General features: G+C 44.9%; 3 protein-coding genes and 1 long non-coding RNA gene across 8 annotated transcripts; 2 read left to right on the top strand and 2 right to left on the bottom strand.

Moving 5' to 3' along the window:
* The first annotated feature begins 25,464 nt into the window (after window positions 1–25,464).
* Window positions 25,465–83,871, top strand: MB21D2 (Mab-21 domain containing 2). Its single transcript, XM_071437764.1, has 2 exons — window positions 25,465–25,976; window positions 80,210–83,871. Exons 1-2 carry the CDS (start codon window positions 25,766–25,768, stop codon window positions 81,472–81,474), a joined length of 1,476 nt encoding a protein of 491 aa, XP_071293865.1. The 5' UTR covers window positions 25,465–25,765; the 3' UTR covers window positions 81,475–83,871.
* A 20,500-nt stretch (window positions 83,872–104,371) lies between these two features.
* Window positions 104,372–323,762, top strand: FGF12 (fibroblast growth factor 12). Of its 3 annotated transcripts, XM_071437768.1 has the most exons (6): window positions 104,372–104,515; window positions 104,621–104,761; window positions 246,681–246,791; window positions 253,645–253,748; window positions 314,327–314,525; window positions 323,233–323,762. In XM_071437768.1, exons 2-6 carry the CDS (start codon window positions 104,749–104,751, stop codon window positions 323,349–323,351), a joined length of 546 nt encoding a protein of 181 aa, XP_071293869.1. In that variant the 5' UTR covers window positions 104,372–104,515; window positions 104,621–104,748; the 3' UTR covers window positions 323,352–323,762. The 3 variants fall into 3 exon arrangements, with proteins under 3 accessions (XP_071293869.1, XP_071293868.1, XP_071293867.1); XM_071437767.1 differs by lacking the exons at window positions 104,372–104,515; window positions 104,621–104,761 and adding an exon at window positions 184,714–184,944; XM_071437766.1 differs by lacking the exons at window positions 104,372–104,515; window positions 104,621–104,761 and adding an exon at window positions 224,755–225,561.
* Window positions 323,763–328,248: 4,486 nt separating this feature from the next.
* LOC139594982 (uncharacterized) lies at window positions 328,249–448,824 on the bottom strand. 2 transcript variants are annotated; one of them, XR_011680800.1, is made up of 4 exons: window positions 448,516–448,824; window positions 338,878–338,993; window positions 336,346–336,485; window positions 328,249–334,969 (listed from the first exon to the last, which is right to left on the bottom strand). It is a non-coding gene; the product is annotated as an uncharacterized lncRNA (long non-coding RNA). The 2 variants fall into 2 exon arrangements; XR_011680799.1 differs by having other exon boundaries at window positions 328,249–336,485.
* A 32,210-nt stretch (window positions 448,825–481,034) lies between these two features.
* On the bottom strand, window positions 481,035–522,892 carry CCDC50 (coiled-coil domain containing 50). 2 transcript variants are annotated; one of them, XM_071437770.1, is made up of 11 exons: window positions 522,684–522,892; window positions 505,911–505,973; window positions 504,454–504,583; window positions 499,869–499,959; window positions 497,113–497,221; window positions 491,365–491,471; window positions 490,733–490,777; window positions 490,096–490,200; window positions 489,110–489,189; window positions 488,028–488,119; window positions 481,035–487,036 (listed from the first exon to the last, which is right to left on the bottom strand). In XM_071437770.1, the coding sequence occupies exons 1-11, from the start codon at window positions 522,730–522,732 to the stop codon at window positions 487,017–487,019; spliced, it is 891 nt and encodes a 296-aa protein (XP_071293871.1). In that variant the 5' UTR covers window positions 522,733–522,892; the 3' UTR covers window positions 481,035–487,016. The 2 variants fall into 2 exon arrangements, with proteins under 2 accessions (XP_071293871.1, XP_071293870.1); XM_071437769.1 differs by lacking the exons at window positions 497,113–497,221; window positions 499,869–499,959; window positions 504,454–504,583; window positions 505,911–505,973; window positions 522,684–522,892 and adding an exon at window positions 492,787–497,100.
* Window positions 522,893–532,836: the final 9,944 nt, after the last annotated feature.

The raw sequence follows: 532,836 nt of genomic DNA on the forward strand, positions 1-532,836 counted from the left end.
ATGCTAGGAAACAGAAAAGGAATCACTTTTTCATCAAAGAGGAATCTCACTCAACTAAGTCAGCGTCCTCTGACTTGAGCACCAGTCAGGCTGTTAAAAGAATGCCATGGTAGCTTGTTGTTAAGTCTTGTGGTTGGAACTAATTGGACAAGGGAGGGAGATGCGACAGGGGAGGGCTTTTTCTTGGTCAGAGGAAGCTAAGACCTCCCAGAGGAAGCTAAAACATCCCACAAATATTTTGGTGTATGGAAGTGTTTATCTTCTCATGAAAAATAGTCCTTTTATTTTCATTGAAATCATTTAGTACTTTGGCAATGGCCAACTTCCCTTTCTTAAGGGTAAGGAGAGAGCTGGTCGCAATTTGTCAGAGGGAAATTATCCATGGGAAATTCTGAAGAGAATTTCTGTGTGAAAGTGTGTGAAGTGTCTTATTCCTCATCTCCTGCAAATCACAGTGAGGTGATTTCTTCCAGCATTTTCAAAGAAATTGAGTAGTTCATACTAGGCCTTCAGCAGACTTGTGCCTACCTGTTCCAAACATTTTCTACATAAAATTTCCTGTCACAGGGTATTATACAGTGTACATTTATTTCTTCCCAACAATATCCTACCAGAATCTGAGGTACAAATAGCTAATGATTCTAGTCATTCTAGCATTCTAATCCCATGCTCTGAGAAATAAGCATGCTCATCCCACAAGAGGGATTTTTTTTAGGTTTATTTTTCTTCCTCATGCTGCTATTTTCTGGTGAAGTAATTGACTTTGCATATCTTACTCAGCATCTCCTTGGCAACCTGGAACAGACTCCTCTTGTCTTCCTCTTACTAAGGCAGGCACTGTCGCACTCAGCAGCAGGAGCAGCGAGCAGAGGGGAGCGAGTGTGTCTGCCGAGGAGAGCGAGAGTGCCTCCCAAAGCCAGAGATGCAAACAGCACCTGGAGAGGAGCCAGCACAAACCCTGTCCTTCACAGCAGCCCTGGTGCTGCTCGTGACCACAGCAACCACTGCAGGAGACTGCATGCTGAGCTCCATGGATGGTGGTCTGGCTGCTTAATCAGAAGTCACCCTGAGCTTTGAACGCTGATGAGGTAGCCACAACGAATACAAAATGTAGGGCTTGAGCACCTCTCCTATGAAAACAAGCTAAGAGAGCTGGGGTAGTTCTGCTTGGAGAGGAAAAGGCTCTAGGGAGACCTTGCTGCAGCCTTCCAGTACCTAAAGAGGGCTTTTCAAAAGAGGAACAGTGTCTTTTTACACAGGCAGATAGTGATAGGGAGGGGAAACGGTTTTAAAATTGAGAGGAGAGATCTAGATTAGATGTTAGAGCCAAGTTCTTTAGTTCTTTACTCATAGGGTGGTGACATGCTGGCACAGGCTGCCCAGAGAAGCTGTAGATGCCTCACTCCTGGCAGTGCTCGAGGCCAGGTGTGATGGGGCCCTGAACAGCCTGGTCTGGGGGCTGACTTCCCTGCCCATGGCAGGGGGATTGGAACTAGATGACCTTTAACGTCCCTTCCAACCCAAGTCTTTCTACTCTTATGTTGAAATACATTTGTAAGAATCAGTATAATTAAATAATAAGGAAGAACAAAGTTCTGTAGGAGATGGTTTTGGCACACTGCCTCTCTCCTTGCTCCAAACCCCTGGCAGCAGGCTGCCTGGGTTACTTGAAGTGGAATTTGATTGTGGCCTGCCAGCCAGAGCCTATGCTACTTTGCTAGACTGAACAATGTGAGTGTGTCAGAACAAGTTCACTGCAAGGGAAACTCCACTGAAGTCAAGAGAGTTGTACTAAGAAAAAATCCAGCCCATCACTAGGCTTTTATTTCTGAGTGAATCACATGCTGATGCAAGCAGGCACTGCTCCCACTGTAGTTGGCAGCAGTGTTTTGAGAGACTCAGGCCTGTTTGTTTAGTGCTGCCCTGCTCTAGGACCAGCAAAATCCTCAGTGCTTCTTGACACATGAGATTCCTCTGCAGGGAGAGATACAGTTAAGTATAGGTATCACAACTGCTTATAGGTGTGGGGAAAATTTCAGAAATAATTTCACTGATAAAATACATTTTTTCTGATATGACAAACAGTGTAGGAAACCAGTTTTGAGACATCCACATACATTTATCACAACCAAGTTACTACAGTTACTACCACAGCAGTCCATTTTGCCGCTGATCACATTGCAGAACCATCCAACTTATTTAATTATGTCATTCCAAAGTGCCAAATTCTGTGGCAGCCTGGCTAGTGCTCATTGTCTTTCCCTTCCCACTGTTCCCACTGTCTCCAACTGGAACAGCTTCTGCAGTCCCATGCTGAGCTACCAGCATGGAGTTAAGAGCAAATGTAGCTGAATATATGGGGTAGAGTCCAGTGAAATTTGATTTAAAATAAATAAATAAATATTCTTCAGTGAAGAAATTCTTCTGGATGTGCAGCCTGAACCGGAACCACTACTGGTGCGATGTGAGGCCTTTTCCTCTTGTTTGGAAAAGTCCTTTCCAAAGGACTTTTCCAAACATCCTTTGTGGTGATACATTATAGAGGAGAAACCTCCAGTTTCCAAAGATATCTGCTACTAAATTTTCAGGCTGGTACATTGATAAAATGTAGAAATCAGAGGGACTGGCCAAAGTAGATGCTCAAAGTACTCTATGAGCTCCTCAGCAGCACCCCATGTTTTTGGAAATTGTCTCCCAAGATTATTTTCTAAGATTTTTCCCCGGTTTTCTTCTCTGTTGCAGAACACTGGCTGAGGCCAGTTCTGCACAACCAGCCTCGGTGCAGGATCTCTGTTATCTGATGTAGACCAGCACAACTGCACTGCCTCTCCTGGGGCAGTGAGAACCAGGGTCAGGCAAATGTCTGGACAGGCAAGGTAGAAATGAGGATACCACTGGAATGGCATTTTTCCAGATTCTAGTGATAAATTTGGTTTTAGTATCTTCAGTGGTGGTGGCCATGACATTTTACTGAAGATTAGTAATGCAAGGAGAGGTTTCTGTCCTTTGTTAATTATAAACCTGAAATATGGCTCACAAAACATGGAAAAAAGCTCTTCCATTACCTGCTTTACAAAACCTATGGGACTTCTAATGCAAATACAAGCTAGAAACTATACCCATAGGCTTCATGAGCCTCTTGTTTACAGGCAGGCTCACCCCTTGGCAGCAGTATCTCTTGGACAGAACCTCTGCTTATGTAGGGCTGCCATTGCAATCACACTACTACAGTTTTTTAAAGGGAAGAAATATATACGTAAGCATTATCTTTGTAAACAGCACTGATATATCAGAGATGGGAAAAATCACTGATGTGTGCATGTGAATGGCTGAGGCTGTACAGGCTGATATGCAGTCCTTGGCATTTGGGATTTCTGAGAGAATGTGGTTAAAAAGGGAACGTATAATTCAAATTAACTGTTCCTTCAGAGAGCAGGACAGAGGGAGTGGGAGTATTCTCTGAATGCAGGGAAATTCAGATGGTGTGATGGAGAGACTGCAAGGGGAACCCGGCCAGGTTTTGATTATTCCAGTTCAGATCAAGACAAAAGAATCAGTGACCTGCTGGATTTAAATGGTCAGTTTCAGTGACCTGATTCTACCTTTTGTGTTAAATCCCATCAATGCTCCTTTTACACCACTTTACAAGCCCTTTGCCTGATTGAGGCCATAGAGAGCGAGCCAAGCACGCACAGTGACTCAGGAGACACAACACTGATGATGTAAGGGAAACCCTGTCCACTCCCCCCAGTGCTGGTTTTGGCCTCAGATGTCCAAATCAGTCCTGGGAAATGGCAGCTTTCAAATATGTGCTAATTCATGTGTAAGCATCTCCCTTACCTGTCTGCAGCCCTGATCAGCTGTTATACTAGGGAGCATGGGGAGGTGGGAAGCAAAGCAGAGAGCCAACAGAAACACATTTTCTAATACATCTGAGTACAGTACCCAGTATAGGAGGAGTCCACGCAGCTCCAGCTGCAGGGACTGATAGGACAGGCCTGAGGGACACTGAGACCTGCTCTGCATGGTCACAGACATGTTGTGTGGTCACAGACAGATTGCTTCACTTTGCTTTTTCATATTTTTGCCGACCTGTAAAATGGGATGTCTGTGCTCCAGCTGTGGGAAATTAGGGCTAAGGGCATGCCCTGGTCACTGGGTACAGCTCCCCATAGTGCAGGCAGCTTTAGCTTCATACCAGCTTGAGGAAGGACTTCAGCTTTCAGAAAGTGCCTTGGGCTCTGCATGGTTAGGGGTTTGGAGTTCACATTATACCCTGGGTTCTTTTTTATTTTATTAACTTACATGAAACTCTATTCCATGTTTGTACATGTGATGGTGTAAGTAAAGAATAAGAAATCTAGTAGAATAGAATAGTAATTTCAAAGGACTAATAATTTAAATAAAGACAAGAGAGTTGGTCTCAGAGACAGAGAAATAGGATTGCGACTCAAGAGGCTTAGGCTGAGTTCCTAATTCTGCCGAGCTCTATGCAGAGGCTGTGTTTTTAACAATTTTTCTCTGTCTGGCCTTGAACAAACCAGCATTTCCAAGGCTGCCTTTATAAAATCTATTTATAAATGTATTAATTCACCTACCTTAAAAGTCCAGGTGATTAATCTAGTCTAGATTAATTCCCAATGAGATAGAGCAAAGAACTTAGGTGTAAGTTGTTTTGCTGCTAAGAGGCTTAGAGAGGCATGGATTTACTTGTAGATTTCTACATATGCATAAATACACATATATACAACTTCTGCTCACAACACAGGAGGGAAGGGTGTGGCATATATATATTTTCCTGAAAAAGCATGAAGACTTTTGTTTAAGCTTTCCACAAATAAACTACACCTGAAAGCAAGGGAAAAAAAAGAATCAGAATTTCATTATTAAAAGGATTAATTTTCTAAATCTCTGAGAAAAAAAGGAATTGTTCTAAACCTGGAAATATTTTTTTTTTTACTATTATACTTGCTACATTAAGTGTATTTGGATCAATATGATAGTCTGGCTTTTATATATGCAGTTCTTGACAATGCTTTTTTACATTTAGTTATTTTGTGTTTTGTCATGTGTTGAATGCAAATATATGGCCACATATGCAGCTAATGGTGTTTATTTGTTGGTTTCAAAAGCAAGAGAAAGCATCTCCCTTGTATCTGAGTTATGGCTGAGTAGGTTAGAAGGATCCCAGCTCATGAATGTCCCCTATGTCTGGGGGATCTCCCGGCAGCCTTTCTGTTCATGAAATCCATCTTTGTCACAAAGAGGAAATCTGGGGCTATGGAATATCACAATCTCATTATGGGATGTCATCCCACAGCACAAATACATTATTCTCAGTGGATTTACAAACACCGTAGCCAATATTGCCACCTGGATGTGACAGATGTACGGGGTATATTTACACTGAGACATGATTTACACTTGTCAGGACAGAGGCAAGAATAGGCTGCAGAGAAGACTAGAAATACTGTTGAGAGAGTTTCTCCTTCATGGTTCCTTAGACACCATAATCCCTGTCCTGAAGCACGGGGTGGGGGAGGGAGCAGCTCTCCCTTGCTCTTTAAGTTACAGCTGGATGTGGGGAATAATATTCAGCTCAGTATTTCTGCCTGAGCTTTACCTTCCAGCTGTGGGAGCAGTGTTACCCCTCACCACTAAAAGGAACTTGTAGCATCCTTGTCAGCCCAGCCCATGGATCCTCCAGATGTATCTTGGGGTGTGAGGGATAATGTCTGTGATTGACCAAGTTGCAGGAGAGCTCAAATTGTGCTATGTGGAGTGTGCCTCAGTAGCACCCTTTGCTCCCAGGGGAACAGCCCTCAGTGGCTCTCCAGGCAGTCCTTCTATGCCAAGGCAAACAGCCCTCGGCCACACTGTCTGCTCCCTACCTGAAGGTGAACTCTTGGCTTTGTTTTCATGCTTGAAACCCATCCTCCAGCTTTAGCTTTGTAGGAGCCTACAATCCAGACCTGAGCTGCACAGGGAGCTGTCCTCACAGCACAGGGGTCTGCACAGTTTGGGTACCTTTCCAGCCACTTACAGGTTACTGATGGAGACAGGGTTTCCAGCTTCCCAGGGAGTAAGGAGCAAAATGCTGATTACAAAAGTACTACCAGTAAGAACATGTTGGTTTAATACTGGCCTCTCTAAGAAGGAGAAATATAAATGTCTGTGAATCAAACTGAAAAGGTAAATCAAACTGAAACAGGCAAATCTGTTCCACCAGAGCCAAAAATAAATGTGAGCAAACCTCCAGGGTTCTGTGAGATGAGACAAATGAGAGAGGAAATGACCCACTTAGAGCTGGAGAAGTCCAGATAACATATTAACATGGAGAGGACAGCCTGAGGGAATGTCTGCAGAGCTCTGTCACCCACAGAATGAGCAGGACTGATGGCACTCAGTATCCTGGCAGTCTGTAAGGCCAGCAGGGACTCACTGTTTCAAGGGCACAGAAAGGAGACTTTCACTCCTTCCTAATGAAGGAAGCAATCAGAACATCCTTGCACATGCATTTGGGGCAGGAGTGTGGGGTGCTGCTGCAAAAGAGGACATCTCTGCTTTGTGGAGATAGGAGAAGCAGCAAGTGCTGCTCTGGGGGAGTAGGGAACAAAACAGCTTGGCTGGGATGTAAGAAGAATGCGGAGGGGAGTGTGAGTTGTGGAGCTCTCCCTGCCATCTCAAATGAGATCTGGTCCCTAAAAAGTGGGTTATCCTCAACCTCTGCATGGGCTGTGGACTACTACACATCCCTAAAACATGGTGCCCTTTCACATGAACAGCAGGACACAGTGAAGTGCTGAAGAGAGCTCTCAATCCAAATTCAAGGCCACACTGGGTCAATGGTCCTCTAGCTGAGCAGAAGGGAAGCAAAGCAGAACGAAGCTGGCGTATCTCCAACCAGCAACTTACAATCTAATTTCCATTTCTCAACTATGGGCATTTTAAGCCCAAAGCCTTTCTGAGTAAAGTGTCTGTGAAAGTTAGGGCCTTTACAATCCAGAGGGTTTGTTTATGGCTCAGGTCTGCATGAGTCTAATGCTTGAATTTCTCATCTGTGAAATTTTAATGGGGGAGCTGTAGAAAGAAAAGAGTTCTGCATGGTTTTACAGCAAAATAACAGACTTATGTTTTAAATATGAGACATCCACAGAGCAAAATTACAGTCAAGTACAAAGTGAGTAAATGAAGAAATGAAAATAAAATGAAAATTAAATGGAAAAAAAAACCTGCACAAAAGTGAAAATCTGTTGACAGATTACAGTTGTGCTCCTGTGGTCAACAGTGCAACTGGTCTGCCTCCTTGAACAGAACTTAGGAAGATAGATGGTCACCTATCTATTAATTTCTACTGGAGATGCCTTTATTTTTTTTTTTTCAAAGTTTGTGCTAAGATTAATTCTGGACTTTAAAAATAAAAGTGACTCTTGACGTTGAAATAGAAATTCACACACAAGAGAAATTGATAGTTTCCTGTGCAACAGCAATGTGACATCCATTCAAAAATATGAATATCAGACCCTGCTTCTCTCTAAACCAGAGCGGATTTTAATTCAGAGTATAATTATGTTATTTTCCTAACCCAAGGAAATGGGAAATCACATGCCCACCTAGGAAATGAGCACCTCTAATAACAAGGCAGCTGCAGAAGCTGCATGCAGACACTTCTACATCTCATTAGGTCAGACTTGTAGGGTAAATTCTCAAAATTAGCCTTCTGCAGCAAGTGTTGCAGCATGATTGTTATAGACCTCAGTGCAGGGATGAAAGTGGGGCTCCCATCCAGCCAGCCCCCAGTTCACAACTCCCCATTTGCCATCTGCTTATGTCAGCACAAGGCTGCTGTTCTGGGCCTTGTTGCTGTGAGCTTCATGGCTGCATCCTCCCACACAACGTGGAAATTTATCTTGACCTGTTTCTCTTGACAGATGAATAAAATTTCTTCTGAATGGAAAGACATGCAAGATACAGCTGTGAATAACAGCTACCCTTGATACCAGCATTTCACCTCATTGCCTAATCAGTCAGAAAGAGAAGCAGGGGTTGTCTTGATGGACAAGGGACTGAAATATCAATTCAGTGCTGAATTCACACTTCTCCATAGCCTGTGTCTGATTCTAGGCCATTCTGCTCACCCAAAATGTACTGACATGTACCTTCACAAATCCATAAATCTTTGACTGTCCATGGGAGCTCCACCTCTTGAAATTCCAGTGATTTAAGTAGATATCCAAGTATGAGCATCTTTTGATTTGGTTTCATAATAAGGTTCAGGGTTGCTCAGAAGGAAACATTCTGGTTTTGGGTCACTAGCACTTCCTCCTTGAGTGAATCAAGAATGGCTTTTCCATTTTCACTCTGCAACTTACTGTGTTGCAGGCTGCCATTCAAAAGTTCACTGATCAGCAAGCCCTAAGGTTTTACACTAGATCACTGGCATAATAAGGGCAAAGATCCAGAGCAGGGAAAGAGTCCTGTGAAAATGTTTGCCACAAAGCTTAAGGAAATGACTGCTCCATTGCTCAAGGTCATCCTCTTTGCAGTGATTTCCAGGAGTCCTATGTATCCCCTTCTGTTAAACATAACACTCTGTTACTCCAGCCTGGTCTCTTCATCGTGAGAATCCATCCATGGCAGAGTGCAGTCAATAAATTAATTTACCTTGAGGTCTTCAGCGCATGTTGGATTAGCTCCAAAATGTATGGGTGGCTCTTCCTAAATAACGTCTTAACTTTGACTGGCAACTTTTCCAAGTGTCTCTGGTTAGACTTCTAGACCCTTCTTTAGGCATGTGGCTGAAGCATGAGAGCTTCAGCTGATTGACATCAGTGACACTGCAGCCATGTTTCCAAGATGTCAATATACACATTTTGTTTGGAGCAGGAAACTGTCCATCCAAATTTGTTTGCTGTAGGAACAGAAATTTGGCTATGAGGTTTGTTGTCTGTATTATAAGGAAATGTTGTATTTATTTATGGGTTATAGACCTGTGAATGAATACATCATTAACGTTCATAATCTCAACAGTTATTTCTGCTCTACAATATAAATGAAGCATTTAATGACCAAAGTATGGCAAGGTGAATATTAGTCTTTTGTGGCTCTGGAAAACTTCCTAGGGCTTTCACTCTGTGTGTATGTGTGTGTTTTCACTGTCTGTGGACAAAGTCTGGCTCTGTTTCTGTACTTTTCAGTACTTGTCAGTGAGAAGAGATGAGAAAAATATCTGCAAAGTTACCCAGCTTGGTCAAGGGTAATCAGACTCAAATATGGTGAGGCTGCATGACAATTTCTAACATGTCCCTGATGAATTGAGTTTCACAACAAAATGTTCAGAAACGTTGAGAGTCACTGAAAGCATGCCAGTGAGCCTGGACAGATGATACAAGTGTCATTTTTCTATGGACCTTCCACATGAAAGCAGAAAAAGAAAATAAACCTGTGATTTTCACTTTTTTGAAAGTCCCCTTTCCTGCAACACCAGGAATGTGATGCTGGGTGAATGTGGTTGCAGAACTCTCCATCTGTCATGCTGGCCAGTACTGTCTTGTTTCTGTGCTTCTTCACAGACTCATGCCTTTGTGAGAGCTCTCTGAGGCAGAGATCCTACTTTTGTTTTGTTTTGTTTTGTTTTGTTTTTTGGCACAGCATCTGACATGGTAAAGTTTGAATTTATAACCAGCTCTTGTGAACTAGAACTAAACATTTCTGACATGAGCAATATTTAAGAACAAATCAGACTTTTAAAACTGCATGTTGCTCTTGTGCTAGGCTTCTGTGTACAGGTGAATTTTTCCCTTTGAGATTTCATTATGGAGCAGGGTTTTATGTTCTGTTCAAAGTCAGCGATCTAGGGAATACTCATGGCCTATGTCTCACCCCACCTACCCTCTTAATTATATCAGTGCAACTCTTTCTGAGGCTCATGCTAAGAACAAGAATAGGGAACTGATCTGGCTTTTGGGAGAAGAAAATGGCTAAAGAATGCAACTATATATTCACTACTGGCTCAGTAAGCAGTCTCAGACCCTTGTAGGGCCAAGGGAGTTCATTGCAGCAAGTGAATGGAATGAGCAGCAGTACTGGCGGACTATGGGAACCAGTATGGCTGTTAAACACTTAATATGCTGAAACACGGTCTGGAAGTGGTGCTCTGGACTCTTGCCCTCCTTCCAGTTGCTCTTTCACTCCATCAAAGTAATAAAATCTCCTGCCTGGTTATTAAGAGCAAGCTGTCTCTGCTGTTAGTGAAGATGTTGGTTAGGAGAGAGTAGAAGTTCTGAACTGATGCTCATTACCTGAACTGGCAGAGGTGTAAATCTGGGTCAAGAGGGAGTGGTCAGGTCAGGCCAGGCCAGGCCAGGCCAGGCCAAGGGTGTTGCAAGGCTGTTTCAGTGCTCACTTTGCTGCTCTGCTTCACAAGCACTGATCTACTTGCTTTTTATTTCATCTCCTGCAGAGCACAGAGTGCAAAGGGACAGGTGCTCTGATTCCTGTGATGTGCTGAAGTTGATGACTCCTAGTTTGCTCATCAGTGCAGCAAAGAAAATCAGTCAGTTGAGGTAACATGCTAACATGCATTTTGGCCCAAAGCCTCTCCAGCTAGAGCTGTGAGAATGGCTTTTGTTCTGCCACAATGGAGAGGAGAATTCTCATGTATATTTTAAACAGCATGCTGAAAGCGAGGCCTGATCTTCCTTACTAATACCAGGGAAATTTTATTGAAATCAATGAAAATTGCATCTGAAATCCCTCAGTGGTAAAAGGATCAGGTCTTGCAAGCTCTCTGTTATGCTCATAGAGTTAATTTCCATTAGCAAATTAATTTTCTTTTTCTTTTGTCTAAATGAGCCATGAGAATCCAGCCACCATTACAAATAAGCATACAAACACATTGTACTTTTCTGTCTACTGCTTCTCTCCTGTCTTGAGTTCATTTGGACACAAGTGACATCAGTCACATCTGGAGAGACTGCAGCCAGGGTAAATGGATGTGGCAGAGGAAGGAAATTGCAGAGGTACAGACCTGGCAGCGAAGCAGATACTGCCACAATACGGCCATGAACCAGTCCAGGAGAGAACTGTGCCCATCTGTAAATCTAGTGGAAGAGGGGATATGATTTTATGGTTTCATTTGTAATGCAAGAGGCTAGAAATTCATCTATAATCAAAAATGGATTAAAAATTTCAGCAGACTGTTAATGGAGGATATGTCCACTTATCCCATGCTCATACATCACATATAACTACAGAATATCTGATGGCTCCTGGGTAGGAATAAGACTGGCAGATGCTCTTGTGTTGGCATTGTCTACGTCATCATTATAGCTACAGTTCATCCTACCCCTAATTTTGGTAACCAGGCAGGTAAAAATTCTTGCATCTGCAAGGGTTGGCACACACAAAATTGTATTTTAAATTTGGAGGCCTCTTTTCACCCTCCACTTTCACTGGAGAATGCATCAATGCTGACTGTTCCTTTCTGGGATGACGGACCCTCAAGCAGACAGAAAAAAAACTTTAAAACTTCTTCACTCTTGCAGGCTCATCGATCTGCTTGAGGAAGCCACACTGCATGGAATGTCCTGACATATTGTAGTCTGGTTAGAAAAGGTAAATTGGTGTAGTTAGGGCAATCTGCCAGCAAGAAAATGAAATTTGTCTTACCCATGACATTTTCACTGTAGATGTCTATACGGGGAGAGCTGGTGACAGCTCTCCAAGTTTTACAGTAAAATGTGCTGGTGTTACAGAGATGGACAGAGGCTGACTGACTGACTGACCAACCTTTTGCCTTTCATACACAGCCTACGGTGTCAGGTTCCCGGCATGCTGCAGGCACAGCTTCTGTTACACATTTCCTGCAGGAAGTTGAGTACATATACTTAAAAAGCAAACTAAAAAGTCACAGTTCATTGACAGTAACTGAACAGAACTGAGAAAGGATACCTTGAGAAGTCAGGAGCTAAATTACCTGCAGAGAGCATGGATAGGTAGAGACAGCAGCCACTGTGCATTGCAGCCAAAACATGGTGAGCCAGCTGTCTGTCCAGTTCCACAGCACCTCTGCCCTATGGATCTGCCCACCTCTGCTTGCCTCACAAGCACTGCAGTGGGTGGCAGCTCAGTACCTGGGCTGGGTTGGCCAAAAGGATGATTTGTTATAGTTTTACCCATAATATTTTGCTGGTTTTTTGTGTCTATTTTACTCATTCCTGAGCAGCTGTTAGAGCCTTTTATCTTCCTACTTTAAGTCTTTATTTTCTTCTCCTCTAGAAGCATGTTGTTCACATGCCCTGATCAGAGTAATCAAAGGAAGTTGTGAGATGCCCAATTCATGCAGTTTGACTTTCTGCCTAAAGGTAGGCTTTTTCTTCAAGGCTTGAAGTTATGTTATACAGGCTTCCTCAAATCTCCTTTTACCCACAAAATGAAGAAGCCAGTTTTACCCAGCTCAAAATGCTGTTTGAAGTCAGATTGTAGCTGTCTATACATCAGTGGGAAACACAAACCTCTGCAGTGAATTGATCACACTGGGCTCACAGCCAGTGTCTAGTGTCATCCACCTGCTTCACCTACTTCAGCTCAGAGCTCTGGGGATAAGAAATAAATCTTTGGAAAAACCTTCTGCATGGGCACTTCCACCCCTCCCCATCTGCAACATAAACGGCTACCTGGACTTCTCAGCTCTAGAGCTGAGCACAAAGGGGGAAAACAGCACACAGAGGAATTTTTGGACACCTCATTTTCCCCCATATTCCTGGCTTGAATGCTGGCTAAAGCAACAGAGAACCAGGTTATGAAAGCCGCAAAATCCCACTAGAGAGGAGTTGTGGACAAGGTATTGGCCTCGCATGAATGGGATAGGAAATTTCCTTCTTAACTTCCAACTTCTCTCCTACCCTTACTGGTGGTCTTGCCTGCTGCTTTACAGTGCTTCACCATCACTAAAGGACAGACATGAGCCAGCCCACTGCAGACCCACATGGGGTCTGTGCCAGACACTGGAAGGCTTTCTTGTGCTAATATGCATGTCTTCAGCTCAAGACTTAATCCAAGAAGGAATTCTAATGTTCTAATTCCAGGAAAAAGAGTGTAAAACGACCATAATAATTAATACTTCTCTGAGATATATTGTGCAAGCCAACCTGGAGAGGACAACACTGTAATTTTTTTGGTGTTATTGTAACCTCGTGCCCATAAGGAAAAGCAAATATCAACTTCAAATTAACTGTAATACACACAGTGAAAGCTAAGTAGAGTGAATGAGGAGAGCCCAGAGATAAAACAGGCTGCTCTCCAGATATTATTCTGAAAATTAAAGTGAGTGGATGGAAGATATACATCATGAAAATATTCTATTATGCTCAGTGTACTAGAGCAGAACTTTCACCCCTTTAAACTCTCATTAAAATGCAGCCATTTTTGTTTCAAAGGATTAACATGTTGGCTCTAAAGAGAGAAGAAAAATGTGATTCATGGTGTGCTTGGAATTAGATATTGTTAATTGAAAATAACCCTAGGCACCTACACAGTGCTTTTCAGCTCAGAATCTTGAAACTATTTTGTTTGTATAAAATTCATTCATGTAAAGGGGCTGATAAAAGACGTGTGCAGCAAAAATCTCATTGAAGAGTACTGTACATTGAAGAGCCCTTTTATGTTTCCACTGTACATTAAGGCAAACATCACTTATGGGTAGAAGGCTTTTGAAAATGTGGGGACTCACTGTCACATAGGAACAAGACACCTGTCTGTAAAAATAGCAGGAAATTATTTATTATGGTTTGGCTACAGCTGAATGGGTATCTGTACAGCCAGATAAAACAAGTCCCCTGAAAACTCTGGAGCCAGCCAGTTTTGAACCCAGCATCTGAGAGGCCCTCTGTTCCCTTCAGAAGGGAGTCACCCACTATGACAGCCCTTCTTTTCTTTTTACTATTAGAGGTGGTGATCCATCCGACAGATGAAGTGTAATTGAGAGGCTCACTGGGCAGATCATTTTCTTCTGTCATCTGTCTGACCCTCTAGATCCAGGGCCTCATACCTATTCTGAAGTGGCACCTGGGTAGGTGATGGGGATTGGGAGGAATTTTTATCACCTCCCTGAGTAGGGACCCATTTCCACTCCCTTTCACCCATCAGATGTCCTCCTACTGCCTGGCATTGAGTCCTCTGACTCCTGGTGGGCCTCCCTCAAGGATGGAAGGGCAGAACCCCACCAATCTATTTCCCTTTCACTTTGCCTAACACTCCTTGGTCTTTCTACTTCCTCCTTAAGCTTGGCCATCAGTGAAAGATCATTCACCAGCTCACACTGCTGACAGGCTTCTTCTGTAATGCCCCCTTCTTCTGTAATGCCCACTGATAAGCTCAAACACTCCACATTGGAAGGGGTCTGTGTTGGAGTGAAGATTTATCTTCTAAGTCATTTGTTTCTGAACCTATTGTGACTTAGTTTAAGTTTACTGATAAGTGGCTAGGATTTAGAGTGGCTGGGACAGTGACGTAATCAAAGTCACACTTCGGTGCATGGAGGCAAAATAAGCATCAAGGTCAGGAAATTTTGCAAAGTGCCACCAGATGAAATAAATAACTCTGGAATAAAGATGAAGAAAGCACCACATACTGAAAGGAAAGATCTGTTTGAAGTGGAGAGAGCAGGATGACTTTTTCATGTGGCTAATTGATGCAGCAATTCCAGCAGGAAGTCCAGTAACTGATGAGTGTATCCAACATCTCCAAATGTCCACTGGGAAGCAGAGGTGATGAACATCTTTGATAAGCCATTTTCTGCAGGCTTTCATCCTTTGCTAAGGTAAGGGATGAGTTGTCACAGACCTACTAGCCCCTAATGACCTTTTTGTATAATCAGCTGGAGCCTGCCATCATTCCTGGAAACAGGAATAGCTTCCTTTTACAGGAATAGATTTCCTCCCCTATGTCTGGGAGGCAGGTCATGAGATAGGGAAAGATACAGGTACAAGACTTAGTGAAGAAAACTAAATTGAAAGTGCTATATTCTATAACCAGCTTTGGCTCTGGCTTCTCCAAGGAAGAACTGGCTATAAGCTGCATGTAAAAGGCCAGTGATATTAAAGCACTTGGCTCTGAAAGGATCTGGGAATGAGAAATGCCACACAGTAGAAGCTATTATTGTAGTAATTTTACTGTGGACTGTTCACTGTCAGCCTCAAAGAGTGGTGGAGGAGAAGGGTGGAGTGGAGGAGGCTGGAGGAAAAGCCATTGGGATGGGCAGAGAGGGCACTTCCTGGACCACACTTACGATAGAGCTATGGACAAATCTCTCACACCAGAAACCCAGAAAAGTCAGTGAAAAGGCTCTTATTGTTGTCATCAAGGTCAGGATTTCACAGAGGTCTGACCTCAGCTATATGTAGTCCAAAGTACAGGTCACAGCCTCACAAAGGGAGCTCCAACAAAGCATAGCAGTGGAGTGATATTTGCCTTTAAGCTCTACGATATGTCACCATGGCTTTTATGTCTCATTCTTCTCTTCTATGTGTGACCTCTTCCTAAGGCTCTGCATTGAGCTCCCTGCAGAGGTCATTAGTGCCTCTCCTGGGGCAGCAAATTTGGAGACAAGGGCTAAAAAACCACATGGGTTTCACTGGAACTCAGTACTACTACATCCTAGATACACTGTCTCTGTCCTCAGATAGCTTTCCAAGCACGAGGGGAAAACATGAGTGGTGTTTCAATTAGCACTCAGTGTGTGCCAGATATGCCAGGGTTCTGAGCCCTGAGCTCACTGCTACACTGAGCCTCCCTGTGTTATTGGAATGGCACCTGCTGCTGTGTGCAATGCCTCCACAGAGCACCCCTTCCCTGCCAGCCCAAATGGAAGAGGTGGCAAAATCACTGAAACTCTTTGACTCTAGCACAAGGTGGAGTTTGATGTCCTGTTATAAAATCACATACAGGGAGCATAATCCTTGGCCCTCATTGTCTCCTGAAATTAACTGAATTTCCCACAGAAATGCAAGGAAATTTTATCTTAATAAACCTTCATTATTTACTGGCTTTACTTTGCTTAAGTAACCAGGGGGAATTTAAACTGATCATTTGTTTTCCTGTGGAAAAGTTCCATGCACTGTAATAGAGGAGACCCTGAAAGGCTTTTATCTTAATTACTGCAGAAAATTACAGAGAATTAGATCCTTTGTAATGGTTTTCTGAATCATCCTTCGGGATTTGATAGCAAGAATATAATTCGCTATTGAATTGTATAGACTAGTGGAATAACAATGCCTCTAGAAAAGTGTTCACTATCTATTAATGTCTATAGGGCTTCCCTATAAAAGGTTTCTAAAAGCCTTTTATTTACAAATATTTCCAGGGGGTTCTATTATGCTGTTCACCTTTGTTTATAATGCACATTCATTAGAGTAAGAAGGGCAAAAATGACAGCAGAGATCAGAGATCTGGTTTCTGGGAAAAAGCACTGCATGAAGTTACAGGACACCATCTTTGTAACCCTGTGAAAATGCATCACATAGCCAAGGAAGGCAGAAAAAAGCAAAGGTTTTCATCCTGCATGGAGTTACTGTTGGCAGATCCTTGTTCCCACCTAAACTCTGCTGCTTTAGGGAGATGCAAAGAGCTTTACTTTGGATTACAGGTCCCTAAATTAACACAGTAAGTTGACAGTGGAATTTGATCATAGCCTGGAAGCTTGCATGCAAGGATCCACGTTTGCATGGGTAATATAGCAATAATTGATCAATTCCTTGTTTACTTCCTTCAGCTGAGCAGCAGCCAGGTTTTTCAGCTGCAATCCCTCCTGAGCAGACTGTGCTGTACATGTTTCTTCCTCCCCTAGTACTTGTTGCATTGACAGAAAAGGACTCCCTGAACCCTGCTCTGCACCCTCACTTCCACCTCACAGACATCAAGGGAATTAGGGTGTAGGAGGATAGAATATAAGGAAATAAAGATAGAAAAGTATAAAGTAATCTTACCCCTAAGGAGTTGCAGCTGGGCCAATTATCAAAGATTAGGAGCAGGCCTGACTTTAACAGGTCACACCTGTAATCAATGAGAAGAAGAGTCCTATAAAAGAGTAGGGTGCCTCCTTGTGCAGGGAAACTGGGGTCAGTTGGCTGCTTTGTGAAGAAGAAACAGTGAGTGTGCTGAGCAGCTGCCCATGAGAAACACCAAGGAGGTATGGAACTTTTATGATAAGGAGACAACAGTATGGAACCCCTGCAAGAAGATGACAACATTAGGGAGAACTGTCTTAGTTGTACAGTGATTTGCTACACAGATCTGGTCTCACTGTTAACATGCTCAAGCATCTGAGAAATGCTTGCAGTGGCAGTGTGGTGGGGCACTGTCAGGTGCTTTGTGTGCTTGGGAGTGATACCAAGCTCCTCTTCCATTCCCCTGGTCAGCAGTAAGAGCTACACAGTATCTGCTTTGAGAGTTTTCCATTTCTGATGGGCATTTCTGTTCCTCTTTTGGTTTATGCTAACTGCTTTTTCTCTTTTCTTCTATGACCTTGAAGGAAAAGACCTTGCTGAGTATAGTTGTGTGCTTTTCAACAGATTTTTTACTTCACCACCTGATGAGGAATATGCTGAACGGTGCCTGACTCCAAAGTGTGCTGCCAGAGTTACCCTGGGTTTAAGCTAAGGCTGCCACATGCAAGGGCTTGCAGATCTGGGAACAAGAGAAGTCACAGAAAAAGTCTAGGCATCTATCCTCAATTGCCCCTTAAAAGTGCCCAGCGGAGAAAATGGAAGAAGGATGTCAACAGCAACTTCAGAATTTGCTTGTTTCTGCAAAAGAGGTGAGGATAGAAGAGGAAACACAATGACTTTAGGTGACTTTCCAGGTGACAGCATGCCAAGCTTTCACACAGGAGTCACAGAGGGATTCTAGCACTGAATGATACTGAGGGGCTTTTTGAGAGAAATGACATTAGGAAAATGTTACAAAGCTGTCCCAACATTGCATGCCTGTGCATTTAAAATCCATGTGACAAAAGGTGTTTGCTAATCTCAGACTAAAAGGTGCTTTTCATTTTCCAGGAATCCACTTATATTGCAGATATTCACATTCCAGCTGCTAACACAAAGTACTTAAGAGTAAATACAGACCATCCCAGAAAGCAGAAAACAGCATGCTCAGTACTGGAAGTGGAAGATGGATTATGTTAGTTATTAGATTTATAAGTTGAACTAAAGCTAGAAAAACCATTCATGTGTGTTGCAGTTCTGACCAAGTCCTGGCTCTCTAATACCTTTCATGAAAAGCACAATTACCTTGATTTTCCTTATCTTTCCTTCCTTTCCTCCCCTCCCATTCTTTCGTTATTTTTCATTTGCAATTGTCTGTCTTGGCAGACAGACAAGTCCTGTGTTCAGGACACAAACTCCTACTCATTATTATAGATCTCTAAAATGTTTTATCTAACACATTTTCAGGCTGTCACAAGAATTACAAGAGAATTTTTTTTGTTGTTATTATAGATTGTTCCTGCTTTTTGTTTATCCATCTCAGATTTTCCCTTTCTCAGATATGAACCCATACATCAGCCAAAGCTGTGCTGAAAGCAGCTTCTCAATGGTACAAAAAATGAGCTCTTAAAAATCTGCCAGCAGTGGCCAGATGCAGAGATATTTTTTTAGTGAAACAGGGCAGTTGAATACAGTACAGAGCTCAGGCTTCCTGATTTTCATTTTATGTTAATGTATTTTTATATTAAGAGATGAAGAAAACTAGTAAATCTTCATGCTAATCAAAAGGAAATTGATATGTCAGTGTGGTTTGACAATCATTTACAGATTGGGATATTCTAACAGGAAGCATGATGTTGGGAAAGGCAGAAGAAAGGGACTTTTGGCTTTAAGCATGTGACCAAGGGAGGGTTTCCTCTTTGTGTAGATGCTGCCACAGGGAATTGTAACATTTCCTGCAGACCTCTATTTTCCCAACACCCTTATGATCTCTAGTAAGAAGTGTGTTCTTCATAGGAAAGAGTCTGGGTGTTGGAGTGTTTCTTGTTTTCAAACTTGGAGAAATATCCATCTTTTACAGCTACAGCCATTTTACAGCTGTGGTCACTACACAATGGCCTGGAGAGCTAAGCCACCAGTGAACTCAATGTGGGATTTGAAGTAGGAAATGCTGCTGAGACTGGTACATTACAAGGCTCCAAAGAGGTAGCAGGTATGTCTACGTCCTAGGTGCTATTTTACTGAATTTACATGTAAAGTACTGTGTTGAAATCTGCTCAAGAGCTGTAGAATACAAAGTGAAACTTAAACTGCTGCTGGTAGTCATCCTGTGAGCAGAGGGGTGGCTCGAGAAATGGTGTGATTGGGTCTGGTGGGTCTGTACATCACTGCAAGCACAGACCCACTGGGAACGTTTCTGAGCTCCTGGATGGGAAGAGTCACTGAGTGAGGTCTCTGAGCACACAAGGAAATGAAACAGAAGTGCTAATGACCACTTCTTCATTGTATTTATATCTGGTTTCCAGTACAATAGGGCCCTGATTGTAATTTGTGGGTTTTGCTATTATTGTAATACAAGCAATTAGCTGCAAATGAACAACAGCAGTGAGTAGACAAGCTATACATAATGCATATAGATGTGTAAGGGAGCATGTCATACTGTTTGTGTTCCCCAAAATGCCCCAACAAAATTTATTTATTACGTATGGAACCAAACCCAAACACCAAATCTGTATCCTCTCCATGTAGGAGAAATTTGCACATGGATGAGGGATTTAATGTTCTGGTAATATCCCTGTACCAAAGCATTAGCTCCACTGCAGCACTGTAATGCAAAGCACTGCTCAGATATGAATACAAATTTTACTGCTTGAGAAAATCCCAATTTCAAAATAAATCTAATGACAGAAATTAACATAAATCCAGGAAATGAGCAGCAGAAATCTATGCAACCATTGCTTACAGAGGTCCTGAGCCAGCCCACTTAGAGACTATGAAGTTCTTCAGATCAACTTCAAAGGTGCCTTGCTACAATCTAATGACACTTTACAATAATGAGATTAACACATCACTAGTATATTTTCACCAAAATAAAAGGGAAAAAAAAAAGACACTGAGGCAAGAATAGTAAATGATCCACCTGGGGACTTTGAATAGTTGTTGTCTGAAGCTGGTTGAGAATCAGGAGTTTGCTTCTTAGAACCTTACTTAAAAGCATCTTCTCTTCTTTTAGAAGACGTTTCAGGCATCCTGAGTATGTGTACTTTGAGGCTGGCTATGACAGATGCAATGCTATTGTTTCAAAAAATTTTAATGAGCACAGCTCCGCTGCCATGCAGATGGCTCGATGCTGTGTTCTACTGACAGGATGCAGATCACAACTCTTCACAGGGGAAGGCTTTTTTTTTTTTTAATCTGGAGAAGAATTTTAAGTCTGTCAAGGAAGCAACACACCTTTTTAAAACTGTATGAAGATTGTGGTGTGTGCTGGATGCTATTGGCCTGACATAATCCTTGGTATATTGAGATTGTGCCCGTAAATCATGCAGATTTTTTAGCTCCAGGCACAAAATTTGTGGTTCATGGAGGGGGAATAAGGAGGAAGAAGAGCCTGTCATTGTCTCTGGGAGACACCTGGGGCACACTAGGTGTTTGAAGAGGGACACAGCTGAGTATAATCCATACTAGTTTGGCTGGCAAATTTAATAGTTGTGACCCCGTATGTCCCATGTGGAGACAGCTCCAGGTGGTGAAACTAATGGAGTTCATGACATTAGTTATTAGGATTGAGCTGATTTTACCCTAAAAATGGGGCAAATCGAGGGACTGGTGAATACAAAACAGGAGCCCAATTCCTTGCTAGTTCCAGATCTCCAGAGTCTGGAAGTGCTGTGATGGGGCTCTGTGACTGCAGCTCCTCAAACTCTTGCCCCTTTGAAGCATGTAACTTGACAAGCAGAGCCAGGGAAACGTCCTTAGTCCAGACTTCATCTGAAAGACCATGTGTGCCCTGAGTCTGCATTAAACCCAGCTTTTGCAGATCCCAGCCTTGTGGAGCCTGAAGACTGCTACCTGTAAGTGCTGTTTTGAAGATGTTTTTGAGGTGTATGAAATACAAAGTTTCTGGCATCAGAAAGGAGGACCTGGCACAAAGAAGCACAGGGAGTGCTTTGGTTACATCATAGTATTCTGTGACATTCCAGTTTTGTCCAGGAGTCCCAAAAATGCTTTGCTACAGAACCAGACAAGGGACTGCTATGGAGGGAAAGATCTGAAGAGTGGTGAAGCAGCTGCAGTACACTAGGGTATCACCAACTCAATGAAAGTGAGGTCCTGAATTATGTGAAACCAGGTTTGGTGCTTCTGTGGGCTCCTTCCTACTGGGACTGGTGCAGACCTGGGAATTGAGGTCCCACAGAGAAACTGTACAGGCAGAAGAAAAGGGAGAAGTCTTAGCCAGGATCCAGCTATCAATGGGAAGAGCACAGCTGAGTGCAAAGCCAGTGAAGGAGAGGGAGGAAGATGGCACAGCAGGATCCTTGGTCTGCCACTGAGCGACTCTCTCCATGTGAGCAGCTCAATTCCCTGCTCTGTCACTCTTCTTATCTGCACAGACAGCCTGCTCTATAGGCCAGGACCAGGTTTGTGCAGCACAAGGCACAAAGGACTCTTGAACAGCTTAGAAGGCACTGTAATAATACAAAGCAGAAATTGCAGCCACCAGATGGAGAAAATAGAGCACTTCCAGTCAGCAATTTTGTTCCTGGTGAAGTCCCATGCCACATGAAGCTTTGAGCTACAGCTGCTGCAGTGCTAAGTACAGAAAAGGGAGGTCTTTCTGGAGTCTACTTTGAAATTTTAAAAACTGGGTACAATTTCCATGAAATGAGGGATGAATTTAGCTCATTTTTCATCATGCTCTAATTACCAACTGCAGTGAAATATTCTATGATGTATCTCAGGCTCCATCTTATTTCTGGATCTTGTTCCAATTAATTCCCTCTACAGTTTACAGCACCTAAATGAAATGCACTGAGCACCAGGCTGTGAGTTGCCTGGTCTTTTTCCCTTGGTACCCTGGGCCAATTGCTCTTCATAGCTACTGCAATACTGTTTTGTCAGTCTTAGGATGATGGTACTAATACTCACTTGCTATCCAGCAGGTTTTTGAGACAGCCTATTCAAGTGTGAAAAGCTTTTTGAGGTCCCAGGTCATGCTACAGAAGTGAGAATAGTTATTTCTTCTCTTTCACATCATTTCTCTGTGGCATGTTGTATTTCTGAATGCTGGGATTGGCACAGGAAAGAGGGTATCTGTTCTGCCAGAAAAAAAGGAAGAGGAAGTCTTTTTTGAAGGAGGAAAAGAGGAAGGCTGTTTGAAGGAAAGAGAGAACACATGGGAGAAAGGAAGGGTGAATGTGAGAGGGAGAGCACAGATCCTAGTGCAGGTGAGAAGCGGTTTAGTAATCCAGGTTGTCAATCCCTACCCTGAATAAGGTGAATGTACTCATTGGCAAGTCTTGGGGCCAGCACAGCAGATGCTATAGGTTCCTTCCAGATGTCAGATAATGCTCACAAGAGGAGCTTTGAGGATGCTGCATTTTTTCCACAAAGAGTTCAATTTCAGAAAGAAAGAAAAAAGATTTGGTGGAAAACTCTGGGCCAACACTATTTGCAATCTCATTCTCATTTATTTGCTCAAGTAATCCCCAGTGCTTGATTTACGTAAGACTTGAATTAACTGTGTATTTATTCAGAGATCTTAAATTACACTGATGTGATGAGGTAAAATTGCAAGCTGATGCAGTTTCAAGGGTATTAACAAGCACATGATGGTGAGGCAGATCCCACTTGCTACTGAGGAATCCAAGCCCATTCAAAGGTTTCTAGAGAAGGTGGTAAGAAGGATCTTTTACAAGTACAACTGCTTTTCATGAAGCAAAATTTATCTTAGCACTGAGGTGAGGTGCAGTACCTGTCAGAGACTTTTGAACAAAATCAAAGCTGCTTGCTTGAATGCTGCTCTTGGTGAGCAGTCTTGGTTTGAGCTCAGACACTGAATGAAGCAAGTTTTTGGATCTGAGCAATTTCTGAATAATGCATGGTACCAGGAATAAAACAAATTCAGGTGAACAAGAAGGATGGAGCAGCTATGAGCCTGATATAATGGAAATTTTCTCTAAGTATGAAGGTGACTATAACTTCATGCAGAGGTGTTATTAAAAAAGACAAACTGAAATCACCATTGCTTCTGGTGTTAGCTGTTTCTGAAGTACTTCATGTTTTCCACAGGTGCTTAGTGAATTCAGGCAATGAAAGCTAGCTATGAAGTTGTCACTGAATGGGATTTAGACCTGTTAAATGAAGAGGGAGGAAAATGATAATGTAAGTCTATGGTTGATGTGGGTGGAGAGTTGATGGGACCATTTGGAGGCCCACTGAAAGACAGAATCTGAGACAAAATGTTCATAAAGAAATGACTGGAACTTCTAGTATTGAAATATGATGCAGCAAATAGGATATGGTTAGGAAAGAAAGTTATCTGGTCCATGAAGCTTGTGGAGATCATCAGCTTGAAAAAGATGAGGCAAGAGGATTGGGGATGAACACTGGAACTGGTATAGAAAGATCTGTCTGCTTTGCCCAAGTGGTGCCCGTGATGCATGTGGCAGAGCTGCTGGAGGTTTGCACCACGTGAAAGGGAAACAAGGAGACCCACACACCTAAAAATGGTTATGACGGGCACACAGGAGACTTAGAGGTGTTCAGAGACAGACAGAGCAGGTCTTGAAGTGGCTTGGGGTTCAGGAGCTACTGTGACTTCTGTGGGAGCAGCATTATCACCAGAGGGAGCTGTCCGCCTGTATGAGATTGTCACCCCGGCAAGAAACACTGCGGGGAAACAGCACCAGGGCTCTCAAACGCGGGCAGGAGGCAAGAGAGCTCAGCCAGGCAGTGACCACAGCAGCCCAGAGTGGAGGCCATGGGCTGAGCCGGGCGAGCAGAACTAATCCCTCAGGGCAGGCCACCCACACCGCACACTGCTGATTGCTCTCCTGCAAGTCAGATCCTGCACGGTGCTACTGCCATCGGTTAATTGTTTTTTTGTTTTTCTGTAGGCTTTGCTGGGGAGGGAGAAAAAGGAGAGGTGGTTGGTCAAAGTCAGACAAGGTGCTAGTCAGAGGTTCATGTGACAAGGCAGCTGATCACCGAGGCTCCGATGGTGAATGAAGTCGATGTGTGCCAGTCGGCTGTGAGCAGTGTCTGAGCACAACAGGGCCCGTGTACCCAGCAGAGGGCATGTGCACACACACACACACTCACTCCTGCCTGTACCTCCGGGACATCATTTCTTAGATAATGAGCATATCAGTGCCCGAAACGGTATCAGTGGCTACAGGACAAAGCCAGAGGCACCAGGTGTTCTGCTTGAATGGTCTGTGGTTTCTCTTACAGGGTCCAAACCTACCCTTCTGCTGAACTTCCACTTCAGATCAAGGTAGTGGTTCAGAGGAGCTAGGCAACATCCCTAAACTCAGGTTTAAAGACTGGCATCTGTATTTACAATGTATCAGGCAAACCTGTAACCTCTTCACATCCGCCCGTGACCTCTTCACGCTGAGCTTTATTTATTTATTATCCAAATGCTCATGTCTGATTTTGGTAGACACATTTTACCATAGTCTGAGACTGAGCTGAAAGCTTTGTTTCCTGCCAAGAATCTTGAGAGGATATTACACATCCAAGCAGTTGGCATCCGTGGCATCTAAATGCCCTACAGAAGAAAAAAACAATGTATTTGTACGCTCCCTGGGCAGAAAGACAGAAAGTTCTTCCAGTGGATGCACTAATACATGTAATGGATAGTGCTGTATATGTTCAATGATGGGTCAAGGCACAGAAGATCAGGCTAAAGGGAGAAAAACCACTGCAGGTTGAAAAGTTAGAAGGCATTAAAATTACACACAGAAGAAAAGGGTGTAGTCTTGTCGATGGGAGAAATGGATGAAGATGAGAGGTCTGGGCCCCTTGCCCCAGGCTACTTGACCTCAGGCAAGTCTTCCGAGATCCCATTTCCCCTCCTATCCTTTGTCTATGTGGCTCCCGGGAGCTTCGAGGCAGGGTTGGTCTCAAGCGCAGGAGTTACTGTACTTTATCTTCGTCATTTCTCCTAGGACATACCATAAAATAATTTCTTATATATATATTTATATGTATATCAAAAGCAGCCTTCAAGATAGCATAAGAAGCTAAAAAGGAATAAACACAGAACGCTTTGGGAACATGTGGGAAGAACAGAGTTCAGAGCCAGTTATTAATCCGCTTTCAGGACAAGGGTTTTGCTGAAGTTTAAAATAAATTTAAGTTAAAAAAAAAAAAAAGGATAATTTTATCCCGAGCCAGCGGTCTGGCTCCAGCCTCAGCACCCGCCCGCCGTGACGCCGGCAGCGGAGCACCCCGCGGCCCGGGCAGCCCCCGCCGTGCCGTGCTGTGCCGTGCCGTGCTGCGCTCCCCGCGGCGGGCGGGCGGCTCCGCGGTGCCGCGGGCGGGGGCTGAGCCCGGGCGGGGGCCGAGCCCGCGCGGCCGCTTGTTGATCGCGGCGGCCGGCGCCGCTCCGGGCTCAGCAGCGCCGGCGGCCAGCCCCGCGCCCGCGCTTTGCCGTTGCGCCGCCGCTCGCATTCTTCCATTTCAACAGTGCAAACCCCTCCTTTTTCCTTTTTTTTTTTTTTTCCCTCTCCCTTTCTTTCCTTTTTTTTTTTTTTTTTTTTTTTTTTTTTTGCATGAAGATGGCGGCGCCTCTCGCCAGCAAGGCAGGGTCCGCCGGCACCACCAGCAAGCCTCCCTTCCCGGAGCTGGATTTCCGATCGGGAGCCAGGGTGGAGGAATTAAATAAACTCATCCAGGAATTCACCAAGCACGATCAGAGGGAGTACGACGACCAGCGAGCCCTGGAGATCCACACGGCCAAGGACTTCATCTTCTCCATGCTGGGTAGGGCAGGGACCGAGCGGGGCGGGGCGGGGGCGATGCCGGCCGGGGACCCCCGGGCAGGGCTCCCGGCCGTGCGGCACCAGCGGACCCTTTCCCCGCGCCGGGCTGGGGGGGGGCCCGGTCGCAGGGCGGCTCTCACCCCCAGGAAACTAATTTTTCCTGTCCTATCCGACTAGCCTTTGGCAGCGATGTGTTTATAAGCACAGAGGAAAGGCTGGGTCGCAGAGCTGACCGGTGCCCGAGAAACACGCCGAGCCAGCAGGGCTGCAGGCGAGGCGAGTCCGGCCCTTTATTGTTTTTACCCCCAATTGTCGAGACATAGGAAACACAGATTTTTAATTTTTTTTTTTCTGGACCGCTTATTTTGGTTATTAGACCCGCGGATGCTTGTACAGGAGCATCTCCCGAACTGCCTTTCTTGCTTAGGTTGCAAAACTCGCAGCGAGTGGAGCAAGTCAGATTGTGGCGGGGGAGTCTTCATCTGTGTGAAACTTTGAATCGCAGGCAGGGATCCTTAAACCGGGGTGAAGCATGTGTTGGCCTTGCGGAAATCACCTGGGCTCTAGCATGACTAAGGCTTCCTAAGAGTAACAGTAGAATGACTAACAGCTCTGATTCTCCAGGTAGTCAGTTTCTGATAAATATTTACCATGAATTGACTAAGAAATCACTTAGACGAATAAAAGCTTTCAGGATACAAAAGGATGCTCTTTAACATGCAGATTAGACCTTGAAATCAGTCATCCAAGTTTCAATTATTGTCTTAAACATGTTCTCCCAAACATTTTTGTGTAAACAGCTGCTGTGGCCGGTGAATGGTTCTTTGTAGCTCAGAGGTGCACATTCACCCTTAAAGCATACTTGGTACAAACCAAGTGTATGATCTACATGTACATTCTGAATAACCTACATCACTTTTCTCATCCAGAACCACAGAGCTGTCCTATTGCAATGATTATTATTTTCTGTCTCAAAGGATTGTCTCTATGATAGACCAGTTCCTCTATAGATGGCTATGAGAATCTGTCTGTCCCACTGGTTATCTTGTAAGGTACCTGGATCAGTACAATTGCCCACTGTATGGGATTTGCACAATTTTATATGTGTATTGCTTTTTCACCAAGGGCTGGACAGGATATAGCAGACTAAATTTAGACTGAGACCAAGGACAACAAGTTGAAAAGTCAGTAGTGTGTATATTTATAGTCGCAGTTATAAATATTTCCCCCTTCCCAGTTAAACAACAACAAAAAAGATGTGGTGAAGCCAGGGTTGCCTCAAAGCCTGTAGGATTTTTTTTCTTAAAAGCATGATCTGGTGGAAGTCATCCAGTATTATGATCTGATACATTTTTCAATCAGGGCTTTAAATAACTGGCTGAGGAAACATGGCTGGATGGGATGGAGCAAAGAAGAGTGGAGAGAAAAAAGCAATAGCTGCTGTGGCTAGCAAGTAGAGAACGCTTTGTATGATCCTGTTTAAGCATTAATAGTCTTTGCAAGGTACAGGGATCACAGAATTTCTTCCTGCCTCGTGTAGGAGAAAGCAATAGAAGAAAGAAGAATAAACTGGAGCATGCCTTATATTTCTGCAAATACACCCTAATGCCTTGCTGTTCATGAAACAGGGAGCCTTAGGCTGTTTAGAAGTAATGTAAATTAATGTGGTTGTCTTTGTTAATATAATGACTGGGAGATGAGCATTCTTCAGTTCTAAATGTATAGCTAAACCATTGGTTTCAACAAAAAACTTATTTCTGTCTAAGTTGTACCTGATAATTTTCAGTAAGTCTTGTTTCTGCATAAAAGAAGAGACTTGAGGACTGAGCCCAGGACAGAAATGGAGATGACATGTCTGGTTTGCCTGCATTAGACCCTAGAAGTTGTGTTTGTGGATCAGATCCTTCTTAGCAAGAGAGGCTCTTAAATCTAAAAGGATTTAACTTATTAATAAATAGCTCTTTCCCCTGTGCCTGGTCTCTCCCATACGTACTGCTCTTATCTCGTCGGGTGATGATAGGAAAATTAAACATAGCTTTCCTGATTTAATTACACTGGTGTATAATTGGTGGATGAATGATAGGTGAGGAGACCTTGTGAAGATTCTCAGATGTTTGTACTCTGCATGGCTTGCCCTCTAGGTCAGACTTTGCTTTTAATTTGTATTAACTCTTTTTCAGCTGTGCTGTCTTGTCCTGGCTTTAAGTAACTGAACTCTAGGAGATCTAAAGAGTTGGACTGTGAGAAAATTAAGGAGAGGCACTACTTGTCGTGGTTTTGTCCAAAATCTTGTGTTCCAAGTATTAGAAGAGGACTGCAAATGACTTACCTCTCTGGTGGGGGAAGTGAGTGTTTTCTGAATGTGGGTGGTTCCTGGCCATTCACAGTCCTTTTCACAGTCACCAAGACCATATGGTCTTGCCAACACCCTATACCAAAACAACAGGTGTATTTTGGTGCCTTTGTTAGTAAATTCCTGTACTCACACTGAGCTATGCCTGATAAATTCTTGTCTCTTTGATTCAGGTATGGTTGAGCTTCAGAGGAGGGAAAGGCTGTAGGAACCAAGAAAAAGAGTGGAGAAATGACAGTCTTGTGTGCTGGGCAGAGGGGCTGACTAAGAGAGGCTGAGACCAAGTCTGTACCTGCTAGTCATGAAAGGAGCTAACTACTTATTCCCCTGATGACTCAGTTTTGGGGGGGGCTTGTGCTTAAAAAGTGATAAAGGAGTATTTTTATCAAATTATGATATTACAGTCAATGATATTTTGATTTTTAAAGTACTTGCTGCCATTGTGATGGGAGGTGCATAGCAGTCATATTAAAAACCATTTAAGGGTACCTGACCTAGAGGATATTATTCTTGCAGTACAAGTACTTTCAGGAAATTCTTTAATAAACACTGCCTGTCTCTTTCTGTTCAGCAACTAAGTAAAAAGTGCTTTAATGCACAGATGTGGTAGGCTTAAAAAAAACATATATTAATGCTCTTAAGAGAACATAATTGAACATTGCATATAAAATAACTCCTTGAAATTTCTAGTGCTATCGCTGCCTCAAACCAGCTCATGTTGTTTGGAATACTGACTCCAGAATTTTATATGGTAACAAGAGAAAGGAACAAAGATACATGAATTAGTACAGACTATATAGAGCTATATTCTCCACTCCAGGTACACATCAGGGTTCAGTCGTCTAGAGCAGTTTTCAAGCTCTTTAGGTTGGTGTTTTGTTTCTATTTCCTACTATGAGACTTCTCAGCAGAACCAGAAGACAGATGCTTAGGACATTTCATGCCATTCTCCTTCCTGAGAAATCAAATCAAGGAACAGACGAGTTCAAATTGGTGCTAAAGTGGCCTTTTGGGGTTTTAAGGCCTCTAGTGTGTCTTTTTGTCACTTGAGTGGTTACTTCTGTGGGAAGTGCCCACCAGGGCAGGCCATACTTGGAGCATCTGCAGCCAGCTGCAGCTTGGAGCTGTTGACAAGACCTCTAGAGAGCTTGTCTCAGCACCTGATACAGGAGAGGTGGTGATCCTATTCTGAGATCATTTCCTAATTCTCTGGTGTCTGCCTGCTGCTCTGCTGGGTGTGCTAGCAAGTGTTTGTGATAGAGGCAAGTCTCAGAGTGGAAGCAGGGCTGGCATCAGCAAATTATTTCTGCTGCAAATACCAGATTCCCAAATGGAGTGAGCTACCCTGCTGAGCCCCTGCATCTGTAGCAAGGCTTCCAGCTGTTTCCTGGACTCATGGGCCCCTAAAACATGTGCTCTGGAGGTGCAGATTGCTGTGCTGACAACACAGGTGTCCTCACATTAGCTTGCCTTTGTCAGCAGCCTCTACAAGGAAAGAATTTTCCCGTTTCCCCCTGTACCTGAGGTCTGTGTAGCAGAACAGCATTGGCAATGTGACTCTTGTGTGGGTTTGTGTGGCATTTTTTTCCTCCCCTTCCCTACCTGCCATAACTTGCTGATAAAATCTATTGTAGATTAGATTTCAGACATTGTTTGAAGTGTTACCTGTTTAGGTGTGTGTCTAGGATACATCATGGAAATTCTCTGCTTCCTGTTGTAGTGTCAAGCTGATGAAATAGCAACAGGATTGGAGTGATCTCTCTAGGGTTAAGTCTTTTGTGTGTGTGTGCCTTCTCTCAAGAGAAGCCAATCATGATAGGAGCACACTGTACTCTGAGGCCTATGTTAATAAAGGCTCCCTGCTGGCATTCCCTGTGCTGCTGAATGCATAATGCACAGCTGTTAAAAACAACCTTACTCTATCACAGATTTCATTTCTGGCTTCACTCGTGTCTCCTCTCCCTGCAGACCACATGTTTCTGTATTTGCATTTAAGGCTGGGGGGTTTCTTGGTGGTTTTGCCTTTCTTAATTAGGGGACAGTGTACTAAACTGGTAAGGTAAGGCTACAAAGCATTGGTAGCTTCTATTTGGTTGTACCTTTCATAAATCAACCAATTTCTTCTCACTGGGAATTAGTTAAAAAAGGTTTTGTAGCCTCCTCTGTCTCTTTGTTCAAAGGGATTGTTGGTCCATATATGTATCATCAGTGAAAATAGATTGAAAATATTTGTCTCAATTTGTATTAAGGTGCTGGTATTTTACTTGCTCAACTACTGTTTTGAAACATTAGTCTGTGATGCAAAGTATTTAGTGTAATAGCTAGGAACATGTCCTGAGGGCACAAATTCTCATGGCAGGCTTGTCAGACTGCCCACCTCCTGTTCTTTCAGTCTGTGGAAATATTTGTAAAAGATTTGGGAGAATACTTGCCAAGCCCAATTATGCAATTATGTTTTAAGGGCAATTTTATAATTACAGCGGTAACCAGGATACAGGAGTTGTTGAGGTTTTGACTTTTCCTTTTTTTTTTCCTATGTGGCTTTGTGTGAATGCTAAAATATTTGGGGCAATTCTAGTTAGAAACCAGTTGTTCAACTTTCTTTTAAGCAGCTGGCTACTTTTATAGGTGAAGCTAAATTAAAGATGACTCCGGCATTGCTCAGGAGGGCTGGAGGACATGTTTTATTATAGCTTTGGTAATCTGCAGCTTGGATGTGTACTCAGAGACCCAGAGTATCCCATCAACAATGTCCAATCTAGAGGAAACTCAAGAGGGTAAAAGTCCTGCCTGGACTTCTCAAAGAGAATCTCCAAGCTGATCAGTTTTTTTACAGTTGGGTTTGTCTGTTGTAATTTTTCTTTCACAAACGCCAGGTTCCTGCTTTGTCTCCTGCACAGCTGAATTTTTGCACTTTTTCTTGGGCCTTGATATGTGCACTTTTGCATGGAGCTGCACCTTTAGGGGCATGTCCCAGTCCTTTTGCTGCAAAGGTGGTTTTCCAGGGCACACCTCTGGAATCTTCTCCTGCCCAGGTCAGACCCTGTTTGTACTCTGCAGGGTTGGTTAGGTGAGAGAGTGCCAGGAAGAGATGTGGCTAAGGCCAAGATTGCCTTTCACCTCCAGTCAAGGGGTCTTGAGTTGCAAGGGCTGCTTCAGCATGACACTGTGAACAGTGATTGAGATGGCAAATTGCACTTCCAAGCATATCTGTGTGAAACCCTGTGGTGGCAGCTGCAGGTAGAGGCTCTGCAATAGACCTGTCAAGTTTCTGTGAGTCTAAGAAAAATGACCTTCTGTTGAGTCCATCACCTTTGTCTGGGTGATGCTGATGTATGAAGCTCACTTGAGAAGCAAGAGCTGTGGATCACTTGCTCTGAAAGAAGCTTAAGAGTTGAGTGCATTATATAGGATGACACATCTTCTGTGTTTTCCCTTAGCAACAGCTGGGGTGGTAAGTTCCATGTCTTAAAAGAAAACCATTAATTCTGGCCATTGGTACCTTGGCCTGCTATCCTCTGAACAAGGAGAAAATTCTTTGAGAGTGACACTCCCTTAATGTGTACAGCATAATATGTTACATTTAGACTGTCTTTAATTTGCTTGTCTTTGGGGTATGAAACAAGAAGTGGAGTAGGTGGAGTTCTGGGGAAGTAAAGAGGAGTATCTGGAGGTTTTTTTTTTCCCTTGGAAAAGCAGAAGACCTATCATGGGAGCTAAGCAGAAAACAGCTTTGGAGGCTGAATTGACAGAATGTCCTTTATTGGGAAAAGAGCAGTGAGCCTGCATGGGAACAAGGGTGAGAGAGCTGAAAAATGACCTCTGGCTGCATGGCCCAAGTCATTGGTCTGAGTCTTGTCCTGGTGACTCGTAGTGTGGTGTGAGTTCAGGAGCTGAACTGTAGCTTTATTGGAACTCACAACCATATTTCATAGGTTCCCCATCTTAACCATGGATTTTATATCCAGTGAAGTTTTATGACTTCTGTTAGCACAAACTTCTCTTACTGTCTAAGTAACAAAAAGATGGCAGTCAGGTATTCTTGGTGGTTTATTTTGATTGGTTTTTTTGGGGGGGTTGCTTTTTGTTTGTCATTGATTTCTTTTTGGTTTTTTGGTTTTTTTTTTTGTTGTTTTTCTAACAGAACTGGAAGGCAGCTTATGAGACATTCAAAATAAATCTTTCAGCAGCAGCTGATGTTCCAATTGACAGATGCAGCTATGGATTTTGCTATGTTTCATTAAGAGAACTCCACTGTTTGCTTTCATTTCCACCATTCTGTTGTGTTCCCTTTTACTGTAAATAGCAATTGTCCTGGACTGAGTGGATTAATCTGTGCCTTAGTGCTTCAACCAAACTGGCAGGTCTCTGAATCATGTACTTTTACAGTAGATAAACTTTCTGCAGTTCTTTCAAGGCACTATTTCAGTGACTGTGTGGTTGTATAGGAAGCATTCAGTTTGAAGAAGATAGATTCCCTGCTCCCCAACATATTTGACTTTTGAGCTTTTAATAAACACTGGATGCTAAGAAAGTCACAATGATCTTATTAATGCATTGTTTCAACTGTCAGACAATCTGATTTTAACCTAATTGAAAGCATTTAATTAGAAGGTTGTTAACATATTTTGTTATCAGCATGCTGGTGTCAAAAGTACAAATACCATTGAGTGGGGGTGATTGGTTGCTCTAAGGTTCATAATATCCATGTCTTTGACACAGCAGTGGTAGCTACTGCCACCCACTCATGTTTAGGGCTGTGGGCAGACATTTTCACAGCATTGGGTGGCTTCAGCTGGTAGAACAGGAGGTGGGTGGCATCTATTTCAACCTAAGAAAATCATTCTGTGGGTGAAACACTGAGTCAGAGTGAGGACACCCTAGACCTCTGTTCTGAACTGCCCCCAAATTTATACAGATCTATGCAAGTTTCAGTATATAATCATATGTAGTAGGGCCCTGGTACTATGAGAAGCCTTCCTTGTCTCCTGTGCTCCAGCAGTCTGTGAAAGCTGGGGTGGTACTGCAAGAGTGAACACAGTGGTGCTGCAGTTCTTCATGACAGGATGGTTTAATCATGCAACTCTCCCATGTAAAGACTCTCTGGCTCTGAGAGTCTTGCCATGAAAAGTATTTAAATAATGAAGGCAAATAGTTATCTGTCATTTGTTGTTGATCTAGTGGCTTTGAGATCAAGTGCAATTCAACCTCTATGAGAGAGATTACAACCTAACCCAGTTCTAGCAAGTAATCTTATTTTGTACTGAATGGACCCCAAAGCAAAATTGGGACAAATTAGTTTCAATAATGCATCCTGTCCGTAGTGTGCATAGTGATGCAGTTTAGCAGTGTCAGGCAATGCCACTTAGTAGAAGGCAGCAGTTTGGGACAGAAGGCAAGGGAAAAATACAAGACATGGCCAAAACTAGAAATCCTTCTTGGATACCATTAACAGTGATTTTTTTTTTTTTTTTGCCATGCTATGACACACTTATAAGGCCATAATTTAGGAGAAAAGTAGAGGTTTATGTGTGGCATGCCATTGATCTGCCAAGAGCTTCTTTATGTGGCTTGCAGTCAGACCATACAGAACTTCTACCCACTGATGGAGTGAGAGTTCAGAAATGATTTGGTCCAGAACTACTGAGTAGCTAGCAAACACTTTCAGTTTTCATCTGGAAATAACAAAGTCAGTTCTTGATTTACTGCATAATCTGCTAGGCAGTGTGGGTTTTTTGTTCTAAAATGTCTTGTCTCTCCTGTTCCTCTTTGTGGGGTCTTTTGGCACTGCTCCACAACCCCCTCTCAAGGATGGATGTTTTTATTCAGTGGTGCATATATGACCTGGTTTAGGAAATCAGGTTCTGAGGTTGTGAAGGAGTAGTACTAAACATCTACCAAAAATGCTGAGACAAATGTTGCAATTAGCTTCTGTATGTTTCCCTTCAGCATTTCTACTCTTTGCATTTTAATAGTCTGAAGAGCTATGTCTTTGTGATGCTTTGGGTGACTCCTTTTGGAAATGAATCCTGTGCTGATAGCTCTGGCTGTGTCCCATCCACAGGCACGTGCTTGGAGATATTTTGTGTTTGTTTTGTACCTCACTAATTAATGTATAAGTTAGTGGTAGAACAGCAGGAAAGCTGCGTTTGCTGACACTTCATGAAATAATGATTTAATCCTTTGTGACACATTCCTGCTGAGTGTCAAAGCTGATAACTCTAATCTCTGTCCCTAGCTCAGTGCAACAGGAACCTGTTCTAGAGGGCATTTTACATGAGCTTGCAAGCTCTTGTAGGTACTTTGTGACCAATTCATGTAAACTTTTTTTGTACATTGCCACTCTTGAGCACAATTGTACAGGATTGTCTGGCACACTGAGGAATCTGGAGTTGAGAGCAAACAAAGGAGCTAACATTTGCCTGCTTCAGATGAAATAAGGGGTGTCCTGTGAGCAGCAGGGAAATGCCCTCATTTCCTTCTCAGTGCACCTCTTCCTTTGCCAGCAATCAGAGCAAGGTGTGATTCTGTTGATCCAGAGGTGGTCCTTGACAGAGCTTTACACTAGTTTGGAATGGGGAATGATGGACCAAGGGGGTCTCAGTGCCCTGAGCTGGAGGACCATGACTGAGACAACTATCACTCCCAGTCAGCCATTAAATTGTGTGGGATCTGCTGCTCCAGTTGGATCCTTACAAATCTGTGTGGCCTGATAGGATTCATCCAAGAATTTTTCAAGACCTGTTGATGTTGTCACAAAACCTCTCTTAATGACTTTCGAGTGGTCTTGGGAATCCAGAGAAGTCCCAGCTGCCTGGAAGCTGGCAAACATTCCTGATTTTCAAGAAGGGCAAGAAAGAGGACCCCAGAAACTACAGGCCTGTCAGTCTCACTTTGGTGCTTTGTTAAGTTATGGAGAAGATTATTCTGGGAGGTATTGAAAAACACTTTGAAGACAACACAGTCATTGATCACAGCCAGCACAGCTTCATGAGATGAAATTCTTGCTTGTTGAATCTGATTTTCTTTTATGACAAGGTAACAACCTAATTACCTTACCATCAGGTACAGCATCACCTGCCTGGCAAGGGAGGGGATTGGATTGTCCTGCTCTGCTCTGGGGCAGCCTCACCTCCAGTGCTGGGGCAGTTTGGGGCACCACAATGTAAGAAAGACACCAAACCATTAGAGAGCATCCAAAGGAGGGCTGTGAATGGTGAAGGAGCTTGAGGGGAAACTGGAGCAGCTGAGGGCACTTGGTCTGTTCAGCCTGGAGGAGGCTGAGGGAGACTCTGCAGTCACAGCTTCCTCCTGAGGGAAGAGGAGGGGCAGGCCCTGATCTCCTCTCTGTGCTGACCGTGACAGGACCTGAGGGAGTGGCCTCAGCACCAGCCTGGCAGAGCTCAAGAAGAGTTTGGGCAATGGTCTCAGGCACATGGTGTGACTCTTGGGCATGGTGCTGAGCAGGGACAGGAGTTGGACTTGATGATCCTTGTGGTCCCTTCCAACTCAGCAGATTCTGTGAAACCCACCCCTCCTCATTCTATGTGATTCCGGATCCTGGGTGTGGATGCAAATCTGTATGCAGGGATAGCTGAGAAACTGCTCTGCAGTAATTAGTCCTTGAGATACAACAAGCAAAGCTTACTTCTGTTCTGGCATGAACTGTGAATTGCTGTTTAAAATAAACTTTTGGTTTAATGGTATTAAACAAAAAATGTGCAGCTCTGCAAATTGAGAAGGGAATGTCACTGTAACAACACTTCAGGGCCTCTGAAATTCATCTTTTACACTTGCAATACAGTGTGCTGAATGGCAGATCAGGTATTGATATTGGCCCCTTGATATAAGACCCTTAAAGCTTGAGTTGCTGAAATATCTGTATTTCGTAGAGAGTAGGACAACCATGTGTTAAGCAATCAGTTACTTGAGGAAAATAAGAGGAATGCAGGTCTCTGCCAGCACAGTGTGTCTCTGACAAGCTGAATTAAATGCCCATGTCTTTTTCCAATGAGCAAGCTGTGATGCACATCTAAGTTGCATTATTGAGAAAAAGGAACCATTACAATTTGATTGAGCATCTCTCAGAGGCTTGCATTATGTAATAAGTTGTCTGTAAAAGTTTGAACCCGAACTTGCATTTTTTCTTAATATCCTGTGAATGTCTGTGGATGTGCAAAATTTGCAGTTGAGGCAACAATGTTACAGTGAAAACAACCCATTTGACACAGGCTTGTAACATCAAAGAAAGACTTTCTGTGCAGTATTTTAATTGTCTTGGGGAGAGATTTGTATGTGCTCTATAAGCACTTAACAGAACTATTTTCACACTATCAGAGCTGCAGAGTTAAGTTACAAGTTAACTGGAAAATCAAAGTTTAAAAAATTATTTTGATCCTCTTAAACTTAAATCCTGGCTATGAACTAGGGCACTCATGAGTTAATTTAGAAAGTAGACAAACCCTCTCACTCCTTCATCCTAAAAATCTGGAATCATCTTTTAATCTAAACTACTTCTTAAAAATTCAGGTAAAGAATTCAGTGTTTAAAAATCTGCTCTTATGCTGAGACCAGTCTTGTAAGACGTTGCTTGTATATGTCTGAATCACTCTATTGTTGTGAATGTCACTGAGTTCTCAACTTCTTTTAAGTGACCCTTTCTTTACCTTAAAATGTGTGTATGCCTTTGTTTTATTCTATGTGGAGGTCTCACCCCCTCCCAGCAGAGCTGTTCCAGTGTGGCAGGCTTCACTGGGCCAAGGCCAGCACTGCTTGGCGAGGGCTGGCGGAGTCCTGTGGAAAAGATTTCTGTCTGAAGGATACAGGAGTGAGGGAGACAAATGAAGAAAATCCCCAGACCCACAGCATGTTGATAGACCTCCTGTTGTTCTTAATTCGTGTCTGTAAATGGCACTGGTTTCCGCTGTTGTGCACTGAGACAATAATAAATAACAATCCTTAGCATTTATATACCACTTCACAATTTTCTGTGTGTTCAACACACATTAACTAATTCAGCTGAGATGCACATATTCTGTGAGCAAAAGTACTCTTCTTGCTGCCCAGGGGAACCTTTTATTACAGCTGGGACAAAGCTTTTCTTTTTACCCTTAACTGGAGCTGTTGGCAGGATTGTTCTGTACAGAGCCTGTGTCTTTCTTCCTGAAGGTTTTAAGCATTTGCATGTACCTCTGTTTGAACAGGAATTGGAGCACTCCCAAGTCATATGTGATACTATGAAAAAGATATGCAGGAGACTTTTCTTTGTGTTTTGTGCTGCAAATATGTGGACCCAGGTTAATAGATTTGTGGTTTCAGAAGGCATTGAGTTAGCAAAGATGTGGCTACATTAAGAGCATCTTTCTGTGCTTCCATAAGGTCTTAAGGGCACACCATATCCAGTGGCCCTCAAGGCTTAGGAGGGGAATAAGTCTCTGTCAGTTTTGGCTGTGTTGGATCATTGCACCATGTGCTGAAGAAAATTGAGGATTTTTGGTGCACAAGATCCAGCACCTGCTAGGCCACCAACTTGTCTTTTGGGGCAGGAGAAAGCTCAACAGAAGCCTATTGCCACGTGAGAGGTGTTTTGAAGGCAATTAAAGACATTATGCTGTATTATTTGTAATCCTGAATCCCAAACATGTTGTTTGGGGTCCCAGATATGCACTGGCATGAATCTAATCTGTCAGGCATTTGTCTTGTTTTGTGCCTTGGTATTTTGCATATGTGTATAGAGCTGGTGGGAGGAGTTTGATGCATCCCTGTCTGCATCTTGAAGCTGGGCAGGATTGGTTCCACATTTTCTTTCCAAGAATAGCACTATTTTAGCATTCCATTCAGGTGGCTAGAAGATAAGCATCTTATTTAATCAGGTCATATAACGTGGGATTAGTGGTTTACCTTGGTAATAACTGTTTTGTAGTCTTTGTAAATTGGTGCCTGGTACTTCAGAATGGCTTTACAGTTGTAACTCTTTTTCTGATCTGAGAGATTTAGTTATAGCTAGTGGTCACACTTCTGGATTTCCTCTTTGTCTAATCTTATAGTAACCTTCTGGTTTAGAGGTGATGCCTGCAGGTTTGACCTGAAACTGATTCTGCTAGACCAGCACAGAGTATAATTTTCCTATAAATGGTTGAGTGAACCAGGAGCAAGCACCATTAGCCTTTTAGTGGCCTAATTACGCAGGCAGGCAGCATTTTGAGGTGAGAACTCTCATCTTGCTACAGCTCTTCCTTCAGCTAACAGTGCATGAGAGAAGAACAGCAAGTTTCTTGCAGGTGATGATTTCTCTTTCAGTGGCTTTGATATCCTCATTTTGTGTTTGAAGGTAATGTGCAGATTGCTGGGTGGTGTCACTCAAAGTGACTGACTGAGCTGCTGTAGCATGTGAAGATGTCTCCAAGACAACTGATTTCCTGGTCAAACAGCACATTGGCTTCTGCCACAAGACATTTTAAGGGAGCTGGTGAGCTGAAGGAGCAAGATATTTTAGCAGTTAATTATTAGCACTGTAGCTGCCAAATGCAGCTCAGAATCTTAGGCTGAAAATGTACCTATTACACACTGTAAATGAATAACTTTAAATAAAAAGGATTGTGTTATTTGATTAGCAAGCTGATTTATCAGAAAACTTCTACCAAATAATAGGAATTAATTCTCCCCCTTTACAGTTCTTTTCCTCCAATTGTTATATGTGGAATTTAGGGACCTTCTTTTACTCTCAAATTTTGTTGTCTATGTCCCTGCTACCTTTCAGCTTTGCTTTTAAGTGGTAGTGTGCCATATATTTTTCTAAAATATATCCAAAAAATCAAATGTTTGTTTCTGTTTTCCTTATGCTCTAAAACTCAGGTTTAGTGACTCCATTCTATTCTAAAGTTAGGATAATAAAAGCTGGAAGCACTGGATTTTTTCCTCTGTGTTATCCCCTCCTCCCAGTCCCCTTTGTCTCCAGAGGAGCAGTGTTACTGAACAGGTGTAGAGCATTTTGAATTTTTTCCGCTGCATTTCAAATTTTAAACTTTTCTTCAGAAAATATTCCTATGTCCATCCTGTTTCAAGGTATTTGGTCCAAACTAAAATCAAAATTATCCACTTGTTCTTTTGCCCTCCCTGCAAGGCTTGGCTGTTCTGCTTAGCTGAACAAACCCAACCTTTGTCTTTGCTTTGGAATAAGAAACAAGCAGGCTTGTTGATTTCTGCAGCATTAATACTCTCCTTCGTCACAGGGATGTAGTGGTTATCAGGGGTAGGGTGGGAGCTGCTGGCTGCTGTTTCTGTGAGATCTCCAGGAGCTGCTGCAGTGTGGATCTCCAGCCCCAGGGACAGCACAGACTGAAGGAACACGAGCAAGAAGCGCCCTGTGTAATGGTGGGTAGTGAGAGGACAGAGAGTGCTGAGAACACTTGAAGATTTTCAAATAATGTGCAGGAGAGCCAGGCGGTTGTATCCCTGCCCTGACCTCTGTCCCATGGAACATCTGAACCTGAATTCTCAGCTAATAACCCCTAAGCTGCCTTCTCTGAGCGTGCCTGCATTTGCTGGGGAATTTTAGGAATGCGCATTTCAGCACAGTGTTGCTGCTGCTCACCCTCTGTTCAACTAAGATTTAGAAGCTGGTGTGGGGTTGGTATTGCTAGGATAAAACCCCATTGTGGTTTGCAGTATTCTTTAACTAAAGATTTATTTTCCTGGGTAAGGTTCCATTTAGAACAGCAGGAGTCAACATCAAAGAGCTGGAGAAAGGCCTCTTCCCTTTCCCTGACACAGCACAGCTTCAGCCCTCTCCCTTCACCATCCCCTCTCCCAGTTCCTTTGTTTTTAAGGCATTACAACTTCAGTGACTGGAATATTGAAAAGACTGTAGTCAGTGTTGTATTGCTCACAATTACAGGGGCAATTGATCTAAGGAGGGAAGAGGAGAAGTGGGAGGGTGGAGCCAGTATCACTGATGCAAACCTCTCTCTTTTGATGTACCCTCCTTGCTGATGCAACTCCATCTTTAGCCTCCAGCCTCTTAAGTAGTTCCTGTTGGAGGATGTGGGAGGTCTGCTCTTGACCCATATGGGAGGAAGTTGGGAAACTGGGCACAGAGGCCCCACCACCTGCTTGGCCTTGTGCACAGCTCTGTGGACTGTGTGCCTTTTGCTGCATGTGTGTCTCACTCAGCAAGGCAGCAGGAGTCTGTGGGTTTGTTTTGTAGCAGATGTGGTAACAAGGACACTCCTTAGTCCATCCCTGTTTCTGGTGACTGGGTCTGACTGTTGAAGGTCCTTCTATTTGCTTTGAAAAGCAGCTGACAAAGGAAGGCAAAGCAATTTGTGTCCTCAGCAGGGCAGAAAAATCATGTGACCAGCATCTCTGAAAGATCTCAACAGTGCATCTTGGAGTCTCATCCAAACTGTGTTAATGCAGAATTCCTACACACGCAGGCATTCGGTGCCACACTTGATAACGAGGCAGTGATTCAAGCTGTTTGAGATCCTGCATGCAGTATGAGAAGCAGCCTGGACCAAAATGAAAACACAGGGTGATTCTGGAGGAAAATGTAAGGTTATTTTTAGGATTGCTGCTATACTGTTGTGCACCAAGGAAGATAATGCTCCAGCTTTGCACTACAGGTCAGCATTGTTCAGCCTTATTCCTTGTTTCTTGGCCCCATCTATTTTAACTGGCAAATAATGTTTGCTTTAGCACCTCCTTTTGTGACCCTGCATCTGCTCATCTAGGTGCTGGACAAAGCAAGGGTTTGAAGCAATCACAAGCAGGGCTTGTGTTCTGTATATAAAATGCAGTTAAATTTGTTCCTGGTCATCTTGCAGCAAAGCTATTTTTGCCCTGCCTATGGCCTGGCTTGCAAGCTGCAAATGTCTGGATAGGATTTATTATCTCTGACCATAAAATTTTAAACTGCTTTTAATGGTAGATATTAAATCACTGCTGCCCCAATTCCAATCTCTGCAGAATTTCTGAGTTCCTAGGACGGCATTTTCTCTGCCAGTAACCTTTGGTTTCTGAGAGCAGAGGGTTACAGGGCTGTTCTCAGGATGATGATGGTGAGGGACCTGTGTGCTGGCCAGTGTCCAGGCATCTGTCTGGCTCCAGAGAGCAGAGCCAGGCAGACCTGGTACGGCTGTGATGTGACTGAGGGATGTTTGTATTGGTGTCTGGGTGCAGACACTCTGCTGGGACACAGGGACTGAGTGTCTCTGCTCTTGGCTTTGTTCCTTCCTGATTGAAGTATCTTTGACACAGCAAGAAAACTGGAATTCAGTGCTTCAGCACTGAGCTGCCTACAACAATCTATTTTATTTTTTGTGCATGTCTAATAAATACTGAACAGTTCAGTGTTGTCACTCAATGTGGCTTTGTCCCTTGCTGCTGGGAGTCTCTGCATAGATTTCTCTTGAGACTGGCAAAATGCTTCCTCCAGGATGTGCACGAGAGGCACAGTGTTCTAGCTGAGGCTGTTGTTTGTCACCTTTGCCTAGAGAGCAGTGGCAGCAGTAAAGCAGAATCTAATGTTTCTTAAATCAATTAATAGCCTTAAAGCCCTTTTCAGGAACATGCAAAGGCAGCTGTGGCAGGTGGGCAGGAGATGTCTTCCTTGCCAGGGAGGAGGAGATGCCACCTTCTGTGCTGAATTTGCAGGGGAGGCAGAGAGCCACCCAGGCCTTCCCACTCTCAGGCCTATGCACTTTACACTGCTCCATCTTCCTCATGGCAGCCTAGCTTTCCATTTCATCAGCAGGAGTGCCATTTAGTGTGTTTTGCTTTAACCCAAAGCTGGACATCATAGAAAATAGTCATCCAAGACTAGGCTGGTAAGAATTGTTTGACATCAGCATATCAGAAAAGGTTGCAAAAATTTACAGTATGCTGTGGTAGAGTTTTCCAGAGCTTGTGCTTGACTGAAGCAGGATAACTCCTGTCCCTAATGTGGTATTTAAAACCACTCTTCATAGCAGTGCCTGCAGCGATGGCAGTTGGAAGCAATCTTCTGGACCAGAGTAGCCAAAAGCTTAAAAACATCTAATATTTGATAATTTTCATCTTCTGGAAGATCTGTGCTGTCTAACTCAGGGGTTATTTACCTTCCCTTATGGTGGGAAAGGCAGGCTATCATCAGTAGACACTGGTAATCCTGGACCAGGGTTTAAGCAAAACCACTTTCAGCAAGAATGCTTTCCACAAGTGGTTCTGCCTGTCTGAAGTTAAAAGGGGACTCTGACTTTTCCTCTGCTCATTCTCACACCTCTAAAGGTTGAACAGTCCATTTTCTCAGTGCTCTGTATGGCTCCTTCCCATATTAGAAAGTGAGTTGCTGAATATGGGCATCCCAGGGTGCATGCGTCTGTCTGTCTGGACCCGTCCCATCAATTAAACAGCAGCTGACGTCATATTTGAAGGTCAGCTGTTTTATAACCTAATATTATCTTTTTTTTTTCCCCTCTGGGTTTATTATCTCTCTCCAACCTGCAGCTCAGCACCATCTGGTGCAGGCACACAAGGGAGAAAGATTAGAGAAAGTAAAGCAGCTTTGTTCGCTTCCCCCATTGCTTCCGATGTACAGAGGAGTTGCAGTCTCTTGCAATATTGAATTTTAAGTGGTGGGGAGGGCTGGATCCTGTTTGCTATCTGAGAGAGGGAAAAACAGTCTGTGCTTACCAGCAACCTGTCAGGAAGTGTCTCAGCATTCCTAAGGGTCTTACTGTGGCCACAAAGTGTATTTTGCTAGCATTTTATTTTATATTTAAATACTGTTGGGATTTTTTATGACCTGTTTTTCTCAGCACACATATTTTCCTTACCTGTAAATTGCCAGAAGCACTTCTAAATGAGGTATATGTGCAGTGCTGACCCCAACTAGAGTCTGCTTTGGAGGTGAAGATCTCTGAACAGCTGAAGTGCATTTACACCTGACAGAGCCAAGCTGTCACACCCCAAGCATGTTCTGCCACACAGAGGTAGCTCCATCTTCCCTGGTGGCATCTGTGTGCACATGCCAGGGAAGTGAATATTTACTTACCCAGCCTCAGCCTACAGGGAAGACACATGAGTTGTTTCCATTTCATAGGCAGGGTTGGGTTGCACAAAAGCTTCACCCTCTCTCCCATCCTCCCTCCTTCTTTTCCTCTGTGCATCTAGAGGTGTGATTGCTTTCTGTCCAAACTGCATGGTGCTGATTTTCTGTAAAGGCAAAGCTCTTTTCTTTCCAGTAATAAAATGATAATAATTCTAGAATGCTGATCTCCTCATTCAGCTGGCGAACTTGCAAACTATTATATTGTTGCTTTTCTTCAATGTTTCAAATTTTGCATTTGGCTATTTTGAAACAAAATTTCTTTAGGCATAAATAACTGGTTTTGGCTATTGGGAAAGATAATTGTTGGACACAAATAAAAAAGTTTAATTATGAAAACAGTTGGCTGACTGGTGGTGCATGGATGTACATGCACTGTATCATAAGACATAGAGACTCTTTTTTTTGTCCAACTTTCCTTTGGTGCTGTGTAGCCTTCTCCTAAACTGTGATTTTGTCAGGTCAAGGACATTTCATACAGATTCCTAATTTCTGGAGAATAGATCAGCTTGTGGAGGTTTAGTTTCAGTTTTATTCTTCTAAGGAAAAATGACATTTGTTTCTAGCTTCTCCCATTTTATAAAGAATCTTGAACAAATGAAAGTAGAATTTCAAAAGAGGAAAATGTATTTGGAAACAAAGAGGAAGTTCTGTTTTTTCCAGTGCTTTAGGTTTAGCTCCAATTTGTAACAGAGAGGGGTTTGTCTCCTTTCACACGTTCTGATGCAATTCTTTCCACTGTGATGTATTTAAGGTTGGGACTGAATTTTTTCCTCTTCTAAATCAGTATAATATATGGTGTTTTTTCAGTATTTGATTCAGCTTTTCATGTCCCCAGCATCTTGATTTATACAGGGTTTTTATGGAAGCACAGCAAATGGAGCAATTGTTCCTACATTTCTTGACAGGTTTTTAGGTTTGTGAAGTGTACTTTTCCAAGCAGTGAGACAAACTGAAGTCTCCACTCATGACACTAAAGGGTTGAGAAGGCAGATGCACACAATGGAGGACCTGACCATGTCACAGTCTTCCTAGTGTGAATCCTCAGCACCTTGAAGTGAGCTTCAAAATGCTGCTATGGATTCTCATTTGCAGCTTACCTTTGAAACCAGTTATTGTATATCCTGTTTATATTTTTTAAGACCATTCTCGGAGTAATTTTAATCACTCACAGCAGTTTACAACACATTTTGTTTCCAGTCCAGACTGACTCAGTTTTCTCTACACTTAAGCACTATATAAGTAAAGAACCCAAACACTTCTTTGTGCTGTCTTGCCATGAGGGAAGGCTAGATCTAGGAGATACTGAAATGGGGTTTGAGGAGAGAGAAGGAAAGTGTATGAAAGGTTTGAGTCTTTTTTGCAAGTTTGCTCAGTTGTTTTTAGTGCCCAAGAGAAAAAGAGAGATGATTTTTTTTTAATATTATTCAGGTCATAATGTGGCCTTTGCAACCTAAAATGCTCCTAGACATATTGATTTTGTACTTCTGGTGCTCTCTACAAAAAGATCTCTCACTTCTTTTCAAGGACAGTACAAGACAGCAGTGCTTGGCTTGGATCACCGTGAAATCCCCTTATCTGCCCGTTCTCACTTTATTTTTCTTCCAACTCTTACAGTGTCTTCATTGGCACTGAAAACATGCAGCCAAGGTTGATGAGGGCAAAACTTAAGCTTTACCTTAACTCTTTGCAGTGTTTTTTCAAGGACTGTGAGTGAGCAGGGCCATTAAATCCTTCCTATTTTTTTTAATTTTTTTTTCTGTCCCAGTGCAGCAAGTATTTTTAATCTGCCTTTTAAAGAGCTGGAGTTCAGTCACTGATCTAGAATGGTGTACTGTGCCTGGTGGTGATGTGTAATCTGCAAGGAGCTTGGGTTCCTCCACCTCTTTACTTTTTTCTTCTGGACACCAGAGGATGCATACACATTATTTTTACTGCAGACAAGGTTGTACTTGCCAGATTGGCAAATGGCAGGCTTCAGAAGAGAGGCAGCATAATAGCTGGCTTTGCTACTACAATGAAGATTTCTGTCCTGGAAGAGGAACCTGCTGACAGACATCTTCATGTGGCTCCTGGTGCTGTGAAGCACCCACAGTATCTGATGATGTCTTGGCAGGGAATGAACCAGCAGTACTATTTCACCTGATACATCCAGCAGAGCCATCCCACAATGGTCAGGTTAATGGTAGGCAGTAATACTAAAATGTTGCACTAAAACCAGCTTTTCATGCTGAAATAGAGAGTTTTGGTTTATATTGCCAGTACCTCTAGGGCTTCTTGGTTGGAAAGAGCCCCTTTGTACTCCAGTCTGTGTAAAGACCAATTGAAAACTGCAACCTTTGCTTTGACATGTTTTCAGGATATAAGTAGCAGAAGCATTTTAAGTAGTCTTGTGCCTTCTGCTGCTTTGTTAACTTTCACTTGCATTGGGCTGTATTAACCATTGACTGGACTGTTTGCAGTTGCTTGGTGTTTTGTTCTTTTCTCTTTGCATCTCAGCAAAAATCCCTGCTTACAGTCTCTCAATGTTTGTCTTGTTTCTGGAGGTTCCTCTTTTGAGGGGTTTGGCAGGGGTTTGCTCACTGTCTCTAGTAATAATTGAGGTGGTTGAGTGAGTTATGAAGAATCAGCTGGATTGATTTCCCTTTTGCAATTGGGACTAGAAAAGCTGATTGCCTTGGTGTGCAGCATGCTCAAGGCCATACGCCAAGCTGCTATCAATTTTGCCTTCTCCTCCTGTGAAATTACTAAAGAAAAGATGTTTTCCAGATCATGCATGTGGAACAGATGTAGCTTATATTGCTAGATGATTCAGCTAAGACTGGTGCCAAAACATTTTCCAGAACTCTCAGCTGGTAGTTGGGTTGAGAGAAGGAATAACTTGATTGAAGGTGCTGGGCTAGCTCTGCCCTCCTTGTCTGTAACTGCAGCTGTGTCAGGTACAGTTCCCTTTGATGTAGCAAAGGTCTAACAGAGTGATGGGATGAGGGGTGCACACAGGAATCTTGGGCCATGAGGCCAGGGAGGCATGGGCAATGTGTGTCCAGACTGGGTGCTGCCAGCCTGGGAGCCTGAAAGGAGTACAGAAATGCATTTGTGGTAGGCTTGGTTAATGTGTGCAGGTGCTTACACACAGCCCATGTGTGCTTCTCCCACTGCAAGTGTTCCTCTTTAGTCAAATGCCATCAGCACAGAGATCACTGGGGTCCTTTGGCCAAATGTATTTCCTTCCACCTTCTGCTGAGATGGAGAAAATTCTGTTTTCATGAATAGGAATGTGATTAGCTCACCTATTTTTCCCTTTGCAGTCACACTTGGCAGTCTCCCAGAAAGTCACTGGAATGAGCTTTTCTAAGGCTGTATGTATACATAGAAACATGCCAGAGATGGGACTGGGCAGTTGCCTGAAAGTCTGGCACAGTAAAGCACATTTGTTTGTTTAAAACTTGCTTATATGTAGACTGAGGAGTGCAGAGAATGAGCAGAAGCGCTTAATCAAATTCAGTCCACATGCCTTACCAGCACGGCTCCTTGGACTTTCCTGCTACCGTTGTAAATTGGAGCACTTTAACCCTAAAGCTGGGTAAATGTTTGTACATGGATGAAGTCCAAGGGAGGTGTTCTGATGGTGGTGCCTGCGGAGTTTAGCCCAAGGAGGAGAAACTGGTTATTTTGTAACCCATAATAGGGAAGTGTTAATCACAGCTGCTGAACAAGACGTGGTTTTATTGCACACAGGGCATTTATGGGGAATACAGTGTAGCAAGTCTTGGCATGGGGAATGTGGAGTCTATAGTCTTGTGTCTAGGACTGTCAGAGAAGACATTTGTGCAAAATGTTTGCAGGGTACCAGCAGCCTCCAAGCCTCCACCAGCCAGAACATGGGATTACTAGTGGCCTCACTCATGGATGGATCAAAGGAGGGAAATGTCTACAGGGGATGGTGGGCATTGTCTTCTCTTCATGTTCCCTGGAAAAACTTTAGCTGTCAGTCTTCTACTGAAATATATACTACATTCTGCCTTAATAAAGAGAACTATAGGAAGAACTGTGTTTTCTTTCCTGCAATTGCTGAGTCAGGAGGGGGTGGAGATGAGAAACTCAGAGTTGTCATTCTGGTCCCATGGGAGAGCAGTTCACAGCTTGGCACAATAGTTTCTCTCAGTATCTGTCCCCTGGGAGCTCACTCTAAGGTTTAGCAACCCTATCTACCTTCCATGAGAAATTAGGATACCTCCTTATTGCTGTTTGGTTCTTGACTGTGGTCTATAAACCAGATCTCTTGTGGCAGTGAGCAGAGCAGCCAAAAAAGCAGTCTCTACCCAATGCCACTGCTACAGCTCCTGGTAATTTGGAAGAGGTCAAGTGTGGCAGGCTTGGGCTAGTGCACACTATTGTAGGTGACCCTGGTGTTCCGTGGGACATGGTGGTCCTTGGAACAGTGGGTGCTGCTCCCCACGCTCTGGAGCTGCCTGGGGAGGGGACAGTGTTTGCACACTCTGCCATGCCTCTTTCTATGTAATTATTAAATAAAGCAGTTGGGGTCCCAGCTGTGCTGTGGCTTCTTTTGTGTTTAAAGTGTCTGTTCTCTGTCCAGCCACCGGAGATTTTCATGCAGCTCAAAGTGCAGGGCTGGTGCTTTCGAAGCAGGAGGCTTGATGTCCTTTCAGGTTAGTAAGGGCAGGCTCTGTCAGCAAAATCTTGCCAAGGTTCTCTCTCTTTTTTTCCAGGAAGGCTCTTTCCTACCTTTGCCTGTGTCTGGGGGAAAGGCGGCACCAAGTGGCAAAGAGACCGGGCTCATGCTGCAGGGCTTTAATGGCGATTCAGTTGCATCTCTTGCATTTTTTGGTGATGCTGATGGAAGAGCTTGCAGTAGGGGCTGGGTTAGTAGTGCTTTTGTGTTGTTGCCAAGTTCTATTTAATCACAGAGTACTTTGCAGCCCCTGGAATTTCACTCAGAGTGCATGCATGCTTTGGTCCTAAGCAGTAAAATGCTGCATATTGCAAACTGAGGGTGTGCCTTGACAGGTGAAAAACCACAAACCCAATTCCAGCTGGATACAAAATGAAACAAAATGTATTTACCAAGTTTTTATTACATTTACGACAAAGATTTGGAATTAAAGCATGGGTGCTATTTGGATAAAGAGGCTATTTCATGTATTCCAAGTGTGAAAGTTTTTAGTCACACTCTGAATAAGTTGCTTAAATATCAGAAGTTTGCAGTTTCCTCCCTAGCTCTGTAACTACTGAATAGTAGAGAGGATAGAGTAAGCAAAAAATATTATTTGGAGGAAACTAATTTCTCTCTGCTCCACCTCTTCCTGTGAGCAAAAGGAGAGGGAAGGCACAATGAAGACATCTGTTCCTTTGAACCCACTCACAGACTTGCTTAGTAATAAAACTAGGGGAGAGGAGGAGAAGATATTGGTGCTGTTCAAGTGGTTGTTAATCGTTTTGAGTACTGAGGGGGCACGTTGACCTTCTTAGGAGATATTGAAAAGAAGCTGGCACTGACCTCTGCCAGGGTTTAAATCCAGGAGACTCAGAATCCCTTTGTGCCCCTTTCAAAGAGGAGACAAATCTGTGTGGTAGCCACGCTGTCCCCTTGCCTCAGGGTAGGCACCTCAGCTGGACTGACCCAGATACTGTGCTCTGGTCTCCTGGATGGGCCCTTCACTGCCTGTGTATCACCGTGATCAGGGCTGCAGCAAACTAAACAAGAGTCCTGCAGATAAAAAAAATTATCCTGTGCCCTGCCTCCCATCCACGCTTTGCTCTTGTTATGTGTAATGCTTAAAATCTTGTGTGTCTGTAACACAGAGCTGCAGGGTCCTCCCCATCCCCCAGTCCTCCTGCCTAATCTCATTGTGCTGCTTAGTCACAGCAAAGACCCCTCTAATGGGTTTAAGTGGCCGTGCTCCTGGCTGGCTGAGCTGCTTTCTGTCCAGCCTGGGACACTGCGTGTAAGTAAAAGATGAGACTGCACACATCTACTGCCTCTGAGTCCTCCTGAGTGTCAGCAGGTGCCTGCATGAAGATTAGGTTTCCCTCTAAGTGTCATATCTGGAAACAAAAGCCTGTTAAAAATGCCAAGGGGGTGATACATTTTTCTCAAACTAATAAAATGTGGCCAAAAATGCTTCTATGAACTCAGCCACAGAAGGCAGGGGTAGATGGTTCCTTATGAGCCTTTCCAGGTCCTTAGAAGTGTCTTAAGGCATAAACCAGTGGTTGTGGCATACACTGGCACTGGTAAGGTTGATGAGGGACATTCTTCAGCTGTGGATATCGAGTCTTCTCTGAATTCTTACATGGCATTCTCCCATAGCTAGTAAGGAGCTCTCAGAGAAGGGCTCTCTGAGAGCTGGTATAAGGTCTTTAAGCCTGGAATGTTTGTTCAGAGTGGGAATGGTTCTGCCTTAACCAAAGGTAACAAGCAGGCAGCTGCTAAAGAGAAGAAAGATGGCTTTGTGTGGTGATGCAAGGAGCAAGTTTGCCAAGCCAACACAGTGGAGGAGAAATAGGGACTTTGTTACTGTTGGCAGCACTGGAGCATGATGATATGATTTAAAGTCATGGGGTTCTCTAATTTGTGGCTATAAACCATAGAACATATGTAATATAGGTGAGAAAGGGCTCCAGGAGGCCCCCAAATACCTCCCTAAACTGTAACTGATGACATAACATTAAGGCAAGAGAGAGCACCACATCACAACAGTGCATAGAGTGTGAAGTTGAGCAAGGTAGCAGGGCTAGACTTATTCCTTCTTTCCTCTATCAATCTCTGGACAGTACCGAGTTAATAGTTAATATTTGTATGCAACACTGGTAAGGCTGGACTCTACTGTGTGCTGGGACTTAGAGAACTCTTGAAAGAAAAGGCTGGAGAACAGAACCTGTGAAGTATTGTTCTCCTTTGTCCTTTTGTGAAGTGCTAGCCTTGGGCCTGAAATGTCCTGGATGGAAAAATTGCTTTGAATAACTCATGATGCTGCTGACTTCATGGAAGTGAAATCTCTATGCAACACTGCTCTCCTTTCTCATTGCCTTTCAAGACAGAACTTGGTGCAGATCCATGTGGTGCTCCTAGGGAGAGCAAGCAAAGGGTATCAGTAGTGTCCTGGAAGCTGCTGTCTGGCCCAGAGCTCTCTAGTTAGGAGTGGAGTCTAGCTTGGGAGCTTGGCCCCAGATTCCCTGTGAGACCCCTGGCAGATGTTTCCTCAGGAGTGTGAGTAGCCACTCTCCTCAACAAAGCATAAGGTTCAGCCACTGTGTAGGGAACCACAGAGCTGTGGGCACTGCTTTGGAGGATGCTGGTGCTCAGTGCTGCTGTCAGGCTGCCTGGGATCCAGGATGGAAGCAGCTTCTGGGGAGTGCCACCCCATAGGCTCTGAAAAATAATCCTCTTCTTGTGGTAGCACAGTTAGGAGGAACCTGAGAGTCTTTCATCCTCTCCTGAAGCAACCAGACAGCTGGCTTTACAGGCAGAAGGGTGGGCTCAGTAGGCAGGTGCTTCTTCTCTGAGGGGATTGTAGCTCTAGTCTGACAGATACATAGCAGGGTGGGATGGACAGGGAAAGTGGGTTTTGCTATCAAATTTCCATATCTTCCCTTTAGTCTCAACAACATTCTTCTATTACAGCTCTTACAAATCTCCCATACATCAACTTTAATTTAGCAATGCACAAGCCAGACATAGTTTGTCAGTTCTCTCCCCTGGAGCAGGGTTTGTTAGCCAGTAGTGCCAGAAGGGACGTGTGTGCCCTGGTGCCTTCCTCCCTTTGCCCCAGTCTCTGTTCTGCAGTGGGACTTGTCTGGACTGATAATACTCATACCATTTACAGAAACATTCTGCCCAGACTTGTCATTGCCTGGTAGTGAAGGATTTTTTTCTGATCATCAGGCCTGGATCAGAATATGATCTTTCTCTTCCTTATAAAGCAGCCATAGAGCAGCCCAAACTGTTAAGATACTCCTTTAGGAAAGAAACTGCTTAGAATAATGAACTGACTCATGGCATTTGTGACTGCAATCCAGAAAGACTCTCCCCTATGTGCTTAACTCCTTCTTCCCCTGAAAGGAATGACAGTGAATGGGGTGGAAAGGGTGATATGAGTTGAATTTTGATTGTCTTCCACTCTGCAGAAGAATTACAGGCACCAATAAACGTAGCAGGTGGCCACTGGAATGCAAGCATTTCCATGACCCAGAGTTGCAGCATGGAGCTTGTTGCCCCATGACACACGAAGTTTAAAATACAAACGGGTATAAAAGGAGTTGTGCAAATTCATAGACAATTTGTCTGTAAAAGTGACTATTTAGCATTTACAAGGCTGCATGCAGGAACCTCTAAGCCACGCACTGCTGAAAGCCAGGGAAGGTGTGTCAGAGGAGGTATTGCTGGAGGCTTCTCTGCCCTCTCACACTTGCCCCTGAAGTTTCTCCTCCTTGTCACTGTCAGACAGTCCATGGTGGATGAAATGACCCAGGATTGTTATTCCAGTGTTCTTGAACACTTACTCTTTCTTTGCCATGAGGTCTCTCCCACCCTGTCATTTCTGCCTTTCACACAGACTTGTCGCACTGGCATCCCAGCCAGAGCCTGCTTGTGTGAGGCATCACCCTAATGAGTGCTGGAGCTCACGAGTTCCTTTTTCACACAAGCAGGGCAGCTGCCCCAGTGTGGGCAGGAAAAGTGTGAGAGAGGAAAAGTAGATGCAAGTATCATGAGCAATAACATGTTTAAAAATAAAAGGCACAACTGTTCAGTTGTGCAGATAGATCAGCTGCTTGGCTTTTTCACATGTGTGAGCTTCTTTGGTGTGGCTGCCATTGTGTTTTGCAGCTAGATACCTTCTCATTCCTTCTTAATTTGCTGAGCCCTTGTCTCCAGCATTTTGACTAAAAGAGTCTCCAAGTATGTTAAAGAGATAAATGCATGTTTTCTGGCTTCTTAAACAACCCTTACTCATAGCAGTGGAATTTAAAGTATATTATCCACCCCCTTTTCAGACGCTCTTTTTAAGGGGTTTGGATAAGGAACTCAAGAGTTCTGCTAACAGAGAGGTAATACTGCTATTTGACCAATGTCTGAATGGGTGGTTTGTACCCACAGATCCCTCTCTCTGAGACCAGACAGGGATGTGCTCTGTAGCAGACACAGTCTTCCTTAAGGGTTTGGATCCAAAACATGTAATTGACAAAGCTTGTTTTGCTGGAATGAACATTATGTCCAAACATGAACAGCTCTTAGTTTGTGGGCCTGATTGCTTGTATGTTTCTCTACCTTCCCCCTCCTTCACCCACTATCCTCTCTACTAATTGCTTTTCATCAGTTTTATCCAATACTTATTAGTAGACAGGAATATCATCAGCCATTCATTAGATTTCTGCTGAAATGGCTCTTTCCATGGCAGGAGGTCCAGGCTCTGGTGCCCATTCTGTAAAACCTCAGGATGGAAATAGACTTCCCACATGGAAATCTGCTGCAGTTGGATATCTTTTGGCCAGGATTGTAAGGGAAAAGCCTCCTAACAATATTCAGTGATGGCTTTTTTCCTCCCACCCAACTCTTCACACACACACACACACACACACACACACACACAAAATGTTGCTGGGTTCCTATTCCAGTTCTATTTCTGATGCCCCAGCCTCACTCTGCCCCTGTCGCCTTAGCACAGGGCTTTGAGTGAGACTTTCAAACACACACTGGGTCAGCTTCTTCACCTCCAGCAGCAGGTGACACAGATGGCTGGGCTGATTTTTAAGGCCATACATATGCGTTAGGCTGCCTTCGTGTGTTTCTGTGACTTCAGAAGCCTGTGTGCTCACAGGTCATAAAATAATACTCTATGCACCACAAAAACGTGCCACTTAAAGCTCTTTAAGAACTGTTGAATTCTGCTAGGGCTGCTTATATATATCATCTAAACTCTCTTCTCAAAGCATCACATTAGCATGTGGCTGTCCTCAAAAGCTGCATGCATGACCTTTCTGGCATATGCAAAAGTGGTGCTATTGATTTTACCTTAGCTTTATTCCTTAGAAAGTCATGAGTTCATGTATTTATTCCTGTTTATTATTTGCAGTACCCAGCTATGTTACCTCGTTACCTACCCCATTCTGTGATCAGCTCTTCCCTTCTAGCAGGAAAGAAAATAAGCACATGCAGTGTGCATTACAAATCACTGTATGCTGGTGTATCTTGGTATTGACAGTGGAGCTGTTCTGCACTTCTGTGTCTTGTGAAAGCTCACTGAATAAATGTTTTATAGGATCCAGCCCAGTTCCCACTTAATGGGAAAAAATCTTATTGGTTTCAGTGGTATATGGATCAGTCTTCTAATCCTGTGAAGGAATGTAGTTATATTCTTCTGTGGATTTTAGCATGACTGTATGCTGAATGCCATAATGACTGCTGCAATATTAGCCTGCATATTTTCCATTGAGGTGTGAAATCATCTTGATGTTTGGAACTGCTCAGATATTTTTCTAACTCACTGCTTATCTCTGCATGGGAGCAGCATGCTGTAATAGCCTTAGGACTGACTGAATATTGCATGCTACTGGACTGTGAGTTTTCCCTTAATCCAGGGGATTCCTGCAGTCTTTTTGAAAAGAAGAATAGGGAAAGGGGAGAAGGATGTGAGCAAGATTTTAAAAGGAATTTGTAATGAACCTTTGCAGACTAGCAGTTAGGTATTACAGGTCTGATTCTGTGGTTTTCTGTATAAACTGACTGATATCTTACTTTGAAGTCATGCTGTAGATTTCCATCATGTTTCTAATCTTTGAAGCATTATTGAAGCAGAGCTAAATGCTACCAAGAAATTTTCACTAACATATAATATGTGCCATCTCTGACAATATTTCGATATAATAGTTAAACGTTTTTGGCAGGGGTGCTTCATTGACACAACAATTTAGAAAAGCATTTAAAAATACTTTCTGTGTGCTATTAACACCTCCTGTATCAAGACTCAAAGTAAAATTCTGTGTGGTGGGCTTCCTTTCTTTATGCTGCACTGGATTCACCCTGAAGAGTACATCAGAAACTGGCTGCTTTCTCTGCTTCTGGGCCTGTTGCTTTCATGCAATGCCAAAATAGTGACTCCACATACTAACGTCATGTTTTCTATAAAGAACAATCTTAATAAAACCAAGATGATGCAACTTTCCCTTCCTTTTCCTCTGGAAAGGCTTTTCTTTTTCTGTCTGGATAATTTTTGACCTTGTTGAGTTTTCCTTGGAACTGACAGCTCCCTCTACCAATATGCCATTTCACTCAAACCACTTTGGAAATCATTTCCTTTCCATGGCAGAGTGGTTGCATGTCTCTGCAGGGTGGTGGAGGGCACAAGCTGCAGTATGCTGGCTGCCTTGTTTCAGTTCCTGTTTCAGAGGGACTTTTTTGCTGTAATGTTGCATTTTTGCAGACCACTTGTCAGTCTTCTGGTATCCTTTTGCATGGCAGTGGGAGAGCTAAATGCCACTGAGTCAGAGGGTTAAACAGATTGTGAGGATCAGCTGCAACGGCTGCATGGGGCAGCTGAAGATCATGGCTGAAAATTTGGTACTCTGAAGTTTTAGTGACCAAACAATTGCTTTTCAGATCAGAACATACCTTTGACTTTTTCCTATGGTGACACAGAGCTCCTTTCATGGGCTCATCCCAGAACACTGATGGCATCAGGACAAGAAGGTGTATCAACAGTGTCTTCCCATGGCTGGCTGGTAGATAAGAGCTGCCCTTCTCTAAGCAGCTTCTGCTTTTCCTGGGTTTTCTTGCTCTGTGACCCATCTCCCCATCTATTGCAATGAGCTGTAGAGCCCTGCCATCCATCCCCTGTGTACATGTGGAAATAGCAGCTTCCAGGCCACCGATGGTGACAGCCTGGGGAGAATTGTCTTGGCACAAGGAGTGCAGAAGTGCTTCACTCGCATTTGGTGCCAGATGTCTACTTATTTCTGACTGCTGGAGTGCTGCCAGCTCTGGGGTGGGTGTGGAAAAAGGGATTTGGGCAGTTAAATGCGGGAAGGGGAAGAGAGGTCAGGGCTGGCAGCTCCTCTGTGCCTCAGAGGATCTTCTTACAGCAGAAGCTTTAAGGGACTGTCTTGCTGCAAGACCCATGGGCAGCCCTATGATCTGTCCCCAGACTCCTTACTGACTACTCTTCTTTTTAAATAGCTGTGTAAAATATATGGGAGTCTGGCCTCGCACGCGCTTGGCATGAACAGAGCCCAAAACATGCCATGGGAATCACGCTGCTCCTGGGAAGTCTGGCCAGCAGCACAATTGAAGCAAGGCAGATATGGATCACAGGGTCAGGATAACGATTAGTCCTACCCTTCCCCCTAGTTGTAATTAGCTGTGGTGATGTCACCCTCTGTTCTGACTTCTCACTGGCATTAATTACAGATCTGCAAATTTCCTGCCTTTCTCTTCTAATTGCTGTCTGGGAAACTCAGAGTTTACACCCTCTGTTCAATGTCTGCCAGCAGCCTTCTACATGACATGCTCCAGGGACTAACCTCTGGAAATGGGCTTGTTTGGGATACTTGCTCAGATGCATTTCTGAATGTGAACATTTCTGGTTAGGAATAATCCCTCTGCTTCTCTTGAGCTTGGGTCCTTTCATCCCATTTCATTTTGGAATCAGTCCTGAGGAGCAAAAGGTGTTCAAACCCTGCAATGAAGTTCACCCTCCCTTTAAGAGAATTCTGTCCCTCACTAGATGACCCTGTTTCTATTGGAGATAAATTCTCTGCTGGTGAGACAGGGTTTGGGAGATCTGAACTGGTGTGGCTCTACATGCCTTGAGTGGCCTGGAATGTGTTCTGGTCCTGCAAGGACCCTACAGCCCTTGGGTTGGACTCCACCTGCTTGAGGGGCTGTGGCTTGACCCCAGCCAGTAGTGGCTTGTGTTCTGTCACCCATGGACTCTCACAAGCTCTTAGCAGCCTCTAATCATTAGGGTCAAATGGAAAGAGTGAGTACTGGTAGAGGGATGAGGGAAGGAGATGACAGTGATTGCACTAAGAGTTATCAGGGGAGAGAAGGACGAGCTGTTGAGAGCAAGTGAGATCCTGGGGGACAGGAATGTGTCAGCATGAACTGGTTGGATCCCCACCAGTTTGGAGTGGGCAGTCCTGGTTAAGTGCTGATGCTCCAGGTCAAGCCCTGAGCCAGGCTGGTGCTGAGAAGGAAAGCAGCCTGTCTCCCATGGCAGGGTGCTCCTCTGAGTGTGTGGGTGAGCAGGGCTGCCTGCACCCCCAGGCAGGTTCCCCAGGCAGCCTCTGTGCTCTATGTAGAAGTTTATGTGCTGTAGAACCAAGGTTCTACACTAATACTTACCTATTTAGAGAAGATCATAAAAATTCAGTCCAGATTTCCGTTCTGAGGAAGCTAAATCCTGAGCACCCATGCCCCTGGTCTTCATACTTGTTTTGGTCATTTATTTTCCTGGATGACTTGTCAGCCTTGTGCATTTTGCTCTGCACAGACCTCAGCAAGGTGGCCTCGTGGCTTCTTCAGTCAAGCATCTCCCAGTCAATCCTCCTTTTATTTTGGGTGCCAGTCCCCTTTCAAGTGGGGTGCATTTATGACAATAAACATCATCATTAACATGAGGGGGAACATATCCCATAATCAGGAACCTTCTGTTTAGAGAGAAGTGTTTATTATACACAACTTGTTAGGGAGTGTCAATCAGCCAGGCTCCCTTTGTTACTCCATAATGCATCATTAATGATGGCTGCTGCTGTGCATTTAATTTCATTGCACACAAGGGCCTTGTCTCTGTCTCCTCACCCCCTTCCCCCTCTTTATAATCACCAGCACAGAAGAAATTAATAAATCAATCCAGGATAGGAGAGCTACAGACTTGCTATAGGCTATCTTTGGTGTCCTTGCTCTCACTGGGTTGTGCCTCACTCGTGGAGAGATCTTTAGGATGTCAGTGGAGCTATTTTGGGATTACTACTTGCTCTGCATCTTGAGAAAGGGGACTGGTGTCTGCCCACACAAATAAATACATGAGCATGGATAACTGACCATGGAAGTATCTAATGAAAGTGAGCTGTTAAGTCCTGGGGATGGATATATCACATCCTTTTCAACTCTTCATTTCTGCCCCACCCCTCTGGATCTTTGAGCCCTGAGAACATGCTGATGCTTTGCTGACTGACGTCTTGCTCATTCAGTCCAACTCAATTAACTTTAAAAAAGAATATTCAGCTGCTCCAGGGCTTGTGAAAGGTGAATGGGAGAAACAAGCTTACTGGAGGCTATATATTCACTAAGAAATTCAGTGTCTACCCTGGAATTTTTTGGGAAACTACAGAGAGTTAAAAAAAACCAAACTGGAAAATCCCCAAATCCCCACTTAACAGTGATAAGAGAAAATGCTAGTTTGTAGTGTATTTTGTTTGTTAAATAAATCTAACTATGTGGTTTGGGACCCGCCTGTTGGAAGCCCTGAAGCTGATTTTCTCCTACTGTCAAAGTTTCCAGCCTTCATCTGCAGCTGAAATTCAGCATGCCAGTAATGGCAGGGATAATTCTGCCTTCTGGCTGGAGTCTGCTAATTGGTTTTGGTTGATCTCCCTGTCTCATTTTTTTCTGTTTGAGTATCTCTAGGGCTTTTTTTGAGCAAAGGGGGCCAAGTCCTGGTGTGAACTGTGGATACCAAACTCTCTGGTTTTTGTACTTTCCCAGATTAGAAATTACTTATATTGTCTGGGCACTTTCCCACTCTGTGGAAAATCCAGTCCTGTTTTATGGTCCCAAACTAGCTGCTTGGTGTCCATCTTGGCACCAAATCTTTCCTAAGTCCTTATGTGGTGCTCCTGCTCATATATGTCACTTAGCTGCACTGGCATTTTTTTGTGTGGAAACAGTGGTTTGTGTGGTCATTTTTCATTAAAGCAAGGAGTGGCTTGTGTTGAGGACAAGAAACCCTCACAAATACTTCTTTCCATTCTCCTGGGTTTTTTCAAAGGAGCTCCACTCCTTATCCTGACATCTGTTCCACAGAAGTACCCCATCAGTCCTGAGGACGCTGCACAGCAATTAGAGGAGAAGGAAATTCAGTCAACTTTAGATGGACTTCTTTAATTCCCTGTCCTGACATCCTTGGCTCCAGGCCACAGTCTTTTGGGATTTCCCTCTGGCAAGCAGCGCTGGCAGAGCGCTCCCGGCCGGGCTCCAGCTTGTTCTGCTTTGTCCCGCGCGCGCCCAGACCTGGCCAGGGGCTTCAGCTGCTCATGGGGGGAATCTCTCGGGGTCTCTCACTGCTCAGAGTGACCCCAAGAAAAGTTACAAAGTCTCTTTTCCCAGCCCAGTGCTCGAAGAAGGAGTCAGAGCTCTTCATTTCTCGGTCTCAAGGTTGTTTATTGTATCTTATCTATAAAATTTTTTCTCCTGTCCTGCAATCTGCCTGGCCCCGTGGCGGTGTTATCTTTTTATACTGAAAACTGTGTGTGCAATGTTTACAATTACTTTCCAATATCTATCATCTATGTTAGACAGTGAGCTTCTACTCTAAACCCATGTAAAAGTGCCAACATCACAGCAGAAGATGGAGGCCAAGAAGAAGAAGGAGAAAGGCTGGACACGCCCAGATTCCTCCATCTTTCCCCCTGAACCCCCAGTCTAAAAACCCCAAAATCTACTTTTTCACCCCATGATAAATTCACTATCGTTCTGCTTAAACTGTCGTGGCTTGCATATCTTCATCTAAGGTTGGTAACTTGCTCCATGGGTCATAATCAAAACCACAGGGGCATCTTGGGCTCTGTGCCATGGTCTCTGAGCCCCCTGGCAGGGGTCTTGGCTGTTCAGGACAGCCAGAGGGATGTCCTGGGTTCCAACAGGAATCCACCTCCCCTGTCTGCAGGGCACCAACTGTCCCTGGGCACACACCTTGGTGTCCTCTGGCTCACCAAAAGGAAAAGTTCACCTTGCTGCTTTGGCCTCTCAGTCCAGAGCATCCTGCTCAGAAAGGGAAAGGGCATCAGTGAGACTGCTTTAAACACCTGATAAGCAGAGCTGTAGCAAAAACCTTTGATCATTTTCCATCTGAGTGGAGTAACTCACAAGACTGCATTGCCCTGATTTTCCATGATAAAGGAAAAATAATGAGATTTGATGTTTCTTTTCTGGAACAGAGCACTTGAAGTTTTTGAAATGTTTTGTTTATTTTCTATTTGCTGTTCCTGTACCTAAATACCTGAAATATTTTTAGATTTTTCCTCTTGTGGATCATTTCAGAGGATTTTTGTCCTTTGTTTCAACTCCAAAGGAAGTCAAATTTTAGAATATTTCAATCTTGGCCATAGTGGATTTCTGTCTTCTGTACTGTTTTGTGGATTTATTTGATATTTAAAAAACCACAGACTTCAGCACAGAAGAGGACAAATTTTACCTTGCTTTTTTTTCCCCATTTTTTTTTTTCTAAGACCCATGGTTTCACTGGAAACCTATTTCTGGACTTGCTGCTTCCTCTTTAAGGTTACTTTCTCCCCTTAAAATTTTATTGTATTCTTTAGTTTGACCCTGTAGGCTGAATTCAGATTTCAATAAAACTATATAGTAAAAAGAATTTACCTGCTAATAGTTTCTGCTCTTTTAGTGAAAGGTTCTTCAGAGAAGACTTTGCCGCATGATAAATTGCTGCTGAATTTAATCTCTAGACAAACTGCATAAGAAGCTGAACTGTCTAGGTCTTTGTTATGGTAGCAGACTGAGCAAAAACTTGGTATGGAATGAAACTCTCAACTTCATATTCTCAGTTCTTTGCTAAATTTTGTTCCTTTACATCCAGTGCATTTTCAGGCTTGCTTTATCTTGAAGATAGAACTATAACCCTTGATACCTCCCCCCTCTTTCGTGTCCGGTGTAGAGCAAAGAATTAATTATGGAGACTTAAATCACTGCTTGAAGCCATAATAGCAGATCATCATTGTCCTTAAATGTCTCTGGCACAAGCTCACTATCTCTGATTTTCATGTCTCACCAGTTGCTATTTTTACATGTTTTGTACGGAAGAGGCTGCACCAAATAAAGCTCTGTGTTGTAATAAGTGATTGAAGACCTTAAAATGGCTCCCACTCTGTTATGTGCCTTATAACCTGAATTCCCAGCTCAGCTTTTTCCCTGTGCCAGGAAATATCTCCTACCTTTGAAACTCCTCTCCAGAGATGTAAGATTAGCTTCATGCTGTCAGGAGCTGTCATTTCAGGCAATTAGAAATAGATCAGCTGACACCTGGTAGTTTTGCAAATGCCTTTCTTTCCTTCAACTGCTTCATCTCTGGCTGGTTTTGAAGATTACAGGGTGCAGGGCAACTCTTCCCTATTGCCCACATGCACTCTTTGTTCCTGGCTGCTGTTCTCTGGCTGCCTTTTCAGTGTTGGTGAAGTTATTGGTAGCTCGTAATGCTGCTGTGAGGGAGCTTTATTTGTAGTGTAAGAGGGGTGGAAGTGGCAGATTTCTCGTTCTTAGCTAACCCAGTGTGTGAAGAAGGAAATGGAGAAAATAGGAATTGTTATTGCTGAAGGCAGAGGCAAATGAAAAAGGAGATTTTATTGCTGTAGAGCTCTGTCCTCTGCCAGGACTGGGAGGAAACATGCAGTGGGAGCCAGAAAACTGCATCCACAGAGTGAAACTCTTGGCATGCCCTTGGGCTGCATCTTTCATTAGGCGCCTGCCAGCCCTCTGCTCACACCATCCCAACCCACCTGTCTGCTCTTGTGCTCTCCCTGTACAGCTGCTTCTGCTTTCATTTGTTTCTAGGTTAAATATTGCCACCTGAAATATGCAGTTCCCAGAGGAGACACAGTCAATGTTAGTGAAAGGCTAGGATCTGTTTCTTTGCATTTTGGCTTGAATTTGGAATATAAAATCAGTGTGAGAGAGTGAGGGGGAGGCTGAGCCATGACACTAGGAGCAGCACAGCTCTCTTTCGTGACCTTGCAGTGCCTCCAGAGAATCCTGTATGTATGTGAAATTATGAACTCTGGGACTTGGTTATGCTGCCAACTTCATTTTGATCTTCTCTCTCTCTCTGAGGCTGTGTTTTAACTGAGGCAGAGCTAGCAGGCAGTTAACCCCAGTGCTCCCCGGTGGAGATGTGCTACCCTGGATAATAACATCGTTTCTAGCAAACTCTTGTTTGAAAGTGGTCTCCTAGACAACTAAGTTTCTTGGCAGGGATCTGTTATCTCTGGGTGGAAGCTGAAAGAGAGCCTGCAAGGTAACCAAATGCCAGGCCCTGGCCTGTCTGCTATGTCAGACATCTTCAATAGCAGAGGCAGAGGAGGGTCTGCCCACATCCAGAAATAGCGAGGGAGTGAGGCTCTTGGCTCCCTGTGTGCACACAGATGGGGAGAAGATAAAATGAGTGGTCTCAAGGAGCATGGTGTTCAAACCTTTGTTTTGTCACTGTCTGTGAGTCCCTGAGGAGCCCTTTGGGGGTGTCTGGTGGGTGGAAGGCTCTGGGGCTGAGTGGCTGTCCCCCTGGAGCATCAGAAGGGTGCTGGAAAAGGCCAGGGCTTGGACAGATGGAGTAACAGAGATTGGAGGCAGAGGAGCTTGGCCTTGTGCCAGGCTGTGGAGTGGGGTGGGCAGATCACAGAGGAGCTGGAGGGGGTCAGAGGAGGATAATCCTCAGACAGCAAGGAAGGCTGCAGCTGTCAGTGTTAGAGCATGGCACTGCAGAGGTTTGCTGCTGCTGGGCTCTGGGCATCAGCAGAGCTCTGGCACTCCTGAGAGCTGGCTGAAGTGGGGTGCTGACAGGCTTGTCCCTGTCCTTTGGTCAGTGTCCCAGGGGATGTTCTGGGACATCAGCTGAAGGTGGAGGAGCCTGGAGGTGTGCAGAGCCCTGGACAGAGCCTCTCCTGGCCTGGTGTGGGGTTGTGAGAGCTGTGGCAGTGGCTGGAAGGGAAAGCAGGAGCTTGGACATGCTGCTGTGTGTTGCCTTAGAAGAACGGCTGAACTCAACTTGCTTTTCTGTCCCCCTTTGCACCAAGTCACAGCAATGCCCTCTGTGAATGCTTCTTCCAGATGCCCCAGTGGGGCAAGCACTATGCTCTGGTGGGAATAATTCATTCATGCTGAGCAGAGAAGCAAGCAAGGAGCCCAGCAGTTTCCAGCTCCAGCTCCTGGAAACTCTTTCTCTGGCAGAGGTGCCCAAACCGTGCTGCACTGCAGGACCTGGCAGGAAGTGGTGCCTGGAATAGAGCCTTTTTTCCCTGCTCTCTGTGGTGTTTCTAACACCTCCAGTACAAGTGCACGGTGCTGCTGTTTTGCTTTGAGACTGGAGGGAGTTTGCCTGCATGGAAGATCTCTGAAGGGATGTTAGAGATCCAGCAGAGTTTGTGATGTGAAAGTGGGCACTTAGAGGACTACAGCAAGACAGGGACCAGTGCTGGGAAAAGATGCACTGCACTCCTGCACTCCAGAGGAGGAAGCTCTCTGTCCAGGGAAGAGTATAGCCTGCCCCTGCCATCCCTAGGGCTGCAGGCAGATTCCTTCTTGGAGTGTTTTTCCCAGAACATCACTGTTTGTCCCAGGGAACAATACATGGGATACCTCTGTCCTTTTCCTCAGTGCCATCTTTTCATCTCCCTCCCTATATGAGATCCAGTGGGTTTTACTTTGCTGTTTTTTTACTCAATAAATTTGTAGAGAGAGCTGATGCCAGCCATCTAAAGGAAAGCTTAGGGGGAATAGCAGTGAGCTGGTTTGCAAAACTTGAGGCATTCAGAAGCTGAGTTGGACTCTAAAATTAAAAGCTCTTGGTGTATTTTTATTTCTGTTCTGTTTTCCTCTACTTTTAAGTGAGACTCATCTCCTTCAGGGTATTTTTGGTTATTTGCAGCTGTGATGGATAGGGGTTGCTAATTTCTTTTCATAAATTTAAGCCAAGACTTTTGCCCTGCCTTAAGACTCCAGAAACTTGGATTTTCAGAAAAAAACAGAAGACAAGAATTGGCAATATGGCCCAATAACAAATACTGAACATTTCTCAAGCACCTCCAGCACATCTTTGCCAAGTGCCTGAACTTGAATCCAATACAAATACTTATCTATGGCTCATGCTTTGGAGACTTAGGGAGGAACAGCTCTGCAGGTGTTTGTTAGGTTGGTAGATGGAGGTGATGGATGAGAATGGATCTTCTTGTGTGTCCTAGCCAAAAATGGTTTGTAACAAAACATAGCAGTTATTCTGTCCAGCTGGCAGGGGCTGTTGAGAGCTACTGTCTCAAAAGTGCAGACAGATCTCAGTTTTCCTCTCTCTGTTCAGTGGGAAGTTTGAGCTGGGGCTCTGGCAGCAATTCTGTGCCAAAGCTGTCGAAGCCCAGCCCCAGCCCCGCTTGTTCTCATGCTGCAACTTCGGATGTGCTGGAGCAGGCACATCAAATAGTTACAAAGGGTGTGATTAAGCCCTGGGAAAGAGCAAGCCGGCAGCTTGTTTTATGTTTCCTCCCCTGTGTTTGTATGAGTCACGGAGCTGGCGGCAGTCCTGCTTTCACCTCACAGAGAGCAGAAATAAGTGTGTAAGAGCCCCACACTAATTTGCTGAAAATAGCCAAAAGCCAGGCTCTTAAGATACCCAAAAGAGATTGCAGCTCCTCCATTTATTGATTCCTTTTCTCTCTGCTTCAAGTTAACAGCTTTTAAGAGACATAAAATGGGAAGAGCATCCATTCTGCCAGTGGTGTGGTTGTCTGTCCCAGCCCTTGCCTCAATGGTGTGTGTGTGTGTGACCTTGAAGGGCAGACAGTGGGATGGTGTGTGGAGACACACATTTGAAGCAGTAGAGAAGAGGTAAAAAATATCTTCCCCTGTTACCCTGGAGGCTGCTGGCATGTCATGTCACTGCCAGGGCAGCAGAGAGACTGGCTCTCACCATCACACACCAACTCTGCCCTGAGCAGGCAGGGGCCAAGGGGGTTTACACCCGAGCTGTGTTTGTGCAAGTCTCCAGTGGCTGGACTTGCCCCTGCATTCTCCAATGCAGGGGACAAAATACTACCTGGGTGCCTTGCAATGGTGCCAACTCATATTTTTTGTTTCTCTTTTTAATCAACTGTGATGTTAAATTTTATGCTGTCATTAAAGCTCCAACTTCTGGAGCCAGTAGATGATGCTGTGAGAATTCCAGCTTTGTTTCTGAGGAGGGGAAGGAAGTCAGGAAGGCAGTCTGGCAGCTTGTAGCTTGGGGACAAGCAATGGACCTTGTGTTCCTTCCATGTTTCCATGGGCTAGGTCCACGTTCCAAGTTTTGAACACAAGGGTTGGCAGAGCAGCCTCTAACCCTAGCTGACATGTTGGGAAAAGCAGGAAAAGTGCTTCAGCTTGCAAGGGATACATGGCTTGCATGATGATCACAAATTCAGCTCAGCTCACTTGAGCAGGAGGAGAAATAGATGAGAGAGGCTGCCCTCACTTCATCCACTGGTGTGGGGAATGCAGCTGTGGTTTGGGGCTCACTGAGCCAGGGCTGTTTGTGTGCTGAGCATCTCAAGCAGGCAGGAGACTCAGACATCTCCCAGCATTCGTCCTTGGTGCAATCAAGCAATTGCTCTTTAGCAGTGCAGGCTCCCCCAAAGCCCAATTCCTGCATTTCCTCCCTGCTGTAAGCTCTCTTTGCTTCACTTGTTTCCACATTTGTTTCTTCTGTTACACAAGCTTTGGTCTCAGGCCTGTGAGATGAAATACTTGGGGCTTTCAAAAGCATGACTCTGAATTAGTCTCTGGCCCCTCTCTGCTCCATGCCCAGCTCATCTGCCTTGGCAGAGTGAGCACCAAAGTTAAGGAGCTCTAGTGAGTGTTGCTGTTCAATACTTGAAACCTGTGCATGTCTTCTGAACTGCCACAATTTTGCTTTAATCCCAGACCACATCCCATTGGATTCAACTAATATTCCTCATGGAATCTGCAACTTTAATGGCCCTCAGAGAGCTCTGTTTGCCACTTCATTCCCTTTTTCTGCTTCCTCTGCTGTTTTCTACTGACTTCCCCACAGTGGAGAATTCCCTCCCATGATCCCTAAACTGGATCTCCACCCAGCCCCCTTGCAACAAATGCCCTGTCCCTCACACTGACTGCTGGGGCTGGGCTCTTTCCTTTTAACTAGAGTGGAATGAGAAAATAGGTGTGAAGATTTAGAATTATCCACTCACCTCCCTTTTACCAGACTCCAGACTGAATTTGGGGTTGGGGGCAAGACCATGACAGGACATCTGCATCACTATCCAATACTTGGAAATCAATTCTAGGGCTTGAAATAGGCTTGCTGCTGGGTTGCTTCTGGTTATGTATGTCTGGAGCCAGCAAGAGAGCTATCCCAGAAGTATCCCCTGTGACAATGTCTGAGCAGTGTTCACAGGCTGGGGAGTGTTCTGGGGCAGAGAAATACATGTTTGTCTCCTCCATTAAGGTTTTTGCTGGCCTACAGCTGCAGTGTGGGTGTGACCATAGCTATTTAAATGCAGCTTCAGAAGTGTCTATAGGACAGCCCCCCTGAGAGCTGATGCCATTGCTGGGCACGGTGCTGTAGTTCACACAGTGGCAGCGTTACCAGCACAGCACTTGTGCTGGTAGTTTGATATTTCTATAAACTCAAAGGGTGCTTGGGTTTGTTCCTTTGATGTTCCCTCATCCCAGATGTGTTCTGTGTTGCCAGATGTCCACAGCTATCTGTTAGAGCACACACATTCAATTAATTAAACACATTAAATGCACCCACTTTCCACTCTGGATTTGTTCCTTCCCTGACCTGTAACTCAGCCTGACACATGGACAGTTTGATGGATCTTGGTCCTACAGGTGGAGTCATGTGGTAACCTTCTCCCTTTTCTGCAGCAGATCACCCATAGAGGAGGGTCTTGATTTTAAATCTCTGGAAGTTACACTGACAAAATAGAAATACAGTTCCCTTGACTAAGAAGCTGGTTTTGTCTTCCTTTGTTTCTGCTATTTAGGTGCATTTAAATCGATTTAGTTCAGAAATTTTACACACTGGATTAAAACATGCAAACATGACTTTACTACACTGTTTTTTTCTTAATGCTTTCTTCTTCTTTTTTTTTGTTTTTTTTTTTTTTCTTAATGCTTTCTGCTCATTCCCCATTTCCAGATAGACTCTCTATTTATTGCCCTGAAACAGTTCCAAAATCCCAGCCCTGCTCTTCAATACATGGGTGTGTGTGCGTTCCTAGATGAACCCCTTTACATTTAATTTTGAATGCTCCTAGATTACTTTTTTTGTACTCACTATGTTCTGGGGAGGAAAATAAACAAGGGAAACTGATTAGTTAGATGTTGACTTCACCTTTAATCTGAATCTCTGGAGGCTTCTGTCCTTAAACTGAAGTAGCTGCTTCCTCTGAACACAAGAACTGCTCCTGGGCAGCTCTGTGCTTGCTGAGAGTTTACTTGGTTTTTGATGAAGAAATAGAAAATCTAATTTTTGAACTAAATTTACCTGCAATGATTCATTCTCTTTTCATAACTTATCAAAATGCATTAGCAATAAATTCTTGACAGTGCTTCTATAAACAGCAGTTGTTCTCCTTTGAAGCCTTGGTGCTCGCTGCCCGCTCAGTTGTGCTGCTGTGCAAAGTGGCATAAATACCCAAAGAGAAACGGCACAAAAGGAGCTGTGTACAGATGGCTTAGACAAAATGCTGGCCTTTTCCTTCAGTCGTCACAAGCTGGAAATCTGGCATTAAATAGGATTTGTAGACAGGTTTGGTGTCTATCTTCTGGCTTATCCCCTCTTAAAGTCGCATCTCGCTCCCACCCCGTACATTGTCTGCTGCCGGAGTACCCCCGGCGGAAAGGATGGAGCGAAGGCGGCCTGGTGCTGTCTCAAAGCTGTAATTGTGTCAGACGCGGTAAGCGTGCGGGGTGCTGGGGAGGCTGCGGTGTGCGTGCCCGTGCAGTGTCACAGGGCGGCGGGAGAGCGCTCCCGGCTGGGCTGTGCTGTGCTGGGCAGTGCTGGGCTGGGCAGGGCAGTGCTGTGCTGGGCTGGGCTGTGCTGTGCTGGGCAGTGCTGTGCTGTGCTGTGCTGTGCTGTGCTGGGCAGTGCTGGGCTGGGCAGGGCAGTGCTGGGCTGGGCTGGGCTGTGCTGTGCTGGGCAGTGCTGTGCTGGGCTGGGCTGGGCAGTGCTGTGCTGGGCTGGGCTGGGCTGTGCTGTGCTGGGCTGGGCTGGGCAGTGCTGGGCTGTGCTGTGCTGGGCAGTGCTGTGCTGTGCTGTGCTCGCCGGTGCGCTCCTGCCATCTGCTGCCGGCACAGAGCGCCGCACGCTCCGCTCCTGCTGCTGCTGCTGCTGCTGGGGCTGGTGCGGCTTCCCCGGCACCTCCTGCACGGAGGGACAACGACCATGCCCGCGGCAAGGCGGAATGGTTCCTGCCTTCCCGGTAAGGCGGCTGGGTAAATGCCAGTGAAGTTTAGAATTATCCCCCAAACCCAATCAAGTCGGGAAGGAAATCTGTTTGAAGTAAGATTTGTCAGGAAAATTAATGCACAAACAGCAGAGGTTTATGTCCAAAAAGGGACAGAGTAGTCCTGTAACTTTATTCGAATAAAGAGAGAGGCCACTGGGCATTCCCCTGGGGTCTCACTAATTTTTGGAGGATGCAGCCTCCTTTTTATCCTCATTTCCCGGCCGCATGTCCCTCTCTGTTTCCCCATTGGCTGAAGTACTTGAGAGGTACAGAATTCCCAGAGTGCCTAATCCCTAAGACTGCCTTCTAATCTATATCCTCCTTTTCTTTTCCTTGTGTCAATCAGTTGGAACTCCTATGGAATTTATGGTTCTTCCCGTTGTTTCTTTCATCTCTCTCAGTATCTGACTTTATTTATCAGCAGACCTACAGTTTGTTTGTAAAGACAAATCCCTCTCACTCCTTTCATCAATTAGTGGAATCCTTTCCATTGTTTCTTTTATCTCTCAATATCTAACTTTACTTAGCAGCAGACCCACAGGTTTTTTTGTAAAGACAAATCCCTGATTCCTTTCAGATTTAAAGCTCAATATGGTGATTTAATGAAGCCGAAGCAAAGTAGAATGTCCTCAGCTTGGGAAAGCAGAGATGTTTTAACAGCACTGTGATTTCATGAGCCATCTCTCTTGGAAGGGATAAAGTGCTGCTTCCTCAACCACAAAGTTCTGTGGAATATTTCTTACTTAATTTCTGAATGCTCAGAATATAATTTGGGGCAGGGTGTTGTGTTTTAGCAATAAAAATTTTGCAGGGTCCTCGTAGTGGTGGCCCTGTCTGTAGGCAGAGGATGCCAGTGGCTGTTTGGGATACTGGCATACTTTTGCCCTCCTCTGGGCTCTACCTGTGGGTAAGAGCTGGCTGATCCCTGAGCATAAGAAATGCCCCAAACCTCATCAAGTCGGGAAGGGAATCTGAAAGGTCTTTTTAAACTCCTCCTCCCTGTGGGTTGTTTGTGAGGCAAGGAGAATAGGGCAGTTCAGGGGCCTCAGATCTTGGCCCAGCCCATCATCCAAGGCAGGTCTCCCTGGGCACAAGTAGAACAATACCAGCCAGAGCAGCAGCACAGCAGCTCAGGGTGTGATTTGTGCTTTGGTGATGGTTGGCTTCAGCTACAAACCAGGATTTTCCTGTCTCTGCCTCTGCCAGCCCCTTCCTAAAGTGCAGCCAGGAACAAACAAGTGGGATTGTGCTCAGATTTCTGCTGGGTATGAGCTGTACATCAGCTCTGTCTGACTTCAGGGACAAGCACCCTTGTTACAGGACCAGCTCACACCCTCGTATTCCTGCTTCTACCTCATGCAATTAATTCTGAAAACTGTGTTAGCAAATTTAGGAGGTCTGTAATCTTCTTTCTTTGTCTGTTAATCACAGTGTGGGGACCAGCTGTCAGTGGGAAGCCAGCAAGCACTGTGTTATTCGCTGCTTTCTGTGTAGCAGGACTGTATTCAAACAATATCTGTCTCTGTTGTGCTGGGAAGTGTTTTCATGCAAGGGATAGCAAGCCTTGCAGGAGCTGGATATCCACATGAAAATTTTACAAAGCGTTTTCACAGCAACATCTATAAAATACAGGTGAGATTTCTAATTACTGAATTCATTTGAAGGATCTGTATTCTCTGTGTACCTGCCTCTTCTAAGCATGATTTCTTTATCATCATTTGTGAGCAAAACTTTTTAGATTTTTCATGATTGTATGTACAAGGGAATTTGTAGGATTAAAATTCAAGATTATCACTGTACAAGACAATAAAGAAAGTACTTTAATTTTTGAAAGAGAGTCCAAATGCAGGTACCAGTATACTGTGGTTTTTCCTTAAGGCATTTTACTGGAGTTATAGGAGGTTCTCTGTTAAATAGAGTGTAAACAAAGCATTTCTAGTTCTCACATTTTCAAGGGAAAGCTAAGTGAGCTAACTGAATTTTCTATTCTACTGAATTATATTTCTATTGGATTTTGAGCAGTAGTTGCCTTTCCTCTGTCCTCCTTGCAAAAATGGCTGGGGACAATGGCACTGGGAAGACATTGTTCTGATTTCATGGCCTGTCTTTTCATGTATATTTGGGATGGGGACACTGCTTCCTAAAACATGGGGGCGTTGGTGAAAGGGATTCTGCTCACCTGAGCTTTCAGAGTCAGGAAGGTGAAGCAGCCCTGATAGGAGATGAGATTTGAAGAATGAGCTTTGATTGTCATCAACTTTCCATTACAAGAAGACTTTGAGATGCTACTTTGTGAGGTCTTTTGCATAGGTTTCTGACAGTTTCTGGACCCAAATCTTGCTCATACCATTATTCTATTAGATTTTTAGAAGAGACATTACTTTGGGACTCAGCTATTGGCGGGGACAGCTTCCTGGAACATACTTCACAAATTTTATATTTGATCAGCAACAATTTTGCTTTCTCCTCCCTCCTTCACCTTGCAAAGTAGCTTTCATCCTGATGAGCCAAGAGATCACCAGGCCTTTCTTTAAATAAATGTGTGTGTGAGGCTTTATTTCATTCCAGGTAAGCACAAAAAGGCTTTGCAAGAGATGTGATTGTTCTCTTGGAATTTCTCCTGAGTGAGCAGAGTGGGTAAAACGGGGTGGGAGTTGTATGCAAAGGGCATTTCAAGCCCTGCTCCTGATAACAGTGAATTGCTCCAAAAATACAGCCCTCATCTCACTGCAAATGCTTCCAGGGCATGGGCCAGTGAGCACTGCCAGCTCCACCAGTTCCTCCTTCCCACCAGCCAATCCACACCTTACACTGGAAGGAGGGTGGTTGCAATACCTGGGTCTGTCAGGGCCACCTGGCAATGTGATTACTTACCTTGCCTTCTTCAGGGAACTGCATTTCACCTTTGCTGTCCAAAATGACGGTGGCATTTTACTGCATACCTCCACACCAGGTGGTCCAGGTTCTACCCTGCTGTAGCAGTGGTTGCTCTTCCCTTTCTCTTTTACCCTAATTATTCAGTTCCATACTTCCTGGCCATTGCTGTGCTGCAGAGATGAGAGATCCTTGACAGATGCTGGGGCTGTGGGCTTGGTGCTTGATGGAGATCAAATCCACACAGTGCTTCCTGCTGTGCTCTTTGACAGATGACAGTGCTCAGCTGCAAAAAAAAAAGGCTGTAAAATCTGAGATTTTGGTTAGAAACTTCTGCTGGCTTTTGTGTGCTGTCAAATATGACCTCTGCAAGATGAAGCTGGAGCAGGATGATAGGAGCAGTGGGACATGGACAGGCAAGCTTGGAGGGCTTAGGTTTTCCTCTGCCTGTCTCCCATAGAAAGCAAGGAGAAATGCTCTTGACATTTCCATTCACTTCTGGAGAGCTGCTCTGTTTTTGCTAATAACAAATTTGGCCTGTAGCAACTTCTGGTGATGTGGATGAAGAGGAATTTTGCAGGAATGTCAAAGCCAACCAGCATACATCCAGCTGATGCTGCACATGGGGCTTTGGCAAAAGTGTCTCCTATAGGTGACTTGATCCAGCTCCACATGGCTTTGGCCATGTTCTCATTGGTGGGTGGGAAGGTGGTTAATACTGCAGGAAAGCTTGCTCTTGGCTTCATGAGCTCAGACACAGCTGTATTGTTTAAGCCTTTTTGATTTCACACTCTCTGACAAGGATCTGCATTCCCTGCCTTGTTTTGCTAGTCCAATCCATGCTCATGTGCAAGGATAGAGAAAAATTATATTGTGCTTCTGGCATTGGTTGTGTCAGCCATATTTGGCCTATCTGTCTTGTCTTCTCCCAGTGTTTGGATACCAGATTTGTCAAAGGGGCCAGATCATGTCTGTACAGATGGAGTCCAGTGAATTCTAAGGGCTGGAGAGAAGATTCAGTTCATGTAATTTTCTCCACTACATTCCTTGGAAAGGCTTCTGAAGACAGCTGCTTTCCTTCTGTACTCAGAGAACACAAGATTTCCAGCACTCTTTTGGTGCTTGGCTGGTTTCCTGGAAACATCCTTCATTCCCTCTTTTTCTGACCTGTCCCATTGTATAAACCTAAATAGATTTTGTTATTGGTAGATTAAGAGAATGAAAGCAATTGAAAGAGATGCCATTCTGGTCATGTCGTTGACCCCAGGAGCCAAGTTTGGTGGATTTTAAGGGAAAATCAAGGACAGAATTACAGCTGTGGTTATTCATCAACTCCCTGTTAGTCACCATGTGTACTCCACATGTAAGCTTAGCTTTTCTGGATGATTTAGTGAAGAATTGTTGCAGCAAGGACAAATCTCCTGCTGCTCTGCAGCAAGGTAGAGCTGTTATTACAGAAAAGGCAGGCCCTGAGGATGGGCAGTGTCAGCTCAGGCCCAGCTCATAAGGAATGGTGCTGTGATTTGTCTTGGCTGTGACTTATCTTTGTAGAAAACAGCTACTAAAGGAAAAGAAAGCAAGCTGGTAATTTAGCAGCTGGGGAGAGAATTTGTGGTGTGTTGGATAGCTGTGAGCAGGAGTCTTGGTAGAACAGCTCAAAGTGCATTTACAGTGGAGGTTCTTATGTTATTTAGAGGATGTGAGATTGTGGTAGCATTCCTCTATGCACAGCCCAGTGGCACCAGAACATAGAGTGGTATGGCAACTTAGCCCTTTCAGGATGGGAAAAAGATACCAGATAGTAACTGAGAACACAAAACCATCCCAGAGGAGCCCAAAGTGCTTTTGCAACCTTGGAGTCAAGTTCTGCCTGATATGTACTTGTGCCCCTGTGGCTGACAGGATGAGAGGAGAATGTGTTCCCAGGTTTGGAAGGGAATGGCTTTGCTCATCAGAGGAGAGCTGCCACGTGTTTTCTGTGAGAGGCACCTGGTGCTGACTCTTCAGATTGGGATGAGAGCCCGAGGGGGGCTGGGGACTTTGTTCCCATGTGCAGTCTCCAAAACCTTACCCTGTCCTACTTGCACAGTTCTTTTGCAGTGTCAGCAACACCCCTTGTAAAGTGGTGGGATTGGTGTTGGCTTTTACAAGGGGAACATCCTGAAGGTGAAATTAAATACTGGGGAGGAGGACTCCAATACATTGAGCAAACCTGCAGTGGAGTGGGGCTAATTTAGCAAGCAAGGCTGCTGAGGTATTTCCCAGAGGACTGTGAAGACATTCACCCAGAAGTCACTTTTCACGTGAAGTCACCTTTTCATGCAGTGTTGACCATCTCATTTCACTTGAGTGTAGCAATACCAGGGCCCACACAATTGCAGATCAGGACAGTCAGCTAAACAAAGTTTAAATAAGTTGTCCTTTTCAATGTGGAAGAAAGATGACTGATGAAGCTGTGTAAGATCTTCAGTGATCCATGGGAGGTGCCACGGTTAGGTGATTTTCTTCATTTCCTAGCAAGCTAGCAAAAGGAAGTCCTTTTGACACACGTGTTTTGTGAAACACGGTGCTGCAAGGCACTGACTATAACAAAGATATAGCTGATTTACAAAGCAATGAGAGACATTCCAGGCAGATATGCCTGTCAGTGCTATTAAAGACAAAGCTGCAAATACTGCCTCTGGGTTGGGAAACAGCAAAGCCAGAGAATGCTTGGAGATTGCAGAGGGAAAAATTATTATGCTGTACTTTCCTTGCTCTTAATGCTCTTCTGAAAGCCCTCAGCAGCAGTTGCCTGAGCCAGGCTGCCACAGTAGGTGGACATGTCATGCACCGCTCTGAGGTTGTTGGGCTCTTGTGAGGATCTCAGTAACAGGGAGGAACTAGGAAAAACAAGGGCAGAACAGCCTCTCCTGCAAGCTGCGTGTTTGCACTCAAGATGCTCAACCTGGTTTGTGCCCACTGCTGTTACCTTGTAATCAGATCCAAGAGAGGAATCCTGGTGAGTCTCCCCCAGGGTAACATCTTGCTGAATATTTAGCAGTGCTCTGTAGGGGTGTGAGCAGAAATGGCCCATCTAGACCCTGTGTAGCCCTTGCCAAATGTGCACTCTCAGTCCCAGAGGGTGGAACTGTTAAAACAATCTGTCCCTTGGTATATTTTGTCTCTGGCATTGCAGCTCCAGGAGAGATGGCATCTTGTGCCATTTCCAAAGGGAATTTCATGTCTTATGCCCATTTGAAAATATGGACACCGTATGGACACAGTGTGCAGTGTTAACTGGGGTGTAGCTGCAACTTGTTCTTATAGCTGTCCTCTCTGTCCCCTGTTCATTCTGTTCTGCTTGTCAGCTGCTCTCAGACCTCACCACCCACATTTTTCAGACCCTAGAGCACCTCTTTGACTTGCACTTCATATTCCATGTAGGCTTTCACCTTTCATTGCTTCTATTATTTTGGCTAATATGACTCTGGAGATAAAACTCTTGAATAAGCAGACTGGTGGAAACCCAGCATCAGTTTGGAACTGACTCTCAAATTCTTCCTGCCCAGAGTAGAGGTGCACAGCAATGCAGGGGCTCCCTCTGAAAATGCTGGTTCCAGCTCTGGGAGCAATCTGGCCCTGCTGTTGTGGTCTCTGAGCCCTGACTGGTTTAGCCAAGCAGATAACTACAGAAACACTGCTGCTGGTTTTGGTGCCAGAGTGGGTTTAGATGTTTGTGACAGCTCCACTCTTCACTGTACAGGCTCACCCTTTGCATCTGGGCTCTTTCTTGCTTTTCTTTTTTTTTCCTGCTTGCACCATGAAACACCCCTTTCCACTGCCAAACAGGATTTCAGCGAGGTGGGTGGCTTTCACCAGGACCCTTGAAAAATGGCAAAAAACTGGGACACTACTTTTAAGATTGTTTTTAAAGAAAACTTTGGAGAAAGAAGCTGATTTCTTTTACGAGGGGGTGCTGTCTCCCTGCAGTGTGTTCTGTCACCATGTCACAAGATTTCTAAAAGGAGCAGAATCAGTAGGACACTGGTGTATCAGTCTGCAAGGAGCAGCTTCCTTCTCTCGCATCCCATATTTGAGTGAACTGGTATCACATGGTTCAGTCTCCCCACTCTTCTCCCACCCCCTGCCTGCTTCCGCCAACAGTCCTCTCAAAATGTGCTTTGTAACTGAAGACTCCCCTAAAGAGCTGACTCTTCCAGTTCTCCTGCGTAACAAAAACTTGTGCTGCTCATAAATAGAATTGCAATTACCAAGGGAAACAGAAGAATCTGCGCAGTCCAGATGCATCAGAGCGGCCTCTCATCTTGTCTTAAAGAAGCCTCTGAAATTCAACACACACTGCTCAGGCAGAGCTGGGAGACCTCAGCAGAAATCTTTCCTTTGAGCAGCCACTGTCTGATCATCCAGGAAGTCAGACTTCCTTAGGTCTTGGACTTACAGGATGGTAATGATTTCATATAGAAGAAAAAAGGCATTCTCTAGGTTATGCATCAAAAAGGATGAACCTGTGAGGAAAAATCAAGAGCCTTGACTTTGCATGCTGGGTCCTGTGGAAGGATTAAGCAGTAATAGAAAAGAGGGAGGCAGTAGGATATGTGAGTGGTCCTTAGCTTTCCCTATAGAACAGGTCACATATATAAGGAAGATCCCTTCTATATATCTTCTCCCTAGGCTGCCAGGGAACTCGAGGGGGGCATACACCATTTAGTGCCTGGGTCTGGTTGGCTCCCAGAAGAATTCCTGTGATAGGCTTCTTCTGTGTGCAAGGTTCTGCTGATTCTCCTCTGTGGAACCTTTCCAAGCCCCCCCCTGCTCCTTTGACCTCTCTCTAGTTCCCATGCAGCAGAAGCCTCCCTGAATTCAGTGACTGCCCTGAACATCACCCCATTCAGTTTGATGAGACCAAGTTAGATTAACAGAACAGCATCTTGCTTTGCCACATTTCCTTTTGGTGGCAATGGTTGCACATCTAAAGTGTCAGGAAGAAAGACTTCGAAAGGAACCCAAATTAGGAAATGCGTATGTTAGAAATAAGCTTTTATGTAATGTTTTTCTTGTGGTCAGTTTCTTCAGAGAGAAATCTCTGTGTTCCTCCTTATTTTCACAAAGCTAGTCATGAAATAGCAGTGGATCCCAGCACACACTGCAATGGTCATGAAATCTGTTTATCTGAAATTCTGTCATGGTTGCAGAGCATCTTTGCATTGCAGTTTTTTTTTGTTTTCAATGGGAAGAATAGTCTCTGTGTCATCTGCATCAGAGTCACAGTTCATTCAAGGATGTGTCCCAAATGTAGGTGTTATATAAAGTAAAATCTCTTTTCTCTGTTTTTGTGCTCTTTGTATCTTAGTGTTTGTAGTAGAAATAAATCCTTTTTTTCCTGACACTGAAGAAACAACAAAGGAACAATGTTCTGTTGGTAGAACTCACTTGCTCACCTGCGTCCTCTGAATTCATGTTTAGTAAACCAACCAGCAAGCCTGGCCTACAGGTGGTGCTCCTGATTTTTACAATCCTTGCCTTTCCCATGCTTGCAGGCATACTTACCTGTTAGAATGCCAAATTTACCAGCTTGGGAAGATCTTAAATTAGTTACATATCTAGAAAAACAGAATCCTTTATGGTGGTTTAGAAAGAAGAGATAACTGTACACCAATCTCTCACTTAGCTTTGCCAAACACCTTTTCAGTGTCACACAAGGTACTACTGCAAATTATGTGTCTTGCCTAGTAGCAGCGAGAGGCTTCTTATGTACCAGTGAACCTACTTTGATACCATGAGAGCTGGCCCTTCAGCTAAAATTTGTTTTGTGTGTTTGACCCTACAAATTCTGGTTTGGTCTTTACAGGCAACTCCACAGATTTTCTATACATTTCATTAGTTTTTCTGTAACTGCTATTGCCTCCTCCTCCCAGGTGGTCCTGGGACTGAGATGAAAAGAACAGAGCTCAAACTGCCCGCTGATGCTATTAAGTACTTGGGTTGAGTACCAGTCTTGGTATTTTTCTTTGTATTTGCACTTACATGCTTGCTGAACTGGAGTGCTGACTTGTGTTGTACATTCATGGGCTGCAGAAACTTGGGGTGAAAGCTTTGTGACAGGGTGGTGTGTGCCACACAGTGCTGGCTGATGGGATTCCTTGAAATCCCTTCACATTTCAAATAGATTTGTGAGCAAGGGGGGCAGTTTGAAGACACTGCAAACCCCTAAAGCCTTAGGTAATCCTGAATTTGGCCAGCTCAACTATTTATAGAACACTCTATGCCTATTCTAAATATACTTTCCTCAAGGGGACCTTATCTCAACTCCCTGCTCCACCACTTCAGTTGGATCAGCAATGCTGCTGTGATCATTTAGCAAAAATTCCTTCTCTTGTTCTGTGGCAGAGCTGCAGATGTTGCTGGTTCGGGACTTGAAGGGGAAATTCTGTGCCAAGCAGAGCTCAAGGGTTTGAATTTAAACTGGAGCCAGCCAAGTAGAGAGATATTGATGACATGTTAGATTATTTGCTGTGACCATTTACTTACTATTTTTCAATATTTCTCTTCTGCTGGTAGGTCTAGAGTTCTGGAGAGGGAACATCAAGTGACTCATTGTGACAGTGTACAGAAGGCAGGGCTTGAGTCCCACTTGCTGCTGGTTAAATGGGGTTAGACTATCAACTCTACTGCTCCCATCTAAGGACAAAGATTCTCTTTAGGCCAAGGAGAGCAACTCATCCAACAGCAGATTCTGAAGTGGGGAATCTCTTTGGAAAAATCCTGATTTTCTTTTTTAGTTGAAGGCTCTGGGATAGAAGTTCTGGTGCAAAGGGCCCACTGCAGAGCATTTTTCATCCCTTAAGTTTAAAAAGATTTAGAAAAATGCATCCTTTATTCAGTCCTATAGGTTTGAACATTTTCCTCTGTCGGATAGTTACATTCTGTCTGCCTGTCTCAGGAACATCTGCAAATTTGCATGGCAGATGCTGCAGAGCACTGTCCTGAGTGGGAAATTTTGGCTGAGTGTAGAGGCACGATGGGCCATCCAAACCCTTCATATCATGAATAGATGTGCTGCCCCACAGTAAGGGCCAGTAGTACATTAATCTGGGGGAAAAAAATTGCCTCCTGTCCCTATGATGTGATTGATCCAGACTCTACTTTGTGGGTATTGGACTCAACTTCCAGCAGAGGTGTAAAGCACTAATGCTGCTTGCACTGGTTCAAGGACAGGATTCAGAGGCAGTGTGTCAGTAGTGTCTGCAGAAGTCACATCAATTGAGGTACCCATTAGAAAACCCCTTCTGGGTACAGCAAAAGAGTGACTGCTACTTATTTAGCCTCTGGGATAGAGAAGCCTGTGTAAGACTTTGCTGCTCCACAGATCAGGGTAACATAGCTCTCACTGTGTGTCTAAGCCTCAGAAAATGTTTTTGAGGTTGACAGAAGCTTTTCTTAGTTATTACCCTTTGAGGATGAACAGGGCAGCGTGTGGCAAGATCGCAGAATGGGATTAGCTCAGGATTTAGCAGGAAGAGTTTCTTAGCACTCCTTTAGAGCTATTTCCTTCTATTGCAGCCCCTGGAGCTGCATGAAATAGAAGGGTTTATGTCCTTGCCTGCCTGGCAGGAAAATCATCCCAGCTCAGTGCAGCAAAATGGACTGGGTCCAGTGCTCTTGGAAGGAATGAAACAGGTCAAGTGTATTTAACAAGGAATTTCACATGGGGGCTTTCAGGTACACTGAATATTGCCCCAGGATGCATTCTGCCTCACACAAAGGCCTCCTTTTCCAATATCCTTGGCTTTCCCAGGGAATCAGTGTCCAGAGAGCTTTAGATTTTGCTCTGGTCATGGCTTACCTATAAGCATGCAGGTAGTGTTTCCTTGTTGCTGTCCTAGCATGCAGGGAAGGCCAGGTGAGTCTGAAAGCACTGTAGTGCCACTCAGCCTAGTGCAGCCCTCAATGCCTTGGGTGCTGCTGCTGCTCTCTGCTAGGGTGACCCACTCAGTGCAGGCAGTGTCTGTGATCCTACAGGGATGCAATACCTCAGGAAAGGCTCTGCAGTCACTGGGACCATGACAGCATGGGTACTCATACTGTAGTGCTGATCATTTGTGTTTCACATTCTTGATGTGTCTGCCTGTGATTTCTGGGCTGACAGAGTGACTGGCAGCTTTCTGGCTCACTCTGTTATGCCTCTGGCTAGTTATTCCCACTGCTGTCTCTCTAAGACCGGCTTCCTTTTAATGGAAGTTGTCCATTTGACCATTCTTGATGTAAACAAACCATATTGCCTTTCAGAAGCTGGACTCAGTAATGCATGCCAACAAAAACTAGTGCATTTGTACTTGTAAGGAATAAAATCTATCCCCTTTGCAGTGCTTATAACAGCTTCAGCATCTCCATTCAGAGCCACTGGCCTTTGTTCCTCATGGCTGAGGTGTGGCGGCTGAATTGAGGCTGGGAAGCAACCAAAAGCATTTAACCACAAGAGGAACACCAGCAGTGAAATCAGCCCAGAAAGCAGAAGCAGACTGCAGAGCAGTTGAAGTGCGGCGCTCAATTTTAAGCCTAATTTGAACACTGAATGAGGTGCTAATATCTCAGCTTCTGTGTGGAGTCTCAGTGTGCTGTTCATTTTCTATGGACACAGTATAGTGGAGTGTATTTATAGAATTCCTGGTGAAAAGCTGGCTTTGTACAACTGGTACAGGCATTGCAGGGTGAATGTTGCCTCTGGTTTTGGTGCTGAAAGTAAAAATCTGTCTTCATGTCTGTGTTCTGGGGAGCTGATCAGATATTTTATGTCATTGCAGCTTGAAGAGCCAGTTTCAGAGCTGGCTTCTCTAATTGCCTGATCATTTAACCTGCTCCATTTGCCCATAAGAGAAGGATGCATTTCTTTTGTTCATGTTGCCTTGTTCATCAGTAAATGTAAAGCAGATTGTAAAATCAGACCTGCTTGAACTAACATTTGTAGCTATTCATTCACTCATGAGCAACCAACTCCCTGATGCTGGTCCAGCTTTTTTCTATACCAGAGAGAAAATAAGAACAGCGAGTCAATTAATATTCTCTTTTCTCTATGGAGTGTTGGTGAAACATTTGGATACTCTGGAAATGAATGTCAATATGGTGAAAAACTGGTTTAAGTATTGAAAAGTTACATTTAGTTCTGGAAGTAGCTTTGTTGTGTTTCACCAGAGGCTGCTGCTTTTTTCCATTGCTTGAAATGTGATGTTTAGGATGGACTTCACACATTCCCAGGAATGCAGGAAAGGCCATGCCCTGAGTCAGGTGAGACCAAAGGTTGTCTGAGTGCTGGGCCTGATTTATGTTTCTGCCACACCAACAGTTATAGATACCTCTGGTTGCTTTCTTTTCCTGCTGGGCATGGGATGGGTTTTAATACTGGTTAGATCCTGTATCAGTTTGCCTTTTTTGAAAGGATTTCTCTTTCTGTCTTTATCAGGCATGGTTCAGAAACTCGACCAGAAGCTGCCTGTAGCCAACGAGTACCTGCTGCTGTCGGGCGGCGTGCGGGAAGGTGTGGTGGACATTGACCTCGATGAGCTGAATGTTTATGCCCGGGGCACAGACTACGACATGGACTTCACCCTGCTGGTGCCTGCACTGAAGCTGCACGACCGCAACCAGCCGGTGACGCTGGACATGCGCCACTCGGCCCTGTGCCACTCCTGGCTGAGCCTGCGCCTCTTCGACGAAGGAACCATCAGCAAGTGGAAGGACTGCTGCACAATCGTGGACCATATCAATGGAGCTACTAATTACTTCTTCTCCCCAACAAAAGTTGCAGACTGGTTCTATGAGTCCATTAGCATCGTGCTCTCTGAGATCCAGAAGAAGCCCCAGCGAGGGATGCCAAAGGTGGAGAAGGTAGAAAAGAATGGGACTATCATATCCATTATTTTGGGAGTGGGCAGCAGCCGCATGCTCTATGACATTGTCCCTGTGGTGTCCTTCAAAGGCTGGCCAGCTGTGGCACAGAGCTGGCTGATGGAGAACCACTTCTGGGATGGGAAGATCACGGAGGAGGAAGTCATAAGTGGGTTTTACTTAGTGCCTGCATGTTCCTACAAGGGCAAGAAGGACAATGAATGGAGGCTGTCATTTGCCAGGAGTGAAGTGCAGCTGAAAAAGTGCATCTCCAGCAGCCTCATGCAAGCCTACCAGGCCTGCAAAGCCATCATCATCAAACTGCTGTCCCGCCCCAAAGCCATTAGTCCATATCACCTGCGCAGCATGATGCTGTGGGCTTGCGACAGGCTGCCAGCCAGCTACCTGGCCCAGGAGGATTACGCAGCCCATTTCCTCCTGGGGCTCATCGATGATCTCCAGCACTGCTTGGTCAACAAGATGTGCCCTAACTACTTCATCCCGCAGTGCAACATGCTGGAGCACCTGTCTGAAGACACGGTGATGCTCCACGCGCGGAAGCTGTCCTCGGTGCGCTCCGACCCCGCCGAGCACCTCCGGACTGCCATCGAGCACGTCAAGGCAGCCAACAGGCTCACCCTGGAGCTGCAGCGGCGGGGCAGCACCACCAGCATCCCCTCCCCGCAGTCCGACGGAGGGGACCCCAACCAGCCCGATGACCGGTTAGCCAAAAAGTTGCAGCAGCTAGTGACTGAGAACCCCGGAAAGTCCATCTCTGTCTTCATCAATCCAGATGATGTCACAAGGCCCCACTTCAGAATTGATGATAAATTTTTCTGAGCTTTCGTCAGTGTTTCTTGGGATTTTTATTTGTTTTGTTTTTTAAAACTCTTGCAGTGCGCAGGTTTTTTAATTTGGTTTTTCTTGATGACTTAGTCTCTTGGTTTTTACATATCCAGCATAGATTGGATCTGTTGAGAACAATCTGAACAAATTATAAATCCTGTTTCTGCAGGACAGTGCAGATTTTGGAACAGTATATTACTATTTCATATGCTGCTTTTTTTTTTTTCACCCACCCTGCCCATTGTCTGTGAGTAGTTTCTAAAGGAGGACATGCATTGTAAACACAAGCCACAGTGTAATGTAGGGTTTTTTTCCAAGCTTCCATAATTTATGTACATTGTTGGGCCGCGGGAGAAAGAACAACTCCCCTTCCGTTGCTTCAGAAATTCACTTCTTTTTCCATGAGCTTCCATCACCCTAAAGAAATGAGGAGAGGCTGGGTTGGAAAGCACTCCTGGTAATCTGACGAGGCCAAATCTACTGGGCTGAAGCCCAGTTCATCTGTTCTTCACATTTCTGATACAGGGGAGAAAGCTGACTTTAAAGATGATGATGCAGCTTTTTGGGGAAAGAGTTGTTTCTGTTTTGATCTACTTTTTGAATGTAATTGTTCATTAATTGGACCTTGTACAGTCCAGAGGGTTGTTTCTGCTGCTTTTCCATGCGGAATAAGGTTATGGAATGTTAGTTTTAGTGTGTGTAATTATTCAAAGCCTTATTTAAATTCTATTAAAGAACATACCATTTTAAATGTAATTGCACTAATGAAATCTCTGCCATTACCTCAGTCCCACTGTTTGTGTTTCTTTCATGAATTAGCATCTGTTATTAGGTCTCAATATTGCTGATTGCTTGAGACCCCTCTGGTCTCACAGTTTCAGGTGATTTCTTGATTGTCTTTTGTAAAAGACTTCCTTGTTAGCCCGGCTATGTGTGAGCAGTCAGAGTTTTGCATTGGCATATTTCTTTGGATGCGTATTGTGTGTTGCAGTGCATATTGCATTAATATGTATTGCATGTTGTTGAAACAGGTTTACCATTAGATAAGGATGTAATGCTAAAGCAGTGGTATGTGCAAAGTGAATCAGCCAGACCTCCAGCAAAGGAGCTACCTTGCTTCTCTAATGCATGTATTAGGCCTGATCCTTTCTGGCAGTTACCATTCCCTGGACTCCTGAGAACTTTCTGACTCACCCTGGGACATGGGAGATCTTACTCTGGTCTCATGTTTGCAAAAGTTGTGTTTGTGTGTAAAACTTGTGGTGCAACAGTAGCCTTGAAAAACACATACACTTTTCTTCTGTGTGTAGGGTAAGATGTATGGTAACAAGGGTTAGTCTGAGCCAAAAATAATTCCAGAGTTCAAGGATAGAGTGACTTATTGTGGCTGGCTGGCCAGTGACTGATATTTAGGCCTTAAATCAGCAATTTGGGCTTACTGATTATCCCAGAGACGCTGTTCTGATCCAAACTTGATGCATGTGTTAAAATGTGATTATTAGAACAGGTTGAAGTATTTTTTAAATATTTGACAGACAAATGAGGTGCATATCTAGTAAATTCTAACTGATAAAAATTGTGTATGAAAAATGTGTCACTTTTTCAGTCCAGCCTTTGTGGTACAGAAACCAGGCTGGTGGAGCAGCACACCAACAGCTTTGGCAACTGCTTTATTAGATGGCAGGGAGGTTCCAATACCTGATCTAGTGCCCAAGTCATGTCTTAAAACTTTAGCTCCTCCATCTCTTGGGCATAATTGAAAACTTCACCCCATTGCTATAGCCAAGATGTTCACATTTACCTGAATTTACTGGTACACACTTACAAGAAGCTCTCAGAAGTTGCTGGCCTGATGGAGTGGACGAGGATTTAACCTTAAAGCACAATTGGCTCTTGATCATGAGCCCTGTGCAGCTGCAGTTTGGTCCGGGGAAGGACATGGATTGGCTTCAGCAGAAGCAGAGCTGGGTCCTACCTGTGTGGCTATTCCCAAAGATGAGTTGCCATATAAACCTGTGAAACCTGCCTGGGGGAGGCAGGAGAAACAACGGGGAATCCTCTCCAGAAGTGCGTGGAAAATGCAGATTTGTTGAAATGGTTTCTTCCCCAGTCTCTGGGACTTCTGTTTGTTGAAAGAAGAGTCTGGGCTGCAGGATGAAGTTTCCCATCACTACATGAGAAATCTGCTCAGCACAAAGCAGCAGTAGCCTGGCAGGCAGAGTACTCTCCCAGGAGACCCATTGTCTGTGCCAGTGCTCCTGAGATATGCAGAAACACAGCCTTCCTCATGCCAGTTCAATGTCCTGGTGACCAGCAGTTTGACTAGCCCATGTCAAGCTCTGGTGTGTGCTCCTTTTTTTGGTTTTAATTAAAAAAACATTTTGAAAAGTATCCACCTTGTTCTTCCTGCATTCTGTGTGTTGGGGTTTGTTGTTGTTGTTGTTGGGTTTTTTGTTTGGTTTTTTGTTTGTTTGGTTTTTTTTTTCTTGTGGGGGAATGGAGGCTTGACTTTTTTCTGGACTGAAAAGCAGTTTTCCAGGCAGGTTTGTGAGAATGTTATATCCTCCGACTGGACCATCTGTCTTCCCAGGAGACAGAATCCTAATCTGCAGTAGGTTTGTATCTGTCTAGTATTTGCTCTTCTCCACATACTATAGTTAATGAAGCAAACTGCCAGCCCAGAGGTGACAAGTGTTTTGTATATTAGAGAATACAAAAGACTGTTTTCTTCCTTTTCTATTGCCCCCTCTTGCCTTTGAGTATATGCTGGCACAGACTTGTGAAGTGCAGAAGTCTCTGTGTGGGATTTCAAAGTAGTCAGTGGGTTTAGATATTAATGACCTTTTACTCTTTACTTCTCTCTGCAAGTTTCAATGAAACCATGGTGCTTTTCCTGTTAGGGAGTTCTTGAAAGTCATTCACACAAGCAGTTTAGAGCACTCAGCCCTATGGGGTTAGAGACTTGGCCAGTCTTACAAACACTGAACTAAAAGGGAATTTGCTTTAAACTAGCAAGGTAGGCATCTTCCCTGCTGATGTCAAGAGGAGACAAGTCAGTGCTATGAGCCAGTGTCTCCATGGGAGCTTCAGTTCTGCACCCACTGCTATGGCAGGTAAGACTTCTTTCTTTTCTTTTCCTTTTGCCCATTAGCCACCTTTCTGCTGACTTCTCCCTGTCCTGAGTGAGGTTGTAAAAGGACTGGGACAGTTTGTGAGCGGCTGGCAGCATGTAGGATGGATCCCTTGTGAGTCTGTAAGTTAATGACTCCTACAGGGTTAAAAGGGAGGGAGTCCCAGCCAAGAGGGTCTGGCTTTGAGGCATCAGAAAGGTGGGGAGGAAGGAAAAGGCTCCTCTTCCTCCTCCCAGTGTGATCCTCCTTGGGCATCTTGGCTCTGGTCCTACTCTTGGAACATGCTTTTGCCTTTGCTCTTTCCATAGGGTTTCTCTCCAGTAGGACAGTGGGAGAAGCAGCTAATTTGACTGGTTCCAGTTGTTGTAAGTTCTGGGAGATGGTGAAAAAGCTGTCACTTCTTCAGAAGGACACCTGAGCTGCTGCAGAGGTGACCAAACCACCAGCTAATGGGAGTTACTCTCAGTGCTGTGTTGGGAGAACTCATTTGAAGGCAGAAGGGAACAAGAGACCAAGAGCTTTGTGTCAGCCTGCAGTCTCTGCTCCTTCAGGCAGATTGTGTGAAGCCTCAGTCACTCTTGTCTGGCTGTGATAAATTGGTTTCTGCACATATTCCAATACTTTAGCCTGGAGAAGTGTTGGTGCTCTAACCAGAAAACTACAACTGGGCATCACAACCACTCTTTGCAGCAAAATACCAGCAGGACTTTAACCTTGCACTGCCCAAAATAGAAGCCAGTTCACAAAAGCCTCTGAAAGAGGTGGTTTTTACTAGTGTGTTTTCTCTGTTGTCATTGCGACAAATAGCACTAATTTTGATCTAGATTCTTGGACTTTCCCTGATTGCCTTGTTCCAGTGGAGAGTAACCTTTTGGCAGCTATGGTGGTTCTGTGCTGGACACCTGAGCTCTGTGCCCTTCCACTGCTTGGTCTCCCCATGGAGGGCTGTGAGACAGACTTGTGTCTGCTAAAAATTGACTGAAACAGGCATTGAAAGGTGGCAGTCACAATAAATTCCATTGGGAGACTTGAAAATACGCTTAAAACAAAGCGTGTGTACTTTGCTGTATAGAAGCTGATTGTGCTCAGACTAAAGTAAGCAGACATTTATCATATTTTCTTAACCCATGCATAATACAAGTGGCCATGTACAATGCAAGTGACTGTGGCAGAGGGAAAGGAAGATAGATTTGCTAATTATTATTTCTTACAATTTTTTTTAGAAGGTGTGGCTACTCCATGCATAGAATTGCTTAAAAGCATCCATCTGTCCCTTTTTATGGGTTCAGTGTTGGATGCATTTTGCCACTTTGTCTTCTATTAAAGTGAGCATTTTTGAAAGGTTGCTGGGCAGCTGAGGGTAATAATGTTCACATTCTCCTGGCATTGCTCAGTGATTAGAAGTATTCAGCATGCAAATAGCTCGTTCAACTTCAGCAAGTACATCATCTCCCTCCTGCCAGCCTTGCTTGGGGTGAGCTAATGGACTTTTAACATTATACAGCTTAGAGAGCACTGTCTCTAATAGCTCCTGATTAAGCTCTCCAGAAAGGCAAATAACCATCATGGGGCAAAGGCTAAACCAGGGGAGGGAGGGGAAAGAACACCCTGGCCAAGGGACTCTTGCTGACATGTTTTGGGTTTAGGGACATTCAGCATTATATTTAGCACATTTTGGCTTTCAAGAACTGTCAAGTGAATCCAAATTTATTTTCTCTGAATGCTTTTAGAATAGTGATAAAATAGCCCTCACTCCCTTCTCCTCCCCTTTTGCCATTTATAATCTATTATTTTAGGACTGCTCTGAGGAACTATTGTGTTTTCCTATTATCATTGTCCCTGGCTCAGCACTGTGCTTCCAGGCTGAATGTAGGCTTTTGGGGTTATTTTTATCTTAGTGGCCTTCTGTGGTAGAGGAACACACTCTCATTCAGTCTCCAGACAGCCTGATTCACCAGGCAGAGAGGTGGGTGCATATCGGGGCCATCAGGCTCTCTTCAAACTGACTCAGCCCTGTCTTTCCCTCAGTTTTTGTGTGTTAGGAATATCAGTATGAAAGACATGACTGAGGTCTTGCTAAGCCCACAGAAGACATGGTGTGTGATTCTGAAGTCAAGCAAGCTCCAGTGCAAAGTGAAAACTGAGCCCAAAAAGCCACTTTTCTCCCTGATTCTCAACCCATCTGACTCCTTTGTTTCAGTTTTATTTTGGGGAGGTGGAGAGAGATGAGCTGCTTTTGTCCACTTCAGTGGGTACAAATCACAGCTGTGGCCGAGGACGTCAGGCACTTCACTCATTAATGGCTTTGTCTCCAGGTCTCCATTGCTTATGCCCTACCATGACATTGACAGGATGGTAGGAGGTTTTATGATTTGTTCAGCATTGTGCAAAGAAAGGAATGGGCATTTTTCGTGAAGGGCTGGTGACCTATTGTCCTTCCCCTGCTCCCGCGTGCCAAGGCTTACACACACAGTTTATTAATTGCCACTTTTGTGGGCTGCAGCTGATCACAGAGGGAATGCCAAGGTGTTTCTGTGCAAACCAGTCTTCAACCTTCAGCATCCCTTGCAGGGTAAGTCTGCTCCTGACTGAAGTCTGTGCTCTCAGAACAGACTTTGGTTGTGTTTGAAGGGTACAGGCTGGGTCTGTGTACACAGAGAATGGCAGGCCAGGTTCCCTACAGCTGACACACAGGGAGATAAATCCACTTGTCTGATCTGAAAGAACACAGAGAAGATAATCCTTCCTGCTGGGAGGCCACTGCAAAGTCTAACTTTTCCAGCACTGACTTGTGCAGTGACCAGGAGCAGTCTCCATGATTTGTGCCACCATAGAGGCACCCTTGTGTCTCAGAGCTTTGTGTGTCATGTAGCAGCCACAGCTGCTGGGGCTCCTCTGCCTTCTGCCACCATGAGGGATGGAGACCAGAACTGTCTCTGGTGGTTTTCATGTTTGGGCTCCAGAGCTCATCCGGTCCACCTCCAGACCAACACTTTTTAGCACCCTGTAACAGGCAAAAGAGCTGTGATGAAAAAAATCAAAGTTGTAACTTCATTGAGCTTCTCCAAGAGGTTTCCTCTGTTTGCTAATGGTTCTGCCTGATCTTGCTTGAGGTGCACAGTGCTCCTCAGTGCTCTAATTCATTAGATTGTTTTGTTAATCAGTGGTGGCAAAACTGGGATTGGCAAGTGTTGTACTTAACCCCTAGACTGCTGTGGGTGCATACAGATGTTATCTTGTGGAATTCTTGAGCTAGTTGCACTAACATCATCTCTGCTGCTGATTGAAATGGATGGAACAATGGTGGGAAGTCATTACAGAAGGTTGCTAGGAAAGAGCACAAGCCCACCAGTTAAAGGAGATTCTAGAAATGGAACTCAGCTGTTCTGGGTCCCACCAGCCCATTGGGACTAAGTCCACCCTATGTTACAGGGTTAGTAGCACAAAACCAGTTCCTCAGTTGTTCTTTCCCCAAGGCATGGCTCTTTTCACAAAAAAACCACTGAAGGCAGAATGTGAAAGCCAGTGCAGCAGGAGGTATGTAAAGAAATATGTCTTAACTATTTCCTCTGGTCTGTTTTGCCACTGCACCCAGCCTGCCCCATTCCTCTCTCCATCTTTAAATAAACTCTCCAGAGGTGTTCTGCTATGCAGTAATGAACTGTAATGAAATAAAATTAAATTAAATGCTGCTGAATGGAGCTGCATAAATGCCTTGTCATATTTTGTTATAATCACCTACTGTGACTTCATCGTCTGTGTCATCTGTCTCTCCAGCTTACTCATGGAGCAGCACACACCATGGTGACTGGGCAGAAAAGGAAAGAAATGCAAGTTCATGTGAGTTGGAGTAAATAATTCAGAGGCTCTGGTTGTTGTTCTGATACACAGAGCTGCCCAAGCTGCCAGGGTACACAGGTCCAGCACGCACAGAAATCACACTTTCCCAAGGAAAAGCCAAATATGGAGGAAACTGAGCAAAAGCCTCCAGCCTGTGACCTTCCAGCTCATTGAGCAGGTTCAAACTCAGCAGTTTGGCTGTGTGGAGGGGTGAAGTGAGGCTGCAGGGTGTGGGAGCAGTACCTGCACACTGGCACCTGTGATTGCAGTACTGTGCTTCATTGTGAAACTGGTTGAATACAGACAGTGCTTCAGTTTGAAAGCCATTTCTGAATAATAGCTCGAGAGAAAGAGGGTGGGGAAAAACCCCAAAACACACAGCCCCTCCACAGAGCAGAGGCAAGAGTGAAAGGGAGCTTCACATGGTCAGTTTTAATGTTGGGGTAGGCTTGGATTTCCTGCCAGCTGTCAACTTTACATGCAATACTTCAGCAAATGTCCACATTTGCCAACCTGAATTCAAAAGATGAAGAGAGGGGCATGAGGACAGAATAGCAACATGAATTAATGAATGTGTTTGTAAAATAATCTCCTGTATGCATAACTCCCTTTTAGTACATGATTTTCAGTCTAATCACAGAGAGGCTATGTTGGTTTGCACTTCTGCAACCCCTGAAATTCCTTTGCAGTCAGTTAGAGACAGGATTTTCTGTTAAATATATATAGTACTGCTCCAGGTTCATTTAAAGAGAGTGATAATATATCATTGCTCCCAGTAGGGACATAGCTGCCTCATAGCTTATGTCTGCTGTCAGGCATTAAAGCTGGGCTTGAATGGTGCCAATCGATAGTGGAAATGCAGCAGCTGGAACTGTTAAGTGCAGCTTTAATGTTCCTTATGCAAACCCTACCTCCCACCAGAGAGTACACCTGCTCAAACAAGCAAAGGAACAGGACTGACTCCTCTATTCCCTAAATAATTCCCAATGTTTCCCCTATTTTTTGTAGTTTGTGTATCTTATGGGGGAAAAAAAGAGAGAGTTTCTGAATGTGCAGAAGGTTGTACGAGCCAAAATCAAGAAAAGAGCGCCTCTTTTTTTGGGACAAATGTCTGTTGCTCACACACTCAGGGACAGATGAGCTATCCTGGGCTATCTCCAAGCCTATCAGGACAGAGTTCACTGGGTTCTGGCTCCTCATCTGCTTAGTGCCTTCCAGTTCCTGTCTTGCTTCTGACCAAAGCAGGTACCTATCCCTGACTTGGCTCTAGGCAGAACTAGTGCATGGCTGTTACATGCTCCTGTGCAGCCCCTGAGCCCCCACACTGCACCCAGCGTTGCCACTAACCAGCCCCTCAGCCTGGAGCTGGACCTGGCTGCCCCTGGAGCCAAAACCTGCTGCTCACACCAGCTTAGCTGGAGCTGCATGCCCTCAGGAGTGGCTGGACCTGGAATGTGTTCATGCTGAAAACCAGTTCATGTGCTCTGAACACACAGGTGACACATGGAGGGAGACCAATGTTTTGACAGGCAGGCCCTGAGGGTTTGGGATCACCATTTTATTCCATCTGTAAGCTGGAGCAATTGCAGTACTGACCTCCTTCTCCCTCTGTCACACACAGCAAAGTAGATTAGAAGGAGAAAAAATCCCTTTGTTTTCTTATTTCTTTCTGCAGGGCAGCCCTGACCCTTGTGGCACACCTGGCCATGGCTGTGCCAGGGAAGGTTCATCCATCCCAGCTGGAGCTGGTTCCAGCACAGGGGACTGATTGCTCAGCAAGGCTGGGTACAGGTGAGGGGCATTAGCAGCCATCAGAAGGGTTATAAAGAGGGAATGAGGGGCATTAGGAGAGCCCTGTAGGGAGAGGTCTCTGTGCTCTGGAGGTGACTGGCTGGGGACTGTGCTCAGAAGAAGGTCTACAATGGCTGGAGAAGTAAGTGAGCTTTTTTTGTAGTACTGGTGTGACTCTGTGCACAGTGTAAAAAGCAGCTCTGTGTCCTGAGTCTGGCCCCTGAGCTTCAGGCAGAGCCTGTGATCATAAAGGGGATAGACCTTGAGCTGTGAAATGGTGGAAAAGGTGAACTCTCATTTTGGTGGAAGTATGTGCTTGCCTTTCCTACTTCTCCATTTTCTCTTATTAGAGATTACAGCAAAGCTGTGAGCTGAGTGAGATGAAAGGCCAGGGTTTGCTTGTGTGTGCCAGGAGCTGGGGTGCCCAGAGAGCCTGAGGCAATGCTCTGGGAATTTGCAGTAGCAACTGTCCTGTTGCCTGCTCTTTCCCTAGGAAAGGATCAAGGAAACAAAGCAAGAAGTTATTGTGACTGCCTTCCAGATGTGCTCTCTGGAGGAGTCTGCTTTGGGGAGAGCTGAGCAGGAGAGGGTGGTTTGCTCTTGAGGGCAAGAAGCCTTGGAAAGCCTGCTGGGCTTGAGCTGGCTGAAGCTGTTGGTACCTGTGTGGTGCCACTGCCCAGCCTGCAGACTTTCCTGGTGGGCAATTGTATGGCCAGACTGGGAAGAAAGGGCACATCCTGGCCCACAGTCAGCTTTCACCAGTAAGCTGGACATTACCAGGTGCTTGCAGGTGGTTGTAAATCCCTGTGAGGTGCCATGGAGAGATGGTGAAGTGTTCCCTTATGGCTTATGTTTCCAATTGCTGTGAAGGTGCATTCTTTGGCAGGGTGAGTTGAGGGAGCCTGCCAAATGTTGTGTCCATGTGCTTTGTGTTTGTGCTCCAGGGCTCAGCCAGGGCAGTTTGGGTGCAGGTGTGTCTGTGTTCTGCTCAGGTGGGTGCTTGGGGTGAGGGGCTGTTTGTTTGCCTTGCAGGGTGCCTGCTGTGAAGCCCAGGGTTTGCCCAGCTGGACCCTAAGGTCTCTTGATCAAATGAATTCAGTAGCTTGGGTATTTCCTTACTTGAGGAGTGTGCTGCCTGCAGGCTGGCCTAGGATTACCCCTGCCTGAAACACTTGCAGGAATGACTTCACTGACCCCAGGAGAGTGAGAGGCCTCAGCAGAGCACAGGTGTAGGTTTTAATGGCAATGCACAAGTGTCCTAGGCTGTATTATACAAGCCCTTGCTCACTCCTTGAAGTCTTCAGATTTTTAAAAGCAGAAACTGTGCAATGCAGCCTGATTTTGGCCTTTGTTGTATTTTAAAGGCTGTAATTCTTCTCCATGCTAAACTACCTCATTTCTCTACCTTTCTTAAAGAAAGAAAACAGTGGCCTGGGAAAGCAAGTCCTGTTCTGGAGAAGTGTTGTTTAGACCACAATTCCTATCCTGTTATGGCTCTCCTTGCCTGTGAGCACAGCTGAGGGGTCTGGTTATGCTGTCTATCTCAGCTGATTCTAGACATGGAGATGAGAGCAGCTGCTATCATTTCTTACTGAAACACTCATGTGACTTATTTGAGGGTGTGGAGCCAAGGGACAGCTTCCCTATGGGTGACTGGTTAAAAATGCAAACAAAACTCCAAAGAAGCAAATCCACCAAGTGCTGGAGAGGCTCATTCTGCTGGCCCTGGAGTAAGAATTTCAGGCAGGTGTCTCAGCCAGGTGGTAGGTTCATTGTTGTTGCTCTCTGCATAGCCTGAGTAGTATACATCAGTGCAAATGGGCAGAAATCAGAGTCCTCAATTTCAGAATTGTAATCATAGAGTATGAAAATAAAAGCTGCCACCTTCTTTTGCCTCTGCTCTCCCTTCTATGATGCTCCAACCACTGCCTTTACCTACCACTTTCCATTACAGGTGGTAGAATGGGAGTTTCTCTTTTCTGTATTCCAACCTCTGGTTGACTGTGAAAACCAGATGGGAAAGGTGCTTATTGATCAACTTTTGTTTTACCTGGTGGGTATAAGTGCATGATGAACATTGTCACCATAATTGTGCTCCCTTCTTGGTGTCTGACTCAGCCAGTTGCTGTTCTGTTTCCTATCCCTGATGCTTGGGGAATGAGGGCTGTTGATTTCTGTGTGGAGAGGAGCTAAATCAGCAGTGATTCTCTAGATCTTGTGCATTTTTGTAATTGCTGGAGGATGTGGTTATCCTGGGTAAAGAGTCATCATCCCTCACAGGAGATAAGGTTATTTCATGCAGCCATTTTTATTCTTGAAATGATAGTACCCTTTTACCTTTGAGATTTTTAACAATACAGGGAGATAGTATTGCATGACCTTGCTTTTGGCAGTGAGTATGAACTGAAGGCAGGCAGCAATGTTTTCATTTGTTCTCAGCTCAACTTCTTCCTTCCCAGACCTCTTTTTCCTATTTGTCCTTGTAATTGGAGATAAGATGGACACACCCAGTTATGTAGCATCAGAAATGTAATCTAGACATCTCTTCCATGAAGCACATTTCTAATGTGCCCTTCAAACAAGTCAGATACCTACAGTCTATTTTCTGTGAGCTGCTTGGAAAAAATCTGAGCTGCAGCTATTGAGGGATACATGTCTGAGGGACACCTGGAGGTGTCTGATGTTCTCACAAAAACAGCACAATACTTCACAGAAAAGCAGCTTTGCTCAAGGACAGCTTTATCCCCTTCCTAAAAGGAGATCAAACTCTTCATAGGAGGGCAGGCAGGGGCCACTAGGGACTTTGATAAGGTGATGAAAGCCTCTAAGTGTTTCATGTTTTGAGCAGAACAGGAGTTCAGGCTGTGCAGATCATCAGAAGAGATTTTAAAATACCCTCTCATGCTGTCTGTGAACAATGGAGGACTAGGTGAAAGATCAGGTTTGCTTTCTGTCTTTGTGCCCAATCCAGGCCATTTTGTTACTGAACAAAAGCCCTGCTTGCTGTGTGATGAGAGCTAAGCAAGTTCAGATTCCCAAAGCTGGATCTTTTATTCAGAACATCACTGAGGTCCTGCCTTCTGTTCCAGATCGAGAAACTTGTAGAGCCATGGTCTTGGCTGAAATTCTTGGCTGAGAGGAAGCCAGACTGGGGGTGAGCAATTACATGCTGGTGATAAGCAAGAAATTTTGACAATTGTGATTTTGAAGTGCTCCAAGTATAAGGCAATTCTTATTTCCAGGACTTGTCCCTATACTCAAGATCTCCCTCTCAGGAGGTTTCATGGCTGCCTACAAGCACATCTGTTATTTAGCAAGGCTAAGGCTGAGGAAATGGGGAGCCTGGAGGAGGGTCAAGGGAAGTATCCAAACCAAAAAAAGGTATTTGGGCAGTGCCATTGCTTTGAGACAGATGAAGTTGCATGTAGCTGCTCCTAACAGATGGGTTGAGAACTTGAGGCTTTATTAAAAACCCAAAGGTGTAGATTCTGAAGCCTGCAAATATACAGTGAGTTGTTCAGATAAGTGATCGCTCAGAAAATTCTGGTTGTGATGGTTCTGTGAGTTCTTGGAAACGCACAAGTTATGCAAATACTACTGCATTTGATTGAAATTGTGACTGTGTTCCTTAGGTTCCCCTCTGCACAAGTCTCTAGGGTGTCTGAATCCTTTAAGTGGTGAAAATGAGATGTAATGCTCTGGAATGCCCTGGCTGAGTGGTCAGTGAAATCCTGTGTTGTGAGGCCCAGTAATGCTGGGTTATCCAGATTAGACACTGCATCTGATTATCCTGCTGATAATCCTGCCCTCAGTAATTTAATCGGGATGGGGATTTCAAGGCCAGGATCAGGCAGAAATAATGGGTGATTGCCCCCTTGTACATCTCTAGCAGTTGGAACTCCTTGTTTGTGGCAATATCTGTAATGCATTTAAATAAAGGAATGCGTGTGGTTGTGCTCTGTTGTCACTGGTATTGCAATGGGAGTCTCTGGTGTTTCTCACAGTTTGTGAAGTTGGTTATCAAGTAGTTTGGGGGCTACAGAGATTCCTGCACTTGCTTTCTTTTAATTCTCACGAAGTGCATGTGTGAGGGAGCTGTTATGTGATGCCAGCTTTGAACGATTTGGGATGGTAAAGAGAATGACCCAGTCCAGTAAGAGGAACAGATGCTTTCAGCTGAGGCAGGACTCCTTGCCTACTCCTACAGGAGCGCTGGGTGAAGTGATCCATGTCCTGATCCCATCTCTGGCAAGGGCTCTCCCACTGTGGGTTGGGAAAGAAGCTGCCTGGGCATGTGTTGGTAGTAGTGCCTAAAAGGGGTGCTGTGTGCTTATAACTGAATTTGGGCCAAAAGGAAGGGGTTTAGTTCCTGACACCTGGAGCACCAGGTCCTACAGAGGAACTGGCACACAGTTTATTTATCTCCCCAAACCAGAAATGAATTACTGTGAGAGCCACCTAAACATGTGCATATGGGAATAAGAACTGCTAAATGAAAAATAAAGAGGCAACTTTTTTTCATGTACGAAATGAACCTGGCTTCAGTAGCTAAGCAGAGTGTTACTCAGGGATAATTGCACCTTAGCATTTGAGATAATGGGTGTGCTTGGAGCAGCTCCATGCACAACCGAGTGCCACAATCTACACCGGGCTTTTACCGCGGTGCCTATATGCGATTTATCGAAAGGCGTTTGCGAAATGCCAATATCCATTTACACTACTCGGAGAGGTATCAAGCCTGTATCGTCCTGCGCAGCCCCGCGGCATCTCGAGGGCTGTTGAAGCGAGCCTGATGCTCGCTGGTGCGGAGCGGCCGCCGGCACCGGGAATTCCCCATCCCGCCGGGAGAGGGCGGCGGCGCCCGCGGGCCCGGGGGGAGCGGGGAGGTCCGAGGAGCGGAGCCGGGAGCGGGGCACGGTGGGAGGGATCCTTGGCCCGGAGCGGGGGCCCAGGGAGAGCGGGATGCCCGGCCCGGAGCGGGGGCCCAGGGAGAGCGGGATGCCCGGCCCGGAGCGGGGGCCCAGGGAGAGCGGGATCCCTGGCCTGGAGCGGGATGCCCAGCCCGGAGCGGGGAAGCCGCGGCACCAGGGCGCTGTGCTGTGCCTGGGGACCCTGGAGCGGTGGAAAGAGGACGGAGAGCAGGAGTTGGGGGGGAAAAAAACCCCAAGAGGACAGAATGGGTGCTGCGGGAAGGGGAGGGATAGCAGGTGGCAGCGGGCAGGGAGAGGAGCTTTGCCTTCGTGTGGCAAGCGTGGCTCGTGTCTGTGTGCAGCTGCCGGGATTGCAGCGCTTGGCGCACGTAGGAGGCCCGCACCGGGAGCGGGGGAAAAGCTTGGCTGGAGCTCGCAGCCGGGAATCTGCCTGGGAAGAGCCTGCACGGGCCCGGGAGCTCCAGTTCAGCACCTCTCCTACCGGGGCTGGCACCTCAGTGCAGCTCTGACCCCTGCACTGAGGATGTTATTTTTCTGCTGACGTACTCATGATGTGGGAAATCTTCAAGCTCAAGCATTGTTTCCAGCAAATGCTTTCAGTTTGGAGCCCTTTGACGGTCCTTTCTTGATGCTGACAGGAAAACGTCTTCCTCGGGAAAACAATTCCATTGCTTTTCTGCTTTTCCCACTTGCTGGCTTTTTTTTTCCCTGCTCCCCCCACTTGGCTGCACATCCCATCACTTGGTGTTTCTAGGGCTCTCAGCCTTGACAATGCATCTTCTTGTTTCCTTGCTGTCAGTCCTCTTGTTTGCTGCAGCTGATCTCATCCTGAACCTCTTGTCTTCTCCACTGCAATGTGGCACTTGTTGATTCCCAGTGCTTTTTTGCTCTAACCTGGGCTTCTGCTCCTGTTATTTGGAGGGGCTCAGACTGTATTGCCATGCTGAGTGTGCGAAACTTTTTCAGTTTTGCCACCTTGCTGACTATATAGTTTTCCTTCTCTAGCTTTCTTGTTGGCATGGGATTCAGTCACAACTGGCTTCCTGCCACCTTGAATCAGTCCAAACCTTCCTCCTCTGCCTTCATTTCTTTTTCTGACCAAAATCTCTTCTACATTTAAAAAGAAATGCAAGATGATATGCTCTTCTTTCTTGTCCTTGTCTCTTGGATGTGAGCACCAGCACCTTCTCCCGTCTTCCAGACTCCCTATATCTATTCCTATCCATGCTGTTATTCTTTCCCTTCAGCCCACCCTCTCTTCTGGCAGCTCTTCCTTAAAAAACAAACTTGCTATTCAAACCCCCACATGTTTCTCTAAATACTGCACCTTGACTTGCAAAGTGCCTCCATCAGCCAGCCCTTCTTTCCTCTCATGTCCTTACTCATATCACTTGGGATGTTACTCCTCTGTTCTTCCCTTCTCTCCCTGGACTGTTATCCACAAAGTTCCTTGGAGGATGCTGTTTTTCCCTTTGGCCTTTTCCAATCTAAATTTGTTCAAGTGTCCTATATCACTCTGTCCTTGGGCTCTTTCTCTCCTCCCTTTACATCTAATTTGACTGCTCTAATCCAAGCAGTAAATTGCCTTTGTGGCTGCATTGTCCCCTCTCCTCAATCTGAGAACAAGAGGGGAGAGGAAGATCTGGAAGATCTCTGTGCAGATCCAGGTGTTTGCTTCAATCAGAGCTCTCCAGTGTCCCCTCACCTTCAGTCCATTCCTGCTTTTCCAGTGACAACTGTCATTGCTGTAAGGCCCTCAGTGTGCATGTCACTTAACTTGAATATGGCACTGGATTCTCAGGTCACAGCTATTTTAATGCATGTTTCTCCCACACCACACAGATCTTCACTGGCACCTTTTTCTTTTACTGACACAGTTTTTCCTTCTTGGTGAGAGTGATCCCAGGCTTCTTCTGTCTATGCTGAGTGTTGATTTCAAGGTGATCCCTTCCCTAGCCCAGAAGAAATATCTGGTGGAGTTGGTGTTCTACAAACCTGACCCCTAATGCAGCAAATACTGTAAACGTGCCCAGGGGATTGCTGGGTTTTTTTCCTCACCATTCAGTATCTGTGCAGCTGGTCCTCTGACAAAGAGAGGAATGTCCTCTTAGCACTGTTTGCTGAAGCTGCTGCTTGGGTCTGATATTTAAATTTTAAAGGGTAACTGCTTTGACTAAGAAAGAGGAATATACTTTTTGCTCATCAGTCAGCTAAGAAATGCTGGGCAGAAAAGGCTAATTATGTGCAGTAGAAAAGAAAATTGTGGGAAATGGCAATAGTGATGCTATTTTGACCCTCCTGGAGCCAAAGGAGATCAGCTTTGGGCAGGGGCAGGAGACTGTGCTCCTGGGCACCCTCTTAGCTGACTAAGCTGTTATGGCCAGCTCTGGTCTTCATGGCAGGTATGTGTAGCACTGACAGCTAAAAACCTCTGCTGTTCCAGGGCTTCTGGGCCACAGCAGGGAAAGGGTGGAAGATGGGCAGAGAAACAGGAGCCTTTCTAATCTCACCTGGGTGTTGAGTGCTTTCAGAACTTGGTTCTTGAAAATGCCTCTCAAACCCAGCTTGGACATCTCTCCTTGATGGGAAAATCAGCCTCTCACACTTGACATGTGTTAGGCTCTGTAGAATAAAGGAAGACTCTTCCCAGGAGCGTGTGGCTCTTCCAACTCAGAGCTGCACTTGCTGCAGTCTATTTGAACATCTAACAGGCAGCAGGTTACAAATGCTGCCCCTGAGCTCAGTCTTGCTTCATCATTGCTGAAAGGCCTGCAACAGAGCAGAGATGGGGAACAGCTGTAGAGTGAACAAAATTGAAGTAAGTTGCTGGCTACACTGAGTGCAATTCCAGATTCTTTCTTGAGTCTCCGCTATTTTGTACATTTATATTTAACTGTTACTTTGAAAATGCTGCTGCAATCTTCAGAAAGAGAAGAGTTGTACTCACTTGCTGAGCTCCTTCTAAGCAGTCATGCTTTGCAAGGTTTGGGTTAAAGGCATGAGTTTTGGTTGTGCAGAGGGGTGAGGCAGCTGAACTCCCCAGGGAAGAGCTTCACTCCTAAGGACTCTTCTTCCCATTCTTTCAGGTGAGAATGAATTCAGTTAGGATTGCCCTCTGCTTTTGTAATTTTCCCTTCTTCACTTGTCTTTGCCTTTTCAATTGTGCATCTCACTTTTATTTGAATTTCATTTCTCACTATTTGTCATGACACAGGCCAAGAGGAGTTTAAGCTTTGAACTGGTCCAGCCAAAAGGCTGTCAGTGGTGCTGGTATCAAGCAGTGCTTATCTGTCTCTTGTATTTGAACAAACTGAGTTTCAGCCTGAAATATCACAGACATCCAAGTCCCTGAGGCATGGAAAAGCTGCACTATGAATACACTGATGATAATAGTCCTGGCTCTGTGGGTTTTATTGCATTTGTTATTTTCTAACATTCTGGAAAACATAGCATTAAAATGAACAGGGTAAACACAGGCAAATGGAAGATGTTGGAGCTGGACAGGAGATGACTCTGTGCTCAAGGCTCTGCTGTCCCCTACATCAGGGTCACTGGAGCAGTCTGACACATGCTTAGGGTTTTGGGGGTTGTCAGTTGGCATTGAACAGCCATCTTAGGGGCTATCTCAGGACTGTGGTGTCTGAGGGCAGAGATCCATGTTCTAGAAATGGCTCTTATGGGGTAGGAATAGGGCAAAGAAATTGCTTTCTGGGCCTTGGCAGAGGTCAGCTTGCTGTGATTTCTTGAAATAGCAGATAAAGATTGTGAATGCTACTCAGCTGATGGCTGTAAAATAGTAATGAGCTAATAAATTTTTTTTTTAATTGTAGGAAATATATGTAGGCAAATAGGATTTTAAGGTGAATAGTCTATTGTCTGCAAGCATTCAAGCACCTGGCTCTTAGCAGGGCTGAGCTGACAGCAGGGAGCTCTTTCCTGCCTCTGCCCTGTAAAGTTTTTTTATCCTGCATAAATTCCAAATGCAGGTAATTACCTTTTCCAATCATGTCAAAAAGGGACTAGAGCTTAAAGAGCTCCATTCAGCAGCTAATTTTCATGTTTTATCTACTTACATGAAATTCTTAAGCTTTTATAATGGTATAATAACCTAACTTCAGACACCTTCCTCCCTGTCCCCAACTGGTGAGGATCTGACAAAGTTATTTACTATACTGAGTAACCAGAAACCTGCAGTGGGGCTGAGAGTTAGCCCTGAAAGCACAAAGCATTTTGCTGCAAGGACTGAGAACAGCACCCACCTTCTACAGGTTTTGGTGAGCTTGGGGTGCTCAATATCTCACAGAAAACTAAAACTGGGAGTTGAGCTGTCTACCATTAAAATCAACACCAATACTCTTGTTAGTGTAAGTGGGTGTATACAGATGTTTATGAAAAATAGTAGCAGAAGAAAGCTGGTGCTCAGAAGGACCTTCCTGTGCCAATAACAGGATGGTTCCCCCATCTAGGATTGTCTTCCATAGTAATTTTTGATTTCGTTGCAAGTAATTGCAAAACCTCTCCCTTGTTTTGGTACTTTTGGGACATTAGTGTTTTTCCCTTTTTAATAAAATACTGACTAATTAATCTCAACAACATTTAATCAATAATTTTATGTAATTAAACTGTGAGCTGGCTCGAAGGTTGTGGCTTACTTTGGTCTTTATTTCACACATCAGCTCCTAATGCACTTCTTCTGCTTCTAGCAACTACTTGGGTGATGTAAGGAGGTGATGATGTAGTAATCATTTGTGTTTTGTTCATAATCAGAACTTATGTACATCATTCTCAGGGTGATGGATTAAAGTTTGTAAAAATGATTTTGTATTTTACTCTACCTATATTATTAAAAACTTAGGGTCTCTGTTTACTCCTCTTTCCCTCCCCACTGTGTTCTTTGCTTTCTCAGTAGTGTTAGAGGTCCTTCCTGCTGCTGCTGTGTCATGGCCTAGTTTCTTGGAACCTGCTGCTCTGGCTTGTGCTTATCTGAGCACAGCTCACGGCACGTGGACATCTTCTGAGCATGGTGTGGTACAGAGCTGCTGTCTTTTTCTGTCCTTAAGGAATCTGCTCTGCTGGCTGATGATGGTACCGAGCTAACAATGCCCATTGGTAGCTTTGGATAGATGCTTCAGAGGTCAAAAAAGGACTTTCAGAAGCACTTAGCTGATTCTTGCTTGCCATTGCAGCTGGCTTTGAGGTCAGACCCACTCTGAACCTCCAAGTTTGTAGTTACTTCTCCCTCTTGGCCAGAGCTCAGGGTAGTTCCTTTTTCATTGAGCTGTTCATTGCCTTTAAGAAACACGGTATTTAAACCTGGTGTAGGACAAATGCTATCCTGTTGCCTGCAGTGAGAGCAGCTCTGTCTCTGGCTGGGAACTCTTATTGGGTGCTGAAGTTGGCTTCTGGGCAATTTGGGAACAGGCTGAAACATTGGTACCTCAATCTGCTCTTTCTTGAAATGAAGGCAAAGCTGACTTGTGGCTGCTTTTGTGCAGAGCTTGCTATAGAAGCCAGTAGGTCACCTGGCCCTTGAGACTGTGCCTTTTTGCCTTTGTTTCTATTTTGGATGGTCATCACCAGAAACTGGCACTGGGCAGGTGATATCCCAGCACTGGCAATCTGCTCCCTCCTGGCACTTCCAGCCCCATGCAGAAGTAGCCCATGTATGCATGGCAGCATGTGTGGTTATCTGCACAGCCCTGCAGGCTGGCTGGTGTCTCTGCCCCTGGGAATGGAGGTTCCCTCTTAGAGAAGGAGGCTCTGTGCCAGGGCAGCAGATGGGCAGGAGCAGCAGCAGCTGGGACACCATGCATGATCATCATGTGGACTTACAATCTGCACCAATGCCAAAATGGCCACTTGTCTTTATCCTGTCTGTGGTCAGGGCTGTTTCTAAGCCATCAGTTTATGGAAAGGTGCAAGGGCAGGCAGTGGGCATCCACCATCAAGGTATGGAGCAGCAGGCTTCTCAAGTGCTGAAGGCCCAGGAAACATTTCTATTTTTGTCTGGAGCAGCCAAGCTGAGCCCTTGCTGTTCCCTCTCACAGGGAACAGGCTGAGCTCTTTGTGAACCTTGCCTCCAGCAGTAGGACCTTACATGCTGTCCTGCCACCTCTGGGAAGAGGGGGCAGCTCTCTGCTCTTCAGAGTGGGTCAGTCTGGTGGAGAGGGCAGGTCTTCAGTAGCACAGGCTGAGAAAAAGCCCAGCTGATCAAACAAGAGGGCAAGTGGCCATGAAGAAACCCTGTGTTTGCAGCCCCACAAAAACCACTCAGGACTAAGATCAAGAGGGAGGAACTCTGCCTTTCCCAAATTGCCATCTCCTTGCCATGACAGGGGCCAAGGTTACGCTGAGGCATTTTGGGAGAGCAGGGTCTGCACAAGGTGGCTTGTGCTTGGACTGAGCCACTTTGTTGATTGCGATTCCAGGTTACTCCCAAAGCTTGAGCATGTGAAGGAAGCAGCCCTGGCAGGCCTGTGGGCTCAGGACAGCAGAGCAGTGCTTCAAAGGGGGCTCTTCCATCTTGGCTGAAGGGTGTGAGTAGGAAGGATTCCAGGCTCAGCACAACTGCACCTCCTGAGTGCTGCAATGTTTTCTCCTGCTGTGGTTTGGGGAAGAACTTGATGCACTACTGAGATGCCATTAATGTGTGTGGTGTTATTTGATGCTTGATACTTGCAAAGCCAGAGTAGGCTCAGACTTTCCTGAGGGACTAAAGGAGAAACAGTGATCTAACTTGAGCTGGTCCAGCTTGCTTGAAACTTTAATGCAGGAAGTACTTTAATGTAGAATGGAGCACAGGCAATATTGTATTTCTCTCTACTGATAAGTAATTTGAAAGATGACCTGTAAATAGCAGGGGAGGGAAAATATTCACTGGATTTATTCCCTTGAATTTGCTTCTTTGCATTGAGGAGAGAAGCCTCGAAGGAGCAAAGGGAGAGACTTCTCTCTTCAAGCTGGCTTTTTAAGAATGTGAATCTTAAGGCCTTGTGATGGTTTCATGATTTGGAAGTGAAATTGTCATGTCCCAGATGTGACCCAGAAACCTCTGATAAACTGTGATTGAAAATTGAACGTGTGGATTAATGGGTTTGGATGCTCTGCTTGATCTATGCTTCTACCCTCTGTTACCTCAAAGGAAGAAATACTTCACATCTCAAAAACAAAACGTTAATTTCGCCTTGCTCTGCAAAAGTGAAACCTCTGAACAGCTAATTAATGTCTCCCTCCTTTGACAGGACCTCCACAAAAACCCCAAACCTCAACCTACCTTCGCCAGTGGGGAGCATATTATGGCTGATCCTGTCAGGACACTGGAAAAATATACATTTCCTCTATTTGGGAAACTTGGTCTCCATGTATTCTGCTGACAAGCAGTGGGGCTCAGCTTGATGCCTTCAGCTAGGAACTGTTGCCCAGCTTTCTCAGTGAAGCTGAGTTATTGATGGCTGTTAGCTTTCCAGGGAGTGCACAGCCTTGAAATGAGGCTCTTGGTTCATTGGTCCAGTGCCTGCTATTACAAATGGTGCCTCAGATTGTGCTCTTGGTAAACAGCCTGGCTGTACCTTAAAAGTTAGGGTATTTCTTTGCCTTCTCTTCCGTCTGTTGAAAGTTGTTCTTGAACTTGGATGCCAGGAACTTTAATGTCCTTTGAGATTTTGCCTGATGTTTACTTTGTGGGAGTTGATTATTTGAATCCAAGAGTTATAAAAAACTGGCTGAGGAGTTGTGGAGCACTCTCGTGTATAATCTGATTGTATTTTGAAATGTTAGTGAGGACTAATAGACCTTGAATGAGTCATTGTTTCATTGCTTTTCAGAAAAAGCACACAGATTGACCCTGGAAGTGTAGTTGAGTCAGTTTTGCATTGATGGTGGGTAAAGATATAGCAACAGGGAAATAGGATCCCACATCAGTCAAAGAAAGAATTGATGATTTGACTAGAAGGTCAAAGTAAATGTCTGTTGCATCTTCAGTTTCTAAGTCTGTTTCATCAGTTCTCTATAGCACAGTTTGACTCACAGCTTGCCTACAGTACCTGACTATTCAGTTCTGAAATTAAAAAAACCCTAGTGTCATTCATCACAATAGTGTAGGACCTAATAAATGGAGAGGAGCCAGTTAAAATGTGAATTTTATGTGCTGGGTCTTCATCCTGGGCTGTTTCTAACTTAAGTTCCCTGGCACCTTGTGGGGTGGCAGCTGAGATTGGAGCAGGTGCTGCTCTGACCTGCCTGGGCTGTGTGCTAAGGGGGAATGATGTGTGCAGTGTTCACCTCCAAAACCAAATTCAGGGTTTGGCTTTGGGATGTGAATGCCCCTAGGTAGTGTCTGCAGGATGGTTTGCAGTAGCTCAGGATGAGAGACCATGTAATTACTGAGTGTTTTGCTAGTCCTAGGTAAGAAGGGAAGATATGGACAACAGGATATATACAGTGGTATAAGTAAAAGAGAGGAGTTAATGTTCCTGTATTTAGAAACTTACATCGTGCTGGAGCCATCTATCCTCTATTTGTGTAGCTCCCAGGATGCCATGAGCTGCTTTTTCAGTAGCACAAATCATAAACACAGAACTGGGTTTTACCATCCCCATTGCGCAAAAGTTAAAAATCTGAAAAAAAACTTAAGAGGTAATTCCAGTGTGGAGAAACTTTCTAACAGGGATGAACTCTTTGTTCTCCAAAAAAAAAAAAAGTGACTTGATCCTGGTATGAATGTTTTATCAACTTATTAGCAGGTGACTGCTTATTTTATTAATGAGTTGGAGGATGAGTGAAATCCAGGAGTGAAATCCAGTGGCTGGATGCAAAGGTGGAAAAGCATAAACTAGCCAAGAGGTGGATGTTTTATGAATCAGCATAATTAATCTTGAAACAACACATCCAGGGAAGGCCTGAACCTGAGACCGGGCGTCTCCTGAGAGCTCCTCTCCGAGTCTGCAGGTGTGCGGGCTCAGCCTGGTGCAGGATCAGGGAGGCTGGGGCCGAGCGGAGCGCTCTCCCTGACCCGCCCGGCGTGGGTGTTGTGGTCTGGGGGTTTGCGGGGCACACCTGCGGGACCGGCCGCGCTCCTGCAGCGCGGTGCCCGGCCCGGGGGCTCCGCCGGCGCTGTCCGCGGCCGCGCTGAGCACCCGAGCGCTGCCGCTCTCCGTGCGCGGCCGGGGCCGGAGCCGGAGCCGCGCAGGGTGCGCGGCGCGGATCCCGCAGCCGGGCCCGGCGGTGCCGCGGTGCGGGGGCGGGGCGCGGGCGGGGCGCGCATGCGGGAGGTGCCAGGCAGCGCGGCGGGCCGGGAGCCACTCGCCCCCGCAGCACCGCTCGGCCAGGGACAGCTCCCGCCAGGTAACGCGCGCTCCCCCCGCGCCCAGCCCCGCTCCCCGCGCCGCGGGGCCGGGGGGGCCCGGCCGCTCACGCCGTCCCCCCCGCCGCTTGCTTGCTTGCTTGCAGCTCCGGGGCTGTGACAGCGCCGTCCCCACCGCGGAGCGAGGCAGCGGCGGCCGGCTCTGCCCGCCGGGCTCTCGGCTGAGGAGGGTGCGCGTCTTCCCGCAACTTGCCGGCGCTCGCAAGGCTCCGCGATGGAAGGGAAAGGTGGGTCGGGCGCGGGGGGGCGGCGGCGGAAGGACCGCAGTGGCCGGGCTGGTGCGGGGCCGGGCGGCCGAGGCTGCCGCTGTGCTGGGGACATTGCAGCACCCGCGGGGAGCGGGCGGCAGGCGCGTCCCTGCCGATCCCGCGGGCTGCTCGGCCCGCTGCCCACGGAGTGAGGGGAGAGGCGGCTGGTTTTGTAAATTTATTTTCCTTTAGGGCGAGACAGATGTTAGTTAGTGATTTGTTTTCTTAATGCTAAGGATTTGCATAATAAATATGAGGTCTGTCCCATGATTTTTAGCCAGTCAGCAACGGGGAGGTTTTTAACAGATGAAAAGCGTTTTATGATTAGAATGGGTTTGAAAAAAAGAAATCTCATTTTTCTTTTTTTCTGAAATGAGATCGGGCTATAGAGCTCTGCCCTCGTTACACTGCATATTTAATACATCAGAACATCTGGATAGATTGGAAGAAATGCAATGAGTATTGTGCTATTGAACTGTCCACCCTAGAAAGAGGAGATAATTAAATCTTGCCTGGCTAGCCTGTGTGTTTGCATACGGAGATATCTCATCCACATATATCCCTTCAGGTTGAGCATATGCATTTTGTTTCCGTACATAGCTGTGTGGTCCTGCACACTTATTCACCTATCCACCTCTACAATTGCATTGGAAATCACACATTCAACTGGTACGTGAACTCAAAGCCTGTACGTGTTAATTGCCGAGGAAGTACTGATGGTAAGTCAGTCCATGCAGAGGAAAGGCGAGTTGCCATTCCCACCCAACGTAGCTGCCAGCTCTCCTGTACAACACAAATCTGTGAGCAGTTTAATTGATAGTGATCAGGGCAGTGGGGCAATATGGACTATATTAATTCAAGGAAAATTATGGTAGACTTGTATAACACAATACTACATACCTTCCAGGGAGACGAGCAAGCTATATTTAAACCCCAGGTTTATTTTTGTAACTATCTTGTCAATCAGGGCTATAGTTCTCCTGTGTGGGAATATCTGATTATATGCTGATTAAGGAAGGAAGCTATTTCAATCATAAGGAGGCAGTATGTCCTATAAAGTACAGTTTCTTGTGGGCAGTGATCAATAAACATACCAGGGCTTGGGGAAACACGTAAGTACCTCTTAAGAAGGCGTATCTGCGAAGACTTTACTTAAATTAAAAAGCTCACAGCAGTCATGTTAGCCCTAGAAATATTTTTTGTAGTCTCCATGCTATTTTCACAGTTAACCTGAGATGGCCACCTTTGCCTTTTGAATGTCCTGTTGGTACTTGCCTTGATGGGAAACAAATGGACTGTGACTTTAGGATAACACACTGCGTGCCTTGTCATGCACTACAGGGGCAGGCAAAAGGCTCTCCGTGGAACTTCAGATGGAGCTCGTGTAGCCGGAGGAGTTATGCAGGGAGCAGGAAGGAAACATCTGCAATAAAACAAGGATCCAGGTAGCTGGTGGCAAAAGCACCTCCAGAAGGAGGGTTGCCCAACTCCTATCCTGTGCAAACAGTGACTGTTATGCTGCAGTTGCTGCCTGAATTGGCAGTGAGTGTCTGCTGAGGCAGGTTTTGGGGCTGCTGGTACTGGTGTTTATGGGCTCCACAGCAGTCCATGTTTCTGGGTGCTTGGCTTTGGTGGAAGGGCTAGTGGGAATGAGGCATGCCCAAGAGTCAATACTCATTTTGATGCAAAAAAAATTCAGAGCAGTTTGCTGTTACTAGAGATTTTCCTTCATGGGGTAGAGGAAGGGAACAAATACTCTCTGGGTTTCCTCTATCTGTGTAAAAAGAAGGGCTGTGTAGAGCAACCCAGCAGAAATCAAGGTACCAAAATGGGACAGGTCCAAAGTAGGGTTGACCATAAAGGAAATGCACAAGGAACTTTGGCATCTCAATGAATAAATGAGAAGGCAAAGGAAGTCTTCTCACGGCAGGGCTCCAGTTGTGTTGGCACTGAAGTAGTTTTTGTGACTTGGGTAGTGTTGGAGTGGCACAAGAAGGCCTGTGGTGCACAGGATCACAGAGCAGTTTTGTGTAGGTGTACAGTGAGGCACAATGCAGGACATCTCCCCGGAGGAAAGGTGTGAGCCAGACTAAACTCTTCACATCTTCGGGTTTTGAGTCTAATCCTGGATGGATTTGCAGCTGCATTGCCTGACTATGCACTGGTTTACATTTTGTTTTCATTACTAACCAGGCCTCTGCATTGCCAGTCCTCTGTTAGGAGATTGTTGCTTGCAGATGATGCTTCTCCAAAGTCATCTCTTGCTTTTTAAATGCTTCCTCCTGCAGCCTTTCACCCACCTCTCCAGTCTTCCTCAGTGCAAATCTCAGAACATCTCCAACTCAGTGTTGTGCAGATACTGAGGAAGAGTGTGTGCTATATTAAGCAACATAAAGTCTGTTTAAGAAAACCTGCCGTCTGGTCCCTGAATTCAGCTATCCCTGGTGAATGCTGTGGACATGTCTGCACAGGATTTGCCATCAGTAGAACTTGGTTGTCTGAATATGGCTGGGGCTGGTGCCTTGCAAAGCCTGCAGTCTGCAGTAAAAAATGGGCTAAAGAACCATCTCTGGCACTGCTTAGAGCAGCCATAACTGATTTCACTGGTTGGGCTTACTCATGAGAATGAGGGGAGAAAGACATATCCTAGTTTTTGTGCAGTGGGATGTGGGACTAAGGACTTTACTGTTGGGAATGTAGCAGTAAGAGTACAAGCCAAGAGGGCTCTGTTGAGGTTTGAGGAGGTGGTGCAGCCTGCCTGTGCCATCTTCCAGCAGACAAAGCTGGCTAGAGCCAAACGTCTCTATCTCCTCACCATGCCTAAAAAATAAATAACACTCTATGGAGCTGCAAAGTTACCAACACATCTTGGTGATCTAAAAGTAGCATTTGGCCTCATCTAACTTACAGCTTCTCTGACTCTGTTCTGCACATTCACCGTCTCCAAACCTTTTGCAGAAGTAAGGAGCTTAAAAGTTGTAGCTGTTCCCAAAGCTCATTAGGCAGTGGGGGATGCAGGGCACCGTGGGTGAGAGCTCTGTTTTGCATCTGCTACCTGATCCCTGTTCTCTGAATCTCGCCACTACAGCAGTTCCTGTGGGCTGCAGCAGTAAGCGATACCACACCAGGCATCCCGGGAGCTGGGCTTTGCCAAAGCTAACAATAGTTTATGTGGAGGTTAAAGAATACTTGGTCACTTGCCAGATTCTTCAGTCACAGTTAGAAAGATGCTTAGCAGAGGAAGGAACGTCATGCGGTGATGTTCAGACTCGGAGGCCGGAGAAGAAATCAGCCGAACAAGAGTCAAGCTGCACAGTGTGGAATGGATCCCCGGGCGTCTGGATGGAGTACAGAGGGACTGCAGGCTGGCCTTACTGCAGGGACAGCTCCTGTCCTCTGAAGGTGCAGTATCCCTTTCTGTACTCCTGAAAACTCAGAAATCACATTCTCCCTCACTGCTAGAAAACACAGATTACTACTTTTATCTTGCTGGAGGTGGGGACTGGGGTCCTGATGTGTCAATGTTGTATGGGGGGCAGGGCCAGGCTGCCTGCCTGAACCTTCCTCAGGGGCCCAGCCAGCACTTGGTGCTCTCTGCTATCCCTGGAAGTCAGTGCTGGGCACTGGTGGCTCTGGGGTGGCTGGGCAGGCTGCCTTCAGCACAGGATGCGTGCTGTTAGCTGGGAAATACAGCAGGACTTGTTCTTGTCAGATGGTCTATGGGGACAGCAAAGCAAAGGCATGCTAGCTGAGATGTGGAGATGCTCTTGTCAGTCCCCTGAGCCATGGTCCTGCCCTGCTGGAGAGACATTCTCCATGCAGTAGGTCTGCCCACAGGACTCCCATCCTTGTGCTCAGGGGGCTGTGTGGGAGAAGCCAGGGAACCTGTCCTTGCAGCTTTCTTCTGCTCAGGGTCCCAAAGCAGCAGGGCTTTGAGGAGATGTCTGCGGAGGACATCTCTGCAGTGTGGCTGTCCTAGGCAGATGCTGCCACAGTAGTGCTACCTGAGTCATGTTCTCTTCCCAGTCACAAAGCTGGGAGCAGGATTTTTGCTAATGTAGAAAAGCCACAATGCTGCTGTTCATAGATATGGGATGTTCAGGCCTTTAAGTGGAAGGCCTTAAGCAGTAAGATCCCATTTACTCAGGGCACAGAGTTCCCCTTCCTGGGACTGGCAAACAGGTCTGAACTCTTTGCATTGTGCTGTCTTGTGGATATGAGAATGGGCAGAGTGGTTTGAACCATCTTGTCCCACCAGAGGTGCTCTGAAGCCTCCTTGGCCAGCCCCCAGCATTGTGGGCCTGCTTCCTCTGTGCATGCTATGCTGTAAAGGACAGAATCTTCACCTTGAAGAACTTGTGATCAAAACCCAACAAGAGCCAGTGAATGTTAGGAGTGAAGACAGGCTTTGTGGACAAGGTGAGAGAGGGTGGCAAGTGAGAACATGCAGTTCTGGAGGTTACTGTGCACTGTTCCCACCTCTGTGGCTCTCTTCAACAATCAAAGGAAAGATCTTAAAGATCCAAGACATAGTTCATGTCCTGAAGCTGTCCGAGATGCTTATGTCAAACTGTACCCCATAATACACCTTCCTGACCTGTCCTGTGTTTGTTGGAGGTGAGTCTGCAGCACATACTGTCACGTGTGTTGGAGTAGTGCAGATTGCTTGGGCAAGTCTGGGTCCCACAAGACTCCTTAGGTGCTTGTTTGTAATGCAAACAAAATAGTGGCACAGTTACTTTTGTTACAAAACTGTTTTCTATTTTGGGGAGTGCTTGCATCTCTGTCAAGATGGTCAGAGCTCCTCTGAGCAGTGCATTTTGCACAGAGGAGGCAGCTCCATCCTTTGCAGTGATGTGCTGGGTGAGATCCAGGGCATGCCACTGAGGCCACAGTTCTCAAACTGGCTGCTTGAAGTTTGACACAGGGAAGCATATTTGGGGAGGTAAATAAATGGCCTGATCTTTTTTTGCTCGCTCCCCCATGCCCCAGGCTGTGCATTTCAATGTAGGTACCAGCTTTGTGTATAGCAGGGGAGCACTTTGATTGCCTGACCTTATCACCTTATCCCTGAGGCTGGAGTGGGGTGCTGTGAGAGACTACTTTGGTGCTGTGCTTCAGACTCCACCAAAAGAGGAGGGGAATGTCAGGCACTAAGTTAGCACTGCAGTCTTGCTTTTCTTTAATGCATTTCAGAAAGGGAGAGAAATGTCTTTTCCCATTGCTTTAGAAATCAACAAAAATATGACTGTCCTGGGAGGGCTCAAAGATAAGAGCTTGGGTTGCTGTGTGGCTCTTGCAAAATGAGCCAACCTTGGCTATTTGCTACCACCTAGAAGAGCAGGTAGGAGTCCAATACCTTTATTAACCATCATTTGATAGCTGCTGAAATACTGTGGGTGGGCAACTGCAGCTTCTGAATGAGAAGGGTGATCCAAGCCAATCTGATGCTGAGGGAAGTAGATATGGTACCCCAGGAAGCATCTGAGCTCCAGCAGGCCTCTAACATGCTCAAGCAGGTAACTGGGGGGAAAAGTAAGTGGCCATGCTCATCGTCCTCCATACCAACAAACCCACCATGTTACTAAACAAAGGTGGGAGGAGGACCCTATTAATAGTCAGAAATCTTATAAAAATTGATTCAAGACTTCGTCATCAAGCTCTTATGAAAATAGCCAAATACTTCAACCCTTTTCCACAAGCTACATGGGAACTGTGGATGTTGCTTTTGGACTGAATGAAATGCGAGAGTAATTGAAAGTAATTTTTTTTAATGCATTCAGTTGTTCTGACATACCATTTATACCCAGAGTGGCTGGAGGCATAATCTGTGGATACTTTGAGTAATGACCTGCATACAGCTGTTTCATTCCTAGGTCACATGGGGTCCAGAAATTTTTAAAAAATGTGATTTTTTTTTTTTTTTGGTAAGCTTTTTTTTTTGAGGCTTAGCTTACCAGAAGATTTTCCTTATTTGTTTTATCTTTCCCTCTCTATCTACTCAGCTATTCAAATCTTGTCTGAATTGCACTCATTTTTAATGTGCCATAAAACTTGATATGCAAGAGCTAGTTATTTAGGGAGAATTGCAGAAACTATTTTAGTCTGTGTGTTTTGACCTATAAATGAGGTAACATTATTAATTTTTACATGCAAATCATGGTGTTTATTAGCATGGTAAAAGGCAATTTGACAATGAAAAATATTCCTGATGGGTATAGTAATTAATGCTTTCACTCAAATTGTAAAGACTTTAATAATGCTGTTATGCTTAAAATGATTGAAGAAAAAGTTGACTATTTTCCTGTCAGTGATACAAGGATGTTTCCTTTTAATATAACTCCTGTATCCCTGCCTTTTCAAAGAGTTCTTTATAGTCAATAAGACTACAAATCACCAGGCTAATTCATTGAGTTTCTTCTCTCAGGTCTTGGGTTTGGATGAACCTTATGATTCGATACTTCTGTGGGGACGCACATTGAAAGCTCTGGCTTTTCTCTTCAGATTGAATTAAGCCATTTCTGGTGTCGTCATGTTTCAGTAGGGATCTTGTGGCTGGGGATGATGGCTGCTCCGTGGAGCGATCCTGCGGCGTGCGCGGCCGAGGGAGGCTGTGTGTGCATCAGGATGTGCACTTGGAGAGGAGAACTAAGGCGTTTCTGCTTGCTATTTTTAATAGCATGTGCAAAGCAAGAAATCAGGGAAGCATGGAACAGCATTTCTAATTTGGAAAGCTGTGGTTTTTTTTTCCTTGAGCTGTGCTTCTTCCTTCTGTGTTTCATCCCCCCCACTGGAGGCTGGCTTAAGGCTGGCTTTATCTGCCATCAGCCTTCAATAGGTAAGGTTAATTTGCTGAATGTAGCTACTTGGATTTTCTTCATAAATCCTCCAGAAGTGCTGAATTTCTTATTGGTATAATGAGGGAAAGTTGCTTTCCTTCTCAGTCACTGGGAATGTATTATTAATGCAAAACCACTTTCCGGGCATTTAATGCTATTTCCAAAAGAGGCTGACAAGCAGGAAGGCCTCTTCATGTTGACTGGAGGCCCATCTGGTCACTGAGAGTTGTATGCAATGCTTACTCCAATGCAAAGTGCTATCATTGGTTATTTTTCTCTCCAAGTCCAGGCAGACAAGTTTATTGGTAGGATGGGTGTGCTTGAGTGTTGTGATACCACTATGCAAGCAGCTGTGGAACTGGAGACCCTGAAGGATCTTCAGTTGATGTTGATCTCTAACAAGACCCAACTGAGGAGCTTGAACTCTCTGGTTCCAGATTCTGGACCTCACCTCTTCCTGCTCTTACTGGCACTCTGGTCTCTACTTCTTCTCATTCTGTGTTTATCATTACTTTGGCCATTGAGGAGCAGGATCCAGATGTGGTGGTTGTTTGGCTGTTGATTTTTTTGGGGTGGAGTGGAATTACAGGGGTCTGTACAGTTTGAAAGATCAAACCTGTATGAAATTGAGCAGAGTGAAATAAAGTTCTTCTTTGAAGGACAGCCCTCAGAGCTTCATCCTTTATTGATGTGCAGTCCTGAATATATATTTTGGGGGAGCACTTCAGTGAGTATGAAATTTGTTATGGATATTTTGCAGCGGTGGCTTTAGAAAGATAAGAAACAAACACCAGTGTATTCCACATATCCAGAATTATTGTTTCATCATAGATATTATTTTAAGATTCACTTTAGTTTTCTGAATTTTTTCAAGGAGAACACATAGAGTATGAATTAATTCTCTGCTTGAGAATCTTTGCACACACTGTGCTTGCTATGACACGGAAATGTTCATTTCTCTGCCCCTTTAGAATGGCTCTGAAGTCAGTCTTATACATGCTAGTGGCTCTACCATACTGTAAGTGACAGAGGAACAGCAGTAATGCCAAAATGAGGAAAAATGTAGAATCCAGCACCTTCCAGTAAATGGAGGGGAAAAAAAAGTTAATTATACATGAAGGGAGACTTGGATTTCCTAATTTGATACTAACAAGCCATTGCAGCATAACTGGGTTGACAGTAGAATAAGCTTCCTCAGCAAGACCTGCTTTTTATATTTCCAGCTTATTTGATCTCTTTGAAGGCTGAATCTGAGCTTTTGAGATATTTTCTGGCCTTGAATTCACATTCCCTTTTAGTATTGACCAGCGCTCCTGTTATTCTGAGACTGCCAGTTAACCGGTGCCATACATTATCAAATAATTGCATTGACAAAGTCATCTGTTAATTTTTAAACTTGTTATTCCTATCAGTGTGCCCCAGTGGAGAAATATCATACTGCAAATTATAACCATTTTGTTGCAATATGAGAAGTGCTGGGGGAATCAGCAGAGAAGTTTAAAAATTACTGTCCCGTGTCTCCTCTTCCAGTCAAGATTTTAAATGAAGTACTGTTCTTGATTTGCAGTGGTGAGGTAAAGGCCTCATTTGATCAGTAGGCAAAGGCCAGGTCTCTAATGCCTTACTGAACTGAAAACAAAGGAAATAATACTGATGATATGGTGTGAGACCTATTTAACTGCCTTTAGACCTCAGCTATTAACTATTGAAGAAGTAGTAAAGGCTTGAAGAAGTCATTTTGTATTGGTTCAAGGGGATAGTAAACTAACAAACATTTGTGGCTTATTTACCTTTTACTTTCTTCCAGCCACTTTGAAGGCAATTTACTTTATTGGTACAAATTATATAGCCTTGATGCATTTGTGTTAGCAGCTGCTATTAAAATTGCTATGTGGTATCACAGAAGGGGTATTGAGGACAGCTAAAGGTGATACAAAACTTTATCATCAGAAGGATGAAAAGACACTTTATTATTAGAAATCTACAGTTCTTATAGAAACAATGGTCAACCTAAGACCTGATTGGCCTTTAGGAATCTTCTCTTACACTTTTGGTGAACTCTGAATGGTACACTCTGGAGAACCATATCTATAAACAGTGGTTACAGAAAGAGATATAATTGTTTGAATTCTTTTCTCTAAGCTTCTCTACACAGCTTCCCAGGATTTTCCTGGGAGAACCATGTCTCTCCCTGTTCAGAGGATATGTCATTACTACAATGTGGTATCTTCAACAGTCAGATTATCCACCCCATCTTAAAAATGGCTATGAATTACACTTACAACAAGTGGCTCTGTGCTGAGACATGGCTCTGCCATTGCTACTAAACATAGTGCTGGATATCTAGATTTACCTGTCAGTTTTATTTGCATGATTCATCTCTCAGTAACATGCATTGCAGGCTCTCAGACCTAAATGGTGCTTTTAGTGCATTCCCCTCTCAAAAAATATCAACACCCAGGAACAGCAAGACTTTGTGGGGTTTTTTGTTTGTTTCTTTAAAAAAGGGAAAATAAAGGCACTAGGGATGAATTTCTCACCTCCTTTGATTAGAAGGTTCCCAGAAATAGTGAGGACAAGCCTGACATACTAAAGCATACAGCCGTGGGCAGTATACAGAGACAAAGAACAGAGCGTGTTTAAAATCTTAATTATTTATAGTAAGAAAATACTGGTTTTGGTTAAATTGTCCCTTCTGTGGCATCACCCTAAGGTTGATGACAGCAGATCTGAGTGCAGAATTTAGCCTCCTTCTCTGCTGTCTGTGAAATGGAGACCAGGGCATTGAGGCTGATGCTGAGCTTTGCATGCAGGGGGATCTTCTAGTGCAAGCAGTGCTCTGTGCTGTGCTAGTCAGCCAAACAGTGGGGATTTTGGGGTGGATGGCCCATGATAGACATACTGCTGTATACATGAAAACACAGGCAGGTCCTTTTTTATTTAAAGATTTTCAGGAGCAGTGAATCCAGAAGAGTCTCACTGAATCTCAGCACTGTTAAAGCTGGCATTGCCACCACTGAAATGCATTTATGCTCATGTGAACTCATGCTCAGCAATCTCAAAGGCAGGGCTGTTACTGTATTCCTGAAGTCAGCTTTATCACCCAGAAGCTGCACGGTGATTTGGTAATCCAAACCAAACAGAGCATGTCCTGACTGTGGCTCCTGCTGATTTTGAAAGTAGCTGTGGTGGGCAGTTGGCTTGGAGAAAATTGGGACCATGTAGGTGGATATCTCCCATCTGAGTCCCTCCCTGGTACCTTCAGGTCAGTTCTGTAAGTTGGCTTTGGCTTGGAGCCTGCCCATGGCACCCAGCAGATGTGCCTGGGCCTCTGTCCTCTCTCCTCACATGTGTTAGGACTTTGTGCTCTGAGGAGTCCCTGCCTTTGGACAGTCCCTCTCCTCAGTGTCTGGGACATCAGCCTTGGGGGGAGTCAGTGTTCTAGCAAAGCCTAAGGCAGGACATTTTGGGCTGTTGTCTGTCTGTCAGGAACACTGAAGTTTAGCATCTACCTCTTCTCCCTTCTGTTTGCAATGAAGCTGCCTAAAAATCAGATCTATTTTGCAGGAAATCCAATTTTCTGAAATTTCTCTGCTGAACTGGATTAGACTCAATAGTTCCCTTACCATCCAGACCAGCCAGGGGCTTCCTGGAATCTGCACTTTCTGATGGATCTTTCCTTAGATTCACAACAGTTTGTCAGCACCTGTGGTAGTATAAACAGCACAAATGACAGTGAACTCATGTTTTGTAAGCTAAACAATTTTACTGTGTGCTGTTTTTGGAAGGAGGTATCACAATAGCCAGTCTTACAGATTTCTGAGGGATTGGGGATTTCATGGGATGCTTTTAAGGCCTTTCCAGGTGGAGGTACATATGGACCATAAAGCTTTATCAGTGTTTTTAGCTTTTGTACTGTTTCCCTAATCAACTTTACACATCTTCTAGCTGTTGAAGTATGGAGCTTAAGTTGTTGGGAAAAATGGTTGTTTCCAGGTTTCAATTTCATCTTCCTTTGTAAAAGAGACACGGTGCTGTTTGCCAGCAAGGAAAGGTACATCATCAGAAAAGCCTGTGTATTCTTCTCTTCAAAAATACTGAATTTCATTTCTAAATAACATGTTAGTTTGAAGTTGTTTTGAAATTTTTTCCTCTGGGGGAAAATATTATTAATTACTGTTATTAATACTATTAACAAACAGTAATGGGTTATTGAAAGCTTTAAAACTAACTTTCTCCTTAGGGTTTCCCAGGACAGTTCAACAGAACTGATCTCTAAATTGCAAGTGTTACAATTGACTCTATCACATGTTTCTGTGCAGAAGGTCCCAGCTGCAAATGTTCTGCCCATTGTTTGCCAATGGTTATTGGCTCAAATGTCATGCAAGGCCATGTGAAATGGTTTAGTTCCATGAAGATGTGACCTCATCTGGATAGATTGTCTTGTAGCTTTACCAAAAAAGCACCATTCAAATCACATTGTGCTGTCTTGGTTTATGAACTATGTGGCTTTCCCCCCATGTCCCAGAATAGCCCCAGCTGGCACTGATGGCTATGGACTCCATACATTTATAGTGGTGCTGCTTGGTCCCAGAAATAGTGACCAAGGTGGCCATCAGCCAATGGCTGCTGAATGCCCTGAGTGTAATGAATTGAAAATCTCATGTACCTCCTTGAGGGGAAAATACAATCAGCTTGTCTCTAATTATGACCCCAGATAATGATGGAGCAATCCAGAAATATCACAGCATGGGCAGTGAACTCGGTGAACTTGCTTTATATTAGACAAACCTGGATGGGTCTGATATTGGATCCTTCTTTTTTGCTGAAAGACATATTGGACTGTCAGTTCTGTTCCTGGAAGGGCTAATTACAGCTACATGAGGCAATAAATCAGCTCCTGCTCCTCTGGAAAAGAAACCCCTTGGCTCTCAGCTCAACCCATGCTGGCAAAAAAGCGTGGGGATGGAGAGCCAGAGTTTTACACAGCTGCGCCAAGTTCAATACACCAGTTTTTAAATCACTTGGGTTCAGCCCCTTATGTCTGTATTCCATAAAGAAAGAATGGCTACAGAACTCTGGTTAGTGGAGTTACTGTGCATGGGGACTGACTTTGGCTCTGGATTTAGGCTGAGGCTGGACAGTATTTGTTGATGTTTGCTCTGGGGTTGAGGTCTTTGTTATCTTATGTAGGAGTAATATCAGGAACCCAATGTGGCTTTAGTGTTAGATCAGTGCTGATCTGAGACCTTGCCTGGGCAGCATTTACAATTTGGGAGTAGCTGGATCCAGCTCTTGATGTTGTGTTGTTGGCTGGAGAGCTCTGAGAGCTTTGGGAAAATCATCTTTACAGTCATAAGGAAGAGGATAGTGCAGAGCAGCAGAACTCTTGGGTTAAATTCTACCTCTGAATTGTTAAAATTGTTGAAATTGCTTTTAAATATTCTGTGCTGCTCAGTGGAATGAAGATTGGTGCATAATGCAGCCCTGAAACCAGGGCACTGACGTTTTGTTTTCTCCTGCTAATCCAAAAGGTTTTGAGCCATTATACCACTAAAGCACATGTTCACCCCCAGCCTAGTGGGGTGATGGTAGCTTCCCTCTGTACCTTTTCCTGAAGTTCATAGCTCACAGCTGTTCTCTGAAACATCTCAGATGAGTTTAAACTGGGGAGATGCATCCCATGCCAGCTGCCATCATGACTAGCAAAGCTGAAGTTTACCAGTTATTTCTTGGATGATGAATCCCAATAGCTTTTCACCACTTCAGCAACAAACAGGGAGCAGTGTTCAGTACCTGTGGGTAAGATCATAGTGCTGGGCCTGGAGGCATTGCAGTAGGGCTGCAGCAGCCTAAATGGTGGTTGAAGATTTAGAAGGAGCTTTTTTAGACAGGGACACAAGGAAACCTTTGTTCTGTTGTTTTTGGTTTTTATTTTTTTTTATTTTTTTTATTTTCCAGGTGATCACTATTGTAACATCTTGTATTCTGTGGGGTTTTTTTCTTAGCTGTTATCAAGGGCTGTATGTTTAGGCAGTCACCTGGCGTGGGTCTCATGGGGTGATGATGTCCCTGCTGTGCCTCAGCCCTAACCTTGTCCCTAGTAAAGATGGTGATGCAGAGGCACTAGGAAAACATGGGGTCTGAGAAGTGTTCCTGTAAGTTTGCTGTGTTCTCTAGGCTGATCTGGGCTCTCACAGAAGGACACCCTTACAGAAACACAGATGAAGGGACAGAAGCAGCAGTCCTCGTAGTTGTCCCATTTCTGTTACAATTGCTAATCACCTGGCATTTCATAACATCTTTTTCTCCTCCTGTACTGTCAGCTCCAATACTTGCTGTACAATCTTGCAGTCATTGGGATGGCAGAAGATTGCAGTCCCATAATTGTGTTGTAGCTGGTTTGCTGTGAGCCTGGCAGATGAAAATTCCCTTGACTGGTAAATGAAGTTAGGAGTGCATGTGACCAAATGCTGAGTGCGTCACGTTTTGTCCTCTTCACGTTTTGTCCTGCATGTGTAATGTTTCCATTAACCAGGACTGAAGGACTTGTTCATTTGTTTGCACCATTTTTCAGGGTACACCAGACTTCTGTGTAAAAGATATTGTTAATATTTTTCCTACTAGAAAGAGCCAATTGATAGGCTCTTCTTGGTGGGACTGAAATCCTTGGGATAAGAGAGAGCTCCTCTTACATAAAACATTTAATACTTTAAAATATCAGGGAATTTTTATAGAGCTATGAAAATGTTATAGATTGTGGATATAATCACTCTTAATTTTAAAATCTACATGTTTTATGAAATTATTATAGTGACCATATTTTAAGTTTTAAATAGTGTAGTTGGTTTGACTTAATAATCTGTAAAGGTTCCATGCACAGTAAATCTAATTTTTCATGCAGAAAAAGATCTTCAAAGACAAATATTTGAAGTAATAGAAAAGTTAGCATAGAGAAATTATGTGGAAGAACATTATTCTTTGGGTAATTGTTTCCTTTCTTTTTCTTACGGCTCTTTGCTGGAGGTAAATACCCAGGGCTCTCTGTGGGTCTGTGTGCTTCTAACAGGTGGCTATTTTTAATCACCTTTCTATGAAGGAAGAGGAAGAAGAGTTATGCTGTTTTAATTTGAGGTGTCTCAGGTACTAGTTGGCTGTTTCTGTGGGTGATGGATGTATTTGGGACTGTTCAGAGAGGTCAGTGAGTCCATCTCACCAAACCCTGATGGGGGCACACCACTCACAGTTACATAAAAGTGTAAAATGGCCATTGAGAGGCCCAAATCAATAAGTACATGTATCAGTGGGTGCTTTTCCTGTATTTGTTTTGTCATGTTCCCTTTGACTTTGGCAGTCACCCCTGTCCTGGCACTCCCCACCTGTGCCTGCAATAGGACTGGCACATCTCAAGTCAGCATCTCAGGCTCTTATGCATCTTATGCTGCTGGTGCTTAAGCAAAGGTACTGTAATGCTCCCTACCTGATACTGTCTGTTTGAATAATGTTGCTATTTTGTCAATACAGGGTAGAACCCTAAGAACCCAGCATCTTTTTCTGAAAATAATCTATTTTGTTCAGTTGCAAAGCCCTGTCAGGAACAAGCAAGGACAGCTCCTTACGGTGGTGGTGCAGCTCACCTTGTAACTCTCCTGGGAGTTAAACAGAAATATTGGCAAAGGCAAGGCCTTTCAGCTCTGGTAGAGACTTGAATATCTTCTGAAATACCTATTTCCTAAAAAGTTCAAATATTTCAATACTAGCAGTTGTCCAGACTAAGAAAAGATGGAATGGGGAATTTGTGGGACTTGAAGCCACTTCATCAGTATGGAATTGCTTTGTTTTGATTCTTCTGTTTAAACCTAGATCAGCATCTCAAGGATGTTCAGGTGACACACGTTCATGTGCAATTTCATGTTTTGTCAAAGGAGCCCAAAACTTCATTCTCATAGGTTTCAATGTTTTTCCTAATGCCACATGGCTTCTGGAGCTGACTCTGGCAGCTGGACTCCGTTCTTCCCTCCTCTCAAATCAGCCTGCCTGGTGAAATGCCAGCCTTTGTGACATACAACACTAAATTGTTGCATAGCTCTTTGCATTTGTGGATATCAGTGCTACAAAAAGGAAAGCAAGAGCTTTATCAGTGTTGCAAAGGAAAATGAGGCACAGAGTAGAGCCACTTACTCAAGGTCACCCTTGAAAGTGTCAGGAAAAGTCTCATTCTAGCACAGTTAGGAGTAAAACACCTTTTCCATGATACTCTGAGCTAGAACATCAGAAAATTCATAGCTCTAATGAACGACAGGGAGACTCCTTATTGCAATGTGAAAGATGTAGCTCTCCAGGGACTTTCCCTTAATAAGAGAATGGGGGTGTGAACCACAAGTTTGAAGCAGTGTGTTAGTAGGGAAAGGCAGCTGAAATTATTAAAAATATTCTTCGCCTATTTTTGGGTTAGTTGAAGAGGGCAGAACATTTTTATTTGGCCCTGTATGATACTTCACTGCAGTCACCCTGATGAGACTGTCTCATTGTTGGAAAATGCAGAGTTGTTCTTGTGTAATTGGAGGGATGGGGGTAGAAATCCAAAAGATAATTCTCAATAGTGGTAATAAAGAAAGTCAGGGGGCTTGTTGAGGTAGAACCTGTGGCCCTGGTTCTTATGCAGATGACCCCTCTGAGTGAGAATATTATTGCCTTCCTTTGGCAGAAAGAAATGGAGCAGCAGTAAGTCAATACAGTCATTATGCTTGCTTTTAGCACATATGATTCCTGGGTTTAGGGATTTTAAGGAAATGTGATGTTTTCTGCTATTTACCCATATGTAAATATCTCAGTGGATATACAGAGATTAAAGGATGTGGTTTTTAGTCTTAAATGAAGGTTCTTGTGGAGTTCAGAGAAAGCTAGATCTCTAGGGTGTTCACTTTTCCTACCTGCCTGCATCCTGAGCATTCCCATAGGACTACTGTGGTCCTTTATAAATTGGAGTTCAGTGCCTGCAAGGGTTTTGTTTTGCCTCCAAGCATCAGGCTCCCTGAAGGAGTAACACAGACTCAGAAGAGGGCTGCTCTGAGGACAGAGCAATGCCTTTGCTCAGGGTGGCAAGCATGGAGGCTGTGCTTTTGGAGGCATGGCCCAGCCTTCAAAGATAAATAGCCTTTGAACTGCAACTTCAAAAACAACTTACCTGCTAGAAAATCAGGGAGTATAGGGAAATGGTTACATAATGCAGATTTAAAGGTGTGTTTTTGCCAAAGATGGGTGTGAACTGCTCAGAGATTGAGAGGTGAGTACACATTCATTAAGATGTGGCTTTCAGTAATAGGGCTTGGATCCTAAGAAATTAGTAGAAATAGAACTATGCAGAAGTATCTATGTGTAGGTGATACTCCTGCCTGTTATGGAAAAGGAGATACCAAATCACAGTGTTTATTTCTGTAGCCTACACATAAGGATACTTTGTGAAAATATAATACAGCTTTGCTGGTCCCCAGTTATTATGAAGTGTAATTTATTTGAAAGCCTGCACTTAATTTAGAAAATAACAGATATATCTGGGCAGATTTAGTTTTTGCTTTTACTCTAAATTGAAACTGTTCACTCTCAGTGGTTCAGTGTCTCATGGTTGATTGCTCTGTATGGAAGATGGATATTTCTCAAAGATCTATGCACAGTGTTCACAACATCAGCTGCTGTCTAATCTCTGCTCAGATAGTATTGAAAAGCAACAAACAAATACTAAGACACTTCTCAAAACCTGAAGGAAAAGGCTCAAGATAAGAACTGCTTTATAGTGTGTGCTTTCTTCAAAAAGCATTGTATCCATAAGAAATGATTTCTTAGATTTGTTTAGATCTGTGCTGCTGGCTAGTTATCTTCAGTGCTTTTACCTGGGTGACAGGCTACTTCTTGTATAAGCCAAAAAAGCCCTGGTTTTGTTAAATTCCACATAGAAACCAGTCAGAAGCTTAGGGCAGACATGGGAGTGTTATTGTAGTACATTCCTGCATGCACTGTAGGTTGTCAGGACCATGGATAGCATGTTAGTTTCAACCCTGGATACTTTCTTCATGATGTTGTCTTAAAAGCAAAGGGTTGAGCTCCAGTGTGAGTGTGGGCAGTGGTCCTTGCTCCATGGGGGCAGCAGAAAAGCAGGTTTATTTTGAGCTACCTGAGTCGGTGCAGAGCTCCTGGGAGCTCCTGCTGCTGCAAAACCAATCATGCAGCTGGTGCAATCTCACTTTTATCCTGGGCTTTTCCTAGCCCAGGGTCTCATGGCACAGAGGTCTGTGCTGGGCTGCCCTGGTGGAGCATTGCCCTGTGGCAGCTCCCCATTGCTCAGGGGAGTGCCTGGTCAGGAGCCCCTGGGCAGAGGGTGGGTGTGCAGGTGGGGCTGGGATGCTGGCCTGATTTTGGAGTTTTTCTCCCTCTTGGCTGTGTCAGAGCTGCATGTAGGGCTGTGCTGGCAGGGTTTGCCTTCTCCCAGATCTGCAGTCCTGGTGGGACAAACCTGCTGCACAGAGCTGTGAGAGAAAAGCTATCAAAAGTGTCAGCTCTGTGACAGGTGCTGTGGGACAGCAGAGCCTGCTTCCACTGCTGCCTTGCCCTGTGCCAGCACTGCTTCTGGAAAGCTGTTTAACCATGTAGACACTGACTTTTTATCTGGCCCTGTGTGAATGACAGAAAAGTGTGCCAGCACTCCAAGTCACTGGGCACCAGCCTTACTGATTAATTTGCCTTTGCACTTCATTCTTGTTTTTGGACAGGAAACACTATGTGTAGTTATTTATAGATTTGCCAGGCCTTTTCTGAAGCTCAACCAACAAGACATTAATGGATGTTTCTGTCATCAAGAAATTCCTTCCTCTGTTGGTTACTTGGGTTTATTGATTTATTTTGATCTATACTTATTAGCATATTACATGGAAGGATTATATTGAAAAGTATCTGATAGATCTAGAGTTTCTTCCCTTTCAGTCTCTGCATAGTTATTTGAGAAAATAGGTGACAACCCAAACCTTCTCTCCTTTGTAGGCCATCAGGGATGCCCATAACAGGGATGCCCAGTGGGATGCAGACACAGACATTTGGTACCCTTATCTGTCCAGGGCAGGATGGTTTCTTCCCAATTCTATCTTTATCAAAGTGTGGGCACAACCAAAGATGGATGTTTGAGAGGGTCCTGCAAATCCCTGACCAAAGCCAAGCTGAGCTGAGGGCTGTAGTCAGTAGAAGGGACATTTCCTTTTGCTGAGCCTCTGCAGCCCCTCAGAGTAGCAGTGCCCTGTGTGTGTGTGTGGCTTTCCTTTCTATCCCTGCCTAAGAGAGGAGAAGGAACCACAGCAGATGCACCTGAGTGTCCCAAGGCATTCCCAGTGAGCTGCTGTTAAAATGCACTTGGTTTGAATAAAGAGAAGAGGGGTCAGGTTTGGTTGCAAGGAGCACAAATTGCTGCAGTTTTATTGCAGGGATTTAGGGTGAGAAGGTCAAGCAGATGAGCACACAAGTCATTGCAGTTAATGGCAGACTGGACAAATTAAAAACCCCCAAGCATTTGATGCTGTGCATCTTGAGCACTGATGAGCTGCTCTTGGGTGTCTTTGGCCAGCAGTTTTACTGGAAAGAACAGCATCAGATCCCTACCCTGAGTTTGAATTGCCCATAAAATTTGTACATCTTGGATCCTCCTTGGGTGCCTCAGAGGAGCTAAATGAATAATGTACAACCTTGAGGAGAGGAGCACTAATTGTTTAGGAATAACCCTTGCTAAGGCAAATATATTTTAAGTGGAGTCTCAAATGTCTGCCTCAGCAAGCAGTTTGCCTAAGACACCCTGATGGGCAGGTGCTGAGCTCCAGCAATTCTTCTGTGTGGTTATCATGAGATTGCTTAGGTCTGCTAAAATATGCAATATGGTGTGGTCAAAGAAATTACAAAATCATTGTTTGTCCTACAGAATATGGATCTGTGAAAGCCTATTTTCCAGCTAGGCACTTTGGAGAAGTTTTAATGTGGATCTAAGCACTGCCTTGGCATTGTATGTGTGTTTGTGTTTTTGCCCCCCACAGAGTCTCATTTGTCAAACAAATTAGTGTCCCACAGGTGACTCTTTAGAAAGTGAAGTCATCCTTGAGTGGTCAATACCAGCCAAATATGCCCTGAAATAGGAAAAAAAAGCCTTCTGTCTTGGATGCTTCTGAGTTGCTTCTCCTCAAGCCTTTTGTGCTCTTCTGGAAAGTCCTAGAGACTAGGATACAGAATTACTGATGATGACAGCTTGTTTCTTGTCAGAAGAAGGGAAAATAATTTTTTAATTGTTTTGTTAATTGCAGATCAGGGTCAAACACTGTGGAAAAGTAATGGGCTTACATTGATCTTATTCCATACTGGATAAGTGTCCCTATTCTAGCATTATTGGCTCTGGTACCCCTGTGCTATGCAATGGAGCAGTGGCCTGGGGGCATGGAACAGGAGTTTGAGGCTGGGAGTGTGTGTGGGCAGTGCCCATTGCTGGGGGAGCACACGGTTCCTGCCCTGGAGGAAGGTCATGAGCTTCAGTCTAGGGTGGCTGCTGCTCAGACAGGCTTTGGCAGCACAGGGTTCACAGGTTTCCAAGGTGTGGGTAGAATTTGATTATCAGGCATAGGTGTTGTTAAGCCTGGGCTGCTCTGATGTCAGGACAGGCAGTTGCTGTAGAGAGAAATATCAGGGGGATGGGGAAAGGTGATCAACTGATTCCCTGGTCTGAACTCCCAAAATAACCCTGAAATCTATTTTATTCCGCTCTGAAAGAATAATTTCCTTGCCTGGGAATTAACATAGCTGTGATGCTATTCTAGCACCATAAATGGGATTGAGAATGTGATGTTCCCTGCCCTGGAGAGTCAGTGCCTCAGAAATTTGCTGGGGCTGTGCAGTTGTCACTTGCACATTGTATCAGCATCCTCAGCCTCATCAGTTTCAGTCTGAAGCAGCATGGGCTTTTGATCATAAACCATTTTACTTTTGGGACAGCATGAAGGCAAGTGTGTTAGGCTTTGCTCAGAGAAGTGGAGGGAGGGGTCTGTGCCTTTCTGTGTGTATTTTTGCAGCATACTGAGCCAAAACCTTCTAATTTAATGGGACAGATTTGCAAATTCACACCTGCAGTTTGCCTTCACAGGGTTTTCATGCACAAGCTTTTTATTCATGCCCCAAGAGCAGCCTGCACCTGCTTCATCTCTCCTGTGAGACCAGCAGCTCAGATCTATTGACAGCTTACTCTCTCTGGTAATAAAGAAATGCCCCATCCTGCAGCATGGACCCCCTTTAGAGGGTGGTAAGGCTCTTCCAGGTGAGCAAGGGCCAGAAACACAGCCCTGCCCATCTGTGCTGCAGATACTGCCCCAGCACAAGTGCAGAGGAACGAGGATGACACTGCTGCTGTCTAAGCCTGCAGATCTCCAGGCTGTCAAGAAAGTTGTTTGGTTGTTTTTTTTGTGCTGGTGCCTGCATGTAAACATCAAGGAGCTGTTCTACACAGCTGCCCAGAAGTCTGGCCTTGTTTCTGCTGCTTCCTAACCAGTGGTTTCATGCATTGCATTTTTCCCTGAGATGAGTAGCTCAGGCTCCCATAACCATGGAAACCTGGTTTGTCTTCCCTAATAGCTTCAGCTGAGCTCAACATCTGTCTGCCTGGGAGAAGGAAGGCTGCAAGCTACAGGTTAGTTGTGCACACCTCTGAGGTTGCTAAAAACCCTGAGCACCTCCAGCAGCACCCTGGTGCACCAGGATGAGGCAACAATGCTGAGATAATGCTTGAGGGGCTTAGAGAAGATGTGCCAGGCAGGAGGGGAAAACAGGGAGTTAAAGAAGGCTCTCCTGAGGCAGGAAGGTGTTAGGAAGCTGCCTAAGAAGATACTGCATTGTGGTTGTCTTGCTCTGTGTGTGTTGGCTTGACATGCTGGGCGTGTGGAGCATTCTGTTGTGACTTTTAAGCTTTAAAAAAGCCATTTTCCATTTTAAGTTGGAAACCCTTTAAACAGCTTGCTTGTAGCAGAGAAGGAAATCTGGGTATAAGCTCGTGAGCATAAAATAAGCTTTGAGATGGGGTAAGTGCCTCTCTGTGGTAACAGCAGGGTTCCATGCAGCTTTTCACTTAGTTATTGGAAGAATTGCTGTTGATAAATGTGTCTCATAGCTCTAACTTGGTGCTGGCAGTGTTGCTGGGCTAGTTAACATGGAGAAAAGTGGGGAGGAGTGTTTTTAAAAAAAGCTTAAAAACTAATTCAAGATGGTTCATTCTGCTGCATTTCTGTATGGATACACATAAATTTCCTATGGGCTGCAATTTAAACTTTGAAGCACAGTTGCAGCCCTGAACTTGAGGCTTCCAGGAGCAGCCCTGATGGTTGCCAGCCTCTCAGAAAAGTCATTGTGGGAGCTGCCAAAGCTCCTTTCCTGATGTGCTGATCCTGTGTCTTTGTTAAATTAGCAGCAGGCCTGGTGCAAGCTTTTGGAAGTGTGTGGAGAAGTTCTGCCCACACCAGGGAGGTGTTTGGTGCAGGGACCTGTGCCAGGATGCTCTGTAAGCTGGAGCCAGAAGCAGAAATAGAATTAACATTGTCCACTGGCAAGTCACAACCTCAGTGTGTCCATCTGTGAAAGGGAGGTCATAATGTGTCACTGTGGATGCCTTAAGGCTCAAGTTAGTGTTTATGAAATGTTCTGAACTTTGGGGTGGTGCCTGCTGCAGAGGGCACTTACAATGGTCCCCAGATGTCTCTGTTGACACAGCACACACATAAAAACACTGGCATCTTCCTAGTGCATAGAACAAAGGTGCTGTAATTACTCTCCAGAAAAAATCAGACACTTCTAAGCCAAACATTTAATATTAATCTGACAGTTATCACCTGCAGGTGTTGTGAAAATAAGAAAGAAAATACCAGGTAATGCCTAGTAAAATTCTGTGTTGAGATTAGTGCCTGAACAATAAAAGCTGTTTGGGAAATTCTTACTATATACATATTCTTTATATATAAATGTATTTTCTTCATATATGCATTTTCTTCATATAGCTGTTGATGTTTTGCATCTAAGCACAGAGCCATCAGACTTTCTCTGTGGACATGACAAGCATAAATGTCTGCTTTCTCCATAGCAGCCTGGCAGGAGGGTTTTCATGGCAGTTGCTGCAGTGTTGGAAGCCTGGGCCGGATCAGGGAGCCAGTTCTCCAAAGTCCCCTCTCAGTGGGGACTCTGGCCAGCACAGCCGTGCAAGATGCAGCCTGGCAATAACAATATGCTTCACAGAAACTGTTCTTGCATTTCTGGCTCCTTGGGTGTTTGGTGAGCAAGGAATCAAATGCTGGTCTCTTGTCTGCTAAATCCAAGTTAAGATCTTGGGAATTATCTTGTGTTTCTGCAGCCATGTATACAGCAACTGCTGCAGGTTATGTTACTGGCAGCTTAAATTGAGTATTTTCTTTTTCTCTGCTGCTTTTTCTTGGTAATAGATGCTTTGCCACTCCTTATTTACACAGAGAGAAATGGTCTGGATACCTGGATAACCCATCTGTTCAGAGTACAAGTCTCTTTCTAACCTGGACCGAGAAACCTTTTCCTCAAGTAAATTTAATCAAGATTGCTTTTTCTAATTAAGCATCAATTAAAATGCATTTATGACCAAAGAACTTCTTCAAGAGCTAGCTGGGAGCACTTTTTTCCCCTTGGAGTCCTGGGAGCCAGCAGTTCCACATGTTGTCTGTGTCAAATGGCAGAAGTGCACCAGAAGTCCACTGAGCTGCTTCAGTACTGTTGGATGGTACCATGAATTGGTCCAGGTGTGCAGTCTTGTCCTCTTGTATTATTAGGGTTTTCTCTGGTAGTACCAAACAGCAGCTCTCTTTGGCCAGTGACTATGGACAAGAACATACACACTCTGCATTTTTATGTTTGTGTCTACACACAAGTACAAAAAATACCTGTGGTTATTAACTACAACAGCAGCTGTTTATCACACTGTGTGCCACTGATAGGAAGTAGTGATGGCAAATGTTGCCTGAACTCTGATAGCAAATTTGCTTATTTAGGGCTACATTGCAAATATTGGGTTGTGGCTTTTTTCTAAGTTGCTTCTAGCATTTATAAAGTTACACAAGTAAATTCAAAGGTAATCTCTCTATCAGCACTTCAGAACTGAGAGTGCAGCTCCAACAACATTCAGTTGATCTAGCATAGACATTGTGGGGGTGTGAGAAATAACCTGACCTGGAAGCAGAAACAAAGTTGGACCTTCTGAGTTATTCTAGAAAAGAACTTCTCTGTCTCTACTTGAGAGCTGGACAATGACTTTGAGTTGGGGCTCAACAATGGAGATGGAAAAATGAATGGAAGTGTATTTATGATGAACAAGTTGGCATCAGGAGCTGGGTTGGTTTTTCTTGTGCACTCATTGATTTGAAGTTGCCAGGGGTGACTTTGGTTTGCTGGGGGTAGTGATAGCTGCTGATTCTGTCTGCTGAATTACATTTTCCTGGTGACCTGTTTCTTGCCAACCCAAGTCTATTTTTGGATCAAATAGTGAATGAATGACTACTGTTTGGACTGTTTGTGGAGCTGAGCACCCAAAATGAATGTTGATGCAGAAGTGACAAATCATCCCGTGGCTGCTGAGAAGAATATCTGATGATGACTGCAGCTGTGGTGCAGCTCCACTTACTGTTTACATTTCTGCATCAGTAAGATGGGTCTACACAGAAATTACAGCCAAGGGTCACGTTCAGCAGGTAGGCAGCTGATCAGGGAAGGGGAAAATGCTGCTGGAAGGGTTTCAGGACATGGTGGTAATAGCCTTGTCTGCTCTGACCCTTGATCAAGTTTTGTCCCTTGCCATGCTTTTGATGTGCAGTCAGGCTTTTTTTATTTACCTGTTAAACTGCAAACGCTTGACAAGCGCTGTCCCTTTTGTGTGTCTGTGTCTGATACCTGGTGCTTTCAGTCCTGGTTCCAGTCATCCCTTCAGGACATTCCTGCTGAAAAGGATCAAGTGGCAGTTCTGGTTCATAAAGAAGCCGAATGTGACCATCTAGGGAAATTTTCCCCCTTTCAGGGAATATGTCTTTAGAGAGCTCAAAAATGGTTTACATGTTTCTGCAGTGTCTAATAACAAGCTCTCTAAAGCTGAGGGAAATCTGGAGGTGGTGGTTGGTCTTATTGATGCATGAAATAGGGGAGCATAGAAAACAGTGGGAAAAACTTCAACACTTTTAACTTCCAGAAGTGCTGCAAGCTCAGGCCTCTTCACCCCTGTAGCCTGAGGCCAGGCAGAGGTGGCTGTGGCTCATTCAAAGCAGCTGGAAGCAGAAGTGGTTTGTAAAGCTCTGCAGGTGGCCCAGCTCCTCCCTGCAGATGTGCAGCCTCCCTTCAGTGCCTCAGAGCTGCAGCACAGCATTACACTGAGGCAGCCTCACAGCCTGGACTCACTGGTCAGGTATTTCTGGCTGTCTTGAGTGACTGACTCCTAAATCTCACTGAGAGCTTCTGGTGTGGTTACAGATTCCAAAGCAGATGTGTCACATCTGGGCCCCAAGCGTGCAGATGGAGCCACATGCAGAGGGGGTAAACTTGGTGCTGTCCACATTGGAGGGTGAGGACTGCAGAGAGCTAAGCAGGCATTAACTTTGTTCAGGAGAAGGTAGTGCTGATCCCAGGATAATGAGATCAAAACACAGCTTTGCTTCAATATGGCCAACCCAGACACACAGTGCTGTGCTTTGTGTGGTGCAGGTTAAACCCAATTACTGCAGCAGCTTCTCTTGGACTCTCAGGCTGGGAAGTGACTATGGCTTGGCTTCTGGTGTGTCATGGTACACCCTGTCAGAGCAGCATGTGTGCAGGAATTACTGTGTCATCATGCTGTGATAAAGGAGCATCTCTGGTTTACCAGGAGCCCTTTAGCTGGATTCAGGATCTAGGTTTTCAAATGATGATGTCATCTTGATTCCAAAAAAAACCAGGGACAGACAGTTTAGCTGGTACAACACACATGGAGGAAAAGCAAGGAGCTTCTCTACTCTTGCTGTTGGCTATCTGCTCCCCCTGGTTTGGAGCTCAGCTGGGCCTGGAGCTGTGCCTTTCCCAGGAGGGAGATGCCACCACTGATGGGCTCCTTGCCACTGGCAGGGGCGTGTGGCTCCTGGCTCTGGCAGCGTGGCAAGGTTGCATGTGCTGAGCAGATGCAAAAAACTGCTTCTCTGAGCAGAGGGAATCAGGGAGGGGACCAAATGGATCTGGGCTGTAATGCCAAGCTTCTAGCTGTTCTCATGTTTGAATTGTGCATAGGTTCCAAATGTAGAGATCCTTTTTGTAAGGAACAAATCTAATGCACCCTGTTTTTAAAAGTATTATGGGTGTCCCCATGGGATTACTTCTGGCATTGCTGCCTTGGGTGTGAAAATGTACATTGGAAAGCTGGCAAGATATGGGCAGGAATTTTTTGGTGGTTGGGAATGTAGTGCCTCTTTGAAGAAATGAAGTTGACGATGCTTTGAAAGGTAACAGATTTGATAAATGATTGCACACTCTTTTAAATGCAATTAGAAGCCATATGAAGAGTCTCAAAGTCTCAATTTAAGGCATCCTCAATCACCAATCATTTTTGGAAAGTAAGTAATGTTTAATTTCTTTAGAAGTGCATACAGAGCTAGAGCTATGTAACTGAATCTGGGAAAGAGTCTGATAAAAATCTCTATCACTCCTTCCCCAAATTCAAAAAAGACAGAAAAGCATCTCTAATTAAAAATTTAAAAGGTTTCTTGGCTGGCTGACTGCTTGTGTGTTCTTTAAAATAATACATTATTTTCATCTTCTTTTCTGAAAGATCTCTCACTGAATGCTCTGAGTACCTCCCTTGCTTTATGCTCCAAGATTCTTGATATAGGAGAGCCAAACCCTCATTTTCTTGTTTGAGAAGGCTTCTGCAGCAGCTGAAGTTAATGAAAGTGAAGATGATGTAAACCTAAACCCATAGAGCTTCCACAGCTGGATAGAAGCTTTGAGTCTGTGAATTCTGAAGTCTGTTTTGACCGTGTGTTTTTAGCTTCTAGTAGTTAACACTGCACAAGGCAAAACAGGCCCTGCCAGCCCTGGATGTGCATGGTTGGTGTGGAGGGCTCTGCTCAGAGCAGCACCCAGAGGTGACAAGCATCCCTTGCAGGGAGGTCCCTCCTGTTCTGTGCAGCCCTGTGGGATGGGATAAGGTGATGCTGACCTGCTTGGGTATTGGGGTTAGTAGCAAGTGGGGTGGGCCCCACACTGCAGCTCTGCCCATCAGTCCCTCATTTAATTGGAGTCATTTCTTCAACTCTGGCTGGGACTAGGAGTTGGTCTTTACTCCAGTATAGAGGGAGGAATGAATTGGCTCCAGCTGATCCAGCACAGTTTTCCTTGTCCATGGAGAGCTGAGGGTTGTGCTGTTTCAGATGACTAAAGGCTCACATGGACTGACTGCAGAAGCCAGAGCTCATGTGAGCATCTAGTGATGATGCTCCAGTTTTGTTTCCAGTTATTTATGTCTGCTCGTGCTTTGGAAACTTCTTTGTGGGTCTCAGCTACTATGGAGCCCTATCAAGGAGACAGGTTTAAATCTAAAAATTCAAGGGCTCTAGAGACCGAAATCAACCTCTAAGGGGAAATGCAGTTTTCCTTAGCTTAAAATAACTTTGTAATGTCCTTTACTCTCCAAGGTCTCTTTCAAGGCTCTGCCTGGGTTTGATTTTTGACTTGTGCGGAGTCAGGCTCCTGTGAGAAAGGAGGGCCAGGAAATTCAGAAAAGGCAGCTGGGGAGGAGAAGGAAGGGGGAAATGCTGATAAGGGTGATGAACAGTTTCACCTTCAGGAGTGATGAACTGTGGGAGAGTTGGCTGCATTGAGGGTCTGGCACAGCTTCAGCACATGCACGTGGGGATGGATCAGCTGAGAGAAATGACTGCATTTATTCAATGAATTTACATGAGGTGCCTGCCTTGCCAGAAAGGGATGGGCTCCCACCCCCTCCAAAACATCAGTGGCTCCATGCAGGAACGAGGAGTGGAGCAGCAGGCTCAGCAGAGGGACAGGGCTGAGAATTTTTCAGGGGAGCCTTTGCTGTGAAGGCTTCTTTATGATGCACCTACATTCAGAAAGGAGTTCAACTGTGGGCTGTGGCTCTTATGAACTGAATTAATAAATAGGTAATTAATAAATGGTTACACACTGCCAGCCTGCTGCTGGTTGTTCTACAGGCTGCTTTTGACTCTAGCCAAGCTCTCTCCCCTTCCTCCCCTAGGCCCTCATTCCTAGAAATCCACCAGCAGATTTTTGTACTTCTGATTTGAGGTATTAGGTTCTGTTCTGTAGTTGTTTCCCTTAAAAACAATGCCTGAATGCTGTTTGTAGGGCAGGACACACTGATTTGTACTTAAATGTAAGGGGCAGAAGAGGAGGAATAGATTTGTACCAAAAGGTTGGAGCTGCAAATGCTTTCATATCATGTGGTGAGAGAATTGGGGCTTAACGTGGGGAGTCCAAGGCCCCTCATGCATCCTTAGGGTTTCTCAGAGTGTAGGACACTGCAGTGCAAGCCCTGAGGATACAAACCTCTGGCACCCAGGAGTCAAAGAGCTTCTTAAGAAAAGTGAAGAGCTTAAATGACCAGAGAGGTGGTGGACTGCCCACCCATGGATGTGTTCAAGATCAGGCTGGATGGGGTTCTGAGTGACCTGGTCTAGAGGAAGGTGTTGCTTGGAACACCTTCCCCTGAACTAGATGATTTTTAAGGTCCCTTACAACACAAGCCCTTCTATAATTCTACTTATTCCTTAGTGCTGCTGGGTTATTAACAAGGTGACTGTTGAATAGGCTGCCCAGGCCTGTGGCTGGGGTGTTTTTATACTAAAGGCTCTCCTCAGTAAAACCTATGGAACCAGCAGCAGCTGGGGTCCTGCAGCTGAGGCTCTGCTCCCTGAGCTTCCAGAGCCAAAGAACATTTGAAAGAACGGCACATCCCCCAGTCCTTCTAAAAACAACCCACAGTAAGCAATGAATATTTAATTTTAAAATGGGATTAAATAAAGATTGGATTCTTCACTTTATGCCTGTTATAGCTGTTACCTTACTGCATGGCTCAGGATGCTGCAGGATGTGACCTGGGCTGAAGGTTCATGGACTCCAGGCTCCATGGGAATGTGCATGTTCTATCCCAAACAGTCACATTTGTGGGAGATGCTGAGGGATGAGGTACTGTGATAAATACCAGCTTGGTGTGGGAATGTTGGCCAGCTTATGGTAGAGCAGAGAAACTTCAATCTTAAAACTTTAATTCCTGATAGATGCCAGAATGACAGAGCCTATCCCTGGTGCACATCACAGTCCCTACCTTGGAGTGATGCTCCTGCTGTAGGGGCCTCAAGGGACACACAGGGCTGCTTGTGTAAAGGCTGTGCTGTAAAATTCCCTGGCTGCTCTGACTCAATTCTTTTTTAGCTAGAAAGCTGACTCTGAGTAGGGGGGGAAAAAAATCATGCCATCATGTTTTTCATGTGTGATTGAAAATCCATGACAGCTTTTACTGTCCTGCATTCAGCCTTACTGACAGGTACCCATACTGGTAATACTGCCAACATCAGCTCTAACTGGTTAAATATCATAAACATACCTTTGTTTGGGCCTCCGTTTGTCTGAATTTTGTATTACCTCTTGTTAGACCAGATTTGTTAAAGGACAGAGCTCTTTGATTGAATTTCTGTTCCTTACGTAGGCACTTGCAAACTGTGATCAGATTGTCCTATTAACCTTCTCCCTTCATTAAGGAGAACAGATGGTGCTTCTGGAGCCTTTCTCTAAGCTGCCCTTTTGGTCCTTTAATCATCCTCTTGGAGGTTCTTTGCACTGGATTCATTTTTTTCAATATTCTTCTTGAATTGCCAGCATTGAAACTTACTATAATTTTGATAGTGCTAATCCCATATGCTGATCTATTTTTTATTTTGAGCATCCCACATCCAAAGTTCTCTGAGCTTCCCTTGAGCAGAGGACCATTCCAGCACAGTGTGCTCAGCTTCCCTAATTGCATGTTGACCATGAAGTTCCTGCCAAAATCAATGGCCTCACAGGAGGCTGCCCCATTGTTTGGGTTGCTCTGTGTGGGTGGCAGTACTGAAGTCTCTGCTGTGTTCTTTGGTGGAGGTTATTTAGCCATGTGCATTTGTTGTTCCCTTCTCAGTTATTTAGCAGTCCTACAATGTTTGCCATCCTCAGGCTTGATAAGTAATGATTTTAAATTCTCTTCCACTCATTTACACCACCACAGAGCCAAGGAGCAGCCTCTGCCAAGTCCTCAATAGGAACATGCATGTACACCTGTGACTCTTCAGTCACCACTGCATGAAATGATTTTCATCCATTAATACATGTGATATTATTTCCTCATCTCAATCAAATCATAGTGTAGCATGAAGCTAAATTCTGTATGGACAGTCCACAATGTCATTTTATTGACTAAAACCATGTTGAAGTGTATTTTATACTTTTTAAAAAAATCTATAACCCTAGGTACTGTGCATTCTGGAGAATTTCCAATTTATACAGATTAATTTTATCACACTCATTTATTGGAGATCATTCTTAGGATTTTCTATTTAATTCTTAAAATACTTGGCACATCAGCGTGTTTTTTCCCAGCTACTGTGACTTCCATGTACCCAACATATTTAAAATTGATATCAATAATAGAGTGTTTCAGGATGTTCTTTTAAAACTGTGGTGCAAGTAATCCAAACCTGCTGAATTTAGGTTCTGTTTAATTAGCTGCACTTTCAGATTCTGCTTAGTTGGTAGTAGAATAAGGAGTGTGGAACTGATGATGTAACACATGCAGGCACCACTTAACTGCTGCCACTCTGCAATGAAAAGCATTAAAAATATCTTATCATTTTTTGACCCCTACCATGTGGAACTGATTGAAACAGCAGTGGAATAATCTTCAATTGCCTAAACTCCACCTATATGGTTCTTAATTTTTCTAGCTAAATTTACCTCTGAGCCTTCCTTTGTTAAACTTACAGTTGCTGGTTTTTGGTCCCTTGTCATCACCTTTCCCTTTCTCCAGGGTGATGTGTGTTTAATCCTGTGCTTCCAAGTGGCTGATTGTTGGACACAGCAGTTTGGAATTAGTGCATTGTCATCTGGGTGGTGGTGATAATGTTTGGAGGGCATTTCGGTGGCAGCCATGTGGGACCTTCAGGTTTTCTATGCTGAAATCCCCTGCAGTATCTCAGGTTTTATTCTCTATCCGTTCTTGATGATTGTTAAAGAACAAGAGTAAAATCTCAGCTTTATCTTTTATCTGAGCTATCATTGACTCAAGGAGAGTTGTTCCATTTCTTCTGTATTTGCCATTCAGAAATACATTAAAGCCATTTATGGCACCGCTGAGGAGTGGAGTTTCAGAAATGAGCAATTCTGGCTTCTCTGGTGTGTTGTAGTCTTCTGCTGCCTTGACAGATGAAACCAATTAATTTTAACCATATGAGAGACAGAGAGGAAACAATTCTGAGGTTTATTTACTTCAATTTTTTTCTCTGGGAATCTATGATTTGCTGATGGTTTCCAGTGAGAAACCCAAAAAAAACCTTTTCCTGTACTAAATTGTACATCAGACTCTAACAGTTGGTGGAGCATCATTGCACAAAGTGGATGTTCTTTCTCTGTGCCCCACAGGGCTCCCTGGTGGAGCACTTGTTAGCTGAGAAAGATAAATATGTTTGAAAAAGAGAGGTGTTACCTTCCAGTAAATTGCTCAGATGTGGCTGTATGCAGTGAAGCACTATTAGGCCCTTGGGATATTTGCCAGCAAGCTTCAGAAGCCCTGAAATTTTCCTCTTCTCCTAGATCTGGTAGGACAGCAGGCTGTTCTGTTGTCTTGCCATCCTAAGGAACCCTCCATGCAAGGTTTGAAAGCTGTTAGTGCAGACGGCTTGTGGGGATGAAAATTCCTCCCGAGTACATGCATTATGAAAGACCATGCATAGTTAATAGCTGAAGACAGATTTCAGAAGGACAGAATAGTGCATTATTCCCAAAATATATGTAGCTTGAGCTCACCTCTATGCACAAGTCAGTGCAGTGCATAGTGAGAAAATCGGGTAATCCACAGTATCTGAGTGCAAAGCATTGGGACAGGGGAGCAAATGCAAAGCAACTCAGGCATGCTCAGCTTGCTTTCACTGAAAGATGAAATTATTCAAGTTTTTTTGTGTTGGGCTTGAGTTTAGGGCTTCCTCAGCTTGGTGTAAACAGGGTTCCTTGTTTGTCTTGTGCCTCATTTGTCTTATTCTTTAAACAGTGAAGGAATTATTTGATTATTTGTGTGGCACTCAATTAGTGGGATTTTTATAACTAGAATCAGCTGATTTGTAGAAACAAATAAAGAAAATATTTTTAAAAGGCTTCCTTTGTGAAAACCACGTCTAAGCGTTATGGGATGACCTTGATAGCGAAACAACAGACACATCACACAGCTTCTAAGTTAGCCTTTCTGAAATCTCATCCATGCTCTACCTTTGAAGCAGTTCTTATAAGGATTATCTCCTCTACCCTCAGCCTCTATCCTCCATAATTGAAAGTTTATACATCAGCCATGTGATTTCAATAAGGGCTGCTGGCAAATGTGACTTCTTTAATTCTCTCCCTGTGCCACGATGTGATGGGAATGAGGATGGGAGTTGTTACACTTGATAACTGCAAATACTGTTAATGTTGGCAGACAAAACAAGTGTTCAAAATTGTATGGATCTTTTTCCCCCTTTAATTTTGACCCTCCCATCTCAATTGAGATGTGTTGAACTCAGATCTACCAGCTTGATGCTGCAGAAGATTCTTTGTAAGTCAATGTCCCACAGTGGGCAAGTCTGTTAGTTCTATATTGTTGGTATGTTCTGTATTGTTGGCTAGTCTGTATTATAGGTATGCCTGCCTTCTGCACTCTGCTGTAATGTAGCTGTTAGTCACTAAAAGCACACAGAATGAAATATGGCCCTTGTCAATGCTACTACTGAGGTGCACTCGCAAGTCAGAACCCTTGAGAGCAGCTGCAGGTGTTGCCAAGCACACGCTGTACCTGCAAGAGGGAAGATGTCCTTTGGAGAACACAGTCTCAGGTTGTGGGTGGTTAGGAACTGATGCTTTAAATTGTAGTTTTGTGCAGGTGGCAATAACAAACAGCATTTTTTACCCTTTTGCTTCATAGTGCTTTTTCCTGTGCTGTAAGTCTGCTTCATCTGAATGTACCCTACATTTCCAAAGCAGTAGTTGGAGAGGGCACCCTCAATTGTCCAGTTGGCCATGAGCTGGAGATACTGAACCTCTATTAATTAGATCAGTGTGGCAGGATCTTTTCATTCCCTGAATAGTGGCATGCACAGTAGTATGCTGCTGGAAAATTTTCTTTTACCAAAGACACATCTATATGCTTTAAACTTAATGTAGCAAGCCCAAGACTTTAAAGATGCCTCAGAGGTCTCATTTGTTATTGCAGATGGTGCATCTGCTGTGTGATGATTTATGAGAGATGGCTCCTGTCTGCTTTGGAGAAAGTACTCTGTGCCCATAAGCAAGTCTCTCTGACACCCTGTTGGCAGTGGGGTGTGAAGTCATTGCAGGGGAGATGTTATTTGAGTCACCTCAGAAGTGACTTATGGTAAACGATCCAGGTTGCCTTCAAGAGCTGTATTTTTGCTATGCTTAATGTTCAAGGCTTGAGATCAGATTTTTGGGATGTTTCCTGCTGGAGCAGGATGGAGGCTGAGTGTGTTGTACAAGACATGGTCAGGGGCAGGTCAGACACAGTTGACACTGGGATTCTGCCTGTCTTCAGCAGGAAGCTGGAGTGTTTGTTCCTGGGGTTTGGTCTCAAAGCAACTGTGTGCTTGATGTTACAAAGCCACCCAGCACTGAGGCTCAAGGAACTCTTGTTGCCAGAGCAGCTCTTGGCTCTGAAGATGTGGATCCTGTCAGCAGAACAGGTGACTTTGGGGGATGCAGGTTTGCAGTCCCCCAGACAGAGTGGGTGTCTCTGAGCATCACCAGGCTCTTGCTGCAGACCTGTGCTGACTGTGGCCAGAACCTTCCCTCCCACATCATCTCTTCTGTGCTTCTAAATCCTTGATACTACAGGTGACTTTGGAGATGAGATCCTGGCCTGAGATTGTCCTGGGAAATGGCTCAGGAAGGAAATTCCCCTGAGATACCCTGCAAGGGGTGTGATCTCTCCTGTGGTGGTGGTACATCCATCCCAGGGCAGCTGCACTTGTCAAAGGAGGGGTGAATGGGATTAGTGAACACTGAGCTCCCTGAGTGTTATCAAAGCACAGAATCACTGGTTCAGGACACGCTAAAAAGTGTAAAATCATCAGTGAATATAAGATTATGTGGCAATAGCTAATATGTGGTGTGTATAGCTAGATCCCTCTCCCTCTCTCTGCTAATACCCTTTAGAAACAGGATACTGATCTGTGCAGCCCATCTTTGTGCTGAGAATGGAGAAATCTAAACAAACTGGAGCTGTTGGTGACAGTTCACATTTCATGTTAAATTTCAAGTTCCTCATGTGCTAAACATTAAATCAAATACCATGATGCCAACAATGTATTTTTATTTTAAGCATTTTAATATCTCAGCTGTTTCTTTGCTGTTCTCTCTTGTTCAGAAAGACAGTTCTTGGCATAGAAGATAAAATGTATTTGTTTTCACTGTTAATAAACATCCAGTTACATTCATTGACAGGACAATGAATCAGTGCAGCAATATGCCAAGTCTGCTGAGGCCACTTCAGGAATGTGGTGCTGCAGTTCCCTGCAGACCAGGCACGAGGTTCTCATGGGTCTCTTGTTTTCTGCTGTCCACCTCAGAGAAAATTAATTGCAGAACATGGGAACTTTTTCACATGCTGCATATGCTGTGAGCAGAGATGAATGGAAAAGGATTTTGAAAATACCTGAGTCCTCATTTTGGAAAAGGTGGAAAAATGATCTATTCATCCCTGGTGGGATTCTGCCAGTGTGGAGTAAATCACAAGACAGATTTGTTGTCCTTACAGTGTTATCTTTCTGTAACAGCACAAACTTGCTTATTTCGTGGATAGAAAAGGTTTTACAGCTTAGTTATTAAAGAAGTGAGAACCCATCTGGCTGCACTATGAAAGAGATGTGCTAATGTGATTTCAGTGTGAAATGGTCCCAGACACTGTGCTCCTTGAAAAGCTTTTAATGTTTGGAAATAGCTTCTAGTTTTAGAATTTGGGTGGAAGAAGTTATTTGATTTTTTTTTTTCCCCACTTAGCTTTTCCTTTCTTTTTTTTTTCACTTTACATTTGAGCTAGAATGTAGGAAATATTAAACTGTTTTGCTTTAGTTGACAAAGACAAAATTTTCCCTTCTGTTTTGTAATAGATTTTTTTTCTGTTTGTAGTAATTATATTCATTTATTTTTATCTCCAGGCTAAGAATATTTTCCTGTCCTCATCACTGTAGTTGAACATAGGTCTTGGAGTCTGTGTCTTGTGTTTTTCAGCTTTTTCCATGTGAGCAAGCTTTAGCATCAATAGGGCTTTTTTCCACCAAGCTACTTTGATCTACAACACAGGTAATGATATCCAGGGCTCACTCCCTTCTAAACTGGAGCAGCTCTCTTCACAGGAAAGAATCTAAAGAACTACTTGTAGCAAGGAAATAAATTCAGCGTGGAGTTCCATATCTGATTTCAGCGATGAAAACTGTTCTCATAGCTAAAGGGAATGTACTTTGTTCTTAAAAACAATTACTTCAATTATTTTTGCTATGCTGTACTCTACTGATGGCATGTGTGGCCACTGGGACTTACTTAAAATATGTAAATTCTTAATATCAGCTCAGAAAGAAAGCTATCTCAGCTGGAAAAAAAATTAATGTAATGTAAAAAATTAGATTATTTTTTCCATGTGACCTTGCCTCTATTTAGTTATCTCAGCTTTTGATGTTGAATTTACAGATTAATAATTGTAGTTGCTTGAGCAAAGTCAGGGCAGAGAACAATTACAACTGTAAACAAATCCCTCTTCAACTCTGCCTTTTCCTCATTTGGAGTGCAGTGTCTACAGCAGTGCTGTAACTGTGCATACAATTACTCACTTTCCTAATAACTCTGGGAAAATTAATTACTTTTTCAGAACCATTTGTAGCCAAAGGAGGGTTTTCTGCTGCTGGTGCAGCTGAGGGTCTGGGTTTATCCTGCATTGTCACGATGCTACATCACCACGCAGCAGCTCAGAGCCTGGTTAGGGCCACAAAGGGTTTTTCAGGCTGGTTTTGTTAAGTCTGTGCTGAGCTTTACTCAGCCCTTGCTTTACCTGCTCTGTGTCCCTAGTTCAGTGCTTTGAGGCTCACTTGCCTGGCTCTGATTCACCCCCAGGCAGGCTCTTGGTGCTGTGTAGGGCACATCTTGCTGTGCCTGGGCTGCTCCAGCTGTGGTCAGTCACTGCTGCAGGGGCTCAGCTTTGCTTTGGTGCTTCACAGATAAAATTTAGAGCTTGGAGTCAGAGATGCTGCAGTGCCTGTGGCCGTGTCAGAGCTGTAAAGGTCAGGGCCACCTGCCCCCCAGTAGCTGTGGCATGTGACTGCAGGTGTGGCTTCCTTGCAGTGTGCCTTCAGAGCACACTCTGTTCTTGGAAACCAGACCCAAAACTGGCTGTGCCTTCAGGGGTTTGTAGGGGAACAGCCTGTTACAGTTTAACTACCTGAATTTTGGACTTGGAAAGACTCTTAATCATCTCATAAATCTAATCAGTGCTGTAATTTTTGGAAAACTCGGGATTCAGCTTGGAGTTGAAGCCAAGTGTTCTTGGAGAAGTGGAGAAGATCTAAATCTGTTGGAGAAGGTGGATCCTTGAGCTAGGAGTGTGATATAGAACAGACACCTGTCCTCACTGCTGCTGACTGAATTGAGGAGCTGGTGTCCATGCTAAGCAGGTTTTATTTTGCATCTGTAGGTTTGATGGTGCTTTTAACCCAGAGCAGTGCTAACCAGATCAAAAACATGATTAGAAAATTAAATGTTTAATTATTGTCTCATTAGATATACAGACCTGCTGTACAGAGCCTCCCTGTCCTGCCTCTGAAGTTGTTTCTAAAGCTTACACCTTTAAATATAGGGGCTTTCTGTCTACTCTAAGGCATTTTTTAGGATTAAAGACCAACTGATTTGCCTGTAATTTGTAGCCCAGCTCTCTGTTTGATGCTAGTGGAGTTTGAGAGCTGGCTTAGTGCTCTGTCCAAGTGAGAATGAACCCCTCTCTGGGAAAGGGAAGTTCTCATGAGTCTTTCATGCCTCCCTCACTTCATCTTTGCCTGGATTTCCATGACTGTGACATGACTGATAAACTGTGGAGCTGTGAAGGTGCAAATAACTGCAGTGCTCTGGGAACCTTTCCTGTGAAGTGGTAGTGAGAAGCAGTTTTATGGCTGTTGCTCCTTTGTGCACACCTGCCACAATCACCACGACACCACAGGTAGCTGCAGTGCTTCTATAATTAGCTGATGACATGGGGAGCACTGCTGAAGTAAACTTTCCTTGGGAATACACCAGCTACTTACCCAATCATATACTGGAAGGGGCCCTTTGAGTCACAACTAGCACTATTTCACATGTTCTGTATGTGAAAGGAATTAGGTTTTCTAATCCAGTGCTACAGCCAACTAACTGCCTCACTAAGAGAGCAGAAGGGCATTAAAGTGCTGAATTTAAAGCAGCCTTTAAAAATATTTTTGTCTAATAAATCATTCCAGGAGCTGGATTTTGCCATATGCCCATGTTCCCGTTCCCACCAGCAGCCTGTTTGATCTCACATGTGGTTTTGCACCATGTCATATCCTGTCACAAAGTTCTCCCTTCTCCCTCCCTACCCAGTCCTATCACTGACTTCAATGTTGCTCCATTCGAGTGTGAATGACTCAACGTGGAGGAAGTCTGGGAGATGGGGACAAAGCCTGAGCAGAAGGATCCTCCCTCTCTTCTCCCTACTGCCAGCCAAGCCATCAGAGGAGATAAATCCATTTTTCTTTCCCTCCCTATTTGCTGTGAGTTTTCCTGCAGTGTTTCATAGGCTGAGCACTGCCTGCATCTCACCTTGTGCTGTTGGCTGTGTGGGGTTTTGGGGCAGTAGAAATAACCAAGCTTGGAGGCTGGAGGGAGGCTGGTGGTTCAGGGGGCTGCAAAGGTGATGTCAGCCCTGAGCATCCCAGCTCTGTGCTCCTTGGGGCCTGGAGGCTTCCCCACAGCCCTGTCCTGTTGATCAAAACAGGCTCTAGGCAGGGCAGCAGGAGATGTGCCATCCCCTTGACTGAGGGTCTGAGGGCAGAAGTGAGGATGTGATTTGATGGGAAATCCCAGAAGCGCTCACAGGGCAGTTAGTGTGGCAACTTGCACCAAAAAAACCCTTAATATTCATTTTGGTCTGCTTCAAAAGTCACATCAGGATATCTTCTGTAATGAAATGTGGGGATTGAATTCCATCTCTGTCAGGAGCTGCTCAGTTCTGAGGTACCTGTTTCTGTAGCTTCCACAAGCCCCAGCAAAGGCAGGAGTGTGGGATGCAGGAGAGGTCCTTGTGTTGACAAGTTGGTGAAACACTTGAGTAAACACTTGTTCCCTTGTATGGTCCAGGGGAATCTCTAATTTAAATGCTGGTGGATGCAGAAAAGATGCTAATGAAGCACACCTAGCAGCCTCATTTACCCACATGAAATCACTATCAGTGGATAATTCGTTCTCCTGGAAAACACAATAATAGCAATGTAGTATACAGAACAAAATGCTGCCCTCTAATAAGTCTGACAGGCAGATTGCAGTGTATATTTAGACTGTATTAGCCAGACAGAGATTTTAAATGCTTTTATGTGCAGACCCTTGTTTCTCAACTCCTGCTCTTTGCTGGTTGAGCTAAACTAATTAAAGAAAAATGAACTATAGCTGAGAAGTCTGGAAAAGATAAAAGCAGCCTTTCTAAACAAAATAAACCTCCTAAATGAACAGCTTGTCAGTGCTTTTTGCAGAAATGAAAGTTTATTTGTTGTTCTTTGGGAATGGATATGGATATGATGCTATGTTTTGTTCAGTATCTTGGGTTCATCAATATGTACCTTTTTTTGCACACTATGAGCACTCATAAAGACCTGCATTACCTGGCTCTTTTGCTCTTACAATGTGAAGTGACAGTTCTGTCGAGACAAAAGTCATTTAGTGGTGCATGATATATGGCCTGCAGCCTCTGAGCAGCAGCACTTGTGGTGTATGTTTAAAGGTTTAGAGCTCATTGTGGCTGAAGTGTGCAGTGCCCAAGGGCTGCCTGCATACACTCCTTAGAGCCTGTGAGCTGTGCAGGGCTCTCTGCTTCTCCCTTGGTGTGCGTGCAAAGCGCTGCCCCTCTGCTGCAGGCTGCCACAGGACATCTGTGTCCTTGGGGGCTGCAGTGGGAATAGCTCCCACCTCAGGGCTGGAGTGCTGCTTGGGATTTGCTGAGTGAATGTGTCAGGGCTTTTGTGAGGGGGGTGTTAGAGTAAAATAGCTGCCAGGTGTTGTGGAGCTGCATTTAAAGTGTGCCAGTGGGCTTGAAGGCCTTACAGCTATGGGAGGTAAGTGCCACAGGACATCTCTCCTCACTTGCACAGCTCCATAGGACCAGATATAGGTGGGTTTGGGGTCTGTGCATTGAATTGCTCAGCAAAGGCACCATCTGGATCAGTCTATTGGTGAAAGATGGTCATGGTCTCACTGGTGTACCCACATACCTAGAAGAGTCCTTCCCATGTCCTATGCTATTCCATGGGAACAGAATACAAAAATCCCAATTTCATCTATTTTTATGAAGACAGCTTGTTTCTTTCTGGGATATTTTCTTCTGAAGGCCAGATTAGCTTTCTGAAGCAGTGAACTTGTGCTTTTGTCTCTCCAGACTGCAGACACTGCATGCAGCCAGGACTGGCCTGATGTGTGTTCATCTGGGTCAAACCATCGCAGAGAGACTTGGGCAGGCTCAGGCTCCCTCCTGGCCTGTCTGAATTTAACTTGAGTAGCCTGTTCTTATCTTCTTGATGGTGAAAATTGGCCCAGAGTAGGAAAACTTTATCTGTGCATGTAATGTAGAGGCAGTATCTGCCTTGAAGTAGAAATGTAGGAGCTGCAGTGCTCAGCCTGTTCCCTGTGCTGCCGGAGTTTGGAGGATGCGTTTGGCGTTCGAAGAAATGCTGGCACACTGTGCTGTTGAATGCTGGCCCACTTCAGCTGCTGATGGAAAGATAAAATACATTTTGCTCTTGGCTGGCTTCCTTGCTTGCTGATGCTCATAACATCACGAGCTAAGCATTTCAGGGGTCATCTTGAGAGAAGCAGAGACCTGAATCCCCCTGATCACACCTTCCTGATGTTGCTGCCATTTCAGGGAAACGTTGTCGGGTCAGAGATCGGTGTTTGCGCGTCAGCACAGTGGGTGCCAGGTGACTCCAAGGGCTGCTGTGCAATTGGAGTCATGATCCAAAGCAGGATGGTGGTGATTCTCCTGACTGGCAGGTTTCTCCATGCCCACCTTTTAATTTTTGCACTAGTACAAAGGTCAGACTGAAGACCTGCAGGACTGCAGCTTTCACAACCACCTTTATAGGATACAAGGCTGAGGAATACCTGGTCATGTATGTACATCTTTATTGTCCTCTAGGAAGTTTTCTAATCTCTTCAACATTTTGTAGCACCTCAGGGAGCTTTTCTGTCTCTGCCAATTAATTTGCTGTGGTTATTTCAATTTTGTTCACAACCTGCTCAACAAAAACTCCTTAAAGCTAGACTCTTCACATCGAGAGAGGAAAAACACGAGGCTGGTCTGGATCACAAGTAACCGTAGGAGACATAATGCTTAGCCATAAAAATTGCATACATGCTTATAAGCTGATGCATTGAAAATGCAAGTGCTTCCTCAGCTGCCTGCCACTATGGATTTTAAAGATGATAGAAATAAACTTTAATTTGTTCATTAGTGTGAAAATCAAACAACTGCAAAGCCAGCTTTTATTATACCTCACTCAGTGGGGTTTTGTGACAACTACTTAATGCCAGTTATTTCTTGATCTGTCATTGTCCCAGGTAGTCATCACTTTTCTTTCTTCTAGATTGATAGTAGGAATTTATGCTTTTGGCACCTGATTATGGAGACTTTCTTGGGTGTCCAGGCAAAACCAAAGATGGAAGAGAAGGGGAAAGCACATGGTGTCACCAGTCACTAGTTCTAAAAACATTTAATTGTGAAATGAACATGCAGAGTACTGTTTAAATATTCCACTAGATATGTCCACTGTCTCCCTTTTCCCCACAAAAGGAGAGAAGGATTTTCCAGGATTGCTTATGATTTCCATGTGCATGCTGCTTCAGTGTAGGGCTTGGCAGGTAGTGGAGGGCTGCTGTGCAGTGCTCTGGCTTTACTCAGGGAGGCTGTGCCATCTCCCCTGCTCATGCTGTCAGGCAAGCTTTGACTCATGGATGTTAATTAACCCCAAATCGTTTTTCAGCCTCTACTGTGGAATTTTTCTTTCTCAGCACTTAGGCTTCTGCATGAAATTGGCTTATTTATCCCACATTCCCCCAGAGTGGAGAATTGTAATTCTGTAAGCACCAAATGTCTCTTTCTTCCTCTACACAAGACTTTTTATTGGCCTGCTGCTGCAGATCTGTTATTAGCTACAGAAGAGATGTTTGCAATAGTATTTTCTACCTGGGGAGGTTGCAGGAGGTGCAGGGTGGCAGCAGCTCAGCCAGTCCATAAGAGACACTCTATTGCCAGGCCTGCTTCTGTTTGTGCTCCATCTCCTGGCAGCTTTCTCTAAGGGTGCTGCATAATTGCTCTGCTGGAGGTATTTTCATTAATAATGGAATTTAACTTTTTAATGTGCCATTAACTAGATTTCCCTCCCTTAGGCTGATATTAGCTGTGGTGGTTTATGGGGCTTTTCATGTGCACAGTTTGGACCTGTCACTCAGGGTGATGCGTCCCAGGGCTGTCAGTGAAATTTGCCAGCTGACCTTAGGTGAGGCACTTGGATCCTGTGAATGTGAGTTTTTCAGGAAGAATTCATGTTACTGAACTTAAAAGTGCTGGAGGCTGCTCTGGGTAAGGGAGGATGTCCTATGCCTCAATTTTCTCTAGTAATTTTAGTCTAGCTGTAAAATAGCTCTGATTGCCTGGAGCCTTGATGCTTCAAGCAATTTAAAATGGTGTTGCCTCTGTTGAGGATTTCCTGCCATACAAACATCAGGAAGCTCATGTGCCCTCAAGAAAGGTGGCTTGATAAAGCTTCCCCTTGCAGATGTGAGGAATGGTGAGGATGCCCAGAGAATCCAGGGGGACTTCATGTCCCTTCCTGGGAGAGTGGCAATAGGGGCTGTCCATGTCCCATCTCAGCTGCTTGGCACAATCCCAAGTTGAGGAACTTGGTGTTTTCTTGAAGAGCTGAAAGCCAGGTCAGATACGCTTATCTGGAAAGGAATTTTGACTGGTTTCAGGTCCCTATATTTATTAAAATCTTTTTTTCTTCTCCTGGTTATAAATTAAGGCAGTGCTTTCAAAACTCTTTAATTGGGGCTGTAACAAGGCTCATCATATCTGGCAATGATGAATACAGGGTTTGATTGGAGCATATGTTAATGCACAGAGAACAATGACGCTTAAAATAAATGTCCCCAAAGTGCCATATTTGGCAGTGGCTGCAGGAAATCTGTAGTAAATGATGCAGTGCTGCTGTTGTGCTAGTGAAGGGACCACAGCAGTTTCTGGCTGGTTCAAGGATTTCATTCTTCTGAGCTCCTGTGTGGCCAACAACCTGCAGTGAGTGTCTTGCAAGGAGGTTTTCAAAAGTAGCCCCTGGTCTGAACTGTGTAAGAGGTTTGTTGTCATGCACTATGCAAAAGGCACCTCCAGCACCAAATGCAGGGACTTTGGGGTTCTGGGGGCTCAGTGGATTTGAAATATCGGCTGGAATTTGATTATTTATTTAAGGTTTCTAGGCTGCATGTAGTCAAGGTGCTGAGTGTCTATTTCTGGAATACAGATCTCTCTGCCTCTGTTACAAGATGCCACCTACCAAAAGGTGGCCCTGCATGTTTATTTGCATTTGTGCTATGTAGCCTAAATTGTTTGGATGTAAGAGCAAAGTGCCATTTGCTCTAAGACACAGCTTTTGCACTGGCCTGGTGTTTGTATCTCAAGCAGAGTTATTTAAGCATAATATAAGCTACTTTCTTTTGCAAAATTGATCTTTTTCTTCTTTTGCTCTTATGCCTACTGCCTTAGCATGTAACTGAAACAAAAAGCACCTCTTGTTTATCACTTACAAGGGTTTTAGTAGTGGCAGTATGATGGCACTAGAAAGGCACGTATTAAAAAGCTTGGGGGGATTGGAAGCTTTCTGATTAGTAAGAGATTTATTTCTCATCTGTGGGCACAAAATTTCTGTTACACATCAATTCATTAAGCAGATTAAATAAAGCCAACCAAGTTGGCTGTGAGCATAGTGGCGTTTTCACATGAAACAAGAAGGGATGCACAGACAATTAATTTATGATATATTAGGCAGTAAAGTTCAGCTCAAGCCTTATGCCTCCCACCACTGTTTTCATTTTAGGGGACAAAAACCCCTAAATCTGAAAGCACAGGTGAAGTCTGTAACCCTGTCTTTCCAGAAAGGAGGTTAATGCAGAGGACAGGGCAGCACAAGGTAGAGAATGGGGCTGACTGAAGGGTTCTGCTCCAAGAGGCTGCAGCCACTTTGCAGGCTTCCCAGGAATGCATCTGGAAGCTGGGCAAGGTGAGGGAAGCACGTGGAGGTGGGTGGGGGTCAGTGTTGGCAGTCAGTTCTGCTGTTCCATAAGGGTTTGCACCTGACCCAAGCTCGTGCTGGGCTGGCCACGGGCACTGGAGCAGCTCCAGCGCCCCATGGGATGTGGGACACCGTGTCCCTGGATGCTGCAGCTGGGCCAGGGTCCCATCCTGCCAGGGAAATAAATGCTGCAAACTGCCTGCCTGGCTTAAACCCAGCCTGCCCAGAGCCTGGGACTATAGGCAGGTTTTTAACCAGACCCTGCAGGGCCAGCTGTGTTTTCAAGCAAGCGTCTCCAAGCCCTGTGGCAGGAGCAAAAAGCGTGGCAATGTTTTTTTCTCTCTGACAAAGCAGGGCTGCTGCAGATGCCACAGAGAAGATCAGTGTTAGACAGCTTGTAGCAACACCCTTGTCACAGCTAGGAGTGGACTAGGGAAAGCTGAGTGGGAGAATGATCTGCATGCCTGTGCCAGGACGATCTTTTGCTTAAAGGATTCAGGAGACTTTTTAGCTGGAAGGGCTACAGATATAAACTTGGAGTTATGGAAGCAATTTGTATAATTGCCCTAAAGAACTGTGGTTGAGAGTAATGTGGATGTAGGATACTGTGAATAATAGAAAGAAAGAAACCCCATTAAATAAAAAACAACAAAAATCCCCCAGAACTCCTCTCCAAGCGAAATAAAAGACCCTGGCTACTAGAGGGTTTCCAAACCTCAGCTGGTTGCTTTTGCACTGTTTCTTGTTGTTCCATGTTCTGGGAGGGCTTATTAAATCAGCACAGTGCTGAAGGTCTGGCTGACAGGTCAGATTTTCCTGGACCTGCTAAGTCAGGTCAGAAGTCCTGCCAGTTGTGACAAACCCTGCTAGGTGTGAACTAAGCCTCCCAAAAGGGGTTTTGGGGGTTGTGGTGCCACTGATCTGCGCCTGGGGAGCCTGCCCAGGGCAGAGTTTGGGCTTCTCTGGCAGAGCTGTGCAGACACCAAGGAGACAGAGGTGCTCTTACTGACAATGATCTAGAAAAAGAGTTGTTTTCCTCTTTTCTGAAAATGGATATTGCCTGAATAAACTCCCAGTTCTTTAAAGAACACCTGACAACCAGCCTGGCTTTTACAGCACGCTGGGATTCAATGCTGAGTGAAGGCTTGGTTCACTTTCAGTGGTTGCTTTCTCATTAGGATTGTGCTAGGGAAATGCACTGTCAGTTCAGCATGGAGGGAAATTAGACTAATCCTTTGGGGATTTTCTTGTTCTTACTCCAGATATTGCTTCATTAATGAAACGGAGGAAAATAGGGGATTTCAGACTTTTTTTCTTCACCAAAAAAAAGTGATAAAATGAGCTTGTAACAACTTTTAATTTTGAATGAAGAGCTGATATGAATTAACTAAAATATTTGTTAAATAGTCTTGATTTTTTTTTTATCACTGTGGGAAAGGTAACAAGCATGGATCTACACTAAGACCAGAAACCTGAGCTGGAAAATCACCTTAAGGCAATCCAAATTTGCTGCCCAAGTTACAGCTTCCAACCCACCATGGCTACTTACACAGCAGAGACATGAATTTGTATTTGTCCTTGCCCACCCAGTTGCCACTGATCTGTAGGTATGACATCTGCTCCCAGTCACTGGAAGCCAAAATCTCTGCTTTTCCTCATGCTGTTTCTGTCACGTAGCTCTAAGCAGGCTTCGCTGGAGATTAACATGTTTAAAAGCTTGTCCTGTAAATTATCTTCAGCTGTATTAATTGACAAGTTCTTTAGTTCTTGCTAGTGTTTCACTGAGCCTGAGCTGCCTAAGAGGGAAATAAATGTCACTGCCTTCTCTAGGACAGCAGGACTTCGTGAGCTTGCAGTTGAACTGAGACATCCCTTGGGATTGCCTTACAGGCAGAAAAAGTCCTGCAGACTGCATATTAAACTTCCTATTTTTAACTTTATGTCAGGTTTAGAGAGCATAGCAAGACAACCCGATTTTCCCTTGAGGATTCAAGCAGAAATATCACTGTCATTTCAGTTCAGTTCTTGGGGATAATTAATTACCGCTGAGGACAACTAATCGTTTTAAGAATTTTTTTTTTTTTTTTTTTGAGAAGGGCAGGAACAAAAACAGGGTAAAAGTCTCTGGCTGACCCCACATTAGGCAAAGCCAAGGTATCTGATATGCAAAATATAATTATTATTTGTAGCCCTAAACCCTGGGGATTCAGTGCAGGTTTGGTGGAGTTTGGGTTCCTTGGTCCTGTCCTTGATGGGTAAAACCACAACTCAGTTGACATGGACAGTTTGCTCAGTAGTGGTTCTTGATTTCAAGGGCCTGTGGAGAAAGCTCGGCCTGTGGTAAAGGCCAGAAGGGCTCAAAACTATGTAAGTGAGTTGGGCTGCTTGGGCAGTTGAGGATAAAAGGGTCTTGAGCTTCCTGGCTTTCTTTTCCATCAGGCCAGCACCACAAGCCCATCCAGGATGAGGTGTGACAGCAGCTGAAAATCTTTTGCTGTATGTGTGGTGGCTCAGGACTTGAAGATCTGCTGCTCTCTTACCTATCATCCCATCTCGTGCTGATTGCTGGATGCTCTCTGTGTTGCAGAGCCAGCCTTCTAAGGACATGGTAAAAAAGGAGTTTGATATGAGCTGCCTTTTGCCAAGTTCAGCTGTGCTCCCTCTGTGGTCCTGGCAGGCCTCATTGCTGTGATAAGCATATCCACAACTTCATGAAAAAACAAGGTGATTCTTCTTCCAGGACTCTCAGGCATGTCACAGGTTTACTGGATGAAGACACCAGTGTTCAGAGCCCCTGTCCCTTCCCCACACCATCCCTGAATGTACCTTGACAGAAGCATCTTTCTGCTGGTGCTTGTGGTACCAGTTTGCAGGCTTCTGGTGGCAGAATCATTATACTCTGATGGTGGTTTTGAGCCCTGACAATCCTAAATGTCACATGTGAACTTTAGATCATGTAGGCAGAGCAGGGGCACACTGAACCAGAGGGAACACATGTTCTTGGCTTCAGCCTTCTTCCTGTGAGCTCAGGACCACCTGCTCAGGTCCTGATGCTGTTGGGCATCAGAAAAGTTTTCTCCCAGTTGTTCTTTCAAATACCTACTAGGATTTTTGAATATGCTTGCCATTGCTTCTGTACTGACTGCTAGGGAAGTTTGGAAAAATTTTCTGAAGGAGGAGAAGCAAGAGTCCATTCCTAATGCAGCCAAAGAGACTTTTATGTTTTAAGAGGTAAAAGAAGAAACAGATGGAAGGTTTTCCTGAACTCTGATAACTCTAGTTCTCCAGCAGGATGTTAGAAGGCATCTATTTTCTTGTTTAATTGTTGTGTTTTATGAGCCTGTAAAAACCACAGAAGTATTTAGGGTTTCTCAAGCTCTGTTTCACAAAACCCTGTAACCACCAGAGGTGGAGCAGTGGCAGATGTTGGGGGACTGTTGCTGAGACAATCCTTTCCTGCCAGTAGTCAGCACCAGCACTGCTGGTGAGCCTGGGGATGAGGAAAGGGGAGGGATAGACATGTTTAGTGTGCCCAAAGAGACCTGTCAGAGTCAGATACTGCCCTTGAGTCGTCATGGTGCATCTCTTAGGCAATCTCACTGGCTTAATGGAGGATTTACTCAAGGGTGATGTAAACCCAGACTTTTTTCTTCATTGCATATCCATCTTCTCTGACCTACTTGTTTGTACAGCATCAAGAGCTATGGTGTGCACACAGGACAATAGGGAAAAGCAAAGGGTCAGTGAAGCCAATTGTATGAAGACTTGTTTTGTAAAGTAATACTGTAATTATGTAATAGATAACTGGCCCAGTTGAGGATGGGTCTGATCCAGCACTGCATATGCAGCCTTTCAGTGCATGGCTGAACCATCATGTTTTGAGCTCATCCCAGGGCTCCTGCTGAGGAAAAACATGGAAAAAACAAGGAAAAACATCGTGCCCCTCAGGTGGGAGAAACCAGGTACTGCTGGTGCTTACCCAACAGGCTTATCATGCCCATGGTTGCTTTTCTTTCTCTCCTTAGGCCATGGTATAAGTGTAAATGTAAAGCCACGAATCTCTCAATGTGTTTGATATTGTGACTTCCATAGATATGTACAGGGCAATTATATGGATTGATTTCCAATAAACAGGCACTTCAGAGCTGAGTAGAACATATTCTGGTAATATCATATCAAGAATTCTTTATAAATAAGTCATAGCTGTGATACCTGGTGTGAGAGTATCTTATGAATAAGTTGGGCTGCCTGAGGTCAAGCATGCTTTCTTTTGGTCATTGTAAATGTGACAGAAAAATCGGTTTTCTGCCTATACTGTAACTTGCCTAGGGAAGTGGGGCAGACTGGATGGTGGGAAGAAACACAAGCTAATGGTAGAAAAACCAAATAATGTTGCCTGAATAAGTGATACTTTAATTTCTCAGCACAAATCCCAAATACACTTCTTTCTTGGTTTACGCTGTCCCCAGTTAACCTGGTTTTGTCCTAGTCTGGCTTCTCTGAAGGAGAGTCATGATGGAGTAACCCCGTGGTTTTAAATGTTCAGCCCCTTGTGCAGCAAGCTCATCTGCAATGGATATTTGGGATTTTGAGATCCAGACATTTGGAATCGTTTCCCAAGGAAGCACAGAGAATAATCCTAGTACGAAAGTGTGTCTCCAAGTGGAAGATTCCTTATTTTGCAGGCACTTAAGTAGAAAATATGACCACGTGGGCACCTAGCCTTTGGTCACGTACCATCCAGCTGGTGTCCTCTCCTGCCTGGGAGCTCTTGCTAGACTCAAGTGGTACTTTAGGATCTGACCTGAGTTGGAGGTGAAATGCTCCATGGGCAGGGACAGTGTCATGGCTGGGTCTTTGCTTCATTCTTGCAGCAAAAGGCTGTTGCAGGTGCTTTTGCTGCAGATGAGTTCCTCAGTCGTGGCTGCTTTGCTGCTGGCTGCCTGAATTTTGTCCAGAGTCTGCAAATACTGCCAACAGATGCAGTAGCTATTTTTTCCCCCTGCATAGGATTGAGGACAGCAGAGCTTTTACATAAGTCAGGTTTATTCCTGCATGCATCCATGCAAGTCTCCAGTGCTGGCTTGTATTTGCAGCTGGTTCTAGCCCTCTGTTAAACAAATTCCTGAGATCCTTGTTTGTTCTTATTCCTATCAAACCTGTGCTGAGCTGATTGAGCATTTAGCAAGAGTAAATCTGTAAGAAACACTAATTGAGAGCAGCTGTTATCTTGAGAGAAACATCAACATGAATCTTCCCTCAAGGTATTTGTATTTCAAAATAAAGAGAAAATGTTTAGACAGTGGCTGGGCCATAGGGGGAAAAAGGAAACACATTTATAAAGAAGGGTCTGATTAAAAACCCCCTTCATCTTCACAATCTGCCATTATGCCAGCCAAGGAGGGGCAAAGACCTCCCTGGCCAGCTGCCCTTTCTTCCTCCACTTGCTGAAAACCTCATTGTACACCATGTTCATGAACTTCAAGTGCCCTCTTAAAATCCATATTCCTGCTGGGAACCTGCTTTGAAGCCATCTTGTGCTGATCAAACCTTGCTTATTTCTAGGTTATGTGTATTCTTGGCCATATTTATCTGCACTGGGCTCCAGTGCTGTCCTATAAATACCTCGGGGAGGATGATATTCCCTCTTGCATTCTTCTTTGCTGGGTTTAAGTGGGCCAAGCTGCTTTAGTCTCTGTTGTGCAGAGCTCTGCTTGCAGCTGACCCTGCTCTGCTCCTGCTCCAGATGGGCTCTATCTCACCCCAAAGCTGCAATGCAAGAAAGCCACTTCTTTAAATATAAAAGTCTTTCAGGTTGATGGGCTTAAAGATCACCATCTTGTCTGGCATAAGGCTGGAGTCTGCAACTTCAGCATTTGGACTTAAATAGTTTTTCATTTTTCACACATTTTTAAAAAATTGCAGTATACACAGTAAACAGATGATGCTCAGCAGGGCACTGCATAAGCGGCTTTCTGTTGTGTATTGCTCTCAGTGATGGATGAAATTAGGCTTCAAGAGTTACTGGCAACCCTTTCCCAGATCTGTAGCTGGGGATGTTTTTTGGTGATTTCATTTTCAACTCTTGCACCATCACTTCTTGAAGTGCTTGTTTAGCTCTGCCAACCTTCACAGAGGCTGAGGAATGTAGGAACACTTGTATCCTAGCACCTTAAAGGGTTTATGAGGTTCAGATCCAGCTATGAGTCTGGCAAGTGCCAACTAATGGAAGCTGTCACAGAAGCTGAGATTTATGGTTGGTTTTGTCCATTATCTCTCTGGCCATGTCCAAGGGCCAATGCCTCACCAGACCTCTCACAAAGCAGCCACAGCTCAATGGTTCTGTAGGAAAAGTGTCTTCCCAACCTCCAATATTTGGCTTATTCCCTAAAGCAGGAGTGTTATTCTTCATAAAATGTGCCAGCCAGTACCTTTGGATGTTTTTTCTTGTAAATAGATGATCCTTTGTGGATTCATGCCAGTCTCTTCCAATATAAGGCACTATTACACTGAGTTTCAAAGGTTGTTATAGCTGAATCGTGCAAGGAGAAAATAGGGTGAATTTTGGAAATGCTGTGATCCAGTTATAAGTCAGACTTCTTTAAATTTATGAATTTTTATTGAAAAACATAGTTGCACATAGTACTGTGCAACACATTTGATGAAGGCTGAGAGTTTTGTAATATGAGTTTTTCTTTGGTCAGTTAATAGACAACTAGAATTATGTGAATTTATTAAGTCTAATGTTAATATCCTTAGTTCCACTTTGTTACTGAACCTTAAATTAAGCTTAAATAATTGGTAGATAAAAGATTTGCTAGGAACATGGGAGTTAAATGATTTCTGATACTTGTGTGGAATGAGTGAATGTGAACGAAGCAGCAGAGAAGCAGTTTTGAGGTGACTGCTTTCCCAAGCTGGTGTAAGCATGCTGTTAATTAACATTTTGCAGTGCTTTGGAAATGTAAATTGCTCCAGGAATGCTAAGTATCATTATTATGGCAGGCTTGAAAAAGTAATAGCTTAATCTGTGAAATTGAGTCCATTCTTTAGAATTACAAGTGAGACCATGATGTGGCTGCTAGAGTAGCAAACATCAATTCAGGACATTTGGTTCAGCTTTTGGGGCTTTTTTTGGGGTCTGTCTGAGGTCAACTCGTGGCTGTTTACTGCTCACTGTGAGTGACCTGGAGGAAGGGTAAGGCAGATGAGGGCAGGTCTCTCATGGAGAGCCATGGAGTTGCTCAGAGAATTAGCACAAGGAGCAGTATGAAGAGTGTTACTTGCAAAAGCAGGATTTGGACACAGAACTGAGAGGGTGGCCTGTTTAGGGGAAGCAGAAAGTATGCAAAGGCACAGAGGGCTCTGCTTCACTCACTAGTCAGGTGAGGCAGAGCCCTCAGGACTTGACCTGAGGACTTGTTCCCATCCCTTGTGCCTGTGGTAGGGCAGTGATGCTGCTGCCCCAGCAGCTGAGTCCAGCCCAGGGAGCTCTGTGCTGGGAACTGAGCACAGCAAATGCTGTCTGTGGGAGGGAAGGAACAGAAATCTGGAGAAGTAGGAAGGTGAATATGTTTTCTCTGAAATTAGCACTGGTGAGATCTCTTGTAAAATACCTGAGGCAGTTTCTGATACCTGTAATTAGAAAAAAGATACTGGGGGGAAAAACATACCAGAGATAAGTCAGAGAATAGCATGTGAATGATCATAAGGCATGACTTATAATGAGAAGCTGCAGGAATTTGATTAATTGAAGACTGATTTGATCTGTCTGGTATCTAGATGGAGAATAGTTTTTAATGTACTGCAAGATCCAGTGGTTGAAATAGAAGGTGGGCACATTCTGACCAGGAATAAAATGAGATTTAACTGTGCACCTAATTAGCCATGGGAACTGTATCTGATGCTGAGGATTATGGTGACCTCTTCATCTCTAGAAATGTTAAAATGAAGATTAAATGCTTTTCTAATCCAGCTTTCATCAAAATTGGTTCAGGACTATGTGTAAGGTACAAGACCCAAACATATAACAACAGTGGCTTTATTCATTCACTGTTTTGGGCAGGTTTAATGGGGGGTGTGTGATTTTAAGTGCTATCAATGAAGTCGAAGCTCTAGGGGTTGTTCAAAGGCAAAATTATGACTGAAATTGCCAGGGTCAAGGTTTCTCTGGTGCTGACTTTTAAGAATGTTGAATCCTCCAAAGTCTCTTCATTTCAACTGTAGTTTGCTCAGCAGCTGTGAAAATACAGCACTCAGCTGGAAAAATGAGTGTTTCCAGCACTGGAGGTCAAGAAGAACCATGCCTTCAAACCCACATCTACAAATTTTGCCTTACCCTTGCTGTGAGGGCAAGTTTAGGTTCCTGTGAAACGAGAGTTGATGTTGACCATGGTCTCCCAAGGACAGCTGTGTGACCTCATGAGTTTTGGAACAAGTGTCATGGGAGGATGGCTGCACTTGTCCCTGTCCGCCTGGCGCTGCCGATGTCTGACGCTGGCAGAGCTGCCTGATGCTGAGCTGACCTGCTCTCTGCCCAGGGAGCACCAGGGCTGTCTTGCAAAAAGAAAAAAAAAACAAACCCAAACAGTCAGGATCTGGTGTGTGTTGTCTGTAAATGCTTCTGTGTAAAAACCTGAGGAGAGGATGTGTGAGTGCTGCATCCGAGCACTGCTCCAAGTAGGCAGAGAAGGACTCTGAATGTGCAGTGCTGCAGGAGGAGAATCAAGCATCTCTTCTCCCTGTTTTCTTGCAAATTTTTTGATTTGGTTTTGATTTTATTTATTTTATTATTTTTTTTCTTTTTTGCTTGTTGTGGCTTTTAGTATGTGTGTGGTTTTGTTGTTCTGCAGTGTTTTGTTTAAACTCTAAGTTCTGTTTTTAACAGCAATTGCACTGAAACAGTTTTGTGTGAATGAGCTAGTGTTTTGAAACAGGGGCATTTTTACCTCAGTGAGTCTTGGTAACAGCAGAATGGTCCCTGGTCAAGGTGGGGGAGATCCTTTGGAGTCTGCAGCCTTTGACAGAGAGGGAGATGGTTTGAAGCAGGCCAGCTGTGTAGGGATGGGAAGGTGTTCCTAGCTTTAGTGTGCATGTTCCCTGGTGCACAATGAGAGGATAAAGGGGATTTGTGTTCTTGAGGTTATTCTGGTTTGCTTGAACTCACCTCTCTCATCAGGGTATCTGCTACATGAGGGGCAGGGCTGATAGGCTGCTCTCTGCTCTGGCGCAGCAGACAAAGAATGAGGTGTCACCAGAAGGTGACGGTATCAAAATGAGACCCTGTGTGCACAAAGTGCTCTTATTTGCATACAAACTGCCTAACCCGGTATTAATGGATACATCTTGCATATATGGGAACATGACCAGTCACTCCAAATGCACAGGCATCAAAATTTGACCTATTCAAAGTCACACATTGAAGCAGGAAGCAAAAGCCAAGAATAGATTCAGGGTCCTGAACTTGCCCAACCTCTAGAATGGGAGCCAAATTTCATCTCTTGTAATTATGGTCAAAGCCTGGGCTGGAAATGGGAAGCACTGATTTCTGTTTCTGCTCTGCAGTAGATTTACTGTATGACCTTGGAGGAAAATGTGTCCTTCTGTGTCTCAGTTTACCTCCCACTAATGGCAACAATTACACAGTAAGCTTTAATGGACTCTGTAGCTGCACCTACTGAACTTAATGGCTCTCCTTGCAGTGGGAGGAAGACCAGATGCACTGTTTGAAGTGTCTGGATGAAGGGATGTTGCAGAAGGGAGACAGATACTATTTGTTTTAACATATGGGCCCAGGTACAAGCCACATATGCTCAAGAGTGGATGGCTCACGTGGACAGTCAGGGATCACAATTCAGCTGCAGCACAGCAGCTGCCTTGACCCTCCTTGAGCTGCTGCTGTGTGTGTGTGGTCTCACCTGGTCCAGGTGCTGCTGGAGCACCTGGGGGAAGGTGGGAGTGGGGGAGTGGAATTTGTAAGAAATCCAAGACCCAAATTCGTCAAAAATTCACTAAGGTGAGTGCTACACCTTGATGCTATGTGTGATTGAGCAAATGCAGTATGTGGAGAGTTCCTGGCTGAGTAGGGTTCTGTCCTGTGCCTTGTTTCCCTCATGCATTCCTCCAAGCTATCTGTTTTTTAAGTGTGCAGAAACTACTTGCAAAGATAAAGCTGAACACTGACTCACCATGGTTCATAATGCTGAGCTAGAGGAGTTATCAGTCCCAGCACCATGGAAATGAGTGCAGCACCTCTGGCTGCTCTGCATTGCCTCCTGTGCATTGCAGTGGTCTGGCTGGCTCTTCTGGAAAGGTAAGCTAATGTTGCAAGGTTTATCTGATGTGTTTTGTGGTAACTGGTGTCACCAAGTGGAGTATTTCTGGCAAGTGGAATAATGTTTCTCTATTCTGTTAGTAGATTAGGACTAAGCACTACTATCAGCTTACACCTTTTGTGCTGATTCTTTGTTTCCTAGGCCAAGGGGTAATAAATCACCATCTGATCTGCTGACTAACCAAAAGTCTGTTCAAGTAAATTATCCCACAAAGACTATTGCTGTGCATTTTACTTTTCAATTTTTCTAAACCTGATTAAGACCCTGTTTTGAAGTATTGAGGTTGGTCAGGTCTCAGTGCATCAGTACCTCCTCACTTCTAGCCTTGGGGTCTCTAGAGCCTTCACTTATGGATGAATTGTTGGTTTCCATGCTCAGCAGGGGACTGTGGTGCCTGACAGAGACATGCAGCTGCATCCAAACCTGTGTTACTGCTCTGGTTTGTCAGAAACTGAAATAGATTCCATTGATTTTACCAGGTGCATAATTGCATGCTAAAGACATCCTTCACCCCAAAAAGCTGATGGCTTGGAGAGGGCAAAGGGAGGTTTAAGCCTCCAAAGTTCCTGTGTCAGGTGGCAGTTAATGTGTTCCTCTCCTCCTATCCAGGAGGAAGGACAGGATTGTTCCTTTGCCATTATGAGGCTTTACACATTCCCATACACCCTCACCACCACTTTTTTTAAATTCTAAAATGATTTTCTCATAAAATTGCCCTTGATCTCCAGCCTTGAGACACTGATGCATATTTATAACCCGTCCTCTGTACTTTCTTCTCCCTTGACTTAACCAAATCCCAGTCCCTGCCTGAGTTGGGGATACAAAGCACAAGCTGCAGCCTGAGTGGGGTTGAGGACTGGAAGGACTCTCTTGCTCTGCTTTTACTCTGATCTACTTTGAGCTCCAGATGTATAAAGGGGCACTGTTTTGTTGCCTGCTAAGGAAGACATTCAGTGGGATGAAACCTGTTCTTATTCAAATCCCTCCAGCTCCAGGACACCTGGCTGTCACTGCACAGCTATCTGAGGTCCTCTGTGAGCAAACAGTGCATGGCAAAGTCCCCCTACAGAAGGGGGGCTGCCTCCACATTCTTTCCAGAGGCGTACTCATAAGAGACTGCAGAGCAGAGGCCAGCTCTTGGCCTGTGTTGACTGTCACAGCTCCATCCCCTGGTTCAGTTGCCCTCACAAAGGGCTCATGCTCACTCTTTGGCAAGGAACAAGAACCTGGGGTTTGTCAGATGGCTCCCAGTGTCTGGATCACACTGGGCAAATTGCAATCTTGCACCCCCAGTCAGTGAGCAAAGCCTGCACAGTTTCTGAGGCTCAGGCTGTGGCAGTGAGGGTGCTGACAGCCTCACAGCTTCCTCTGAAAAGGTCCCTCTTCTCCCTGAGAAGCAGAGCACAAAGCAGGACAGCATCTCGATGCCAAGCCTTGGTTATAATTCAGCAATTCCTGCACCATAATCCCGGGGCTACAAAAACTGTGCATTGGGGTTGGTGGGAGGCTGTTAGGAAGAGCTGTAAAAGCATGTTTTACACTCTGCCCTTGGATGTAAAATCCATATTCTGAGGGTAGTGAGCATTTGTATTCAGATGATTTCCCAAGCTCTGGTGTTGAACGCTGTGGAAGAAAGTGATTGCTGTTGTTTTTTCAGGCAGAGATGAAGTGCAGGGTGGTCTAGTGAGCTGCTTTCTGAAAGCTGCTCTTAGAGATGTGTTTACTGGGCTCTTTTGCTTGTTCTCTGCTTGTATAGAGACAGAGCATTCTGCCTTCTTTCACCTGCTGTTGGTGCAAGACAAAACCTAATTCCCTGCACAGGTCTCAGTGAAAGGCCTGGTTATGGTTTGGCAGGTGGATTTCTCCCTGCTGGTCTTTGTAAATTCTTCTGGTGTCTGCTAGATATGAAGCATATTCACAGAGAAACACTGCCTGCCTTCAAGAATGTCTGGGTTTTGGGGATTCTTTGGTGGTGTTTTTTGCTGCTGTTCATTTTGGGTTTTCTCACTGCAAAACAGGGCTTTGCTGCAGCTTAGACAGGGGCATGCCTTTTTCTTTTCTGTCTGACCTGTCCATGTCAGGGCCTTGGCTTCCTCTCTTGTGGGGATGAAAGAAAAAGCTGTGCTGCAGAGCTGTCAGCCAGGAGTTGCAGCATGGGTGTCCTCTCCTCTGCATCTTTGCATTGCACTGTGATGGTGCTTCAGTGGAGCTTCTCATCCTGGCAAGGCTTCTCAGGAGGTGCTGGAAGGGCAGGGTGGCCTCTGAAGGCATGGAGGGCTCTGCATGGTGGGCTTCATCCACTGACACAGCACACCTTCTGATGATGCAGGGGGATTCAGGGCTGGCACTGAATGGGACACTCCAGCTGGTGCCAGGGATCAGCTGTGGAGTGCTGGCTGAGCACGCTTAGGGCCATCCCCCTGAGTTCAGCAGCTGTGCCAGTTAAGTGCTGGCTGCACACTTCATCAGGAGCCCCTGCCTTCTGGAAGCTGCAGAAGTGATCATCTCCACTGGGAAGGCAATTTCTGAGCTGCTCCTGCGGAGCAGGTGTGAACTGTGTAGAAGTGGGGTCATCTTTAGTTAAGTGCCCTCAGCATCAATCAGTTACCAATATTTCATCTCCCTTCCCTGGTGCCTTTGGAGGCATCCAACATCCATCAGATAAAGCAGTCTCCAGATGGCCCCAGCATATGGCCCATGTCTCGGAATAGCTGAAATCTAAATGCTTGCCTCCTTGGGAAGCTGCAGCCCCTTGCTGAGTCTCAGCATCCAAGGGAGATGCCTGCTGCTTTAATCAATGTGTGTTCCATTTTTTTTTTCTGCTTTGTCATAGTCATAATAATAAGCAAGTCTCGCTTCAGCATCCCTGGCTGCAAGAGCCTTTCTGTGCTTGAAATACTAAACGCGTGTCAGTCTCTTTCTTTCCTCTTGTCTTTTCCCTACTCACTAGGACCTTACTGATCTTCTGAATCCTCACAGCACTAATTACCCTCCTCTTCCCTCCTGCTACTGCTGCTCTTCCTGCCTTCCTTCTTCTAATCTCTTATTTGTATAAATCACCAAGGGTGAAGGCAGAGTAAATATCAATAAAGCAATTCAAGCCACTCATGATGTTTCTAAGGGCTGCCCAAGGGGAATGGCAATTAGTGGCAGCTGGTTTTGGTCTGTCCCACTTCACACCCAAGTTTGTCTCAGTCTGTCATCTCTTCATTCCTTTGTCCTCACTCTGTTAAACATTCTGAAATAGCAAACCAATTCCTGAGCCTCCTGGGATAGGCCTCCAAATGTGTACTCCTTTATATATTCTGTCTGATTTGATGCTGTAGTCCTACTGTGTCTAGGAGTACTACCAGCATAAGTACTGGGAGTTGGGGAGCACCCAAGGAAAAGTAGTCTTGAGCCTATAATGACCATTTTCCTTGTCCCCGTTGAAATCTGTTTGGAGGGAGAGCCTCCAGAAGAAGACACACTTCTGTAACTCCTGCTCCCTGTCAAAGCAAAAAGTCTTTAAAAATAATTCTAAAAAATAGGTTAAATTATTGAAATTGGATGGAAAAAAGTCTCTGCACAAGAACTTCAGATGGATCTCTTCCACTAATTCAGTAAATATATCAGGAAAAAATGTGTGCCTTTAAAAGTGGCACATGTGACTAAATGCGTCACATATCACTGCATTTCGGGAATGTAAGTAGTTATGTGAGGATATGACTGCATTTAGGGTACATAAGGACTTATGATTTGTACATATTTGCTTTGTGTGTGGAAGTATTTGGTCAAGACTTACCTAAATCAAAACGCAGTTAAAATTCCCATTGAAAAAGGGCCCATCTCTGCCAATCCAAGCCCTGAAGACTTGTTTGTGCTGCAGTAGATCTCTGCCAATCCTGCAAGGTTCATAAACTTTATGAAGTTTACCTTGTGAGTGATGTAACTCTGTGTTGCAGATGTCAGAGGCTGAACAACCTGGGACTCGTGCCCTGGTCCCCTAATGGCCTCAACCTGCTGAGCTCTGCACAGGTTTGTTATTGCAGAGCTGAATTCACACACCCTCCAGATGCTGATAGTGCCCCTCCAATGGTGCAACCTGCTGGGATGAGACCTGGCCTTGTGTACTTGTCTGAGTAATCTGTGGCTCAATTAATTTAGCCTGTGGCATCCATTTAGAAAGCCCATTGCTTTTTATCTGGCTGGGTGGTAGCTCTCTGCCCTGTGTTTGAAATCAAGGCAGCTGCTCCCTAGACTGTACCTGAGATTTTAAAGGTCTTGAAAGTGGAGAGCAGAATTAGATTCTGCAATGTGAGGAGTTACTGATACCTTGGTTTCATTTTAATTTTCCATGGAACTTCATGCTTTTTGGAGCCCCAAAGTCAAGGAAAACCATCTCACTTATTCCAGTCCAGGCTGCACAGAGACGTGGGTTCAAAGTCCTGATGCTTCATGTTCCACCACTGTGACACCAGACTGTCAGAGGTGATGTGCAGCCTTTGTCTGGGCTATCTTTTGGGGTCAGACCTTGCTTTCTTATACCTGTTTGCTGATGCTTGTCCTCTCTGCTACATCTGTCAGCAGATGCTAACATGCCAGATGTTAACACCCACTGCTCTGGTTGATTTAGTCAGATGTATCCAGTTTATGTTACCTAAGTCACCAAAGAGCCACCACATAGCAGCAGCTTCCCAGCACAACCCTACAGCTGTCCCCATCTCACCTTCTCCCTTCCCCAGTGGTGCCAATACATGCATGAGTGCTGTGGAGTGAGCAGTTCCCTTGTGTGCAGATGGCAGCCTATTCATGTCTCTTGTAAATTATTTACAAGTCTTGATAATTATGTGCAGGAAGTATTGTGTCAGTGTTGGGATTACATTAAGGAATTTAGTCTTGAAGTTAGAAAAGAGTTCACGATGAGAAAAAGGCCAGGGCAGCCTCCTCCTTGGCTGTGTAGGGCAGAGAGGATTGGTGGGGCAGCAGCTGAAACAGGCCAGGAAAGTGTCTGCACTGTCTCTGCATCCCCCAGTCCCCTGGTTTTCCTTTGCCTAAATCCCTGCTCACTTCCCTCTGCTGCTCCCAAAACCCCCACCCCTTCCATTTCCCCCCTTCCCTGGCACCTCAGTCACCTGTCCCTACCCCACACCTCACTGCCTGCAGCAGAGCTGCTTAAAAGGATCCCTTGCCATGTGCTGGTGTCCTCAGTGAGCAATGGGAATTGCAGGAAGCACCGTCAGCCTGGAGCCTTCCCTGCACCCCAGCACAGCAGTTCCAGCTCTTTGTCACCAAGGGCAGATGCCTTTTATAATTGCTGCTGATAATGGCTGTAAGACACGTCCTCTACAAGATGTGAGGGGGTACTTAGCAGAAGGAGAGAAAACTCTTCCAAACCATATGGTGGTATCAGCACTTGTTTGATGCCAAGCTTGGCTCTTGGTTAAATTGGGATCCCACTTTGCATGCCTACGTCTGCTGAAGGAAAAAAGTTTGAGTTGGGGCCATGAGATGATTAACTTCTTTCATGTTTATTTCCATGCTTTCTTTCTACATGTAAAGTATATAGCTTAAAAAAAACAACAACTATAGGTGTAATATTTTGGATTGTGCCATTGTTTGGATTGTGCCATTGTACTAAGGTGAGTCAATTCTGTCTCTAGTGAGAAGTAGTAAGAAAATCTCTGTGGCTGTCGTGCTCTATCACCTTTCCTAATTGCTTTGAACATACATTTCTGAAGATGCCTTCCCCATTGTCTCACACACCAAATGATTTATACTGTGCTTTGAAAACCACCTCTGGTGTAAGGGAGTACACCACATCTCTGGAAGGCACTTAGGAAGGTTTCAAGGGTGGCAAGCTCCTTATTTCTGTGGTTATTCTCTGTGCATTTATTGGTATGTTGATGGGTACGAATAAAAGCTTGTGGTTTTTCATTGAGACCTAATTTGGTCTGTCCAGGAAGATGATGCATTATGAAAGAGCAACCTTTGCTCTTTTAAGTTCACCATTGAATAAAAAAACACAAGAAAATTGCTGCTTGTACATACGGATATTGAAAAAAAAAACTGTTCTGGAAAACCTCCTGAAGTAAAACTGGGACCTAGGGAAAAGGAGGGGTGGGAGGTGTGAAGGGAATTTTGACATGGTTTGTTCATGTAGATGTGGGGTCTGGGATTGTGAATACAGGAGGTGTTTTCTATGGGTGCTCTGCATCAGTTTTATGCCCACCACGTGGTGTGCCAGGCTGACTTAGTGGCTTGGGGGGTCAGAGGTTAAACTGTAAGTCACATTTCAAGTGATACAGAGCCTTGTGCCTGTGTTTGAGACTGTGTTAAACTGTATGGATGTAGTCAGTGTGTTTTGTCCCCAGAATTTTGATTTAAGTCTTTTTCTATCCCACTTTCTTTTTAAAATGCTCATTTACAAAGCTTCATATCACAGTTTTTACCAGTTCGAAAGTTATAATTAAATCAGCCAGAAAAAGAAGAGACTGAACACTCAGCATATCTGAGATGGGATCAATTTAAGACAAAAAGGTTTTTAATGCATTAGAAGAGCTTTGGGTGTCATCTGTCTCAGCCTGTGCCTTCCCCACTGCCTGATGTGAATGCACTTGGAGCTGCTGTTGGAAGCACACTCACAGCATGATGTTATTGTGGAACCTGGAGTCTGCACACTAAATTCAACAGAATTGTGAATTGGATTTTTTTCCTTCTGATGTTTTATATCTTCATTAAAAACTAGAATCATACCTAATATCCCCAAATAGCAAATGTGTGAATCAGAAGCTTATAGATACAACATTTTGAAGATACCGCATTTCTTATGCAGCATTTAATCGGAAATACCATAAGAAAATCCTGTATTATCTCCTCTCAGAATTTGCAAGCAGGGCTTTGAACAGAAATAGAGTTTTAGTAGAGGTAAGTATCAGTTCTCCAGGTAATCTGATCAATCCTTTCCCGTTACACCACATGCTCTGCAAATGCTTTTTTCTCACACAGTTTTTCATAGTGGGAAATGTGAACATTTTTCCCTACCCAGCCAAACTACTGTACCTCTTCCAATCTGGGGGGAGGGAACCCAAGCCCAATGGCACATTTTTTGTAGGGAATGGCATAATGAAACAAGGATTGTGAAGTCCTTAGCACTTCACTGGTTAGCCTGACACAAGGCTTTTAGCAGGAGCACAAGTGTATGCTGACCAAATGGCTTCAGTTGCATGTTGACTGACTGAAGGCAAAAGCAGGCCTGCCCAGAAAGACTTTATGGTGAAGTTCAGTTGCCAAGCACTGATGTTTAGTGCCATTTCACTCTCCCCAAGACATGTAGGATGTTAGTGTGGGCAGATGGAGCACCAGTGCAAGCAGGGCTAATACAGCCTGCAGACCAACATGAGTGAAACCCGAGTCTAGGACTGGGTGTTAAGTTGGTGGTAAGAATTTTACTCGGAGAATCTTTATTAGTACAGTGGTGCAAAGGTGCCAGGACTAAAATAGTTGCAAAGGCTCTCTTCTTGCTGAGTGTTTTGGGACTTTTCTGGCTGGGTAACTTCCATTATGATGAGATCTTAGAAGTTTTGTAGAGAGGACTCCCAAAGAGCTCACAGTGCCAGTCTCTGGCCGTGTGATTTGTCCACGACTGCTGGGCCACATGGGCAGATGTGCTTAGCTGTGTGTGCCACTGTTTGCAGGACAAGACAAAGGGTGTATAGGACAGATATGATGTTGTGCAAGAGTGCTGTGTGTTGTATTGCTGCTGGTTTTTATCTTTACTAAGGCTTGTTGCAAACCCTTTGTCTAAAATCCTGCTGTCTGAGTCACCCAGACAGGCTCCATGAGAACACGATCTAACCACCGTGAGCAGACTTTTGCTTTTATTATCCTTTGGTCCAGATTTCATCTAGCTCTCACTAATTCAGATCTGAATATGAATGCCTTTGTCTTCCCACAGCACTTCTGTGCAACTGCTGTCATTCAAACTTGCATTTAACTCTTCTCTTTCTGTTGATTTGATCATCTTTCCATCCTTACTATTGATTATCCACTTTCACCCTGCAAGAACTATAAAGACGAGGAAAAAACAGGCTTCTAAGGGTGGATGTTTCTTGAGTGAGAAACTATGGGTAGCTTTTGTCCTTATATTTTTTTTGTTTGTTTATTAGGGCATTGTCAGTATCTCTCTTGTCTCATGTCTCTGTGCCCCCAGAAAGCCGGTCCAAGCTTGTTCTGTAAAATTGCCAGTCAGTTGTGCAACAACACGTGCTCCATCTTCTATAGAAAGGGAGAGTTTTGCCAAGAAAGGGCATCTGCTGGGCAAGGAGGACTTATTAATGTACAAGCACCTTCTGGCCTCTGTCCCTGCCTTCAGGGCTTGACGCAATGTCCTGAAGAAGTCAGGAGCAGCAAGGCTGGAAAAGGCTCAGGACCTCCTAGCTGGCTTTTTTGTTCCCTGAGCAAAATGTTTGTCAGGCTGCTTTCCATCTCTGTGGTAATTGTATGTTTGTGCAGACATGTTAGTATGGGGAAGGTCGTTACCTTAATTGCATTCAGTCATTACATAAAAGACTGTCAATGAGGAGCTGTAACTATTCAGGAGTTTTAATTACGCCCTGACGTGACGATATTGTCCTGGCCTTGCACACTTCTGTGGGTGTATTTCTGAAGGAGGTGGCTTTTGTTGCTCCAAGCAGATGACTCCTCTCAAGAAGTCGTTCTCTCCATCAAGGTGACATTCTGGAATGACAGTGTGACACGTCACTGAGGAGGAGGAGAAGTGCTTAACAAGGAACTGCACCTTCAATGTGATGTTTCCCCATATTGCCAGTCTTTTGCAAAGGGAATGTTTGTGATTCTCCAGGGTTTCCTGTGGCGTCACTCCTAATAACCATCCTTTTAATCATGGAGAGAAGTTGTATCCACGTAACAGCTGTACATTCAAACAGACAAAGGGCCTGTTTTAGCTCCTTGTCTTGTCCCAGGATGTCTCAGACTGCAGGTCAAGGAGAACTTGGTTGAATGATCTGTAATAACAGATTAATTTATATTAAATGTCCAGACATATTGGACAGATGGGGAATCTCAAACTGAGATACTCATGCTCTGACTACCTGATCAAGGATGCTCAACACTTCCAAAATACGTTGTCCCTTTGAGGTCTTCTGACCCTGCTCCAAGAGAATGAAAACACCTTAATATATTGGGTACTTTCTTTAAGAAGGTCTGTAAACAGATCTTGCCCAGACTGTGCTCTTGTGCTGAGCGTCTGCTGCTTCATATTTGTAATTCATGCAGAGGCTGTAATGGAGGAGTGGGCTGGGTTTAAAGGATGCCACAGATTTTTCGTAGCACTACAAGAGGGTGATGCTTCTGGCATGTTTAGCTTTGGTGTCTGTTTTGAGGAGCCTGTGAACAAAGATATCTGCTGTTGGTGGCGCAGGACGGATAATCAAGTGCTCTACAGAGGCACAAACTTTTCCCCAGAACTGGAAGTCTGCAAGAACCTTTCCTCTACCTCCCATTGCTTCCTGACAATGTGGCTGGTCCTCAGCACCTGAGTACAGCACGTGGGGTAGTCCAATTAGGAATACAATTTGTGGAAAATGTATTTAGTGACTTAAACCTGTCTGTTATAGGGACTGAAAGCAGCTGCTCTGAACAGATACAACTTAATCAGTGCTAAGTGTCAGCTGCACTACAGTGTTAACCTACTGGGTAATACATACCTGTAATAAATAAATAGGATAGATCAGGGAAGGTTAGTTTTGTTTTATCTTTTAGCAATGGGCAGATATCAAAGACTTTGTCGTTTAGGGGCTGGAGGATTTCTTTGCGCTTAGGTCTAAGTGAACAGAAATTTTCAACTCTGCAAGTGCAGCTGGATGAATAATTTGTAGTGAATAATATATCTCAAGGCTTTCACTGCATTTGGGATTGACAGAAAACACATCAAAATTTTAATTATTGGGAATGATTTGCTGAAATATTCAGGAGTTATTTTTGGTTCCTGCAGACTGTGCATGGAAAAGTTAGCTATTTAAAAGCCAGACTCTTGTCCCCCCCGCCCCCTCCCCTGTGCTCCTGTCTGGTCTCCTTTCCCCATATAAGCTTCCCAGAGCAGGGCAGCAGGACTCTCTGCATTCTGCCTTGAGACTTAACACACAGGAATCCTAAAATAATAATAAAATAAGTTATTGGAAGTCTTCCTACTCTTACACTCAGCAGAGGGCATGAGGGGGATCAGGATGAGGTTGGTTTATTGGCTGCTTGAGTGCTTGTGGAGCTGAGGGCTTTCCCTGTGACTGGGCTGGGAATCTGCAAAGTGCAGAATGGAGACTTTTGGAGAGGCAAGGAAAGCATTACAAAAATACTGTGTCTCTTCCTCTCCTGTACTTTTAACAGCTTTGAAACAATCAAAACCTCAGGACTGGCCATCAGCAATTCAGTGCTATCTGAACACTGTACTAGCAAGGATGTTGGGGTAATCCAGACTCGTAATGTGGGGAGCTACTGGTGTAACCATTTCCATGAAACTGCTGGAAACAGCTTTTTGCCCTCCTGACCCTCTTGCCCTCCTCTTGCTCCCCCAAGGGTGGTACCCCACTGCTGAACCACAGGCCATGCCCACAGGACACGGCTTGCTGCCCACTACTGCAGGGGAGAGCTGGCTGGGAAGGGATGCAGACACTATGAAGAAAATAGGGGAGAAACCAGCTTCTTTCAGGGAGAAGGGTAGGAATAATTGAAATATAAATTTTCCTTCTCATCTGCGAAGAAAGCAAGTCAGCAATTGAAAATGGAATGGATAGGCATGAATAAAATTGTAATTTTCCTGAATAACTGAAATAGCAACCAGAAAGTGAGGAGGGAGAAGCAGGTACAGATCAGGCTGCTTTGCCTGGGCCTCTGTCAGCTGCTCTCTAAAATGCTTTGCTACCCTCTGGTGGCTTCCTGAGGATCTGTGCAGTCTCGCTCCCGTTCCTTGTACAGTCCCCTGCCAACTTTCTGAGCTGCATTGAGGAATCCAGATCTGCTGATGGAGGTTTATATTTTCTCTGATTCCAAAGCAGCAGTACAATAATAATGAAACAGCAGTTTTGTGGTTTGTTGGATTTCTAGTTTGGGTTGTGTTGGGTTTTTTCCTCTGTTGTTTGTATGCACTCTCTTTTGGTCTGCAATTATAATCACAAAGGTAGCTTAGTTGGGATGTTCAAATGAAAGAATAATTGCTTTGTAGCTTGGTTGTCTGTGTAGTGGGGCTGTTCAGAGTTTGGGAGTGACACAGGTTTTGTAGTCCTGCAGAATGCAAACCCTGTCCTCTAATACCTGCAGAGGACACGAGTACCAGTGGAATCAGTAACAGCCAACATCCCATCATCTCCAGGAGTTCAGAACAGGTCCTGCTCAGCCTGGTGCAGGAGCAATGTTCAAACCTCCATCATCCATCACTGTGCTTTCATCAGTCAGTAGCTTCTTGTTTCTTCCCTTTTCCATTTTCCCTGTTCTTTAATTGATTTTCCATTTGGCTTCATAGCAGAGAAGCTGTAGGTAGGGATTTAAAGGGCAGTGGTTTGACAAATTTTACAAGAAACTCCTCCCAGGTATTAATTCCTGGGTTATGGGGTCAGAGAGGCTCTTGTGATCTTTCAGTCTGACTTCCTGTGGAGTGCAAGTCACAGGACTGCCCTCAATTGACTCCTGCTTGAAGTGCTGAACAGAGAAAACATCCCCTCTTGCTTCAGAACTTTCCTGCGATGGAAGACTCACCTTCTTAAATTGTTCCAATGCTTTATCACCTTCAACATTAAATACTTCTGAACTTTGCTTTGTTTAGTTTCAGCTGCCAGCTTTGGGGTTTTTTTTGTTTGGTTTTTTTTGTTTGTTTTTATTTTTGTCTTTGGTTTTTGTTTGTTTGTTTGTTTGGTTTTTTGTTGTTGTTTTTTTGGGATTTTTGTTTGTGTTTGTTTTTGTTGTTTGTGTTTTTTTTTTTTTTTTTTTTTGTTGCTTTGTGCATTTGGGAAGCCATGTATTGCCAGAACTCTGTCCTATGTAGGATTCATGGTCTTGATAGAGTTGCCAACCAGGTGGAGCTCTGAGAGGTACCTTGGTTGTAAGAAGTGAAAAGTTGTAAAGTTGTAAATGTTATTGACTGGGTAGGTGTGGGGTAGGATGTGAAATGACAAACTCATCACCCAGAATAAAAAAAGCAATACAAGGGCATGATGTGTGTGTGCTTTACCCCAGTGTTTGTCTGCAATGGGTGTTTCTAGTGTTTACATACTTAAAGCAAACACTTAAGAATGATTTATACAGGTTTTTAAATGAGATCTTATAGAAAAAGTCTTGCAGAGGTTTAGTTTTACAGGAAATTTCTTGAATTACAAAAACATTTGTTGTTTTTAGTGTGTTTTTTTGTAAATCAGCTGTGCTGAGGTCCTTTGGGACTTAGGCTGCTACGTTCAGCACAACAATTGCTGTTAGCTTCTTAGGCTGTTCCAATTTATGATACATTTTATAAGCAGCTCCATCTATCTCACAACTTGGCAGAGGTTTGGAATGGAGAGCAGCCAGTGCCTTTTGTGCTGGATTAGCTTGAGAGAGAGTATGACCACAAGCCTGGTGGGCAGTAAGCCCAGCTATAAGGCCATCTTAAAGCAAAACAGTTTCTTGTGGGTCAGGCACAGGACAGGCATGCAGTAGATTTGGGTTACTTCAACCACAGAATGTGCTGTGACAGCAGATAACCAAACTTTTTCTGTGGCTTGACTTCCATCAAGCACAACTTGCTGCTTTTAAAGCCACTGGACAGCCCACAGGAGATGGTGGGAAGTCAGTCAGTGTGGAGGTGTGGGACAGGCTTTTAGGTTTCAGAGCCTTGCCTCTTCTTGGCAGGGTGCTGAGCCCAGCACATGGCACCAAGAGTCCTCAGTGCAAAGTCTCTTGTAATACAGCTCCTTCCAGGCCTTGTGGGCTGCTTGTGTGAGGCTCTGGGAGCTGCTTATTGCAGTCCTGCTGCAATATCCATGCCTGTGAAGTGGGGACAGAAATGCCAAGCTCAGCGTCTGTGCCAAGGCGGGCTGCGAGGATTTGTGATCGTACACAGCTGTTGTGGGAACAGCTCTGCTGCTGATGTTCAGCACACCCAGTCTATCTTCTGGCATTGATGCTTTCTAAACCAAAGAAGTGTTTTGAGCTGATGCCAGTAGTCATGGGTATGTCTTACAAGATCTTTTGCAGCCAGATGCAAACTTGTCTGGGCTGTGTTTTGGGCTGGCTGGACTCAGTCTGCTTGAAGACTGCAGGCTGTGTAATTATACAGCTGGGGAGTCTGAGCTGATAAATCCAGCCTCCCAGCAGACCTTAGTGGCCAAGTGTGGTGCTTTGCTGACATGGCTACAAGGCTTCGGGCTGGAGACAGTTTACATCCCTCCCTCTTAGGGAAACTTGTCACTTGACAATAAAAGAGTGTGAACATTACTGAAAAGAAAGCATGTGCCCCAGCCTTTGAAAGCTCTGTACCCCCTTCCCAGGAACACTACAGGGATGGTATGGAGTATGAAAATGAGAAGGCTTCAACTGAAGTGTTTCACACTTTAAAATCACTTTTCTTTTCAATGTCCATCTTGATCTTGTCCACACCACAGCTAGTTCTGGAGGAAGACAAGATGCAGACTGACAGCCTCTAAATCAGGCAGTAAAGGAGGTCACAAGGTATGAATGTGAGCACCTCTGCAGAGAAGACCCCAGACTGCTGCATTCCCCCTGATACAGCCTCTCTGTGTAGTGACAGGAGATGATTTTCCTGCAGGAAATCATGAGTATTTCAGGAAATCAGTATTTCTGGCAGTTCAGCAAGAAAGCACTTTGCAAGCTGAGGATGAGGGTATATCTGTGATCACTGGGACTTCCTGAAAGCTGTTTCTTCCGCAGCTGCCTGTATAAGAGGGCATCAACAATGGAGGTGTGAAAAAGTAGAGACAGAAGCAATGAATCACCCACCACTTCAAAAGGATAGGGAAAGAGACAAAGGGAGACGAGCTCTCCTAGTCCTTAAAAAACAGTCTTTCCCATCAGCTTTAGAAACAAAACTGGCAGTGGTTAGGAAAGAACAATCCCATCTACAAAATTCACCAGTGGGGTTTGGCCTCTTATTACTGAGGGGAAAAATGCACTTTGCAAGCTGGATTCCTCCCTGTTTTCCAGGGCACTGCACCCTCTGGCTGCAAGTGCATCCGAGAACTTTCCCAAAAAGGCACTTTGGGGATGTAGCCTACATCTCTGGAAGGAATTGAATGGGGAGTATGTCTCTGCTAATGAAAGCTGCAGCCAGAAATAAGAGTTCTGGAGGTTGAAAACTAGGTTAAAAGCAGCCAGCAATGGAAAGCAGCTGAAGATGGAGTGGGTTAAAGAGCTCTTGAGCATTATACAGTGGATGGTTTAGCTTCACTCTCAGCTCCTGGGTAATGCAGTCCTGGCAGATTGACAGGGATTCTGGGGTGAGTTGTCACAAGATGCTTCAGCTTGTTGGTTTTTTCCCTTTAGATTTTTATTTTTAGTTGAATTCTCCCGCTTAACGCGCACTATAGTGACCCCTACTGCTGCCAGTAGTCAAGAACCCATTTCAGTACAACCATGAAACTATGGGAAAGTATTGCCTGTAGTCCTAAAAACAGATAGTATCATTTATAACCCTTAAGTATGCAGAAAGTCTGCTGCTAAACTCCACATCACCAAAGAGGAAAGCTTCTGTAAACCCTTGTGGTGCTTAAACTGTGGGTAAAGTCTTTGTGTAAAGAATAAGAATCAGCCAAAGCCTTCAGAATAAACCTGTTCTCCCTTTTCCAAAAAAGACTGGGGAGGCATGCTGACCAGCTGGGCCTCCCACATGGCAAAACTGCTGTACTGCAGCACATGCAGAAACAGCATCCTTGTGCTCCTGCTTGGTCCCAGCCGCCAGGAATCTCCTATTTTTCAGGAGCACTTGTGGGGTAGGAAAATCCTGACAGCAGTAAGAATATGAAAGGGTATTCAAGGCTACTGCCCTTAGGAAAGTGGATGGCAGCTGCTCTGTCTTCTGTAATGCCTTGTGATGTGTTAAGAACCTCATACTGGTCTGCACACAGCCTTTCATGTCTGTGTTAACTCCCCTGACCCTGGGCTGAACCATCACCTTCTTTATTTGAGCTCTCTTTTCAGCAGGATTTTTCTGGTGTGTAAAATCTTAGCAGGGACATTAGGATCTTAACAGGACTTACAAAGAGATGGTGAGAAAATATGAAACTTGTAACATGGAATAAAAGGAAGTTTGAAAAGTTGGAATATTAGATGTAAATAGCAGGGTCTCAGTGAAGTGCAGTGCAAACACAGCTGTGTGTGGCAGGATGGCCAAGTGCCCATTTCCATCAATCCTAGTTTGTATAAACACCCATAAGGAAAATGATAATTGGCCTCAGCAGGCATCTTCCATGAAACCTTCCTTGGTGAGAGTGCCGCTGTGGAAGAAAAATTATGGGGTACCAGAGACATGGCCCAACAGTTTCTATAAGGTGAGTGCCTAACTGGTAAAGCAAGTTGTGGAAGAGCAGAACAATAGTTTAAAGTGAGAGTATCCAAGCACTCTGCCTGCATCCCTGACAGACCAGAGCAGGCTTTCCCCTATGAGCTGTTCCCCAGGAGTTGCTCTGTTTCAGTTTTAGCTGCTCAGACTATGCCATAGTCTGGAGCAGATGTCAGCTCTGAGGTTGTATCTGATTGTTAATTTACTTTTTTAATATAGGCCCATTACCAGATGCTTGCCCCAGTGGTGTACAAGTAAAGCTGTTGTCTGCTCTAGCTCATCAAAAGCACTGCAAGTTTTACCTGGAGACTGGGGCAGCCAGGTGTTCTGTGCCCATTGAGAATTGGGCTGGATAAATGGGCAGAGAGACAGTTCAGGTGCCCTGCCTGAGCCCAGGGGAGCTCTGCCAAGGGGCAGGGTGGTGAGTGTGGAGCTGGCCAAGCACCAGGAGGGATCCCTGGCTCTCCCTGTGAGTGATGCCTGCTCCTCTGCATGGACATCTGACCCATGGCCATGCTGTGTCCAGCACACATCCGTGGGCTCTGGCAGCAAAGCTCTTCTCCCCAGCTGCCAGATTTAGTGGTGCCTCAGGTCTGGGGAAAGGCAGCTGAGTTACTGCAGCTGTGTGGAGAGCCAGGAGTCCCACTTATGCACTCTTTCAGAAGTTATCTTTGACCATCTGTCCTCTGAGAGCATCATCCTGAGACAGATCCTTCCGCCTGCTTGCCTTCGTGCAGCTGGCTGGTGACATGAACCACCTTGGGCATTGGTGGCCTTGCCTGACAGCTCTTGCTGTACCCAGGGGGTGACTGAGGGAGCAGGCTGAGGAGCCAGGCTTTTCTGTGCCCTGCCTCACCCTCACTTGCTACTGCTGCAGTTCTGGGAGTGAAGTGTATAAAAATGGAGACCATTCTTGGTGTCAGACTCTCCTCCTTCCTGCAACACTGCACACTATGGCATACAGCTCTGCAGAGCTGAGCCAGAGTGCTTTTGTGCACTGCTGAGTGGTGCTGGATTCCTTATGGCTTCATTATGGCTTGACACTGAGCACTGGGGAATGAAAAATAGATGATGTGGCTGTGACACTTGCTGTAACTCAGCAGGGAAAAGGAAAAGACACCACCTTGGGAGCCCCCCTTCCCATTCCTCACAGCTTCCAGTCTTGTGTGCTGCTCACAGAGTGCCTGGCACTGACCTCAGGAACTCTGGGGCTCTGCTGTCATGAAAAGCAAATAGCTAAACTTGTGTTTTACAACAAGCTGCTCCAGTGAGACTTAGGCAAGGACAAGTTGGGGCTGTGACAGAGGGAAGCAGCAGGAGGTCCCATGGAGTTGGGTCTGTTTTTCCTCAGAAAGCAGCCATTGCTTCCCTTTCCCTTGTGCAGAACCTCCAATCCTGACCCAAGGACCTTCTGGAGACAGGCAGTGATTGCTCTACAGCAGGAAAATGTTGAGCTGTCATTCCCTGGTTCTGAGTCATCCTGCTAAATCTGTGCACAGCAGCTGGCTGAGAAGGGGAGTGGGAGATGGAAAATCCCCTTTGGGATCAGGGTAACAGTCAAGGAAACAAAGTGATGGAGAAAAATTAAGTCAAGCCTCTGAGTGTAGGGATTTGAATGTGGGGCTGGCCTTCAAGATATCTAGATGGAGCAAATGGAATCCTCACTGCTGGGATGTAACATCTAAGGAGGGTTTATGTGAAACTGAATGCTGCATAGCTGAGGTTGCCTCTGCGTTGGGGCCTTAAGCAAATGCCAGCTGAAAGGAAATAATTTTGTCAGTGGTCTGAGGATGTGGATGCATGACACATGAGAACTGGCTCAGAACAGCTGTGCTTTAATTGGACATTTTTCCCCATTGTAACTACTGTTTCACTGCTGAGTTGCAGGATGCAGCTTTTTGGGAGTGGAAGGGGATGGCTGAGGTTCCACTCACTTGATAATTGGCCTCAGCCAATCTACCCCCTGTACCTGGTAGATTCCTTTGTGCAGGGACAGAAATGGTGTGTGGGGCTAAGGCAGCACTGGGGACTTGGGACAACTCAAGCCTGCAGTTGTGGTTTTTAATTCTGCAGAGGCTTTCTCATTTGAGGGAAATTCCTAAAATTTATTGCTGCCATTGGGTGACACTTGTTTAGATAATGCCTGTGACTGTCCCAGTGTAAACAGGCAGAGGGCTAATGCAGGTCTGGCTGGAGGTCAAGCATGTCCTGTAGCAGAGCCAGTGCGGTGGCCCTGCCAACAGCCTGGCACACAGCACACCGTGGTGACTTTTCTCAAGTAGCTGGAAAAGGCATCCTGGCCACATGCCATTCACAAGCTAAGGTGAGAATTAGAAAAGGTGTGTTTTAGTGACTCATAAATAGCTTAGCACATGCTGACGGAGCAGCAGCTCAGCTTTATGATTTCAGCTTTGCATCCCTAAAGTGCCTGTTAGAAAAAAAAAATAAAGTATCAGTGCTTGAAATGTACGGGCTAAATTCAGACCTCCTGGAGCAGTATCAGTTATAGAAGATCAGAATCTAGCCCCATCTCTCTAACATTATTGGAAAATCCTCTGCACCCACCCTTATCTCCTTTAACCCTTCCTCAGTCCATTCTGTGGTTGCAGTTACAGCTTTAGCTTGTGCTGAGCTGCATTTTGTGCTGTGCCAGGTCCATCTCATGTGTCATGTGTGGGTTGTGGTCCAGTTTTTAAGCTTTGCCTGTGGAAAGTAGACAATCAGTGCAGTGCTTCACCTTCAAGGCCTCTGGTAATGCCTGATAAAGAATGCCTAGTTGATTTATCTGCTCACTCGCCGAAGCATTCTCCTCCTGTATTTTACTCCTCTTTTGAAATTCCACCCATTGGTCATCCATCTTTTGTGATTTCCTCTTTCTTGCTGCGCTCCACAGCAATAATCACATAAATAGTGCTTCATCTTTGACTTGAACACTTCTTATTCCCCCCTGATTTGCCAGATTATGCATGTTTCAGAATGGGATTTGCTAGAATCTTTATTCTATCTTAAGTGAAATATCTTCAGCTGCTGAGGAAAGCAGGATTTTTATGTTCTTATAGGGGAGCAGAGTTCCCCAGAGGCTGATAATCACTCTGAGCTGCCTGTGGGCTGGCACTGCTGTGTTCTCAGCAAAAGCAGGGTAAGGCCATTACTGAGTATGTCACATGTCAGCAATGATTCCTGTCCCTGGGAGCCAACCATGTTACCTGTCACTGGTGTGGTTATTGCAAACTGGTGTTCCTAACTTTTAGAAGATTTGGGGCCTTTCTTAAATCCCTGAGCCATTATGTAAGAATGGTAACTTGGCATATTTAGATTTCCTGGTTCTAATGGCTGCAGAGAAAAGCTAACAGTAGAAACCTTTAAAGATGCTGGACCATGAGTGAAATGCAGAAAAGAACATAAAATGTGTTACTCAGGTTTGGGTTTTCTCTTACAGCAGAGGGTGGAGAAAGTAGTTCTGGCTTGTAGCTGGGAGGGTCTGAGCCTGGCCATACCAACTGCCTTCACCATTTGTCCTGACATGATGAACAGCAAAAAATCTTCTCTATCCCATGAAGCTGGTGTGTGGTATGTGGATATCCAGGTGGCTGCAGAGCAGTGGGGCACTCGTGGGCTAATGGGGAACAAGTCAAGTTCTTCTCTGTTCATACCACTGTCAGCCAAACACTCCTGGTATTCCTCATTGTCTGACTTTGTTTGAGAATCTTACAGAAATGTTTTACTTTGATGAGGTCAAAGCTTTTCCTTGCAATTTTATTTTCATAATATTGCTAAAATGCTACAGCAAAGTTGAAAGTTGAGATACTTTAGAAAAATGTCATTTTAAGGAAAATAACATTAATTTTTTTTTTAATTTTTATTTTTTTTACAACTTCCCCAAAGCAATAGTGTACTCTTAGAAAGAGACAGATTTATTTTTTTTAGCTCTCTTGCATTCTCTGGTGAGGACTACATGATATGAGTCTCAGAAAAGGAAATTTTCCAGACAAAAAGTCTTAAGTTCACCTGGAAAAAAATGTGCCCAGCAGGAAGTCCCGTCCTAACAACCCAGGATTTCAAGGGTGGCTCTTATAAAGGTTTTGTAAATCCCATCTTCAAATCTCTTGAAACATTAATTTTCCTTTGCCTACATAGCCCCTTTATAACTGCACTGTAATATTATTATTTAATACCTGGCTTTTGTAATTTTCTTCCTTTCAGAACCAGCAGGGACAAGTCTGTGTGTAGGTCTGATAAAGAGCTGTAGCTATGCTACACTGCAGGCACTGGGAATTGCATGTTCCAGAATAGTGGTCTTTCCAGAGAAATCTGTTTCAGATGTCTCTCTGTGCACTCTTTAGCCATGGTGGCCACTTAATGAGTGAGGGTCTGATCTGTGTTGTCCTGATAGTGGCTTTTCTGTCATTGGAGCAGCTGTGAATTGGAGCAGAAAGCATTTCTTGTACCATCATTCCCAAGGCAGGCAGTTAGGCAAGTACTTGCTTGTCTTGATGAGGCTGTGCCACATGTGTTGTATTAGCATGCCAGAATAAATACACTTCAGGTCTAGACAACAGTAAAAGGCTCTGTAAGTGTCACTGGAAGTAGGCAGATGGGGAGGCTTGTGCTTCCACAGATGCTGCTCCCAACCTCAGATGCCCTCTGGAACATTAGGAGTGAGTTTGCTGCAGGGGAAGGGGAGATGGCTTTTTGCATGGTTGGTCTATTGTACTTTTACCCTCAGAAAATCCCCTTTATTAAGCCTGACAACTTTTCCCTGTGAGGTGGATGGATTGTTTGCACTCCTAGATGAGGAAAGCAGCCTGCCAGTTGTTCATGTTTCACGCAGGGAGCTGGGGGGAAAGCCAAGAGCACATCCTGAATTTGGAAGCTGCACCTATTCCAGCTCTGGCTGTGCCTTGGTAGCTGCCTGCTGAAAGCAGAGGGGCCAAGGTGCTGTCAGTGGGCAGAGCCCAGGAGCTCTGCTGGCCAGCAGGCCTGGCTTGCTGCCCACCTCCAAACCCTGGCTCAACTTGGGTCAGGCCTCAGGCAAAGCCATCATTACCTACTGTGGATTAATAACCTCAATTACTGGAGCCCTGTGGGTCAGATCTTCCTGTGCTGGCTGCATTACAGCCCTTTAATCTGCTTTCCTCTCTCATAACCTCTGAGCCTGGAGGGATTGGCAGGCAGGGGAGATCTTCTGCCTTCCAGCGTGTTTTCCCTTGGAAGGGCTGCAGATGTGGAACAGCAACCACAGCTGGCAGGGGACTTGAACCCAACAAAGAGGTGCACCTAGAAGGTGCTTCTGCAGCTCTCAGGTTCAAAGGACAAGGCAACTTCTGGAGGTTTTCCATGAACTACATCTGCAAAAAATCAAAGCAGCCATCTTGTGGGGGACTGGCAGTCAGGTTTGGTCATCTGGGTAAGGGGCTGCATGCCTCTTGGGGGAGGAACATCCCTCCAGATTCCTTAATGTTCCCTGAGCAGCTGGGTAAAGGTGAGACACAAGTCTGGATCTCTAAGATGCCTTCTCACTGGGTGTTCCCCTTAAAGGAAAAAAGGCAGGTCTCATCAGTGGGGAAATTGCCAGTGAAGAGGGACTGAGCTGTGCAGTCCTGGACATGCTCTTAAATGATCTTGAAGAGTGAGGGGGTGAAGAAGAGACAAAATCTTTGAAGTAAGAGAAACAGAAGTGGACATAAAAGAGCTGCAGAGGGAGCATCTGATATGGAGCATCTGCTGAACTAACAACTGTATAAACTGTGGAGGAGTGCAGGGTAATGCACCCATTGATGAAACTTAAATATATGGGGGGTGTATATATAAATATTATATATATATATATATATATATATATATATATATATATATATATATATATATATATATTATGGTAAGGATAAGAGGTGCTACTGGGGTCCTTTTCACACATTTCCTCACTGGTAAAAGACCATAGAGACAGTGAATCTCTCTAGAAGTGCTAGCTCAGCAGATGCAAGCAGAAATTATTGGAAAAGATACAGAAAGCAAATAGAAGCTATCATCCTGCTGTGCTAGAAATCCCTGGAGCACTTGCACCTTGAGTACTGTGTGCAGCTCCAGTTATCCTGTCTCAGAAAAGATGTGATAGAACTAGAAAGGCACAGGAGACAATGACAAGGTCAGTGGAGCATGAAGAGTAGCTGCTGCCCAGGGAATGATGGAACAGATTAGGCATTTTCAGGTGCCTTCAGAAATGAAACAATTGAAGAAGGAAATACGACAGAGGTGTATAAAACCATGACTGTTATGGAGAACATAAAATTACTATTTCACAATATAATCTTATAATGCTCACCTTAACTTATAAGGTGAGCATTAAACGATTAAATGGAGCTATCGAGAAGGAGTTTTAAACTAATAAAAGTTTTTTCCTGCCACATGATTAACCTGTGGAACTCCTTGCCAAAAGATGGTTAGGAGACCAATGGTATTACTGGTTTCCAAAAATTAGTATAAAAAGTAGTTGGGGAGAAATCCATCAAGGGTTCTTAAACACATTGTGAGACATCCTGTAGATGAGGGCACCTGCTGGGCAGTGGCAGTGGGTGGAAGGAACAGTGTCTAGCTGCCTCTTTTTCCAGAGTATCTGTTCTGTGCTGCTCATACTACTGCTAAAATGTTTGGAGATGCCCTAGAAGTTCAGGTCCTGAGGAAGTGTCACTGTACTGAAAAACATTCAGAACAACAACTTCTCCCTAATTCAGACTGGAGACGTTTGATACACAAAGCCTTCTTTACATGTAATATTAGATTTCTTCTTAATGTCAGGAAATTGAGCTCCTGAGTGCTCATTACTATAAGCTTTTTATGTGTCTGAGGATAAACCTATTAAATGATCAAGGCTATGGGACATCTTTTCTTTGGCTCTGGAACCTGCTTTGGTGAGCTTAGAAGGGGCTGAGATTTTACCAAGTCAGTTTCTCCAGCAGGACCTGAAGTCACCTGAAGTCAGTGGTTTCTGTTCACTCTTGCTCAGAAAAGCAACTAAGAAATTAATCTTTCTTGTCTGATGTATGAAATCAAGCTCTTCTCCTTTTTTTTTTTTTTTTTTTTCCTCACCTTCTATTCGCTCTCAGAAGGTGTGTGGTACACTTTATCCATGGTAGAGTTTTCAGAAGAATCTTTCTTTGCCTTAGTGCAGTTTTATAAGGAAGAGGCTAATTCTCTCATTAAATCACCAGAATGAGGACTGACAGATGATTCCCTACTTGTCCACAAATTTCTTGTGTGACCTTCAGCAAACCTCTCAACTTTGTGCTGCAGTTCCCACTGTCTCTGGTGTGATTGTGCTGTGCTTTGGTGGAGCTGGGTGCAGTAGGAGCTCTATGTGGCTGTTATGTCCCTTGCCAGTTTCATCTAGAAGGGGAAAAGGGTAAACAGAAATAGCCAGAGAGCACAGTGGTGACAGTGGTTTGCACTGAAAAGGGCTTGGCCCGTTTTGGTAGATTTTGCTCTTGCAAGGAGAGGTGCTGTGGAGTGGTTCTCTGCTACCACTGAAGAATGTGCAGTCACTGATCACATATCAACCCATGGAGTGAGCTTGGAGAAATGAGCACCAAGTGCCAAGAGTTTTGTAAATTTACAGAGAGAGGGACAAGGTGCAAACTCTGCATCAGCACCAGCTCTTAAGGTTAATGGGCCCTTTCTCATCATATCCGCCCGTGTTTGGCCAGAAAATGCACCAAGGGCAGAGACTTGCAGCAAAACCCAAACCAACCAACCAGAAATAACACACCTGCACGAGCTGTTTGTCTGTGCACCCATCACAATGTTCAAAGAACAACCAGTCAGTATGGGTGACAACAGAACAGCATAGACACAGCACCCTGAGAGATTATTACTGCCTCTGTATAAACACAAGGAAAGCTTTCCTGGCTAGTGTCTTCTTGGAGCTTTTGTAGATTTTCTTTCTTTCTTGGTTTTTGTAACTGGTGAACTCATACACATTATGCTATTTTAATACTTAGCAAAGAGCCTTGTCGGCTAAATCACCTTATTTTTCTCTGATCAGAGTGCAGTACATTCCTCTTTTTAGCAGAAGGTATTAATTTAAATTCCATAATCCTAAACATATTCTCGTTTCTGTTCAGTGCTTCAGAAGGCCAATGGCATTTTAATTTAATAAGGGAGAAACACACATGACACTGTGTTCCCTGTAAATGTCTTCTGACCTCAATAAAGCTTTCACAGCTTTCTTTGTGTTCCAGCAAATGCAATCCCTGCTTTTATTCAAGCACACTATCATTTCTAATACCTGTGTTCTACCAGTGGCTAAAAATTTAAATATCTCTAGCATTTTCACAGTAACTTTTGAGATGTTATTAGCATTATTATTTAGTAGTGTGAGCTCATCAATGGAGCCATAGTGAGATTTATGCACCACTGTGTCCCATTGAAGTATTGTTTGGGTACATGCTGTCTCTCTGCACTGAAGTAAATTTTATTTTGGTTTACCTTGTTTTCAGATTAAAATGAGTTGACACATCTAGCAATGTCTCGATTTATGTCAGCTCCATTTATCTTTTCAAATTCTTTAAGCTTTGTTTACTGGGCTAAGATTTACCTAATTGGGTACATGATATTACTGAGTATTTTGTAGCATGTAAACACTTGGGTCATATGCATCACAGTTCTTCCTTTACCATTTTTATGCTTCCATTTTGCTGTCTAAACTTGCTTAAACCTACTCAGTTTGAAAGAGCACATGCTTGTTGCAGTCCTTACGGCCCTTCTTTGGAAATGTCAGGTAACAGTCATTCTTTTCACTGGTTTGAGTCTGCCCTCTTTTCCTCTAATGTGACTCAGGAACCAACCCCTTAGAATGTGCCCACAAAGGCTGGATTATCAGCCTTGCTGCAAGGTGATGGAAATTCCCCAAAGAAACGGGGATTATTTTATTAGTGGATTTTATGGGCTATTTTGAGTAGATTTTCCAGGAACAACTATGTTTAGTTTAATGAACAGAGGTCTCAAAATTCAGCTAGCTGTTGCATTTTCACTTTTTATTCAAACAAACATCTGTATCATGTCCAAGGCACTTGTCCTTGCATGTTCATGGGATAAATCTGCCCATTTCTATGCTAGGTTGATACATACAACATCTAAAAGCAACTCTTCCCTCTTACCTAGTGCTGCACTTCAGTCCTGGCCTCCCTAAATGAGAGCCCCTCATTTAGAGCCCCATGTTGGCTGCTAAGCAAGGAGGGCACCTTGACTTTGGATCTCACTGTACTGTCCTTGATCAGCCAGATCCAGAATTGTTCTCATCTCAAACATGCTGCTGAAGCATTTGCAGAAAGAGGACTATTATTTTTTTATGCTATTACTGAAGTACTGGAGAACCACCAGTTCTGTTTTAGGGCTTCACTGTGCACACTCCTTTTGGCCTTGTTCCAACAGGGCTGTAGGCTTGTTCTCAGGTGATCAGAAGTAGCAGAGGACTGAAGGACAACTCTGGGAGAAGGGTGGAGAAGGGTGAGGTAACCACTGTAGTCTCAGTTTGGTATGTGCCCTGACATGGCACCATAGCCTTTCATGATGGCTGTGGAGCAGGGACTGCTAAGGAGTGCAATGGAGCAATGATCCTGGGTAAATGGGGACATGGGGAAGGGCAGTTTCATTGAGCTTTTTGCTATGACTTGGTGCATGTGCAAGGTCCTGTCTAAAATAGCTTAAATTAAGACAGAGTGATGATTTTTCAGCCTAAGTCACGGCAGACAACAAAAACTGAATTTAACATGAATCCCAGGGATGTTAGTAACATCTTCCATCCTTCTAACAGTCCTGAACTGTATGCTACTGGCTTTGCTTCCAGATAAGTGCTGTTTTTTAGCATATGAATTAGAGTTGACTGGAAAAATAAGAGCTACCATTTCATGAAATGTTTAGCATTTTAACTGTTTTTTTCCCCTTTTATATTCAAGAGTAAATCTGAAACTGTGGAGTATTTATTGAGGGCATGAAAGACTCCAGATGCTCTCAAAAATATTAGTTTCGCCACACATGCTTCTCACACCTAAACACACCATGCCACACATAGATTCTCACACCTAAACAGCATTTCTTTTGTTATGCCTGGGTTATGTGCCTCAGTACTCTGATCTAGATGTTAACATCTAAGTTTGTATCCCCACTCTCTCATATCACTGAAGTGCTGGCCAGAAGCTTGTTACATCCTAGAGTGCAGTCTCTGGAAAAATATCCATCTCATGAGCTGGTCAGACACATCTGGTCACTTCTTCCAGGTATTAGAGAAACAAAAGCAGAGAAGGTTTTGAAAGCTTATGTGTAAGTAGGTAACCCTGCTTGAGCACAAGGTAATTCAGTTAAAAATTCACTCTTGTGCTGGGTTCCTATTTGTCCCAGAGGGAGCTGCTTTTTAGTGCACTATTAGAGTTCATTCAGGTGAAAGAGTTCTTTTGAACATCTTTTGTATGTGATAGTACTGTTTTGTTGAAGGAGTTTTTCTGTGCTCCTGTCCTTTCTAGCCTTGTGTTGTGGGTTTTGTGTAATTTCATGAATTGGAGACAGTTCTGGTTAGTTTTCCATCCTTGCATGTGAAATATGAGCCCTACCTTTCTCTGTGCAGCGCCAACACTGAGACTTGAGTCTGCAGCACTGTAACAGCGACAGTTTAAAAACAGGTAAAAAAGAAGGTACCTTAAGTTTCAATGGAGCGCCCTTTGCAGGAGGCTGGTGCCTTGGGGCAGGTGGGAAGACGGAGGCTCCCTCGTTTACAGCGCGCTCATCAGGGAGCCCTCCCGTCTGGGCATCCGCACCCAGCGGTGCTTTAAGACCAGAGGTGTCTCTTCTTCCCGGCCCCGCTGCCGGCCCCTGGTTCCAGCCCCGGGAGCCCCGGCAGGGCCGCGCTCGGTGCCTTCTGTGGCTGGGGCACCGCGGGCACCAGCCCTGCCAGGCCCCGCACGGCGGCCCCGGTGCTGCTGGGGCGGGCGGCGGGGCTGTCTCCTCCCTCCCTCCCTTCCTCCCTCTCCGCCGGGACTCGCACAACTCGAGCGCGGCGGGACCGGGTCCCCGGTGGCGGGGGGAAAGCGGCAGAGCCCCCGCCGGAGGAGCGGAGCGGCCGAGCCCCGGCGGCGGGGGGGTCCCGGCGGCGCGGCCCGGCCCGGCCCGGCCCGGCGGGGGCTGTGCCGGCAGGGGGCAGGGCTGGGAGCCGGCCGCGCGTGTTTCTAGGGCTTGACGTCCTTCCAGCCAGCCCGCCCCGCTTCCCGGCACGGCCGGCCCTTCGCCGGCGGACAAGTCCCGAGAAGTGGCGGCGGGGTCCCCCTCCCTCCCCCGGGCGCGGCGGGGCCGCGGCGATGGGCCGGGAAGTTTGGCGGCGAGGGGGCCCGGCGCCCCGCCGCTGAGAGCCGGCCGCTCCGGGGCCGGTCCCTTTTCCGAGGAGCGGGAGGGCGCCACAAAGTGAAATCCATGAGGATTCTCGGGCTTCTCCTGGAGAAAGGCTCGCATATGCTGCAGTGTCTCTGTGGAAGGCGCCTGAGATCCAGCCACAGCCCAGGTGGGGAGCGCGCGTCCTTGTCCCCGCCGCCCTCACCTCCCCGCCCGGGCGCCGCTCGGCCCGGGCTGGCCCCGTTTCCTCGCCTCCCTCCGTCCCTCCCCTCGCCTCCGTCTCGCCGGCGCCGCGCACAGGTGGCCGGGATGGGCCGGGCGCTGTCCGCGGTGCTGACCCCGCCGCGCATCCCCGAACCGAGTCCCCTTAATTCGGCATCCGCACACCCGGCTCCCCTCCGCATCCCCGCCCGCTGATTCCCAACCCGGCCCCTCTCTACCCGAGGCCTGGCCCCCACCCCATCCCTGTGGCTAATCCCTCCTGGAGCCCCCACCCACACAGAGCCCCCACGTGTGTCCTTTGTCCTTACAGAGATTCCTGCCTCACACATGACCCTCATTATTGTTCCCCGTCCTACCTGCAGCCCACTCAGGTCCTTTTTCTTCATATGGCACCCCTGTATTTCTCATCCCACCTGGAACCCCCAGCTGTGCCTTCTGTTAGTACCTGGCCAATATGGGGATAACCTTCCCCAGAGTGCCAGTGGCCCCAAACAACTCTAGGGTTGGCCCCTGTGTGAGAGCTCTCTACGCTTTGTGCTTCTGGTAGTAGTAATGTCACAGTGGTTTTCTGGTGGAGGGTGTTGAATGAGTTTTTGAATGGCAGTATACTTACAAGCAAAGAGAAATCCCAGCCTGCTCCTGATGGGGGGCCTGAGGAAACTCCCAACTCATCTCTCAGCTCCTAGCCTGATGGGGAGAGAGCATTTCTCTAGGATGGGAAGGAAGTGCAGTGGGGCGAATTTCTGAACAATATTTGTGATCCTAAACACTTCCCCTGAGCACTTCTTGAAGAGGGGAATGAGTGCATGAGTGCCTTGGTTTGGTGTGGTACTACCCCTGAGTTTTAGGATATCTTGTTGAGGCTTTTAAAGTGGTGTTTCTACAATTTCTTCCTTGCTACACGTTTCTTCCATGAATTTGACTTTCCCTCTCTAGAACACTGGGTAAATGCTTCTGGAGTGAAATCCTGTGTTATTGTTGTTATTATTAACATCTATAGAAACTACTAATTGGATGCTTATGAGGGTGTCTCTTAGAGTATTCTTTCCTAATGCTTGTGTCGGGTTTTTTTGTGAGATCTTGGTCCTAGAAGAGAAAAAATGTCCATGCCTCTAGTGCAAATGCTTGGTGTTCTCTTGAAGAGAAAGGTTGTTCTTAGGGGACCACTGTTGCTGAGGTAGCCGGGATTCCCTTATGGCCTTGCTAAGGAAAAGCTGTTAATGGTTATAGCCACCCGTTTATGCCTCAGTAGCCTCTTCCCTCCCATGGCACTCTGTTGTGCAAGTTGCTGTCTGTGACAAGCTCATGGCAACGGGGCAATCTTTGGGAGAGAATGCTGGACTCCCTTCAAGGCATGTTCTGCCCTGCTTTGAAGAACAATTTGCTAACTAAATAGAATAAATTGTGGCTGCACGTGGAAGCCGTATGCACACTAGTCTCTCTCCAGTGAAAAGCTATAGTGGAGTTTTCACCGTGGTGCTAAGTGTGAATGTGTGGTTTGTGTCTTTTGGAAGAGCAGTAAAGAGAACAATATGCTACTGGTAAAAGTGGGGTGTGCTCAGGCCATGGGGGATGCTAGGCTGTAACTTTGGAGAACTATAAGTCAGCAATAGTGTCCTAATAGTTTCCTGGCTGAGCTGGTTTGGCTTTACAGGTGGATCCTATACTGGAGTGTGCTTGATGCATATATGGTGCTTGAATCTTTTCTTACATTCCCTGTTCTGAGGAATAATACTGAACATTGAGTAGTCTTTGTATTTCCTGATGTTGTGCTGTAAGGAGACAGACTGTGGGAATGATCTCCTATTGTAATCTCCAACTAAGCTTATTTTCCAGGTACTAGCCCCATACCACCATGAGCCTGACCACTCCAGATGGGGTCTGTTGCTTTGAATCAGCATGCTAAAATACATTCCCTCTCCTTGGCTGCGCTTTTTCATTTTCTGTTAAGGTTGGGGATTATGTTCTTGAAAAATGGTCAATAAAAAGGAAAATTTCCACTTATAAAAGAGTCAGTGTGGGGTGGGCCTGCTGGGGGATAAATCTCCTTGCTAACTTCTTCAAAAGCTGAGCATGCCCCAGGAGACAGGTGTATACTCTGGTAACAACCCTAAAGGTGTAGTGCTGTGCCTAGTGCGGCACTGTGGGGCCAAGCCAGTCAGAGATGTACACCAGCAAAAGGATTATAAAATTATGGGAGTGGAAGGACTGTGGAAACATTAACTACACAGTGGTGGCACAGAATGTTGTGAACTACCTCAGTGTCCTTGATCCTCTGATCTGAAGTTATTCTGATGGATTGACCAAGCCTTTTGCCTTCCTCATATCTGTGTTTTCTTAATGCAAACAGCTCATAAGGATGTAAGCACACATTTCAAGTCAGATTCATATTTGTGTGTTGTGCTGACTCAGAGCCTTAGACCACTCCTGATCCTGACAGAAGCTAATGCATGACACTTCAAAGAGAAATGGTGAAATATTGAAGGTAGTTGTATAGTACTGTACAACTCTATTGTGATGTTTGCAAAAATATTAGCAAGATTTTTTTTTTTATTGTTATGCAAAGACCTCTCACCTCTTTACTTTAGCTAACTCTAGCCTGTTGTTTTCTTATGCTCCACTTCCAAGGTGTGCACATCTTGTCTTAAGGGAGGCTGGGCTTGTTTGAATAGCACCTTGTAAAATGGAGCTTAATGGGTCTCCAGACCACCACAAAAGTGCCAGTAATTCATAGCAATGCAGAGTAAGAGATTTATCCTCTTCCTTTGTGATTTTTTTTTCAAGTATTTTAGCACAGCAACATCCTGTATCATCTTTCAGGTGCTTCACTTGTTATCTTAGTTTCAGAGTTTGCAAGCTGACTGATTATATTGCATGGGCAGAGATATTTCCCATTGCAATGGTGCAACCACAGTTAATTTTGTTAAGTGTTTTTTCCTTTGATTTATTTTCTCTGCTAACACTCTTTTCCCCTTTGCTTAGGAGATGTGGTTTGCCAGTCCAGGTTTTTGTTTTTGCTTTTGGCTTCCTAGCCAAAATTATGAAACAGATAGCTACTACACTGTTGAATTCAAGGTAAACATTAAATAATGACTGCATTGTTGTTGCAGCTGTGAATAGAGTTGTGAAAAACTATTTTAAGTGACCTGTACCTGGTTTGCAGCCACTTTGATGTAAAAGGCCCTGTACCCATAGACTGCATAATAGCAGCATGGAGATTTCTGCTAGTGAGTGTGTTTTAGCTTTGTTCCATAAAGGATTTCTTACTTGGCTCTATGAGTGGTTCTGTCTCACGCCTGTCCTCGCCCTGGCTCTGGCCAGACTCTCCCGTGGCATGCATCATTGTTAAACCACAGATACTTCTCACATCAACCAGCAACAGCATTCAGCATCAGTGCATTTTCAGTTTTATTTTCAATAGTAGAGGTTTAGTTGTATCCAGAGACTGATCTATTCTCAAACATTCACAAGAGTACTTCTCAGTTTAAGTCTCTATTTTGCAAATTGATGCCTTCAGTAGAAATTAAGCTCATATTGAAAGTAAATCCTGAACTTGGCTTTCATGGGAGTCTCACACTGGTGAAATTTGGAGATGCTCCTGGAAATATACTGATTGATGCTGGCTTTATGGCAAATTGAAATGATGTCTGGCGCAGTAGGTCTTCATATTTCTCCAGGCATCACAACACTAAGTTTGATATTTGGGGCAACAGGAACAAGCATTCTGTCTAGGTAGGCAGGGTCAGGCTGTGCCTCTGCCATTAATTAGCCAGTCTGTAGCTGCCCATATAAATCTTTGCATTTTCCCTGAGACTATTTAGGGCACTGTCATAATGAGTCTGCATGTGCAAGACATCTTCAGATGCAAATGGAATCACACACATAGGAGGTACAATTGCATATTCAAGAATAGCATTTGGCTTATGAGCAGAACAGGCACTCCTTTGTTTGCTTGTGCAGTCATCTGTGCATCCATCTACATTTTATTTACATACAGTAGTTCTTGAAAATTTTCCCACTGCTGTTCATTCAAGTAAACAGCAAGTTACAGTGTGCAGCAAATACTGCACAGTTCAGCTTCAAATTACTGGAAGCAGCAGCTCTGTGTATGTAAGTGACTGCAGTTCCTTGCTGAGTTCAGGGAGCACAGAGAGGCTTTGATCTGTGGCAGCTCAGAGTGTGGATGTGCAGTGCTGCTGGGAGATGGGAACGGTGCCTTAGTGGGGCTGAGCTGGAGCTGGGAGTGGGTCACAAGGCTGAGAAGCGCTGGGATCTGGCTGGGGGTCATCAGTGCATTTTCCTTCCCACACCAGGTGTGTTGCCTGCCATTCTCTGCCACTGGTATGGTACATATTTTGTTCAGGCTCCCTCTTCCTGTTTTGTGTTTTTGGAAAAGTAACACTTACTGACCAGTGGAAGTTAAGTAGCTGTGCTGTTCTGGGATAATGCCTATTGTTGACACTCATATGCTAGTGGAAAGAATATCTTTGTCTGATTTAGTTTAATTCAACTGGGAAATGAATTAAACAAAACTCTGAAAACTCTTTTTTATTATAACAGGAGCACTCCTCTGGGGTATTATTCAAGAATAACTATAGCATTTTAAATCCACGCTTTCCTTTATTCTGAAGTAACCCTCTCATACAGACATTGGCTAAGCATCTCTCCTGGAAGTCCATAGTGCTTGTGCATCTTTTTAAAAAAATCTGTTCTAGAAATGATGAATTTTTTAGCATTTTTATTTGGTGAAATTACTTGGTTTCTATCATACAAAAATTCCAGAGATACAAATGATAATGAACTTAGATATACGCATATAACTTTTTTAAGTGCTTGCAGCCAGTTCTGTGTAGTTATGCAAAGGAAAGTCTTTGATATTATGCAGGATTTTATTTTTCAGTTTGCAATAAAGTATTTCATAAATCTTCAAAAGAAATGCAGGTCCAGGAACTCCCTGGGAGTAAAGTGGCTTAGCAATGCAGAGCTGTCAGCCAGATGTCTGAGATTACAGAGCTGGGCACTTGGAATTGCTGGATCTTAACTCAGTCCTCTGAGTATTGAAACTTGTCTGGGTCCTACCAGAGCATCACTGATACTGAATCATATCTGAAAAATGTTTTACTTTCTCTGAATGAGGAAATACAAGCAAAATAAGAGTCATTTGAATTTTCTTAAGTACCTGTAATCAGGATGATAAACAGTACTTTGAAGCAGAGGTTGGCTGGTTTATGGCACTTCTCACGTAAAGGTTTGCATGGTTTTGCAAAGGAATAAAGCTTAACTTCCTTTGTTTCCCAGTCTCAGCCAAGAAAAGAGTTAGAGGTGTCTGAGGTGTACAATTGCAATGCATTATAAACTGAAACATTTATGGGAAATGTTAGCTAACAATATAATGAAATATTTTTTCAGCTTTTCCATTTGTTTTCCTGAATGACTGTGTGTATAAAATTCTGTGTTGCTGTTTTTCCACTTGAAGTGTAACTAAAGAATGCAGGGTCAAAGGGAGATATTTAAAGTTGACTTTCAGAGCAGATGCTTTCAGCTTAAGAGCTGTGTGACTGTTAGGTCGTGTCCATCGAAGACCAAGGAGTATTTCCGGCGACAGGTCTCAGCTCACTGAACCATCTGAGTGCATATTTAACTCTATTCGCGCACCTAGTCCCAACCAGAACCATTACTGAACCATTAGATTAGTGGTACCTATCATCCCTAAAATTCTTCTTGTTTTCCCTGTCCACAGAGCATTGACAGTAGGCTTGTTTTCTGCTTCCAGCAAATCCCTCTGGAGGTATTTCACAGCCATCAGTTCCCAGATGGAAAGCCCTGTTTGTTAAAGAAATTGAAGTCTTCCTGCTTTGTTTGTGAGAGCGATCTACTTCTGGCTCACTGAACTTTGTCTCAAAACCAAGCCACTTGTCTTCCCATAGCCCTTTCTGCTGCTTTCCAGAAGTAACCTGTTTAATTTTTTACCAAACTGATGCTAGTTTTAAATTTTTTAGTCCAGGTTGTACATTTATCATCAAAAGTTCAGCATGGTCTGGAAACTAGATAAGATTTCTTGTAGAATATAGAATTTTTTCAGTTGTAAAAGACCTCTAAAATTATCGAGTACAACTGTTAACCCAGCACTGCCAAATCCACCACTAAGTGCCACATCTGCATGTCTTAAATACCTCAAGGGGTGGTGACTCCCCCACTTCCTTGGGCAGCCTTTCTAATGCTTAGCAACTCTTTCAGTGAAGAAATTTTTCCTAATATAAAATGTAAAGCTCCTTTGATGCAATTTGAGGCCATTTCCTCTTGTCCTGTCACTTGTTACTTAAAGAGACTGACCCTTACCTCGCCACAGCCTTCTGTCAGGGAGTTGTAGAGAGCAATAATGTCCCCTCTGGTTAAATACTTTCTCCAGGTTAAATACTTCCAATTCCCTCAGCCACTCCTCATAGGACTTGTTCTCTAGACTCTTCCCCAACTCTGTTCTGGAGCTGGACGGATCACCTCGGTGTCTTTCTTGAAGTTAGGGGCCCAAAACTGGATACAGGAATTGAGCTGTGGCCTCATAAGATGATTGTAATGGATACCAGATGCAATGGTAGTGTGCAAAGCTTTCAATTGTATGAATAAATGTTTGATTAATAGGCCTTTAAATAATTCTTCTTCCCCTTGGAGGAAAAGAGATGTGTAATGTTTAATAATAAAAATAGTGTTTCTTCCCATAGCCTGAAATGGCATGGAAGGAGGTAATCATGTTTTGTATGGCAAAGCATTTTTCTAAATGGCATGTTTATGCCTTTCTAGCATGGTGGCTGCAATTGGCTGCTGGGCCGATTTGCATGTGCTAAATTGCAGTCCTGGGGATCTGTGAAAACAACCCAGCAAAGCCAATCTCAGCTGGGAGCATGGAAGCTGCTGCTAAATTTGTGATGAGCCACCCCCAGGCCCAGCGTGAGTCATTATCATTGTTTTGTTTTCCAGAAGTTGGTACCAAATGCTTCCAGGATCCAAAGCATGGATTATCTCTGGAATTGTATTTGTTCCCTCAAAGCTTTGTTTGTTCCAGATAAGAGGAAAGAATAGGAAAGAAATCTGTTTTTTAAAAAATGAAATAATTGTTTCCTTATTAATGTTCTCTTCCTGCTTTTAATGTGCACTCACAGCCATTTGTTCACTTGCAAACCCACTTGTGCATGACCCAGCAGTTGCTACTCGGTCCTAATCAGTTTGCTTTGTGCTGCCAAGGCGATGTGGGGGCAACAGTAAGTACAGTAGGATGAGGCAACTTGACTGAAGTCATTGTTTGGCTCTGGCAGAGCTGAGGTGGGGAGTTTCTGTCCCTTCTTCTATTTGCCTTGCTGGTTTTTCAGTGAGTGTTTTTATGAAGCCACAGCTATGTGTGGGACCAGCTGGGGCATCCATTTGCTGTAGGTCAGGAATCTTTGATCTGAGGACTGCACTGGCCTGATCCCCAGGGTCTTATACCTGATGCCCACTTGCTGCAGTTGCTGGTCCTTGGGGAGGTAGGACAAGGTGTTGAGAGAACAAAAGCCCCTGACCTGTGCTGTGATTGTGACAAACAGTGCATTTGTTCCTGACTTCTAGCCCTTGTTTCAGGCTGTCTTCTGAAACAGACTTCTTTGATGTACTGTGGACCATGCAAGTGTCCCTGCAGGGACTGTGGGTGGGATGCAGAGGAAATGCTGGGTCCTGCAGAGGAAAGGTCCAGGAGTAGGAAAATGCATGTGTGTGGGCATACAGAAGCATATAGAAGTGATTAAAATTCAAAACTTCAACATACAGTGGGTGGAAAAGACATGGACAGAGTGGGAGGCCTACATGAGCATGGGAGTGGAATAAGGAGCGGAGAGCACCGAAAAAGAGAAACGGACAAAGGGGAACTTCTAGTGAAACTGGTTTTAAAATGTAGTTAAACATGCAGTCCTTGCTTTGTGTACGGGAGTACCCAATCTGGTGTTCCCTCCTCTGCATTACTGATTTGCAGGGTGGGGAAGTCTGCTGGGAGGATTCAAAATAAGTCTGGAGGGAGGGGCAGGCAAAGCAGTCTTCCTTATGGGGCCAAGGGTGAAGCTGCACACACTTGCACAGAGCATTCAAACTGGAAAAGCACAAGGATCAAAAGTGTCCATGACACTCCACAGTGCTGAAGCCTCTCTATGATGTTGCTGTGTCTACAGAGAACCATTGGAACGGTATTGCAACATCCTCCATGCTGCAAGTTCCATCACAAGCTCTGGATTTCCTCTTTTGTTGCAATGTGACATGAAAACCAAGCCAAAGAAAATAATGATTCTAATGCTGATGGGACTGGACAGCCAACGTGCTGCCACTGCTTTTCTGAGTTCCTGTGACTTAGTGTTGCCATTGTTTATCCTCTTCTGTGGCTTTTTGGTGGTGGAGAGAAGGGCACGTGAGCCTATGTTGAATCGGAGCAGTGAAATTCAAGCACAGACCCCTTTCCTGTGTCCCAGTGCATGGTGCTCCCCTAGGTCTCAGCTCTGTGTGCCCAAGCCCTTTATTTCCCTGCTGCTTCAGTTTAGCAATAGCATGGGTGTATCCTGGGTGGTGTATTTGTGAGGCTGGAGGAACTCTTAGGTGGTGCTTTTGAAAGGCTGATTTCCCCAGGTATTTATGCTCAGTGCAAGCAGGGTATAATCTCTTAAATATTCAGTTGGTTGATCAGACAAATATGTATATAATTATTCACATATGGCTTAATGTTCTGTGGCTGTGCTTGGGTGTTCCTCTCTAATAATTCTAATTTACCTTTAATGGATAAGACAAAGAAACCTGGTTTGCTTTTTCCTCCGTTTCTGCATTTGCTGGAGTTTCTGTGATGAATCCTTTACTGTGCTCACCCTTAACCTGAAGAGGCAGTTGTGGGAATATAAATCATGCTCCCAGATGCTTGCAGGCTGCTCGGCAACGAAATGCACTTTCCCTGCCCTGCCTTCGCTGCCAAATGGCTGACACACATCTTCAAGCATCTTGCTGGAGATCTCTTTCTGCCCTGCAGCTCGTTTGCAGCACCTTGGCTGAGAAGGTGATGCAGCTGTGTTTTAGGGTTGGTTTGGGGCTTTGTTTCTGAGGTTAGAAAAGGTTAGAGTTAGAACAATCAAATTTGTTCAGATGGTGTGTGAATCATGAATAAAGAGGGCAATTAAATGGGAGCATGTCCTTTCCTGAGAAAACACTTTAGTGAATGAATTTCACACTTGTTTGGCATTTCTGGCAAGTGGTGGGTCTTGCTGAGAGTGCTCCCATGAGAGCTTCTCTCCTACTCATCCACAGCTCATGCCCTTTGGGTCGATACTTCTCTGTCTAACATGCTGTTTGGCAGGGAATGCTCCCACCTCCCAGAGAAGGTCAGGCAATGCATGTTCTAAATTATAGTCTGCTAAGTATAAAAATATCCAAACCAGAGGCTTTTCTTTGTTAGTTGTGAGAGAAAAACTAGCTCCGAACTGGCAGAAAGATCTAGGCAGGCTCACTGCTTTGTGAAATAGCCATGGGTACCTCTTGGGGACTGTGCTAAGGGCTGTCCTGCCATAAGGCTGTGTCTATACAATGGGAAGAGTTTATTGCTTATGTGCATGGCCACTGAAGAAAAGTGTTTCAATAAGAAAGTCAAGTTTTGATTGGCAGGGTACAGAAAGAGAAATGCAGAGCCCTGAAGTGTTCTGGGAAGATACTTATGGGTCTAATTCCCACCCAGAGCAGAGACCAAGGACTTGTAAATCCTGCTCACTTAGCCCAAAGGCATCACTTCTCTTTCTCTCCTGTCACTCTGTTCACTTGTGTGAGCTCCAGACTCACTGCAAGTCTCAGACTCAATAGATTTTCCCTGATGCTTCTTTGCTCCTGGCCTGTAGAAGGGGAAGACAGGACAGTGTTGGGGAGGAGAGAAAGGCATTGAATCTCTATTATTTATGGGAGTGTTGTTCATTTGGCTGGTAAAATGCTGCTGGGATTAAGTGTTAGAGGAATGATGTGCTTGTTACTCAGTGAGCACATGTTGCCCCACTAACTGCCAAAGGACAGTCGTCTGTTTTAGCGCTTCTATAATCGCTTGTTAAGCTTTGAGTCTAAGAGCCAATATGTCTTACTCCCTACTTCATCTCTGCTTTATTCACAATGGTGTTGTGTTATAGAGACAGATCTTCACTGGGTTTAGTATTGCCTGGAAAGAATTATTTGGACAAAAATGAAGGAAACCTCTGAAAAAGTCACCAATAGAAAAATATAAGGAAGTAGGATCAATTAACAGAAAAATACAAGAGCAATTAATCTGGGCCAGAATAAAGTGTCCATCTAGTCCAATAGCCGTCCTCCATCCACATCAAACAGGAAAGAGTAAGAAAATATGATCTGTCCCCCAAATGCTCTCCCAGCTGCTAGATATTTTCAGCTTCGAAAATTATCTGAGTCAGACGTGGTTCATTGTATGTAAGAGTTCTCAGTGGATGTTTCTTTTCTGTACTTGACCAGTCTCCCCTTGAGTACACATGTATTTTTAGCATCACAGTGTCCTGTGGAAAGGATTTCCTCAGACCTGTTACATGAAGAAGCCTGTCTTTTCCTTTGTTTTGAACTTGATTCCTGCTAGCTGGGTTGATGCTTTCCAGAGACCAGTACTGAAGGAGATAGTGAATAACAGACCCCATCCTCCTCTCATGCTACTTGTGATTGCAGAGACCACAAGCATACTCCTGCTAAGCTGTTTCTCACAGTTTGAAGTGTCTTGGATCTTATTGCTGCCTCTCTCTAAACCATTTCCAGTTCTAATAAATGCATGTTTCAATGAGAGCAGCACAACATCACACGCTTGCCTCAAGTAAGGCATTGCTTTTCTTTATGCTCAAGGGTTCAAAACCAATGGGGTCAATTCAGCTGGAGAGACAGCAGTTGTCATGTGGGGTACAGAAAGGAAAGCAGGCTGGTGAGTAGGCTGTTATGGCCAAATGCTGAGTTCTGTAGCTGTCAGTCCCTACAAGCTTGTGATCAGAGTGGCATCTCAAGCTGTGGGTGGACACAGCCTCGGTGAGCCGCCGAGCCGTGTCAGGAGATGAGGATGGCCGTGCTGGAAGCTCCGTGTGTGACGAAGCGTGGGGGATCACCTTGAGACACGACTTCAGCTCTGGGATGCTTTGAGCTCCCTTCTGCCTGGTGAGCTGTGCTGGCAGCTGGCTGCCCATGGACCAGAGCAAGAGTGGGGGGGAGCTGGTTCCACTCTGATATGAGAGGCTGCCCCTCATATCCAGAAGAGAAAAACCAGGATACCTGGGGTGGAACTGAGCTCCTTTTGTAGCATATCCCGATTTAGAAAGGACCCACAAGGACCATGGAAATCCAACTCCTGCTTTAGTATACATCTGCATGGTGAGATGAGCTGCAGCGTAAACCCCATTGATTGTGTTGGTAAGATCTCCACTGAGTGTAGGGGAAGCCAGGGAGAGTTGCTCAGTTTGACATTTAGGCTGTGGGTACCTGCACATAACTCCACCCTGGGTTCCACCACACCTTCCTCTGCCTTATTGCCTGTCTGTAGTGTGGAGACAATGCTGCCTTCTTTGCAAAGTACCTGTGTGACTAACCTAGGACCTGTGCGACAACAAAAGGACTCTGAGTCTCAAAGTTGTTTAATGTTACTCGGTCTGTACACTGGAACTGGAGAAAGGGGGTAGGAGTTTAGGTATTTAAGAGAAAATGCACCATGAGAATTTTCGAGTACAGTTGAAATTCCTCATTTGTGCTTTAAGAGGCATTTGAGACTTCCAGCCATTCAGTAAGCTCCCATTAAAAGGACATGCATTACAAATTCCTCATGTAAAAGTATTTAATGTTCAGTAGGAGTGCAGCTTGTCAGGGAGAATATGCTGGCTGCCTATTAAGAGAAACAGATGAAGGCAATTGCTTTCTAAGGGTTAAGTATGACCTGGTAAGCCAAGGCCTGCAGCGTTAGCAAGTGCCAGCCAGCAGCTGGAATAGCTCAGTGATGGATAACAAGTGCCCTGTCCTTCCATTCCTCCAAAGAGAGCCTTGCTCAGTGAAGGTTTCTAACACTGAATCAGCAACAGCACTGGCTCTCTAAAGGGCTCAGAGTTAACAGCTTCTGCACACTAAAGGTTAATGGTGGTATCTCAGGAGGTAGATTTCAGAGGAAAAAGGTTTTTTTCACTGTTGTTGGGGTTTGCTTATCCTCTCTATGTTACCTGCAGCAGTGTGCTAACGCATGGGCAAAGTGGGCTGTGACCTCAATCAGCTAGTTAATTTTAAGCCCGTGCTTAAGTGATTTGCTAAAACTGTGCTTATTCAGAGAAAGAAAGCTGATTGTATTTTCATTGCTCAAGCTAGGTGAATTATAACATCTAGGTGATTTTAATGATGAAGGGACATATTATGCTTTGAAACAATTATTTACGTTCCCATGAAGAACATTAGTATCAGTCAGTATGTCTGATGATTGATGGTCATGCTCATACTTGCTAATAACCCTTCAAAGCTATTTAAAATACTGAATTGTGCACTTTTTATCTCTGTAATTTTAAGATGAGCAGAGCTCATTAAACCAAAGTATTTTTGTCTTGTGTCAATAGAAAATGTTCTTTTAAATGTTCAGAAGGAATTGGTTACAGAAATATGGGAGAGGGAAGAGATTGTTTTCCTTTCGTGTTCAGTACATTCTTCATCCTTTTGCTTTTTGATGACTAAACTGTTCTGTATTTGCAATTGAAAACTGTTGATTGGAAATTCTTGTGAGACTAACATAAATGGGGCTTGATTTTGAAAAATACATTCATGATCGTTGCCTAATTTGTGTGTGCAATTAGTGTGATTGCCACTGGAAATGGCCATCTGAGAACAGACTGTTGGAGACTTACATCTTTTTCTGATCTGTTTTCTCTCTCTCCTCCTTAAGGTGCCAACTCCTATGATGTCTAAATATTACCCATGGAAGTTTAATTTGGTAATATGTTTATTGATATCCTTTCATCTCCTACCTCTCCACTTTCAGGTGTTTGTTAAAAGGCTGAGAATGATTATTCCCTTCTGCTTCCTTCTCAAGTCCACTTGACACAACGTAGAAGAGGTTCTTTCATCTAAGTTGTTGATCTTGCAATTTAGAGAGTCAGATCTCACTGGCAACTCTATAGACTCTTACATGGCCATAGTAATACTTAAGTAGTTTCCAGATGTGCACAAAATATTGCAGCTCTCATCTGTCAGGTCTCTTACTCCCTCCTGGGGAAACCTGTGCTCACAAGGGACATTTATTGGTGACAAGGTGGAATTGTTTCATTTTGCTTTGTTTTAAGCATGTGATGAATTAAAAATGTAAGATAGATGAGTCTCTAGAATATTCCCTTCAGTGAAGCTGTGAAACCTGGTTCAGTTTAGGGATTTGAAGAGCATATCAGCCCAAGACATCTTTGAGCTGACTTGGAGTCCTTTTTGTAGGAGCATGGTATCAAGGCTGCAGTTCCTCAGTGGTTTCACTGATGGGTAAGAGAAGGGAATGAGCTTGTGACCCCAGCCTCTGGGGGCAGTACTCTTATTCCTTCCCAATGCTGCTTCTGGGGATTAAACCAGTGGGAAATTACCCTGTTCTTACGATTGGTATTTTAAAAATTAATTGCTTTTAATCAAACCAGCCTTACTTGAGTCGTCATATGGCTGCACAAGTGCTGCTGTTGTAGGGAGGGAATCAGCAAGAAAGGTGTAGCCTGAGGCAGGGAGAGAAATGGGTGGAATTGCCTGTGTTTGCAGCTACTCCCACGTACCTGGGTTTGAAGCAATGGGCACAGCCCTACTGCTGGTGACATTCACATTGCATTCATTGCTCCTGAAATATTCTCCATCCTGGGGTACAACTAAGTCAGATCTAAAGATTAGGTGTACCTTCCAGTCTGGGGTGTGACTCAGCCCTACAGCTGCAGAGGTGGCAGAGCTGTGGCAGTGTACAGAAAGACAAATATCCCCTGGCTCATTAATCATGGGATGGAGAGCACATACTGCCTGATTGCTTATTGCCTGTGGCCTTTCATTAAGAGTAAACTCAATTTTCCCAGTATTGACAGCTGCCTGGTGGAAGGGTCATGCTATGTGGCAGGCACTGAACTGCCAAGAACAAGCACCCAGATACAGCAATATGTCAGGAATGATACAGTGTATTTTGTTCTTTTCTCCTGTGCTTTATCTTCTTGTTGAGAAGAAACCATTTCTAGGGATGAGACATTAAATATGTCAATCCTGGACTGTCTGCTAGCTAGGAAATTCTGGAAAGTTAATGAATTTAAGTGGGGAAGATGGTTCTTGTTTGTACTTGCTTGTTCCTGGCCTGGGTTGAGACTCATTTAATTAAAGGAGTGTAGTATCCTTTCCAAAAAGGCCCCCAAGCCAATCAAAACCTTTGGTTTTTTTTTCCTGCCCAGTCTTTCTGATCCTTCCCAAAGCACAGATATTTATTGTGCTGTGAGAGAGAACTTTGGAAAGGAACAAGCAGACCAGGTTTTGCCAAGGAGCATCAGTTTCTGCTGGCCCTAGCACTGCTCTTCCCCTGCTCTGTCCAACCAAAGGCCCTCTCCATTAGCACAGCTCGCTCAAGCATCTTCCCTCCTCATTCTGAGAGCTGCTCCAGCCCCTTCCAAACATATAATTATAGGCATGAAAAAAAATAAATTTGCTCTTATTCAGCACCTGATAAAATGGTGACTCAGGCATTTTCATTTTCCATTGGAAATGCAAGTTCTCACACATTCGGAGCGCTCACCAGCATGCAGCCTGAATCTTAAAGGGAGCTCTGTCTGCCCCCTGGAAGGGCAAAATAGTTACAAATGTAGAGTGCCAGGTGGAGGCTCTCACAAGTAGCTTCATTTGGCCACATGGTGAAGCAAACCGAGGTCACTTACCTGTCTCTGCACTTACCCCTGCAGTGTAGTTATCCCAGCAAAACCCCAACCTACACCCAGCAGTTGGCTATGGAGACCTGGCCAGTGTGGCAGCCTGGAGCTTTCTGGCCACTGGGACTGCATGATCAGCCTGGCATTTGAGACAAATGGTGGAGTAAAGGTACTTGGTCAGGTTTAGGATGGCCCTTGTGAAAAGGGTGACGATGCTGTTCCTAAAATAAACATGTTTCTGTGCTGTGTCAGGAGATGGCTCATACACAGGCTGGAAGGAAGCAAGATACTTGCTGAAAGGCATAAATCTTTCTAACCACCTTCAGTGGTTATTTTTGAGCTCAGGGCATGCGGTGCTATGAATCCCATCCCATTAAGGCTGGAAAAGTGTTAGTCAGGAAGATGGGTGCTCTGGAGCATGAGAGCCCTCTTCCTCCTGCCCACATGATCTGTGCCTTCCAAAGAAAACTCCTGGGCTGTGACAAGACTGAAAGCATGTTGTTTGATTTTAGTTTAAAGTGAATTCATTAAATGGTGTTTAATGAGCAGCCAGTGTTGTAGGATAAGTATTTATATGGAACAGCTGCTGAATTAAGAAAAGATGCATCAGAAGTACAAATATGTTTTTGCCTTTGCTTCTACCTGAAAGTCCCTGAGGACTTGATTCAATGATTCCTATTCCTATGGGTCCCTTCCAACTCAAAATACTCTACAATTCTATGGCTTTCTTGGAATCAATTATTTCTTGTATCCCTTCTGGACATGGCTTTTTTTTTTTTTTTTCTTGTTTTCATATCATTCAGGAAACAAATTCATATGAGGTTAAATACAAGTCCATGAGTGCTTCTCCTTTATTTTGTGGCCAACCTATGCCCAAACTCACCATGGCCTGGCAGCTTTTCACAGGAGTATACTGGACCAAACCCAAATTAGTGTCTAGTCCCTCTTTCTCCAAGCATTTACACTTGCATCAATTGCTGATGTAGCTTAGTAAACAGGACCCCTCGTGGGAAGGACTGCAACATCTCTGAACATGAGCCAAAATCCTTTAATCATAAAGAGATAATCCACTAAATAATTTGAGCCCAGCAGTCTGCAGGGCATGGGTGCTATTTTCTGGCTTTGCTTACAAAGATTCAAAAAGTTCTTCAGAAATGGCTGCCCTAGTGCATGATGCAGCAGGGAGAGCTGGGAGAGGACAACATTTTGATTTGTGTTTGGTTTTTTCCCTGTGACAACATAAATGAAAAAAAGGATCAACATCTTGGTCTATTTGGGACAAAGTGACAATTCTTCTGAAAAAAGAAGGATCTTTCCATGGGGTATTTTTTACATCTAATTATCCTCTGGCAAAATGTGGGTGCATTTTTACTGATGGAAAAAGTCTTTCCCTAAATGTTGGAGGATGTAGGAGCAGTGGTGCTTTACAAATTGCACTCTGTCAGGAAATGAATGGCAGGTGAGTATGCATATGTTTGTTCATGTGTTCCCAGTGCCTGGGGTGAGCTCTCTCTGGCTGTGTCATAAGCCTGGCAGCATCAGCAGAAAGGCCTCCCCAGCTTGGGCAGGGGTGGGAAATGTTTTGGAAAGACTGGAGTGCAGGATATCTGTTGAGTGGTGCAGTCCTTTGAGCAGCACACAGAACAGAGGGGAGGTTTGTCAGTGCCCCAGGAGCAGGATGCTTGTCAGACCTACAGCTCTTGGTGACTGTCTGGAGTCCTTTGAACCATGGACAGGGGGCTGATAATGGGAGAAGAGACCTGGGATGGTGCTGTGGTGGGGTAGCAACTCCCCTGACCCTGAGTGGTCCTGTTAGGAGAGCAGGGCATGTTTGTTGCCTGAGAGCTGCCTGGGAGTATTGGCCCCTCGTGGTTACAAGAGAGACTTTGCTGTTGCCCTGTCAATTGTGGTGGTTGCACCTCTGTTGGAGTCTTGTTGCATTATGCTGCTTTGGGTGATCATAGGTCAGCAGTGACAGCCTCCTTGGAGTCTCAGACACTCAGACCTGGCAAATCCCTCACACTGCAGAGCTTGGAGCTCCAGCTTAGGGCTCTGTGTCACCTCTGTCCCCTCCTTGGGTGAGTCACCTTTGTGAGTAACATCTCTCAGTGGTGCTGCCTCTTGGAGTGGGCATTAGCAATCACTGAACTGGTACCTCTCCCCACCTTTCTTGTAGTAGTAGTCTACTTTTTTCCCTTTAGGATGTTTGTAGTGAACCTGAGGATCTGAAGAGCAGAGATTTGCATATTTTCTTTAATCTAGCTAGGTCCAGCAGCAGTAACAGTGTTGGTATGTTCATCACATAAGCACATATCCAGAACAGCCAGTGTGTTGGTATAAATGATTCTGCAGTTCAAGCATTTTGGGCTTTTTTCTGCTATTTTTGTCATTCAAAATAAATAGATGATAGTTAGATGTGCCTGCCAATACCTCAAATATACCTTCAGTTAGGTTCAGTAACATTCCATCTCAAACCATACCCCACGGGACTTTCCAGGTAAACTTACATACCATAAGAAACACAAGGATTACTCCTGTCTTGGACTATAGTTAGTATTCTTCCAGTTAATGTGATCATCCCTAGAATAGAAAAATTTTGAGCACCCAGCTATTTTCAGCCAAGCCCCTGACGTGCCCAGCTTCTACCACTTGAAGGGAATGTCAGATATTTTCACATGACAGAAAAGCGTGGCCAAATTCTGTTCTATAAAATATTCTTAACTTTGGGGTTACTGTTTCTTTACTGGATTTCAATTCCTATTTATTCTTGAAACTTGCAAAAGATACATATCCAAATCTGCTAGATAATTTTACAAATTACAGCCTAGTTTAGATGCATGCGTAGGCCTTTTCCTTTAATGACCACCCTCAGCTAGCTTGAAAATTAGTGATACAGACTGACAGATACACCTGGAGGCATCCACAGCCTTAAAATATCAGCCCATGTTTCCCACCTTTTATTTACTTGTTGGTTTTTGTTTGTACTGTAATATTCATGGAGTGAAACAAAATGAGGAACTGAAAAGAGCATTTTTATGTAATTTTGTGATCCCTGTTAAAGTGCTTTGTGTGTTTATCAGAATGAATCACTTGTGCAAAATTCTGTGCTCTTTTTGCTTTTCCTGACACTGAAATGTCTACATACCAGAGTAGGGAATGAAAGTACATACAATATGGGGAGCAGAGATGCAGGTGGGGAGGATTTGCAGTGAATTCCTGTGATGATCAGGAAAGAGAAGCCCATGAAGCCAGCTTTGAAGAATGTCCTGTGACAGCCAGACTGAACAGGAATGTGTCCTGGTATATTTCCATAACGAAACAGAAAATCCTGCAGCGAGGCAGTCGATCGAACGCTGCCCACAGCTCGCTCAGCCCATGCAGGAGCAGCCTCCTCACCTCCCGCCAGCCAACGGGGTCTGAGCAGGGTGGCAGCAGCCATGGCTTTAAAACATTCCTGGCCATATGTCACAGTGCTACCTGAGCTCGCCAGCCTGACCTGCAGCCACGTGCAACACAAACAAAATCCGTGTCCAAAAGATGTGTGCCAGGCAGAGCATGTGTTCCTTTTCTCTCTGCTCTCCAGAATAGTCACTGCACTTTTTTCCTCTGTAGTTTGCAGTTTTTCATCACCTGCAAGTCACTGGTGTTTTCTGAAGGCTGGAAATTGAAAAAGAAATGCACCATTCACCTTCTGACTGCTGTCTGTGCTGTGTCTGCCAGCACCATGCAGGTCCCCCATGGGCATTAAGGTCAATGCCACCCACATCATTACCCAGCTGGGAGGCAGCTGCTGGCAGGGACAGCCACTTTGTGTGGAAGCAGGGCAAGACTGAGGCTTTTCACAGAGCGCACAGATGCTTTCCACGAACATATGCTTAATTAAGAGGCAAACTCACCACCTGCTCTGCAGCGTGGGTATCCAGGCTCCTTTCAGGCAGGTATTTGCTTTGCTGTGTGCTTATGCTTTTACAGGGGTCTGGAAGTGCTTTTGGTAGTGTTTGTGCAGCTGTGCCTGAAACCCCAGGCGTCAGGTGCTGTTAGCATGCAGAGCTGCCAGCTTCATTAAGGTAATTGTGCACAAGGCCTTTCCTTCCTTCTCCTGGTTTAATGAGGAGCCACAGCATCCCCTCGATGCTTCCAGTGGCTGCAGGGAGCTGCATGTGGGTGGGAACTGGAGTGGGTTTGCCCTCTGCCCCTACAGCCTCTGGGGCTGCTGCCATCACCCACAAAGCCCAGCACTGGGCAGGGAAGGTGAGCTCCTAAAGGCAGATTTTGCTGCTTAAGTTAGTGTGCACTTAAGTAGTGCCTTATTTTTTAAAGATGCCAAGAAATTCATTGCTCCTGTTAGAACACTTGCTTCTGCTAGAATGTTGCACAGGTTTGGAACCCCTCATGAGCCCTTGCCTAAGCCTCAGACTCTGAGTCTGCAGCCAAATCCCCAGCAGAGCTGGCAGCACTGCAGCAGCCTGGGCAGGGATAAATGGGCCATGCACTCTGCAGCGTTGGTGGCAGGGACAGATTAACCCTCTTTTGCAGAAGCAGTGCAGTGATGGCAGCTGGTGGGTGGCTGAGAGTCCCCTCTCCCTGGGGTGCCCTGAAAATGGGCATATGGCTCAGCACAAATACCTGTGCTGAAACAGAAGTCAATATATCTGCCAAGCTCAGCCTGTTTTCTTTCTTTGGACTGTTCTCTCTTCACCCATCTCAAAAATGCCTTTTCCACAGGTAAATGCATTTTCTGTGCCTAGTTTGTGCTGTATATGGTATCTTCAGTGAAAATGAACATTTCTTCTGCAGCATTTTCAGGCTTCTGAGTCCCAAAAGGAGATAATGCACAGGGATTTCAACCTGCAGCCACAGAATCTCTACCAAGGGGCATGTGCAGAAATGCAAAATGCACCTCTGTGCTCCAATCATGGAGCCATGTTCTTGTGCCCAGCAGGTTTCCAGCCTTTTCATCCATTAAAGATGATTCAGGATGAGGCAATTAATTATTCACTAAGAGTCATTTTGAATTTTCACTGGCTGCAAGATAGTGCCTGTGGGACAGCAGGAAAATAAATATGGCAGTGAGCTGGGGGCTTGCTCCATGCTGGAGCAGGGGGTCAGAGCCCCCCAAGAGCCTGTCAAAGTGGCAGCTCCTGCCAGGCCAGTACCCCCTCACCACGGTGCAGGCAGCACTGGGGGGAGCTGGAGCACTCTGCCAGCCTGCCATGAGCTCACAGAGGCAAGGAGCACAGAGCAGGAACCTCCAGGGACCCCCAGAGCCTGCCTGGCTTGCTGCACTGTGTTGCAAAAAGCTGTCCTGGACCCATGTTTTTCCAGCTGTGCAGACACACAGATGAACCGGGGGTTTATTGCTCTGCAGGACACGTTTTTCCCTGCTGTGAGACAGAAACCATCAGCTCAGGTATTGTAAGGTGAGAGGAGGAGTGGGAAGCCCACAGCCAGGTTGTATTCAAGATGGTGGTAAATATACTGCTGTGGTTCCTAGCTGAATGAGTGCTAGGAAGGCTGGTTTGAGCTGTGCCTGCATTCCTGCTGCTGAGGTGACACTGGCACAGGGGGCCATGCCCAGCTGCAGGCTGGGTGCCAGGGCTGTCACTGCTCCCTGGTGAGTGCACAGGAGCTGACAGCACTGGGGCTGCCAGCCACAGCAGCAGCAGCAGCAGAAGTGTGAGTGGGGGTTGACTTGCTGCTGGCAGCCCCTCTCTAAGCCCGAGGTGATTGCCCAGATTTCAGTATGAGTAGGAACAGCATTTGCACCTCTTGCTTTTGGTGGAGCATCATGTGCCTGAGCCAGGGTCCAGCTCCAGCCAAAAGTGGCTGTACTTCATGTTGTTCACATTGGTGTAACAGGCATTGCCTGGGAATGTGTTATAATTAGTAACAAGAAAATGAGAAGAACCTTCTAAAATGCAACTATCTCATAGAAAGCTTTTCCTTCTCCTAGCATAAGTAACAAGGTGGAACACTAGCAATGTTCTTTTGGAGTCTTTTCTTTCCACATGGAGTCAATCTTATACCTGTGCTGTGCCTGGGGCTGTGCTGCAGATACATAGGAGGCTGTTCTGGCTGTTCTGACACCTTGTTTAAAACAAAACCTGCTGGAACAATTGCTAAGAGGAGAGCTTGGTGTTGGCCCACCGAGACTTTGCAGCATCCTGTGTGTACTTATTATTTGCTGTGATCAATGGTACTGCAAAGGCTGTTTACCAGGTAGGAAATGCCTTATTGTATAAACAGGCTGTACTGGGAGGGAAAATAGTACCCAGGAGAGAAAGCAGTGATGCATTAGAAGTAATGGGCTCTATCAGTGTGATTTTGTTGGGCAAGGTAACCTCAAAGATTTATTTAAATAGGGCAGAGGTATGAGTGACTGCTCCATTCTCACTTTGTAATGCATTTGCCAGTCAGAGAGCAGATAGCAGTAAAGGCATTGCTTTTTACAACACAAGTTCATTTAAACTGAGGCTCTGCAGTACTTGTTCTGTGGTGAGCTAAAGCAGTACCCAACACCTTTCTCTGAGTAGGAAAAGTGGGTATTCAGACAGGAATAGCTGCATTTGTGAGTTTTCTTCTGTTCATTTTCTGCAAGTTTTAAAGATCATCTTTAAATACTGAAGAAACTAATACTGAATAGATCTGTTTCCTGAGGGTGGAAAAAAAAAGAACAACTTCAGAGATTTGCACCTGTGATCTATTCTCAGTTCTTGCTGTGGGGTCAGGATGTGGGACCAAGGGAACCATGGAAATTTCCTTTTCCTAGGCGAGCAACTAGCCAGTACAGCAAAACCCATTTTATTCTGTTAAAATGGAATATAGTGCTTGACATAAATGCTGTGGTGGAATGCTGTATGCAGCCTCTTTCCTACGTTAATTTCCTATTTTATAGGAGAAATTACAAATGTTGGGCTTGCATGACTGGCAGAGTGAGAACTGCTCAAGGCAACATAAACAAATAGCTATGAATAACAGATCTACGAGTAGACAAATGAACACAACTTGCTTGCAGACAAATGAACAAGCAGTACAGCTAAGGCCAAGCTAGTTAGCTAATGTTTTCTTTGTAATCTGTGCACCTACATTACCCTGCAGGTGGTAATATCCAGAGCTGATGTGTTAGTACATTGATGTGATTGGTGTCCCTTACAGCTTGGCAGTATATGCAGAGACACTCCCCAGATTTTGCTGGCTGTATATTCAGGCTGCTTAAGCACAGAACCTAAGCTTCCCTCTCTCATCTTTGTATAGGATGACTGTGCTAAAACAGATGGAAGAGGGGCAAAAGCTGCCTCCCTTGTAAATGTTGTGTGTGAAAAAACTGCAGGTCCAGGTTTAGGCAGCTGCCTCCTGCTTCTGAGTGATCTGGCTTGCAGTGACCAGGACTAGGCAGGAGGGGAAGGAAGTGTGGAAGGAAGCACTGAACCCCTTTGTTCTCTCTGATTGCCTGTAGACCAAGGCCAAGATGTTTAATGATGCCCGCTCCAAGGCTCTGGTCAGTTTCTGCCTTGGCTGCCTCTGGCTGCTCCAAAGTCCCCACCTCCTTCGCAGTGCTGTCCCCTGGCCAGTGTGGCAGGCACACTGCAGGGTGCTGCTCTGAGCTGTTACACAGGTGATTTGTTCTGCCTGTTGCTGGTTGCATTTTCAGCAGGGAGTGAAGGTGACCTTAACGTGCACTCAGATTTTTGAGATCTGTAAAGCAGAGCAAGATGTGTGGAAGCAAGTGGGCATTTACAGTGTCAGCTATGGACGTTTACATTTATCAGCAAGCAATTCTAGCACTTGGATTTGCTGGGTGCAGAGCACAAAGGCTTCATGATGCAACGGGGAAAGGCAGTTTAATTTAGTGAGAACAACATATCTGGGGGTTTGTGCAGTGCCAAAAAGTTTGGAGGGAAGGAATGAAATTTGTCACTCTTAGTCCAAAACTTCAACAGAAAAAAATATACTAGGTTTTTAACTTGTTGAAAAGACTTTGAACAAAGCTTTGTGAATAAAAGAACAGGCAAGCTTTTGACTTGCAGAGAAATAAATTTTCTTTCTTTTCAGTTTTTCCAAGTTTTTTTTAAACTAGCACTGTAAAATGTCACAAATGCAACGGACTGGTCAAACCACATGCAGATGTCTTTTTTTTTTTTTTTTTTTTTTAAACGTCGAGATGATGCAACAGATCATTTCATTGACCTGTCACCTGCAGCACAGGGCACCTGCACTTCTGTGGCAGAGCTGCCACGAGTGCAAAAGCTTGTGACATGGAGGGGACAGCCCTGCAAAGAACAACGCAGAGCTGTCACATTTCACTGGGAGCAAGCGGCGCCCCGGCTGGAGAAACCCTTGCCTTTGGAAAGGGTTTGGGCACGGATGGATGCTGTGGCCCGGGCGGCTGTGAGCGTGTCCCTGAGCGCCAGGTGGCACTGCTGCCGCGGGGACACAGGGCGCTGCCATGGGGACACAGGGCGCTGCCGCGGGGACACAGGGCGCTGCCATGGGGACACAGGGCGCTGCCGCGGGGACACAGGGCGCTGCCGCGGGGACAGAGCGCTGCCATGGGGACACAGGGCGCTGCCGCGGGGACACAGAGCGCTGCCGCGGGGACACAGGGCGCTGCCGCGGGGACAGAGCGCGGCAATGGGGACACAGGGCGCTGCCGCAGGGACGCTGCCGCCTGCGGAGCGCTGGGGCACCGGCAGTGCCCTGCGCGACCAAACCCCTCCGCCCCTCCTCTCCGAGCGCTGAGCATCCTTCCCCTTTCACCCGTTTCTAGGCCACGCGTATTTTCCAAGTGTGAGCCGAAATTACGTATTTCAAATTTCTCTTGAGCAGAGAACCCCACCCTGGAGCCCGACCAGTTGTCGCTGTTTTGTCGCACGGAGGCGTCTGAGGCTGCAGATCTGCGGGTGGGAGCTGGTCCGGCCCTCTGCCTCCAAACGCTGGTGTTCAGAGGAGCATCTCGGGCTGCCAGCAGCTGCATTTCCCTCCAGCTGAGCCTGCAGCAAGTCCCAGCCCCTGGTACAATCTCCCGGGGCAGCTTTGGTGCATCCGGGAGCCCCAGCCCCCTGCCCTGCAGGCAGCGGAGAGGTGCCCGGTTCAGCACAAGGAGAGCGCTCCCACTGTGCCTTGTGAGAGGGCTGGTGTGTGCAAAGTCCTGGTTTATTAATGCAGGCCTTTCAGGTCCTTGTAAAAAAAATTCCTCTGTGTTTATACTCTAAGTTTGAGTTTTCATTTCTTTTCCTTCCCCCGCTTTTGTCACTCTTTTCCCCCCTTCCCCTTTGTTCTTTCCCCTTTATTTCTTCTCTCCTTCCCTCCATATTTCTTCTTTTCTTTCCTATTTTTTCTTCTTTTTCCATTCCTTTTTCTGCCCTTTTCGTCTTCTTCCTTTTTTCTTCCTTCCTTTTGTATATTTTCCTTTCCGTCCTTACCTTTCTTTAATGTCTTTCTTTAATGTCTTTTACCTTTCTTTAATGTTTTTCCCGCTCCCTGTTCTCCGGACCGGGGAGGCGGCTTCGGTGAGCGCGCGGCTCGGGCACCGCTGGGCGGCGCTGCCGCTCCGCCGCCGCCGGCCGTGAGGGGAGCGCCTGCCCGGGGCTCGCCTGCGCTGCTCGGGCATCGGGGCCTTGGTGGCGAGCGCTCGCAGGCCTTCAAAATGAAAAGGAAATGCAGAAAGGGAGGCAGAGCGGCGCTGAAGAAAGGCCTAGGTTAAGATAAGTGTCGGTAGCGGTGTCCTTCCCATGTAAATTTAGGGCTGCACACTCAGTCTGGACTGATTTATGTAGGCAGTGAATTTTATCCTAATTTTCTGGACTGATTTATGTAGGCAGTGAATTTTATCCTAATTTGCTTAAATCCCTGTGTGTTTGGTTGAGAACCTCCTGCATCTCTTACAGCACAAAGAGTTCTTGTTCCTGCACAGGGTAACACTAACTGTGCCTCAAGGTGCATGGCCAGCCCCAGGGGGACTGCATTGTAACTTGATGAAAAGAAACTCAAACTTGGTTTTTTTCCTCATTTCATTGGTGATTCTTGTATTGTGTCTCAGATTCAGCTGCAGTTCTGGTGTGGTCACCTTGCATGGCAGTGCTCTCCCTTTCCAGTCCCCATACTCAGCTGCTGTCCCCCTCTGCTGTGTGTCAGTCTGGGGATCCCTGTGCCCTGGGATTGTTCACCTTCATTAAAGAGGGATTAATTGAGTCCTTTCCAATCTCAGTTGTAAGTACCTCGTCCAAACTATTCCACATGCAAAAATAAAAAAATAGGCTTGTTCTAACCCACAGGCCCTTGGAAACAAAACTTGGAAAGCTTTGGCCTAGGTGCAGCAGTGACCAGGGTGCCCTCAAACAAAAATCAATATTGGATTTAAAGGCAAAATGAGGTATTTTCCCAATTTTAGAACCACCCCCCCCTTGCCCCAAAAATAATTTCCAATTTTTCCATGAGAGACATATTCCAAGATATTTTGTAATTCCCCCACCCCCCCCAAAAGAAGGGAAAGTTTACAACCTTCTGAGGTTTCCTCAAGACTAACCATTCATGTTTAAATAATGTAGGAAAGAAACAAGATTAATTTAAAGTAAAATAAAATAGTTATTTTATATCTGTGACTCCAATGTTGTTTTCCATTTTTAAAAATTCATCGTAGGAAAAGAGAAAACTTGGTGCAATACTGTATTTTACTATTTTTCACTCTACTCACGGGCATAAAAAAAGCCTGGAAATTATCTGAAATTGCATGCGCTCAGAGCTGTAATCCTATAACCCTGTGAGACACAGTCACTCTAGTCATGCTGCTGTAGCTGGATTCCTCACTTATTTACTCAGGATGGAAAAGGATCTGAGTGGGAAACATCTTTGTGAAGCCCTGGTGTTTCCCCAGAGCAGGATGGAGGCTGCAGGACTAATCCCTGTTTTGCACACTGGAAAGGCAGGGCTTCTGTGATGCCTGTGACTCTCTCACCAGTGAACATGGCTTTGTTGGTGCAGCCCTGGGGAGGTGTGGGCTTGGCTGGGATTAGTGGGTCCCCACTGCTTGCCTGGTGGCACCTCCATCTCCGCTGTCTTTAGGCTGCTGAGCTCATAGTTCTAGGGACAGAAGGATTGTGGGTTTAAAAAATGAAGTCCTGGTGAAGCAAGGTGGCAACCTTGTCATTTATTGCAGTGCAAATACAGGGATCCTGTTAGCGCCCTGGAAGAGCTGCCGAGGGGGGCAAGAGTGGCTGGGGGCCAGGGCTGCTCTGCAGCAGCTGTGCCCAGCTCCCTCTGTATGGCCTCACAGAGGGGAGCAAGGGCTGCTGGGGTCTCTGCTCGAGGTGCAGAGAAGTTGAGCTGCAAGCAGAGGGGATGCTGGCAGAGGTGTCAGCTGAAGAGTGTCGGTCCCTTCGAAAGGGGAGCCCTTCCTGACAGCTCCATCTGTGCAAGCATGGGGAAAGCTGGGGCCCCTCCAGCAGCACCTCTTGCCTGTGCTGTGTGAAAAATCCCACCCTGAAATCCATCTGCCCCCCAGGGATCTGTGTTTTGTGAGCTTTCCCTTGGGGAAGGCTCACAAAAGCATTGCCATCACTCTGATTTCGTGGATGGAGGAGCTGGCAGTGCGGGGAGGAGGGCACGCACCTGTGTCACTCCATGGTCTGGTAGGAGGCAGAGAGAAGTTGGTCAGGCTGGTGCTTTCTCTTGGCATTGAGGGTGATCTGCAGTGTTTGTGTCTCAAATGCTTCAGTGCTGTGCTTGTGAATCGAGCAGAAAGACTGCTTTAAAAGCAGGCAGTCTAGTTTTAGAGCTGGCATAATCATAATTCCTATGCCACTAGGAGCAGAGGGGAGGAGCAGATAAAAATCAGAAAATTAGAATTTTTTTACAATAAAAGCCAAAGTGCTAGAAGCCAAAACTGTCATTGTAATGTGAGCTCTTTTTTGATAGTGTCCTATTACATCGTGTAAGAGGTTGAACACGCGTACAAATATCTTGGTTGGTAATTATCTGATTTGTGATATGTAGCTAATGTGAATTTGTTGTTCTGTACATTATGCAGCAGCAATTCATTTCTGAGCAACATTAACTGGCACTATGGCAGTTCAGTGCAGAAATTACAGGCATAAACATATGTTTCACTTAGGCTGAGTGGTAGCTAAGTCGAGACACCAGCCATCCTGGTCAGGGGAGATGTGGGGTGAAGAGCTGAGGGTACATCTGTTCCTAACTCACCCTGGCAACAGAATCCTCCTCTCCCAGATGATGTTGGGTATCCTCAAATTATCCAGCAAGCAGAAAAGATCTGTGCAGACAGATGTGGGTACCAGCTGGCCAGGGGACCCCACAAGTGGGAGATGACATCTTCCCTATTCTGGAGTGAGTTTGTGGAGAGTGGGGTCTCTGCAGGCTGCACCAATCAATAGCAAAGATCTGCAGGAGTGGCTTTCAAATTAGATAAGCTTTGGAGCTGATGTCTGAATAATGGTAACAATATAAACACTTAACTGAATGCACTCCTGTCACTGCATCCCTAACTACTCTTAGATAAGACCATTTCTATTTTATGGGATCTTATTTGCTTTCACTTTATTTAATGACACCACTAAATGAAAACACTCAATAATTGTTGTTGCTTACTTCAATTCATCAATTAAATGTGCAAGGCTATTAGTATAGATATATTTTAAGATAGGTCAATGAGCAAAGGTTAAATAAAACACCCTACTGAATGTACATCAAATGTCTCCCCATTCTTAGAGTATTAAAAAGAGATTTTTTGAAAGACCGAAAGTATTAGTGCTACAGATCAGAGAAAAGGTCTCTTGGCTCATGTTATTGCAGGCTGTGTCACATAATTTTTTCACAAATGTGTACAAAAAGCCTCCTTGGAACAGAAGGAGCAGAATTAGAGCAGCAATGTGCCCACTGGTCCTGTTGGAAGTGTCTTACTCTTCTGATTGCTAGAAACCATGTCTAATTTCTAGTCTAAATTTATTCTTGGCCAGTTTCTACCCATTTCCTCTTGTGCCAGCATTGTCCTTCAGCTTATCTGTCCTCTGACTGCTGTTATTTATGCCCTGTTTACATTTCTTTCTGCCTGGGCAATGAAGATCTATGAAACATGTGCATTCTGCTTTAGTTTGTAGGCAGTTTCACTTTCTTAATTGCTCTAGTGCCAGAGTTTCAAACAACACAAGGGAGCATCCTTTGTTTTAAGAAGAAAGGCTTTCATTGAAGCTGCACAATATTGTGGGCATATTTCCTGTTTGACCAAGGGTTTATGAATTCTCTATATTTTTTTTCAATTTTTATTTTTCCCATAAAATTGTAAAGCTGGGTCAAATTTAAGCTGACAGAGTCCATATCAAATGATAAAATAAATAAAAAAAGAATGACTTTTCAGACCCTACATTGTGCCTGGAGTCAAGGAAGAAAAGTGAGAGAATTGAAATAAATGCTGGAGGTTTCCATGTGCAAATAATAATAAGGCTGGGAGTAGCATGTATCCTTTTCTAGAACAAATGCCTGGTGTCTACCTCCTTATGTCAACTGTTTTTTGGCAAGATGAACTTTGCAGGAGTCAGTCTGGCATGTTTAACTGGGGTGAGAGCTGGGGCCTGCTGCACAGGGATTTCTTGCACACCCCACACAGAGCATTGGGAGTGTAAGGGGTGGATGGTGGAGCTTATGGGGAGATCCCTGGAGCATGAGTGAGATCTGGAAGTTTGTTTCATTTATGTAGACTTTGATAATCCCAGCTCATGTTCTTTTTGGCTCATGACAGCTAAGACTTGCTGATGAATAAGCAAGGACCTCGAAGTTATTGAAGGTAATGAAGTGTCCATGAATTATGCTCTTTCACAAGGACATGTTTGTGTTGCATATGCTCCTTTTACTGCTACTGTCTTCAGGCTTCTTTACCTGCATCTGTAATGAGGAGACAGACACTGCCCTGGTAGCTACGGATCTACACACTTAATTTCCTAAGTGCCCAACTTCATCAGTGCAGACTTAAAAGTAGCTCTGAGTCACTGCCCTGTCAAATCTGTTTTTTTCATCTGAGGGCATCTTCTTGCACTCCACATTTTATAGCATTTGAGGTGGGCTGAAGTGGGTATTACTTCTAATACTAGAAGGATCTGGTTTAGTATCTGAGTTTCTAGAAGTATCTACTGTAATGGACTGAAGAAATAATAGATTTGTTTCTTAACTCTGAGAAGGGAACATGTATAATTGGCATTCTTTAGCAAATAGAAGGGTTCCCAAAGCCAAGTAAATGAGTGACAAAGCTTGCATCAGACTTATGAAATGAGTTAGGGGAGAGAGAGCATCCTTTAACCAGATTAGAACTACCCTGCCCCTAAGTAAGCAAAGTCAACCCTCCTCCAGGCTGGAATTGCCCAGCATGTTTTGCTTCCCTTCCTTTGTATGGGGATGTTGCCCAGGAGTACAGAGCCTCTGAAGCTGAAACAGGGCCTCTGGAGGACAGAAACACCAGTGGGGCTTAACTCTGCAGAAGAAGAGCTACCTCAGGAACTAGGCAGTTTCCTGAAAATAATTTTGTGCCTCCTTTTCCCTGGTGCAGAAAATCTGAGACCTGGAGAATATTAGGTTTTTAGCCTCTGCTGCTCTGGCCCTCTTTCAAGACTGAAGGATGCTTTTTGGGCAGAAAATCCCAACATGCCTCTGCAGCTCATGGATAGCTGGTCATCTCTCCATGGAGTGCTGAGGATCTCTGTTGCCATATTGCTACCTGTACCCAGCACAAAGCCATCTTCTCCTTAATTACTGACAAAAATGTCTCTTCAGAAGCCTCCCAATAATTACTCAAGTACCCACTTAAGTGGCTTTTAATTCAGGCTCCTCACCCCCACACGTGTGCATTTTCCAATTGCCAAGCACAGCTAGTCTTATGTATAAGCATCTGCCAAAAAAAAATGCTAATACCCTGCCCCCTGGTTTATACTACCTTGCATGAGCTTCAGTGAGCCCATAGCAGCTCAGGACATGGTCTTTCCAACAGGCTCGAGCAGGAGCATTCAATCATAATGAAAGATGAAAGCTCTTGTTGTGAGTTATCCTACATCTGACAACACTTGGCAGTTCTACAGCATCTCTTGTTGGACTGCTGCTGGCTCCTTTGCCAGCTCCTCTCGTTACTGGAGGCTGCCCCTTTCCCCTGCTCTGGGGCAGGAGTGCCCAGGGGCTCCTGTAAAAGCTCTGGGGGCAGCTGGCAAGGATGAGCCATAGACAATGTGCTGGGTGCCACAGCTGGCAGCTGACACTGCCCATAGGGTGGTGGGAGGGCAGCATTTCCAACCTTGCAGCCTTCTTTGTGGGAATAGAAAGGGAAGCTCAGGGGATCCTGTCCTCTTGTCCTGTAGGACCCAGCAGCATTCACCAGGGAATGCTTTAGATCATGGCTATATGGGTAAGCAGGGTCTGTTGCCTGTTTCTCCATGACTCACAGAAGGCATTGCTCTCTCTGCTTAATTCCACTGTTTTACTGGGGTAGTCTCCAGACACCAGGTCCAATAGTGACCTGTTTGTAGCAGGCTCCAGCAGCCTTTTAGCAGAATATTTTTTTCCTGTTTGTGATGGAGACCAAAGGGACACTAACTCTGTCCCTGAAGTGAGAAAAAGATTGTGCATGTGAAGGGGGAGGGCAGACAAGCATGGCCAGAGAGGAGGATCAGAATTGCTTGTACAGGAATTCCTTGTCCAAGATAGAAGCTGTAGAGACATCATGAGTAAAGGATGCAAGGAAAAGGGGTTGCCCTTGTCCAAAAGCTGTTCTTGCAAAGCCCTAGAAGAGCCATAGAAAGTGGTCAGAACAGCTATTGCATCTTCTGCTTTAGGCACTTCAGGAGTTCAGCAGTCTGAGAGCAGAAAAGGCAGGAACTGTAATTCATGTCAGAGACACATATGAGTGGTACAGGCTGGGAGGCTGTGATGGATGCATCAAGAAGGAGCAGCCAAACAATCAGCAGAGGTGCTTTTTCCATTGAAAAATGCCACTTTGTCAACACTGTGCAAGGGAGAAAGGAAATAATCATTTCAGAAGAGTGTGTTCTGCAGGGGTTTCAGTGCCAAGTTTCATGCCACTCCTCTGCCTACTGCAAAAGCAGAGACTTGGTCTAAACAGTGGTGAGACCACCACTTCTACCACATCAGTGTGCTTTCCTCTCTTCTGGCATTTCATAGTGAGCTCCAAAAGGTCTCATTTTCATTTCACGTGGGGAAGAAACACAACTGTGAATGCAAGATTTTCTGCAGAGTAGATTTCTGTTCATCTTAGCTCTAATACCGACTGGTGCTGGGTGAGTGTCAGAAGCCAGGCAGAAGGGACCAGTTGTGATTATGAGTCTGGTCTCCACCATGACTCAAATCAGGACTGCACCAAGCAAGCCCAGTAAGTCCTGTGTGGCAGGCATAATCAATAGGGCAAGAAACTTGTAGCTAAGTGGGATTTGGACTGGATGTTAGAAGTAGCCTTTTTCAGCTGATGGTGGTAGAGAGCCACATTCCTAAGGGAGCTGTGGGACTTACAGTGCTGCAGGTGCTTGATCAGAGATCAGACCATCAGACAAGCCTTGTCAGTGATGATGAAGGTACTGCTGGCTCAGTACATGGGTGACTTCTCCAGGGTCCTTTGTACCCTGTGCCCTGTGATATCAGCTCATCTATTTTTGAAAGAGGTTGGCTCTTAGGGTGAAATGATAGCAAATCCATCACAACTCTTGCCATGTTGTTCTCTTGATGGATTACCTTTGATATTAACAATAAACATGAGCCTTGCCTTGACTTACTGCCTCCAGATTTCACTCTGACTTTGCTGGATTGAGACAGTCCCTCCTTTCAAAAATGTTCTTACTGAGAGGTGAGAGATTTATCAGTCAGGGCTAAGTTTTCTCTGTCATTTACTTGGATATCGAGGCTCTCAACCATTTGTCTTTTGTGGCCAGATTTTCAGCAACACCAAACTATTAGTGGCCACAGTATTAACAGGCTGAATACAGGCGAGTACCAAGAGCATTTTCAAGAGTGGCCCCATGTGAATCCCTGTAGATGTGCTATTACTGCAACCAAGAGACCAAACTGCTCATGTCCTTTACTATATCCTTATTCTTTGTAGTCCTCAGACCATCTTTTTTCTGCCACTTCTGAAGCATGGTAACCAGACTTCGTGACTTGTGATACTGGTGTTTGCTGCACTGGTACAAATGTGTTTGTACAAATTTGGTAAAATGAGCATTGCTCATTTTTCTCCCTATTGCTCCATCTGTGTATGCATGGGCTTGGGTTCTCCTAGCTGCAGTTCTGTGTAGAAAGAAAGCTCCTCTTAGCTGTATCTCTCTCATGGTTCCCAATTCCCAGAGTCACTGCTTTCTGAGGAAAAAAATTGCCCAGTCTTGAAGTAATACAGACTGCACAATTTATCCCCAGAGATTTGATCTGTCTGTGTTAAAAGGAAACTTGCTTCTGTGAACTCAGTTTCCATGTCAGTTCAGTTTATTCTCTTCACCAGACTTACTGCGATCATTAATTACTACTGCATTAGGCTTTGTATCCTTGGCAAACTTAGATTTCCTTCCAGACCACTGATATCTTTATTGGTGTCTGGATTGCAGCAGCTCTCAGAGTCCAGGGAAAGAGGACATGGGATTTCATTTTGCTGGAGAGATAGAGGAGTTGATTTATTGCTGGAGAGGGAAATAAATTACGATGCAAATAGCAAGAGGTGTGCTTGTAAGCCAGGGGTTTGTGGGGGAAGCAATGCATTCACCCAGATCCTTTTTACCCAGCACTTTAGGTCATCAGGGGATGAGGGAGTCTTCAGACCTTGTCCTAGCTGCATGACAACTGTAATCTCACAATTACTTTTAGTGTTGAATATGCTCTTGCAGTATGCAGGAGAAATAAGCAGGTTTTGTTAAGTGAGATGCAATCTGAATGCATGTAACTTCAGAGGCATCCTTAGGGCAGGATTAATGTCCCAGCACTCCTGGACTGCAGAGCTGGATGGCAGTGGGAGTACCAGGTCTTGCCAGAGCTGCTGCTTTTCTTTTGAGCTCTCCAGACTGGAATGCTTTGCTGAGTGGCAGAGCAGTGGGCTGCCCCAGTGAAGCATTGCTGACCTGACCCAGCAGGATTTGAGATTTGACCTAGCTCAGGCTGCAAATCCTGGCCTTGTGGATTTGGAGGCTGGATGAAGGGATGAGCAAAGTGTGGGTTTAGGGAACTTTCCATGGCTTCTTTCGGTCTGTCAGAATCCATTATGTGCAGATAGAGAGATTTACAGGTCTGGAGGAAGTCTGACATTTCTCTTGGGAGCTTCTGGCTCTTCCTCCCCCTCTTGACCTATGCCAGTGTACAAAGGTGCAATAAGGAGGTGGATCTTCAGTCTCCAAGCCTTGACCTGCTGTGGAGCAGATGGTCCCACAGCCCTGCTGGAGGAGCACAATAGGGGTTTCACTCTCCCTCCCTCCTTTTTTATCATTCTCAATCACATAATCGGGTTGGTTTGCCTCAGCCAAGATCTAATCAGGAAGGATCTCTTTGACTTTCAGCAAAGTCAGCTTGATGGAAACTTTAAATTGAAAGGCTTTTCCTGACACACTTGAAAATGGTTTTGGTTGAAATTGGTGTCTGGCTGCATGGTTACAACATGAGGAGTTTTCCTTCCTCTCAGGGAGAGGGAGAAGTTTGGGCAGCCTCTCAGGCCTCCTGAACCCAGGGGCTTGGAGGCCTGAGCCTGGAGCTGCACTGTGGGGTTTCACTCCCCTCTCTACCCAGACCACACCTTCATGCAGGTGACATGTAAATCCAGTCACAACCATGTTCAGTGTCCATGGGACCTGGGCATCTCTGACATTATTGAAACTGTAGGCCAAAATGGGCTACAGGTTGTCATCAAATAGGATGTACAGAGAACAGTGGGGATGGCTGACCTCTCCTAGGGAGAAGAGTGGGAATTGTGTGTTCCTAAAAGCGCTGCTATCCTGAGGTGTGGGGACTGAGTCTCTGCTCTAGACAGAGGAGCATGATGTGTGTGTATTCAGCCTCAGGCTCAGTGGTGGCTATTCCACCTATTTCATGTCAAGCTTTTGCTCTGCATTGAAAGCACAAGGGATGTGGTCTTTTTCTAGCACACTGTGAATGCAGATGCAAGACCTGGAGTGAAATGTCAGGTCCACGCTTTACTTTCTTCTTCCAGGTTCCTGTGGCTTAAGGCTATTTGACAGGTAGGCATAGGTGAAAAATCCCTAAGGAAGTGAATGGAGGGAGTTGCTGGGTGTTGGGAGAACCCCAGTGAGGAAGAGGAGGTAGAGGGAGGAAGAAAGGAAGAGAGGCAGTTGTCTGTCCTGTCTTTTAAATTCTCTAGTACAGGCAAGAATACTTGAGTTTTCTTTCCAGATGTGTAGGTGGGTGTTTCTAAGCCTAGAGCAGCTGGTTGTCTGTGTGCCACTGGCTCAGCAAGGGTGGGCTCTTGGCTCTGCCTTGAACAAGGTGACCTGCAAGCAGAATGTCCATCCTTTCATTACTCCTTGATGGGAGATCCTTCAGCAAGGCCTTGGTCCTGCACTGCCCTTATGACTGAAGTGCTGTGTGGGAGCTGTCACTGGGCAGGTGTTTGCAGGCCCTTTTTCTTGGACTCCTGCCACTCAGGAAGCCACAAATGAAGTGTATCACTGCAAGGACAGCAGCTTTTCATGTCCTGATCCCATTGGGGAAGGCAATGATAGAATGATTGATGAACAGGGCTGTTGGGCTGAGGTGATGAAAACAGATTTGTGATGAACCCACCTTGAACAAGCCCCAGGTCTGGCTATGGCATGTGGGACAGGCACTGACCTGTCTGCAGGGAGGTCTCTATATGTGGGAACAGTTTGAGATGCTCCCTGCTACTGCTCCTTTTCAGGCTTCATTTCAGGGAAATGATTCCAGCAGGTGTTTCCAGAACCCTGGAGACAAAAGTCTATTCATCCATACAGGAGGCTTCTTAAAGAAAAATGCTTCACAACACTTTCATTTCTAGACAGCCTGAGTTCCCTTCAGTGAGGTGAAGCTTTCTTGTGTTGCCCTGCGTGCATCTCATATAGGCAACCAGTCAACAAGGAGAAATAAAAGCTTCTGCTAAGTAGAAAACCTTCTCTTAAAAAGGGGGAAAAAAAGTGAATTTATAAAATCCTAGCAGAATTATTTATTTTTCTAGCTGCAGTTGGTTTTGCTGTATTGGTACTTCTTGTGGCCTGCCTTTTGCAGTAGTGGTTTCATTCTGCAGTGTGCCAGCTGTGTACCTGCCCTCACTTTAACACCTAGACAGGCCCAACTTCTCCCCAGGCTGGAGCTGGATTGAAAGACACCAGCTAAACTAATAAATACTTCTTGTGATGAGTTGCAAATTTTGTTTAATTGAATCTTTGAAGGCAAAAAAGGGAGAGAAGGGCCCATTAAATGAATTATTTCAATATAGCAATCAGGTGATGCAGGCTTTTTTGTGTTTATTAAAAGGCCAAGTCAGCTCTAAGCTCAGCTGTGCGAGAACAGCCCAGAAAGCCGGCCAGTTCTTGTACTCTGCTGCTGTTCAAGGGCCAGATCTCTCTCCCTGAATAGCATATTTAAAGTGGCCATGTGAATTCTTATTAGGCATCCAAACATAGATACAAACTCATGCATTGTAAACAGAATTACCCTGCACAGAAACCGAGCAAAATGCGGTAAGGTCTTGTCTTTTCTTTATCAGGTTACCCAGGCATGGTTTTTTTTTCAAAAAGTCCGCCCACGCAGAGAGACTGGGGAATGCCAAAGCTGCATGAATTTTAATTATGCTAGATATGCAACAAGGGGCTACCTTGTAGAGAATAAAGTTAATAAAACATGGATATGGGCTTAATTCTGCTTAATAAGCAGCCCTGGCAATGCACATTTTAGATGTAATTTACACAGCGTGGAAATTTGGTACAATTCTTAAGAGGTGTCTGCATGCAGACTTTCAAACTCAACAGTGCCTTCCTATTGGAAGAGATTTGTTGCTATGCTGCTGTAAAATGGTGAATTAGGCCATTCATAATTATTGGCCAGAGATGGGAGTCTTTCTTTTTTTCCCATTCAACTACAGCAACGTGCACACACATTTTAAAGTGGTATTAAATGTAAATCTCTTCCTTAATTTTCATGTATGCATTTTCAGTAGCTCTGCAGATAAAATAGCAGAAAAACCCCTGCATATGTTTGTATCTGTAGTTAGCTCTATATGTACAGAATTAGTAAAACAGAGATATGCCTAATGACTGAATCTACAGAACACAGCCCATGGGTTTTGAAGGCTCTATGAAAAATAAACAGGATATTCTGTTAGCAACCCTGCGGGAATTATTGCACTTCACTAAGGAAAGATGCCAATAACCTCCGTTTTGACCTAGATAGATCATTCTGTTTAGGAAGGTAAGGGAATGCAATTCTAGATCTCTTCTCTGCTCAAGTCACCAGAGCCCTGAAATTCAGCCAGGCATTCATTTTAAACCTCAGCACTAAGGACAGAAGAGTTTATTTATCAAGAGAGTGAAACCTCAAAAATGGTAGTGTCTTGAAATATTGATATTGGTCATGCAGAGGCTCCTGTATGTTTGGGGTGGGGATGTTTAGTGAGCACAGTGAGTCTGACCCTCTGCCCGTTCCTCTGTGCCAGACGGGGTCTTGCTCCACAAACTGCAGGAGGAGCACTGGCATATCTCTCCAATATCATCAAAACAGTCTGTCTTGGTTATTTTATGAATTGGTGCTACTCTTGCATTCTGTTTTTCATAGGGTGCACTGTGCAGCTTTGCAGAGTGGTACTGAAGTGAGGAGGAAGCCCAGAGACAAGGGGCATGCCAGAAAAATTGCCATAATAGCTATATAATATAGACATTATTTTATATAAAAATATGTTTTAAAATTATGTTCCTTAAGGAAAAATGCCATATTGGCCCAGTTTGCTCAAACAATTCAGCTTCCATTGGTAGTAATGAGGAAGGCAGCCTGTGAATCTCACAGGGGCTTGTTGATTTGGAACAGTGTAGGCTGCACAACCCTCAGAGAGGAGTAGCTGATACAGATGAAAATGGAGCCCTGTTTACCCAAATGGAAGTTGAAGGAGAGAACTTTACTGTTAGAGATGAAAGCAACATGGAAGCTTTTCTGTTTCACCTGGCAGCCCACCAAAAGTAATGTTTCACTGGTGAGAATGACAGTGCAGGAGCATGATGAGACTGGCCTTCCATTCTCCAGCTCAAGACCACTCTGGGCTTCCTTGGTGTTTATAAAAGCTTGGGCTCTTCAGAAAGTTTTGTGAAGCTGGGGTGTGATTTGACCCGTGCAGATGTACATGTCAGGAATGTCACCAGGAGCTCATGGCACTGTGCCCGTGTTCAGAACCAAACCCTGTGGACTCCTTGGCCATCTGTAGATAAAGGCAGACCTGCATGTTGGCAAATGCAACACTACATTCAGTTTCACAAGCTCTGGCTTAATTTTATTCAGTCACTGCAGAAGCAGGAAAGACCTGGGAGAAGCCTTTCTTCCTCAGAGTTGCAGCAACTCTCTTTTCAGATCCACAAATCATCAGGAAAAAAAAAATACTGTGACCGACTTTATCACTGATTACGATCATTTTTAGGTGCAGAGCTGCTGCTCTGAGTTTACAGCTACACAACAAAACAAATTAGTTGCATGTCAAAATAACTGGAACTTATCTAATGTGGAGTGGATAAACTGGCATTTTTTCACCAAACTTGAAGACTACAGGCAAAAAAAGTATCTTTATATATAGATGGAAAATCTGTTTCTTGAGAAGATATGAAGATATGCTCATAGCCTTTGAAGATGAAGCTTTGGATAATTCACTGGCATTTCAGACAGTGATTCTCTGTTTGCAAACAGCTTTCTTTAGGCCATGCCTGTACCTTGTACTGCAATAATTCTTTGATGTCAAGTGAAATAATCCGATAGAGAAAATTAAAATCTGAAGCATTTTAGCTACAGGAAAGGGAAGAAAAATCTTTATTGATTGGGATGGTGAAATCTGCTCAAAAAAAGTTGGCAGTAGTTAAAAAGAGATCAACAGCCTGGAGAACCTGATTCCACCTTGTTTTGGTATGCATAGAGACTAAGAGTAAAAATCAGGAAGTAATGCCAGAATTTAATCATTATGGACATAGTGGGTGGTTGTTTCAGTTGTCTTTTCCTCCCTATACATTATAATAATTTAGAGCTGAAGTCTAGAGGTGAAGAATTCAGAAAATTTTTAGAACTTAGAAGTGAAGTAGTTAAAAAGATTATTTTGCTAAATCTGGTAATTCCTAGGGTGTGTTACCAACTGGTCTAAAATGCTCTTGTCAGCTGCAAACATGCATTACCCCTACACCTTCAGGACTGGCTTAATCCCGTCCTGCCATTGTTACTCGCCAAAGTGTAGCAGTGTCCTCCCTTCCCAGCCGAGATCCCCTCTCCCTCCACCCCGACGCCTGTGCGCTCCCCTAGGGGTCTTGCTCGTCACCTAACTAACCTGGCGGCTACCATCGCTACCTGTTACTTGAACCTGAAATCCGGAGAGCACCGTCCTTGTGCAGCAGCAGTTACTTCTCTGGATAACCAGAGATGTATCTCCACCTTCAGTTTTTTTCGGTGCGGTTTTGTGGCTGGAGACGTGCGGGAGCCAGCCCAGCACCTGCTGATGGCGGTGTGTGGTGGGACCGCTGTGGCCGGGGGCAGCCCAGCAGTGCCCACCGCCCGCTCCCCGGCCGAAGAACCGGCCCCCGGCAGGGCAGCCCTCGGGATGCCGGGGCTGTCCCTTCTCTCTGCTTCCACGGAGAGGCAGGAAAAGCCACGGACACGCTCGGCTGCCGAGGCTGGGTGCTCGGGCGTCGACAGCAGTGGCCAGGGAGGCAGCCGGGTGGCTGCACGAGTGGCAGGCGGCTCCGCCGGGGGGCTGCGGTCCCGGGGAAGCCCGGCTGCCGGCGGGGGCGGCGGGTCTGCCCGGGCGGAGGGGCAGAGCCGCCGCGGAGCTGCAATTGCCTCGCTTTGCCTGCGCGATATTTCTCATCCAAACCTCGATCACGTAGGATTGCGTAGAAGAGGCCGAGCGGGAACAGCTGCAATTCTCTCTGAGCCCGAAGCCCGGAGCCCGGCTCCTGCCCGGCCGCCGCGGGGCTGCGGGGCTCCCCGCCGCCTTGGCAACAGCCCTGCGCAGCGTGGGCGTCCGGGGGGGCTTCCCCGGCCCCTCCCTCCCCTCTCCTCCCCCCTCCTCTCCTCGCCTCCCCTCTCCCGGCTCGGGCAGGAGGATGCAGGCGGGAAGCGGGCGCGGCTCGGCTCCTCCTCGCCCCGCCGCCGTCGGGCGGCACCGCGGAGCATCCTGAGCCCCGCACGGAGCAGCAGCAGCAGCAGTGGCAGCCGCACCCCCCCGCCCTTCTCCTCCTCCACCTCCTCCCCGCCTTGCATCGCTCCTCCCGCCGCCGTCCCCGCCGCGGCAGCCGGGCCCGGGGCCGCCCCGGTGCCGAGTGCTCGGCGGCCGCCCGGTCGGCCGGACGATGTGGGTTGCTGCCGTCGGGGAGAGCCGGTGCCGGGGCAGAGGCGGCGAGCAGGGCAGGAGAAGCTGCGCCAGCCATGGCGCTGTGAGCCCGGGGCGCCGAGCTGCGGCGATGTGAGCCCGCACTCGCGGCCGGGCGCTTCTTTTTTTTTTTTTTTTTTTTTTTTTTTTTTTTTTTTTTTTAAGAATTTAATTTTTTCGCCTTCTTTTTAATTTGTTTGTTGGCCTGCTGCTTTTTCCCGTGGCTGCTTTTTCCTTCCCCTCCCGCCCTCTCTGAGAGCAGAGTGGGTAGGGGGGGAGAGGAGAAAGAGGAGGAGTGCGAACAGAAATGCAGCGCGGCTCTCCCTGAGCCCGGCCGCGGAGCCGCGTCCATGTGCGCGCCCTGCCGCGCAGCGCCTCGGAGCCACCGCGCCGGGGCCGGGGCTGCCCGCGGCCCGAGGGGTCTCTGACTCATCCCACAGCCCCTCGCCGGAGGGCGGCCGGAGGGAGGAAGCGCCGCCGCCTGCGCCCGGGCCGAGCGGAGCGGCACCGCGCCGCAGGGACCCGCGGATCCTCCGCGTCCCCCTATCCTTTGGACACAGCGGACACCTTCGCCAGCGGGGCGGCCGCTCCCGGATCTACGCGGCGCAACCAGTCCGGCCGGGGGTCTCGCCGACGGCCGCCCGCGCCGGGATTTGCGCTCCCCGGGGACAGACCCATGGGCGGCGGGGTCCGGCGTCCAGCCATGGTTGTTAGCCCGGGCGCCCTGCTCCGCCTGGCCGGCTGAGCCCTCCCCGGCGCCGGGACTCGGGGCTGCAGCGCGTTCAGCGGGTCGTTCCCGTCCCCGGTCCCCGCGGGGCGCGGCGGCGGCTCGGCCCCAGCGCGCCCGGGCGGCGCACCCCGGAGCGGAGCGGCGCGGGGGGCCCATGAGCGGCGATGGCAGCGGCTATCGCCAGCTCGCTGATCCGGCAGAAGCGGCAAGCGAGGGAGTCCAACAGCGACCGGGTGTCCGCCTCCAAGCGCCGCTCCAGCCCCAGCAAGGACGGGCGCTCCCTATGCGAGAGGCATGTCCTGGGGGTCTTCAGCAAAGTGCGCTTCTGCAGCGGCAGGAAAAGGCCGGTGAGGAGGAGACCGGGTGAGTACGGCGGGCCGGGGCCGTGGGAACCGCTTCGCGGGGATGGCTGCCCCGGGGCGCTCCCGGCACCGCCGGCTGCCGCCTGGGGACGAGGCTTGCTCCGAGCTGAACTTTGGCCTGGGTCCTGGCAGATCTCCTCCCCTGGTCTGATGGAATGGGTGGGCAGTGACCTGCTGCCAGCGTCCCTTCAAGGCTGTCCGAAGCGTGAGCACAGAGGGTCCTCTGAAAAGAGTGGCCCAGCGGTTTCATCTGTCGAAGCTTCACCCAGAGTTGTATTTTTCCACTTCCTCGTAGATAAGTTTTTTAAATAGTTTCTCATTTTCTGCATGGAGACAAGGAAATCGATAAACTGAGGATCAGTTAAAATTGTGGCCATTTGATTACTAAATCCATCAAGTGCTACTTCAAGAGCTGAGTTGTACAGGGAATTTCATCAGCTTAGAAAGCTTTCTTGATGGCAGCTGCACGACAGTTACCCCTGATACTGAGTTTGTGAGGACCTAGAAATGCTCTTTAGGGTAGTCCTTTTTGTCTTTTTTCTTTTTATACTTTTATCCTTGTGTGTGCTCAGTCTTGGTTCCTTGTGAAGAACTTCACCCTAGTGTACACCCTAGTGCTCACATTCTCCCACGATGAAGTCCCACCACCCACAGTTTTAGTTCTGAGCATTGCTTTGGGTTCTCAGCTGTCCTTGGTAGGCGTGAGAACTCAGCACCTGACAAGAATAGGCCCTCCATAATTTCTGAGTGGAATTATGTCTTGCTTTATTATTTTACTGCTATAAGTCACCATAAAGGTAAGAAAACAGAAACTGATTTGAGAAGCTGCAGTGAAGATGTAATTTTCTCAGATGTTCTTCAGTATAATGATTAAAAAAGGGAGATACTCATTCACTTAGCCGTTCAGGATGTACCATTAACCTGTGTATCCTCCTATGTTTTCCATAAACATTCGTATTATGTTTATTTATCAGTCTCTTCATGAAGCCCCTTCTCCACAGCTGAGGTCTGTTGGTAATGACTCTCCACCACGGTTTTGGAGGTAGCTAAGGCTGTTGTTATTGTCTACAGACTGATGTACATGACCTGGACTTATCTGAGCAAGAAAGGAAATGGGACAAAGCCTCTCACCATAGAAGGCCACTTCTGTCAGCACTGTTGTCAAACAAAGGGGAAAGAATATTTACTCTGGATTGCTGTCAGTGCTCCAGATTCACAGGCTGTGAGGCAGGGACCATACTTAGTTACAGGAATGCTTGAAGACTCAATGCATGGGTTAGGCTGTGCAAACCCATTTCTTTAATGGTCTGCTTTAAAGCAGGTATCACAAGAGGCTGTAAAATACTTAAAATATAGCGTGACTTGAAATATTCAAAGGGGAAAAGTTGCCTATCATTTTTTTCCTACTCAAGTTATGAGGAGTGATGGCTTGCTGTACTATCCTATATATTAGTTAATCTGGGAGCCAAGACTAGAACACAGCTCTTGCCCAAAAAATGTTGGCATTTTGTCTTGGGAATCACTCTTTGCAGGATCAAAAATGGGAACTGGGAGTCTTACTGATGTAATTTTTTATATTCCTCTTTTCTCTCCATCTTAATCTGCTATTAAGTGCAGTCTCCTAAGGATTGAAAGGGCTGGGAACTGTAGATCTGTTAGCTAGATTTCAAGATGCTTTGTCTCATGAAAGTTTTAGTGACTTCCAGCAGGATGTGGTTGGGAAGGCTTTTTATTGGTCCTACCCCAGTGCTCCCAGCTACACAGGTCCAGTTCTGCTTCCTCGGACTCAGTAAATGCCTGTGAATAATCAATGAATTTTAAGAGTTCCCTCAACTTTCATGGCCTTTCATGCTGAGGAACATTTTTGATAACTTACAGGCAAGAGTGATTTTAGGGAATCTTTTTATTGACTTAGAAGGAGGATCAGTGCTACTCAGTGTTGTAAAAATAGAGCTGCTCAATCTTCAGAGCTGTCAGTCAATCGCTTGTAACCAGTACTGTATTCATCTTATAAAATCAGACAACCAGAGGAATTAAGTTGCTATGAAAAAAAAATCTTAAGTGTGGTTTCCTAGGCTATGGACTGGGTCTTCTTTAGTTCCCTGCATCCATCTTTTAACTAGGGATTTATTTCACTGATACGTTGTATTCCTGGTCTTGGGCGCTCAGGAGCAGCATGCTACAGAGAGTCTGCTGCTGGCATTGTTTATTCAGGGGAGTGTATTGTGCCCAGATAACTTGCTCATTTCAGAATCCAGTTTCTGCACAGAAAATGACATGCAAATGAATTGAAAGTGGTTTAAAGAAATGTGCATACATTGTGCAGTGACCCACAACCCCAGTGATTATGCGTACTTAATGATATGCTGGTTCAGTAGTTTGCAAGTCACTGAAGGGAATGAGAGAAACACCCCTGTTCAAGAGGTACAGTTGTATTTGGAGATGATACATCTCGTTGAGTGCTAGGGGATCTCTCCTTATCTTTTTAAACATGACCTTGTCCTATGACTATGGGGAGTAACTGTCAAAATACTTTGAATTTACAAAGTGGTTTTCATCTATAGCACTCAACAAGCTCTACCAAATGGAGAGGATTCTTCCCATGTTACAGAAGGTGAGACCAACTCCAGCTATGGAGCAGTTACCTGACACAAAGACCTAATTCCCAATGCTGGGACCAGCAAGCCACACTTTGGGCCCTGCTGCCACTGAGCTCAGGATGCAGCACTGGAGGAGCTGCAGCTTGCACATTACACAGATAGAACTCTGGTGGAGGTTCATGTTCCCTTTGCTCCTTTCTTCTGTAAAGTAACTGTGTGAGCTTACATTGATTAAGTAAGCTGTTTAATACATGTTTTAATATGCAAACAGTGCTGTAACTAAAATATTCAGTAAAGACGTGGGTGAGGAGAGTTACTTGGCACTGGTTGGCACCTTGTGCTCCACTTTGCAGCCTGTGTGAAGTGAGAGTGACATACTCCTGCTCTTGTATGGGAAGGGAGAATTTGCACCCTGGAGCAGTTGAGTCTCGCATACTGGGCCTGAGTAGTCAGAGGTTTTGGCAGGCTATGGGGAACCAGATCCATGCAGGGATATCTTGTATAATCAAAGCTATCTGCTCCTGGGGAAAACAGACTGCAGAAACACCTCATTTGTTGGTTGCAATAGGGACTGTGTTGTAAAATGAGAACTAATTTTGTCTGTCTTTTCAATGGGCAAAAACAGCTGTCTCACATGCACACTGCGTTCTTTTAGAGCTCTTGGATGTATTTTGCTCCAAGATGACTTACTAGTTTAAGATAGGCCAAATAAGGACACTGAGTGCTGTGGACTAAACTGAATATTTGGACACATGGGCTTAATCCCATTATTGTGACTTAATACAGGTCATTTGCTGCAATTGTGCATCTATAAATTATATATTTTGCTCTGAACCATAGTGACTTGATAGAGGATTCAAAAGAAATTATTGTATGGCATGGCTTGTCAGTGCAGGTTCAAGAGGTGGATTCTTCCTCAGGGACTGACGGATCCAAGAGTTGAGTGCAGGAGATGAGACAAGGAGCTCTCTCCATATGACTTCCCTGCCAACAAGGAGTTGAACCAAGTACTTTCATCCCCTTGGTGTCTGAATTAAAGCATCCAAGTGTGTCCCTCCTTCAGCTGTTTTATAGCAGTCTGAAAAGCCTGGGCTGGTGGGTTCAGCTTGTTTGTGAAAGCTGTCACTGTTGCTTCACCAGCCATCTTCTCAGGCAGAGCTCACCCCAGAGAGCTGGGGTAGAGGGGGCCCTCCATCATGCCAGGGCCACTGAACAGCAAAGCTGAGCAGTTTGGCAACCTTGCATGAAGGGAAACAGGCTAGAGCATCAGGTACAATATCTGTGAGGATTGCTAGAAATTTTATCCAAGTGAAACCCACTGAAGGAGTGTTATTACTTGGGGAAATCATGTTTGAATTGAGGCAGCTTTGGGTCAGGCAATGCCAGGCACTGTGTAGCATTGTCTCAGTCCCCTCAGATGTTGCTTTTATAGGTGAGTTACCAGCTCAGAATGCAGAGCTCATTCTCAAACAGGTTTTTCACCCCAGGGAAAAAAAAAAATGTGTTTTTTTAATTCCCTTTTTTTCCTTGTTTGGTACATATTTTGTGCTCTTCCAGGGAAAGATGCTTTTCCTTAAAGATATATAAAGGCTTCTTCCAAAGTGAAGGAAATGGCTTGCACATAGGAAAAAAGCAGTAACTTAAACCATGCTTTCCATTTGCTGTATCTCTCATTTTGAATAATAAATAGTGATTTGGAACTTAAAATATATGGATGTAGATATTTTTGCAGCAGTATAAGTAAAATATAAGGGCAACTTTAGTTGAAGGACATAGAAGGACTTTGTTCATTCAGAGATTCATTTAAAGCATTTGAGAAGTCTGTCATCTGCAAGCTGTTAAATTCCCCGACTTAAATCCTAAAGTCCTTTCTGATTTCATGCAGGGTGAAAATGATGATTGAAGCTCGGGGTAAAAACCACCTTTTTAGCTCATAGTCCTTGCCTGCTTTTGTCGAATAATGCTTCTCAGAACAGCTGTAATACCTGCCCAACCTGTGGGATTTGTCCACTTTGTTGCTACTGTCTGAATGCTGGTGGCATTACCCAGGGCATAGCTGCTCCCTGCAGGAGAGAATTCCCTCTGGAGCCCAGCCCTTCTCTGTGTGTCCATGCATGTCTGGGTGTGTGCCCAGCCAAGGGGGGTCCATCACATTCTTCTCCCTGCTCCTCTGCAGAATTTGGTGCTGGGTTCTCTGTCTAAGAAGTGGCTGACAGGAATGGAAATGGCTGGAAATGTGACATCACCTGGACAGCAAGACCTCCTAGAAGTGCTAGCTGAGATGAGGGCATGGATGGCAAGTCTCTAGCCAGACATGAGCCTGGATAACACCAAGGGGAAGGGTACAACCCTGAGGGCATGCATCCTCCTTGGTGGGGCAGTGCTGTAAGCTCCTTCTGCACCACCCATGCTAATGAATGCCAACATAACCGGGAGAGGAAGGGGCTCCCTGCTGCTGATGACAGCTTGGCTGATGGGTTTCATTTTACCCAGTTGATCCCCGGGGTTGGTATCACACACATTTGTCACTTGCAGGTGTGGTGGTGTCACGGTGCATGGCTGTGCTCCATTACTGGGGTCAGATAGCAACTCCAAGCTCTCAGTGCCTAAAATCTGGGGAAGAGCTGCAGGTTCCTGGCTTTCTCCAGAGCATGGAAAACTCAGCTGCCAGCCTGCTTCCCAACACAGCTTATGGGTGAGCATGTCAGTCAGTAAGCTGTTTCGGACTAGTTCTGGACCAAGTGTGCTTGATGCCAAGAAAATCCGTGGAAGTTATCCAAGCTCTGAGAGGGATGGATATCTTCTGTCCCCATGGCCTCAGGGGTAGCTGTGCTTGTGAGAGCAGTGGAAATTGTTAGCCAGCAGAGGCTCACCATTAGATCAATACAAATGATTGATTCCTCCGTCACCGGCCAAATGGGAGAGTCAGGGGAAAAAGTGGTTTGTGAGTGATTATTTCCCTTCACCATAAAAGATCCATATAAATCAATTTATCGTTGACTGATACAACTGTTGGGGGTTTTTTTTGGGGGGGGGGGGGATAATGGTGCAATTTCATTTAGAAGATTCTGATATGTGTATTTTTCTCTAACTTTCAGGTATTATTCTAAATGAAATGTTCCTTTGAAATATAAACCCAAAAGCTTGAGTTCCAAAAAAATACCAAAATGGAGACAAGGTTTTCTTTCTTCCTTACTTGCTTTGCTGAATTCAGCACAAATTTAGAATAATTCCAGTAGACCAGTTACTTCATATTTTAACAGATAAATTGCCTATTAACCAAAACAATCATCAGCTTGACTTGGGCAGTGAGTAGAGCAGAGCTGCCATGGGAGCTGATGAGACTGTTTGAGAGACAAACATAATCATGAGTCTCACTGTGGTGGAGCAAGTGCAAATGCAGTTGGGCTTATCTGCTTTCCTTCCTTCCCCTCCCAAAAAGGACTACCATGAACCACAGTGGCCAGGTAGGTGTTTGTTTCATTTGATCTATCCTTCTGAACAGTCATGTGCGTATTGCTTCTGAGATTTTTCTGCTCCTGCACACTTGAAACCAAGCTGTGATTTGTTATTAAAATCAAAGGAAGAATGTTATCAAGCAAAACATGTAAGAGATTGATATCCCTTTCATATCTGCAAGCTCCATGGCTTGGCAGAAGGTAACCAAGAACATAGACAAGAACAGGTTAGAGAAAGCAGCTCCAAAGAACTAACTTTTAAATAAAGACTAATCATTGAATACAGATACATTTCCGTATGTTTTGTCATAGTGTAATTGCCATGAATGCATTATTGTTGTGTCTTGATCTTGGAAATGTTTTGAGAAGTGACCTGCACTGAAGTCATCTTCTCTGTACCTGGGCTGTACTTGCTGCAGTCTACTCTGTTCTCCTGTTTAATATGTGGTTCATCTCTATTCCCCAGCTAACACAAGATTTTTTATGTTAATGTATTATCCTTTCTGAGCATGAAGCTACTACACCTATTTTATCTTTGCCCTCTTCTGACATGTAGCAGAATCCTGAAATAACTCGGTCTTTCCAGAGGCTGGTTTTACTTTGCATCTCTCTTAGAAGCTGCAGGAGAACCATGGATGCACTCATGGGTGCCTCTCATCCAGCTTGCAGGAACTGGGGTTTTGTGCTTTGAGGGAGTCAATGCAGGGACTGAGTTTGTGCAGCATGGTCACAGGGCTGTAAGGCTACAGTTTCTTAACAGTACCTCTGAAAATAGCAGATACAACACATTTCTAAAATGGTAAAGCAGAAGGCATCTTTCTTGAGAGCTGTGGAACACGACTGTGGGATTCACTGTTCAGGCAGACCACTCACTTTGGCTTTTCCAGCCCCCACGCTGCAGCTCAGACAAGTAACTGTGCTCGTTCTAGCACTGAAATGAGGCTTTCTGACACTCTGATGGAGCTTATGTGGCTGCTGAGAAAATGCACCTGGATGCAAGCTGGCACTTGTCAAACACCTCTTCTGTCCTGTGTTCATTCCAGAATGCCCTGGCTAAAGGTGACAGGGAGACAAGGCCACGAACCTGGAGGCAGGGTGGTGACCTGAGTCCTGAGCCTTTCCAGTCTTCTGGGAGGAGCTGTGGCTGGTTGCTGGTGTGATGAGGCTCCATGCAGCACCTCTGGGCATTTCTGCTCTCGGCCCTTTCCCTGTGGAGTGGGCTGCACCGGGAGATGAAGGTTAATGCTGGAAGCAGAAGCATCACAGAAGGGGTCTGTGCAGCTGTGTCGCTGCGTCTGCTCTGTGGCTTTGGGATTGTCATGAGGTGGTGACTGTTCCTCTGTGGTGGGGTGCCCACTGAGGAGATGCTGCCTGGGGTTCTGCAACTCTAGAGCTCTAAGTTTGGAAGACTGTTGAGCTCCTGTGCTCAATAGCAAGGGGGAGGTAGCAGTAGCAGCGCCTCTCCTGTCTTGGCAGCATGTGCACCTGTTGTACCTGAAGTTTTGTGTGGGAGGTGGAATTTTGTGCAATCCCGTCTGACTTGTATTGGTGCCCCCTCCTCCTGCAGTGTTACCAAGCACAAAAACAAACTCAATTTCCAACGGTGCTTGGCTGGCCCTGCTGTGTTCCTGAAGAGGAACCCTCGGCTGTGGACCTCTGGCACTTCACTGGCCAGAAGGTGGGCAGCTGTGGTAAAAGGAGAGGAGCAGGTATGCGGTCACCTGCCTGTGTTCCTTGTCTTTCTTCCTGGGACCTTTTCAGCACAATAGTTCTTGTTTGGAGTGTGCAGCTTCAGGGATAGATGTCAGAAAATGGCTGGTTGCCTCTCATGGAGCGGGCTGTACGTGAGGGTGAAGATCCAGGGCTAGGTACAGCCACTGCAGTGGTGGAGAGCATCCCACATTCTCTCACATCCCACATTCTCTCACATCCCACAGCAGCGTCTGTGGAGTGCTCTGTGCACTCCTGTCTCACCTTCCCTCCAGCAGCCTGCTCTGTTAAGGGCATATGTTACCTCCAGTGGACAGCTACATGCTGTGAACTGGCAAAATAACCACAGAGAGGCAATGTAATTCTGTTACTTGTGCCTCTTCTCCGGCTGAAACCTGATTGCAGTTATGATAAAGATAAAATCCCCCTCAAATGTTCCTTTCTTGAGATACTTAAGCATTTTGGATTGGAATGAAGGAAGAAAAGAGAGGTCTTGGGGTTAATAGAACATGCTCACTTAATTGATATTTATCTAGAATAGCATCGTTGGCTGTCTCCTCCCTTGTTGGCTGCACAGATAGTTTCTTTGCTTAGCAGTTGCCACCCATGTTTCCTCAGCTGCCAAATAAATACATTTCATTCATCCCCCAAAGCAAAACTGTTTGCAAAAGATCAAGTGGATGGGTCTGCTGCAAATGAGGCCAGGCTGCAAAAAGTCAGTCCACATTTTCCAGAACATTGAGAAGCAGTAGAAATTAGCAAAAAGACAGCTGGTTTTGGCTTCCAGCACCCAGCTTAGGATTGGGTGTTGAAGGGTTCCCTGGGGTCTTGGGAACCACTGGGCTGCAGGAGATGCAGGGATCAGATGCTGGCAGGTGAGGGGCCTGGACCATCCACCTGCTCCGTAGCTGGTGGTTTTCTGGCACAGCTCCTGTAACTGGAGCTGGGGTGAGTCACTGGCTGCCTCTGGTATCGATCTGCAGCCGTCCCTGCGCTCATTCTGTGGTGATCAGCATCACACTCTGGCAGGGAGTGTCTGTTACTGGGGCTAAAAGGGCTGGCAGAGCGTGGGGTGTAACCAGTAATTTTCTACTGGCCTTTACAGTCAGGTGTGGTGCTCATCAGTATGGGCTCTGCCTGCTGGCAGGCACACAGCATCAGTACTGAAACATTTCTAAACGTTTCTTTTGGCTTTCATTTAATTTCATTCTGTGCCACTCCTACCCTCTTTGCTTCCATAAACATTTCTTCTTCTATTTTTCTTCCTGTTTCTTCTTCTACTATACTTTCTATTAAATAAATTCTAAGATTTTAGAGCCACAGCCCCATAGCAGCTCTTGAATATTTAGCAAGCACCAAGTCAAGTTTTAGAGCTTTCTGAGCACTCCTGGGCAGCTGGGGGAGCAGGAGCTTTGTTCAGAAACCTGTTGGAGAGGCAGATTTTCTGTTTTCACTCCATCTGCACTGTGTCATCCTCAGCACACGCATCCCTGGGGAGGGAGCTTACTGATTTCTCCTCTCTTCTGAGATGGCAGTTGGGTGGCAGGTGAACCTGCCTGTCTCACTGGAGTCCTGAGAGCTGCTTGATACCAGAAATCAGGTGTTTGTGCTGAGAGATGAGCAATAAAACATCGTCATTATTTGAAACAGAGTTTAGATGGAACTAAGTGGATGATCACTTTCTCACACCTGGAGCATTTTCATTAGTTTGAAGGAAACCTTTGGCTCTAATGGAAAATTAAAATCATTATGCAGATTAAAAAAAGGTATATTTTCACAAAGCAAAAGGAAAGAACTTCAAGTCATATGGTGAAATTTTGGCCATTTTTAGCATGATCTTACTCTTTGAAGTATAATATTTCAGAATGGCATAAGCAGCACATTTTCATTATGCATTTGGGTGTTGTATAAGATTTGTTGAAATTTAGTAACAGCACTGTTTTGAGTCAAAAATGCTTCCAGACTGCTACAGAAATGCTTAAGCTGCACTAGTGCAGTGAGCAAAAAATATTCTTGTAATACAACTCAACTGATTCAAGCTTTAATTTCTTCCACATCACAGGCTCATTACCTGTTAAATAAAGGAGTTTCACGTGCTCATCCCATTGGAAAATGCTGTAAGATTGCTTGAGGAATACTGTAGCAAAAGAAGATGTTATCACTTGGCACTATTTAAAGCTTGCAGAATGACACTGGGACCCAAATTTTTCCCTGAGTTGTTATCCAGTGATTATGCAGGGCTGTAGGGGGATAGAATATGAAAAAATAAAGATAGTATAGAAAGTAATCTTACCCCTAAGGAGTTGCAGCTGGGCCAATTATCAAAGATTAGGAACAGACCTGACTTTAACAGGCCACAGCTGTGACCAATGTGACGAAGATGCTATAAAAGAGTAGGGTGGCTCATTGAGTAGGGCAACTGGAGTCAGTTGGCTGCTTTGTGAAGAAGAAACAGTCAGTGCTCTTGGGAGCTGCCCATGAGAAACACCAAGGAAGCAGGAAACCTTTGTGATAAGGAGACAACAGTATGGAGCCCCTGCAATAAGATGACAACATAGGGCACTTGTGTGAGCTGGTGCTGGTAGGACCAGGTACCTTCCCTGAGACTGATAGTATCTGAAGTGATTAGTTTCTCCTCAGTGCTTGTTGGTAGTATGTTCTGTCCTTTTTCTATTTTAATGAATTTACTATTCTAGGCATTCAGAGCAGAGTGGAAGTTTGATGTGGTTGTTTCCATGGTATATTTTGTTTGTGTGAGGGACTTCTCGGTGTTTCTGCAGTATTTCAGTCCTGCTGGATTGATGGGGAAGTGGAGAGATTTAGCATCTGAGAATAGCATAAATCCCAGCACTATGGCAGGATGGTGTCTGCCCTGCTCACATGAGCACTGTTAGTGATGAGGTGCCTTGCATGGGGCACCTCAAGGTGAGCAGAGATGGGGACTCTATCGTGGAGTCTCTCAAAAACTTGGAGTACAGAATGTGCTAATGCCACCAAGTCATGGTCACCCAGCAGCAGGGCTGAAAGGGACCCTCACTGTTGGTTAGTCCAGCTGCAGTCCTATGCTGATTCCAGATGTGCATTCCTTAGAAGGATGTTCTTAAACTTGTTTTTTGCATCCTCCCAGAGAGAAAATTCTGGGCAGAATGTCCTAATATCCAAACCACATCTCTGTCAGAAACCAGGAAGAAATCTGATAAACAGGGATGAAGTTTTATATTGCATTTTGGAGTCAAGAGAACAGAATAAAATCTTCCTAACTGTACACATGGCAGAGCACTGCCACAACATTCCCCAGGGTTTCTGAGCCATCAAACAAGTCCTTAGGATGGGTCTGACATGTAGCTCTGTCTGAAACCTTCTCTCTGGGAAGCTGCAGGCCAAGAGGTGCTGCAAGCATGGCAAAGATGACATTGCTGCTTTTCAGTTTCTCCTCCTGTCAGCTTGAGACAGCAAAGCAAGCAGCTTCTGCAGACATCCTCTGAGCTCTCCTTTCCACCTCTCTTAGCATAACATATGTGGGAATATACCCCTTCTTCTCTGGTATGAGCTTTGGGCTCAGTCATCCTGAAAGCTCTGCAGTGTGGGTGTTCCCATTTGTTAAATCCTCACGCAGCTCTTGAGCTCCCATTGCTGGCATGGGGAAAATCAGGATTTTACTCCCCATGTTTCCCCTTTGTGGGTGTTGGCTCAGGAGCTGGCACAGCCCAGGGGGCCAGGGAGAACCACACTTGGTGGGTTCCTGAGACACACCTGCACCCAGATGAAATGTGCTCAGTGGCTGTGGGCTCACACATAATATTTATGCTATCCTCTGTTTCACTCTAGGTGAATATGCTGTAATTTTGGCTAATTACACAATATGTCAGGAATAATTGCGGGGTGTTCCTCAAAATAAATAATACATTTTGTATGCTCTGCTATCCATACTTATGAGCAGGCTTTAACCTTCAGTAGCCAAGGCATTAACTGTACTGGAAAATGACAGCTTAGGAGCTGTAGCTACAACTTATTTTGCATTAAATTTCTATTTTTTTTTAATTCCTTTACCTGAAAAAGCTTATCCTGCATAAATTCTGGAACAGCACTACATCTCTTCTGTATGCCTTTTGTTCCTGCCTGGCTTTGGTTTTATCATCAGAGCTGGAGTCAATACAGGTGTAGAAAATTGCTCTTGAAAGGGAAATGTTTTGAAATTTTGTCTGCTGCTAAAACACACTGGATCAACAAAGCAACATAAACCACGTCCTGGGGGAGGCAAAGACAAACGTGGCAGTGAACTGTATGAAGAATTGGGTTTTCTTAGTTCTCTGGTCAAAGAAATAAAGTTTCTGGGGAGAAGAGGATTCAGACTCAATGCAGTATTTCATTGTACTTAAAATGAAACTTTGGATTTAATCTCTGGCTCTGTTAACATTTTTTTCATTACATTTCCAAAGAAAATATGATGTCCAAAGGAAAAAAAATGGAAACTTGTACTCTTTTCAGACGTCTCTTTTTTTCTGTTAGTGAGATGGAGTTTGTATTATAGCTTTATCTGCTCTTACTCTGAACTTTTCAGCAAAATATTTGGCTAGACAGTTTTACACAGAAGTAGTCAGCAATTCTGTGCCAAAATACCTGGTGGCAGGTGGGCCATCAGTTCTCATCCACTTTTTGTCCCACTGTTTCACCTGCAGTGATCTTTTGGTTCTTCTTTGGCCCTGCAGTGCTGTGATGGCTGTTTTGTCCTTGGTGTTTGTGCAGGGTGGATAGCTCATGTGTCATGTACATTAGTTTGGTGTTTGCCTTCTGCAAAAACTCATCCACAACTTCATACCTCATTATCCTTGAGCTGTTGACCTTAGGTGGCTGTCACATGGAATCCAGTTCTTGAAGAGTGGGTGAGATACAGGGTGACTTCTTTACTTTCTAACATCCATAGGCTGTCCTAAGACCATCCACAGAGATGTAGCAGTGATTCCATGTGGCACCCCTAGTTTTCAATGCTTTATATGACTAATTTCTCTGTCCCTTACATCAGACTTGTATTAACATCCCTGTAAAGCTGATTCCTGGATATGGGAGGGCCTGCATAAATGCCGTGGATGTGCAATCACATCATTTCCACCTACTCTACAAGTGAGAAATAAGACTTCCCTGGAGGGACTCATCTTGGTTAGAGCAAAGCAGGCATTGTGGAGGGGTGCAGGCAGGCAGCTGTGCTCCATGCTGGAGAGATAATTAGTATTCCTCCTGGCAGGCTCCAGCTCAGGGAAGGAAATCACTTCTGTGGATGCTCTTTTTGCCTACAAGGTGCCATTCTGCTCTAGTGACTCAGTGATGGTGACAGGAGGCAATTGCACTGATGGTGCTGTCATCAGCTTGAGCCCATCATCCCTCTGAGTTAGGGAAATGTCATTTTTGGAAGCATGTCCTTCAAACAGAGAGGCCATCCCTGCCAGCACAGCCCATTATTACGTGTAGTGCATCCTGGAAACACCAGTTGTTTCTCTGTAGTTATTGGCCCTGGGTGGGGATTCACACTTGAGATGAGTAAATACACGAGTGAACCATGCAGCCCTGTTGTCCCAGACTTCTCCAGATGAATGCTTTGTAATTGGAGGGTGACACTATCCCTGTAATCATATTAAACTGAAGCTGGGTATGGCCTTTGTTCTGCCATACAGAACAGAGGGAAAGGAGCTGGGATTGACTGTTTTGAGGCCCCCAAAACCATAGATCTGAGCAAATCTTGATGTCAGTAAGTCTGTTTCCATCCCTCCATTCTACTCATAGGCTCAGTGATGTGCCAGTGTGTTAAGCCAAATGGCTGCACCTAAACTAGAGGGGTTCATGGCAGCTTTGCAAGGTGGGGCTGGATGCCTGGCTTTACTACAGAGCTCCCTAATGTTTGGGCAGCTGTTGTTACCCACCGTGACTGGACCTGTGTGCAGGCAGCCTGAGGAGATATCCAGATAAACACAAATGCTCCCCTGTGTCGCTCACTTCCCTTGGCTCTGCAGTTCTTTTGCCCTCTCCCTGCCTGTTACTCAGGATGCTACAGGCAGCATTGCCCAGGCCATCCTGGCCACCTGTTTGTGGGCTTCCTCAAGGAATACACGTCCTTCAGCTCCAAACAATTGTGCTGAGTTTAGTGACAGAAACTGGAAAATACTGTGACACTGGGAAATAAATGTCTTGCCTCTGCCTGTGCACTTCTGTGCACTGAGTGACTCCTGGGGGAGCTGAAAATGCTCAGCACTTTGCAGCAGGATTTCCCACCTCCACACCTTCATGACACAGTTGGAGTGTCCTCCAGGATCCCGGTGTGGTTCACGATGCTCCGAGCGTGACTGACTGCAGGTGCAGCCACAGCCAGCCCTGTGCAGCATCTGCTGAGCGCTTACAGCCACAGTCACTGCATGGCTGAGTTAGTCAGGGTGCTTGGCCAGAGGAAACACTCTGGGTCTTCAAGGGCAGTAGCTCCTTTCATAGCTGCAAGTGGTGTTACTCCTGAGCTTCCCAGTTTGGGTGGATTCAGTGAATCATTGTAGTGTGTTGAGCCATTAAACTTATGTCGATAGTGATGCATTTAATTTGAGACAGTCAGATTACTTCATCTTAACTCCAAACACCCTTGGAGAATTTGGCAGTTCCTGGCTGGGAAAACAACCCCAACATTTATCTCCCTCAGATTTTCATCCCCAAGTTCTGTGCTGCTGCCTGTCACCATAGTAATCTGCATGGAGCTCGCTGATTCTCGTGCCGATTTATTACAAGCCTTTATTAATACTGTACTTCTGAAGGAGGGAATTTGGTGCCCTTCTCTGTCTACAAAATTTGGCTTATCGAGTATCCTGGAACCCATCCTTTTTAGGGGAGGGGAACTGCAGTTTCTGCAGTGGCACTTAAAATGCGGAGTTAATCTAAGTAAATTAGGAGCAGTTTATGCTCTGACTTGCATGCTGGGCTTGGTGTGCTAAGGATTTGGGTGCTGGTTAGGTGAGTCATAAATCAGCCTCCCATTATGACAGCTGCAGCCTGAATGGGGGAAAATAAGAATAATGGAATGTGTAAATTCCAGGCTAAAATGTTTAATTGCAATAAACAAATGTTTGAAGAACATTTAGGTGAAATATGCTCCTGAGATGTATTACATTTCCCGTGTTAGCAGTCACATCCTCAGCAAAACTGTTGCACAGGCACAGAAGGGAGTCAGCAGCGTGCCGAGGTGGTTCAGAGGAGAGCTGGAGCTGCTTTCTCCCTCACCAGACCGATGTCCTTAGGAGGTGCCAGAGGGACTGTTCTGGGAGCCTGCTGCTGGCATCTCTCACAGCCTTGCTGTGCTCAGACCAGACAGAGGCACTGAACTGCAGTGAAAGAGAGCAAACAAATGGGCAAGTCTCCTGTGGAAATTCTGCAGTAGGTTCCTTCCTTGTACCTTATTGCAGGTTGCTGGATAGAAAATCGCTGCTTCCCATCTGAGCTTGCAGAGTCATCTGTTGTTTGACAGCTCGCTGTGCAGAGAGCAGTAACCCCATGAGCCTCAGAGTTTATGCCATAACCCACACTGAGTACCACTGGCACCCAGCACAGTAACTTCTGAAGTAGATTTAGAAGCAGTTCTGCACCAGTAACCTCAAGTGGAGGCTTGCCTGCCAACCAAGAGCATTGCTGTGCATTGCAAGAATCCTTGGAGCCAGTGGCTCAAATCCCTCAAAGGTCACTAAGCCCTTCATCTTTTTTAAGAGTTCATTGAAAAGTGGCTCCTCTGAGTTCTGTGCCATTGACTTAGAGAATTCAGATTGAGGTGACTTCTGTGAGTGTGGTTGAGTTCTTTTATAATTCCCAGCCCAAGGCAAAGTGGGGACTGGCTTGCTGCAGCCTCAGGTCATTGTGTTGCTGTAAGAAGGGGCATTCTGTGAGTTGAAAGAAATGAGACCATACCAGACTGCCTTCCATAGTGAAGTTGCAGCTGGAAGTCGGTGTTGTGCCCTGTTCTTTGCTGCTTCAGAGCAGGGTTTGGAGCAAATTGAGCTACCCTACAGTGATGATAAGAGAGTAGGGGTCCTCCCCCAGGGCTTTAGTGCTGCTGCTTTGCTGATGGAAATAAGCAGGAGTTGGTGCCTTCAGTGGGGCTTTGCTAAATGCTGCATTGATGCATAACCTCATAGCTCCTCTGCATTAGGGAAGTTATTATACTTCTGTGTTCTCCATTTTCCATTTAAGGGGTGAGTTCCTTATTTACCTTAAATAGGAGAGCTAAATGAAAAGGTCATTAAAGAGTAATATTTCTGTCCGTGCTCTTGCTCTTTTCCCCATAGCACACAGCAGATATCTTCAGCAATGCCTGCAGCCTGAGGGTGAGGGACATGACTCTGCAGAGTAGCTGATTTAGCCATGATCCTCTGGCCTTCAGTGAGCATGCCCCTGGAGATCAAACAAAGTGCATGTGAGCACCCTGCAACTATCATGTCCTTGGCAAGCCCCGGGAGGATGAAGATCACTGTGGAGCTGCATAATAAGGCAGGAAGCACAGCAGCTCATGGTGAACTGAGATGACTTTAAGGCTCAGCAGCAGGACAGCAGAAGTGAATAATGGCAGCATCACATTACCATTTAAGTAGAGACAGGAAGATTAGCAGTCAGATCATGATTTAGTTGGCCTCAGCTGTGCCAGAGGGCTCAGAAAGTTAAAAGCAGGGCAGACAGAAGTGGTGAGTTTGGCCTGTGGAAAGGGTAACCGAGCAAGATGCCCTTCAGGGGATGTTCAGTGAGTTGTCAGCAGATGACTGCTCTAAGAAGGGGCATTAGGTGACAACTGTGTCTTCACTGAAGGTGAAGTGCCCAGTCTGACAGATGCTACACACTAGGAGAGTTACAGCTTAGCTCTTGTTCTGTGTTATTGTTCTGTTCTGCACTCTGATGTCCCCATTGTGGTGCTTCCTGAGCATGATCTTCCCTTGCATCCTCCAGAATTGCTACATTGGAAGGAACTGAGCTTACTGCATCTGCATAAAGAGAGTCCACCAAGCTTTCTCCGGTACTCCTCAGCCCTCAACAGCTGTATATGAGCAGCTAGAGCAAGATCTTTAAAGTAAACATCCTGAAGTATAGTAGTATTGCTTATAAAGTGGGGATAAAAATATCCCTTTGCATATTGCATGGGAAACCTGCTAGCATGGGTCTTGCACTGGGAGTAGAAGCTGCATGGAAATCTCTTCTGTTCAGTCAGTAGTTTGGGATTAAGGCAGGGGCAAGAACATTTTTCTTAAATCCATTCTGAAGTGCTTGACTTTGTGTTTAGGGAGACACTAAGTTGCTGCTGAAGTCTTGTCCATGTTAGTTCAGTTCCATTTCTGCAGGGAAAGCTGCTTCTGTAGCAGAAGGGAAGTGCACATGGAGGAGCCTGAGGGGAAGGAATAGGTTTATCCCAAGTGTGTTATGCAGTATTGCACCTTTAAAAGCAAGAGGATTTGAGTCCCATTTGCTTTACAAGGCCAAGACTAGACAGTAGGTTTGTTTTGTGATAAATTCAAAGTATTATAGAAAAAAAATGCTCATAGCAGAGTTTTTGTTTATCTGTGCTGCATTTTTTTCCTTTATTTTACCGTTTGATTCTTTCTTTATTGAATATAGCCTGGAGCAGTACCATTGAAGGAAATACAGACAAAAGTACAGAGGTTGTGGGGTTTTACTGTATTTTCCCCCCCAGTACTCCAATAAGCACTGTCAATAATATCTGCTGGAAAGGGTGGTTCTCTTTATTGCAAACCTGGAAAGTTCTCAGTCTATTTCATTGTCTTTCTGTTCTGACTTACCAGGGTGTCTCAGCATCCTTAATTGACAAGGAGACATACTGTTTTTTTTCTATAAACTGAGGTTTTCAGAACAAATGCTGCAGCATAAGGGTTAGCAGTGCTGGAAGACTGATAGAATTGCTCTGTAGATGGAAAGAAGTGATGTTAAAATATATGATATGACAAAAGTAGGTCTCTTAAAAGTCACATGCAGCATTTTACCTCTGGGCTAGCAGCAAAATTCCCTGTGATGATACAATTTTCTCTTCCAGTAATAGTTCCACACTGAGAGGGGAAGATGAGTAAATCCTTGCTCCTTGTTAAAAGTTGTCTTCGCCTAAAATTTTGTCTGTAGGCCTCCAGCACTGCTTACTATATGAATGGCAAATCCCAGTACCTCACTTTATGCCCAGACATAAGACAAGAGGTTCCCTGGTGGGAAGCAGCTACTCCAGCAGCTGTTGTCACCTGTGCACCTGTTTGTGTTTGAGCTGCTTCCTTTGCAGGCACTGGAGAGATACTGGTGGTTTTGGGACCCTTTGCACCTGGCCTGGCCAGCCTGTGGGGGTTTGGGGATGCAAAGAGAGATCAGTTCAGGTGGAGAGATGGCTGTACTGTGTGAGACACATCACCCCATTGCTCAGCCCTCCTTGTGCTTGAGAAGAGAACTCAGTGCTGGCTGTGCACCTCCCTGGCTGCTTCTGGGTTTAGTTCAGGTTGCTAAAGGTACCTGAAAGTGCAGCTTCTCTGCTATAGAAAGAGACCCAAGGAAATGAAGAAACGAGGGAAGGAGAGACCTGTGTGTCTCCAAAAGGCTCTCTGATACCTGGGTGTCTGGAAAAGGCATTTTTTTGCTAGAGGGTATCCTAAATGAGTGTGGGCAGGGATGTACCTGCAGAAGAGGATCTGTGCAGTGAGGAGAGACAGGAGCTCTGCTGCTTTCAGACTGTGTTAGGGCCAAGAGGAATGTGGTTTTTTGTATGGCTGAGAACTCCCTGCTTCACTCCCTTGAGTTTTACTTTTGAGTTTGGGTGTGAGCCTCAAAGTTCAGCAAAACCAGGTCATGTAACACAAGATTTCCCCTCCAACTTGTCCCTAGGTAGGCAGTGACTCAGAAACAGCTAGCATTATGAAGAGGGCAGTTGTTAAAGCTGACCAGGAGTCTGTCAGGTCAGCAAGAGAAAGGAACCTGAAAGGGTTTACCCTGTATTTGCTATGGTGTTACAGCCTTCTGGTGCAACTGTTTGCATCTATAGAAAGGATGCAAGGAAGCATCAGGGGATCTTGGGTGCTATTCTGATAAACTCTGAAAATGTCATAAGTTATTAATAACAAGCAGATTTGGTCAGTGTTTTACATGGTAGGCTATTTAGTAGAAGGGGGAGAGATTTTCCTGTTCCAAAATTATTTGCATGGTTGAAATATAGTTTGCATCCCTAAGAAGGAGGAAAAGGTGCTGTTCTAATTCTATCCTGTAGCTAAGTCATCTTCCGAAGAAAAGAGATAAGGTCAGGGTTGTTTTCTCTCCCCTCTCCCCTTCAGAGAGCTTTAAGACAAGACCTCCCCACTTCTCCAGCACACAGAAAACCTCAGACTGCAGGAGCATCTTCTAAGTCTCTCCTTCTGGGAGCTCTTCCATTTCATGCAAAGTACTTCAACATTAAAATTTAACCAGTGAGTAAAATTAAGGCTAAGATTCATTCAGGGACTCAAATGTAGGTGTCTCATATCAAAGAGTGCCTATTAGTGCTTTTACTATTGTGGTATTAGATAAAAGGGAGGAAGGGGACAGACTTGAGGAGGATGACGTAGGCATCTGTGCCTGAGAATGCAGCTTTTCATTTCCTCTAGCTTTGATCTGCTTTTCTAACAAAGAGCAAGTTAAATCAAGCTTCTACATCACCAAAATAGGTACTTCATTTAGATAAGAAGAATGAGCTAAGTGTTTTGCTAGGTGTCATTTTGACATATGCTGGCTTGACCAACACTAACTCTTAGTAGATGACCAGTACAATTGTACTTATTTACTGTCCCAGCATTGAGAGTTGCTGGGAGAAAGCCTGACTGCAGCCTACAGCACTCACTGCGCTGAAATCACTTCTTTTTGAAGGCAGCAGAGAAACCTTATGATCTGATTTATTCAGTGGCTTTTGTAGCTGTGAGAAAGTACCTGACTCTCCCCTGGCTAGGGTAGGGATTGCTGAAACTGAAATCCCTTGCACCTGCAGCCTGTCTTCATCTGAGATGCCTGCTGCTGTCAGTGCAGGAGAGCAGGGTGAGGGTTCCCCAAAGGGGAGTCGTGCAGGGATGCAGCGGGAGCGGGGCTCCGGATGGGAACATCAACACACAACGTGACCACGGTTATGTAACAACCATGGCTTATTAAACAGCCTCACCAGAGGCATGAAAGGCAGGAGCCTGATGAGATTTTGGTATGCTACGCTGGATTCTTTCCTGTCCATTGAGCCAGTAATAATTGGGTCTTATTTATTTACTTTTGGAGGGTGGTCACATAAAACCACAAAGTCCTGTCACACGATGAGGATCTCCTCCATGCAGCAAGTGTGTCTGCTCACAGGCAGTCAGCTCACTTGTGTTCCAGCAGCAATGGCTGTGAGAAATTTTTAAACTTGCATGATTACAGTTGAATTTGGTTTTGACCACTTAATTTGTGTTTGATTGGTAGGGTGACAAGGAGACAGCTGATAAAGCTGCACACCTCTGTCATGTGGAGTCCAAGCTGATTTTGCTTTTGTTCATGTTTTCCTTTTAGCCTTCAGCAGGAAGGTATAAAATGTAGAGGCAATAGGGAAGAGCCAGCCAGCGCATGACTGGCTTGTGATACACAGGGGCTGGGAAAGGTCCCTGTTGGAGACAAAGATTCTAATCTGCCAGTGTGTGTGGCACACGTTTTAGGAGGGGGAAGACATGCAGGATTTTAAAACAGAGGTGGTCTGAGGTGCCCATAACTGCTTCAGAGGTAAATTTTGGAAATGTCTTGTGTCTGTCCCTTTCCGAATTTTTCTCCCCAAATCCCATGCAGTTGCACTCACATGTAGCCCTGATTCAGCACTCAGTTGCTCTGGATTTACACCACTGTAATACCAGTGATTTTAGTAGCTTTTCATTGGCATAAAACTGGCACTGCATGATAATGCCTCAAGCATACAAAAATCAAGGTGGTTGGCTTCAGAAGGAGGATAAGAAACAATGGGCACGTTCTTTGCAACAGTGCTAGCAAATACTCTTCTGAACAAGTGGCATATTCTAAATGCATCAACTGTCTAAATACTTCCATTTGGTAGGTAACTTTCAGAGAATTGATGTTCCATAATCTGTTTCTACTGCACCAAGTATGCATTTCATTTTACCTGCTCATCTGATCTCAATTGTATTTGCCTGTCTTTGTATTATATGTGAATATTTTACAGCCATGCTTGAAAGGAATCACTGAAAGCAGACTTACCTGCCAAGCACTTCTACATTTACTCAGGGCTTAATGGGGGACAAGCAAATTGGGTCTTGTGCTACTCAGTATATCTGGTAATAATTATTATTTTTATTTTGCAGAACCCCAGCTGAAAGGAATTGTGACAAGGTTATTCAGCCAGCAGGAATACTTCCTGCAGATGCACCCAGATGGTACAATTGATGGGACCAAGGACGAAAACAGTGACTACAGTAAGAAAAATTAGCCTGTTTTGCAACCCAATTACAATCAAATGCATCACCTAGTGGGTCTCACTTGTGCAACTTCATTTTTGAAAGGATCAAATTAGGAGGAAGACAGCTGTTTTCTGCATATTTTTTTCTCTCTATCCGTCCCCTTTAAATCTTGCCAGTATAATTTCATATGTTTCCTCTCCGATCTTCTTCCCTCCTGCCCCGATTCTGTAACTGCCATCTGGGTGGGGTGGAGAATAAAACCCATGATTTGAATTGCTGCCAGAAGAGAAAGGAGATTATATTTATACACATGCCACGTGGGTAAAGGATACGGGGAATTCTCTCTCCAAGGAGAAGAAGAGAAAATCGTTTTCACTATTTTAGCCTCAAAATTTCAGTGAGCATCAGGAATTTCTAGGCTGGAGAAAAGCAGCTGTTCACTGAAGTCCCGTGCTTTGAGGCTGGTGTAAGGGCTGAGGGTATCAAATGACCTTGTCAAAGGAGGTCATCTTCCAAAGCCCTGTTCAAAAGCATTGGGTTTGTGCTGGACGACAAAGGGCAGCAGAGCCATACAGTTTAAAAGCCATGGCCATGTGCAGGAGCCATTCTGGTTTAAATGCATGCAAAGCAGGAGTCAATTTTCCTTTTGAAGAGGAAGGTTTGTCAATGCCAAAGCTCTTCAAGAGGTTTAAAAGGGTGTAGAATATTTTCTGCAGCATCTCTGCATTTCATAGGCATCAGAGTGCTGTCCCTGAGTGGGCAGTTAAGTTCAGATCCTTGCTGCCACAAATTGCATCAACAGGGTAGGATTCTTGCTTTTTCTTATCTATGTTGGATTGGATCTCCCTGTACCACTGCTAAAGGGGTATTTAACCTGGCCAGCTTGGAATTTGGCTTCCCAGTCATTATTAGAAGTGAATAAATGTTAATCTGTGTGGTAGGGTTGGTGGAAGCAAACTTCATGTACTTTGTGAAAGGAGGAGCCTGCTTGATTTGCAGACAAATTTTGGTCTAATTCAAAGAAGCTCCTGGCTGGACTGAAGATGGCATTGCTCCAGGAAGGCAGGGCCTGGGCTGCAGGTGAGGGGTATCTGTAGGAGTGCAGTATTGACCCTGTCCTGTGAAGGTGCACTTGGACAGAGGTGCAGGGTGGCTGCAGCCCCACATCACTGGTGTGTACCCCATCCCCAGGAAGCTGCAGGGTGCTGTAGCAGGAGCATGCTGTGTTCTGGGGCTGCCCTGCTGCAGGCAGCTCAGGGCTGGGGGTCCATACAGGAGAGAGGAGCTGTGGGAAGATGGTGACTGAAATTGCAGGTGGCTGGCACAGCCCTTGTGGAATGACCCAAGAGGCTGCATCCACCAGAAACATGGCCTGTATCAAATGCAAATGTCAGGTTTTAGTCCTTTTTCATACCCTCATATTGAACAAATTATATACTGAAAATTGCAGTAAGGCAATTTCTGATTTATGTGTTGAGCAGGAGAATCTGAACTTAGACACACACACACACTTCTATGCTCAGAGACTCAGGAGGTCTCCTTCAAAAGAGTCTGGCCTTGAGATAATCTCAGACAGACACCAACACATGGGGTGAGTTCAGTGGGCTGTATATGCTGCTTTTTCTTAAAGGAAGAAGACCTGGGGTGTTCTTAAACTGCAGAAAATCCCATTGGAGGCCTATTTGTCAAAAATATGGGAAGATATGTTAGAGATGACAGAGATTCATTGCCCTCATCTATCATGGAGGACTGAACAGCAAAGTAATGGGCTTAAATGGGAGCAGGGATGAATTAAGGTAAACAGCAGAGAAATGTAAGAGCAGTTCTGCAATATTTCAGAGTGACAGGGGAGATGAGGGAGCTGCTGCACTCTCAGTGGTTGCAGGGGAACCTCCTGAGTTCCCGTGGCTGAGGTTGGGCCCCCATTGCCCAAAGAGCTGTGATTTATATATCCCCCCAGAAATGTCAGAGAGGAGTTTGGCCAGGTGCTGAGTACTTGAGAGCTGTTTCCACCCAGTGTTCTTAACTGGAAATAGATGGGCTGAGTACAGTTCTAGAGTGTAAATTTATCTGGTGAGATGGCAGCCCTGCCTCAGCAGCTTGGTGGGACAGGAGGCATCTCACTGAAGTGTGCCAAGCCACTGGCTCCAAGTCAGGGACTGTGCTGGAAAGTTTAGGCAAGTTTTTGAGAGAAGACTGAAGCCAAAGAATTCCCCATCTTCTGATCTCAAGGGATCTCAAAAGAGGGAAAGAATCCAACCTGATAATATTTGGCTTCTGAAAATGAAATAAGGACTGTGCTTTATTCAATTTTACATAGCTTTTTACCACATGGTCTCATCAATAAATCTTCAGTGTGAATGAACATCTTAGAATATACAAAGCTTCCAGTTACAGCTTTGAAACAAAATCACATTTTGCACTTTGGAAGTGCCAAAATAAAGCAGATTTCCTTTTTTCTTTTCTCTTCCTCAAAAAAAAAAATCTCAAATTTTGACCAGAAGAATGTCAAAAGTTACTTGTCGAAGTGAACAGCTTACAGACTTGCTTCACTGCAGTTTTCTGTTTTGAAGTGGTTCTGCAGAAGATTCCTGACCAGCCAGTCAGAAGTGTGTGCAAGAGTAAAACTCATCCAAGACTAAACTAGATAAATAATATTTTCCCATCCCTGAAGAGCAGTTGGTTAACTTGCATGCACAGCAGGGAAGGGCACTCTAGAGGGCCACAAGAGGATCCTTCCCACCCTAGATGACCATCTATTCTCCACACAGAAGTCATCTTAGCACAGTTAAGCAGCTGGTGAACACTGTGTTCCATACATTGCTTTGTGTTCTGTATCCCCACACTGATTATTCAAATTAGCATTGTGAAAGGATGCATAATTTTCTTGGAATACATTAGGTTGGTTTACTCTGACAAAATTAATGTTTAAAATGAGACATGCCATGTCCCTCAGATATATCTGATGGAATTAAAATTTCTAATAAAAACCCAGTTATTTATGCTAGAGGAACTGCTAATATTTAAGCAATTTTAAAATTAATTATCTGTTGCCCATTTTATGTATGTTCTTGAAGCTAATGGCATTTATTTTCCACCTCCTCTCACTTAAAGAAAAAAAAAGCCAGGAGCCAAATTCTAATGGCATTTGAATGGGCATCCAGCCAGCTTCCCAGGAGCCAGCACTTGGGACATCTGTTCCTTCTGCCATGCTGTTAGAGACGTGCCATCTCAGTGTAAGCAAGGGGGCACATTCCCTGGCTACTGCCATTGGCTTATGTGGAGAGTTCTCTTCCCACTGGAGTGCATTTTCATGGTGTGTGGCCCCTGTTTGCGCTCCTCCTGTGATGTATGAGCCCCATTTTGGGGCAGCATCTTTTCCTTCCAGCTCCAGTGATCTCAAATGGCCTTTCAGGGCTGACTGCTGCTGTCAGTGCTTGCATTGTCACTGGGTAATGCCCCTTTAAGAGCAAGTGGACTTCCCTGTTTGCCCACACAATCCTGCTGAACATCTGAGAAGTTTTGGCAAATGGATGGTACAGAAAGGACAGGTGAACTGGACTGACTAGGTGGAAACAGCCCAGCATATCTAGGATATTTTTTGGGGCTTTCCAGCCAGAAACACCAAAAGGTTAAAGAGGCTTTTATTCCAGCATCCCACTTGGGTTATCTTCAGCTGTACAGAGCCTTGTTGAGTTCTTTCAAACGTTTCTAGGAATGAGCTATTCCATAATCTCACATAACCTCTCAGATTCCGATGCTGCACTATTTTCCTTGTAGAGGATTTTCTTCATATCCAGACCTCATTTCTATTTGAGGCTTTTGTCTAGTGCCTCTTGTCCTTTCATTGTGTTCCTCTGAGAAGAATCTTTGCCTTCTTTGAGTTAAGAAAATGCAGTTCACTCTGTTTCTTCTTTCATTATGTGTTGCACCAGAGCCTCTTGATCATCTCAGCAGCCTTCCTCACTCCCCTCAGGACCTTAATCCTCACCACCTCATGCACTGAGGCTGCTCTGGCCCATTGCATCCTCCATCAGTTCTTTATTATTCACCTGCAGCACAAATGTCTTGCTCAAGAACAAATCACCTGTTCTAAATTACTTTAGCTCCTCTGACTTGCTGCTGTTTAAAGTTGAGCATATGGAGCACACCTTGTATATGGTAGGTCTTGCCTCACTCTTCCATTTCTGTAGATAACTTAGACCCATAGGGAATAATGCATTCAGAATTTAGCTGATAAATTACCATAACATAACAGTGACAATATGCTCATGCATTTAGGACTGGAGTGTGCCAGAAATAGTAGGGTCAGGTGTAAATACCACTGGTTGAAGATGGTGAGATGTAATGAAAGAAAAGGGGCACAAATATTCAGCATCTTCAAGTTTTTTCCCCTTTTGCCCATGAAGTAAAAAAGAGCATGTTCCTTCCATGAAGCTGCAGATGGCATAGAACATGTGCCATTTGCAATTTTAAAAGCATCTTTTAAATTTTCTGTTTCTCACATCAACACACCCGGTGTGCAGTTCTATTCTACCATAGCTAGTCCTCTTTCCCATTTTCAAATCTGCTGTTTCAAATCAATCAGATATTTTTTTTCAAGACAAAAAATGAGTCATCTTGATTTTGAAGTTGATTAAGGGGTTTCCCTGCATTTTTACATTCTTACTTTTAAGTTTATAAGCTTTTAAATCTGTTCAAAATATGAAATATTTATTTGGAAGCGTGATAGTAAAAGGCATCAACTTCTACAAAGGTATTTCTAGATTTGAGTGCAGGCATTGCTCTGGGAATTTACAGAATCTTGATTGACCCAAACTACTGGGATTTTTTTTAATAGAGGAAGATAATTGCTTCCTAAAACTTCTTTTGGCTGCCAGTTACCTCTGTCAGTGTTGTGTCCTTATGCTTGCCTGCCCACTTGCTCCCCTGCATTAGAGGAGGAGATGCTGTGCCATGGTTGTGGGTGCAGCAGGGTCCCAGGGAGTTTGGGAACTGGCAGTGGTCCTCCTACTGTACCACAGCACAATAGGATTGCTCCTTTACTCCCTTTGCATGTAGAGGTGGAAAGAGATTTGGAAACGTGTGGGTGCTTCCAAGTGGAACTTCTCAACCACTAATTCTGGGTGTTATCACCTTGCTGCCTAATGAATGCTTTGAATGGTCTGTCACAAGTTTCCTATGCAAGACAAATTGGCTGTAGGAAATGAATGATGATGCCCATTTTGTTTCATTATTAGCAGTAATATGCTCCATTTTTCAGTAGGAGGAAGAAATAGGGAAGGGGAATTGCTTATAGACTTGTTAATTGCACAAGGTTTTAGACCTTCATGGTAGGGAGAAAGGGATAGGCAACACTTAATGCTGAGTAGTTACTCTGGGATGTGTTTGTCTTGTCTAGGGACAGTACCAAAGTAGCACTGTCCTTGACTCCAGTTATTCACAGACCAATACTCAGCCTGGATTGCATTTTCCATTTACATCTATTGACATTCTCCCCCAAAAACACACATACAGGCCCTGGATTTGGTACGACTTCAGCACATGCTTTGATGTTTTATGGAATATGGTGCATAAAAGCACAAGAAGAGACTGAGATGAGGGGTTTTTCACTAGACTTGAGGCGTCTCCATTTTAGGCAGGTCATTGAAGGGAGTCATCGGTCTTCCTTGGGAATTAAGTGAAGAAAAAATTGCATTCATGTGCACTGGAATTTTTTGATCCTCTTTTGGAGGCAACCCTGAAACCAGTACAGCCAAGACACCTGGTAGATGTCCTGAGCAAAGTGGCATTGCATATTCTTGTTTCAGGGCTGTTGTATAGGAAGGGACCTTGAGTGAAGTATTTCCACTGTGTGCTTATATTTCTGCCTGACCCTGTGCCCATCTTTCCCTATCTTCATCTTCCTGGGATGAGTTCTGATTAGCTCTTTGTAAGCTGAAGCACAAGGGATCCTGCAACATCTAAATACTCTTGTCCTATAAAGCTCAGTAGAAACAAAGCCATGCTGATGCTTCAGTGCTCAGTCTATCAGTGCTGATAATAGTCTCCTCTTTGAGCCCATGCTGTTAGAAATGTAGCAAAAGCCTGACAACACATTAATGTATATACTCATGGGGAAAGTCTTTCAATGAGATACAGGGTCTGCTGGGTGGGAATCAAGCAATAAAGTAATTAACTGAGAGGAAGTGGCTGCAATGCTTTAATCAATAAGACTGCAGTAAAACTGAATAATAGAAGATCTTGTCCTCTTCTGTCCTCTCCATTGCTGGTCCTGAATGGGGAGCAGTGCTGATGTCCCAGAGTGAAGCACTATCTCTTCTTGAGTTTCTTCATTCCCTTGACAGCCCAGGATCACATGGGCAAACACACAGTCAAGTTAATTTGCATTCTTCTGGCCATAGTTGCTGTCTGTGTACTCTTTTAGCATATGGCAAATGCAGGAAAGTGTGACTAGGCTTAAATGTGTTTCAGGGGGAGCTAAACTGAGTTGTGTTGTTGCATTTGCCACAGGCAAAGTCTGTCTATGTGCAGTTGCCCTGGCTCAGCTGGCCCTCAAAAAGCCATCGTAATGCTCTTGCTTGGGAGCATGGATGAGCCCTTGGCATTGCAAAGGCAGTGATCAGACAGACTGATGGGTGTGTTAAGGCATTTGGGAGGCAGCCAAACTCAGTACTTTTAAAAATTTCCTTTCACCATCAGCTCCATGGCTGCAGTCCTTCCCTGTAGCTGGAAGCAGGATGCTTGATCCTAGTGCAGTCACTTTTGTGAAGAGGCAGGAGTGGGGTGGGCTAGCCCTGGGACAAAAGCAGCAGTGGCCATGTAGGGTGACATGTCCATAACATTTGTTTTTCTTTTCCTTCCACAGCCCTTTTCAATCTAATTCCTGTGGGTCTTCGCGTGGTGGCAATCCAAGGGGTGAAGGCAGGTCTGTACGTTGCCATGAACGCTGAGGGATATCTCTACAGCTCAGTGAGTACTTTGCACTGTTGGGCTCCTGGACTTTTGTAGGTGGGAGGAAGAAGGCTGCACTGGAACTTCCAGCTTTTGCTGAAAACAGTCACAGATCAGCAAACCTTTAAAAGCAGCAGCGGGGGGAGCTGCTGCAAGGCCATGTAATATTCACTTAATAGTGTCTCCATGGAGATTCATGGCAATATTTCCTGACCTGTGAAGATACATTTTCGGTTCCTTTAAGTATGTACTTAATGTAGGTCACGTTGAGGCGTTTGTATAGAGTTGGCTGGTCATATTCTGATTTCTCATTTGTGAAATAGCATGGACTCGCTGGGATTGCTTCTGAATTGCACTCAGATAACTGATCATAGGTGGTACCCCAATGGGTCATACTCTGCTTTTGACTGCAGTGTAAATCCACAGCAGTACCCTGACTCTCTTAAAAGGGTTCTGGACTGTTCTGTTGGCAGAAATTCCCTGTATTTGTGTGGTCTTTTTAATGCACGTAAAAGATAAGTGCAGCAATTTTTGCCGACTAATTCCCTTATAACTTTCTTAGATGGCATGAAAGGGCATGAGGTTATTCATAAGATTCTCATTTAAAGTAAGTAATTGATTTTCACAGTGAATAATTGATTCGGTGATTTATTAAATATGGCAACCCTTTGCCAGAATTTTTATGCTTCAAATAACTTTGTTCTAGTTCTACATAGTAAAAAGGGATAGTTAATAATACACTTCTCATTTCTGTGGTTATGATAGCTTTACAGAGCATAGCCAGATTCTAATCTCATCTGCCTTTGTGTAAATTTACAGTGCAGTGATTCTGCTCTTGTCTGGGCACTTTTGCTTCAGAAGTGTTGTGAGCATGATGATGGGACCACTGAAAGGACAGCAGTTTGGGTTGCTCTATGCAATTTTTCCTAACTTTTATCTTCCATCTTTGGTCAGTTTTATACTGGTCACATGATTGAGATTTCCCCTTTTCCCTTGGGCTGTGACAAGGCTCTATCTCCCCAGAAGCTCAGGGTAGGAAGCAAGAGGAGGTGTTAGTATGCCTGGCGAGGTAGGTCTCAAAACTGGCTGCTTGTCAAGAAGAGACAGAGAGATCAGTCTGGATCTCTGTGGATGCCAGACGCTTCCTGTTCTTTCATAGCCCAGTAAACATAATTGACTGCTTCTAAATAAATTAAATTGGTTTACTAACAATGAAAACTTCCTCTCTTTGTAAAGCTATCAAGTCCTAAAGGTAATACCGAGCACAGTGTGATACTGCATTATTGCGTGTGTGTCCCTCTGGGCACATTGTCAGGGGCCCAGGACTGATGCTTTGCCCTGTTTTTGCTGTGCAGAACAGAGTTCTGGCCCAGTGCTGAGACTCTTTGTACTATCAGTATCCTGTAAATGAGGATTGCAGGAAATCAGAGTGTGTCATAGGGCCACAGCCAGCCAACGGGGTCCTCCTGGGCCAATGAGTGGTCATTGTTTTCTGAATAAGTAGTGCAGGGGAGGGAAATGTGTGGGTCTTGGGAAAAAGAAATAGAGAGTTGGAAAAAATGATGTTTGACGGCTGAGAGACTAGAGGAGATGCAGAGAAAAATCTTCTCTCTCTAGTAATAGTCAGACACGATATAAAGGGTGGGAGGGACACACCAAGAGGTGGTAGACAGCAGGAGGACCATGCTGTCCAGGAAACACATCTGTTAGTCATTTCAAGTATCCTAAAAGGCACCAGATCACACATGTATTCAAATGAGGGAGATTTAATGGGCCTGCTTATTTCCAACAAGTGTGCCTGTTTTGAGTAGGAAGGTTAATCAGGGAAGGCTGATGGGGAAGGATGCACTGTGATGGCCAGTGGTTAATGAAGTGAACCTCATTACGTGCCCCAGCTTGATGGCATTGAGCTCTGTCTGAGCTAATAAGAGTGAAACTGTTCATTTTATCAATGTGATCCAAGGTTTCTGTTTGCAGTAAATGTGTGATGCTCTACTCCAGGGTGATGGACCTTTTTGGATAATTTCCTTGTGATGACTGGTGGCCCTGTCTTTGTCTTACAGCAGTAAATCAATGAATTCACTGTGCTTGGGAGCAAACCCCAAAGCAAGAAAATAGAAAATTTGGGGATAAAGTGTGTTAGGAGCAGGGAGTATAGGTCAAGCTCATTGTAAAGGACAAGGAATGAGATCAGGATGCCATGAAAGAAGATATGTTTGAAAAGAGCTCAACCTGTTTAGGCAGTCTCTTTTGGATGCTGCAGGTTGCCTTGTGGGGTGAGGGTCCCCAGGCCATGGTGCCTGGACCTCATTGCTGACTATACCAAGGGGACTTACTGTCCCTGGTCTTTGCTTAGCAGACCCTAAACTACAGCTTTGTTCTCTATGTGTGTACCTGGTTTTTTTCACTAGCCTTTTTTGGGGGATTTCTGAAAAAAATGGGTCAACATTCCCCACAGATACTGTTCACTCACATGAGCCAATTGAGAAATGAATTGCTTGGCTGCCTTCCATGCTGCGTGGAAGCTCTGTAAGGACTTCTTAGAACACCCTCAAATCCAGGACTAGTTTCAAATAAAATTGTCCAGGGTAATGTTTTTTTTCTGTTTGTTTATTTTTTTGTTTGGGTTGGGGTCTTTTTGCTCCTCTTGAACCCAGATTGATGCTGCAACTGAATGCATCATCACTGTGGGTTTGTTTTGGTTTTGTTTTGTGGGGTTTTTAGTGATTTTTAATCTCTGTGTGACAGATGAGGTCTTGGCTGACATCCTCTGCCCTGGATCAAATCAGAGGCTGTTATCAGCCTGGTCTTAAGGATGGCTTCTGCCAGCTCCTTCTGAGTTTAGGCCAATGGGCTCTTGAATGAATGGGCTTAGAATAACCAGCCCCTGGAAAAAGTCTTCCTTGTGTTGATTAGCACAAAAGTAGGGCTGAGTAGAGTCCTCTAAAGCCAAATGTGGTGAGACAGCATTTCCTAGAAACTTGCAAGATCTTCTGATGGCTTGGCCACATTGAGTTTCCTCATCCCTGCCTCATCTGTTCAGGCAGGGATAGTGTCAGGCTGGGTTGAAGCCAACCATATATTCCTAGCCAGCTTTAGAGGCCTAAATTTATTGGATGCTAAACCTTCTGTTTGGGAAGCAGTTTGGGACTTGTGCATTGCTTACTCACACTAGATACCTGATTTAGTTTCTGCCAGACTAGGTTATTGCTATCTCTGAGGTCGACATGGGAATTAGGTGATAAGCAGACAAGAAAATCATGCTTTAGTTGGAGGCATCCTGATTTGCAGAAAGTAGGATGCAAGCCAGTGTCTGCATAGCAAGCTTGGGGAGTCATTGGTGTGTTCAGTTTGGATTTCCTGGAATTACAGCAACTGTAAATTCCCTGAGGGTGCACAAAGGTATCAATCAGCACCTGTTATGGGGAGGGGCTTGACTCTCCTGAAGATCCACTGTTAGCATTTCAAGCCAAAGTAAAATTGCACAGAATGAATGAAGGGCAGTGGGTATAATTTACAGTGCCTCAGCACATGGGAAGACTCTGAGACCAGGGGCTGAATGCTGTACAGGATTCAGAAACATGGAATAAAGAGGTCTGTCCTGCTCCTGTGAGTTTACAGAATAATCCTAACAGGAGAAGACTCAGAACATGCTCCCCTGTCTGTCTGGAGTTAATAGTTTCACTCCCAAATTAATTTCCACTCCTGTGTAACTTTGTGAAGTTTCTCCCCTTGCTTCCCAGCTTTCCCTCTGTTATTCCCTATACAGGGGCATGGGAAAGGGAGTGCTTGTGAAGTATTTTGCCTGGGAGGCAAACCTGGTTTTCCTGGAGCAGATCTTCCCCATGGGGCTGTAGAGTCTCCCCAGGTCCACCCAATCACTCCAGTACACTGGAAGTGCATCTCTCAATATGATGATATCTATAATTCAGTGGCATTGCAGCTGGGATTGGTTTTGCCCCAAGTGCAAAACACTTCTCTTCGAAAATGTATTGCTCTCAGATATTCCTTGTTGTTTAACTTGGAGTTCTAATTATTTTTGAAATGGCAAATTGTGATACATAATTTATTGGGAAGACGTAGAAAACCCTAGCAGAGATAGAGAATACAGAGGAAAAAAAATGGGTCACTTACAGGAGCTCACTATGGCTTTTCAGTATAAACCTATGAGTTTGAAATGCTGAAATTAGAGCCTGAATCACTTCAAAGATTTCTGCTAATAAGGGAATGATTAAAAAAACTCTAAGCAGCATTGAGAAAACCCCAGTCATGCTAAAAGCTCAGTGTTTCTTTGCATTTTCTTTTCCTCTCCTTTTTTTCTGCTTTATCATTTTGCATAATAAACATGTCTTGAATAATAATGAACAAGCATCTGGGGAAGTATGTATATTAACTGTATTTTTAATCTGCTTGCAATGCTATAACTATTTTGCTACAACTCCTCTAGGGTTGCTGCACTCCTGTTTACATCACTCCAAGGTCAGGGGCTGGAATCAATAATACTGCATTCTCTCCCCTGATAGGCTTGGGGTGTTAAACCTGCTCCTGCCAATGCCATTTCTTTAATTCCTGTTTGATCTCCAGTGGTGCTGGTTGATTTGGTCAGAAGTACAGACAGGCCAGGCAGGTATCCTGGACATTTTGACAACCTTGTAAGAAAGCACACTTGTTGGGGGGGATTCCCTAGTTTACAGGCCTCATTGGGAAGCCAGGTCAGTGAAGGGGCAGAGAAGTCTCTCAAAGGCAAAGCACAGCATGAGACTGATGTAATGTGCCTTTAATTTCTCTTCAGAGTAGCCACTCTTCTTCTCTGTCTGTTTAAAGGGACTCACTGAATGAAGGCATTAACTGGGAGATAAAAAGCTCCTCCTGTCCCCTGAATTTTTCATAAATATGGGAACAGAATGAATATTCAAGGAAGCAGCTAGTCCTGAGAAGAGCCAGCCCCTGGGAACAGATTCCTGCCCTGCATCGAATGTTCCTAAAATACAGCTCCTGGCAGGCACCCTGGCCATGCCATCCTTGTAGCATGGAAACTTGTAAACACAGCTCTCATTAATAAAGTGGGCCCTTTTCCCCTGGTGAGATGCTGCCATCCATGTTGTTCAGCTTGTCAGGTGGAGGAGAGTAGCATGGTGCATTTCTGTGGCTCTTTGGGGGCAGGTTTCTCCTCTGGCATCCTGCTGAGGGACTGTATTCCCTGAACTTCCCAGCACAACACCGTGGTAGAGCTCCCAAAGGGAGGAAGGGGCTTTGCACCTTGAATTCACATCTGGAATGAGTTAGAGCAGACTTTCCTGTTCAAGCAAGAGACCTTCAGAGGTAAAAATCAGTAACAGCAGGGCCTAATCCTGCTTTCCTAGCTGCTGTTACCTTGTCTTATATGATAGCAATACAAATTATAAAGGATAAGTAAGCTTCAATGAAAATATTATTCTCTTAGCCTTAGTTGCACAGGATAGTCAGGAACATGCAATGGTCTGCCTAACACCAGCTGAGGAGCAGGGATGGGCCATTCCCCTTGTGAGCAGTGGTCTGTCAGTGTTGGAATGAATTATGATCTTTTGTTGAAATTTCATTTTGGAAGAAGACTGGGGGAAAATGCTCCAGAGGTGCTGACTCATCTCATTTTGATACTTCCCCAAAGAAACATTACAGATTCCCATTTTGAAAGAACCTTGGAGTGGTTTCTATTGCCTTATCATTCCTAATAAAATCAGAACACAATGTTTAGATTTTGGTGGAGCATTTTAATCCCACATGATTCCCTTGAAATGTGGAGGGAGGGTAAAACACCATCAGGGAGGGGTTGCTGTAAATTGAAGCGAAGGCAAGAGTAGAAACCAGAGATGGATCAGTGGAGGCTGGCATCTCCTGCACGGTGTTTGTTTTGCTGATTTCCTTGAGGCCAGACAGGCCTAGCCCTGGATAAGCAGGTAGGCAAAGCCTTTGGAGCAGGTGCAGAGCAGCAGTAGCCTTGCACAGAGCTTACCTGGTTTTGTCCTGTGTGTTGTGTGTGATCAATCACTGTAGGGGAAATGATGAGGTTAAAGCAGAACAGTCAATGGCAATGAAATGTCTGAGTTGGATTTTGGAAGGAAACTCTAACACATGTCTAGACTGAGGACAGGACAGTGTGCAGTGAAGCCTCTGTTTAGCAAAAATTATGTTCAGGTGGAGCATTTACCCGAGCAGGCAAAAACCAAAAGATGACTGTCAAAGTGTCCTTCTAGAGAGGTATTTTCAGCAGAAGTCCCTTTTGCTGCCATTCTTTTGCTAGCTGGGGGATGCAGGATTGGCTGGTAACTGAGCTCCTTCCTCCACTACCTGGCTAATATTTGCCTTTTCCTAAAACTCTCTGGCCTGCTTTGCTTGTTTTTAATGCCATTTATCCAGTGTCTATTTTGGCAATAAGTTATTATCAAATAATTGGTCTATTATATGTTTTCCAGAAGTGAAACTTAGACAAAACTCCAAGATATCCTGGGTTACAGTCTGTCATTAACATTTTATTTTGTAGTGGAGAGAGGACAAATATTGTCCTTCCTGAGTCCAGGACACTGATATGAAAAGAAGCAAGGAAAGTTTTGAGTGAGGATATGTTTGACTGAGGTCAGGTGTGTGTTAATGAAATGATTTGGATCTCTTTTCTAATAATGCTAAACTCAAATACAGAATGGATAAAACTAGGAAATGGTGTCCCTTTTCCAAACAGTGACTAACAGTTCAGGAGGTGAAAGCGGGAGAGAGGCCAAAAAATCCAAGGAAAAAACTTTACTGACTGTGTGCATGTAATTATAACTGTGAGCCAAGTGACAGAAAACTTCAGAAATGGGGAATATTGAATTGTAATGGTGTTTTCCAAGGAAAAGGAAGAGAGACCAAGTCCCTGGGCTGTTTCAAGACAGACTGGCTGAAACAGTGGGGAATGCAGGGTACTGTAGCAGAAAGGCCTGGATGGGAACCTGAACTATCCCTGCTTAGCTGTCAAAGGGTAATGTCCTAAGCATCTGCAAAACAAAAATAATTTTATTGAGGTCTCTGGATCACTGTAACTCAGTTCAGGTACTAGAGACTTTTGTTCCCATGGATCCCAAGATACAGGGCTGGCTTCTGGCACAGGAACCTCCTGAAATTGCTGAAGTAGACGTGCACAGCAGGAGTTAGGAACCTGGCCTGAAACGTGTGTAGCAATTCAGTGAAGTGCTAGAATAGCACCTTGGTGCTTTTGTGAATCCTTGGTCACCCCTGTGGCAGAGACACAGGCTGTGAGGAACACCAGCCTCCTCCAAATGCTTCTCCTGGCATCATTCTCAATGAGACACTCCATGCTGCAAGGAAACTCCAAATCTACCCATCTTGTCTTGCAGTGCATTCATCCTTGAAAGGGAGCATGGGCTGGCAGGGGTCTGTGTGTGCTGCTGTCCCTGCTGCCATGTGTTGGGAGGTGCTGGGTGTTGACAGCGTGCTGGGCTCTGCAGAGGCACAGGATGGCCAGAGGGGCTGTGCCAGGAGCTGTGAGCTGCGTGCAAGCAGGGAGGAGCTCAGGGGCACCTTGCCAGCAGCATTGCCCAGAGGCAGCCTGGCAGCAGAGCAGGACACAGCCCTGTGTCTGCTCCAGGGCCTCCTGAGCCTCACCTGGTCCCTGCCTCTGGCCTCATGGCACCTGAGGTGTGCCAGAGCAGCACTGCAAAGCTGTGTCCTGTGCATGCTGGCCTTGTGACAGGGCTTGGAGGGCACAGCCTGCAGCAGAGGCAGAGCCTGTCCTGCTCACCCTCCACAGCCACTGCCACAGGGACTGACTTCTTAAAAAATATGCCCAACCCTCCTGGGAGACTAAAAATGATAGCCTCAAGGGAAAATGGCTGAGTGTGTCAGATCTGCTGGTTGTTTATTTCTAGGGTGTTTAATTATATTAGTCAACTTGTAAATTTTGAATTAATTAATATCTGCTGAAACACTTGGGGTTTTTTTCCATGGTATTTTTTTGCCTCTGGGATGGTTCTAGGGTAGGGCCCACATTTGAGGGCCCACATTTGAGATTATGCCATCCAACACCATGGGGACAGGCACATTCAGACATCGTTGGTTCTTCAGGGCAGAAAGATGACACAAGACAATCATTAATACAATAGAGGCTTTGCTTCACCCTGGACCCTTCTGTAGAGCAGGTCAGTTTAGCAATCATCCCAAACCCTCTGCAGCCAGTTAGGTTAACCAACATTCTGCAGAGCAGATTGTTTCACACATTAATGTGAGCTCAAACACACACAAAGCTCCTTCATTCCACCAGCTGGTCCTTGTTCTGCCCTGGAAGCTGTGACAGTGCAGGGTATTGAGCAGGGCACATTGCCTGCACATTGCTCTCTGTGCTGTCAGGAATTCTCATCAGCCTGTGGGCTCAGGACCCCTTTAGAGAAGTGCCTAGTGACCCAAGGGCCATGGCTGATGGCCACCAGCCCCACACAGTGCAGGAGGGAGTAGAGGGTGTAATCATACAGATGCAGGATTATGACAAATTTGGGATTTGGAGAATTCTAGTACTAAAGTCATGGCCTCTTCTGCATCAGGAATAGGAGGAGAAAATCCTCACTTCACTGGAGGCTGAGCCCAGACAGAATGATTCAGAGCAGAGTGTGGACTTGCAGCTTGGTGCTTCTTTACCAAACTGAAATGAAACACTGCTGCACCAGCAGTTGTTATTAGGCTGCTTGCAGAACTGGAGAACCAAGTAATCATAGTTGGACTGGTACCCATTAGGCCCTTTATGGTGTATCATCACCTTTCTGCCTGCAATTAGGTTACATGCTTAATCTTTCATGACTAATTTCATTTGCTTGCAGCAGTTTTGCTGTTCTTTAGTTACACTTCCCAGCAGCTTCTGCTGCTCACCTTAGTTTTGTCATCCTCTCTCCTGTTCCTTTACCACTTCTTACTCTCACATCTGTGTGTTTTGGACAACATACCCAAACCAGCAGATTTATCTTAGCAGATGCATACTATGTATTCTTATGCCTGTGGCCTTCTCAACAGCTTTTGCTTGATTAACAAAAGGAACCTTCTTCACTGCTGATGAACTAAGGATTGCATACTTTGTTGTGTGGAGGTTTCTACTCTTCTGTGGAAAAGCCTGACAAGCCCTGAAATGTTTAAATGACATTAAATTAATCATCCCTCTGTGAAATCAATAAATCCCTCACACACATAAGTCACGGGTTAATAAGGTGCTTCAACGCCTCAGCCATTGAGAAGGCAGTAAGGAGAGGGTGCCCTGCCACCTCCCACATACTGATGGTATCTGAGGTACAGAGGAGCAGTGCTTTTGGAGCAGTGGTGGCCCTTCATGCAGCTCTTCTCTACAAGTTAGGGGATTGCAGAAAGCTGAAAGTATTTTGGTATTCACAATGTGCTCCCTAATCCTCCAAACACATACCTATGCACCAGCCCCATGCTAAAAGCTTTCTGAAATGTGAAAAACCTCTTGACATAAATTAGACATGACACAATGATGGTAAGTCTTTGTCCCCTCACCACTTTCCTCCTGAGAGACCAAAGGATTTCCTTCTCTTTATAAGACACTTCCTTGGTCAGCTGCTGAAGGCTGTGCATCAAATGCATTATTGATAGCAGCCCTTGGAAGTTGCATGCACACCTTACAGACTCCCAGCTGCTGTCTGGAACACTGCAGAGCAATGACTGCAGCTGGACAAAGATTATCTGCTTCTTTATAAAACCCCCTGAGATAGAAATCAGTATGAATCTCCTGCACAGCCTTTTCTCTCCTACCACTAAATCATTGTAAGCATGAAGTAGAAGAGAAGAAAATAGAACCTCAGGATTTTGAACGAGGCTGTTGAGTGAGGAAGCACCCAGAAAGATAATGTCCAACTTTGTAGACACATGCAGAGTGAGATGAGGAGAGAGATTTAGCTTAATTCTGACATCCCCTCAAGCACAGTGGCTGTGCTGGGCTGTTGCTTCCCACAGCAGGAACCTGAAGCAAGCAGGGGTTGAGAAGGGCAGTTCTTGGTGTTCCTGCTCAGTGTTCAAAGCCCATGCACTCATGCCAGACATGCCTTTAAAGTGACTTTTCTGCTTCTGGTGGCTTGAGTCCTCACATGGTCCCATATTGCTCTAAGTTGATTCAGGTGTACTGCAGAGGTTCCCCTGTTTCTCCCAAGGCTGGATAACTGCTGGTGGTGGAGCTGGGGCAGCTGATGGGTTTTGAGCATTGGACTGTACTTGGTGCCAAGGAGAACCATCACCCTCTGCAGCTGGTGCCTGCTGTCTGTTTCCTGCAGCCCAGTCCTCTGCACTGTGTCTATTCCCATGCCAGTTAGGGGGCTGCACAGAGCCCCTTCCTTCCCAGCAGGGCAGGGCACACTGCTGGAAGCAGGACCTTTGCCAGGGATCCAGCCGGCTCAGGAGGAGAGTGCTGTGCACATGTACAACAAGTGGGTTCCAAAATGTTGGTTGTTGCCCTCCTAGTTCTTAGGAGAAAAGGTCTCATAGCTGTTACACTGGCTTGTCCAAAGCAACTTCTGTCTTCTTGCACCTCTTCCTACTGCTCTGGGCATTTTGGCTGGACAAAGCACTTCTCCTTGATTCTCCTGGCATGCTGCAGAAGCTGTTGCTAAACAGCACTGGCTATGCTGTCCTTAGAGATACCCCGTGTCTTTTTTACCTCCTGCTTGTCTATCTTCATTGAGGCTCACCACAATCTTGTCCACAGGAAGTGTCTGTGGATGTCCTGTTAGTTCCTCATGGGCTCTCCCATACTCTCTGATAATTTTCCCCTCAAACTGGCAAACTTCATCATGTAGCTAAGGAAACAGTATAGAGGAGTGATGTGATATGCCCAAGGTCATGTATAGAGACTGGATTAGGCCTTCTGTTGTCCCTGATCCTAATACTTTGCCTTAATCACAAGCTTTCTTTTGTATCACTGTGATCATTTAGGGAACTGGTGCATCAGCAGCAGCACAACATATTTGTGTAGTATCTTGTGTCTGAGAAAATCAGTTTGCTTTCAAAGCTGTGTGCTGTGTAGGCTGGGATTGCTTTTCCCTGTGTCTTCCCATTGCATTTCTTTTCTGGCTCCTCAGCATTTATGTCCCTAGCAATCATCATTGAGGATAATGGGAGCAGGCAAAAGAACCACAGGAGAGTCGTGCTTTGCCAGCCATCTTCCCTTGCACATCTTAATACCATATGTCAAGTGCAGTTGCTCAGGGCTCCACAGATATCTCTTTTTCAGCCACCCAAGGAGCTGGGGCTGTTTACGGTGTCGGCTTCACAAGATGGCAGGTGGAGAATTAGAAACTGCTCCTGAGAAGCTCAGGATTGCAGCAGTGCTCTGAAAAGAAGCACTTGGTAATTGCTGATGCCCCCAGGAGCTGAACAGCTGGGTCTTGCAAGAAAAGTGTGTGCAGTAACAAAAGCAGGCATGGATTTTCAGATAGCTTAAAGCCCTGCTTTCAGAGGTATTCAGCACTCAGTACATCCCCTTGCTCTCACTGGGATGAATGTAAGGCTGGCCCTTGTGGGTGCATTTAACTCAATGTCCACCTCCAGTAAGTGCCACTCACAGTGACAGCTGGAAGAAAACAGTAACAGAGACAGTAGCAGAGTGAGCTCTCTGACCACTGAGAAAAAACATCTTGGACTGTGCTGAAATACTTGGTTTTTCAGAGCTAGGTTGAGTTCTAGATAGCATCCAGGTGGATTGCTGGGCAGTCTGTCTGGAATTCTCAGAGCTTCAGTAGTGCTTTGCAGTGCTGGTACAGTGCTATGCACTGTGTCATCCACTCTGCAGGGCATCTTGTGCCATCCAGGCATGACCAGAGACCTAATGAGAGCTGTGGGACAGCTCTAAACTGGTGGTTTTGCTTGGAGGTGGACTGGGTGGGACTCAACAGAAAATTCTCTTTCAGTGGTGGAAGCATGGCTGTAAAGCATCACATATCAAGGCAATCAATGGTGGAAGGACCAGTGCAATTTCTGTGATATTGAAGGATGTATTTTAGTGTCTGCTGTCACTACTACTGGGACATACCTGGAGCAAACCAACTGGTATTCATGGTATTCATTAGTAAATTGAGATGAGTGTTTATTCTAGCATCCCTGAGACTCCTGCCCAGTCTTGGGGTAATGTCCAGTGAGTGGGTGCATACTCATGTCACTGCATGTGTGGAAGACCAACTCCTTTTTGAGGCACTGGAGTATGACTTTTCTGTGAATGTTCTTTGTTAATACTGATTGATGATTTTGGTGAAAAAATGGTAATTCATTAGAAATATGAATGGTTTGGAAACTGGAAATTATCGTGTCTTTCTGGGATATAATAGCAAGATTGGCCTGTCTACCAGAAAGCTCAAAGTGATTGCCAGAAGCAGGAGAGAATTATCCACCTTTTACACAAGAAAGGAGAGGTGTAGAAAAGGAAAAGGTGCCTGTTTGCCACTCTTATCTTTGGTTTGTAACTCCTTGGCAAAGCACCCAGGCTCCCATAGCCTCAGCTTCTTGCATGACACAGGCTAATTTCAAGTAGTTTGTAATATATTTCTGTATCCCCATAGAAGCCTTTCTCTCTGGATTCCAAGTGTGAATGTCTCAAACTTGCACGGTGCAACAATCTCTGTAAGGAGCTCTGAGAGACAATTTATTAAAGGTTTAGCAGAGTATTTTATAGTTTCTTGCATCTCCAGGAGTTTTGTACAAAGAAGGTCTTTGTGAAAGTTTATTATTCAAATTTGGAAGGATGGAAGGAAATCAATTTCCTTCTTCAAAACTGCATTTTTTCACTACTCCATTTGCTTATCACTCTGCCTTGCCAGGATTATTCTAATCAGATTTCACATACAAAAGAATGATAATATAAAAATAATTCTCCTCTTTCAAGTCTTTGTGAGGCTTAAGTAAATTAAGACATTGATCAGATTCTGCTCACTGTTGAAGCTGTGAATACCATGGAGGGTACCTGTTGTGGCTGGGGATTGTGTCTGATGCATGTTTTTTTATCTTCAGAGGGAAGCCCAGAAGGAAGGATTGAAATCAGACTCGTCCCTGGGGGTTACTTGGTTAAACCTGTGTTTCAGGTGGCAGCTGGGATGTGGACCTGCAAGGCACATGGCCATAGTCCAACCCAAAGGGGGCAAAAGGCAGAGAAGGGATGCCTGGGGATGCCTGTGGGGCTGCAGGAAGCTGCTCCAGCAACCAGGGCTGCCAGGCTGCGCTTCGCCACCACCTCATGCACTGAGCTGCTGCAAAGGGGAGCCCAGTGTCCAAATTGCTGGGGTAGTTCTGCAAGTCTGTCCTCAGCCTAATGCACCAAAAGGCCAGCCTGTAGCAAGGCCAGCACAGCTTCTCTGCATACAGCTTATTTCTGATTTGGCAGTCGTTTGGGAACCTTATTTGCTGTTCATGTCAAGACTGATAGCACTCCTATGGGTGCTGCGACCTTGAGCATCCTTTCATTCTTCCTCAATAAGCACATTATGAGCTCCTAAATTGTCATCAGGGATTTGCCATGAGCTAAAATGAAAGTGTCTTTCTGTAAATACTGCCACAATGAAGTATGTTCACCTCTCAGCATGAGGTCTGGGCTTGTGGGCTTGGTGGACAAAGGCCGCTCTGATACTGATTCTGGCCCCTTGTATGACAATCTGTGTTTTTATTGAGTTTGACAAAGAATAACTCCATATTCCATAGATCCATAGGGATCTTCTTGATAGTGGCTAAAAGGTGTGGGTGGATGTTTATACTCAGCCCAGAAGACAATTTACAAGCTCCTGACATCAGTAGTTGGTTTTTTTAGCTCCCAAACACACAAAGCTTGCTAGTACTATTTAGTAATAAAACAGGCCTGCAGTCAACATTTTAAAAAAAATGTTGTGTCCCTCTTGGCAGATGGGAATTTTGTACTTAGGGTGCTCTTAAGACAATTTGTAGGGTTCAGCTCCCTGCTGTCACAGAAATGCCTTGCCGTGACTCAATGATTCAGTTCAGTTGTCTAAACCTGGACATTTCTCTCTCTCTGCAATGTGCCGGCATCCCCTGCCTGCCTTCCACAAGACCATGGATCTCCCTTGGGACTTGTGTCCTACCTGCCAGCCCTGTGCATGTCATGCATGCCCCAGGACATCTTAGATGGCACTGGAAACCTGTGCTGAGGTAACCAGATCGAGCCCTTAATCTCTGCCTCAGCTGCTCCTCTATGGGGTGGAGATAAGACCTTTCTTGCTGCCACGGAGACAGAGTGGAGATAAGCGTGTGAGTGATTGACAGGCACTGGATGCTGTGGTAAGGGCACTGTGCAAGAGCTTGAGTAGATAAGAGAGTGACTACATGACAGCATGAGGTTTTTTCACATTGTTCTTTACCTCAGAAGATTTTCTCCTTCACATGTCCTTTTCCTATCAGTGCTCTGAAAAAGATGAGCTCACACGAGTCTCTCACACCTGATGCTTGCATTGACATTGCTCCAAACCTAGCTAGGTTTCTCTCTGAGTTCAGCCATCCTGTCCCTATTTGACCTATTTGCCCCACATTGCTCTACTAAAGAAGTGTTCCAATACCTGAGCAGTGTTTGGAGGCAGCTTCTATTCAAGATTGCTCTATTATTCATTAAAAGAAATGGCAAAAAGAATCACTTAGTTTTCAGGTTTGTCAAGTGGGAATGATGCAGGGAAGTAGGGAAATCACTGTCTGACTTCAAAATGGAACAAATTGGCCTGACACCACCTGAAAGAATGAACCCAGAAGCTAGATACCATCTTTTTCAGCTAAATTACTGTTCTGACACCTAGTTACTTCATTACCAGTGGTGCTGTATATACTTGCAGCTCCCTGTGGTTTCAGTGGGATTTCAAAGTAATCACCAGCCCTGCAGTTCTTTCCCCTTTTATTTACAGACTTCAAAAGCTCAGTTTTGTGCTCATCATGTAGGACTCTCTTTCTTGTCGTTTGTTTGGAGACTGTCCGAAAGAAATTTTCTATAGCCAGGAGATGTTTTCAAGGTTTTCTCTAAAAGTACTGAATATTGGAAGTCTCTAGAACATAAGAGACCAAGATAGTCAAGCTGTAAGACCCCACTGAAATCTGTGGCAGGGTATGAACTCATCTCCATCCTGGGGTCTTCCCTGGGAAAGATCAATTATCCTCTACAGCAGAGGACTGCCATACTCAGCAGGGGTGTGGGTGTACTGAGGGCAGCAAGAGGAAGCTATGAAGAGCTGTGTGTTCTGCAACAAAAGCTTCAGCCACACAGTTCTCAGAGAAGCCTGTACATCTTTCCAAAGACCCCACAAGAGAGTCTGCAGCATGCACTTCTTAGGTCATTATGTCCTTTTATTTATCTTCACTTTCACAGTGTCCCCTTTCTTTGAGCCTGTAGTCATCAATCATATCTTCAAATACTTGGGTATAATCTGCTCACAGTAGTGTCCCTTCAAATTGTAAAATGCTTCATGGTTAATAGTTTTTCACAGTTTCTGTGAACATTGATGTAACTATCAATGATGGACTTTCCCTCCTGCAGCTCTTGAATCTTGAGTCATTGAAACCTACATGAAGTGAGCAAAAGCTGACCGGCATTCTGACTGTGTTTTAAAGTTGGTAGCCTTGTGTACATTCTTGTGTTCACTTTTATTCTTTGGGTTTTTTACTGAAAACACTCCTAAGAGAAGGCTGCAGTGGCTGTTGCTGTATTTCCATGCATTGCTAGCACTGGGAGCCAGGAGCTGTTCATATTCATCTTGTGCAAGCTGGTTATCTCTGGGGCTTATACAGTAACTAAGTCATAAGGGACACAAGCATATCCTCAATTCAACAGGAAATCTTGTATCTGTGGTTACTCCTCTGGTCAAGTTCTTGGCTGAACTGAGGAAGTGTTTTTCTTCAGAAGATCCTGGGGGATTAGCTTTTGATCTAGACCTCAGGGCACCTCTTGTGCTCTGCAAAACTTGGCAGCATCCATGTGATGAAAATATCCCTCCCTGCATCTTTCTAACTCATCTCTCTGTAGGAGCCATCTGTCTGTCTAATCTTCCCAGGGCTAACGGATGGCTGTGCTTAAGAGTTTGACCATCCAAATAGAGTCCTCGAGTGATGGAGCCAATGATGCAATGATTGCTGGGGCATGGTGAGCTCTGTGCAGCCTGGCTACAGCTGCTTCCTTGCTTTCTTTCCACTACTCAAAGCTGCAGTGTAATTTTTAAAACTGCCATCACAGATGACCGTATTCTTGTGGTTCTAATGCAAACATTGACCACGTTTCCTTTCAAAAATGTTTGGAGGAAGGAAGGAGGAATAGCTCAGAGGAACTACATTGTCATCTGTACAAAGCTAAATCCACACTGAGTAGGACAAAGACGATTTCCACACTCAGAATGTGTAATTGCATAGCAAGTACAGTGTGCATGCTTGGTAGGTAAATTGTAACTCTGAGGCTGTCGTAACAAAAATGTTGAGGGCACAAACCAGATTGACACATTTGAAAAAGTGGGCTTACATATGACTCTAGCCCATTCAGATAAATCAGCTAATGTATTAATGTATTAGCTTAATACATGATGGACACAATAGACTTGACTTCTCAAATATACGTATTCAGAGAAAAATAAAGATTTAGAAGCAATTTTTTCAATAAATAGGGGGATTATTCACAAATCCAATAAAAAATTGCAGTTTTTGCAATTTTTTATTTTTCCCCTTCTACAGTCTTTTATGGTTTGAAAGCATCTGAAATGATGCTATTTCCTGATTAGATACCTTTTTAAAATTTCCTACCAGTAATTTTCATGGGTTTGGGGTTTTTTTGTGTTTCTTTTCTGTTTTTTCTGTAATAAAAGCCAATGAATAGTTCTTTAGTGTGTGACAGCAGAGTCAGCAGAAAGTAATTGTCCAAATTGCAAAAGAGGACTTATTTAACCTGGTCTGTAGATTACAGTGAATAAATGAGAAGGGGAAATGTGTTACTGGGTGTTTTCAGCCTTCAGCAATTCAATGACCATGCCCTTTTCAACCTCAGCTAAATGAAATATACACTCCTAATTAAGTTCTGACATTCAATTATTTTCATGTTTTCATCTTTTTTTTTTTGGTTTTTTTTTAGATCACCTTCATTGCCCAGACAAATGGCACCTCTGTAGCTTTGTCAGTCTGTCCCTTTTCTCCTAGGGATATCCCATCACCTTTAGTGTTGGAATACCTGCAGATGTATTTGAGGAAGCAGTTGCAAGATAGAAAGTGTGACTGAACCCTCCTGTTCTGTGGAAAGCAAGCTGTGAGGCCCCTGTCAAAATTGGTTGAGTCATTTTTACCTAGAGCAATGTTTTAATGAAGCGATTGAGCCAGGACTGGAAGGTTTTCATCCATCCTGTAGGAGGATAGTGTATTCTGAGTGACTGCTTGTCCTCTCACAGCAGTTTGGAAGGGACCTGCAAAGTTTCATGTGATGTGACAGAGCAGAGCAAATAGGGAACTAATTAGCTGTAGGCACATAGTGGGACAAAGCAGGTCCTAGAGACAGTTAAAGTGTCATAAAGGTTGGCGTGCAGACAAGAGAGAGGAGATGAGCTCAAGCATCAAGGTGAGTCCCTGGAAGCACAGCCCCACTGAGAATTCTCAAAGGAGGGTGAACCTCGCTGTCTGAGTATCTGTGACATTTTCCAGGAGAGTATTGGCAAGTTTAAAACAGAGAAAAAAGATATTCTTCACATAATATGTGATGGCTGTAAAGGATACCACAGATTGCTGGAGATTCAGGGCTGCCAGCAGTGTTCTTAAAATTTGCACCAGTACAACCAGTACTGATCCCTAACAGCGACAAAATACTCATCTAGATGGACCCCCAGCAGAAGGAAACCAATATTCAAGAGGGTCTAGGAGCAGTGGGATAGAAAAGGTCTTTGGAAGACCTGAGAATTTACTTTGAATCATGGTGAAAAGTCATTGCTCTCCTGCTTTAGCTATTGAGCTCTCTTTCCTATCTCATCATGTTTCATACAGATTTTTCTCTCAATGGCACATGTGCTGGGGGCATTAGCCCAGTGGCCTAGGAAACAGTGGGGTAAACTTTATTGGCAGAGCTGGATTTTTCAGCTGGCTCCAGGTCTGGAGGCAGTGGGCACAAAATTAAACACAGGAGATTCTGTCTGAACACCAGGAAATGTTATTTTACTGTGAGGGTGGCTGAGCACAGGCACAGGCTGCTCAGGGAGGTTGTGGAGTTTCCCTTCTTGGAGGGATTTCCTCCCTTTTTGAGTCCTGGCATCCCTGGTATATATTAGTGGTCTCTGCAGATGTCTCTGGAGGTGGTTTGGAAGACTCAGCTGAAGTGGCTTCCTGGCTCTGGAAGCTAGGGGACCACAGAGTAGAATAAAGCCATCCAATGTCTTTAGATGTCTTTAAAGTGCAAATGTAAATGTGTTGCTGAGATCAGACCTGGGGAAAGAAGTGCAGCAGCAGAGCAACCTGCTACAATAAGCTAGTGCATAAATATTCCGGCAGAAAGGTTCAGAGCCATCTGCAAAGACTACTAAAACTTAGCAGGGAAGCCAGAAATCAAAAAGAGAGTTAATAATCAGTGCTCAGTGTCTCAGGAGCATACGGGCCTCTTTCTGCATTATGACATGAATGTCTTTTGTATTGCAGTATCAGCCTTCAGGTGGAAAAAAACAGGGAGGCACAGCAATTTTAATAAAGCACTCAGATATAGACTGGGGCTATTAACTTGCTGGAAGTCCTGGTTGTTTTGAAGGAACAATCTGGTTGCCATTAAAAAACAACAATAAAAAAATCTCCTGCGCCCGAAAATTTTGTATACTTGCATTTGTGTTAATAGTTTCCTTTGTGAGAAGTAGGAGGAAAGTGACAGCAAGGACAGAGAAGACTTGGGCATGAGAAAGTGGGCTGTGGAAGAGATTCATTATGTCATGCAAAACCTATCACCTCCACGTCCAGATTCCTCTCTGTCCAACTCAATACCACCCTAATAAATCTCCACCTCTTGGCTGATGTCTGCATCCAGGACATGTTATCAGTCATTGCTGACAAGGACTATTAGTCATTATTGCCAGGATAGAAACTCAGTCTGAACAGACTGAATGGCAGAGAAATCAGTTTCTTTGTGCTAAGAAATGTTTGCTGCCAGGGGTGTGTGGCCTAGGAGTTGGTACAGCTCCTGCTGCCCAACACAGTCCATGCAGCATTCCCATTTCTTGGACAATACTCACTGTTTTAATGAGTAACACGTTCCTTTGTGCATTGCTTCCCTTGGTATGCACCAGCCCTTCTCCCAGGCACTCCAGAAGCTCTGAGATGATCCTGCAATCATGGATAATACAAGTGTTGCCACTTAATTTGTACTCTTGTTTCAGAAGGAGGTGGTAACATTCCCGATGATCTGCCTTTAAAGGGAGCTTATTTGTTACTCTTACTCAGTGAGAAGGGAGAGAAATTGTCTTATTCATTTGGAAACTGCTGTGTTAATTAAAAGGTTTCCAGAAACCATCTGTGAGTTTTTATTACAACTTGGGGTTTGTTCCCACTTGTTCACGTAGTTGAAGGGGAGCAGGGGTCACAGGCTGAGGGCTAGCAATTGTTTAACTTCTGTGTATAGACCTGTGACCACATACAGAGCAAAACTTACTAAAGGCAGTAGTTCTGTCTCCCTGCTCTTCCTCTGACAGGTTCCCCCAGTCACCCAAGTTTTCTGTATGGCTGTTGCCTCTCATTTTGTATCTGACATTTTTGCTACTGTGAGTTTTTTCAGCAGATTTCTTCCAGACGTGCTGTCATGGATTGTTCCAAGCCACAATCCAACAGGACAGAAGGTGCCTGAGTTAGCTTCAGCAGTGAAATTATACAGCAGAAGGCATTATTAAAAGTGGATCATTTGTCCAATAAATCCTCCTTTATGACTCAGAGATTGGATGGAATTCAGAGAAGGGCAACAGAAACAATTCTGGGGCTGAGGGTTGAGTTAGAGGGGATATGTTAAGAGAGGAAAAGGTGTTGGCATTTGTTAAGGGAGAAAATTGAGCATGTAATGTGCTGTACTGGCTAAGAAGGGGGATGTTTTCAGGAAACCAGCAATGAACATAAAACACTGCAGATTACATAGGAAGTTCCAACCGGTGATGGAAGTGCACTGGTTCAGTGACTTGAGCTGGAAAATGGAGCTTTCCAGGTGTGTAGTGAATATAAATACAGGTAGGTGATGGAAATCACTGTCCTTACACTGCTAGGGATGTGTCCCTTTGACCTGGCCCATAACCAAGGGTGGGAAGACAGGGCTTAGTAGTACCCTCTCTTTTGATACCCCAGTAAAAGGGACATTTTTGCTGTGACAGAAGAAAAAGCCCTCTCATTTGCAAAGAACAAGTAATTTGGAAGCTGGAGAAAGCTTTTATTATCCACCAAGTGTGTGTTAATTAACTGTCTGTCTCACAAATTAACTATTAGTAGAAGGTGCTTAAGTGAAATGCCCTGAAGCTTCTTAAGCATCTCCTCTGGAAAAAGATGTTGGGATTTGCTGTAAAGCCCAGTCACAGATCTGATGAGAGCCTGCAGCAGTCCTGCAAGAAGGATGCTGGCAGCATTTCCATCCTAGCTCCATTCTCTGATCTCTTGGCAGCTTTTCATTTCAGCAATGACAGTATTCTTTTAACCCAGCTTTTTTACCTGTTGGCTTTTCCTGGAAGCACTGTCTCTGGTTTATGCTGCATGTATTCTAGTCTGCTGGATTTTGGATTAATTGTAGATGTCTAAGACAGGTGCATCTGGTCTTAAAATCTACTAGTTAAAGGAGCTTGTAGACAAGCCATGTTTATGTTCTCCCAGCTCATTAGAGGAACAGCATGTGCTGCATTCCTGACTTTTGACACTTGGACTTCATTGTGGGAGGGAGGGGAATGTGGTTGTTTTCCTTTTGCTGTGTTTGTGGCTGGAGGTGGAGAGCATCTCCTTGTGCCTGCTCTGTGTGCAGGCTCTGTGGCCTCCATTAATTAGGGTTTTTAACTCTTCCCCTCCGTTGCTGTCTGTTACTTGCCTCCTGTGCCACTTTTCTTGGGAAAGCATCATGGTGCTTGAGGCAGCAGTGACTGCTCTGTGAACACCCCCTGCTCCCTTTTGGGGGACTGAGCTTCTCCGTTAAGGGCACAAGGGAACCTGCAAAAAAGCAGCGGGGATGTGCACAAGGACTTGTCCCAGCCTGTCAGCAGCCCATCAGCACAGGTGCAGCAGCGTGTTTCAGGCTGGTGCCTCAGCACCTCCTTTCTTCATCTCCCTGGGAAGGCAGAACGGACAAGCCCAGCTCTATTTTCACCAGGGAAAAGTGAGAATTACTCACTGCAGCTCCGGGTGAGGCAGTCTGAATCTCTGTGGCGTGATGGGAGTGGGCTGTGCAGAACATGGGGGAGAAGGGGATGCTGGATTGCTTTGCTCCAGCACCAGTGCCCTGCCATGGAGCAGGAATCCTTGCCCTGAGCCTCAGAGCACGTTTCCAGCAGCAGGAGCACACGGGGCTTTGGTTTTGGTCTGTCCTGGGGTAGGCACCTCTCCCTCTGCTCCTGGCAGCGCTGTTCCATTCCCAGTTTTAGCAGCCAAAGGTACCAGTAACACTTCTGCATACAGAATTTTGCTAGGGCATAACAGCTTGCATGATTTAATTATTTTAATTGGAATTAACTGGGAAAATAATTCCCTCTTTCAGCAGGAATAAGCAGGATACAGCCTGTCAGAATTTTTTCAAATGAGCTCTGCTGAAGGCAGAGGTGCAGAGATATGTAGTCAGCCTGCTTTAATGAGATTTGGCTGTAATTTTGTGATGAAATTATTCTAGGTTAAACTCAGTCACACACAAAAAAAGTGTTTCATTGTATTAAGGCATATTTGAGACCCACAAATCTCAGTCGCATTATTGGTGAGATAAAAACTATCAGAAATTATGTCATTTTGAAAGATTTTCATTTTCTGAATAGATGTTGGAGAACAAATACTGCTCGTAATGCTGGGCACAGATTTACCAGGATGTGATAATTCATGGATTTCTTTTCCCAAATAGTTATTAAACTAAGAAAAAGCAGTGCAGATTTGCAAACTATTGAGATTATTATAGAAGTCTTAGACATAGAAAGTGACCTTCAGCTGAGAGACCGTGAGTTGTTTCAATTTAAATTAGATGGAAAGCTAAACATTCAATTGTAACTAAGATTTATTATTTTATAAAAGAGAAGAAAGCTAGTTATAAAGGCAAACTAGGTTGTAAAACTCTGCACTTGAATACAAAAGTGGCCTGGATTTTTTTTCTTTGTAAGAGAGGTAAAAAGCTGTATAACTAATATACCAGACCTAGGAAAAGTCTGCTAGGGGAGGCATTTAGTCTAAGAGATTTTTTTTTAAAGCAACAACCCAAATAGTAACAATGATAATAATAATATAAAACAACCCAGAAAAACCCACAAAGATAAAAAATGAAATATTTGCAGGCAGGAAGTCTATAAAAATGCAAAATGTGATTCAGTGAGGAAAGGTACTGCTCTTTGGTCAGAAAGCATAGGGGAGAAATGAGAATTACCAATATAGAGAGGAGTGAGATGACCATCAAAAAAAAAAGTGAGAGAAAAAAGAACCAAGAAAGGAAAACAATTACTGAAATGCTGTTTAGCCACTAGTATATAAAGAGAAGGAATGGTGCTCTTCATCACTTAATCTGTTGCCAGAGAGGATGGAGACAGTGAGTGTTTAGGAAGCAGAATGAAGCAATTGCATCTAAGTAGGAAATGGTGCCCCAGACTGCTGAAGGATGTGACATCCCAAATCATGAGTCTGTTGACACACAGACATCTGCTCATTTTATGAAGGCTATGTGGAAAAATCCTTCATACTGGGGAATATGGGAAATTTTGTTTAAAAATGAGCAAAATAAACATTATGGACATGTAGAGGCTCATCCTTTTGGCTTTAGTGTAATCTAGAAAGGGAAGAATTGTTTCAAACGATGGAGATAATGAGATAAAATGTAACCTGAGTTTAATAAAGGTAGATTGTGCAGATTATTCTGTTACTGGTCTCCTAGACAGGGGGAATGCAGTAAATCTGATTTGTCTGGATTTCAGTGAGCATTTGCTGTCATGCCACACGTGTTACTAGTGCAGTTGGGAAGGGCAGGATTAGCAGAAGAGAGGACTGCAAAGGGAGGGAGGGAGGATCCCTGCAGTGGAGCTGACAACAGGTTGTGCTGCAGGGTGAGCCTGTCCTGGCTGCAAAGCTGCTGGAGTTTAACTGAGGGAAGCACGTGGAAAGCCAGGTCTGGGAGATGCTGTCACTGCTGTGGGCAGCTGGAGCATTGTGTAGGAAACACTGGATTAATTCTGGGGGGCTGGAGTTGGTGAAGCATCAGTGACACAAGAAGTTGTTGTGTTAAATAAATATTAAAGAATTTGGTCTAGTAATAAGAATTTGCAGACTTAAGTTTGCTGTAAAACTGTGAACCAGTAAGGGAATGCAACCCAGAAAATGCCAAATCACCACACAAGTTGTAATAGGCACAGATCAGCCATAGAGAGCTGAACACATACTGGAATGCTAAAAGAATCACCACAGACACTCAGTCTTATTTGTGTGTGAATTAGGTGTATTAAAAAAGGTTGAGCTGAGCAAGTTCAGAGAATCTTTTAATATGATCTGCTTTCAACACATTTGTTTAGTCCCCAAATGGAAGATGAAAATGCATTATAATTGTTGTATAAATTACCACAATGGGGTAAATACCAGCAGTGTTTATGCTGAAAGCCAAAGCTGGCACAAGAGCAAATGGTCACTGCCTGGCAGTGAATCCAATCCAATAACTCATTTAAAAGTGAAACTTGATGAACTTGTGAAAGAAATGATGAGATATTGCCAGGAACAGGGCAGTGGTGAACTCGGAGGGTACTTTCCCTCTAGTAATTTACCTCTGTCTTAGAACAGTCATTTTTTATTGCCAAAAGTCCAGTTATGGTGAGATTGGTTTTTAAATGGAAGTAATTTATTAATGACATTGAGAGAAGCAAATTATAAATGACCAAAACCCTGTAAGTATTCCCTTGGAAAATTGAAAAGTGTTTATAAATGTGCCTCTGTAGGATGCTGCCTGTGAATTAGAATAGGCAAAAGCAATGAAATTATAAACCATGGATCATGGTGCTACCAAAGGCCGCTGCAGTGGAAGCCTCTGTAAATGGCTGAAGGTGTTTTCCTGTGGTTAATGTATCACTAAGGGGCTTTCTCCAGCCATGCCCTGGCTGTCTCCTGGACACACCTGGGTGCCCAGTGAGTGCCCTTTGTGCCTGTGGCACTCCTTTGCCAAGAATAGTGCTTCATTTTCCCCAAAGCTAAACGTAGTTAATCACTTGCTCATCTCTTTGCATCTTCTGTGGCTCCCTCACTCTTTGCTGAGAAATGCAGATGTTTATGATGTTTTTGTCTCACTTGTGGCTTGGTGATTAATATTCTGCAAGTTGCTGAGCTTATGGGTACCGATTTCCTGCTCTACTTACTGTACTTAAGTCAGCTTGGTTTGTTTTTCTTCCTCTTGCTAATATATCCACCTGGTGAGTTAATTGTGTAGGAAAAGAGCCAGGGAAGACAGAAAATGCAGAAAACATGATGTTGAGCTCAGCTGGGAGTATTCTGCAGTTCATTTCTGTGTTGGGAGTGTGTAAGGGGTTGGATGGCAAAATTTGCTGTGCCAGAGGAAGCTGTTTGTAGTGATGTTCCCTTGGTAAGGTCCTGAATTGTGAGTAGGAGTGATGGGCTTGCTTTTATGGATGGGCGAGCAGTGTGTGGATTCTGGACTTCCTCCCCAGAAGCTTGTGTAAGGGCTCACTGTCATTCTTGAAGGTGAATAGATATTAATTTTCAAGATGTGTCGCTCTCATCTTCAATATCTGTTGCTGTTCTGTGAATTGATGAGAATTCACGCTGCATTTCTTATTTTACCTGATATGAAAAAATATTTTACAAGGCTAGATTAAAACCAAAATCTTGATGAGAAGCACATGAGAGTGTTCCCCTACTTGTTGGGTTGCTCATTACCAGGATCAGGTAGATCCTTGTTTACTGAGAGCATCCAGACTTGCATCTCCAAGCAGATCCTGTGAAACAGCTGAATTTGGGACCTGGTACTTAGGTTACATGCTTCCACTTTATGTAAATAAATATCCAGTGGATCATGAGTTGGAACAAGTCCCCAAGACCACCAGGGAGAAAGAAGGGTGTATTGGGGATGGGGTTGTTTGGGTGTCTCCTGAGGAAAGTGCTCAAGTTCATGGAAAGCATCAGTGGTCCATGGAGTAAGGGAGACAGTGGTCTTCCCTTCCTGCCTGTCCACTGGTCTGATGTCTTGTCCTTAGGAGTCTGTACTAATTCTTCCTTCAGTTTACTCTCTGAAATTGATTAATCTTAGTCTCCTTTTATTGATCAGTGCCCATTCAGTCCCAGCTTGCCTCCTGCCTTCTTCCTTTTCCCACATTTCCTTTTGTCTCTCTGGTTGGTGGTCCAACTTTCTCTCATTTGTATTCAAATTGGCCAACTCATCCATTTTGTCAGGATCCAGCAGAGAAGATAGATGAAAAGAAATCTCTCTGCTGTCAATTCAAAGCAGTCCTGGCACAGCCTGTAGCCATCCAGAGTTGAAATTGCCAGGAATTTGTTCACTGGAATGCATTCAGTTTGGACAGAATCAGTAGGAAATAACAGCTCTTGAACTATAGCACATCTCCCCTGTACTCATGTGTGAACTGCTCATTTTCACAGATCATCAGCTTAGCTAAAGCTTGGGTGAATATTCTTTACTCTGAAGAATGAGGATGAGGGATGTTTCTGCGGGAAAACTTCACCAGAATTAACATATTTTTCTTATATTTTTTCCTGTAAATGTCTGAGCTGTCATCACTGAAAGTTTCCAGGTGAATTCATCTTGAAATAGTTGAAATTATCAGTTTAATGGTTAAAACTTGGCAAAGTTAGAAGTGTGTGAAAACGGTGTTATCACGGGATTTGTCAGACAACCTTAATAATAGTTTCACCTACAACAGCAAAATTCAGTAATGCAACGTAATTCTGAGGCATCAGCACTGCACGGATGAGCACCATTAGATAAATGGGACCTAAGAGAGTGCAGAACAGCAGGAGTACCCTGGTACTTAATGCCCTGGGTCTGTTCTGTATTCAGAAGGGTCTGAAGGTAATCACAGAGTGGAGAGCAGCTCCCAGGATGTGTGTGCAGCAAAACCCGTGCTGTGAGCGGGCAGTCCCAGCACTGTCACACCTCAGCCTCGTCGCCTGGCCCACTCTTCCACCTCCCAGCTCGGATTTGAGCAAAATTTGTGGCAGTGCCAAACTGATGGATCACCATCCCATTTTCAAAATGTCCTCCCTGACAGCATAGGCTGTGCCAGCAAATCTAACTGAGAACATCCAGGATAGCAACTCCAGGCCATTTATCAAGTCCATCTAAGGCTTGCAAGATAGAATTTCTCACTTCTCTCAGTGATGATGCCAGGAGTAGAAGAAATCCATCCCCAGCAGGTGTCCTCCTGCATACCTATGTCCTCTTCTCAAGTGTATGGAACCAATCAGTCCTGGAGCCCAAATGTCAGTTTAGCCTGTCCTTGCTCAATAGATGGAAGAGAAAGTGTGGGACCAAACAAATTTATCCCTCCTAGTCATGTACAACTTTCCTTGCTCAGTTTCTCGACAGTTTATTGAGTTGCCTTTGTTTTGCCTTCGAATAGGAAATGTTGACTTAATATGAGTTTTGGTGTTCCAATAGGATCTGTGTGAAATGTGGTAGTAGAAGAGGGGCAATGGCTGTAGCAAAGAGAAGGGACTGTGAGTTTTCAGCAGTTGAGGAGCAGTCTAAGGCTGCAGGGAGAATGTTTCAGACTCTTCTGCAAGTCCATCTTCAGCTTATGAGCTGCAGTAAGAAAGAGCTATGGACTCCTCAGTGACTTATCACGAGATACTATGAAAATGATTTGAGCTTTAAGGCATTCACTAACTGCTAGAGATCAGGATGTGACCTAATATAGGGTACTTCTCCATTTCCAATTACTGTCGAGAGACCTCGGTCCTGGCCTGCTCCCGTATTTTCCAAAACATTCTGCAAGAAGGAGATTCCATGACTCATCCTGGGCATGGTGATAGCTGAACTAAGGCTGCACAGAAGTGCTGGAAGTGCTTTGCTGTGACAGTAGCTCATGACCTGCTTCTTGCCACAGGGACCCAGTGTTACAGTGGGGTAACATCAGTGGGAAAAGCAGAGCTGTTTCCACTCACTTTCCTCATTAAATGGGCTGAGGTGTGCAGGGCATTTTGGGGAGTTCAGCCTGGGCTCTCCTTCCTTCTTGGTCTCCACTTTGGGAACATCGCTGCCAAGACAACCAGACAGCTTCTGCATATGTCTGATAGTTTGGGCAGGCAGTTGTCATGGTTATGAGTGCTGCATAAGAACCAAAATAGATGTATAGAAAGATGGTGATGGAAGCTGGCACATATCCTGTCTTTTCTGTACATGAGCTGACAGGATGTGGCATGGAGGAACCACCTGTGCCCTGGCTCCCTCCTGCTCCCTCAAAGTCAGGACTAGCCATGCATTTGGCCTTCCCTGCTGCAGGTGGCAAAAGGAGCCGAGCTGTCTGAAAAAGGCAAAGTGAAATTTTTCTGGGGGAAAAAATAGACAAGTGAAGATGTTAATTTGTGAGAAGAAGCTCATTTCTTGAGTTTTAGATTGTAGGGTATGAAAAATCTCAGTGTCTGAGTGTCAAGCTTTCTCTCTCCTTATTTCTTTTTTTCCCTCTTGAAGGGAAATATCAACCCATAACACTTATCTTTTGTCCTCTAAAGCTGATTGTCAAATGCTATTTTTTTTTTTAGCAATATCTTTTTTTACTGCTTCTCGTCATCACAAAACTCTTCCTTGGGTTTTGCTGTACAAATGTATCAAAACTGAATGGCATGGGGAGTTCCACTGAAGAACAGTGAGCTGCTCCTTTATGGATATCTGCTTCTGATGGCCAGCTGAGCACACAGGGGAAGCAGAGTTCTTCCTTTGCTCCTGGTGCAAAGGTGCATCGGGCCTCTGGAGAAACCAGCCCAGTCTGTGCAGCTGCACTACCTTGTGAATCCCAGTCACACTGAGAACTACAAGGCAGAGTGGTTTATCAGTGCAGCAGGAAAGTGAGCAGCAGAGAGGTTGCCCAAGTCCATTTTCTGCTCTCGGTTTGCAATTGGCCTAGAGGGCAAGGGAAGTCAGAAGACACAAAACAAAAGCATTGGGAGGAGGTGGTGGAGAGCTTTAATCAAAGATGTTGCAGGGTTCTGGACAGAACTTTGGTCAAACTCTGCAGCCAGGTCCTCCCAGGATCCTGAGCAACAGAATTTTGATTGAATTCAGGCTGCCAGCATCAGGGCCTGCATTAATATACCTTGTTTTACTGCCTTTCCTCTGCCCTCTTTCTGCTACAGAACCTAAAGCTACCTGGACTCTGTTTATAACGCATGGGATGAAGGGTGAAAGCAGAGGGGTTATTCTGAATGCTTTTTAGCCCAGATCTCCATTTTGAAAGCCTCTTAAGGCAGGGTTTTAAATTGGTTTAGGGACAGAGCCTGAGTGTGATAAGATGTTAGTTAACGCGATGGGATAATCAAGTCACTTTGATTTCTCCCCAGGCAAACCTCTCTGCAGTCTATTAAAATGAAATATGATGCCACTGCTGTTTCCCTCAGCTGTAGTCAAGGAGATATTTGTTTTAATTCAGTACAAGATTGCCCCACAGGCTCCGATTTCTACTATCCATATTGATGTTTGTAATTTATTGCCCTTTTACAATACACACTAAAAGGATGTTGTATTTGCCAGACTGGCTTTTGAGAACTTTATCTCCGAATCATTCTGTATAGGATACACTGAAATTGTTCTCTGTGTCGTTAATGTTCTGTGTCATACAATATTAACACAGGCTCCATTCGTTTTACAGGCAGCCTTGGGTTTAGTAAGGGACACAAATAGAATACAACATATTCACAGAATATAATTCTGTTATCCTGGATATGATGAAAACAGATGCCCTGTTGTCCCAGCTTACATAAATGTTCAACATGCTTCTGATCAGCTGGCACTTCAACTGCAAATGGCCTGAGTGACCACACCATAGATGCAAGTATGTGTTCCTGTGGTGTTCCAGCCAGCAGGGATGCATTTCAGTGTGTCATTTATGAGGAATGTTGGGACAAAAGATGCTGTAAAAGTGCAAGAACCTATTTTAAGCTCGCAGTTTAAACAGGCCCATGAGAACAGAAACAATCTGAAGGTTACGGGCACCAGTGCCGTGTGAAGCTGCGTTCAGGGCAAGCCACAGGTCTGAGTAGTGGTGCAGGCAGCTACATCAACACTTTTATCTAATACATTTTCTAGTTGGGAAATCTGAGTTTCACAGAACCAGGCTTTTTCAAAGGGAGAATGACAAATTGATGAGATGTTACAATATTTCAATTAGATGAAGTGAAACAAAGTTTTCATTTTGACATTGTTATGTCATAACATTATGATTTGATTGAAAATGTCCTTTCTGCTATGACAGATTCCACTTTCATTTCTCCCCTTCCTGATTTCTTTTTGACTGCTTAATACATCAATATCTCACCCTGCTTTGAACTGAGAACATTCCAGACATTTCCAGAAGAAACTTTTCCTAGCAAGGCTGTTGGTTCAGTCCCACTGTCTTGTGTCTTGATTGTTTAGCATCCACCACCTCTTTGGATCCAAAGAATTAATGCAACTAAATCTTGTGCAACATTTTATATTTCTTAAGGCTGAAGAGAAAGGTGAAAGAAAGGTAGAAGCAAAATTTTTGGATGGAAAAAAAAGCTACTAAACTAATTTAGATCATACTCCTTTGAGATGTGGCTGAGGATTTATAGTTGGATCTCATTGTACCTCAGTTTGTTTGAGATACTTTAGTGAAGCATTTGAAGCATAAAACTCCTTCATCTTTTCTATCTATCACCTCTTCCTCTTGCTGGACTCAAAGACTTGGCTTATTAGAAAAATACAATAAAAGACTAACTGCAATGAACTGGAGATTTTAATTACTTCATTTACATATAGAGAATTAGTCTAAAATCAATTTTAGGCTGTCAATAAAGAAAATTAGCTCAATGGGTTTTTTCTGGGTTTTCATGTCAAGGAAATGTAAAGTTTAAACAATGCAGTTTGGAATACTCTTTGGGATTACTTTCCTCTTCTTCCCTTAGCTACTCATCCTTGGCTATTTCAAGACTTTTTTCCCCCATGAAAACTGGAGAATAAAGGGAACTTCCTATATTTTCATTGTACTTGTGGAAAAAAAAGATAGCCAGTTTTATCTGCAGATCCAGTTGTCAGATGGTATTAGGAAGGGACAGTGTTGTGCACTAAGACTCTAAAGTCAAGGCTGAGATAGAAACACTGAAAAACAAAAACATGTTGGCTGTTCTGGAGGAACAATGTTGTCTTCCCTAGTTATGGCCGCTGCTGGTGCCTGGAGGGGCAAATAGACACATCCTGAAGTCTGGCCTCAATAAACTGGAGCTGTTAATCTTTCATCACCCTGTGAGCAGTACCTGGTATAAATTACCAAGCAGAGCATCACTGAAGTGGCACACAATTTGCAGAAGTTATTTATTATTTGAAATTGCCTTTCTTTACTGCAGAAGCTGTTGCAATAGACTTTTCTCTCTTCAACATGGGGCTCCCTCTCCCTCCAAGGTTAAGCCAAGTGGCAGAGTGAAGTGCTGTCCCAGCAGCAGGACACTTGCCATGTCCTGGTGTGGTGGGCTGGCCATGCCTTTGGCACACAGCAAGTGTTGGCATGGGCCTACACCACCCCACCAGTTCCTCTTGCTTAGCCTGGAGGGCAGCCAGCTCCCCTCCCTGCCTTGGGGCAGGATAAACTGTAGATTGGGTCCTGTGTCTCTTTGTACATGTGTGTGATGCCATACATGTTAATGCCACTGCCCAAATAACAGCAGATTTCCTGTAATTTTCATAGAGGTCTCAGGAGACATTTTACTACTCCTGAAGTCCCCAGAATTACTGCCAGCGATTGCTCCTTTGGGATGGGACGTGTGCTTGCTCCCTGCATTGCCATCTTAGCAGCCCCTCTGGGTGCTCTATTCCTTCTCATCCCTGCTAACCAAGAATCCCAGTTCTCCATTAAAACTACTTTCCTATTTAAAATACAAGATTAAAAAGAAGTCATAAAGAGCCTAGAACTCCCACTTGGAGAAAATGAGAGTTATATAAAACATTCAAGTGAATGGACAAAATGGAAGAGAAAAAAGGTTTGATGACCTCAAATGGGTAAAAGAAGTTAGTTTGGATCATCAGTGATTCAGTTCTCGTCCTGAGGCTTGATCCAGTCCTTGGATTTAGAGTCTCCTTGTTAAAGGAGACGTTCAGAGCACAAGGAGTGTATCAAACTACTATGGACTTGTGGATGAAGAGGTGTGAAGATCTTGTTTTACTTAATATGTGGGAAAAATCTTGCCCCAAACGATCTTAGTAGGGACCCACTACCTGTCCTGGTTGTGTGTCTGCTCTGTGCTGTACCTGATTCCACCTGGCCTTCACACCATCCCTGTCCCCCAGCACATGGGGTGGGGCCTCCTGTGGAACCACCGTGGCTTTTGCACTCTGGTCAGATGGGAAGGGCCCTCCTGCTTCTCCCTTCAGTGTGAGCTTCACTTGCACTTCTGAGAGATGGAAATTCACATTTCACGTGGTCATCCTTCAACACCCCCCAAAACTGGAGCAGCTGGCTTGCACACATCTGTACTCAGCTCATGCTCCTGGATTTGAAATGTGAGGGGGAAGTGAGCAGACAGGAGTCTGCTCTGGAATGTGAGTTCTTGGAGAATGTGAAGGCTGTTTAAAGAGTTGCTGTTCCATTATAGTGATAGTGATCAAGTGTAAGCTGAGAGAGATGCTTTGGTTCTGCAGAGCTGCTGCTATACAGAATTTGTAGAGTTCTCATTTGTAGTATGTGAATGGGAACTCCCCATATACTGTACCCTGAGATTTCTGCAGCATTTTGGCCCAGGTGTGTAGCACCTGTTTTTGCAGGTCTCTCTTGAAGCCACCCCTAAAATTCTGGCAATTGGAAATGCACAATGTTGTTTTAGATTCATCACACATTGCAGGAACATTTTCCAGTTGTGATACACTCTGGCTAGTTTTAAATTGTCCAAGCTTAAAGGCATAAAGAAAACAAAAACTTTTTAAACACAAAGATAGTTATTTAGTTGTATGTCAAGAAGAATAATTTTTCATCCTGCATATTCCCCTCATACATACGTAATAAAGGTCAGCAAAACAGAACAGTATCTCTTTTCATGGCTGATTCATCACTAACATGAACATTGTTCCTCTTCCTGCCCAGGGAGGAGATAGCTCAGCCTTTGATCTTCAGAGTGGCTGGGGATGGAAAAGCCCTCAGAAGTCCATAATCTCTCTTATTTTTAGCCCTGTGTGCATTGTGAGAAGGGTTCTGCAGGTTTTTTTGTACTAGGTTGCCTGTTAAGCTTGGTTGAAGGTCGTGATTTCTGTCCCACTTCTCCTAGAGGCCTTTCTGCTCTGTGGTGGATCTACACCTGTCTGCATACAGGTGTTGGTGTTCCCTGCCAGGGTGAAACTTGGCATGTGTGAAGTCTTCAAGAATGACAGCCACAAATCTAAGAAAAGCCAGCTGGTTCCCCTTGCCATCTGACCTCTGGTTGATGGAGGCTGTGGATTACCCACTGACCACCACAGTGGTTTAACTGGGCAGAAATGAGTAAAGAGTGTGTCTCAGAGTGGGGAATGCAGACATAATGTGCTTTGATCTCACTTCTAGTGAGGCATCGGTGTCCTAGAAACAAATGGTGGGTTAGGGTACACATCGTGTTCTTCATGTCTGCTTTTCATGATTACAAATAACTATGTCATTGACTTTTATTAAATACAGAATATCCGCTCAGAGTCCTACAAAATGTTTCTGTAAAAGATGAAATTTAAAGGACATAATAGAAGATGCCAAAAGCCACAATAACAGTGTTAATTTTATGACTACAGAGGATAGAAATGAGACATCACGTTCAAACTTTGCATAAAGAAACAATATTTTTATATAAATGCAAACCAAAGCTCAGAACATTTTGACTGAATATTATTTAGTGGCTCTTGTTCTTTCCCAAACAGGATGTTCCAAACACAGACAGATCCTTTATCTAGAAAAATACATCCGCCTCTTCTGTTCATAAAATACACAATTCCTCAGTCACCATTCACACACATTCTATATTACATTGATTTCCTTGTCTGTGGTTGATGAAAATGGTTCCATTCAGGCTGTATTTGAGAGGAGAAACAAGGACAGGCATATGCAAGTGAACAGAACTGAGTTCATAAAGCAAGCCATAATCCACACTAATGCCCAGAATTTTGTAGAAGTACAGCTCAACTCTGTGTATGTGGACTAACACAATACCAATATTTTTCTTAATTAAACCAATTACAGACTCCTGTTTTACAATATTTATTAATCCCTAATAAAATATAGCTGAATGTATCCAGACACTGCAAACATTTTTATGAATTGTGAATTAATTAACTCTCAGCTTACCCTATATTGCTGGAGGGAAATGATTGCTTCATCTATTCTTGATCACATATGTTTTGAGTCCTGGTCTTCCTGAGTGTCAGTGGGTAGGTAACCATTCCTTATTTGCTGGTGACAGGTTTGTAATAGAACATGAAAGGGTAAGTAAAGCTGGGAAAAGCCTCCTCTTAACAGGTACTGCCAGCAGCTGTTTGCTAAGTGGAAAAAAAGGAAGGAAAAGTAACCAAAAATATCATCTCAGTTAACAGTCTGTGTTGAGAAGGAGCTGTGTGATACATTAGGACAATCCTTTGGGACTGATTTCCAGTTACTGTCATGGTCAGGACTGTTTTCATCTCCCATTTTTCTCTCCCCATCTTCCAGGCAGTAGGTCAGCTTAGGTCTTTGCCCAGAGCATCTCCATGATCCCCTCCCTGTGTGGGGTTGTCCTGCCTGTCATGGAGCTGATTTCCAGACTTCAAATAGCAATATGATAAAGGGTGTCAGGAAAATCATTCTGGTCCGTGGAGCTCTTGGTGTCACATGAGCATGAGAGTTTGGGGACAGCTGATGAGATTGGGGTGGCAGTCTCTGCTGGAGAACACAAACCTGGGAGAGCATGGAGGCACAGACCCACACCACAGACGTCCCACCAGAACCCTGCACAATGCACAGATATTTTCATTTTCATGAAGCACTTCTCAATGATAGAAGTTCCTTTTAAGCTTTAGAATTTTTTTAGGCTATGCTACACTTTGCTTATTTATCATTCTTTAGATTCACCAAAGAACTGTTTGAGAACATGAGGTGTTCTCAATGTACAGTGGAGGTCCCCAGGTCAGACACAAATCCTCCTTTCTCAGGCAGGCAGGGCTGGCTGTAGCTGTGGTGAGGATGGGGACAGGAAGGCAGGTGCACAGTCACAGAGAATGCACTTCAGGCCTTCCCATGTATGACCTCCCTCCTTGGCAAGTTAATCCATCCTGGCTGCTTCCAACCTGGAGAGCACATCTGGGGACCTGCCCTTGGCCTGTCCTCAACTGCTGATGGATGGGCTGCAAAGGAATGGAGAATCTTCCTTGCACAGCCCCTGTTCCACTCATGGAAGGCCAGAGGGGGAGAGTTGGAGGCACTGTGAATAAACACAGTGCCCTGCTAGTATGTGTAGGTGTTTTCCAGGGAGGATTTTGGAAGATTTCTCATGGGAGACATCCAGCCACCTGTGTAGGCTGTGATTCTGAAACCCTTCCTATTAGCCCTCAGATGGGAGAGATCACAGCCAGTTCATTTGATGTTAGAATCAAATGAAACTACATTTAATAAAGCAGATTCAGGGAGTGTTGGAGGCCCCCTTCTGCTGCTGCTGCCGCTGGGTTTGTTGTCAAGGTTGTTTAACAACCTTGACAAATGTTCTTAATAAGTGACAGGCTGCCTTGGCAGGGTTTCCATGCACATCAAACGTGCTGCTCGAGGTTAATCCAGCCGTCCCACTCATGCTCGGGAGAACCTCCCAGACACAGCCTCATGTTTGCAGGAGGATCAGGGCTTCCTTGCAGGGGGGATATCCACATGGAGCCATGTCACAGTCCTGTGGACACAAATGGCAGGGTCTGATGGAGTGGTAACATTTCTTCACTTTTTTTTTTTTGTTGTTGTTTATTTGTCCTTGTAGCTGCAACATGTCAGGGCAGACGTGCCAGTGTCATTTTCCATCCTTGATCGGTGTGTGACATTTTTTATGATGGCCCTTTATAGGCCACATTATCTTCCCTTCTATTACTTAAAAGTCTATTACCTTTTTATGCATCAGTTCAATCTCCTTTTCTGCAATGAACTGCTTTGTGGTAGGACATGGAGGTTCAAAAAATGCTACAGCTGTGGATTTGGCTTCCCCAGGAGGTGAATTGATTCAGTGACTTTTTATTTAATCCAATCTTTAAATTTTGGGGCTACAGAGGTAATTTTCATCGAGGCAAGTTACACCTTTAATGCCTTGGTGGGAGCACTTACACACTCTCTGAAGCAGCTTGTGCTGCTCTGAGAGGGGAGGTTTTATTGGAAACCCCTCGGTCATATCTGATGTGGCAGCTCAGTAATATATAGTAAAAGATGTATAGTAAAAGAACTTGCATGCAAAAAAATTATCTATATCTGGACTTGTCTATATCCAATACAGATATTAACTGGGAATCCCCGTCGGCAAATTAAAATGGGGAAATACAATATGAAGAAGTCCTTGATGGTTTTGACAGTTTGTGCCCTTTTAGACATGAAAAGGATTTTCTGATCTGTCAGGATCAATACTGAGCTGAGCTCTGCACGGCTGGTTGCACCATCTTTCATTAGCACAGCTCCCAGTGGAAGTGATTTGAAATTATCATGTCACTAGATTTTTGAAATTATTTTTCTGTTTTTCTCCTGCCCTTGATTCAGTAATCAATATACTCTTGATCTCAACAGAACCCAAATATTAGTTGCAGATAATGATAAAAATCATCAAAAGCTCAAAGGGCATGCTTTTCCTTCTGTTCTGCCCAGACAGTCAGTGCCTGGCACCAGGCACTGCTGGCCCAGCTGAAGACTCAGATTGGAGGAAGGTGAGAAGCAGGATCCCTGCTCTCCTCTCTGACTGCAGGGCCCTCAGTTTGCAGCACTGCCATCTTAGGTTTATTGGTATAATTCATCTACTGCTTACGTCTGCAAGACTTCTGTTGAGAGACATTGTAATATATGTTTGCCTGTGCAAATACATGTTTTAGTGCATTTAAAAAGGAAAACTTTTAGTGGCTGAAGTTGTTTTGATCAATTAATTGGATTTACAGCCCTTGTGACTAATAGGTAGCTCACTGTGTGAGAGCACATGTGAGCACCATGCAGCCCCTGTGTGTGTTTCCCTGACTTCCACAGGGCCTGTCCACTTGCATGCCAGGGATAGCTCCTGTTCCAGTCTCAAAATGAGGATTTAGCAGCCAGAGCAGAGAAGCAGTGAGGATTCCTGTTACTGAGAATTAAATTACTTTCCAGAATAAGCTGTGGTGAAATGATCCCCAGCACCCTGTGAGGCAGTGGCATGCATAATTAAAAACCAAATTACTCGTGGCAAGTAAATGAACAGAGCATGTCTTGTCAGCTTCCTCTTTTGTCTTTTTATTTTTTGTTACTGTATATCAATCTTTGCTTTGGAGTTCACAAAACTCAGTCATTTGTGGTGCCTCTCTCATCATTAGTATGGCAAACACAGCCAGAATCAGCTTTCTTGTGTTAGTAAAAAGCCAAAGCACAGCAACTACCAGACTGGGTCAACTCCCAGTATTCCCATCTCATCCCGTAGTTTGTCCATTCAGAGTAGACAAGAAAATACTCTCCAGCAGATAGGATTGAGGTAATCTGCCAACCCTTCCCTTTTGTGTGTTGTTGAATTTTGCTCTCTGTGGCATTCCCTGTCCCAGTTTCCCCAGCTGTTTGCACTGGATGCATGGTAACTTACTGCCAGGCTATTTTCTGGAGTCAACAATGTGATTCCCCCCAGGTTGTTGGGGTAGTGACAGCTCTCCAGGAGGCAGAACAGAGGAAGGAGCAAGACAGGTGTGGTTTCTTTCAGTCCTTGTGCAGTCCTCCAAAACTATCCTGGCAGGCCTTGCATCCTCTTAAATCCCTGATCTATAACCCAGGGCATGCTTGATCCTGTGCTCTAAAGCCACCCCCACTGGGCTTCACTGTGACACTTGGGTTATTTCAGGGACTGTGACTTGAAGAAACACACAGCTAATTGTGATGGTGTGACAGAGCCACAGGAGCACTTTCACAGCCCAGGAGAGGGGGACAGGGGCTCTGCAGGCTCAGCAGCCTGACTTTGCCACAGCAATTTGGACATGAGTCCATCAACAGACTGGATGGACTAGGCACACAAATTTACTGCCTGTTGCATGGGCTCGAAACTCACCCAGACTCCTGTTACACAGCTCTCAAGAGCATGGTCTCTCTCTGCTGCCTTCAGTCATTCTGCTTGCCACCTGTGCCTTCAGCCCTGGAAAAAATGTGAAACTTGAGCCAAGGAGAGAAAAAAATGCAAATAGAGGAATCTTAGATGATGAGTGGGGAAGAATCCAAATTTCTCATCAGTCTAGCATGTCCCCTAAAATTGCTCAGAATCTCACAGAAATTTTTCTTATCCTGAAAATCAATAGAAGCTAATTAAGTAGAGGTGAGAAAGGGTCCTTGCTGATAAGCCAAATAGGCTTTTGGCTCCTTCCATTTACCTGCCAGGCTCATTAACAAAATCTGAACTGGTTCCAAAGACCTGCTTGCTGCTTCCCCTCGGGGCTTGCCCTTCCTCCCAGCTCTCATAGCCCACCTCTGTCAAACAGAGCACTTTGAGCAAATCACTTAGCTAGGCAGCTTTCAAACCTTCTCTCAAAGGAGAGCAGAACTGGGAAGATTTAACTGAAGATGGGTTAGAAAAAAGCAAGAGAAAGCAAGGACACAAAGGGTCTGTTCCAAGGGGAAATAGCAGCAGCTGAAGAGCAGAGGAAAAAAAGCACTGTATAAAGAATTAGCTGCATGAAAGTCTATCCAATTTTTATAGACTTACCCTGATTTTTCCACATTCCAGTTACCATTATTAACTGCCTAAACCTGTATTTCTGAACAGAAAGGAGTTATATATCTGAAAAGCATGTAAGTTTGGAAAACCCTGGCCTTAGGCTCTCTTGGACCCACTGCATCTATGCAGTAACTGCTGTCAGGGTGCAGGGTGATGGTGCTTCTTCCAGGACTGTGGTCTTGCATTAGTAAAGCATGGGAGATGCTACAGCATTTCATTTCAAATCTGCCCTCTGAGCCAGAGCAGCTGTCTGACTAACAGGCCAGAGTGAAGGAATGGGAATGCCATGACCTGTGGTACCAGTGAACCCTGTGAGAATTCTCCACAAGGAGCTCCCACCCCTGGATGAAGGGGGGCTAGATTAACTTAACATAAGGTGGGAGGACATATAATTAAAGTAGTTGCTCTGCACAGAAGTGTATTGCAGTTAAATGGGGGACAGACTCTGAGGAGTCTTGAGCAGTTTGTGTTGAGTTTGATTTAAGCCAACATTTTCATTAATGGTGTATGTGATAGGAGACTATACTCCTAGAAAAAATATGTGGTTTGTGCCAAATTGGGATTCACTTTAAGGATATAGCCTGAATTAAAGTATCATCTTGATACATTGGAGAAGTACTCAAAATCAATAGAGCAGAATTCAGTAAAGAGAAGTTTCTTAGGAGTTACACTCTAGAAAGAAGACTTAAGTGCACAGATAAAGCATGAAAAATATGGAAGGCAGCAACACTGCGGGAAAGAAACAGGAACTTACAGCGGACCACAAATTGAACACGAGTCAAGACTGCTTGGGAATCTTTTTATAAAAAAGTGCTTTTCAGTCTGGCTCTGAATGGATGTCATTGGGAGGAAGGGTTGTTATTCTGCTTCTCAGGTGAAAGACTGGAGCCAGTTCTGGGTACTGTACTTAGGAAAATGACAGGAAAGCTTGGAAAAAAAAAAGAAGGCTAGGAGGAAAACAATATTGTTTAGATGCAAAAAATATTAAATACTGGGAGGATGGAGTGCATTTACCTTCGGTTTTTTGTAGAAGAGAGAAGGTTAAGTGTGGCACAGAGGCATCAAGACCATGTCAGGCAAGTATCTGTAAGTGTTGGGTTTGGTATATATGCTGCTACCGCAGAGTAGATCAATAGATTTGAGATCTATAGAGATACTCCTGGCCCTGAAGTCAGTGATTTATATGACAGCAGTATTTCCACATTAAAATGATGCTTGACTGCTTGAATGTCTTCTAAGCAAAGACATTTGGAATGGTATTCCATGCTCATCTTGTGCATCTGCAGTCAGTGAATTAATTTCTATATATACATAGCAGGCTGTAGGCGCAGGCACGTCACTGACCTGGGATGGCAGGCTGTAGGCACTCTGTGTATTTTAATTCTGTTCAATTCCTCTTCTTCCACTTTTTGAGACCTGTTTGAGTACCAATGGCATTACAAGTCATTGAGCACTGTTAATAACCCCAGTTAATCACAGCAGCACATTTCCCCTTGAAAGAGTTCAAATGGTGAGAGCAAGCACAGCCAAGTTTAATGTCTCCACTGCAGAGATGATGTGCTCCCAGCTCTTGCTGCAGGGCCATCAGGACCAGGCAAAAAGATAGCTGCAAATGTTTAGTGCTTCTGTGAGCTGGCTCTCCTGGAGTCTCATTGGTTTCTTAGATGAGGCTGAAGATTTTCCTATGGTTTGGGCCAGGATAATAATTACAATCCAATTTTGCACACAGAAATTTGTTTGCTGTATGTTTTTTGTTGCATTAGAACTCCAGCTTCATCCCACATCCTGTTATTTTTAATGAGCCCTGTGTATAGAACAGCATAGCCATTTGTAAGTCTTCATGTAAGTCTTAATAGCACTAATAGTTAAGAGTACTTATAGATCTTTATGCATCCTCTACTTTGCATCTACATTACAACACAGATTTCCAATAGTATTTGGATGGGGAAAGATGCTTACAGAAGCTTTATAGGATTTACAGACATGCTTAAATGACTTAGGTGCCTAATTCCCTTTTGATGCTCAGCTGGAGCTAAGGTGCCAGAGCTGTTTCATCTCCTGAGCAAGTGAGTGAACTGCATGTTGAAACTGCTAAATATCTACTTTGGGAGATGGGCATCCAAGCATGTACTGTGCTCTGGTACAGCCTGGCTGTGACTGTAATTAAAGTACAAAAGACAGATGATTTGAAGTTTAAAAATGCAGGGCCAAGTTTCCACTTGTGACCGTCCACTGTGATACGACACATACAGATCTGAAGCCACTAAACCTCAGGGTTATTACTGATGACAAAATTAAAAGAGCCACTCAAAGTCAATTAATTTTAATGCAAAAGGCCTCTGACCCTCAAACCTGAAAGCACATCTGGCACAGAAAAGGGCATTCATTGGTTTGAGGCCAACCTTAGAAAGGTTTAAGCTGCTCTGCAAAGTAGCTGTGAATCAAAAGAAACAAAAATGTTACATAAAAAATGAAATTATTAATATTCATGCAGGTGCTAAGGAATGACATTTTGATTTCCTAACACCAGTATTAGCATTTTGCTTTTTGTCAGCAAACCTGAATTGATTTTTGGCTCAGTTTTGCCCTTTGAGGTAAATCCGTGGTAATAAAGTTGTACTTTCATAGCTTACTGAGTGTGCATGCATGCATTGGAAAGGTGGCTGTTTGGATGTAAAATGAGAGTCTGTAGAAAAAGTAATGTAGCAAGAAACCTTTTAGTAATAACCATTTCTGTTAGCCACTGGTTTGTATTTTCATGGTAGCTGGATAGCCTGGAGCCAGGAACATGCAGGATAAAGAAAAGTTCATCTTCCCAAATCTGGATGAAACTCAGACAGGTAGAGATGCCCTGGGAAGTAGCTGGAAGGAGCAGCAGAATACTCAGGGCCAGGCTCCATCCCTCAGGAGAAACCAGCTGCAAGGGCTGTGCCTGAGCAGGGCTGTCACAGCACAGAGGTCCCTGGAGTAATTACTTCAGAGCCACAGTTGTGAGAGGTTTTTTACCCTGCTGTTGAGGTTGTTTGTCTCAGTTTAAAGAGCCACACAGTGAAAATATTGTTGCTGGCAGAAGATCCTGGAGGAATGAAAATCTTGCAGTGCAGCTGGGCGTTCACTGCCTGCTGAGCAGTCGTGGGACCTTTGCGCTCTGATTAGAAGCTGAGTGTGACACCTTTTGTTTTCAGAAACTCTCAATTTAAATTAATCAAGCACCAGAGCACATTTGGGCTGGCAGGACACTCAGGAAATCAGCTGGGAGCCAGGCTGATATCTCCAGCTCTCATCTTGTTTCACTCTTACTGCCATTGCTTGGTGACTCTCAATATGAAAAATATTGGCTTAGGAGAAATGGATTTGTCACCTGTCCAAACAGCTGATCTCCAATCCTCTGAATGCCTAAAGGATTTTCACTAGGTGGAAGGGAAGGTTCATCAATATAAAAGCAGCATTTAAAATACAAAGCAAAGTTTCATCAAGGGATCTTAAAGGTCAGAGGAGATCACAAAAGTTTTAGCAATCTGTGGGTTGTATATTTTTCTTCTTTGAAGACACAGAAGATTGAAATTAATATTATATCTGTATTGACAGAACAGCAGGGAAATCCTGCTGCCAGGCACAACCAGTCCTCTCCCTGGTAGAAGTGAAAGCCTTCCAAGAAAAACCTCAGCTGTCTTCATCCAATACCAGACTGCAACTTTGCATAGGCACCATCAGACCAAGGTGAACATTCCAAATCCCATGTGGTCCCTGATGGCCCTTCCAATTCACATCAATGTTTTTTTCCATAATGTGAATAAAATATTCAGACCCTGGATCATTGCCCAAATACTGCCTCACATGCAGGAGGGATGACTGACATTGTAAATTCCTGGAGAGTCTGGTCCTGGTTTCTGTGCCTCCAAGTGCCGAGGAGCCAAGCACACTGCAATGAAATCTCACAGGCAGAACAAGCTGCAGCACCACTTTGGTCCTCTCAATGAGTATATGGATTTGGACAAAATCAAACCTAGAAAGCACAAACCATGTAACCCACTGACACCAAATTGCTGTCTGTGTGCAGATAGCCTCTTTTAAAAACATGCCTTTCTCCCTAAGCTGTCAGAGCCCCTGTTTTGTCACAGAGTCACCCTGCTGTGACATGAGGCTCTCTCTACCAGCCAAACTCCTTCCTCTCTTGTGTATTCCAGGCCCTGCCCAGATTTTTTGGTTTTCCACTATATGGCTATATCTGTTTTAGTTGAGAGGACAGATGTCAAACAAGAATCTGAATGCATTTGCTGGACCCCAAACTCTGTTAGGGGTTTTTTCTCTCTTCCTTTCTCTCAACAATGGTAATGTTGTCATTGCTGAGGGCATGGTCTAGGCTCAGTGTGGCTGTCTTGGGAAGACTGCTGTTTGGATAAGGTAGGGATTGATGAGCAGAAGTTACTGAAATTCCCTAGTGACCTGCTCTTAAATAGGAGATAAACAGAAGGGAGGAGATACCTCTGCTGCCTAGAGTGTTTCAAGCACATTTCGTGTATCTGTTGTTGCATTTTTAGGCTAAAGACATCATAAAGCCAGTAGCTGAGGGAGTGATTATATGACAGCAGTTTCCTACTAAGAGAAAAAAATGCTTTTGCTGCTCCCTGTGTACACTTGCTGTGGGGCCATGTATGCAATTCCACATGGCCAAACCAGAGGGATTATCTTCTAGCAGAAGGGAGGCTTGAGGTTTGTTTGTGTTTCAGTTTCTGATTGTCTTCTCTTTGTGAGCTGAGACTGCCCACAGTGCTCTCCCAGCTCCAGGGTTGCCATCAGGGCACACTGCAAAGGAAAGCAGCCAGGCCACAGCATGTGAGCTCTGCTCCTCTCCTCTTTCCTTGTCTCCTCATAGCAGTGACAGCTCCTTGCACTGGGGCAGTTCTGTGCAAACCCCTTCCAGTCCTGGTGACACACTTGGGGGATGAATTTCTGCCTATGGCTGCTCCCAGCAATCAGTCACTGAGTGCTGCCTCTACTCCTTCCTTGGAAACAGCTTTTTCATGGAAATTAACCTGTTTGGCCAAGGTTTCTTGCTGTTGCTGTTTGGATGATTTTCAAGTGTTGAGTTGACAGCAACAACAATAAACTGTCATGTGTTTGGACAAGAGCCACATCTCTGCACCACTTCCCAGCTGCTGCAAGGATGGCATACAGAAGGTTTGGAAAAGTTGAGGTGTAGACCAAGAGGTTCTTGGATGCAGAAGTGAGGCAGCAGGACAAGACATTCCTTTTCTGCACTGAAATTTCTCCCAAGAAGAAGGAGAGAGGTTTGACCAATGCTGAGGTTTCATCCAGGGTGGGATTTCCAGCAGAAATCCCATGCAAGCAGCAGCTGCACATGTGTAGGCAGCACAATATATACAAATCAGCTTAGAATATTTAAAATACAGCATGTGTTGAAGTGACCGAGCCTTTTCCTGCAGCACCTGTACAGTACTGATGCACTGGGACATGCTGAGTGTCTGCCTGCTGTGTGTGTTCCTGTTTCCCGTGGGGGAGTGACAGGAATGGATGAGCACAGTGTGACGAGCGCTCCCACATCCCGCAGGGCAGCCGGGATGGCATCGCTGCAGGGCCACCCTGCTCGCCTGCAGGGGGATCAGGGCTGTGGAGGATCCCCAGGAGGATCCCTGCTGCTTCTCAAGGTGGCTTGAGCAGAGCCTGAATATCTGTTTCTGCAGAGGCTATTTCCCAAATTTCTGCTATTATCACAAATAATTTCATGGTAAGGTGTGGTGATAAAGTCTGTTTATGTACTGTGAACTACACATGTGAGAGCAAGGGAGGGATGGGAGACCTCTGTGCCATCCCATGGTGGGCATAAGATGCCCTGTTAGCCCAGACTGGAGCAGTTCACAGCTCCTAGTTCTAGTGTTGTGGTGTGGGATTCGGCTGCCAGCCAAGGGGCCTTTATCTGTCATTGCTCTGTGTGATGATCCAGGACTGCAGCAGAGAGAGAGCAGTCAATGTGCTGAAATCAGTTGCATGGAACTTGAATTTCAAGTGTGCAGTTCCTCAAGATGGCTTGCTGACTGCTGGGCTCAGGCTCTCTGTGCTGGGTTGAGATGCTGACAGAGGCCTTGGTGCTGGTGTGTCCTTGCTCTATCATGCCAGCAGTGTTTCCCATGGGAGAACAATATGTCTCTTTCTCATTATGCTTGAAAAGCCCTGTTCCTATCTCACGTTTCTGTAGGTTGGAAGTTGCCAAAAAGAAGTTGCTTCAGTCAATTGAAGTTGAAATGGAGGGGGAGAGTGTTTATAGGGCATAGTGCCTGTGACTTGTGCCTGAAGGACTCATCAGAGTAGCTGGATTTCTAGATTATCCCAATTCTCTAAAACTGTGTCTCAGAAACAAAAGCTTACTGTGGTGGAATAAAACATCGGAGAATAAAGTAGGAGGAATGGGATGAGGAAGAAAAATATTTTAAGTTATGAATTAAAGGAAAGGGAAGAAGTAGGTATGACGTGGCATTGCCCATACTGTGAGACTAAAGGAGACAAGTTGTTTGGGGATTCTAGAGTAAATTAGCATCCTGAAAAGCATGGGAGAGAGCACATCCCTCTCTCAATCCAGACTGCCCTAAGAAACACTCTGCAGAGTCATCCCTGAAAGGGCTGTTGTCAGATGTGATGAAGATGAAATCCCTGTGCTTCCCTGCTGTCCCCAGCATATTTCTCCCAAAAGTGCAGTCAGTGCAGGTGTTCTGCATGGCCTGTGAATGCCAACACATCTCCCCAGTGCTCTGTCCCTGAGTGCACACCTTCAGCTTTCAAATGGTTACTGGAGCTGAGGGATTGCCTGATACACTTCAGGAATCCCCAGCTTCTCCGTGGTCATCAGATTTGCATCAACTCTTTGCTTTCAGCAATTTCTGAGTATCTGGCCACAAATTTTCCTAATCCTGCAGTATTCTAGTCAGTATCTGCACAGATTTGACCTTTGTCCTAGCAGTGCAAAGGGGTGGCAAGCAGTTTAGTACTGGGGGAATTTGCTTCCTGAATGATTCAGGCTGGGATGGCCCTGATCCTATTCAATTCAATATGAACAGTGAGAAATTGCACAGTTAGAACTTAACTGGAAGAGGCCCTTGAAGCGTTGTGGCCACCCCACCTGTCATCACTTTTTCTGGTTTCTTCACATGAAGTCATTGCATGTCACAGCATCCCATCTCAGAGCCTTTTGAGGATCCACAGGTTAGAGAGAGTGTGCTGGTGGAGCTGTGAGCTGCATCTGGCTCTGTTTTGGCTTTTGATCACCAGGAGAAGCCTGTGTCAGAATGCAGCAGCAAGCATGGCAGTGTGCTTCATTGTGTTGCCTGCAGGGACAGCAGCCCACTGCTTGGAGCACACGGTGTTCAGGAGTTTGCCACAGTGATAAAGAGAAAGCAGATCAGGCTTTGACAAGTTACACTGGAGGCTGAACACTGTCAGCTGGAGAGTACATGCTAGCACATATACTGCATGCATAAAAAGCTATTTATCTCTGCAAAGGGAGAGGCTGCTGCTGCTGCTGATAGGGAATTCATTTCCAGAGACCTTTTGGGGCTTTTTGATGTGAATTCATTTCCAGAGACCTTCTGGGGCTTTTTGATGTGAATTCATTTCCAGAGACCTTTTGGGGCTTTTTGATGTGCGTGTGCTCGGCATCACTGCTGAGTGACTTTCACTTTCCCAAACGTTGTGCTACTCCTGCTAGAGAGAGAAAAGATGGGGCACAGCAATGTAGTGCCTCTGTGCCAGGGATCTTGGGCTGAGAAGGTGATGTGGAGTGCAGCTTTTGGGTAGTGGACCCTGCTCTGTCTGGCACACCAGTATTTCCCTGTTCTGTCCTGAATGCAGTAGAGGAAAGCTTTTACAGTGAAAGCTAGGATTCAAAAAATTCAGATCCTGACTCTGACACAGCCTTTTCAAGGATCTTATGCAACTGACCTCGTTTCTCTTAGTCCATTACCTCCTCACCACAGTGGGACTTTCTTGTTGGATCCTTGTGTGAGTGGGATAAATGGAAATACTCAGTTGCTCTGCTTCTAGGCACCATTTGTTTACCTACAGGGAAAGACCTTCACTCTTGCTTGTAACATTATGGATTTGATCCTTCTTCTGTGTAAATGTGAGTATGGCATGACACAGACAACTATGAGGGTCAGAATTGGTTTTGACAGTTTCTTATTTCCTTAAAATATCAGGTTTTCTTTTGCCATTTCCTCCCAAACACCTTGAAATATCAACAATGGTGAATTCTCCATGGGCTGAGACTGACAGGCACTGAACTGGGCAGCAGAGTGCAATCCTAGAGCTGCTCTTCCAAGCTAGCCCCACCAGGAATCCTCTATTCTCTGATGTTTCACTGAAGCCTCTCCTGGCTCAGGTCCTTCTTGTCTCTCCTTGGAGATCTCCATCAGCTCCCACACCCAGCTCTGAACACAGGGTGCCTGCCACACTTCTGCAGTCCCACAGGAGGCTGGGTGCTTTGCCTAAGCACCAGGACACCCTTGCTGGACCCAGCAGGCACAAGCTCCCCACTGCCAAGAGCAAGGAGGAGCTTTCACTGCATTTTCCCTGTTCTTACACCTTTCCCTTGGTGCTATTGCTGGCCACAGCTAAGCTGCCAATCTGTTAGTGGCCAGCAGTGCAGCAGTTCTTTAGTCAGTTTTAATAAGCGTGTTTGAAAGAGGCTGCTGGCTGCAGAGGTGTGGAGGGCTGTCACACAGCGTCCCTGTCTGGTGAGCGTGTCTGGTGTCAGGATGAAACCCATAGCTCTGGCTGTGAGGCTGCAGCACAGAGGAGGGTTTCAGCTGCCCATTAAAAGCAGCTGATGGATCAATGTTGCCAGCAGACATTGTCCCCTGCATCATGACCAGTAATTAGTACATGGGGCTGTGCTGTCCTTTTACAATAATCTCTTCTTTCATCGCCCTCTTCAAAGGTGGCTTTGCATACAAGACCAAGAGTGAAACCATAGCTCATTACTTGATTGCATAATTGCATTCTGCTACAGTGTAATTTGGTTATGGATGTAATTAAATGGATCAAGGTCAGCAGTAGGGCTCAGGACATAAGTGGGGGTGAAAAAAGGCCGAGAACTTCTTTAGTGCAGAGTACCACCTTGTTGGTAACTTTAGCAGCCCAGGTCAGTGTTTTTGTGGTTCTGCTGCTTGTCCCTCTGCCCTCACAAGATGTATGTGATGCTTTTCAGATGGCTTTTCCCATGGTTGTGAGGCAGCCAGCAGTGAGGTTGTGGCTGGCTGGAGGGCTGCAGGCACTTGGATCATTTGAAGAGCCCCCTTGCCTTCCTGGCAGAGCTTTTCCACAGGAGTCCCTCGAGACCCCTGCCCCCTGAACCTGATGGTCTGTGTCCATAGGGACTTTGGGCTAGATTTTGGCTGGAAATCAAAAAGTGACAACTATTGAAGCAGGTGTATTTCAAAACAGCTTTGTAGTATTTTTTGGATCACACAATTTGTGAGGGAAAGAAATTGGGAGGTTGTAGATGGAGCTTTGTTGAGAGCTGTTGTTTTATAGTTAAGGAGAGAAAAAATTCAGGGAGCCTCTTCCACACTGCACCCTCTCTGTCCTGCTGCATTGGAGCATGGATTGTGCTGCACTATGGCATCTGCTTCCTGGATATGGATGGACATTACTTGGTGCACAGACTTTTCTCCCCATTCACAAAATCATGGAAAGAAGGAGCCAAAGGCATTAATGTGTGCCAAAACTTGTAATAATGAATTTATGTTCCTTAAAAAGGTAAGTAAGTCATGCAACAAAGTTTATGGGAGTTGAGCCCTTCAGAACAACCTAGTCTATCTACTGCCTTCCAGAGCCTGATATGAATAAATAATTTAATGGCTATTAATGTGGATGCTGCTGATTTTGAGTCTCAGTTCTTACAATATTAAACCCTACAGCCAGTTCTGCCCTTAAGGAACATTCTTTCTGCAAAGGCTTTGTATCCATGCAAATGTTATCTGCACCCTCTGAAGAGGCTGCAGCTAAAGAATTGCTTTTGAAAATGTGTAGCGCCAGGATTATCACGCCTTGGTTTTTTATCAAATGTATGCTAACGAAAAAAAACAAAAGAACAAAACCCAAGACTTTTCAATATTGAAGTTAAATTTAGAAAGCAGACTTTTAAATGCATCTTTGTCAGTTGAAAGTTTATTTTTTTAATGACCAGCTTAAAAAGCAAAATCTCATAACTCTCATTATTTTTCTTTTGTGCCTTAGTTGCCTCATATTTTTACTGCCCTCTTCTAAGTTAAATGATCCCCATGGTGCTCTTACTTTTTGTGTGATCCTCTAAGTGCACTTGCATGTATTTGTGAATTAGCAGTTTGCTAATATGCTTTGCTCAGGTCAGTTGAGATGCAGTAGTGTGGGACTAGTAAATAAAACCCAGTGCTTTGATAAGCATTCTACCACTTGCCTGATTGAATTTTTGCTTCACAGGTTTTCACCTTCCAGATCCTTTCTTGTTGTGCTGTATGGTGATGGTTGTTCATGGCTACACTGTTTGTTACAGGATAGCCTGGGACACCTTGGCTGTTGTTGACCCCAATGCCATAGATTGTGTGGGCAGAAGTGACTGTTCAGGTCCATTAGTATGAACAGGTTGTTGTAGTTTTGCCAGATCATTCTGCTCGCATGAAGTCCCTGCCTTTGGCTGAGTTAAATCAGACACTTAGCACAGGTTATCTTTGTGGGTTTCTGCCAGCACCACAAGTTATTTTTCCACAGGACTTCTCATCTCTGCCTTCATCTCTGTTGTTATGGAAGTGATCATATCAATTTTAATACAAACATTCATGAATCAGTACTTATTCCTAGAACAGAATATTTAGTCCAGCTTTAGTGATTCTTAGAGGATCCAATTGTGTTCCTGTTGCTGTACTAGTGATTCAGGGCTTAGTACTGATGAAAACAGATGGAAACTAAGAAATATTGCAAATGGTAAGAAAGAAAAGGACTGTTATGCCCATGAGCAAATGGTTTCTCTTTTGTGGGGCTTTTTTGGTTCAGTGGGGCCTTTTTCCCTCCCCCATTTCTGTAATAGCACAGAAGAAAACAGGAATAACATGTTTCTTCTCTAGTGATATAGTCAGAACAACTCTGAGATTTCTTTCCCCTTCAGTATGTTTGCTGAAACATATAAATAAGATTTCTTTAAAATTTATCATGCTAAGGAAAATATTTTCACACCTCAGAAGAGTCCAGCTGTGACATGTAATAAACTCCAGGCTTTCTGCAAGCCAGGTACTGATTTCAGATAAGCAGGCTTAGCAACTGCTGTGTTGGTACTGTGGCCAGTGTAGCTGTTTGTGGGTGTTGGTGGTAAGTGCTGTTTGGAAAGCTTTGTGTTACTACATCCAGTGTGGCTGAGGCATTTGAGATTATAAAAGTACAATCTGAAATGTAAACTCCACATGGCAGAAGAGGACCTTGTGTACAGCCCCCACCCAGGTGACAGCAGGCTGCTCACATCTCTGTTTTCCAGAGGGCATACAGGGCCCTTAGCTCCTTTTAGGAGCACTGACATTTCACATCATCACATGCCTATTTTATTATACCCCATTGCAGTAAGCCAACTATTCCAGCTATCTCTGGGATTAGTGCTTTAGTTAGACCAGGATTGCACTTTTGGAAAAATCCCTCCAGTCACCTTCACATGCAGCTCTTTGGTTTGCACCACAGAGTGGTTCAGGCTGTGCAAACTAGCCTTCCCTTCTAGGTGAAGCTAAACTAAACTAGCTTCACTTTTAGGTGAAACTAAACTGAAGGGTTCTGTTTGGGAGTGTCCTTAAAATACTAGATAGTCAGACCGTGGGACCAGGTGGCAGCTAGACCAGACTGAACCTATCCTTAAATGTCCACAGTGCCAGCCCTTGGCACCAACACATTCACTCTATGCATTTGGTCCTGCAGTGCAAACACAGTCTATGTAAAACAATCAAATGCCTTCAGATCTAATTGGAAACCCTGAATCTCACTGAGCTTGTATGCTGCAATAAGTAGCTACAAAGAAAAAGCAGTAATTTTTAACTCTGGATTGCTCTGTTGATTTTTGAGTCATATAATTTAAAGACATTTGCACGGTCTTCTGTATACTAGTCCCACAATAAAATGGTCTCCTGCTTTACTGTGCATTGTGCCAAATAGAGTTAGTGTGTTCTATTACTCTCTCTAGAGTGACTATATTATCTTAGTTTGGAAGTTGAAGTCATTAGTTGGCTTCTGAACAGGATCAGGTGCCAAAGCTAATCTGTGTTCTCTAGCAAAGCGTGCAACAGAGTGAAAAATTTCACTACAACCACTGCTGCAAAATCCCTTATGATATACTTCCATCTGTCTGATTCCTGGGAAGCAGAGCATCAGCCATGATGGGTCAGCTGGCTGCATACACTGGAACAGTCAGGTCTGAGCTGTGCCATAGTGTGGGTCCATTCAAAATGTTTGTGCATTGTCCATGGGTTATTTCACATCAAAAGGAAACTAACAGAAAAAGAACAAGTCAGGTTGTCAGCACATGCATACCATGGAAATCCATTCAAGGTACTAATAAGCCCAGTATTGTCTGTGAAGTTGTTTTGGGCTGTGAGATTTGTCAGCTCATTCAAGCTGTGCATAGATACTGTGGTCAATATGTGGATGGAAATTCTGTCACAGCACAGTTGGTTGATTTTCTTAATTCTCAGAAAACCAGTGAATAAATGTCTAAAAGCTACAGAAATGTGCCTGCATGCCTGCCACAGTCTTCCTTTATAGCACCTACCTCCCTTCACTGGGGGTTGGGGTGATGAGCAGAGGGGTGTGATGTGTCACCTGAGTGTCACCCTGGCAGATATTAAGGGAGCACCATGGACTTTTTTTGCTGGCTTTGTCAGCAGAAATATTGCTGGGGCACAGATGTCAGAGGGTTCCCCTTGGCTCTCCCAGTGGGCAGCAGAGCTGGCCTCCTCCCAAGAATATTCTGTGAACCTTTCCTTCTCACTGTGTAGGCGCTGCAGCACTGGGTACAGGGGGTGGGAAAAGCCACATGAGTTGTCACACTTGGTAACATTTCATCTTGGTTGCAAAAACCTGCTGGTCCAACACCAGCTCACCCCAGCCCCAGTTGATGCTCTAGACCACAGGACTTTCTGTTAATTGCCCAGTTGTAGCCAATCTGTCAGTAAACTGTCAAAATATTAATAATCTAGCACCACTCATTTTCAAAATGGATGTTTCAACAGCAAAGAAATTGAATTTCCAGCCCTGGTCATGACAGCTCTGAAACTGGTTTAATGCAGGAGAGATCTTTCCAGCATTAGGAAAGACAGTGTGTTTCCAGGGAGTCTCACAGTTTGAATTTAAGAGTCAAAGCAGAGAGGCTATCTCAGCACATCAGCATCTCAGGGCTGTAATAGGCCTGGTGAGCTCCTTGGCAAGTCCTCTTATCTTCTGCCCACATGACGATGAATTACACAGAAAAAATGAGCTACACAGAAAATTGGGTTGAGGCCATTTTCTTCCCTCAGACCTGCACTCTGTGCAGGCTGTACCATGGGGTGAGAACAGGGCAGTTTTGTCTGCGTGTTAAAAACCATAAAATATTTCTAAGACTATTCTTTACAAGGGCTGGGGCTCATTCTCAGTCCTTGTATTGCTGACATTGTTATAATTGCATTATTTCATTTATGTCAGAAAGAGAGGGTGTTAGCCTAAGAAACTGAACTGGAACTTGGTTGAAATTTGTTTTTCCATTCACTGACACCTCCTGTTTGCAGACCACGTAGCCAGCTGTCTGGTCTTTCAGTGCTCAGGACCTCAGCATAAAAATGTAGGAATGATGAGGTCTACCCTCTCCTCCTGTCAAGGCATTTATTTATACTCTGTTGTGAACCCTTGAGGATGATTTTCATATCGATAATAACATGATAAACCCAATATTGACTGCTTATTTTCCACTAAAAGATTTCCTTTGACTATCAGAAGAAAATAATCTTATGTTTATAAATGCATAGCCAATACTTTAGTTTATCCATTGTAATTATTATCAACAATAATAAAAATAGGAGGATCACAAACATAACCAAAGGCAATAAATCAATTTATTCTGCCATGTGCTCAGATTCAGATGGATGCCAAGAAACAGAGCTCATAGGTTCAGAGCATCCCATCTGGCTGTGTTTCTAGGGTTCTTACATTATTATTTTTCTTTATAGTTATTTCAGGCTGTAGCAGATGAGGCAGTACGATGCTAATTTAGGAAATCTGTTCTTCTTGTATGCAACTAACATATCTTCATCTAGTGCCATCTTGTCTCATGATCATTATGTCTGAAAGCAAAAATGTATTTCTGGATGGTGTTTTGGAGTAAGCAGAGTTGATAACATTGTTAGCAATTTCAGACACTTTGTCAGGAAAACAGAATGTAGAGAAGACAATAGATGAGTTGGGATTCCCGGTTAGAAATTATCCTGGGGTGTCACCAGATCCCCAGGCTGCCAGGAATGCAATTCCAGGGACAATGGTGTTAGGAAACACCCCTTTTGTGGGAAGCAGTTGCTTTCCTGGAAGAGCAGTGCTGCTCTGGGTGGGCCAAGTGCCACACGAGTGAGCTGTGCTGTGATCACTACTCCAGTTCATAGCAGTCCAAACTTTCAGAGGCTTTAAAATTCCAGCTTGAAACAAGATCCAAAATTAAAAACCAAATCAATCAAGTAAATTCTAAATATACCTTATATTTTAAAAAGAAGGGATGAAAATTTACTTTGTCCAACCATGAATTTGAAGTCCATCATTAAGAAAAAGTGAAGCAAAGAGCAGAATATGTGCCTTGCACAGTTGCCACATGGGTGAGCAGCTCGATGTGCTGCCTTCTGCAGGTCCCACTGCCCACGGAGCTGTGCAGTCATTGGTACCCAGAGCTGACTGACAGAGCCTGTTCTCTCATCCAGTCCCCCTGGGCTCTCCAGGGAAACATGGAAGTGAGCAGCCTGGCTGGAAGAGTCATCCCCAGTTATGTTCTTGTCAGCAATCATTAAGCTGTGCTCCTGTGAGGATTGTGTGAGCAGCTCACCAAAGGCCAATGCAGTGAATTTGGGCACTTTATGAGGTATTTGGTGAGAATGTGCCTGCACAATAGGCAGGCCAGGAGCTGAAAGCAAAAGAACACAATACTGAGCTCTGGTGGGATGGATAGGTCTGGATTAGGATCCCCAAAACCCATTTGCTTTGTAGCCAAAGGGAGAGCATGGCTTGTGTGGGTCTGTGTGTGCTCACTGGTTGAGGTAACTGGTTTATCTGGGGTGGAACAGAGCTCTGTGTCTGGCAGAACTTACTGGTTTTGGTCAATACTCTGCTGTGTGCTCTGCTCTGTGGGCAGATGTCCTTGCTGCTGCAGGACACCTTGGGCATGTCCATGCTGCAATCACACCTTTGTCTCCAGCATTCCTCAGTGGTGGTGACGTGAATCATTTAATCAGTCCTTGAACATTAAAAGGTGCTTGAGGACAACCTTTGTCTGCATATAAAGACCAGCAGCCTAATTACAGAGGCTTGTCCTGCACTTGGGTTTTTTTGCCTGTCTAGGAATATTGAGTCAGCTCACAAGACTTAGCAGATCTGCGCTCCACTTCTTGTGTGGGTGTTTTAAAGGGAAGTTAGCTGAACAATTATTTACCTTGAGCACAGAGAGTTCCCACAAAAGTGAGGGCAGATAGCCCTTTAGTTAAATTTTCAGAGGCAGTAAGTTAGGTGACTTGCTAATGCTGCTTCCCATCTCCAAGAGCTGAAGAACAGACCTGCATGGATGATGATTTATTTGAAAATGTGTTCCCTCCAGCCCACAGATGGTCCAGGCGGAGTCAGAATGCTTTCAGATACCATATTGCTTCACTGTACACTCCCATGTAGCAGCTTGTTATTTTAAAATGTATCTGCTCTCTCCTACTTCTAAAAGGCCACCAAGAAGACTTGTCACCAATCTCTTACAGAGCTAGAAGGGGGAGGAAGAGTGGAGTGTGAAGAGTAGAATATCACCTGCCATCTGGACAAAGATGTGATGAGATGTAAAGTTTGGATGCACATTTGCGGTTCTTGATCACATGCCAAGAGAGAGCTCAGCTACAAAATGCTTATTTTAAAGCATTTCCAGACAGATGCAACCCTAGGTCAGGGGAGAAGGTACACAGAGACAGGTGGGCACTGAACTGCACTGGACTCTGTGCAAGGCATCTCTGCCTGTGGCAGTGCTGCTGGGATCTGCTCAGGGCTCATCCTGCAAATGGAACCTCTGTGGTTAAAGACCTGCCCTGGCAATCAGAGTATGCCAGGATCAAGTGCTGTCTTATGAGGTTTGTGGTCACAAATTCCCCAATATTCAAAAATATACTCTCTTAGCTATGCAGGGGTTTAAATGGGAGCTGGGCATTTGCATTTCATCTGGAAACCCAAATGTCTTCAAGAATCCGGTGTCTTGCACATCCATATTGATTTCAATGCTGAATTTCTCAGTGCTGTTAGCCTCAGAGGAGAGTTGATGAAACCCTGCCTTAACTGAGGTCAGTGGGGAATGTAGAATGGGCTTTACTGGGTAAAGAGCACCATAAAACAGATGCTCTTCTCTAGTGCCATCCTTTTCCCTGGCATGGAACAGTGCTTACACAGACAAGTGAACACCATCCGATCATTCCATGCTCTGCCTCCACAACAACAGTGAAGTGCCACTGCTGATAGCTGTGCTGATATTTATGATTCCTACTTAATATGTTTTAAATGAGTTGATGACCTCTTAAGTATTAACACTAACATCAGTAAGTATCCTGAGCCAGATTCTCTGGGAGGGAAGCCTTGCCATGCCATAGACTATGGTGCAGTTTAGTGCTTTTATCCCATCTGAAGGTCTGGCTCAGTAATTGTGCAGAATGTAAAAGAGAAACCCATAAGTGCTGTAAACAAAGGAAAACTGTTACTCTGGGAGTGTGTTAGTTAGATATTTCAACGCTCATAATTAACATCCCTTTCCTAAACTGTGGCACAAACTACTTGCAGAATGGGTTTTTTCTTTTATTGCTGCTAGTTTCAGTGACTAAATTTATTAAGTCATTAGGTTTGCTTGTGTATGTGTGTATTTGCTGTTCTCCATTGGGTTATAACAAAAGGAGATCTTAAAAAAAAAAAAAAAAAAAGATATCTTTATTTATCTGACAATTTTGGGAATGTTTGTAGGGAAATGGTGAGCAGTATGAACAAAGCTGCCCAGTCTGGGGGGACGCTGAGTGAGCAGCTGGGTTTGAATACAACAGCAGCCTGTGACAGTGTCCTGCTGGCTTTCCCTGAGCATTGCATATGGAAACCTGTCACCATTTCTGCCATGATCTGGGGACACCAGGGGCTTCTGGGGAGCAGATTGCTGGCTCTTGTGATCAGAACCCAGATGCTCCATGCTGTTGCTTACTGAGGACCCTTTTTTTTTGCCCCTCCTGGCTGAGGATGCTCAGTGGCAGGGATGCTCCCAGGCTGGTATGCCAGGGGCTGGCACTGTTTTCTTGAGCAGCACCAGGGCTGTCCCCTGTCCTGGCAGCTCTGTGATTGCACCAGGGCTACAGCACTGTTGGGTTGGCATTTATTGAAGAAGCTGAGATCTCTGAGGCTGTCAGTGCATCGCTGCATGCCCTGCAGCTTCCTGCCTACAGGTCTGCCAGCAGTGCTTCTGCTTCTGATGATGTCTGTGGAACTTCTCCAGCTTTACAGAAATGCAGAGGAGGGTCCAGTCAAACTTACTGTGTTTAAAGAGTTTGGGTTAGATCTACCTGACCAGGCCAGGTCACAGCTGAGGTGGATTAGAAAAAAAAATCTGCCCTCTCACAAACCATTGCCAGTCTGTGCTGTGGTGAGGGATAGATGGGCCCAGACATTCCCAACATCTCCCAGAAGAACCAAACTAGCTCAAGTGATGAAGAGATTGGCTTGTGCCTGGAAGTCACATCCATATTTCCATCTATAGATGGCAGGAGACACTACTGGGATCAAGGATATATGAAACATGTTGGTTTTCTAACCCAGAAATAACTTCTGGGGCAATCTGTGGTACCTCAGACCCTCCCTGAGCAGGTCTGACACACCAAATCCCCCCCAATGGCAGATGCATCCATTTAGCTCCTCTTGGTTCCAGCTGTCATTGAATGTGATCTCCCTCTTTTCTGTGTGATAGCTTCTGTGTTGGGGTTTTTTTTTTTGACTGTGAAATTTCCAGTAAAACTACAGTTAGCACAAACCAGAACCATGTTTGTTTTTTCAAAGCAAATCTAATTACTCTTCCTAATACAATTGTCTTTTGTTCAAAGGGACTGGACTGAGATGCAAAATACAAGTTGCAAGCAGATGCTAATAATTTTGCATGTAAATAACTAATGGGCTTTTTTGCAACTATTTCATACAAGTTTTTAATTTAATAATTTAAAAAAGAACTGCTTTTCCAAGCCACTTTCAGTAATATCTGTAGACACTTAACAAAATACCTCAGGCTCTAAATCTCCAACTGGTAAACAAATAAATGTATTTATTTACTTTGTATGCAAAAATAATTCAGTCAGAGACATATTTCACATTCAATTAAATTGAATCTTTTTTTTCTACAAATCACAAGCATACTCTTTAATGAGAAGAACTGATGGGCTTTCTGAATGAGCTGAGTTCATGACAGTCCTGACAGGGGACCTCTGTGGACTTTGTGCAGAAAATGGAGTCACTGTTTATTTCTTTGTTTAAAGACTGAACATGACTGGTGATTAAAAGATAGAAGGCATCTGTCCTCTCACTGTCTTATACCTGGTCATGCTATTTCAATCAAAGAGAGAGTTGGAAAATTACTTGAGTGGGATTCATTATAACCCTGTTTTCAAAGGTCCCTGCAGCAAGTGAGGAAGTGAGGTGGTGCTCATGACCCCAGGCCTTTACCATAGCATTACCTCTGGGGCAGGGTGTCCTTATGTCCTGTCAGAAGCACGTGGGGGTCACAGCCTGAGGATCCCTTTGTTGTGTTTACTCACTCTTTATCTGAGATAAAGAGAAACTATTGGACTCCAGGTATCCCCATCTAGCACATTTCATGAACAGTGAATTTATCTTATAAACAAAACCAAACAAATAAAAAACCCCTAAATTGTGCATGACCCAGAGGTCTGGTGAATAGGTCAGAGATTTTTTAAAAATTCCTTTTGTTATCTCAGATTTCTGTCTGTACAGCAGTGGCTGCTACAAACTGCTTTGTTATTGGGCAGTCTGTTGTGCTCACCTGCACTTCTGTCTTTCTTCCCAGCTCATCTCAGCCTAAGACAACTGAAACAGTAGTTCCCACCTGATTCAGCATAATTGCACAGTTAATTTTGACAGTGAAGCTTGTGGAGAGGTTCTGCCATTAATATCCCAATAGCCTTTAGTTATTGGTAGCCCCAAAGCTGACAGCAAAAGGCATGTCATGAAACTAAATGATGCAGTGTAGCTGAAGGCTGGCCATGGGGCACCAAGAAGACACCAGTGAAGAAAAACATAAAGGTTTGCCTGTTAGTGAGATTTAGAGGACACTCCAAAAATCCTCAGGCAGTTCTTGGGAGAGTGGCCTGAGTCCTGCTCCTCTGTCCTTTCTCCTCTCCAGTCAGGTGGTTCTTTCATCATCCTCATGCCCTTTGTGTGTCCCACACAAAGTCCATGGTAGTGCCCACAGAGATTTCTGCTGCTCAGACCTGTGAGGAGCCTGGGACGTGTCAGTTTGGTGGCAGGATGAGCAGTGTCCCATGGGTGTCTGTCTCCACATGGCACAGTTGTTGCAGGTGACATGATGTACGTGAGAAGGATAATAGTGGATAAACCCAGTATTATTTAACAAGAACTTAGCTGTCAAATCTGTGGGTTTCTAGGCTGCTGAGTGGACAGAGCTGGGCTGTTTCATAGTAGTGTTGCCATGGTTCAAATCCTGAAGTGCTGTTTCCACTGACTTATGGGAGATGAGGAATCAACCAGCCAGCTCACAAAACAAATGGGATGCTTTTGTTTGCTTGTGGGGGAGCGTAAACATTTAAAGGAAATCAATAGATTTTTCTTTATTTTCTTAAAATCTTCATTATTTTGATGTCTTTACATGCATTTGCTTTAAAATAGTATAAGAATTTTGTGAGGTAATTGGTACAAGTGGGTATACAATACAGCATCTGCTTTTATGAACTACTGCTGCATGTCATAAAATATTACACTGCAGTAATTTTAAAATAGATATTGAGCTGAAAACTTAACTTGCAATAACTTCTAATTAAAATATCTTTTTTTCCTTTTCTTTGTTAGCTTTTCTTTTCTATATTAGCTTTTTATTTCTTCTTCATTGAAAATTGTCTTAGTTCCATGTTTTAAGTCAAGTTGGGAGCTATCTTTCACAGCCCACCAACTTTTTAGTCCCCCTAAAGGGAATTTTCGTGATCAGCTTTTACTGATGGGGTAATGAAGGCATGGGAAATGGGATTGAGTTGTCCAGTTTGGTTTGAGAGCTGCTGCCTGGCTGGGCCTGGTGCCAGGGAGTGCCCCCGAGCCAGCAGTTCAGAGGCAGCTCCTGCAAACCCAGCTCCCAGGTGAGCTGTGCCTTCCCAGGCAAGCCAAAGCCTGGAGATAAAGGGCAGATTAAGGAACACTTAAACACTGTTCTTTTGGGAAGCTACTTCAAACACCATTTTATAGTGCTCTAAGTCATCTAGATCTCTCTTAACTTGTTTCACTCTCTTTTAAAAATATTTATTTCTCTGGCACAAAGGACTCCCTCAGATAAGGCAAAATGTCCCGTTTTGCTGATGGTATTTTTACCTGTGTGGTGCTAATGATTGATGCAAAATTCACATGTGCAGCACAGCTCTGTGCTTTCTGCTGTGCTTTATCTTCTGCTGTGCTTCAGGCCTGCCAGTCTCTGCGGGTCTGTTGCACACTGGATTTATTGTCACACCAGCATCACTTTATATAACCCCCAGATCACTTGGGAACACGTTCCTGAATGTTGCTGAATGTTCAGAATGTTTGCTCTTAAACAAGGTCTGCAGTAAACACGTGGCATTACTCCAGATGCTTTGCTCAATGTTGGTCATGGGTTTTGCATTGGCAAGGCTGGAGAAGCTCCCAAAGACTTGGGAGAGGCTGAGGTTTGGGAGGGAGCATCACTTGCCTGTAGAAGCATCTGCCTTCACTCACAGGCCTCAGAAATGCCTTGTCTGGGACCTGTAAGCAGGGATTTTTTTGCTGAAGCAGTTTTGATTCAGAAAATGAATTTTCATTGTGGCTTGAACTTATTTTACAATAATGTTTTTTAGAAAATTAGTGGAAGAATTTGTTTGGCCAGGATAGGTCTTCTGCTCAAAGTCTGGGAACAAAACCCAACCCACTAACAACCACATGTGACTCACTGAAGGTTGGGGAGCTCACTGTTACAGAATCCCCTGGCCAGCCAGATCTTTTAGAAGAGGTTTAATGTTTCTCTGTTCTGAAAATATTGAATACTGTGACATAACAAGTACCAGTCCATAGCTGAGTGTAGTTTCGTCCTAGAGACTTCAGGCAAAGCAAGGGAAAGTGGCAGTGGCACAGCCACTCCCACAGCCATCACAGGCTTAGGGCATGTCCTGGACAGATCCATATGTGCTCTGCTCCAGGCCAGGTGTGGAAATGCTTCTTGGTACCTGCAGAAATACTTAGGCCAGAAATCTTGAAAATTACTTCTTTCTCTTTATTGAAAGATTTCTAGGCTTTGTGCAAGCATTTCCTCACCGCTTTTGAAATTAAATGGTTTACTTGCTTTTGTATTCTCATTTCTTTGAATCCTCTTAAATAGTTCAATAAACTGCCTTTTGCCTCTAAGAATTTGAAGAAACCTCAATATTTTAGACAACAAGCATTGTACATTTGCCCATCAGAGAAGGTATGAGCAAAGCCAGGGGAAGGCATCAGGAACAGCAAGGCTGCGTCTGCTTCTCAGCTCTCTTTTTCTTTCTCTTGCTTAGTATTAAAGTCTAAATCCTGGCAAATTTCTGACTTTTCCTGCACATTTTTCATGGCTGTTCACTGTAGGCTGTTTTGCAAACCACAGCTCTGCCAGGGAAGGACAGCCTTGCCTTTCAGCTGGGAGTTGTCTAGATGGGTGTTACTGCTGGAGCCGGCGCTGCTGATGCCTGTTGTTTTCTGTTGCTAACTGCAATGCGTGACCGTTGTGGATCACTCAGTGATGCCTAATTTAGAAGATCAGTGATTATTAATTCTTCCATTGCTTTTCTTCTTCTATCTCTCTCTTACTGCAGGATGTTTTCACACCAGAGTGCAAATTTAAAGAATCTGTCTTTGAAAACTACTACGTTATTTATTCTTCCACGCTGTACCGGCAGCAGGAATCGGGACGAGCGTGGTTCCTGGGACTCAATAAAGAAGGTCAAATTATGAAGGGAAACCGAGTGAAAAAAACCAAACCCTCATCACATTTTGTACCCAAACCCATTGAAGGTATGGAATCTGCCCACTTTCTCCCTCAGTGGGGTTTGGGTAGGGGGAGGTAACAACTTCACAGTTGGGGTTTCCTGGGTGGGGGTGTTGGGCTTTGAGACCAGAAAGCAAGAAGAAGTGTTTGTAGCACTTCAGGTAAGTGCTGGGCTGCCCTGTTAGCTCTGTTTTCCTTCTAGCCTCAAAGGGGTTTCTGCTTTGGGGTGCTGCTAAAGGATGAATTTAAAAGCCCACAACACAAGAAATTACTGGTAAAGAAAAGCAGCAGCAGTTCCAAAGGAATGTGATGCTGCAGTGGTCATAATGTTGTCTTCTCAGAGGATTTTGCCAGTGTATTTCAGTAGATTTCCAGTCCCATATAGAGTCAGTAGAGACGGAATTAATCTCACCTGATTTTAGACTTTGGCACTCCATTCATAGTAAGAGAAGAAAAATGGGTCCTACCAGCACAGCTGTGGATGTTCTTTTTATGTCTACCCTGAGATTAAATCTGTTTTTCCTCATCTGTAAAGACATCCTAGTTAGTCACTGGGGGGTAGAGTTGTTGTCCAAAGTTAGATGGGATGCTGTCATGCCATCTGTCTTCATCACAGGGTGAGGCTTCAGTGAAAGTCACGGAGCTGAAGTTCTGCCCTCCTGCAGATGCCTGTACACTCTCTGAAGTGTGCCTCAGGCTCCTGCCAGGACATTTTGCTTTTTGTGGGATGGCCCCTAATAAATGGAGAGGTAGTGTGGTAAGCCTAGTACTTAACAGGTACTAACTTGATTCTGGAAACAGCACTTTTATCTCTTGCTTGGGAAAAGCACTACTTTTTGATCCCCAAACTAGGTATGCTTTTCTGACCCCATCTTTGTCCTGCCATTTGTCTCCTTCAGGGACACAGTAGCCTGGAGCTGGCCTTGGCTGCACAGCTCTGTGCTCCCTCTGTGCTCCTCATGTTGGTTGAGGGAGAAGGCTTGAACTGATGCTCCCCTAACAGGTACCACTCACAAGTGGTGGGGGCCACAGCTCACTCCACACAGCAGTGGCCTTTTTAAAAGCTTCCCAGCTCAGGGGTGGGAAGTTGTGAGTGTAAGGAAAAGGCCATCTGAAGGAAAGCATTAGAGAAATTCAGTGCAGCATTCCCAGAGTATCTGTGGGCTTTGCACAGGAAATGGAAATCTTGAAAGAGCAGAGAATGGCCTGAGCTGCTTGTCCTGTGCTTGTTTTCAACAGCCTCTCTGCAGCCAGGAGCCCTTTGTTGTTTATCTGAGGCATTAGTGGGATTGGTACCCTAAGCCCTGGTGTGTTGCTAAGGAACAGGGCCTGCTTCAGGCATGGGGTTGGTCACCAGCTTCCCTCTTGCCTTGACCACGAGGACAGTCTTTTACAAGCACCAGCTTTTGCAGCTGGGTTTCCACCTCCTTCTGGTATTTCTTCCCTGCCTGGCTGGGCGTTGGCACTGATCAGTGGGATCCTTTGAATCCAGGCTTCTTTTTTTAATCTAGCATGCATGGTGTCTGCCGAACAGCTCAATAGTTTCCTTCTGCATTCATTAAACTAGGCCATTGCTGTGGCTCTCCTTGTGGAAAGCCTTGCCTTAACAAAGCTGCCTGACCCACAGCAGAGATCTCATTTCAGCAAAAGCCGCTCTGGCTTTCATTTTGAATAACCCAGCCCAGCCCGAGAGCTTCCCTTTCCCGCAGTTGCATCCTCCCACACTTGCCTCAATCACAGCTGTCACATAACCTCCCGAGCAGCGAGCGCTTTGGAACTTGGCAGCCAAATTAAGGGCTCCTCCACTCCTTCCCTCCTCCACATGCTTTGCAGTCAGGCTTTGTGAGCGCTGCTGCATCAAAGAGCTGGCAGTCTCCCAAGCCAAGGCACGTGTCAGCTTCCCAAAGCATTCAGCTGTCTGGGACTGGGACTCCAGACGGAGGACTCTGTTCCCAAGCCTGAGATTCATTGTAGGTAGCAGAGGCTTGTGGGGAGGGTTGGAGTAAAACCTGCTCATCTCCACGTGACTTCTCTGCACCGCATCCATCAAAGTCCCCAGGAGCAGAGCTTGCAAGCAGAGATGTTACAGAAAAGGGGCAATTTCTACCCTGCTTTAACAGCTTCTTTCTCTTTGTTATGACTCCAATGAAATACTCAAAGCACTCTCCTGCTGTATTTGTGTGTCAGTTCTGCAGAATGCTGTGGCTTGCCCCAGTGTGTGGGCTTTGCTGCTTATTCAGGACACAGCTTCCATCCACAGTCACACCCCCAGGTTTCCTGTTGCTGGATACCACCACTAACATTAGCCCTGTCCCGTGATGGCTGACACCGGAATGTGAGCAAGGAGGAATCTGCTCCTCCTGGGAAGAACTGCCACATCCATTGCTAGGAATCACTTCACCTACCACTCAATAGCAGTTATATCTGAGATGAAACTTCCCAGCTGTTTCTGATATACAGAAAAATTTTGCAGCAGTTGAGTAAAGAAAGGGTTCACAGGGAATGGAAACAGAAAAAAGCTCAGATTGCTCCCTAAGCTCATTTGATTTCCATTGCTTCATCCTGCTCTCTGAATTCAGAAGTCTCCTTGAAATTGCAAATGGACAGTAAACTTACACGTAAATAAGAAACATCCTCCCAGATAATTTCTAAATACTCATGGGAGCACATATGTATATATACACAGTGGCATCTATGTATGGATGTGTGTTATCTATGGCTTTTAGCAGCTACAGCTTTCTGCTGTGCTAAACACTCACAGTGTTTTGACTCATGTAGATTGGCAGGATGCTGGAGGTATTTTGTACAAAATTCAATAGATACCAACTGGAAAAGTTTTGGGTTTTGGTTGGTAGGACTTTTTTTTTAGTTTAGTGTAGGTAGGATTTGTTTGTTTTTGGAAATAAGATTAAGCTTAATCAATATGAAAGCACAAAAAACTTACTAAGTAATAACAGGGGAGACGTTAAGTTCTTCTCCCATCTGTGCACAGGCAAAGCCAAGGCAAACAGCCTGGTAGGCAGCAGTTGATGGACTGTGTGGTGCCAGCTTTGCTTCAAAACACACATACGCAACACATTTCTTTTGATATTTTTATTTCTGATCGCTGATTATTCGAGCTAAATGAACCCTAAAGGGAAGACATCAAGATTGAACTAGACTGCACAAGAAAGGAGCTTGAGTATAATTGTCATTTGGACAACAAGCAATCTTTTAGAGGAATTTCAGTCTCTTTAAGTGTCTGTAATGATTAGCGCTGGAACAATCCTACCATCCATAGTGCCTTTTGTTCTTCTAAATATCCAAGTCTATCTCAAGGTGAGAAGTTTCCAGTCATTTAAGTAGGAATATTATCAGATGCTTACAGTGGATGTGCTCTGTTATTCATATTTCCTTCTTCTCGAAGACATATTTTCCAAATTTAACTCTCCCAAAGAGTTACATTTCCTTTCTCTCCTGGCTCAAACTAGAAGACATTTAGGATGGCAGATCTGGCCACAGAAGCAGAAAACTTCCTCCAAGTCAGCAGAGCAGTCCCTAACTCTGAATTTATGGCACCTCAGCCCTCATGATGTGAGCATGTCTCAGATACAAAGGTGACCTCTTAATGACTATTCTGGATCCATTTATCACCACTGATGAGTATTCAAGCAGACAGATCCTTCCCAGTGTCATTCCTCAGGGAAATAACATCCAAGTTTTGTTAAGGCAGAGTCCTCAGATGTTGTAAAGTACAAGACTGTTGACCAGAAAAATGCAGTAGGCCTTGTGAAAATGCTTCAAAGGTTATCACCTTAATACATAAATCATAGGAAGTCTTGGGTTGGAAGGGACCTTAACATCTAGTCCCAACCCCCTGCTGTGGGGAGAGATGCCACCCTCCCCAGATCTGGCTGTTCAAGACCTCATCCAGGCTTGCCTTGGGCACTTCCAGGTATGGGGCATCAACAGCTTCTCTGGGCAACCTGTGGGAGTGCCTCACTGCCCTCATAGAGAAGAATTTCTCCCTAATGTCTAACCTAAATCTCTCATTTTTTAATTTAAAACCGTTCTCCCTTGTCCTGTTACTACCTGCCCATATAAAATGTTAGTTTCCCAACATCCTAAAAAGTATTCTTAAAAAATCAAACCTCAAAATCTCCACACTCTAAGTCTTTGCTAACACTGCTCCTCTCTTGGGTCTGTCTTCCAGGTGGGAAGGCTTTGGTATTTTTTCTATGCCACAGTAACTCATTTGTTCATCTATCAGACTCTTGATTATCTTATTAGATGGCAAATGTGATGTATTTTAACCATGATTTTGCTTGGCTTTTTGCCATCCTGTGCTGCCTTTCTTATCTGAACAAAGTATGATTCCACCTGGCAACATCCTTCACATTTCACATGTCTATCTTCACTCCAGATAGACATGAGCTCACATGCCTCTGAAATGCATCAGCTGGGATTTAGAACACAGTAATTAGAGGCAGAAAATGAGGGTGCCTAATCACTCACTCCCTGGTGCCCCTGAGTGCTGCTGCTCAGGCAGTTAATTCCCTGCACCAAAGCATTGGCAAATACAGCCACTCGGGCAGATACCAAGACCCAGAGCTGTGGTATCTGTGCAGGTAAGGAGCCTGCAGGGCTGCTACCAGAGGATGTGCTTCAGCCCTGCCCAGATCCAGCCCAGCACACCATTGGGCACATGGTGATCCTGCAGGGCTGCCCACCTGCTGAACAGCAGCTTAAAAAAGTTTTGGTTCCTCCTTACTCGCAAGGGTCTGAGACAAGGAAAGACACAGAGTGAAGATGGATAGATGGGAAATATCTAATGTGCTTAATAAGCTTTTTGCCATATTCTAGAGAAAGGAAAGGGAGTTTGTTGCATCCCCTGAACCTCCTCAACTTGCAGTGATGCCAAGTGAGAAATGCTGGGGTCAGGACACAAAACGATGCTTCCCAAACTCAGGCAGTCCCTGATGCCCGGGGTGATTTCAGTGTCATCGTGTGGGTGATGTGCCAGTGCCGTGTCTGGGAAGCAGAAATGAGAGTGTGATCCTGTGCCAGCATGTAGGCAAGAGTTTGAGCTGTTCTGGGTGACAGGCAGGCCCTTCCACGCCTTTGCCTTCAGGAAGTATGGTCCCTGCCACCCCCGTCCTCCTCACTTGTACCCTCAGTCTCCTTCCTAATTTTGATTTGATCTTAGTGCAAATTTTTCCCTTGTGCCTGTGAGTGGCAGGCACTGCTGCTTCACAGGGGAGCAGGGAATCAAAGCCCCAAGAACCAGACATGGGCACAGCTCCACTGCGTTCACCCCCTTCCGTTAATGCTTGCAGCTCTTCAGCAGATCAAGCTAACAGCACTTTCCAATTAAAGCATGAATATGGATGTGTTGATTGGAATCTGGGGCATAGGAGCTGATTATCTGATTGAAACTCCAAAGCATTAGCTTGGTTTCTAGACATTAAGGGCTGTATTTGGCTAGGTGTGTGGGTGTGAGTGGGTGGGAGAAGCAAGGCAAAGCAGGGAGGGAACTCTTGTGCTAGCTGAATTGCTCATCCTTCCAAAGCTCCTTGTGCTGTGTGCTCCAGCAGACCTCCCAGCTGTCCGGGCATGACTGTCACACTGCTGCTGCTTTACCTCAGTGCAGGTGACAGGGAAGTGTGTCTACACACACATACACACAGAGGGATCCCAAAGAGACCTCCAGTGAGTGCTGCAGGTCCTGGAGCCCAGTGATGTACTTTCAAAGCTGTGAAGATCTGGGCACTCACACGGGTCCATTTGCAAACACCCCCTCCCGGTCCGTGACTAACATCTCCCTGCGTGAGTCACGCTCAGAATTCCTCAGTGCAAAGAGGAACAAGCTGCAGTCCAGGAGCCTGTGGTGCACAATATGTTGGGCTGTCCTTGAAGCCCTGTGCAGGTGCAGGTGTGCACACCTGTGTGCCACAGTGCAGGGGGTTTACAGCCCCTGTTGAGCCATGGCCACAGCTCAGCACATGTGCAAAGCCTCTTGAGTAGGAGAATGTCCAGGCATCTCCTGTGCATGATGCCATGAAAGTACTGCATGCACTGATTCTACAGGTGTATCTAAATACTGAAATATGCTTGTCCTATACTGCTAAAGATTTTCTGGCATGGGCTGTTGGCGCAGCCTGTCTGGTACAGAGGCTTTGACAGCTCTGTCTGAAAAGCTCAGTGTGAGCAGCCTTCACATGATGCCCCACATCAGTATTGGTATCCTGCACTAGACTGGAAGATAAAACTTATAATTCCTGCCCTATTTGCTTGCCAGGTACAGAGTTTCCTTCATTTGTAGCTGCAAATGTTGTTTACTTCAGTTGCCTGGTTTATATTCATTACTCTGTGGGCCTTGTTGGCAGCTCAAGGTTTTTGCCAAAGGCTGTGGTGAGAGGCAGGGAGTTGAGGAAAGGCAGCATGCCATGGTGCTGTTGCAGCATTCACCTGGGCTCAGTCCTTGTGGTTCAGCATCTGACCCAGCCTGATGGCTTATTGGGGATGGGTGTGAGTGAGATGAGCTTGGTTCTGGGGGAAGAACTCATGAGGTCCCTTCAGCTCCAGCTTGGGACCAGAGAGGTCAGGATGAAGGCAACAGTGCACTTGAGACAAAACTTTGTGTATGGAATGTCAGGGGCACTGGGACAGCACTGGCACAAATACATAATTCTGCTGGGCAAACATCACATCTGAGAATAAGGTGAGTCACAGCAGTGAAGCACACCCTCAGTGCTATCCAAAGACTCTGCAGCTCAGGCTAAGAAATCACAAGGGCATGGGTTTTCCTCTGTTGTTAACCATTCCATACTTTGAGATTTTATTGGGTACTTTGCCACAACAGGCAAATTCACCATCACCATGTTGTTGAGTGATCCTCCCCAAGGTGTGAGGGGCAGCTCAGGACTAAAAGGGGATGTGAGAGCCCTATTTCCATCTGTTGCTGCTGTGTTACACATTGTCCTTGCAGCATGCAGACAGCAGCCATTGTCTGGACCTGATGGGCAGTCCTGACACAGCTCACCCTGGCCCAGACCCATGGGACAACTCCTTCATTTTCTCTTTTTTATTTTTTCTCTAATTTTCATGAAGAAAAATGGCTCCAGTAGCAGTAACAGTTTGCAGAGCAATACCTCCTTTCAGCCTTGCTGGGAGGACCATTTTGTGTGTGTGTGTGTGTGTGTGTGTGTGTGTGTGTGTGTGTGTGTGTGTGTGTGTTTCAACTGCTTTGAAAGCCTTGCATGAAAAATATGCTATGGGAAAAGTAATATTTTTTCACTGCTCATATATTCAATTCAATATCTCTCCTATTAATACACAGTTGACTGCACTTTATCTTTGTCCTGTATTGTTGCACAGTGCTGTAACTGTTTATCTAGTCAGGAGTAAAAGCACAGAGCAATAATGTCATTTTCAGCCTGCCTCTAATTGCTGGGATTTATTTGCAAATCAAGGGAGATGATAGATACAAACACTTACATTGCCTTTTTGTACATGGGGTGGTTTTTTTCATTTCTTCAGATAATTTTTAAAGTTTTATTCTTGTTGATTACCCAGAACCAAACCCTGATAGGCTCTATCCTGTGTTGGAGCTCTGTGCCATTGTTTGTGATGTGATGACTTCACAAAATGAAGCAGTACATAATAATTTCTTCATTTCCTAATTTTTGCAAAGATCTGGACATGACATTTGCAGTCTGGACCTGCCTTATGTTCTCAACTCCACTGTGCCTGCCCTTGAGATGCCTCACTCTTTCAATCTCATTTGCACCCTGCCACATTTGCAGTGAGCTCATCAGTGATGCTCTCCTTGGTGTGAACAGCTCGTGCCCCTGCTCTGGCACACCTCACATGGCACGAGGACAGCCGTGAGGACTTAGTCCACATGGTGAGCTGGATAAATGATTGTCCTGCCCAGGACGTGGGGATGAGCCATGCCTTGGGCAAACGTTGCCTCCTCCGGCTGTCTGGGCTCCAGCAAGTGCATTTTTATAGGACACAAACTGCATAGCCAGGGTCTGGAGAGAAGGTGCCCTCCAGCCACCCTCTTCTCAGGTGCTGCCAGGCGACAACAGAAAGCTGGGACAGCTCCTGACTTGCTGTCACTGAACTCATCCCATGTGTCTGCTCACAGCCCTGACCTTGGCTGGCTGGCTTGATTTACTGAGGAATAAATAGGAAGTGCCGAGAGCAGATCTTGGCTCTTGCTGATGGAGGCAAATAGGCTTCAGTCACCACTTCAGATCCACAGCTCAACACCCAGAAAGCCTTCATGGCTCAGCTGCAGGTGTAGTTTTGATTCAGGTCTCTCAAGGGCTTTGGTTGCAGGTCAAGGGCTGGGAACCAGGTCATTCTTGAACCTGTTGTTAGATGGTAATCAGCATCTCAAGGTAGTACATGGCTCTGTGAGCTAAAATGTTTATTTTATATACATGAATATAACATGAAAAAGCTATAAAGCACATAAAACCTAGAAAGATTTATCTGTGAGCAGTCAATCTGCTGTTTCTGCCTTTGAAAGAATACAGAGACAGAAGCAAATGGCAGCAAGGGCAAGTAAACAGTTCCTGCTTGGTAACACGATCTGCTGCTGGGTCAGTTGGGGTTTTGTAAGAGTGTGTGTTTGTGTGTGTGTTTGCAATGGGGCTGGAATCCAGCATCATGTACAAAGAAATAATTTGTTATGGTCATGACTGTGACTTCAGGGCTGTTAACGGGAGTCTCTTGTGTTTGCAGTGTGCATGTACAGAGAGCCATCGCTGCATGAAATTGGAGAAAAACAAGGACGCTCAAGGAAAAGTTCAGGGACACCAACCATGAATGGAGGCAAAGTTGTTAACCAAGACTCGACATAGCTGACAAATACCCTCCCTTCTTCCAACTCCTCCCCTCCCACCCACCTACCCACCCCACCTGGCGAAACCACACTGAGATGATGACAACTGGGCAAGGCAGGACCTACCGGTAGTGGCTTGGAGTGTGAACTCCAGAATCTTTCTTTGTGTAGGACGAGAAAATCGAAACCCAGATCCTGCCTGTTGCAACGTTTTAAAAAACAACAACAACAACAAAAAAGTGAAGAAAAAATGTTTTAAATCAGGACTCCATTAACATTTTCAAAAGCAAACTGTTTGCTCTGTGATCAAAGGGGGAAAAATCTCATCTCTGCATAATAATAATAATAATAACTAATAAATATAATAATAATAATAATAATAATAAAGATGTTACCTTTAAAAATAAAACAAAGCTTTTGGAAAATTGAACTTAGCATATGATGTGCAACAAACACATGGGAATTACATCCTGTGACTGTGCTTTCTGTCTTATCCTTTCACCTCACGTTCACACTGCTATTTTTTACATCCTTGCTTCCCTGGGGATGGATGGGATTTTTCACAAAGCAGGAAAGGTAGGGGTACATTATGACTGTGTTTGCTCTGCTATCAGTAAAATATGGCCTGCCCAAATTAGGAGCCTGGCAGTTATGGGCGATGAAGTAGCTACTCTTTATTCAGCCTTTTCCATCTACATTCAAACCCTGCGTAGTTATTTGTTGCTAATGTCACTCCCTGAGTATATTTGACCCAAGTCTGGCATTTTATGCCTTTTTATCATAATTATTTATATGCTTGTTTTACTGTATTAGTTGCCAGGGGAATTTCAGAAATGGGTTTTCAGGTCTCACAGGATGAAGCAATCATATTTATTAGGGTAGAGTTAGGAGATAAAGGGCAGGAGGGATAGCTGCTTGCTTTAAAATATGAAACAGATCAAGAAATGCTGCTGAAATCCTTGCTGTCAGATGGAAATAGTAAGGCATGTGCTGTATGAGAGGGTAACAGGACTTGAGCAATGGAAAGAGGGATGTGGGGATGGGGTGTGCCTAGGAGGGAGCAGGTGTAGAGGAGCAGGGGTGGTGGTGCCTGTCCAGTTGTGCCAAGGTGAGGACATTTCCTTCTAGCAGCTGGGGTCTCCCTAAATGTTCTGGCTCCACACATACCACAGATGTTCAAAGCAGAGGCTTCAAACCCCCTCCAGTCCCCAGCCTTACCACTCTGATGCTCTGAGGCCCTGAGATGCTGCAGCAGCCTGGATTTGGGTGTGGGAATGAGTCCTGCCAGTGCCAGGGCTACAGATGCTGGAGCAGCACTTCAGAGGTAATGAGTTCCCAAATGGGAAAAGGCCAGCAGGAGGGCAGTGGGGTGAAGGATGCCCAGTGCTGAGCCCAGGCAGCAACCAGGGCTTTAGTGGGGACTGGCAAGGCTCTCCCTGTCTGGTGCTTTCCGTGTGGGTGGGGGTCAGCAGTGAACCCTCGCTGCTGGGTGGGACTGGAGCAGGGCAGGCTGGGCTGGTGCCCTGTTACAGATCACACACACTGACTCATCTCTGGCACTTTGGGCACCAGCAGCAGCAGCAGTGCTGGAGCTGCTGTGACAAAAAAGAGGCACTGCCCTGGATGAGGGGCCTGGGAAGCCTTTGCTGCTCAGCCATGGGCACAGGTCCTGCAAGGGGTGAAAACAAGAGGAAAAAGCCATCACCCAAGGGCCTGGAGAGGGAACAGAACAGTTCTTTATACACAAGGAAAGCCTTGCAGGTACAGGCTGGGTGGGCGTTTGCATCGCTCATAACGGGCACCTGTGAAATTCCAAATACCACCTCAGTTGTGGAGGCACCTGTGCCATCCCAGCCAGTGCCTCAGCTGGCTGGCAGCCACACAGGCAGAGCTGCTGCTGGCAGTGCCAGGGCTGTGCCAGGGCTGGCCACGGTGCTCCTGCAAAGCCACATCTGCCCCAGAGCCTCCCCACACACGAGGCGATGTTGGGGCACGCCAGGGCTCGGTGAGCAAAGAGACAGCCAGAGCTCAAGGTTATGGAAGATTCCCAGGATCAGCATGAAGGAATGAATTTCCAGCATGTCCTTTTGTGTTTTGGAAAAGCTAAAACCTTGAAATAAAAGCCTCTTGCCACAGCTCTGCTGTCCAATGCTGCACCTGCAGCAGGCACCCCCCTGTGCTACACGTCATGTCAGAGCGAGTTCCTGCTGCCCTCCAGCCCCACAACACTGCAGCAAGGTCACTAACACATGTTCAGCTTGGGAGCACACACCCAGCTGCCCCATCTGATGTAATTCACTGCCTACATTTCATCTCCCTCACACACTAGAGAGCACCCCAAATGAAAGGATCACTGGAGACATGTACACTTGAAGAAATGAAGTCTCAAGGCCAATATGTTGAGCTAGCAGGATCCTGAACTGTGTGAGTCACCAAACACCAGACCATGGTTTGGGCACTAAGCACAGGTTTTCCAGCTGCTCTAGTGGAGGGAAAGCCCAGCACCAGCACAGAATAGAACACCCTCAACACACCTTGATACCACCAGCCTCTTCTGCACCCTGCCATGGCAGCTAGCCAAGGGCATTGATGTCATCTAGAGCAGCTCCAACATGAGACTAAAAATTACTGTGGCCTTATATGCAGAATACCCTTGGCCTAAGCCCCAAAAAGCTCTGGGCAACAGCAGACCCAGTCCTACCATGTGCTAATTTTTCCATTGTTGGACTCACTTGCTACTTCCCCCACTGGGCTTTTGCCTTGTTAATAGTCTTTGGCCAAATCATCCATCACAAGAATCCCTGGAAGTGCCATATTCAGGCCTGAATGTCAAAATAATCTGCTTCTTTGTTCCACGGTGTTTGAGCTAATCACTCTCATGTGACACTCACTGAGTTTGCCCACAGGGAGAGCCAACTGCTCCTGCCCTCACCCAGTGTCTGCACCACCTCGGAGCAGATCTTCTGCCATGTGCTGAAATTAAGCGCTGGCTCTCCTTGCTCCCTTCTTAACCATGAGCCACATACTATGGCATAAACCATGATAAAAACCCTGAGGAAATACTGGGCTTTTTACTGACCTCTGGGAAGCTGCAAAAGTCGGCTTGTGGTGTAATGCAAGGGACTCCTGACATCAGGATAGCCCAAACTCCAGTGAGGCTGCAGAGCCCAGCTGCACAGTGTCCACCTGCACCAGCTGCTGACTGGGAACTGCTTGGCTCCAGGTAACCCAACACCCTCCAGGTGCCTGGGAAAATCCAGGGGATCCACAGCTTGTAGATACCATGTAGAGCTTCATGCATTTTTGTTATTCAAGTGCCTTGCAAGCTCTGTCCCCAGGCCTTATCTCAAGGAGGTGATGTGGGTTTTGTTGATTTTCCATCTGCTGCTTCCCAATTTTCAGGGAAAAAGGGAATCCACAGAGAATTTTTTTGCTTACTTTGAAGTTCTTACAGTCTCTTCATAGCTTCTCACTCTTCTTGCTTGGTGTTAAAGTCTTGATGAGTGATGTTTCTTTTTTTTTCATTCTTTAGCCACACATACAGCAACCATTTAGGAGGTTTTGTGACTCAGTTTAACATTATAGTGACCACAACCCTTGTCTGGCTCTATGTGATGCTAGCAGGACAAATTTCCTTGCCATGATGGCATGGCTTTGGGCAAACACCTAGCACAGAGAAGTAAACGATAAAAAAGAAAGATGTTTTCTTCTAACCTGGCCCATAGCTACTGTTAACTCTGGTAAGGCTGCAGCAAACCTTTGCTCTCTGAGAAACAGATGCTCCTATAAAAGATTTTGAGCATTAGAAATCCAGCAGCAGAAAATATATCACAGAAATATGAGTACACTTAAAGCATTCATTTTGTTGCATCCCGTTTTTAATTGTGATGTTGGCATGGGTCTGGCTGTACACACTGTGCAAAACATCCCCTCTCACCCATGTATCAAGGACAAAACCTGATAAAATGGCTCCAGTTTGGATCATAAGGATTTTCCTAAGAAGAAAATGCAGAAAAAGCTACAGACAAGCATGCCATACTGCGCCAGCAAGTTCTGCCACAAGTGTCAGCACTGGCATGTGACAATGTGCTGTGAAGTGAAGCTGACACTCAACAAAGCAATTTATGAAAGTTGTCTGTCAACAACATTTCTGTGTTTGCGCTCAGAGAGGTTCTGGCTGATAAAGGCCCACGCAATCCCTCAAGCTGTCACGGGCTTCACTTTACACCTTTGTATCTTAAACTGCACTGGTTGTGCAGCAGGAGAGCTCCTGCCCCAGCAAGGTATCATTGCCACACCCTGAGCAACGCTGGGGAGGAGATGCTGTGAGCACCCAAGGCTGAGCAGGACTAGCAGGAACCAAAGAGCGCCATCCTGCCTGGTTCCTCGCCAGCCAGGCTCAGCCTGGGTGCGTGATAGGCATGAAAAAACATCTTGAGGATGACACTTCCTAAAACAAAGAAGGCATAGAATTCTCATTAGTTAAAGCACACAAACCCAACCTTTACTAATGGGCATGCAATAAAATACTTTTAACATGGGGGAGATGTTGGCCCCAAAACATGTCCAGCACTAAATCTCTATGAATTGGGGCATAGTGTATCCCTGGTCCTAGATGGCAAGGATCAGTTTGTATGTCACTGCATCAACAAAATAAAAACCAAGAAAAGACACAAGTGAGTGTCTTCAGGGAGAGATTTCTCTCCCAAAACTGAAACAAAATGTTTAGTTGCTGCTGTGGGATGACCCACTGCACACACCTAGGAGTAAAACCAAAAGAAACAGCACTGCACTTCCTTCATGAAGCAGAGATGTTTCCATGGCATTCCCGTTTCCCTCTCCCACCAGCAATGCTTCAGCCTTCAAGTGGATGGAAGGCTGTTTCCATGGAGCAGAAGGCATCAAGGCTCCCATCCTCCTCACCTGCATGGAGTTAAGCTTGACTGCTCTGCTTCAGCTGCTGAGCTACAGTCATGGGCACCCTTCAATTTCCCCATGTTCTTCATACACACCTTTATTAAGGGGGAAAAAAATCCCCCAAAAAATCCCATAGCCAGGCTGATACATTCTTAGCATCATGTTTAAGAGCATGAAGATCTCAAACCTGCTGATACATTTGTGACCACAAAGTTAAAGCTTAATAACTCCCATTCCAGGACAGAGGATTTCTATTCATGAGAGTTGCATAATGAAGTGCTGCATGCACAGAAAGTTGGACATCTTCCCAGCCTGCCTCCCTCTTGGAGTTCAGGCACCTTCTCAATGGTAGAGGAGGTGTAGGCCAGCATGGCTCCATCTCACCATAGCATTCACCATGAATTGTGGTGATGACACAGGGAGCTCACACAGACTCCAGAGCATTCCCAGCTGCCACAACTGCAGTTTCAGTGCAGAAAAATTTGACCTTCCATGGTCAAGTGTCCTTTCTGGAAAGGACAGGCTCTCTCATCAAACAATTGCATGAAAAGAAACAAGGGGGTTTGCTTTATTTAAAATACTCCTGGTGCAGACACAGGGATAATCCATCTGTGGAAAATGCCATTAATGTTTACTGAGCAATACAAATAATAAAAAAACAAGGCATTATCAATTATTAAAAAAAAATAAAAATTCTGGTTATGGGATCAGAGGAATAGCAGAGGATAACCCTCCCAAGAGTCTATTAAGAATAGGTTATATATTGTTCCATTTTCCATGCTCATTACAATCACTGCCCCAGTAATAGCTGCGTGCTGTGCTTTTCTCTATTCTAGCACAATTCTCCCGTGGGAACTAAATAACTCTGTTTAAATACTGAGCAGAGCTGGTAGAAGAAAGCAGGATGGTTCTGCTGTGGTACCCTTGTGTGCAATCTGCACCTTAGGGAGCTGGTTACAGCCCTTCTTTCTCATAGCTGGATACAAGGATAAAGGGGAATAAAGAACGTTCCTCCACTGGAGAGGAGGAACATGTTGGTCAGTCCAACTAAATGACATTGTGAAGGAAAAAAATATGTCAGACTTAATAATTTTCAGAAATTAGGGCTTTGATGAATTTTAATTCCTCGAGCTCTAAAAAAATTGCAGGGAGAAAAGCAACCAGTGGGTCCATGTTAGTGTCAGTGCCTCAGCAAGGACTTTGGTCCAGCTCCTGGCTTGTCTCCTACCCACAGTGATGCCTCCTTCTTTCCTTTCCCAGAGCTCTGAGTTTCCCTGGGGGATCCTCCTCACTGAGTCCCTGGCCCAAGGAGGGCAGAGCAGTGGGAACCCAAGCTGAGTGTCCTGCTCAGGCTTTCAGCCGGGGCCCCAAGGCAGAGGGGCTCCTCACAGAGGCCTCCCCAGGGCACCTCCTGCCTCCTCCAAACATGCCAGGAGAGACAGGAAAGCAGAGCTCATTGTCCTGAGCAATTCTGCTTCCCTGGACCCTGATTTGTGCAGAGCCCAAAGCAAGAGCCCCAAAATCTGAGAGGCACAGATGTCCCTCCCTGCTGTGCTGTGCCCAGCCTGGGCTGTGGTGCCAGGAGCAGCCCTGAGCAGGGGTTTTGGGGATCACAAAGCTTATGAAGTGATCTGATCACAGGGTAACAGGACACTGCAAAGGTGAGGAGCTTCTGATTCGACTGTGCCTCATGGGGGTCACTTACACGCTGTGACTCTGACACTGCCACTTATTAATTTTATTTTCCAACTTACTGCACAAGCTGGCAAATCAAATAGTTTCACTCAATTCACCATTAAACAAAGAAGCAAGACAGTGCATAGGGAACAAGCTTTACTTGACATCAACTCAATTTGAAGATCAAAAAGAGGTGTGTTTAACTTTGCATTATCTTCAATTTTTAATTTTCACTGGGTTTTGTTCTTCCTGCTATCAGACAGCACAGAAAGCAGAACTAATAGGAAAAACTGACTTCTGCTGTGGGAGCAGAAAATGTTATCTCACAAACAGATGGGATACTCTGGTGACTCCCAGCTCAGTTCCTTTGGGCTTCAGATGAGGAGTTTTCACATGAGAATGTAATGAATTTTCACAAGGTCCCAGTTAGGGCACTGTGAGACTTGTTCTTCACTGGCAAGTTCATATGATTCTCCCAGCAAGGTCAATGGGCTGCCAGGTAGGACCTAAATCTGAATTCAAACTGTGCATTCAGGGTGTGGAACCAGAACTTCTCAAGAAAAGCTCCCTATGGGTACAGAGAGACCTAAATTTGCCATGGAAAAGGGTCCAGTTCAAATTACCATCTCTGGATTCCACTTTCATATTTGTCCCTGTAAAACCAAACTCAAGTTCCAAATTCTATGCTCACCTCTGTGTTCTTGAATCTCTAAATTCAAACACTAGAATATTTCAGAATTTTATTTCATCTGTCAGATTGAATAGGCCTTGTATAAATTGGTAGAATTTAGAATAAGAAAAACACTCTGTATTGACAATATTTAATGGCCAAGGAATACAATAATCTAGCTGTAGACATACCCAAACTGTGGAGTCCACACCCATGTAGAAATTTAACTTGAACTGCTGCAGTTTGATCCCACTTTATATTAATTCAGTAAAACCAGTTTTCTGTTCAGAAATATGTTCTTCTGGACAAGCTACTGCAAACACATCAGCAGGTGGTGGCTGCAGAGAGACAGAATGGCTGCAGTCCTGAGAGTCAAAGCTGGGAGTACTTTAAACAGAAAGACATTTCCATCAATAAAAGGAAATCTTTCTGAAGTCAACATGAGCTGGTTCCTGGTGAAGGCTTTATCTTTTCTTTGTAAAATAGTTGCCTGCTCCTACAGATTTGCAGGAATAGTTGTACATCATGTGTAGCTCGTACTAAAACAACTGAACAAAAAAAACCCCAAAACCCAAACAAAAAAATCCCATCAGTTCCATACTGCTGCCCACCTGGATTCTGCTTTGTTTTGGAAGCTTCAAAGAGTTGAGAATCAAACTCACCCCCAGGGCAACTCCAATGAAATCAATGTGCAACCTTGGGAATTAAACTGGCCCAAGCCTCATTTTCTTTTTAACTGCAGGAATCAAGGTCATTTTCCCATCTGGATTTTGCAGAGGCTTCTGCACATACTGATGAGTTATACCTTTTATCAAACCTTGACCATCATTTTCAGGGCTAGAAAATGATGGCACAGTGTCAGAGGATCACAGAAATAAGATGAAGACTCTTGGTGTCAATGTCCAGACCTTATATTTGCTATGTGCCACCTCTCCTGTGTCCCCCAAAGTCATATCCAGTATCCTTCCAGAGTACACTGCAGGAATCTGTCCTCCTTTGTCTCCAGAATCTCACACTTCATGCCAGATGACACCACTCATCCTCTATCTTAACTTCAGGGAAGTTACTCTTTTCCACAGCTGGAGATTTTATGCAACAGTGTGACCAGCATTTTTCTGCTGGCTGAAGGACTGAAAAACCCAACTGTAAGTTTTTGGTTTTGGAGGGGAAGTGGCCTGTCTGTCTGTCTGTCTATGACTATAGGCCTGTAGCCCTCTTCCCTCCTCAGTAATCCCCTCTGTGCAGGCACCTGTGATGTCTGGGGGGTCTGGCCCTGCAGGAACCTCTGATGACAGCAGAACATCTTGTAGTCAGCCTGCCTTGGATCCTGGCTTGGTCAGCACCTCAAAAACTGCTTTTGAGGATTTGAGGGCAAAGACCTCATGGGAGCAAACAGTCAGAGCAGTTATTGCAAGTCCCAAAAATGGTAGGTGGGTCAATAAATGAGAAAAGGACTGGCTAAAGACACCCTCTCCCTCACAAGGTGGTCTGTGCCAGGCATGCTGGCCAAGGCTCCACCTGACACATCCAGCCCCATCATGGGAACAAAACAGGCCATTCAAACGTGGCAGTGACTGTAAGACAATGTATGGGAGATGAAGGCTCTGCAGAAGCAGTTCCTGACTAGAAGCAGACTGCACAAGGCTTTCTGGACATCCCCTTTTAATCCAAACTTGATATGAGCACATCACCTCCTTGCTCTATAGACTGGCGTGCCAGATGTCTGCTACAAAATAATAACACTGAGAAGTTTGTGGTTTGGGATATTTTAATAGCCTGAGCAGAGGATTATTCGCTGTTTAGTGTGCTTTAAAATGTTTTCCTTCTGTGCAATTGATAGCTTTGCTGCTCCTGGACAGAATAACAAACAGCTGTGCTGCTAAATAAAAGAGATCTTTTGGATCATCTCAGAGCACCATCTTGGCAGCCTTGGAGCCCCAATGACTTGCAGAAAGGGTGAGCAGTCGTGGGGCAGGTTTGCCAGCTGGTGCAGGCACTTGCAGCCACTTACAGTTCATGTATAAAAGATTTCATCACAGATTATTAAAGGCAGAAAGGACAGTTGTAAATCAGAGAGTCTGACCTCTTGTGTAACACAGACTGCTGATTTCAGAGCAGAAGTCAGACATCAGCCTGACCAGAGGTACTCAGCTGGGCAATGGAAATTCTGCTCTCAGTTCACTGGGATCTCACATGCCAGTGTTGTAATTCCATAATGCAGCAGAGAGTTCATTCAGAGGCTGCAGACCAGGTAATCAGATTCTATGCAGGTTTACTTCTTGATTATTTATTCAATAAGGATCACATTAAAAGCCCACTGGAGGCAGTGAGAGACTCCTGTTGACTTTGCAGCAGCCTAAATCAGACCTGAAGCGTTCAGAGTTTTAATATGCACGACTGGAATTTGGTAGCTTCCAGAGGTCTGTATCAAATTATGAGCTCCCTTTGGAGTAATGTGCTCATCACACATCTTTGCCTGCCCGAGGGTAACCTCTCATAACTTGTTCCAAACAGCTTTGCTGCCTGGATTGACACTTCCTTGGAAGACCTCTGAACTCGGATCACCCACTGACTTCCTTCCCTGCAGAAATGATTTCTTGGCCAAGATGAAGGAGAGTGTGGCTGGTGAGGGTGGCAGAGAGACAGAGCCAAAGCTCAGGAGTTAGGAGCAGTGTAGGCAGAGCTGTAGAAAGGACTCCAAACAGCTCTGTGTGAAGCCTCAGCTAATGTTGCCTGATCCCTCTATTTTATTTCCCCTTCGAAACAGGGCACCACAGGCACTCCTTCCTCCTTTTCTCCTGCATCACCATTCTTCTCCAGCAAAACCTGAATGATGTCTTTTGTCAGAGCTTCTGGGGTTCCTGCAGAGCACAACAGAACACAGAAACTGCCCATATTGGTAGATTCTGGGGTAAAATCTATCTGGGTGCAGGTTCACATAAGCCAAATAAAAATGTTGTCTTTGATAACCCTTGCTACGTGTAAAAACACCAAAAAGAATGATTTGTCAATATCTGGATATGTTAGATGTGGAGCCAGACGTGTTATATTGTCTCTTGACCACTTTATTATCTTCTATCCCATCTGTAGAAGATTAAAAACCTATGTAATATTTTTTTTGGTGGAACAGTATTTTTCCAATGAGAAAAAACACAGCCTCTGATTTGTATTCCTCTGACTTGAAATCATTCATTTTAAATGACTGTTTGTTCTGCTAATTTAGAATCCGGGCAGGCATGGAAACAATTTATTTTGGTTTGCAAAAGGAGCTGAGCTTGGGTTTGTTAAGTGCATATGTACTTTGTTGCTTTGGAATGCAGCACAGCTCCCTGCTGGAATTAGAGTTCTCCAGAGGCAGGAGCTCCATAGTGAGCTCCATGATGACACCCACGGAGAGGAACCTGTCCTTGACTGAGTGTCAGATCTGTTGCATTTCCCTTGTCTCCTGCACAAGCGTTTTTGCCAAGAGTCACTTAATGAACCAAACCCTCCATGGCCACCCCAATGTGATGCAGCCCAGACAAGGGATAAATGTTCACTCAGGAGCCCAGTCTGACACAGATCCTCTGGCCAAACTCAAATGGGGACTGCTCCACTCCAAAATCCAATGTGACTCCAGTTCCCTGCTCCCATGGAAAAGTCCTTGTACTTCGTACAGCCCCATTAGAAACTTGGAGCCTCCTCCTGCTGGAAGCATGGAAACCCGTTCAAAAAACCAACTTGTGCAGATAAAAAAGAAACAGATAAAAAAGGTTTTTGACATCTCTAACAATGGCATTATCTCAGTAAATAAATTATCAGCACTCACTTATAATTACTTTTGTTATACTTGTACCTGCTTTGCAGCAAATTTCCCAAGACAGAGTTCTGATGTCTGCTAATTTTATTTTCCGTAACATCTAAGCAAAACCAATTTTTTTGAAAAATGTTTCTTGGTATTTGAAGCAGAAAAGCAATTGGTATTGAACCAATTCAAAAGCTGGATAATATTGTCTTTCATGATATGTTGGGCAATGATGTGGACTACAGCAACATTACACGAAGCAAAGATTTTTTAAATACCTTTCATTCTGGTTTGCCACTAAACCTCAGTAACAGCACATTAAAGACATATATTTCAGTACCCCAGCACAGACATTTTGTTCTGTAATTCAAAATGTTTCATCTTATTGCTCTGAGGACTCCTGGCAGTTGGCATGTTTGCACATGTGCTAAGTTGCTGAATTTCTAATATTTCCCCACTTTGACACTGCATACCTACGTGAGGCAGAGGGAATCAGCCCTGGCAGTGTGGGCACTGCACTTTTGGGGTTGTCAGCCCTTACATGGGCACTCTGGAGTCAGACAGCACAGCAATGGGCTCCTTCCATAAACTGACAAACAACAAAATATGTTAGAAGCTGTATGAATTGAAACCATAACCCTCTAACAGCAAAGTAATTTGCCACAGAGGTGGCACCATCAGGAAGAGAAGAAGCCAACCCCAGGTGATTTCCTGCAGGCAGCTCAGCCCTTCATCTGTGGGAGCAGAGAGCCCTTCCACCACCTCAGCCACAGTACCAGGCCACGACCTCAGTGCCTGCTGCCCTCCCTGCAGACACAGCAGGAGCATCCCTCCTCACAGGACCCTGTGGGAGATTCCTTGCCACTGGCAGATTAATGAGAGTCCCACAGTCCTAGGGTGGCTTTTGCTCTGAGCCAGAGACATTCCTTTCTCCATTGAATGGTATGACATTAATGAAAATTAACAACAGCCCATGAACAGGAGCACGTTAAAGCCCTACAGCTGCTATAAACACACAGAGACAGGGTCATCTCTCCACAGATGGCTGCCCTGAGTATTTCTAGCACTGTTGCTAACTAATCCTATTAGAGAGAGCCAGGACTGCCTGAGATTTGCCAGCCATGTGTCCATAGGCAGTGTGCAGACAGAAATGCATGGCAGACCCCAAGATCCCTGGCCACGTGTCCACAGGGAGTGTGCAGACAGAACTGCATGGCAGCAGCTGCTGACAGCCTGCCTGGCCCTCAGCTGCCTGAATTTCATAGCAGTGTTGTGCTAAACTGCCAGCTGTGCCCAGCTCCCTTCTGGGTTCACCAGGGATCTTGTTCCAAACACATCTGTCCTGCCAGGTTGGTGCCAGAGCAGGGAGTGAATTCTGTCCAGAGGGTGGCCCTGAGTATCCCAGGCAGGCAGCACACACTCAGCTGTCTTCACAGAGAGGAAAACTGGCTTCTAGAGCCCCTTGCAAAAATAAATAAATAAATAAATAAATAAATAAATAAATAAATAGATAAATAAATAAATACAGCTCTTAATTCGGAAGTGAGAGAGGCTTGTGGCCAAAATTTCACATTTTGCAGTATTTCAGAGAGCTCTGGTCTTTGTTCCAGGCTGAAACTCCAGCCCAGTTGGCACAAGTCCCATGGGTTTCAGAGCAGCTCAGATTTCATTCTCTAACACACTGCTGAAAGAACTGGCTTACAAAAGGTGAACAGCTTCTAAGAAATGGGCTAGGGCCACACCTGGCCTTCCTTATCACTGTCTCCTGGTGTTTTAGTGTGAATAGCAGGCAGGCAGCTGGTGGTGAAAAGAATCCACAGTAACAGCAGAGTCCCCAGGACTGTTAGAGACAGAAGCTGCAGCCCATCTCCTGGCTGAGCTGCACAACAACACTGCAGTCAGGCTGCCCATAAGATGCTTTACAGGGAAGGAATGGAACTACACCTCTTCTGCTGAGCTCTTTACCTTTGTGATAATGCAGGAGAGTGAGTTTGAAAAGAGCTGGTAATCCTCCCTGTGTGCCAGCCACCATGGCTCTTTGTCCCTGTGGTGAACATCAGCCTGCTGAGGATGCCAAATGTCAATTCTGCTGCTGCCTCATGCACCTGAGGGGAAACAAACCATTGCTAACAAATGTGTTTTTCTGAATGTCCCCATCTACAGGTGTGAATGTTGGAATGAAAATGCCCCTGGCTCTGGGAGTGTGGTCCCCCCAGCAGCACCGGGTCAGCCTGCCCTGGCTCTCTGCTCCCACCCACCCTGGAGGGGGTGATCTGGGCTGGTCCTGGCTCCAGACCAGGGCCAGCTGGGCTCTATTCCCAGCCCTCCTCCCCTGCTGTGCAGCTCAGAGCCCTTCTGTGAGCCCCAGGCTCTCTCTCTGTAGCAAAAGAGTGAGCCATAGGTTTGTTTTTGGAAGCTCCAGACAGGCGGTACAACAGTAAGAAAAAGAGAAATATTGGGACTCTCCAAGCTGCTCCTGTCTGTGCAATGGCCTGAGCTCAAGAGTTGATGGAAACTGGGCTCCTCCAGCTCTGGGTTTGGAAGTGAATTTCCACATTGATGAAGAGGCACAAATCTAAATCTCATTCCTCCTGTACTCCTGCCCATTCTCTATGGTGCCTCTGAAAATTACAGTTTTGCCATTTGAGAACAAAAGTGCTTAGCTGGCAAGAAAGACTCCATAAAGAAAGCAATGGAAGCTGTCCCATCTGCACTGTCTGAACACCATCTGTCTCCCAAGTTTACTCTGAAGCAAAGAAAATCCCATCCAGTCCTCCTGCAATATATCAGTAAATTGCTTAGCAGTGGCACTTGGAGAAGGAATGAACACATTTCAGTTAGACAATGGCATCATTAAACACCAGCTCAGTAAATAAAAACCTGGAGGTTAACATTTGTAGAGATCAAGCAATCTGTTAAGTAAAGTTTACTATGGCATGTTAGGGTTTTTGTTATACAGTTATATACATGTAGCATCCAAAACAGCCTCCTGAGCTTACTTTTAAGATTGTTGTATTTCTTTAAGCACATGTGATTGCCTGAGAGTTACCTGAAGTCCCAAGACTGGTTTGGAACTGTAAATACCTGCAGAAATAGGTGTTTCACTTGTGGTAGATAAAAAAAGGACAACAGAGTGATGGAGAGGAAAAGTAAAATCACAATTTGGTTTGGAAGAGACCTATAAAGATCAAAAAGGCAAAACCAAAAAGATCAAAGCAAATCAAAAAGATTGCTTTAAGGGCTGATGACAAATGCTGAAAATGGGATGTAACTGCTGCAAACAGGCTAGTTACCTTCAGAAAATCCTAATTCCAGGTTAGGTACAATTGAAAGCTGGGATAAAACCTAGCTGGAAAATATGTATCACCTCTGATTTCCAACACTCTGCAACCATTATGGTTATGACATTTTAATTTACTGCTTTCTACCCTGTAAATCTCAAAATAGCCTCACACATGTCTGGTCCTGGAAGGTGTATGCACTGCAAGCTTAAGCTAAGAGGAGGATCCACTGTTTCTTAGCTGATTTTACAAACAGTCTTTGCATCCAAAGCAGAGTAAACCAGGGCAGGCTTCAAATTTTGCCAAACCAAGATAAATGTTTTTGATTAAGATAAAGCAGTGCAAATCCTTAGGAAGGCTGCTCCTGCAGGTCCCTGCATGCCCAGGAGATCTCACTGTGCTTTCCAGGAGTGGCTTCTCTGCCAGCTTCAAGGAGTGGCTGCTCACAGCTGCCAGCACTGTGACCCTCCATTAACTCTGTGAGCAGGACTTGGGGCAGAATTTGTTTTCAAAGGACTTTGTGAATATTCAGTGTAAAAAGTGACCAGCACATTTGCACTGCAGTGGGTTGTGCCTCACAAACAGCCAAAACCAGTGTTTATAACAACAGTGTTTATATTGTATATAACAGTCCCATGTTGGACAGGGATAAATGAGTCCCAGGCAAACCCAGCCTGTGATGCTGAACCTTCCCAAGTGCTGCCCCAGACCCACCAGGCACCGACACTCCAGAGAGCTGCTAAACCTGCTGCCTGCTGAAATGCCCCTGGACTGCAGCCCTGCTGCTCCTGTGCTGCCAGCTCTCCTTCACTGCCACTTCCCCCTCTCCTTCAACATCACTGCCCCCCACACGGGCCGGGAGATTATCCCAGTTATTCCAGATGTTGTGCTCCACCACACTGAGCATAATTAAAGCTAACAAAACATGCCTCAGTGGCTCTGCTGTCATCTGGCACTGAAGGCTGAGGATCCAAATGAGCAGGGCTGAGGCTGATGTCATACTTGAGAGGGTTTGGCAGGGGAGAGGGGCGAAGAAAACAAAAAGAGGTGTGGATTTTGCACAGCTGTTTTTATCATTACAAAACTTCAGTGAAGCATTGATACAGTGGGATGATACTGTGATTGTTGGGGTCTATTGGTTTTGATATCTTTCTGAAATGCAGACTTCTTAGACAAATATTTCTAGGTATACCTTGTATTACCAATGCAGATTTACTTGAAGCTGTGCTCATACAAGGTCCTGGATAGTCTTCCAAAGCCACTCACTTGTGCTGATACAGGCAAGATGCAGCCTTCTGCTTTAAGACCATGATTAATCATCAATGCATTCACCTGAAACAAAATGGAAAGAATAAGAAAGAAAAGACTGCAGTAGAGCTCACATTACACACGCTTCCAGCTCATTTCCCTAAGCAGAGAACTCCAGGCTCACCAGCACCAGGGTGGATGACAAACAAGGGCCATGGCCTTTGGCAAAAAGAAATGCATTTGCTCACCCAGCTCCATCCAAATCTGCAGCAATCAGTGAACAAAGGGGCTCAAGTAGGAAAGAGGAATGGAAATAATTTGCCAATAACAGTTTGGACTGACACTGGATCTTAACCCAGTGCCCAAAGGGTGAGAACAAGCAGAGGTTAGGCAGGACAAGCAGCTGGAGATGATTTCTTCCCCAGGTCTTGCTTATCTAACCAGGCAGAGCTCTGGGAGCCCCTTCCAGTGGTTTACAGGGTATGGTCCCAGTCCATTCTACCTTTTTGGCTGCTAAGTTTTGCTGCAAGCAACTGAGAATACCCAGATGCCCATAAAATGGCCCTTCCCTCCCATGGCTGGTTTTTCAGGTGCTGCTGGGCTCCACATCCCAGCAGCTGAGAGGAGCTCTTGAGTGGGGAATGCTAAAAGGGGATCCTGAGGTCATCTCCAAGGACCTAGCAACAATTTCCAAACCACAAAGGATTGAAACTCTTCACTCATGGCCCCACTCCTACAGACTTCTGAGCCGCTTAGTTGTTTTTAAAAATGAATGATGACGCTCACATATCCTCTCCCAATGCCAGAAAGGCCAGAAACTTTGCAAGTTTTCATGTGATGGCACTTCAGCAGGCTGAGAAGTATTCCTGGGCTTCTCAGCGTGTGAACTGCAGCAAACTTCTCTTTGTTTTCATCTTTAATATTATACCAGGGATGTGCATTCCAGAGGCATTCAGAGCTGCATGAAAAGCACAGAATAATTTCCAAAATCTAGGTTTTTGCTGAATGAAAGAAGGGACTCCCTGTCCCTCTGGTACACAATCAAAGAGGCCAGCTCCACCTCATACAGAGCAACACTGAACATCCACAGAGCAAGCTTTGTGCAAGATTCATATCCTGAACATACAAACTTCTCTAAGATACCATCCAAAAGTGATAACCACACGCAGAGCTCACTTAACACCCAGCACCTAAAGCGTTAACACAGCACAGAGGAAACCATGTAATCCCTGGAATGAGGACGGTGCTCCAAGAATGGATCGATCCAGGGTTGCCCTTCAGTGCCCAGCTGCTGACAGACAGCAAATTGATCCGTGTGGTTTGAATTCCTGTGCTGACAATCCAGGCAGGAGAGGGCCAGGAGCTCTGAAATGCATAATCTGTGCCTGGCACTCGCTCGCTGTGTACTGAACAGCCATAAAACCTTCTGAGCAAGCTGTTTCCCCTCTAGTTGGTTAACATTTGTATCCAGCTGAACTCCTGGGGTGATAACTACAGCAAACCTCCTCCTCTGAGGCAGATAAATAAAACATACTGTAGAGAAAAGTGCAGGGTATTGGCACGTCTCTCCCACAGGCTGTAAGCAGCCGAATGCCGCGTCCCAGCGAAGGCGAGGAACGAGAGGGGTTATTCCCCAGAGAGGCTCTGCTCCCTCTCTGCCTTTCTCCCTAGAAACTGATCCATTTTTCTGCTCCTGGCTGGTGCACAGAGCCATACCCCGGCACAGGACACAGCAGCATCTTTGCTAATTCTCCAAGTGCCACCTACAGTTTGTGCGAGTGCATGTGTGTGAGCAAACACAGTCCCAGGCAGAGAGGGAGACATCCTACAAACGATATTTATATCTCTGAGTGCTGAGACATGATCAAACCAGCCCCTAGCTCTCACATGAGAGGACAGAAATAAGTCTGGAAATGCTTCTGTTCTGGGAGCAGGTCCTCTGCCTGCGGGGGAAGCCAGGCACTGAGCACACAAACTCTGCAGGGGCACAAACAAGCAGGGTCTGGCTGCACCTGGCATGATCTGTGAGTGCTCCTCCATTCCTCACTCAGAAAAATTGCCACAACACCAGGGATGCAGGACCTGTTTTCCCCCTGATGAAATACACCAGTGGATGTGGCAGCTCCCCAGAGGTGCCACAAAAATGATGGTAAGTGGGGCAAGCACTGGAGTGGAGCAGGGCAGTGGCTTCCACCACAGTCCCAGTGCTTCAGCAATCCTCAGCACCACTGCCAGCTTCTCCCCAGCCCTGGAAAAAGGGCCTGCACAGGGCAGAAGCTTTTTTTAGACTGTAAAGAAGGCAAACAGGGCAAAAGAAACGAATGCAACAAGCTGAGAGGCTTAGGGTTTCATCAGAGCTGGCTTTCACTGCTTGCTTGCTTTCTTCACTTATTTTCAAAGAAAAATGTCAATGTCTATAGAAAATACAGAAAACCCCCAAACCCAAACAACTATCCCCCGTTCCCACTGTGCCACTGAAATGGCAGGGGGAAAGGAGGAGGTTTATTTATTTTTATTAATTTTCTTGCAGAGGTAATTTAAAAGAAATAAGAGAGGCCTTCACTGGTTCACTGGTCCTGTGTTGTCACACAGCAGTCAGGCTGGCTGGGGAGCTCACAAAATCCATGCCTAGATGCACAAGAAAAACAATGGCCAAACACACTCCCAGTTGGAGGCTTTCCTTGGAGTTTTGCCTCCCTCACCTGTTTTCTTTGGGGGGGTTTTGACAGTTCTGTGCAATAGCTTTGTCTTTTCCTTGGGGTTTCATCCAGCCCATAGCAGGCTGTGATGGACTGCCACCATCAGGGGAATCCACTGACAGATTTCCACTGGTGTTACGTGCAGAGCTCAAACCAACTCCCGTGGTTTGTTGAAGAGCCTGATCCTGGCTGGAAAAACCCCTTCTCAGGCTTGAGCAGATGTTTGCAGGAGAAGGAGAGGATGGAGTGCTCTGCTCTGGAGCTCCTCATCCCTTCTGCCCACTGCCCCAACCAATCCCACAGAACCCAGCAACAGCCTCTGTTCGGACATGGACACACTTGAAAATGGTTGTTTACAGTGGTTTCACTTGGACTGACAGGAAAACAGGACCATAGAATGGTTTTTAAATACAGCCTGTGGCTAAAAGCCTGGCAGCAGCTGGCCTCTGGCCAGGCTGTGAGAATGAACAATGATATTTTGGGGCAGAGACGGAGGCGAGCCCAGATTCTTCCTGCTATAATTTGACTTTTTGGAATGTACTTAAATGGAGAGGTTGTTAACTAATCGGATGTCTTTCAGTTTGACTCTTAGCTTTGGCTCATGATAGAGCAGATACACAAAGAGCACATTCCCTATACACCCTTCAGTCATCAGTTATTCCTCTCACCCATCAGCTTATTTCTTTCTTTTATATTTTTTTAATGTTTCTTTGCTGCACATTTAGACTTTTTGTGAGAAAAAGAACATGGAAAAACTTTTCTTCCTTTCTGTTCTTAACAAACACTTTTATTCTGCATGTTAACTCATTTCTTGGCTTCTGAAGAAGTAAATAAAATGTTAGGAAGTCAAAATCAAAGATGAAATATTGAGGTTATCCAGACTTCTACCATCAACCATCTGAGATTTTAATTTCTGTTCCAAAACAGCAAGCAAGAAAACAGTTTACAGATTCTTCAGAACTCCCACAGAAATGGGAACAAACAGACTTACTTAAGCATCTAGATAACTATTGTGTCTGCTCCAGCTCATGGCTGTCAGACCCCAATCTTCTCATCAGTGGTGGCAGCAGCCACCTCCAGCCACAGGAGATGGGACCACACTGGCTCCTCAGGGGGCTGTGGTGCTGTGAGACTTGTCCTGCCCCATCCTGTGTGACAGAGCACACAAAGCCATTGAGGGCTGGCCAACACCATTGGGAATGGCAGAGAAAGCTCCTTCAGGGTGGCTCTGGCAGCAATTGGGGTTGAAGGAGCACTTAAATCACTGCTGCTGAGACAGGCTCTCAGCTCTTTTTAACAACACACAAATAACTAAACAGGCCTATGATTACTTTTAGGGATTTTTGATCAGCAGGTGGTCACTCATCTGGCAGATCTTAGGTTCACTACTCCCCTGGTCTTTTCTGCCAGAGAGAGATGTTTGTTTGGAGTGGAGAGAAGGAAACTGAAAATGCAAAAGGAAAACTTGACCAGACTACTCCCACTCTTTGAAAACCCAAAATACATGTGTGCATGCATGAGCTGCTAGGTGGGAGATAACTCCCAGCTGTATGAGAGTCACCCAGCAATAACCTTGTTTGTACTCTCCTTCCCTCCACTGAATCTGTTGCCTTGGAGCCCATCAGGGGGTTGAGAAGAGCCCCAGAGAATGGGGGAAGTGCCTGGGGATGGTCCCAGAGCCCCACACGTGCCTGAAGGACCCTGCTGCCATCAGGAGCTACACAGGGCTGGCAGGTGCCACAGGGGCAGACAAGCACAGCTCATGGAGGTGCCCTCAATGTTTAATTACAAGTGGCTGGGGAGCCTGCTTGTTGCCTGAGGGATAAGAGGCAGAAAGACAGAAAACCAGTCCTGTGGCAAGCTTGGCTGCCCTTTTCATGAGGAAAAGACAATTTTGGCAATCCTGCTGCAATCCTGTGCCATTTTGTTGAAGCCAGTGCTGTGCTATGACCATGTTTGAGTGGTAGAGGACAGGCAGATAAGCCTGAAAATAACTCTCTGGGTATAAGAGACCACAAAAGTCCTTCAAGCAGGGGACACACTGCAGAGATGTCAGAAATGGGACACTGGGACAGACAACAATCAAAATGCAGAGTTTTCCCCTTAGAGACCACAGTCAGCCAGCCGTGGCAAACCAGTCCAGAGGAAACTGCACCCCACGAATTCCAGCTGCCATGCAGGGATTCCTAATGCTCTGCACTTTTCTACAGGTCTGAAACAGCCCTGCAAAGGAGCAGGTTCAGGGGTGAGGCGGAGAATGAGGTGTGGCACCACTGCAACAGCTTGATCAAAGGAAAGCAGGGCTCCAGTGAGCCCAGTGACCCAGACCCACACCCTGACATGGCCATGGAGCTGGTGGGTGGGTTTGCAAAGACCTCCTCCTCCAGGCTGCCAGCTCACACCTTTAGCTCTGACTGACAGGGATGCAGCGCTAACTGTGCCTTGCACAAGAGAATCCTCCGAGAAAATGCCATCAAAACACTGCTGAAATGGAAGCAGAACAACAGGGCAAACAGGGGGACAAGGAAATGGTTAAAGGGGCACATTTTGCATCAAGAGGCAGCAGGCTCCATGCACTGCCTGCTTGGCTTTCCTTGGCAGACATTAGCCTGCCTCCCTCGTGGAAATGGCTCTCTGTGTGCACGTGTCCAGGCAGCTGGCAGGGCTGTGACCCTCTCCCCTGGCTCCTAAGACACCTTCTGAACATGGGGAGCTGTGCAGATAAACAATACATGAGAATGTGTGTGAGGAGAAGTGTGCAAGACAGGGGGAGAGAAGAAAGGAGAATATGAGAAACCAGACATCTGACAAAGAAGGAGGAAAGATGATCAGGCAAAGCAGTGAGATGAGAGAGAGAGTTGTTATTAGAGGCAAGAAGTGAAAAGAGGCAAATTAAACACTGGCTCAAACCAGAGTAAAAATAGCACGGGAGGAAAAGGAAAAAGAAAAGCCTGCAAAGGAATACAACTGATGTCTTTCAGTAGGTGCTATCACACTCACATACCTGCTCTGCCAGCTTTGCAGAGGAGCACACCCTGAAATTAACTGCAGGGCAGCAGGATGGCCCTGGAAACAGCCCTGGCTGTAACCCTCGTGCCCTCCAGCTGGGCCAGCTGAGATAACCTTGGGCACTGCTGCTGGGTCACTGCAGTTAGTTATTTACATCAAGTATTGACCAGTGACTGCAAAAGAACTTTGCTCTTGGCTGCTTTTTGAGACATCTGCATCTCCCTTCACCCACAAAAGCAGATGGGGTCTGGTCCATGGAGCTAAATCCAGCTAAAAGCCAAAGTTACATCCAGATACAAAATTAATTGGTGCAGAATTCTTCATGTTGCCGTGTCAAGAAGGATGTCACTATTAAGATAGGTCAGAGAGTTAAGACAGACTCAAAGTCCATAGATAAATACTTGATTTCCATTCTGGTCACAAAATTAAAATTAGTGATGAGGTCAAGATCAAAACTTAATCTCAGGCCATGACCTCCCTCCTGTGCCCCATGCCCAGCTGGATCCACACGATGAGCTCCATTAATCTCTGAGAACAGAAAAGAAAACTGAAAGGAAAGCAAAGCAAGGCAGGAATTTATGTGTAAGAAAGAACCATATGACAGGGTCCAAAGCAATGCATGACTGAGAAAGTCTCAGGTGATAAGATGCATCTTGGGGTTGTTTCCCTGCCCCCTTCCCAAAGCAGGCTTTGTCCTTATCTTGGATGCCCCAATTCACCACCAAGGGTCACCAATACACGTGCCAAGAATGCAGCTGGTCCCACAGTACCTGCTGCTGCCACTCAGACATCTGAGGAGGTGTAGGGCACTGGAAGGGTAAAATTGACTCACACCACACCTGTGTGCCTGCCCTGTTCCGTCCTCATTCCCCCAGGAGCAGCCTCCAGGACAGGAATGTCTCTAAGGTTTTAAGGAAGCTCTCCTGCTCCCTTTCCTGCCTTCAGTTTTCCTGCCTGACCTTCCCCAGGTGACTGCACTTCAGCTCCCTCCCTGCCAAAGAAGGATCACAGAACCAGCCTGCTCCAAGACACCATTGCAAGAATAAATGCATTAACACTTGTACGAGGCACAAAAGCAATGAGAGGTTGGATGAATATGAAAGATGACTGCACATTCAATTTCTAATGTTACATCCCTGATCAGACAAAGTAACCTGACTTTGCCTAAGTGCCACTCATGCTGACAGCCTCTGGAGAGCAGACAAGGCAGCCTCCTCTGAATAATCTCAAAACCTGAGTGGAAAGACCAGCCCTGGCCACTCTTTGGTTCTGCTGTCACTTCTCTTACCGTGTTTCCCCACATTTCAAGGGGTGCACACACTCAGAGACCTGGAGATCTGAGCAGAATGAAATACCAGAGGAAACAAAGCCCTAGGGCACATATTTATATGCAGTCATAAAAACACAATTCTTGCTTTGATTGTGTATAATCCTGACAATCTCCAAGTGTAAGTACATGCTTCTCCAACTAATCTGAGGTGAATACAAATGTTAGTGCACCATTTATTTGCTTTAATATGAACATAGGTCTTTGGAGAAAAGAGAAGCTGTGTTTGTGTGCCTGTGTGATAGACAGATGGGTTTGAAACACTGGCTAAACATTTTTGTGCTGTAGTTTTATGGGTGGGATTCATGCTATGAGCTCTTTAAAGAATAGCAGTTTTACTCCAAGCCCCTTGCCCTCCCCTCCATCTCAGTGTTGCTGCTCTGCTTTGGGAGCAGATTTCTTGGCTCAGACAAGGAGCAGCTGGAACAATAAGGGAGAGGGGAGGAAGGTCGAGCTGACCTTGTGCTGGGCAGAGCCTGCTGGGGCTGTCTCTGTCTGCTGACACGGCCTCCCCGCGTGGAAACTGCTGCTGGCTGGAGTTAATATTCACACCCACTCTGTGCAGGGCTTCCAGCTACCCAAGGAGCAATTAACCTGCCACAAATGCTTGTTTAGTCATTTTTAATCCAAGGCATTGACAGGAAAACATAATGTTTTTTCCTGCTTGGCTTAGAGTAAGAAGCGATGATGATGTCTACAGATTTACTGATGAAGAGCTTCCTAAAAGGAATTCTCAAACAATGAGCCCTCCAAACAGCCTCTCTTTACTCTCTGATTTTCATGCAGCGACAAATTTAGATTTCCTGTGACTTATACCTGCTTTTGTCCCTTTTAAAATATGCCAGTGCCTCTGTACTGGTGCAGTTGCCTTGCACTTGGAAAGAAACAGTTAAAAGAAATACATTAAATCTTATGCCAGAGCCAGACCTGCTGTCTCAATTCCTTTGAGTCAATCAGCACATTGGTAGTGCTGTAAATCACGGGCAATTCTGCAGTACAACACCATTTTGTAAGGCAGGTACTGCCCTGCAAAGGTAAATGCATATGCATATTAACTATCAGAATTTATTCAAAGTTCATAATCTCTCACTGTTTTGCTTATAGTCTAAATATTCCAACACATTATTTTAATTGACATATTTAAGTGAAGTACCAAAGACATATGTACAGGGCATATACTATAGATGTGTAGATACATCACACATACATATTTATTTCACTACACAAGAAGATGGAATCATGGCTATATCTCATGTAGAGCTGGGTGCTGTTTTCTGTAGATCATGATGACAGCCTCAGTTGGAAAACTACAGGCAATTAGCCTTGAATACTCTGCATAAATTCTCAGCTTTTGAAGAGCTGCAAGAAATCAACTTTTATTCAAGTTAAAACTGTTCCTCAAGAAACATGCACATTCTGAAAAATGTGATTTTTCAAGCCAGTTTAACTAAAGACTGTGAAGCAGAGGAAATGAATGTGCAAAAGAAAAGACTTGAGAGCACCCTGAGAATATTTATATTGTTAATTACCAGATACGAACAAAATATTAGTGTGTCTTGTTATCATTGTATGCTTCAATATCATAACAAAAATGAAACAAGGCTAAAAATTGTAGAATGTTTTCTCTACAAACCAGTAGTTTAGTATGAATTTGTTACTACAGTTCTTGTCCTTTAACTAGTAAAAGGGACAGTCAGCTTCTCTGGAAAGCCAGAACATGGCTGAGATACATTTTCTGATTTAGGATTTTTTAAAAACTAGGTCCAATCCATCTCCCACTTTTCTGCAGTACAGGCATGTGAATGCATTACTTGAAGCTCTGTACACTCTGAGCAACAGCATCCACAGAAATTCTTGCAAAACCCAGCAGGGAATACGAGATGGCTCACCCAAAATGAAAGTGGGATCAGCTGCTGCCTTCTTGATGGAACAGCACAATCCTCACTCCACACCAACAGGCAACTTTATCATCTCCAGGTCCTTTACATGTTGATGAGCAGGAATGAGCACAGCCATAGAAAAGCTGCGATCAAGAGAAGGCTCTCAGAGCAGCTCTCACTGGCCAAAGCAGTGAAGTTCAGCCAGATAACCCAAAGGCTTGTGGCACCAAGGATGGAGCAGGGTGCTGCCAACTTTCCCTTCAGCCAGTGCCTCAGGTGCTGCACTGATTCCTTGTACCTCTCACAGGGGGCACCTTGACTGCCAGGAACAGGGGCAGCTGGCAATAAATCTCTGTTACAGGGGCTCTCTGAGGATATTGGCAAGTTTGTGAGCACAGAGACTTGCATGTATGTGGTGTGTGCACCTGCATTGGGTGTGCACACAGCCAGTGAATTCCACACTGGATGTTTATATAGACATATATCCAGTACACAAACAGACCCAAAAGATGCAATTTTCAATGTAACCCATGGCCATCCCATGTGACCTAAATAATTCAAGGGCAGGAAAGCTACAGAACATAGTATCTTTGTTGATAACAAAGCAATAATCCCCTTTCTGTGAGGAAATGACAGGTTTGAAATTGCCTTGTGTTCCCAGACTTTAAACTTGGCAGCATGTTGCTTCTTGTAAACGTTTCACCCCAGAAGAGTCTGGTGATCCATTATTAGCAGCTAATTCACTGCCAGGCATGTGGGCAACAACATTTGGACAGGAGCGATGAAGCATCAGCTGTTGGTCTGCTGCAGCTCCTGCTGTGTTAGAGATGGGGAGATGTTCTGACATGGGAATATATTTCATGTGTTGTGGGTCACTCTTCTGTGAGAACAGCAATTCAGACAAAGTCTGGGCTTTGCAGAATCTCTTCTCCCTGTCTCAGGCAAAGTCCTGCAGTCCCCTGTCCCATGGGCAGAGGGAAAGGAAGCTGCTTGCAATAAAAAGAAAAACATGATGAAAACAAAAATGTGAGTGCTCAAAATTCATGTCAGCCTGAAAAATCACTGTTGGTTAAAAGTACATGTGTCTGCTACCTCAACAATGTTCCCTGGCAGGCAGCTTGCAGGGGGCATTCTGATTGATGATAATTTTCAATATAGCTCAATTCTTTCATAATGCTGTCTCATTTTTTTTAAAAAAAACAAGCAATTAACAGTAATGAACAATTAAAAATAGCTTTACAAATATCACCATACTCTTACACAGGAAATTACTAAACTCATACGCTTATCTGCCACAAAAAAGATTCAGTCAGCTCTTCTATTTATAACAGCATCTCCCTCAACTAATTAGCAGCATTAGCATTCACAGCCTGCTCACCAGGAGGATCCAAAGACCCTTGTCTGCTGGTCTGGCCTGGATATTTTGCATCATATTCCCATTAGCTCATGGGGACTTTTTACTACCTGCATCCTCAATAAGTCAAGATTCTCTCATGTCTTGTCTGTACTTTTGTCACAGCCAAAGTCACAGCTCTGCCTGTGGGCACAGAGCACAAAATTCTGAACTCACCACTGTCACCAAGCCCTCAGTGCTGGTGGCTGCATTATCTCCAAGTCCTTTGCAGAGCCATCATAGCAGGCAAGAGCTGTTCAGCAGGAATAATAATTTTAGATTTTTTGCCTATGCCTGAGTGACAGAGAGAAAAAAAAAATCTTTCCAGAGCAGAGGGAGGAAGTCAAATTATCCTGAATATTTGTGCAGAGCGGGAGAGATGCTTTTAAAGGGGGTTTTGATACCAGATTGAAGCAAAGAAAGAAAATAAGGAGGAATATGCCCTAAAATACTTCCCCCTTGCTGGCTGTTTGTCTTCTAGGAAATAACAGACTAAGACTGCACTGGGAACCCAGCTCAAACTGCAAGGGGAAAGTTGTGAAGTGAGAAAGGTTGGCTTGGGGAGAGATCAGAGACTCTGTGGAGCTGGCAGTGATGCAGTAAAGGGTGGGGGGAGGAGTGGGGGTGGAAATCCCATCCTAAATTTGACACTTAGGGAACTGCAAAGCTGTGCATGGAATAGAAGTCAGGCAGCTCTTCAAAAATAGGCTGGGAAATCCAGCAAAGAGACAAGCTGTGCTGGTGGCTGCTTATGAAGCCAGGACCTGTGAGGAAAGGGCTGTGAGCATTTGCATTGCCAGGAGGTGTGCGGAAAGCATTGCACCGTGCTCAGACTATTTACACCATGATTCTCCTGCCTTTGGGAGGTGCTCAGACTGCCCCTTTGAGAAACTCATTTTGTATTTATAAGGCTTTATGAACTTGCAAAATCTTTCAGAACTTCTGATCTGTGTGTAATTTCCCATGCTTTTCTTCAAGTGCTTTTCTTCTCCATAACAATGTGTTATTAACTTTCAAAATCTTATTGCATGACTATAAAATTCATGTGAGGTTTCAGAGCATTGAGTTTCAATGGTGCAAACTGATCCATCAGAACCAAAGGAAAACATGTTCTGGGAAATAAGAGAGGGCAGGAGGACTACAATAATTTTTCATACGAAGAAAAGAAAGTTGGAGCGATTTAATAAAGGAAGCACACAGCCATGTTCTTTACTCACAGAGGGAAGGTAAAGAAAAAGAGAAAGGTACAGTGAATGTGAAGATCAAAAAAGGGAAGAAAACAATTTTTGGCCTTCTCCAAATTGCCCTTCATACTGCAGACTGGGTGCTGTGAAACCCACCCATGCATGTCCTCAGGACATGTTGTTTCATGGCCAAAACATAATCTGCAGCCAAACAAATGCACACAAGCATCCAGACTTTCCTTAATATGTTGGTAGGTTCCCAGTAAGAAGGTTTGTCACACATCTTGAAATGCAGCCCACAAACCCCCTTCTCAGACATCCCATGCTCCAAAGATTTGTGGATGCCAAAGGCAGAACAAAGCATTCACATTTTCTGTGTGATACAGACCACAAGATACCAGTTGGCACATTTTACATCAGTAAAATAATTCTCATTACTATCAGATTATTAGAAGGAAAGTCATGTAGTTGTAAGAAAAAGAAAAAAAAAATAGGCTGTGGAGAATCTGTCTCATCTGTCTTGGTATTAATGACCTTTTGCTCAACAGTTCAGCTCTGACTTTAGACTCAATTTTTCTAGATTTGGAAATTGTGAAACTGCCTGGGTGACACTCTCCAACCTTTGTGATAGAAAGGAGCTGACATTAGCTGATTATAACAGCATTTCTAGCTCAAGCATATCTGCATCTCTGAAAACACTATGAATTTTGACAGGTTTTCAATACATTTGTCCACCCACAGAGCTGATGTCATCTCACTTGCTGGAGGAAACTATAAAGGATAGATTTCCTTTGGCTCAAAAGAGATGTCTGAGTAGTGGCAAAGTCTGTTCTTCCACAGTCATTTCAATTAGCAGGGAATAGCCTGAGAATCCACGGGCTGTTACAGTCAGTCAGTGGCCAGAAACAATTAGAGAGCCTGGCTGGGTGTTTCTGCATCCTGCATCCCTCAGACAGCCCAGCTCCCATGGTGGGAAGAGCCAGAACTGCCTCTTGCTGAGGTACATGAATTAAAGGCATCCTCTCTTCACTGGCACGAGGTCATCCCTGCCTGGGAGCAGGATGAATCCCAGGCCTGGCCCAGAGGGGGTGGAGGCACTGATGGAGCCCAGACCAGTGAAGTGAAACAGTGCCCAGCTGCCCCACCCCTGCCCACAGTGCAGAGCCCAGCTCAGTCCCACTGCTGCTCCCAGCACCTCCTCCTCTCATCGCATCCTTGCCCCTGCAACACCCCCAGAGGTGGCCCTGACACCACGTCTGTCTGTCTGTCTGTCTGTCTGTCAGTGGCTGCACTGGGTGCTGGGGCTCTGCCTCTCCTAGCAAACTCCTGCCCTCACCCCCACACTGCATCCTCCCACGCTCCTCACCTGCAGGAAGAATGGCGATATTGGGGCATCTCACTTTGTGTGACATTCCCTATGGGACAAGGGAGAAAGCCCAGCACTGCCACACACCTTGGGCATGCAGCCCTGGCCCCAGGCTCCCAGGAGCCCTGCTGGGAAGCAGGTTTCCCAGTTTCCCTGCAGATAACTCTTCCAGCCTGTTTGGGAAGGGAGGGAGGAAAGTGGGGACATCTGATATTGGTTCTTCGTGCTTGCAGCTTAGAAATATAAGAGCTGTAAAAGTAATCAGTTGGTGAAATTTCCCTCTGTAGGAGTCACAGCCAGTGGAATAAGCATTAGAAAAAGATGGATGTGGCAGGTCTGATTAATCCAGGTGCTTTTCCTGAATAACGATAATTGGGGTTTAGCGTGGCTATACGTATAAAATCAAATTTAATCAGCAAATGGACTGCCTCCAAACTCACTGCCAACCCACCCTCACATTTATCTAGGTCTACTGCTATAATTTCATTGAAATTGAAGTTTTCACCCTGAAAATTTATTCTTTCACCTTTGATGGCATTTTAATCCTTTCCTTTGCGAAATACAAATTCGGCCTTTCACTCTAAGAAGTGGAGCTGCATGTTCATGTGCCTGGTCCTGTCAAGAGGCATGAAAGATCAGTGAACTCTACCTCACCTATGGCCACAGGACTCAGTTAATTCACAGCTTAGAAGGAGGAAACAGCAGGGCAATGCACTGAGTGTCAGCTGGAGCTGCCAGCAGGAAAATTTACCTGAAAGCCAAACCAGAGGAATAAACGACACCAGCTCCAGGAGCAGCCCTGTGAGCTGCTAATTGTGGTTGGCCTTTATCTCCATTGGCTTTCTTAGTTACAGCAAATGCAATATGGCTTGTTAGTACTGCAGCACACAGACACAAGTGTAATTACAGTAATTACTTCTCTCAGCTATCCCAATCATAAGTGTCTGAGCACCATCCCTTTGGGTAGTCAGAGGACCTGAAGAGGACACTTGAAATGCATCCTGCTCTTGTGATTACATGGAAGATCCTCAGAGGTTCTCTGAGTGGTTGTGAGGCAACTTCAAGGCATTTAGTATTACCTTGTTATTTATCTGATGTATGAGGCTCCATGGGTTAATAACTTCTGCCTCCCAGCACCAGTGCAACCCAGACTGAGCTCCAGTCTTTGTGCCTGTGCTTGGTTAGCCCCAAAGAGGGATTCTCCAGCAAAGCAGAGCTCAAACCTCCCTGGTCAACACTTGGTGGCTGTGGTTTGACTCCAGATCTGCTCAACAATCCCTGGCATCCCAATGTGCCTGGCTTGGCTCTGCTCACAGACAACAGACAGAGCTTCTTGACCCCCAGCCAAGCCAAGGTATTGCCTGGACTGCCTGGCTGGGATCATCAGTTCTGAACTCTTTGAATTGTTGCCTGTCAGGGGAAATGCTTACACATGTACATGTGCATATATGTGCACATGCTTAGACATGTACAAACTGCTCCAGGGATAATCCTACTGAAGCCCATGGCTAAGTGACAGGGAGGGACCTGGATGCATTAGGAAAAATGAATCCTGCCTAACAGCTGGTAGAAACCAGGATAAAATGTTATTATTGGGACAAACCGGCCCTGTCTGTGAGGCAGCTCAGCCCCAGCTGATGATACAGAAGGATCACTTGACAGTACTTTAACTTTTTGAACCTGTACTAAAACTGGAGAAATAATACTCAAAGGAAGGAAGCACAGGATTGAATGATGTATGTGCAGATGAAAGTGCAACACAGAAGGCAACAGGTATTTCTCTCTGTCAAAATGTACACTTAGATAGAAAAAAAATCATAAAACTGCTGATAGTCCCCAGAAACCTTTAAATGTAGCTGAAATTTGACTTGATTCTTGATACTTTTGGCTTGAGCTCAGACCATAGCTTCTTAGAACCACTTTGCAGTGTTTTTGTTTATTAATGGCTGGAGATGCTGCATTTCTCTTTTTGTATTTTGTTTTCTTTCCTTCTTTGGTTCTTTTTATATTATGTGTACATATATACATATATATATATATATATATATATATATATAAACAAAACCCCTGCCTTCCTGGATGAATGAGGGGCTGCCTGTGATTACAGCAAGAATCATGCACCCTGGCAAAGACATATTTGTAACCTGGAGGTCCAGAGGCACCCATCATGCTCTGAGGGACCACATAAAGCTTCTTAGTATCACAAAAAACTGCCAGTGGAGAGGCAAGCTCTTGTGATGTGGTCCCTTCCCTGCTAGGAATCAGGCTGAGATAAAATCACCCTGAAAATTAATCTCTAAAGTTCACTTAAATTAAATAATTATCTGTGCTAAATTAGAACACTTGAAACAGTATGGCATTATAATTTTCCCCCAACTTGAGAATAAATATTCATCTTTCCAAGATCTACTGAACACTTCTCCAAAGGTGCTATCCCCCTATTTTAGCTTCAACTGCTGCAAAACACATTTATTTCCTACTATAAAAAATACATGTTTTATAAAGTAAAACCCACAGGATAAATACTTTTAAAAATGTTTTTCAAACCAAAACAAATTTCTTCTGGCCTCCCAGATCTTCCCCAGGACTCATTTAATTGTAAACCTGGACTTGTACAGCCCTTATTAATTCAACAATGTTAAAGGACATGTTATTTGATTAGATGAGTTTGCTCTTCAGTGGCACAACACTCAGCCATTATACAAATAGACAGAGAGATAAGTTATAATTAGAGACTTCAGAAATGTTCTGAAGATCACTTGTAATTGGCAACAGCAATAAAAAAATCCTAATTTATTTAATTAGGCATGTGATAGATATTATGACTTGTAAAACCTATCTAAGCTTATTGATAAGAAATAATTATTAAAAGTGGCTTCTGTTTACTGAAGGAACAGCAGCAGATACATTATAAACAGTGCTAGATCTGCAAGTCTCTCATTAGTGTGGGCATTGTCATTTCTGCTCTCTTTTGTTCTGCTGTAGCACTTGAAAGGGTCAGCAGTGTGGCAATAAGGGTAACTGGGCTTCTGCAAAGATTATGGGCTGCTCATGACAAATTAGCTGAAGATCAGGTCCAAAAGCTCTGTTGTCAGTCCTGTGCCACAGTAACACCCACAGGCTGAAAAGACTGAAAATCAATGTATGAAAGCCCCCAGAAGAGAGTTACCCCAAAGTGCCAGGTATGATGACCTGAGAGTTCCTATTTCCAGTTACTGAAGGATATTATCATTTGCACAAGGTCTGGAAATTGGTCTCACACTGTGCTTTTAATGACAAGGGAATATCATGATTTGGAAATCTAAGCAACTCATCAGGAGGCTGGGCTCTTAAATGACATTTAAATTGAATGGTGGGTAAGATGTTCTCCAGAGCATCCTCTATCAGCTTTATGTTTTGAGTTTTGCCAATCTCAGGGTAAAAACTATAATTAATTTCTCCTTTTCAAACATTTAAATTATAATTAAAGACAACATACATAATAAGAAAGTTTTCTCTTGATATTACATGCAATGTTGGAGTTAATTATTATAATTTTAGCTCATGGTTTTTATCATTCAGAATGTTAATCTTCCTGTTACTCTGAGAGATTAAGAAAAAACTGGAAAAAAATTTGTAATTGGTTTTTTCCAAAAAAAAGAAAAGCTTCTGTGCGCAAGTTCAATGTAGCATGCATCTAATTATGATGAAAATATTTAATTTGCAATGGCTACAAAATAAACTTTGTTCTTGTTCTCAAGAGGTTTCCTCCCTTTTTAAGAAGTACTTTTGGTAATTAAACAAAGGTGAAAGAATATCATACACAAAATTGCACTAGCTCATTAACTGAGTTGTACGGATTTAGCTGGATACAGCTTTGCTGGATTTTAGCCTTGATCACAGAATCACAGAATCTGCTGAGTTGGAAGGGACCACAAGGATCATCAAGTCTGACTCCTGTCCCTGCTCAGCACCATGCCCAAGAGTCACACCATGTGCCTGAGACCATTGCCCAAACTCTTCCTGAGCTCTGCCAGGCTGGTGCTGTGACCCTGCCCTGGGGAGCCTGTGTGGTGTTGTGAGGTCCCCAGGATGAGGTGAGAGATGAGAATTTGACTCCATGTTCTCAGACGGCTGATATATGATATATGATATATGATATATGATATGATATATGATATATGATATGATATGATATGATATGATGTGATATGATATGATATGATATTCTAAAACGATACTAAAGAAAGAGAAAGGATACATCAGAAGGCTAAACAAGAATGATAATGAAAGCACGTGACTGACTCCTCAGAGTCCAATACAGCTGATGGGGATTGGTCATTAATTAAAAACAATTCACATGGAACCAATCAAAGATGCACCTTTGGTAAGCCATCTCCAGACCACATTCTGAACAATCAGATAATTATTGTTTTCATTCTTTTCTGAGGCCTTTCAGCTCCCCAGGAGAAGAAATCCTGGCAAAGGGATTTTTCAGAAAATATCATGGTGACAAGCCTCTTCCAGCCCAACCACCCTCTGGGGGAAGAACTGTTGCAGTGTGTTTTGTTAAGTTATTAGGTTGGTTTGTTCCATTCCCCTCCTGTCTGAAAATGGTTCTGCCCCAGTTCTCCCTTCCCGCCTTTGGAGCTGTCTGTCTCCCTGGCTCCACCTCAGCCAACAATGTAGCCCCTAAACTCCGCCCCGGTTTCCCTGGAAACCCTTGGATCTTTTCTTCTGACCCCTTCCCGGTGCCCCGCCAATCACTCTCACTGCCCGCCCTTACTGCTAGAATGTTCCAGCAGGGGAGTTCGATGGTTGGCTGAGGGACCGGGGCCCCTCCCCAGAATGTTTCCCGTTGGTGCTGCCCACGTGTCAATCCCTCGGACCCCACTCCCCACTGCGCCCCCATTGGCCCAATGCCCGGCACCTCCCTACCCCTTAAAACTTGCTGTCACCCCCTCCCCCTGTCTTCTCCTGTCGGTCCCTCCGGGATTCATTAAAGCCTGGGTTAAGCCACAGCTGGAGTCTGCCGTCTTCTTTCCGCTGGTTGCAGCCTTTACCAGACTCCGTCCTGCACAAGGTGTGCCCACAGCCGCAAGCTGGGCACTGCCTCAGGCGCTGTCCCGAAGGCAGCTCTCGGGAGAAGGGCCCCTCGTGCTGCTGGCAGTGCTGGAGCCAGCCGGACGCTGACAATTGAGAGCCACTGCTGCAAAGAACCTTTCCCTAATATCAGGCTAAACCTCTCCTGACACAGCTTCAGGCCACTCCCTCAGGCCCGTCCCTGGTCAGCACAGAGAGGAGATCAGGGCTTGCCCCTCCTCTTTACAAGCATCAATAATTAATGCTCCCTCTGCACCTTCCTACAAGGGAGCAGCTGCCCAGCCAGGGAGAGCCTCTGGGAGGCTCAGGTCAAACAAGTTTTCCAGTTTTGCAGAATGGGGGCCATGGTTGCTCTCTGGGAGCCACTGAATCACAATGATTCAAGAGAAGCAGGCCAGGTTTTGCTCTCTTGGCAATCTGGGCATGGACTCTGGGTGTCTGGGCATTCTTAGTGCCTGCACTTGGTGCTGGTACCTCCAGAGGGGTGACAGACAGGGCTGTGATGCTGCTGGGGCAGCAGGGGAGATGAAACACCCAGGCTCCTGCTCTGCAGAGGCAGCACAGATCCCACGCTGGGGGTGTGCAAGTCTTTTCCTCCCTCAGCAGCAATCAGCATCCTGCTGAGCGACCTGAGCTGGCTCTGCCTTGGCTCTGTGACACCCACCGCATCCCCCAGCTCTGCAGTGAGCCCCTGGGTGCCAGCAAGGGGCAGGCACAGGTGCTCAGTGCTGCCCACTGCTCCAGCCTTTGCTCCTGTGCTCCTGTGCAGTCCAGGGGTGCTCACAGAGAAAACTATAAAGGCACAGCACAGTCACAACCCATCCTTGGAGAAACAGCTTGTTTCTCCATTGTCACACAGACATTACCATGCACAACACAGGAAGCCTATCAACAAGCAGGAACAAACTCCATATGTTGTTTTATTCTAGCATGGAATATTATTCATCTTTTTTCCCTTTCAGTGTGAATACATCTTTGTCAGGAAAAACACTGTTGCAGTGTCTGCTGCAAATGTCCACATGACCTGGGTTGAGGAGGGAAGCTACACTGTTGCAGAGTCTAAAATCACAATTCAGAGATCTTTTTAAAGTCCTCCAGTAAAGCTTCTCCAGACAGAGGCAGGTGTATTTACTACACCACATTGGCTACATCACAAGCAGCAAGGACTTAAATCTTCACACACACCCAGGCTCTGCAAAGTCTCCCAGGATCTGAGCCTGAACCAAAAGGATGGATATCAAGCTCTGGTGTAAAGACATGAGAGATAACACTTAGGAAGAGAAAAATGACTTGAAAAGAGAACAGTGAAATATTGTCTTGAACACAAGAGAAGAGCAACTTGCAATTCAAACCCAATTACTTTTTCCAGCACTTAAAGAAAAATTGCTTTGGCAGTGCACAGTGCTGAGAAGTTGATTGACACAATCTAGCATTTCAGGGACATAACCTGGCCCAAAATTTTTTTTTTCTCTTCATTTTTTTTAAGCGAGTACCTATAAATCTACACAAATGCACTTTGCTCTATTTCATCCTATCCAAAAAAGTCCTGTTACTGGGGAAGGAAAGAAGGAGTTCACAACTACCATAATTTACACCTTTGTTCTAGAAAAAAATCTTGCCTCAACTCTACTGGAATTTGTGCAAAAAACCAGATTTCCTTAGATTTTGGTGCTGAGCATGTGCTTAAACCTATTTGAGGTTCTTGTGCAGTAGCTGAGCCACAATCAGCTTGCTCATTAACCTGCCATTGCCATACAAAAACTGGGGATGGGACACAGCAAAGCCCAGTACATGCTGTAAGCCATTGAAAGAGATTTGCTGCAGGTTCTTTTTGGCTTTTTGGCTGATGTGAATCAAGCTGTTTAAGGTTTGGGTCCCACAGTGACTGAATTATTTCTGCAACAGGCTGCAAGGATTAACCAAGGCAGCAGAGATTAGCTGTGCCATAAAGCTAACTTCCCCCCAGCCTTTCTCCAATAATGGAGGAGTTTGCAGTTCAGATTTTGCAGCATGGCCTTATGAGCCTGGTCATGGCCATCACCCTTAAAAGCTCTGAGATATCAGGAAGGAAAGTGTGAGCCTATCTCTATTTGAAGCCTCACAAGAATTCTTCCAACCTGACTTTCCTGTGTTTATGCCACAGTTAGAGTGGCCCATCGTTCAGTGCCATGGGAATGAAAGGTCACCAGAGCAGGGAAACAGCCTGGGTTTAGCAAGCAGGTTTTGACTTCCATGTGGGAGCAAGGAGCTGCCACCTCCCAGCCCTGGGTCAATAAAGCCTATGTTTCCTCAAACTCTGAAAATCCAAATTTCCCTAAAAACAAAATTGCAGTTTTGCCTTCTAACCTGCTGAAATAAACAAGGAGCTTTAGGGTCCTTCTCACTTCCTCCAGCTTGCAGGGTCACACATCCCACTCTTCACTTAGACTTTATTTAGCACATCGTCTGGCATCCATCCCTCCAAAAACAGAAGGGGACATGCTTCAGATCACCACTCACTCCCCTTCACAGAGAGATGGACTGGCTTGGCTTGGAAGGAACTTGAAACATCATCCAGTTCCAAGCCCCCTGCCATGGGCAGGGACACCTTCCACTATCCCAGGTTGCTCCAAGCCCACCCAGCCTGGCCTTGGACACTGCCAGGAATGGAGCATCCACAGCTTCTCTGGGCAGTCTCTGCCAGAGCCTCACCACCCTCACAGCAACTCCCCCCCTTTTGGGCTCAGTCCCTCTTGGCAGCACCCTGGAATTCCTTGTCTTACCCTGAACTGAGCTTTCTGTGTCCAGCTCCAGGCACGACATTTATGAAGCATCCTGGTTTACCTGTCAGAGAAATAATATTTGAGGCAGTGCCTCTGAACTGAGTGATTTGTCAAGGTAACTGCAAGGGGAGGACAGAGCAGTGCTGGGAGCTAATGTATTGCTGTCCTGATAGATTCATGCTCTTAAATTGACACCTGACATTGCTGGACCTCTCAGTGGAAAAACTGCCTGGACCATTGAGAATGCCATGTTAAAAATACTGGTATTTATCACTTACAGGGTTCTTTATAGCCTTGGATCTATTTACAAAAATTAACCAATGGATCTCCTCCCGTTTCTGTGGTGAGAACTCCACACAGCTAAAATTACTCTCATCTTACAGCAGGGGAAATATGAAGGGCTCATGAACTGAGCACCCACAGATCTGGCTGAACACTCCAAGAGTAACAAGAAGAGTGCACATGAGACATAAGCCCATAAACGCCAAACTACAATGAAAACATTGGTCAGAAACTACATTAAATTCTGTTTTCTCCCAAAGGAATGTGGAAATATGCCGTTTGTTTTTAGAGATGTGATACTATACCTCTCAATTAGGAACAAGGGTAGAATTCTGAACTCTTGGTGTTTTACCTGGTGCCACAATCCAAATCCTATTTCTGATGTGCCATTGACCTCTTTGCTTATTAGTACCATATGTTACAGCAATTCAGTGAAAAAAGCAATGCAGTATCTGGACAGAATTCAAAGTTCATTGTCTTATAACTTTTGTGTCAGTCCTAGAACTTCACAGCAGACAATCCCTTCCTTCAGATATCTCACCAGTACCACGTCTGCAAGTAGCAAGCCTATTTTAAGCCTAGATTATAAACAAGCATCTTGGCAAAGCCCAACCTCCCTTGACTGCCCAGTGACTCTCTATGCAGAAAAATGGAAAATGAGTCTCCCTTGTAGGCTATCAAAGCACTGGCAGCACTGCAGGGCTGTTTGTACGTGTTCCTCTCCAACGCCTGATTTCAAAGCTGAGTTGTGCTCCTGGGAACTCCCACACACCAGTACAAGTGCTGTTTGTATTACTTAGGAAAATAATGAGGTAATTTCTCCTTTGCCTTGTCCTTCCAGCTGTCACTGCCTGCAGAGGCCATTCCCTCCAGCCTCTGTGTGTTCCTGGCTGCTCACAGGTGCTACCAGAGCAGCTCTCGAGCTGACATTATCACTGCCTGCCACTTCCCTCTGCTGTTTTCCATTTTCAAATTGCTGTATTCCTAATAAAGGTGAGGAATTGAAAGCAGCCAAAGGGAATATTGTACTACAGTCTTAAGGGGTCTTCAAAATGAGAATTAAACACCTAAAATTCTGTCTCTGCTTTTGGTAAACCCCTGACCCCCCAAATGACAGTAATCAACACAATATTTTTGACACATTTTATATTTATATTTGGAAAGGAAACTACTGAATGGCCCAACCTTCCTTACCTTTAATGTTAATGCTGACTTCCCTTAATCCCTACTCTTGAAAAATGCATCAGGCATATGTCTCTGTTTGCAGAGGACAAAACCAAACCAATCAGCCCAGTATAGCTTTGATCTTATTTATTGAAGTTGTCTTTGTGAAATATGTTCCTTTTAAAACCCAGTTATTAGAAGTTCAGAATAATGAGACCATTAAAATAACTTAGCACAGCCTGGGATCAATTAAAATAAATGGGTAGGAATAAGGACTTTAGGAACAAGTTGCTTCATCAGGGAATTCAGCACTCAGCTGTGTCTACCTTGGCTTCAGTCTTTGCCACATGTATATTCATAGTGCCTTGATTCAGAGCTACACACAGCTCAATGTCTTCTTGGTTATTGGATCAACCCAAATGTGCTTTTTTTTTTTTTTTTTAAGGTAGAAAGACTGCTTTTTAAAAAACAGAGTGTGTTCCAGTTCACTGTCAATGAATCTTTAGTGGTCTCTTTTCTTTCTCAGCCAGATGGAACTGCTGTACCAGATCTCTGTGTATATAAACCTATGCTTAAGTTTATTTTGATCCAGTAAATCAGGTATTTAAGGACAGACTATTCACAGGGCTGTATGCCTTTCTGTGGGATTTGGGGAATTTAACCTCCCTTTGTTGAAAATTGTAACCAAAGTACTGAACTGAATAGGGATCAACAAGCTTAACTGGAGTTTTTAGCTCACCAGAGGTGCTGCTTTCTTCCCAAACTAGTGCTAAACCTGAAGAAGGGGAGACATTGCTGAATATACCTTACACAAAGAGAATTTTTTCTGATGAAACATAAGCCTAGATTTGAAAGCACTTATCAGTATGAAAAAGGAATCTAGAAAAAAAAAAATAGCAGGAAAAGAAAAAAAAACTTGTAACAGGTGGAGAGCCTCTCTTGTGGCATGAAAGTAGATAGAAGTTCTTTCTTTTCTGTTTACATTAGAAATAGTAGAAAAACTTTGCAGGAGTGCTTCAAGATCTGAATATTTTCATACCTGAGACCCAGCACCTTTCCATTCCAGAGGTTAATGCACCATATGGAGACTCAGGAGAGCCCAGTAAGACTTGAGCTTAGCCAGTGATTTTCAGTGCAAAGAGTCAAACAACCAGGCTGCCCTCCAGTTTCTTTAGCCCATTCCTTGTGACCCTTTTGTTTGTTTTCTGGTGTAATCCTACTGCCCCATGTCTGCCTTTCCATGTAGTGAAGAAAAGCTCCAGCCCAGGCTTCATGGGGCTGTGAGCAACCTGGTTTAGTGGAAGATGTCCCTGCCCTTCCTGTGTGTTTTTAAGATTATACATTTGTTTTAAGTATATCTAAGCCTAATTTTACAAAGCCATTGCTTTCCAGCAGTCTCCAGCTGTCCAGCTATAACAGGTTTTGTTGAAAGGGCTTCCAACTTTATTATCAGGTGGTTTTCAGTAACTCTGCCTGAGCATGAATGTCATCTGAGCAGGAACTTTGCATCACAAGAAATTGCATCTCAATAAAAAGCTTTCAGCAAGCAGCAGCTCTCCAAGGCACAGAGTTATTAATGTATTAGAGCATGCTAGTTAAGCAAGGTAATTAATATATTTCTGAGCATTAGGTATGCATGGCCAACTCTGATACCTGTCAGCAAAACATAATCTAGGTAATTTCTAGCATATAAATTGAATGCACTTTTGAAAAACAATTTCTAATTATGAAGACTAATTAATTTTGGAGAAAAGCTTGCTTTTGTTTAATTTGAACAATAAATTTAATTATGATAACAAACACCCAGTGGACAAACCATTCTGAAGAACATTATCTCTGTCCACAAAAAATCAGTTTTCTTTTATTTAAAACCTGATCCTGGAATGTCACCAAGAAAAATAAAATAACTGCTTACTGCAAACACCAACATGATTTCCTGTGTCATATTTAGGGATACATCTGGCATTAAACTCACTTGCAATGGTGCCAACAGCATACACAGTGAGGTATCACAACCTGCCTGATGCTCAAAAGTGTGGGCGAGATATTCAATACCACAGGCAATTGATAAAAAATAAGTAGCTGGAACAGAAGGTATTTTTTTTATTATCAGCTTCCAGCAGCCTGGGTAGTGCATAGAAAGCAATGGAAAAAGACCAAGGGGAAAAAACTGAGGTGTGCCAGGCTTTCTCTTTTTCTCCTCAGGACAGCAGTGACCCTTAAAAACTGGCAAGGTGGGAACCAAACCCTGTCCTTCCTTGTCCCCCTTGCATTCAGTAATTCCCTGTTCACCCTCTCACACCAGGTATTTTTGTGGTCCCAGTGCCAGCCCCTTGAGCAGAAGTTGCTGGTGAGACAATTCAGATAAAGCTGAGAGTCAGCAATGGTCCAGCTCTCCCCGTGCTCCCTTGTTTTGCCCATTTTCTCCTCTCCCCTGAGTGATATGTGTGGAATTTTGGAGCAGGAAATTCAGTCCTTTATCACAACACAGAACAAATATTCTGCTGAGTGTATTGGGCTGTGCAGGCCAAGGGAGGAGTTGCACTGTGATGACCACCAGGCAGTTTTCAAAATAAAATATCCTGCTTTTGCCCATGGCAGAGAATTGTTTTTATTGACTCTGAAGTGTCACACTCCGCCCTCGTTTGCTCGCATGGGATTTGAGATTAGAAAGTGAATTTCAAGCAGCCAGGTAAAATTGCTGAGATTTGGAAAGGGAACAGCAGGAGAAACAAGGATTCCCCTGAAGAAGGACAACAAGCCTTTGAAGTCTTTTTCCTTTGCTCAGCCATCTAACTTGTGTGCGATTCATGGCCCCTGGGGTTAAGATTTGCATCCCAAAAGAAAGACTTGAAAAGTAGCTGGTTTGAGGCACTCACACTTAGAATCCAGAGACTTCACAGGCTTCATGAGAGCTGCATCACATTTCTGGGAAGCCTCTATAACCTTGGTGCTAAGGAGCTGCTCCTGTCACAAACCCTTCATACAGTGCTGAGTCAGGTGAAACATCAGCAAGGATGTGGCAAACTTGCTTACTCTTATTTTTCTTCATGATCGTTGCTTTCCCTTGCTAAGTACCTGGCTTATCAGCGCAAGTTCTTCACAAAAGAGTGATTCAGCAATGAGACATGCATTCAGATGATATAGGAAAGGCCACAAAACTATTAAAATAAAATAAAGGGAAAGAGAAAAGGGCACTTGATCTGCCTGAATTTCTGCTAAAGGCAGTTTGGAAGCACACAGGTCCTTTAAAAGACTTGAGATGAAATGCAGTCTCGACTTTGAAGTACTGTATATGTGAGCTAGGGATCATCCTGATGGAAAGATTAATACATCCTTCATCCTCCCTCAAAAACTTTCTTCTCACATTTATTGTTGTACCTCCTGCTGCATTAACCTCATTGCAGCTGGAAGTTTCTGAGCTGTGTTCCTAGGAGTGAACTCAGGAAGAATTGTCTGGTTTGCTGCTCCCAGGCTCAGTTACAGGGGTAAAGCAGGGGTTTGGGATGTGATTGTTACTGATGCCAGCTCTCAACTCTTCTCAGGCAAGTCACCACAGAGGGCGGTGTGAAAACCTCCCAGAAATGCCAGAGCCCAAGCAAAATAAGAAATTTAACAGCTGATCAAGGCAAGGAAAACTGGTTTGGTAAAAAGAAGAATGGGATCAGTATGTGACAAATCCAGCTGGGTACTTCTGCTGCACTGTGAGGCTTCTGAAACCCCGACAAGTAAACCTGTGAGGGCAGGCTGGGCAGCTTCAGAGCTGGCTGAACACAGAACAGCCTCATGGCCAGACAAGCCAGAGCACAGGTAACTGCAGCAGAAAGACAAATCTAACAGAAATCCATTCACAAAGGACTGAGAGCACATGGAAAGATTTTTCAAACACTTGGCATAAAGTATCATCATCCTGATACCACAAGTGAGCGCAACAGGAATGAGCAAAATTTCTGTCACTCCGCAGAGCACAGAGCCCTGCAGCTACCAGCTTTCCTCATGGGAGCAGGGAATCCCTGCAGAGGCACAAATAGCAGCATCTGGCTCTGGGTTGAATTCCCAAGGTCACTTTTAAGCAGAGCAGGAATTTCGCCGCTGCTGGGGCTGGAAATGCGGCACAGAGCCCCGGGCTGGGCTGGCAGGAGCCAGCACCGTGCCCTGCAGAGCTGTGCCAGGCAGGGGCAGTGCCAGGGGCAGGGAGTGCCACACCCAGGGAACCCTCCTGCTCTCTGCCCTCCCTGGAGCACCGTGGCACTGCCAGGGCACAGCTCCAGCAGCCCTGAGGGGACTGCCAGGAGCCTGCCCGTCCAGACAAGCACCCAGGAATGCACTGTGGGCATGGAAGGAGATGAAGGATGAAGATTTTATCATTAAGACTGTAATTGCATTTAATCATTTCACATTATAACTGAGTAAGTGGCTTTCAGGTCATTGCCCTACGGAGGATCTGCTGCACGGGGAGTGCTGAGGCTTGACTGCTTTTGATGAAAAGTCCCTGCAATTACAAGATTCCTGGAAAATGTCTGGTTTCAAGACAGCATTTTCTGATTGAAAGCACAGTACAGGGCAATTCCAGCCAGCACAAACAGTGAGATCCCCTCTCTATAGAGCAGGGATCCAAGGCATAGGAGGTGTTTTTCACCAGGGAGTTTACAGCAAAGCAAACTGAAACTACAGGGAGGAGAATCCTGACTGCAGTGTTTGCTTCAGGTACACAAGGGCAATTCTCATTAGCAACAAAGTCATTATTTAACATAATCTTTATCTTCTCCTTGAAGTGAAAATTGGTGTGTGGCCAAAGGTTTTGTTTCCCACCCATCCACCCGGCCCAAAAGCCACTCTAAATTTTCTCATTAGCTTTCCTGCCTGACTCTTCCACCACAGGATTTGTATGCTTCATAAAAATTAATTAATTAACTCTGCCAGCAGCTCTATGACAACAGAAAATATTACCCCCACTTTACATATTTTAAAGATGCAGACAGCACTACAGGCTTGCACTGGATGTCCAATATAAAGGATGGGAGTCTCATGGATTTCTAGGGTGCCTGATATTTTTATGCTCTGAGAGCAGTTCCAAGAAAATTCTGTTAAAGACAAAAACATGAAATACTGAGAATACAGATGTGACTTATCTCCATCCTATCAGTCAGGCACCCTAGAAAATTAGGCCTTTATCTGCTCTAATCTTCCTCTATTGTCTCTGAAGAGAGGTAAAGCAACTCGTGTCCACATGGCTGTGCAATACCCACCCTGGGACCCCACCCTGGGTCTCCTCTCTCCATGTATTTTCCTCATAAGTGTGGGATGAGTTTTCTGAGATGGAATAATGAGCACATTTCCAACAGATTTTGTGGTTAAGTTTCCTCTAGCTCAGCACTACTTTGTTGCTCTTAGAGAGTCAGCAGGGCTCCCAAATGGCTGCAGTGCAGCAGTCCCTGTTATTGCTGTGGTGCACTTGTGCACTTCTAGTTTTGATATTGCACCAGCCGTCAATAAAATGTCAATCTGTGCTCCAACAGACAGATAATTATGAAGGAGCTACTTATCTGTCTAACAAAAGAGTGATGAGGATAATAAGAAGCTCTGGCCTGTGATACTGTTCATTTATCACAAAGATGTTAATTAGATTTTGTTAAATCTTTGATGGTCTGGCTATTTGCAAAGGAGGGCCATCGCTGTTTCTGGCTGTGAATGTAAGGTGTGGTCTCTAGCAAGGAGGAAAAAGTACTTTATCCTGAATTAGCATTTTTTTAAGCCTCTGGATGTGGATATGCCAAGCCTTGGTTTGCAAAAGCACATGAGGGCAGCAAGTGCCTGTGTGACTGGAATCATTACCCAGGTTGCAAATGCAAGAAACTCAGTATGCAAAAGGAATGCATCAAACAGTCCCCACTTCTTCCCTGGAAACACAGACCCAAGGAGCCACTTGCAAAACACAGCCTTAGATCTTGAGCTGCTGCAGCTGCCATCTGCAGACTGCTTTCATAATGTAATAAAATGCAATTTGAACAGGAGGTAAAGAATGTGATATGTGCTTTATAGCTAAATGATTAACAAAATGAATTGAAAAGACTGAAATATTCATAGCTTTAAATATTTATAAATTAATTTTTAAAGTCACTATGCAGTATTGAGTTGTCTTTAAAAGTCTGCCAATCTAGGGCCTCTCAGTTTCATTTCTGCTTGTTATTACAGTTATTAATGCTCAAAAAATGACAGGTGCTTGGCAAGAGAGATGAAATGCAGCTTCCAAAACAGAAACAGCAGCTAATGGTTCTGCACTAGTGTAAGGTCAGCCACTCTGCTGGCAGTCACTGGAGGAAACCCAGCTCCTGATCATCCTGAGTGGATGTGCCCAGAGCCAGACAAGCCATGCTGAGCTGTGCCAATAAATCCCCCAAAGCAACAATTCCTGGCCCCATTAGTGTCAGCAGCCTGTTGCTGACTGTCTGATACAGGGGCTATAACATCCCCCCTCTGCCTGGGGTCCTGGCTGGCCACTCAGCAGCGTGGAGTGCCTCAGGGAAAGAGAAGAGCAATGCAACAGAGAGCATTGGCTGAAGCTGTGCCTCACTCCTCCTTGTCCTCATAGCATCTGCACACTGTAGCAGGAATTTCACCTGTCCTTATTTGTCCCAGGAGAAATTAAAATATTAACAATGGGGTTGGTGACATTCCAGTCTGGCACCACACTAGCATGCAGGAGGAGACCCCTGTCTGCTCTCCCACCCCAGTGCCTGCAAACATTCCCCCTGGAACACAGCCAGGACAGGCACAGTCCCTCATGCTCACAAATGCCACAGACACCAGAGCACCTGGGTTCCTCCTGCATGTCCCCCTCACAAACACAAATAACTGTGGCACAAGAACAGTGATCCTTTTCAGTACTTCTGCCTTATGTTTCTCCTTCACTTCCCTTTCATACTTATTTCTGATAAATACTCTGTATTCATGTAGCAGCAGGAGGCCATTACCCTTTGACAAGAGTCTGCTTTTCCCTTGACATCTCTGAATTATTCTCGTTTGATGTGAGTCAGATGGGTTACACTCAAAGGGCCTTACGTGGTAGTGCTTAGGAGAACAACAAAAGTTGTCAGACTATTTTTTAATATCACCTAAGTAAATCATTACTTTTTTTTTTTAAACAAAAGGTATTTCAGTATTTGTAAGTGTGTGAATATCTGGAGCTTATATCTTTGCAGAAAAACAAGAATGAAAGGTCAGCTCATGACTCACAGAAGAAATAGTTTAATCTAATTTCCTTAGAAGGTTCAATAGCTTAACCCAGAGCATTGCTTTAATATTTTGCTTTCATTTAGGACTATACTTCAAATAGAGCTGAATACCATAATGGAATGGATAATCCCATCTATGAACAGTTCCCAAAACTGTTCCTGGGACATTATGGGACATAGCCAGTGAATAGGATAGTTTTATAAAGATACTTCTCAAACCAGAATATCATTCCTCTGATCAGCCAGTGCTGTTGCATCTGCTCCTGAGCAGTTCTGGTCCATCACAGTCTATGCCAAGGGAAGATAAGCATTTAAGAGATGCAGATCACTGTCTATCTGGAGATGTAGATTACCCGAACTTCTCTGCTTTTCACTCACACTTTCTGCAATTTCCTGTCTTGACTTAATCTTTTAAAAAGAACTCATTTAAATAATGATCCTTCTCTAACAGTCAATTGCTTTCTCGAAGTGAGCTGATGTAAATCCTGTAGGTGGCTTGTCATCACATCACAGAAACATCAGAGAGATGCAGCAAACTTCATCAGGCTGCAATTAGTACTTTCAGAACAATTTATATGGTTCATTTTGTAGTGCCACTGCTGGTCCTACACAGTGAGGGTTTCTCTTCATGATTACAAATGTTACTCAAAACAGCTATAAAACTTCTTCCTTTAGAATCACTCCATTTATGGGATTATTTATTATATATGTGGGGAACTGAATAAATCAGAAAGAATTTGAAAGGCAAAACATACCCTTTTCCAGTTCAGAAAGTGTCTGTATATAATACCATCCTCTCAGACACTCTGTACAAAATTATTGGTTTGTTTATTTATAAGAATAATGACAGCCTTGCAGCTTGTTAGTGAGAAGTCTGTACCAAGGATTTGGTATTTGAAGCCTGACCTTTGAATGGGAAACAACAGCTGAAGTGATTATTTCTTGTCTTTGAATAAATTAAAGTACTGCTTAGAGCTAGGACTGAAGAGCCCCAGAAGGTCTTTCTGCCAGTCTCAAAGTTTCCACCGCAGCAAACACGAGGGGAGGAACTGCCTGTAGTTATTTTTGTAATAACTGTTCATTACAGAAGCAGGTGGGCACTTGGGGGCAGACAGTCTGCAGAAGGAGCTGGGGAGCAGACAGCCTGGGAAGGCAGGGCACAGGCACAGGCAGCTCCTGCCCCAGCCAGCTCCACCTGGGACCCCCAGCACCAGCCCCCAGCTGCCATCCCTGCCCCTCTCACCCTCATCTCTGCCAAGGATCATTTCTTCCCAGATCATCACTGAGGAGGTTTTGATGCAAGGAGCTGTCAGAGGAGATAGTTTAGATGCTGGGAGGATAATCCCCATCTATCTGCTTTAAAAGGGAAGTAAATAAAAATGCTCTCCTTAAATCACAGAGGCACATGGGTTTATTTGGCTGAACAGCACCAAGGCATTTGCTCCTTGATCTGAAGGCAGAGCATAAGGGCAGCAGTAACCTGGGGCAGGGGGAATAACAGCTACAGTGGGCACTGATGACATTAAAAACTGCAGTGCCAGCATCCTGCAAAACAAGCCAACACTTTATATCCCCCAATTTACTCTGCACTGATGCCTTACTAAGGAGTACCTCATAAAATAACCACCTGACAGCAAATATTATTAAGGGGAATGTGTGACCATGGGCTATTTCATTCTGCTCAATACTCAGGTGATCTAGATTTGTGGTGAGACATCCAGCTGCATGACCACAAGTCAAAGAAATAACAAAATCACAGTTGCTGTCACCGAAGAAAGAAAAGAGCATACTGAAATGAGATGTTCAAGAGTTCAGGTAAATAGCCATGGGAACAGAACACCTGGGGAACTGCAAGTGGGAGCTGCACAGACAATCTAGTTCAAACACAAGCTTACTTTTGTTTTAAAGTTATAGATTTGAGGAAGGTATAAAAATGATAAGGTTTCTTCTGCCTTTTTTTGCAGGTCAGATCACATTGCAAAAGTGGTTGATCCTTTCCTTGAATTTAATGATAGAAACAACCATTTTTACCATCTAGTCTGACCTTGGATTTCTTTGATAACAATGGTATTCTTGGTTGGGATAAAATGTTAGAGAAGTTCCAAGATGTTAACATGTCAGAGATGCCTCAGAGAATGTGATCTCTGCCTCACCTGTGGCTCTGCCCGTCTCAGAGCTGGGTCAGAGGCTGCTGGAGAGACTGAAAACCCAGGGATGATGCCCTCTGAAATATCTCTTGGTTTTCAGATGCCCTCCTGTAGTCAACCCTGACTCTGACTGACACTCTTGAGCCTGTCTTGGTGTGGAATTCCAGAGATGTTCTTATGTTACACAAATAATCCTAGATTAGAATTCCAGCCTGAATTTCAGAACTTTAAAAGGAGCCAATTTCTTACAATTTTGGAGAACATTAAGACCAAGCTTTCAAATGTCCCAAGGCATTCCTAACACAAAGTTTTATTCATGCTCTACAAAGTTTTGCATTCAATGTCCATTCTGCCCTGATGAAAAGCAGATACAATATTTATTTGCTTATGTAAGATTGTCTCCTCTAGGCACTGGGCCCAAGTATAACAATCATCTTCTATTGAGAAGATGGCTTTGGACCAAGCCATCTTGATGAAGTATTTCTCATAGCCTCATTTACAGCTGTGCACCTGCCAAACAACCCAGCTACAAACAGAAACTCCAGCAGGAATTGCTTAAGTACCCTGGTACTTTGGAATCTAGGTTTGGCAGAAGAATAAAAACCAGAGAGAGATCCTTTGTGCTGCTGTCTTTTGAGCTCTTTGATGAAAACTGAGGCTTGCAGGGTAATTTCAAGCCATGTAACACACAAGAATTGCTGTTGATAATGCAGACAAGTCAAATTAACAAGCTAACTAATATTAGAAACAAAGAGATCCATGGGTGTATGTCTATTCCAGCCATCTAGGCTGAATACCTAATTCATGCCAGAGCTGGAGGAGGAATCAATATTATTGTTATTTATTTAATTTAACTCTCACATTATACCAAAGTTCTTAGAATGAGATAGACAGGAATGTTTTCTAGGGCATTTTGACAACATTAGTCGTAGAATTTATCAAGAAGAAGCATCCCAATTTTTTGAAGATTATTTTGGACTTTTAAGTGAAGCAAAAAACTTTTTAAAAAATTACATATTTTTAAATTTTTTTCTCCTCCAGATTGAAAGTTTTCTCATATTTTTGTTCTAGTAGGCAGGCACTGACAGAATTCTGGATGTGTGTTTAGGTGGCTGTGACTCTTTGGCTGCAGTGCTTGGCCTATTCTTTGGGAACCTTGTACTGCACTGCCTGCTGAGACACAAAAAGCACACCTGAAACATGGAACTCAGGACTGCTTTCAATGTCTGGCAAATATTTCCTGTGTCAAATGTAGGGCTCCAGGGAAGGAAACCAGGGCCCACAGGCAGCACTACACAGACCTGGCCAGGTACCTGATTTGGGTTTGAGAGAAGGCCAGTGCCACATCCCTGCAGAATAAAAGCTCTTTGACAACTCTGCTCCAACCTGAAAGCATTTGCAGCTCCCAGCATCACACACCTCCTCCAGCACTAAGCACTTCCTGAGAGGAGCCTGGAGAGCAGGGAGAAGGGGCAATTCCAGTGAGAATAGAGATGAAAGAGCAAGAGCATGGAGAAGAAACCCTGTGTGGGTGCTGGGATCCAAAGCACAGCCCCCTGCTCTCCTTTATCAGACTCCTTTTCCTGGCATCCAGAAACCACCAGAGCAGCAGCAGCAGCTGGTGCCCTTCCCCTCCCTGGGCTGCTGCCATCTCCTCACTGCGCCAGCCTCCCATTCCCTGGTGCCTCAGCAGCAGGTGACAGTGACAGTGGCAGAGGTGGCTCAGCAGCAGGTGACAGTGGCAGTGGCAGTGGCAGGGGTGGCTCAGCAGCAGGTGGCAGTGGCAGTGGTAGGGGTGGCTCAGCAGCAGGTGGCAGTGACAGTGGCAGTGGCAGTGGTGGCTCAGCAGCAGGTGGCAGTGGTAAGGGTGGCTCAGCAGAAGGTGGCAGTGGCAGTGTCCCCAGGATGAGAAGGGATGCTGCTCACCAGGTACCACAAAGCTCACTGTGCTCCTGGGAAGTGCAGGCAGGGGAGGGTTTTAAATTGCCCTATGCCTCAAGGACACCAATCCTCACTCAAAGGTCAAGAGCAGCACAAAGCAACCCAGTCCTGATGCAAGCAGCTTGAAAAAGATGCAGAAGGGATTAAGCCACAGTGCCTGGCACTGACAGATAGGGGAGGGGCAGGGTTGGGTAAGTGTTTGCTGAGATGTGGCAAATGCAAAATTGATTTTCTTCTTCATTTAACACGTTTTTCACTCTCTTTCCCCCCTTCCCCTCCCCTTTATGATTAAATTTAAAAACAACTGACTTCAAGAGGCAAACACACTTAAAAGTTTAGAGGGGAGGCTTGAGGAGAGGGGTTTGACAGAGGAATCAGCCTCCAAGAGAGAAACTTCTGAATTAGGAAAGCTGCAGGGATGCAGACATGGTATGAAAAGGAACTCCCTGAGGAAAGAGGAGGGAAAGGGTTTTGGTTTCTGAGCTCCTGATTCCTCTGAGAGAAGGATGACATGAACACAGCACACAAGTCAGTGGGGACCACACCGTTGGTTTACTTGAACTTGCACAACCCTTCCTCGTATTCATTTTACTTCAGATATAGAAAACAGGAATTAATTAGACATCTTCTGGAAGAGGAAAAATACACCATCAATTTTAGGTTTAACAACTCTCTTTTCACCTGGCAAAAAGCTGGGAATGTTCTGTAGATCTGTAACATTACCTTCATTTACTGTACAGCAGGAATGTTGGGGTGTGTGTGAAATAGGTTGGGAATATTCTAAGCTGCAGCTATGAAAGTGTGTCTTCAAATATCACAGAGCACTTTCCAACCTTCCTCTCTAATTTATCATTCAGTTCTGTTTGGACACACAAAACAAAATGAGAACAAACAGAGCAGACTCTAAGTTTTAGCTTTTTTATTTTTATTGCTTACACACACCATTACTGATCAGGAGAAGGAAATGAGAAGTTGAAAAGCCACATTCAGCAACAAGCCTGCTAAACTAAAACACCTTTTCCCTTTGTATTCAACACCTGTACTACTGGGAACAGTATTTTTTTTAGCTTCCCTTAAACTCATGTTTCCCCTTGCTTGCCTCCTTTACAGCTGTTTTTGCAATCTCCAAAGCTTTTGTTTGATGTAGCTGGGGACATCCTCACTCTTGTGGCATATGAGCCCCTTGGCCTGTGCCATCAGTGCTTCTTTTTACACTTGGCATCCCTGTAGATGCTCTATTTAATCCAGTGCAGGTTCTTCCCAGCCATCCAAATTAGTCCAGAGCAGACAAGCTTTGTGGTGCTTATTAATCATCCGAATGCACATGCACACTGCCAGTGCTAAGCTGAAAATCTCACCTACAGGGAAGGCAAGAAAAAATGTAGAGGCAAAGGGAGGTGACCTACACTGTCACCCTGAGGGAACAATTTGTTACAGGTCAGTTCTGGCTGCCCAGGGGTGCAGTGGTCCCTTAGACCTGAATTTACACAGGTTTACCATCACTATGTCCCTCAGAGAGTGATTACTTATTTTAACTTTTGCAAGCCAGACTAGAGTCCTCAGCTAGGTTTGGCTCTGCAAATCTTCTAAGAAATTAACATCTCAACAAGGCTTTTCATGGCTTTCAGCAAAGCATAGGTGATTATTAGAAGAGCTTCACTTCCCAGAAATTTATCACAGCACTGCCTGGCTTTTAACACCAGTATAAAACACAAACTGTCAAAACTCTCTTTCTTTTTTTGCATCTGCAGTTCAGAAACTATATTTCCAAAGCCCCTGCACCATATAAATCATGCATGAAAAATTACAGAAAGCAGAGAGTTTGGTAAGCCATACAAAAAAAGCTGGTAAGCCATACAAAAAGCTGGTAAGCCATACAAAAAAAGCTGGTAAGCCATACAAAAAAGGCCTGTGCTTGGGTTTGTACCTCTGGAACAAGGAGCACTTTCCCCTTGCCAACCCCTGCGAGCTGGAATAAAACTCATGGACACAGATGTGCCCTGGGGAGCCCCAGGACACTGCACCACCATGGCTGCCCTGGTGGCTCAGTCCCTTCCCACGTCACAAGAATTTGAAATAATCTGCAACCTGGAAATTGGAAGATGATGCCATCAGCTACTTGTTAAACACAGAATGAGTCTACATTCTATTCACTATGTCTTTTGTGAGAACCAAGGTAAGGTCAACTTCAAAGCCTTTCTTACCTTGTTGGACCTATAGAATTATAAAATTATATCAGAGAAAACCTGAATATGGCAAGATATAACTCATACAATGTATTCCACTGGGTCTGGTTGGTGGGGATTATGAAGCTAATCATGTGCTCCATGCAAATCCAGATAAAGATGAAGAAGTTTCCTCCTTGTAGATGTATAGTCTGAACTGGAACTGTCCAGCTCACAAGACTGTAATGAACTAAGCTGCACTGGGTTTTCAAAATTCTGGTTTAGGGAATATTTCATAAAGCTTCCTGGGGAAAAGTGTTTACCACACTGCATGAATTGTGTCAGTGCAGTCACAATGTTCAAACTCTACTCTGTCCTCCAGCTTGAATTTCTGTACAAGGATCAGCTCAGAGCTTATTCTTGGCTCTGCCTCAGGATCTGCCTTGGGATTGCTCTGCCCATATGCTCCCTCCTCTTTTCCCTTGAGAGCAGGAGACACACAGGAGGCAGCAACCTGCTCCAGTGAGCCAGCAAAATCAATTCCAGTGAGAAGGTGGGAGGTTTCTGGCAAAGAAGAGCCACATCAAAGCACTCTCCAGTATCCCCCTGCCAAAAAGGATTTTGGTACCCCTCCTCTTGCTCTGTGATGATTTACTTCTGCAGCAAGGGGAGTTTTCCATGTGCTTATTAACTGTCTCCAGGGGCTTTTGGCAAATTACATTGCCATCTTCCTCCTTGAATGCATCCCACTGAAATCTGTACTCCTGTCACCTGCCCCCACCTCTCTTGGTGGCAGCTACTCAGTTCAGCTCTTCTTCCACTCTGCATTCCTGTTAGACTAGCAATATCTGCATAATATCTTTGGGGGAAAAGAGCTTTTGAAATACAGCTTTTGTTTTAATGACAGAAAAGCATATGCTGTCACTCCTCCAAGCATTTTCTAAGTGGTGAAAATGCTCTCAACTTATTTAAGTACAGTATTTTTCCACCAAGGCTCTTTGTGTAACAATGCTCCCACCTCATTTTCTTTCAGTAGCAGTGGTTGCAAACAGGGCACATGGAAGCCAAAACGATACAGGCTGCAACTCAGACAAGAGCTACTCAGGGATGGCAGACCCAAAAAGCTAGACTCAAAAATAAACCAGGAGGCCCTGAGATTAGGAGTCTTTGGAACAGCTACAAAGACAACAAACGCAGCCCGGACTTGGTGTCCATTTTGTGCACACGAAATGCCTTTGTTAATGGATGCTGTGTGCAACACTCACTGAAGCTGCACGACTGCCTTGTGTGCCATGTGGTGGCTGGATGTGAAAGTGCCCTCAGACTCAGGGCAGGTTCCCACTGCCAGCTCACCAGATCCTCCTGCCAGCCCAGGGTCCAGGCACAGACCCACCCTGGCACTCTGCCCCGCGGCTGCCTGCCCGTGCTGCCAGCGCATGGAACCACTCCCAGAAGTCAAGCACAGAGGTGTCCCTGGGTGATTTCAAGGCTGAGCCAGCCACCCTGCTGGTAAGCCATACAAAAATGCCCTGTGCTAGGGTTTGTACCTCTGGCACAAGGAGCACTTTCCCCTTGCCAGCCCCTGCACCTGTGAGCTGGAACAAAACTCATGCAGCACAGAGATCAAAGGGCAGAGGTTGGTCACAAGATGGAAAAGCTCAGAAGCCACCTCCACACTGCCCAAGGAACTTCCCATGGCTCACTTGTGCACCTCTCCTGTGTGACAGCATCTTTCTGCCTCTTCTGGCTGTGAGAACAACTGTGATTCCAGATGGCATCTGCTCCCATGTGAGTCCCACTCAGTGTGCTTGCACACATGTTTTGACTTGTTTTGTTTAGATTTGCAATATCATCCCTGGCTGGACAAATGCAGAGTGACTTATTGGCAAAGAGGGTTTTTTTAAATTATTGAATTATTTACTTGCTCATTAGCTTTGATTACAAGTGACCATGAGTTATTTAAATCAAATTTGACCTTTGAATTCGAATCACAAACAGAAATGACAACAACAACAAACCCAGTGGCAATGTTTGTCAGTGCTAGGCCTGGCCAAAGGAGCACAGAGCATCAGTGACCTTTTCTGCAGAGGGAAAGGGCTTTCTTGGAGCTTTCACTTCCCACATCTACAGATGTTTGCTTATTTCCCCAGTGATTCCAGGAGTGAACAGGTAAAGCATATGCTCTAGAGAATTCCATTATAATGCACAAAGGCATCAGAGAGAAGGATATTCCTGCATTTTCTTAAAATAAAGACAAGAAATCTACATAACCCAACAAGCACATTTATATTCCCAGATTTGTTTTTAAATGAAGGTGTTTGGTACCTGTTCCAAGAGACTGCAAATCTCCCAGCTCTGCTCTGGTGTGCAGCTCACACCCCCTCTCAGACATGCAGCTGGCTCTGGAGCTTTCGTTTATTTCAGAAAACAGTTGAAGTAGGAAAGTGTAGACAGAGACTGGAGGAGTTCCAAAGGCCTCAAAATGTCACCCTTGTTATTAAAGCAAAAAAGAGAATGTAGGAAACTGGCTGAGAAAAAAGGTCAAAAGTTTTTTTGTGAAAGAATCAAATTGCTCTTTTCTTCTCCAGCTGTTACCTGCAGTGCTGTTGACACTTTCACTAATAAAATGTGAGGACCACACTGGATGTATCCCAGAGCAAACCTATGTGTTGGGAAAATGGGATTTGCTCCATCTGATGTCCCAGTAAGGAAACTTTCCCACCCCACGGTCGTTTTTGGATGTGCTGCCCACATTAAAAAAGATGACTCAGGAGTGAGTAGAGGAAGGTGTGGAGTGATTGGAGGTGGTGCTAGAGTTGCCACCCCCAAGGCTCTCCTTTGCAGGCAACTGTAGGCTGATGAAGAAGAAACAACCACATCCATCCCCACCAGGGTGATTGGAGAGGCAGTTCCTCAGCTTAGACAAAATACCCAGCTTGGATTTGCAGTCAGAAGTAGCAGCCTGTGCCATTAGGAGAAAGGAAAAAAAAAAAATCCATGCTCTGGAAAGGATTTGGCTCAGACTGGTCCTGGCAGAGCTGCATGACCCAGAGATGCAGCAGGCAGGCAGTGCAGAGGAGCTGGCTAAAGTCAGGCAACGCTGCTCGCTCCAACCAAGTGCTCCAATAGAGACACTCAGAGTTTGCTCTGTCTGTCCCCTTCTAGGGTTTGTCTCCTTCAAAGAGTTCCCAGAGAGATGAAAGAGAATGGTACAAGCTTTGCATAGAAATCTGATTTGTTGTCTAGACCATCCAAAAAAAAAAAAAAAGGCATTATTTTTTCCTCTTTTATTTATGATACACCTTTCTCCAGGGGGGAGGTCTCCCTGTCTGGATAACACTCAGGTGGGACTCAGAGGTGGTGTGGCTCAGGCTCCTTTTCTCTCCTACAAATCCCCCTCAGCTGACACTGACTCCCTGCATGGGAGGCACAAGCACCAGCAGGTCCTGGAGATGCCACAGGCCTGCACTGGCTCACTTCAGGGTTTTGCAGCTCAGAATTAAACCAAAGAAGTAAGCTGTAATATGATGGAAGCTAAGGCTTCCTAATGGCAGCTGGAATCTGGCTTTACCCAGGTGGCAATGCCTGCAGGCACAGCCCACCAAACCCACACTGAATTGTCCCCCTCCATCCACCCTGCCAGGAGAGAGCTTCCTGCACCTGCAGCTGAATTCTTGAACCACCCTGAGCTATGTAAATATAAAAGGGACTTTTTTGTCCTGTTGTCCCAGTAATATTCCTCATCAAAACCCAGATCAGCCAGACATTCTCAAGGGAAACCTGCCTAGGTGGTTTCTGCCTCAGATAAGGCTGGTTCTTACATATATCCTCAGTCCAGGCCATCACACAACACCCTGAGAAAGATTATAAATGCTTGATCTACTTTCTCAAATTCATGTTACTTAAATTCATGTCTCCCTGCAGACCTATTCCAGGTCTGTGATCACAAGGCATCTCCAAGCAGAAGAAGAAGTGTACCATAAACCTGCCAGTTTCCAAAATCAGTTTTAAAATCCTGTATAGAAGTCTGAAACACATCTACAACAGAGCTGCCTTGCATAAAATACTCCTGTTCCATTGGATCTGTCCCAAACTGGACTCAGTGATTCAGCCATGGACATTCTATGTGAACCCTTACATGTAACTGTACACACCCCAATGTTGTCCGTAAAGCAGGGGTCTTTTACCTGGTGTGCAAGAGCCAGTCAACACAGAGTTAAGCTGTTTGGGGCTTTTTTTATACCATTCTGCAGAACAGGATGTGTGGCACCTAACACCACTGACAGACCTTCTAGGAGACATGCACAGTGTGTTATACAAAAGGGTAACAGAGAAAGAATGATGCAAGGACAGATGATGGGTGATGTGCACTTGTGTAAAAAAATTCTTAATGCATGAGGAGTGGTCTTGGTCCAGTTCACTATACTACAATTTGCACCCAGAAATTTTCCTGGGGGTGTGAGTTTCAGTATTATAATCACCTAAGGTAACTCTAGCTGATATTTTCATCCTATCAGCTGCCACCAAGCTATTATTTAACCTTATACTTTATTACAGTTTCTGCTTGAGTCTATTTGGACAGCAAGTTGTGAACAAAACAAGGATTTTTAAAGTATTCTGTTCCTGGGGACTCCTCAGTCCTCCATGGCTCTGGCATGTTGTTGCCATTCTTGTTTCAAGACCACCCCATAGTTGCTGTGAACCCTTTTATCTGCTTTTTTTGCTTCGTTTGACATCACAGAGGCAGCAGTTTCAATTTTGGATTGCCCAGGGTGTGGATAGTTGAGTGCATTCCTGTCCTTCCCCTGCTGCACAAGGTCTCCCCATAGCTCTGAGCAGCTGCTCCCACATCCATCTGAAGCTGTACCTGCCAAGAGAACTTTTGTCTTCACCCATCTGTGCACAAACACTGATTCCTTCTTCAACACAAGCTGAACTGTTGGTAAGGGAGATACTTTTGTGGTTGCAGCTGTAAATCAGAGGAAACAATGTTTCTTTTTCAGGTATTGCAAAGCAATCCCTGTTCTCCTGAGGCAGAGATCTCCAGCTCTGGGGCTGTGTCTCTCGGGTGTCTTCTCCCCACGCTGAAGTGTGAACAAGATTCTCCATGGGTAAAAGCTGATGTGCTGCCATGCTCAGGAGCCAGCAGAGCTCTGGGAGCAGGTCCTCACCTGAGCCTGACAGGTCCTGGGCTTGGTGCTGCTCAGTGGCACAAACCTGGGTTGTGCCTGGGCTGATCCTGCGACATGGGGAAACCCGGCTGGGCAAGACCTGGGGAAAAGAATTCCCCAGGGAAATTGTCCCCTGTGGGCAGCAGCCAGGGACCTCTCACTAATGCCATCCATTCTCCTGCCTGCCTTGCCTGGAACAAGCAGGCACACATCCCTGCCCAAAAGGCAAAAAGATAAATGCCTCTCAAGTGGATTTCATCTCGCTTTCCCCATAGGCAGGAGCAGTGATTTCAGGAGCAGCGATTCCATGTGTGACCACAGTGTGACATTGTGAAGGGCACTGGGGGAGCTTCTTTTGTGTTTCAAGAGTAAAAAACAAATGCCAGACCTTATCAGCAGCTTGTCCTCTGCAGAGACAGGAAAAGGAGGCAGAGCCCGAGTGGCTCAGAGGGGCTCACAGCCCCAAGCAGATCTGACTCCCCGCAGGCTCTCCCCAGGTCACTTCTCCCACAGTGGAGACTCATTGCTCTCCAGCACTGTTCCATCCCACAGTGGGAAACTGAGGCATGGAAACACAAACTTTTTTGTCACCCCTACAAGTCTGAAGGAAGGGCCAGGTTCCACACCAGGATCCATTTCTCACCTACCTCCCAGCCCTGCCACAGTTCTGCAAAACATCACCTCAAACCGTCCCCATCCATGGGGAGCCAGGGACTGCATTTTGCAACTTTCCTGAGGGTGTGACTGGGATAAAAGTTTTAAAAGGTGAATTAGCCACCTTCCTGAATCATACCAATCTCATTTTCCTATGGTAGGCACCAAACCATTTTCCAGCCCTTTCTTTTTCTCCCTCTTGCAACTTCTGATAAAAAAAGGACACTTACTCAGACAGACAACTGGAGGAACAGCAAGTCCCCACTAGGTTATATGACAATTTGTCAGGGTCCTGAGGCCCCCAGGAAATGGTGCAGGGATGATGGATGAGGGAGTGAAGTAGAATTGTCACTCCTCAGCCGAGGCATTAATCAACTGTCAGGGTGGCTGAGGAGTGTGGCAGGCGAGCCTGGCAGAGGGGGCACCACGCTGCCAGCAGGGCCCTGCTTCTGGCTCCTCCTGCAGAGGGAAAATACTCCCGGAGTGACTACAGCTCTCACAAGCAGCAAATGGGCCTGGCAACTCCCCGGGCAGCTGTTCCTCCAGGAAGCACTCGCTCGTTCTTGCGTTGCAGAGGAATTTGCTTGCAAGCCCCACTGCGCTCCCCAGAGCCATCAGCAGCTGTGGCAAGTGACTCCAGCTCTGCCAGCAGGAATGCTCAGGAGCACACCCAGCACCCACCCCATCCCCCTTCTACTTATTAAATATTTTTATTTCTAGGTTGTTGTAAATTGCATTTTGATTGTAATTTTTTGAGTTTTTAAAAATATCTTTTTTTTCCTTAGTTTAGGTAATTTTAAAAATAAAATTAAAAAACGTGTTTCAGCATAACAATCTCTGTCCTCTTTAAAAATAAAAACAAAATGCTTTGTCACTTGGGGAAAAACCCCTTCCCTTTATTTTGTAGTGAAGCTATTCAGCAAGAGCTAATTTCACAAAGAAAACAACTGATCCACTGTTAGCCAAGATCCTTATCTCTCAAAAATATAAGCAGATATTCAACAATATCTGTAGAAGGCAAGCTCAAGACAACTTGTGGCTCTAAGCAGGGGTTACCCTGATCACTATTAAGCTGCTCTTTTCTGTTTCTACCCCCTTCATGTCTCCCTGCTATTCATATCCATCTTTCCCCCAGCTCACACATCTGTATCTTCCCTCTGCAGTGGATGTAGTGTTCCCACCAGCCTCCAGACTTGGACCTGTGGTGCACTACAATAACAGTCTGTAATGGGTATTATATTTGAAATTTCTTTTAAGACATTCAGATTCAAAACTCCTCTTTGAAGAACAGGAGGGACAAAACCTCAGTACATGAAATTCCAGCTTTTTTTCTGGAAAATTTAACCTGGGTTGTTAAGGCAGTTAGTGTCCACTGCTGCAGGCTCTGCTTTTTTGATGTTAAGAGGACTTAAGGGTGGGATTTTAGTAGGACCTTAGGAACAGAGATCTCCTGCATATTTTTATAATATTAAGCAGACATCTGTGCACATACATTGATAACAAGAAATTGCCAGATCAAAAGCTGTGAGTCATATTACTGAAGTTCTGGGTTTCATGGCACATCTGATAATCTCTGAGCAAGGAGAACAAGCTTGATATCCCCTCATCAAGAGATACTGTGTTTTCCTGCTGGGTCTCAAAACAGATTTGAAGCATCAGATTGCCACAGCTGACAGGTTTAACTCAAACATCTGCTGAGCACAGCCCAGAGGGATTGTGTCAAGAGAGATTAGGAGCATCTCCTGCTCTTTGGCTGAGAGCGGTTCTTATTTGGTGCAGAAATTCTCTGGTCTCAGAGCAAATGCAGCCCTCAGAGTGTGTCTCTCTCATGACTGTTTTGGAAGAGGTGTGCAGCCCAGGAAATGAGTTTCAAAAGGCTGACAGGAGCCAGGAAGGGCAAACACAGTGCTCAGCCTTCCCCACGTCTGTGCCATGCTGGTCAGGCAAGGCAAGCCTGAATGCCTGAGCAACCTGGCAAAGGCTGAAAGGTCTTTAGTGGCAGCCCTTACAGTGTCAGTGTCCATACAAACTGAAAGCCCAGCCTGAGTGAAAATCTAATGAGGAAGACAGATAGTGGAAAACCTCTCCAAAGGCTTAACACAGCCACAAAAAAGTATTCCAGGGCAAAAGGGACAGCTTCTCATAGCAGTCCTGGTGAAAGGAAAACTGCTGCCAGAGGTGCAAAGCCTGTGGGGACTCCTGAGCTTCTGCTGCCATCCTCCTCCTTCAAGGGAGTCCTTTCAGAGCACTCCAGGTTTTCATTAATTATGTGGGTCACAACAAACAGAGCAGAATCATAAAACTTGCAGACCACACCGGGAAACAACTTTAAATTCAGCACTGAACAATTTCCCCCAAAACTGAAATTCAGCTTTATGCCTGCTTTTACCACCTCACCATTCCCCACCAAACAAAGCACCATGGTTTGCGTTTTGCCTTCTGCCTTCATCACATGGCATTGAGGGGGCAGATGAGGACACACAATTTGCATGTATAATGCAACCACTGAGCAGAAGGAGCCTCAGCAGTCCTGGTTCAGCTCTGCAGCCCTGTCAAGGGGAGCCTGCAATGCTGGTGCAGCATAAAGGCATCACAGTGACAGTCTTATTCATTAACTAGATGAGAGATGGAAAACCCCAGTGCCAAATAAATGGATTGCATAATGTTGAGCCAGTCTGGAATGCCTGGAAGGCAAAGGAAGGATAGGGGATATTATAAAGCTGCCAGCAAGCTTTTCAGTAAGATATATAAAGCTGAGAAAGCATGAGGTGCAAATAGCAGCATATGGTGGGGAACTCCAAGATTTCCATAAGGGGGACACAAAACTTGATAGGTATGATCAGCTCTTCCTACCTCCACCTTCAGCAATTACTTGCATATAATTCAGCATAGAGGTCTGCTTCTTCTCTCTTCTTTGCTCCCAAACTAGCTATTAAATAAAACTCTAAAGCTCCAGGGTGAGAATCTGCTGCAACAGAAGTTTCCCTTGCTAGGGCATCATTCCACACCACACAGACAAAGGAAGTGTCTGTCTGAAGGAATTATCACAGCAAGCAAAAGACTAATGGGACCATTCATTATCTTTAATTATATTCATCATCTTCTGGTGATTAGAACACAGTCATAAATTAAGATACATTTAAATTTGGTACATTTGAATGAACTGGATATCCTTTGAATATCTTATAGGAAGTAAATTTGCTAGGAGTAATGATGCTGTCACCTTGACAGGGCAGAAAGGATGCTTCAGTGTGTCAGGGAAGTCAGAGGGCCTTGATGTACAGTAACAGTGGCATTAGGAGAGGAAGGGATCAGCCTTTGCTTTGGTTTCTCATAGCTGAAGATCCTGAGAGCTCAACTCCCAGTGTTCAGCAATTTCCCAAGTACTGCAACAAAGAGCACAGCCCTTTGTATTTCTGAAATGTCTTGGGGTTTATTGTTCCAAACACAGGAGCTTCAGGATAAGTTCTGTGTGAGGAAGTAGCTCCCCTTCTGTCCCCAGAGTGGTGAATCCATACACAGATTTATACTTGCACAAGGGTTGCAGACTTGGGGCTGTTAATACACTAAACTCATGTAACCCAGGAACAGAAATCCGCATTAAGGCCCAGCCCTTCTAAATCCCTCATATCTTAGTGGTTGCACCATAAATAATCCAGTGGGAAGGATTAAAAGCTTGTGACTTGGGCTGCACCTTCCTAGGGGATGAGTGAATGAGAGGGTCCATCCTTCCCCAGGTTTTACTCCACTTTTACGTCTCTAGGTCTTTAGAGAAAATTTAAGGAAGTCATTTCCCAGAGAGAAAAAGCCACAGGCACAACTGTTATGCCTCATCCATGTTCTCACACTTCTCCAGACATTAATTAGCAGAGCTCAGATAACAGATATCTATGAGGTCATATCCATCAGGAGCTGTGGTGTCTCCTGCTCCTGGCACCATGCCTATGCTGATCACTTTAGTGCATGGCTCAGAGACCAAACAATGCATGTGCACCTTGGGCTGCTCCATTTCACAGCCTGGCATCTCAGTGAAAGCCTCCAGGGATTGTAAAAAATGACCCCATTTGCCTTCAGAGACAGCAGGTCTACAACATCATCAGCTCTGTGCTGCTCTAGAAGTTGGCCAAGTATAAATGTTTTTGATGTGGATTAAGACACACAATCAGGATGTGTCAGGTTGGCAAAACCCTCTGAATGCCAGCTGATTGCCAGTGATATCAGTGGGCCTGGTTGTAATTGATATGCATCACGTTACCCTGCATTTGCTGTGACAAAGAAATTGTGGCCAGTGGGTCCCTGTGGCTTGGTCAGACTTTTGTGGAAAGCCACCAGGGCTGCCCCATGTGAGTAAACAAAAGATCTACTGTTATTTGCTCCTGGATATGATTTTCTGTTGGTCAGCCCCTGGAGCACCAGAGTGCTTTACACCATAACAAGAATGTGCATCAACATGTCACACCCCACACATCAGCAGCCAAACAAGCCACTGCTCTTAAGCAATCCACCTCTGCCTACACAAACACCTCATCTCTGGCAGCAAAGGAACACCCTCTGTCCAGATCTGGATTTAGCTACATGCCAGCATTCCTCCATGATCAAATTATTCTGAGCTGCTTTAACTATGTTTATGTTTCCATCGGGGGAAAAAATAGATAGGAAATGTTTAGGCAGTTAAAAAAAAAAAAAAAAAAAAAGGAAAAAGCTACATAAAGTGATAGCTGGTACATTACTTCAGAGAGATAAAATGGTCAACCTGACTGGAACTTTTATCTGTGAATACATCTGTAGAGCCAGGATTACTTTGAAACAGAAGGAATTCAGAGCAGAAGCAATGCTCACTTTCAGAAGCTGCTAAGAAATCGCTGAGTGCCTTTAAAATCTCCTTTATTCACACCACCATCTAAATAAGATATGTATAGGTTGCACACATAAAAGATCATAATGCAGTGAATAGAAGCTGAAGAACAGCATTGAACCTGAATTTAAATTATTTCAAACAATTAAAAGTAAATCCTGAGAAGAACAAAGCAAGCCAGCCTGAAGCAGAAGCAAAATTTAAATAAATAAACAGAATCAATAGAAGTTATTCTCTCTTATAACTCAATAAAATAAAATGCACTAAAATAAAAGGAAAATGAGGTAAAATACAACCAGAAGAACAGGATCTTAGTAAGAAAATGACTCCAATGCATTTTCTAATGAAAATATTTGGAATCGATAAATGCAAATACTGCTTTTTGTGCTGATTTACATCAGGCACATCTGGCTTTATCTGATATCTCCCACTGAAATCTCAGAGTTCCACTGCCAGCCTAAGAGATGTAATACAGAAAGACAGATTCTAAGCTGTTGTAGGTAATGGGAAAATCATTAAGTGAAGATGATGCTTTAGTCCTTCAAAAGCCCCAAACAAGGCTGTTTGCCTGGCACTCTGCAGTAGACTGAACAGCCTGCCCTGTTGTTAACAATAGGCCAGGGTAATAAAGAATATATTTGTTTTCAATTCCTCCTAGTTACATATTTTATGTATATTTTAGGTTTATTTCTTTAGACTGAATTTTTTTTCACAGAAGCACTTAGCTTCTAATGAACTGTAAAAATAATTTTTAACACTAAGTTGTTTCTGGAAGAGGCTGTTTCTTTGTTAATCTGTGCTTTTCTTTACCCTAAATCACAAGGTGGGGTCCAATCTCTGCATGCATTTTTAAGTTTAGGTTACTGTGCAGAAGAAACTGTTTCTGGAAGGAGGAATAACACCCATTTACCTGAATAAATTACTGGATCTGAATTTCTACCCCCAACATTCACTCAGTGGCACCTTTCCTCTGTCAGAAACACTTGACTACTTTCAGCAAAGGAGGTTGAGTAGATAAAGCAAAATGTCACTCTTCATGGCAGCATGCTGTAAAATTCTCCTTCCACTCCTCCCCCAAAAAGATCTCTCAGAGAGTGATTACACTGCTGCCATGACCATGAGTCCACCTATGCTGGATTGTTTTAGTAACTAAATATGCTCAAAGGAGTTTGAACAGCTACTGATTCTTGGGCAGCTTTAGGTAATAACTCTTTTCACACCCACAACTAGAAAACACCACTTTATTTTCAATTCATGTCAATAATCAAACAGTAGCTATGACCCAGCACTATCTGAACATGAAACACTCAGCTCATCTAGGCAAAAACTTCCTCCACTTTTGCTAAGGATGAAAGTACATCTCTGTGCCTTTGTTGTTAGGGATCTGAGTAAGTTTGGGGCTGTAGTTTGGTTTTGAACATGCAATTTGAGATTAAAAAATGCATTTATACTTACTATTGCATATGCTACATACATTTAGCCTCTGAACATAATGGCATCCTTAATTTTTTCCATGGCATCTCATTGTTAGCCTGTTTAAATTCATTTGAAAAAGTCATTAGCTTTACATTAAAGATTGCTGTGGCACCTGGCAGATGATCTATAAAGTTGTGTTCATTAGTGTTCATAGACTGAGAAACATTATTTAAAAGAAGGATAGCACTAATGGTATCTGGCACATAAATACACATCCATGTTCATCAATGAATCACACAGTGCATTATCAGTGTTAACACTCATAAGACCCCCATGGAGTGGGTGGGAGGAATTACTGAGGGTGCTGAGATGGGGAAATGAGGCATAGATACTGTAGAGAAAAAATGGGATTACAAATAAATAGCAAACCTAAACACACAAACAAAAAGGGAAATTAACTCCAGTCTCTGTTTCTCATCCACTGCTGGAAAGACAAACCCATCCTGCTCATCCCATCTCTCTGATAACTGAACTGACATGGAGGGGACAAACACCTCAGGATTCTCTCAGCTCCAAGGGTTTGAGCTTCATGTGGGCACCAACCAGCAAGGCATTTCAACAGGGAAGAGCAGCAGCCACCCACGCCAAGGCCAGCAGAGCCCACCACTGTCCTCCCCCCTGGCAGCAAGTCAGAGCTCACTCTCAAGATGCTGCTGACATGGGGGGCTATCAGCAGCCCTGGACTGACAAGCCTTGTCATCCCCATCCATTGCAGCTTTGATCAGGAAACAAAATCTGCATCCTCCAAACCCACGGGCACACAGGGAGAAGACACAGATGAAGGCTGGCAAGAAAACCATACACTTCTGCATTATGAATTTTTATTTTGCATTTGTATTTTTATGAACAGTGGGAAGATAATTCCTGACTTTTTCATTCATCCAAACTTCTGCTTGCTAAAAATATTTTAAGTCAGCAGAGCGAAGATTATGGGGAAAAATGAGACAGTTTAAATGCTCCATATTATGGAAAACAATAAAAAAATGTTTAAAGTTTCCTGGTTTTATAAAACACAATGGACCATGTCTGCTTCTGAGAACAGTTTAAGTACACTGCACCCTATAAGATGTTTTACCTAATCATCCACATTAAATACCCTATTGGTACAATCAGGATTGCAGTAACATTTTGCATTAATGCTCGATTTTACCTTCAGTTTGGGAAAGACACAAGAGTCTCTCAGAAGTAGCAATTTGTTGTCCAACCCACCTCTAAGGATGGGTCAGTGACTTTCAGCAATGGGTAAATCTCTGCATTGTCACTACAGCAAAAGTTACCTGTACATCATTTCCCTCTGGGGTGGGATTTTCCCAGCAAGAAAGCTAACAGGATATCTGAACTTGACGCAAAAACCAGATCATGCATACACCTACTCTGCCTGATGTGGATTTCCTTTTCCACTATCATTTCTCTCATTTTTCCCACCATTCAGGTCTGAGATTCATAGGAGCTAATGTTACCTTCCAAAACATATCAGTTCTTGACAGAATGCTTCTGTAGGTGAAGTGTATTTGTTCACTAAATAAACAAGAGAGAAAACCATTCTCTAGGTTTTCACCAGCAGTTTCTGTCAAGGAAACAGATCCTCCTCCTTTTACCAATAAATAATATGAGCAAGGAGCTCCTTACCCACTAAAATTCAGCTCATTAGGTTGGTAAGTATTATCAAGCTCAACACACATGTCTGAGGGCAGAGGATCACCCTGCATCTCTCCAGGGCCCTCTCACCAACCTCTTCTTGAAACATTACAGAGTTACTAAGCTGTGGCTTAGTCTGGAAGCCACAAGCTCAGCATACAGTTCTGGAAAACTTGTGATGCTCTAAACCTAGTTTGACATTGGTAGAAGAGTCTTAGAAAAAAGTCAAAGCAAAACTATCTAAGTGGTTAAACAGCAGTTCACTGCTCTTGAACAGAGACAGGATTGAGAGTGATTGCTCCTTGGCATTGGGATCCAGCAGGCAGAGCCTCATCACAGAGTTCCAGCAAAATCCTGCTCCCATTCAGTTCAGCAGGGCAAGATCTGATGTCACAGCTGCACAAAGCAGGAGCCAGGGTAGGCCCACCCAGGACTAATGTTCCCTCTTGACCTTGGAGGTGGCATACAAGAGACAAGACCTGATAGAAAGTCATTGATGGCCTGACAGCTGCTCTTTCCTAAAGGAGTCAAACACGGCAATGCAAACCTTGAGATTGCATCACTGTCAAATTATGCAAAAACAAAGAGGGAAGGTGAGCAAGCTTCCAGGTTAGTAATAGCTTTTGGAGGAGGGCAAGAAGAGCTAAACAAGCTGCTATAAAAATGCAGGGACTGTCTTGGTATCAGGGTAAAAAGCCACAAAGGACTGCAAAGGAGCTGAGGCAGTGAAGGCTTTTCAATCAGTGAGGGACACAGTTTATTAGCCTGGCAATAAACCCTCTTTGTTGACCATTTGTTGATGAGATTTAAAATCAAATAGTGTACACTACATATTTCTGCCACTTAGCTTAACACTGCAGCACATTGAATTAACCCCATCTTTACTTGCTGTATATCCAAACATCTTTTACCAGCAATTATGAAGTTTTATCTAACACTGGAATCCAAATTCAGAATGCACAAAAACTGAGGAGCCCAACCAAGAAATGATTTACAGCAAGATCACAGGGAGAAGCTACAGATTTTTCGCTTTTTCCTTTAGAACAATGTTATTATTTCATGTGCTGGGGTCATGCTCACACCATCTTTAACCTAGAAGAGCTTTGTGCAGGACTACTAAACATCAGTTTCAGCCTGAAAATACTGTTAGGTGAGACTCTGTAGGTACACTGCCTAATGGGCTGGGAAGGAACCTCCTCCTAACTCCTACTATTGCAGGGATTTTGAGTTGTATGTGCTGCCTGTCTCATGGTGAGAAGGAAATTTTTTGCTCCAGAGATAACAGATACTCTGCTGTTGTTCTGTGTCCAGGGAGAAGCAGAGGCCAGAACCCACAAGAACAGATATCCATTGCATTCTTTTCATATTGTATTATGGAAGAACATTACTCTCTGTTTTCATCCTTGCACACAACTCCTCTGCCTCCTCTCAGACACGAACCTAGAGCAGAATTCTGCAGAGAGAAGACCTTGTAGAACAAAGACCTTGCAGAACAACAGCACAACAGATTGTAGGAGAGACAAAAATTGGACAAGTCTGGTTTATGGATGTAATTAAAGAGTTTCTGGCAAGGGTGATTTCTACCAAGGTTACTTGTATTGTGCAAAAATAAGCAAAAATTCAAGTTCTTGGAGGTCCAGGAGATATTTTATTCTTTAACCTATTTAATTATATTTCTTCTTTTTTTATCACTAAGGGAGGGAAAAGAGGGCATTTCAGCCCTGAACTATAAGGCTGACTTGCAGCTGGTGGCCCAGTAATTGGTATTTATGGCTCAGAACGCATCACTAACACACAGGTTGGAGACTGATATTTTCATCACTCCTTCCTCTGCTCTCAGCTTTCAGCTATTTCATGCACTCTGGGTTTGCCAATTACCTTCCCGAGGTGGGACGGGGTGATTTGTTTTTAATGCACGTACAGTGAGTTCCAATAGCCTGGTTTGTTTTTGCATTTGCAATTTCATGGGCACAGATTCAGGGACAAACACAGAGAAGGGACAGCAGATAGCCTTGGTAAGCACCTCAAAGAGTTCTTGGAGCTTAATTTCACCCCAGCCTGTTACATATCTGTCCCCAGATTGGCTCTTAAAGCTCCAGCTAGCGCTGCTCCCTTTGGTTTGCGGCCCCTGTGCCTGTTACGCTGTTGTGCAGCTCTCATGCTGTGAGCTTTGCCTTCCTGGGGACTGGGAAGGATGCTGAGGGCTGGAAGCTGTAGCTTGGAGAGACAGAGATATTACTGAAAGGGTTCCCAGAATGGGTGTGCAGAGTCAATCCAGAAAAAGATCCCTTTACAGAATCCCAGGAACTGGGGATGAGATCCCAGCAGAACCATGAGGTGCGAGGGCAGCTTTCATGAGACGTGCTGCTAGTTCTGTAATCTGCAGCACTAGATTTAAGATTTTTGAGAAAGTCAAATACTATCTCATCTATAATTCAATTCTCTTTCACTCTGTTCTGGATTCCTAGAGTCCCAGTTTCCCCCCAGAGATATAACATGTCCTGCCTGAGGGCATGGGTACCAACAAATTGAAAGTGTCACCATTTTGTCATATTTGTCACTTTTGGAAGCAGCATGCTCAGAATAGGAAAAGGAAATTAAAAGATCAAGAGCACAACCAGGCAGAGCCCATTGCATGCAGAGAGGCTGTCTGGGATGATACAAACCCCTGGGTGAAATACCAATTCCTGAAGTCACTGAAAATAGTCAGAGTCAGATAGCACAGATAAACTCTTAAATACACAGTAGAGTTTAAAAGATGGACCCTATACAGATTTAATTAGCATGCTAGAAATAGAGAAGAGGTACTGGAAAGCCACATAAATCTGCATTCCTAGGATTTCTGAGTGTGAAGAATGGAAAAGGGAAGGCTTTCATATAGGAAAGAGAGGAAATAACATATTTCAGTGAATGCACAGAAACTTTCCTGTAAATGGGCTGCTGGAATAACACAGGCAGAATAAGCTTCAGTTTCAACTGAAGCATGAAAGTCAATAATCTCTGTAACCTTTCTAAACTCTTTGCTCTTCTATCACATATTCAGAGGCTGAAGGGAGTTAATCTATTCAAGGTGTGTGTGTGTCTAAACTCATTATATACAGCAGAGTACTCCTTCACAGAGAACCAGTTACTCAGCAGTCTGTCTCATGCTCAGCACTAGTGATAATCAAGGAAAGTGCCATTGTCATTTATGTTACTGAGAATTTTACTAAATCCAGAACAGACACAGCTGTCCCTCCTAAAAAAATGAAAAATTGAAGGAGTAAGGTGGTCCAAATTACCTTTTAACTATCAATTATTTGTCAAAAAATTAGTTTCTCATACATATTGCAATTCATAAACCATCTTGTAGATATATGGATTGTACATTAAGAATGAAATTTGGAATATTTCTCCTAAAAATGCCAAACTGACCCATGCTGCCTTTCTCTTTTAAGTTTCTTTGCAAGAGGAAACAGTGCCTGAGCAGAGCAGAGCAGATCATGTTGTTTTCAGAGGACAGTGTGAAGTTTTGAGTCCTGTAATTACTTTGGTTTAGTAATTTTACCCCGATGAAGGTTTCTCTTGCAGTCCATGGAGGGTACCTTCCCATCTGGGCAACAATTAATAGATACTCCAGACTAAGACTTGCAGTTTCAGGACTGCATTAATTTTTAGTTGACAGTAATGGGACTGTCAGAATAATTCTTACCTCAGTAGAAATAATCTCTCTCAATCAGTGCTGCACAAAATGTACAACCGTCATTCGCTGAACTTCTCTTCTACAAATGCCAGATTGCTACTGATAGGATGAAATAGAAAAAGGCATTGAGGGTAAGCAGGCTTGGCCTTAACAAGGGATTAATGAATAAATAATTTCCAGGCCATTATTCCAAAAGAGAAAACCAAGAAGTTGTAGCTGGAGAGAATAGCAGAACAGACCCCAAATCTCCCAGCTCTCAGGATGAAATTTGGTTTCAACTAAAGGATAAGGATGTTTCTATCCTCTTTAGAACGCTCTGCAGATAAATTCCTTCAGCTGTTGGAAACACTCAGATATTGTGGCAATGGGCTCTACATAAAATAGGCAGGTACATCTTGAGAATATTAAGTTTATTGCAAATTATTAATTCTAAAGAAATGTTTACAATAGGCAGTGATTGCAGTAGGAAAAGATCACCATTGCAGTACAGCACATGCACCCACAAACAAGATCTCCTCCTTTAACTATATCTCCCTTGGAAAGGCATTTATTTATGGCTGGGCACTGGAGCATTTGAAGTACTGATGCAAGACACCAAACAAACACATCAACAGTGTTCACTGGCTAGGACACCAGCTCTTCCACCATGAGGACAGATGTGGCAAGTTAATAAGAAAGTTCAGGTGTATGTCTGGTAATATGCCAAATGAACTATTTCAGGCCTTTGGGGCAGGCAGAGGGAAGGCAAGGTGGGGATGAGTTGACTGCTATTGGAACATGCTTTGCACAAGATGCAGTGATGGCAAATAGCCTAGTTTCAGTGGGCTAAGCTGTGATCCATAGATAAATATAGACTCAAAATGCAACAGCACCTACCATCAGATAAAAAAATAAAATCAAACTTGTAAGGGATGAAATGCCCATTTCTGTCTTTGCTGTCAAGCACAAAAATGCTGCACACAACCATGTTCTTTGAACCAGTTCTTTTTAAACATTGACACTACACAGGAAACACAAACCAGTAGGGCTATTGTTTCCCACAACCCAACAGGAATCCACGTGTTCCACTGATAAGGAAGGAAAAATGCACATAAATATTTAGTGCAGAGAATGCTGAGTGTGACACACTGAGATGGCCACTGACAAAACTGCTCCATTACACATCACTGCAGTGCAACACAGGCAGAAGGGACAGGGGAGAAGCACACTCCTGAATTCTCCACCTGACCAGAAACAGGCAATTGCCTTGTCTCACATGCAAAACCAGAACCTAAAAGCCCCACTGCTCTATTTGCTGACCTGAACTATGTAATTATTCCAGAGCTCACCTCTGAAATCTTTGCATAAAGGTTTTTTGAGACTTAGAGCTTGATGCAAAGATAGCTGAACTCATTAGGAACCCCTAACACCAGGTTTGAGATGGACTGCCAAGAAAAAGGCATTTCTGTGCCCAGGGCCATGCACTGCTGACCCAGCCAGGCCTCCCACCCTGCAGGATGCACACACACATGAAGAGGAAACACCTTTTTTGTAAGGCTCAGACCCAATTCTTTGCCCTATAACACCAGTAGAATTACCTGTGTGACATAGTATAGTCAAAGCCCTCAAAGTGACAAATAAACTTATAAATGATAACTCTGTCAACAGCTTAAATTGCTTAGCCACTTCTGCTTACTGGTACATTGCTCCTCAGGCTGCTTTTGCTGGGGTTTTGTCCAATTCAGTTTCCTCTAGTAAGATGATAAAGCAAGGAGAAACTAAAAATAATGAAAAGCACTTTCCCCAGTTTGCCATCTGAGAAATTTCACCCTGTTTTACCAAGTCCATTACAGATGATGACATATTAATTGTACTGTGGGTTGGACCACACAAAGCAATTAACACTTCTGCTGTGCTTCATGGCTGCTCTGTGCAGTTTCCAGGGGGAGGTATGACATGAAATCTCATGACTAGCATGAAACCAACTGTAGTTGACACTGAATTTATATTTTTCCATGCCTGCCTAACACCCAGTTCAGTGCCTGCTGGGCTTTCTCTTATAGGCAATCTGGCAGCCTGGAACAGAAGACCTAATTTCTACAGACATGGCATAAGAACAAATTGCCCGAGTTTTGGGAGAACTGGGGATTTAAACGAAATAAGAAAATGTTCAATAGCCTACCAAAACAAAGGGGAAAGAAGAGTCCAAGAGTTCCTGACTTTGGACAATTCATTTCATCTCCCCCAAACCATGCATTCCTGGAATGCAAAGAATAATACACTGGCATTCTTAGGATGAAAGCTATATTTTTAAATTAAAGCATAAAAAACACAGGAGGTTTTCTCAGATTTCAAACCCTCAGCATTACTAACAATTTGATTTGATTAAAGACAAAAAATATGGGCTTAAATAATAGCTTTTGTCTGTAACTTAGCATTGCATCCAGCAGAATCCCCCACTGGAATTTCTCCTAAACTGCACAAATGAATTAGTTCCCATAATTAATCCTAACATTGTTAATGTTTGGGTTTAGGTATTGCAGCTCTTCCCCCAGCTCTATTTACAGCCTATTGCTCTTTGCCACCTCCTACTCCTCCCTAGCAGGCACCAGGACTGAGGGGCTCAGCCACAGGCAAGGATGACATCAATTACCTGATGGGTTCATTTGATCCCTTGCACCAAGGCCCGTGGCCACCATGCTTTAACCACAAACAGTGCCTGGGTGGTGACAACCAAAATCCTTCCAGCTACCCTGGATTGTTTGTTGCAGCTGTTTATTGTCAGCTGGGAAGGATAAAGACAGATGTGTTTTAGTCTGGGGGTTTGCTCAGTGTGCCTCAGGCATGGCCCAAGTACTGACTAATCCCAACAAGAGTGAAAGGAAACTGTTTAGGTTTGACAGAGGATTTAACAAACACGGGCACTCCTTCCAGCCTCACCAGGTGGCTCTTAGCAAGCCAGGGAGCTGCAGGTGACTGGAAATGTTTAAATCAGCACTTACAGAACCATCCTAACACACAGTCCTACGGCTGCAGCCCAGGATGCCTGTGAGGTGGAGAGCTTCCTCAGGGGGGACAGACAGGCAGCCAATCTGGCCTGCTGCACATGCCTAAATCAGTCAGCATTGCATCATTGCTTGTGTAGGTGTATCCTTTACTTAGCATCCTGGATCTGTAGGAAACAAGTTACCTTGGCACTGGGATTCTGATTGGCAAGACTCGTGGAATTTTAAGAAGGGACTAAACTGCTGGGGAATTTCTCTTACAAGATGTATTTCAGCTCTGGAAGTTGCAAAGTATTAAGTGTTAAAAGCAAGACCCAGAACTGTATCCTTTTGTATCTTGTTTTGAGGCTCTGCTTTGCTCTAAGTTAATTGGCATTTTTTTTATTTGCATATCTCAAAAAAATGTTTATAATTTTCTGCACAAAAAATGATTTAGAAAGGAAAGCCTGAGAGTCTTTTAAGCTGAGCAGTTGGCAGATGCATAGGACCATATATAATGTATGCCTATACCATAAAGACATACATCAGTAGTGGGTGGACTGTGTATCTCCCTGTGCACTTATTTCTATTTTATGGTATTTTAAAATAAGAAATACCCTTTAAAGAAGCTGATCGCCTCAGGCTGGCAAAAATTTACAAAGGCTCACTTGAAATGTTTTTGCTTAACAGCAGAAAAAAAAAATGCCATGCATTTGAAAGTGAAAATTTCAATCATCCCAATCCTAGTGACCTCTTCTGGGTATTAAGATGCTATGGGCAGACAGCTCTCTTCAAAAGATAAATTGTGCCTTTCCACAGCAGCAGAATGGCATTTGTTTTCATGTCAGGACATATTGATTTCATACAAATTTTAGAGAAAATAACAGCTGGCCACATATATCAGTGATGCCAGAACACCCAAGTACAAGTGCCCTGAAGGGGAGGGAAGCAAGTAGGTCAGTCACAGAATCACAGAATGGCTTGGGTTGGACAGGACCATCAATATCACCTAGTTCTAACCTCCTTGCCATGGGACGCCTTCCACTAGACCGGATTGTTCCAACCCTGCCCACCCTGGCCTTGAACACTTCCAGGGATGGGGCATCCACAGCTTCTCTGGGCCACTTGTGCCAGGGCCTCAGCACCCTCCCAGTTAAGAACATCTGATATCTGACCTAAACCTACTCTCAGTGCAAAGCCATTCCTCCTGGTGCTGTCATTTCCCACCCTTGCAAAAAGTCTCCTCTCAGTTTTCTTGTCAGCTCCCTTCAGGTACTGAAAGGCTGCAATTAGGTCACCCTGAAGCCTTTTCTTTTCCAGGCTGAACAATCCAAATTCTCTCAGCCATGTCTCACAGGAGAGGTGCTCCATCCCTCTGACCATCTTGGTGCCTCACCTCTGGGAAGAGGCAGCAATGAAATATTTCTTGGAGCTGGGTAAGCAGGTCAAGGAATGCAAAGTCAATCAACTGGAAGGAGAGACTAAAACCCTGTTATCTCTTCTCCTGAAACCAGAGCTGCATTTGGAAGTCTTTAAGAATGAAGAAATATAGAAGAAAATGCCATCATGTCTCCAGGCCACAGAGCAGGACATTATGAATCCACAGATGTTGGGAGAAAAAAAGTTTGAACGTTACACTCAGTAAACACAGAGCTCGTGATTAAAATTCAGCCTCACTACAAGGTTTGGTAGAGCAGCCCAGAGCCACTCATTTTCCCTGCTGAGCTGAAGTGACTCTACCCCAAGTTCCAGCACTGGCAAAGCCAGGCTTAACTCTCCTCCCTCAGCAGATGTGAGGTGCCAAGCAGGAGCTGCTGTGGCAGAAGGATGAGCAAAGCCTCTCTGGTGGACAATGAGAGATGTTCCTGAGACAGCAGCTGCTTCCAGCTCCTCTTCTACACTCCTGCATTTATCTACAGCATGGGGTTGTGGTATTAAAACAGATGGGTTTTCCAAGCACGACTGCTTCTTCTAGGGATAAGAATGCCATTAGGAGCAGCCAGGAAGGAGGCACAGCTTGCAGCCACTGAGGGGCCTGCTCCAGGATGAAACAGACTTCCTGCAGAAAAACCCCAAACCTACTTGTAATGTCTGCCCAGTTTTGCCATCATCTCATTCCCGATTTTACTAACAAATAAAATGACTGGGTAAACATTGAAATTAATTTGCCAGCTGGTTTGAGTATTTATTTCTGAAAACATCTTAATCTTCTGGAAAAGCACATAATTTTTAATGCAGTTGTCGACACAGTCCTTTAGAAACTGGTACAAACACAGGCTTAAGGGTTTTTCAATACTATTCTTCTCTTTCATTTCAGATCAGAGGGCTAGAATTACTGAGGTTTTTAAGCATGACATGTATTTGCTTTTACAGAATGAAAATAAAATAGGACAAAAAGGCTTAAATATTTATTAATGCTTTTCTTTACAGATTGCAAATGGTTTTGTCACGACTGCACACCCAGAACTTTGCTGTGTTCCAGATGAAGTCATTAGCTGGGAACCCTGTGTCAGACTTTGGAGACATTTTGACAGAAAAAAGGTTTTCTTCTTCAAGTTTGCAAATCTTGGACCAGAAAATATATATTTGTGGTGTACCTTGGTGAGAGCACTTCACTGATAACACCATTCCAATCACATTCTCATTCACGCTGATTTAGCAAAGCCATCCAATTCCACAGCTTCCCCACTGCTGAAATAATTTTAAGGAAGACCAGTTATAGTAGGTTTTTGGGCACTTGTCTGTAGGAGTGTTTTATTACTCTCAGGTAGGAGTAGCCCAAGGGAGAGCAGCATCCCAGAGTTTTGCCATCAACCTGAAACACATACTGCACTGGTTTTAAAACATTTACAGAGCCATAGAGGCTCCCAATGATTTTCTGCAGGCTAAAGGAGTGAAGGCTCCCCTTTTCAGCCCCTCAGTATAGAATACACCATCCTCACATACCCCAGCCACTGGTCTTAGCCTGCTACCAGTCCCCTTTGCTCATGAAGGTAACTCCTATTGTCAGGGTCAAGAGGAGAGTTCAATCTCTCCTTTCCTGTATTCATACAATTTCCAGGCAAGGACTCACCAAGCCCGTGTGGCAGCATTAGATGGGCACTGATTTAATATCAGTGTAATCTCAAAATAAACACATGGCTGGCCTCTCAGCTCCTCCTGATTCCTGCAGGACAGAACTGGGATGAGGAGAGCAATTGCTATGACCCATACTTCTCTTACCACTCTTATCTCATACACTTGAAACATATCTCCTAGTGACAGAGAAAAAAGCAGAGCTGGCTCGAAATGTTGCTGTTTTTAGAGCAGAGGGAAAAAGCAGCAACAACAAGAAAAAATGCCAATTTTTCTGTCATTCATTAAAAACAAAAGGTCCCAAAAGCCTTTAATGCAAGAATCAGATTGTTTGAAGCAAAATCAGAAAACAGACTTCAGAATCAATATGGGAAAGAAAATGTGTTTTTTTTCAGAAAACAAAAATCCTCTCAGATAGCATGGACTCTGTATTTGACTTGGTACAAACCACAGAGTCCAGGGCTCCTGGTACCCCAGAGGAAGTTCCCCAGCTCTATGCCAAGCTTCAGTGATTGCTAAAGGGCCCCAAAAGCAAAGGATTTATTTCATCTTCTTTTCATGGAAACTAAACCCCAGGCAAGTCCCATTGCAATAAAGCACAGCCAGGGAGATGAGTGATGAGAGCCCTGAGGCTTCATCCCCCTCCATCATGTGCAGCCTAGAAGAGAGGGCAGGGTCCCATTCCAGAGCTGGGTGCTCTGGTGATGCTGCCTGTCAACATTGCAGCACTGCCTCTGTTCATGTCACAGCATGAGAATGGCCAGGTACTGGAAACTATTTGGGATGAGAATTAATATAATTTGGCTTCAAGCCAAGATGTTCTTTGCTCAAATGGCAAAAACTTCTCCAGCTTCTGAAACAGCTCAGGGCTGCTGGTCATTACATTACACCACAAGGCCCAGCTTTATGCTGGAGGTGCTGATTGAAAAAGCTGAGGAACCTCTTGGTTACAGACAATGGAGCCTTGTCCATCCTGGTGAAGTCAGGTTAGACTGGCACTTTGCAGAGGAGGGAGGATGATGCCTTGGGAAGGAGCTGCAATTCAGTTCTGCTTTTCTGAATTACTGTTAGCAACACTGAGATTGCACCCAGGAGCCTGGCTGTTTGTGAGGACTGCACCGTGCTCAGCAGCGTGCAGGCACAAAATGAAATTACATTCTCTGAAGAGTCCTTTTCATGCTTTTAAATAAAGACACTAAAGTCATACACGAATTCCTTTGAATCTCATTTATAAATCAAAATAATTATTTTAGCAAGTGATGACAGGAAATAAGTGGCACAAGCTCTTGTCTTTTTCACTGCAAGATGAACCACTTCCTCTGGGTTACAGTAGGATTTCCCTCACTTGCTCTAAAGATGCACTGCTCCTCTTCCTCCTGCATCCAGCACTGGAGCACCAGCTGAGTACTTGACCAAAGAACTCATGAAGACAAGGATTATGTTATCTACAGAGCACTGAAGAGTCTCCTCACAGTCTATACACCAGTTAAAAAAAAAAATTAAAAAGAAATCTCATTTGCTGCAGCTCACAGCTTCAGCCTTTGCAGATACAGCCTAAATATCTGCTTGCACACACTTCACAGCAAGGCATCCCACCAGCCAAATACATAATCCCTCCATTTAAAACCACCCACAAAGGAGGCAAGTACTGAATCATTTTGGGGGCTGGCACAGGAGATCTGCATCTTGCTGGTTTCATTACCTTGAATAATAGCACAACAGATCTGCAAGTCACATTTAAATCGATTTTAAATTAATCCAAACCCTAGGTGTAAACATAATAAAATGTTGGATGAGAGACTGTGTTTTAACCCATATTTAGATCCCCTGTATTTCTGGGATAGTAGGCACTGAAAGCACAGGTGTCAGATGAAAGCAGACTTCAGCATCTGAGCCACTGCTGCAGTCTAAACAAGAGAGATGGTCCAGTCTTGAAAAAGAGAAAGGAGCCAAAATCCTGGATACAAACACTCAGCTATGGAGGACAGACCATCTTGGGCATTTAAACCCTGACTGTATTTAAGTACTCCTTAGGACTACTAATACACACACCCCCCAGGTGACCCACAGATCTGCTGAGCTGCCCTCTACAAGGACTGCTGCATGGCTGGTGGTGGAATAGGGCACCCTGGTGCTGTGTGTTTTTGCAATTCAAATAAGAAGTAATGCTGCTCTTTCCTTGTTCAAGACTTTTATGTACCAGAGGAACATAAAATGCAGCATATTCCTGTCTCTCACTGGCAGAGAAACAAGGTTCAGCTTCCTCTGTGCTCAATAAATGGTAGCACCAGTTGCAAGACCACAGCAAAGGGGCTGTAGTGGGGTACAGGGTAGCTCAGTTAAAGGTGTTTTTCTGAGGAGATTAGGGCTGAATTTGACCAGTATTCCTAGTATTAAAATATCAGGCAACAGATGTTTCTCAACTTAGTGCAAGTTTTTTGTGTACAAAATCCAAAACCAAACAAAACCCAGTAGATCTGTATTTGGTAGAGGTCTCCTTCAGCAGGTCTCCATGACATTGATGCCAGCTGATAGAAACAATGGGGAAAGTCCAAACTTCAGGCTCTTCCCAAGCAATCATTCTGAAACACACCATTTTTCAGTCAAGGAACTGTTTTGCCTCCTTCCTTTCTCTACCTATACAAAAAGGCAGAGAAAACTGGTACATTATCTGAAAACAACATATTTCCAGGTGGAGTGAGGGCTTGTACTCCTGAGAAATCCAGGTTTCCCCTTCTCTAACCTTCAGCTGATCCCTCTCCTGCTCTCTGACTCTGATCATTGCAGCCATCAACAGATGGTACCCAAGGAGTTCCTACCATGCTGCCTGCATCCAGAAAGAGACATGGAAGGGGCATTTCCTCAAATCACATTTAAAATCTTTATTGCTACAGATAACAACAGCTGGAAGATGCATTTGCCATGTCAATCTGGAGCTTCTTATTCCCAGTAAAGCACTGGGCTCTCTCCACAGAGGTTTTCTTGTGCTGGTAGTTTTCTTGTGCTTGAAGCAGAAAATAATTTCAGGTGGCTCTGTGCTGGTCTGGGAGTGAAGGAGTTACAGGAATGAACCCAACTAGCTGTGCCTGTGCAAGTCCAGGCATCCCTTCTCCTGACACCCCTTCCCTTCATACAGGAAACCAGCTGCAACACTTTGTAATAACCACAGACAGAATATTTCTCCAAACTGTGGGGTTCCCCTATGTAAAATACAAAAGAAAAGCAAATGAGATGCAAGGATCTCTGCAGCTCAGGGGAAATCATTCCAAAGATTAAATCTGTGCTGTGCCATCAGCTGAGCTTTGCACATTTCCACTGGTGCAGTAATTTATAGCTCTGGGGCTGCCACTGCCCAAGCACTAATGGGCATTTCCCAGCTGGGCTGCTGACCAGCACAGCCCTTTGGGGAGCACCTGTGCAGCGTCAGCAGACACTGAGATGCTCCCTCTTGTGCTTGCAGGCAATGCTTCACGAGGTGCAGCACATCAGAGAGGAAGGAGAGACCCAGGGAGCAGCAGGGATACCCAGGGCCAAGGCAGAAACAGGGCACAGAGCAAACACAAGTGCTGGGGGCTCTGCAGGACTGGCAGTCCGGGTGCCTGTGTAGGAAAGGCCAGGAGATGCCCTGGCTGCTGCTGGACACTGCAGGCAGGCACTGGAGGCTGCCACTGCCAGCAGCACTGAGCAAAACCCAGCCAGGAGCCTCCAGCAGCTGTGGGGAGAAACCACTGCACTTCAGAGGGTTCATTCAACCATCACAGCATCAACCATCACACCACATTATTGTGCCACGAAAGCAGAGGTCAAATCTTATCCCTAGATTTGGGCCTGCTTGTCTTCAAATTTGTAGCAATTAAATCTGTGGTGTTTGAGAGCTTAATGTGATTTTTTTTCTTCTTTTGTTTCAATGATCATTGTGGGTCACTTCCAACTCAGGACATTCTGTGATTCTAAAATCCCTATGATTCTAGATTTGTATCCCAAACCTCACATAGGCTGTTGTCTCCCTGATGTACTCTCAGACTGCAATGCTTAGGTAAGAATTTTCTGGCAAATGTCAGTTAGTTCTCTTTAGTTTTGGATGAGGTTTTTTATTAATCTGAAAAAATATTGTAGGAGTCATGGTAATTTTTATGTATATTACTTCTCCACACACAAATAATCCTTTATATAAGGTCCTGTACTATTTTATGCCTCATTTCATTTACTTCACAAGAAGAAAGCTGCTTTACAATAAAGTTTTCCCTTTATCTTCTCCAAAGAAGTGGTTTTCAGCAAGCATGAACTAATTTATTTCTTTTAATGGTAACCACTTATTTCTACAAGACAAGGCCATCCACAGAAACTGCACATTCTCCAAGAATCTAAATACATTTCAGTAGAGAAGAAAGGTAGCTAGCTCTGCCTTGAAATAATAATCATATTCTAACAAAAAATATACATCTAAGCAAGAGCAAACTGACTTGAAGCACCTCTGGTTGTAAAATCCAAAACACAGGCATCAAAGGGCAGGGAAAAAATGCCAGAGTGCTCCAGGATCTGGAGGCCATTGCTCCATCTCTCTGCAGTAAGAGATGCTTGCTACAGCCTTGGGGATGTCATCCAGACTGGTAGCACCTATCTCCCTAAGTGGGAAAAAGGCAAATAAGGCAGGCTACAATACAGCCTTCATCTGGAGGATTTAAAACACTGACAGCTATTTGGATATGAGAACTGAAATTATTTTTATATTGCCTTTGTGGTAGAAAAATGGATGAAATGGAGTTAGAGGGAATTCCCATGAAGTATCTCCTGCGACTTTGTGGCTGAGAACTATTAAAAGTTCTTGAATTCAGATGAGTGGATAAAAATATTAATCTTAAAGATTAATGACTACAGTTTCTCCTTAAGAAGATCATGACCACACTTCAGGGAAGTAAAAGCAATTTACAAAATTTTTACGGGTAATGATATAAGCCACCTAAATAAGCCAAAATACTACTTGCTTAGATGAACAATAAAATCATCTTTGAACTAAATCAGATTTAAACCATCCCTCATCCAGAAGTGCTACCAAACACATACATTGAAGAGAGGAATTTCCCTTGGATACTCATCCTGTCCTGGTGCCAGCCTCAAGCCCGTGGCTCTGCACACCAGAGGGACAGAAGGCAGGAGGAGATGGGTCACTGGAAATTGGCCTGGCAGCTCCTGGTTCCTTCTCATTCTGGCACCCAGAGCAGCATTTAGCCTGGTGTGTGTGCAGGCAGGCTGCCAAGCAGCTTTCCATAGAATCCCACAGGTTGGAGAGGGGTGAAGCTTACGAGGCTTTTCAAGGCTTTGGAGCTGGCAGTGCAGGGACAGGAGCTGCAGGGACAGGATGTCTCTGCACACGAGGGTGCTCCCATCTGTGGGACACCCTGTGCTCCAGTCACAGCTGGAGAAGCAAGAATTGCTCACCCTTGACTGAGCTGCAGCACTGGCAGAGCTCCAAACCTGGCACATGGTGTATCTTTAAGGCAATAAACTTCATCCCTTGGCTGGGCTCTGCAGCCCCTCGTTCCCTTGAGAAAGCAGCTGAACTGAGAGGGAGCTTAGTATCAGCACAGAAAATAGATGGCTGTCTGGAAACAGACACTAAGGCTGATTTTATTATATGGATAAAGCTGAGATCTCTGGCAATAAAATGTTTAAATATTCTGAAAAAAATCAAAGGCATAATTTTTCAGGGGGAGTTTGTTCTACTCAATTAGGTGCCAGTCTGGGACTGAGGAGACCCTGTTCCTACTCCCAGCTGCTCCTGGGGTCCTGGACAGCCTTCACTGGGTAAGGTCACAACCCCTCAGTTTGCTGCCCTGCCTCCTTCTGCCTCCCCCTTCCAACTGCAGGAGCACACAGGTAGGGAACCATTTCTATGCTTCATTAGGGGGTTATTCAAAGCTTAAATGAAACCTATTGCCCTCAAAATAACAATAATTTATGACATGCTCTGAGCTGAGCCAGCCTAAGCAATATTGGATTAAAAATTCCCCAAACGTTTTATCCAGATTTCTTACCTGATTCTACCCAAGACACTTCTCATATCAATTGAATTACTCCTAATTTACACCAAGGAAAACATATTGAAATGCTGCTACTCATAATTCTCATCAATGTGGGGAAGACAGCTTGCTTTCAGCAAAATCAGGTTAAGACATGGGCAGAGCTGTCCAGAAAGCCTTTCACTTCAACACAAACCGAGGACAGTGGGCTCAGAGCCAACACTCTAATTTTTCAGATTAGGTGCTCAGTCTGCTTCCTTCCCCCTCTCACTAGAAAGATTTTATTTCAGCTCAAATGCGTTTACAATACATTTACCACTACTGAGATTTTATTTTTCAAACATGAAAATAAGGAATAAAAAGATCTCATACACCTTTTCTGGAGGAGTTTAAAAGTGCCTGGAAGAAATACAAGCACATGAGACCTTTCCATTACCAGATTACTGCCTAAATACCTACTGGACCTGCAGCACACGCTGTGTTTGTGTGCAGAGCCTCAACAATTATTTAAAAAAGAAATTGAGTTCACTGTCCTAAAAATCAGAAACTGGGTCCTGATAAGATAAATGAACACTGGCAACATATCTTGAGCTCCAGCTATGGGAACAATTCCTACACACAGGAGATGAATTACCCCAGTTAACTCAGAGAATGTTTTCTCAGCACAGAAAACAAGGAAAACTACACGTAAAAGAAGTACAATACCTGTCAGAGACTGATTAAAAGCAATCTCTGATCTCTCTGAAGAGTTAAAAAAGTATGTGTTGCTTGGTTTCTATAATTTAATTTTTAACAAGCACTATTGCTTATTCCCATCCCTTCCACCATCCTTTCCTTCCTCCATGCAAATCTCACTCTTTTCCTTTGTGCCCAAGGGAAAGCTCAGCAGCAGAGTCCAGCCATGAGCTCCTGCATCCATGAACATCAGCTCCCAAGTGCTGCCACACCAAGCTTCTCTTGTTTGGATAGAGATAACAAGTGTAGGAGCATCTAACATGGTTTTAGGTAAACTGTTCTAAATATTTGACTTACTAACAATCTGTACAGGAGATAATGCATCTTAGGTTTAACTGCCAGCTTCCAGTCATGACTCAAGAGCCTGGTTAGATCTGCTACCACTCTGAGTTCTCCTCTAAACACCAGTCAGTAAACTATGCCCACCCTTGCTTTGCTCTTGAACAGACTTTCTTTAACCACTCTTGAAGACTCTTCAGCCTGAGGTCACCTCAACAGCAAATTTTTAGATGTTTTCCAGATCCTCATGATCCCATGAAAACACAGACACCAGCACCAGGAACAACAGTCTCACAGTACCTGCAGAGATGATTTTGCTCAACATTCCCAAGAACACACATCTACAACTTCACCCCAGAAGAATAATCTCACTCAATACCTAATTGCTACTTTAGGAGATCCCCCCCAGTGTCATTATTTTCAAGCTAATTTCCCATTTAGCATGCATGACCTCCCTTTCTTTCCCAAATCTGTCCTTTCTTTCAGCATCTCTCATGTATGCTATTTATATGGCCACAATTTGCCAAGAAGCAAAAAGCCCTGTCTGTGTCTATGCTGTCAGGGCATTTCATCCCATTCTTCTGCAGCTCTCCTAAGACAGTTTTGCTGGCAGCACTTCCCTTGCTTTATCCCTCTGCCCTCCATGTTTCAGCTGAGGGTTTCTTCACATACAAAACCCAACCCCACAGCTGAGCAGGACTGGACATGTCAGGAGGGTGACGCAGAGCAACATTGAGTACCTGCCCATAGCATTTGATTCCACAGCATTTTATTACAGGAACTTGGGGATTCTTTGGCAACACTTACACCCACTCACAATGTGCAGAAAGAGAAGCCCCAAACTCCTTTATTCTTTTGTTTCTCTGGGAGATTAAAAAGTTCTGCTTGTTTTTTACCCTGGAGAATAATAAATCATCAGGAGATGATGCACTCCTTTGACACATGCCTTGGTTCCCATGCAGATTGGTATCGGCAGGAACAGCAGGCTTCCCCAGAACATATGTGCAAATATTCAAGAATAGCAAACACCAAGGATAAACATAGTTGGACCAAACAGCTTTGCTGAAGAGAAGGGAATGTTTGCAAATGGTTCTTTGCAGTATTACCTGCACTGATGAGCCCCCTGTATTCAATAACCTGATCTTTCACTCAAAGAAACCTTTCTGATGAAGGACATGCACCTCCAGCTCTCCCATAGGGCTTAAAAAGGGGTTTCTAAATTAACATCTCTGGGAAAAACTAAATTATTACATATTTCTTGCATATTGCATATTATTCTCCAAAGCAAGCAGCTTAAACATGTAGCCTTGGTGAGAACTGATATTTACTAATTATTGCCATTCATCAAATGAGTCCAGTGAGCCTTAATGCTGTGCTAGCGTTAAAATTTGACATTGAACTCCACGGTTTCTAAACTTTCATAATTGAACCCAATCTGACTAATATATATAAATGATGTGTCCCTAGGATGATCCACTGGAATCTGTGTCATTTGAAGAATGCTAGTAATTTTGAAGGGGACATTTCCATATTTTGTAAAAGTAAGCAAGAAACTTGAATATTTAGATTTTGGAAAAAAATCCCTACAGCCAGCAATAGAAACTTACCTTCAGTACAAGAATAATGACGTTTATCTGGAGGAGCAGTGGCTCAGAACAGATGCTGCCAAGATGAATGATTAATGCACATTAATTGTGGTGAGAAGTTTTCAATTTCAAGTGGTTTTGAATGTAAAAGTAGGAGATTTGATAAAAATATAAAAAAATTCTCTTTTCAGTCAAGTGCCTTTTAAATATCTTTTTGCCTTTTGAAAAACAAAAGAATTTGCATGTAAGTGACATTTTTAGTAAAAAATGGTTCACTGAGCTGCAGTTGATTTCTGACTTTTCAGATGCCAATTTTTCCCCATCCAAAAAAAGACCAAAAAAAGTCAAGGAAAGGGAAATGGGAAGGATACAGTCTGGGAAGAAAGCAGCTTCCAGCCAGCTCTAGCATACTAATAATTAGACAAGGCAACCCTGAACGACTTCTCTCTGACAATATTGGTTTGAGCAACACCAACAACGGTTGCAAGGAATGAAAGCAACATCTGGTACAGGAAGTTTAGAAGTGGGCTTTGTTAATTTTCAGCTTTCAGAACTAAAAAACACTAATGCTGGTCAGAAAAAAAAAAAAAAGGTCTACTTGGCATTTTCTCTTTTGTGTCGATGTGCAGTGGGGGAAAGGACTTTTTCAGTACAGAAGTTAAGATCTGAATATCAAACCCCAGCCATGCTCCTCATACAGATAGATTCACCCAGAGCATGGGGTGCCAGTGAGTCCTGCCAGCTGTTGTGCAGCTGTAACCAGCACGTGGCACTGCCTACCTGGAGAAAATCTCTAATCTCACACATGAGAAAACTGCCTCATAGATCCACAAAAGCGCTGAAATTTTAATCTCAGTCTCTCCTTTTCTTTGATTTTACATCAACAGAAGTCCTTTTCTATTAAGTGCTTCACCAGAGAGTCAGACAAAATATCACATAAGAATAATCTAAAATGCATCTTAGAGCTCCCTGAATTTGTCAGCCTCTGTTCTTAGTTCTAGCTGTTGTTTCTCCACACCCTGCTGAGATGCAGCCTGTTTTCTCAAGCAGGGAATTCCTCAATTTCAGCTGGCCAATGCTGTTTCTTCCCCTGAGACAAGCAAATGCATCTTAAAAGAGGGTAAAATAGAACAAGAAGTTTTTTTGGAAGCTAGCTAATAACATTTTTTTCCCATTCTGCAAGCTGAGCACAAGGTCAGAGAAGACATTTCTGTTTTGATTTAGGTATCAGTCCCTTCACTGGGAAGGTATTTTTTTTAAGGGGTGATTGATGCCCAAACCCAACCCTGGAATCTGAAGACAATTTCCTACCATTATAACCAACTAATCCAAACCCCCAATTTCACTGAGAGTGGGGAGCATCAGTGTTAATCTCAGGCTGCCAGCTCCCCTCCAAGTAAATAATAAGGAGACTTCAGCAGGTAAACACACATTTTACTTCCACAGATCAAACTTTGGTGGGGGCAAAGGCTGACTCTGTTGTCAGAGGAACACAATTCATTCATTCCAAACACTTTGCCCACGATTTCCTTATTAAAGGAACTTTATAAGGTCTCTTTACTAATAAGGGACCTTATATTAAGGTTTTTACACCAATTCCATCTAAGCTTTTCCTATGCATTCATTTACAAGGCAACAGATGAGAATCAAACAGTCCACAAAGAGAGCAAAAAAGCCCCAGAAAAAGGAAGAGTCACAATTGCAAATATCAATCTCCATGAAATATATCAGGTGTCATCATCAACAAGAACATCTCAACAGCCTTGACAGGAATGCAGGAAGACACTGTCCCCATTCTCAATTCAAAATTTAATCAAGACACAATGTACCATGCAAAGATTATATACAGCTGAATCTGCCAAGATACCAGGTCTGAATTGTGAACAATTAAATGAAGAAAACTTGAATTTACTTTGATATCAGTAGCAAGTGTTCCCTGTGTAAGACACAAAAGCTGAAATTGCCCCAGATTTCAGATATTTTGTTTCCATAGAGACTCTTCATAGCTCTGCACAAACCACAATACTGTTTCCTCAGCATAGCATGTAAAGAAAACTATTGATCAACCTAAAAAAAAATGACAGGGCCTCATTTAATTAGCATAAGTCAGGAGAGCTCCCAAAGGTGATTTGGGCTGTATGATCCCCAGGCCTAAATCTTATATCTGAGGCAAAAAAAATATATCTATATACACAGTAGCAGAAGCTTCCAACACCTGAGTAACTCCTCCAAAGCAGTGCAGGGAAAAAGTGCTCCAGAAAAATCAGAGAGGGGGTTCAAGGCTAGGAAAGTGAGGCAATACCTGTGTAGAAGGTGAAGGAGCAGCAGCTGTCAGGTCAAAATGAAAGGGGATAATTTGAAGCAGAAGGATGAGGTGAATACAAAGCCTAGCTCCAGTGTGAGCTGTGTCCAGCTTATCTACATTTATCTCCTACTAGTCCATATTTCTCCATAATTATATGGGTGGACATGCTGAAAACAGAGGAGCCTGAAATCTGGGATCTAAACCTACTACTAATTCAGAGGAGGGAATGGTATCTTTATTTAGCTGACTGCACCAAGAAATCATCTTCCAGAGTAGAAAGAAATGAGCACAGTGGAAAAAAACTGAAAAAAAAAAATCAAGTTGGGAGGTGAACCCTACTCACATTTGTAATAAGGAACATTTTTGAGCAAACAGTATTTTCTGTTATTTTCCCGAGTTGCTTCCTTCCAATAACAATGACCAAATAGTAAAGGGAACTGAGAGTGTGTTATGAAGAGCAAGCAGCATTCCTTCTGGAGCAGCAGCAGCTCTGGGAAGATAATGTCATCAATCAGAGAGAGGAAACAAATATGCTTTGTCCAAAGTGTCAGAACTAGACCTTGCTTGATTTTTCAAATGAATATTTTTGAATTAAATCTTCAAAGAATTCAAGCAGGATATTTATTGCAAGCATTACTCAAAGTCTTTTGTTTCTGGAAAACAGATTTAATTAAAATAGTGAGCATCAATAAACAGATCAAGTAAATATTTTTTATTAGAATGACAGAGCCAGAAACCAAAGAAAAATAAACATAAAAGACTCAGAGAAAGCCCTTCAAATTCCATTTTAATAATCAACTCTTACTTTCAGAGCATTCTTTCTTTTTTTCAGAAAGAGATGATCATTATTTGGACCCATTTCCTACAGAAGCACACTGTTTGGAACTTGACACACATGACCCACCTGGGCACAATGTTCTCAGTGTGAGGAGGTCAGGGCCAATGCCCTGACCCAGGCCATGCCAGAGAGGAATGTCTTAAGGGATTACACCAATGGTTGTATACTGGTTATCTCTGACTGGTTTTAGGACTGCATTCCTGGTACATCAGGAGTTTCATTTAAACTTCTCTCCTGTGTCTTAGCTAATATTTTGGTTAAAATTCACCACCTTATCAGCCCTAAATGGTATCAGGGGAAAGAAGAAAGGAAAAGATGGGTAAGGAGAAGAGCCAGTAACTCCTCTTTGCACACCACAGCTGAGCTAGTGCTAGAGGTGCATTAAATGTGGAAGATTAAACCATTAAAAATTTCCCTTTAGTGGAATAGACATGAATAATTTGTGATATCCTCAAAGTCTTAGGGCCCTGAGTTAGGCTAGATTTCTAAAGCTCTCCAAGCAGGAGGAATCAATACTCAATTTCATAAAGATTTCAGTCTCCCCTGGCTGTGCTCTTCCCCAGGGCACTGCACCTGGTCCAAGCACACCAATATTCCCACGTGCACCAAAGTGTGGATTTCAGGGGCACGAGAGTCCCCAGGCAGGCTGGCCCTCAGGGGTGGCACAGCCTGGACCCCTCACTCACCCACCTTTGCACCTCCTGGGCACACCAGGCTTTAGGAGCTGTCACTGGGAGCATTTAGGGGCCACAACCCACTGACAGCACATGAGATAAACACAGAGGCTCTGCTGCTGCTGCTGCTGCTTTGCCATCACAGAGGACACAGCAGAGCCACAAGGGTAGATGAGGCTGATACTCATTTTCATGGGCTTCCCTCAGGCAAGAGATCCTCAATGCAGAGCAGCCAGACATTCAGTGGAGCCTTTCTGACCTTTTGCTTCTGCTGCATGCTGCAACTATTCAGAATAGATAGCCCTCGTATATATATGTATTAATATTATATATATATATATACTATATATATTAGATATATTAGATATTATATCTATATATATATAATAATAATAATTATATATACGCATACATATACATATACACATATACACACATAAATACACATACACACAGAGCCTCCCTAACAGGAGATTTCCAAGTGCAGAAAATATTTAACTGCTTTTCACCCTGGACACAACAAAGAAGTTGAAGCAACATTGATTTATTTATGCTCCAAACACACAGGTTAGGACCTGAACAGATTACAAAAACATCATCTCAAAAATACACTTTCCTTTGGATGTGTCTTGCTTTGATGTGTTTTTTAAGTATGTGAATAAAAATATATATAATTCCTGATTTAAGTTTTATTAGTCAAATTAAAGTTTTTTAATCACTGCCCATGTCTGGATACCGAGAAGAAGAGACTATTGTAAATACAGCCTGGCCACTCAAAGCACATGGAAAGGGCAATGGGTGGCAGGGATGGATGCAAAGAAATTATCACAGCTAGAATGGCTCTAAAATAAAAATATTCTAGTGTCACAGCCACCCCTCTCAAAATAGCCAGAAAAAGATGCAGCTTTTATAACAAGAACTTTCAATAGCTCCTGAGCTTGCAGATGCAACCTTATAGCTGTAGAAGAGTGTCTACATTTAAGAAACTATGATGAAAACCACATTCATTTACTAATGGTGAGAGATCTATTAGGCTGACTTCAAAAGTCTTCCAGTTTTTAGAAGAGATTTTGAAGCCAAGTCCGTTGTGAGTGAGTGGAGACCAGACTGAAAGACAATCTGTATTAATTACAGGGGGTTTAATGTGACTGACCCAACACCTTCACTGCCAGGGGAGGCAAAGGAGACCTGGGCCGCAGAACCTTGACTAAAGCAGGTTGCACTTGCAATAATTCCTTCCCAGCCCACCTTCACTATTACCTCCTAACCATGGGAACAGGAGTACATAGATGATGTCTTCAAGTGACACCAACTTTGTTGGCTTTAACAAGACAGGTTTTAGCAGAGGACTGGAGCACCACGTGGGCAGGGATGACACTGACTACTGAATTAACGGAAGTGGTATTTAAATTTTAAACAAAAATAGATTCATTTTGGAATATAAAACTGAATTTTCATTATAAGCTACATGCTTGCAGTCGGAAATGTCTGAGGAGGAAAAGATGTGGATCCCATGACAACTGAATTACCATAATGAAGCCACAAAAAAAGGTCACAGTGCTCCCAGAGTGCTTCAGAGGAGACCCAGCCCCAGCAAGTGCAGCAGTGCTAGGTGAAAATCACCTGCAAGGTATTTATCCAAGGAGATGGATATGGTTCAAGTACAACTTAAGAAAGATGAACTCATTCTAGAGGTGGGCAGGAGGAAGACTCTTGGCACGATTTCAATAATGAAAGTACTGCTTTAAGAGGGCTAAACAGACTGGGTTGATTTAGCCTGTCAAAATGAAGGCTAAGAGGGGATGCAAGCCCTTTGCTTCAGGATTAAACAGTACAAAGGGAGGAACTATTGGAGCTGAAAGAGAATTCTGTATGAAACCATCGCTGAATGCACGTGGGCTGGAAGTCAGAGTTCAGGTCTCAGCTCCTGGAGGAGCAGGGCTCAGGAGTAACGAGCTCCTAACAGGACAATTGAGGAAAGGAAATCCAACCTGCCTGGCGACAGCAGCCTGCTCACTTGGCAAACAAGCTCTGCCACTTGTCTGTGTCAGCACAGAAATCTGCTCACAGGCCTCCATTCCCAAAACATCCTCAAAAGAAAATATTTGAAAAGTGTGCTAAACTGGACTACAGGGGGATTACTGAATTTCCCAGACAGCAATCTGCATCTCTGTCCCACAGCCACTGTGGGCAGTCTTAAAATTAATTTCCTTTTCTTTGTTTTTTTTTTTTTATTTTTTCAGCTTGCCTGAACATCCCATAAAAAGAGGAATTACTACAGTGAAATTGATTATGCACGTAGTACTTTCAAATGCAGGAGGAAAACAAACTAGAAAAAATAGAGCAGAATAAATTGTTACTGCAATCTCAGCAAGTTAGATTAAAAAAAGAAAAACCCAGGAGATAAGCAAGGTGGCTTTATTTTGGTTTTTTTTTTCCCAAAACTTCCAGTAGTCTTTTTATATCAAAAGACACACATAATTTTTATTTTTCTGCACAAATATGAATATCCTGGGAAAACATAGTGAAATTGCCCAGACCAAAAAAAAAAGAAAAAAAAAAAAGAAGCAGGAAAGACTGTTTAGATGAAAGCCCAATCAATAAAACTCCTCAGAAGAAATACTTATCTGCATCCTGATTGAGATTGACAGGGGAGGTATTAATATTGTATGTGCTTGTCTAGTGGATAAGATAATCGAGCACCATCAAAATGCAAAGCGGTTCCTGCAACTCCTCCAGCAGTAAAAAAAAAATTAAAAAAAAAAAAAAAAATCTCCTTTTCCATCTGAATTCCCTTTCTCCTGCAATGCCATCTAGAGGGAAGGGAGGGCAGAGGCACAGGGCTGAGAGGGCAGAGGGTGCCGGGTGGAGGCGAAGCTTCCCCCTCCCTCGCCAAGGAGGTGAATTCAGCTGCCCAATTTCTGGAGCCATTGGAGGCAGCACAAACCTGGCTCTGGCACAACAAATCGCATCTGAGCAGCGGGGACTCTGCACTGGGGTTTCCCTCACACCTCTCTAAGGAAGGCACTCTGTATTATAGGTCTCTGTCTGCTGAAGAAATCCCCATAAACTTCATCCCTTCTCCCACTATTTGCATCGGCAAACATATGAAAGGAGAATCCCTCAACATCCCAGATTTGACTGGAGGAATAAAGGAAAAACAAATAAATCAAAAACCAAACAAACAAACAAACAAAAAAAATCGGGAACTAGAATTTACAGTGAGTCACAGGCAAATTACCTGTTACCTCCAGGCAAACCAGCAGAATTTGGTTAGAGAAAGTTCAGAGCCCAGTTTGTCCCCTCATCCATAGAGTGTCCTTGCCAGGACCTTGAATACTCCTCCAACTCAGTACTTCTCCTCCAAATAATTTCTTGGAGGGTTTGCAAGTGCTTGTGAAAGGCTCAGGCTGTGGCACACTCAGAATTCCAGCAGGCACTTGTGCATGCCCAGGGTCACATTTTTCACCACCAGTTTCAGCCTTGCTCTGTGCAGCAGCAGCGACCACAGCCCCTGGCTCTCAGCTCCACAGGGACTGACACCACATCATTTTAGCAGTGCTAAAACCTCAGCAACAGCTTTGCCACATGCCACACAGAAAATGGTTGGGAATGCATCACTTTTTTACCCTACACAGAATTTAAACAATTCCTCTCAGCTCACAGCTCTCAAATACTGCTAATGTAGATGTTTCTATCTGAGGGCTCAAGCTTTCTCCTCAGAGTTCCCCTGGCCTTTAAAAATTAATCACAGTCAAGCTGTAGGAAGAAAAAAAAAAAAAGAAAAAGAGAAACCTTCAAAGCTTTTAGGGAATAGAACAGTTCAGAATATTTTGTTTTGACAATCGCTGGCTGTAATTTTTTCCCTGCCAATTTAGAGGATATTTTTAAGCCAAAAAATTGATGAAACTAACAGTAAATAAGACCTTGTTAAGAAATCTTGATGATTTTATTAATAGGGATGAGCAAAAGAAAAAAAAAATATGTTATTCAAGTCTGGACATTGCCTGATTTTTTCAGTGGTATAGCAGCTTTAAAGGACCTTTTAAGCAGCATGCAGTTTAAGTGAATTTGCTTTTATAGCAAAAGGTTAAAGAAAAGACAACTTCCTCTGGTCAAGGGAAGAGAAGAGAGTGAGAGCTCTGAACACTCTGCTCAAACACAGATCCTTGTGACTGATAAATCTTAATTCTGAATGAAATCTATTGTTCAAAGCTGGGCTTGCAGACAGCTTAAAAGCAGGGAAGTTTTACCTTGTGTTCAAGGACAAGCATTATCCAGACATCAAGAACTGAGGGAATGAACAGCCCTGGTACATCACATCCAGAGAGCAGGAGACTCCTGGGGCCTGGGGGTGGCTATTTAAAAAAATAACTCATACTGTCTGCCAGTGAAAGTATTTTACAGATGTTTTGGTGGAATGCATCACTCAACTTAAAGAAAGTGGCATCCTGAGCTCTACTCCATGGCCACACCTAGGCAAGGCTTCATCACAGAGGAACTGGGGGTGTGTGCTATTAAAACTGAGAACTGGGTACAGAAATAGCTTTATAAACAAGACCTCAGCCTATTGGGAAGTCTTGGTCTCTGCCAAAAGTGTGACAATCCAATGCCCAAGCTGTACGTAGGGAAGACCAGTTTGTATTTCAAAAGGTGAAAATGGTAACTGAGTTATCCCTAGTTTTCAAGAACAGTGATCAGAATATTTTAGAGACAGTCACCAAGACAACTCCTTGTTTCTCCTCTTCCATGTGAAACTTCAAACAGTTCAATTTATCAGTGCTGAAGGGTTCTGTACCTGCTGATTTTGAGCACTAACAAATACTATTTCCAAATCTTTCTTACAGAAATCCCAAGAAACTCTTCCCTCTCTTAACATGGAGTTTCAATAGTTCTTAAAGAAATAACCACCAAGAATTTGAAAAATATATGGCAAGAAAGACTAGTCAACAGCCTCTAATTTCTAAACTCATAGATTAGTTGCTGGGTCACTTCCACTTCCCCTCTGAGCACAAAACAGGAACCCTTCAATGTCTCCTTGGGCATTCAGATTTACTGACCCAATAAATCAGAGGATAAACATGTGCAAACCCCATCACCTTCCAGACAAACAAACCCCACCATGGGCTGGATGCAGCAGCAGGGGTGATGGTGCAGTGCCTGTGTGCTGACACTGTCACCAGACCATACCTAAGAGCACAAATTCCCTATTCCTGCAGGGCAAATTGTATCATTCTTCTTTTCTCACACAAGCACCTCTATTTCCTCCTTTTTAATCTCTCTACCTTAGTGTATTAGTGGTAAGAAAACCCCAAGGAGTTCACATAGACACCCTCAGCAGCTTTGGTAGCCCCTTGCCAGTGTGTAGGATGGTTCCCCCCTGCTCTCAGCTTGACAACATGCATGTATCCACCTCCCCATCAAGAAAACCCGAAGTCCTTTTAACCTCTGTCTCAAAGCCAGTTTGAACCAGTGGCAAAGAAATGCATCAGGACATCTCTAAGTGCAGTATAAAGACAGATGAATTTCCTTTCATGAAGCAGCTCCTCTGCTGCACAAACCACACTGTGAGCTCTCCCGGCAAATCCTCTCCTCCATGGAAGAAATCATCTCCTCAGCTCTATCCCAGGGACAGCAGAGGGTAAGTTCTATAATTATATTACAAAACTCACAAATTTTGGTTTTTTTTAAAAACCAAAACAGCGCAAAACAGATAATTAATTTACAAAGAGAAAAAAATGCTGCCTTATCCCTAAATAGCCCATGTCATGAAAGGGTACAGCATATTTGTTGTCTGCCACATGAATGGCTCTGACCAGCAGCTGCACAGAGGCAGAGGATTTTAAATCTACTGGGACCCAGTCCTGTAGCAGCAGTTCACTCAGGTATGCACCACAAACTAGTGCTGACAGCACTGTGGAGCCCTGAATATTTAGTACCACCAGCACACTACAGTGCACCATGCCCAGAGTGAGCTGAGGCCCTGTTTTAATTTGTTCTGTCTCTGTGTACACAACAAAGCTACTGCTTAAAGTGGATAAAATTGATTCTGATTTTTATCCTTTGTTGAGTGGTTCTCTATCAGAGAATTTCAAAATTTTTAGACTATACATGACATGGTTTTAAAATCTGTTCTCGAAACTTGTCTTTATCCACCTGCTAAACTAGGGAAAGGTGGGCTCTGTGAGCCCTGGGGCCTTGAGATGGATTCAGAAGAAACATGTTGCCCAGGAGGAGAAAGCAGAACTCAGCTGCCAGGGCTGGGAGCAGCTTTGCTGCTGGTTCTCTGCCAGCTGGGCAGTGGCCCCAGGGACAAGCAGCCTGCCCGTGCCAGCAGGCACCAGCTCCTCCTGAGCACAAAGAGATTAGAGAGATGCCTTGGCTCTGGGGACACTGGACTTTTTAATGCTAATCCTTTATCTACCAGCAAAGGAGAAAGCTGCATTCCTTCACTGGAAGCAAGAGGGACAGCAAAGAAACATCAGATAAATTATACCCGACACTACTCTTAATACATCCCTCCACAGAGGTGGCTACACCAAAAGATGTCCATGTACTAACCTTGATTGAGAGGTTATTTCTGCCCAATATGCTAAAAAAAAAAAAAATAAAAAAAAATAAAAATCAAGAACAAATCATCCTGTTAGGCTGCCAACATCAGAGCATGCCTTGGATTTTGACTGAGCCAGGACAGAAGCAAGAAGGCAGTGTAAGTAAGCATTCAGAGCACAATTTCCTTTTGGAAAGTTACTTTAAAAAATTAAAGGTCACAGCATTGTCCTAAGGAAAAAGTTTCTTGTAGCTTGTGCTCTGTTTTTATTCCATGAGCCTCTAGGCATGAGATTTCTCTGGTGGCTCAGGCTTTGCTCAGCACAGCTCCAAACTTTCTAAACAATTTCCAAAGTAAGTTGGGGGAAAAAATTAGCTTTGAAATATTTTGTAACCCAGCTTTTAATGACTGATGGGAAAAAAAGGTGCTTTGAGGTGCTTTGTAGGGCATAATTCTCTCTGCAAATCCTTGTCTGGGCAATCCTTGATGGCAAAAAATACTGAATGAGACTTTGCAAAGTGACTCTAAGAGAGGACAGGGTATCAAACGTCACGGGTTTAGGGATTTCTTGCCTGGCATTAACGCTCTATTGTAAGGTCCTCTGGGGTAATCTCAGCATGTTTTGCAAGATTTCCATTTCATCTTGAAAATGCTTTCCAATCCCCACAGCATGCTAGGTTAGAAAGGGAAACACTTGCATTTTAGCACTGGAAGAAATGAAGCCAAGTGAGAAGAGCCACTTATTTAAGAACTACCCTTAAGAAAAAAAAAAAATAAAGAAAAGAAAGAAAATCCAAGCAGTTTTCTCTTGAAGGCTGATGGCTCAGCAACACTGTCCTGAGTGGATATCACTGTAAATCTTCCTTGGGGCTCCTTTTTCTATCAGCCAATATCCTAGAACCAAGGAAAGCTGTGTACTATTAAATTACTGGGGTTCAGAGTGATGTGACTGGATGGTAGCAGGGCAAAGGAAATCCTGGTTTTGTCTCCTCAGCGCCCAGGGAACGGGGGTCAGTGCAAATACATCAATTGTTGCTCGCCACCTACTGCAAAGGAGCCACAGGGAACACAGCTAAGGAATTTGTTACTTTGTTGATACATTAAAAACCCCAATCAAACCCCACCAGCCCCAAAGACTGAGGTTCAGTGCAATTCCAGCTTCTCCAGCCCCATATGAACCCTGGAGCAGCAGTTCAGATCCAATATGCTTGAGCTCTGTTACTTTTAAAGAATGTGTTAAAAGCAGCCAAGCCAAGCCAGGGTGGTTGTTTTCCATGGGCACAAAATTTAAATGCAAGTGGCTAGAAAAGTGTCATTGCAATGCCTTTGCAAACAGTCCCCAAGGCTGATTTGTCACACAATGCTGGTGTAAAAGCAACCTCTATTCATAAGAGTTATTCCTTAGGGATTGCCATAAAATCTTTTAGTGATCTCTGATTCAGTGTGCTTTTAATCCCATAGGAATGTCTGTCATTTTGGAACCTTATAATGGATGAGAGGAGAGCCTGTACTCCATCTTTAGAGGGAAGAAAAAAACCAAAACAAACTACCAAATACCAAACCCCAAGACTGCAATTCACTCAGGAAGGTTTATACTTTAACATTCCATTTCACTGCTCTTCATTGTCATTGAGAAGAATGTTACGAACATTTCCCTCAAACACCTCTTTCTAATAATGATTGTTCTGGAGACAAAACACATTTTTTTGTGGTCATAACATAGCAGACTGTTTCACCTCCCCATCCCTCAAAGCTTCCAATCCACCCTGGGCACTCATTTGTAAGGAAGGGCAGCATGTCCTTGAGCACAAAGAAAAAGCAGCGTGCAAATAAATAAAGTAGATGCAATATAGCTCCTATTCCAGGTAAAAGGTAGCAGCTGGTCATGCACACAGGGGATTCTCTTTCATTTTAGGGCTGCCTGAAACATTTCAGGACACAATTGATGCTTCTCCTTTAGCTTTTCAGTTTGGAGAAGTGATATGCTTTGGAAGCAAATCTCCCCGCCCCCATCCTTCCCTGCCCACTTTGTCATGCACCATAGAGCAGTCTCCAAATGCAAGAAGTGCTTTGCTTCCAGATCAAACCAGACTGCAAGATGCTCTCCAGGTACACACCCATGTGTTTCACCTGCTCACAGGTGTGCAAGTCCCTGGGGCCAGGTCAGAGCTATCTCAGCACAGCTGCTGCTGCTGCACACTATGAAACACACAGGGAGAAGATTTCAGCTCCTGTGAGACTGGAAAACCCCCTGAGCAAGTGGTGGAAATCCCATCTACCTACAGTCAGTTAGAGATCTGGAGATCACTCCCCCAAGCAATCTGGTCAGAGTTAAATCCCTTTCAAGCATATTCCTGAAGACTTGGGATAAGGAAAATGCACTCATGTCTTACCTGTGCACCACAGTCCTGTGAAACACAAGCCTAGCAAGCTCACAGCTCATGCCACTAACTTTAAAAACTTTCAGTCTGTGCCTGTCCCACAGCTGTATACTGGTGTATAAAAAAAGTTCTATAAGTGAAGGAATGGGAACTAAATTCTTCTGACTGGAGGCAACAGGACAAAAGCCTTACAATTACTGTTTATTATCAACAATCTCCACTATCAGAACAAATTGCCTATTAGAAGAGTCATACACACACAGGGTTTTATCACTTAGTGCTGTTGCACTCTGAGCCTTTAGTAGTTTTGTCCTTATTAAAGGGATATAAGGGAGTTTTAGGGCATGTCCTGCTGTTCACACAAAAGAGTTAATGGTTTGCAATAAGCTGCCATTACTAGGAGCTGAAGCTGAGGTCTTTCTCTGCAGGGCACCTCTCAATGAGGCTGTATCTAGACTGAGCCTTTGGGATAAGTGATCTAAACCTGCTGACTCCAGGGAAAGCTGAGGACATTCAGTCCCCCAGGGGTCTCACCTTTGCCCCTTTGCAAGATGCCTTCATTTGTCCAGTGGGTGTGATTGCCCTGAGAGTTCCCTGTCCGGGTTCTTCATGCAAAGCCTTTCCTGAAGCAGCCCAGTCATTTCATGCCAATGACCCAAAAAATGGCCCAGGAACAGATTCACCAACAGAACAGTCAGGAATGTGAGGATGGAGGACAGCACCACATCAGTGCCCAGTGAAGTACACACCACATCTCTCAGCACAAGGGCAGGAGCAGCCTGACTTCCTGGGTGCTCAGCTGAAAGATCCAGAAACTATTTCAGGCCCCCAGCTCCTGACCTGTTCACAGGGAGTTTGTCTTTGAAGTAAAAATACTCAAGATACCACCAATCTAAAGTCCAAAAGCAATCAAACACTCATTGTTGGCTTGACTCAAGAAAGGACATTAACATTATCTCTGAAGTATTCAGAAAAAAAAAAAATTGTGGAAAAAAAGTCACGTAACCAGCCTCAGGCTGGGCTATGAAAGTCACAATTTAGCTCAGCCTAAGGGTGGCATATATAACAAAATTAGACTTTTTCCTGTGATATAATTCAGATAGCCTTAATGGATTTTTTCCTCCTTTTTAAACAGCTGCAGCAAAGTAACTTACAATTATCATATCTTCAATTAAACACGCTGTGGGGCTTTTGGGGGACCTAGCATGAAAATGTTGCCTGGAAAAAAAAAATTACAAGCTGCTAAGAGTTAGTGGTAAGTTAATTAAGTGAAGATTGCCAGATTGCAACAAACTGGCATGGGATTCACAGACCCTCTTCTCTAGATAAAGTGCTTTGACTCACGATGAAGGCAGCACACAGGAGAAGGAATCAAAAGCTGCTGTATCTGGAGAGTTCTTGTCATGTGATGAGCTGTCAAAGGAGCCAGTGCTCTTGATCTCCTGTTATATTTAGTAGAGAAAGTTATGTCCTGAACAAAAGCATATACTGTATGAGAAAGCAAAATGGAAGAGTTTTGTACAGCAAAAAGGAATTCCTGACCAGTTCCTGCCCCCTCAGTGGTGACACCGATGTCAACGCTTAAGCAGAGAGAAATTTCTTCAATGATCAGTCTGTACAAGATTCTGTTTATAAACCACCTCAGCTCAGCTAATTCAAAGAAAATGGCTGAATGCATTTCAGGGGACTGCACTCAGTCATCAACCCTTTAAAGCCATAGCTATCTCCCAAAGGCAGCAGTTTACCAATTAGTAGAGCAGCAAAGTGCTCACAAAATCTGCACATTAAAGAAACTATCCTGCTTAAGACTGGACTACTACCATGCCCAAATTCACCCCTGAGAATCCCAGCTCTGTTTTCTCTTAGATCTTCAATTTCCACTTTTTCTTACTTCCTCCCACTCAAGCAATTGAAACGTTTATTAATTTAATTCCGTTTTGGGCTCCTTACTCTGTTTGTGAGCTTGCAAGTTAAGGGGCTCCTTGTATGCTCTGCAAGGCAGCCCCTTCCACCCTGGGCACAAGGTGGAAAAGTGGCCTCCAGCAGTGCCTCTTCCTGCCAGAGCCACCTGCAGGAGCACGTACAGCAGGAACAGTTCCCAGCCCTGCAGAGGATGTGTGGGCACAGGATTCAGCCAACACAAGTCAGTGCCCAGGGCTGTGCCCCACCACCCCTGAAAACTCGGATGTTTCTTGAACACTGTGCAGTTGCTCAGCAAAAGTGTTCAGTTTTAATGAAAATCTAAGGAGGAGAGGAAGGTATAAACCTGTCAAACAAACAAACTGGTTATCTCAGGGATCTAGCCAAAAGGAACAAGCCTATTAAAAGAATCGTTTTCTGCACCAATATGTCACTGCACTATACTCTGTGCATAATAATTACTTAAATCCAGCCATTCCATGCATTATTAATAAGCCCAGCCAACCTTAAGTCCCCATGCAGCCTTAAAGCAGATATATTAAATATTCCCAACAGGAAACAGGCATCCATCCATTATCAGCAATAGACTACACAGTTAAGTCAAAGCCTCTTTCAAGAGGGTTTTGTTCTGGTGTAATCAACAAGGCTGCTCTTCCCCATCCTCCAAACTGCCTTTCCTGTCAAACCTGAGCAGCATTTCCTCATTTCTCCATGAAACATGAGAGATTACCCTTTATTGGGAGCCGCAAAATCTTGTGTAGATAATAAATGTTCCAGGAGCAGAGAAGCATCCTAAGCAAGTTGACAGCAGAAAAACAAGAAGTAGTGGGGATCCAAGGCTAAAGAATCAAGGATGGGAGAAGAGGGAGAAAGAGTAACACTGTTCTTGCTGCTGAGGGCAATGGAGACCTTTGTCCACTGTTCATGCACCTGCTGTGGCTGTAACTTGTTATCATATACAGGCAAGTGCCAATCTACTGGCCTATAATTCGGCATTATTCAGATTTGGGCAACCTTGCTCCTTGCCCCTCCTGAATTGTCTCTCTGCTCCTCTAATCAGTCTTTCAAATGGCTTCTGTGCAGTTGTCAAGTACTGGTTTTGTACAAGGCCACACCACTAGCAAAATGCTGGTTTTCCACAAGGGGGATGCGATGTCCTCATGGAGGGTCTTGGAGCAGAGCACATTGTGGAGAAGGGAATTGCTTTCTCACAAGAGGATCTGGATCACAACACACGCACAATCACACAATTTTTACATTATAATACATGACTGTAAATTTTACAAATCATAGTGCTTCTTGCATACTCCTGGGCCCTGCCCTCTTTGCAATTTCTCTATATTCTGTTGCCTCCCATGAAAGGTGTGATTATGGAGTGATTCAAAATAGCAGGCCTGGAAGTTTAAATGCTTCAGCAGCAAGCCAAGGAAATGCCCACAAATTATATGTTAGGAGAGTATTTGCTATGAAAACATTTGGCAAGGGATTTACAAGGCATGAGCAGTGACAGAAATGTGAAAATTCCTTCCTTAAAAAAAAAAAAAACCACAAGAAAAAAGGGGAAAATGTCTAAATAGTAATGGCATGGTATTTAAAAATACATTTGTTTCACTAGAGAGTACAAGGAGCAGCAAGAACAAGAAACACAGAAAAGATTTGTGTGCTGGAGAGGGACTTTTCCAGCCTGGCTGGACCAGCTGCATCAGAGGAGCAGCACAGTGAGGCACATGGGCCCATGGTTTTTGTCTAAGGGGTACAACGCACCCAAAAGACAAAGCTATCAAGCCAGCTGGCTGTGAAGGCTGCCCCTCGGGCTCCTGGCTGCTGCTGGGAAGCCTGGAGGATTTGACATTTCTTATCAGAAGAAATGAGCCTGAAAGGTTCCTGGCTGGTGAGGGGAGGCAGCGCAAGCGGATGAGCGGGGTCTCCGTAACACACGGCTTGTTGGGGAGAGGGACACCCAGTGTAAGAGTTATCAATACCTGCATGTCTGCTTCCAATTAGATAAAAGTTAATTAGCTCCAGCTCCAGTCCTTCCTTTATGTTGATAAGCTCTCAATTTTTTTATCAGTCTGTAAGTGGCTGGCAAAAATCTAATCCCCAAATCAGGCTGGTTTGGAATGTGAAGTCATTCCCACAGTGACACCCTTCACAGAACAGCTATCTTGAACTCCTACTATCATGTTTTTAATTTACAGCAGAAAATATAATTTTCTGAATTCCTCTCCTGCAGCATGACAGATACCCCATTGCAATATTATAAGGGGGGCAGAGGGGTGGGGGAAGCAATCCAAACCAGGCTGTTTTCAATACAACAATTCTAAAGAAGCTATTAGCAGATTACCCAAGCAATATATTACTGCTGAACCAAAGATGTGTTAGAAAACACTGAGTCATGCTACTGAATTAATGAAATTAGTTTGAAATTACAAATTTTCAACTGAACTCAAGCAGTTTGGGCTCTTCATCAGTTGCTGTAGTCTTCCATACCCTTAGACCATGTTATTTATGTTTTAATCTTCTTCAACAAGGGGTAAAACCTGGAAGCTGGGGGGGGCTGTGGATTGTCACAGAAGTTTTGGAAAAGTAAAACAGCGGGTATCACAGTAACATTAAAAACCACAAGCTTTCCTCACCCAAGGCAATTACTGTCCAAAGATTTGCTTTTTGAGGGGTCTTCATTGAAATTGTCACAGATGGCAGTTGCTTAATCTGCAGAGGGCTTATAAAGTTACTTGCTAGGGGGTGTAGTGAAATGGGCAAAATCAGACATCTCAAGGTAACTAACAGCTACTTACACAACCCAAATGAGCCAGTTTGCAAGCATTGCCAGGTTTACTGCAGGGATCTTAAATCTTGTGAGTTAACCTTACTTTTCAAAGTGCATTTTTTAAATCCAAAGAGAAAAAAACCAACAAAACAGCAACAAAAAAATTATTCTGGTTCTGCTTTTATTTCTGTGGTTTGTTAGACATTGTGGGAGCATAGAGAGATAAGATAAGCCAGTCTCAAAGCCTCCTCTTTCTATGTTTATATCCAGCCAGACCTGCAGCTTATCATTCTGTCATTTAACTCCCTCTCTATTAAGTAAGAAGAAAAAATGAGGGAAGAATTAGTCTGGCCAACCCTCAAAGTCTTTGCTGAGAGGAATGGGGCACAGGCAGTAAGAAGAGTTGTTTGAGGGAGCACTGTGAGCTGATCTACTTATCCAAGGTAGCCAAATCTTTGGAGGCTGAGGACAGGCTGGTTATCACCAGAGAGCAGCCCCAAATACCTTTGTTCCTTTGCCTGCCTTTCCTTCAGCTCCTGTTTGAGAGCCCAGAGCCCCTGTGAATGCACAAGTGACAATGCACATTTTTGTTTTGATGATTACCACTATCCTGCTGTCTCAACATGAGGAAAAGACATTTTGATCTTTAAGGTTCTCTTATTTTTGTCCAGAACTGAGGTTTTGAACACACAGGATGCCACTGCCTGTGTACAGAAGAAACCACTCTTTTGGGAATGTTTCCCCTGTATTTTGCTATCCCAACAGCCCTCTTGGCTAAATTTCAGACATTTCTGGAGAGACTTTGGCACAAAGGCAGAGCCTGTTCTAAGAACAGCTCTCTCCTGAAATGCATCAGCCTTTTCTAGCACTGCTCAGTATTTGCACCATAAATTACAGTCTATCCCCTCTCCCCTGTCCTGGCTCAAACAGGAAAAGAAACAACCTCACCACTGGGTGTGGTCTCTGACCAGACCCTGTTCTTTGCCATTTCAGAGTAACAAGCAGCTGGGAAGGTGGTGAACTGGGTGCAGGAGGGGGAAAAGACTGAATTCTTCCTGACTGATTCCCAGTTAGGAATACTGTTTCTAACAGAAAGACTTAAGATAAAGATCCTGGTTCTTTGCCATGAACTCTGCCGAAATATACAAAAATTAAACTCGGTGACAGAGGATAGAAAACCAAGCGGGAATTGGGCAGAGAACCATTAACCTTGGTGCCCCCCTGTGATTAATGCATTGCAGAGCTAGTGGACAGTATCTGCTCCCACAGCATTTGGGGATGGACACCAACAAGGGAACACATTTGGGCTGCCCTTTTGCTCAGTGGCAAAGGATAGATTTTTTCCAATGTGCATCCTCACTCTTAAATAATTCATGACATCCCCAGAAGCAGCAGTTTGCTGCAGACATACTTTAGAGCTCCAGGACTTATCCAGAGCCACACACTCTAGTGCAGAATCATGGAATCATTTCTCTTGGAAAATACCTCTGGGATCACTGAGCCCAACTGTTAACCCAGCACTGCCAAGAAAGTCACACTCCAGACTTGATTCCCATTTTCTCAAAGGGCTGAATGAGGCAGCCATCCTTTCTGGGCACTGACACCAGCTGTATCTCTAGTACACCTGGTGGAATTTGCCTGCCTTTCTTCTTTCCCTGCTTTAGCTTTTATTCCTCCCACAGTTACTTGGTTTCTGCATGAACCCAATGCCTGCTGGCAAAGCTGTGTGAGACTGAATCCCTTTCAGGAAAGGCATGGAGAAAAAGGCATGGAGGTCCCCTTGTGAAAGGGAGTTCTGCTAGTGCAGGGTCATTGCAACCAATTACACCATTCAATTCTTCACCCATCCTGCCTTCAACAACAAAATGGAGACTGGTTTAATCTCCTACGGTCTCTTATTCCACTTAAGTTTTTGGGTTTTTTTCAGAGGCAAAAATGCATAGAGCATCCCTGCATTATAAAAGTCTTTCTTTGTGCTGTGCATACTGAGCTGCTCAAATTATTGTGGGTTTTCACCTAATCCAAATCACTGAGGCACAGTCTGGGAAATGGTAAATGAGGCTGACAAAGAAGTAAGAAAAATACTGTCCAGGGGAAACATTGGCTGCAGCTTAACTTTTCTAATTTCTCTTTTCATCTTGATGGGAGCAGTGGGAAACAGGAGGTTCTTGTTTCTCACACCCTCTCCAATTATAGCAATTTTTCACACTGCACCTGAAGAAGTCTCAGGGCTGTACTATCACAAAAATCAAGCAAAGATGAGGACAAGAGTTCCAGAAGTAATCTCTGGTGAAAATTAGTATTGTAGCAGCAGAAAATAAAGCAACAGACATTTTAGTCACAGTATTCAGGTACAGGATTTCTCACTAAATAACTGTTCAGAAATCACAATACACCATCTAAAAAAAGCACGGAACAACTGTCCACAGGCATGAATGCACACAGCAAACCCTGGTCAGAGGAGAGAAAGCCTCAAGTCCATCATGCAGGACACTCAGACTGGAGCAGGGGCTGTGGGGGCTTCAGCCTGAAGGTTTTGGGCCATGTTTCTGCTTCTGGAGGACACTCCAGCCCCTCTCCTGCCCTTGTTTCTTTTCACAGCAGTGGAGGAGACAGCCCATGCCAACAACCAAGCAACTCATGGCTCCTGTATGCTGCACACAGCCTCCCAAGTGCCATGTGCTCTACCTGTCCTGGCATTAAAGACACCTTCCATGCAGAAACTTCTCTGCAATTCCCAGTTTAAACTTATTCCAGACCTTATATTGTCCCTTGGTGCAAAGCACTTATTTTTTTCTCACCCACCAAATACAATCAGCCACTGTTTGATCTTTTTACTTCAGTCTTGCTGAATTTCAGCCTCCTCTGTCCCTCTCTGCCCCATGCCCATTTGAACAACTGGCAGATGGAAAAAGGAGGTTGGTTGGGATTTTTGCACACATTTCAGAGCACTTCTGAGGATTGTCTCTTACCTTTGGCTGACCGACTTCAGCTGCAGGAGGACATGGCCAGGCTGGGTGGCAGAGGACAGATCCCACCAGTGGAGATGCAGTGTGCCAAACAGAGATCTGTGTAATGACCCCAATAACCACCTCCAGGGGAAAGGGACAGCAGCAGGACTAAGTTTTGTGAGGGCAAATAAGCTGCTATCCAGGGCTTAACCACTCCCAGCACTGCAAACGAGATTGAAAACAGCTCAGGAGGCACAGCCAGGTGCATCAACAGCCCAACACATCTCTAAAAGAGACATGATTCTACTTTTCTTAAAAATGTCCCTGGCGTTTCAGTTAATGTCTTCAACTGAAATGAACTGTTTCCTAAAGTCAGATTTGCAGATCTTTCCAGTTAGAAAGGCCTGGAAGCAGAGCAAGGATGGTTGGTGCAGGTTGCAGCCAGTGTCCTCAATTGCCTTGTGCAGAGGTAGTCCAGGGCAAAGGAGAGAAATCAGCACACAGGGATGGGTGTAGAAGAGGTGATGCAAACCTGTTTAGCAGTTACACAGATTCCCAACACCACCTTGTCTGTTGACCTTCACCTTAAGGGAGCCACAATCTGTGCTTCCTCTCACTGCAGACAGATCAAGAGTGGGGTTTCTGTTTCTTTCAGGAACAACTCTGAGTAATTCTAAGTTTGTTTTAAAAACCAAATAGGAAAGCCAAAGGTGAGAAATAAGGAAAGTCTACAAGAGCTTGAAACTGAGCACCTTGACCTTGGCTGTTGGGAAGAATTTTGACTACTACAGCTGCATTTTGATCCCACGTCTGATCTTGTCTTTTAAACATGAAGTCTTATTTCTAGCTCTTCAGCACTAACCTTAGGCTCAGCTCACAGCCCCACCTGAAATCAAGGTCAGCATGTTTGGACTGCTACAGTGCCCCAGGTGCCTGCACCTTAAACACCCCATGCCCTGGTCAGTAGAAATTCCCCACACTAAAATCAATGTTAAAATTAATCCACTTGTTTGGTTTTTTCTCTGAACTGAATCTCATGCCAGATTTTTAAAAGAGATTTCAACATTTTTATTTTGAAAAGCATTTATAGAAAGGTAGTTTTTTTCCTCTCACACAGTTTCCCAAATCAGCTCCTATCATTACAGGTATCTCACACAACTGTTCTTTATCAGGATTTTTAACCCAGTTGTCCTTCTCCCTCTCTACCATTTTCTGCAATACAAGACTTTTAGGCTTATTCTTCCTTCATATTACAGAAGTATTGTGAAAGAACTCTGCAGTGGAGTTGTCCTGGATTTATACCATTATGAAGCAGGATTTGTCCCTTTGAATGTTGGGGACAATATGCTGCCCACTATCATTAAAATAGGGCAGAGAAAAGTAAACTGGATATAACAAAACATTTTAACTAGGTCTCCTTATCTGCAAGACCAGAAAGAAAGAAAAAAAATATATATGCAGGCTAAATTGGCAAATAATCTTTTCCCATTGATTTACAGTTACTGGAATTTGTTTGGTTTATTGATAAATTATCTTCCTATCAGGATTCTGTGGGTGATTTAGGGGTAAAATAAATGTCTGGCTATGACTTAGGACTCCTTAATGTTCAGTTAACAACAAGGTAAAAAGTGCTACATGAAAAAATTACCCTTGTCATCACAGACTATATATCATCAGAAGCCTGGTCCAAATTAATATCCACACCAACACAGCATGAACTTGTATGTGTTGCACAGCCCCTTCTGGTTACCACAGCTGGCCAAACACTCACTACCCAACCATTTTGATTTTTTTGCCCCACATCTCAACACAAAGGGAGAGAAGTTTTCAGTTGCTGGGATAAAGCTCAGGTTTTTATTACACAGGCAGTGTTAGGAAGGAGAGCAGTTTCAGATTCAGTGATGAACAGGGAGCAGCTGTGCTGGTCATGCCATGGCCTCAGCATCACCCAGTGCATGGCAATGCTCTGGGGTCAGGGCTTGACCTGCTCCCAAAAATCTCAGTGCTGACATCCCCACACCTGGGTGAGGACAGGAATGCTTTTCCTGTGGGACTCAGTAGTCCCAGCATCAATGCATAATTCTGTTTTTTCTACAGTTTTGCCCTGTATGGCCTACATGAGCAGTCCCACAGATGGGTGATGCTACAGGCCCACCCCTGTGTCTGTTCCCAGACACGCTGCTGCTGTCAGCACTTCCATCTGCATGGGATTGCATGGACCTGAGCCAGGCAGGAATCCCCCAGCCCTGCACCCACAAACTACAGGGACCATTTTGTCCCATCCTCATCAGAGGCTGTCAGAACATCCCTGAGTCCATCAGGAGCCATAACTGCTTGAGGGAGACTGGTTGTCAGACCTGCTCCAGAGGTTACTTTCCAAAAAGCAGCTTCTGCTGATTCATCCCCTACTGACACTGCTGACTTCCTGTAAATGCCTGACCTGGGAATATAAATTACTATTAAGGCTGACAAGGATATACCCTCTGCAACAATAACTCAGGCAGCTGTGGTTTCCTAGCAGAAAAGCACATCCTTTTTGCTTTGGCACAATGAGCACATCCCTGTGGGTTACTGATGCAAGGGTCTCTCTCTGACCTTAGTGGGGCTGGAGTACTCTGACATGGGGGAGAGCCATGCTCACACCACAGGCTCAGGGACAGCACAGGGACCATTATTCTTTGTGGGGCAAATGATTTATTGCAAAGGACTCAGTTCCTAATGTCTTCATTCTCAGCACAAGCCTATAAATGACATTACTCATCCCTCTCAACATTTGAGATATCCTAGAAAACAGCCACTACTGCTGGACAGCATGGACATTATAAGGGCTATTAATTCAGTCCCAAGGTTTCGGGGCAGGAACTGATCACCAAGTGGAAGCAGGAAGGAATCTGTCCTCAGAAATAGCATTATTGCAGGAAGTTATGGAATGAAGTGATCATGGAGCTGGGAAGGCAGCAGAGGGAGGTGGTTTTTAGCATGCAATGGGACCATGCCTATAAAGGAGAAATTGCACTAATATTCACAGGAGCCCCTTTGAAGACACATAAAGTGTGGTGTCTTCATCCTTACTAGAAAAAATTTCCACAGTGCTCTACTGACATCTGTCATAGAACAATCATATAATTCAAGGTTACAGCTTCAAGACTCTCTTATAGGTACAAATTTGTTATAAAATGCACTACGTTAATTACAGCTAAAATTATTCCCAGCATTTTTACTTTGGTACTGAAACATCTGTTTGCATCTGCAATGAGCCTCTCTTATCCCACAGCAACTTGCATAATGTTTTCATTAACATCATCTAGCAAATGACAAGACAATACTCCAGCAATGTTTCTCCCACTAACAGATGTGATCTTATTGAAATCTCTCCCTTTGGCTCCCTTTAACTTCTTGCTCCCCTGGAATTATAGCATATAGAAAAAGGGGAAAATAAAATCTACAATGAAGGGGAAGTTAAGCAACCATACTGCAAGCAACCCAGAGTAATAAATGATCTGAGTTTTGGAGAAAGGGAGCTTGCAGGTTATTTGTACTTGCTCTTAAGAGCAACGGTGTGCCTCAACCCAAATTCTTTATTTTAAATGAGGTAAATGTAGCTGTCACTTAAAAGTGAGATGAGTGGCTGCTTTATGAAGCTGTTTACTATGTAGACTCAATCATATCTGCCAAGTACATGTTTTCTTTCAGCTGAATTTCTAGACTGAGGGTGGGATCACACAAGATTCTTTCTCACCTCAGTCTTTGGTTGAACAGTTTGCAAGTCACTGTTGCTGCTGGATGCAGTGAGAGTGCTGCCTAGTGCCCAGAAATCCCTTCTAAATTCAAAGTATTTCAGGGCAAAAGAGATCCTGCAAGGAGCACGCAGGGTATTAACACACTTTGTTCACTGGAGATCAAACAATTTCTCAGTGGGAGTCTTGACACAAGCAGGCTCCTCACAGTCCTCTGAAACTTCTAAGGTCTGGCTTTAAGGTCTGGCAAAGCCAATCATTTCCTGCACAGATCATTTCTGAAACTTTCTTGTTTTGGAAGTCTCTTCAAAACCTTCTCAGCTTTTTTTAATATTGCTGCCACCCTGGGAGCTGTCATGCTGTCTTGTGACCCAGCTGTCTCTTGAGCCTGAACTCCACCAAGCTCCTCTGCAGTTTCTGTGGTGGCCCAGAAACCTGGCCCAGGTTTGCAGCCACATGTCCAGCTCACAAGGAAGGAAAAGTGAACTTGGAATAAATCTTCCAACCTGTTCTCAACAGAATTATGCCTGGTGTCTGGATCCTTCCTGTTGCTCTCTAGTCCACTTACTTTTAAGCAAAGGCAATTCATCTGCATGAGAAACTCTGATGATGGATGCAGTAAAGAGTAACTTTATGCCACCAATCAAACACTTACTGGCAGTCCTAAAATTACAGCATAGTACAGCACAGTAGTTCCATAGCTGTAGGAAATACTTTTTATTATTATTCTAATTTAGCCTGCAGTATATCAGGACTTCATCTTCTGAAATCAATAAGAGAGAAGAAAATCTGATTTAGCACGTGAAAGCAGCAATAAAGTGCAAGTCTCTCTTCTCTTCCTATGCCCTGGTATTGCCCTTCAGGGTTCACTACTAAAGGATTTGCCATCCCATGCTCAGTTTCTCATCAGAGTTTGCACAACATTTCCTGGGTGCCTTACTTGTCCTGGGGAAGATACTAATGGTCCACAGATTGCTGGAGTGAGACTGAACTTTTGTACCACAAAACTTTACTCCATCTCTTGCAGGTTTGTCTAACCTAAAACATCCCAAATGTATGTTGTAATGTACATGAAGTTGGGCTGAAGTTGTCACAACTGTAAACACTTGGGTAATTTTTACCTTTTCCTTGTTTTTTAGCCTTTAGTACTCTCTTTTAAAAGCTTCACTCCCAAATCTTGAAGGCTATAAACTAACCAAAAGCTTAAATCCTCCCATAGTTAACTGTGAAATTAAATAAAAATTTTTCCTCCCATGGGAGGCAATACTACACTCTCATGCACCATCAGCAGCCATCTAGTAAACAGATTCAATCTCCAGCCAAGGTTCTTCTTCCTTGTTTAAGTTTATTTCTGGAGATTGCTTAAACATATTAAAATCACATTACTTCTCCTGCCTGTGCAGATCTGCTCTGTGGGTGTGCCCTTGCTGCAGCCCTCCCTGGGAAGGTTTTGCTCTCACTCCTCACTCCCTGACTGCTGCACTGGTGCAGCCTGCTCATGGTCTTCCCTTAGAGCCCACATTCCCCCAGATCCTGGTCGTGCAATGCATCCCAGGAATGTTTCTACAGGAGGCACTGGGGAACTTCTGCTCTACATCGTTTCAAATTCATCCAGAAAACAACAGACTCGTGCCAGGCCTCGTATGAAGTTGTTTGAACCATATTTGCATTGTGGTTCAAAGACACCAACCAAATTATAGAACTCTTGAGCTAAGGCTTGACACCCTTCAGAGAAACAAAATAATGCAGCTGTTTCAGTGTCAGACTGGGCAGCTGAGGCACAGCAGGGCTCAGAGTCACTGTTACCCTGCACCAGTTGTGAGGTCTTAGCCTGACATTGCTTTTCAGGCATTATTTGGACCCATCCTTTTGGCTGATTATCTGCTCCCAGAGTGGTCTGTACTCTGTTTCTGTTTCAGCACTCATTGCCTGTCCTTGTTTTCTTTCCTCCTTCTCATAACCTAGGCATCTGATTGATTAACCATTCTTTATTTTGAGAATGTTGCCAAACTTTCTATTCGCCTCTAACTGTGTTCTTGTGTTTCTGGATCATTAGGCATGTAAATTAAATTCAATTGCAAATCGAATATATAATTGTGCTTATGCAGGGTCTTGAAGAATAGGGAGGACTTTAATGAGGTAAGATATTCCCATATCTGTAATTCTGACCTACTCAGTCTTTCAGAAAGGAATTGCTCAACAGATTTGAAATTGCATCATTTCAAATCATTTTGGCAGCTTTTATAATCAATTATCTTCCTCTTATTGAAGTTTTCTGGAAAAAGAAGGGCAACCCTTTCATCTCCTGTTCCTGGCTGTGAATATGTCTACTACTAGATTGCTATCCCTTTGACTTAAATTCAGATATCTGAAATAAACAGATAATATACCTTGCTTTTCAGTGGAAAGAAATGCAAATGTTTGAATCCCTGAGTCCAGGCAAGGATGGGGTTTTGCCACTCCTGGTGCTGGACAGAGGAGACCCTGCAGCTGGAATACCTCAGTGAGTGCCTTCACAGATGCAGCTTTTCCTGAAAATCACTAGAAAACACATCATACTATCCAGTTAACCTTTTCTTCTCTGATGTAGGGTATCCTTTTTTGAATGACTTTTATATTTCTTTTTTTTAGCACAAAGGAAAAATCCTGTCCCATTATGAGGCTTTTTCTCCTACAAGGAATTTGCTTTAATTTTGGACCATTCATGATGCAATAACATAGGACTTTGCCAAGGATGTTTCCTTGTTGGATCAGATTTACACACATTGCTCATTTCTGTCACCATCCTTCACCTGTAGCTCCTAAATATCAACTGAACTCACTGAGTGTGGAAGTAAATGGGAAAATGAGATCATAAACAGATTATCTGGGGTTAGTGGTCAATAAGGGCTTACTGGCACCTTTGGCAAGGAAAGAGATTTTATCCTTATAACCTTCTGGATGCAACAAATCACCTGCCTTGCATATTTTTTTCATTATTATTAAGCCATTTGAAATACTGAAGAATAAGTTTGATAAAGCAGCAGTTATTTAAGCAAACCAGCTTACTCCAGTGCCCAAGCCATAATCACCATTGCAAGTCTTCTAATAAACAAATAAATCCATCATGTCTTGGCCAAATTACAGCCTTGTTAATCATTCACAAGCTGAGCAAAAAATAACTTGCAATAATTAGTGTATAGTGTGAGTTTTTCTGTTCTTCCTTCTCAAGGGATATTTGCGATCTGATATTAATTGTTTCATATATATTACTGTTCAATTCTATAAATTGCATCTACTAAAATATTTCATTTCTTGGCATGGGGTTTATGATGGTCTTGCAAGCAGGTAACGCTGGGGATTTGAAATCCATGAAACTCTAATGTGCTGCTTTGTGCCATCCAGACAGAACTGCCCGGAGGATGGATTCCATGTCTGGGGAAATGGGATGACAATCACCCTCATGGAAATTTTAATTTCAGTTCAGGAGTGCACGTAACTCTACAATTGATTTTATTGAAAAATTTATGTCAGTAAAGCTTTATTGCCAGGAAAACAGAACTTGGACATGGGAGGTTCATAAAAATCCCTACAGTTGTCATGTTTTGAAATTAAAAAATTATGGAAATTTAGTTTGCAACATTTGGCCAGTAATTATGCTGTACTTGCCTAAAATTACAGTCTGCAAGACAGTGAGTGAAGAAGTTATTCCTGACACCTTATCTAAGCTTTGTGTAATTCCTTCAGCACTGCAGACATCTGCTCATTTCACTGTTGCACAGAGCTCCTTCGTTACCTGCCAGAAGATTTGTGGGCATGTGGTCTGCAGGGTGCTCTGCAGTTGCTGCTGTGGATGAGACAGAGCAGCAGCAGCCAACCCTTCCTACTCCCCTTTCCTCAGAAGACTTTGAAATGAGCATCATATTTGCCTCTGCCCAGATTACTTTCCAAGGTAAAATATGCAAATAGCCTGGAATTAATCTGCACAGGGGTATGTGTGTCTTTTCTTTTAAAGGTATCAGTTCACTCAGCTTGCAAATGCTCCATTTCCAGCTGTCAATTATGAAGAATTAAAATCAACAGCCTTTATTATTTATTGTTCTCTATACCTACTAATAGTCTCTTAATTGTGCTTTGGATGGGGTATTTTTAGAGGGAATCATTAAGTTTTCATATGCTGGCAGACTAGAGAATTAATGAGAGGCTCTTAATTTAGCCATAAACAACTAACTTTATTTAAAACACTCAATTTCCTGCTATTCATTTTGTTGCTCTAATCTTCACATCCTGTCCTGACATACTGCTGCTCTGGCTGTAAGAGTTTTTCCTCTGGATATGATGGCTCACCTCGTCCTGCTGCTCCCTGGCTCTGGAGAGGAGCAGGGAGTCAGCCTGGGGGCAGTGGAATGTTGCTGTGTTATTTGCTGTCTAGCCTCATTGCCTCACTCTGCTTTATCCCTTTGCTTTCCCAATGACCTCCCTTTTTATTGGGTGGCACCCTGGGATGTAGGAACACGTTCTTGTTTCAGCAGCTGAAGGGTTTCAGGGACAGCTGAACCAGTGGCTGCAGGTACCCTCCAGATATTAAATGATTTCTGCACACAGAGAGAAGCTCAAGGCATCAACATGAGGTTTTCTACCAAATAACTAGGGTGGCTCAGCCCTGCTTTGGTCCCAGACCAGTTTTAGATCATACTGCCTTAGAGTGGCCTGTTTGAGCCCTACCATGCAAGAGATAAAGAAAGAATGTAGCTGGATACACGCCTACAGGAAGTTTTCAGCTAAGCCTTGAGGACAAGAAAAGTTCATCTGATTGTGCTTTGATCCCTGCTCTAGGATTGAGTCCTTCCCTTCTCACCTCCTCCTCCAAACCCTCCTAAAAGGCTTGGCCAGACTTCTCTAATTTTTCATTAATCTTGTATCTTATTTTAAATTAGTCTGTATCTCCATCACTAAACATAGCTCCTAATATTCTTCTTCTAATCCCTCCTGCTGTAGAGTTTTTCCACACCAAAAGGAAAAAAACCAAAACCAACCAAAGACAAAACCTCAAAACAACTGAAGTAATTTTCTAGAGGCTGCAGAAGAGCTGCTTTCCTGTCCTATGCAATTTCCTAGGATTTTCTTTATTTGTATGTACACCAAAAGGTGCCAATTAGGTCAGAGGACCTAATTCCAGCTTGTTTTTGCAACACCCCATTGCTCTGATAAGAGCTGTAAGACATTTTTTGAAGGACCAAGCTCTTCTGTTGGTTCAAGAAATACACTTTCTCTCATCAGGTGAGGAGAAGGGTTTGGGAGCAGAGGCCACACTTTGTACTTCACTTCTTCTGTTGTATTCAGTGTTTATTCCCTTCCTTCACAGCACAGAAATCAGGCAGGGGACTGCTGTGAAGAAGGCAGATGGGAACTGCCTGCTCTGTCCCTTCAGGCTTGCTTTATTCCTTTCCAGATAAGTGTTGTCAGCTGCAACCATGCTCAGTAGAAAAGAGAAGTGCTTGGTCAAGAGCAGAAGAGACAAGCAGGGACCTCTCAGGAGATCACTAACCTATTTTTCTGTAGTAAAGAGCAGCTAAGATTAAACTTCTTGCCTTTACACCACATATTTATAACAAAAATAAGATTTTAAAATATTCATTTAGTACTAGATGTAAAGGCTGGACTGAAGTTTCAAGAGAATAAGGCATTGCATTGCCTCAAATATCCACATGATCTGGTGAAATATGGAGAAACGCCCATTTCACTGCTTCTGCAGGGTGATCAGGCCTGTCCTGGGCTGACCTCTGCTCAGTCCCCTCACCTTCACAGCACTGCTGATCCTAAGCCTCTGCAGGAATACCACTCCACTTATTAATTAGGCCCATTCCTCACACAGCAGCTGGTGGAATCTCTTTCCTGCTGGCACACCTGTGTCCATGCCAGGTTCTGGCTGACATTTGGAGACAGGTAGAGCGTGAGATATTTTTTTTCATGTCCTTAAAGGATGGTGCTAGTCTGGCAAAACACAGACACCAGGGACTACCTGCTACTACTCATCTGTGTTCAAGTGCCATTGCCATCCACTTATTCTGGTTCTTGCTTGCCTGAGGTGCTGAGATGGAGCCACTTGCTTCTCAGCCACCCACACTTCCACAAAAAAAACCAGGAGAAAGCTGAAATTTCATATTTGTAAGCAAGCACATGGCAGGATCAGAGAGAAAAAAAAAAGGGCTTTAAAAACATTTAGTTTGAGTCATCCCATTAACACACAATAATGTTAAACCAGGCAGATGAAAAATCAGGAGGAACCACAAAACTGCACCTATAGGCAACAATTGGAAATGCAATTCAGAGACAGGAGGTGGAGAAACTGGTTATTTTCCTCACACACCACATTTATAACTCCCTTAGTGCTTTCTAAGAATAAAGCAGTTGTACATAAGAAAAGCCTTAGGTAAGACCTTGACTCCTTGCTGGATTTCCACATTGCACATGGGGACTCCAAACCCAGTTTTCCCAGAGTGGGCTGGAGGAGTTCATCTCACCAGGTAGGCATCAGGGTGAAGGTGGCACATTGTGTCTGTGGAACAGTTCAGTGAAGGGAAAATGGTGTGTTGGGAAGTACAGCCAGATGCTGGGAGATGGATACAGAAAACCAGAATGACCCTGACTCAGGGGCTGAAACAAAGTGGAGAGGGATCAAAATATCCTGGTGTGTTTTTCTAGAGGAATGAGTCAGTTTTCATAGGTGCCATGACACTGTGACATCCACGAGCATGGCAAAATGCAAACAGGGATGGACATTTTCCATGGTAAGAAGACCTGGCTTCTAATGGTTGTTGTAAAACAAGAGTTTTTGGAGGCATAAACCTTCTTACCTTGGGATTCAGACCATAATAAGGGTGCAGCCAGCCTTCTGCAGCCAGCCCTATGTGAGCCACACAAACCCCTCTGTGTCAATGACACACTCACCAGTCATCCTCCCTTGTCCTCATGTGAGGCCACAACACAACCCCCTTTTAATGATATTCCAGATCAGCTGCCAGCTCCTTCTGCTGTCCCTGGAAGTCATAAATTGGTTGCCTTGCCTGGCTGATGTGGAGGGCAATGTGAAGCTGCTACCTCAGAAGGACAAAATAAGAAAATCTGTGTTCCCTGCTCTGCCTTTCCCCCACTGCTTTCATCAAGCTGATTTTCTGATGAGTGAAGCAGGCATTTAGGGACCATATTACAGACACTCAGGAAAAGAAGAGCAAAGGTTCCAGGGCCCCTCCTGGCATTGCTAGCTAACAGACTTTCCTCAAGGTGGGAAGAATAGGGAAATCTATTTAAATTCAGGTAATAAAAAAACCACATTCTTCCTCTATACATCTATTCCATCCATCCTCTTCGATCTATTCTTGCAACTTTTAAGATGAATAATAAATAAAAAACCAAAGGAAGACTTGATATGCTTTTCTAGAAAATGTTTCCCCTTCAGCTAATAGCAATATATCTTTACACCTACTCAGTCAATTTTTAATCAAAAGTAAAAATACCCTCTTTGACTTTTTGTTCAGAATATCAAAGGCAATTTTCAAAGGTCTTAATAACGCTTAAGCACCTAGACTCAGCTGAAAATTTGTGTACATTGCCTACTGAATTACTTCTATGTATGCCTCCAAAAATCTCATCATACATCCAGAGATAGATTGTGTGATGCAGTGAATTAGCTGGATATAAGCAGGAATGTAATGTTAGTTCAGTGCTTCACCAGGGCTCATTTATCCTGTTTAGAAATATGCTTGTCTGCTTATCCACCTAGTTAGGATGTGATATTACTCCCTGAAAATACACCCTGCAGGTAACAAGAAACACACAGAAAGCAATTTCACTGTAATTGATTCCTTTGTCAAAATGATGTAAAAACAAACTAACTTCATAAATATCTATAGAGCAAATCCACACTTCATCACAAAGATAAACATTAGATCTCTTGAGTTATTGAAGATTTATGCTAACATATATGAAAAATCAGAATGCAAAGACCAGAATATTTGTCTGTTCACAAAAACAGATGGATGATGCACAGACATTACATCTCACACCTTAATCACTAAAGGTATAGCTGTGAGCAATGCCTTGTTCCACAGGAGACCAAGTACCTAAATTCCATCACCAAGATCCTCCAGGAATGATGTTTCGTGTACTGGGAGTGCATCCCACAACAAAGACAATCCTGAGAGCACAGCTGAACACCTCTTCTCCATCATGCTCAAACACTGGTGACATGACCTTCCTCAAGATGCTGTTCTGGAAGGTGAAAAATGTTCTGGAAGATTCTTTCCGCTCTACTGTGGGTTTCGGTGTTGTTTTTTGGGTTGTTTTTTTGGTTTTTTTGTTTTTTGGGTTTTTTTAGATTTTAAGAACCAGTCCCTTAAATGTGGATCAGTGATCTTACTTTACCCACAGCAACCAACAATCCTCACTGTAACCAACAACCCAGCTGAGTAAATGATTATTAGTAGCAACAAAATGTTGCAAGTTTCCCTTTTTTTGAGGCAAATTGCTTGTTTGACGTTTTTTAACAGAAGGCATTTAGAATTGACCACATATTCTGCTCAATCAGACCTTGATCTCAGAAGCTCTTTTATCCATCATTCCATATTTATCAAGAGGTCTTTAATTCCTTGAATAGACCTTAGAGAGCATTTTGGTTCCTATGTTTGTGCTTTAACTCATTAGGCCACTGGTACACAGCAGCCATCCTGGTTTCACCAAAAAAGTAAACCAGATCTTTTCAGAGCTTGGGTTTTAAGGGTTTTCTAGCAAGTCTCCTACAACCCTAAAGCAGCTTCTGCAAACTTTCATTTTGATCGCTCTGCATGAGAAGTTTCCAAATTCTTTACATCTGTAAACTCCTACAAATGTTCAGATGGAAATGTGGCCCCCTGGGGCCACAAATTTGAGTCTACAGATGGGAAGCTTTTGTTTTTCCATGGGCTTGTAAAACCTAAAGTTATTTTCCATGGGCTTGTAAAACCTAATCTTTAGATCGACAGGGTTCCATGGACCACAGCTTGAAAATCTCCGCAGTAACCCACAAAAAGGTTCCTCTCTCCTGACACGCAGGGACAGCTGCTGCTCTGCAGAAGAAGTAAAATGCATTCTTACTGTAAAACTGCACAAATGGTACACAGGATCACAAAAGCATCCACGTCCACAAATCCACAGAAAATACAACAGAGAGCATATTTGTGCTGGCTAAAAGACTAATGTCTCAGCCTTGCAGTTATTCCTGCAGGGAACTGAAGGTTCAGACTTCCCTTTGCATCTTTGTGACATCACCATATGGAGTGCTCAGAGAGGAAAGGGTTATTTCCCTTTGCCTAGGGTTATTTCCCATGGTCCCTATTCACATAGGAATAATTTTACAAATATATCCTCCATGCAATGAAATTTTAGGAATGCCTAGAAATGGCTGGAAGGAAAACTAAATAGGGAATTCCAGAGGGAAAATGTCCCTCCTCCACTAAAAATTTTAAATTTCAACTATTTAAAATTTCTTAGTTTGATTGTCTGTAGTCATTGCTTGGAAATAGAGATTTCCATCGAACTATTAAGAGACAAACTGCTTAGAGCTCTAAAATTTCAGAAATCATGGAATATGGGAAAGAAAAACCAAACAAGCGTCCAAAGCCTGTTGTCCTGTCCTGCATGTCACAGATGAGCCTTATGGCCTTCTTTGGAGGAAGGTAATAAATCAGTGTTGTCCAAAAGCACACCAGAAGCCAGCAGAAATTACCCTTTCTCAGAACTCAACAGCACCAGTGTCCCTTTCTGCATGGATTGTCTGGGTTCTAACTCAGAGCTCAGAAAATCATCAGCTGGGTGACATGAGTGAAACCACTTTACACCACAGCTGCCCAACCCCAGTTTGCCAGCACCTCCCAGCCTGCCAGGAAAGTGTGGGAAGGATAAACAGGGGAACTTTTGAGGTCTTTTAAGCCTACATTTAATAGAATTATGCAAGTTAGATTTACAGACTAGCTCAGTTTTTCCAAAATATTATGGCATATCTTCTGCATCCTCACATTTTCCTCTCTCTTGCACCCAACCCCACACTTAACCACATCTTGCCTTCCAAGAACAGGTCCTCCCATAACGACTCAAGCCTAGTTTGTGAAGGTTCTTGTGGCTTCTTCTCAAAAAGCCCTCACAATTCTGGAATTTTCCAGTTAATTTCTCCACACCAGAGTGGTGTCACATCTCTGAAGGAAAACAGGTCCAAGACATATTTATGAATGACATATTTAGCTGCTCTGCAAGCTTTCCCTCTTTTCCCTCTTTTCCTCCATCCCTGCTCATTATTTCGAACACATCTCTTGTTCCCTTTCAAAATTAACCTGTGTTAATCTGTCGGTCATCTCCCACCCTGTCCTGTGTTGTATCTCCTTCCCAACATTTCCTTTAATCAATATTCCCTCCAGACACACTAAGTGCAGTTCTTTTTATAAACAAATCTGCTCTCACCCGGGAGATTTGACATTCAGACAAACTAAACGTCCCTCTTCATCTAAATAATTTAAGGGATCTGCATCCCTTATCAAAGACTAATATATCAGGCACTGCCAACAAGGCACCTTCATTGTTCTTCAGTGCACATTTAAAGTACATTCCCTGCTTGGCAGAAGAGCTCTGTCAAGAGACAGTGACTCAAAGATTTCTTCACAGAGCTGTTGCACCATAAAAACACCAGCACAAGTCCACCAACAGAAATTGTTGTTGTGATCACCTGCCCCAATGTGCAGCCCAGCAAAAAGGGAGAATCACCCAGAATAGCCATGACCAGACACTGTCTCATAATCGTGCTCATGTAAAACTTCTAATACTTAAGGCTCCCCTCATCTTCAGATAAATTTTGAATTAGCCTCCCTGATGAGCTTACATTTTTCATTTAACCAGGAATTTGTCTTCTGGTAGTCACCAAATATTACATCTGCTCAGATAGTGATGCCTTTGTTCTCAAAAAATCTCTTTCCCATTTGAACTCTGAGAACATCACCTCTGACCTCTTTTTTTGAAAAGTTTTAGCTCAAGGCAGGTTTCGCCTTGCTTGTATTTCTGCACAAGCTGTCTTTGGAATAGCGTTTCTAAATGCTGGATATCAGAGCAAGAACAAACTCCACCTACACAGATACACCCCACAGAGCTTTTCTGATGTCTTTCCCCCTCTCCTGCAAATGTGACCTCCAGGTCACAGCCTTTTGATCCTCTGTCCTTTCTCTGGTTGTGGATGGACACCAGCTCTGCACGACTGCTGCTGTCAGGGGAAGCTGAGATCTGCAACAGCTTCTGAGGACAAACTTTGAGGCTGGTCCATTGAGGATAAGAAAAAAAAGCCAGAACTTATGACACAGAGAGCAGACTTTAGATCCAAAGTTTTCAGCCTGGACTGATGTCCATGACCTCTTTTTAAAGATAAGCTTTTCAGAAGGGAGAAGCCATTAGTGGTGATCAGAGCTGTTTACTGTTCATAGAGCTACAAGTGAAGACAAATGAAATTTCTCCTTTCAGATGCTGGTGCCCAGGGCAATACCTCTTACTTATAAAAACAACTTACAAGGTGCTGGGAAAATCTTCCTGTCTCCTCATCATTCCCCCTGCCTTGGTGCACCACATTCACTGTAATAGTATTGGAAAAGATAACCACGAAACATTATCCTGTCTTTAACAACAACAAATGTAAGTGCTGAGGAAGGTAGTCAGCACCAATCACTTTAGAAGAAGCATTAATGGAATGAAGTGCACCGAAAGCTGGTTTTTCATACATTTGCTGAAGCTCTGAAGCAAAAGGGTATATTTTCTTCCAGAACTACAGGGCTGAAACAAAGTACTTTCCAGAGACAGAACAGCTGAACCAGAAGAATGAGAAAATTTTATGGCATCTTCAGCTCCCACAGCCAATCTGCCCCGTCTCAGGCCTTTCATTTCATAATTCTTCCACTGAAACTGAAGCTCTCCCAGTCAATGTCATGGAAACAGAGACTGGATGCAACTTCCATCCTTCTCTTTACCATGAAGAGGGGCCAGGGAGTGCCTGATGATCCCAACATGTGGAAACATGTATTTTCGTGAAATTATCTGCTATTAACTGAGAGGAAAACATTCCATCATGACCAGGCAGTGAAAGGACTGTACTACTAATTTCAATCCTTTAATGTTAATGAAAGAGAACTGTTGCTGTCGAAACTAATAAGGGATTTTTTTTCACTATGCCATTTATATAGTAGAAGGAATTGTAAAATAGCTTAATGATAGATAACTGTACTGCTGGAGCTTCCTTAGTTTGTCATTTCATACAAAAGGATCTCAGCCACCATAAAATTAAATTTCTCCACATTGCAATTGTTCAGCAATGAGACAAACCAAATTTTCTGCTAATTGAATGCAGTTAGGTACTTATATATTCATAGCGAGCTGGTGCTTTCAGCACCATTGCACCCTGACTCTGCAGGAGCCTTCCCAGCAGCTGTGTTGAGCCAGTAGAGCTGGTGTGGAGCTGGCACAGCCACCAAGTCACCCACAGAGCTGTCAGCATTGGCTGGGAGCCCAAGACGCCACCTTGGTCTTGGTAGGGGCATGGGTTTGCTTTCCTTCCTTGAGAAGCCCCAACCTGTTCTCTTGGGAATGTTTTCTGGAGACTGCTCTTCTTGCTTTGCAGAAACAGGACTAGACAGCCTGAAACACACCCTGATTCCCCCGACTCACCAGTGGCTGAAGGTTACATTTTGTTAGATCATTATCCTCCTGAACTTCAGAGCATAGCTATTCAGGAACCTCTAACTTGCAGGTTTCTAAACACAATTCCTCATTGCCTGGCACTAAATAAAAAGAACAATTCAAGGTAAGACACACTTCATGAATGCCTGTGTTTTGCCTTCCTTGCTGCAATGGGGATGCTCTCTGGATTGATGTGAGCATTCCACAGAGCACCCTGATCCTTTCCCAAGAGTCAAAGCAAAACAGCCCCTTAAATGCTAAATCTCAGCCTCTCTCTCTCTACATACTTGATTAGATTTCTCCAGCATTTGGCAGACTGTGATGTTAATTCTAGACACCCTTTCTTTAAAATCCCATCCCTCTCCTTGAGTTTGTAACCTGTGTTTGTCCAATTTTCCTAGCCTGGTATGCCCTGGAGTTGTTGATCTAGCGAGGTGTCTGCAGTCAGACCCCAGTGAAATACCAGTGCTTTGGTCCTGTTTTGTTCCAGGTTATCCTCCTTCGTTCACCAGTGAATTACTCTTGCACATGAGTCTTTCAAAAGGAGAAAATGTGTCAGCTTTCATCTTTTCCATTATCTAAGGGCTAGAAGGTAATGAACAGAAGAAAGAGACATAAGAAATGAAGCCAGCTCGTAGCTGTACGGGGGAATTTGCATCCTGCCAGCTGACAGGTAACCAGGGTCACACAACTGCACTCTGAAAATCTGTTTCTTATTCACTGTTGTCAAATTTGCCACATCAGTCAAAGTTCCAAGACTTCTTAATAAGCCACTTACAGCCCCAGCTACTAGAATTATCCTGTTCAAAAATTTCCGGCATTCATTTTCTGAAAGTACTTTTCTCATCTCCATGGTTGCACAGAGCAGCTTGAAGCAAGTATACATTGAACTCAAAATAACATATGTTTAAAAAAGCCTTATAATTTCAATCCTCTTATGGTCTCTGAGTAATAGATTTGATATTTTTCAAAACTTGCATTTGGACAGATTGGGTGTTAAATATGTGTCTGTGAGTCTGTACACACATGTGTACACGTACATGTGCACATGCCCATCTTTTCAGACATGATCTATCCGAAAGGACATAGATGAAAATGAAGAAAAACACAGCAGTGCTTTCAAAGATTAATTTGGGAAGACACCCATTCCAGTTCTATATATTGCAATGTTAAGAATAGAAGCAATTCACAAATGCCTGAAAGCCCCAAAAAAACAGGCTGCTAAGAAAGTGCTGTCAGAGACAAGCAGAGCAATTTCCAGTTGACTTATTGTGTGAGGAATCAAAAAGCAAGGGTTAAAGGCTGTCAGAGGCCAAAGCAGGAGCTTTCTATCCTCTAACAACTAACTTGGACAACAAATTTGAGCTAGGTTTCTGCAGGTATTAAGGTATCCAAACTTTTTCTGATGGCAAATGCCCCTGAAAGACTGATGTTGCTGTAGATCTACCCCTACTCTCCCTGTATTGAGAGAACAGGTACCAATAAAATGCAGTTCTACTTTCCCTCCTGTTCCAGAAACTTTCCTGCTGCTTGGTCAGCGGGCTGCCAGAAGGTGAATTGGATTCCTCAGAATGGAAAGCATGGGTCAGTTATTAATGATGGAATTAATTTTATGCACAGCATTTCAGGGAAGTGCATTTAGCCATTTTGCAGCCCTTCATACCAAGGTCAGTTTTATTCTCCACATACAACAGTGAGCTTTGCTGAGATCTGTGTGAGCTGCCAGCAGGACTCTGCTCACACTGGCTGTCCATTAATCTGCTGATTAGTTTAGTCACTCACAACATTCTATTTCCACTTTATACTTTCACTATTGTCTTGTACACTTCCTGTATTCCAGAAGTATTATGGGGATCTTTTATTAACACATACACACTGGGATGAGATTTAATCTCTTTAATTTATTATCTATTGTATTCCTAGTAAACCTTTCTTTGCAATATCCAGGCAGCACCCTGATGGTAAATCACTGCTGAAAGACAATACAGAACTGCAAAGTATTCTTTATTAAATGTTTTATTTTATTACTAAAACTCTTCAAATGTCCTTAATATATTTTTCAAGCTGTTTTCATTTGGCAGTGAAATGGCTGGTCCTTGAAAAGCTTTTGTCTTAGTGCTTAAACCAGTGAAATCTGTATTCACTCCTGGGTGAATTTCCCATGGTTTCCTAGAGCAGAGATTATTGACATTTTCACTGGTTGCTATGGAGAGGGTCACTGCACACATTTAGTAGCCTGGGAATTGAACATGTCCAAAGGGTCTCATGAAGGATGGCTTGGTCTTGCAAAAGGGTTTCCAGCTTTGGCCAAGAGCTGACCTAGAATCTGTCATGGAGGGAACTGCATCTTCTAAAGGTAAGGAGAAGTGAGAGAATCAAGGTCTTGCGGAGAAAGCCACACATTTCTTGAGCAGTGAAACCTGGGACACCACAACCAGTGAAGTTCTTGGCTCCAGGACTCCAAAGGGGGCTTTACCCCTGCAAGCCTGGCTCAGTTCAGAGCTTTTCTCCAGGACTCAAAGCAATTCCCAGGAGGGCATCCAGCTGCAGCACAGCTCCACCACAGCCTGACCTGCCATGAGGTGTTCACTGCACTTGCCCACAGCTGCTTGTGCTGTGCAGCTCCTCAAGCCAAGTCTTCCAGAACCATCTCAGGAGCCCTCTGAAAACTGGACCCAGAGCCAAGCTGCCAACTTGTTTATTGATGAGCTGTTCCTCAGAGGGACTAAGTGAAATATCCGTTGGGAAAGACCTCACCAAACTGAGAGCATTAGCTGGGCTCAGCGTGTTTTTTGTCCCTTCTGGTACCCATTCTGACTGTCAGTTTGCCACAATGCAGTAGATTAGTGATGTATTTCTATAAAGCAGGCTGAAAAATACTGGCATTGTTCTACACAGTTCTTAGATTCTTTGGAGTGGAATTGTCTTTTCAAAATGCCTAGACCTTTTAGTTTGATGTAGTACCATTTAGCAACCCTAAGGATCAACCACCTCACAAAGGAAACAAACCTCCATATAAATGTCTTTAGTTTTAATATGGTTTATAGGCCAGGATTTTTTTTTTATTATATGGCCAATATTTATCATATATGTACACTTCCAGACTAAGTTTCTCTAACCTTTTCAAGCTCCAGTTTTCAAGATGAACTGCTTACTTAATAGCCACCATCATAATTGCTACTAGGACTTCTTATAACTCACATATTTAACTGCCAAAAAGTTACTAAATGTCTCTTATGAGGCCTAAAGGCAGCCAAATTTTTACAGGACTTAAACCCAGGAGTGCTGAGTCTTGTCCTGTGTCTTAAGCTCCAAGAGCACAGCAGTCAAACCCAAGAGATTCATTTTGCCATCAGCCTCCCCATGGAGCTGGCAACTGTTCTAGGATGCCACATTTTTAGCAAGCTTTGTTGCCAGCATGGTGTCTACAAGGTTTCAGAAGGTTCAGGCCACACAGGGAGTGAAGGGCTCATCTGTCCCCTCCCAAGGGTGTCCCTGCTGCCCCTGCAGGTCTCTGCTTGGAGCAGGGCAGAACACACTGCAGGCTCTGTGCCTGTGAAATTCAGCAACAAGGCTCACTTTCAAGTGACACAACCAGCTCTGAAATGTCAGAACAACCCAGGAAATTAACTGTCAGGTCAAGAATAGCTGCTGAGGGTGACCCCTGCAAGCTGAAGCAATGGCACTCAGGAGTAGGTCATGTTCCAGAGACACTGCCAGGACAGCTTCTCCTTTTCCCCTCCAAAGCTCACAGCCCACATGGCTCAGGCTACCAAGGAGCACTGAGGCACAGAAGGAATCCCTACTGAGAGCAACCAGCTGAAAGCCTTGGTTTCTGACCTGTACCTTTGCAGCCCCACCTTCCTGTTCCCTTAGATGAGAATCCAAAAAAACCCATTCATACCCAGAAGAGGGTTTGCCATAGAGACTGGGGAATGACAAGAAGACATTTGCTTTTCTCATTTCTAAATTCTGGTCTCCTGGTTCTTTTTTATGCCTTGGCACCCTGATACCCCCCACTGCAGCCCTGCAGTCCAGTTCACCCATATCCCACCAGCAAGCAGTGGAGTGGGAGATGGTGCCTGTCTGGGAAAGCACAAAGGTGAAGTGCAGGTTCACCCTGCCTTGGGTGATGGCAGCTGAACGCCCCTTTTCCCATTCAGGCTATGACTTCTTGGTGCCTTCAAGTCAGCTGCAAGCTGTCCCTTGCAGTCAGGTCACTGCAGCCATCTCCTACTGGCTGTGGCTGCAGCCCATCTGTGACACATGAGCTGGTGGGAGGCACAGCTGCCTGACAACTCCATGAACTGGGCAGCCCTGAGCACACCAGGGCTGGGAATAAGGCCCCTTCTCTGTCACCAGTCTGAAATGAAGGTCCATTTTCCAAAAAAACCCACAGATGAAGCTGTGGCTATATCAATGCCTTCATTTTCCCCTGCAAAACACACCCTGTGCACACAGCAGCTCTGGGACAGACCCCAAGGCCTCTGCAGATGGGGAGAAAGGTTTATCCAGCCAGGGGGCCCAGTGGGGACTGACCCCCCAGAGAGAACCAGGTCCCTTGCTTGAATGTCTTTCTCCTGTGTGAAAAACCTTTTCCCTGAAGTCATTTACAATATGACCACTGTTTCTGTTCTTTCTCCCCACAGAAAATCCCTGCTTTTAACAAAGACTTGAAAAGGGAGAGAGAAAAGGGCTGGACATGTCAAAGGCTGCTATTATTACTGCCTCCTTGTGACAGGCCCAGAGGAAGGTGGCTGCTTAAATTCCTAAGACAGACAGACAATGATAGGTAGCAGATGGATGGACGGGCTCCTGCTGGGAGCAGACAATGAATTTCATTTTGTTACAGCACATCTACTGCAGAAGGGGGATGATACTGCAGTATGTGTGCCAAGTTCCCTTTGCTGGAATGGATCCTGCACAGACCAGGCTCGCACACAGCAGAGATTTTATATATTAAACAGGAAAGAAAAAAGGGCTGACTTACAGCTTTTGTCTTCACAATCCATTCACAGTAAAAACCTAACGGGGAAAGGAGGACTGTCCCACTTTCTGCAGCGCCAGGAGATGCTGTCGATAGAACCAGTCCCTCAGACGCCTCACGGGTTTGCACAGAGATCGCTTTTCCCCTCAGCGGAGCACGAGCGCTCCTGGAGAGAAACTCGGGAGCGCCGGGAGCGGCCCCGGCTGATGGCAGGGACACGGCTGGGACCCGAGAGGGACAAGGGGACAGCCCCGGGAGGGGACACCCCCGGCTGATGGCAGGGACACGGCTGGGACCCGAGAGGGACAACCCGAGAGCGACAGCCCCGGCAGGGACACCCCGAGAGGGGACATCCACAGCTGATGGCAGGGACACGGCTGGGACCCGAGAGGGACAACCCGAGAGGGACAGCCCCGGCAGAGCAGGGGACAGCCCCGGCAGCCCCCCCGTCCCCGGCAGCCCATCCGAGCCGTGCCGAGCTCTCCGGAGCCTCGGGGCTGCAGCCCCTCCCGTTTTCCAGCGCTGTCCCCTCGCTGTCACAGCCGCCATCCCCTGCTGTCCCCTTCCCCCGGTCCGTCACATCCCGCCACCTGCAGTCAAGGTGAGATGTGAGTGACACGGGGAAGGGGGAGGGAGGGCTTTGGCTTGAGTCATCATCTCAGGCGCTGCAAGGCCTTTTAAATTATGTTGCCGCTTTGAAAATGGGTTTAGAGCCTTTCCATGGTAAATTTGAGTCTGAGCACGCTGCTTTGGCTGTCTGAAATACGGTGTGTACACACACATAAATATCTCCAGGCTGCAACCAAGCCCATCCATCCCCATCCCGGGGCTCCCTATTAGCTCCAAAATCCTGGCACGCTGCCTAAAGACCTTTCAAGTGATGCATTTGGGAATGATTGGTTATTATCTATAAAAAAATAATTCCCTGGGCTGGGGGAGGCAACCCAGCAATGAAGACTAACACAATCCACCTTTGCCTGCTTTTCAGCTCCAGGATGTCCCCTAAATGACGTGTCTGCACAGCACAGAGACAGGCAGTGCTCCTGACCAGTGCCTGGCCTGGAGAGCACCTCATCCTCATTGTGGCCGGCTAAACCATCCTGCTGGGGCTGTTACTCCTCATATAAAACCCTTTAAGCACTCCTTTTCCATGTGTTTTGTGCTATTAGGATGCAAATCACCTGTGCCTCCCCTCAAAGAACCAAATCCATCTCCCACTGCCGCCCTTGCAATGTCACTGATGGCCCCCGGCACTGGAGGCTTTTTAAGTCTCACTACTTAGGACCAGCTAAATATCAGCTCTGTGGCTCTCACAGTGTCATTTAAAATATAAAACAATAAAATAAAAGGAGAGAGCTGTCCTCAGTGTAAGCAGTTAACCCGTTCAGCTCTGGAAAGTATTTTAATATTAAGGCAACTCATTCTAATAAGCCCAGAAATGCAAAAATGTGTAAGGCTGAAGGCAAGATGTGGGAGGGTACAGAGGTAAGGAAATTAGCATGGAGTTCCTCCTGAATTCTTTTGCAATCTATTCCAAGCAAGACTGATCCCTTTCCTTCCCAAAAAAGGTCCAGCCCTTCTTTTCAAGTCCCCAGACCAACAAACATGGCAGCATTTGAAATCTGCATCCCCGTCCCCTAACCTGGGAACAGCAGCTCTTGCTCCTGATTGCCACTGGTGAATTAGCAGGGTGCTTTCTACAGGGAGTGCCTGAGGGGAATGAGCTTGGAGATGCACTAACAGCACTCTCATCCCACAGGGTGAGCCACCAGAGACTGGGCATCCCCTGGGAGGCTCCCACCACATCCCAGTGAGCACTGAGCAGCCCAGGGCTGAACCTTGAGGCCTTGGCTGGCCCCATGTGCAGGGAGGGTGGTGCAGGTCTGTGCTGTCAGCTCCCTGCACTGCAGGCTCAGCCAGGATGGGTCTGGTGCCCTGCTCCAGTGATGGCCTGCACACCCCACAGTTTAATTGCCAGCAGGAATATTGCTCTCCAGAGACCAAAGGCAGCTGCTCAGCTGCCAGTGGCAGGGACTGCTCTGGTTTGCCACAGAATTGAGTAATCCACGTGCACACCCTTGGAGCACATGTCCTACTTCCCGTGCCTTTGTCCACATTCTTGCAGAAATCTAACAGGCACTGAATGCCAACATCTAAAACATTGCTGCTCCAAAATTTTTGCTCTTCTTTCCCCTCGTACATTGACTGATCATTTGATCCCACTTTTGCTTTGTAATAAAGAGAATAAGGACAATGTTAAAGAAATGAGATGTGACGAGTGACCTTCCCTATAAACTCCATGGGCAGAAAACGAGGTTGAGCAGTAAATTAGAAAGTACCTGTCAGAGCTGCCCTTCCAGATCACTTGGAACCACAAGGGAGGAATTGCAGCCATCACCACAGCAACTCTGCAGACTCTATTTTATATTGACCTTAAGGTACTACTGAGTGGATAGTGCTAGAAGTGAAAATGGGTATGGATGGAGTGGAACCATATGTACTTCTCTGATTACCCTTCCTGAAGAGACTGAGATTCAATGGAGGAAAAAAATCCTGCTTTTTTAGTGGCAGTGACCCCTAAGGACAGGAGTTCCTGGATGCTCCAAGTAGTTCTCATTCTCAGTAGAATGACAGAGGAGTTTGGTGCAACCTGGCAAGTAAAATCTTCTACGACACATCCATCACCAGTCAGTTTTAATTGTCAAATCACAATAGATGCCTCATATTTCAATGCACAGCAACTATTTCCAAAAAAGAATTAGAAAATATGAACTGAAGTTGCAATACTGTTTGACTTTTGAAAGGTTTTTTTTTTTTTAATTTTCCTGCTCGGCACAAAGATCTTTTAACTTGCAAGTTGAAGCAATTTATCTTCATGATGCCACCTTCTGACCACAGGGAAAAGGTCACTGCTGTTACCAGTGACAGCATCCCAGCAGAACATCCTCTCTTAGCATTTCTCCTCCTCCCTTCCCTCTTTCAAGAGAAGGTCAAGCATCACCTCTCCTCCAGGGAGGAGTGACTTCTAACATTTCCTCTTTGCATTAGGAGCAGTTAATGGAAATGGTAATAAATCACCATTCATCTGCTCATAAAGACAGTTACAGTGAGCAAAAACCATCTGCCTCTCTGGACTCCCAACAAGAACCATAAGATAAGGGGAAAAAATCATCTTCTGCACACAAACCTCAATTTTTAATCCACAGCGTGACTAAAACTCCTACTCCAAGCCTCTTTCACTCCTGTCCTGGAGGAGATGCAGGTGGAATCTCTTGTGTGGCATTGTTGGCTATGTCATAGCAGTGTGTCACTGCTCTGGGCAGAGCCAGTGCACTCCACACTCTCACAGACCCAAACAGGGCTATAAGGAACTTATGATCTCAGTGCAAAGGACAAGGTGGGAGTGGGAAAACCCATGTCAAATGGTTCACTGAGATCCCAGTGTGAGGCCACACCTGAGCTGGACACATCATACCAACTCACAGCCACGTCACTGGCCAGCCCCCAGACTGCAAAGCTCATCAGCTTTCCTGGACTTAGACCCATCACAAGGTGTGAGGGGGAGTATGGAACAGTCCCTGCCTCTGCAAGGTGATGCAGAATGGGATTATCCTGTTAGTCAGCACAAAGATTGCACAGGAACACAGAGCAAGAAGATGGGAAGTGGTAAAGATGAGCTACATCCAGTCCCTGCTTCCTTTTTCAGACAGATTTTGAACTCAACAGAAAATACAGAAGACAAATTCAGGTGCCTGGTGAAATGAAGGAGACGTGCAAACATTTAAAGTCTCTGACAAAGAGCAGTAATGGTAGTGCAGTACAGGTGCCAGCTGTGGAGCTCTGTTAATGAATTTCCTTTTCTCTCAGATGTTAATGGATGCCACAGACTGGCAGCACAACATATGAGTGAAACCCCATATGAGTGTTCATTGCATTTTTTAAGCAAAGCTGGTGGTACTTGTATTTTATCACCTCATTTTTGTTATTATAAGCCATTTCATTTACAAGGTATGTGGCACGAAACAAGATGCACATGGACTTAGATGAAGGCATATTTAAATAGGTTATGTTTAAATAGCATCTAAGTAGGTGACAGGTTGTGCTTAACATGTTTAAATAGGCTATTTACTTTTTTCAAGTTTAGCACTTAATCAACTGGTTTGCTTGGCAAGTATAGAATGAGAGTCCCCAAGGCACTAGGAGTCAGACAGAAAGCATAAAGATTGCCTGTTCTGGTGCTTCTGTGGTGCTAAAATTGCACACAGATTTTTCACACACACATTGGCCATTCAAGCAAATCAGGAACCTCATCTGTCCTCACATGCTTGCTTGGATTCTTTATTTATTTATTTTTATGTGGCAAACCATTTGGAAAGCCAGCTTCCAGCTGAGCACATCCATCCCCTGGCCCCTGGAGCCATCCTGCTGCCCTGGGTTGCTGCCTGCTCACAGCCCAGGCACCTGACAGCCTTGCAGAGGGAATTGTCACCACCCTGCTCACTGGGGAACGCACAGCAAACATCAACATTGCTCCTGCATTCCCCATTTACATGTATTTCTGATGCAGACCATCTTCAGTCAGGAAGAGAAGACTCAAATATGTGAAAAGCATCAAGGCTATTAGGATCTGTACATCCCACATCAAACAAGATCCCCAAAATTTCAGCTCATCAGGAATTGCATCACCATACATTGGTGCACCCTACCCCTTCTTTGCCAGAAGTGTCCACAGACTTATCAGTTACCTTTGTGTTTATCTGCCAGCACGCTGAAAAACATGGGATTTTAGAAAATTAGTTTCTAAGCAACACCAGCAAGTGAACAGTGAACTAGCTTTAAACAGATGCCACATTTGTAGGGTGACAACCAGAAGTGATCACTGACCGGAAAAAAAAAAAAAAAAATCTCATATTTCTTTCCTTTTCCTGACCATTCCCAGAATTCTTTGAGACTGCACTGGCATATGAAGAGTAAATCAGGGTGGGGGAAGACTGCATAGGTCTGCATTTCAAAAATATTTGAGTTAAAAGTTATTGGACATTTGTTCCTGCTGAGGTCCCTAAACTGTTTATTAGATATTTTACCACTTCCACCTGTCTAAGATCAGATGACCTGATGAAGTTACAACTCCTCATTCTGTTCTTTTCTAATATTTTTCTGTCCTTAAATACAGAAGAAGGGTGCTGTGGGAAAACTTAAAATAAAAAAATTCTTAGTGATTTTAAGTATGTACCATGAAAATATAAAGAACTGGTTCACTGAAACAGCAGAGGTTGATAATTCCTCTGTTTCCTCGTTCCTTCTAGAATCTCTCTGTCATTCTCAAAAAGGCTGTTGTCCCTGACATCCCATGTTCAATGGCACAGCTGTGACCTCCAGGCTGAGGAAGAGGCAGGAAGGATATTTTTGACTTACTAACCAAATAGGAAATTTTGCTGTGAACAGCCTAATTTGTTTCCCTTTGTGTCTATAAGAAACCAATGAATAATCTGCTGTGTTCAATTCCATCAAGCTTTGAGGGTTGATGTGGGTCTCCTCTTGCTTTCCTTGAGTTGCTTTGAGGGCTTATACTAAAATAATGAGGCATTTAAAAATTTTTCAACCTACCTGAACTCATCCATTTCAGACACTTACCTAACTGTGTCCCTTTGATCCCCTCACACTGGGAGGGGAAGTGAATTTGAAAGACAATAGAACTTTAAAAAAAAAGAGATTATTTTCTGAGGCCAACTCACTTTATGTCCTACTTTGTGGAGAAACAGCCTCTAAAACAGCAGATAAAAGCCTGAGCTTCCTGTCTTGCTCAGGGAATTCTGGTTTTATGGTTGAATTATAAATAGTTTTTCTTATTTTAAAACATGTGAAAGACATCAAAGAGACACAGCCAGTCCCACTCTCTGTGGCAGAAATACAATTAATAAACTGAATCTTTCCATGGGCTACAGCGAGAGCTGCACAGCATCTTGGTCACTCAGGGCACTGGGAGGAAACCAAACCCTGGTTCAACACTGCCATGTGGCCCTGGATGAGCCCTTCCCCTTCCTGTTTCCCCTTGGTTTTATCCACATTACTGTAATTCTCAGTTTCAGCAGGACACCTATACAATAAATTTATAGAAAAGATTGGCATTAACTTCTGATAGTGCCTTCAGATGTTTTCAGAAAGGGCTTTTGTAAACACCCCTCTCCACAGAGCCTGGCTTTGTGGCTTTGCTTTGCCTTTGGGAAGCTGATCCCTGCTCTTGCTTCAGGCTTTGATCCCATCATCATCCCTCCCCTGCAGGCTTTGCCTGTCCTTCCTCTTGCACAGAAAGGGCTCAGAGAAAGAGGCAGCACCTCTGCTTTGGCTGAGTTCTGAGGCAGAAGGCTGAGTGAGAGCTGCTGAGGACACCCTGACCTTCCCCCTGCTCAGGACCCCGTGCCGGAGGGATGCAGGTGCCACCATCCTGCCCTTGCTCCCCTCCCAGCCCCTGCAGGTGCCACCATCCTGCCCTTGCTCCCCTCCAGCCCCTGCAGGTGCCACCATCCTGCCCTGGCTCCCATCCCAGCCCCTGCAGGTGCCACCATCCTGCCCTTGCTCCCCTCCCAGCCCCTGCAGGTGCCACCATCCTGCCCTTGCTCCCCTCCAGCCCCTGCAGGTGCCACCATCCTGCCCTTGCTCCCCTCCCAGCCCCTGCAGGTGCCACCATCCTGCCCTTGCTCCCCTCCAGCCCCTGCAGGTGCCACCATCCTGCCCTGGCTCCCATCCCAGCCCCTGCAGGTGCCACCATCCTGCCCTTGCTCTGCTCCCAGCCCCTGCAGGTGCCACCATCCTGCCCTTGCTCCCATCCCAGCCCCTGCAGGTGCCACCATCCTGCCCTTGCCCTCCTCCCAGCCCCTGCAGGTGCCACCATCCTGCCCTTGCTCCTCTCCCAGCCCCTGCAGCTGCCACCATCCTGCCCTTGCTCCCCTCCCAGCCCCTGCAGGTGCCACCATCCTGCCCTTGCTCCCATCCCAGCCCCTGCAGGTGCCACCATCCTGCCCTTGCTCCCCTCCAGCCCCTGCAGGTGCCACCATCCTGCCCTGGCTCCCCTCCCAGCCCCTGCAGGTGCCACCTTTGCCCTGGGCATGGGGCAGGTGCTGCTGTGCCCCAGGGCAGGAGCAGGGCATGGCATTGCTGTGCTGCTCAGAGCCTGCAGCACCTCACAAGTGCACCTTGCAGAGCTGCCCTTGGAAGGTGAATCAGGCAGAGCTGCTGTTTGCCAGCACCTCTTGTGAGGCACCTCCTTGGGTCTGAATTGTTAGACAGTTTAAGAGCTATTGGACATGGGGCCAGGTTTTGGCAGGGCTGCTGCTGCTCAGGCCATAATCTCTCTGCCTCTCATTTGTTCTCATTTGCTCCAGCCAGCAGCTCCCATGACAACTCTGTGGCAGCACATCCTTCAAAGGCCAGCAGCCAGATAAACAAACTGGACTACCTGGTATTTCAGCAGCAAGTCTCAGCCAAGGAAGGAAAGACCTTGAGTCCTTATAATAGGGCAAGAGAAGGTAAAGCTTCCTTCCTCCTGCAAAGTTTTGACCCTTGAAGGGTCAGTTGCTGCCTCAGAGAGGAGTCAGGATATTTGGGATTGCCTGGAGAGGAAGGAGTGAAGTAGGGTGAGCAATGGCAAGCATTAGGAAAATTATGGCATTGTAGAAAAACAGGAAAAATATAGAGTTAAGTAGCAGGGGAAATTCCCTTTTCCAGTCCAGCTGTTAGAGGCAAGGAGAGAAGCAGCAGCACCACTGGAGAGTTAGGTGAACAATCCCTGCATTCCAAGGTGCTGGGAGCAAACACACCTCAGGATTTATTCTTGCTGCAAGTTCTGCAATTCAAGAGTGAGGCTTCCCCAGTGAAAGCTGCCAGTGTCATCTGCTGTGATCTAAATTCCAGAATCCTCTCCAGGTGGGTGTGATCAGTGACCCAGGCAAGGCTTTGTTTGCACTCAGTGCCTGCTGCTGCTGCAGGACTCCTCCCTTCCCTGGGCATCTCAGCAGCACAGGGCACAAATCAGAAGTTGTGTCGTGGTTTTGCCTGATTACCAAGCAAATTTGGCCTTGGTGTTAAGGTAACCAAAGCACTATAAATTCCTTTATAGTGGATAAGTAAAAAGGATAAGTCCTTTTTACTGCAAAGCATGGGTGTTCAAAGAAATTTGTCCCAGTTTAATTAGTTTTCAAAAGTGGCCTCAAATGTGCTTTAAGCTGCTGGGGAAGCCCAATATTTTATCTCTGGGCAATGTGACAACAAATAATGCCTTAATGCCTATTCTTCCACACAATTCCCACCTTGCCAGCATGCTGTGTATTTATGTTACCGATTGAAACAAGTTTAGTCCAGCCCTCAGGTTTCCAGATCTGCCCGAGAGCCATCAGTCCTGCTCAGCTCCATCTCCAGCCAGGACATGGGGGACACCATCAGTGACAGCTGCACCCCCTCCCAGGGGGGAACAAGACCTTCAGGATGGCAATGCAGATTTAGGCACAGGTCCAGGCAGGTCCATCACTCCCTCCAGACCACAGGGCAGCGCTGTGTGATCCCCATGACCCAGCAGGGAAAAAGGATCATAAAGGACAAGCAGAGGAGCGGCTGCTGCCCTGAGGAACACCCTCCCTGCAGGCAGAGCACCGCTCACAGGGGTCCCTGGTGCTGACAAGGAGAGCTGCAGAGCTGCACACGGGCACTCCCAGGCTCGTCTCAGCAGTGGGATTTTGATAGCGTGGGGAATACCTCTGATCAAGCCCATTATTCTCCTCATTTCATTATCTAATGGTCCCTGGCTGTGCAGCAGCTGTATAAAGAGTTTGGGGCTGGTTTAATTTGCCGGAGATTTCATCTGGCTAGCTGCAAACACAGGGCTGTGATTTCTGTGACAGGGCACAGCAGCAGCTGCTCAGCCCCAGCTCTGAGATGGCTCTAGCCCAAAAGAAATATGAGGTGCTCACTTACATCAGTTGCAGTTTTGCTTTGGAAAGAAAATAAATTCAACCAATAAAGCAGGACAAATCCCTCTGACACATGCACAGAAACAGCTGCCTAGGAAAAAAGAGCAGCTGCATGGGATTGTGAAAGAGTAGGAAACATTTCCATGGATTGGTAAAGCTAGTCTTACACTCCTTAAAGCAAGTCAAATTAAGTCATTCTTGTAGAAAATATTTATATTCTAGGTAACCAAAGCACTTTGGCTGTGTCATCACTGTTCTGACCTCCAAGAGGACCCACACAGAGGCATAAGTGGAGAAATGTGCACCTTTAGGGGCTGATTCTGACCCAGTTACACCCTCTGGAAAGCCAGAAACCCTCCAGGGTGAAGAAATCCCTCTGCTTCCCAGAAGTTAGAAACTCTTCCTCTTTACCCAGTGCTGCCTGGAACCACGGGTCAGAGACACGTGGATGAAATGCAGGCTGAAATGTTCAGAGGCACAGAAAATCCAGTAAACTAGAAAAGGATGAAACAGGAACTGCTTGGCTTAGAAAAAGGGGAGGGGAAGCACTCAGTGCTCTGCAAACAAAAGGTTACTACAGAAAATAAAGTTACAAGTTCATCTGTGGTGGTCTGGGCAAGGAGGGAAGGGCTTGGACTGCAGGAGGGGAAATTCCAAAAGTATTCTTAATATTTAGCCAAGGGGGGGAAAAATGGAGAAGGACTGGAAATTCTTGTGCTTGAGAGATCTGGATGCTCCAGACATAAAAATCTTACATGAAGAGTTTAGAAAAGGAACTTTCAGAGGCACAGCAAGGTGAGTCAATCCTGTCTTTAAACAGAAAGAAAGGCACAGACTTATGGCCTTTCCAACCCAATTTTCTCTAACTCCTGTGACTTCTATTGTTAGTACTTTGCCCAGCTAAAATGGAGCAGTTTCTCATCTTCCTCAAACATACTTTGCCAAAGACAGAGCAAGGAAAAAAAGGAATTTTAATTGGAATCTTATCCACTCACCTCCGGTACATCTCCCACAAAACAGAAAAACAGTTAAGTCATCTCTTCCTAACCACATTCTCCCATGAGGCTTTTGCAGAGAGGAAAAAACCCAGATCCATTAAAAAAAGCAATATTGCTTTTTTTATTGAAATGAAAAGAACTAAAATAGTTCTTTTCCCCACTGAAAAATAAAGAGGTGAATGGAGAAGCAGCAGACAGGCTTTATGGAGGCGTTTATCTCTGAACTCATCAAGATACCAGTGCTGCTAACATTGGAGAAGGACAAGGTCCTGTGTGCTTAACAGCCCAGAGCAACACTGCAAATTGGGGAAGGCTTTGAAGTGCAGCAGGCTCCTGTAACCAGTGAAAGCTGTGGCAGGGGTGTGGGGGTGGATTTAGCTGAGCAGAAAGTAATTTCCTTCTCAGGTAAATTCAGCCCAGGTATTTCTGAAGGCCACAAAATTGGCTCCAGAAAAAAAAACTCCCAAGTAGCAGCTGCAAATGGATTATTCAAGCATTTTACATTTATACTACAGTTTGCAACAAGTAAGGGGGTTTAATATTGTGTATCTTCATTCCAAAAAGAGAGTTGCCAAATTCAAATTGGGGGCCAGATTTTCCTAGAGGAAACCAAGAGATGAGGCTTTTCTGTGGGATCATACTGAAGTAATTCTGCAATTTAATCAGGCAAACTCTTTGCAGACATTGACTTTGTGTCTCCATTCTGCAGCTGGCCAAGAAGAATGGTTATAAACTTTTGCATACACACATACACACTTACAATTGTGCATTTTATTTCTAGCTGATCCCACATAAAATCCCTTTTGCAAATATTGATCTGAGAATTCTGACAGGAAACAAAAGCACTAAATGAGGCAAATGGAACTATAACAGGGAAAAAAAAATAGGAATAGAACTGGAAGGCCACATGAAATTTCATCTGCCATCTCTCTTTTAAACTGCTCCCAACAAAATTCATGACTCTGGAAGATATTGAAAACTCACATGCAAGCACAGTCCAGTCATCAATCCCTGTATTTTCTGTGCTGGGCAGAGTCTTGGGCTGCAACATTTTTCTCCTCCCACCCATGTTTTGACTGGTGGAGCTATCAAACTTCACCTGGTCTTCTCATTCCTTGGCAAAGCCCAGGAAAAAAGCAGCAGCTCTCAGGGAAGTCAGTCACAAAACAGAACCTGCCTTTGTCCAGACAAATCCAGAGGATTTCCCACCACCCCCAGTTCACTGAGTCCCTCTTTCCAGAGGCTTTTGGTACAAGTGCTGGAGAGGCCTTGTCACTGGTGCTTGACAGACACACACCCAGGCTGGGATCTGAGCATCCCAGAGAGCAGAACCCAGGGAATTCCAAGGACCAGAGCACACTAAGCACTCCTCTTGTTTCCCTCTCACTAATAAAGGGTTTCTAATAAAGGTCACAAGGAAAAAAAAGTGTTGCCGCTTAAGAAATAAATTATTAAGAGGAAAGGCTCCAAGAAATCCCTTTGCAGGCTCTCCTGAGGACTCTGAGCTGCCAGAGCTGCCCAGATGGATGAGTGACACCTGCAGAAAGACAAAAGAGTCCTCAGGGAAGCACTAAAGAGAATTGAATGATGTTTGATATAGGAAATTTGTGATGACCTGATGGATGACAAGGAAGGAGTTCAAACACAATATCCAAGGTTTTCAGTGTGAAGGTAGTGAGACACTGGCACAGTTGCCCAGATGAAGCTGTAGCTGTCCCATCCCTTGTAGGGCCAGACTGAGAGGGGCTTAGAGCAACCTGGTCCAGTGGAAGAAGTCATTGCCCTGTCCAGGGGGTTGGAAAAAAGGTGTTCCTACAGGTCCCTTTCAATGCAAACAATTTGAGGATTCTAGGATCACAGGACAGGCAACAACTCTCTTAGAGCTGGCCAGCAATGTCCGTCCTCTGAGGCAATGCTTATTCTCTTTGCAACTGCCTCAGGAGATTTTAATTCAACTTTTTATCCTTTTCACTAGACATGTTCCCAGCTGGAACAAAATAAATTACCCTTAGCTATCCAAATGAAAATTAAAAAGCATCAGTAAGACTTGACTAACATCTTAACACATTCCAAATTTCTTCCAAACCCATATTATCATTCTGAACAGGGCAGTGTAATCAATCCCCTCCTACATTCTTTTCACTGTTCCAAGTTGCCTTTTCCTTTACTTATAGCTGTGGTCTTGCATACTTGCATTCTACCAGAAAAACCTTAAAATAGGAAAACTATTTTTGCTCTTTCCCCCATACTCATCAGGCACAAAAAAACAGCACCAAAAAAAAAAAAAATCCTGTAAGGTCACCTTATTCATGTGTCCTCAGACTGGTCTGAATAGTCTGACTCCCTGTTACCCAAAGCTTCATTTTCTGAGAGTGGCACTGATTTCAGTGAACCTGTTCCCACAGGTTAAGGACAGGCCAGTGAGTTTATTTGAGTGACAGCTCCACATACCCATACCTTCATCCTGAGAAAGCAGTCAAAGATAGCTGAAATGGTTCCTAATCTAAAAAGATTAGGTTTCTTCAATCCTGAAAAGAAACAACTAGGGGAAGTATAAAAATATCCATAAAATCAGGAGTGGCATGGAACAGGGAACAGGTACAAGCTGCACATGCACTGTCTCCAAATCAGAACTAAGGGCTATCAGACAAAACCATAAGAACAGCCTCAAAACAATCTAAAGGAGGGGGTTCTACATAAATGTGTGTTGCAGCCAAGGAGCTCATTGCTCTGAATGCTGTGGATGACAGGAGTTGACACAGGCTAAAAATTGGAACATTTCTCTGAAGAATAAAGTACAAAGACAGGCACAGCCTTTGCTGTACAAGAGCCCTGCACCACAGACTGCTGGAAGCAAGACTGTTTAGAAAACTATCCCTGCACTTGCTTGTATGCTGCTGTAAATGAGACCCTGGGCTACATCCAGCATGTTTATTCTTACATCCTTATGAGAGTTTTCTGAACGAGACAAAAGTTTGCTGGGAGGAAAATCAAGGTTACTGATTTTCCGGTTACTGAAGGTTACTGAAAATAATGTTACTGAATGCTTTCAGTATCCTGCTACAAACAGGAGAGAAAGAAGTATTACTTTTCCAGAAACTTCAGTGGAAAATGGTGCCTACAATGTTTTTTCCAAAATGCAATCATGCTTCTTGCTCCAGTAGTAACCTTGGTGTCATGCCACGTGCTCCTAATTACAGTTTTGAGTGCAGCTTGCTTTGAAGTGTTACTGTGCCATTCAAAATGCTCTTTATGTGTGTTCTCACACAAATCTGCTGGCTCCAGCAACAGAACACATTTCTGCTCCTCCTAATTCCTGCTTGCCCTAAAATTGAAGAGCTTTGCCCTCTTCTGTGTGTCACCAAGAGCACTGATCAAAAAGACACAGTTGAGTACCCAGGGAAAGCCTTCCTGAAGGGGTCAGATATTGCATAAGGAGTTTACATTGAGAATTTTGAAAGGATTTTATTCATACAAGTAAGTCACAAGGAAGAGGAGACCCAGGACAGCTCCCAGATCCCTGGTATGTCTTTGGGATAACAAGCTAGCAAAAAACTTGTAAGGAAATATATTTCTAGTTACAGGATCAGGCATCACTAAAAGATTTTTTGTGCATGGAAAGTTCTTACTTATATAAAAACATGTTCAGATTTGCAATGGCATGTACAAACATTATCAAAACTGAAGTGGGCCTGGTGCTGCTCTCTGTTCTAGAAGAACAGGTCTCTGTGGGATGAGCAGGAACTCCATCCCTCACTGCTCATCACTGGGTCTCTCACACAGAGTGTGAGCTCCTCATGAGGCATTAAAAACAAAGGGAAATAAAACAATTCTACCATTTAGCAACAAAACTTAGGAGAAAGATCTCCTAATTTCATATCAAGGAAAGGTTCAGTTACATTTGGATATGGCTCTTGGCAACAAGGCAAAATTCTGGCCTACTATTTCTCCAAGATATGGGAAGATGGAAAAAGTTAAATAATCCATGAGCCTTCAGATGATATTTTTTTATAGATACTATGGGATTTAGAAGCCTTAACCCCAAATCTAAGGTGTCCAAATAATACTTCATTTCTAACCACATGTCTGCAACATAAATGACATTCACAACCTTATAAAAACCCTCAACTCTTCCTCTTCTGATTTTCAAATTTATTCATAGGAGAACACTTCAATCATCACTGAGCTGTGATTGCCTCTTGGGTGGCAGGCAGCACTTCAACTGCTCAGTGTTGGAGGATGCAACCAGATGAGACAGAGCCAAGAGAATTTTACCTGGGCAAAGCAGCCCAAATGCCCAGGAGCACTTTGGCTCTAACTCTCACTGACACCCCTGGCAGTGGGGCCCTAAGGAGCTGCAGGGAGCTGGGACAGTGCAGTTGCTCCAAGCAGGGCTTGTCAGTGTGCAGCAGGGACTGCTCTGTCCTCTCCAGGGGTGATGCTGGGAACTTGAGACACTTTCTGTTTTACTCCTCCTGCCAACAGCAGCCTCCAGACAGAGCTGTTGAGACAATCACAGCAGGCACCAGTGTCAGGGCAGCTCTGCAGGGTGGGTGACGATGCAGAAGGCCACCCCAGTGTCCACAGCCAGTCTGAGCATTAGCACTGCCCTGTCTGTGTCAGCACACTCCAGCTCTGAGTAACTCACAGCAAGCTGCCAGCCCAGCTTCTGAGAGCCTGAAAAATGCCACTGACAGAACAAAGTGTGTAGACAGACACGATGGGAAGCAAATTATCAGGATTGCTATGGTAACAACAGGGAGTGAATGATGACTTCAAGGTCAGGACAACATATGCATCTTGTAGGAACAGCTAATTGTCTGACTCTACTCACTGACACCACAACAGATTTTTCACTAAATACCTTACTATTTTGCTGCCTCCAGCTACTATTAACATATTTGCATTCATTCTTTGAATAAATCTCCACTAATGTTTCCAGGTAAAGTTCACAAACATATATTCAATTTATATTTAATGAGAGAGTGTGAGTTAAGTAAATGAGTGCTAATTAATTGAAGCATATGTATAGTGGGCTGAGAGGATTAATTAGTTAATGTTTGCAGAGAGCTCTAAAAAATGTGAAATCTATCTAAACATGAACTGTGCTTTGGAAGAAAGAAGGAGAGTGAGGAGATGAAGAGATACAGAACATTATATCTAACATTTAATGAACACCTCAAAATCATGCATGGTTTGTCATCAGTGTTATCTGCAATGAGAAACTAGCCACACATTAGTTAAAATCTGGTTAATCAGTTGTTACTTTTCGGTTAAAAGTAAAATGGGCCAAATTCTCCAGTTCTGTCTCCACTGGGACAGTGCCACATAACATGACTGGCCAAAGGTATCCAGAATCACTGGGCAAGCACCAAGAGGGGACAGCATGGCCCAAGGGCAGGAGCAGTGTTTGAAGAGATCCCAGTGCTGGCTTGCTGAGTCCCAGTGGTCTCCAGCTACCTGTAAACCACAATTTTTCCTAATGCTCCCACCTCTTTCCTGGCACCCAGCAAATCCCTGAGCTGAGCACTGGGGCTCAGCTCCTCTCTGGCTCCAGGGCAGAAATCACCAGTGCTCAAACCTTCTGCTGCAACCCCTACACACATCTTCCCTCTCCTCCTTCCTCCTCTCAATGATTTCCACTCCTGGGCACTGTCTGTGTACTTGGAGACCTGCCTGGCAGCATGAATGAAGAAAAAGAGCACTTGGGGCTTTCTAGCTCAGTCTGCCACTGGCAGCTTGGTCAGAGTTACCTCCACTGCTCCCTGGGCTGTGCTGAGACAGCTCAGACCCCACAGCCCCAAACCCACCCAAGTCCACAGAGCCCCAGGCTGAGAGCGCTCTGCAGGCAGCATCTCAGGGAGTGATGGACCCTGAGCCAGAGGCAGCCAAAGCTGCCCCATGTGCTTGCACTACCCCTCCCCAACACTCCAAGGATAAGCAGGGAATATTTGTGGGCAGACAGCCAGAAGGATTGTGCTTCTTTGGCTTTTGCCAAGGTATTTCATTTCATACAAAGCTGGAGAGAAGGGGCAGAGCAAAGTCTTTGGGAAGGCTTCTTTAGACAGTGTAATTGATGCAGGGCAGTATAATTGATGTAGGTTTGCTTTAGAAGAGCTTTCCAGGACAGCACACTGGTAAACCTTATGCTCCTGCTAAACAGCCCTAGAAATTAATTTGGCTGTCTACAAACATAGAATAAAACAGTCTGCCTGACCTCAAGGTGAGTCTTTCAACCAAAACAGGGCAAGGAATTTGCTTCCCCCTTCACCTCCTGAAAACTGAATAAAATATGATGAAACAAGAGAGCTTACCTGTGGCAGGCTGCTCAGCACCTGGGCTGTGCTGTGTCCTCAGCAGGCACTGAATGCACAGGAGCCCAAATTTCTTCCCACCTTCATGTGAGGCACTGAATAAGAGGCAAATCCAGCAGAATATCTGTGAGGGGTCCTGCTGGGGCTTAGGTGGCACCCAGGTGCTGTGGCAGCAGCTCCAATGCACTGCTTTCCCAGGCATTGTCCTGGGGAAGGCTGAGAGGAGATCAGAGAAAATAATGATAAACAATTCTTATCTTAACTTGCTGCACCTGTTGTTGTGAACATGGGGAATGTGTTATGGAGATTTGTTTACCAAAGGGTGATTTCTTATTAGGCAATGGTGATGGTGTTTGGATTGAAGGATCAATTGGGTCCACCTGTATTCTAACTGTCTGTAAGGGCAATGGGTTTCTTAGTAAGTGTAGGATAATAGAAGGGTTGATCAGCCTTCTGAGAATCATGGAGCCAATGCTAATCATTACCTGGGGCCTGCAGTGACATGGTACCATGTGTCCCAGGCAGGTGAGCTCCATAACCAGCACCCAAAATCCTAAACCAATCATGTACCTATTGACCCCTGAAGTCAGGGGAAACCTCCCAGCTCTAACTCCCACAGGATGGAACAGTCTATTAAACAGTTTCTGGGCTGCTGTGCTCTACCTCAAAAGCCCAGACCCAAAGCAACATATCCCTGGAAAGATTTGGTTAGTTACAAACTCTAACAAATGGCACCTCACCTCCTGCCTGCTCCAGAGAAAGGCAGCTCAGTGCAGCCTTAGGGAGAGGTTGTGGCTGCTGCCCCAGGCACAGCTCCCCACAGGTCAGCAAAAAGCTCCTGCAGCTTGTCTGGATACAATTCTGCAGCAGTGCCAAGGAGGAGGAAGGCCCTTGGGTGGCAGAGAAAGCAGAAAGCTCAGATGCAAGGATGCCTGGAGAACAAAGCAGCACAGGGCAGCTTCATTTCTAGAATGGAAACATTTCTAGAATTGAAGCCCAGTCTGCCACTGGGTTTCATTATCCCCCAAAAGGGCTAATGACCTGCTTGCAGGATGTTTCTGCTGTCCCACCAGCCACCCTGCTAACCTGGGGCTCTCTGGGCAGCATCCCCCAAGAGAAAATCCATGTAAGCACGAGCCTCCATGCTGCTGCCAGCATGCCTGGTGTGCTGCCCAGAGGAGAACCATGTCTTCTTCCAGGAGAATAATCCTCATTTGTTCAGTAGACTTAGGAGGGTCTCAGTGGTAAGGAATGCTGCATGATTTATTCAGCAGTGCCTTTCTCCTGGAAGGACATAAGCCATTCTCTTAGGAGACCTACAAAAATCACATTAACACTAATGTGTTCTTTGATGATTAGAGAGTTTCTCTGGCAACACTCCATCAGTGCAGGCAGGCAAAATATATTGTCATAATTGGAGATAGACTTTTCCCCCTTTTGCATTGCAAAGTAATCCAGCTGAAGGACTCCAGCTGGATTCTTCCACATGTGGTGCCCATTTTCAAATAAAACTATCTCCTCTGAGATTATGGAAGAAGCAAGTTTTCAGGAATTTCCCCACACTGTCAGTTGTGTGCTCATGTGGTTTTGTTTAACACAAAGCAAGAACTGGATCTCCCATCTGTTGCTCCATGGCTCATGCAACATTTAGCTGTGTTTTGTATTAATGATGGTCACCATTAATAAAACAGTTTGTAGATTAGGAATTTATACCACCTTTATAATTAATAAGAACCTCTTGCTAAATCTCCTCTATGGTACTCTTTCTGTCCTAAATTCTCAAAGCACTTTCTCTTCCTACCTAGATCCCACTGGCAGGCCATAATCTACCATGGAGGACTGGCTCAGCTTCTAATTGGGAAAAAAATGGAGACGTGGCAGGGCACCAGCTGGTGCAGCTATTGCAGGAAATCACAGCTATCAGACTTAATGAGAGAGACCACAGCAGCTATTAGAGAAGCTGTTGCACCAAACATCAGTAGAATTTCTATATTCTTCAGTAGAGAAGTGCAGTCAAAACCTCAAACATTTGCTAGAAGCATTGATTAAGTTTGCAAGCACCAGCACCCACCCGGGGATACCAACCTGACCATAATTATCTGTGTGACTAAGTCCTGACAAACACTTCCCTGGGAGAAGATAAGAGGCTTTAGGAACTGATACCTGCCAAGACCTGTTCCATATTCCCAGTCTGGCTACTGAGAAAATTCAAGCAGCTTCAAGCCTCAAAGAAAACTTGAGGCAGTCACTGGTGAAATGACAAAGCCTTGATCTCTCCCCAGAAGTTGGACTTGAAGTCTAATAATGGGTCCTGAAGAAACAGAAAGCATAAATTATTTCTGTTAAAAGTACAGAATTAAAGTTATGTTAATAGAAGCCATTTAGCCATCTGAGCAGTCTCCTAGCAATTGCATAAATTACTGACAGAACAAGGAGTTTCAACCAGAGCTTTATTTCACGGACAGACCCTGACTGATTTCTAGGCAAGCAATAACAAGCACTCTGGAGGGAGCTGCTCTATCCTCAGATGAATGGAATTAATAAGAGACAGAAAGCTGTTTAATAAACAAAGTCCCCCTTTTTCTCCTGTGAGCTGTACAGGAACAGAGTATGTGAACAGGGAAGCCTTTGCTATTTCTCTGGATTTCCCAGACAGTTTCCTCCTCAAGCCTTTGCCACTCACTTTAAGCCCATCACTTCTAAGCCCCAGCTGCTTTGATCTGCAGCAGAGAGCCCATGGCACTGCTGGCACCTCCTGAGAGGGTTTGTCACCTCTGTAAATCCGTATGCTCCACTCAGGGCAGCGTTTTGACTGGTCTCTCTCTGCCTCCGGGGACAGAATGGCAGAGTTTTGGTTTAAATCTGTTATTCCCCTCTAAGACTCAGCCATTTGTAGCTCATAAATTGCACTTTAGCAGATAGATTGAGATGTTCAAGTTTATCTTCCCACACAAGTAACAGCAAATTGTAGTGTGAGCCCTGTGTGCAATTTTGCTGGAGTGCCCTGAGGCTGGGAAGTGGCTCAGGGAAGCTGCTTTGCTGGAGATGAGCACTTTCCCAGGCACCATCTTTCCAACACAAAGCTCTTCTCCCTCTGAAGTGGCTCTGGGAAAAGTGATGGATGCACTGCAGGCAGAAGCTTTGTAAATGGCCCAAACTGAAAACAGTGAGCTAAAACTGCTTGTTTGAGAAAAACATCTCAGAACTTCTTACTGAGTTGGAAAAAAGATCATTGGACTTGTTTTTATTGTGCCTACAAAGGTTCTGTACATTCCTAGGGAACAGCAACAGTCCTGCTGAATCACCATGAGGAAAAGCCTGTATCTAGGCAGATCTGGCCTTGCAGACAAGAGGCTTCAAATTCCTTAGGGCTAGAAGGATTTGAAAGAAGAGCCAGCTGTGCACACATTTTCCACAGGAGAGCTGGATCCTCCAGCTACTATCACAGTGGAGTTTATCACCATGGGCAGAAAGGAGTATGGGAAACTTCTTTTCCTGAGGCACTTCCATGTGGAGCCATGGCTGTAATCACATTCAGTTTATCTATAAAGTGCCTAAAGCAATCTCAGGCCCATCCATGTCTCCACAGCTGAAGGCACAGAGATAGCACAGTCTGGCTGATATCACAGCAAGGGTAATCTAGATTTTAATAAGACATAAGCTGAAGTCTTGTGGCAAATGTTGTTTTTAGGACCATGGTGGTGTCAGACTGGAAGGAGCATTTCTGTCTGTGCCAGTGTCATGGGGTGGTCAGTGCCAGGGGACAGACTGGCACACCTGCAAAGCCACAGGAGCACCTCAGCTCTCCTCATGACCCAGGGATTCCCTCGTTATGGCAGCACACAGCAATTCCCCCATGCAGGACCCCACCAGGCAATGGTGAGGATTTTGGCCTCATATCTGCTAAGCCTCATCCTCTGTGGGGAGACACCACAGCAGTCTGGCATCTTGGCCCCTTCTGCCACTGCATTTCTGGGGGAAAGCAGAGGGAGATGGGGCTGGCCAAGACTCCCTGTCCCAGATTTCTGGGCCAGGTTCCAGACCTACAGCACTGGTGGGGGCAGAGCCTCATCAGCTCCTGTGGAAACTGGCCACCCAAATCTTCCTGCTCTTCCAATTGTCTGCAAATCTGCAGCTCATTAACAGGATCAGGCAGGGCAGGGGAATGGCACAGTGCTCTATCAAAGGCCCAGCTCTGAGAAGCAAACCCATCACTGCTGCTGCTTCCATCCAGCTCCAGCATGACCTCTATAATTTACCACAGTTCTCCACAACCCACAGAGACATCAAGTGGCCAAAGAATCCAGTTGCACATACTGAGCAGACTGCAGACTTGCTGGGGAAGGTTTGGGAGGAGAGTGGAACATCTGAGCTTAAGCAAAGTTGGGCCATTCACTGACCCATTCATTGGCCAATCCAGCAAGGATTATTTTCTCCACATTTTTGCTTAACGTTACTTCTTTTTATTTTTCCTTTCTCTTTTTTGATTATAAGCCTAGTAAAAGCATGCCAAAAAAAAAAAAAAAAAGAAACCAAATAAAACCACTGAGAAAACACACAAAAAAACCCCACCAAACAAAAGAAACAGAAAAGAAACTGGGTGATCCCTGAAGACTGAGTGTTCACACCCACCAGTCCACACAGACACTGCCCCTGCAGGGTGTGTGACAAAGCTCCTCAACATAGCAATCTGCTAAAGGAGACCCTGGCACTGGGGCCTGTGCTCAGGCAAGAGAGGCATCACAGTAAACAGGTTGTGCAAATTTATTTCCTGGAGTCTGTCCTCCCTCTCCTTCTCCCTGTATAAAGTAAATTAGCTGCTTTATTATTATTATTATTATTATTACTATTACTATTATTATTTTGGGTTTGTTTGGGGGTTTCCCCCCCTGAATCCCTGCTGTGATGTTATCAGCAACAGAAAGCAAAACAGTATAGAGGGGAGGTGTCTTTCTCTCAGAGCTGGAGAAAAAAAAACATGTCAAAGCTAACCCTAGACCAAAGCTCACATCACTTGCTCCTTTCTACACCTTCCCCTCTGATGGTGCCAGCCGGTGGCTGGGGACCTTGGCAGGAAGTCCTGGAGCCCCAGAGGTGCTGATGGGTACCACCCCCAGCTGATGGTGCTGTCAGGAGCCTGCCAGTACCTTCTGGGAACCAACTTAGTAAATCTTGCATTAAATCAGTAGCTTCAATCTCACACCAGAGCTAAGAGGGTGAGGAATTTATGGGACAAGTGCCCTGTGCAGGTGTCAGAGGGGAAGGACACAGTCACAGCTTTTGCCAGCCAGCCAGGTTTCCTGTGCTTCAACTCTGAAACACCACAACAGGGTCTCTGCTCCCAGCAGTGCTATTTCAGGAGAGATTTTTCCTTTCCCACTCCCAAGCAACTCTCATCACAGTCTGCAAAAGAGCTGAGACCATGCTCATGCCTCCAGGTCCTCAGCTTCCTCAGGAACCATCTTAATGAGATGTACAATCAATCCCTCCTGCTTGGAACAAGTAACTCCTCAAGTTCTCAATTTCCTAGAAGGAACAAGAAGGAAGAGTCCTGGGACAGAGACACTTGACAGGGCTCTTGAGCAGAGAGGCCAGGCTGAAGGCATGAGGAGATCTGTCCCCAGCCACAGAGCAGAACCCACCAAGGCTAGGTCAGCTCTCAGTCTCCCTGCTGCTGCAAGCTTGCCAGTGTAAAAGGAAAGCAAGTGTTACAGAAAACCTGGGTTAAACCTGCCAAGAGACCAATGTTTCACACTGAGGTTCAGGCACTCGTTAGAACCAGCAGCCCTTGCATTCCTGAAACATTAAATCATGACAAATTCCCCCCTAAGACACACCTTCACTTCTCCTTCTCCCACTGTTGCCTGTGGAGGTTTAATACCCAACTCAAATTCACCTGCCTGGCTCTGGGGAGAATCAAATGTGCATTGCTTCCTGAGAGCAGAACATGAAAACCTACTTTCCTTCACAAGCACCACTGTGGATTCTCCTGTTGAGCACCCACAGCAATGCCTAAGATGCCTCTGCCCAATTTCACTAAAGCTCACCTGTTGTAGGTTCAAAGGGTAGAGGAGCACTGGCAGAGTTTCAGCTCAAACCACAGGAAGCCAGGCAAGGAAGAAGGTATATCCCAAAAGCATTTCCACAGAGGAGAGTTCCTCCTTCTATAGCTAGACAATAACTGTGTTTGACAGAGCAAAGCTGGTTTTACTGCACTTTAGATGTCCTCTCTGGAGAGACCAGGGCTCCCAGCAGTGCCCTTTCATACATGCTTGAAAATAACATCCAGATCAACTCTTCCCAGCTGGATTTGTCTTTCCAATTCAGGTTTAAAAGCTGTGCAGTCTGTAGGAACTGACGTTGCTGCAGTCTGAGCTGCACGAGGAAATTCCAATTTGAAATGCAAAGTTTGTTTGCCATTTCCCTCAGCTCAGCACGGGTTCCAGGAGTGCAGCTGGGATGGGCATCACCCATGGCTGTTCCCTCTTCTGGCAGTGGCACCTCTCTGAAACTGCCCCTGTTCTCTGTAAGTCAGGACAGAACTGCACAGAGCTGCTCCAGCCCTGTGCATGTCAAACAGACAGCTCTATTAAACCCAAAGGACAATTGTCCTCCCTGTGCTTCAGATTGCTCTAAAACTGTGCTATAGGGGACAATTAATCTTCAAAATCAATTTTTTGTCAGGAGTACATTTCAGTTGTCTCAGGAGTGGTGGTGCTGGGCTGGTAATAACTGTCTGATGAGGCAGCCTCTGAACTGACTGCCCAAGAGAGCACTTCTTATTAATAACTTTTGTCACAAACCACAGGTCCTTTTTTTGACTTTGAGAAAACATGTTGGTTTATTTACTGTGTTAAAAACCTCCTGCTGTCAGGAGTCAGAAGATTTGCTTTGGGTTTTCATTGCATTGTGAGACAGGGAGTATTTTAAAAGAGATATTCCCTTTTTTCCCAGGAAGGCAAAGCAAACCCCCCAGTTCCTTTTAGAAAAAAAAAATTACAATAAAAATTGTAATTTCTTCCTTTGAATTTGTGGCCTTTTCCCCCATGGCCCACTCCACAGTAATCCTGATTAACCCCCCCATGTGCTGAAGGTGAGGCTGCCCCAGGACTCCCCATCCAGGCAGTGCTGAGCTTGGCTCCTACAGCCTGGACATGCCAGGATTTAATCCAGTGACTCTGACAATGCCTGGATCACTGCAGAGACAGGACAGGGCCGGGGCTCTCTTTGTCCCAAGGGACACCAAGGCTCCCCCTTGCACCACTTCCCTTGGCCTGGGAGCTCAGCTCATCCAAAAGCAGCAGATGCTGAGCAGCAGGGCCTGGAGAGCCGAGTGTGAGCAGAGCAATCCTGTGTAGCCAGCACACTCTCCTGGCTCAGTGGAGACATGGCTTTGCATCTCAGAGTGCAGGCAGCAGAAACCCCAGCTTTTCAGCTGGCCAGCCACCCCTTCTGGCTGCAGAATGCTGCTGGGCTGATGCAGAGGGCACTGCCTGGAGCATGTATGGATCTCCTGGAGCCATGGGAGCCAATGTCAGCCTGAGCCAGGCACACCCACACATATTCCTGAGCAATAGTCCAGGGTGTATCAGCACCCTGACCTCCTAAGCCATGCTTCTGAACCCCCAGAGTTCCCCAGGAGAGGTTTGCTGTTGGCAAGGTGTTTCACACACCTTGCTTGGCACCAGGCTCCTCTCACTGGTACCCTCAACCTTGCCAACACTGCACTTCCACTCAATGGAAGATGGCCCCAGATGTCCCATTTTCTGCTACTACTGTCCTTCCTGTGGAGGAATGAATCCCCAGTGTTTCAGGAAACTGGGCTCTTCAGGAGCTACTTTTTACTAGCAGAGGGATACTAATGAATTGAATTGCCTTTAAGTCCCTGCATGTTCTTTATTGCCAGCTTACCCAGCTAAAGCTTATTTGATTTCAAAGATAATCCAATAAGCATCAGTTAATAAAATTAACTCTGCAAGGATTGGATTTCCCTCGTGCATGAGACAGATTAAGGCACAGGCCAAAAGGGAAACAGAGCTGAAATTTCTGTTATAAAAAGGCATTTTTGTTAAATCCTGGACATTTTCCTTTGTGCAAGTGAAGGTTCAAAGGACTCCTGCCCTGCAGAAGGCCAGGCCAACACTGTCTGTGGGTGAATAAATCCCTCCCAGGTGTTGAAACAGGCACTGCACAGGTCCTGAAGAACTCAGCTTGTCCAGGCTGGTCCTGCAGGCCCTGAGAAGCAGGAATGGTGCTGCAGAAGTTACAAACAAGGCAGCCCTGCCAGTCCCACTCACTGTTGCAGGCTCTGCTGTCCCCAGATTCACTGTGAGCCCTGCCCAGCCCACCCAGGCTGGAGCACACCATGATTATCCTGAGGAATGAAACACACAGGAGCAGGACTCAGGAGGAGAATGGAATGTGCAATATGCTTCCAAGTGAGGACAGCAGTGTCTGCAAGACCTGTAATAGTGCTCCTTTGCATCCTGCAACATTTGCATTGCTGCTTGCATTACCTGATCACAGCTGGAAGAACTCGTTCTCTATTAAGACCAAATTGAGCTTTCTATAAGCCCTGAAAACGAAGGTTTGGTAAAAGCTCTCTGCTGTCCAAATGTGCTCCTGAATTATTAGCACCAGCTTAAGCTCTTTCACTTTTAACCACAGAACCTTTTTCTTACCACAGCCAGTGTACTTTTGAGACAGTTAACTCCAAATGGTTGAAGGCAAAACCATCACAAGGACTCTCCTGGGCTGCTGCAGGATTTCCAGGTTGGCTTCCGAGCACCAAAACAGGAGTAATCCCTTCAGTGACCCCAAATACATTCTCAGGCACAAAGCATTCTCTGATGCATCAATTCACATATCATGAAAACACCATTTATGTCAAGAAAAAGAAAAAAAAAAAGAGCAAGATGCTTAGTTACAAGGAAATGCCATTTACCAGTAGTCTGGGGTTGCTGCAAGCCTGAGCTCAGCCCATGAAAAATTAAAGGCAACAGAGACCTCTAATGCATCACATATCAGGAGAACCATTAAATAATCAGTCAGCATCCAGTTTTATAGGCATTTTGGGCATAATTCAATCTCCATTCATTTTAGATCATTTCCTTAATGAAGTAATGCACTGGACATAAATATTTCAGTGCAACTCTCCAATGCTCTTTAAGTAGTAAGCAGCTTTCAGTAACACAGAACCCAATTAAGCTGTACAGGATAAAAACTGACATACAAAAAAAGCTAAAGAAGGCCTACATGTAGGAATCTAGATGCAGGAACAGGGATGTGCCTAAGTCCACACATAGATACAGTCTGACACATAGATACAGCTGTGCTCCTGAAGAGCCATTAAAGACAGCAAATAAAATCAGAACAGAAGAAAAACCTGGGGTTATTAAGATGCTATTCTACAGCTAGATTTCCTCTCCCTTACATGTGCACCTCAAGCAATTTGAGGAAAGGATTGCTTTGCTGTTCAGGTTTGTACAGCACCAGCACAGTGGGATGGGTATTGTGAAGGGAATTTCCCAGTGATGCCTTTCCTGCCTCCATGCTCAGCAAAAAGGGAACGGGTGAGTAAGGAACAGGTTTCCTTCAGAGCTTTTTCCTGTCGTTCACAGCACTAAGGGATGGTTTTGCCACAGAACATCTCTCTTCCACAGGTTATGGTAGCCCAAGAAGACATTTAAAATACTTACTAGGAGGTTACTACAGCAGCCATGTCCCAGCCCATGACCCTCCTGCACTGCAGGACAGCCACTCCTGCCCCCTGCCAGGCCAGGTTCTCAGACAGGGTGCTTGGCACATGGGGACCCAGTACAGCCCTACAGAGGTGCCACACATCCAAGAGTCACTGCATGCTTCACAGCTGCAGCCACAGGTTTCTCTGGGATTCACACCACAGTTTGATAAGAGTCTTCAAAACAGAAAACACTGCAAGTCCAAGAAAACCTTTTACTGCCTTTGAACCACAGGCTGAAGAATTTCACACCAAAAAGTTACAACAAACATGGGGGAGGTAAGCTAGGGAATTAATTTTAGCATGTAAGAGTCAATTTTGAATCCTCTGAAGAACAAACCAAAACACTTCACAACAAAAGGAGAGAAAAGCTTAAATCCATCAGAAGGATGGGACAGAGTCTTTCCAAGTGTGAAAAAGCCTATTCCCAGGAGAGCAAGCTGGGAAGGGCTGGTGACAAAAGGGAGGAGTCACTGGTGGAGACTGGCTCCCAGCTGGAGCTGGGTGAGAGTGGTTGTGTTATTTGTCAAGCAGAACTCCCTGTTCTTTGGGGCCTTTTGACTTCATGCAATGCTTTAAAACTTGTCAAATTTTCTTTTTTTTTCCCCATAATGTCCTAGTAGCTGATGTGTTGTATTGCTGGGGAGCAGCATTCCTGTGGCTGCCCCCCCAAGTCTGAGTTCATGGCATCTCTACTCCCAGCTCATCCCACTGTGAGCTTGCCCTGGGCCTGAGGCAGGAGCCCAGGGAAACATTCTGCCCCTGATCTTCTTCCCTGGATTACACTGGGTGCTGGCAAAGGGGCTTCTATTACTTCAATTCTGCTAACTTTTTAAAAGTTTTTGGGTGTTTGGCTTTGTCACATATTCAACAATACTGAAATCCACATTTTCCTGCACAGTTTCTGTAATGAAATAAACAGAAGGTGTTCAATACTGCAAATAAGAAAATTGCCTAAATACTACCCTGCAAGCTCTCAATACTTTAGGTGCCAATGGCTGCTACCACCCATGCTGCCAAATGATAAATGTAAAACAAATCTAAAGGAACAAGGACTCCAAAGACTGAAGGCTGGTCAGCCTAGAGGAGGAGCCCTCTCTGCTGTCAGTTCCCAGCTGCAGGGTGTGGAAAGGCAGAGCCCAAACTGAGCTCTGTCTGTGAGCAGCCCTGGAGGGGACAGCTGCCCCATCCAGCTGCTCAAGGGATGCTCAGCCCAGCAGAGTCCCACTTCTGGGGGGGTTCAAATCCAACACAACCCCCCTGCACTTTATTTTTACCCTGAGGAATTCACAGGACTAAAGCACCATCGACCTGTCTGTTCTGGGTTTATTCCTCTCTCTGCACACCCCACAAGTGTGGGCTGTATTTCCCTGTGTCCCTCTGGCCCCATTAGGAGGCACATCCGTGAGAGGGGAGCCTGTGGGGGAGCACAGATCCATCTGCTGGGGCTGCCAGCACCCGAAATCCCAGCCCCTGGGTGCACACACAGGTGTGTGTCCCTAAACCCACAAACAGGTGCCTGTCCCTGGCTGCAGGTGCCTGTCCCCAGACCCACAAACAGGTGCCTGTCCCTAAACCCACAAACAGGTGCCTGTCCCTGGCTGCAGGTGTGTGTCCCTGGGTTCAGGTGCCTGTCCCCAGACCCACAAACAGGTGCCTGTCCCTGGGTGCCTGTGCCTGTCCCTAAACCCACAAACAGGTGCCTGTCCCTGGGTGCAGGTGTGAGTCCCCAGACCCACAAACAGGTGCCTGTCCCTGGGTTCAGGTGCCTGTCCCTGGGTTCAGGTGCCTGTCCCTAAACCCACAAACAGGTGCCTGTCCCTAAACCCACAAACAGGTGCCTGTCCCTGGGTTCAGGTGCCTGTCCCTGGGTTCAGGTGCCTGTCCCTGGGTTCAGGTGCGGCACCGCCTCCGCCGAGTTCCTGCCCAGCCTTTCCTTTCTGGCCACTAGAGAGAGCCCTGGGATAGAACTGGATGCTACTGGAGCATCCTGGGTAAAAATAATCACCTAAAAGCAGAATAAAGCATTTTTCTGCCTTCCTGACTCTTTTTTTTTGTTGTTGTTTTTTCCCCAAAAAACCTGTTAAATTTAATATTTATTAAGTTCCAAGTTATTTAAGTATCCAAGTTAATTTTCAAGCCTTTATTTTTAATTAGCTCTTAATTTCTCAAGGGAGAGCTGGATTAAACTGACAAATATCCCTTTTTAAGGATATTTGGGAGAAAAAAAAATCTCACGAGGAAAGAATGGACTGCACACCAAGGCTGGCACTAAAACTGAGTAAAGTTCACTCATGTAAGAAATGCCAAGGTTGTTAATACACCCAGTAAGTGTGGGGTAGAGGTATCAAAGCATTTCCATGGGAGTTGGGGAGTGCAGAGGTATCAGTGTGAACTCTGGTGGAGTTTTATCTGAAGGGAAAATCACTTTTTTTGGCCACACAATATTGGAATATTTGCCTTGCTGCCAGGCTGGGTTGGAATGCTGCAGCCCTGAGCTCTGCTCACACAGCTCCCACTTTGGGACTGATTCTAAACCTGCACAGAGCAATGCTCTGCACAGCTCGAGGTGATCAGCACTGACTTCAGTCTGGGCTCTGTGGGACCCAGGAATTCAATTTAAGGAATAAGGCCTCCATCTTCTTGCCTGGCTTTGTACTACCTTTATAAATAGTCCAGTAACCCACTAAAATGGTGACCATATACATAAATTTGTTGTTGTTTTATTTCTGCAAGAATTGCCATCACTCTAATTTTTAGGTTTAGTAGCTCATTTTGAGTGTTTTCTGTTCAAAATTCAGGTGGGCTGGACTGGATCACAGGGTTTGGCCATCCATATGGTGACATTTTCCCTTGGTCCTGGGGACTTTCTCTCCTCCTCTCCCAGGGAACATGTGCTCTATTTGCACAGCTGAACTGCATGAAATTATGAGAATATATAGAGAAACAAAAGTTTTCAGCTGAGCACAAAGTGACTTCTACATGACAGCTGGTGCTGGGGTCCTGTCAAGCAGGACATCCTGACTTCAAGCAGACACCTTCCCAAACCCAGCCACCACTGTGTCCCACAGCAAAGCAAACCACCCCTTCTTGGCTCACCTGCTTCCAACAGGAGCCACTGCTGTCAGCCTGGGCCCACAGGGGCTCCGCTATTTCCACAGCTGAAAGCAGAAAACAGCAGGGCCAGGGGGGTCAGCTTTGGCTGGCTGCTCCAGCATCCTTGTGGATGAGACAAGCTGGCATTGACGTGCACCTTTGCACAGCTGGGTTAACTCCTGGCATCAGGAGAGCTGGCTTAGCTTCCCAGAGGAGCAGGCACCTGCAGAACCTGGCTTTCTGCTGCTGTTAGGCCATTCCAGTTCTCCTTAGCAGACAGAGACCTGCCCACCCCAGAGACCCACCCTGCTGCTCCTGGTCCCTGTTATCCCCTGGGGATGCTAACAGGACACAGCTGCTGCCAGATCTGCAGTCAGGGCCACCCTGGAGCAGCTGTGGGTCCTCCCTGCAGCAATGCATCCCTCTCCTCTCTGCCTCAGGTGTGGAGCAATGCATCCCTCTCCTCCTGTGGGATGCTCCTCTCTGCCTCGGGTGTGGAGCAATGCATCCCTCTCCCCCTGTGGGATGCTCTGCACTGACTCTTGCAGGTTCCCTGTGGCAACAGTGGCAGTCCTGTCTGTGCACAGGACTCACAGCCTGAGGCTGGGGACTTTTCCAGTAGGACAGTGTGTCTAGGTTTGCTGGCAGCCTGGAAAAGTCACTTGGAAACCCTTGTTTTGGTGCCTCCCTTTGCCTTTGGAGGAGAGGGCACTGCAAGGAGCCCCTTCCTCCAGACCTGCCTGATGGGAGGGATGTTCCTGGACATTAACAGGCACCTTCAGGCTGGCCTTCAGTGTTTCATCAGTTGTGAGCAATTAGCAATTAAATAAAAATGCACAACTGAGGGGCTTGGGTGATGTTTATGTGTCCCTTGGCAGGCTGAGCAGAACCTTTTGGGATAATGTGCTGTGTGGCCAGTAACTGGCAGCCAGTGCCAGTGGTGGGAATAAACCTTGTGTACATCTCATCCTCTCCCCAAACACCTCCCCTTAGTGAATCTCCTGCTGCTGTACCAGCACCTGCTAAAGCTTCTTTGCAGTTTGGCTGGGACAAAGCTCACAGTCCCCAAGCTCCCTCTGGTGTCATGCACATCCATGGCCATGTCATCACTCTCTGGACACTGTCTGCACCTGGGGAGGATGAAGAGGGGAGGAAGGCAGCACTGTAGAGCACTCTTGGGTCACAAGCTGTCCCAGCTCCAAGCTCAGCCCAGGGAAGGGGATGCTGGTGCACTTCTACTCACCTGGGTATGAGCCCCAGCAGTGAGACACACACAGGTGCCTCTGGCTCACAATTAAACCCTGCATATGTCAACCATGTTTGCAGTAAAATGAGAAACCATTCAAGTCTAAAATAGCCAGGAAAAGCCTGTGCTGTGGCATGACACTGCAGACACATCAATAGGAATCATGTGTAGCATGGCCTGGAGCCCTCAGTGCCAGCCAGGGGCTGGGCCTGGGCTGGCCTCAGATGGCCACGAGGTGAGTCCCTGGAGTTAGGATATGTCTGGGGGGAAAGGGCAAGGTGGGAGCTATTACTAAGCAAAAGCAGTGCCAGGAGAAAGGAGACTTTGTGAAAACTGGTGTCAGTACTCAGAGCTGCCACTCACCAGCAACAACATGAAACAGGAGCAGGTTTTGGCAGAGCTGCTTGGGTGCTTGTCTGGGGCTCTCTGGGGTCAGGGAAGCACTGACATTCAACAAATACCCAGCTGCCAGACACAAGTTCTGTGCTTGTTTTAAACTTGGTTTGCAGCCTGATCCCAGGTCTCATTTAGTGAATCTAATTTTTGCCATTAACGGTGACAGGAATTCTGGCCAGAGTGATTCAGGATCGACTCAGGGCACTGTTCAAGGATCACTGTTTCTAAAAGAAGAAATCAGAGTGATGGACACGTGTCCCTCAGTGCTGAGATAACTGACTGCTGCCAGGAGCTATCACTGTGTGCTAGCAGGATGGTGCAAAGAATGTTAGGGGCTAGCTTTGCTCAATACTGAAATTGAGAAGGAATAGTTTCAGGAATAAACCAGGGTTTCACATGGCAGAGGGGATGTTCACCTCCACCCACATTGTGACACACCAGGTCTCTGCAAAATGAACTGGGAATGGTGCACACCTACCATGTGTACTACAGCAAGTGATGTGTGCCTCAGATACCTCACCTGGCTTGGGTTCTGGGTCTCTGCAGCTGTGATTTGCCTTCTGAACAAAAGGAGCACGGGTTCCAGGTAGGAAACCCCTACCAGCATGGAGCTGGGTGGGAGATGAGGACCTGGACATGCACACAGGCAGGAGACTGCAGCTGCCACCCTGCAGGGCAGTGTGAAGCAGCCAAAGGGGCAGGCAGGCTGCTGGGAACCCAGCAATGCTGCCTTTTAGCAATCTCCACTGGCTTTTTTCACAGATGGAGGATACATGGGAAGCCTTGATCCATCACCAGTGGCACACTGGATCCACCCACCATGGTACACCCACAGCCTGGGAGCTGCATGCAACTTGGAAACTCAGAAACCAAAGTTTTCTGGTACAGAAAAAAGTCCCCAGGGGCTCTTCAGTGCTCTTTTTGTGGTCCCCACACCCAGTTCCATGTGCACATCATTGCACCAGGTGGAAGATGTTTCTCAAGGCTCCAGCTGGCCCTGCTCCCACCACAGCCTAGTGCTTCAACAAGTGCCAAGGCTCCATGAAAGAAGCCTTTCAGAGAAAACAGGCTGACCCAGTCACTGCAGACAAGAGGCTGCAATAGGTTGGAAGTTGGCAGAGCTCTTGGCACTCCCAAGAGCCTTGTTTTTACAACCAGGCTCTTCCCCTGCCAGCCATGTGTGTTTTGCTGACTCCTATTTCCACTCACTGATAATACCCAAAGGACTCTGAGATGCAGCTGGTGAAAGGTAAAGATGGCATCGAGGAAGCACTGGGGTGGTGCTGTGACACAGATCCAGCCCAAAAATGAACTCTGTTGGAGTCAGAGCACTCACTTGTGCAGCCCAAGGCCCTGGCTCACAGAGGGAAAGCCTGGTGCACCCTGTGCTGGGGTGCCAAAGGGCTCTCTGCTCCCCTGTGCAATGCTTATTCTTGGCACGCAGACAGAAACGAGTAAATAAGCATTTAAGAAATGGTTTACAGTCCAGATGCAAGATCCAGAATTTGTATTGTGTGACAACCTCTCTATTTCAGAATGCTCAGTCACAAACTGAGTTTGTGGGATCAGGTCTGCTCACATTTGAGCTGCATGTGGCTGCATCCTCAGCTGATGCCTTTGAAGACAGCAGTGAGTCCCAGGGCATTTGCCATTCTTCCTTCTTACATTCTGTCCCACCACTGAAGGTATGTGTTGCTTGAGGGCATCTTCAAGCAGGCTTTTATCAAACTCAAAAGTTATGTTAATGAAATAAGGAAGAGCATCCTATCCTTGCAAATAATCATACTGCTTTATTTTTCAGTATCACAGTCTCAGGAAATGAAACAGTCCAGATCTTTTCCAAGATATTACATAGCCTTTTTTCCATCTGTCTGTCAACAAAATAATCAAATTAAATACAAATTTGTTTGTTTGCTACATCTATTACAGTGGAAGAACATATTGTTGGTAGAAGCAGCTAGGTTTCAGGAACAAAGGGTGGAACAAAGTCTTATTTTCCCCTGCTTCTGTGTAACCCACTCAGGTTTCCAGAAAAGCACACGGAGGGACAGAAGGAATTGGTGAATAACAAAATACAGCAATTTATTGAACAAAGTGGGGCAAGGCAATGTTCCCTTTACATTCTATGACAATTCAGGAGTATGAAGCAAAACATGCTATACACACACACACACACAGACATGATACTTTGGTTAAATGTCATTCAGAAGTTCTATGCCAAACCTGGTAAATTATAGAGTGAACAGTCAAAATAAAACCAAGAATAGGCTTGCATAGACAGATTATTGTCAGTGTGCAATTCATATTTAAGGATTAGCTGTTACAATGCAGGATACACTTGCAGCTCTGAGGAATTTAAGCCTTCTGACTAATCCACCTCATTGCATGGCTAATATTTAGATTCAACAGGCTGAAAGTTTACCCTGAAGAGCTAAATGAGACAACTGCAGTTATTTATCTGAGGCAATTAACTATATTGCAGTGCACAGATGCAGCTGGAGACAGACCATGGAGTCTACTTAGAGTGAACACTGATACAGTGGAACTTGTTTCCCATGAAGTAGAAAATACTCATTTGTGTGTGCCACTGTCCTCTCTGGGACTCTCCTGAAGAGCCCAAACTGCCCAGCTAAGCCTTGCCCTGTGCTACTGATGGGGAGGAGGTGGCTGATAGTACCTCCAAGTACAGAAACTGAGGCTTGGGCAGCTCCTGAACATGAAACCCATGTCCCACCGTCTGTCCTGGGCAGGGCAGTCTAAGTGGCACCTGTGTGCAGCACAGCCAGTCCCTCCCCAGCAGGGCTGCACAGCCACAAATGTGCTGGACTGCAGCAAACTGGGATCTCTGCACGTTTGTGCCTGTCCTCTGCAACAAAAAGAAGACAAGCTACCCATGGTGTGTCCATGCAAGGGATATGTACCATAGCCACCTCCCAAAGCAACTGCAAAACTAAGCCCTGAACACCTTGGGAGAGTGTGGCAAAACCAAGTGTGCACTGGCTGGGGACAGCTAAAGAGCAAAGCTCAGCCCCCACCACCCTGCTGGGCATTCCTGCCTGGCACAGGGCAGCCCTGAGCTCAGGCACCCGTCAGGCTGTGCTGGGAGCTGTGCTCCAGCTCCTGCTGCATCCCACACAGTCCTGCAGTGCCAGTGCTGCCAGGAGGGACAGCAGGAGCCACCTGCAAACACACAGGAGATTGCTCTCTGAAGGAAACAGTGAGTTTCATGTACTGGCTGTGCTCAATTTCAAGAGTGTAAACTAAGTAGGGGAATCCTCACACTGTCTCCAAGTGCTCCCCTTTATACATATATAAATTAGCAATCCACAGTTAGTTTGCATACAGGATAATATGAATTAAAATAAAAACCTTGATAATAAAAATATATAATATACACATTGATGAACAGCAATAAACTGAATGAAAACACTAGAATGTAACAGTGGCTGTAATTTGGCACAAAATAAACAAACAGACATCTAGCACTGTAAAAATAACAACCCATTTTTTTCCACAAGTAGAGAATGTTATCAATCCTGATTCAAATCCTGATAGATGGGAATGCAGAGATATAAAAATACTGTACATACAAGATCCCTTTTATAGACAGAGAAGCAGACTGCATCATCTGTAACTTCTATCCTTCCTCCCCGAGAGGAGAAATTCAATGATGAGAATTCATCTACCCCTTAACAGCTGATATTTCCTCACCCCACCAAGTTCAAACCCATGAAGTTCTTTAAAAAAAGATGAAATCAACCTGTTGGATCTATCCCGGTGATGAGAACTGCTTCTTGCTGCAGGAAGCTGTACAGTCCCCATTAAGACAGTGTTTCATAGCAAGGTGACTCAGGTCAGCCTGCTGAAGACATCGAATATCCCTGCGTGTAAGGCACGATCCCGCCAGGTCACCCGACCTCTCTTCTGCAGACCGTTGTGCTTTGGACGGAGGTGAGGAGGTGGTGAGAACTCTTGCTGCTGAGATGAGCTTGCTAGGAAGGTCAGGAAGTGCCAGGATTTCAAGGAGGTGAATTTTCCACGTGGTGCTGGATGCCTTGTTAATGCACAGAGTCAGAAAGGGATGCAGGACCCAAACAACCTGGGCAGGGGTCCCAGCAAGGGCTCCAACATGCTACTAAATCCAGAGCAAACCCATAGGCAAAGCTACTGAAACTTGGCAAGAGTAGACAAGTAAAAAAAACCAAGATACTTAAGACATTTTTCTGTCATAGAAAAGAAATATTGCTGAGTGTTTTTTAAGAAGATCGGTTTCATTGTGCCTCTTTCCCGGAACACATGTCCAAGGTGCTGATTCTGCATCTCACCTACACAAGCTGCATCATCTTCTTGACTCTCAGCAGAACTGTGGCTGCTGAGCCCCAAGGAAAGTGGCTCTTTGTTCATCCATAATCTCAGCTCTTGTTGACTTCAGTGGGACCATGGAACCCCTTTCCAAAAGTTGTCACTAAAGATGCAAGTCCCGTTGCAACCTCTGCCTCAGGAGGTCTCTAACCTGCATGGCTGCATGAGGACCCCAACATGCATAAGATGAACAACTGCTCTGTTCTTATCCCATTTACCACCTGCTTTCCTCAGCTGCCATTCCCAGCATTTCTCTCCCTTTTCTAGCAAAGCCTTAGGAACCCCCTTTTCACAAGGACTATGGAGTAATAAAACAGGAGAAACACTTACAAGGAACAGCAAATGAATAAAGGTAGGCAGAAAGAAAAAAGGATGAGGACTAAGGGAGGATACAGAGCAAAACAGCCCATAAAGCATTCAGCACCCCCCAAAGGCATCCAAGAAAGCAGCAACTGCTCCTGGGATCCTTCTCTTGGGCTCTTGTCTCTTGGTGTCTTGGCCAGAGAGCTTGACTGGCCACTAAGGAGAGTTTACAGCTCCACAGAGGAGGCACTGAGGTGTTCTTCAGAATACCCAGCTTCCAAACTAATTCTACCAGAGTTTTCCCTCACATTCCTACTCATTACCATTGATAACAACAACCTGGATACTCCCAAGCATCCCTCCTGAATTAACAGGTTCTTCAAATGTCAGAGGGCTCAGGCTCTTCATGACTTCTCTGACGAGGTTAAGACAAAAGCTACACCAGCCAACTGCAGTGCAAGAAAGTCCATCACAGCCAGACACAGAGGCCCATGGAGGGCTGAATTCCTAGCTGGTGATTTCCCCATGCCTTCTACAGAGAATCACCAGTTTTCTGCAAGCACAGCCAGTACAAAGCTCAATCTCTTTCTGATTTGGCAGGACTTTTCTCCATCCAGTTTTCACAAGTGCACCAGGTGGTACAAGCAGCAGTGCCTGGACTAGGGTGTTCGTAGGAAGTATTAATTCTTACAAACCCACCACACATCCATTTCACAACAATTACTCTGATGGCAATGGAAGGGAAAAGCCCACAGGAAAAAAAATGGCATTTTCAGCAGTAGAAATTTTGACTGTTACATAAAATACAAAAATAAATCCATACAAAATAAAACCTTGGTAGATGAGGTTGCCACATTGGGCCAAGTTATCAAATAAGAAAGAAAAAAATAGCATCTGTGTTGGTTTTTTTCCTGAATCCTTTTAAACAACATGAACACTTCTGAATGGACAGAGACAGAATGAGAAGTGGGAACAAGGCAAGGACAGTAAAATCTAGCTGCTGACTAGGATATTTCCTGAGAAGCAGCAGCAAGCAAGACCTTGCAAGTCACTTAGGAGCCCGTGCAGGCAGGTGAGCCACAGTGTGGAAGCAAGGGTATGCAGGTAGCAGGATTCTGCCCATACACCAAGTCCTACATGGCAAGGTTTTTGGTTAGGGTATCCCTGGAGCAGAGATCCATTGGGGGTATGTGGTTCTTCACAGGTACTGAACTGCTGCCAATGGGCCAGTGGGAGTAGGAGATGCAAGTCTTTGAGTTACTGCTCAAGGCAATACATGATCTTATTATGTGGTATTAAACCTGCCCCTGCAATTTATGTGAAAAAGGAGTTGCCCTGTCTTCCCAGAAATCTGGCCCAGTAATTATCCTGACCAAGAAGAGCCAAGGTTAAAGCCTTACAGCTGCCTTGGGGCTTGAACTGTGCACTAGAGGAACAGCAGACAGCCAGGCTCTCTTCCTATTTCCTAGAGGTGCTCTCTCCCCACAAAGCTCCAGAGAGCTGCCAAGGCCCCTTTCCCAGGCAGATCAGTGATGAGGACAAGTTTCCTGCCCTAGACACAGGTGTCTCCCCTCCTCTGCAGAGCCAGAGCCAAGAGAGAGAGTGGTGAGACAGACTTGGTGCTGGCACTAAGGGTGGGCTGCAGGGGCAAGGCAGCCAAGCCCTCTGCCATGAACTAGGCTGGCCCATGGATAACCAGCCTGCCCTGGCTGAACACACTCCAAGACAGTGTCCAGATGTTCAGCTTTGTAGTTTAAAAATACACCCAAAAATAATGGAAAAAAAAAAAATTAAAAATTACTAAAGAATTTAAATGAGAGGAGGCCAGGGAAAAAGGCTACTTTTTTGTGCAAGAGAAAAATGATTTTCAAAGAGTGGAGGGAAAACAAGCCAGGATGGAATCACTGCATGGGAAAATATATACAGACAACAAACCTGCAGACCCTGCTGTGCCCTAGAGAGCAATGATTCTTTTATTCCTGACTGGAGCTTGCCTGGGGTGCTGGATGGAGCAGTGCAGAGGAAAAGCAATCAGCACAGACATCATGTGGACTGATCAGCACTCCATGTCTGGCTCAGGTTGCCTGTAACTGTAGATTTTGATGCTCAATGCCCATATGGCCCTCTCTCCATCAGCCCCATGTTTACAAGACACATCCAAGTTCAGAAACAAGTTACTCTACTCAAGTGCATCAGCAACTGAGCTAAGAATTACATGAGATCTGACTTGGCTTTAATGAAATTCCTTGGCTTCTACCACACTGAAGCTCAAAGCAGATGACCACAGATCTCCCTTCAGACACATAGATCTGTTTGTATGCGTTTTCCCAAACCACAGTTCACAGCTTCTTGAACTCCCTGGCAAATCCTAAGTCATGCACACAAGGTCTAACTTCAGTTGGAATTGTCTTTCCTTTTAATTGTTCTATCCTATATCCTGGAGCTAAATGCCTATACACACTATTCAGATTGTTGGAAACCCTAGATACAGCAGTTTAAAAATTCTGTTTCATAGGCTATTTCTGCCTCACCAGTCTCAGGGTTTGGCTTTTGCTGGTATATGTTTGACAACGCTCTCTCCTTTCTGCAAGCTCATATGACTGTCAGGTTGGCTCAGCTGTCCTATCCAACACAGGAAGAAACCCAATTCCTCTTATAGCTCTCTTTGCTAAGTCATCCTAATGCAGAAAGGACTTGTACTTCTGATGTTCTGCTGCACTGCCATAACCCAACTCATTTCTTCAATTTTCCTCCATTGTACATGCATCTCAATTTGTCCAGTTCATCAGAGCTCCAGCCAAACTTAAAAATAAAAAGAAAGCCTCAAAAGAATGTATGAGGGAGCTGTTGAGCCAGCTGGTTGATTGGCACAGCTCAGTGGCAGCTCGATTATACTGCATTGCTGAAGTCATCACAGATGAGTAAGAAATTGAAACAAACAATTTTCCTTAACATGACGACACTTAAAGAGATGATCCTGGGAGTGGAGGGTGGGCCTCCCATAGGTCAGGGATGGAGAAAGTTGCCTGGCAATTCCAGTAATGTTTGCTACAGAAGAGTCAGTACCAAAGCAAAGGCTAGCACAGTTTACTGCTTCCTACGGGAACCTAGAAAACAAAACAGAAAGGAAACAGTCTGAGAGGCTAAATCCTGGTGAAAAAATTACTGCCTGCAGTCATACTTTACCTGGCCTGCCCTCTTGTCTGACTTCTAGGGTACTAGTCAAGTCGAAGGCCAAAATGGGAGCTATATGTTACATGACTCCAGCAAAAGGAAGGACAGATCCACAAGACAGGCAGACATGTGCATTTCTTCTGGAGTGTGAATGGTGCTGCAGCCCCATTGCACAGTCTCACTAAAGCAAACAGACCCTATGAAGTGCCATCAACTTTCCAGCTTTCTTGATGAAGACACAACATAAGTTTACCAAACTAAATTTTGGAAAGGAAAGCGTCCACATTGAAGTTTCACTAGAGTTGGAAGAAATCTGAGACTGAGTTAGTCTCAGACTGCCCCCTTCCTTCCCCAGAGGCTTCTACAGATAACTCAGACAATGGGCATTCAGATTTAAAACAACTGCAGGGGCTACCCTACCCACACTGCTCTGTGCCAAGTGATTTCAGGAAACAAAACAACAAAGCAGTGCTGAGGTGCTACAGGAATAAAACCAGCCTGCTCTCAGGACAAATTTCTGTCTGATCATCCCATCTGCTCACCAGACAGGTGAGGTTCTGTCTTGTATTGGATTGTTTGAGAATAGTGAGTCACCTAAAATCCATCATAATGTTGTCTTCATGACATTTCTTTGTCATTTGCTACCTAGATTTACAGTCATTCATCATTAAGAGATCAGAGAAGACATACAGACAGCACCTTGACAAATTCCAGGCAAACCAATTCAGTTTTTTAGTCTCACAGCCTGCAACGTGCTCAGCAAGTCCAACCCAAACACTGCCCAGCATCACCTGCCTGCTGGGGCATTAATTCCCCTTCTTTATTTGCATCACTTTCCATCATCACTGTGTCCCCTGCAGGCTCCTTGTGTGAGGAAAAGAGCTGACAATAACCCAAGTGCTGGGCAGCCCTGGCAGATCCTACCTTTAGGAGAGTGCTCAGGTCTGGGGTGGTGGCGCAAGGGGCTGGGCTGGCTCGTGTAATACCGAGAGTGTTCATCGAGGAGAGGCTGTGACCTGCCAAGCACAGTGTCAAAGGAGTGTTGGGAAATAACTCAAAGTCACAACAGTGCAGCAAGAGCAACACCTCAGCTGTCTGGCCTGTTACTGACAGTTTGATGCAAACATTGCCTGGCCCAGACCTTCCCCCTGAAGAAGAGCTCCTCTGAGCACAGCCCGTTACTGTTTCTGCAGTGAGAAAAGCAGAGTATGTACTGCTTGTCATGGATCTCTTTCATTTCATAATGGTTTCAGTTATCAGGAGATAATTTACTGCAAACTTCACTCAACAGGGCAGCATTTTAAAGTGGTTATTGCTTGCACAGTTTTACCCCCAGAGTATTTTAATATGATCAATCTCAATCTCCACCTGCACCTCCATTTGTTGTTTCTTTTGCAAGTTTAACAAGAATTTCTAGGTTTATTTCTGGAATGGAAATCAAAGCCACTGGGGTCACTTTCAGGGTTTAGTACCTCATGAAGACCACTGAGCCAGAGTATCAAGGGATTCAGAAGCAGCACTGGGCTACAGCATGTTCCCAGTTTGGGATGAGACACCCCAAAGCACAGCGCTCTTGCTTGCAGGGTGGTGCTCAAATGCAGCAGTGGGAGCAGTGCACAGGGCTCAACTGGGAGCAAGGACCAAGGGAGCAGCTGTGCAAATGCGTGGTGATTGCTCCTTCCTGCCCAGAGATGACATTTGGTTTCACATCCCCAGAAGCTGTTTAACCCTCTCAATGTTTCTCTGCCATTTAACAAATGTCACTGCACAAGCTCATCAATCCCTGTCAGCACTGGGCATGGGGACCAAGATGGACAAGTGCTACGAGCACAGTGAGTGACGCACGTCACCGACACCTCATGAGCTCCGTGCCCTCATCGCCCTGCTCTCCACCGAGTCCCTTCAGGGTGGGTCAGGCTGGTCATCCCACACCTCCTCCCTAGGACCCAGCTTCTCAGCAGCTTCCCAACTGCATTCCCCATTCTTGCCAGCCAGTTCAAGCTCACCTTGAAGCCCTGTCACTTCTGTGTCGCTGAGTTTCTGGCCCTTCTCTTGACCTTGAGCGCGTGGACTCGCCTGCATCAGGCTGATGGGAAGAAGGGAAATCAGCTCATCTGTGTGCCTTGCTAGACAACAGCCAGGACACTGGGACTGCCACAATTCCACACAGCCCTCTTGTGCTTGGTTTACACATAAAATTAACTACAGCCAGACATGCAAATGGCAGCATCAGGACTCGTTTTCAGTAAAAACCCAGCCCTGCTGAGCCAAACTCAATTTCTGCGACAGCAGTAAGGGACAGTTCTGAATCTGGGGCTGAACACAGTCTGGGTGTAATGACAGTGCACAAGGCTGGGCTGAGCAGGAAGGACCAGCTGCAGGCAGCTGTGCTCCTGCAACCACTGAAACTCAGGAAGGAGGCTGAAAACACCAGAGCTGCCACCATCTGGCCCCAAGATTAACACCACATCCCCTTTAGCACCTTAGCAGTGCTGACCATAAAATCTGTTTCCTATCCCCTTCCATGCTGGCCAGCCAAGTCTCTCTGGTGTTACTCCTACCAAAACCAGGCATGATAGACTCAGGACTTTCATTACACAGCCAGTTATGAGGCAGAGTGACAACTGAAGCAGCTGCATTGCCCTTACACAAACAGAACCAATTACTGCCTTTAATGCTACAAGTCAGGATTTCAGCAAAGGGAAGGTCCTGCAGAAGGGACTGACAGTGCTTCAGGGAGGCCACAAGGTGCTGTGACATCCAGTGCCATCTTTCAAGGCTAGAGCCCCAAGGACTACCTTGCTTGAGGCTGAAGCCAAAAGCATCTAAGCAAGGAGGTGGCTCCAAAAGGCTCGGGAGGAGCTGAATAACAGACAGCGAAACCCTTCAGATGCATCACCACCTTTTGCTCCCACCATACACTCCCCTCCCTCTGAAAATAGGAATAACATTATAGCACCTTATCTGTGGTGCCTCCTGAAGCCTGGCATACCTTCCAGTCTTGATCATGCCTCCTCTTTTCAAAGGAAGACTTTTCTCTTTCTTTCTCTTTTCTTAAAGCCTTTTTCTCCTCAGCCATCAAGAGACGAGCAATTTCCTAGAAGGGAAACACAGACTTTGTCAGACAATTTTACTGCTCTTGTGGGTTTGAGAAATTCAAACCCTTTTCCATGGGCAGCTGCTGAATGGCAAGGGTGCAAATCCAGGATTTCATCCATCTGTAATCAGAAATCAAGGGATGGGGCAAAGTTAAGACTGGTGACATGCAGCATGTCCACTAGCTGATTTACAAGAACTGCATTTGCAGAACCTTTCTCCCCTATATCCCTTCTCCTAAAAGGGGTTGGTGGTTCATCTCACAGCATCTCAGATAGTCCCCCTTGGGTTTTAGTTACAAGAAATTCTCTTACAGAACCATTAACTTCCTGCCTTTGTCATGGTTGTAACAGGCAGTGCAACTCTCTGCTTGGCCAGCCCATACACAAAACCCACCTGGGAGAAATTCCCACTAGAGCCCCAGGCTTCCCCTACAAGGAAAGAAATTAACAACTAGAGGGTCAGAGAAAACAAGGGCTGTTTAGCAGCTTCTGCATTAAAGGAATTCCACAAGTATTTGACTTGTTGCTCACCTCATCTTGGGCTACTTGAGCTGCCTTCTGATCTGCTTCATTAGCCTGGAGGTGGGGGGAAAAAGTGGGGAAGGAAAACCAGAGACAAAAAATTACCATCTCTGAATTAATCATACTCATCAACCTACTGGGCAGGGCAAGTATGTGCCCATACAAATACACCATCATCCTCTCCAAATACACTTAACTACCCCAATACTTACCTCACAACCCAACTCCAATCTGCCATTTCAGCTTTTCAGCTGAATTTTGCCCTCATGTATCTGCCTGGCCACACCACAATGCACTTCCCACTCTGCTGCCTTCTCTCTCAAAGATGGGCAATGGCCTGTCTCAATTGGAGCTGCTTACACTGACTACATGCCATCTTCACCTGCCTGGAAACATCCATTTAATATCACTTTGCTTCATCACTTTAATTTTAGGGTGTTTATTTCAAAAAATAGGGCTTATTAATTGGAAGCCAGCTGTCATGCCATATTTGTGTGTATGGAAGACAAAGGTAATTAGCAGAATGCACAGGAGCAAGACCTTTGGTCTTATAGTCACTGTTATATATTAAAGGTTTACAAAGTAAAGTTGTCTGTGCTGGTTGCCTTGGTTCCTTTGAGTTGAGCACCCTCTCTACTTACCAGGAGCTCTTCCTCCTGCAGCTTCCGAGCAATCTCTGCATCAGACAGCTCCTGTTCCATCCGGGGGCCATCGTACATGGCTTGTGTCCTCCCCCTCAAATTAGTGCCTACACAATTGAGAGAAAACAATCAACTCAACCATGCTCCAAATCCTTTGGGAAGGAGATCCCCACCATCTCCTCAGCCACCTGCAAACCCCTCACTCAAGAGAACCAGAGATCATCACAGAGTACCTGCCACACCCTGTCTCAGATAACAAATGCAACTCCAGGGCAGAACAGGCCATGTCCCTTGAAGCACTCTTTGGTGACAGCAGTGCTAGCAAAGGAATTATAACTTGTCACTCTGCATTGATACAGACACAGTGTCAAAACTGGGCAGCAGAGAGCAGCCCAACATTTGATATGAGCACAGCAGAGTCTGAACACACAGAAGCAGCATGAGTCTGAAGCAGCATGGGCTGCAAGGGTTACCCAGGACAGGCTCACCTGAGTTTTCAGACAATTTCTTCCTTGGGATGACCCATGAATTTTACAATTCAATGAGAAAACAGAAAAGTAAGCATTTTTGAAGTTCATATAATGTTCAGTTCTTATTTTGAGTACAGAGTTTTGTTATTTCAAAGCTAAACCTTCTATTTCTCTAAGGAAAGTGTTTGTATCATGAGGAAGAAGAATAACTGTCCCAGTGTCTTTAAAAGTAGAAAGATGGGTCAGGATCTTTAAAGCCAAGTGCTTGTTGAGCAAGAACTACACAGGTACACATTTCCCAGAAAATTCCACTCGCACAGAATTTGGCAAGAATCTTGCAAATAGAACCCAGTTGGGTGCCCAGTGCCACTAGTGAACTTTGCCCAACATGAATTAAGTTGCAGCAGGGTTTTCAATAAGAAGTGGATGAAAATTGCCGGGGTTTTTTGTGCTTAAGCAAATTGTGCTCACTTACAGTCCTGCATCTCAACTCCACAAAATACAACCATAACCTAACATTCAGGGGTTTGTTCCCTTTTTTTCTCCTGTACAAGGAGGCCACGGCACAAAATGTATTTTTAAAACAAAAGCTGGGTGTTGGTTGGAGTTTTCTGGGGGTCTTTGTTTGGGGATGGTGTGGTGGTTTTTTTTGGTGGGGGAAGAAATTTGTTTTCTTAAATGAAAGGATACCAAGGGCACCACCTCCAACAATACCTTCTTACTCATCCTCTCCAATGCCATGAAACATCAGGATATAGAGCAAGAACATTAATGGATAAGAAGAATCCTGCTAAATCAGGAAGAAACCTGGGCAAGATTCCCTGTGTACACACTGCAGGTAGATACTGGAGAGAAGCATCTTCAAGGAAGCCAAACATATCTCAGACAGCAGTATGGGGCACGCAAAGGTCCATCCCCACACATACGCACACCTTCCCCATCACTCGGTTACCTGGCTCTCGCTGGCAGCCTCCAACCTTCCCCTGGCTCACAGCATGAGGGGAGGGGGAGTGTCTCCTGTGTCCTGCCCTTTTGTAGGCTCTTGCCTCACCCCTCCTATGGTCATCTCTAGATTCAGCATCACAGAGCTTCTCGTCACGTGCCATCCTGTGTGACGAGTGGCCCTGGTGGTGAGGTCTGTGTTTCTCAGGGTGCTGTCTGCCACCCCGATGCCAGCTCTCCTGCTCTGCCTCCAGTTCCATCTCAAGGAGGGGAAGGTGCTTTTCTCTGTCTTGCCTTGGTGGCTTTCTGCTGTGCCGTGCTTCCTCCGTGAGTCCATGCTCCAAGTCCAGGTCCAGACTGAGGAGTCTCCTCTCCTTCTCCCTGCCAGCTGTCCTCCTCTCCTGCAGCTCCCAGCTATTGCTGTGATCATAGGCACGGTGCTCGGTCTCTCTTTCCAGGTCAAGGCTGAGATGTCTCCTGGACCTTCCCTGGCTGGCTGTCTTCTGCCTCTGCTGATGGCCACTGCTGGCCTCTCTCAGCTGAGGAGACCTTCCACGGCCCTCTGAGCTGGAGTGCCCGTGTGTGGGGGCACGGCTGGACGAAGGTGAGGGGGGTCCTCGGTGCTCTCTCTGCTGGTGCCTGCCCCTGCCATGACTGTGTGCTCTGGGAGGTTCAGAAATCTGCTCTCTGGGGTCACCCCAGGGCTGCTCTGAGCAATGGGGGGGACAAACAAGGAGGGGGTTAGTGATGCAGGTGTTAATGCAGGTTCGAGGCCAGACACACAGCAGGGAGAGGAAGGAGCTTGATACAAGGTGCTGAAAATGTAGGCAAAGCATGATGAAAGAAAGAATAATAACAGGGACAGATAAGGCTGGCAGGGTACAAGAGAAGACACAGTGAAATGGCAGCCTGGCTAGCAGGGCAGCACAGGAGGCAACAAGGTTGGAGCAGAAAGCACAGGTCCAACCCAAAAGTGTCTGAGCACTTCCTAGACAAGGACAAGTCAATACAGAGACAAATGACTTTTAATGATGCCACTGGGGCTGAAAAACTGCCAAGAGAGCAACTCATCTCCTGATGACACATCACTGCTGCAGGATCCTGAAACCACCTGGAAAGATTACAAAGAAGGGCACAAGATGCAGGAAAAGTTGGGAGACAATGAGGGGCATAAGGCCAGGAGGGGCCAAGCAGAGTGGTCAGGTTGGACCTTGGTTTATAAGCACAGGTGAGACTGCCCTGGCTCCAGGCACAAGGTCTTTCATAAGAAAACCCTAACTGGGGGAGAAGACCCACATAAAGCAGAAAAGAAGTAAACAGGTAGGATAGGATTTTTTTTTTCCTTTAAAAGCAAGAACAGGATAGCTGCAGCATCCAAACATCCTCCACCACAGACTGTCACGTATCTTTTGCAGACCCCCAAGTTTCAGGGCCTGCACTTATTGATTGTCCAAAAAAGAAGTTTCAGCTCTGAATGCAAAGGCAGTTATGGACAGAAATTTTAGGGCAGATTAAGACTTCAGAAAACCCAGGCTCCTGACCTCAGCATTGTAGCTAGAAAAGCTGCTTACTTGGCATTTTAGTGGGATTGTTTCCTCTGTGCTTTCCAGAAAGCAGATAGAATTTTTCTCTGCTTTTAGTTTCAGTAATAAACCTGAAACAGCTAAGAGGATGCAGCAATCTGCCTGCATACAATCTACTAATTGATTTATTCTTTCAACTAACCTATTTGCTAAGAAAAATCATTGCACTGAGTGAACTATTATCTCTCTACAGCAGCTTTACAAAATGAAAAAAATGCCTTGAAGCAGAGATTGATTTCAAACAGAACTACACACACAACCCCCCACCAGAAAAACCCTGCAGCAGGAGACTTTCCTCAACTGTCCAGAGTTTGTTTTACAGTATCTCAAAATATTTAAAATAGATTTCACTGCACACGAATTGCATTTTGTTTTAATGAAGAGCTCTGCCTCACTTACAATCTATCTAGATTTCAAAGGGAGAAAAACAAACCTCACACCAAAACTGAATGTTCCCTTCGAGTCATTCTATTCAGAAGAAACTTTTTCAGAGCCAGCAAAAATAGAGCCTACAGAAAATCCACCTTCAAAACAAGTCTGTGTGACTTTTATCCAGAACAGGTGTATTTTTAAAAGTCTAAGAACTGTAACAGGAACTGCTGTGGTCACTCTTTAAATGGTTGGATTTTTTCTGTTCAGTTTTAGATCCTACATAAGATTTACAGAAAACAAATACCCAATCGAACAATCCAAGTGACTTACTGAACAACAGAGACCAGAGCCTGAAAGCAAGAGTCAGTTTTTGAACAACAGTCACAAGGATCAAAAAATTAATTCAATTTTGTCATTGAGGAAAGCTCAATAAATACAGCAGCAGAGATAAAGAAAAAAAAAGAGCAAAGCCTGGCTGTGCTGGGAAAGGATTGCTGCAGGTAACACAACCACGCCAGACAACCCAAGCAGATAATTTGCTTTTGGGGTATCTCAGGGTGATTGGCTCCTCAACAGGTGCTGGTTCCTGTGGCACCTTCCATGGAGGCCATGTAAACACTCCACAAACCCTGGTGTTACTCTCTGAAGCAGCAAGTGACTGAGTGAATACAAAAATGTTTTTCATGGCACAGGCACTGCTGGGAGGAACTCTGCCTTTTCTCGTGTTTATTTTTCCACTTTTAAAGAGCTCAGGTTGCTTTGGAGCAATAGGCCTAATCCACATTCCTCCTGGACATGGATGAATTTTACCTCAGTCTCAAACAATAAGAAAAAAAACCCAAAAACACACTCCACCCTCACCAAAAAAAAAAAAACCCAAAAAAAAAAAAAACCCAAAAAAATTCACAACTAATGAGGACAATACAAACCAAGGCTGCTGAAGCCTAATCAAATGCTGCTCAAGTGCTCAAGTAATTAAGAGTTCCCAGAACAACATGCTAGATGATCCAGACATAAAATCCACTCCAGTCCTTTATAGCTTTTAAGGAGCACAGATCAAGAGCAGCACTGTTTGACTGGTCAAACACCTCCTGCCTCACATTCAAAATTATGGATTACTGCAGGAAGAAAACAGACCCACGAGATATCCTACCCTCCAAGTCCACACCACAGTCTCACTTCAGGAAGTCACAGGCTTTGTCAGCTGATTGGTTACAGAAGTCCATCCTGTCCTACCATCTCTGCATGCACACTTTTGCCTATGTTGTATTTTTTCAGACTTCTCCCATTTAATTCTGAAAACCTGAAGAGTGGGTTGGCCGTAGGACTCCAAGATCAATTTTTCCCAGCTTTGTACATGTAGAAGGACTTGTGATCATGAAGTTTCCACTTGGTTACTGTTTTGCACTTCTGAACTTTGTGCTTTGTACTCTCTTGGCTATCTTTGAACTTCCTCCAAATTGAAACTAAAATACTTTGTGTAAGTTCAAATAAAGGACTTTAAACTGCCAATGGCATTGATGTTAAAATGAGAAATGAGGTTTGATCTTCGTCTTCACAATCTGTTAATCAAAAGCAACCCATCTTTCCCACCACATTTCTGAAGAAAGAACACAGGAACCACCACCAGCACATAGCAAAGCCATCCCCAGATTGCTCCATAATTAAATACACCCTGATTCTCTCCTCCCAGTTTAAAGAAGGTCTGTATTCAATCACAGAAGCTGACCAAAAGGAAGCAATAGAGCACTGTGGATCAAATCATTTCCACACTGTACAGTCCCAGACAATAATCACAGCAGAGACATTCAGTAGAGATGACCTTGTTCTTCAGTAAGTCATTCAAGGCAGTTGTGCTAATTTTACAGCTTGGATACATACCTGCAAGGAGCTATTTTTGAAACATCTCCATGAACCAGCATTTATTCCTTCATGTAGCTGTGCCAGCATCACAAATGAGCACATGGAACTGTCTCTCTTCAAATGCAAGCATGGAATTTCACCAGCATTTCTCCCCCACACCCCTGGTGTCACACAGCAGTAACTACCTTATCAGCCACTGTCTTTTTCCACAAGCACTTCTAAAACATGCACGCGTGGCTGTACTTGCACATACACAAACCACATTACCTATCTCTGTCATTTAGGCCACCTTCAAGGACAATAAAAACTATTCAATTGTCTTCTTTGCCTTTTTTTTTTTTTTAACTAAACACTTCCTGATTAAAAAACAATCTGATTCTGACCCCAGAAACGATGTAATGCTACAGTGATAAATGCAGGACTGCAGCATAAAGTTGAATCTGAGGGATAAAGAGTTGTCAGACCACCAGGTTCACCTAAACTGCCATGATCCTACCTTTTATCTTGCAGAAACATACCTCCATTTTGTGCATAATAGCTCTCTTCATAGCCTGTGTGTCCCTGGGACTCTGGGTAGTGCTTCTTGTGCTTTTTTTCTTCCTGCTGTTGTAGGAGACGGGCAATATCCTGCAGAGATGGAAGAAAACAGACATTAAATCACCACTAAAAAGTATCTCCAGATTCTTTTGATCAAATTCTTTATTCAATTATTAAAATCCTTACCAAAAAAAAAAAGTAATTTTTCAGACACAACAACAGTTACTCAAATTCAACCCCCGGACTGGACGAGGCTTTCAAATTAATGGGTGACACAAGGGACCATGTCAGCAACCAGTAGTCAGCTCAGCCCAGTACTGAGATTCCAACACCATGGCAAACTCCCAGGTTCCTGCTCCTCCTGCACACAAGCCTGCTAAGCCCTAATGGCCAAAGCAGGGCAGAAGAGACTGCGTGTGCGACCTCAGGCTTTCCACAGTACTTGGAAGTCACAGAAGTGCACAGCCAGAAATGGGAGTGGGATCTCCTCCCTGCAATCTACCAGGGAAAGAAAAGCACAGAGGCAAAGACTGTCCAGCTAAAGGCACTTCTGACTGGAAGGAGTTCCCCAAGCAAACTGTGAACTCACTTCACACTGGCTGTAATTTGCAGGGACTACAGGATGCCAGGCAGGGAAATGCATCAGTTTGACAGACAGAGACTTGAAGGAAAAGAAAATCGAAAGGACATTAGGAAGAGCAAACTAGGCACAAGGCAGGAGCACAGTGGGGACTGCAGCCATTTGTCTCCTGTCACAGTTTTGGTAGATATGCCAAAGAGAAGAGCACTCCATTTTCCTAATTGGTTTTCCTTCGAGATGACTAATGGGTCAACAAGGCCTAGGAACCACAAACAGCTCCCTGGGGCCTGCTCCTCTGAGGCCCACGAGCTTGTGAGTCAGTGAAGCCAGTCTGGAGCTAGGGAGCAAAGCTGGGAGACACCAGCAGGTCATGCTGCCCCTTTGGATGCTATTCATTTAAGCCTTCCTAATCCTCAGGACCTTTACAGAGCCATGCATGTAAAGTGGACACTGCAGGCAGGAAAGGCATGGCTGAAATGCAAACTAAGAGTCAACACCCTCCAGAGCCAAGCCAGCACTGGAGGACATTGGATGGCTGCTCAAGTACAAACTATTATTTCAGGATTCAGGTAAGATCTGATCTGAAAGCAGCTTTGTGGAAAATCTGGGGATGACACAGGCTCTTTCGAGAAAAAAAAAAATAACCCAAAAAACTAAACCTCCACAAACTCCTTTCCCTGACAAGGTTAACCTTTCTAGCAAGTACTGTAAGTCTATAAATATATGAGCTAAAGCACATTATCTCCAGGACTGAGACAGCTCAGGACTTGCAAATCCACACAAACCACTTCTTACAAACAGGATTCATCAGCAGGCAGGGCAGGCAGGCTTAGTGCTTCATTTAAAATACCTGCACTCCAGAAAGGATCTGCCTCAGTCCTCAGTTACATTTCAGACACACTTGGGAACTTCCCAAGTACCAGCAGGAAGAGAGAGAATATTTATGACTTCTCCTTGCTTTAAGGCACAGTCAGCTGAAGCCTGCTCCCAACTGCACAAGATGGTCAGCAGGCAGGTTTGACAGGCTGCAAGGACCTGTGATCAGACTGCTGACATCCCTGCAGTTCTCTACATAAAGCAGGAAGGAAAGGTGCAGCTCCACAAGTCAACATTAGTTTTGCATCTCCTTCACCTTCCTGATAAAAATATGACGGATCACTACCTTTTAAGCACAAATCCTATAGCCAAAGTGTTCCTCCCACCCTGTTAGCACAAACTCCTCTCTGGGAAACCAAGCTCTTCCCATCTCTCTGGGCAGCCTTTCAGTACTTGCTTGGAATTAATGGTAGAAGAAGAAAATGAAGTCTTGCAAAAAAATCCAGTGCATCTGTCAGGTAAGGGCAGATTCTTATTTCAGGCTCTTCCAGGAAATTCAGCCTTGTGTTCAAGCTCTTCCTAATACAGAGAATGCCACCAGGTGCCTATTGAACATCTCGAGACAACTCAGGCTTCTCAGAAAACCATCTGAAATTACAGGTTCTCACAGGTGTTCCTCTACTCTGTGGGTTTCTTGAAACTCTCTATGACAGGATGATCCACTGAGGTGACCAACAAGCAAAACCCTTTGTACACTATGAACAAAGCACTCCACCCACTCTCAAGCAAAAGGAGCAGAGAAACATTCTGAAGTCACAAAATGAATCTGCTTACAGATTCTTTACAGCAAGAAACTGTAACAGGGTGTTCAGGCTGTGAAATACTAAATTGAAAAATGAAGAACGCAGAAACAGATGGCTGGGCCAACAGTCCCACTGAAATCTTTGCATTAAAGATAAAGAAATAATGGCCCAGGATTCTCCCAAGAGCACTACCTATCTTCTTGCATTTGAGAAAGCAAGCAGGTCTCAGAGTGTATAAACAATTACAACTTCCTACAACAGGGCAATAAACACCTCAGCAAGACTTACCTATTACTTGACCTCTTCATTAGCAAGGCCACTGGCATCAACAACCCTTATGACCCTTGAGTGTGAGGACTATGACTGTATCTTATTCCTGTAACAGGACTCCCCAAAATCTCTGTGCATACAGAGCTCTGTCATGACAAGGGCTGCCACCATGCAAGCCAACTCCTGTGGCTACTGGCCAAGAAATGTCTGCCCTGAAAAGGCTGCTACAAATAGCCCAGCCACCCATCCCTGCAGCTTTAAAGGTTACCTCGTCTTTTTCCTCTTGCCTGCGGCGCTCCTCCGCTTCAAACGCGAGCTTCACTTGGATTTCCTGAGCAATCTCGCAGTCCTGGCGTTCCCTAGAAGGCAAGGAGACAGGGATTATAGGTAGCTGCAGTCACAGGCATCAGTCAGGCTGGAGAAAGGGATAAAAGAGCTAAAAAAAATCCACCCAATTTACACAAAAGAATTATTACTCAGTGTTAGTGCAGAGCTATGAATCCTCACCAGGGACCAGGACTCCCTGTACTTACTGGTGGCCAAATTTAGAAAATACTTCCCAAAACATCCACAGAGTAAAATGTAAAAGAGATTCATGGGCAGATTGCTAAGAAAGGAGATAGGTATCACAAAATAGGGCAGGCCAAGGTAGTGCTCAGGAGTCTGCAAACAGCCTAATTCTGCTGAATTTTTGTCTACATGGTATCTAAGGAGAGGTTCAGGGGTATGGTTAATGCAGGCACTTTCATGTGTAAGCCAAGGAGAAAAAAGTGCATGAATATGGTACATAAGCCAAGTGGAGGCTGGAGGTGGCAGTCCAGTAATGAATGAGAAATGCCACTGAGGTGGGACAAGATACAAAAGCAGGACCAGTGCCCAGAGGCAAGGGAGCAACATGTGTCAAAACAAGGGGGAAGGAGCCACTGCCACGGTGCCAGTGTGGATGGAGGAACACAAGACTGCATGAACTAGGGACAGGGAGAGATGAGAGCAATCGAGACATGAGAAGTTTGGCTGTGCAGACAGACCAGGAAGGCTGAAAAGCATCTGCAAGAACAGTGCCACACTCAGCAGCATGCTGTGATGTCTAGCAAACAGGCTGGAACAATGCCAAGGATTCCTCAGGGCAATTCAGAAATGGACTGGGGGATCTGAAAAGAAAAACTAAAAGTTCTCTCTTTCAGCACTGTTGAGATTGAGCTAAAGATCAGCTCTAAACATGTCAGGGAAGTCAATCCCCACAATTGCAATTACTGAGAGGCAAGGCATAGGAGGAGAACAGTGTGAGCAGCAACAAGCAGAGCCTACCTTATTAGAATACAATCTTTTGAAGAATACACTGACAATGATCAGACAGGTGATGAAAACACTACCCAGAGTGGAAGACAAGCAAATAACTGAAGCAGATTGAGCTATGTCAAAGGTGTGCTATGTGGGCTGGAGCAACTAGCTCTAGGTTTGAGCAAGAATCTGGGCATAAATGACCGAGTGAATCTGGAGGCAAAGGACTGGGAGAGAATCTAGGACATGAGAAGAGGAAGTTAAAACACTCAAGTGCAGACAAGCACGTTTTGTTGCAAAAACAAGAAATGTGGCATGGATAGAGCAGCCAATGGCACAACAGAACCTTCTTTTACAGAAAGTAAAGGAGAGAAGCAGAAGGGGTGGATATGTGGCAAGGGTGGAGAGGAAGAACATCTCAACAAGAGGGTTTTAGAGGACAGATGTCACTAAGAAACAACTCATTTGTCATAGGCAACAAAAAGGCATGCACAGCAGGAAGGAAAAGAAGATTATTTCTGTCAACAGCTCCTTGGGAGCAGATCTCTAGACTTTAAGTTATCAATAGGTCAAACATTTCAGCACACAAGTTTCTTTCATCCAGGTAATAAAATCTGGCAATTTTTGCATGTGCCTGTGTGTGTTTCATTTGACTCTGGGGACAAATCTGTTCAAAGTCACGAGAGTTCACACAGCAGCATACCTAGTTCTTGAACTTGCTTTTTTAAAAAGATACTTTGGCAAACCTGGCACCAGCAGAGAACCACAGCTCCCAGGAAAACAATAGTTGAATTAGCAAATCCCAGGGAGCAGGCTGTCAGTGAGCCTAGTAATGGATCCTTTACAACCCCAGGCTCTGAGGACATGAAACTAGGCAGAAAATAAGTTAGAAAGGTCAGACACATCAAGGCATTGCACGTCTCCAGTTCCCCTGGCACCTGTGAGCAGAGCTAAGGTGCCAAGTTCATCAGCACAAACTGACTTGCTAAATGCTTAAAATACATCCTATTGAAAACAAACAGGACAGAAAAACAACTAATCATCTTTCAGAGCCAAGGCAACAAGGTCATTGCCTCTCCGTTACCAGCAAGGAACACCAGAAGTATTGCCAACATAAAAGCATTTTCTTCTTTCTGATGACACATCTTGGAATACACCACATCAATTCCTAAGAACAACATTATAGAGGATTAGATTTGGAGGTTTATTGCTCAACAGTAATTAAATACTGAGACTTGATTACTTAGTGAACATAAACTAATGTATTCACTTGTGTGAGCATAAGAAAATAGGTTCAAGAGCTTTGACAGCTCTTCCTGCCCTTCAGTTTCCTTAATGTGAGCTCAAGTCCCAATCAGACCCCAAAAATCAGCCAGAGCAACACAACCATCACCATTCCTGAACATCCCACTCATGTCCTTCACTCCTGGGCAGCCAGTAGTGTTAAGAAAGTTGGGAAAAGTCTACATCAGTTTACAAAAAAGAGAAAAAAACCCAAAAGTTTGTGTGATCAGAAAGCTCCCTCCCATTCACAGTGACTGCAGATACTAGTTGTTGCCAGATGAGGAGAAAAAAAAGGGATTGCTGTTCAAAGGAACTATTCAGAGGAACTGCTCACATCAGTGCAACAGAACTATCACACACTGAGAGCAAAACAGGGAAAGAACACATTTTCACACTATTTTATTTTAGTAATCTTGCTACTCTGCTTAGCACTTTGCAGGCTGCTCAGCTAGATGCGAGAGATGCTTTTAAAGAAGCATGAAAATCAGGTTTGATGTTTCCCTGAATTCTTAAAAAGAGATGTTTCTGTTCTCTCATTTATCTTCACAAAGTCTTTCTGAGAGAAATTAGGATCTGAAAGAGAGAAGAAAGCCAATAAACTTGAAGAGCTCTTTTTTGTTTCCTGTTTCTAAAGACCCCTTAGTTCTGCCCTCTTACTCCTCCCATCACCTTGTAGCATCAAACTGTCCTACATGACACAGAAAGCAACAACAATGGGGATTATTTTGTTGCCAGTACATGCTACTCTTGGACAAGGAAGAGACTGTGGGAATGTACAAAGAATTAAGGAAGAAAAAGATCCAATTACAAAAGGATGCCTCCAACTTCTTTTACTACTCTTGCAGAAGAGCTCCTGCTCTCAGAAGCAGAACTGCTGCTGACATAACGTTTTACATCAGCAGTTCTGCCTGTGCTTTGGCTCACAAAGTTTGTAAATCCCATTTTACAGAGTCCTACAACAAGAAAATTGTTTGCAGCTCCCAGTAAGTAACAAAGAAGAATCATGTCTGCCATACAAAATCAATTTTTATGTTGTCATTTACTGACTCACATCTCTAATTGGTAATAAAGAAATAAAACTATTGAAAAAAAGCACAGACTTGAGAGATACATATGTACACAAGGTTTGTCCCAGTGTGCTGGGAACATTGAAAACAGTGGCTCATCTGTCACGCCCCAGCTTCAAAGCTTTCATGAGCTGCTGCTTTGAAGCCAGTCCTGTATCTCCCACATCTGCAACACAGAGCTCTTCTGCTCTGTCACTGGTCCTGCCAGATGAGCTACCCAGGCTCTGTGATCCACCACCAACTGCACCTAGTGGGTGGCATTCCAGAACCCAACACCAGTCAGGAGGCAGCACAGCTGCTGGGAGATGCATCCTGCCTTGCAGACCTTGTATTTGCAGGGACCCCCATGCACCCACATCTCATGAGTGGGATCTGGCTGAGCCCTGTCCCATGAACCATCTGTTACATCCAGTGCTCTGCAAGTCCACTCTGGATTGGAAAGCACAGTTTGTTTTGTCCTGTGCTGCCATGTTTCACTTCTACATCAGCTCCACAGCTGAGAACCATGGCACACAGAGAGCCAAACCACAGACCACAGGGTTAAGATGTGGCGTGTGGGGACTGAGCAAACCTGCAGAGCAAACTGGATCAGCCATTAAACCCTCCCACAGTTACTGCAGAAGTCAGTGACTGCAAGAGAAGGCCTGTCCCCCAACACCCATCCCCATCGAGGCTCCCTGGAGCAGCAATTCCCCTTCCCAGGTCACTTCATGCTGAATAAACAGCTGCAAGCACACACAGGGGCTGTCAGTGCAGCAGGACACGAAAAGCATCACACCCAGCTCCTCAAAAGCATTCACCAGGCACAGGGCAAACACACCAATATCTGCAATTTCCACAGGGCAGAGATTCCCTGTAGCTGGGTACTTCTGTGGCACAGTTCCTTCAGTCTCAGACTTCAGCCAGGGACAAGGTCAACACAAGTGCCCAAGTTACCCCATTTTCACAACAAGCAGTAGAATGGGAAGGCTCCTTCTCATGGACAAGCAACAGTATCTAAGGCAGGATGGGCTCCAAGACCACCTGCTCCCACACTGCTCTCATTCCTCTGTGCCAGAGCCTGGTATCACTACTTTCACAGCAGTGGGCAGCCAAAGAAAAAAAGAAACAAAAGCAAAAGGCTGATGAACCCCACACACTGCCAACTCAAAGCAGCTGCTATTAGTGCTCTGACCAAATGGGACTAGCATTCCCATTCCAAGATCTCCAGCACAAACTCACAAGTCTTTTTGGTGTTTCTGGATTTGAGCACGGGCTTTCTTATCCTCCTCTTCTTGCAGTTGCTTGGCCATCTGCAAGTCATGTTGCACCAGACGATTACGCTGAACATTTGTGGCCAAGTGATGCTCAACTGGAAATAAACACAGACAAGAACCCTCAAATCAGGCTGCAGAACTTCACTGAGTGAACAAGATAAACCAAGTGGGAGGGAGATTCCAGCCCAGAAAGGAAGACAGATCTTGGCAGGGAAACACCAAGCAATCTCTCTAAAGGTGGGAAAGTCCTGAACTGAAATTATGCTAGCAGCTTGAGATTGCCTCTTTTCAGCACTGAGGGGGCTGTATACGGGTCTGATACCAAAACAAGTTCTGCGTATTTTAAACACATCCAGGTTTATAGGGAATGGTTTTTAGGCTTTGAATTTCATTCTCTGACCACAGAAAATTAACACAGACAAATGAAGTGGGTCTGGGAGGGACCACCAGAGGCCAGTGAGGATGAGCTGAACCTAAACCACTTATTATGGATACTTTTCTAATTTGTTTTCAATAACCTCTACAGAAGAAAACTCCTCTCACTCTCAGCAGAATCAGTTCCAAAAATCTCCCTACCTTTATATTTAGCAACAGAGCAACTTAGTGCTCCAGTGAGTCCTTTACCATACATGGATATTGCCTGCCAGAAAAAATGGCTACATGAGCTGCAGCCCAGAGTCCTCTTTAATTCAATGGTGTCAGGTTCCAGCACCAAGGGCATGAGCAGCTGCACCCTTGGTGGAGCAGCAGGAACAGCATTAGCACCTGGTACTGGCAGACACCAAATCCATGAGAAGCTGATTAGAGAGGCCACCACACCTGAAACTACAACATAAACATTCCCAAACTAACAGATAAGCACGTAAAAAAAATTAATTTAAAAAAAAAGCACCAGTCACTTTGCAGTTTCTGGCTGTTCTTTTTTTCCTCCTTTATAAACTCTTCTAGTGTACAGCTGCCCTACCTCAAAATGTCTGAAAAGGAAGGCTGCTTTCAAAAGGCAGACACTGCTAATTCTGAAATAAGTAAACAAACAGACTCTTCTGGTGGTACTTTAGGTCAGACTATAAAACTTGAAGCTTCCAAAATTGCTAGTCATTTCTAAAATCCTTGCACAGCAACAAAACCCCAAGTGCACTCCTACATGCAATTTTATCATAAATGGCATAAACAAACTCAACTCTAAAGGAGAGCACAAAACTGAAATATAAAATGCAACTATCTCTGGGGTACAATGTGAGCTGGAGCAGAGTGAAGTGTAGTGTTACAGGATAGTGAAGACAGCAATAATAAACTGTATTCCATTAAAAGGAAAAAAATTAAATAAAAGCAGGAAGCATTTTTCTTAGCAAAATCAAATAAAGCCAGCTATCTGCTGGGACAAGCTTGCTTCAGTTTGCTCTGAAGATTGTTGCTACTTACTCTCTTGTTCCTGTAAATTATGGGCCAAGGTATGATCTTCCAGAATAGCAAAGTCTCGACACACTGAACAGGGAAATAAAGTAAAGAGAATTAGCACCAGAAAAACAAAAAACAAACAAAAAAAGCATCAAACAAGCTATGGTAGTCAGGGAAGCATATGAACTTCTGACAGCTTCTACTAGCCAAGGTCTGGAATTGTGGTTTTCCCCCACTCCTATCATCATGTCTATTTTTGTGTGCGTTTATTTCTTTGTCCTTGTTGGCATAAAATGCCTTCTCCACTCTCCCCTCAACCTCCATTTCAAGAACAGAATAGTCCATGCTACCACTGGATCAGACCTTATGTACAAAGCTCTGCATTCCATTCCAATAGAATATATATCATATATTTTTACCAATGCCCACATTGACTGCATCCAGCTAAAACCAAGGGCAGGCATTTGTGTTTACTGTGACTTTCTGTGCCAGGTTAAAGAGTCTGAGAATAAGATTTTCATGGCACAAAGGGCAGGTGCACACTGGCACCTCTCCAAAGCTGAGCAGACTGAGCTCCATGGCTCTCACTGCATTTCTCACAAGGCATTTCTACCAGCTCAGCTTTCACCAACATTTCCAGTTGTTTCTTGTAAGCTTCACTGACTGTCTAAAAGCAGATGCTGGATTTGCACCTAGAAGCCAGATATGGGATCAGTCACAGCATTATGGGCAGGGATAACTACAGCTTCTTTAAAAGATGCTGAAAATGACCTTGAGACAAGTGAAATGGGAAACAGATGAACTCCCTTTGGCACCAGTTTAAAAGCAGCAGATTTCTGCCAATGCCTATCACTTTCCCACTTGAACTTTCAAAGGAATGCTCTACCTGCACTGTAGGAAAACACCAGAGTACATTTTTAACTTGTTATGATAGGCAGTAGGGCAACAAAACACAAGCCACATACATACTGGGATAGGGACAGACACACAGCATCAGGCTCAGCCTTCTGGTGGCAGGTTCACAGCAGCTTCTCTGTGAACCAAAGACAGTGACCTGTCCCCCCAGACTGCAGAATGGGGCCCCTCTTCACAGATCTGCCAGATCTGGGGTTTCTGCCTGCTTTGAGGGGAGTTTTAGGCAGTGGCACCAAAAAATATACACTATAGAGGTCTGTCATTTATTTTTCCCTCAATGTGACAAGCTAAGAAGCTTAACAGCACCCACAGAGGGGAATATCTTCCACTTGAAACACATCACAAAGCAGAGAACTACAAGATGCTTCTGAAGCCACAGAGGGAAGTACAAACTCCTCCTGCTGCACTCCACTGGCAAAACCTCTGGGGAAGACCAAGATTTCTCTTTAGCAGAGCACAGGCACAGCCTAAAAGATAAACTGAAAATAACCCCAAAACCCCCTGAATGCATCAAAAGTACAAGGGGAATTTATGAGGATCCTGTTTGTGAAAGGGTTCAGAGTCAGAAAAGATAAAACATTTCCACTGCCACAAAGGAAATGAGAAAGCAGCTGCATTTCCTAAGCCATGATCCCACAAGCCTTCCCTCTTCTCACAGATGCACATGCTCCACTAGAGAAGCATCAAGACATTACTCCACACCCAGGTATCCTCACAAAATACCTGGAAGAGTTTCTAGTTGTCTGTACCAAGAGATCAGACAATGCTTTACCATAGTCAATTGAGTTTTTGGTTCAGTCTGCACTGAAAGGTGTTTTAGGATGACAAAAGCTCCTAACGTTCAGGGAAGGACAGTGACACGCAGCAGGGTGGAGATGAGGACAAAGGTTACAGTTATACGATCCCACAGTGGCCCACTTTAAGCATGAATAAATCTGGATGGTGTAATTAAGGTTTTGCTGTTGCTTTTTTTCATTGCAACTTCTTTTAAAAAAGGAAAGATGATATGAAACTCAATAGCATTGAAATGCTTCCAGTGGCCATTTCTGTAGAAAGAGAGAAATGTTGCCTTGAGGCACAGATCTGGAAAAGCCACAGCTGAGTCACATGCAGCAGTGCTATTCACAGGTGACAAACCCAGAGTGCTTGGTGGTCACCAACACATGCTTTTTACAGGATAGGGCAAGGGAATCTTGCCCTAGAGACTAATTCTGTGATCCCTGCTGAATACTGCTTCAGCTTCCTAGAACAATTGTGGAACAACCACCTTCTGCTCACAAGAAGCATCATCTGGCTTGCTCAGTGACTGGGCCAAGAAGCACATATAGGCCAGAGTACCCTGGTGCAACTTCCAGCTCCTGACCCAAAGCCACCTGGGTCCAGTGCCATCCCTAAGATGGCCACACAGCGCCCAGACCTGGGGCTGTGCCCTGCCACCGCCTGTCCCACATCCACACAACACTGACAAAGCAAGTGGGATGCTGCCCTGGGATGAGCCACCAAGTTGCAGGGCTTAGAATGAATAGAGGAGCTGGGTCTTAAGCCAGTGATATTGACAGAGAGAGGGAAGCTGGACAGTTACCAGTGATATGCACACTGGAAACTTCTCAGTGTCTAGGTTCCCTGGTGCTCCCATCTCACAGAGGACAGACACAGCATGGAGCAGACTGGTGGGGCAGCAGAAAGCCTTGGGTTTGTTCACACATTTGGAATTATTTAGCATTGCTGAAGAAGCCATTTGGCTGCACACGCTCTCCTGTTACAAACCCAAGCAGACAGCTTGAGCACACAGCCCTCTCTTTGTGCTGCTGTGGCTGCTGGCAGGGCAGGCAGCACAAGAAAACCTTTCGTCACTGTCAGAAACTTGGCTGGGCTGGCTGCCTCCAGCTCATCTGAGCACATTATCCTCAAGTCCCATCAGCCTGAGAACAACGTGCTAAGGAGGATGAGAACATCCCATCAGGAACACAAGGAAGCACTGTCAGCCAGCCAGGTGGCAAAGGATGGGAACACCTGCACCTCCCTAGCAGATTTGGGGCTGATGGCAGTGCAGAACATTCCCTCACAATTAGACCCAGTACCCATGGCACCGAGCCAAGCATGACAGCAGCTGCAAGAGAGGCCAAGGAAACCAATCCTTGAAGACTCACATCCAACAATGAGGCAACTATGAAATTACTGGAGATGTGGACAGGCCAGCCATGGTCTGAAATGAAGTTTCATCAGCACTAGTTCTCATTCCCTGCCCAGTCTCAGCAGGGTACAGCACAATCATTACTAGGTTCTGTGTACCCTGGGTTTGTGCTGAGAAATAGGATGGCCCCAAGGACAACAGACTCAATTTCTCCTCTTTGTATTTAAGATAAAAGAAAGGCTTTGTATTTAAGAGAAAAGAAATCCATTTCCTTGCTCCCTAACTGTATGTCTAAAAAATGAAAGGTGAGATTAATATTACTTTCACTGTTGCAAATTAACTTGACTTCCCATCCCTGGGCCCTGGCTGGGAGCCACCAGGCAGTCAAACAAGCAGCAGGGGTGCAATGAGAGCAGCTACAATTGGCAAGTCCAGCGAAGCATGGAACATTCACAACAGGTTTACCAAGTCTGATTGAGCCAATCTACCTTGGCACAGCAGGGAGCAGACCAGGAATACACTCTGGCACAGCTGTCAATAGAGAAATGCCTGCCCAGGAATCCCAGTGGCTGCTATGGCCAGCAGTGCTGCCAGCTGGGGAGGATGAGGGCAGAAGCATCAACCTTAACAGTGATAGGATCCAAAATCCACGCATGGAAGAGGGAGCTCACTTGTCTTGAGGAATCCCTGAGAGCCTCTCTGCAAGCTCCAAGCACAGATCTGCTCCTCTGGGAGTTCTCACTGGAAATATGCTTTTTGTGTATTGGTGCATCTGAGGCTCCTGGAAACATGGCTGCAGCCCTGCCTTTATGGCTGACATAACAAAGTCCCTGGGTACAACAGTTCAGCAAAATTTCATTAAATAACCTCTTCCATTTTACATTCTGCCATTTTACATTCTGCCACCCATAAAACTAACTTTCCCCAGCATTACCTCAGCTCCACAGCTCAGCATTTTTAACACCTCAAACTGTCTCAAACAGATCAAGATAACCACAAGGGAGGAGCAAAGGCACCCTTAGATGTTGCTAGTGATGCTCAGGTGTGTGCCAAAGAAGTAGGTAACACCCAGGAATGGGTGCTGTGGTGCACCCATTGTGTCTCAACAAGAGGTCAGCCCCTACTGGCTTTTCATGTAAGGTTCACAGCAAAACACCCCCCTCACTTCTGCCTTAAGTCTTAGATCATGATTTGACATCCACTGTGGGTCCCAAGGGCCCCTTGGTTCACGTGGCCCACGTAACGTGTCCAGTATCCGTGCCAGTTCAGTGACCCAGGCACCACAGATGCATGTTCCAAGCATTTCCTTTTGGGTCTTAAAAACCATCCCCACCCCCTCCACTGCCAGCATTTTCCCGACAGCACTGTGTGCTGGGTAATTCACAAAACAAACTAGGCATGAGTCATGCTTAGTTCAGAGCATCTGCAGCTCTTGAATTCTAATCTAAAGGACAGGAGGGAGAGAAAAGACAAAAGTAACATGAAAAAGCAGTATCATCAGCTAAAAATCAGTTTTAGGCCTACAGAGCTGATAAATTAATGGCAAGTATCAAATGCCGCCTTTTACAAGCCAGCAGTCTCAGGAGGATGCCTGAGTTCTGTAGACTCCTGCAGATTAGAAAGCAAGATGGGATCTCTTAGAGACTCTTACCAGCAGGGACTGGTCAGGCCACTCCAAGACAGATAAGCCTTCAAAATCTGGGAATTATTTCCTTGAAACAAAGCCAACCTGACCAAGTAGTCACCCAGCTGGAGGTGAAGAGCTGCCCTGAGGGCAGATAAAACATGCAACTGGGACGTCCCCAGCAGAGCTGCTCTGTGAGATACACGGCCCAGGCTGAGCAACTCCCATTTCTGCCCTGCCTCTCCCATCACAGCAGGAGCTCCTGCTACCACACATGGGCGCTGACAGAGGCTGGACAGGACATGTCTGGCTGCTGCAGTTACACAGATGACATTCCCAGGGCTTTGCTCACCAGGCCTCATCATGCCAAAGAAATCAGAAAATCATGCAGGAAGAAGGTGGATCCCAGACAGAGGGCAGGTCTCGGCAGTCTGAGAAAGGGAACAATTTCTGCTCCTCAGCCACAGCACCAGAGCATCACCCATAGCTGGGAGCTATGAGGCAGCACAAGGAGACTGGGTAACTCTGTGGGGAACCAAACTGAAGGGTCTCAGCCTAATTCTCAAAAATGTAAACATGCAAAATAATAATAATTAAAAATAAATAAACCACCAAACCACAATGTTTTTTTTACTAGCAGTCTTGGCCTGGAAGCTAAGAACATCTTGGGATTTGGGAAGGAGGTTATCCTCTCTGCTCTAAGCTAAATGCCTTGAGGTCAAGGCCATGAGATTTTTGTGCTCTGTCTGCACCTTTCTCCAACATTAAGCTCTCACCTGCCTAACAGTGCTTTAAGAAGGAAGACTGCATTTTGGAATCAAACCCTCAGAACTTCATTATATTTTTTAAGCTGCCTTGGGACAGAAATGATCAACATTCACAAAGTGCCTTCTCCAAGGCTACTAGTTTGGCAGTCTCACTTCTGGTAAAGAAGCCTGCACACTGTACCACAGACCAGTCCCAAAGCTGAGAGAGTATCTGCTGAAGACCTCAAAGCAGAGGATGATGTGCTTGCAGTGTAAACAGGAAGCTGGAGATACTCAAGATAGTGGAAAAAATAGCACAAGACACCTCAAAAGGTTATTCTTTGAGCAAGTCCCAGCCATAAAATTCGGTAAGATTTATCATTCTGCTTTTCTACAGAAGGCTGCCATGTTTTTCATCACTGGATAATTCCACCCAACCTGGTGTCATCTGCAATGTTCCTAAATAAGAGCAAGTCTTCTTATTCCCAAAGCTTAAAACACAACCCATAGGGTGAGAATAATAAAGACCATCTCTTTGACGTCCAGAAGAAAATGCTGAGTTGGTGCATTTCAATCACAAAATCCTAGAATAACTTATGTTGAAAAAAACATTAAGTCATCAAGTACAACCACTGATCTGGCACTGCCAAGTTCACCACTAAAGCATACCCCTTAGTGCCACATATACACATCTTTTTAGCATCTCCTAGAATGGAGAATCTCCCAAATACCTTCCTGTTTCAACCACTGGTCACCCTTATGCTGAAGATGTTTTTTTTAACATCCCATATAAACTTCCCCTGACAGAACTTGGGCCAATTCCTCTTGTTCCATCACTTGGTACTTGGAAGAAGAGGCCAATGGCCACCTGGCTGCAACCTCCTGCCAGGGACTTGTAGAGAGCAATAAGGTCAACCTTGAGTCCTCTTCTCCAGGCTAAACACCCCCAGCTCCTCAAGGACTTGTGCTCCAGACCCTTCCCAGCTTCACTGCCCTTCTCTGGACTCATTCAGCACCTCAGTGTCTGTGCTGTAGTGAGGGCCCAGAACTGAGCACAGGATTTGAGGTGTGGCCTCACCAGTGCCCAGAACAGGGTGATGGTCACTGGCCACACCATTGCTGATCCAGGCCAGGATGGCACTGGCCTTCTTGGCTACCTGGGCACACACTGGCTCATGTTTAGCAGGCTACTGACCAGCACCCCCAGGTTCTTTTCCACTGGGCAGCTTTCCAGCCACTCTGTGCCAAGACTTTCACATGTACCTAAAAATGACATTGAGCCTTAAGAAGTAATGACATCCATGCTTTGAAAATTCACCCTTTTCAGCCATGCCCAGTTGGGTCCCTAGACACAGAATACCCTGAGTCACTAGAACTGTCCAATACTCCCAAGTCCTACAGCCAACATTGCTGTTACAGCTGCTGCTTTCTATTGCAGGGGCTCAATACACAGAATATATTAACACTTTAAAGCAGGGAGCAGATAGATGATGCAATATGTGTTAATGTCTGCAAGTCATTACCTGCCAGGCTCAGAACACCAATCTCTGCAGAAATTTCTTGATTGCCCCAGTGTCCATCTACCTGTCCAGGACTGCCTACACCCAGAAGACCACCAGTGAGCTCAGCCATTGCATTGTGGACCCGCCAGTAACACCCAGGTGGGGCTCTACCACAAAAACCTCAAGGTAGGGATGGCTTGGCTGGTTTGACACCACAGTCAAACAGCAGACCTCAGGCAGCCAAACACTTCACTCACAACATCTGAGACTGTAACTGAGTCTGTGTATGGAAGAAGATAATCTCAATCATCAGCGAGAACAAAAGCTGTTTGTGTAGTTCATCCTGTCCAGCATTGGACACAGCTTCAGTTGACTCAGCTAATACCACATGTGCAAATGGAACAACCAACAATAAAGGCAGGGAGTTTTCCTAGAAGTCAGTTTTAACCACTACCTCCCAACCATGGACCACAGCAAAACAAACAACACTTGACTCCAACAGCTGTGCTTTACCCTTTACCCCAAAGGCAAACTACCATACACATCACTGGAGAGCAGGGCTGGAGTTGCCTTCACCAGGAGAGGTCAAAATCTCTGGGCCACACAGGCCCCATGAGCACCACTGTAACTGTAAGACACACCTTTAGCTGTACCCCATGGATCACATGATACCCCTTTTCTCGAAGGTTTTTTGGTTTCTTTTGCAGACAGAATGTCATGGCACCTTTAAACCCAGCTTTAAACCCAACACCACTCATTTAAATTGGGGCAGGGGAGGGGTAATAGAAAAACAGTCTTTTATCAAGTGCAACTCAAAACAGCCACCCACTCAGAAAACTGCTGGGGCATGGAGCTTGCATCTCAAGAGATTTACACCATATGTACACTCCCTTATCCCACACCCATCTCCAATAGCAATCACTGTATTCTGTTGTTTTATCTGTTTAATTCAGCTTTTATTTCAGCATTTTAACTAATTTTGCACCACACAAAACTTTCGGAAGGATACACTGAGTTTCCTGGATAAGCAAAATTTCTGTTCTCTTACACACACTAAGTTTCCCAGATAGGCAAAACTTCCATTCTCTGATGAATGCACAGCTAAACTCCTTGTTCAGTTCAGCAGTTTCTCTGCAGAGAGCTGGCAGTCCCACTTTGTGGTTCAGGATGGCTTTCAGGAGCCATGGCACCCTGGATTGCAGATATTTCACCAGCATTTCTCAGCCCTCAGGCTGTGGTGAATAACCTCACACAGCAGCTCCAAAGAGGCAGCTGGGAGCAGAGATAATGCAAAGTGTCAGCTCTCACAGGGTTCTCCTCTAGCTTAATCCTGAAAGATAACGTAGAAAAATACAAGGGAGACAGGATGCAAAAAGGGAGGTTTGAACACCCCTCTGGTGCAGCTTCATGCCCTGACTCAGTTTAGTGACTGCTTTACAAAAGGCTGACTGCTGGAAACCTCACACCCACACAGAAGCTGCCAAGTGCCAAAAAAAGGTTCAAGTTCCTCTCTCTAACCCCACAGCATGCTTTTACATGACAGTGACCTGCAGTTGTACAGAGAAACAATAACCTCTGAAAAAACAAGCAGAATAAAGAGTCCCCAGAGATGCCACCTTCTCTTCAGCCTTTGGATGACTAGAGCCAACCCTGAGACTGCTCCATGGCTTGTAGCTAGACCAGAGCTGCAGCTGAAAGGACACACCACAGTGGCAGTGCACATTCAAACAGCCAGGTTTTATCCCTCCAGATCACATACGAGGAGAAGCAAAGCTCCAGCAGGATGGGCCTCTGAGCAGCCTCCCCTGCCAGCTGCAGCATTTGAAGCAGAAGGTATCTGAACTAAGCCTGCAGTCAGCTCCAATTCTTGCACAGATTCCTATCAGCTTCCTTTTCCCTAGAAAGGTGGCTGCTAGGATGCAAGCAAAGACTCCTGTCAGCCACCCGTTCAGCTGCTGCCAGCACTGCAAACTGCTCTGCAAGAACAACCATCCTCTACCCAGCCAGCCGAGGTTGTTGGTTTGTTTCAAAACCCTTCTCCTTCGCTCCACAGCTCCTCACAGGCACTCTCCCCTCTCCCCCCTTGCTTCCCGTGTTTAAGTTCTCCAGGTTTATTGGTCAGCTCTGGGGAACACAAAGTACCAAAGCTGGCCCCAGATCAGTCAAAATTCCACATCTATCTACAAGTCACAAATCAGTAAAGCTACAGCACTAACAATACATGTTCCCTTTCCTGTCACAACCTTGTGTTGGCAACACTACCCTAAGTGCAACGACAGATTTAAAACCCTAGCATACAAGGGTAAAAATAAGTCTCTGACTTCTGAGACCAGATGGACAGGGAGGCAGAGCTCCCTGCATCGTTTTGAAGCAAACTGCTTTGTGGCATCTGAGCCCACAGTTCATATACATTGCAAAGCATGAGGAAGAAGCAGGCTGGCAGCCTTTTCTCCTCTCTGAGAGCACTAAATGAGCTCCAGGTCAGTAAAGGTAATTTTTTATTTTTGCTTTGGGAACCATATCACCTTCAGGTGATATTGAATACTCACAGCTTCTTAAAAACAAGAAAAAGTTAAAAAAAGAACAGTTAAATCAGGACCAAGTTAAGTTCACCTGTTACACAGCCAGAGTTGGTGCTGTGGGCAATGCCAGCTGCCTGGAATACCAGGTAAGTGAGCACTGAGCTGGAGACAAACCTGCTTTTTCCACCTTGCATCAGGGATGTGCGGAATCCAGGCAGGGCTGTGCAGCCCTAGCCAAGGACTCAGTCCCTCCAGCACTGCAATTAAGGTCAGGAGAGCTCAGCCTCTTCCCAACATCAACTTCCTCTGGAAACCTGGCGCCAGGCAGATGGCCTGCAGGAGAGCACAGCCCTGTGAACAGCAGAGCTCTCTGCCTGCCATGAAAACAGCCAACACCCTGGTGCCTTGGAAAATTCCCAGGCCTCCTCCATGCTGTGCTCCACCACCTCACCTCAGCAGCACTGCCAAAAGCTCCAGGAGCTGCTGCTGAATTTAGGTCATAAATCCTTCCCGTGCCACCAGCCAGCACCTCAATAATAAAACTAATACCAGAGCAGAAGGAGAGGCCATTTCTTTGCACCAGGATGCTACAAGTAATGCTTGCTGTAATCAGAACAGATAGATATAATAAGCTGCTTTTGCAGTGCAAAGTCATTGTGCTGTGCAGAGATAGAGAAGCTTTCCATCCACATCAGGGAAGGCTTCCCTGAGCCAGACCAGCGTTACCCCAAGCCATGTGCCAAGTCAGTGGCAACAGTCCCTCTGCAAGGAGCATTTCCAGCCAGAGCACACTCCAGCCTCTTGTCCTGTCTGGGTGTAAAGAGCCAATGCTACACATATAATGCAGAAAGGAATTAAAACCCCTGCCTTCTCACTGCCAGGAAATACTCCTGTTTGCATAAACTTCCTTCCTCCCCTTTGTCCCATTACTTCTCATGTCACTCCTGTCAGTGTCCTTATGGAATGTCTGTGTCTCGGTGTTTTCAAATATTTCTTCACTTATGTCCTTTTCCCCTTTGTCATCACTTATTGAACACCACATACTGAGCCCACATAACATTTCCCCTTAGAGTTGACTCCTCTGGTTACCAAGTTCTGGTTCAGCAGAAGGGCTCAGGAAAGGATGAACGAAAATGCACGCAGGAACTCAGTTTCACTGCACATGGCTTGTCACACCTTTTTTGAAAAGGGAAGTGAAGAAAAGTGACTCACTCACAAACCACTTTGACTTTCTGTCCTGAAGAGCACATAATGCTGGGTGGAGCTACCAAGTGCACACAAACCAAACCTCTACCAGGCTGAAGACAAAAAGATCTCCCTATTTTAGTTTGGCTGACAGAGCATTGTGGCAGTGACATCGTGGGTTGGTGTGCAATGAAAATAACCATCAGCTGATCTTCAGGAGCCTGACACAAAATAATTGGGCAGGTGCAGATGGGCTGTGCTAGCCTCTGAGCAGGCTTTCATCTACACCTTTCTCCCCAGGGAGAGTAACACTTCTGGCAAACTTAATTCACAGGGTGCCTGGGCTTACAGGGTAAATTTTATGAGCACTAAGGCGTGAATGAAGCCCTTTGCTCAAGGTAAGGTTCACAACAGCACTGCCTTGCACCCCTTACACAGCCAGCCTGATGCTGCACTCTCCTGTTCCTTTCCCAGCCCAGCTAAAACATCATCCCTGCAGCCATACAGTGTCAAGGCCACACAACACTCACTCACTGAGCTGTGTGGTATCTTTTCAAGTACTGAGAAAGAAAACAGCAGGAAGGCTCCAATTTCTATTTCTCAAAAAAGAAGTAGAAATGAAATGTCAAGGGACCTTCACAAAGTCCTATACATGTTCTGTGGAAAAGCCAGTGCTGTAAGGTGAACAGAGAGCATTGCTGACACACATCAGCCTCCAGGGAGACTGCAGCTTTCCTGGTGGAAATGTCCAGCAAACGTGCCCTTTGCTCCCTGCAATGCAGCCAACCAGCAGTGAACAGCAGCTGTTGTTATCACCTTCTTGGAGAACAGCTGAAGGTCAAGCCAGCAGTGAGTGTCACGCCAGAAAATGGACCTAAAGCTTCTTAAGTTTTAAGACAATTTCACCAACAGACCATCCTCCTTCCTCAGCCCTTCAGCCTTCAAACCAGCACTACACAGGAGTAGCAGAGAAGGAGCAGGAAGCCAACCAGCTGGGGACACTCTGGAAAGGGGAGAAGGAAGCAGGCAAGGAACTTGTCACTTTGTCCTATAAATCAGCACATTCATGTGAACTGGATGACTCTGAGCGAGAAAAAGAAAGCTTATTCCAGCAAAACAGAAGTTTCACACAGCTCCAAGGCATATCCCATTGTTTATCCAAGTGGGGTTTTTCTTGCACCAGAGAGAGCAGAACTGGCCTTTCCTGCTCCTTGCAGCAGCCATCTCCAACTCCTGCCTGGCATCCTCTGACGTTTCCCATGGCCACAGGAAATGAAAGATTAAACAGAGGCCCGTGGTGACCATAAACACACTGCTCAGTTGGGAGCATTCCCCAGAGACCAGCAATGGGTGATGGACCAAGTCACGATGTTGTATCGTAAACAGGAGAAAACTCCCCGCTGCTATCCCTGTATCCCCAGGAATCAGTGCAAAAATAGGATGTGTCCCCTCTTACCCCCACCCAGAAATCTGCCAGGAACCAAGGAAACATCTCTGCAAAAAGCATCAATGGGAGTCTTGGGGTGTCTTTCTGCCAAAGCTTTTCGAGCAATCTTTTTGCCTCAGCAGAACCTCCACAGCAGCTCACAGAAGTGTTAAGGATTTAGGGATGGGAGGAGGCAGACCTGCTTGTTCAGCTGCCTTTCAGAGCCAAAAGCATAAAATATGCTAATCCTGCCCATCTCTGCCAAGCACTGCAGACCCAGAACCACTGAATGCAAAATAAAACTTTCACCCAGCTTTAACCAGAAGTGAAATGAGTGCCACAGCCTCAGCTACAGAACTCATGCCTGCTGGAAGAACAGATCTCCTATTACCCAGAAGGGCTGGATGTGAGCCAGTGACCTGTGTCTATGTCCCATCACTCTCCACCTCCCCGCTGCCCTCAAGCCATCCATCTTGCCTGAATTTCTCAGAGCCCTTAAACCCTTAAAGGAAGTCACAAAGCAGAAAATCGTGATGCTGCAAGGAAAAATCCCAGCTGGAGCCAAAGGGCATGGGGCAGGTGGCTTCACAATGACCCGGCTGACCCTCAGCTGCTCTCAAAATTGTTGCCCTGATTATACTAATCCAGTTAAAGGCCAATGCTTCCTTCAGATGAATACAGCTGACAGCTCATCCCTCAAAACCATTCCCCTGAAAAACCCCTAAGCAGAATCTTTCCTCATCAGACACCGTGCCAGCCATTCACACTTCTTCAATCCTCTTCCACCTCTGACAGACATCAAATTTCTCCTGTCCACTCTCATGTTGCTGAGCACAGAGGCACCAAAGGCCTCATTATAAGCCAATAACCTCAGTCTGCTCCATGGAAGCCTGACACATTGCCCCTCAGACCTCATCCCCCTCCCCAGTCACTGGGAGGGTCAGTAGCCAGGAGGTTTTTATTGCAGGAGTCTCAGGAGAGGTCATGTTAAGCTGCAGAGGTCAGCAGAAAGGTCTGTAGCTGGGAGGAAGAGGAAGACTGATGCTAAAAGCAAACTTTTATTCAATTTATGCTAAGGCAAAAGAGAGCCAGCCAGACTGCCTGCCCCAGAGAACACCTTGCCAAGACAGAAACTATTCAAGCTCTTCCTGTTTCCCCAAGGTCACAGTCAGAGCTGTATCTTTTACTACCACGTTTTGGATACTGGCCTCTCGGGCAGCAGATTACAACCAGCAGCATTTGAATGTACAGCTCCCAAAAGTCAAATCAGGTGCTGAACAAAGAATAGGAAGCAGTGTGAGTGTTGTTGTATCTCTCCATGCACAGGTGCCACAATCAGCCTTTGTCAAGGCTGGAGCTCCAGATAGTAGTGGCAGGGTCAGTTCTAATCATCAGCCCAGACATACTGCCCTTGCATTTCCTTACAGTACTACTAAAAATAAAATTCAATAAAAACACTTCACCCACTGCAAATTTCCACAGTTCTCCAGAGCTGCACACTACTGGGGCAGAGTTCAGAGTCCTCTCCCATCCCACCCCTCCCTTTTCTCTCCTCACAGAGGATTCAAACTAGCAGGAAGATGAGGAGTCCCTGGGAGAATGCCTGGACCTGGTTTTCTTCTGCTGCTGCCAACAACTGATGACTCTTGGAGACTGCAATGGATGAAGGACTGAGCCTCAGCCTGAGCAGGCAGGCATTCCCTTCACAAAGATGTTGCCCCAGACCTTTGGCAAGGCAACAGCAGACAGGACCACAGGTACATCCTCCAGAGAGGGGTATGGTTTGCACAGCTCCAAAACACCTCCCTTGCAGCTCAGCCTGCCTGCATGAAGCCAGAAATGCCTCTCAAGTCCAAGGGCTCAGTCACAGCTGAGTGCCAAAAGAGGGTGGAGCCCTTCCCAAACACAGCTCCCAGGAATGCATCAGGTCACAAGAGATGAGAGGCAGTTAGAGAGCAGAGCCCAAGACAGTTTCATTTGCTTTATAAGTAGCTAATAAAAATAATGTTTCTAGGATGTTTTTATCACCAAAAGGCTCACAAATGAGACCTCTAGTAAAAAAGATCTACACACACAAAGCTGAGCAATCTCCTGAGGTAGGTCAAAAGAGCAAACAGCAAAGGCTGCTTTGTGGAAAGCAAATATGTCACAGACACTGGGGAGATGAACAGAATGCAGGCAGAGAAGCACAGGCCACAGACTGCAACTAACACCAAAACAAATAACTTACATGAGGTTTACTGACCACAGAGGTCAGATCCACTCTGCTACTCATGGAAAAATGGGTCTGTAACACCAGGCTGCAGCAGCAAGGTGTAGTTCATACTAGGAAAACTGTGTTTTGAGGATGTATTTTACACCAGTAAACCCCTGCCCACAAAATAAACTGGACCAGCTGAAGTGGTTTTCACCAGCACAATGCCATCCACCTCAGGCCTTGAGCTGATATAAATGCTTTTAGAGATAAAAGAGGAAAGACCTCATAGAGCACCTAGCTACAGTTATCAGATCTTCACTGCCATCGCTGCACTGGAATGATCCCACTTTTAGAACAGCTTTTGAGATCAGTCCTGAAAGACAGGGAGAACTCGGACATAACACCTCCTCTCCTGAAGCAGAGTTGGTGAAGAACAAAGTACTCAAACCAAAAGGTTCTTTATTGTTAATGAATGACTAAGCCGACCTTTACCCTAAACAAAGAAAGGGAATGCTTTTTCCAGAAAGATCAACACTGATTTCTCTATCAGGAACAATAAATATTTCCCTCCGTATGGCAGGCAATGCTTTTCTTTCTTTGGCTGGCATTGACACAGAGCACGAAAAGACCTAATCCAAATCATAGCTCAGTCTCAACACTTTCCAAAACAAAAACAAGTGATGCCATTAAACTAAAAGCGTGACACATGCCTGAGGCTTTGCAGAACATGGCTCAAACCTCATCTACTTTGCACGTTGCTCTGGCACACCACTTTAATCCCACTGCTATCAAGTAACAACAGATCGTAGTAAGAGGACACTCTCGAAGCTTAATCCACACTATAGCATAGGTGCAAATTTCCCAGGGACTGGTTGAGTTACACTGTAACGCTGTTCATGTACTTTCATTCACAATGTAAACGACCTCAGCTCAGCCCAGTTAGTTCAATTCAAAAACTAATAAAGGCAAATCAAATCCAGCCTACTTGAATTGTGAATATAAGCATGTACACAGGGATTTAATTCACTTTAATCAACCCACTGGAAAGGTTAATTGGATTAATTTTCTTGAGTTACCAACCATGTGTGGACAGACTCTAAGGATGAGATCTTGACCACACTAAAATGGCCAATAACAGTTCTGCTAATGACTTAACAGGAGGAATATTAACCCCTAAAACATCAGCTTCAGCTTCTGTTCCAGTAACACTGAGTGAAGCATTAAAGGATGACATAAGGTCAAAAGGAAACCCCAGCTGCCTGCGCAGAAACAGGTTTTCTACTCTTGGCCAGCTAAATCATCAAATTCACAACTGCTGTTTTGTAAGAATTGAAATTTGAAATTTGAAAAAAAAATCACCAGTGGGAAAAGAAACAAGTTTAAGGAAGTTTGGGTTTTTTTAGGCAGGAAACCATTGCTCTCTATTACAAGAGAGTAAATCTAAACTAACTTGATTATGACAGAGCTTCTACTGGTTTATATCACAAATCACTATCAGAAAGAACAAACTATCTCTTACAAAGCTTTCTAAACCCAAAGCAGCTCCAGGGCACATTTAATTGAGCTCAAAGGCTCACGTGTGAGGCAGGCACTGTGCTAGCAGGGAAGCCAAGGCCTGACAGAAGGTGAATCCGTGCTCTGAGCACAGGCCAAGCCAGCGGGACCCCTGGAAGCGAGGGGGGCACGGGGGGTCTGCGGGGCGGGAGCGGCTGCTTGGCGCTCCCAAGCCCAACGCAGGCCAGTCTTCATAAATACCAGTAGGTTAATTGTTTGTAAGCGGGGCCTCAAAATCACCAGTCCCCCTCAAATCGCCAAATCTGTGGATATCCACAGTTCTACTCCCATTTTAACAACGGCCCGAGCGGAGTCTCCGACCCCGGCCGAGCCGTAACTGCCAGGGACAGACAGACGGACGGACAGACAGACATCGCTGCTGGTCCATCTCCCGCAGAGTGTCACGGCTGCCTCACCCGCCGGGGGAGCGCAGCCCCGGCCGGCGCCCCCAGCCCGGCTGCCCGGGCGCGGCGGGGGGAGCGCGGCGGCGGCGCCGGCGGCAGCCTCGGCCCCGGCGCAGACAAAGGGCTGCGCCCTCCCTCCCCCAGCGCCGCTCCTCGCTCGCTGCTCCCGGGGAGCAGCGGCGCTGCCAGCCCGACCCCCGCCGCTCTGCCGGGGAGGGGAGCCGGAAGCGAGGCCAGCAGAGCGGCCACGGCTCCGTGTCCAGCCACTGCGGCTCTGTCCAGCCCCTGCCGCTGCTCCGCCGCCGGCCTCCGCCTCTCGTGCCCTCCCGCCACCCGCCGGACACCCCGCACCGGCAGCGGGACGGCCCCGGGCACCCCGGCCGGAGCACGGAGCGCCCCGTCCCCTCCCGCTGACCCGGCTCCCCGCCAGCGCCGCGAACCGCAGCGGCGCCTGGAAATTGTAAAATGATAACGTTTAAGAAAAACCACCCCAAACCAACAGTTTCTCTCCTTGCCTCGCTCCCATTTCCCCCACGCCGCCCCGTCCCGTCCAGCGCCCCCTCCTCCCCGCGCCGGGGTGAGCCGCACCTTCCTTGACTCCGGGCAGCTTGGAGTGGTCGATGCCGATGCCGGCCATGGCCGGGCCCGCGCCCCGCTGAGGGCGGCCCCGCTGAGGGCAGCGCGGCGGTGCCGCCCGCGCCCCGCACCACAAAGTTGGGAGCGGATGGAGCCGGCGCGGCCGGGCCGTACGGCGCGGGAGAGCGGACAGAAAGCGCCGGGCGGGGCGGAGCGGGGCCGCCTCGCCGCCCCTCGCCCCCCTTCCGGGGAGGCGGACGGGGGCGTCCCGGGCTGCTTCCCCCTCCCCTTCGCCGGCGGGGCTCGGGCAGCGGCTCAGCGGGACGGGCAGCTTCCGAGGGCAGTTATTAAAACATTTGGGGTTTATTATTGTTATTGTTATTATTATTGTTTTATTGTTTGGCGGGGTGTTGCCTTCTTTGAGGCCACGCCGGGAGGCCGGGGCTGCTGTCAGAGCTCACGGATAGCTCCGCTCCCCCGGCGCTCTCCCGTACCGGGTCCGGCTGCCTGTGCCCCTCATCCCCAAAGCAGCCACCCCCTGCTCGCACTGTTCCGCCGGCCTGGCAGAAGCAGAGGTGTCCCGGGGGAGCCTCGGAGCCAGTGCCCAGCCGTGCCACGGACCCGCACCTTGTCCCTCACGACGGGGCGGTGTTGGCACGGGCACCTCTCGAGGAGAGGCGAGAGATTCCCGGAGCCCTGTGAGAGGCCTGCGGGTCCCGGCAGTGCTCTGCCACACACGGGTGGTGCCCGCTCTCGGCGGAGATGGAGGATTTACAGCTGCTGCCCACCTTGGTTTGCCGCCAGCAAAGAAACAGAACGAGATGATGTTCCGTGGGCACAGGGGAGAAGATAAGAGGAAGAGGATTTGGGATTTAGGGATGTCTGAGCTTCTCTGGGCTGTGCTCAGCACAACAGTCACTCATGTCAGCTGTTATGTTTGATCATAATGTGTGACGCTGAGGACTATGCAAGAAGAAGAAGTTAATATTGCCACATTCAAAATTAGTTACTCCCAGCATCTGTTCCAATGACCCATGGCTCCTGTGCCACTGGTGAGCATTGGGGATACAGAGGCTGAGCCCATTTCCTGCTCCCCCTCTCCAACAGGCTCTGGGAAGCTCTGCCCTGTGGGATGTGAGCTGAGGGAGACAGAGTAGGATGTCAGAAAAAACATCAAAGGGAATAACATTTCCATTTTATTAAAAAGCAAAAACATTGAAGAAAATGACCAAAAAAAATTATTGGCACATCCAGGCACATCCAGAAGGTTAGCCTTTTGCTACTCCCGAATTTTTTAGTCCCGTTTCCTGAAACTCAGGAATCATCTGTCCCAAATTCTGCCCCTTTCAAACAATATTTCACCAATCCCAACATGGGTATGCATAGACTGAATTCAATCTGACTTCCTTCACCTTCCCTTCAACTTAGCCTCCTGCACAGAAAAAGCCATGGGGTTGTGTGTGTTTGTGATCCCTTCTCACACTGCACACACCTAGTACACCTCTCCTGTGTGCTGGCCCACTCTCAGAGCTGATGGGCCTCCTGCCCAGAGGGATGTGGGACCCACTTACAGAGGGGCAAGCAGTGCACAGCTGAGCCCCACTCCACAGGTTCTCCATATGATCACACAGATGGGGATTAGTCACAGGGTCTTGCTCCTCCAAGGGGCAGCTCACACTGATTATCTCCTGTCACAGTCCCAGCTCTGCCCAGCTCCTCTTTCTAATCCCCCTGCCATACAACTGGACTTCTTGCAAATAATCCTCATGGTTTCAGCCAGCTCTGGGCTAATGACAGGTCTAAAATCCATTCCTAGTTTCTCCTAAATTAGAGTTTTTCTGAACTCAGATATTCCTCTGGACATCCTTCACCTTTTTCATAATCAAGTTATTTTGGTCACTTAATATGATTTTTTATTGGACAAAAGAAGAGGCCAAGCAACCAGGACTATACAGCAGAAGTGGCAACGAATGTACTGATCTGACACAGGTCACACCTTTCCAAGCCCAGAGTATGGTTTTCTCCTGTCCTTCTCTCATTATGAAGTATTCAAGTCAGAGCAGCAGAAGCTGAAATTCTGGAGCATTCACATTTACACAGCAGCTTTAATGCAACAGAGCCGCTCTATGGCCCTGCATTTATGAACAAAGCTTTAAAGCTGTCCATCCCAATGGTCATGCACTTTACTCCACACACACAGCTCTTTGCTCTAGTCTTCAGTAATGAATTTATATCATATTGAATTGTCTGGCTAGGGCCAAAACCAGCAACATAAATAAGTCATAAATCTGCACTGTATTCAGGAGATTCCATGTCGGGATGCTGTGGCTGCTGGCTGAGTACACTGTCTTCCTGCATGTCTTTAACTTCACTAAAGTAGGATCTGGTACCCAGTGCTCAAAGTCACAGCAGAGCAGTTCCTGATTTCAGGTTTCTAATACACAAATTAGGGGCTCCTAATGCCTTCCTGTAGCTATATTTATTTATCTTGCAAGGTTTGCTGAAGCTCAACGATAGCCAGTGGATGGTGAGCTCTGCTAGAACCTAAGGAAACTACAGGAACACAAAGTAAATGACATTTTGTTCTTGCTGCTGGAAATGTGGAAATGCAGGGAACATCTCCAGCTGTCAGAGCACAGAAAGGCTGGAGCAGGCTCCTGGGAAGGGTAATGCAGGCAAAACCCTGTCAACACTGTCAACCTGTTCCCTAAGGCAGTGTATTACACACCAAATATTTTCTTTGCCTTCTTGACATCAGATTTCTCTCTCATTTTAGCTTGATTTTTGAGAGATTGTTCAGATGAAGTCTCTGAAATTGGAAGATGGTATATATCACTTGATTACAGAAGATCCAAAAATGACCACAGCAGGACTGAGGATAAGGAATTGAACAGGAACCAGGGAATGGGCTCCTGATGTAATGCTAGCACTGCAGTTAGCATCACATCTTAGGCTCCATCAAAGGGCTCTTCAGCGTGATTGATCTCAAATCACCCTCCCAACCCTCACTTGTGTCTGCAAGCTGCAGCTTCTAGGCAAAAAGCATGAAAGGTGTTTGTTCTGCGAGTCTGTCATCAGCTTTTCCTGGGCAAATTGTACAGCACCTAGCTTGACAAGTAGTACATGTTGCAGTGGGTAGGTGAATCCCAATAAAGCTGGGAAAAGTAACCACTTTATATTGAAGATAACAAGATAGTGACCCTTCACTCTTTTATAAAAGCAGGTACTTATTCTCACAGGACCTTCTGTTGGAAGAAAAATCCATATTGTTTCCCATGAAAAAAAGCAGAATTTGATCTGAGTTTAACTCTTCTCTCGTGGAGTAATTTAATTCAGAAGAGGTTTTGCAGGGCACTAGTCCAACCCCCTGCTCAAAGCAGGACTGGCTTCAAAATCTGATGAGGTTGCTCAGTGCCTTCCCCAGGTGAGGTTTGAAAATCTCCAAGGCTAAAGATCACACCACCTCCCATTATGATTTTTCTCCTTGTGTCTTGGTGGACTTCTCCTGGCTGCAGCCTGCAAATCTGGGCCGTTGTCCTTGCACTGTGTGCCCAGCTTGGCTCTGCTTTCCAGCTGCCCCTCTCCATGGCAGACCACATGTACCAGGCACATCTGTGAGGGGTGTGCTCCACCAGGCAGCTGGGGCAGGGGCTCAGACATGGCACTGCAGCTGGACTGTGCCACCACACAGGTATTAAACACCAGGGAGCTCCAGCACTGGGCACTTTGCCTACCTGCATCCAGGCATCTGATCTGCCCCTAAACACTCGAGTAAACCCAAACTGTTATGCAGATACACCACACAACACTTTTCCAGTTTTCACAGCACTGAAAACACTCCTGAGAGGATGCACAAATGAGAAGTTGGGATACTTAAAAACAGGGAAAAAAAGCAACACAATCTGGACTGGCCCTCAGAAAAATCACAGTGAGCTTTGATGAGCAGGAGCTGCCAGACAGAGCTTTGGGACTAGGAACTAGGATTGCTTTATGCTGCTAAGATCTTTCTCCAGGCAGGCAGAGACTGTTTTGTGCTTGCTTCTTGAATAAACTGGGCACCTCTCCAAGTCTCCTGCTGTCATTTTAGGTCAACAGGATAACAACAACTGTGAAATAAATTAAGTCTCATAAAGATGTTCACTTTTGACAGAACAGTCTTTGTTAAAGTCTCCTTAATGACGGCAAAGCTCACTTCCAACTGATGGGGTTGCTGTCCGAATAGACACAGAGAATAATTATCCTACAGGCAGGAACTTGTGCATCCATTAATGCCTAATGCAAAGGAATGGGGAAAAATGGTTCTAGGTCTCTCATGCTAGAAGGCATTGCACAAGCCCATATCCAAAACCAGTATTTCAGAGGTGACTGATGCCGGGGAACTTCCTTCTGGGGACATAGGCTCTGGTTTTCCTCTCCAAAGTCAAATTCCTGTATAAAGCTATAAAACCCAGTGCAGGACTCCATTCCATCTGCAGGAAGCCTGAAGGATGTGAGTGTTTCCCCTCTGTGATAAATAAAAATCAAGAACAGAACCTACCCCTAGCCCAGAGCAAGGATGCTGCAGGGCCTCCCAGGGAGGGAGACTGGTGATGTAGTAATGCAGGGGAAAAAACAGACAGGGGGAAAAAATAATACTTCATACATCAACCTCCTTGCATTTCTAAGCTAAGACACTTCAGGAGAAGTTTGAAGTCCTGTGCCAGAAGGGCTGGAGGAGAGGAAGCTAACATTACAGCATTGGCAGGGAGCACCAAGAAGCAGGTGTGCAATTTCCGTAGGTAGCTGAATGGTGCCTTTGGGAATTCAGGCTCCCTGAAGAACAAGGAGAGCAGAAGCCTGCAAGGATTAAGGTATTATAAAGCTCACCAGGGGTAATGAATGGGGTGATTGCAAAGAATGAGCAGAGGAAACATAACTTGTGCTTACATGTAACATAACGAGGAGCACTAGGAAAATCATGAGCCATGCCAGAACAGAACAAGGGCGTTTTTTGACTGTCACGTTGGAGAGTAAACATGTGCAATCTGAAGTGAGATATGCTTTCCAAAAATCTCACTTAGGGAAAGTATTATTAAAAGTGTTACATAGTAGATGAGAGAAGAAGAAAGTAGCTAAATGTGTCATTCCTTACTCTTATGTCAGAAGAACAGAACCCACCAGAATAATACATTATTCACTTAGTGCACTGCAGGGAGCTGCCTGCAAGCCCACACAATCGAGGCATAAGAAGCATAACAAATGTGGCAGCTAGTGATGAAGCACCGTGGTCATTGTCAGATATTTACAGCCACTACTACCTGGATGAAACCTCAACACACAGATGTTGTAAGAGGGAATTCGATGAGGGCTGAAGTCGGTGCGGTTCTTGCCTAGCAGTGACTTTGCTATATTCCACTAAGAAAAATTTCTATGTCTACCTAAAAAAAAAAAATCACTTAATATGATTGCACCTGCCCCTCCTCTTCTGGATTAAAAAAAATAAAAAATTCCTGTGTTATCACTTGTGCCAGCTTTGCTTCCTAAGCTGCAGGGTGGTAAGGCATGAATATGTCCTATAACCTCAGCTGGAGCCCACATTTCAAGTTCACTCAACATTCATTAACAAAACACTCTTTTGCATGTGTAGATCTCTCAGACTCTCAGTAGATCAAGGTGCAAATGAAAAGCTAAGTTAGAAGACAGGCTCTGCAAAAGACAAAGTTTATGATTATCTGCACAAGTTTCACCAAAACACTACAGCTCTGTGTATGCTCCAAGTCATCCCTTGGGTGACTTGTAGTGACGGTTTTCCAAAAAAATGGGCAACATTTATCAATAAACCAAAACACCAGATGGCAACTGAGCAGGAAGAGAGGGAAAGGGGACTGACAGTGAAAGTTGGCACTGTTAGCAGATAGAGCTGACCTCCACAACCTTAAAAGTGCCCTTACTGATATTTTTAGCAGGAAATCACCCAGCCATGTCTTTACTCAAAATAATACATGCACAAGCTACATTCATCATCCAGGACAAACTTGGGGCTTGGAGAAGGCAAGTCAGAAGAGAGAGGGGTCAAGCTCAGGGTAAATCTGGTGGTTTAACCAGTTCATACCAGATCATGCCTCTTCAGGACACTGTCCTGACATGGAGGTCAGATTAGTCAGATTAGATTACACAGGCACACCAATATTTACCATTCAGGAGCATCATGGAACTGTCTTTGAGACCAGCAAGTCACAGCACATTTCAAAGCAGAAGATGTTTCCCCATTGCCTTCCTCTCCCCAGCAGGAGCCTCAGCCAAGTCACCCCAGTCAGCAGGGAGGCTGAGGTGGAGGAGGTGCTCCAGCTCAGCATTGAGGCAGAAGTGAGAGATGGGGCATGACTGCTCTGCTCCCTGTTTTCTCCCTAGGCTGCCTCATCCCACATTCAACACCTGCAGAGTCCTGATTTACTCTTTCACCCCCTCACTGCAGGACAACACTTTGGAGCTGCCTTGTTCTCTGAGAAGTTGAATGGTTTCCTGGCAAGCCCTGGACTGGAATCAAAAGTCAAACAGGCAGCCCAGCTTCACTCCTTACCCTCCCCAGCCCAAACCTCAAGGAACTGGTTCTCTTTACTACAATTCCTGTCAGATGTGAGCTGGTGATGCTCCCCTCTGTGTGTGATCCTTGGTTGCCTGCAGTGAGGTGGCAGCTGAGCTGCTCTACACTGCCTTGGACCTTTCCCTTCTCTTTCTCTAAGCAAATATACAGTTGAACCACAGCATCTAATTTTATATCAGTAACAGGCCAAGCAACAGCTGAGCCCCAAAGACAAGCACATAGAAGGGGGAACAAATTGCATGAGTCAGACTAAAAGCTTCATAAATATTGACTGGTTTTAACAGTCCCTTAAGGAACAGAGAATCTCACAGAATCTTTATAACTACATCTCCCCCCCCATTATACACTCCCTCCTCTCAGGAAGCTGCAAGGGGAGTTAGTCTTCTGGCTTATGAGCACAATATTTTAGTTCTTCTCTGCAGTCAAGTTGCTCTGGCTGGGACTTTGCACCACACACCAGGAGGATATCTGAGCACCTTCCAGTGGTGCTTTAATAACATTCTGGGGTGGGCTTTGTTCACTCAAGTTGGCTCCAGCATAGAAGTGACTTGGTTAGAGGAGAAATCAGACATTAAATGTGTAAGAGATGAAAGCTGAAGAGCATAGGGTGCATTTCAGTATCTGCTCCTCTGATTCCTATCAGATAAAGCACAGCTGGAGACTCAGAGGAGCAGACATGCAATAGGAATGTAGACAGAGGAGATAAATATTATTAGGTGTACAGTAGTGATACAGGCAAGAAAGGCAGACACCATGGGAGAAAGGAAGGACTTGGCTACAGAAGATGGAAACAGCTTGTTGTGCATGTGAATAGACTGAGGGGATGGAGGCATGTGGAGGGACACGTGGGAGCACTAAGCCACTGCCCAGGATGGAGAGCAGGATAACTCTTGTCTTTCTGACACTGTGCACAAAGCTCTCTTCACCCCTGCTGTGAGGGCAGCTCTCTTTTCTTGCCTGCTAAATGCTTACCAACTTCTCCCTGATTTGTTGGCACTGTCAATCCCCCATTCTGCTTTGCCCTCTACAAGGCATGCCCACTCCCCATTTCCAATTTCTTTGTTGTTCCTTATCCTCATATTATTCTTAGGATCATTCTAGGCAAGAAAACAGTGATACATGAATCTCTCCATGTGTACCACACAGACAGAAGTCCTGTCTCTACCAGCTGAAGCTACTGACTCACAGCAAAGTCCCACACTCAATGCAGAGGTTGTGGCACTGTTCATATGTGCTTTCTTAAGCACCTTTACTAAAGGCACTTCCCTGATAGGTCCTTTCTCAGCAGGTTGTTTGCTTTGGGATGAAACAAGCTATTGTTAAGTGGAGTCCATAAGACCATGACAAAGTCTGTGGATGCTCATGAGGTTCAGCTGAAATACACGGTGCATGTGATGTTTTATGTGTTCTCAGGAAGCTCTGAAAAAAGAGAGAATATTGTGGGGTCTTTTCCTCCAAACCCCAAATGTACAAAGTGGTCTGGAAACCTGCCACTGCAAGCTGGCTCTGGGAAATAGCCCTTTTCAGCAGCTCACTCACCCTCCCACTGAATTCCACCTGCCTGCCTGAGGCTTGCTGGGGAACAGCAGGGGTTACTGCTTTGGGATTAAACTCAGGTTAGGTTATTTGGAGGCTGCAGCCCTACCGTCATTAGAGAGAACTGCAAAGCCCTAAGCAACTTCAGAGAAACTGGAATATTATATAACATACCTGAAAATCTTAATTGCTGCAAGATGTACCCATCCACCTGGCAAGGAAGAGGAGTCCATGCACAGAGAGAAGCTGAAGATTTTGAGGAAGATGATGTCAGAGAGCAGAAAGGGCCAGCTGTTCCCTAAGGAACAGGGAGCCAAGGGCAAGCAGGTGAGGATCAGAGACTGCAGCCAGGTTCAGTCAAGAGCCCCAGCACTCAGGGAAGGCCATGAAGATGAGGCAGATCCCAGGTCAAGATGGAAGTCAATACACTGGTCAGCATCAGGCCTGATGACAGCAGTCAGAGACAAACACAGCTCAGTGAGCACCAGACAGGTCCACAGAGACAGGACATATCCACAGCCAAGAAGAGAAGTCCACTTGCAGGTCTGGGTCCAGACCAACAGGGACCATGGGCAGGCAAGGACAGCTGAGCTCCAGACCACAATTTCTCCAGCATAGCTCTGGGAAAAACAGGAGAGCAGGCTGGGATTGAATGGGTCTCATGAGCTGATGGGCAGAGAGGGTGGAGAGGCCCCACCTGAGGACACTCAGGACCATTAACACCCTCCAGGCACTGACACTCCTGTTCATCTCTCTCACACTGAGAGCTGGTGCAGCTGCATTTGGTGGCACTGCTTGAACCAAGTCTTTTCTATTCCTGCCCTTTGGGCTGTTGACCCTTGTCAATTTTCCAGTTTGGTTGTGTTGGGTTACCCGAAGTCTGAGTAGCTTTGTGGAAAGAGAAACTTCTACATGCAAGGACAGACTGGGATCATGGGAGGTAGGGGTGGAGCTCACATCTTTGTGTTCTCCTTATCCTTGAACTCCAGACACAAATGGATGATTATCAGTTATCAGACATTATCAATGAGTAAAGTAATAGAAAGACTGTGGAGACTGCATTGTTTTCCTATGGAGAATAAAATAGACAAGAACAATAAAATGTAATATTATTTCCAGCACCTGGACTAATGGGGTAAAAGCAAAGGAATTTTCCAGGTGGGAGCCTTAGAGAAGCCCAACAGTACGAATCAATTATTCCCTAACTTCAAAAAATCAAAAAAATTCCACTAGTGCCTGGCAGCAGCTGCAAGGCTTCTCTCCACCAACCCATCCCCTGAAAGCATCCACTCCTCACAGCATCCAGTCATCTTCCTTCTCATACGTAAATGTAGCATGGCAGTTCCATACCTTCACCACAGCCATCACTTGAAAGGTCTGGCACACTCTCTACATGAGTTGCTTTGGGGGCTGAACAGTTGCAATGATCCAGAACTGAAGATCCTCTGTAGTGAAAGAGGAAATCCCAGGAATAGCTCAACTTCCTGAAAGAGCCTGCCAACAGCCCATGAGATCTTGTATCCAAAGGTAGGGAAGAACAGTCAGAAATCTGTGGATTTTGCACAAACTTATATGAGATGGAGAAACTCACCTTCTGTATCCAGGCAAAGTCAATTTCACAGCAGATCTCAAGACAGATTGAGATTAAGCCATTTAGCACTAAATTAAAATAGACTTGACCTTCCCTTAGGGGTATAGTTTTGAGCCAGAGCTGCTATTTTCCAGACTGGACTCCTGTGCAAGTGGTGCTCATCAAGTTGTGGCCTCTGCTTTGTTAGAGCTGCTCACCTCTGACCAGTTTGAAACTGGCACCTTAGGGAGATGGAGGTGGCTGGAAAAGTGTTCCAGTAGGACATATGTGTCCCTCCACCCAAACAGAACTTTGTAAAGAAGGAGAGCACTTCAGATAGCTGTTCACTAGTTCACAAGTCTGAGGGAAACTTACAAGTTTGGTTAATTTGTACATATTATATCTCCAGGGAAAATTTGTTTTCTCAATAGAGAACTCTTCATTAATGAAAGCATCACATTCATTTTTATAGGCAT

This window comes from Agelaius tricolor, unplaced genomic scaffold (genome assembly GCF_023055355.1).
Source record: "Agelaius tricolor isolate 1412-34295 unplaced genomic scaffold, bAgeTri1.0.p SCAF_12, whole genome shotgun sequence".
NCBI classification, from domain to species: domain Eukaryota; kingdom Metazoa; phylum Chordata; class Aves; order Passeriformes; family Icteridae; genus Agelaius; species Agelaius tricolor.

Bases quoted from the DNA above. Each gene is read 5' to 3' on its own strand.
- FGF12 (XM_071437766.1), top strand. From the start codon at position 225,363: ATGGCAGCGGCTATCGCCAGCTCGCTGATCCGGCAGAAGCGGCAAGCG. The intron at 225,562-246,680 runs GTGAGTACGGCG...TTTATTTTGCAG, and splicing joins GCCGGTGAGGAGGAGACCGG to AACCCCAGCTGAAAGGAATT. The intron at 253,749-314,326 runs GTGAGTACTTTG...CTCTTACTGCAG, and splicing joins AGGGATATCTCTACAGCTCA to GATGTTTTCACACCAGAGTG.
- CCDC50 (XM_071437769.1), bottom strand. From the start codon at position 493,612: ATGCTTTGCCTACATTTTCAGCACCTTGTATCAAGCTCCTTCCTCTCC. The intron at 489,190-490,095 runs GTATGCCAGGCT...TCTTCCCATCAG, and splicing joins GGCATGATCAAGACTGGAAG to CCTGATGCAGGCGAGTCCAC. The intron at 488,120-489,109 runs GTGAGCTTGAAC...TGTGCTTGGCAG, and splicing joins AGAAGTGACAGGGCTTCAAG to GTCACAGCCTCTCCTCGATG.
- MB21D2 (XM_071437764.1), top strand. From the start codon at position 25,766: ATGAAGATGGCGGCGCCTCTCGCCAGCAAGGCAGGGTCCGCCGGCACC. The intron at 25,977-80,209 runs GTAGGGCAGGGA...TGTCTTTATCAG, and splicing joins CTTCATCTTCTCCATGCTGG to GCATGGTTCAGAAACTCGAC.